The 576,716-nt window shown below is 44.4% G+C and overlaps 5 protein-coding genes, 2 long non-coding RNA genes, 1 other non-coding gene and 1 pseudogene across 27 annotated transcripts; 6 read left to right on the top strand and 3 right to left on the bottom strand.

Moving 5' to 3' along the window:
* The first annotated feature begins 26,178 nt into the window (after window positions 1-26,178).
* Window positions 26,179-78,069, top strand: Ppp4r3a (protein phosphatase 4 regulatory subunit 3A). Of its 4 annotated transcripts, none has more exons than XM_052738795.1 (15): window positions 26,179-26,787; window positions 47,641-47,696; window positions 50,955-51,053; window positions 56,982-57,599; window positions 60,140-60,217; window positions 60,327-60,443; window positions 62,216-62,332; window positions 64,366-64,497; window positions 64,598-64,700; window positions 66,216-66,374; window positions 72,163-72,332; window positions 73,147-73,289; window positions 74,444-74,634; window positions 75,041-75,267; window positions 76,808-78,069. In XM_052738795.1, the coding sequence occupies exons 1-15, from the start codon at window positions 26,646-26,648 to the stop codon at window positions 76,916-76,918; spliced, it is 2,463 nt and encodes an 820-aa protein (XP_052594755.1). In that variant the 5' UTR covers window positions 26,179-26,645; the 3' UTR covers window positions 76,919-78,069. The 4 variants fall into 4 exon arrangements, with proteins under 4 accessions (XP_052594755.1, XP_052594754.1, XP_052594753.1 ...); XM_052738794.1 differs by having other exon boundaries at window positions 74,426-74,634; XM_052738793.1 differs by having other exon boundaries at window positions 62,216-62,371.
* An 8,659-nt stretch (window positions 78,070-86,728) lies between these two features.
* Window positions 86,729-213,010, top strand: Ccdc88c (coiled-coil domain containing 88C). 2 transcript variants are annotated; one of them, XR_008218356.1, is made up of 30 exons: window positions 86,729-86,905; window positions 87,411-87,511; window positions 93,989-94,097; window positions 136,111-136,180; window positions 148,618-148,676; window positions 149,519-149,602; window positions 151,625-151,765; window positions 152,156-152,340; window positions 153,267-153,348; window positions 153,644-153,802; window positions 163,486-163,632; window positions 164,217-164,361; window positions 169,036-169,220; window positions 172,530-172,667; window positions 174,051-175,112; window positions 177,609-177,736; window positions 178,457-178,598; window positions 179,518-179,706; window positions 180,962-181,123; window positions 182,257-182,534; window positions 186,109-186,252; window positions 187,995-188,181; window positions 189,737-189,882; window positions 192,509-192,598; window positions 193,657-193,895; window positions 199,464-199,652; window positions 201,252-201,320; window positions 204,267-204,335; window positions 205,797-209,627; window positions 210,819-210,930. XR_008218356.1 is itself a non-coding variant. In XM_052738790.1 (30 exons), exons 1-30 carry the CDS (start codon window positions 86,846-86,848, stop codon window positions 211,815-211,817), a joined length of 6,048 nt encoding a protein of 2,015 aa, XP_052594750.1. In that variant the 5' UTR covers window positions 86,731-86,845; the 3' UTR covers window positions 211,818-213,010. The 2 variants fall into 2 exon arrangements, 1 of the variants encoding a protein (XP_052594750.1); XM_052738790.1 differs by having other exon boundaries at window positions 86,731-86,905; window positions 205,797-206,086; window positions 210,819-213,010.
* A 2,904-nt stretch (window positions 213,011-215,914) lies between these two features.
* Window positions 215,915-223,219, bottom strand: LOC128110849 (uncharacterized). 2 transcript variants are annotated; one of them, XR_008218354.1, is made up of 2 exons: window positions 217,084-223,219; window positions 215,915-216,609 (listed from the first exon to the last, which is right to left on the bottom strand). It is a non-coding gene; the product is annotated as an uncharacterized LOC128110849 (long non-coding RNA). The 2 variants fall into 2 exon arrangements; XR_008218353.1 differs by lacking the exon at window positions 217,084-223,219 and adding an exon at window positions 216,749-216,861.
* Gpr68 (G protein-coupled receptor 68) lies at window positions 216,607-322,703 on the top strand. Of its 6 annotated transcripts, none has more exons than XM_052738786.1 (3): window positions 216,607-216,993; window positions 225,581-225,801; window positions 244,546-247,118. In XM_052738786.1, exon 3 carries the CDS (start codon window positions 244,644-244,646, stop codon window positions 245,769-245,771), a length of 1,128 nt encoding a protein of 375 aa, XP_052594746.1. In that variant the 5' UTR covers window positions 216,607-216,993; window positions 225,581-225,801; window positions 244,546-244,643; the 3' UTR covers window positions 245,772-247,118. The 6 variants fall into 6 exon arrangements, 5 of the variants coding, with proteins under 5 accessions (XP_052594746.1, XP_052594744.1, XP_052594749.1 ...); XR_008218352.1 differs by lacking the exons at window positions 225,581-225,801; window positions 244,546-247,118 and adding exons at window positions 316,747-316,846; window positions 322,370-322,703 and having other exon boundaries at window positions 216,883-216,993; XM_052738784.1 differs by lacking the exon at window positions 225,581-225,801.
* Dglucy (D-glutamate cyclase) lies at window positions 252,529-385,221 on the bottom strand. Of its 7 annotated transcripts, none has more exons than XM_052738781.1 (14): window positions 385,116-385,221; window positions 325,880-326,030; window positions 300,697-300,822; window positions 294,478-294,628; window positions 291,525-291,723; window positions 288,028-288,178; window positions 286,677-286,799; window positions 283,327-283,527; window positions 275,273-275,533; window positions 272,672-272,771; window positions 268,952-269,100; window positions 267,420-267,539; window positions 259,981-260,132; window positions 252,529-253,475 (listed from the first exon to the last, which is right to left on the bottom strand). In XM_052738781.1, exons 3-14 carry the CDS (start codon window positions 300,794-300,796, stop codon window positions 253,326-253,328), a joined length of 1,857 nt encoding a protein of 618 aa, XP_052594741.1. In that variant the 5' UTR covers window positions 300,797-300,822; window positions 325,880-326,030; window positions 385,116-385,221; the 3' UTR covers window positions 252,529-253,325. The 7 variants fall into 7 exon arrangements, with proteins under 7 accessions (XP_052594741.1, XP_052594737.1, XP_052594743.1 ...); XM_052738777.1 differs by lacking the exon at window positions 385,116-385,221 and adding an exon at window positions 333,479-334,100; XM_052738780.1 differs by lacking the exons at window positions 252,529-253,475; window positions 385,116-385,221 and adding exons at window positions 253,797-257,580; window positions 333,479-334,100.
* LOC128110850 (uncharacterized) lies at window positions 269,051-278,955 on the top strand. Its single transcript, XR_008218355.1, has 3 exons — window positions 269,051-269,119; window positions 272,582-272,736; window positions 275,707-278,955. It is a non-coding gene; the product is annotated as an uncharacterized LOC128110850 (long non-coding RNA).
* Window positions 385,222-385,238: 17 nt separating the features above from the next.
* On the top strand, window positions 385,239-551,473 carry Rps6ka5 (ribosomal protein S6 kinase A5). 4 transcript variants are annotated; one of them, XM_052738773.1, is made up of 17 exons: window positions 385,239-385,365; window positions 434,125-434,196; window positions 463,490-463,708; window positions 485,669-485,784; window positions 489,331-489,438; window positions 508,011-508,094; window positions 510,235-510,338; window positions 524,767-524,917; window positions 528,330-528,491; window positions 531,090-531,215; window positions 531,599-531,732; window positions 532,372-532,465; window positions 535,904-536,074; window positions 541,535-541,726; window positions 545,568-545,727; window positions 546,950-547,113; window positions 548,199-551,473. In XM_052738773.1, the coding sequence occupies exons 1-17, from the start codon at window positions 385,239-385,241 to the stop codon at window positions 548,436-548,438; spliced, it is 2,424 nt and encodes an 807-aa protein (XP_052594733.1). In that variant the 3' UTR covers window positions 548,439-551,473. The 4 variants fall into 4 exon arrangements, with proteins under 4 accessions (XP_052594733.1, XP_052594734.1, XP_052594735.1 ...); XM_052738776.1 differs by lacking the exon at window positions 385,239-385,365 and adding an exon at window positions 385,561-385,671; XM_052738774.1 differs by lacking the exon at window positions 434,125-434,196.
* On the bottom strand, window positions 419,847-420,261 carry LOC128110848 (60S ribosomal protein L29-like; annotated as a pseudogene).
* On the top strand, window positions 468,630-468,732 carry LOC128111288 (U6 spliceosomal RNA). The gene has a single exon (XR_008218554.1). It is a non-coding gene; the product is annotated as a U6 spliceosomal RNA (small nuclear RNA).
* Window positions 551,474-576,716: the final 25,243 nt, after the last annotated feature.

The raw sequence follows: 576,716 nt of genomic DNA, 5'->3' as shown, positions 1-576,716 counted from the left end.
AACTGTTTATGAATTATTTCTAAAGGCTGCTGTACAAGACATTGACACAAGGTGGGGCTGTTTAACATTCCTTGTGGAAGAATTTTCCATTGATACCTTGTAAGAGGTTGAGCATTATTATAAGTAGGCACTGTGAAGGCAAATTTTTCTCTATCCTGTTCTTGTAAAGGTATAGTTAAAAGGCAGTCTTTTAAATCAACCACTATAATAGATCATCTCTTAGGTAATAAAGAAGGCAAGGGAATTCCAGGCTATAAAGAGCCCATTGGCTGAATCACTTTATTTATGACTCTTTAATCAGTTAACATTCTCCATTTTCCAAAAATTTTTTAATGACAAATACAGTAGAATTCTAAGGACTGGTCGATTTTTCACTATATTGAGCATTTAATTGCTCCTGTACCAGCTGTTCTAGTGCTTGAAATTTTTATGATGTCAAAGGCCATTGTTCCATCCACAGAGGTTTGTCAGTTAACCATTTTTTTTAAGATTTATTTATGTATTATGTATACAGTGTTTGCCTGCATGTATGCCTGCAGGCCAGAAGAGGGCACCAGATCTCATTATAGATGGTTGTGAGCCACCATGTGGTTGCTGGGAATTGAACTCAGGACCTTTGGAAGAGCAGCCACTGCTCTAAACCGCTGAGCCATCTCTCCAGCCTGTCAGTTAACCATTTTAAAGGTAGGGCTGTTGTACCTTGCCTATGTACAGCCTGAATAGTCTGTGACTGTTCTTGACAATACCTTTTAATACTTTTATCTGAAGTATTCTTTTTTTAATGATTTATAAATCTTTATTGACAAATTATTCACATAAGTATACAATTTGCCTGTTTGCACAATTTGATAGACTTTAGTCTAGCATCCTCATAGGCCCATGACACAATCACCACTTTCTATTTTAGAACATCGCTGTCTTCAATTTCATACACACATATAATATATGGTGATTACATTCTACCTTATTTTTTTAATGAACGTAATATTTGCAATTGTAACCATTTTTAAGTTCACAATTCAGTGGCATGAATTACATTCAAGATATTATTTACACTCATGGTATTCATTAATTATACTCATGATATTAATTACATTTGTGGTACTCATTGATTATATTTACAGTATTCATTCAATAACTATATTTATGATATTCATTAATTACGTTAATAGTATTGATTTATTACATTCATGATATTATGTCCTATGGGGTTCTACTCCACCAGGAATTTAGGTCACCTCTGAGGAGGTGGTCTGGAACTGAGGAAAGATAAGTGTGCTGATCGCCCGTTTCCCAGCCTTCCACTTACCCAGAGACAATCAGACACAGTGGTGAGTCATGTCAAGCAGGAACTCATTTATTACTAGGCAGTAAGCATCTTTTATAGCAGAAAACCTCAGAACCCTAGGAGGGGGTGGAAGGAACCAACCAATCATTTTAAAGGTCACCCTATATTCATTCCTTTGTCTACGAGCTGTTTATGTACTGACATCATCCTGCCTGATTTTTGTATCTAATCTCAGCGTAAACAACTTGGGCTCCGTCTATCCAACTTCCTCTCGGCACCATCTTTGCAGCCCATGTATGCCCCACAATGTCCTGATACTACTGTCCATTTGTGGGGCTTTTCCATCATACAAAACAGAAACTCTGTACTTAGGAAATCATTGCTCTATATTCCTTTCTTCTCTGTCTTGAGATGTCTAATCTTTCTGTCTCTATGAATTTGTATATTCTATATATTTCATGTAATACAATTCTGTAAGTACTCTTTATTTTAAGGTTGTTTCTGAAATTGGAGGAATGTAGTTGAAAGTTTTCTCCAGTCCCAAATTCCTCTGGTCCCTCCCGGCCCCACTGTCCCTTCGCCACTTATAAAATAATCATTCAGAGGCTTAATATTATTTATAAACTGTATAACCTATGGCAGGCTCTTGCTAGCTAGCTCTTTCATCTTAAATTAACCCATTTCCATTAATCTATGTTTTGCCATGTGCTATGGTGGTACCAGTCTCCTGGCATCTTGTTGTTTCTTTGATGGCAGCTGGCATCTCTCCCCACTCCTCTCCGTGTATGAGCTTGGATTTTCCTGCCTGCCTTTAAATTACCTTGCCATAGGCCAATGAAGCTTTATTTATCAACCAATCAGAGCAATACATATTCACAGCATACAGAAAGTCATCCCACAACAGAGGATTGTTAATCTGTCTTTCCATTGCTACAACAAATCAAGTCCCCATAAATTCATGGCTATATTAGCCTCATATGGTTTTAATTTTCCTATTTGTCCTCTGGCCCTACACACTCAACCCATCTTGCACTTTGTTTTTAACCTAAGATAAAATTCCAATCCCTCAAAGCTGAATGTTTAGCTCCTGAAGAAGCCAATCTGAATGCCAAGATTTGGGTGAAATTATTGTTATATCTGCCCCTCTGTCTACTAAAACTACAATTTCAATGCCATTTATTTGTATCTTTAGCTTTCATCTCTAATCATTTATAGTAGTTTGTTGAAATACTTGTTTTCTGGTGTCTCTTGAATTTTTTGTTTTATCTACTGAAGTTGTTCTGTCCTTGATTACATCCAGAGTATTGCTGTTTTTAACAATAGGCATTAAATCTTTTAATTACTCTGTAGATGGGTTTCTCTGATGCTGACAGAGAATGATTGAACCAAATTTGATGTTAGGGCCTGCAGGAGGCCCCCTAGGGCATTCCCTATGGCAAACGGTTACCTTGCCTGTCCCTTGTTGATCTGTGTTCATTGTCCAATACCAGCCTTTGACACAACTTTTGAATACTCCAGAAGGCTGTGGCCTTCTGTTTGCATTATCTCTAGGAAAAAACATGGTTTCTATGAACACTTTGCCTACCAGCCCTTTTCAAATGACCTCGCTTACCACAATTAAAACATCCAACATTTTTATTATTTTTAAACTTTTAGAAATTGCTTCTCTTATCAGAGTAGCATCATAAATGTGAGATTAATTATCAGCCATATTTCTAATCCATTTATCTGTTGGTGCTGATCTTGCCTTTAAAGGCACAATCACCCTTTTGCATTCTGAATTAGCTTTTTTTTTTTTTTTTTTTTTTTTTTTGGTTTTTCGAGACAGGGTTTCTCTGTGTAGCTTTGGAGCCTTTCCTGGAACTCACTCTGTAGCCCAGGCTGTCCTTGAACTCTCAGAGATCCACCTGCCTCTGCCTCCCAAGTGCTGGGATTAAAGGCATGCATCACCACCACCCGGCCATTGAATTAGCATTTTTAAAATTTTAAAATTTGATTAATATTTTTCTGACTCCTGGATCTGATACTATTCTATTCACAGCTAAAGTCAATCTTTGCAAAAAATCAGTGAAGGCTTCTTTTGGGCCTTGCACAATTTTAGTAAATGATCCAGACCTCTTTCCTGATTCTTCAAACTTGTGTCAAGCATTTAAAGCTGCTAAATGACATAGTGCCAAGGTGTGATCATCAAATTCAAGCTGCCTTTGTAACTCAGCATATTGACCTTCACCTAGAAGTTGGTCTTGGGAAATATCAATACCTCTAACACTACTTCGTTGTTCTATGATCCTAGCTTCCTCTTTCTACCATGTTTACCATTGTAATTGAGGACCAGCTTCCAATATTGCTATTATCAAATCTTTCCAGTCCTGGGTGATAATTCTGTTCTGAGTTGCCCATGAATTTTATATCTGCTTCACATAGGATGAGTGCCTAGCATATGAAATGACTACTTCCTTAAATCTCCTCAAATCTAATATTTCTATAGTATTCCATTTAACTTCTTAATAACTTTGGGGTGCCTATCATCTGCTGGTAGTTCTTGTATATTAAATGGATGAACTAAGGTTGGTTTCCTAACAACCTAGGGCTGCCCCTCTTCAGTTTCATTATGTGGTGGTGCAATAAGCTCTTGTCTAAATTCCTCTGTATCTGAGTATTTTTCTTATTTTTGTTTATAAGTCTTTCTGAGGCTTGTGTCTTATCAATTTACTTTTACAAAAAACTACTATGGCTATTAAGGATAAAATATGAATTACCAGACTGATAGTAATAATAATTGGTATTATGTCAATCTCAGTTAAGTCATTTATCTTTTCATTTTCTGCTTCTGTCTTCAAGCCATCAAAAGTAGCACTGCACAGGGTCCTAACACCTTGTATTATGATATTTCCCATCCTTAAGGTAGGAAGGATTTTTCCTTTTAATATTACTTAACTCTCTCCTTGAGGACTTCCTGAGTGTCTTACCCAATCTGAATATCTCTCAGTTTGTCCACAGTTGATGTGCTTTTTCTGTCCATATGTTTGTTTCATGTGTTGGAGCACCAAATATTGTTTTTAATGAACTCTTTAATTGTTAGATTTTTTTTTTCAATAAAGACTCAGAAACCAGATGCTGGGGTCAAAGCCTGCTAACTCAGAGAAGCAGAGAAAGCACCCAGTTGACCTTCCTTCTCTGCTGACTTCCACCACCTCTCTCTTCTCCTCCCATCCCAAACAAATCTCCTCAAACTCAATGTCCTTCCCTTCTACTTCCTGTGCATTTCTCTATCCATCTTCCTGACTCCCTCTTACACTCTGCGGTTTTTTTCTTGTTCACTTCCTATCAACTGGTTGCTTGTTCTGCCTCTTGACCTATGGTTGACTTTATTTAATCCTGTTTACAATATTCAAAAAGAAAGCTCTTGGATTAATGTGGTGATGTATTGTATCCACCAATATTGTGCACTCTAATAGTTTATCTGAGGATCAGAAGAAAAAGCCAGCCACTATAGTAAACATAGAGGTCAGACAATGCTAGCACACACCTTTAATCCTATCACTCAGAAGGCAGAGATCCTCTGGATCTCTGTGAGTTCAAGGCCACACTGGGAACAGGGCCAGGCATGGTGGTACATACCTTTAATCCCAGCACTAACCATAAAGGTCTGGAGGTCTGTACAGACAGACAGGAAGTGGGCAGGAAGAGGAAGTGATGTAGTTGGACAGAGAGAGGAAATGAGGTGGCAGAACAGAAAGGCATATAGGTGTGGGTATACAGGAAGTAGCTATCTTTGGCTGAGGATCTCCAAGCGGTGAGATCGTAGCTGGCTTCTTTCTGCTTTTCTGATCTCTTGGTTTTAACCCCAATATCTGGTTCCAGATTTTTTTATTAATAAGACCGTTTAGCACTTTGTCATACAGACTAAAGATGAGTGCTAGGGCTGAGTCTCACCACAACTAGAAACAGGTTTTTCCAGTAAATAATGCAATCTCGGGGTTAACAGTGTAATCAAATATTCTGCAACAATCATTCTGGTAACATATTGGTTTGTGTCTTTCCCTGATTGGATTGTCTGATTTTCATTGCTGAATGTTTAGCATTATTAATATATTCTAGAAAATAGTTTATCAGATATATGATTTTGCAAACATAATGTTCCAGTATTTAGCATATCCTTTTATACTAGTAACAAGATATTTCACAGAGGAAATCTTAAATTCTTATAAAGTCCAGTTCATTAATTCTTCTGTTGGTGGCTTATACATTAATGTCAAGTTCAAATGTGCTGGAAATAAATGCATTAGACGCTATTTCTCTCCTAGTTTACCTTGAATGTCTAAATATGTATCACTAGATCAAATGTTTTACTTACATCATTGTTCTCACAGTAGATTTAAAATAACTAGTTTTGGGCTGGACAGATGGCTCAGAGGTCAAGAGCACAGGTTGTTCTCACAGAGGATCCAGGTTCAATTCCCAGTACCCACATGGCATCTCACAGCTGTTTGTAACTCCAGTTCCAGAAGATCTGAAGCCTTCTTCTGGCCTCTAAAATCACTACACACAGGTGATGCACAGACATAGATATAGGCAAAACACACATACATATAAAATAAAGAATTTTTTTAAAAAGGAACTAATGCTGGGGTGGGCATTTCCTAGCATTCACATTTCCCTGGTTTTAATCTCTGGTGGCCCAGGGGCTAGGAGAGAGGCTATGTCATTCTTTCTCTTTTGCTCCTGGAACCATCTATCTATCTGTCTGTCTGTCTACCAATCTATCTGTCTGTCTGTCTGTCTGTCTTTCTGTCTATCTATCTATCTATCTTTCTATCATCTGTCTGTCATCTATCTATCTATCAATCTGTCATCTATCTATCTATCAATCATCTCTCTCTGTTGTCTGTCTGTCTCTATATCTCTTTTGTATTTTTGAGACAGTTTCTTACTATGCAGACCTAGCTGGCTGGGAGCTTGCTATGTAGACTAGGATGGCCTTGAACTGACAGAGATCTTCCTGCCTCAGCTTCCCAGAGCCATGCAGCATACCTGGGATTTCTGAGGGCCAGGAGGAAGCCTGTACTTTCTTTTTCTTTTTAAAAAAATTATTCATTTATTTTTATGAGTATTTTGCATATATGTGTGTCTATATACAATATGTATGCCTATGGAGGCCAGAGGAGGGCATCAGATCCCCTGAGAATGGGAATGTGGGTCCTCTGGAATAGGAGTTAGTGCTCTTTACCACTGAACAATCTCTCCAGCTACACCGCATGTCACTTCCCCCCATACTTTCTTCCCACCATTTTATCTTACACATACTCAGAGCTGAGAAAACTAAAACTGCCATTGTACAGTACCAAGTTCCCATCAATAACTAAAGGCAAAGGGGTAAGATGGTTCACAGATGGATCTGGAATCCTATGTCACATAAGTCTCACCGTGATTAATGGAGGAAAGCATTGGAAAGAAGGAGAGTCATCCTGTAGAAGACACAAGTTGATAGAAAAGCTGGCCCCTGGCCCTGTTATATGACATTACAAAGCTGCTCTTTTCCTTTCTCTGGCTGCCTAGCTCTTCTCTGTGCTCTCTAGCTGGTGGTTTAGCACTCTGCTCGGCTCTAGAATTCTGCACGACCTCCTAAGATCAGACTTTGCTAAGAAACAGATTCTTAGACCATGACCTCTCTCTTCCCACACAAATCTTACAAGTGTTCATTCTCAGTTTAATTAGCTCTGCATGGAGGCTGAGAAATGACATTGACCTTTAAGTAGTGCTCCGATAAAACAGTGTTCCCATTTAGTCAGGGTTAAACAGGAAGATTCTATACTTGCTCTTTTTAAATTTGTATTGATTTTTAAAAAACAGCTGTGCCTGGGAGCTGGAGAGATGACTCAGTGGTTAAGAGCACTGGCTGCTCTTGTGGAAGGCTAGAGTTCAGTTCACAACACCAACACTGAGATGCTCACAACCACCTATAACTCCAGTTCCATAGGATCAGACAACCTCTTCTGGGCCCTACAGACACACACACACACACACATACACACACACACACACACACATACACAAAAACATATGCATACCCACACATACACATGCACATACACACACAAAACATGCATATACATATATATATATATACACATGCACACTTACACATAAAAATGAAACAAACCTCTAATAAAGGTAGCGTCTGACTACATAGCCCAGGCTGGCCTTGAATTTTCAATCCTCCTACCTCAGCCTCCCAAGTGCTGGAATTACTGGTGAGTATCTTGCCCAATGCTCAATCTATATCACCAATTCTTCATATTTTCCTTTGATCCAACTTAAATACAAATAACATAAGTAAAAGATAAATTCCACTGCCTGGTGTGGTGGTGCCTTGCCACCCACTTAGCGCAGGCCCAGCACTCAGGAAGCCGAAGCAGGAAGTTTACAGCAAGTTCAAAGCCAGTCTGAGTGACATGAAGCCCTGTCTCAGACTGGTCTCCCTACCTGCAAAAAAAGAAAGTTGAATCCAATTATATTAAAATTTAAAGGTCGGTCATATAAAAACAAAAACAAAAGTAGCACAGCTCTTTAGTACAAATATCTGTATTTGTTGTGTACAGTCGGCATATCTGTACAATTACCATAAAGTTGGTATGATGAGACCTGCTTTCTACCAAGTCAAAGTCCATTTCATAGCCAGGTTGCGCAGGTCTGTGACTCCAGAACTCTGGAGGCTTAGGCAGGAGAATGGCAAATTCAAGGAAAACCTACCATATATAAGGAGTCTGTAGCCAACCTCGGCAGCCTTTTCTTAACATAAAAGAAAAAATAAATAAAAATTTTAAAAAAAAAATTAAAGACTGAGAATATGGCTAAGCAAAATGGCTCAGCAAGAAAAAGTGTTTGCTGCGATGTAAACCAGACAACTTAAATTCAGTCCCTGGAACCCAAGACGGGAAAGGAGAACCATCTTCTGAAAGTTGTCCTCTAAACTCCACAGACACGTATTGTATGTGCCACATGGATGCATACACATCATACACACAATATGTTAAATAAACAAACAAACAAAAAAAAGACTGGGAATAGAGCCTAGTGGTAGATTGCTAGACTAGCATGGAAAAGCCCTCAGTTCAATCCCCATTACTAACAAAGGAAGAAAATCCATTGCATAAAAGCACTGTATACATTACCAGCAGTTTTTTTTGTCATGTGTGCATGTGTGTGTGGTGTGTGTATGTGTATCTGTACATGCAAGTGCATAGCATACATGTGGATGCCAGAAGTCAACATTGGGTATCTTCTTCAATCACTCTCTTAGCTTATTTTTTATTTTGTGTGTGTGTGTGTGTGTGTGTGTGTGTGTGTGTGTGTGTGTGTGTGTGTGTGCATGTGTATGCAGATGCCCATGAAAGTCAGAAGAAGATATCAAATTCCCTGGAGCTGGAGTTACAGGCATTTGTGAGCTGCCCAATATGGATGCTAAGATCCGAATTTGGGTCCGCATGATAGAAGCAAGCACTCTTGCTGAGCTGTCTTTCCAGTCCCTTTTGGAATCTGTCGCTGAGCCCAGAGCTCACTAAATGGCTACACTGGCTGGCCAGCTGACTCCAAGAATCTGTCTATCTCCAGTCCCTGTGTACTGGGAACACAGGCATAAGCCACTATGTTTGTCTTTTAAAAGGATGGGTGCCAGGAATCCAAACTCAGGTCCTCATGCTTTCTCAGCAGGCATTTTACAAATAAAACTGGGAGGGCAGCTCACGGTAACTGGCTAGCATGCACCATCCATGAGTTAGAGCTCTAGTACCACAAAACAATAAATAAAACACATACTATCTAAATCCCATTTATTCAGTCCTGAAAAAATGTATTTCTACCCTCTTTGAAAGGAGATCACCTGGGCGTGGTTATGCACGCCTTTAATCCCAGCACTCCAGAGGCAGAGGCAGGTGGATCTCTGCGAGTTTGAGGCCAGTCTACAAAGGGAGTTCCAGGACAGCCAAGGCTACACAGAGAAACCCTGTCTCGAAAAACCAAAAAAGAAAAAAAAGTAGACTTGATTATACAGATAACAGTCTGCTTCCTGTTGCTGTGTTGTTGTACCTTACCTCCAAAACCAGTGCTGTGGAGCAGCTGTTTTAATGTGCTTTGGACTTTATGGATCAGGAACAGGGAAGGCTTGGCTGGGCAGTTCCTGGCCTGAGGCCTCTCCTGCAGTTACAGTGAAATAAATGCCAGCTGCACTGTTCTCTAATGAAACACTTATGGCACCAACTGTTGATAGCTGTCATCTGGAGCTCAGCCAGGGCTCCCTACACCTGTGCAGCCACGGGAGGCCTTTCTGGTGGGGCACTTGCTGAATCCTTACATGGTGACTGGCTTCCCCACAGAAAGCATTCCCACAGAAGCAGGCCGCAGTGCTTGCCCTCTCTGTCCTAGTCTCTGATGTCAACAGACTCAATCCTGCTTCACTCGGCTGGGCACACACAAACAAGTTGGGAAACCTGCCAGGTTTGAGGAGCGAGGTTGGTGGTGGTGTTGCTTTTGTTTGCTTTAATTTGTTTGGTGGTTTGGGAGGATAGGTTTTAGAAAGTTCAAGGCCTACCTGGGCTACAGAGACAGGGTCTCATTATTGAGCTCCTGCTGGCCTCAAACTCACTATGTAGTTCTTGATGTCCACAAATTCATGATCCTGCTGCCTCTGCCTGCAAAACGCTAGGAGGCCTGTGCTACATAGCCGTCTGGAGACTAATGTGCTCTTGGGAGAGGTTCTTATAAGGCATAGGAGGGCCCATACTTGCTGTGAAGCCAAGGATGATGTTAAATATTGGATTTTTTTCCTTCAACTCCCAAATGCTGAGGATTACAGGCATACTCCACCATGCCTAGTCTACGAGTGTTTGGGATTAAATCCAGGTTTTTGTTCATGCTAAGCAAGTATTCTGTCAACTAAGATACATATTCACTCCCAAGACTTGTTTGTATTTTGATTTTTGGAGACAAGGTTTCTCTGTGTAGCCCTGGCTGTCCTAGAACTCGCTCTGTAGACCAGGCTGTCCTTGAACTCAGAAATCCTCCTATCTCTGCCTCCGAAGTGCTGGGATCAAAGGTGTGCGCCAACACTCCCGGCTCCAAGACTCCATTTTAAAAAAAAGATTTATTTTCTGTGTGTGTGCGCCTGAGTGTGAATGAATGTATATACACCATCTTTGTACAGATGCCCATAGAGGCCAGAAGAGGGTGTTACATCACCTGTAACTGAAGATACAGGATTGTGAGCTGCCCAGTGTGGATGCTGACAACAGAATGTGTGTTCTCTGCAAGAGCAGCAAGTGCTCTGCAGCACTCTCTCTCCAGCCCCAACCAAGAGTCCATTAACCCACAGAAATCCATCTGCCTCTGCCTCCCTGAGGGCTTGGAACAAAGCAATCAGTCCACTTTTGGAGTCTTTGGAAAATGTCTTAGAGCCCTTGAAAAATGTCAAAGAACATGAAAGTAACTTTTTTTTTTAACATTTATTTTGTTTCTGGGGGAGAGGGAGGGGTGTGTGGCTGTCGGAGAACAATTTGAGGGAACCGGTCCTCTCCTTCCATCATGTGGGTTTCAAGGACCAAACTCGGGTCATTGGGCTTAGCAACAAGTGCCTTTCCCCACTAGGACATCTCAAGACCCTTTGAGCGTAACTTCAAAATCCTCTTAGGTGTTTGGAACGAGAAGGACAGCTCAGCGATTATGAGCACGTGTTTCTCTTGGAAAGGAACCAGGTTTGTTTCATCACAACATGGCGGCTCACAGCTGCCTGTAATTCCAGTTACAAGTGCTCTATCACTCTCTTCTGGCCTCCAAGAGCATCAGGCACACACATGGTGCACATATATACTTGCAGACACACACATTAAAATAAATCTTCTTTTCAAAAAATCCTCTTAGCCAGGCAGTAGTGGCACACTCCTTTAATCCCAGCACTCCGGAGGCAGAGCCAGGTGGATCTCTGTGAGTTTGAGGCCAGCCTGGTCTACAGAGCAAGGTCCAGGACAGGCACCAAAACTACACAGAGAAACAACATCTTGAAAAAAAAATTCCTCTTAGGTGTTTATTCATGTGATTGTTAAAGGAGAGGTTGCACATGCATGCAGTGAAGCAAGATAAATTTCAGAGGTAGGAGGTGAAGCAAGATAAATTTCAAGGTACAGATAGGAAGGAGAAATCCAGCTCACTAACAGACCACAGGAAGGAACTGCTCTGTTATGAGAGATATCCTGAACCCCCACAGAATGTTCTACTTTCTTCTTAAGGGTGCAGACATTTATTTACATCAAGGATGGAGTCATGGGTACATATGATATGCACATCCCTGCCCCTTGCCCTCAGTAACAGTCAGAGAAATGTAGTCTCTATATCTGACTGGCCTGACTTCTGTCAAGTGCAACCCTAGCCACTGTGACCAGATTTTTTTTTAAGTTTTTTATTTTTATTTTATGTGCATTGGTGTTTTGCCATGGGTGTCCGGTCCCCTGGAACCGGAGTTATAGACAATTGTGAGCTGCCATGTGGGTGCTAGGAATTGAGTCCAGGTCCTCTGGGAGAGCAGTCAGTGCTCTTAACCACTGAGCCATCTCTCCAGACCGTGACCAGGTACTGGATTCTTCAGTTGTTTAAAGAGCATCATATTAACCCCAAATAAAAAAAATCAGCAAGAGTATTTGGAATTACAAAAACCAGGTCACAATCAGTAGGTCATTTAAAGATAGCTAAATAAAAATGGTCTACAATATAGTGATGGTGCATTCCTGCAGTCAGGAGGCAGAGGCAGGAAAATGGAGATTCCAGGATGGCCTGGTCTACATAGCAAGAACATGTTGATTTGTTTTTTAAAAAAACCGGACTTTCATATCCACCATCCTTGCCACTTTGGATTATCAATGGTGGAAAAGAAGCCAGGTGTGGTAGCACAGGCCTGTAATACTAGTACTCTGGAAATAGAGATAGGAGGACCAGGAATTCAAAGTTATTCTTGACTACATAGTGAGTTTGAAGCCATCCTGGACTACATGAGATCCTGTCTCAAATCAGGGAAGAAAATGAGTGCATGGACACTTATACTCAAAAAAAGACAAGTTATTTTTCTCTTTGTCAATAATAATAATAATAATAACAATAATAATAATAATAACCCATCACAAAGTAATACTTCAAAATAAGAAGTTCTCTGTCATCTGTAAACCAAAGATGTTAAACTGAATACAACAGGATTGGGAGAATAGTAAAGTGCTAGACATAAAAGAAAGTTGAGATTTAGCCAGGCTGTGGTGGCACACGCCTTTAATCTCAGCACTTGGGAGGCAGAGGCAGGTGGATTTCTGTGAGTTCAAGGCCAGCCTGGTCTACAGAGCAAGATCCACAGGCTCCAAAGCTACACAGAGAAACCCTGTCTCGAAATCCCCCCCCCAAAAAAAAAAAGAAAAAGAAAGAAAGTAGAGATTTGACATGACCTGGAAAGGATCCAGTTCTCCCCATGGAAACAAGAAAGATATATGAGCATTTCTGCTGACTAAGGCCTTCTCAAAACTTGAGCAGATGCAAACTTTATTTACTTTTTTTCAGGGATCAAACTTACTATGTAACCAGAAATGACCTTGTACTTTTGATCTTCCTGCCTCCATCTCTGAAGTACTGGGATTAGATATTAAGTTTTTCAAATCTAAGGAATGGATTGTTTAGAAATTCATATTGCCAGAATGAGTTCCAAGTTAGGTCACTAACCTGGGGTATGTAAGACCTGTCAGAGAAGGAGAAAGGAGCAGAAAGAAAGGAGGAAGGGAGGAAGGAGAGGGTTAAAAAAGGTGGCGGGGAGAGGCTGGGGATATAGCTCAGTAGTAGAGTGCTTGTCTAGCATGCACAAGGCCTTACAATGGAACCCCAACATCATAATAAAAACAAAACAAAAACAAAAACAAACAAAAAACAACAACAACAAAACACTTAGGAGGCAGAGGCAAGTGGATCTCTGAGTTCAAGGCCAGCCTAGTCTAAAGATCAAGCTCCAGGACAGCCAAGGCTACACAGAGAAACCCTGTTTCAAAGGAAAAAAAAAAAAGAAGAAAGAGAAAAAGATAAATAGATAATAATACTCAGAAAATACAGGTAGTGGCCTATCATACATGTCAATTTTATTATTCAATAAACTGAACAACATATTCCCATATTTTTGTGTATATCTAATACTTAGCAGATATACTTTAGACTGCTCTGATAAATCTCTTGATGACAGGAGACTTGCAACTAAAAAGAACAAAATGTGGCAAGTCAGCCAACCACAGTCTGCATCTGGAACTTTGCTTTTTACCCCACAGGTGAACTTGGTACTGCAAATAATCTAGAGGAGGAAGAGTTGACTGTGTGCACCAGGATGGAAGGCAAAAGATTGCTTCACATTCCTCTAATCAAACATCTCACGTGCCCTACTTAGCTTTAATTGTCAACCTAATACAGCCTAGAGTCATCTGGAGGAAACACCCCAAGGAGGAATTGAATAGCTCAGACTGCCCTGCAGGCGTGTCTGTGGGAATTGATGTCTGTCTGTCTTGATTGACAGTCGATGTAGGAGGACCCAGCCCACAACAGGCGGCAACATTCCCTGAGTAGGTTATCCTGGGCTTTACAAGAAAGCCAAGCATGAGGAAACAAGTCAACAAGCAGCATTTCTTTAAGGTTTCTGCTTCAGGTTCCTGCTTTGAGTTCCTGTCCTGATTTCCCTCAACAATAGACTGTAACCCAGAAGTATAAGCCAAATAAATCATTTTCTCTTCTAAGTTGCTTTTAATCAGTGTTTGTTTTCTGTTCAATTGGGTTTGTTGTTATCTTTGATACTGTTTTCACAGCAACAGAAAGGAAAACAGAATATAGTTTTGTTTTGGTTTTATTTTGTTTTTGAGCCAGGGTTTCACCGTGTAACTTTGGCTGGCCTGGAACTTGATATGTAGATCAGGCTTGCCTTAAACTCAGAGAAATCTTCCTGCCTCTGCCTCCTAAGTGCTGGGATTAAAGGTGTGCGCCCACCACACCAAGTTTAGAATGTATTTTTAACTTTATAAATTGCTGCAAGCCACAGGAAAATGTAATGGAATCCAGCTACTATCACAAAAGCTGCTACTTGGAGAGGTCAAGGACTTTTCCAAAGGTCAAGCCATGACTTAAGTCTTGGTGATATTTTAGCTTTTATATATATTGGTGATATATTAGCTAGTTCCTACAATGATTTTCTTGTATGCTACATGTGCTTCCAAGAACTCCTAACAGTGTATTTATCTAAAATACCTATCAAGCATCCAAGGCCAAACGATCTCCTGAACTAAAGTAACACACTTATGGAAACAACGCCTGTCTCCTAGGTAAGGCGAATAGCTTTATTTCTTGTACAATTTAAGCTGAGATCCTGCTTTCTTATACAGCCTTACTAACATTATAGACTCCTAACATTTTTACCTAACCACTTTTAGGAAAGTAGTTTGAGCATATAAATTCCCTTTTTCTGATATATTAACCGATTTTAGCTCTCAGTTGACCTCCTCCTTTACCAGTCCCTTTTTGGGTTGTAAAATAAAGTCTCACCGACTCAAAATGTTAGCATTGCTGACCCTGGTGTTGGGGTATATGGGTGACCTAATTTTCTTCTGTACACATTTCTATAGTTTGTGTTTTCCTTCTTTCTTTCAAGACAGGGTTTCTCTGTATAGTCCTGGCTGTCCTGGAACTCACTCTGTAGACCAGGCTGACCTCGAACTCACAGAGATCTGCCTGCCTCTGTCTCCTGAGTGCTAGGACTAAAGGTGTGTGCCACCACGTCCAGCAGTGTGTATTACAGTATTTTGTTTGTTTACTTTTTCTTTTCTTTTCTTTTTTTTTTTTTTTTTTTGGAGACAAGGTCTGATATAGGCAACCTGACCTCCAACTCACTAGGTAGTAGAGGCTATCTTGAAATTCCTAAACTTTCTTCCCTCTACCTCTCAAGTGATGATAGGAAAAGGCATGTGCTATTATGCCTGGCCAAAACAAATAAATAAAAGCAGAAAAGGCAAAAATAAATAAATAAATAAATAAATAAATAAATAAATAAATAAATAAATAAATAAATAAATAAATAAATAATAAAGTCTCGCCAGGCAGTGGTGGCGCACGCCTTTAGTCCCAGCACTTGGGAGGCAGAGGCAGGCGGATCTCTGTGAGTTCAAGGCCAACCTGGTCTCCAAATCGAGTTCCAGGAAAGGCACAAAACTACACAGAGAAACCCTGTCTCGAAAAACCAAAAAAAAAAAAATAAAATAAAATAAAAAATAAAGTTTCACAGTCACTACCTGAGGAAATATCTGGTCTGCCTTTATGACCCTGTAAGAATTCAAGCCTGGTGACCTGGCTGGAGGGGGAGGATTGCTATTGCTTGGGTTTGTAACAGAAAACCTCAGAGACTTGGAGAGAACTGAGAGGTATAAAGAGACTTAGAGGAAGATTTTGACTAGAGAACTTGAAGATGGAAGATGTGGAAGAGCCAGATGGGGAAGTACTAGATAGGTAAGAATGAGATGACAAGAACCTAGATGAGGCAGAATTAAGATGAAAGAATTAAGATAGAACTTAGAGAGGACAGCAGATAAAGGTGGAGAGAAATCAGGCAAGAAAGGAGTTAGGCACAAGAACAGAACTGAAGTTGTGTAAATAGGATTTTATCCCAGAAGAATAAAGTAGACAGGCAAAGAGCTTGGTGTACTTAGATTTATTTCGCAAAAATAATTCTCGCCATTGGAAGCCTCTCTTCTGAGCCCCTGGGAAGAATATTGTTAAGGCTGGTCTATAATAATATTCGAGAGTAAATTATTCACATTACTGCCAAATTATCTCCTGTGAACTATTTCCCATCCCCAAACTGTCATGTGACTTAAAAACTCTAGTTACCCATGATTCCTCCCTTCTCAGTGTTTAATTGATATATAATCCTTTTGACTGTGTACCTAAAATCCTAAAAACGCTTTTTTTGTCAGTTCCTCTCTTTTCTGCACGTATCCCTGCAGGCCAGAAGAGGGCGCCAGACCTCACTACAGATGGTTGTGAGCCACCATGTGGTTGCTGGGAATTGAACTCAGGACCTTTGGAAGAGTAAGCAGCGCTCTTAGCCGCTGAGCCATTGCTCCAGCCCCCAGTTCCTCTCTTTTCAAAACTCCACCTTAGTTATTACTGGCAGCCTCTAACTGGCTATTTCACAGTTTTTATGAGAGTCTCCCACACACCATTAGTGTTGATATTGTGTGACCTGGCCCTTGGTGCCACCCTGTGTCCTGACGTAGAAGCCTCTTCTTAAGGAAAAACACCGCTTTATCACTCTCTCCCTCCACTACCCCAAGGTGCGCACCCCTCAACCTCTCTCTCTCTCTCTCTCTCTCTCTCTCTCTCTCTCTCTCTCTCTCTCTCTTCTCTCCCTCTTTCCCACCTTCTCTTCATATCTCGTTTATAATAAACCATTTCCACATAGATATAGCATCTGGGTTGTGAATGTCCACCCACAGCCTCACCACCATGCCTGCATGGAGGGGTCACCCCCCCAGCCTGACCGCTGCATCCACCGCAGCATACCAGCATGGTCCCCTGCCTGCATGGGATACCCTGGCGGGCCAGCTGGGGGTTTCCCATGCATGCATAATTCATAGCAAGTAGTTTTCCTTCTCCCATCCATCTTCAATAATACTTCCAGAATTCCACTTCTATTTATATTTATTCTATTTATAATAGTGGCTCTGTGTATGTGTGCACGTGTGTGTGTGTGTGTGTGTGTGTGTGTGTGTGTGTGTGTGTGTGTGTAATGAAATTTATCATTTCAATAATTTGGAGATGAAGGCTTTTAGTTATTTTTAACAAGGTTTTTATTTTTAACTTCTAAATTATACCTTTAATTTATATGTGCACATGTGTGTAGCATGAATCTTAAAAATTCTTATTAATAAAATCAAACCCGAGGCAGGTATTGAGGTGAAGCTGGAAGATCAGAGAGACAGAACAAACCACAGCTAGCCTCACCTGGCCAACTTCTCAGCTGGTCTTGTTTCCTCAGACTGGAAGCCTCTGAATCCTCATCCAGAATGGGTCTCAGCTGAATTGCTGCTCAAAAGCCTGAATGCTTAACCAGACCAAATGCTTAACCAGCCAATTGCTTCTAGTTTCTGGTCCTCACGCCTATAAACCTTTCTGCTTTCTACCACCACTCCCTGGGATTAAAGGCTCACTTCTTGGGATTAAAGGCGTGAGTCACCATGCCTGGCTGTTTCCAATGCGGCCTTGAACTCACAGAGATCCAGAGGGATTTCTGCCTCTGGAATGCTAGGATTAAAGGTGTATGCCACCATTTTCTGGCCTCTGTATCTAGTGGCTGTCTGTTCTCTGACCCCAGATAAGTTTATTAGGATGCACAATATTTTGGGGAACACAATACCACCACACATGTGTGTATACACCCACATATAGAGTCAGTTCTCCCTTTCTGCTATGTGTGTCCTGGAGGGAGCAGTATTGGCTCAAGACACCCTGAGACCAAGTTCTCAGCGCAAAGGAGATTTGTTTGCCGCAGAGGGACAGAGGGCAGGGAATAAGAGACCAAGACAGGAGGTAGAGGATGAGGGAGAATGGGGAAGGAGACAAGGGAGAAGGGGAATGGGTATTTGTTCTAGGCGGTGTAGGGCGCAAAGGACTGCCTCTGGATGAAGAGGAGACAGATGTGGCCCCTAGGCACATGGCAGTTTCTAAAAGTAAAAGGAGAAATCTGTGTTAGGATGACTTGATTTCTTTTGACAGGTATGTTAATTAAGGTGGCCAAAAGGGGCTTTGATTGCTGGACTTCAGTACTTGGATAGCTGGACCTTGGTAGCTAACCTCAAGAGGAGAAAGTGACCAAATAAGGGAATAGACCTTGATGGCTGGCTTTAGGAATGGGATCTATCAGTGTTTAGCAAGGCAGAGGGAATGGGGGAGAAGGGCAAGGCCTGGCAGAACCTTGTTTGCCATGCTCAGGCCAGCTAGAGTCCCTCCATGTCCCAAGGATCAAAGTGAGACTACTAGGCTCGGTGGCAAGCACCTCTACCCACTGAGCCACCTCTCTCAGCTGTTATAGGTATATGGGAGTTGGCTGCTTCTTCAGAGGACCCACATCTGGTTCACAGCATCCACATCTGGGGACTAACAACTGCTGCAACTCCAGCTGCAAGGGATCTAATGCATTCTTTTGGCCTCCATGGGCACTTGCATGTATTCACTCCGAAACACACACACACACACACACACACACACACACACACACACACACACACACACAAATAATAATAAAAATCAATTTTTTTTTTCGAGACAGGGTTTCTCTGTGTAGCTTTTCGCCTTTCCTGGAACTCGCTTTGGAGACCAGGCTGGCCTCGAACTCACAGAGATCAGCCTGCCTCTGCCTCCCGAGTGCTGGGATTAAAGGCGCACGCCACCACTGCCCAGCTAAAAATCAATTTTTTAAAAGATTTATTTATTTATTATGTATAAAGCATGTATGCCTATAGGCCAGAAGGGGGCACTAGATCTCATATAGTTGGTTGTGAGCCACCATGTGGTTGCTGGGAATTGAACTCAGGACCTCTGGAAGAGCAGTTAGTGCTCTTAACCTCTGAGCCATCTCTCCAGCCCATAAAAATCAATTTTTAAAAATAAATATTTTGGCTGGGCGGTGGTGGCACACACCTTTAATCCCAGCACTCGGGAGGCAGAGGCAGGTGGATCTCTGAGTTCGAGGCCAGCCTGGTCTACAGAGCAAGATCCAGGAAAGGTGCAAAGCTACACAGAGAAACCCTGTCTTGAAAAAAACAAAAATAAATAAATAGATAGATAGATAGATAGATAGATGAATAAATAAATAAATAAATAAATATTTTGGGGGGTTGGGGATTTAGCTCAGTGGTAGAGAGCTTGCCTAGCAAGCACAAGGCCCTGGGTTCGGTCCTCAGCCCTGAAATATAAAAAAAAAAAAAGCCAGGCAGTGGTGGCACACGCCTTTAATCCCAGCACTCGGGAGGCATAGGCAGGTGGATCTTCAAGCTACACAGAGAAACCCTGTCTCAAAAAAAAAACCCAAAAATAAATAAATAAATATTTTTGTATGTACTGAAGGTATCCGGTTGGATGTCATAAGGTACACATATATATAGCAAAATGGTTAAGATGGTAAAGCAAATTAACGTGCCCATTAGCGCATATAGTTACTCATTATCTGCTCTGTGGCAAGCACAGCTATAACTCTTGACCACCCCTTTTCCCAGTCCCTAGCTGATAACTACAGTTCTACTCTCTGTCTCTATGAATGTGACTATTCTTGACATCTGAAATATTCTCTTTGTGTCTGCTTTATTTTAGTTAGCATTATGTTTCAGGGTTCATCGATAATGTAGCATGTATCAGAATTTCATTCCTTTTTAACCTAGGTGTTGAGATTAAACCTAAGGCCTTGTGCATGGTAGATTCTATAATTGAGCCATACTCTTAATCTTCTGTCTTAGGGTTTCTATTGCTAGGAAGAGACACCATGAGCACGGCAACTCTTGTAAAAGAAAACACTTAATTGGGGCTGGCTTACTGTTCAGAGGTTTAGTCCACTATCATCATGGTGGCACATGGCAGCATGCAGGCAGACATGGTGATGGAGTTGAGAGTACTATATCTTGATCAACAGGCAACAGGAAGTAAACTGAGATACTGGACATGGCTTGAGCATATATGAGACCTCAAAGCCTGCCTCTACTGTGACATACTTCTTCCAACAAGGTCATACCTACTCCAATAAAGCCACACCTCCCAAAGCCACTCCCTTTGGAGGCCATTTTCTTTCAAACCACCTTACCCTCATTGTTTTCTACAACCAAATAGCATTATATTGTATGTGCACATATTATTTGTGCCGATTCCAGTGTTTTGTTTATCCGTAGGCCTTTGTGTTGTTGGGGTTTTTTTTTCATCTTTTGGCTGTTATGAATGATGCTTCTATGAACATAGGGGTACAAATATCTTGGTTTTAGTTCTTTTGGATCTATATCTACAAGCAAAATTGCTGAGTCATTCAACACAATTCTGTTTTGGGCAGGGCATGGTGGTGCATGCCTTTAATCCCACCACTCAGGAGGCAGAGGCAGGCAGATCTCCATAAGATACTAATCTGGTCTACGTAGTGTCTTCCAGGCCAACAAAGGCTATATAATGAGAGTCTGTCTAAAAATAAAGCAAAACAAAAAGCAAAACCAATTGTGCGTGTGTGTGTGTGTGTGTGTGTGTGTGTGTGTGTGTGTGTGTGTGTGTGTATGTATGTTTTAAATAAAACATCCTGTTTCCAGCTATACCCCAGTGTTTCTCCACTGACAATGCTCAGGGAGCCCAACATTTCCAGATCCTGGAAAATACCCACTATTTTCTACTTTATGGATAATAGCCTCCCATAGGTATTAAGTGATATCTCATTGTGATTCTGATGTGTATGCCCCTAAAATTGATGTTTATCAACTTTGTAATTGTAGGTTATTTTTGTTCTTGTAGTTTTGAGACAAGTTAACCTCATATATACCCAGCTTTTTCTTTTTACATGGGTGCTACAATCTGAACTCCAGTTCTCATGCTTATACAGCCGCCCCAGCTCATAAGTATTATTTTTCTATAAATTACTGCATGTTTTGATTTGTATATGTAAAAGTTGATTAACATATGTCTAAATTTAATTTTCCATTACATAAAAAATAGACAAAAATTGAAGGCCAGTTAGATGGCTCAGCAGATAAAGGCACTTATTACCAAGCCTGATGACCCAAGATCTGTCCCCAGAACCCAAATAATGGAAAGATACACCTAAAACACACACACACACACACACACACACACACACACACACACACACACACATACACACACACTCCAAATGTGAAAAAAAATGAGTGGGGCCTGTTGTCATCCCAGCTATTCAAGAAGCTGAGGTAGGAAGTTCACAAATTCGAGGTCTGTGTGGTCTACAGAGGAAATTCAACTCCAAACTGGGCAATTTAGTGAGAGTCTGTCTCAAAATTAAAAGAAAAGAAAACAAAATGTCCCTGTCTATTATACATGAGGCTCTAAGTTCATTCCCCAAGTGCTTCAAAATTAAAGAGAAAGAAGAAAGATTTCTCACACACACACACTCCCAGGAGAATTGTAACTTTTCTCTCTGAAGGTTTTTGTCACTGAGTCTGAGGCAGGACAGAAAGACAGGGGAAATTATGGGGACATGGTAAAGGAAGGGAACCTGTTGTGAACTTATTATGCCAGAAGAATAAATAAGTTTATGTCTTCCCACAATGTCAGAATTTATTTTTTATTTTTATTCTTTCTTAACATTTATTTTATTATGCATACAGTGTTCTGTCTGCATGTTTGCTTGTACGCCAGAAGAGGGCATCAGATGTCATTATAGATGGTTGTTAGCCACCATGTGGTTGCTGGGAATTGAATTCAGGACCTCTGGAAGAGCAGCCAGTGCTCTTAACCTCTGAGCCATCTCTCCAGCCACAGAATTTGTACAACAAATTGTACAACAGTACATTTGCAGGGTTTAGCTGTTTTAATGACAGCTTTTGTCATTTGTTGCCACCTCCCTTGGTAGGCTGGCTAAGGTGAATATAGGTTCTTTTATTCCAATCTTATTAATTTCTTAGTTAGGGTTTCTATTGCTGTGAATAGACACCATGACCATGGCAACTCTTATAATGGAAAATGTTTAATTGGGGCTGGATTCCAGATCAAAGGTTTAGTCCATTGTCATCATGGTGGGAAGAACGGTGGCATGCAGGGTAGACATGGTGCTGGAGGGGTAGCTGAGAGTTCTATATCTGGATTGGCAGGCAGCAGGAAGAAGGGGTGACACTAGCCCTGGCTCCAGCATCTGAACCCTCAAAGCCCACCCTTAAAGACACACTTCCTCAACAAGTCCACACCTCTCAATAGCACCACTTCCCATGAGCCTGTGGGGGTCATTTTCATTTAAACCACTAGAATTAACATTCAGTTTTACCACACACCACACAGTAAATATATGTCTATAGGCATATATGAGCTTTACAGAAGGAATGCCAGTTTAAAAATCTGCAGCAGAGCAGGAGATTTCAGAAAGGGATGGAGTCTGTACTGATAAAATAACAAACCAGACCAGGGCCAGAAAGAAGCTGCTACGGCAGCTACAGTTTGAGAATGAAGGCCTAGAATTCAGCTGGGAGGTGAAAGCCAAATCTGGATCCAAGAGTGAAAAACAGTGGGTTCAGATCCACAGATGGGTCAGCAGGTGGATGGTCAAGCAGACCAGGAGACACAGGCAAAGCCTCAGGTCCAGGGTCACGGAGTTCTCTGATTATTAGTGCTTGCCAAACAAACCAAGTATGAGATGATAGCTTTGTGTGGCCCATGCCTTCACAGTATTTCGTATCCATTTCTTTGTGGGGCCTGGGTATTATTGCTTTTCCTTAGTCTGGCATGCACTATATGTTCTTGGGCTTTGTTTCCTTGATTTTTTAAAAGATTTATTTTTATGTGCATGGGTGTCATACCTACACTTATGTACCATGCGGAGCTTGTGGAGGCCACATGAGGGCATCGGATCGCCTAGAACCTGAGTTACAGATGGTTCCTAGCCATTGTTTGGTTGCTGGGACTTAAAGCTGATTCCCGTGGAAGAGCAGCCAGCACTCTTAATGCTGAGCCATCTCTCCAGCCTGCTTTGTGATGGTTTGAATGAGAATGGTGCCATAGGTTCATATATATATATATATATATGGTTCATATATATATATATGGTTCATATATATATATGGTTCATATATATATGGTTCATATATATATATGTTCATATATATATAACTGGAAAGGTTCTCCAGGTCCCACCAAGCCCCACTTATAAAACAATCACTCAGAAGCTTATATTAATTAAAACTGCTCAGCCATTAGCTCAGGCCTACCACTGACTGCCTCTTACACTTAAACTCAACCCATTTTCATTAATCTATATGTCACCGTGTGTTCTGTGGCTTTACGTATGTGCCATTACATGCTTCTCCCTGGATGGCAGGCTGGTCTGACTCAGCCTTCCTCTTCCCAGAATTCTCCTTTCTGTTTACCCTGCCTATACTTCCTGCCTGGCTACTGACCAATCAACTTTTATTTATCAACCAATCAGAGCAACATATTCACAGCATACAGAGCAACATCACTCATCACATATATTTGAATGCTTGGTCCCCAGTTGGTGGAACTGTTTGGGAAGGATTAGGTGGTGTGGCCTTGTTGGAGGAGGTGTGTCACTGGGGGCTAGCTTTGAGGTTTCAAAAGCCCATGCCATTCCCAGTTAGCTCTTTCTGCCTCATGGTAGTTGTCCCAAAATATGAGCTCTGAGCTATTGCTTCAGCATTGTGGCTGTATCATGGTGTTTTGTCACAGCAATTGAAAAGTAACATAAACACCCCTGATATTTTAATAGACCCATGTCCTTCTACAGTCTCAGTTCATTGGGTAGCTTTCTTTCTACTCCCAGGAATGTAACTTATCAGTCTGTGCTGGATAGATGGTACCTGACAGATGGTAAAATGGCTAATCATCTTTCTCCCTCAAAATGGAATCAAGAGCTGTGTGTAAAATGGTGTCTCTTAGGGCAAGATACAGCCTAAACTGTTTCATAAACTGTGCAGTAACTTAGAGTAGGACACAGTCTGATGTCAACAAAGTCCCACACCACAGTGACTGAAGCGTCCCATCAGCTGAGAAGCAAGTGTAGTCGAATATTATTTTAAGGTGTGTTACTTTTGTTTATGTTGCATTTGTTTAACTCTGTGAAGTTTTGTTACTGTGCCTGTCTAAAACACCTGATGGTCTAATAAAGAGCTGAACGGCCAATGGCAAGGCAGGAGAAAGGATAGGCAGGGCTGGCAGGCAGAGAGAATATATAGAGAAGAAATCTGGTAGGAGGATAAAGAAGTAGCCAGAGAAGGAGGAGGACTCCAGGGGCCAGCCACCCAGCTACACAGCAAGCCACAGAGTAAAAATAAGGTTTACAGAAGTAAGAAAATGGGGAAAGCCCAGAGGCAAAAGAGAGCCAGGCTAATTTAAGAAGAGCTAGCAAGAAATAAGCCAAGCTAAGGCTGGGCATTTATAATTAAGAATAAGCCTCTGTGATAAATGCAGCACTGTATGATCAACATGAATTTTTTTGTTGTTTTTTTTGAAACAGGGTCTCACTATGTTGCTCTGACTGACCAAAGCAACATATGTGAGAAGCTGGGACCTTCCTCACCCACAACTTCAGAGACAAATGAAAGACATGTCTGAAAGTGTTTGCAAACAAAATTGAGAAGTATGAAAAAACAAAGCGGTTGCTGTTTCTAAAGACTGGAATACAATCGTTTTCAAGCATCTGGAGGGAGCTCATGGACTATCAAGTAGACCAGATTATTAATCAGTATGGCACACTGGTGTAGATTATTTTAAAGCAGTGGTTCTCACCTTTCCTAATGCTGTGACCTTTAAATACAGTTCCTCATGCTGTGGTGACCCTAATCAAAACATTATTTTGTTGCTGCTTACTAACTGTAATTTTGCTACTGCTATGAATCATAATGTAAATATCGGATATGCAGGATATCTACTATGTAACCCTGAAGGGGTTGTGACCAACAGGTTGAGAACCTCTGCTTTAAACGGACTTGGAGATCAGCCAGAAGAGGCTGAACACTGAATAGTTCCTTATCTGCCTTACTTCTTTACCCATCAAAGAGGAAACTTTTGCTGGAATAAAGCACAACTAGCCAGAAATACAGTATTTGTCTTCCGGTTTATTATGATGAAGGACATTATTTACAATCTGTGTCTTCTGGAGCCATTCACCTCTAAAATATTTTTATTCTAAATTGTCTAAATTGCTATACTCTGGCTCTCTCTCTCTCTCACGCACCCCCCCCCCCCCCCCCACACACACACAAGTGCATTTTAGGGACTTTGAATCAAGGCCCAACCAGGATTTGTGCTTCTCAGAATTTCAGAATAGCCAGCTTAGTTTAATAGATATTTTAATATAGAACATCAGCTCTGATAATCGGCAGAGAAAGGAAGGTAACCGCTGTATTGTGAGGTAAGTGCTCAGAACGTTCCGTGCCACGCAATGAACCACGCGCCAAGTGGACTCGCCCGACCAGTGCGTGGCCCACCGCAGCTCAAACGGTTTTTTTTTCCCCAGCAGCTTCTCAATTTCAGGCCTGGGGAGGAGGCCAGAAGCCGGTGCCCCGGGACCGACTGCTCAGGCCCTCCGGGGAAAACGGCGGGAGAAAACACACAAGGACAAGGGTGAGTTATGGGATCAGAGTCCAAAACCCAGACTGGCTCGCAGGCCGCCAACCCACTCCACACCCCTTCCAGGGCTGATGACGAACTCAGGGTGCGACGGACGCACACGCAAGCCCGCGCTCGCACGACAGTACGTGCAGGGCAGCGCGAGGGAGTCCCGGTCCGACACCGGCGCGACTCGCGTCCCGCCTCCTCCGCTCCGCCACCCCCGCAGCTCCGGGTCCGCCTCGGTGCGAGGCCTCCGCCGCCGCAGCCAGGCTGCTGGCCCCGGTCCTGTCTCTTTAAGTGGTGGGGCCTGCGGGCCGCCCCTGCCGCTGCTGCCTAGGTGGCCCCGCGCGCCGCTTTGGAGGGGCGAGTCAAGATGGCGGCGGCTTTGGCTCTGTGAGGAAGACGGAAGAGGCGGTGGGTTAGGGAAGGCGGCTTCTGAGAAGAGTTAGGGGTTGTCGGGTCGCCAGGGACGTTCAGAGTCTTCCGGGTAGCGCTCGCTCGTCGGCCTCGGATGCTTTAAGCGCGAGGAGCGGAGCGGAGGCTCCGGCTGCGGCGGCAGGGCCAGGTCCAAGGAAGGAAAACATGGCGGCGGCGGCGGCCTGAGGAGGCGGCGGCGCGGGAAGCGGCTCTGCGGAGGTCATGGCGGAGGCGGGAGCAGGGCTGTGAAGCGAGCTGCCCCTTGTTGGAACGGCGGCCCGGTAGGCTGTGCAGAGCTGCGCCTTCCAGTCGGGGCTGCTGGGCGCCCGCGCTCCCCCGGCCTGGACAATAGCGCCGAGGAGCGGGCGGCGAGAGAAGGCGGCGGCGGCGGCGGCGGCGGCCCTGGGCTCGGACCCGGGAGCGGACCATGCGAGCGGCGGCGCGGCTCCGGGGCGGCCAGCGGCGGCACTGAGGTCCCGGAGTTTCCCGTTCGCGGCCGCCCGCCTTTCCTGGACACCGTCCCCGGGCCACTCGGGCGGGGCCCCCGGCCGGCACGATGACCGACACCCGACGGCGGGTGAAGGTCTACACGCTCAACGAGGACCGGCAGTGGGACGACCGGGGCACTGGCCATGTGTCCTCGGGCTACGTGGAGCGGCTGAAGGGCATGTCCCTGCTCGTCAGGGCCGAGAGCGACGGTAAGCAGACCCCGCCGGTGCCCGGGGACACAGTGGCACTCGGCCTGGGAATACGGGAGTCTAGGCGGGAACGCCGTGGGTACCCAAGTCCGGTGGAGCTCGCTAGAGAGCCTTCGGGGTGTTTCCTTAACCGAGGACCCTGTGGTGGGGAGAGTTGGAGCAGAGCGGAGCACGCTGCGCCGTGCCGCCTTTTCACGGGGAAAGGTCGGAGACCTGGGATCCGGAGCCTGGCGTCGGTTTTGTACCAGTGTTGACCTTGAGAAAGGCACGTGACGGATGCGATCTGCCCCTAGTTCACCCATCTGTAAAACAGACACAAGACCTTGCTTGGAGCTCACAAAGTTCATAGCTGTTGCACACTTTGGTGAAAGTTCTGGACGTTTTCCACTACCTCTTTTTCTGATCTTAGGGGTCGGCGATGCTGGCAGCTCCACTAGCGAGAAAACGCTGCTTTGCTTTGTTAGGATACGTTGGACTTGTCCGGTGTTGCTTGTCTTTTTCATAAGAAAGGAAATTTGTTGTTGTTTTGAGACAGGATTTTCTCTGTGTTGCTCTGGAACTAGGTCTGTAGACGAGACTGGCCTCGAACTCACAGAGATCCGCCTGTGTCTGCCTTCCGAGTGCTGGGATTAAAGTGCACCACCACGCCTGGCCAGGAAAGAAAGACTGTTTGTAATTCTACTGTGGGAACTTCTGGACCTTTGGAACCGTTTTTGTTTTTTGTTTTGTTTTTCTCTGGAGACAGGGTTTCTCCATGTAGTTTTGTTGCCTGTCCTGGATCTCGCTCTGTAGACCGGGGTGGCCTCGAACTCAGCAAAGATCCGCCGGGCTCTGCCTCCCGAGTTCTGGGATTAAAGGCGTGCGCCACCACCGCCCGGCCCTTTCAAACATTTTATTGCAAGATTTTCTGATTGCTTAAGCGTGTGGTCCTCATTTGGTTCAACTTAACAGGTGGGGAGAAGTATTTTTAAAACTTGAATCTGCCCTCCTGCTTTCCCTTCAGGTCTATTGAAACAGTCTTCAGGGTCCAAAGACCAGGTTGTTCAAAGTTTCACGTTTTTTGTCGTTTTGTTGGAACTGTCTCTGTAAACTAGGCTGGCCTCAAATTCAGAGATCCTCTTGCCTCTGCCTCCCAAGTGCTGGGATTAAAGCTGTGTGCCACAACCGCCCGGCTCTGTTTCTCATTTTAAAGTATTAGTTTCTTCAGGGTTTGCCATTTTCCTTGGTTACATTCTGAATTTCACTTAATGAAAGAAAATATATATGTTGGGCAAAACTTTTCAAATTGTTTCTTTGGAGTATAAATATAGTAACCTTGTTGCATTAGTCTGAGGGACTGGTCAGTTTAGTATGTTTGTAGTTGTTTCATATCTGAATTATTACAAATTTATTTCAGAGAAGGTTTTTATTCTTTGGACTATACCCAGAACTCATTACATGAAAAACAAGGTTCTCCTGGTTGTAACTGAAGATTGTAGAAACATTCATTTGAATTGGAAAATGGTAATTTGCAGTATGGTGCCCACAGGTTATCTTTATACAAATACCCCAAATAAGTTAGCAGTGGTAAAAAGTTACCTCTACAGGCATTCTTAAAGTTTCTAACAGAGAGGCAGGGGTTCTAGGTGACTTAGAGACCAGCCAGAGTCTACATAAAATTCTAGGCCAGCCAGGGTTACATAGTGTGACTTGGTCTGAAAAAAAGTTTCTGATTACAGTAGGTGTGTTTTTCAGAGCTGGGTTTTTATTTGGCGTTAAAATAAGTTGATGCTGGTTTGTGGTGGCGCACGCCTTTAATCCCAGCACTCGGGGAGGCAGAGCCAGGCAGATCTCTGTGAGTTCAAGGCCAGCCTGGTCTACAGAGTGAGTTCCAGGACAGGCTCCAAAGCTACATAGAGAAACCCTGTCTCAAAAAAAAGAAAAAAAACACCGAAAGGGGTGGAGTGGAATAGAAGTTGAATGTGTAGATGACTGTCACATAATAACCTCCACCTCGACATTTTTGTATATGTGAAAACTTTCCTTATAGTAAGTTGGAAATACGAGTTTTAAGGTTAAGTTAGCTGCTTGTTTTGAGGGTGGGATAACTGGAAAAGAATCCAGGGTCTTGAGCATGCTAGGCTACCACTGAACTACCTCCAGCAAACACCCAGTTAGATTTTCAGTTTAACTATATGTAGGCTTTAGACCAATTCTTTGAATTTCTTCACCCCAGTGTGTTTTATTTGATTATACAAAGACCCTTTTGTTGGTTTTTGGGAAACTCAGTCTCCTGTAGTACCAGGCTGGAATCAAACACGGTATGTTGCCAAATCTCTGGTAGTCCTGGTCCTCCTGTCTCTACTTCCCCAAATCCTGGGATTAAAGGTATACTACCTCATCCAACCTCTTTGTTTTGTTTTAGAGCCGTGCGTTCTCTGTAGCTGTTCTCTGTATCTCCGCCTTCAGATCCTCATGTTGGGATTACTGGCAATGAGCTACCACAGCAGTCAGTTTACAAAGACCTTTTGAAAGGATCAGCATGAAGACTTAATGCCATACTGTCTTGGAGAATCTCTTTTCCTAACAAGGTTTTGTAAAAGTCTGGTGTTTCTATGCCCTTTTATATTTTTATCACTTAGGAAGTAGCCTCTAAGCCCCTTTCTTCTTTTGGAGTTTTGAGGTTCTAATTTATTAGAACAGGTAAAATGATTTTTATTTTTACCCAAGTGGGAAAAGAGCTAAACAAAATTAATGATCTGCCCTTGTAAGTTATGTTATGAGAAAAGCTAGTTCCAAAGAAAGAATTTAAGCTGAGTGTGATAGCTTCCTTATTCCACCATTCAGGAAGCAAGGCAGGAGGGCCTACATAGTAAAACTTCCTCACTAAACAACAAAGAAAAAGTGGACTTATAAAAATTGTGGAATACTTGTGACGAAATCTATAGTTTTATTACTATAGCTTTTTTTCCCCTTACAGATAAATTCCAAATAAGATCAGTAGTAGTAGAAGTTTATTGAGTACCTCCTATGTGCCAGGGCCTCTTTAAGCAATTCACTTGTGTTTACAGACATAATTCTTAAAACTGTTCTCAAATGTGAGTACTATAATTAGCCATGTTTTATAGATAATTTAGAGTCTAAGATAATAATTATAGGTTGGTGCAAGTTTAACCTAGAATGGTGGTCTGTATTTTAGTGAGAAATCTAGCCTACAGCTTAAGGCACTTATAGCTACTTATGGTGAATGTGATCTCTTATGCTGTGGTCTATTTGTGTGCTATTCTTGGCCTCAGGGATTATTTCAAAGAAATTTTAGTTTCACTCTGCAGATACTTTAATTTTGTTATAGGCAACATTTCATGTATCCTGGGCTGGACTTGAATTTGCTATGTAGTGAGGATGACCTTCAATTTCTAACCCTGCCTCTATTTCCTCGTGTTGAGGTTACAGTTATGTTGAGCCTTTATGCTTTATGTGGTGCTGGAGATCAAACCCTGGGCTTTCACGAGTGCTAGATAAGCACCAATTGAGCCATGGGCTCAACCCTAGATAGTTTGATTTCATTGATTGATTGAGGTAGGATCCTACCTACTATGTAGCCCTGACTGCTTAAAGTTATGGTGTCTGCTACAAGTTTGGGTCACTCATTGTGTGCTTCCTTCTCCATTCTGTTACATGTAATTGAGAATTCTTTTTTTTTTTTTCATTGTAATGAACAATGAAGGTATTTGTTTGTTTGTTTGTTTGTTTTTAAGTTTTTTTGTATTTTGTGTATGTGGGTGTTTTGCCTGCATATATGTATGTATATATCACACGCATACCTGGTTCCTTTGAAGGTCACAAGGATTCCTAGGACCCGGAGTTAGACTTTGAGCTACCATGTGGATTCTGAAAACAAAAGCAGCTAGTGATCTTAACCATTGAACCATCTCTCTAGCCCAGCATTTCTTTTGTTTGTTTTGTTTTGTTTTCAGGCGGGGTCTCTTGTAGCAGAGACTGGCCTTGAGTACCTGTCCCTCTGCCTTCATTTCCCAAGGGCAAGGACTGCAGACATAGTGTCTGCCACCATGCCTGGCAAGTGGGAAGTGTTGGTGATCTTCCATAAAGTGGCTCATTGGCCAGTAGAAAATTAAAATTAGAGGTAGGTGTGGTGCACACATTTATAATCCTAATACTTCCTTGTAATCTGAGTGGGAGGCTGAAGCAGAAGTATCCCTACTTTTAGAGTAGCTTAAGCTTCATGAGAGACCCTTTCTCAAAAAGAAGAAAAGGAAACTTAAAAAGTTATTGTGGATGGGTTAGACCTCTCTAGTAATTGTGTTGTCCCATCCTGTCTCCCCCAACACCCTGAAAGAATCCTTTCAAAAACATTGACTGTCATATACGGTAACATTCTTTATCCCTTTTTCTCCATGAATCTGAGTTTTTCAGATTATTTCTTGAGAATTTAGCTGTGTGGAGGCATACATATGTAATACAAATACTAGGGCTACATACTGACTTTTGGGCCATCCTGGTCGAAATAGTGAACAGCAATGCTCTGTCTCAAAAACAAAAATCATTATAAAACTGAAAAATAAGATACTTCATTTCTAAATTTTTGAAAGACAGTAGTTCGAACCTAGGGCTATACATGCTAGGCCACTGAGCTGCACTCTGACCCCTGAATTTTTTTGTCTGCCTGCCTACACAGTGGTGTATGGATGTGGAGATCAGAAGACAAATTCAGAAGCATGTTCTCTCCTTCCACTTTGTGGGCCCTGGTGATAGAACTCAGATTGTCAGGCTTTGAGCTAAGTACCTTTACCTGCTAAGCCTTCTCATTGAGCACCCTGAAGTAAGCTTTTGTGTATGTTAAATTCGTTGTTTGATGTCCCAGAGACTTATTTTAAATTGCTGTGATAAAACTCTGTAATCAAGACAGCATAGAAGGGGTCTACTTGGACTTACGGTTCCAGAGGGTTAGTCTGTGGTGACAGAGTGAAGGCATGGTGACAGGTGGCTAGAATAGCAGCTTGAGAGTTCCCATGTTGATCCACAAGCAGGAGGCAGTGAACATACAGGCAATGGTGTGTCTTTTGAAATTTCAAAGCCTGCCCTCCATACACACCTCCGGTAAGGCCACACCTCTTAATACCTTTAAAACAGTTCCACTTACTGGCCACTCAAGTATGCAAAGATAGTCAGTTTGGAGAATTCCCATTCAATCCCCAATACGCTTTTCTAAAAACAAAGCAGTTTCTGAATGTCAGTATTATTTTTGGCCTCTATGTTTCAGGCAAATCTGGGTAATTACATTTACCCCCTATGGAGCTATATAGCTTGGCAGATCTGTAGCCCACTTTTCCTTGCTTTAGAGGGGGGGAATGTGTTACTAAGCTATAATGCCCATTTCCTGGATTGCATTCTTATTCAGTAGGCATCTGCTGGCAAAATATGTTACAGAAACAAACCCCCTCTTTTTACAATTAGATTTATGTGCTGTTTTGTCTTAGTGTGTATGTATGTATGTATATGAACCGTGTGTGTGCTTGTGGATGCCACAAAAGGTCAGAAGAGGGCATCAGATCCTTTGGAACTGAAGTTACAAATGGTTGTGACCCACCTTGTGAATGCTGGGAATTGAACTCAGGTCCTCTGTGGAAAGCAGTAAGGGACCTTAACTGCCAAGCCATCTCTAGCCCAAACATACCCTTTTCTTTATTAAAGATAAGTCACTTTTTTTCCCTCTCAGTTTTATGGTAGGTCTGTGTAAAGTTTTGTGTATCAGCAAAATTTTAGTGTTGTGCTTCATTTCCCTATTAACTTGCTGAAGGATAATGTCAACCTAGCCAGTTTTAGAATTGATCAAGTTGGATGTTGGCATTTCTCCATACAAAGGATGACTTCCTTACACATGCCAGACAAATAAATGTTCTACACTGAGCTATGCTATACTTAGGTTTAAAAGATGGCCTCTCTGGGCGGTGGTGGCACACACCTTTCATCCCAGCACTTGGGAGGCAGAGCCAGGCGGATCTACAGAGCAAGATCTAGGACAGGCACCAAAACTACACAGAGAAACCCTGTCTTGGACCCCCCCCCCCCAAAAAAAAAAGATGGCCTCTTCTCATAAAATCATATCCATGTTCTTATCCTGGGTTGCTTGGACAGCATCGACAACAGTGTTTTGAGTGGGCATGGTGGTGCACCTCTGTAATCCCAGTACTTAGAGAGCTGAGGCAGAAGAATGGCTCAGTTTGAGACTTCCCTGGCCTTTACTGAGAATTATCTCAACCCCTTCCACCTCAGCCATCAAAAATGTTTTTCCCCTTCCTCCCTGGACTCAAGTGATGATTCCTCTCCCTCAGCCTTTACGTATCTGAACTACCTGGCTTCAAAAATAGGGTTCTTCTGTTTGGTTTCTACTTAGGGTGGTTAGTATTACATTTGTAATGTGTGTGCTTGCACATGTGGAGGTCAGAAGGGTCTTCTGATATGTGGTTCCCTACTGAACTCAGGTCATTAGACTTGACAGCGAGCTTAGCCATCTCACCAGCCCTACTTTAAATTTTATGAAGTATTTTTACATTTAAAAATAATTTTATCTCGCCTTGAATCCCAGCACTCGAGGCAGACGCAGGCGGATCTCTCTGAGTTCGAGACCAGCCTAGTCTACAAAGCAAGTTCCAGGAAAGGCACAAAACTACACAGAGAAAAACCATGTCGTGAAAAATCAAAAAAAAAAAAAAAGCGTGTGTGTGTGAGTGACCTGAGTTATTTGTGTAAAAGTTAAAACAGATTGGATTCTGTTAATTGAGGCATGAAGGAAAGGAGCTATAGGGACATATTCAAGGTAGCACTGCTCACTGACTTCTGAGACTTAAATTCCGTGCTCAGCCTCATGGTTGTAGAACTCTATCTTGGTTGTATAGTCTGTCTCTACCTGCACTATAATTAGAAAAAGAGACATTTGTGGTGGGAAAGGTTTCCCTTCCGTTTTTTGTTGCTTTCATTTGGGGCTGTTCTGGTAAGGGAAACAGAGGCATGGTATCTTGTGTGTTTTCATGACTGTTCTCCTAAGTCAGTATTAGTGTAGAATCTTAAAATGTACAGTAAGTGTTTGGGTTATATATTTTGTTTAGTTATCCAGAGCTCAGTGTCAGTACTTGGAGTACACTTTGAAGAGAAGTACATTTTTAAATTTGGGTACAACAGCTTTGTAGAAGACTTAAGAGTGAGTGGTGGATTAATCAAAACCTCAATATCTGAATGTGATAACTTATGCAAGTTTGAGGACCATCAGCCAATGGTGGGAATAATTGAAGGGATCTGAGTGTTTTAGGGCTGATCTAAATACTGTAGCTTTTTTTTTTTGGTTTTTCGAGACAGGGTTTCTCTGTGTAGCTTTGCGCCTTTCCTGGAACTCGCTTTGGAGACCAGGCTGGCCTCGAACTCACAGAGATCCGCCTGGCTCTGCCTCCCGAGTGCTGGGATTAAAGGCGTGCGCCACCACCTCCCGGCTAAATACTGTAGCTTTAAAATTGTTTTTATTTTTTATTATGGGGAGGAAGAGTGTGGTACTCATGGAGGCTAGACATGGAGGCTAGACAAGGATGTTGGATAATCTGGAGCTAGAGTTACTAGCAGTTGTGAGCTACCTGATGTAGTTGCCGGGAACCAAACTTGGATCGTCTAGAGCAGTGGTTCTCAACCTTCTTAATGCTTTGACCCTTTAATATAGTTCCTCGTGTTGTGATGACCCCCAACCATAAAATTATTTTGTTGCTACTTCATAGCTGTAATTTTGCTACTGTTATGAATCGTAATGTAAATCTGATAAGCAGGATATATGCATGCCGTCCCCAAAGAGGTCATGACCCACAGGTTGAGAACTGCTGATCTGAAAGAATAGCAAACAGTGGGCTGGAGAGATGGGTTAGTGGTTAAGAGTGCTGGCTGCTCTTTGAGAGGACCTGGAGAAGATTTGTAGTACCCTCATGGTGGCTAACAACCATTTGTAACTCCAGTTTCAGTGGATCCAGTGCTCTCTCCTGACCTCTGGGCACCAGGTGTACAGTGGTGGTGCACAGTGTGGGCAAAACACCCATACATATAAATTAAGAAAAAAATTTTAAGACAGCAGGCACTCTTAGCCACTGAGCCTTTCTTTTCTCTGGCCTCCATGATAAACTTTTTTAATGTTAATAGCTTAAGTTTTTATGTGTATAGATGTTTTGCCAGTGTGTTTTTCTGTGTTGACACATGCCAACAGTGTCCTGAGAGGCCAAAAGAAGGCATTGGATCCCCTTGCACTGGTGTTGCAATGATTGATAGCCACCGTGTTTGTGCTGGTATTCAACCTGAGTCCTCTGGAAGAGCAGCCAGTGCTCTTAACCCTTCTGAGTGTTTTAAAACCAGTCTTTGCTGTATAGCCCAGGCTTCTTCCTCAGTTTCCATATGCTAGGTTTGTAGGCATGAGCCATACCACTTAGCCATTAACTCATTTTTGATGATGCTTTTCTTCCTCCTAGTGAATACTGAAAGTGTGATGCTGGTGAAAACAATATTCTGGAAAAACTGTGTGGTGTTGAGGCAGTGCAGTGAGGGAGGAGCTATCTTTTAGTATTTGTTGTGAAACTAAGACCAGGAACAAACCCCGCATTCACATCCACCTGAATCTAATTGATTGGTTGATGCTGAAGGTTGTACAAGAACACTCAAGTTTTCAGCTTACCCCAACCTCCAGCACTGCGTTTCAACCCAGTGCTGCCCTGTGCATGCATCTTAGACAGGTTCTCTTCTACTAAGCTACAATATCCCTAGCCCAAGAACTCTCATGCTAAATCGGTGTGAGTCTCTGGTGAAGGGGTGTGAGTCCATATAAGTTTTCCAGCTAAGAATATATACTAGAAGTGATGACAGTTTGCATGGAATGTTGACTAAGCAGTATCATGAACCTCGTGCTTGTAATATACAGCTGGATAACATTGTCAGAGCTCCACTTCCTGTTGCATGTGGTTGTCAGTTAAAAATCCAAGTTATTAAGTGCTGGTTGTGTACTAGATATTGGGGTTAGGCCCTTCACATAAATTTTCAGTGAATACTCATAGCATTGTTTTTCCTAACCATAAGTTTTAATATTTTGACTCTTTGGATAGTTTTTCAATGAGTGTTTTCCCCCCTGCACTTAACAAGAAATGGGAGGGGGTTCTTTTCCTTTTTTCAGTACTGGCTTTTTGAGGTACTAGGAATTGAACTTGGGGCCTTGCACAACAAAGACAAGCACTATATTATTGAGCTACACAAGAGCCTTTTTTGTTTACCTTCCCCCAGCCCAAGATTTTAGTTAGGTGTATGTGCGTGGATCTGTGCAGGTGAATTCTAGTGCCAGAGGAATCAGATCCCCTGAAGCTGGAAGTACAGGTAGCTGTAAGCTGGAAATCTAACTGCTCCTTTGTAGGGGCAGTGCATGTTCTTAACTACTGAGTCATCTCTCCGCCATTCTTTTGACTCTATATTTTGAAATGAGTTTCTCTCACTTGCCCATGTAGGCCTTGAATTTGCCCTCTTTCTGCCTTAGCCTCCAAGTAGCCTGTTGTCACCAGACTGGGCTTGAAAGATTTTCTTAAATTCTATTATCAAACCTCTGCTATAAAAACACTGAACAAAAGTGGAGAAAATAGCACTGAAGAGACAGTATAAAGCACAGTGGTTCAAACCATGAACTTTAGAGCCAAACAGTCTTAGATCTTATCCTTACTTATCCTTATGTAGGTTTTTTAGTATCTCTTGCCTGTTTTTCCTAGATTTAAAAAAAAATGTTTTGTTGTCATTGTTGGGGTTTTTTTTTTTTTTTTTTTTTTTTTTGCATTTTATTTATTGTGTGTCTGTGTGTGCTCACATAGTCTCAGGAAGAGATTGGGCAACCCATAGGAGTCAGTTCTTCCATTATGTAGGTAGGTCCTAGAGATCTTTTTTGTTTGTTTGGGTTTTTTTGTTTGTTTGTTTGTTTTTGTTTGTTTGGTTGGTTGGTTGGTTTTTTTCGAGACATTGTTTCTCTGTGAAACAGTCCTGGCTGTCCTGGGACTCACTCTGTAGACCAGGCTGGCCTTGAACTCACAAAGATCGGCCTGGCTCTGCCTCCCGAGTGCTGGGATTAAAGGCGTGTGTCATCACCGCCCTGGCTCGGTCCTAGAGATCTTAACTCAGATTGTCAGGCTTGGAACTTGCTGGACCTTAAGAGAAAAACAAAACAGTACAAAACTTTTTAATTGTGTGTGTGCCCATTAGTTTAGAGTTCTCTGAGACTTTATATGATATCTTCCTGAATAATACTAGTTCGTGACTCTCACCTTTATTCCCAACCCATCGAAGTGGGGCATGACAACAAATCACAAGAAGACCCTTCCTGTTTTATTTTATAGGAACAACCATGTTGACCTGGTGGTTATCCATTATTGGTATATTAGTATATTTTGGTTATCTGTGTCAGGTTATACAAAACTCTCTGATAGGTGATGTTATTTTGTATGCTGTGAATATGTGTTCCTCTGATTGGTTGATAAATAAAGCTGTTTGGCCAATGGTGAGGCAGAATAGGGTTAGGTGGGATATTCTAATTGGAGAGGAGGAAGGAGAAAGGCAGAGCAGAGGAGACGCTGCCAGCTGCTGCCAAGAGAAGCAAGATGTAAAGATACAGGTAAGCCACAAGCCATATGGCAAAATATAGATTTATAGAAATGGGTTAATTTAAGATGTAAGATCTAGCTAGTGAGAAGCCTGTGCCAGTAGGCCGTACAGTTCGTAATTAATATAAGCTTCTGTGTGTTCATTTAGATTTGAGTGGCTATGGGGCAGCGGAAGCCAGGTGGGACCAGAAAAACTTTCAGCTACAACTCTCAAAAACTCACTATTGGGGCTGGAGAGATGGCTCAGAGGTTAAGCGCACTGACTGTTCTTCCAGAGGTCCTGAGTTCATTTCCCAGCAACCACATGGTGGCTCACCATCTATAATGAGATCTGGTGCCTTCTTCTGGAGTGCAGGCATGCAGAAGGAATACTGTATACATAGCAAATAAATATTTTAAAAAAAAAAAAACCTCACTATTCTCTTTTGTTGGCATTTCTTGAGATTTTACTTAGAATACCATTGTTCTTGCTTTGAGTATCCCATACAATTTATTTAGGTTTTATCCATTAATATTTACCATATTGGAAACTAAAACTGAGACTTGGATATTTATTCACTTAAAAATAATGTTTGGGCCGGGCGGTGGTGGCGCACGCCTTTAATCCCAGCACTCGGGAGGCAGAGCCAGGCGGATCTCTGTGAGTTCGAGGCCAGCCTGGTCTCCAAAGCGAGTTCCAGGAAAGGCGCAAAGCTACACAGAGAAACCCTGTCTCGAAAAACCAAAAAAAAAAAAATAATAATAATGTTTGGCCAGGTAGTGATGGTGCATGTCTTTAATCCCAGCACTCAGGAGGCAGAGACAGGTGGATCTCTGTGAGTTCAAGGCCAGCCTGGTCTACAGAGTGAGTTCCAGGACAGGCTCCAAAACCACACAGAAACCCTGTCTCAAAAAAAAAAAAAAATGTTGGGTGGGCGGTGGTGGCGCACGCCTTTAATCCCAGCACTCGGGAGGCAGAGCCAGGCGGATCTCTGTGAGTTCGAGGCCAGCCTGGGCTACCAAGTGAGTTCCAGGAGAGGCACAAAGCTACACAGAGAAACCCTGTCTCGAAAAAACCAAAAAAAAAAAAAAAAAAAGTTTGATATTATGCATTAACAAAATAATGGTTAGATTGTTTTCCATTTTGAGATAGGGTCGCTGTATTATGTAGCTCTGCCTGTCCTGGAACTCACTATGTAGACCAGAGATCCAGTTGCCTCTGCCTCCCAAATACTGTCATTAAAGACATGTGCTACCATGCCTGGCCCTAGATGTGTTTTTTTTCATGAGTTGGAGTGGGGAACCTAAGTGTTTACTGCATTTATTAAGTTACTTTTTCCAGAAGCATGTGTTGCTTTTGATGAAGCCTTCTCTACCTCTTCTTAATGTTACTGAAGTCTCTTGCTAAGGATCATTATAATGATTTTATTATCATTATTTTAGATGTATGGATGTTTTGCCAATATGGATTTAAGTGTACCATGTGCATGCCTGGTGCCTGTGGAAGCTAGAAGAGGGTGTCAGATCCCCTGGAACTGGAGTTACAGATGGTTGTTAGCTACCACTCAGCCCCAGTCCTCTATAGGAGTGACAACTGTCTTAAACACTGAGCCATCTCTCCAGTCTCAGAATCACATTTACTTTTTTCCTGTTGTACTAGCAAATGCCTCTCACCTAAAATTGAACTCTTATGTCAGCCTCTACACCCATACATTATGATAGAATTACTGTTTAGGTTCTGTAGCTAACTGACATTAACACTGCATAATTGGAGCTTGCTCTTTTTTTCTTTTCTTTTCTTTTGGGACAGGGTTTCCCTGTGTAGCTTTAGCTGTCCTAAAACTCTGTAGATCCACCTGCCACTGTCTCAGTGCTGGGATTCAGTAGGCTGGACAAGTGTTCATAACTTGACCCTGTAAAAACCATTAGATGGCAGACCCAACCAATTAGATAGAATGGCATAAATAAACTGTAAATACAGGACTTTATTTTGTTTAACCCCAACACTGAAGAACTGTTTCCCAAGTTTAACCTATGTACTAGCTGAGGAATAAGGCATTGGAGATCAGAGCTGGACTTCTTTTCTGTGTGTCTTTCACATCATGCATCTTGATCCCATTCATTTCCCCATCACTTTGCATCCGCCCTCCACCCCTGCAACCCTCCCCCCAATAAAAACAAAATTTAAGAGGAAAAAAAAGGAAAATAGTAAAAATCTCATGGAAGCTCAGTGTGACACATTGAGTCACGCAGTAAACCCTTTTGTCCATATATCTTTACTTGCAAGTGTTAATTGCAAAGAGTCTGGTTTGAGCCCTCTAGTTGCTAATACACTATTGATGCTGGGCCCTCACTGGGACTCTTCTTGGATATTCTGTTGTTGCCCTGTGTTGTGGAGATCCTGCAGCTTTGGGTCGGGTCAGGCCCCTTCACATACTCCAGCAGATCATAGATGGGGTGGACCAAGTCATAACCCTGGTTCTGGGCCTGGGCAGATGCAGGGTTGGTCAGCCTGCCAGTTCTCCCCACCAGGGTGAGCTCTCCAGCACTGGTGCCCCCACCCCCCACCCCTTGTAGCAGTGAGAGAGGGACAGGACCAGTTCTCCTGCATTCATACCCTCAGAGTTGGCTCTCCCACACCTACACATCAGGGCCCTCTCCTCCACCCATGCCACCATATGTCAGATGAGTAATGAGGACAGCCTTTTTCCCCCACCCCCCAACATCGGGGTTGGGTCACCCACACCTTCAACAACAGGGCCCAGAGCTGGACTTCTAAAGTGGTGTCTTAGATAAGGCCAAGGTATATGGGAGAAATAGCTTTCAGGGAAGGTGCTTCCCCTAACATCTCAGATACCAAGAACATTCTAAATCAGTGGTTCTCAGCCTTCTTAGGGCTGCAGCCCTTTAATACGGTTCCTCATGTTGTGACCACCAACTATAAAATTATTTTTGTTGCTACTTCGTAATTGTAATTTTGCTACTGTTATGAATTGTATGAATCACAGTGTAAATATTTTTGGAGATAAAGGTTTGCCAAAGAGGTTGTGATGCACAGATTGAGAACCATTGGTCTAAATATTCTTATTTTACCCAGGCTTTGGGGGAATGAGAGTGAAATGCTTCATCTTTGAATGGGCAATTTTTTCCCCTTTCTGTTGTTCTGTTCTGTGACATTACTGAGAAAATCGGAAAGAAAATGCAAAAGAACCTGGTATCTGAAAAATAATTGTTAGTAGGGATTAGATGGCTAGCAGTGTCTTACCATGCTGTTTTGCATTTGTTCATTTTAACAGCTGCCAAGTCAGGTGTATGTGTCTTTATTTTTCCTCCCCTTCAGTGCTGGATATCACAGCCAGGTACTTGCACATGCTAAGCTAACAACACTTATCACTGAGCAGTGCCTCCTGCCCTTTCTTTTTGTTTATTACTAATCTTCAATATAGAACATTTAGTAATAGCTAGAAACAGTTTTTCAAACACTCAAGTGCCAATATTTTTGAGACAGGATCTCTTCGTTCATTAGCTTGGACCTTGTGCTGGCTAGCAAGCAAACACCAGGGATTCGTGTCTCCACTCTTCCAATGCTGGGATTACAGAAGTGTGCTACTATGCCAGAGTTTTTACATGGGTGTTTGGAATTGAATTCAGGTTTTCATGGTTGTGTGCAACTACTTATTGACTAAGCCATCTTCCAAATCCTGGCTTTTAAATAAAAGAAAGATAGATAGGGGTGGGTAAGTAGGTAGGTAGTTCATACATTTAGACATGGAGTGAAGAGTTTTGAGAAAATTGGAGAAAAAAAATTGATGGGTTCACCATGTCTGAAACTGCTTGAGTTGGGAAATTTTCAGAAAAAAAAAAAAAAACGTAATTAAATCAGAATACCTTCAGCAGAATACTTGTTTATAGATTTTTCTGTAAGCAAAGCATGATGACACACACCTGAAATTCCAGCATTTGGGAGGCTGAGGCAGAAGAATCAGGACTTTGTGGATGGCTTGCATTGTACATAATTTCAAAGCCAGAGCACCATAATGAGGCCTTAACTCAAGAAACCAACCAACCAAAAATCTACAGAGTTGGCTACCACCAGTGATTGGTTTTACTAAAACAGTGCCAATCAAAGTTCATACACCTTTTTTGTTTTTAAAACAAGTGTTTACTATGTAGCCTAGGCTGGTTACACATTCACAGTAATCCTTCTGCCTTGGCCTTCCGAGTACTTGAATTATGGGGTGTGTATCACCAGATCCCAACTACTGATGTTTTATAGTTGATTGAAATATTCTGTATTCTTTAAGACATCATATTTGTTAAAGTGTATGAATTAGTTTTCCTTTTAAGACTTGGAACATCCCATTTGGGTGATAAACACCAACTTGACAAACTTCTTTAATGCCCTGATTGATGACAGTTGACGGTATGAACACAGAGATTAGAGCTTATCCAGGAAATCCCTTAGGTCTTCCTTGAGTGAAAGTACAGGTCCTGCCACAACTTCTTAAGTTTATCTTTTGGTGAAGTTTGCTTAGCAGTCACACCATGTGATTTATTTAGAATCCCATTGTCCAGTGGAAAGGCACTCTTCTTTTACAGAAAGAACAGATTTCAGTAGCTTTGTTTTTCCATTAGCATTCATCTGTGATCTCAGAATTGTCAGTGATATTGTGGCATACATATGTCTTTCTTCTCTGTAGGAAAAGCTACTTCATGTCCTAACAACATTTATCTAAAGTTTGACAGTTACTCTCTATACATCCAATAACCTTCCACTTTTGGGGGTGTAATTTTTAAAAATTATTTTATGAATATATGTTTACATGCTATGTGCTTGTAGTGCCCTTGGAGGCCAGAAGAGGTTGTCAGATTCCCTGGAAGTGGTTGTGAACTGCCATGTAGGTGCTGGGAACTGAACCTGGGTCCTTAACTGCTCCTTAGCGTTCATCCGCTTTAACTTTTTTTTTTTTTCCCTTTACCCCAAGACAGAGTTTCTCTGTGTAACAGTCCTAGCTGGCCTCAAACTCCCAGGCTGGCTTAGAACTCACAAAGATCTGCCTGCCTCTGCCTCCTGAGTGCTGGGATTAAAAGCATGCAACACCATGCCCGGGCCACTATAACATTTTAAAGCAACTTCTACATGTTTAATAACTCAGTAACCCTAAATATGTAATAAAACCATAGTTTATTTTTTTTGGATACCCCAATTTTGTAGCCATTACCACAATCTAATTTTAGAGCATTTTTCTTAGGTCATTTCTTTGCCTTTAGATGTCGTGCATCTTCTAAAATAAAACTTCTCTGGTACTAAGGGTTGAACCTAGAGCCTTACCTGCTAGGCATGCATTGCCAGTAAACTGTATCTTTGGCCCCTAAAATAAACTTTATTTTAAAAAGATACCCAGGTTGTTGTGCTTTTGGTTGGTTGTTTGGGGATTTTAATTCTCGTTAAATTGTTTTTTTGTTTTTGTTTTAAGATTTATTTTTAATGTGTATGTGGGGATGGTATGTGCACATGAGTGCAGGTACTGGCAGAGGCCTAGAACTGGAGTTGCAGGTGGCTGTGAACTGCTTGAGGTGGGTGCTGGGATTTGAACTCAGGTCTTTTGGAAGGGCAACACAAACTCTGCTGAGCCATCTCTCTAGCTTCCCTATATTTTCCCATAAAAATATTTTAAATGTAATTACATATATGCCCTCATTAAATTCAACCTTTAAGTACATGGCCTGAACATTATTTTAGTGGAAAATAATAGAATGCAATTTTTTTTCTGGTAAACAAATTGGAAAAATGCTAAGATAGTTGAGTTGGGGCAGGGTCTGTTTGTTTTCCCAGTACTGGAGTTGAACTCAGCCCTGTACATGCTGAGAATGCACAGTACCACCAAGCTCCGTCCTTTCCCTCTGACTTTACCATTTTCAAAAGTTCGAAACATTCTGTTACTTTGCCTGCATTCTATTCATTTTTCAATAGTTTTTCTGTTTTTTTATGATTAATTTTGAAAAAAAATGGAAGAAAGGAAGGTGATTAAAAAACATTTTCCCCCTAAATTGTGATCATTCTTATCTGAACCTCAGTAAGCCAGAAGTAGGGAGAGATACAAAGGAGAGAAGACTAAAGAAATAGGACTTGGTGGGTATGAGTAGAGTCATCTCACACACAGAGAATGAATGACCTTAAACTCCGAAAGGATAAGAAGTTCTAAGTGGAGTCTTCACGAGTTGGTGAATGCTAGTGTATGACTGGTATCATTTAGCACTCCTGAGCAAATAGTGAATGGTTGTGAAATGTACTTACACTTACTAATAAGTACATTTAATATAAGAACAAAGTAAATTTGGAAATAGTAAGCTTTGGTTCTTTGTCAGTTGTCTAGCCACATTTGGAGTGTGTGAAGCAACTGTAAAGTGTAACATGAAAAGGGAGGAAAGTACTGTATGAGAGAAGGAAGGACAGCTGCAGAGAAATGTAGATGTAACTGTCTTATTAAATAAGAAACACAGAGCCAATGCAAAGATGAAAGCCCAAGAGGTCAGAGCAATAGCTAAGAGCTAAAAACCTTACCCTTCACTGCCGCCGCTGCTGTCTTCGTCAGCAAGAGAGCTACTTCCTGTCTTTTTTTATAGACTTTCTATTCTGCCTTCTCATTGGTTGTAAACCCAACCACACGACCTCGTCACTGCCTGTCTGTACAGACCTCCAGGTCTTCTATGGTTGGTCTTGAGATTAAAGGCGTGTGTCTCCATGCTGGCTTGTATCCTTGAACACACAGAGATCTGCCTAGCTCTGCCTCCCAAGAGCTGGGATTAAAGGCGTGCACCACCACCGCCCAGTTTCTGCTATGGCTTGCTATTAGCTCTGACCCCCAGGCAACTTTATTTATTAACATACAAATAAAATCACATTTCAGTACAATTAAAATATCACCATATTTCCCCTTTTCTATTTTAATAAAAAGAAAAAAGGAAAAAGGTTATAACTTCTAGCAAATGAGTGATTACAGAATCAGCCTTTTCAGAACTCAAAGCAGTTGCCCATTGAAATCCTGAATAAGTATCAATGGTATACTTATTTCAATTTTCCAAATTCTGCAAAGTAAAACACATCCATCTGCCAGGTTTCATTCCTCTGAGTACCCTTTGGGTTACATCCTGCTGGTAATGGCCTTTGATTGTAGAAGGAACAAGTAGTACATTTCTTTACTATTCTTTGGCTTGTGGTATTGTGTTCCCCAAAATATTGTGCACCCTAATAAACTTATCTGGGGTCAGAGACAGAACAGCCACTAGATACAAAGGCTAGAAAATGGTGGCACTCACACCTTTAATCCTAGCCTTCTGGGAGGTATGGATCTCTGTGAGCTCAAGGCCACATTGGAAACAGCCAGGCATGGTGACACACGCCTTTAATCCCAAGAAGTGAGCCTTTAATCCCAGGGAGTGATGGTAGGAAGCAGAAAGGTATATAAGGCGTGAGGACCAGAAACTAGAAGCATTTGGCTGGTTAGGCTTTCAGGCTTTTGATCAGCACAGTTCAGCTGAGAGCCATTTGGATATGAGGACCCAGAGGCTTCCAGTCTGAGGAAACAAGATCAGCTGAGAAGTTGGCCAGGTGAGATTAGCTGTGGCTTGTTCTGTCTCTCTGATCTTCCAGTGTTCACTCCAATAACTGGCCTCAGGTTTGGTCTTATTAATAAGACTCTCTAAGATTCATGCTACATTGAAAGTTTTTTTTTCTTAATCCAAAACTTGTTTTTAGTTATTCTGTCTCCAGATAAACTAGAACTGATTGATGAGAGGATAGGTAGAATTTCATTCTTTTTTTAATAACTTTATTTTTAGTTTATGTGCATTGGTGTTTTGCTTGCATGTATGTCTGTGTGCGGGTGCCAGGTTCCCTGTAACTGGGATTGCCTTGAGTGCTGGGAATTGAACCTGGGTCCTCTGGAAGAGCAGCCAGTGCTCTTAACCGCTGAGCCATCTCTCCAGCCCAAATATATATATATATATATATTTAAACATGAGTACTCTGTCTGCATGTATGCCTGCATTCCAGAAGAGGGCATCAGATCCCATTATAGGTGGTTGTGAGTCACTATGTGGTTGCTGGGAATTGAACTCAGGACCTCTGGAAGAGCAGCCAGTGCTCTTAACCATTGAGCCATCTCTCCAGCCCCCAGATTTCATTCTTAAAATGTATAGAGGACAGAGGAAGTAGAAATAGTGGATGAGCATAATGATGCATGCTTATAATCTGAGCTATTCAAGAGACTAAGGTAGGAGAATAATAATTTTAATGTCTGTTTGTGTTACATAGTAAGAACACTGTCTTAAAACAACAGAAAAGGGCTGGAGAGATGGCTCAGAGGTTAAGAGCACTGACTGCTCTTCCGGAGGTCCTGAGTTCAATTCCCAGCAACCACATGGTGGCTCACAACCATCTGTAATGAGATCTGGTGCCCTCTTCTGGCCTGCAGACATACAGAACATTGTATACATAATAAATAAATCTTTAAAAAAAAAACAGAAAAACAAAGGACAGGAAAATAGAAGAAAATTGAGGCTTCTGACGGTGACATGTAAACCGATCTCTGTTTCGTGTGTTTTAAGTTTTGCTTGTGTAGTTACTTATTCTTGATGTGAACTCTTTCCATCACGGAAAAGAAACATTCTTTGTCTTGACATTGGTCATATTGTATTGAGAGCCTTATTTGCTTATTTAAAAGTGTTCTTGTAAGACACACAGCATATGGGACATTATTAATCCCAGGTTATCTGAGGATTTCAGAGACTCCAAACAAAATAATGGGATAGAAATGTCTGTTAACCTGCTTAAGATCAGTACATGTTATTTTTATTGAAATACCATTGTACTATGTAAATATGTACATTATCAAAAATATTTTTAGTTAGAAATGGAAATGGTTTGCTTGTTATCCATTATATACATGTACCACATTAACATGGTTCCATAAATATTTACAGTTAATGTAATTTTATAATATCTGGCTTCACGCTGCTGGTTTTGCTGCCTTGTGGTCTCTAATAAATTGTTAGGTTGGGAGGGGTTTTTTGGGGGGGGGGGTTCAGACAAGGTTTCTCTGTGTAGCACCCTGGCTGTCCTAGAAACTCATTCTATAGACCAGGTTGGCCTCCTACCATCACCTCCTGAGCGCTGGGATTAAAGGTGTGTACTACCACACCCAGCCAAATTGTTAGATTTTTATTGCTTCTCAGTCTTCACTCTTCATATTATCCTATCTGTCTTGTAAAAACAAACAAACCAAAAGTATATTTGGCTGGGAGGTACAGTTCTATCTATACTTGCATAGCATGTTTGAGACTTGGACTGACCTTTATGGTGGTATTTTATTTGTACTGAAATGTGATTTTCATTGTATGTTAATAAATAAAGTTGCCCGGGGGTCAGAGCTATTAGAGCCATAGCAAAAGCTGGGCGGTGGTGGCGCACGCCTTTAATCCCAGCACTTGGTAGACAGAGCTAGGTAGATCTCTGTGTGTTCAAGGATACAGCCAGCATTGGAGACACAACGCCTTTAATCTCAATACCAACCATAGAAGACCTGAAGTCTCTACAGACAAGCAGTGATGAGGCAGTCATGTGTTTGGGTTTACAACCAATGAGAAGGCAGAACAGAAAGACTATATAAAGACAAACACACAGGAAGTAGGTCCTTTTGGGAGAGCTCTCTTGGCTGAAGAGGATCGCTGAAGCAGGAAGGGTAAGGCTCTTAGCTCTGACCTCTTGGCTTTCTTATCTGAATCAGCTCTGTTTCTTATTTAATAAGATGGTTGGTTACATCTTCAGACCTTTACTACCACCAAAAATAAAACACCCAAAACAGTAAGCATGTTTCTTAAGCTACAAGTTATTATATTTACAGTTTTTTTGTTCATTGTTTTGTTTGTGTATGTGAAATAGCTGTATGTGCCAAAGTGGGCATGTAGAAGTCAGCGGATAGCCTTTGGGATTGGTTCTCTTCCACAGTGGGTTCCTGGACCAAAGGCAAGTCATCAGGCTCTTGGAGAGAACAAATTTACCTGCTGAGCCATCATCTGGCTAGCCCTAAGTTACATTTCTTAAAAATTTGTTCCTTAACTGAAGGTATACATCCAACTGACTGAGAAAATAAGCATATGTATATAAAGGAAATCTAATTTTTCTGTTTTGTAATAACAGGTTTTTTTTCCTGTTTTATAGGTTCTCTTCTTCTAGAGTCCAAAATAAATCCTAACACTGCATACCAGAAGCAACAGGTAAAAAAGAAGTGAAGCTGTTGTGTATTATGCATTATCTATTTAGTTTGGTGATTAAATAAGTTTACCATTGGATTCCTTACAATAAGAAAATCAGAACAGATTGTAACATTTTGCCAGTCTGATTGCTAAAAAAATATTTTATTACATTGTGTTTGTTTGTGACCTGTGGAGGTCAGAGAACAATTTGAGGGAGTTGATTCTCTCCACAATGTGGATTCTGGGCCTCAGACTTGGGTTGTCAAGCTTGATGGCAGCCATCTTTACATCCTGAGCCATTTTGCATGCCCAGTCTAATTTCTGAAACACAGTTTCTGCCAGTCTGTATATGGATAAAAGGTGGTTTTTGTTTTATGTGTATGAGGATTTTACCTATATGTATGTCTGTGCACCACATGCATGACTTGGTGCCCTTAGGAGTTGGGTATCAGTCAGAAGAGTGTATCAGTTCCCCTGAACTTGGAGTTAGGAGTAGTTGTGAGCTGCCATGTGTGTGCTGGGAACTGAACTCTGGTCTTCTGCAAGAGCAGCAAGTGTTCTCAACCACTGAGCCATCTCTCTAGGGTTTTTTTTATGCTAATGAAAGAATTCCATGCCTCTCGCAGTCTGACAAGCATGTACTCACTCAACTATACTGTCAGCCACTATTTTGTGTGTGTGTGTGTGTGTGTGTGTGTGTGTGTGTGTGTGTGTTTGCATTTGCATGTGTACAGGTACCTGTAGAGCCAGAAGATAGTGTTGGATCCCTTGGAGTTAACGGGTGTTTGTGAGATGCCTGACAGCACTGCTGGGATCTAAACTGGATTCCTCCGGAGTCAGTTTGCTTTTTCTACCTTGGGTTCTGGGGACATTGTCAGGCTTGCAAATTAAGCACTTTTACCCATTTACCCTATCTCCTCAGTTCTCAACCACAATTTTAAATCAAAAATTAAAAAAGCTATCTTTTTTTTTTTTTTTGGTTTTTCGAGACAGGGTTTCTCTGTGTAGCTTTGCGCCTTTCCTGGGACTCACTTGGTAGTCCAGGCTGGCCTCGAACTCACAGAGATCCACCTGGCTCTGCCTCCCGAGTACTGGGATTAAAGGCGTGCGCCACCACCGCCCGGCCTAAAAAAGCTATCTTAAGTCGAGTTTATATTCCAGATATTCTAGCAACACATGGCTCTCTAAAATTAAAGTAGCCGTTTCTTTGTTTTTACCTGAAGGAAGAAGTGACCATTGCTTTAATAATCTAGTACTAACACAGCCAAATGGTTGAAGTTCCTTTTGTGCTTCTGCAGATAGAATGTTAGAATGTCCTCTAAAACAGCATTTTATAGATGGGAGTCTGATTTCTTATATAGCCTCAGTGTAGGGTCTTAGAGTGCTGATCTGAATCTACTCTTCCTTCTAGCATGTAAATAAAAATACCTAAACATAAATTCTTCATATAGTATATACTGTTATTACCATTTTGCATACACAAATAAAATGTGCTCCACAAAGCTCTTGAAATAAAGAAATTGCTTTATTGCCCTGAAGGTACAAGTATGAGAAAATTTATATTATCATTGAGTATTAAAGTAAAACTAGACAGACGATAGTATTGGTAGGGCTGGGTGTGGTAGCACGTGCCTATGATTCCAGCATTTTTGGGGGTGGGGGAGATAAGAGTATCAGAAGCCTTAGCTATAAAGTTTAGGGCCTTGACAAAGAAAAACAAAACAGACAAACATAACTACCGTGGGGCATAGAATAAATATGCTGGTGGTACATACCTCTAACACAGTACTCAGGAGGCTGAGGCAGGCAAGCCTGGGTAGGTAAGATCCTGTTTCAAACATAAACAACATGAATTTTTACATTGAAAAGTGTTGGAAAGGGCAAGTAGGTTAGAGAGTTGAAAGGTAGCAACCACTGAAGGAAATACACCCATTAGCCCCAGTCCCACCTTTAGACTGGAAACTTGCAGAAATGTACCTGAGCAGGAGGATCTGGGGACATAGGGACTGTGGGCTTAGTGAGACTTGCAAATGTCTACCTCCAGCAGGTTGGGGCAACTGCATGCAGGAGGCAGAAATTACCAAGCTCAAGTACTCACTTGTTTCCAGTCCTTCCAGATCTAAGCCTTGAGGGCTTCTAGGGTTTAGGGGAGCTCTGTGGATCCCTGGGAAGAAATCAGCCTCTGGGTAGAGGCTGGCCAAGAATATAGGATTTCTGAGTCCAGGCTTTAGCTAATAAGAGCCAGACACTCTTGGTGCTGCATGGGAGACACAGGAGAGGCTGGGCTCCTGAAGAATACTTCCCAGGGGCTAGGTAGAGGGAGCCTACTGCTCAAGCCTTTCTATATGGAAATGTATCTGGTAGACTCTTGCTCCAAGGGCAAGAGAGGTCCAAGATCTCCAGCTTAGCTCTAGAAACTGGTCAGTGCTCCTTGCTGGTGCTCTGACAGAATTACCACTTAGTATCCTTAAGAACCCACATTGAGTGCTCCTCCTTTACGTTGAGCCTAGCAGCTAGAGCCACTCAGGCTAGCTTCAAACTCAAGGCAGTCATCCTACCTCAGCCTCCTAAGTGTTGGATTAGAAGCATGGCTCATTCATGCCTGATTTAGCCAATAATTTCAGAGGCTAAATAAGCCACAGGTAAAGAACAGCTGTTGCCAGCTGAGGGGAGAGATGGATTTTGTTTGTTAATCTATTATTTAAACTTCTTTGTTAGACATTTTAATGAGACTATAAAATACAGTGGTGGCTGGAAAGAAGGCTCGGCAGTTAAGAGCAGTGGCTGCTCTTCCAAAGGACCCGAGTTTGATTCCCAGCATCTATATGGCAACTCATAACCATCTGTAACTCCAGCTCCAATAGATTCAGTGCCCTCTTCTGACCTCCATAGGTGTTGCACACATGTGCACAGACATACATGCAGAGAAAAAATACACATAAACCTTTTTTTAAAAATGTAATGTGTGAAGATGGTCTTGGTACAATGACTTGTATTTTCTTTTTAGAATATAGGTATTATGTATGCATTTTACATTGTTTTTCATATATTGACCAAACTTCTATTTTTAAAATATTGTTTCACTTGTGTAGATTTGGCCAGAAAGAAGTGTATCAAAGTACTGATAATTACCAGGAGCAACGTTGGAAATGTAAAAAATGTTGTTCTCAATTCCTGTTGCCTTGTTGCTCTGTTCATTTGCTATATACCTTAATGAGTTTGTGATAACAAATGTAGTCATTCAGACTTTTTTTTTTTTTTTTTTTTTTAACCCCAAAGGACACTCTGATTGTATGGTCTGAAGCAGAAAATTATGACTTGGCCCTTAGCTTTCAAGAAAAAGCTGGATGCGATGAAATTTGGGAGAAAATCTGTCAGGTAATTTTAAGAATAGAGAAACAACACACTTTAATAATAATGGGTTTCATAATGATATTTAAATACAAATAACATTGTTATGCATTGTTCATACACCCATTACTGTCCCTTGTCTTTTCCCCTGGTCCCCATTTTCTTCACGTTTGAAGTCTAGAGTCTGTCTATGAAAGAAAACATGTAGTTTATCTTTCTTCTTTTCTATTACCTAACTTTTGTTTCCCCCTTAAGATCTCCTTCTTCTAGGATACACTTATCCAAACTATAGCAGCTCCTGTGCTGAGGATAAACTGGGGCAAAAGGGAGTTACCCACTTGAGAGACTCGGGGCAGTAAGAGACAAGCTAAGCTCAGTGGATCCTGGGGGCAAGGATAGCACAGTCTGCAGATGATCTGACATGGGGCAGAAGGCAGGGAGGGAGCCAAGGGCGACTCGTGACTCAGGTTTTGACCTGAGCAAAAAAGGAAGAATGGAGTTGTCACCTGAGCTGCAAACAGTTACAAGAAGAGCAGTCTGGCTTGGCATGATGGTGCACGCCTTTAATCCCAACACTCTGGGAGGCGGAGGCAGGCACATACATCTCTGAGTCAAGGACAGCCAAGGCTATACAGAGAAACTCTGTCTTTTTTGGGGGGGTGAATGCTGGAAGATCAGAGAAGCAGAACAAGCCACAGCCACCTCACCTTGCCAATTCCTCAGCTGATCCTGTTTCCTTAGACTGGATGCCTCTCAGCTGAACTGTGCTGCTCAAAAACCTAAAAGCTTAACCAGCCTAGTTCCTGGTTTTCATACCTTATATACCTTTCTGCTTTCTGCCATCACTTCCTGGGATTAAAGGCATGAGTCACCATGCCTGGCTGTTTCCAGTGTGGCTTTAAAGTCATGGAAAACGACGCCCACATTCCCAAGAGGTGGGATGGGAGGTTTTTGGTTGTTTAATGAGTTATGGATATTGTCATTGTTTATGATAGTTAGATACTAGTTGTTAATTGTTGATGGTCAGGAAAAAAGTTGAACAAGGAAATTAGATTCAGAGTTTTTGTCTGAAAAAAAAAGAAAAAGAAAAAAGAATATAGATATGAGGTAGATCATTGAATTTACTCTAAGATAAAGAAATAATAGGATAAATGGGTAGATCATTGAATCTACTCTAAAAAGAAAAAGGGGAAGATATAAAAATGACAAAAGGTGGATTATTGAATCTATTATGAAAAAAGGAATATGGATATGATAAGGTAAAAAGGTCAAATATTGAATCTACTTTCAAAAAGGAACTACTTGTTTTACATAGGATAAGTAATGAAATTTTTTGTCTGAGTTTATCAAATATTACTGGACTGGACATTGTTAATATATATAATGAAGTTTTTTGTCTGAATCTGTCATGTTAATGGACTAGACATTTTTAGAAAAGAAACTCACTAAAGAGGTGTAAGTATAAATTTGAAAGACATTATAAAATAGTTATGTTAGTAATACAAGTTAGGATAGAACGTGAATCAGGTACATTTTGGACTTAACCAAAATAGGACAGATAATGGAATTATTGTCTCTGAATTTGTCAAATGAAACTCTGTCTTGAAAAAACAAAACAAAACAAAACAAAAAACCCTTCACCCCATAAAGACTCTATTCTACTTTCATGTCCTGCTTAAATCTAAATTCTCTGCATAAGAAGAAGCATACTTCTCTGTCTGGCCTTGTTCTGTTTAACATAATGATATCTAGTTCCATCCATTTTCCTGCAAATGACATTTCATTCTTGACAACTGAGGAGAACTCCATTGTGTATATATACCATATTTGCTTTGTCCGTCCACTTGTTGATGGTGTGCTTCTGGGCTGGTTCCTTATCTTGGCTATTTTAAATAGTGTAGTAAACATGGACATGCAAGTATCTGGAGTATATTGACTTAAATTCCTTCAAATGTTTATTCAGGAGTGTTAAAACTCCCATCATGTGGTAGTTCTAATTTTAATTTTATTTATTTTTTTAAGAACCTCTGTACTAATTTCCATAGTGACTGTATTTATGTTCCCACCAACAATGGTTTCTGTACATCTTTGCCATCATGTGCTGTCATTTGTTTTCTTCATGGTGGCCACTCTGATTGAGACAAGATAAAATATTGTAATTTTGGTTTGTGTTTTCTTGGTTAAGGGTGTTTAACATTTTTATTCGTTTATTTAACTCACAAATAAAATTGTGCATAGTTATGGTACACAGTGTAGTGTGTGCACTATGTCATGGCTAAGTTAAACCAATTAACCTGTATTTTCTCACCATTTTTGTGGGGAGAATACTCTTACAACTTTTAAAACACATTGTTATCAACTACAGTCATCATTTTCCTCACTAGACCTCAAGACATGAAGGAGTCCATTCCTCTTGTCCACCTGCAGCTTTGTATCTTCAAACCAACAACATTCCCCCATTCCTAAACAACTCACACCTAGCTCCTGATAGCCTTAATTCTACTCCGTGTCCAAGCCTCATCTTTTCTGGGTTCTCCATATAGAGGAGATCCTGTGGTATTTGTCTTCCTGTACTTGGCTTGTTTTATTTAGCTTAACTTTCTCTGGGTTCACCCATGTTATTGCAAATTGTATAGTTTCCTTCTTTTAACACTCAGTTGTAGAGCATGTTTAGCTTTATTTTTTTTTCCATTTATTGGCTATGTTCTTTTGTGAACTGTCTGTCTTGTTCAGTTAATTTGTACATTTATTGATTGATTTTGAGGAGTGAAAACTAGACTTCTGTTTTTCACCCTGTACAAAGTTTAGTTCCAATTGGATCAAAGACCTTAAGACATGAAACTGCCAAAGGGAAAATGTGTCAGAGATACAGCGTAAACAAGGTCGTTCTGAGACTTCCAATTTAAAAATGTTTGAACAACAAAGGAAGCAGTCAGAATGGAGAGACAGTCTGTCTTATGAGGATGAGGAGTTAATGTTGAGCATTTGGGTTTTTTAATGCTTTCAACTAATGCCTAAAATTTTAAATAAAATTCAGATAGATTTCTTAAATTCTCTACTGTCAGTGAAAAGCTCAAACTAAAGGATTTTGTAAAGCCAGGAATGGTGCAGTCTTCTGTAATTCCAGCCGAGGTGAGGTAAGAGAATCACAAGTTCAAGGCCAATGTAGACCTATCTCAAAAAAGTTGTTTTGTTTTGTTTTTAATTAAAAAAAAAAGTTAAGCTGGGTAGTGGAAAGAAAAGGACTTACTTTGGAATGGCTTCTCTCTGTTGAGTTTTTGTTTTCTGTCCAGCAGTTGTTTTCATAGCATATGGCTATTGCCTATAGAGTTTTTTCATAGAAAAAGGTGAGGTCTGTGTGTTGATGTATATAAAAAAGCATCCACTAACAACCCCCTGGGTATCTTGTCCTTTGTTTTTCTGGTTGAATGCTCTCACCCTGAGATAGGATCTTCTATTAGGCTAATATTTAAAGTAAGCCTGGGCTCAGTTTATATCTATCCTGCTTGGCTCTCCTTTAATATTGTCTCATCTTTACTATGCCTTTCATTAGTCTATTTAAAACAGGGTGCCCTGTAGCCCAGGCCGAACCTGAGCTTGCCTATGTAGCTGAAGATGTTTTCAGATTAATGATCCAAAAAGTGGATACCTTCCTCCACCTCCTGAGTGTTGGAAAGACAGTTGTAAACTACCTACCATACCTGATTTTTACTATGTGTTAGGGATTGAACTCGGGGTCTCATGTATGCTAAGCAAGTACTCTTCCATCTGTGTTACATTCTGAGCCTGTTTCCTAGTCTTCATTATGTTGTTGTGTTTTTAAGACTTATTTTTATTTATGTGTATTTTCTGTGTCTGTGAGTATATGTGAATATGCTAGTGTCAGGCCAAAAGAGGGTATTGGATCCCTTTGTGAGCTCTCAAACCTGGATGCTTGGATCTGAACCAGGGCGCTTATGATAGATAGAGCAGCAAGCACAGGAAACTGCTGAGCCATCTCTCCAGCTTACTTGTTTTTGTCTTGTTTTTTGTTTGTTTGTTATTGAGACGGGTAATAACCCAGCTAGACTTTGAACTTGCTAGGCAGGTACTTCTGACCTTATCCTGAGTGCTGGGATTAGAAGCATGCACCACCACATCCAGCTTCCCTAGTCTTTGATGCCATGTGTTTTTTACCTATGTTCATTTGCGACACAGATAATGCATGTCTGCTTTCGCTACAAGAACTTACCTAGGTGTTCATTTTTCTTAGTTTTCCTATCCAACTTCATATCATTTCTTGCTGGACATGGTGGCTCACACCTGTAAATCTAGCACTTGGTGGCCTAGGCAAGACAATTGATAGGAATTCCAGGCTTCACTACATAGTCTGACCCTACCTTAAATATATATGTATGTATGTGTGTATGTGTACACACACACACACATATATACACATATCAGTTACTATTTTGTGGGTTTTGAACTTAAAACTTAGTTTTCTGTATCTTGGTTCACTCTAAGTCATTTTTGTTTCAGAGCTCTTAAGCCTTTCACCATTTTTGATATAAAAACAGCTAAAAATGCTCCCATTTTTAAGTATCCTTCTTGCTAGCAGTTACTAGATCTGAACTCAAGATACATTTTTATCTTTAGTTTGGTTTATGATCTGAAAGCTTTAAGAAAACTTGTATAATGAAAAATACAGAACCAACTTAAGACTATTCCTGATAGAAATTGATTATGTGTAGCATTCATTCAGTAGTGCAGCCCACTGGCTAAAAGTCAAGATCATGTCACCTTATAGTATATTTCAAGACTTCAACCACCAACCTTGCAAAATCTGTCAGTTTTAGTTTCAGTCTGTGTGTCTGTGTTATCCTCATGTCACTACCACCACCACCAGGGTCTGTGTCCTGCAAAACAGGCTTGTGGTATCTTCAGCAGTAGGGTCTTAACAACTCGTTTTCTTGTTTGTTTGGTTTTGGTTTTTAGTTTTTTGAGACAAGAGTTTCTCTGTGTAACAGCTCTGGCTACCCTGGATCTCCTATAGACCAGGCTGGCCTCGAATTCACAGAGATCCTTCTGCTTCTGCCTCTTGAGTGCTGGGATTAAAGGTGTGCACCAACACCATCCAGCTTTAGTTTTTAAGTAAGTTTTTTTTTAAACTCAGCAGTGACATAAAATTTTGGTTTATTAAAAGCAGAAGGGCTTCTGGAGAATTAGGAAGGCTGCAAATTTGTATGTATGGAAAAGAGAAAATGTTTTCATTGCTTGCTTTTAACTTTCAGCAGTTACTCTTGTGGACAGTTCTCCACATAAAGATTTCACTTACTGTATATGTAGCTTTGTTATATAGGTACACTTTGTCCTGATTAACTTTTCTTAATCATAGGACTACTACTGAGCATTTATAACAGACCATTGATCCACTTGGGTTCAAAGCTAGTTTGCCCTTCGTCTTTGGGATTAATTGACATTAGATGTTTTTCCTTTTGGTCTTAGAATTATGTGTATTCGTTGTGACCATAGTAGCATTATGATATTTGATAATCATTGGAATCTTATTAAATATTGAAGAGCTTGGTACTATCCAATATATGACACAGTTCTAGAAATGTTTCTGTGGACTTTCCCTGGTTAGAAAAGATGGCCATGGACAGAAGACTGATGTATTTGGTCCTCTGTGTTGTGGGTCTTGAAGTGACTCTGACAGTCTGTTTAGACTGTCCTAGGAAGTTGCTCCTGACACTTCTACTTCAGAAGAGTGTTTACTCAGTTCCTCAACTTTTGATTAGTTTGCATAAACATGAAAACATCATTTAGATAGTTACAGCATGGTAGACAGTTGTCTCAAGTTTGATAAGCGTCTTAAAACTTGATATTTGTCATTATAGCTTTTTTTTTCCCCTCCTTCTTCTAAGTTGAGATTTACTGTTTGAATTTTGTCAGCTACCACAAAATCTTTTTTTACAGGTTCAAGGAAAGGACCCTTCAGTGGACATCACTCAGGACCTGGTAGATGAATCCGAAGAGGAGCGATTTGATGATATGTCCTCACCGGGTTTGGAATTGCCATCTTGTGAATTAAGTCGACTGGAGGAAATTGCAGAGCTTGTGGCATCATCTTTACCATCCCCCCTTCGCCGTGAGAAACTCGCACTAGCATTGGAAAATGAGGGTTATATTAAAAAGCTTTTAGAGCTTTTTCATGTGTGTGAAGATCTGGAAAATATTGAAGGACTGCACCACTTATATGAGATTATCAAAGGGATCTTCCTTTTGAACCGAACTGCTCTTTTTGAGGTTATGTTCTCTGAGGAATGTATAATGGACGTCATTGGATGCTTGGAATATGACCCAACTTTATCACAACCACGAAAACACAGGGAGTTTTTAACAAAAACAGCCAAGTTTAAAGAAGTGATTCCCATATCAGATCCTGAGCTGAAACAAAAAATTCATCAGACATACAGAGTTCAGTATATACAAGATATGGTTCTCCCTACCCCTTCAGTCTTTGAAGAAAACATGTTATCAACACTTCACTCCTTTATCTTCTTCAACAAAGTAGAAATTGTTGGTATGTTACAGGTAAGTTAGGTCATTCTTCATCCCTTGTCCCCATCTGTCCTGCCCACAACTTATAAAAGGTGCCAGCTTGATTGATAACATTTAAAATGCTAATTGCTGTAAGCAAAAATAATTTTTTAAATCCTTACATTGGAACTTAATCTTGTGATATTATGGTAAATATTTTGATGTTAATTTATATTACGATAAATAATACTCTTGATACCTGAAGGTTGTTGCATTCTGGGTGGGGATGGCAAGAGTGCTGTCACTTGGTTAGCATGCTGGAGGTCTAGACTTAGTCTCAGATCTCAAAAGTTGCAAAGGGAATGGGTGGTGTCTAAGTAGAACAACTTTAGGGGAATAACACTAATAAAATAATTGATGGAGCTGGAGACAGACTAAGAGCATGTGCTGTTCTTCCAAAGAACTGGCATTTGGTCCTGTTACCCACATCACAAGTACCTGTAACTACATCTGCATGTGTCCCTTCCAAAAGTATGTTTTTGAAGTAGTTGAGAGTATTGAGTGTAGGCTTTACTTGTTACTTAATAGCTACTATGTGATTTGAGCAGCTTGTTATAGGAAACCTTGGATTTCCAATCTGAGGAATCATATTAACACCATAGGATACTATGAAGTGTGAATATCAAGTGAAACCATACAATAAAGTGTTGAATGTTTGGTAAAACTTAGGAGCTTTAAAAAGGGATGTCTATTAATGCTGGATTTGAATGTGAACTATGCTACATAGTATTTGACAAAATGTTAGTCTATTAATGCTTGATTTGAATGTGAACTATGCTACATAGTATTTGACAAAATGTTAGTCTGTTCTAACTGAAATAGAATATTTCTGTTTTGTGTGGGTGTGATATCCGTATCTGTGTTTTCAGGTACAAACACCTTTTGTACACATAAAGGCCAGTGGAGGACTGGGTGTCCTGTTACTTGCTGCCTAATTCTTTTGAGGCAGAGCTTCTATCTAGACTTGCTGTGTGTCCTTGTTTTTCCCTGTTCCCAACCCCACTCAGTGGATGCTGAAGGTGTATATGGGACCATGCCCAGCTTGTTCTCTAGGTGCTGGGATCTGAACTGTTCTCATGGTTGCACAGTAAGCTCTCTTAAACACTTAGCTTTCCTCCAGCCCCTATGGTATATTTTCCCTACCAACCTTTTACATGTACACATACAAAATTATACACTTTATATCATTGACTGGTTCCTCTGTGATATTATTAAATACTCTTATACTAATCTGGGATGTATGTTGAAATGGGATGCCATTAGTTTAAAAAAAAAGAAAATGTCAGAATCATATGTATTTATGCCTATTTATACATTTTAGAAGAAATAACCAGCATTATAATTGAGTGTTGTATAGAAAATGTTTCCTAAACACCTACCATAGTGAATATAAAGCTTACTTCATAAGACCATTAAGATGGCTCAATGTTAGAAGGAGAGAACCAACTTCCAAAAGTTATTTTCTGACCTTCATATGTGTTCTGTGGCACACTGCTCCCCTTATTCCTAATATATAGATAAATGTAATTTCTTTAAAATTTACACTGTAGTCTGCATGAATTTACACTTTACCTACCTAAGCAAATAGATTGAAATTATTAACAAAATCTTGTTGAGAAATTATAATGAAGAAAATTCAGTGGGTACCAGGAAGGATCTATATGGCTTGTTACTTACTCCTTGATTCTGTGATAGAATCCTTTGAGGCCTTTTCAAAATTAATGTGTTAAATAATTATTTCAAAATAATTTAGTGTGTTAAGGGGTATATATGTAATGGGTATCTTCAAATAATAGATAGTTCTTTAAGATCTCTAATTTTAATATTTTAAAAACTTGAATCCTTTTCTATATCTTTGAAGCCTGAAGAATGTTTCATTTTTGTCCTTACTGGAGAGAGGTTGTAGAACCTTAATTTCTACCTTTAGCTCATGTAAACTGAGCTTGGCAAACTCTGGCTCTAACTCTCCACCCTTCTCCCTTTGCCTCCCCATTGCTGTGATTTTAAGCATTGGCCACTAGGCCAGACTTGGCTGTGCTTGTGTTTATTAAGTTTCAGTGCAGCACAGCTATATTCATTTACATACTGTCTGACTGCTCTCTTGCAGTAGTAGAATGTGGGAAACCACTGGCCTGCAGAGTTTAAACACTTACTTCTTGGCCCTAAAGTGGGGTTAGGAAAAGTGTTGTCAAAACACAAAAGTAATCTTTCTGATAGAAGTCTCCAGTTTTATTTTTTTATGTTCTGAGACAAGGTCGCACTCTGTAGACCAGACTGGCTTAGAACTCAGCGATCCACCTGCCTCTGCTTTCCTAGTTCTGTGAATAAAGGTGTGTGTCCCCACGTTTGGCTGTGTATGTGTACGTGTACGTGTACGTGTGTGTATGTGTGTGTGTATCTTTCAATAGTTTGGGGTTTTTCTCTTTTTAAAAAAATTTTTTGACATCTTTCATCAAGCTAGTTTATAGAATGCTGAAATTGTATTTTATACAGTCTTATCAGTAAGATGCCTAAATTTGTTATTTATTTCATAGGAAGATGAAAAATTTCTGACAGATTTGTTTGCACAACTAACAGATGAGGCAACAGATGAGGAAAAAAGACAAGAATTGGTAAGAAATCAAATACTAGGAGGGCAAAGAAGTAAAACAACCATTTACACTTACTACTTTTCTAATTTGAGATTATCTTTTTAATACTTGTTCTTTTTCCTGACTTTAGGTTAACTTTTTAAAAGAATTTTGTGCATTTTCTCAAACGCTACAACCCCAAAACAGAGATGCTTTTTTCAAGACTTTGTCGAACATGGGCATATTACCAGCTTTAGAAGTCATCCTTGTAAGTTTGCTTCTCTCCATTCTGAACCCCTGTGAACCCAGGTCTAAACTGCATGTGCTGTTGGACAATTTTAGTGTCTGCACACTTTTCCCGTTCCTCCTTCCCAGGTACCCACTTGTTCTTTCTCGCACTCAGTCTGTCTCTCTGTCTCTGTCTCCCTCCCTCCCTCTCTCCCTCTCTCTCCTTCCCCCCACACCCCATCCCCCCACCCCCCCACCCCTGCTGTCCTGGAATTTGCTCTGTAGAGCAGGCTAGCTTCAAACTCAAAGAGACCCACCTGCCTCCCGAGTGTTGAGATTAAAGGCGTGCACCACCACCACCCAGTTCTTTTTGTTTCTTAATTTTTTTAAAAAACAAAAAAAAGTTCCCCAGGGCTACACAAAGATTTCCTGTCTTAAAATTATATATTATTGTTGTTGTTAATATTAATAATATTGTTGTTAATAATATTATTTTTTATATGTATACACACACACACACACACACACACAAATATATAAAATTAATCCCAGCACTAGAGAGACGGGGAGGCCAGCCTGATCTACAGAGTGAGTTCCAGTACAGCCAGAGCTACACAGAGAAACCCTGTTACACACACACACACACACACACACACACACACACACACACACACACACACCAAAAAGTTTTTAAATATGTCTTAAGGAGGCTGGGGAGTGGGTCAGCTGGTAAAAATGATACCTGTGTCAAAAGCTGAATGTGGTATCATTTTTATCTGTGGAAGGAAGGTGAGAAAGAGAGAGAGAGGGAATTCTGTAATCCTAGAACTCATGGTAAGGTTGGAGTCTGAGACAGATATGTCCAGAAACTCACAGGACAGCTAGCCCTGAGTATGCAGCACTGCCACAGACACAAGGAAGACCTTGCCTCCTCTATTTTGTCCTTTGACATTACTGTGTGTGCTGCCTTCCTTCATGAAGTTGGTTTGTGACTGTAAGTATGGTCACAAGCCACTGAGCATGTGGAGGTCATTGCACTACTTGGGTATCAATCCTTGCCTTCTGTTCTGTTTGATTGAGGGTCTCTTGCTTTTTGTTGTTACATACTGCGTGTTAGCTAGGTTAGGCGCTTTCATGGATTCTCCTGTCTTCATCTCTCATCTTGCCATAGAAACATTGGGGTAACACATGTGGACACTATCATCCCTGGCTTTGCATAGGTTCCTCTTGGGATTTGAACTCAGGTTATTAGGCTTTTTTGGTAGGTGCTCTATCCACTGAGCAATCTCCCTAGCCCTTAGATAAATTTTTACAATTCTATTTTATACAGTGTATTGTGATCATGGTCCCCCATCCTTTCTGGTTTTTGAGACAAGGTTTCTCTGTGTAGCTTTGCGCCTTTCCTGGAACTCACTCTGTAGCCCAGGCTAGCCTCAGACTCGGATCCACCTGCTTGCTTCTTCCTCCATAGGCCAGGATTAAATGAGTGCATCACCACTGACCTACTTCTATCCCTCTTATTTTCATGTCTGTCTGTCTCCCTCCCTCCCTTCCTCCCTCCTTCCTTCCTTCCTTCCTTTTTAATTAGGGTTGCTTATGTAAGTGAGTGTGGATAAGGAGTTGTTTGCTGGAGCGTTGAACAACTTTTCAGCGACTATACCACCAGGAAAATAGCTCCCCCCAGCAACCAATTTGATGTTCCTTTTATATTGCAGTGCTTTGTGACAATTTCTTTTGTCAGGTTTTAGATAATTTCATTGATAAAGTTCCACATTTTTATGATTGTAAGAGAATGGTACTTTTTCTCTGTAGGGTATGGATGATACACAGGTGCGAAGTGCTGCTACTGATATATTCTCATACTTGGTTGAATATAATCCATCCATGGTACGAGAGTTTGTCATGCAGGAGGCACAACAGAATGATGATGTAAGTAAGAAGTTAACAGAGCAAAAAATAACCAGCAAGGTAAATATTATTTACACTAATAGTAAGTATTTATGCATAGGAGCCTATAGCTGGGGTTACGTATTTTTAAGATTTAAACTACTGCTCTTTGGGAAATGTAGCCAGTGTCAAATGGCTCACATTCTTCCCCTTAATTTGCTCCTGCCTTAGTTTATAAATTTATTGTATTTGATGTCAACTTTTTTTTTATGAAGCGACGTGGCTATATCGTCTTATTTAAACCCTGAAATCAGTTGACCCTTCTGTCTGGAGAACTGTGAATAACTTTCATTGGAAAGCACTTGCACTGCTATAGGTGGTTCTCAGAATCAAGACTAAAGACAAAATATAGCCCCTGACATGTAGTAGGAAGTGTTTCCTTATAACAATAAAAACAAGTTATTGTCTTGTACACTTACAGAAGCTGTGCTGGTATTTAATTAGAAATTAGAATAGGCAAATTGACTTTAAAAAATCTTAGACTGTCTTGGTAGTGTAGATTGAATTTTGTGGTACACAATGTGTATAGAAGCCCTGAATGTATGTACTCTTCTACTTTGTTTTACTAAAGCAATGGTTCTGGTTTTTTTGTTTTGTTTTGTTTTGTTTTGTTTTCTCCTTTCTCCTAAATTTTGGGAAGCCACTTTTTACATAAGAATAGATAAGCTGCCGGGCAGCGGTGGCACAAGCCTTTAATCCCAGGCAGATCTCTGTGAGTTCAAGGCCAGCCTAGTCTGATCGAGACCCAGAACAGGCACCAAAACTACACAGAGAAACCCTGTCTTGAAAAACAAACAAACAAAAAGAATAGATAAGCTATCTTGAAGAAGAGAAAATTTATGTCTCCTTTGGGTGAGGGGAATTTGCAGAATTTCAGCTTGCAGTGTTACTTTTTAAAAAATATACTCCACCAGTTTGAAGTTGAATGCCTAGTAATGTCTTTATTTGTGGTTTGTTTTTAAAATTATTGTGCAGAAATGTACCATGAATTATTGAATCATAATCACATTTTTCTTTTATGAAATAGTCCTATCTTGAGAACCTGAGTATCTTGAGTAATTAAAACTAAAGGCTGTTCTTGTAGGCCCTGTAACCACTGGTGAGCAGACATGCCTGTGCATCTTCACACTCCATGAACATGCATTAGGCCTCTGGATTTCACTTGCCGATCATTTCCATATAGTGTCTGCATTTTCTTTGTCCTTGTCTGTCTTACCACTGCGTAATAGGCAAGCGGAAGGAGTTTGCTCACTGTATCCCTCAGTTTTTATTTATCCTCTGGGCCAAGAACACCAGCCCTAAAAGGTCTTTAGGAAAACCAGAATTTTGGTTTTCTTTGACATTTGGAATCCACATAATATACTACTGTTCCGTACATTCTAGTCTCAACTTATTCAATTTATCATTTCCACAAATGGAAAGCTGCTAGTATGTCAGACATAAAAGAAAACTAAAAGTAAATGCAATGAAAGCAAAGCAGCTTTATAAATTCTAAGTATTCTTAGTTTGAAGACATGAGTGTGTAAAGTCCATGAGCTTTCTGCAGATAGTAAATGAAGTAGATATTAGAGAAGCAAAACATGTTTTAACACCAAGTCTGACCTTTATGATTTTTTTCCCCTTTAATCAGACAAGTTTAAAGATAATAGAGAAGTCCAGAGGTAGTGGCACATGCCTTTAATCCCAGCACTTGGGAGGTAAATGCACTTGGGAGGCAGATCTCTGAGTTGGAGAGCGGGGAGCAGCCTGTGAGTTCCAGGGCAGCCAAAGCTACATAATGAGATCCTGTCTTAAAAGAGAAAAAAGAAATAATAGGAAAAGAAACTTAATTTTGTTGTTGTTGTTTGGTACTATTTGATGTCTGTACCATCCGTTAGGGAAAGAAACATTTCCATCTACCCTGTTAAATAGAATAGTCATTCTAGTTTGTTTGAAGTTAACAAGACAACTAGAGTTAGCTGTAATGCTATAATATGTGTCTTAGTAATCTGTATTATGTGTATTTTTATCACCAGGATATTTTGCTCATCAACCTCATTATAGAACATATGATTTGTGATACAGATCCTGAACTTGGAGGAGCAGTCCAACTTATGGGCCTGCTTCGAACTTTAGTTGACCCAGAGAACATGCTAGCCACTGCCAATGTAAGCCATGGCTATTTCTTTTTTTTCATACCAGTATGTTTTCTATTGCTGGTAGGAACCAGTACAGTTTAAGTTCATCTAAGTATTTTTGATTCCTTAGAAAACAGAAAAGACTGAATTTCTGGGTTTCTTCTACAAGCACTGTATGCATGTTCTCACTGCTCCCTTACTAGCAAATACAACAGAAGACAAGCCTAGTAAAGGTAAGATAATACAGGTTCGTAGCTTTCTTGAATTGTCAAACTCAAAAAGCTGGTGTTGAGTACAGTCTAGATTTAAGATATTGGGGCTGGAGAGAGAACTGAGCGGTTAAGAGCACTGGCTGCTCTTCCAGAGGACCCACACTACGGCTCAGTCCCAGGGCATTACCACCCTCTTCTGGCCTCCATGGGCACTGCACATGCGTGGTACATAGAAATATTTGCAGGCAAAAAAACAAAACAAAACAAAAAACCCTAATGCACATAAAGTAAAAAATAAGTCTATGAAGGAAGGAACCAGAAGCAGGGGCAGCAGGATACACCCTAAGAAGGAAGTAACAGTCTTTAATAGATTGAGATTTAACCATGTATTTTCAAGAGATTTTTGAGGTGAAATTTGTTTAAAAGCATGATAATCACAGTTAACAAAAACATACAAAAGTAAGTATTTGTTTTCATGTTGGACTTTGTTTGTGTTATGGGATCCATGCTGGCCTCAAACTTAGAACCTTCCTGTTTCAGCCTCTGCAATACTGGGGTCACAGGTGTGTGCCATGGTACGTGGCAAACTATTAAAATTTATTCCTTAGAGGCCGGGCGGTGGTGGCACACGCCTTTAATCCCAGCCCTCGGGAGGCAGAGGCAGGCGGATCTCTGTGAGTTCGAGGCCAGCCTGGTCTACAGAGCGAGATCCAGGAAAGGCGCAAAGCTACACAGAGAAACCCTGTCTCGATAAAACCAAAAAAAAAAAAATTTATTCCTTAGAACTTGCGCTTAAGTGTGTGTATTTAAGGGGTAGTTTCAGAGTCGGCCTTGGGAAATTGCCATTGAAGCTCTATCTAGGAATCTATACTTTATTTTCCCCTATAAATTTGCAATGTAGTATGTTTATTTTAAAGCATACTGTATTAGTAGTATAATCCATGACATTAGTAGAAACTGTAGTAGTATTGATGTACTAAATAAATGTTTATTCTTTTTACCTTTTTTTTTTTTTTTTCTTAAGAAAGTTTCTTTACATAGCCCTGACTCACTATGTAGACCAGGTTTGCCTTGAACATACAGACATCCACTGGCCTCTGCCTCCCCAGTGCTAGGATTAAAGGTGTGTTAAATAAACTCTTGTGTGACCCTAGAAATCAAATTTTAAAATGTCCTTTTGCTTCTTTCTGTATTTCTTTGTATTTGGTAAAGTTTGAGGTCTGCTTCCAAATTCACACGTTCAAGCCACCCAGCATTTACTAAGAACTTATAGAAGGGATTATGCCATATTCTGTGGGGGCTAAGTGATAGGAATGAAAAAAATAAAATACTTAGGAGAGACTTGCTGACTTTAAAGATTTATCAGAAATGATAGTTGTGTTAGGAGTGCACTGTGGGTAGTGAAGAAAGCAGAGAGCACAGTGAAGGTAGTGGAAGAAGACAGATGACACCAAAGATGAAAAGGTCTGTGGTGTCATTTCTTAGACTGTTTATTGTCTGTTCAGCATACATCTGATCATGCTTTGCTTGTTCTAGATGATTTTCAAACTGCACAGTTACTGGCACTTGTATTGGAGTTGCTAACATTTTGTGTGGAGCACCATACCTACCACATAAAGAACTATATTATCAACAAGGACATCCTTCGCAGAGTACTAGTTCTTATGGCCTCCAAGCATGCTTTCTTGGCATTATGTAAGTGCTTCTTAAAGAAATATTTATTATCTTTCTATATTATCCTGTTCGTAGCTTTAAAGCTCATTGCTGAGAACATTACTGACTTGGGGGATGGGGGTTGTAGGGGACCTAGGATCTTAATACAAGCTCTGCTCCCTGTGATGTAGTTTGGCAGGTATTCATACAAAGTGGAGTGGCTAGAAGGTATCTGCCAGTTCAAGTAGTAACTAACTACAGTTCAACCAGACTACCAGCAGCCTATCTTTTGTATAACTTACAAACTGAAAGATGGTTTAATAAAAGATAAATAATACTACAGAGACTATATGTATCTCACAGAGCCTGAAATATGTACATGTGGATCTTTATGGAGAAAGTTAGGGAACTGTTTCATAGCTACAGATAATTTTCTTTACTTTCTGTGTGTGTTTTTTGTTTTGTTTTTATTTTATCTCTTTTATCAATAGTCATTCTGCAGCCCAAACTGGCTTTAAGCTTACGGCAATCCTCATGCCTCAGCTGAGTGCTGAGGTTACAGGTGCAAGCTACCATTCCTAGCTTTACACATAGAAATTTTTGTTTGTGTGCATGGTGCTAGGAATTGAGCCCAATACCTTGACCGGTACACTACATCCCTAGCCCAAAAGCAATAGGAAAGTTTTAACAAGATTCTTCTTCTTCTTTTTTTTAAGGATTAGTCTTAGTTATACTTTTTTTTTTTAAAGCTGACATTCACAGTGTTAAGACCTCAGTTTATTACAATAAAACATACTTTTAAATTACAAGTAGGTTAATCTGGGCGGTGGTGGTATACACCTTTAATCACAGGCAGACAGCAGGATCTCTGTGAGTTCAAGGCCAGCCTGATCTACAAATCAATTCCAGGACAGCCAGAGCTATTACAGAGGGACAGAGAAAACCTGTCTTTGGCGCGGGGGGGGGGGGGGGGGGGGGGGGGGGGGGGGGGGGGGGGGGGGGTGTATTTATTGGACCTAAGAGATGGCTCAGCAGTTAAGAGCACTGGATGCTCTTCCAGAGGTCCTGAGTTCAATTCCCAGCACCCACATGGTGGCTCACAACCATCTGTAATGGGATCTGATGCCCTCTTCTGATGTGCATACATACAGAGTACTCATATACAAAAAGTACATAAATAAATCTTATCTTGTAGCCAGACTTCTTAGGTAATGAGTTTGCATATCTAAACTGTAGTTATTGGTCAGTTGACTGACCAAGTTTAGAGATACTGGTGGCTGAGATGCTTACTGCCAAGTAACTTGCCAATTGGCTTTTAAAGGTAAGTTGGGTTTTGTTGTTTTAAGGCTTTATGTTTCTTTTAAGTTCCCACTTGTCATGTTTCTTTACTTGACACATTTGTGATACATACATGAGTTTGGAATATGTCTTTACAACCTGAAGAGAATATTGGATTCATTTACTTTGCACTGAACACTCAGAATACTAAATTTTACTTTAGTCATAGCTTCTGTATTACTAATGAGACTTTCTGAGGACTATAGCAAATAAATCATCTTCCACCAATGAGCTCGGCACATACAAAGAAGGACTTTAAGGGGTTAGAAAGATGACTCACTGGTTAAGAACACTGGATGGTCTTCCAGAGAACCCGAGTTTGATTCCCAGCACCCATGTGACAATTCATTACTGTCTTTTCTCCAGTTAGAAGGCAATCTGATGCCCTCTTCTGGCCTCCACAGGTACCAGGCACACACATGGTATATAGGCATACATGCAAGCAGAACATAGTACACATAAAAACATTTCTCCATATACTTACCATAGGAGAGGTGATAATACCAAGGCCCAAGTTCTTTTAAGTCACCATAAAGAGTTTTGTATGTATGTGGGGAAAGGAGTTTGGGAAATGAAACAGATAAGTTTAAATGGTTTTATTTCAACAAAGAAAATAGCCAGATATGGTGACTCAACCTGTAGCTCTGGTATTCCAAAGACAGACCAGAGGTATGTCTGTGAATTCAAGGCTAGTAGTAGCTACATAAAGAGAACCTGTCTCCAGGGGGAAAAAAGAAAGAAAAGAGATTAAACACAAACTACTATTATATTTCATTGAATATGAGATGCACATCTTTATATATTTATCCTCTCAAACTAAGGTAAGTCTTACAGTTAATGTCATGGCATTTATAATTAGTAGTTTTGTTTTCATAGTTTTTAGGAAAGTGTCATGTGAAAATCAAAATCCAACTTAATAAGAACTGTACTTAGAGAAACAGTAATAACAACTTGTTCTAGGTGAATCAGATTAGGAAGTTTTCACAGAGGTGTTAACTTGATTTGTCTTGTTCATAAGAGAAAGTGACATTGTTAATTGAATGTGCAGTTAAGATGGTAAGTGTAGGACGGCAGTATGTTTTGCTATAGATGGGAAACTTGAGTCCAGCTGGAAAATGTCAGGACATGGAAGCTAAAAGAAAAGGCCTAGAAAAGAAGTTTAGGCATTCCCTTTGTCTTTTTTGCTTGTAGTATTGTAAAAAGAATTTATTGTAATCCAGTAAGAACTGCGTAGAGAATCGTTCTACATGATGAAGATCATACTGGAAACTGCTAGTCTATCTTAGGTATATTCTATATGTATTTTATAACTGGGACAAGTTACTTTGAAACCTAACTCTTTACAGCGGGCCTCTATTCCCAGACTTCGGGATGAGAGCATCTCTGACAATAGCAGTCATCAGTAATAATACTTTTATAAAGACTGGCTTTAAGCTGGGTAGTGGTGGCACACACCTTTAATCCCAGCACTCAGGAGGCAGAGGCAGGTGGATCTCTGAGTTCAAGGCCAACCTGGTCTACAGAGTGAGTTCCAGGACACGCAAAGCTACACAGAGAAACCCTTTCTCCAAACAAAAGATTTGTAGTTCTTCTGAGAAAAGTATGCATTGAAATAAAAAGTTAGGTATACTATTTCAGAGAGAATTTTATAAGTTAAATACACACGTAAGTAGAAAAGACAATAGTTATAAATGGTTGTGAGCCAGCATATGGTTGCTGGGAATTGAGCTCAGCCAGTGCTCTTAACTTTTGAGCCATCTCTCCAGCCCCAGGAATTCTATATTTTATGTGTTGCTTTTTAATTAGTATTTATCATTTTTAAATAGAACTAAGCAAGTCTATAGGTAAGACCCAGAGTCCTTTCTAAAATGAGTACAAGATAGATAACAAGTTCCATTCATCTATGTACTGTGCCTTTTTAAGATTTTGGGTACTTTTATGCTGACTAGGTATTGTTGTTAAAAAAGTGTTGAATTCAGGCTGGGGAGGTAAATTGGTGGGTAGAAGCAGCTTGCTGCTAAGTTTGGTCCCTTGAGCCTACAATGTTGGGAGAAGAGCAAACTCCTAAAAGCTGTTGTCTAACCTCCACATAGGAGCCGTGGCACATACATTCCCCCTCCCACACATAGTAAATGGAGAATAGAAACAGAACTCCGTAAAAAGAAGGGTTTTCTTTTAAAGCTTTATTGTAGGGTCAGAGGCAGTTCAGTGGTGGTAGAGTGCTTACCTGGCATGCTAACATCGTGAGGCCCTGGCTTCAATCCCCAGCATCAATACAAGGGGGGCAGGCAGAATTTTGCTACAAAGCTTCTATTATTAGTTCCATGTGTGATAATGAGTCGCAGACTTACTCCATGAAATCTCATGTCATGTACTACAAAAAAAGTCATTAAAACTGAACACAAGAGAATCCTGGCCTGTTATAATGAAGATTAGTGCCGTTTTGAGTGGAACTAGAGTGCACATTAAGTTGAAAATGCTTTGATTATGCCAGTTGGGCATAACTAGGAGCTTTCTCTAATCTCTTTTGAATGACTGGACTTTATAGAATTGACTGATAAAATGTGGAAAACAACTTGTTGTTCAGTAGCAAAGAATAATAGTATTTGGATATTTTTGATGCGGGGCTGTTGAGGCGGGGGTGATTTTAAACAGAAATAATTATTGATGTAAATAAATGGAAATAAGAGAGGGAGGCCAAAAATAAATAAACCACCTAGACCTACCTTCTATCTACATCAGCACTTTCTGGGAAGATGTGCTTTTAAGGGATTAAGGGTGTCATCTGCATGTCCTGGCCTCACTGAATTCTGGGAAGGTAGTAGAGTCTTTCCCCATACGTAGGAATTGCATATGTAGCATCGGGGTTAATGTGATGTTTTGATAGGACACAAGTCTCCACAAAGCCTGCAGAGTTAGATTATCAAATCTTAGAATAATAGTTCTTGCTTTTTGAAAGTTTAAAATTTACAAATTAGCATGAGCTTTTTAAGTGTTAATTTTTGTCTAAACAAGTGGAACTGTCTCACTTAAGTTCTTTTGCCAGCCAACCCAAGAGAATTCACTTTTTTAGAAATAAACCCTTGTCAGCCTTCACTCACCACACAGAACAATGCCTCTTACTGCTTAAAATGTCTTCACCATACTTATGTTTTTACATTTTTTCAGTAGATTTAAAAATAAAACGCAGTTATTACTCTTTAAACTATTTTGAAACTCCCTGCCCAGAGTGTTTCTTTATGAAGATACACTCTTAAATAAGTTGGATTGTTAGGGCAGTTTCTAACCAACTGTACCTAATTGGGCATTCACTTGTGGACCTCTTTGTGCCAACTAAAGAAAAATTGAGCTGCTTTACTCCTCTGCCTTCCCACCCAGAAACCGTGTCAGCATGGTTGCCTGGCTACCTGCTCATGAAGGACTTGATTAATAACAAATTGGCAATTTAACGAGCCACTTCCATGATCTCCAAAGAAACCAAAATACAAACACAATATTTAATCTTGCCAACCGAAGACGATGTGACTGCGTGAAGTGAGTATGCTTTTTTGAACTGTTTACAGTAATTGGGGCATTAACTTACTGATAATTCCATATAGGTTAAAGAGGGTTTTGCTGAAGTCTAGCTGTCTGAGTATATTTGGATCTTGATGAATGGTGACTTAAGTAACTCCCCATACCTCAAGATGCAAATATATATCTACTAATCTGTAAGTTAAAGCCTAATTAATTATTAAAGGGAAAATTAAAAAGCATACTCGCTGCAATGAGAGTAGAGGACCGAATTTTAAAACAACCTAAATTTATATCTAAACCATGGGAAGGCAATTTTCGGGGCATGCAGATTTTTGTGGTTTGTTGTCTTTTTTTAACCACATCTACAAATAAACCAGTATAACTCCATGAACTATATAATATAGTAAGATTATCCAAAAATTTGAAAATCAAATTACAGTACAGTGGATTGCCCTTTAAAAAAAAGTGTTTTTTTTTTGTTTTTTGTTTTTTAGGTGATTTAAAATGTATTCAAAGTGTTATGATGAAAATATTGTCCTCTTAAATAATATAGTAATCTCATTCCTTACCTTAGCTATAAACTTCATTTTGGCCAATAATGATTGATGTATTACCAGAACTTTTCTGGCTTTCTAAGACTTGTGTTCTATGATAACATACACTACCTTTTTGGTGGTGGTGGGGAGGGGTGTCCTAGATCTCACTATGTAGCCCCCATTGGCCTTGAACTCTAAACAGTCCTCCCACCTCAGCCTCCCAAGTGTTGGAATTATAGGAATGACTTCCACAACCTACCAACACACACTGTTTGAGAATGCCTTTTCTTACAGCACTCTTTAAGATCCCTGTGTTCAGGTTCACGTACCTGCACACAGGTAAGAATGAAGAATGGAGAATACTGGTGTCTGTTCATAAGTTCTGATGTTTGTTGACTCCAAGATGTAGAACATTAAACAGCAATACCTCTGTGTTTCAGGTGCCCTCCGATTTAAGAGAAAAATCATTGGATTAAAAGATGAATTTTATAACCGCTACATAATGAAAAGTTTTTTATTTGAACCTGTAGTCAAAGCATTTCTCAACAATGGATCTCGTTACAATCTGATGAACTCCGCCATAATAGAAATGTTTGAATTTATTAGAGTGGTAGGTTCTATCTTCTTATATTAGGATTTTGGTTTTAAATTGAGAAACTTGAGTATCTGTCTTTTGTCTTGAGAATGTGTGGAGAGATTTTCTTTAAGAACCATACTACCAAAAACATAAGAGTAATTGAATTTAGACCAATAAAAAACCCCAAATAATAGGTGTGCAAAACTATCTGGCATGCTTTATAGAGCTGTGATAAATATGCTGGCTGTGGTGGCTCAGTGTGTAATCCTAGTACTCCTCAGACCCTGTCTCAAACAAAAGAAAGAATTGTGATAAGATATACAGAACTTTTCATGCTTGTCATTTTCATTATTCTAAAATATATCCTCTAAGGGTAGTATTTTTATGTTACTGCACAACTGCCACAAAAGTCCATCTCCAGAACTTTACTTTTTCTGTTCTTTAGTATGTTTTTGAGATTAGGGTGGGTCTTGCTCTACAGTTCAGACTAGCCTCAGTCTCATGACCATTCTCCTGCCTCAAGCCTTATAAGTGCTGGGATTGCAGGTGTGTGCCGCTGTATCCAGTCTTGGGGAACCAGAATCACTAGAGTGGGGCTTGGACATACACTATGGGAACACCTGTGGACATTTCCCAGATACACCAAAAGACTATTGAAGGAGCCAGTATAACAAGCATATATATGCTGTTCCCCTTTTCATTGTTTGACTATTTTTAAAATTGTATGCTAACTTTATGAAATTAAACTTTTGGTTAGTCTTAGGAATTACTACAGTAAAGCCTCATTTTATCTTGTTAAAGTGGAATTTTTGGATCTGATTTATTTCATTACAATTCTTTTCTGTAGGAAGATATAAAATCATTAACTGCCCATGTAATTGAAAATTATTGGAAAGCACTAGAAGATGTAGATTATGTGCAAACTTTTAAAGGATTAAAATTGAGGTTTGAACAACAAAGAGAAAGGCAAGACAACCCCAAACTCGACAGGTAAGTTACCACATATTTGAACATGTTCTTGGTTCAGTAGATTGGGTGGTGCTGGCTTTCTTGGCAGTATTTGAGTTGTAGAGAGAAGATGAGAAGACATGCACAGGAATTGCAAGGAGTGGAGGAATTGCCGTTGTCTTCTTTTACTTCAACACTTTTTACGCATGCATGTGTGTTCACACACATGTATACTGTGATGGGGAGGGGCAGGACAGAGGATTGTTTCAGGATAACTTGCAGGAGTTAGTTCCCTTCTTCCAGCATGTGGGTTCTGGGGCTCAAACTCAGGTTTGTCCTACTTAGTAGAACACACCTTTACTCTCTAAGCTGTTTGGGCAACTCTGTTAGTTTTGCTTGTTTGTTTCTGAAAGTAAGATCTTCAGACACCAATATAAACTGATACAGCAGTGAGATTTTACATGATTAGAATATTATCTTAATTAATTTTTTTTAAGTATAGATTATTTAAAATACCGTGTACCTTCCTAAATAACTAGATTCACACTTACATTATGGGTTGTTCTCCCCCCTCCCAATTAATTTTGTTTTGTTTATTTGGTTTGGTTTGGTTTGGTTTTCAAGACAAATTTCTCTGTGTAACAGTCCCTGGAACTTGCTTTATAGACCATGCTGGCCTCAACTCACAGAGATCCGCCTGCCTCTGCATCTCAAGTCCTGGGATTAAAGGCGTGTGCCACCACTACCCAGTCCCATTAATTTCTTAATATATATATGGTTTGTCTGCATGTATATCTGTGTATCTACCAGGTGTATGCTTGATAACCACAGAGGATGGAAGAGGGTGTTGGATCCCCTGGGAGTGGAGATACAAATGATTGTGAGCTGCTGTTGGATGCTGGGAATTGAACACAGCTCCTAACTACTGTGCCATTTCTATTTAGCCTGTAGTATGATTTATAATCTGTGCAATAATTACTTAACTCCGATTGTTAACAGGTTTAATAATTGAGCTATAAAAAGTATTTTAGAAATATGAAGTTTGAGTATACCAGCTTATATCAGATTTGATACAGTCTGTCTTTTACTTATGCATTTGTTTCAGTGTGATTTGATATTTGGTTTTGGTGGTGTCAAGGATCAGGCCCAGTACTTTGTTTACCTCAATCCCTTTACAGCCTTCCATTTTCTCATAGCATGCGGTCCATCTTGAGGAATCATCGATATCGACGAGATGCCAGAACTCTAGAAGATGAAGAAGAGATGTGGTTTAACACAGATGAAGATGACATGGAAGATGGAGAAGCTGTGGTGTCTCCATCTGACAAAACTAAGAATGATGATGATATCATGGATCCAATAAGTAAATTCATGGAAAGGAAGAAATGTATGTTGAAACAGTGGGCAAGGGAAAGTGAGGCTCTCTCAGCCCAGGTCTTTATTTCTTGAGAAAATGATTAGTATCTACTCAGAACATAAGATGACAATTCAGAGACCTACAGGACATGGCTGAATTGCTGACTGTGTGAAGGTGTATGCTGAGTTTTCCTAGTTTAAGGAAAATAGTTTGATGGAGGGTACAAATGCTAGATGTGATACCGAAGGTCATACTTCTGCATTGTAAATTTGCTGGATAATAGCATTTAGTACTTAGATAGGTTTTGTTCCTAGGTTGGATGTCAAGAGTTGCTCCTGAGCAAAGAAGTAAGCTAGTTAATTGTTTTCTAGTGTCACTTCATTTGGAGGAATTAAGAAAACAATGAGTGACAACTATTTTACACTCTCCTTTTTAGTGAAAGAAAGTGAAGAAAAGGAGGTGCTTCTGAAAACTAATCTTTCTGGACGACAGAGCCCAAGTTTCAAACTCTCCCTGTCTAGTGGGACAAAGACTAACCTCAGCAGCCAGTCGTCGGCAACAAGCCTACCTGGCTCTCCAGGGTCACCTGGGTCCCCAGGCTCTCCGGGCTCTCCTGGATCCGTCCCTAAGAGTACATCTCAGACGGCAGCTATTACCACAAAGGTACACTTCTCACTCCCCACGTGCTGGCCCTTTTCTACCATGCTTTAAGCTTTCTCAGTGGTCAGTGCACCTGGGTTTTACTCTTTGCTTCTCTCTTCTGGAACTAGCTAACTGCTGTGGACTAAAGGGTGAGACCTCATCACAACCACTACCTGAACTCACATCAGCGTGTCCAGTGCAAAATTCAGTCTCTTTGGTGTTTTTCACTTAGGAACTTTATTACCTTTCCCAATTAGAAACCAGTTCAAAACTTGGGAGGGGAAGCAGGAGTTTTCTGTTTGTTATTTGATTGGTTTTGTTTTTTTAGGTTAACTAACTACTGTCACTAACATTTCATATAAGAAGGAATCAAATTTTGATACTAAATATGTAGACAATATCTCTTTAATAAAAGCATTTATTTTGGTGGCTTTTGCTACTTAAGCATGCCTTCCCCCAATGCACATAAAACTAATAGCAGTTAGACCAGACTAATTAAATTCATAGTGCCTTCCAGTCTCTGTTGTTCTTTTTTTAAAATTCATTTGTGTATGTGGACATACCACAGCACATGTGGGGTTCAAAGGGCAACTTGAAGGAATCAACTCTGCCTTCCGCCATGTGGATCAAGCTTAGGTCATTGGGCTTGGTAGAAAGTCCCCTTACCTGCTGTGCCATCCCACAGTCTCATTTCATTGACACTGGCAGGAGATCCCTTGAGGCTAAGGCTGAGTCAGAGATGTTGAGATGAAGACATAGGCTGAGAGCAGAGTACTATGGATTTTCATAGCCAGATTGTACTGTAGGAGTTGGAGAAGTAAGCTGAAAAGGAAATCCAAAAGAGAATGACAGAGAGATCGTAGAACTACTTCCTATCTGCCTCCATTTTGAGTGATCTGTCTTCTGCATTTTGATACCATTTTAGATTTCATTTTGAAGTAAATTTGAGCCAGCCATTGTAGTGCAGGACAATAATCCTAGCTCCTTTGGAGACAGAAAAGAAAATTGCTAGTTCAGGGCCTGCCTGGGCAACTTAAGTGAGACCCTGGCTCAAAAAGTAAAAATGAGGGCTGGATGTGTAGCAGTAGTAGAACCATTGACTTGAGACATATGAAGCCCTAGGTTCAGTCCCCAGTGCCATTTAAAAACTGTTAGTCATAAGCCATTTTTCAGTGATGTTTGTTAACTGGGTGGTTTTCTAATAGTGTGTAATTTTTTGTTGCTGTTTTAATTTTTAATAGCTTAAAAGAACCTTAAAAATATGAACATTTAAAATATACATAAGCCAGGTGGTGGCGGCGCATGCTTTTAATCCCAGCACTCAGGAGGCAGAGCCAGATGTATCTCTTTGGGTTCGAGGCCAGCCTGGTCTACAGAGTGAGATCCAGGACAGGCACCAAACTGTACAGAGAAACCCTGTCTCAAAAAACCAAAATAAAATAAAATATACATAAAAATAATGAATGGCTTTCGGCATGCTGCCATTAGGCCTATACTTCTGGGCTTAACACAGGTATTTTCGAATGCAGTGTTTTTTTAAATAATCCTTATTTCTGAACAGGGAGGACTCGTGGGTCTCGTAGATTATCCCGATGATGATGAAGATGATGATGAGGATGAAGACAAGGAAGACACGCTACCACTGTCAAAGAAAGCAAAATTTGAGTCCTAATATTAGCAACTGCCTGTGATCAGTACCTGTTGACAAAACTGGTTCTTTACCCCTCCCCCCTACAAAATCCACATCAAAGCGCAGTGGTCTCATGTGAGTGACTGACACAAATCAGCAGCACACTGGACTTCTGTTCATCAAGTGCCAATTCAATGGAGCAGGAGGAGGGGGATGCCGTGCAGTTAGGGGGAAGACATAGCCTGTGAGCTCTCCAGCTTGGACCACACATTGCCCTTTTCTCAGGGAAGGAAATGGAAATCAAAAGCCAACAGGGCAGGGGTTTTGTCAGTGGAACTCTGGATTGACTGGTCAGTTGCTACAATCAGAACTTGCTTTCTTGGACCATGTTTGAGACATAGAAGAATGGGTCTTTCTGCCATAGTTCCTCACTAGTAAAGAATGCCAGCAGTTTCTTTGTTTAAAGAGACCTGCCTTTAAAACCGTACATTCTGAACATTTTAGTCAAGCTACAACAGGTTTGGAAAACCTCTGTGGGGGAGGGGCAAAATAAAATATCCTCTTTTTTTAATCTGTTCCCTTTGCCCTTCAAACTGCAGATTTTTTTTTTTTTAAGGTGGGGATTTGTCCCTACTTGATTAAAGATTGAGTGGAATTCTAGATGTGGTCATTTGTGTCATAATTTTTCTTTTTGTTTCAGTTTGTTTGTTTTGTTTTTCTCCCCCTGAGTGTATGATTAGTTGTTGAATATATATATTTGGGACCATTAAAACATTTTTGATGTAATATAGCCTAACGTGCTGGCACCTGCTTTACATGTGTAATTTGTGTTCTACATCACAGTTCTTAATTTGTTTAGAGTTTTATGAAAGATGGTATAGTTTTTATTGACAAAAGCAAAGTAATCTTACAACTATGTGCATAAAAAAAGCAATACTATTTTGTGACTAAATATTTTATATTAAAATTTGCATCAGCATCTGTCTTGAGATTTCAGGGAAATAGAATGGAATTTAAAACTTCGACAGTTTTGTTAAACCTAGAAACATGAAATTAGTATTCCAAAGAGATTCAGAAATTTCATATCTTGGAGAAATGACGGTACATTAAATCAAAATTGAGGATGGATGATTTAAAAGTAATACTTGACTTTTGAATAATAAAAAGAAAAGTGAAGAGTAAGAGAAATTGTATTAATTGTATGTTTCTTTTCTTTCTTTTTTTAACATAAGCCCTTTGGAATACCAGTTTAAGCTGTAAGTGGTGGTACCTAAATAAACACCCAAGGAGCATTATGTGGCACCTTATTAAAACAGTATTTTGGGGTCTGGGGATGTAGCTTAGTGGTAGAGTGGGTTTTTAGCTCCATTACTACCTGAAAAATGTGTTCTTGAATAGGGTCTTTATTGTTAGACATAATAGGGTGACTTCAAGGAAATGAGAATGGCAGGGTTCCAAAACCCTCACTTTTTTAAAGTGGAAAAAAATGGAACTTTATAGTTGCAAATGAGTAAAATTTCATACCCAGGAAAGGACATAATTGTACCCAGCCAAGGAGTTCGTGCTTCTGTCTTTGCTGCTTTATTCCTTAGTAAGATCAGGAGCTTTAGAATATTATTGGGCATGGTAGTACATATAATCCCAGCGTTTGGGAAGCTGAGGCAGGTAAATCTTTGAGTTTGAGGCAACACTGTAAGAAGAAACTTTAGAGTATAATAAATAATAAAAGATTAATTCATTTCACTATAGATCTGCTTTTTTAAAAAGATTTATATTTTATCCAGGTGATAGCAACACACTTCTTTAATCTCAGCACTCTAGAAGCAGAGGCAGGCAGATCTCATGAGTTCACGGCCACCTTAGTCTACAAAACGAGTTCCAAAAAACCTAAGCCACACAGAAACCCTGTCTCAAAAAAACAAAGTTCTGTATTTTATGTTGATGGTGTTTTCTTCATGTATGTTTCTGTGCCTGGGGAGGGCAAAAGTCAGATCCTCTGGACCTGGAGTTACAGATGGTTGTGAGCAAGCAAGTGGGTACTGGGAAACAAATCCTGGTCATCTCTAAGAGTAACAATTGCGTGTGACCACTAAGCCTCTCTCCAGCCCTCCTTTTGATCTTTTGAGATAGGGCCTAGCTCTATGACTAGCTGGCTTAGAACTCACTATTTAGACCAAACTGGCCTTAAACTAGCTAGCTAGAAGCAGTCCTAGCTCTTCCTCCCGAGTGCTGGGATCATTGCACCAACATACAGTTAGAGCTACTTCTGAGTCAGAAATTCTGGCTGTTTATTGAAGTTAACACCTATCTTGTTTTTTGTTGTTGTTGTGTTTTATTTTTTTGACCAAGTCGCACTATGTCCTTGGCTGTTTGGAACTCAGTATGTAAACTAGAGTTACAGAGGTCCACCTGCCTCTGCCTCTTACAATGCTAGAGTGTTGGGCTGGAGAGGTGACTCAGCAGTTAAGAGTGCTGGCTGGTCCAGAGGCCCAGAGTTCAATTCCCAGCAACCACATGGTGGCTCCCAACCATCTATAATGGATCTGATGCCCTCCTTCTGGTGTGCAGGCATACATGCAAGCAGAATACTGTATACATGATAGATAAATAAGTCTTTAAAAAAAAAAAGAATGCTAGTGTATGTGCTCACCATACTTGAATCAACTTGTTTATATAGAGAAAGGAATAAGGTCTAAGTCAAAATACTGTCTTTACTGTTATTTAGAACATTTTGTGTCAACTAATGATGGTGGCTTAAACATTTTTTTTAAGCATCTCTAGCTGAACTCATGATCTTTTCATAATGATTTTTTGGGCACTTGCTTTGATATTCTAGGAATGCTTGGATAGAGGACATCACTTCGTAAATCATCTAGTTATTTTTAAAGAAATCTATGTTAACCTTTGGCCACACTTTTCAGATTATTGCTTTCTTAACTCTTAGTGCAAATGATGAAGATTCGCTACGTAATAAGTCAAAAAGAACTTCTGGTGGAGACCTACCATTAGCCAGAAGTTACTAGATACTCAGCCCTCAAGTTGGCGGTTTAACTAAAAGGCCACAGTATTGTTTATGTTCTAGGAATTCAGCCCTGGACTCTAGTACCCAAAACACATGCTGTACCACTGAGCTACATAACCCTGAGTCCACACTCCTAAACCCAAGTCTTGGTAGCTGGTATGAATATAATATAAATTATTTTTCACCTCAGTGATACCAATAAGTTCTTTTGCTCATTTTGTAGTGTTTGGAGTGGAGAAAAAGGAAAAAAAAAAAAACTTGCTCGAAGTGATGAAATCTTATAGTCCAGGAAACATTTTGCCATCCACACTTCCACAAATGCTACCCTGGTAGTTTTCAGTGGATTGTGTTTAGTTGCTATTTCTTGCCCAGATGTACTCAGATCCTATATGTAATTTCATCAGAACATTTCTCTGATCTTTGTTACTCAAGACACCCTGTCTATTCCTTGAAGGACAGTTCTATCTTGTTTCAACTTTGTATCTTCAACACCTAACACCAAGTAACCTACCTACATGTGGCTCTCTGGAAACGCTCAGTACAGAAAAGACCCATCTGTGCTCACTCTGCAAACTGGCTTACATAGTTAACAGTTTCTTAACTCTGAATTTCCCCCTTTTAGTGGATAGAAATGGAGGACTCCAAACCTCCTCTTTATCTTGATCTTCAGAAAAGTTTTATGAAACTAGAACTCTAATGTATTGGTATTGTTAATGTGTTTGGGTAAGTCTTACTAACTTGCTGGATGTGATGGTGTATGCCCATGGTGTAATCCCAGGGGCAAAGGCAGCCTGACCTCTTGCGTTTAAGGCCAGCCTGGTCTAAAGCAAGTTTCAGGACATCCAGGGCTACACAGAGGAACTCTGACTGGGGGGAGGGCGAGGAGTTACTAATTATTAAAATCTAATCTTTCCTGGCCCCACCCTCTGCTCAGCATGGGTTCAGGCAAGCCAGCCTCACCTTCCAAGTGGCTGGAACTTCAGACATGCTCTACTGCACCTGGCTTCTGGGTGGGTGGTTTTTTTTTTTTTTTTTTTTTAATTTTTTGTTATTTTTTGTTATGTATGCAGTATTCTGCCTGCGTGCATGCTTGCAGGCCAGAAGAAGGCACCAGATCTCATTACAGATGGTTGTGAGCCACCATGTGGTTGGTAGGAATTGAACTCAGGACCTCTGGAAGAGCAGTCAGTGCCCTTAACCACTGAGCCATCTCTCCAGCCTTCTGGGTGGTTTTGAGACAAACATTTTGACAACTTAGTTCAGGTTAGCCTGTATTTATTCACCACCACTGCCCATATATAGGCACAAACTTCCATTAATACAGAAAGAAAAATAGGTAATTTTTACTTTAAAAATGCAATCAGAAATAACTAGTTTATATGCTCTCATAACTTAAGCACTACTCTAGAGGAAGGTGAGGATATAACAGCCTCCATAATGGTCATAATGGGGTGGCTCTGAGAGGTACAGACTTCACATGTAAGAACACAGGAAAACTGGGTGTTCTAAGATTCTTAGGGTTGCTACTTAAGTTCTTGAGGGTCCACCTTTGGAAGGATGAGGAAAGGAAGGAGGGCCACAAACAAAAGAGGCTGAATGAGCATTCAGGAAGCCATAGTATGTAAGTCCTATCTGTCCACTGATTGGTCAGCTGACTATTGACTGATTTCTGGTAATCAAAAAGTTAAGAACAGAACGTAGGGGCTGGAGATGTAGCTTAGTGTTGTTACCACACTGGCTTGCAATGTGGGAGACCATGGATTAGGGTCCCGGCAAGAGCATAGAAGTTTTAAGTTTCTCGATCCTTACCTGTACTGAAAACTACAAAGTAACTACTGAGGGCTATAGAAAAGGGTGTATGGGAAATAGCTGTCCCAATGGCATGCTACCAATGGAGTATTGAATACGTCAGCACTGCAAAAGATGGTGTGTGTGTGTGTGTTTGTACTTACTTTGGGAGTTGTTGATGAGTCAAATCCAAGGCAAATGCTCTACCACCACACCAAAACCCAGCTCTCTGTGTGTGTGTATGTGTGTGTGTGTGTGTGTGTGTGTGTGTGTGTGTGTGTGTGTGTGTGTGTATACAGTGTGGGTTGAACTGGGACTTCCTACTTGGTAAACATTGACTTAGCCACTGAGCTACATCCCCACCCTTAAATATATTGATACAGTCAAAACCTGGAGGGAGATGACTATAATACTTTATCTATAACTGAAATTTTCTGCTCTTAGTCATTCAGAGTATGCAGCAAGAATGGTATATTGGTTAAAATTAGATACCTAGAAATGATGGAGAGAACTTGGTGAATCTCATTAAATGAGGTAAAGTACCCCCCCCAAAAAAGTTTCAGAATTCAAGAATCAAAGGCATATTGAAAAGGGCTTCATCTATTCAAGAGTCTCAGATAAGAACGGTGGCATTCACTCCCATTTCCACCTACCCACTGACTGCCTGGTCCTTAGCCAACCTTGAGGTAGTTCTAATGATGCAGGACAGCACTGAAAGATGCGGCCTCTGCCATACTTGGTTGGGAGTTTAGGGAAGGAAAAAAAAAAAAACCACTCATGACTTAAAAGGAGCAGCTCAATTTAAAAAAAAAAAAAAAAAAGACATTACTGGGCTGGAGAGATGGCTCAGAGGTTAAGAGCACTGGCTGCTCTTCCAGAGGTCCTGAGTTCAATTCCCAGCAATCACATGGTGCCTCACAACCATCTAAATGAGATCTGGTGCCCTCTACTGGTGTAAAAACATACATGAAAGCAGAACACTGTATACATCATAAATCTAAAAAAAAAAAAAAACTAAACTCAAATCTACTTAAGGAGTCTGGAGAGATGGCTCAGCAGTTAAGAGGGCCAGGTTCAACATCTGTAACTCTAGTTCCAAGGTATCAACACACACACACACACACACACACACACACACACACACACACACACACACACACACACACACGCACACACAGATACATGCTGGGAAAATTCCCATACACATAAAAATAACTTTTAAAAAATACATTTAGGAGCCGGGTGGTGGTGGGACATGCCTTTAATCCCAGTAACCCGGGAGGCAGAGGCACGCAGATCTCTGTGAGTTCAAGGCCAGCCTGGGCTACAGAGTGAGTTTCAGAACAGGATTCAAAGATACACAGAGAAACCCTGTCTCGAAAAACAAACAACAAAAAATTCACAGAGATCCAATATTTTTTTTTAACGTGTGTGTGTGTGTGTGTGTCTGAGTCTATATGCACATGTGCTCGTGGATGCCCATGGAGGCCAGAAGAAAACATCAGATCTGGAGCTGGATTATAGGCAGCTGTGAACAACCAGACAGGGTGTTGAGAACCAAACTCTGGTCCTCTGCAAGAGCAGCAAGTGCTTTTAACCTCAGAGCCATCTCTCCAGCCAGGAACAGAACTTCTAAAACACGTTTGCAAGGCTGCCTACTAGGACATCTCTGGAGCTCACAGATCTTAAATTTGAATGTTTTGTCCAAGATAAAATAATTCTATTTGGACAGGAGATGTGTTAATGTGGACAAAGCAAAGAACAATGCAGAAACTCCCAGCAGCAGCCCCCCAAAAGCCAAAATGATCTGGGGAGAGGTGGTTTGTGTCCACAGAATTTTATTTTTTTTTAAGATTTGTTTTTTAAAGCTGGCATGTGATGGCACACACCTTTGATCCCAGCACTAGGAGACAGAAGCAGGTGGAATTTTGAATTCAAGCCCAGCCTAGTCTATGTGGTGGTATTGTGTTCCCCAAAATATTGTGCACGCTAATAAACTTATCTGGGGTCAGAGAAGAGAACAGCCACAATATTAAACATAGGGGATAGGCAGTGGTAGCACACGCCTTTAATCCTAGCATTTGAGGCAGAAATCGCTCTGGATCTCTGTGAGTTCAAGGCCACATTGGAAACAGCCAGGCATGGTGACTCACGCCTTTAATCCCAGAAAGTGAACCTTTAATCCCAGGGAGTGAGGCAGAAAGCAGAAAGATATATAAGGCCTGAGGACCAGAAACTAGAAGCATTTGGCTGGTTAAGCTTTCAGGCTTTGGAGCAGCAGTTCAGCTGAGGTTCATTCTGGATGAGGACTCAAGAGGCTTCCAGTCTGAGGAAACAGGACCAGCTGAGGAACTGGCGAGGTGAGGTAGCTGTGGCTTGTTCTGTCTCTGATCTTCCAGCGTTCACCCCAATACCTGGCTCAGGTTTGATTTTATTAATAAGACTCTCTAAGATTCTTGCTACAAGTCTACAGAAGTTGTTCTAGGACAGCCAGAACTACACAGGAAATCCTGTTTCAAAAACACAAAACAAATTACTTACATGTTAGGAGGATTTTACTTGCATATGTGTACCATGTATCCTCCTGGTGCCCTTGGAAGCCAGAAGGAGTGTCAGATCCCCTGAAACTGGAGTAACAGATGATTGTGAACTACCATGTGTGTGCAAGGAAACAAACTCAGGTCCTCTGCAAGAGCAACCAGTGCTCTTAACCAGTGAGCCATCTCTACAGCCCTAGTTTATGCCAAATACTGGAATAATCTGCCTGTGGAAGGCCAATGGACACAGAATCTGTGTGATGCTGTACCTCTTGAGGATTTAAACATAACAAAAAAGAGAAAAGAAAAATGGGGAAGGATTAACACATTTAACAAAAATACCAGATTTATATCCATATTCAGAAATATGAAACATTGTTGAATGAAACTAAAAATAAGTGCAAAATACCTCACACACATTGGATGACAGTATTGTTCAAGTGGCAGAGCAACCCCATTTAATACCCCTCCAAAAAGAAAATCAAAAAACCTGGTTCCTGCAGAGCATGGTGGCCCATGCCTTTAATCCCATCACTGGGGAAGCAGGGACAGACAGATAGGCCAGCTTGGTCTACATAACAAGTTAAGTAAGCCATGGTACGAGCTTACATTGTATGTACAACTAAAAAGTGGAGTGAGTTTTGTGGTACATTAATCATACATACTGTTTCATTGACATTGTTATGTATGGCCGGGCGGTGGTGGCGCACGCCTTTAATCCCAGCACTCGGGAGGCAGAGCCAGGCGGATCTCTGTGAGTTCGAGGCCAGCCTGGGCTGCCAAGTGAGTCCCAGGAAAGGCGCAAAGCTACACAGAGAAACCCTGTCTCGAAAAACAAAACAAACAAAACAAAAAGACATTGTTATGTATGTATGTAACTGACCCAAAGTGAAAATTCCCCAGGGTGGCTGTGTAAGGACTGTCAACCTCCCCAGGGGAGAAATTATTCCCACACTAGAATGAAACATCTCACAAATAGTAACAGCATTTGTGCAATGTATTTCTTGGTTTGAAATAATATACTTGTTTATGAAGAGCTGGAAGGATTTCTCATTTTTTAAAAAATTGGGTGGGTACAGAAAAAAAAAACACTCAAAAAATAGCCCTTATTTTCCAAACAGGGTAGTCTGTGCTGACCCCCACCCCTGAAGTCCTCAAGCTCATTATGCAGCCCAGGCTAGCCTGGAACTCAAGACCCTCCTGGATCAGCCCCACCAAGTTCTGTGATTACAGAAACCAGGACTGCCATTGTTTTTTTGTTTGGGACAGGACGTCACTGAGCCCAGGCTAGCCCTGAAGTCGTTATGTAGCCAAGGATAACGTGAACTCCTGATCCTTTTGCCTCCATCTCCTCAGGACTGACTGAGATTACAGGCTCGTCCCATAAGTCCCACCCCACCTTTTTTTTGCGGGGGGGGGGATAAATTTATTTATTTTACTTTTTATGAGTTTTAGTGTTCTGTCTTCATGAATGTCTGTGCACCATGTGTGCCTGGTGCCCACAGAGGCCAGAAGGCATCAGATCCCCTGGAACTGGACTTACGTGAACCACCTTGTGGGTGCTGGAAATCAAACCTGGGTCCTCTGGAAGAGCAGCAAGTACTCCTAATCCTTGACATCCCCTTCCCTGCCCCCCCCCTTTTTTGGTTGTTGTTGTTGTTGTTGTGACCCTGACTTCTACAATTCTGGGATCCTTACCGTTTACTAGCGGCTAGCGGCTAGTCTATTAACATGCTTTCCAGCCAGGTGGAACTGTAATACTGCATGTCATCAGCAGATGTCGCAGCCCTAATATGTGACAAAGCCACGCTGCAAAATTGCTAGCCAAAGGGCAGCCATTGAGTACCTGGTGTGTATTCACCGGGGGCTTCGGGTTAACACTCCCACAACTCAGGGAGGATTCAGTACGTCAGTCAGTCATACAGTGTTCATCGAACAACGGCCCAGCTCGCGGAGCGAAGTTATTTCCAGGAAGTGGCGGGGGAGTGGGACTGCGAAGCCTCCAAGCACACAGCCCTGCCAGCAGGGGGCACGGCGTCCATCGAGCTTGGGGGCCCTGCCTCAAAGCTGCTGCGGCGCCCTGCGGCCGGGACAGGCCCTCCACCCCTGGGTGCAATGGTGGAGCGAGGGTAGAGCCACAGCAGGGGCGCACACGGGTGAAGCGGCCACACCGCCTGCATCCTGAAGGAACTTCTGGAAGGGAGGAACCCGGGAGACGGCAGAGCAGATGCACCGGTGCGCGATCCTGCAGCCTGAGGATAATACCGGGCCCCTCTCTCCCACCCGGGCCAGCACCGCGCCCAGGTCTGCGCGCGCAGGCTGCACCTGCCCGCGCACTCGGGCCGCCACGTGCTGTGGCCCCGCCCCGCTCCCCTCCCCACTCCCCACGCGCTCCCCCGCCCCGTTGGGCTCCGCTCCGCTCCGCTCCGCTAGGCTGCGCAGGGCGCCGGGCGGCCAGGGAGGGACCGCGTCGCCCCTCCCTCCCCTCCTCGCCTCCACCCTCGCGCTCTCCCCGGGCGGGCGGGGCCGCAGCCGCGCACCGTGGGCTCGCGCCCCGCCTTTGTCTCCCGCGCCCGCCGCCGGCTGCCAGAGCCGCTTTGTGCGGCGCGGCCGCGGCTCAGCATGGACGTGACGGTGTCGCAGCTCGTGGAGCTGTTCCTGCAGAGCCCGCTGGTGACCTGGGTGAGCGCGTCCTGGCCTTCCTCCTCCACCCCGTGCGGCGCTGGGGACCGGGAGGCTCCGAGTCGGGTGGCCGTCCCGCGGGCTTCGCATTCGGGAGCGCGCACCTGTTCCCGCTCGGGGTATCGGGGGGGGGGGGGGGAGCGCGGGGCGGGGGGGGGGGCGCTCCTGAAGTCCAGAGCCCCGCGCTGGGGACGCCGAGTGGGAACGCGGACCCGCGGGCTGGGCGCGCTGCTTTCCAGTGAATCTGAGACGTGAGAAATTTGTTGAAAAGTCCCTTTTATTTGCTTTTTTTGTGTGTTTGTTTGTTTTCTTTCCTCGCGCTCTGGGACACGAGAAAAGTAGCCAGAAGTTTTCCTCCTGTCCGGCGTCTGTTGTCTGGCGCGGGAAGGGGACGGCGCTCGGGAAGGGTGGGCTTGCTGCCTGCCAAGGGTGCCGCGGTGGTGGGTGACCTCCGTGGCCCGCCTGTCCCCCAGCGTCAGACTGACGTGCCTTTGCTTCCCCGCAGGTGAAAACTTTTGGCCCGTTTGGAAGCGGCCACCAGGACAACTTGACTCTGTACATGGATTTAGTGGACGGCATCTTTTTGAACCAAATCATGTTGCAAATGTAAGTTGTCTCTTCAGAGAGGATGTTTTTGGAAGCCTGAGTTTGTAGTGTGAATGCCAAGTGGCCAGGGAGGGGTGCTTGCAGGTGGGCCGTTGGACTCTCCCTGGCAGCTTATTCAATTAAGGAAATTTGGAACTGATTCATCTGCAAACTCAAGGACTTGATGGTGGTCTGAGCATTGACATTAAAAGCCTCTTTTGGGGGGGGGGGCACACAGAACTGTAATGAGGGTCTGATTACAGGAAATGTCCGGAGGGTGTGGAGCATCTCAGTGTGGCTGTAAAGTTTCACTGTGGCTTGGTAACTGAGTTTCTGAGTCTTCTTCCCGTCTCTTGCCAGTTGCTGGGACAGAGGCAGTCATTTGTGTGAATTGAGTTCAGAAGTCTCCTTTAGAAGGCACACAGGCAGCCATACTGTGCCTGGACCGTTTGGCCTTAAATGGGGTCTCTGTAGATATATACTATTTGCCTCTGACCACATCCGTTGCCGAGTTCTGCACAGCCTGTGTCTGACGTCTTACCACCATGTAGGTGTTGGCTCCTGTCCCTGCATTCTGTGTTTAACTTAGAAGCTTCAGGGATGGTATTGGAAGTGTCAGTATGAATCACAGGCACTTGGAGCAAAATAAAAATACCTCAGTGTGCTCTGTGGACCTGCCTTTACATTTACCCCCTCACCTAGGACTGATGGAGGTGCCACACTCAGTAATCCATTAGCTAATTAAAAAACAGCTTCTATTTGTAGCTGGGGGCAGATTGGGGGTGGCTTCCCAATTAGATGGCTCCACTTGTTTCGTGGGACATTTGATGTCACAGTGGTGGAAACGCTGTCATCCTTTTTTCAAAAATTTCTTCCAGTCTCGAGTCTTCAGCATTTAACCAGATTCTAAAGAGAAACATTTGCTGGTGGCTTTGGCGGCGCTTCTAAGGACTCTGATGAAAATGGGTTTTTCTGGGGTTGCCTCGAGGCTGGCTTGGGCTCTGGCCACTCTCTTCCCCATTCTGTCAGACCCCAAGAATAGCTGGGTATCCTTGGTATAAGGACCATCAGAACTTCAGTCTATCCCTGTGAAGCTTGAGGCTGTTTAATTAAGAAACACAGCAGTGTCCTCCAGGCTCTCCCTTAGCTACACCCAGGCACAGGGGAGAACAAAAGCCCAGGGGCCAGTACTCTTTCTTCTCTGACCTTTGGAATTCCTGAAGCCTTTACCACTGGCTTGTAAATCGGGAAGCCTGTTGGACCTTTCTGAGAAATGCCAATTCATCACTTGTTTGCATTTGGCCCTGGCTAAATTCTGTCCAAGGGTGGGCTGCTCCCCTCCCTGGCCGTTTTCGGTGTTACTTTCCCTCTGTGATATGCTAGTGTGGTCATTCTGGAAGAAGGACCTGGTAGGTATGTAGCAGTCCTGGGACAGCCACAGAGACAATGAGTGACTTCCTGTACCAGGAAGGACAGGCAGGAGTGGGTGGGCACAGGAGCTGCCAATCATAATTTTCTGCTTCTAGGGAATCATAACTTGGTGCCAGGTAACAGGCGTCAGAATGTGTTTGCCTCTGGTGTGTGGGGCTTGACTGCCAAGGGGCCTGTGGAATGGCTCCCTGGAATGTATTTTCCCAAACTCCAGGCTGGAGACTTAAGATGTGCACATTTTACTCCTTGTAAAAGTAACCTCTGAAAACACAAATAGGGGCGTCTGCAGTTTTCTAGTATTTACCTGGAGTGTCTAGGGTCCTGGGCTCCATACCTGCCACCTTAAAATGTGGGTAACGAGGCATGAATCTAATTAGTCTTAATAAAACCTGGAGTCAGATATCGAGGTTGAAAGCTGAAAGATCAGAGAAGCAGAGCAGCAGCCACTGGAGAGTTCTTACCTCTACGAATCCGCAGACCAAAAGGGGGGGCGATCCTGTCTCTACCCGCCTTATATCCCTGTCTTCACCTCCCTAGTGCTGGGATTAAAGGTGCACTTGCCACCACCTGGCTCTGTTTCTCTTTTGAGAGAACAATCTCATGTAGCACAGGGTGGCCTTGAACTTCTGATTTTCCCTCTTCCTCACAAGTGCTGGGATTAAAGGTGTGTGCCACCACTGCCTGGTCTCTATGGTTAACTAAATAGCTAGCTCTGCACTCTGATCTCCAGGCAAGCTTTATTTGTCAGAACACAAAATATCATACAGCAGTAACTAAAAGAACCTTGGGTGAGTTCTTCTGCCAGATGTGGTGGCTCACAGCTGTAATCCTAACACTTGGTCAGGAGATCGAGGCCAGTCTCAGCTACATAGAAAGTTCAAGGCCAGCCTGGGCTATATGAAACCCTATCTCAGAAAACAAACAGGGCTGGAGAGATGGCTGGATGGTTAAGAGCACTGGCTGCTCTTTCAGAGGACCTGGGTTCGATTCCCAGCACCCACAACTGTCTATAACTCCAGGTCCAAGGGATCCAACACCCTCACACAGACAAATGGGCACATAAAATAAAATTAAATAGAAAAACAAACAAAAACAAAGAACCCTGAACGAGTATTGGGCATCCTACGTAGTCAGACATGGCTTGAGCCCACGGTCATCTTCCTACTAGCAGTGTGACATTGGGATTCTTGCTTGGTGCCTCAGTTTCCTCATCTGAAAACCGGGAAGTAAAGTTCTGCCCTAAGGAGTGGGTCCTGGGGATTAGATGAGATGATGTGCTGGTACCTAGCTCGGTACTGGGAATGGGTGTTGGAGGTCAGTCACATACAGTGTGCTTGCGCACACTCACACATGGAGTCAGAGGACAGCTTGTGGAGTTGGTTCTCCTTCAGCGATGTGGTTCCTCGATTGAACTCAGACCTAGCAGCAAGTGCCTTGACTTGCTGAGCCATCTCACCAGCCCCTCTGCAAATCTTTCCCTGTGTTCAGTCTCTTAAAAACCACACGATTCTCAGCCTTGGTCTTTTCCTGGCTGAGTCTAAGGTCCATCCTAACGCTTGACTGACTTCAGCTGGGCCTTAGCCTCCCACTTCTGCCCAGTAGAGGAGTGTCAGTGATCGGGTAGTGGTCAGTGGGTAGGTGTTACCTCCTGTGCTGGGTGCTTGGAGACCACTGCTGTGCTATTTTTGATAAATTCTCCCCAGTTGGGAGGCGGTGGCCTTTGGAAATGGCAGAGCAGTGTGGCTGACTGGTTTGGGGTGGGCTGAGATAAGAGGCTGTTACCTAATACTTCAGTGCCATCTGGAGGCTGGCTGTGGTCATGTGACTGCACCTGGCCATTGTCTATGGCAACCCTAGAAGGCTAGAGTAGTCTCTTGGCCCTGGCCTCCCTGACATCAGGCCCACCTGGAAGCAGGAAAGCCCTACAGGCTCAGCTTTCAGGGGAGGCCCAGGGCTAGGATTCCTGAGTGGGAGAGTCCCCTGAGTGGTCTGCAGCACAAACTGTGTCTGTGAGGACTGATAGGAAACTTTCGAAGTCTTGCTAGCTTCAGGCAGTGCTAGCTAGCTTCCACCACTCACTAGTTCTGCTACACTGGGCAAATTGCTCCATGCCCTGAGCCTCGATTTCTTCATCTGTGATAAGGGGGTAGAATTTTGTAGATGTGGGGAAGGTTAAGCAAGATGATGCATATTAATGTCCGGATGTCATTAGTGTGGTATGAGCGAAGCAGGGCTGGGAGTGAGTGTGTGTGTCTGTTTGTCTGTCTACACATGGTGGTGTGCATCTGTGCTTGTGAAGGAGCCTCAGTGGACTAGTGGCTCTGCCTGTTGACTTCTTTTGCCCTTGATAGGATGGTGGCAAATTCACCACAGCCTATTGCTTATTCAGATTCTTGTCACCCCCTGGGCGTCTGACCCCCATTTCTAGCAGCCAGTGTGGGGCACTGAGTGGGTAGAAAGCAGATTTGCCTTCCTTAAGCAATGCCGAAACTTTTGGTTTATTTCCTAATAAGTGCTCTTTACCCTGAGAGACTTGGTTAACTGAGGGACTGCTAATGATCGTGATAATTAGTCTAATTATTCATATAACTAATGTCAGGGTTCTTTTCTAGTGTTCCATCAATTAGCTGCTTCTTTCCATGCCTGGGGAGAACAAAAGCAGACATGGCTGTGCATCCCAGGTCCCGGGTGTGTGCAGAGCCTTTGCAAGTGAGTGGCTCTCAGTGGTACATACTGACGCTTTGGGTACCTGGTACTCCTGAGGTGGCCCCTCAAGAGGCTGTAGATATAGCTCCATTTGGTAAAGGGTTGCCTAGTATTCTCATGCCCCGGGGTTCAGTCCCTGGCATTGCACATAGTAGGTGTGGTGGTACACTCTTAGAATCTTGGTAGGAAATAGAGGCAGGAGGATCAGAAGTTTAAGGCAGCCTGGGCTACATAAAAGAAAAGAAATTCAGGATTGAAACAATGAAACTGTTGCACATCCTAACACCCACAGTCCCAGTTATTTCAAAGGTTGAGGCAGGAGGATTGTAGGTTGAAGGCCAGCCTGAGCCGCATAATGAGAATCTGTCTCAGAAGTTAAAAGAAAAAAAAAAGGGGGGGGGAGGTTAGGGATTGGTGGTGAGTGTTTGCCAAGCATGTGTGCAGCCTCAGATTCATTCCCTAATTCCCATCCAACAAGAAATTAGGAAGGCCTGCAGCTCCTCACAGGTTCATGTGTTTGGTCCTGTGAAACCGCTGCTCAGTCCTTAAGATAGCCCCTTACTTTGTCACATTAGGAACTAAAATGCCTTTACAGTTGAAATACAGTGGGGCCCTAGGCCTTTATTTCCTTGGTAATGAAGGGCCCTAGAAGAAGCCTAACGGGGTAAATGGTTTCACCAGACTCCATCACGGTGTGGGGATATTGAGGAATGTTGTCACCTGACAGCTGAAAACAGTTTGCCTGGTTCCCCTTAGGGGACCCACATGGCTGTTTAAGTGGCTTTGAAAGGCCTATATGAGGCAGGGGCTGTTGAGTGCATCTGGAAAGGTTCGTATGCGTAGGGCATGGTGGAGACAGAGGATATGTCAAATATTTACTCAAAGGTTGACCGTTAAACAGCTTGCCTTACAAAAAAGCCTTGTGCTTCCAATGACATTTGAAATGATTCAAGGTTTTCCTTCTCTTTCTCCATCTTCTGGTAATGTGGCCTGAATGAACCAGATAGCCCTGAGAATTGTTTCTGTAGCTCCCCACCAGCCCCGAGGAGGCTCTGCGTCTTTATCACAGGGCTTGGCTGACAGATGAAACTGGGAAGACTGGCCTTTGAGTTCCCTGCCCTTTGTCCTTGGTTGTGCCTTGGGACAGCGGATGGAAGGGAGGTCTTTGCTATGAAAAGCAGGCTCCCCTTTCCACTTCGCTCTTCTTGACAGACATTTCCCACACTGAGGATTTGGGGGACTGTCCTGCATGTAGATGAGCCAAGTTGTAAATCACTTGAGCTGACGTCCAGTTCCTTCACAGCCAGACCGAGTTTCGCCTGAGGTTGGAAAATGAGTAACACGTGGGGGTTTCCCACACTTCAGCTTTTCTTGTGGGGTGTGATGGTACCCCAGTCATATCCTAGACCTGAACGTCAGGTTGTGACGACATCATTGTATCCCTGGAGTGCAAATCATGAGCAGGACCAACCTAAGTCCAAATGACAGGGAGACAGACCTGTGCTGAGTGGATCATGATTCTTAAGGTCACAAAACATTGCCAGCCCAGCCCCCCCCACCCTTGTTTTCTGTTTTTCTTTCCTTTTTTTAAAAGATCTATTTTATGTATATGGGTGTTTTATCTTCATGTGTGTTTGCACGCTAGAAAAGAGTATCCCATGGGAATTCAGTTATAGACAGTTGTGAGCCACCCTGTGGGTGCTGGGGATGGAACATAGGACCTTCGGAAGAGCAGCCAGTGCTCTTAACCACGGAGCCTTCTCTCCAGCCCCTGTTTTTCTTGATATTTCACGTATTCTCTGCTTGGCTTTTTAATGCTAAAGTACAGTTTTGAATAGGTTATCGGTTTTTATTTATCTGTTTGTTGGTTTTTACCGTGTTGACACTTGGACGGCCCTTGTGGTGCTTCCAACAGTGGAAACAGGAACAGTATTGAGAAGGGCTATGTTTGGCAGGGGCTTGGGTGAGGCAGCAGAGATGATGGGTCATATAGGGTTCTGGCACAGCTGTGAGCAGACTTAGGATTTAACTTGAACTATGGTGTCACAGCCTCATGGCTACCACAGGAATAACTAGGCTCATGATAGAGAATATTGGTTCTCTGCTGGGGAAGGGGGTATAGTGAATGCCTGGAGGTGTGACTTTTTGGTTGGTTGGTTGGTTGGTTGGTTGGTTGGTTGGTTGGTTGGTTTTTCCAGACACGGTTTTTCTGTGTAGTTTTGGTGCCTGTCCTGGATCTCGCTCTGTAGACCAGGTTGGCCTCGAACTCGCAGAGATCCACCTGGCTTTGCCTCCCGAGTGCTGGGATTAAAGGTGTGTGCCACTGCTGCCCGGTGTGACTTTTACTGTTTCTTACTCTAGAGACCCCAGGCCAAACAATCAGCGTATCAACAAGCATGTCAACAATGACGTGAACCTGCGCATCCAGAACCTGAGTATCCTGGTGAGAAACATCAAGACCTACTACCAGGTGAGGCTGCTCTGCTGGCCCAGGGGTTCCTACAAGTCTGCAGTGGGGCCCCTCAAGTTCCCACATGTGTGCAGAAAGGCCTCTCAAGTAGGTGTACAGAGGCCCCTTCAGTGAGTTCCTATGTGTTTGCAGTGGGGCCCCTCGAATGGATTCCCAAAAGAAGCCAGAGTAAGTGGTTGCTGGCTGTTGACCCTTGGTGCTTCTGCATTAGCCCTGCTGTGGGGTGTCAGTTCGGGGCAGGATGGGGGGTGTTCTTGCATTTCAGATTGGTTCATTCTGAATGTTCTGAGGTCCTGGAGGGCCTAGGTTTACAGCCTGTTCCGGTATGTCACTTGGAGACTCTCTGGAAGGGGCACATGGTTCATGCCTCTGGCTCAGTGGCTCTTGTGCAGGAGCCACTTGAGCTGAGGGAGAAGAGGAACCACAGAGGGCCCTAGGGGCCAGAAACGGAACTCTTGTGCCTCTAGGCCAGCAGGAACCTGGGCTTATGGAGGGACGGTTCCACTTTACACTGCTTGCTGTGCTTGATCAGATGTGCTGGCTGGGTCAGGGTGGCTGATACTCTGAGCGTGTTCGTGAGCTCTTCTGCATGGCCAGCACTGGTGGGAAATGAGCTGAGCTGGGGGCCTCGGACCCCTGGCTGTTGAGTCTCTGCTTAGCAGTGAAACCGCCTTCTGACGTATGATATCTCGTGACTCTCCAGGCAAAACCAGTCACTCTCAATGTCGTGGTTCGAGAACCATTGTTTGTGCCAGGGTTTCACCAGACCTGTGACCAGACTCTGCCCCTTCAGCTTCCTGGTCTGTACTGAGTCCTGGTGCTGGGAATCAGGGGTCTTTGCAGATGGGGTGAGGTCTCTGTCTACCTGAGGACCCCGTGTTAGCCGAGGCTCCCCTCCGCCTCGACTGCTGATCCGAGCCAGCTGAGAGACAAATGGCAGAGGTGCCGTGGCTTGGGCTTGCCCTGGGATGGTGGGTGTTGCAGGATCCTTGGCTTCTCTTCGTTGTGGATTTGAAATGGGTTGAGAGAGGGAAGAAGTGGGCAGTGTCTTGGGTATTCTGTCATGATTGTGTCTGTCCTCCCATCGGGGAGGTGAGCTGTACCGTGTACACAGACTGTAAAAATGTGGCAGTGGCACATGTGCACCCCCACACCTGTGAACACGCACACACATGCAAGCATACCACATCCCTGTCACATGCAAAACAAAAAGAATGGGGTGGAGAGATGGCTCATTCAGTAAAATATTTCATGAGTAAGCATGCAGACCTGAGTTTGATCCCTATACTCCATGTTTAAAAAAATCCAAACGTGGTGGTGGGCACTTGTAATCCCAGTACTGGGGCAGCAGAGATGGGAGGATCCCTAGGACTCACTGGCCACCCAGCCTAGCCTCATTGGTGAGCCTGAGATCCCAGACTCAGACCCTGTCTCAACAAAGTGGATTGACTTGAGGTTGACTTTGGCCCCTAGGTACACACACGCATGACTATTCAGAGCATCATTTTTGACTCTGAGATCTGAGCATAGCTTCCAGAGGCTCCCAACTGGTCCCATCCCTTCAGTTGCAGGTGTCTAAGGAAGGGGCCAGCGGCTGAGGGAGATGCCTGAGAACCCAGCAGGGGTCAAGATGGGTTCTCTGGGCTAATGGGAGCTCCACTTGTGGCTGAGTGTGCTGTAAGCAGGGGCATTTCTGCTCGTGCGTCTTTATGCTAGCTGGTTAGAGGCAATGATGCTCTCTGTGAACTTGGCATCTGTGTTGAGAGGCCTGGGGGCTGCACTGGCTGACAGGACAGTCAGTGTCTGCAGGTGCCATTTGTAACAAGCAGTGCCAGAGGAAACAGGTGGTACCAAGCATTCCAGAGACAAGGCCCCTACCCATTCTGTGACGTGAGGTAGGGAGACTTGGAGGAGATGCCACCCGAGTGGAATTCTCTGAGTGACTGAGTTTTCAAGTTCGTAGAGTCCCAGGAAGGTGGTGAGGAGGAAACAGAGTCTGGGTAGAGCCGGTCTTGGAGGCTCTGAAGAGTTCTGTCCCTTACTATTGGGAGCATATTTACTGGGAAGGTGACCCTGCATCTCAAAGTTGATGTGAGTCACAGCGGAGCAGAAGGAGTGTGAGGGAGACAGAGTCAGGATTCAGGATGGTCTGAAGGCAAAGGTGCAGCAGCAGATTCCTGCCCAGTGGGCTCCCTGCTGCCAGTGGTTAGTGGCTGGGAGGGACCAGGGCTGGGCTGGGTGAAAGGTCTCAAGACTGTATATGACTGAGAGGTGGTTGCTGCTTGGAGTTCCAGAAACTGTCACCCAAAGGAAGAGCTGGGCAACCAGAAGGACTTGGAGGTGGGGAAGAGGGCCCTGTGTGCCTGTTACCTCTTAGTTCTTTGAGAGTTGGGAATGGCATTGGGTGACTGTCCAGCTCCAGCTAAGCAAAATATTCATAAGCACTTGCTGGGAGCGACAAAGGGTCACCGTCCCCTTGTCCTGCCAGCCTGGAAAGAGCTGGTGAGACGTGTGCATTCGTGGCTGGCGTGTTACCTGGGCGCAGTGTTTTGTGTGTTCTTTCCTTCTGACTTATGGGGAACAGAAATTTGGTTCTCACGTTAGAAGAATACTTGGTCTGTATAAAGAGCTTGAAAAACAAGTACCTTGAAGGCAGCCAGCACGTCAGCCCTCTACCAGAGACAATCACCGACCGCGTTTAGTGTTTCCTCCATGTCGTTGGGTGAATGGGTTTTGTTTTGGGCCGTCGTAGGCATGCCATAAGTATAACTGCACATCCTGCCCTTTTCCTTCTGATGTAGTGCTGTAGCTTATTGATGTGAAGGGGGTATTCAATGGGCATTTTCCCAAGGAACCACTGCCCAGCTTCCCTGTTGGAAAGTAGCCCAGAGAGTGGGATGGAATGACCCACATGCCATTCCCAGCTGGGCTCAGTGATGAGATTGCAGCCCTGGGGAGGCAGAAGCAGGGGGATGGAGAGCTTGAGGACAGCCTGGGCTGTACAGAGAGTTTGAGGACAGCATAGACCTCACAGCGAGACTGGCTGACAAAGCCATCCAACCAAGAACAACTGTTGCTCCTTCCTTTGTCTGAGGTGGCCAGGAGGGAGAGGGGTCACCCCGGCAGGTGGGGGAAGGGGTGCTGTTGGGAAGATACCTTTTAAAATTATTATTTGCATGTATGGGTGTTTTGCCTGCGTGTGTGACAGTGCATCACATGCATGCCTGGTGCTGTGGAGGCCAAAAGAGAGCATTGGATCCCTGAGAGGGGAGTTGCAGGGACTTTGTGAGTGGCCGTTTGGGCCCTGGAAGTCAGCCGTGGTTCCTCTGCAAGAGCAACAAATATTCCCAGTGGCTGTGCTGACTGTAGCTCTGGTTTCTTGAGTGCAGGGCCTTGACCATTCCAGGCAGTTGCCCTGCCTGAGATACATTTTCAGTCCTGCCTTGTGTGACCTTTAACCTCTGTAATCGGTAGATGCCAAGCGGTAGATGCTGCTCCAACTCTGCCCCAGCCAGCTCTTCGGTGGTTATGTTAGATAAGCATATGGCAGCTGCTGTGAATGAGAAGTGTCTTGAGAAAGTGAAGTTTGAAGAATGAAACATTTTTTTCTGAAGTTAGTGTGTGTGTGTGTGTGTGTGTGTGTGTGTGTGTGTGTGTGTGTGTGTGTTCGCGTGCGCACGTGTGTGGCACAGAGTTTGTGGGGGGGTCAGAGGACAGCTTCTGAGAGCCAGTTCTCTCCTCCCACGGTGTGGGTAGGCTTTGGCAGCAAGATCTTGCTGGCTGGAATGAAACATTGTCGAAAGTAAAATCAGTGTCAGGCAGGGTGGTCCACACCTGTGATCTTAGTATTTGGGAGATGGAGCACAGGGCCGGGGCAAGCATTGGAACATCCTTAGCTACATAGACAGTTGAGGGACAGCCTGGGCTACAGGAAACTTGGTCTTAAAAAGTGCAAAAAGGCTGGGCTGTGGTGGCACACACCTTTAATCCCAGCACTGGGAGGCAGAGGCAGGCGGATCTCTGTGAATTCAAGGCCAGCCTGGTCTACAAAGTGAGTTCCAGGACAGCCAGGGCTACACAGAGAAACTCTTGTCTCGAAAACAAAACAAAATACAGAAGAATAGAAGTCAATATATATTCAGCATTGTTGGTGGCAGCAGCATATTAATCTCGCTCAGTTCTGTGTTGTGTGGCTTAGGATCTTAAAGTAGTGTTTCCTTAGCTGGCTGAGGGGTAGAGAAATCCAGAGAAATTCAGGCACACACAGAACTTGCTTCATGAATAACACATTACATTGGCTTTGCAGAGAAATTACCTTCCCCGCTGGCCGCCTTGAAATACTAAGGAGGAGGCTTGTCCTCTTGATTGGCCAACTCTCGTCTTACAGCTGAGGAAATTACAGATAAGGTTTTTGATCCTGAAAATGTTTCTTTACTCCAGGTTAGGAAATGTAAAAGGAGTTTAGTTCGTCCATTGTCTCCTCCCCACCTGGGGATGCCCACCGTCAACGTTTTGGTGCTTCCCTTAGCTTTCTTTGTTTGTGTGGTTCGTAATTCCCGATGCCTGTGTCTAACCTATTTGTTCCCTTCTTCTGTTTGTGGAGGAGTGAGTGTTTCCCCTTGCCATTCCATTAAACATTCATTTGTATGAGGATCAGCGCCCGTGTGATGTTTTATGTGGCTGTGCTGTCAGTGACACTTCTGAGATCCCTGTTTCTGAATTATGAGCAGTATCACCCTGAACATAAATGTTGCAGCAACTGTTTTTCATTTCCTCGGGGTAAATTCCTGTCTGGGAGTTGCTGGGTCAAAGGACATGAATACTTCAGGGGTGTTTGCTCCTTATTGCTACAAGTACCCTATTTATAGACCTTGTCCTTTTTCCTGGTGAATTGCCTTTTTGTGCTTTTCACGGTTGTGGCTACCACCCTGTTTGAAAGACGCAGCATTCTGTGCTGCTGCTAAACACTGAAGATATCTGTGTCCCCTACCCCAATCCCAAAGTTCTGGGGTGTATGTTTGTTTGCTTGCTCACTTTGCAAAAGCTGATGCCTCACTCATGCTAGGCAGACACTGCCCCTGAGCTACACCATGTGCCTGAGATTGGTCCCTGCCAGTCTGTCTGGGTGGACTCCCTCTCTAATATGGAACCCATTGAAGGCAGTTTGGGGATGGTGGAGGAGGGGAGAGATGATAGGGTCCCAGGCAGCAGGACTTGTGGTCAGTAGAACTCTTTGTTTACCTGTGGGATTTGGTGTGAATACTGGCAGTTAGCTGAAAGTTCAAGAGCATCTAAGGAAATGAGTGGAGGACAGCACTCTGCACAGGGCCCCTCCTTTCCTCTTCCTGCCCCCTGCTCCCCCACGGGTGTATACAGAGTGATGAAATGCAAGACAGGAAGCCCTGGTGGCCCAGAGGTGGGTGTGGCTGGGGTGGGTGTGATGGGTTCTTTGCTGTGTGTTTCTCCTGGGTCTAAAGGCTGTTGTTGTTCATACCTAGACACTATGGGAGAGAGATCAGATCAACATTGTTGCAGCTTGTCACAGGACATGGTAGTGTCTCGGAACACAAGCCAGGAAGGATGAGGACCCTGACTGATAGCTTTCTTTAGGGGGTGGCACTTTGCCTGCGTACCTATGCCTTGAGGGAGCCAGACTAGTGGAGGGGTGTCCTGGGAGGCACAAAGATGGATGTGAAGCAGGCTGAAGACTGGGGATTTGGAGCAGGGGTAAGGGTGGGGCCCCTTGAGATGAAGCACTTGGGGTGCCAGGCTAGTGAATGTGAACTTCATACTGATGGATTTGGGTGTCTTAGGTGTTTTTTGCTTGTTTGTTTTACTAGAGATCAAACCCAGGACCTCATATGCTCGTCAAGCAGTCTACCACTGAGTTGCACCCCTCTAACCCACACACCTAGAACTTTGAAAAGGGAAAGGATGGAGCTTTTTTCCCTCCCTGTTTTAGAAAGGAACAGGACTGAGATGAAACTCAGGCACCCATGTGGAGAATGAGTGATGGGTTGGCACTGGCAGGGAGCAGAGGTGGGGTTGATCATGTGGCCTACACCAAGGCCAGAGCAGAAGACAAGGTGATTGATTGCTGGGACTCAGGTCTCTGTGGTTGGTGCTCACCTGGGGTCTGTTGCTGTGTGTGCCTTGGAACCTGGGTGGAGAGCAGGCCAGCTCCGGTTTGAGACTTGTTGGACAGGTGGTCTCGAGTCCACAGAGCAGTCCTGCTGGGAGTCACAGGATGCTGTGAGTGGTTCCACAGTCACATATCAGAGCTTCGTAGAGGGATAACCAACCAGGTGACAGTAAGCCCAGAACCAGCCTGCAGGAGGAACAAGCAGGGCTCCCCAATGTGAAGATAGGGAGCCCCAAGGTACAGCAGAAACCAGAGGTCAGCAGAGAGGGGAATCACTAGGGTCTAGCGCATGGGCTTCCTCAGCTGTGAGCTGTGGACCCAGCTCCCCTGAGATTTCTAGCTGAAGAAAGCTATACTCTGCAGGAGATCTGTTCCATCTCTGCGTGAGGGCAAGGCGGGAGCTGGGGACTAACTGCTGGAGGTGTTTGCATTCAAGGCCACAGGAAGCCGCCTTCTCCTATGACTCTGCTCTGGTGTTCCCTCTTCCTGGCCTGCTGGTCCCTGCAGTTTATCTTCTGAGCTCTGTGGTTGACCAGGGGTGGAGGTTATGGGGCTCTGGCCCTGGGGACTTGCCACATTCCCAAACCTCTGGGGAGGCCGGATGTGAGGCTACCTGGAATTTGATTTTCAATCTCTCTCCCCTCCCCCCTCTCCTTTTCCCTCACCTTTTCATCAGCCCAAATGTTGTCAGGGCATATTGAATAGAGACAGGAATGTGGGAACAAGCTCAAAGTGGGATCAAAAGGCTGAGACCAAGCAGGAGGGAGGGAGCTTAGCCTTCCCTTGAGACCAGGGCTGCCTCATTCTTCATTATAGCCATATCCTCAAGAGGAAGAAGTTGCTGGGCCCATTTTACAGGTTAAGAAAGAGACTTACAAAGGAGGAAACTTCAGCCCCACAAAGCAGCGTGTTTTTCCTTAGTTGTTGGCTGCCTAGAGAAACTTCTTTCTCAAAAAGCCAAGCTTCTGGAGTCCGAGTAGGGAGGTGACTTGCCCTAGGTAGATCAGTGTAAGTGCAGCCTGGTGCTAAGCTGGGGGCTGAGCGGAGTGGGCCAGGCTGGGGGTGTCACTTCCCAGAGTATCCTGAAAGGGCTGCTCTTGCTTCATGTCGGCTTGGAGCCCCAAGAAGCAGGGGCTGGGTTTCTTGAGACACCTCTGAAACCAGCATTTCCGGGGTTGGACTGAGGGAGCAGCTGGCTTTTTCCCTCACCCCAGAGCAGCAGGAAGTCAAGATATGGGGCTAATTGCAGCTGGTGGGAGGGGTGAAAGGTGGGTCTGATGTAATTAGCAGAGTTGGGATTCTGCCAGGGGCATTGGAGGCTTATCACGAGTTAGAGGGAGCTCAGCTTGAGTGAGCATGAGCACATATGTATGTTAATATGAGTGAGTATGCATGTGTCTGTCTAAATGCACATACATGAGTACTTTGTGCAAGTGTAAATGTGTGTGTGTGCGCGCGTGTGCGCGTGCGCGTGTGCGTGTGCGTGTGTATGTGTGTGCATTCGCATATGTATAAGTCTGGGCTGTTCCTGTGGGCTCCTCCCTGGTCTTAAGTCCAGATCTTGAATTGCCAGGATTTTTTCCAGGGATACCTGGAGCTGTGTGCTGGCCTGTGCCACTGGTCCTCTGTTCCCAGGTGTGGAGAATGCCACCCCCCAGTGCTGTGGTGGCTCCTGCATTGGTCTGTTCTGTCCACCCCCTGCCTCAGCCCAGAGACCCCTGCTTCTCTTTTCTCTGCCTGCTTTCCTGTCCAGGATCTCCAATGCATTCTTTCACTATCTCAAGGTGTGATTTTTCTACCGTGGCTCCGTCTTAGGAGGAATTGTGTTTGTGAGTCCCTCGTTTGTGGTGGATGTACAGACGGGAGTGGGGAGGTTGTTGTCATGGAAGCCATGGTCATCCTCCATTGCTAGGCAAGAGTTCTAAATTCATGCTACCCACAAAGTTACAGCTAAAACCACACATGCTACACCTTCAAACACCAAGAGCCCCTGAGCCTCTTGGTCCTCAGTGGTCACTGCTCAGCTCTTAGTGAGTGGTGCTGGGCACTCAGGCTTCTGAGACTCAAGCATGATGGGAATGAGTGACAGTTAATACTTAGTTCAACGGTGGCTGGTATCCAGTTGGAGGTGGAAAGAGGTGCCGGTTCTCTTGTGACCAGATACGGGAAATGGAGTTCTCAATTTTGAAGTGAGATGGGGGGATTCTCTGCATTTCCTTGAGGTGGGAGTCAATGCCAAGGTCAGCATGTTTGATGTCGTAACTGGAATCTAGCAAGAACTTGCCCAGGCAAGCTTGGTCGCTCCCAAAAGCTGGCTGCCTGGTGCACGGCCAAGCTAATAACAGTTTTTGCTCTTGAACTGTTCGCTTAGGAAAGACAAGATTTTTTTTTTCCCCCTGTGACTTTGCCAAGGCATTCAGAACCCTGGCCTTTCCCAGATAATTTCAATCTGATGTTTCTGGTAACCATAAGAGGAGCCAGGGTTATAGAGGGAGTGGATAGGCCACACCCCACTCCAGATTCTGAGTTTATTGGTGATAGTTTGGGGTATAGATATTTCAAGGAAGTAATTAGAGGCTGTGGTAGTATGTCTACTGCAGGGGTCTAATGGCTTGAGTTTTCAGTAGCTTAGAGATTGATGGGCGGCACTCTGGATGTCGGGGTACTCTCTGAAAGCAGAGGCCTGCAGAGAGCAGTCCCTTGCCGCTGTCGTGAACTGCTGGTCTTGACTTGGAAGAGTCATCAGGATTCCACCAGCTAGGAAAGTGAAACCAGCAGCCGAGGGACAAGGTGAAAAGTGGGGGGCAGCCATGAGGGAGAGATCTATTACCTGATTTGTTTGGGTCTGGGAACTCCTGGGACCCCATTCCTAGCAACAGATGAAGCAACTTTAGATTCACGAAGCAACTTTGGCTTCGTCTGTAAGATATAACATGTGCTATGGGAAGGCTTAACGAAATGACCTGAATATGTGGGGTCTGTGTACCACTGCAGCATAGTTCCTGTTCCAGGCTGACTTTGTAGGGGGAGTGCTTGTGTTCTGCAGGTGAGGGCACAGGGGGGACATGCTGATGGAGAAGGCAGGAGTCAGGAGACGCAAAGCCATACAGAAGAGTTCGAAAAGTAATCTCCGACTTTTGCAGGCGCCAAGGTGGAGTGCTCCCTTCTTCTCCCTGAGTCCCCTCCTATCTGAAAAGAAGGGAGATGGGCAGTGCCTGCCCAGGAGGGCTGAAAGGGCCTTATCACTATGCTACCCCGTGGGTCTTTCCAGTGGGCGGCTGGGCTGCCCTCTGGTCTGAAAGAGGTGTCGTGGGCAGACAGCCTACAGAATGGATCAAAAGACCTTCCAAGGGCAGCCCGCTCTGACTCATGGGTCGGTCAGCAGTGTGTATGCGTGTGTGTGCCTGTCTCTGGCCCTGCTGGCCCCTTTCCTCTCTGATCTTTCTGTGTTATGCTTTCTGGGTACGTGCAGAGTGCTGAGTGGCTTCCACACTTTCACCCTGAAGGGAGCTGCCCAGTTTGGCCTGATACCAGCAACGAAACTAAAACCAGGCACTGAGTCCTTTTCTGTTTGTCTTACCTCACCACGTGGAAACATGGCTGCCTTCGTGTGTGTGCGTGTGTGTGCGCGCGTGCGTGTGCGTGTGCGTGTGTGTGTGTGTGTGTGTGTGTGTGTATTAATGACATGAGCAATATAAGCTGCTGCTTGATGAAGTAAATACTTCAGATAAAATCGTTTCATTAATTGAACTGGAGGGTGGCCTGCTCTGGGCCTACACAGGGATCCTAGCTCTAGGCCACAGTGACCCTACAAAGCCCCTGACCTCTTGCCCTTTCTGGACTGTTGAACAGTTGGTGGACAGCGGCCTGATACAGGGCAGGGGCTCGGACTCTGACTGCACAGAGGTAACTAACTGAGGCACAGTGCTGAGGGGCCCTAGAGTCTGAATCCCACTCCAGGGCCCCTGCTGTGTTCTCACTGGCCTGTAGGCTTTTCATGTTCTCTGTGCTTTGTTGATGGAAATGCCACATGTCATATGTACTCAGAGCCCCAAGCCCTGGGAGGTAAAAATTAAATTGATTGTTTTCAACTTGGTCTAGCCAGCTTGGCTCCCCTGAGCTTTCTAAGGTTTAAACTTAATGAATGACCTTAAGCTTTGAACAAAGAATTTTTTTTTTAAGCCTCCCTTTCAAACCTACGGCCTATAGACTCATCTCTTCTTTCTGCCTCAGATCAGTATCAGCATCCAGTGAGGTACAGAATGCTGCCCAGAACTCTGAGGCCACTTCGGCACTTTCTGCCCTCAGTTGGTCTTGTAGCCCCTTGACTTAAGAGGATAAGATGTGTGATGTGAGTTTTATGAATGAAGCTGGAAGAGTTTCCTTTTTCAGTCAGAAATGGACTGAGTCATGGACGTGGGTGTCCCAAGCTTGAGGTGTCAGAGCGCTGATGGTTTCTGGTGATTCTAGCCTGCTCTGCTGACCTTTATGGGCTAGAATGTTCACACCTTCCTAGGAGACCGGCTTGGGTGAGGTGTGGGTCACCCAGGAGTCATTGCTGCTCCAATTCGCGGCTTTCTCCCCTCCTCTCCTGCCCTTACCTTTGGTTCTTACTTTCGGGTTTGCCTGTCTTCCTTGCTCAGTCTCTGTAGGGTTCCCTATTGCCGTGGCAGTCAGCAGAAATCCCTGCTGGATTCCAAGCCCTTTCCTTTTCTGTCCAGTGGGGGTAACTTCTGGGGGTAACCTCAGCTCCCTGGGTTTGGCCAATTCAGAGACAGTGGGGTACCTCTGTATCCTGCTGCCCAGCTGGTCCAGTGAACAGGGCTGCTTTTATGACCAGCTTCTGCCCATGTTGTCCCTCCTGCCCATACCTCCTCTGGAAGGCCCACACAGGCTCCTGAGCCAGCTAATGGTTTTTGTTATCACCATCATCCGATGTCCCTGCTCCCACTCCCTGCCTCTGTGTCCCAAGGGCAAGAACTCTGGTGCCAGGTGCCGCCCTCTTACTTGCCATGGCTCTGCTTGGCTCTTCTGACTGATGCTTCCCTAAAAGCAGCCCAGCTGCTCCAGCAGCTTCCCACCCTAGCTCAGGAGCTGGCAGAGAGGTCCGCAGGCAGGTGGGGGCGGACCAAGATGGTTCCGCTTTTGTCTGTATTGAAACTAAGAGCCTTATTATCAACGGAGGTTCAAAGGGTGGGCTACGGTGATTTCTCAAGGCGGAGCCACGTGACAGGCCCTTTGATCTCCTCCTTCTAAACTTGCTGTTTTTAACTGAATGTAATTAGAAATGTGACCAGTGAAGCTTCCACATCTCTTTCTGTTGTGACTGATTGAGGTGCCTGCCCGGCTCCATCCTGGGATAGGAGGTCCAGGTCAGGACCTCTGTCCTTTGTGTTCATAACCTTCCTTACTTCCAGGGTTAGTGGCCGGGATTTGTGGGGCCGTGGGAGGAAGAGGCAATCTGTTGCCAGGGTTTATAGGTCTTCTAAATCCTGTAGTCCATTTGAATGTCTCCTGGGTCCGGGGTCTGGGAGGCAAGAGCTCAACCACCAGGCACTAGGTTGGTGGAAACAGTATCCACTGGGAATGGTTCCACAGCTCAGGGTCAGGAGTTAGAAGACGAAGTTATGTTATGGTTTGAAATCCAAGTGCGTGTTCAGGGTTGAAGATTTCAGAGGGTGTGAGGAGTAATGAGGTTTTTTTAAGTTCCTGAGTAGAGACAGAGCTTTAAAGGGTAAAGAGAAAGGAATATAGTTTTCCAGAAGATTCAGTGCTGGTCTTGTAGAAGGCTGCCTGGTTTTAGAAGTCATTAGTTCTTAAGCACAGAGCCCAGGGAGTTACTGTTTAGCTCTGCAAGATGAAAAGAGTTGTGGAGGGCGGGCGGGCTGGCAGTACAGCAGCGCGTGTAATGAGCGCCACTGAACCATATGCCCGTAGAGCCAAGTGCTGTGTGATGTTAAGTATATTATTGCAATTCAGAAACAAAAGCAGGGAACTCCCCGCCGCCACTTTTTTTTCCTTAGGGGGAGGGGCAGGCAGCAAGACAGTTACACTGTGAGGATGTGAAACTAGAGCTGAGTGACAGACAGGCGTGTAGAAATGGGCAGGTTGACTTCTGAGGTTTCTAGAGTGTTCTAAATCATACCATCTGTTGTGTTGGTTGCTCTGTGCTGACAATGGAGAGCTTTGGGTCTGTGGTGTGGTGTCTTTGTGTACCTTCTTTCTTCTTTGTTGTTATGACATGTAAGTTTTGTTTTGTTTGAGACAGGGTCTCTCTCTATGTAGGCTTGGCTGACTTGGACCTTCCTAATATAGATGAGGCTAGCTAGAAGTCACAGAGACATGCCTGCCTCTGCCTCCCAAGACACGAATTCTTGTCTCAAAGATGAGGAAATGGAAGCTTAGAGAAACCAAGGATCCTGGTGGTTGTGAGGTCTAGGAAACTAAGTGGCCATGCCAGAGGACAACCTCCTTCCCTTCTGGGGCCCTGAACTCTGTGCTCCCCTGTTGTGAAGGAAGTAGACTGCTCCCACTCCACACTCTGGCCTTGCAGTCCGGACGTAGAGTGAGACCAGTGGTTGGCTTCTTGAATGGCACTTGTCAGGTGACTGGGTTCCATGTCAGGAGGATGTGGCAGGTTGACCGTGGCTTTGTCTTTTGTCCAGCAGTGCTGGTTTGGAGTAGCCAGTTGATAAACCCTGCACAACCTCTCTGTCAGTACATTCTGTAGCACTAACAGCAGGGGCCTTGGACAAGGTTATTTTTATATACCCCAAAGAGCTTTCTTCCACTCCCAGTTCTGAAGGCTCGCAAGGGGCAGCACCTGGTGAGGGCCAACATTTTGTGCATAATGTGGCAAAAGGAGAGGGGAGGGCCAGGGAAAGGATCACTCCTAGATAAGAGGGAGACCTGTGATGATAAGGGCCCTTATCAGTTCTTGAGAGCAGGGCCCTGAGGCCCTGATCGCCTCACAGCACTGTTGCCTTGGATTTCAAGTTTCCACACGGTGAACTTCAGAGGACCCTGTTCACGCCTGCCAGTACTCTGTTCCACACCTAAGGTTTTCCTGCCAGAGGCTTCCTTTCAGGACTGTGACAGCCCCGAAGCCATCCTGCATATTCCTCATGTAGCTTGTGGCAGGCTGTAGGTGTTGCACTGAGGTGCTGGGTCCAAACAGATGAAGATACCACAGGCACACATTAGGAGGATAGGTTGGTGTGGAACGTGGGGCTGTGTGTCAGATCTCTTTGAAGGCATAAAATGGGCTTCTAATAAAAACACATGCCCCAGCCTTAAGAGAGGATAATCATAGTCGATGGTGTTAGCTAATTTTTGTTTCCATGATAAAAGATCCTGACCAGGGCAATTTAAGAGATTACCTTGGCTTCTAGTTCCCGAGGGATAAGGGTCCAACGTGATAGGGGGACATGGTGGCGGGAGCAGGAAGTAGAGAGAAATCACATCTTCAGCCACATGCAGGAAGCAGAGCAAAGTGGAAGTAGGTCAAGGCTATAAATGGTCCAAACCCCAGGGAGTTATCTCCTCCTGCAAGGTTCTACCTCCTAAGGGAGCCATAACCTTCCCCAAACAATGCCATCAGCCAGGGACCAGGTATTCACCTATGTGAGCCTGTGATGGACATTTCTCTTTCAAACCACCACACTGGTTAGGCCGTTCAGTCAACCTTTCCCTCCTTCCTTTCCTTCCTTTCTCTTTTCTCTGTCAGTTTAGGGCTTTTTCTGCATCAAGACAATTAATCTTAAATCCAAGCAGCTGAGATGCCCCTGTGGCTAATGGGTAGTCTTAATTTTTGTTAGCATTTTATTTATTATAATTGCGCGCGTGGGGGGGTTGTGTGGGTGCCTATATCATGGCATGCCTGTGGAGGTTGGGGGACAGCTTTGTGGAGTCCTTTCTCTCCTTCCACCTTGCATGAGTTCCAGCTGTAAACTGAGGTTGCCAGGCAGGGCTTTTATCCACTGAGCCTTCTTGCTGACTCAATGGAGGACTTTTTAGAAGTTCATGTTTGAATTAATCCAGAATTAACCTGGCAGACAATGAAGTATCTCTCCCCCACTTGAAGCCTTTTGAACCACTCAGAACCTTGGATCTGAACTTGAACTCGCTTTTAGAGGAGAAATGAGTGACATTCACTGGCAGAGGGTGAGGCTTGGAGGGCCAAGAGGAAGGTGGCACAGAGGTCAGGAGCATCAGTCTGTTCCCTTTTGTCTTGAGAGAATGGAAGGAGGAGGGTGGGTTGTGTCATGTTTTTTCTCTTCCCAATTCACCTGGTGATTAGCTGCAGAGCCTGGGACCCTGACTGGCCTTCCTTAACAGGAACGGGTTGGATCCCAGTGCGGGTGTGTGTAAAGCCTGGGACCCTGGGCTTTACTTGGCCCTAGTGCTGCTGTAGGGTCAGGACCAGTATCATGTCTTGTGCTGAGCAGATTCGGGATCTTGGATGCTTTATTGCTGGCCTTCTATTTTTATCACCTCAGTCATAATGAAAGGCGAGAAGACACATACCGGCCACTCATCGTCCTGCAGCCTCAGCACGTTAAAGTGGTTCACCGTTCACTGTCTTGCTGAGGCTGCAGCCGGTCCCTGGGAAGGGAATCTCTGGCTTCCTTGCTTCCTTGACAGCTGAGGGTTATTAATACCCGGGGAACTCCTTTTGATGGATCCCCGGGGGAGGAGCTAACAGCTTGCTCTCCAAGTGTGCTTCTGAGTCATGGCCCACTGTTGGAACAGATCTGTCTTTATTTGGTGGGAACGGCATGTGTTTGAGTGTCTCAATCCTTTTTTAGTCATTTTTTAGTGTCTCACACAGGCTGACAGCTTGCCATGTGTGTTTCTTGTTTACATATCGGTGTGAGCTCCTACTGTGAACTGTGAGTTAAGCAGCAGGCCTAGTTACTCTCTTATCTGATCTTTGAGATTGCTGGGCCTCTTGTCTACATCATGTAGGAAGAACGTGGCTCAGTCAGCACCCAGAGCCTCTAGAGACAACCATAATCCCACTCCATAGCCTAATACACTTCCTAAGCAAATGCAGCAGGGTACCGTCCAGGCCTCAGACTATCTGAGCTCAGAGGTCAGGGTCAATGTCAAGGGCATTAGAGAGTGGGTTATGGCCACCCAGAGCTACAAGCCCCAGCCCAGCCCTCTTACCATACATAGGTGAGGACTTGGTTGAGACCACATAAATGAGTTAATAGTTGGACCAGGGATAGGGATGTAGCTCAGTGGTAGAGTACTTACTTCAGATATTCCCAACAACACACACACACACACACACACACACACATGCAAAATGAATAGCAGAGCTTGTCTATGGCTCCACATAATAGAGTTGTCAGAAGTCTAGCTGTACATAAACTCACACATTGGTTAGAACTCACTTGAACACCCCATTTCTCACCCACTTCCTGACTGAAAACAGTTGGGATGTTCCCGGGGCTTGCCAGACGTTCCTTAGTGTTTCTACGACTATAGTGGCCATTTATCGGTCAGACTTTAGAGTTTGAAAGGGTAGTAAGTGTGCAGCTTAGTGTTGGGGTGCTTGCGTAGAATGAGCGCTGGGTTTAGTCTCTAGCACCATCCGTCAGATGGGACAGATGTCGTTAGCAAGGCAAAGTCTCTCTCTCTCTCTCTCTCTCTCTCTCTCTCTCTCTCTCTCTCTCTCTCTCACACACACACACACACACACACACACACACACACACACACACACACACACACCAGTGATCCCACCATTGGGGAGGTGGGGCAGGAGGACCAGGAGTTCAAGGTCATCCTTGACTACACATAACACTGTCTCAAAAAACAACAACAAAAGAAAAACAGAAGCTTGTGAAAGGGGCTTGGGTCACCCAGTGGGGTAGCTCTTACTTCCAGCCTCCTTGAAGGATGCATGGGGACCGGCTTCCCCAGTGAGAGACCAGTTAGTTCGCTGGCCTGATGATCTAGGGAACGAGTGTTGCTTGAGACATGTATCTGATAGTTCTCATTAGAGGATTTGGACACGCAGTGGGAGCCTAGAATCCCTCTAAGCTGCTCCTTGTCTAGCATATGAGACAGCGGAGCAATGGGCCACAAGTGGTTTTGCTACACTCTTAGCCATCTGAAGCCAGCCGCGGCCGAGTCCAGGCTTCCTATCTCAGCTCCAGTCCGTCCGGTTGCTTCCTCCCCTCCTTGCCTGGCATCTTCCCGAAGCTGCATAAATCCCTGTGCAAAGTCCCTAGGCAGCTGCCACTTACGTCGGCTTCTGTGGACAGTTAGACTAAGGCAGGCCTGTGTGGCTTTGCTGCCCGGAGCTTCTACCAAGGCAGGCTCTACAGTTCGCCTCTGACTGGAAGTGTGGCGATCTAGAAAGGACTTTGGGGACTGTAGCCATCAATGCTTTCCTGGGTTCAGTCATCTCCGATTATATGGTGCAGACTGTTCTGCAGAAAGAAGCCACCTGGCCTGAGCTAGGCCCTGGGAAGGTGCTGCAGCTCCAAGCATCCTCTGGGCTAGTCCACTGGACTTGCATGGGCTGCACCCTGTCTCCAGTTACCACATCTGGGAGTGTGTGGAGGTATTAAAGCTGGGGTTGTGCACCTTGGAATCAGGTGACTTAAGGTGGGTGATGGGTCTCTGGGAGTTTGTCTTAGGTGAGCATGCTCCTGGCTTGGATGCCATCTGGTGTAACTGCGCTCCATTCTAAGCCTCAACCAAGGGACATGGTTCCAAAGTGTCCGGTGTCAGAGTCTGCTGGTCTTTCCTGTGTTAGGCATTTTCAAAGCACTCTGGACACCCCCACTCATCTCTGCTGTCTGCTTCTCCAGGGTCTCCCCTCCATAGAGCACTTGGCATGTGCCCAGCCAGCTTAATGGCCAGCCTACAGGTCCCGAAGAGTCAGGACCTAAGCTGATAGAAAACATCAGCAGCAGCTGTGGAGTCGATGCTGTCCAGCTGCACAGTCCACAGAGGAGTTGACTTAGCTTTGCGGGACTCCAAGTGTTCAAAACCTCGCCATTCACATTCTTTCTCCAGCACCCTGTTAATGCTCGAGGCTGTGAGTTTTCTTTGGCCAGATAGTCATTCCGCATCTTTGTGCCTTAGTTTCCTTATTTACAAAGTGAGACTAACAGTAGATTGGGCTAAGGATACGTGGGTCAGTCTAGTTAAAACACTTAGAACGATGTCTATCACAGAGTCCATATAACAGTCACCACTGGCGCTTCTGATGCATGGACACCCAGAACGCTCAGAGGTGGCTCATACACTCAGTTCTGGCTGCCATCGTAGGCTTTAAGCTCTTGAGATGGGTCTAGACAGGTTCCCGGCTGATGACAGCGGAGCCCTGGGGTTGTCCCAGGCATGAAGAGGAAGTATGCTGGCCCATCAGAGAATGGGTGAGGCTTCCCTCCCATTTGAACAGTTGTGTTGTGGGAAAGTCTGAAGTGTGCTAGTAACACCCCTCCACACACACACACACACACACACACACACACACACACACACACACACACACTGTGGTAGTTGGAATGATAAATGTCACCCATAGCCTCAGGCATTTGAATCCTTGGTCCTCAAATGGTGACACTGTTTAGGAGGCGTGTCCTTACTGGAGGAAGTATGTCACTGGGGGCAGACTTCGGAAATGTAAAGACAGTCCATTTCTAGTTCATTCTCTCTATTTCATGCTTGTGGTTCAAGATGTGAGAGCCCTTAGCTTCCTGCTCCAGCCACCACTCCTACCGCTTGCTGCCATACCTCCTCCTTTTCATGATGGGCTCTTATCCCCTGGAAAAGTAGCTCGCTCTCTCTCTCTCTCTCTCTCTCTCTCTCTCTCTCTCTCTCTCTCTCACACACACACACACACACACACACACACACACACACACACACACACACAGAGAGAGAGAGAGAGAGAGGGAGGGAGGGAGGGAGGGAGGGAGGGAGAGAAAGAGAATTGGCCCCTAGAATAGAGACTTTTGGTCAGCCTTTAGAGGATGGTGGTTAAGCTATGTATACCTCAGAGTTGTATGTATCTGTATGTGTGTGCATGTGTGTGGGTGCGTGCTTGTGCACGCATGCCTGTGGTTGTATATGCTGCTTTATTGGTTCTGACATGGATTCACTTTTTAATTGTAGCTTTGTCCTAGGAGAAAGAAAGAGGAAACCCAGTCAACAAAGATCCTATTAAAAAGTATGAAGCAGATGGCTTGGGAATTACTGTCCTCATCTTAAAGATGAGAAAATGAGGCCCTGGAGTGTGGAGTGACTTGCCCTGGGGCCATACCTAGCTGGGGGTGTTTGTTTGTTTGTTTGTTTGTTTGTTTTGAGACAGGGTCTCACTGTGTACCCTGACTGGCCTGGAACTCACAGAGATCCATCTCATCTGCCTCCGCCTCCCTAGTGCTGGGATTAAAGGTGTGCACCACTGTGTTTGGCCTGAGTGTCTGCGGTGGGTTCAGAACCCTGGTCTTTCTGCTCTCTGCCCATTGTTTTTTCTGTACCATTCCTGCGGTTACTTCTGTTAGTGGTGGAGATGTGCTGTAGGGAGTGGATCCTGCTCAGAACAAAAACGAGCTGTCAGTGCAGTAGGAGCAAAATGTGGAAGGGCATGCTTGTAATCCTGGTGCTCAGGCATCTGGAAGATTGAGAATTCCAAACCAGCGCAGGGTATGCAGTAAAACCAGGAAGGTAGGGGACTGTAGAAGCCTCAGGGAGAAAGGGAACAGGGTCTTACTACCTAGCCTGGGCCGGCCTGGAATTCTCAGTCTTCCAGGTAGGGTCTGTGCCAAGCTGCCACATCGTTGGAACTGGTGGTAGCATGGATCATGGTCCTGATGCAGTGGAGGGAGGCGGGGAAGGATAGCCACAGGAATTTTTGTTGAAGTCACTCATGGTTCGGGAAAACTGACTCTGGGAGGACATGAAAACGCTCGCCCCACCTTGACTCTGGGTGCTGGCATTTGTTGGTGAACTCCTTAGGGCAGCTGCTGGCCCACGGATTATACTTTTTCCCAGCTGCACTTCTGAGGGTTTGGGTCCTTCAGCCTTGAGGACTCAGACCTCAAAACAAAAGCCTGGGGGTGCTGTGCTCAGTGAAAAGGAGTGCTAGTCCTAGTCCTCGGTGTGGTACAAGATGCCTGGTAATCGAAGAGGCCAGAGCACATTGCCTCATGGGGAGAGGTGGCTTTGAATACCAGGAAAGGATGGAGTTTTCCTCTTAGGAGGATAGGAATTGTATTATACTTTTGATGCTGGGTGGCTAGGGATCTAAGAGCCACCCCTTACTATGGGCTTGAGGGGCAGGTTTAAGGTATCACTGGATGTGCTCCTGTGTCCTCCTCTGGGCTCCTCTGGTGCACTATGAGGATGCTCTGTCCAAGGAGGGAAGGAAGTGAGGACTTCAGGACCTGAGTTCAGCATCTAGCTCATTAGCCCCACCATGACCTGCCCAGTTCACCAACTAGCCCTGTGCCATGAAACAGCTGCAATGCAGGAGACCTGGGGTTTAGGTGTTAGAAGGTGTGAGGAAGGTGTGAGATGTGGGGGGTTGGGCGAGCCACCGCCTCCTCCCGTGACATGTTCTTGAGACTGGATGGATGGTCCTTATGGTTTGGACTGTGACGCTCTGGCTGTTTCACTTTGGTCTTACTGGTGTGCACCAATCCTGTTGGCATCCAGATGTGGCACCTGCACTCTCCCTCCCCAGGACTTGGTGTGCTGTGGTACCAGTGCATAGTGAGGTGCTGGGGAACGCTGTCCCGCCCTCGTGCTGGCTGCAGAATTGGCCTTTGTCAAGGGCACAGAGAGAGGCCGCCTTTCTGCCAGCCTTGTAACGGTCACCCCACTTCTGCAGAGGTTTACACACAGATGCGTTTATTTGTCTCGCTGTGAGAAAAACCGCCTCCTCTTTTTGAAGCTATTGTGTTACTGTGTTGTGTTCTCTCCGTTGGAGAGTCAGGTTCTCTGTCCCAGCATGCAGCTGACAATAAAATGGTTTATAACCTGCAGGAGTGCTCATGTTTTTTCCCAGCACCTCATTTCATCAAGAATGAAGCTGTTCCCAGGGGTGTCTGGTTTCCCACCAGCCATTCACCAAGCCCCACACTATTCTTGATCTGGGAGAACTGGTTTTGTAAAGTGACAGCTTAGCTCAATCTCCCCAGCCAGGAAGATGGGCAGCTAGTAAGTTATGGGCGACCTTGGAGGAGGGCAAACACTCCTGGACTCCTAGCCTTCTCTCTCCGACAGTCTCTCCAGGGATGGAACTCTCAAGCAGAGTGAGGGAGGAGCCCTCCCCTTCCTGGGCAGTAGGGTGGAAGCCTAGATCAAAGGCTACAAACCAGTCATGCCTGGCAGATCAGACCATGGCCCCCTGAGTTCCTAGCTGGACCTCTGACTGAAATAATGCCGGCCGGGGAGATGATTTGCCCAGGGGGGGGGGGGGGGGGGGGCGGGGCAGCAGGCACTTTAGCCAGGACTGGAGGAATGACTCACTTGTGAGGTGCAGTCCCCCCAAGCTTGGAGGCAGAGAGGCAGAGGCCGCAGCTGGAGGTTACTGAGAAGGGGGCCCTACAGTGTAGGTCCTGGGCCCTCGTCAAAGCCAGCCTGGTCTACATAGTGAGCTCCAGTACTTCAGTATAGAATGTTTGTTAGCATGCACAGTCCTCTGTAATACAGAAATCCACACTAAACCAGGCACGGTGGCTCGGGCTTATTATCCCATGGTCAGGAGTCAGAAGCAGGAGTTCAAGACCCCATCTCAAACACACAAACAGATTGGAGAGATGGCTCAGCAAGTAAGAGCTTGCTGTGGAAGCACGAAGACCTAAGGGTAAACCCCGGCAGCTACGTGAAAAGTCTGACGGGTGAACGCACACCTGTAATTTGAGTGCTGTCTGGGAAGACAGAAGGATTGTTGGAGCTTGCTGGCTGCTAGCCTAGCTCCAGGTTGAATGAGACTGGCTGGCTCAAGGGAATAAGACGAGGAGTAACAGACAGGATGCCTGACCTTTGCATGCACACAGGGGATCCTCTGGCTTTTGCATGCACATAGGGGGCCAGTACACATACACACAACACACACATGCACATACAGCATACACACCCACTCCCATGCACACACATGAAAAAGAGGGCTAACGGTATGATATGCTCAGTGGTAGGCCACTTGGCCTGGGCTGTGGGAAGTTTTGGGTTCCATTCCCAGTATCGCAACCAGAAATAAACAAAAGTAAAAAGAGCACCAGGGGATGTGCCTTGATGTCGAGTGCTTGCCTGACCAGCATGAAGCCCCGGCTTCCATCCCAGTAGGGAGCAGGGGGGAGGGGGGGCATGTAAGTCTTCTGGTTCTGTGGAACCCACCATGGACCTGGCTCCGCCTAGGGCCCTAAGATGAACAAGTGGGCCTCGTGCTATAGTTGGCTCAGAACTCTAGGGAACACACAGAACAGACAGCTCTTGAGGGACTCCCATTGAAGAGCTCTTCAGATTGCCATGTCTTTCTTTCTTTCTTTTCTCTTTTTCTTTCTTTCTTTTCTCTCTCTCTCTCTTTCTTTCTTTCTTCCTTCCTTCCTTCCTTCCTTCCTTCCTTCCTTCCTTCCTTCCTTCTTTTTTTTTTAGTTTTTTTTTGAGACAGGGTTTCTCTGTGTAGTTTGGGAGCCTGTCCTGAATCTCGCTCTGTAGACCAGGCTGGCCTCAAACTCACAGAGATCCGCCTGGCTCTGCGTCCCGAGTGCTGGGGTTAAAGGCGTGCGCCACCCCTCCCCTCCCCACCCCCAGCCAGATTGCCGTTTCTAACAGAGGAGGCCAACTTGAAGTACAGCTCATTTAGGGCAGGGTTTGTCATGTGCCCACATTTGCACACTCTCCTACCCAGTGCTGTGTTGTGGCCCCACCGTGGTTACAGTGTCCCTAGAGACCTTCTAGGCCTGGGAGTGGCAAACGGGTTTACTCCTGTGTGCAGGCTGATTAGCTTTGGCTGGGTTTTAAGTCTTCCACCATGATCTTGGGGGAAAGTGTTCAGTCTGTTGGCCGTGACAGCAGGAGGATCACTGGGATCACTCCGTCCGTGTACGAAGGGGAGTATCATGAAAAAGCTGCGGCCCAGGGAAATTGTGTTCGATTTTGGACCTAGCGTTAGAACCTAGTGCTGCTGACTCTAGTCGTTGCCCTTTCTCTTGCTTTGGCATTAAGGAATCATCCCAGCTAGAGATGATGAGGGCGAAGTAGCAGCAGGCTGTAGAGGAAGTACACTGTAGAAGGAGTCGGGGAGAGGGCTTCAGACTGCAGAGGGGCAGAGAGCCGGCTCTTGTAAGGGAAGCCTGTCTGGTGTAGAAAGTGGATTTTCTATCCCCTTCCGTGCCTGGGGCAGAAAGGGTGAAGCTGCTGCCTGGACCCCTGGTGCTAGGTTTAAAAGCGGTTTTTCCTTCAGCAGCAGGGAGAATGTGGTGTCAGGAGCCCCACCCACTCAGCCACTTCTGGATTGGCCTCCAAATGCATGCGAAGCCTTCGTTTATGAAGCACATGGAGGAAAGGTATTTGAAGTGTGTGAGTGTGGTCATATAAGAAAGTGCTGGTACTCTTTGGAGCTGCCTTGTGATGGAGGGAAATGGAGGGATACTCAACTGCGCTTTGAAAATTCTGTGGTATAGTGAAGAGGACACAATTCTTGTGTGCTTGCTGGCTGTTTAGGCCCACCTCTTGTATCTGTAGTACTCTGTGTTCTAATTGAGACCGTATTTGCACCCCACATGTAACATGGATCTGGTGGGTCATAGTCTCTGTTACACATCGTTCGTGGACAAGAGACTGGAGTTCCCACAGGGGAAGCCCCTGCGCCCTTCTCTTCCACTTACCCAGGAGCATCTCGGAGCCATGAGCAGCATGTGACAGGTCCCACACAGGAGCTGCACCCAGTAGGCACACATGGCTCCAGCCAGTAGCTCATTTTTCTTACAAGAAGAGGAGCTAGTTCGGCGGGTCGAAGAGTCGCCTAATCTCGGGCCAGCAATGTTACTGCATCCTCCTTGCATGGGATTGGTGGGCCACACAGTCACCCTCTGATTGGCGTTCTTCGGGGCTAGTGGCTGGCAGTCATGGTCACGGAAGGAAGAAAGCAGGCCTGCCCGGGTGTGTGGATCATTGCCGTCCTGAGACTGCAGCTGTCACCACCGCAGATGCTGTAACCATGCTGGCCGGCCCTTTCTCACTCCCCCTACCCCTCTACAGTGACATATGAAGGACATGGTAAGAGAGACATGCGGCCTGTGTGATTGAGGTCTAAGGAAGTTCCAGTATTCTTTGGAAGTGTGTTTTGATGGACAGTGGAGTATCATGCTGGAGTTTGCTTTAAAATTCTTCCCGTGTTTCAGCAAATGGACAGAAGATGGGTGAAACTTCTCTTGCTCCTTGATGAGGGATGGGCATGTGTGGCTGACTGTGTGTCTCTTTGTGTTTCTATTTATGATCATTCACAATAAAAAGGCTTGCAAAAAGACTCCTGAGATGGCCCAGCAGGTAAAGGTGATTGCTGCTGAGTCTGATGACATGGGTTTGATCCTTAAGACCCACGTGGTGGAAGGAGAGAACTGACTCCTCCTGCACATTGTCCTCTGGCCTCTCTTAGTCATAAATAAATAAAATTTATTTTAAAAAATTCATTATTTATTTGTGTATGTATGTGTGCACATACTCGCATATGCATTCTGGTGCCCATGGAAGCCAGAAGAGGGTGTTGGAAACCTTGGGGTTGGAATTACAGGTATTGTGAGCAGCCCTGATGTGGGTGCTGGGAACCAAACTCAGGTCCTCTGCAAGAGCATCAGTACATGCTTTCAACCACTAAGCCATCTCCAACCTATAAATGTAATTGGAAGGAAGGGAGGGAGGAAGGAAGGAAGGAAGGAAGGAAGGAAGGAAGGAAGGAAGGAAGGAAGGAAGGAAGAAGGATGGATGGATTGCAAAATGTGTGTAGCATTCTGTTGGGGCCTCGCTGTCCAACTGACCGATCCAGCGAAGCTGCTGCATAGCCCTCTGTGTGCTCTGTTCCTGTGTCTTTGCTCCTCGTCCTTGTCGAGCTTTATGTAATTACTGTTTTATTGCAAAGTTGTGGTACACCCAGAGCTCCCTCATATGACAGAAACCTCATCCTCGGCAGCTTCGCAAAGGTTAGTCATAGTGCCCTTGTTTAAATAGTAATGTGAGTTTGTTTTTATTGAACAAACAGTAGCAGGAAGAAAATGAGGTGGTGTGAGGCCCTGGTCCTCCCAGGATCTCACTGAAGCCAAGGTGCCAGGAGAAGGAAGGGTCCTTGTAGGGTCCTATCTCACAGCATGGAGGGGCTTCCTCAGAGTGGGTGTGGCCAGGCCCCAACAACTTTGCCTCATTCGAACCCCTATCAGCTGTTAACAGCCCCGTGGCATCTGTACTCAGCCCCAGTCTTTGCCTTGACTGAAATGCTCCTTCTCATCCTATTCTCGGGGTTGACGTCTTTCCCAGGAACCCAGCCTCCTGAGGACAGACAGTTAATGTTTTCCAGCAGGCCCACCACGGGGAAGGTGGAATGCATAAAGAACTCTGATTGGGGGGCCGGGCCCTGCTGAGGTAGGCCATGGCTGCCAGCTGTTCAGAGCTACATGCTGACAGCTGTCAAGGAGAGCAGGTGCCAGGCTGCCAGGGAGGGAGGCAAGGTCTTCCTGGTATCCATTCATTGTGGACACATGGGGGCTGACTGAGAGGAGGCATGTGAATCAGGGGACTTAGTGATGGAGTGTGAGACACGCTGGACATAGAAAACCAGTTAGACCTCCTAGTGACATACCCCCAGCCCATTCCCGAGCCATCCTGTATGGCCGTGGCCTGACCTCGCACAGACCGGTCTGGAAGTGTCTTATCGGTGTCTCAACACCTGAGCCTTGTGTAGGTGTTAGTGTCATCTAACCCTTGTCTGAACTACTGCTTTGGGCAAGAGATAACCTGGTGTTTTTTTACTTGTCAGTGGGAGGCGTGGGTGCTGGAACACAGGGTTTCAGAGTCAAGCTGGCTCCCGGTCAGGACCCAGTTCTCGGACATAGTAGACTGTAATGCTGGATTGTGGTGGGTTTGCTTGCTTCTGTGAAGGGGACACCGTAAACCTGGGAAAGATCAGACCCTTGGTGGGCTCCTGTGACAGCGTTCACTGTTCTGTTTCTCATCTGCTTCTGTTGGGAGCGTGAATTGTCACAGTTGCTTTGGAAAATGTGTCTGGCATTGTCTGGAGTCAGTGCCACACACCCCGCAGCCCACCTTGGCTTCCTTCCTAGGCATACATCCGAGAGAAACTAGCACACGGATGTTAGGAGACACGGACGGGAATGCCCACTGTACTCTCGTGCACAATAACAAAAACCTGGAAACGGCCCAGATGCCCATCAATGGGAGGACGGTTGGATACACTAAGACACGATTGCACAATGGAATATTACCCAGCTGTCTAAACAAATTACATACAGTGGCATGCGGCGCTGAAGATGAATTCTAGCAATACATAATAAATATTAGGTAAAAATAGCGGCCTCCCAGACACCACACGTAGCACTATTCCTTTGTTGTAAGGTGAAAGTCAACTAAAACTGACATACTCACTAGGCGTGTTTACAGACACAATAAAAGTATTTAAGGAAGCTAGCCAGAATTTTCAGGTTCTGAAATCTGGGAGTAGGGTGTCAGGTTAATTGTCAGTTCTGTCGGGGTCCTGGCCTTTGTTTTACGTGGAGGCTTTGCAGGTGGTTATTGCATTGTGGAATGAGGCTAAATGCAAGTGTGCGAACCCACATGAGCATCAGGGGCGAAGGATTATGCTCAGTAATTAACCCCGTTCTGAGCATGTCAGGCCAACAGCCCTACAGCTGGAGTTGGTTTTAGCTAAGGCTGCCGTGGCCCAGCATCTATCTGCTGAGGGTTGGGGTGGAGTCTGTGTTTTCATGGTTCCCCTCCCCCTGCTTCTGTTCAGTCAGCACCTGTCCATCCAGTCAGGTCTCCCTTCTCTGGGATGCCTGCTGGCTACTGTGACCTCAGCCAGCTTGGGACTTTCCCTTCCTTAACTACTTATTTCCTATCTGTGTCACACAATTAGTACCTTGTTATGTATGGCCTCTCCGGGTAATCGTTCCCACATGTGTTCTTGTGGGTCTCCGATGAGATGGTAATCCCCACAGGGCAGAGGTCAGCCTTTATCTCCTCTTCTGTGGTGGATAGCTCCCTAGTTCTGGGCCTGCTCTCACCTTCCCCTGAGATAACAGAATCCAAGTCCTCTTGTGTCTGCATAGTCAGGTGGGCCATTTGGCTGTGTGAAGTATATGTAGCATAGTTACTGCCCCTGTGGAAAGCCTTCCTAAGAGGAGGTGGCCTCCTTCTTTCCTTCTCTTTTCTTTTCTTCCTGCAGAGCAGGGAAATGGCCATGGCTCTAGCCTCCACCCGAAGGGCAGTGAGATCAGAAGCGCCCAGGGTCCCAACACCCTGTGCTGGGGCTCACCTGGCTTCTCATAAATTTGAGTTCTCTGAGTTGCTACTTTTCAAGGCTTTATTACCACAGTTGAGCATAATTCTCTGGTATGTCTCATAGCCCTCCATTTGTTCTTAGTATTACTGGATACAGGATGAGTAGACCATTATTAACCCAATGACTTAAAAGTCTGTGGCACCTGTTAACTTCCAGACTCTGAGTTCATTTGCATTCACCCTGAGACTTGGACCCCCAGGGACTCCTTTGGCCCTTGACCTGGGCCTCTCTTGACTCCTAAACCCCATCTGTCCACTAGTTCTCTGAGTTAACAAGGTACCCGCTGCATCAGTCGGCCCGTTTGCAACCATGGGGTCTGTGCTCAGGCAGTCTCTCTCTCTTTTTTTTCCTGAGACAAGGTTTCTCTGTGTAGTTTTGGTTCCTGCCCTGGACCTCACTCTGTAGACCAAGCTGGCCTTGAACTCAAAGAGATACGCCTGGCTCTGCCTCTGCCTCCCAAGTGCTGGGATTAAAGGCATGCCCCTCACCGCCCGACTCTCAGTGTCTCTTTAATTAATTAATTAATTTTGGTGTTTTGGTTTTTTTTTTTCTTTTGAGACAGGGTCTTTATTATCCCTTTTTTTGATCCACTTCTCAATGGACACAGGATGATAGCCACTCTTGGAAAGGGAGGGGGTGGCTTGGCTGGGGAGGTGTAGGGTTGCCACCTCGGGCAGTCCTGTATGAGGCCAGCACAGCCTCATCCTCTGACTGGGCAGCAGCCACAGTTCTGGAATGCTAACCTCAGGGCATGGCCAGCCAGCCTCTGCAGTCTGTGGGGAGAAAGCCTTAGCCATCTCAGTAGGCCTGGGGCTGCTGTGAGTGGCCAGCTGGGGGCTGAGCCAACAGCTTACCCAGTGGTGGCTGATGTGGGAGAACAGGGCCCTGTAGGTGGAGTAGGCCCCGCATTTATTACTTTGTTCTCCGCCTTCCCAGTGCGAGGCGGTTCAGGATGACTGGGACTGACCTCTCTCTTTACAAGCAGGTCTCTTTTTTTCTGTGCCCAGCAGGCAGGGTTCCTCGCTGAGCTCACGGTAGGGAGGGCTAATCAGTGCCTGGAGGGCAGGAAAATTATATGTTTCATCACATTCTCATCCTGGCTTCTAGTGCCCAGCTGTGAAAAAGCTCAGATACACTTGAGTGAATGAAGACTTGAAGGAATCTAAAAGTAAAGCCGCTAAAGAGACTGAGGTGGGGAGGCGGGGAGGCGGGCCGCTTAAAGAGCCCAGTGTACAGAAGTCCTGAGAGAAAGCCTAGGCTTGGGAGGGTCTGGGAACATGGGGTGCAACTGCCCCAGAGAAGCCCGACATGTTTATGCATCTGCCTTTCCTTGGATCCCCAGACTTGTGTCATCCAGATGGGCTTGGCTGGCCACCTGTCCCCATGCCAACTCCTCTGGATCCCTGGGAGGACACGTGGGGACTTAAGGCCAGGGGCTCACTGTGTTCTTGCCTCCTGTCACCGAGCATATCATGGCCTTAAGGTTGGAAGGTCGAGCCCCACTTGGGGATTACTGGCCGTGCCCCAGGCTCATAGCTCGCGTCTTCATCTATTCCTCCAAACTTGCAGTAGAATGTGTAGCTGGAGTGAGCTGGCCGTCCACACCATGCCTCACAGGTGCTCATGCGATAAGCACTCAGTTATTGTGGTGTTGGGTCTTTTCATGGCATCTCTGGGCTACTGCTGGAGGAAGGAGTCCACTTGCTGCCGTAGCAGGGGTAGTGCAGACTGCCTTCTCCTGCCTAGTAGGTCTGGCTGCAGTGAAGCAGACACGGTGTTTCTGTGGTGGATGACTAGGCCTTCAGCTGGCTGTGGGACCGTCAGGGCTGCTGGTCTGATTTCCAAGCTCCTTGAAGGTGCTCTTGGACCCTGGCTGTCTGCCTCACGCTCACCTTGCTCCCAGCTGGACAGCTTCCCTGCTTGGAAACAGGAAGGGATGGGAAAGGCTCTCTGTCTTCAGCTGACTTGGTGTGCCTGGCTGGGAGGCAGTTTTTGTCCCTGTCAGTAAGATCCACTGTCAGGCTGTTCATATAGAGGGTGCCCATGTTTCCTGGGGAGTTGTGGTCCCTGGATTAGATCATTTGGCAAGTGGCATTGATTCTTTTGAGTGCTGGGCCCTGGGAAGTCACAGCCCCATTGCCACCCTTAGGAGCCCACAAGCCAGGAAGGAGACTGCAAAGATGAGACTGGTTGAGCCAGGAAGGCCACTGCCCGGCTGTGTAACCAATGGCCTTCGCTCTTGGCCACCTTCCCTTAGCAGTCAGTACTCCACACGGTTATAGTCACCTGTCACATTTGATTACCTAGAAGGAGTGACAACACACCTTAATTCCAGGCGCAGACATCATTGGGTCAACTATGGCACATTCTGCTTCTGAGTTCAGATCTGACCTTTGAATCATTTTTTAAAATTATTTATTTTTATTTTATGTGCATTGGTGTTTTGCCTGCATATATGTCTGTGTGAGGGAGTCAGATCTTGGAGTTACAGACAGTTGTGAGCTGCCATGTGGGTGCTGGGGATTGAACCCGGGTCCTCTGGAAGAGCAATCAGTGCTCTTAACTGCTGAGCCATCTCTCCAGCCCTCTTTTTTTTTTCTTTTTAAGATTTAAAATTTTTATTCTATGTGTATGGGTGTTTCTCCTGCATGTATGTCTGCATCATGTGTCTAGTACCCAAGGAGACCAGAAGAGGATGTTGGATTCCTTGGGAGTGGAGTTACAGACAGTTGTGAGCCGCCCTATGGGTGCTGGGAACTAAACCAGGTCCTCTCCAAGAGCAGCCAATACTGGGGCCATCTCTCCAGCCCCACTCAGGATCCGTCTGAATGCACCACTCCAGATAGCCATTGCCAGACACCTGAGCCCCCAAACCAGACAGAAAACCCCTTGGGAATCTTTGCTCACCTGAGAGGGGTCTTTGTTCCTCAGCATGGGATATCTGACCACAGGAGCCCAAGGCAGAGGTAGCTGGGCTTCCAGAAACATCTTCTGTCTGAGCTCTTCCTGTTCGGTCTTCCCTTTGCCTGGAGCTCTCACTCTGCATCTCTAACTGGCTCGCATCTCACATCGCTCCCCTGTCCTGTTCAGTCCTCCTTTCCTCCAAGGCCCTGATATCCATGACATAGATGTATTTACCTCTCTCCTTTTCCACAACACCCTCCCACCCCCAGCCCTGAGCTGTCAAGGGGATCTGTGGATAGAGTGGTTTTTTTTTTTTCCTTTTTTGAGACATTGTCTAACTCTATGGCACTGATTGGTGTGAGACTCACTATGTAGACCTAATGGCCTCAAACTCAGAGATACACCTTCCTCTGTCCACTGAGTGCTGAAATTAAAGGGGTGGATCTTGTATTGGCAGAGAACCTAACTCTGGTTCCACCTGCCTCATTTAGGACTAAATGAGATAATGCAGTATCTGGCCAGTTACTGGCTTATTGGGCCCTTTGATTTGTGATTGTTCAAAATAAAGGATCCTTTGCATTGGAGATGGGCAGTGTTCGTTGAGGTCCTGTGGCCTCTGTTCACACTAGACCAACCCTCCTTTTGGCCAGCCCTGATCAGCCAGCCCTTGGTAGGTGTCTCCCAGGGATTAGCACTTGAGACATGACCTTCTTGGTTATCTGTGCAGGGGACACAGGGAATGATCACAGCCCGCAGAGGAGTTAGGATGGCTTGGGTTGGGGCAGGCATGGTGGTAGGTGGGTGTCATGGGATATAGCAGGTTGTAGCAAGCGATGGGTGGCCACTGTTTGTGGAGCCACCCCCAACCAACCCTCACTCCACCCCCAACCGGGACGGCAGCCCTAGAGCAGATAACATCTGTTGAGATTTCACTTCCTGCCAAGATATTACTGGTGAAACTGGTTTCTTTACACACACACACACACACACACACACACACACACACACACACACACACACAGGTCCCCGTCGTCAGCTCTGTCCTGAGCTGTCTTCCTCCAGTTTCCTGCTAGAGAGTATGTTCTTGGGGATGGAGGTTTCTTGCTATCTAGGTGAAGTGTCATCTCTTGCCACAGACTCCTATCTCTGTGGAAAGTGGCTGATTGACAGAGATTGGCCCACAGGATAGGGGACAGTGAGGGGGCTGTTGGGAGGCGGACGCATAATCCTGCTCGTTTATCCACTCTGCTTCTCTCTCTCTACAGCCTTGGTCGTTCATTCTCCCTGGCACAGGCTGAGTCTAGCAGGCATTGCTCAGCCACTGCTGTTCCCTCCCCCCCTGAGCCCAGACCAGGCTCCTCAGCTCTCAGTGGGTATCACCACTAGCCCTGGGGAGTCAAAACTACCCTTGGGCGGGGCCGTAGTGGTGCACTCCTTTAATCCCAGCACTTGGGAGGCAGAGGCAGGCGGATCTTTGTGAGTTTGAGGCCAGCCTGGTCTACAGAGCGAGATCCAGGAAAGACGCAAAATTACACAGAGAAACCCTGTCTCAAAAAACAAAAACGAAAACAAACAACAAAAAAAACTACCCTTGATGTTTTAGGCAGGGGTGTGTGTGTGTGTGTGTGTGTGTGTGTGTGTGTGTGTGTGTGTGTGTGTGTGTGTGTCCGTCCCAGCAGATGATCCTGCTTAGCCCTCCTTCCTTCCTGTGCCTGGCCCAGAGGGATGGAGAAGACTGTGAGAGAGCATTTCTGTTTTTGAAGCCTCTAGAGTGGAATTGACACCCCCCTCTCCCTATGCAAAATAGCTGTGGTCTGTATTTCTCCAAGGGCTCCACTTTCTGGGGCTATGACCTTGGGTCTTCATTACAGTTGGGCTTTTCTAAGTCAGTGTAGGAAGGAGGGAACATCCATAGCCCCTAAGCATGTTGGGAATGACACCTAGCAAAACCCCAGGGCACCACCAGCATGGGTTTAGCCAGCACGGGCTGGGGGCTGGATTGCATACCAGGTCCAGAGAGCTTGGTGGCCTGTGGGTTAGGGAGAACACTTGCTTGTCTGGCAGCCGTTCCGAAGCTGGTAGAGTCTTTTAAAATCATAGCTGGGCACTCCCTGAGCAGTGGCTCTGTGCACATCTGGTTCTCAGTTGTCACGCTGGGAATCTGGAGGGGAACGTACCACAGACCCAGGCAGCACACATACCTGCACATCTTGGTTGGTACCTGTTCCTTGTTCTTTAGCATTTCACATCAGGACCATCTCTCTCGTGGAGCCTATCCTTTATGTATATTATGTATGTTATGTAACAGTGCATCTGAGGCAGTGTAATTTATGAAGAGGTTTATTTAGCTCATGGTTTGTGGTACTGAAAGCCCAAGATCAGGCAGCTGTTTTGGAGGCCTGATGACGGGGGAGGGGTGGGTGTCTCACAAAGGCAGGAGTGGGTGCAGAAGAGATCACATGACAAGGCAGAAAGCAACTGAGATTTAGGGGTCCTTTGAGAACTACCTAATCACTTCCCATTCAGCCCTGTCTTTTAAAGGTCTCACCATCTTCTAACATTGCCACGCTGGGACCTTGGGGATTGCACACCATATCCAGAGCCTAGCAGGATCCCCTGTTCAGCAGCCAGCTGTCTTTGTTAGGATGCTGCGCTTGCAGGAGAGGAACTGCCTCCTCCCAGCCGTGGGCTCTGAGAGCAGGCCCACCCACACACTCAGCCCGGCCTGCCTTCTCCCTGCAGGTTGTGTGGTTTTTGTTTTCGTCCATAATCTCCAAACAGGTGCAGCATGTGACACCCAGCAGGCACCCGGAAAGCAGAGAGGCAGGCATTAAATAAAATCACGTATGTCACAATTTCTGGTCTTTCTGCTAGTTTTCCCTGCCTTCTAGATGCTTGCCCTGGGGTGATGGAGTCAGGGGACTGCTAACCACAGATGGCCTTTGTCCTGAGGTACTCATATGGCAAGGCCTAAGCTTGCCCTGGTGTGTGGAGTGGTAGATTTGTGTGCTGCCCGCAGCCCAGTTCGCTTTTGGGCTCTCAGGTCCTGGCAGGCTGCATGATGTGGGCTGCCATCTGCAGCTGGAGGCTCCTGGGCACTTTCTACTGTTCTTGCTCTGACTTGAACCCCAAGAATGAAGGAACCAAGGGCAGTGTGCTGGGTATGGTGGGACACAGTAGTTGGGGAGGTGCCACTTGCTGGGATGGGGGAAGGCCATGCCTCAGTCACTGAGCTCTGGTTAGTGGAGTGCTGGGGTAGAAGGTTCCTGCCAGGAAAGCAGCCTGGAGCCTCCCACGAGACTAGAGGTCTGGAGAAGTGCGTTGTTCTTCAGGTGCTGCTGCAGCGCCTGGCCACCACCTTGCTGCACCCGATGGCATGTGTCACGCTTGTCTTAGCCCACCCTGCAGGCTGCATTGCTCCCTGACAGGGGCCAGGCTCACTCATTGTAACAATCCAGTCTCCAGGAAGCCTTGCCTTCTTTTCTCTGTTGCTTTCTCACCAGGAAAAGTCTGGGCCTTTCCCGGAAGCCCAAAGAAGGGAGTTCTACGGCCTGATTGATAGCAGTCAGATTCCTCCTGCTTCTAAGATTGGGCTCCTTATGTTAGTCCTAGCTCCAGTACTGCAATGCTGTCCAGTAAGCTAACAGTGGAAGTGTTGGTGGGTAGAGGACGGGACAGCCCTGAAGTATAAGACAGCTCTCTCGTCTCAGCTGTGGAAGTCCTCCTCCCTTTCCCAGGAAGCTGGTCCTGATGCGAAGTGGGCCCTTGTCAGACACTCACTTGTCAGTGAGCAAAAGGCTCTGGTGTGGTAAAAAGAGCCCTAAGGCAGGGTCCAGTGGGACCTGCTTCTAGACCCAAATGTGGTGCTAGGCCTCCCTTTTTTTCTACTCTGGGCTTGTTTTCTGGCTCTATAGGTAATCCATAAGGCTGTTGTGGTTTGATTCTGGATTCTTGGAGCTGGAGAAATGGCTCACCAGTTAAGAATGGGCACTGCCCTTGCAGAGGACCAAGTCCAGTTCTCAGCACACACATCGAGTGGCTAACAAGTACATGTAACTCCAGCCCTAGGGGATCCAACACCTCCAGCTTCCATAGGCGCCTGGCCACACACAGGCATGCATACACATAATTAAAAATAAGACTTTAAAAAAAATAGTCAATTCTTCCTATCTCCTGATGTTGGTTGGACTTTGTGCATGGATGAGACCCGCCGCCCCTACACTTGTGGTTGCTAATGACATCATTAGAGAAGTTGGTCCCCAAAGTCCCCCTCTGGTTTCTCATGACCAGACATGTGTTCATCTCATACAGGATTCCCCAGGCACCTTCACCCTGTCCTGATTCCCTGGCATTAGACAGACAACTGCCCACAGAGCAGCCAAGGGGAAGGGCAGGTGTTTCTTGGGGTTACTTGAAATGTCCTCTGGGCCCATCCATCTTGAGTTCCTTGGGCTCTTTCTGGTGTGTGTATACTTGCTTGCTTGTCATAGCAGGAAGCTCTGGGCTCCTGATGCAGGAAGGTGGGCCGTGTGTTGTGTATTCGGTGTCCCCCCCCTTAGAAGCTGGAGTCTTGTTCCGCTACAGGTGAGTGTGGCTCAGAGAGGAGCTGGTTTGCCCTTATTGGTGGTGCTGGCTTTTTTTTTTTCGGGGGGGGGGACTCCTCCCCCACAGTTCTCCTTTTCAGTCAGCTCAGAGGTATTTGTCTGTCTTTCTGTCCATAGGGAACGAGCTGGCGTTTGTTTCTGTTCTGTTGGAGGAGGTTTTCTGGTGACTTGGTAACCTCAGACAGGCCTTAAAATTGCCTTATCCTAGAACACAGCTTGGCCTAATTAGGGAAACCTGTGCTGCCATGCTTGTTCAGATCGGGCTGGTTTCAGGCCCTGGGGACCCTGGATTAATTGAAACGAGGCGGAACAGATGGATTGAGTCTATCAGCAGCGCTCCATGGCAGCCTCTTCACACTAAAGCACTTCATTACCCACTGATTGTACCAGGACTCCTGCCCCAGTCAGCAGGGGCTGGGTTAGGACTGGAGGCCCCTGAGCAGATGGAATTACAAGCTCCTGGTACCCTGGGTCGTGCCTTGAGCAGGTGTCATGGATAAATCACCATTTTATGTTTCTTCACTGCAGTTAAATTAGAAAATTGTGGTCCTAGCGGTAACAGTCCCCAAAAGCTCTCTGTGGCTCACAATTTTGGGGTCAAATCCCTATTGCCCTCTCAGGGGTGGCAATGTGGGAGGCATGCTGGCCTGGACTGAAATGGCAGGCTGGAAATGTCATGAGTCAGTAGTGAAGGTATGAAGCAGGTGTCAGCTGCCGGAGAAGCCCTGGTTTGGGCCATGGGGAGACTGTGGTGTGGGACAGCCCTGCCCCTCACTCTGGTTCCTCCCATGAATGAAATCCCTGAGCAACACCACATAGCAGGTCTCACCGATTGTGTGTGCTGGCGATTCCTGTCCTGGACACCACATAGGAATGGTAGGAGGAAAGAGGAACAGGAACCTCTCTATGGCTGGGTATTTCTAGTAAGAATCATGAAGTGATTGGTAAGGTACAAGAGCCATGTTGGAAGGGCAGCTTTTGTTTTGGACAGTGTTGTTGAAGTGTGTTCTGGGAACTATCTTGGCTAAATCCAGGCGAGAGATTTTGAGATGTAGCACTAGGAAGAATGTAGATTGGTGGCACAAATGTCAGGCCACAAAAGACCCATGTCATACTTCTCCCAACTTCAGGGTCTCTCTGGGGCTCTGTTCCTGCCACGCTGGGTGGAGTTGGTGCCCTGTAGTTCCTAGAGAAGTTTCCTGGTGGGACCTGATGGTGTTCGTAGACATCTGACACTAATGAGGCCTTTCCTGTGGGCTGTCACCACTGTGGTTTGGGAATTGAGGAGGAACCTTTGTTTTGCTTAGTTTGCTCCTAAGATGATCACACTTGGGACTTTACAGTTTAGAAAGCACAGTATGTTCAAGCCCGCATCATAGATTCACTTTGGAACGTATCTTTCACATTTATATTCAGTATTCCACATATAGACGTTTTCATGGGAAATTACAAAACACTCTGAACTATTCCTTTTTTTCCTCCCCCTTTGGAACAGTTCATCTTTCGCTGACAGTTGCAAGCTGTGAATCTTAAGGAAACAGCGTGAGACTGTGCCAGGTTTGAAAGGCATGGGAGATAACTCTGCAGAGGGAAGCATTTGGTCTTCGGGGTTTGGTTTCTCATCAGTATGGGGGAGAGAGAAGACACCTACATAAAAGAGGCTTTGTAAGGGAGCCTTAATGCAAATCTTTAGGAATATTTTCTGATTCAATTTTCCCAACTGCCACTATTAGAGGCTTTTTGATGCCTGAGTGGGGAGTTGATTGACAAGGAAATGTGGAAGTCCCATGGAAGTGGAGGATGAATAATTTTAGAGAGAGAGAGAGAGAATGTTGTATGTGATCGTGGGCACTGCTGCTTTGGATGAGGTTTGGGAGCTGAGAGGGCCCTGGCCAGTGTTGCTGGGCTTTGTGTAGAAGGGTATCTCAGTGGAAGAGCAACATGTGCATCCTTTAATGTGCTGCTCAGTAACCTGGGGCTTGATCTGCTGCTTACCTGGAACATCTAGATGTTTCTCAGCTGGTCCTTTACCTGTCAAGCTCCTAAGCATCCTCCACTCAGCCTAGGCCAGAAGCCCCTTGCCCCTGGGAAGGCCTTGACGGCACTCCGATTGCTCTGCTGTGACTGCCTACTTGCCATTCTCAGCCACAGCCAGGTCTGCAGTGTGTGTCCTATGAGTATCTGAACTCAGGCAAGACCTGCAGGGCGTACAAGCAGCTCGCACAAAGCTGATGCCATTCATGTTCCTGCCTTTTAGTCTTGACTCTGACTGAGAGTCTGGGTAGGTCAATGTGAACATTCTTTGTGGTCTTGTTTTGCCTCTGTAGAAAGCCCCTGTTTTGCTGCATGAACCATCCTCATCTCCTTGGCAACCAAGAACATCACTTTTTTCCTGCTGCCCGTACAGGGTGTTTAACTTTTTGGGATCTCCCTTCTTACAGAGAGTGAGCTCCAGACCGATGCCCTTAGCTGCGGCAGCTCTTATTTTTCCTTCTGGATTCAGTTTCAGGGTGCTAGAGAGGTGGCTCAGCCATTAAGAGCACTGACTCACTTTCAGGGGACCCCAAGTTCTTTGTGAGCACCCCATATATGGTGGTTCACAGCCATCTCTAACTCCAGTTCCAGAGGATTTGACACCCACTTTTGGCCTCCACAGGTACCAGGCATGCATGTGGTGCACATACATATGTGCAGGCAAAGCACCCATACACATTTAAAAAAAAAAGTTTCACTCAGCTGGTGGTGGTTGTGGGCTGTTCTTTCCATTTTTCATGAAATCATTTTTTTTTTTGTTTGATTTTGAAGACAGATTCTCACTGTGTTGTCTTGGTTGGCCTAGAGCTTGCTCTGTAGACCAGACTAGCCTCAAATTCACAGAGGTCCACCTGCCTCTACCTCCTGCATGCTGGGATTAAAGGTGTGGGCCACCAAACCCCGACTGAAATCATTGTTCTTGATCTAGCAATCCCACACTAACCTCCACACATGCATATAAAAGTAGTTTTATCCTAATCCCTCTCCTCGTTTTGTTTCTTAGAGACAGTCTTATTTATAGCCTAAACTCACTTGTGAATTCCAAGCTGACTTTAAGCTCACAGTGATCCTCCTGCCTCAACCTCCCAAATGCTGGGGTTATAGGCATGTACCTCCCGAATGCTAGGGTTATAGGTGTGCACCACTACGCCTGGCTTGGTTTTTGGTTTCTTGAGCCATGGCTTTACTATATATCCCAGGCAGGGCTTGAATTTGTGCTCATCTTTCTGTCTCTTTTTCCTGAGTTCTGGGACTTCAGGCAAGTGACACCATGCCTGGCCTGGTGCTGTCCTGACTCTTTCAGTACCTTCCATTTCTTCTACTTGTACAGAAAAGGATTCTCCCGTCCAAATGTGTGGCGAAGACTGATAAGCCTGGTTAAACTTCACAGGGAGACTCCAGCTTGGCCTCTGCCAATGCGTAGTGCTCTTCTGGGGTTCCCCACCCACAAGCTCCTGCCTTCAAACTGTCTGTGTCCTGGGAGGTTCCTCCCCTAGAGCCTCCACCTGCCCCATCCCTGGTTTCAGGACCCCTCTTCTCCAGGACCTGAGGTTCTCCTGGACTAGCCAGCATTTGCTCTTCTAGCTGAGGCTTGAGGTGCCATGGTAATTTGTTTGTTGACAGTGCATTTCATCCTGTGACTCAACTCAAACCCAGGACCTCACATGTTCTATACCTCGATGCACATGAATTCTCAGGACGGGTGGATAATGGATAACTTCTTTTCCTCTCACTGGGTCTGGCAGGTGCATAACTCAAATGCCTGGTAGATGAATGCCTCTTGTGGTATGTTTTCTGCATGAGAAGCTATACATTGGGGGTTAGATTATTTTAAATTGATGTAAGTATTGTGGAATCTTTAGAAAATACTGGGAAAACTTGGTGAAATCCTGATTGCTGTAATATAGAACATTCTGTATTTGGGTCTCTCTTAAGGTTTTTAACCTATCTGCTAAACGTGCATCTAACAGGATCCACTCATTAGATGTGCATTCGGCTTTTTTTTTTTTTTTGAGTCAGGGTTTCTTTGTGTAGCCCTGGCTGTCCTGGAACTTGCTCTGTAGACCAGGCTGGCCTTGAACTCAGAGATCTGCCCGCCTCTGCCTCTCAAGTGCTGAGATTAAAGGTGTGCGCCACCACTGTCTGCCTCGGCTTGCTCTTTCGTTCAGTTCTTGGAACTCTTTGTTTGAGGCAGGATCTGGCTATGAAGCCTAGGTTGGCCTTAGACTCATGGCAGTTTTCCTGCCTCAGCCTCCTAAAGGCTGGGATTATAGACCTAAGCCACCATGCCTAGTGTATTCTTAACTCCTACGGGGACTGCTGTAAACCACAGACCTTAGACTAGCCACCTTATGCCTCCTGACAGTCAGAGAGGCTGAGGTTCTGGCTTGTTCGTAGTACAGGCCCAGTTGCTGCCCTGGGGCCCATCAAGGCTGGTGTGACAGACACTCCTGGAGAGGGTTTGGCTGCTCCCCTTGGTCTTGAGCATTTGATGAGAGCCTGTATTTGGATCTGAAGCCCAGAATAGGATGGTAGAAAGGGTACCTATTAGAATATTAAGTACTCTCCTGCCTGCCTGCCCCCCCTCCCCCCAGGCTCAGGCTGCCTCTGCAGGATGCAAACACACCCTCCTCTGACCCAGATTTGGGGGATTGTTTCTAGCAGTTAACTGCCAGTGGGCCATCCCAGGATTGGATTTAGTCCACTTTCATTTATGAAAAGGACTTATGCAGGGCTGTGATGGCAGATCTAAAATGCAGTGCGGAGGGTACCAAGTCGTACCCGCCCCTCTGAACGGGTCATGGGGCAGGGATGCTTTCTGGAAGGACAACTTGTCAAGCCCAAGCCTTTGTTAAAGCTTGTCCCTCATCCCCACATCAGGATGCAGCTGTGGTATTTCGCGGTGGTTGGGTCTGGGGGATTGTGGAGAGTTCAGCACTGGCTGCACTCCAGCATCGGCCAGCCAGCCCTGCTCCTCGCAGCCAGCCTGGGTGGAACCAGGTGTCCCAGGCAGACTGTGGCAGCCACTTCACAGTGGCTTTCTGTTCTGAGTGCCAGGCAGAGGGGCCTCTCGTCGGCACCCTGCTCACGTCCCCACTAGGCTGAGGGCCTGGCCTGGAGGGAGGCTCCTTCGCTGCAGGAGCCTCGACACGTTTACTGGACTTTTGTTGGGGGAGGTCAAAGGTGCAAGGGAACTCACGGGCCACCGAGTACCTTGCCACCCATTGTGGGTATCCTGTAGCCATCCATGACTGTCAGAGCCTGGAGATGCGGCTGGTATGTCTGGGGATACGAATTGCTATTTTAGTTCATTTGAATAAAAAAAAACCCAGGTATCCATTTAAGTGCATTTGGAACAACTAGGGAATTGAAATCTACTTATTCAGCTGTAAAATTCATGAAATCTATGTACAATTCCAGTTTTCCCAAAGTGCATACAAATTGAGGAGTGATCTAAGTGTAAAATGTACTCTAGATTTCAAAGATCCCTTGAAAAAATACAAAATGCCTCAATAATAATTTTTATCTTAATGTTTTAAATGATTACATTTAGATACAGTGGCTTTAAAGTATTATGAAAATACTTCCACTTTTATTTATCTTTTTAAAGTGGGCTTCTAGAAAAATTGGAATTACTGTTTGTCTCGAGTTACATGTGACTGGCAGTGTTAACCTCTGAGCCTGCTCTTGCTGTAATGTGATGAATGGTCCTTTAGGGGAACTGGTTAATGGCCTTTTAGCATTTTCCCACTGAATTAGGTTTTAGGAGACTCCTGGTGTCTTACGGGGAACACTTTTTAAAAGCCTGTTTATAAATATTGTTTCTTTATTATTGTTTTTTGAGGCAGGGTCTTGCCGTGTTACCCAGGCTGGCAGTCCTCATGCCTCACCCTTTTGAATGCTAAAATTATTGACCTGCACCACTGTGACATAAAACATTTTTTTTCTCCATTGCATAAATAAATACCTTTCTTAAGGGAAATTAGGAAGTACTGATTAAATGAAGCTAAAGACAGTTTTCCTAACGGTACTTTGTAATGATATTTTGCTTAGTGTTAGCATGAAAGTAGAACTTCTGGAGGATTTGACAGATTGATTGCCTTGACAATGGTGAAGCAAGCATTGCTTCCTATACTTATTTATAGAAGGGCGCTCGAAGGCTCGGAGATTTGGACAAGGTGGCAGGAAAGCCATCAGGACTCGGAATGGGATGCAGGCGGTTGTCACGGGTGGTTTTATTCTCCCAGGGCAGCCTGATGCTGGGACTTCGGGGAGGGCGCTGCCTAAAAGGATGGGCATGCTGTCCCAAGAATCCCATTTTCCAGATGTGCTGTTTGAACGTGTGCTGGGAGAGTTTTGTGTGTCGCCACCTGAGGCATGTTTGAGATGACATAGCTGTGGTTGGCAAGGTGACATGTGAGCCCAGGTGCTAGAGAGTCCCCACTGTCCAGTGTCTCCCCTCATGCTTTGAGGTGCTCCGCTGTGAGACTAGCCCACTAGGTGCTGAGCTTGTTTCTCGAATGCCAGTGGGAAGCCTGCTGAACACAGCCACCACCTCCCATTTTTGCGGCAGAGAAATTCGCCTTAGGCTACGTCTCAGGAGAAACCCTTTTCAAAGGCACAAGGCGTCACTGCTCTGCCGCCCACCCCTTTCACCAGTCTTCCACAAAACTGGAATTTTCTTTTAGTGTGGGTGTGTGTGTGGGTGTGTGGGTGTGTGTGTGTGTGTGTGTGTCCACCCATACATGCACATGGAGCCAGAGGTCTATTAGATATCACTCTCTACCTATTATTATTATTATTATTACTATTATTATTATTATTTTAAGTTAGAGTCTTTCACTGAGTCCAGAACTCACTACTGGGCTGGCTGGTGATCTCTGAAGATTCACCTATTGTCGTCCCCACTGCTGTCCTGTGTCATCGTCTCCCCCCGCCACACACACACATTGTGGTAATATCCTCTCTGCCACGCCTCAATTTTTCACATGAGTATTTGAGATCCAGACTCAGGTCTGTACGTTTTCGTGTCAGACACTCTCACCGCTGAGACATCTCTCCAGCCCCAAATTGGGTTTTGTTTTGTTTTTTTTTTTCTAGATTTGTGAAAAGCAGTTCTAAGCCAGGACGAAGATCATCCCTGCCCAGCCTGGGGAATGACCAGGGCTGTGTGTGGCAAGGCTGCCACCACTGGCCAGAACACAACCCCCAAAAGACCTACAGATAGAGGCTATAACCATTGGTCTAGCCCCACCTTCTTTCAGGGGCCTTTGTTTGAGGGTTAGGAGGCAGCTGTCCCCAAGGCCATTTTCTCTGACTGGGCTGAGCAACCGGACATTTTCTTCTCCTAGACCATCACTCCCTGTGAAAAAATAAAGTCTCCTCTTCTAGAACTTGCCCCAAAGCCTAATCCCGTGCTCAGATCCTCAGTCCCCTGCTCATAAAGACTCGGTAGCATCTCATTGTTTATTCCCTATTTAGTTTTAACTGCATCAACTATAGGAACAAAAATAATTCAGTACAGCTTTTAAAAAGAAGCTTAATCCTAGCATGTCATTTATCTTTCCCTGCAAGTTTCTGCATATGCAGCCACCATTTTTATTTGACGAGCAAGACAGAATGATTACACTCCGAGTTGAATGGTTCATCCTGTCATTTAGGACCTTCACGGTTGCCATGTAGTGGCTGCACACTTCTCTAGTGACTTGATGAGCTGTTATTTACCTAATGGCTCTTCACTCTTGTCTCCTGTTCTTTAACGGTGTCCTTCTCTCTTTGTCTCTGTAGGAAGTTCTCCAGCAGCTGATCGTAATGAATTTGCCCAATGTTTTGATGATTGGCAAAGACCCACTGTCTGGTGAGTGTACGCGCCCCACCCCCACCTCCTGTAGTGCCTGGGCAATGCCATCAGTTTGGACAGCTGTTAGCCACAGCTCTGGCTGCCAGCTTGGAGCCAGCACAGTGAGACATGTGATGGTTTTGGTGAGGCTTTAAAAAGTGGCTTACTGTCCTGAGGCTTTAGGCCAAGCATGCATTTCTTCCCTTAGAGAGTGAATCTTTCCATCCTCAGATGTGCGTGCAAAGACAGACAGGGCCATTGCTTTGTATTTTCTGAGAATGTGGGTCTGACTTTGGGAGTCTGAAATGTGACGGGCTCTGCAGGCTCTACTTCTGTAACCATGGCACCAGGTTCTGTTGTGGTGGGTACGTCCCTAGACTGGAAAACAAGCACCTTTTGGGGAGCCAGTGTCTCTCCTCGGGGATCCTGTGATGTTTGTGTATGTTCCATGAGTGCTTCCTGTCCCACGTCCCTCACTGGACTGAGAGCACCTGGTGGGCCGGGGTTCTAAGACCCTCTGGTCTGGGACTCAGTAGGTCTATAAAGTGGCCAATGCTCCAGGCACCTTCTGTCACAGCACAGCTTCACTCCTGCATACAGGTAATTCCCAGGTGACAGGGCATGGTGCTGGGTGGCCTCCCTTCCACGTGGTCACACTGCAGCACTCAGGATGTACTTGGGGGTCAGAGCTCCTCGTGCTGGCTCCTTGTTCATTGGTCCTTTGGAACTCTGGAGTAGGTGAGGTGTTAGGACAAACAAGGGTAGGATGGGCTGAGGCCAGGGGTCCTGAGAGTCATCAGTTTGTACAGAAAGAGTTTCACTCTGTGGGTTGCTCCTTGGCCTTCCTGGGGTCTAGCTCTCCTTCCTCCTGACTGGGACAGTCCCTAAGTTGCCGTGAGACTGGAGGAAAAGTAAACCCAGTGACCAGCCAAGGACATGACTTCTAAAAGAGCAGTTTGCTCGGTGGCATGACCTTGGGAGTCAGCAGAGACAGCTTTGTACAGCACAAGTAGGTAGGACACTTTCTCTGGGCTCCAGCTGAAATATGTCCTCTTTTCTTTTCTTTTTTTGGACACCAAAATAGAGACACCCACGGCACTAGCCCATGAGCATTCATCACCAGCATGATCTGGTGGCCCTTCCATGTCTACCAGGTTGCTTGGTGGCTCCTGCAACCAAGGTCCTCCTCAGGACCTTCTCCATTGCATCAGCAACAGGAGCGTTTGGTTCCCCAAACCCCAGCTCTGAATCCATCTTATGGCCTTCCAAGAAGAGGTGGAGAATGCCACCTGCAGTCCGTCCAACCACCCCTGAACCCCAGGGAAGGTTGGGTCCATTGAGACTTGTATGGTGATGCTGGGGAAGTAGCGTTGCTTTGCTGAGAACTGTGTTGCTTTCTAGGTTGATGAGGGGCTGGTGTTAACCGGGAGATAGAGGGGTATACCTTGTAAGGTTGGCTGTGCCATCAAGGGCTGCCATTCTCTGTCTGCTTTGAGGGCAGCAGAGGAGCTGGAGAACAGAATGCCTGCTCCAGTGCCAGCCTTTGAACGCAATTTGAAGTGTGGAAATGACAGTGTTTCTGGGGTGTGTTGATGTCATTCCATTTATAGGTGAGGAATTTATTTATGCACACACCCTTGTCACTGGGCTGATGAGCAGAGCAGCTGATCGGCAGCAGAGGCTCTCTGGGGCCTGAGATCCTCTCCATAGCTCACGCCCTGTCTCTGCAGTTGCCAACATTCAACCCTTTGGGGCCACATAGTTGGAGCATGCTGCTGAGAAAAACATCAGCGGTGAATGGATCAGTGTAATAAACACATTCTCCTGACCTGCCCAACCACCCTGTCATCCATGCCACTTCCTCCTCTCTCTGCTGTCCCCAAGTCTGGATGCCTTTTCTCTCTCTTCCTTAGGGTCCCTCAATCCTACCAGAGACAGATTGTCCATGTCAGGGAAAGCAAGTTCTCGTTCCTGTGTGGCACTGAACCAGAATACCCACAGAAAAGTCGATTCTCCGTAAATCACATTATTTATTTATTTATTTATTTATTTATTTATTTATTATTTTGGGAGTGGGGGTCCGCCGAGGCCCATGCGCCATGGCATGTGTGTGTGGATATCAGAGGACAATTTGCAGGAGTTGGTTCTCTCCTTCCACCCTATAGGTTCCAGGGATCCAACCTGGGTCACCAGGCTTGGTGATAAATACTGAACCATCTTGCCAGCCCTACTTTAAAAGCAAAACCAAAACCCGGCTTTATTTGCATACCGTTGAATTCCCCCCCCTAATTTAAGTGTAAAGTTTACGTCAGGGCTTTTCCCCACAAGCGTACAGAATTGAGTAACCCTCACCTCAGTCTATCAGGGGTAGCTGCTTTTCATTGTCTGTCAGCCGGGGAGGTGAGTAGTCCCAGGGCCCCACTGTGATACCAAAATCAGTGCTCGCCCATTTCAGAGGCTCTGGTTCCAGTTCCAAGGATGTGATGAGGTGACACACTGAGCATCGGATAGTAAAGCTCCGCGGCCTAAGCAGGGCTGAATGACATGCTAGACAGGGGCCTCAGCAGGCTGCCTTTGAGAGCAGACGTGGCCTCCCCACAATGCATGGATGGGTAGGTTTGACAGGGCTCTTGAGGGGTTCTGAGAGTCAGGGGGCATGGCAGGAGGCATCAGCCAGCAAGAGCATGCAAACACAAATCCCAGACGTTATTTATGGAGTCGTATTTTTGGCTTTAAATTTTAAAAATAGATGTGTGAAGCATTTTATGTTTCGTTTTCAATGAAGAACAGAGTTGGTGTTTTTTAAAATTGTGTGGCTGCCCTGGGGTGGAGAGAATTGCTTTTTTCACTCATTCTGTCTCCTGCATCTCATGAGGGGCACATTTGAGGCTTTTTTGGCAGAGGCTCACGCCACACTGTTGATCATAGCATTCTGCTGCTTGAGGTTAGTTTTGTGTTGTTGGCGCCTGTGCCACAGTGGAACAAGGTCTCTGATCCCAAATAGTGTGGAATCCACTGTGACGTACCCTCCTGGCGCCACGGACTGCTCCGCTCTTGCCTGCTACCCTCCTCTCTCAGGCACCCATGGGGGCAGCCTGTCAAGTCCTTGCTTGCTTATTGAGCTTCCTCAGCGAGGCCCTCCTGGCCTCCTTGTCCCATTTATCCCATCCTGTTTCCCCTTTCCCCTAGCTCCTTTGAGTAGACAGTCTCTTATATGAGTGCCTAGATCAGGGTCTGGCATGAAATGGGCACTCAGCGACCACAGCCTGTGTGCTGCAGGCCTGCCCCTGTCTCTTCCTGTCTCTCCATACGCTACTCCTTTAAGCCCGCTTCCTACAGCTGTTTAACCACAGACTTGGATACATAAAAAAGGTCGTCCGGGTGATGTTTAGTCCCTGCTCTGTAACAGCTGTGTCTTCCTTGGGCCAGAGATGGCCCACAGAGAGAGCCACACCGTCTTGCCAGCTGCACAGCCATCAAGCCCGTTTGTTTGGTTTGCCAGTGAGAGCGCTCTGGAGAAGCCTTGTGAAGATCAAGGCCCCACATCAGCTCCGGCTGTAAGATGAGGTAGCGTGGTGTGTACGACACTTCTGGTATCTCGGCAGCTAGGCCTGTCACAGTGCCACACACACAGAAGACGGGGTTTGTCTGACAAGAAGCCAGAGTGTTAGCAAATTAATTTCTGTGACGCAGCATAGAACGGTCTGGAAGAGAGCTTGGTTTTTCCTTCCAAGGCTTGTATCCAAGCGCAGCGGTGGTTAACATACTCATAAATTGCTGATTGCATCTGCATTAGCTAGAATAGAAGGGAAGGAGCCGTAGAGGTGCAGAGGCCCTGTTCAGAGAGAGACACGCAGGACGGGGGTCTCCTAGGCGAAGTGTTTAAAACCATACATTATGCAGATGGCTATGTTTGTGAGTATTTGGCCATAGGTTCCAAGCAGGACTGGCCACCACCAGTCCTAAACTCATTCTAAATGTCAATTCAGATTCGGGGGAAGGGGTTGCAACCCCATATGTGTGCTCTGCAGGGACCTGTCTGAATACAGCTGCAACTCCTGGGACCAGCTGTCTGTGGTCTGGCCATTGGTCCCAAGTGTTCCTCGAATGGTGGTTGAAGATAGGTCTCCAGCAGCAGCTGAGCACTTGGAAGGCTCAGAACAATCTATACCTATCCTTTGCTCCTTGGCCAAGCGTAGGACCCTGTGGTGTCTGCTGCTCTGGTTAAGGAAGCCCGAGGCCTGGTTTCTGTCCCTCCCAAGAAGACCCAAATGCCCTTGAGTCTTTTTTCATCCTGGCTGGCTGGCTGCCCCTTGGCTGGAGCCTTGCAGAAGCAGCTCAGCCCAAACCTGTTCTTCAGCATTTGCTGTTCAGATGCTCCCTGTACTGGATCCAGGGGCCCTGGAGCCATAGAAAAAAAGCCTCCAGTGTTTATTGAGCAGGAAGGTGATAGAGGAGAATCCATAATGATGGGTATCCCGTCATGCCAGCGTGCTTCTGTGTGCAGAGGGCATAACTACCCAGGCAAGTCAGAAGGGCTTCCTGGGAGAGGTGGTGTTTGGGCAAGGCTTTGGTGAACTCTTAGTAGAGAAGGCAGGTTGTGCTTGCTTTCTGTCATGGAACTAATACTTGAGATAATCACCTTATACAGAGAGGGGCACAGTCTGTTTTGGATCATGATGTTGGGATGAGCCAGCCCTTAATTCAGTTGCTTTGAGGCCTTGAAGCATATGTTGGAGCAGAACTGTCCACAGTTAGGGTGAGGAAGCAGAGGAAGAAGTGACCAGGGTCAAGGCATGCCCAGTGATCTAACTTTAGAGCTCCAATTAGCTCCCATCTCTTAATCTCTTAGCAGTTCCACTCGGGGATCAGCCCTTCAACACACAGGCTTTTGGGGGGCATTCTCCATCCTGACCATAGAGGTGAAGAGGGGTGTCAGAGGTGGGAGGGGCTCTGGGTTGGAGATGTGTGGGAAGCAGCCCTGCTGGGAGGCTGGCTCTGGAGCAGCTGCACCTCTTTACCCTCTCAGGGGACAGCCCTGAAGTTCCTGGATCCTACGGAAACCTCCCCCCAACAGCCTACACAGAGCAGCTCTGCACAGCCAACTGGGTTAGTGAGGCAGGTGTGCTTAGCTCACTGGCTGCCTCCTGCAACCCTGCAAGGGCCTGGCTCTGCTTGTCACGATTGGCTTTCTTACCTAGGTTGCTTTCCTCAGAACTGAAAGGACCCTCTTCCTTCCTGGCTGCTGGCCTGTGGTCCTGCTGTGGAGTGGTGGGGCTGCTGAGAGTCTCCATGGGGCTGCCAAGCCATTCCCTTGTCCTTTAGCCAGCCTGCCCATGTTTTTATTTCATCTATCCAGGCCTTTCCTTCTAACCCTGTCTGTGTATTACATTTACTTTGTGTGTCCATGTGCCACAGTGTACATGTAAAGATCCGATGACGACTTTTAAGGGGTCGGTTCTTTCCTCTCATCACGTGGGGGCCCAGGGATCAAACTCAACTTGTTAGGCTTGGTGAGAGGCACCTTTACTTGTTGACCATAGATTGTAAAAACCTGAAGTTCTTTGAACGAGGAGAGAGAATGTAAGAGTTAATGGTTAATCTTTGTTAACTTGATTAGATTGGGAACCGCCTAGGAAACCCCTGCGTGTGTTTGTGAGTGCATTTTCAGAGGGAGTAGGGCTGGTGCCATGCTATGGGATGGAGTCTGGGACTGAATAAAGTCTGCTTCCCGAGTGCGGATGCAGCATGCGAGCCGCCTCCTCCGGCCACCACACCTGCCCTTCCATGATGGGGCACATTCCTTCAAGCCACGAACCTAAATGCACCCTTTGTCAAGTGCCTTTCCCCGAGTGCTTTGTCACAGCAGTGAGAAAATAGCTAATATGGTAAGTTTTTAAAATCCCCACTCTTACCAGAGTTTTGATCATTCTAGTGTCCCCTGTTTGACTCTTGAGAGCAGTTCAGGATAGCTTCCTGATGTCCTGAGGGTCTGTGAGCTTGCTCCTGACTTCCGTGCTGCCTGCTAGTTCAGAGATGTGTCCCTTTGCCAGGCTGCATTGCTGGCTTGGTGGCCTGAACACTGAGAAGCCCATGCCATGCCTCCTAGGAACGGATAGAACTTGGTTCCCAGAACCCCCGGGGCCAGCGCAGTAGTCCAGGGCCAGCCCTCTGGCCAGCAGGGCCTGCTTGGAAACCAGGCTTTGTTTAGTAAACTTCCTGGAGTGGTGGAGCCCAGAGAGAGCCTCAGCCACCACCGCCGCCATGGCTTCTAGAAGTTCTACTCTCTGTGGTTGCCACCGGCCGAGTCGGAAGAGGAGATTGAAGGAGGAGATGTTGTTTGTCAAAGGTCGCTGTCTTTCCCCCTGATGTCTGGGCCTAGAGTTCTCTGTCTGGTGCTGGAAGGTCCCTTGACTTGGATGTGTTCCTGCTGCACAGCCCCTCATCTATCTTCTCCTGGGCAAACCATGGGGATGTTCTTTCCTCTTATTCTTTGCTTGGTGAATTTTCTGTCAACTTCTGCGGCCCTGGGCTGGTAGGAACAGGCTGGGGTGGTGAGGGTGTCCTGAGGGCTCCTGTGGTTACAAACTGTTGTGCATAACCTGGGGACAGCTGCCTTCTGTTCTGTGTGGTTTTATCAGGACATTCAGAGGCATAGGACAGGTTTGATAGGGAAGACAGGGAGACACTGGGATGGGGGATGGTGCAGCTAGTCAGGGGCACTTGGAGCACCCCTGCACCATTCCATGATGATGTATAGTTGGTAATGTTTGTTGAATGGCTAAATAAACAAATAGGGGATTGCAGGATTACTTCAGTGCCTGGTGGGTGTCATGTGTGATCACATTCTGTGGGTAAGAAAGCTAACGAAACCCCATCCCAGACTGTGAACCTGCTTCCTACCCGTCAGGTGGGGCATGGATAGTGGAGGTTGTCCCATGTTCCCACACATGAGCTGTTTTGTACATGATTCCATGGTAGTGCCATGGAAGGCTATTCTGACTGTCTAAATAATATAAATAGTAATAAATCACTGTCTTCATGTGAGGCAGAACTTCCAGGAGGGTTCCAGAGCTGGCCTCTTGGGTGAGCCCCTGGATGGACAGGGGGACCACTGATAGCATGTTCAAACTGCTGTTTTCACAAATGTGACAGCCCTGTAATCATGCTTATGAAATGACCCGTTTTTAAACAGAAAACCAGGGAAAGCGGAGTTCGTGGTCCCACCCTAGCATGTAAAGTCAGAGGAGAACAGAACATAGAATTACTAAGAAAGACATCTATCTGTAGAAACCAAAACTGTTATCTTAGCTGATCTCCTGCAGCAGTTAACGTCAGTCAGTCAGCAAATGAGGGGAAACATTTACACGGGGAGTGCTGGGGTGCTAAGGTGGAGGTGGGCGGAGGGAGCAGCAGGCTGGGGGCAGCCTTGAGGCTCTGACTCAGCCTCGATCTTCTTGTTTAGAAGATGGAGGAGATGATGCTGTCCTTTCAGGACTGTTTTGGGGTTAACACAAATAGTAGCCATAGCACATGGCACTCAAGTACAATGATAGTGGCCATGGCATATCTCTGCAGGCTCAGGCCAGTACTCTTGGGTATACCCTCTTGGCCCCCGGCCCCAAACCTGGCGGATTTGCAGGTCTTCAGCCTGCTGAGTTAGCAAGACCGGGCTGAGCTGCCCTGCTGTTCTTTGACCCCGTCTCCAGATCCCCAGGGCTCCCTTCCTGCCTTCCTCGAGGCTGCCACTTTCCACCCCACCCTCGCACCGCGTCCTCTGAGCTAGCCCAGCTCCATGGTATAACTGCCCTGCCACTTTCCATCCTGTGCTCGCGCCTTGGTGGGAGCAGATGTTTCCCATTTGCACTGGGAGCTGGGTGCTGTATGCATCTTTCAGGTTTGGATGAAGTGGGTGACTGTCAGGCTATAAGCAAGCTAGTGGGGTTTTCTTAGAAGACTCCACCACTGACTCAGACTCTCTGGGGTTCCCTGCACAAAACACAAGGTAGAGTGGGTGTCTGGCGTTTTCTGACTTCGCTCTCTGGGGTTGCTGGTGAATCATCTGGCCTAGAAAATGACATTGTTTCACCCCCAGCACCATCTCTCTGGAAACCAGCTCCAGTAAGCTTAACCACAAAACATTCAGAATTTGAGAAACATGCTTTCTTACCTCTGGATCTTTACATGCTGTTGTCTGCCTGGAAGCCTTGCCCGACCCTGAAAACTAGAAGTCTTTTTTCTAGGTCTTGAAAGTGTGTGTGTGTGTGTGTATGCATGAGCACGTGTGCACATGTGTATAAGGTGTGTTTTGGCTATGTGTATGTCTGTATACCACATGTGTGCAGTGCACATGGAGGCCAGAAGAGAGTGTCAGATCCCCTGGAACTGGAATTATGGGCAGTGGTTAGCTACCACATGGGTGCTGGGTCTGGTAGAAGAGCAGCCAGTGCTCTTAACCACTGAGCCATCTATCTCTCTAGCCCGTTAGGTCTTTGAAACTGCTGACATGCTCATCTGTGTCCACGCTGTCTGCATTCAAAGGACTTGTTGACCATTATACTTCCAGCACACAGTAGGTGCTTGGCAGGGAGTAGGTTGTCCTCCGGTGCTGATTGAGTTACCCAGCCCGCTTGCCTGCAGGGACTCAGGAGAGTCTTCTGCTGTGTGTTGAAAGTAGTCCAGCCTGTAGCCTGGGAGACTTAGGAGAATAGCCGCTTTTCTTTACTAGTGGAATCTGGAAAGAAATAGGCATCTACTTTTCACAGGCCATGGGGATGAGTGGACTCGGGCATTCATTCCGGGCTTCTCTTTAGGAAGGAATCTACCAGGTCAAAGCACATAGGCTGTGAATGTTGAATGCCAGGTGGTCCAAGAGTGTGGGTCGAGGGTCAGGACCCTGCTTATCTCCAGTGGGCGTTTATTTCCATTGTCTATTTTATGAATTTTTTTCCCTAAGCTTAATTCTCTATTCTTTTAGCCTTTGTTCCCTGCTACAAGGGAGAAACAATCCTTATCTTTCAAACAGTGCTCTACAGAGAGAACATTTAGCCTTTTCGTCTTTTTAAATTTTTATATTACATTTTTACTTATTTGTCTCTGTGTGTGTGCATTCGTGTGATGAAATGTGCCACACACGGCATGAGCGTGGAAGCGTGAGGATAACTTGGAGGAGTTGGTCCTTTCCTTCAAACTGGGTCCCGGATCAAACTTGGGCCATCCGGCTTGGTGGCAGGTGACTTTACCCACCAAACCATCTTGCTGATCCTGTATTGTCTTATTTTGAAACAGGCCTTACCATGTATCCCAGGCTGGCCTTGAACTCACGATCCTCCTTGCTTCAGTCTCCCCAGTGCTATCATAGGTGTGTGCCACCATGCCTCGCTCTTTCTTAGCTTTTTCCTACTCCTGGTGACTTCTTGAGTGAATGAGTGGCCCGGGGTGGCACAGGGGTGATGGCAGGGTGCTGAAGTAGTACTACACCTGCACTTTTGCTGACCTCGTTGGGTTTGATTGTTGTTTATTTTCTTTATTTTGTGTGTGTATGGGCGTATTGCCTGCACATATGTCTGTGCACCACTTATGTGCTTGGTACTCATGGATACCAGAGGAGGGCAGTGGATGCCCCTGGAACCGAAGTTACAGACAGTTGTGATGTGCCATATGGGTGCTGGGAATCGAACCTGGGTCCTGTGGACGAGCAGCCAGTGCTCTTAGCTGTTGAGCCATCTCTCCAGCCCCTTCAGTGTAGTTTTGAGCCCTCACATTTGTGCCAGGTTCTAAACCCTTTGCTGTCAGAACACTTGGTGGGACACAGAGCTCGCTCCTCCTGTCTGGTGGGCACTCACTCCTCGAGGCCACCTCTCCCTGTTGTTTTAGTCGGCTGCTCCAGTTATTCTGGAGGACGCTATATAATAGAGCCTTTGGTCCTTGGCTGTGCATAAAGATTTTCTACATGAGCTCAGGCTCTAGAAGCATTTTCTTCTCTTGTCTCAGATGCAGTGATAGGGGCAGGAAAGCATGGAAGCAGAGGCTATGCATCGCTCACTGTTGAGCTAGGAGCCAGCGGCACCTGAGGGCCTCCTGCCTGCCAGTAATCGGTGAAACTCAGAGGGGAAAGAGGTACCTGTTGACTGGGATGCCCCAGAGCAGCCCATTGGCCTGACTTGAGGCTGTTAGCACTTGGAGTTCCCTTTTCTTTTCTTTTCTTTCTTTCTTTTTTTTTTTTTTTTAAAGATTTTATTTATTATGTATATAGTGTTCTGTGTGTATGCTTGCACACCAGAAGAGGGCACCAGATCTCATTATAGATGGTTGTAAGCCACCATGTGGTTGCTGGGAATTGAACTCAGGACCTCTGGAAGAACAGCCAGTGCTCTTAACCTCTGAGCCATCTCTCCAGCCCTCCCTTTTCTTCTGATTAAAACCAACCATGGAAGGTTTGATTTTTCTTGGTGATAAGAAGGGAACATGGTAATGTGTGGATTAGATCCTTTGGCCAACAAGAAGGCCATAGTATACGGATCCACATCACGGGACCTCAACTTCTGATGTGTCACTGAGAACAAGGAGATGGCCTCAGGCCCCACCCGAGGCTGGGAGGTGCTTCGGGTGTAGAGGAGTGAACTCCCAGCTCCCACTTCTGAGGCTTGACAACCATGCCAGTGCCACGGAGTCCAGTTCAGGGGAGTCTTGGCCTGGAATTAGCAGGCTCTCACAGGTGACTGCCTACATCCCTTGTCTATATCACAGTTCCTAGGTGTGGTTTGAGTTTTTCATTTATGCAGTATATCAGTTACTTTTCTCTTTGTTATAAAATACCTGACAGTAACTTATGGGAAGATAAATTTATTTTGGCTCATGAACTAAGAGGATTCATCATGGTGGGGAGAGATGTGGAGTCCATGGTGGTGGGAGTGTAGGACTCTTCACGTTCCCTCATGTTCTGCTTCTGTCAGGACAGGATGGGGGATGTTGGCATTTATCAGGCTTTTTCTTTTCTCCTTTTTCTTCAGTCCAGGACCCCATCCCATGGAATGGTGCCATCCATATCAGTGTTGGTCTTCCCTCCTTGGTTAAGCCTCTGGAATTGGCCTCAGAGACACTTTCAGAGGCATCCTAGGTGCTTTCAGATCCAGTCAAGGTGACAGTCACAGCTGGCCTCACACGTGTCTCCAGTTGATGCTCAGGGCCATTATGGCACAGTGTGATAGGGAGTCAGAAGTCTTGAGAAAATGATGCTATGTTTTTGGCATACACCATTCCCTGTTGTATGACAGGATGTGACAAAAAAAGGGCAGAAAACAATAGTGTTGGGTTTTTTTGTTGTTTTTCGTTCGTTTGTTTTTAGCAAACCTTACTGGAAACCCTATTCATGACCCAGGGCAGCTGCCTCCTTCTCACTGAAGTAGGAAAGAGCCCAGGTCCTTGGGTACTGGTGAGGTTAGGTGGTTGAGACAGACACTCAGCCCCAAGCACAATCAAAGACATACAACTCTGAATGAAGTATAGTTTGGAGCCTGTCCTAGTGGCAAAATCAAGAGAGTAGCCAGATGTGTTGATCAAGGGTTGGAAAGTAGAAACTGTTACATGATTCACAGGACAAAATGGAAAAGCCTGTCTGCAGGGCAGTTTGACCACATGACGAGTGTAAAGTGTTTCTTCCCCAAGAAAGTAAGGCTGCTCAAGAGAACTAATCACTGAGATGCTCTTTGCAGTGTCTTAGATCAAAATACTGACAGCCTGACCCCTGGAAGGCTGTTGGTTGATGTTTGGGCCTTCGTGCAAAGTGATGTGGTAACCATCAAAACGTAATGTGTATCCAGTGTGGGTGCATGATTGTAACGTCACAATTGGGGTGCTGAAGAAGGGGGAAAATCACAAGGACCAGGCGAACCAGGGGTACATAGTAAGCCTTTGTCTCAAAAAAACAGAAGATGACATCTGTATGTTTTCTGTGGGTTATATGAGAACACTCTAGTCTGACTCTGAACTTCACAAACAGGAGGGGAAGGGGATGTGAACTGCATGAGTATTGGCAGCATGAAGCTGAGTACAGTGGTTTGCTGGACTGTCCTGCCTGCTGCGTTTGAGATCTTACATGCTAACAGGCAAAGCCATAGATGTCTTCTATTGGACTTTGCAACATGCTAAAAATTTTTGTTAATTATCATGGGGAGAGATTTACAAGGTATGTGAATGGGCTCAAATGGTTCTGCACAGAATTCTCACATGGTAAAAATAAATAAATAAATAAATAAATAAATAAATAAATAAATAAATAAATAAATAAATAAATAAATAAATGAACTCCTGTGTAATGTGCACGTAGAAGTAGCTACTGGGATTTTATTTTAGTCTTTATCTAATTGTTTTTCCTCTTTAAAGCAAAAACACACATCTCCTGGGACTTTCTTAAGCAGTTAAATTTAATTAAATCTGTTGCTGTTTTGACACAGGGAAGAGCATGGAGGAGATTAAGAAGGTGCTGCTGTTGGTACTGGGCTGTGCTGTTCAGGTAGGACTGCTCAGTGGGTGGAGAGGGTTCCTCGTGGCCAGTTCATCATTACAGGAGTCGCTAGGAGACAGTGTGGCAACTGTTTGTAGTGCCAGGCGCCTTGAGGTGGAGACCCCTCAGGCCAGGATGATGTACTGTGTGCTCCCTGCAGCTTGGTAGGCCACATCCCAGGCACCTGTTTTTGTGAGTAGGTTTCACTGGGCTGCCGTCACACTCCAGTGTTTGTGATTGTCACCGCATGCTTTCCAGCTGTGGTGGCAGGGTTGAGGAACTGTGACGGAGCCCAGGAAATGTAAAACTGTCACCGTCTAGTTGGATGTAGTGATACACACCCGTGATCTTAGCACTTGGGGACTGAGGCAGGAGCATTGTGAATTTGAGAGTAACCTAGACTACAGAGACCTTGTCTTTAAAAAAAAAACCAAAAAACAAAAAAACAAAGGGCTGGCACCAAGCTTAGTAACAGCACTTGGCTAGTCTGTATAAAGCCCTGGGTTCTGTCCCCGGTGCCACCAAGCAGACACAGTTGCCCTCTGGCCTTTCACGGTCGGAGTGTGCTTGCCCCCACCCTGAGTCAGGTATGCTCCCTCTACTTGAGAAGAGCTTATATGAAGCAAGCATTTCTGTGTCCCACCTAAGTTTTTACCTGGGAGGGATCCAAGGCCAGCCTCCGAAGCCAGTCTCCTGTAGGCGGCCAGGGTAGCTTTGTGCAGTCTTGGTGTGTGTGTTGGGGGGGGGGGGGGGGCAGGGTACAAGGACCCCAGGCCGGTGTGGGTGTGGTTGTCACCTGTGTTTTCTGTACCTGGATGAATACTTCCATTAACTTGTGTAACCCTTCACAGTGTGAGAGAAAAGAGGAGTTCATTGAGAGAATCAAACAGCTGGACATCGAGACCCAAGCTGGCATTGTGGCTCACATCCAGGAGGTAGGCACTGGGGGGTTGGGATGGCCGTGGATGCTGGGGTGATAGCAAGAGGCAGCATCTCCGTAGTGGAACAGTTTGAGAACGACACCACTGTGAGTGGTTCCGCTAATTCTAGGTTTCATAACCCACAGACGCATTGATTCTGTTTGGAAAGGTGGCCACCAGCAAGGTAAAATAAAATAGAGGTTTAAAAAAAAAATTGAGCACTTCAATCAAGTCATCTTCTGCCTGCTTCTTCTTGCCTTTTATGGACTCAGACTATTTTTAAGAGCTGTCAAATGGTTTAGGCTCAGACTTTGATTTATAGGCCCTGAAAATGTATTCTGGCAAATGTCATCCCGCTCTGAACAGTTGATCTTTATAGAGAGTCTCTGCTGCTGTCAGTGATACACAAGGAAACAAGCTGCCACCAAGTGAGATGTCAGAGCCAACAAGTCCCGAGAACGCTGGCTGCCTCAGGAGCCAGACCTTCCTGTCCCTCTGCCTGAGGTTGACTGAGATGGTCTCATCTGGAAAGGTGGCTTCCTGGTGGGGTGGATGTCCACCCGGGATGAACCTTTGTCCTGGTGCTAGGTGCCTGGTTAGGGCTCAGCACCCACTCTAATTAGACAAACTAGGTACACGCAGGAACGGGACCATGCGAGAGCCACTGTGCAGTTAGAATAGGCACCGGACACAGGGCCTTCCTGGCAGGTGCTGGTGACTTGACTGTAGCTGGGGTACCGGGCTCGCACAGTGGCTGGGGCACTGCAGGATCCAAGGCTTCAAGCCAGGATTTGAAGTAGGAGATCAATGCCACACCACTCATTGTGTGCAGTAGGAGGAGGCCCAGCAAAGCTGCCATAGGAGAAAGTCAGTATTGAATACATATTTTCAACCATCACTGTGCTCCTTGGAGTTTTAAGAAGTAGTCTGCCTTTTAATTTCCTTGTGGGTGTTGTGTTTTGCAAATATGTGTGTCTAGGAACTTAGGTCATTGAGATTTGTCAGTTCTTTGCCACTCACTGTTCTTCCTGCCCAGACAGCAGGATATTGGAAAAATAGAAAAGAAATACACAACCAAAGAGGCTTGTATAGACTAGCAATTGTGGAAGCTGGCCTAGGAATTCATTGGGTACCTCTTAAAAGACCACATGCCCAGGATCTGCTGTGGAGCCTCTTGTTAGAATCAAGGGAGGAGGAGATTGGGCCTGTAATGAAAACTTCAGCAGGTGACCGTGTGCCGCTTGGAGACCCTGAAGCCATCCACAATGGCCTTGAGACTCAGGGTCTCCCCAGCTCTAACGCAGATCAGGCCGAGGGCTTGGCCTTCGGAATCTGGCTGCAGGGTACCACGGGATAAGATTTCTCTCAGTTTTAGACATCTGGGTGCTTCCGCAATGGATGCCTCTCTTTCCCTGGTGTTACCGTCCCCATGAGACCCGTGTGTTATTCTATTTCTCTTCCGACGACAAGAGGAGGGCAGCTCAGCGAATCCTCGGCTCTCTGCTCAGGAGAGTGGTAAAGCCAGGCTGCCCTCTGTGGTCTGTGGGAATGAGACTCAGGCCTCAAAATCGCCTTAGACCATAAATAGCTCCCTCAAAGAGACCAAGGTCACTGTGTACGCGCTATTCTGAACTAAGGGGCTTAACATTTTTGTTCTGTTTGCATTAGATTTTATTTTAAGAAATAAGGTAAGACCTGCTCCTCATCCTCGCACTGAAAGGCTCACCTTCTCTATGTTGTGAGTTAATGCAGCTTACAGCGTCCCAGAGAATGTGAGTGTCTTGTCATCCTAGGAAAGGGGAAGCAGTTTATATGCCTCAATTCTGAACTGACTTAAGGAGCCCCGCTGCTAGGCATGGGAAGTTGATCACTGAGGGCTTAATGAGGTCTGGGGAGTAAGTTGCTGTTCCTTGTATGGGAATGAGGTGTAGGGTAGGCTCTGGCTCTGCCTGGGTCGCACACCACATGGCCCTGGGTGTTCGGGAATGCCGGAGCCAAACACAGCCGCCGCTGCAATCCTGGACCGTGTTCCCACAGGTGACCCACAACCAGGAGAATGTGTTTGACCTGCAGTGGCTGGAGTTGCCAGATGTGGCCCCAGAGGAGCTGGAGGCCCTCTCCAGAAACATGGTGTTCCACCTCCGCAGACTCATCGACGAACGTGACGAGTGCACTGAGGTGTGCCCGTGGGGCAGCTGTGGCCGGCCGGATGGGTCCCTGACGTGGCTTTTCTCCTTCAGCTTTTCTCTCTCTCTATCTCTGGTCTGAGTGCCGCCCAGCCTGCTGGTCAGGCTCTCTGGGGTAGGACACCGGTATTTCCCCTGGGTATAGCCCCCGTGGTGAATGGTCTTAACAGAGACGCCCACCGGAAGGGTCTGACCAGGGTGCCTAGCATGGGTGGGGTCTGTTTCCTCTGCTACTCTTTCCTCACACTCAGGAGTACCTCCCGCTCCTGGTTTTCAGTCTCTTGTCTCAGTGGTTCTTCATTTAGTCTGGGCCTAGACGCTGGGCCAGTCCAGGGAGCGCCAGCGAACCTGCATATCCCCGTCTTCTCCCTGTCTTGTGCAGCTGATCGTGGACCTGACACAAGAGAGGGACTACCTCCAGGCGCAGCACCCCCCCAGCCCCGGCAAGTTCTCTAGCCCAGACTCCACACCAAGCCCCACCAGCAGCCTGTCCAGCGAGGACAAGCAGCACCTGGCCGTGGAGCTGGCTGATACTAAGGCCAGGCTGCGGCGCGTCAGGCAGGAACTGTGAGTCCTGCCGCTTTTTCCTCTTCGCTGTGGTTTGAACCAAACATGGGTCTTCCCGTGAACTTTGCTTGCACGTGTGGTGTTGTGGGATAGCTCAGCTGGCGGGGCTGCTCCGACCGAGCTCCTTGTGGCTGAAGGCTCATCACCAGCCCTCTGCAGGCCTGCACTTGTAGGGAGGGCTTCCTGGTGCTTAGGCTCCAGCCAGACTGTCTATCAAAGTAGGCCGCTATCCATGCAGGCTTAGGTTAGGGCTGGGATGAGCAGAGTGTTTTCTTGGCTCTCGGTTCTTTCCTGTTTTCTCGAAGTTGTGAATGTGGCTTGTTCATCTGGGGAGTTGCTCAGCCTTACCTCTCCATGTCTAGTCTCACAGAGCCATCTGTGGACTCACAGAGCTACGGCTGGGCTGTCTTGTACACATGGGGACAATAGGTGGTGATTGGGTCTGGGTTAAGGGTGCATGTTAGAAACCTATGAATTTTGAGCTGGGGAGATGACTTACTGGGTACAGTGCTTGCAGAGTTTGGAATCCCAGCACCCACATAATAGCACATCTGTAACCCTGCACTGGGGGTGGAGACAGAAGGATCCCCAGGACTTGCTGGCTAGCCAGTCTAGCTGAAACAAGCCCCTGCTTCAATGAGAGACTGTCTCAGAAGACATGGACCAAATCTATGGGTACTTCATGCACTTACGCAAGTGAGCGGGTACACACACACACACACACACACACACACACACACACAAACCAGTCAGCACATGCACATGTGTGTAAAAACACACAGAATAAACATCACGAACATTTTCACAGACTCCCAGAAGCCTGCATGCCTTCCTTTCCCCTCTGTGGTCCTAGAAGTAGCAGCCTGTTCCCAGAGCCCGCCAGGAAACATCCTCCCTTTTACACTCTCTCCTAATTACCTGTGCAGGGAGGAGAAGACGGAGCAGCTTGCAGATACCAGACACGAGGTAGACCAGCTGGTCCTGGAGCTTCAGAAGGCCAAGCAAGATGTGAGCACAAGGCCTGGCCTGCACATACAGGGGCTGAGGCTGGGGTTCCCCGGTAACCGGTCCCAGGGGGTCAGGAGGTAGCAGGGGACTTGTCCAGCAAAGGTGTCCACAGTTGTCCTGAGAGCTTCCTGGGGTGCCAACCATGTTTCTTAGTGAAAGTGTGGGAGACTCCACAGGGTGGCCTGGACACGGAGCTCCTAGGCCACCAGGAGATCCCATGCTATAGGGATTCGACCCTTTCTTCCTCCTCAGATGAGGGCTTTACACTGGGTTTTCACCTTCTCCAATCTTACAGAATATCCAGCTGGCGGCTGATGCCCGGTCAGCCCGTGCCTATCGGGATGAGCTGGATTCACTGAGGGAAAAGGCTAACCGTGTGGAAAGACTGGAGATGGAACTAATCCGCTGTAAGGAGAAGCTGCACGATGTGGACTTTTACAAGGCTCGCATGGAGGTAAGCGGCCACCCTCGAGATAGAGTGAGGTGGCCAGACAGGCTTCCATCCCGCGCTGTTGGACACAGCCTGCCAAGCACGTGTCCTTGGAGGATCTGAGCAGAGAGCCATACTCCAGCAGCTGCCTCCTCCACAGCCCACCTGCCTCGGTTCTTCCTGGGTCGCCTTCTAATCCTTCTCTCATCTCCAAATGTTGGGTGGGTGAGGGGGAACAGCGTCAGCTGATAAAGGGCAGCCATGCTTTTTGGTTTTTCTTTCTTCCGCTTCATGCCTGTCTTGGGGTTTCTATTACTGTGGTAGACACCATGACCAAGAGGAACTTTGGGAAGAAAAGGTTTATTTTATATTGCAGCTTGCAGTTAGTTGATCGTTGATGGAGGTCAGGGCAGGAACCTCAAAGCAGGAGCTGATGGCGAAGCCATGGAAAAGGGCTGCTCACTGGCTTGCTCAGCTCAGGCATAGCACCACCCACAATGACCCTCCCATATCAGTCTCTGAGAAACTCCTTCAGGCCAGTCTTAGGGAGGCATTTTCTCAATTGAGAGTCCCTTTTCCCAAATGACTCTAGCTTGTGTCAAGTTGACATAAAACCAGTCATCACAATAACATAATGATGGCTTCTATTTGGGGGTGTTTTTTGTTTTTTTGTTTTGTTTTGTTTTTGTTTGTTTTGGTCTGCTTCCTAAGGTTTGCAATTTCTGGGCTATTGGCTGGGTGTCAGTTTCTGTCTATAAAATAAAAATACTGCTGCTAATGAAGCTTTAAAGATGAGCACTGTGGAGTGCGGGTCCCCTAGTCTACCCACAGGCATTGGAGGCTGTGCCAGCATATCATGGTTACTTTACCCACTGTGTTTGTAAGTGTGGGCACACACAGTGTGTGTGTGGAGGTCAGGGTGACTTTCCCTCATTGTCCTTCTCTTCCCTTGTTGAGGCCGAAAGAGCCACCTTGTCGCTCTGGCGATGCTGCTGCAGACTCCAGGGGGCTGGCCTGCGAGCTCCTGGCCTGTCCTCTTGTTTCTGCTTCCCACGTCACTGTCGGAGTGCTGTGACGACAGTTGTGTGCCACCGCGTCTGGCTTTTTAAAGTTTTAAAAAAGATGAACCTTCTTTTTAATGGTGTCTGTGCAGGTGGGGGACTGTGTGCGTGTATGTGCAGGTTCCTACAGAGGTCAGAGGTTAGGTTGTGTGCTGCTCTAGAGAGAGAGGTGCTGGGAACTGTTAAGCACTGAGCCCACCTCTCCACCCCCTTGTGTCTAGTTTGGATGTGGGTTCCAGGGATGGAGCTTGAGTTGTCAGCCTTATATAGCAGGTGCTTTCACCCACTCTCTGCCCCCCTCTTTTTTTTCTTTTTGAGATTGGATTTTGCTATCCTGCCCACAATGGCCTTGAATTCCTGGGCTCCAGTTGTCCTGCCTCAGCCTTCTTGGTGTTTCTTCTTGGTGGCCTGGTAGCTTCTGGGGTCACTGAGCACAGGTCTAGCAGCCCTGTCATCCCTGCTGTGGGACTTCCCTTTCTTGTTGACACACTTACCCAGCTACAGCCAGGGTTGCTGAGGTGAGGATATGGCTGAGCACTGCTTCTCAGACCCACTCAGGGAGTGTCCCCCTGAGGAATGTGAGTGTCTGGATGACTCACCTTGCTCCCTGCTAAGAAGACACCTTGGATTCTGGGCAAGGAGCTGGAGCAGGGGCCCAGGCCTTCCTCTGTCTTAGGAACAGCTCCGTGGTTCACTGCCTCGGCCCATGTTGAGAGGTGTAAGTTCTGGCCTGAAGGGCTCTAGGTGGAGAGTGTGTGCCATTTAGGCTTTGATGCTTGTTCAGATGCCACCGTTGGAGCCTCAGGCACAGTCTTGTACAGGTTTCCCAAACTGCTGCCTCAGCAGCTCCTCCTGAAGTTGTGATCTCGAAAGGTTCCCCTGCCAGACAGGGTCAGGAATACAGTGTGATGGCCAGGACTCACTCCAGTACTCTGTTCCCCAGAGATGGGTGGGTCCCAGATCCAGACTCCACATTCATTCCAACATTGTCCCAATGTTCTCCCTAGAACATGCAGACAATCTACTCTGTTAGGAGCTGCTGCTGCTGCTGCTGCTGCTGCTGCTGCTGCTTCTGATGGTGATGATGATAATGATAATCGGATTTATGCTCGCTGCAAAAGGGAATATCTAGACGTAGAAAGAGGTTTGCAGGGAGACTCTTTCCCACCCATTTTCTCAACACCTGACTCAGTTTAGTACAGCAACACTTTTTATATTATTAATTTCATAAGTCATCATGAAGTAAGTAGTTCTTTAGGGTTCACATTCGTTCTAGTAATAGAAAGAATGTATTTGTCTACATGAGACCTTTCAGGGCAGGTAATGATGCATGTATGGGTTTGCAGAAACTGTGGGGTCAGAGCCACTTGGTGAATTGGGCCTGAGAGAAGCTTGTGCTTTTGGAGTATGACCCCAGGACTCAGGTAATGGTGGAGCACACAGTACTTGGCTGCTCCTTGGATTGGGAATTCCCAACAGCCGTGTGAGTGTCTTTACCCCTTGGAGAACATGAAGAACAGTTATGATACCTTCTTTGGCCTCTCCACACTTGACACACTTTTTGGTATGAGATTAACTTTGTGGTGATGTTGACTGATGTGGAGACAGTCGTGGGAATGACAGGGACACTGCCAGTCCCCTTTGTTGTGGGATATTTTTTAAGATGTGTTACATTTGTTTAATGATGCAAAGATGTGTCGCATTCTTTTATGTTGCATTTGGTTAACTCTGTGAAGCTGTGTTACTTTGCCTGTCTAAAACAGCTGATGGTCTAATGAAAGGACATCAGCCCCTTTGAATAGGTGCATACTTGGTTGACCACATCAACTTAATTATGAAACAGAAATATGAGTCTGAAGCTATGAAACTTCTTCCTTCCCTGAATCTTAGCTCTTCATTTCTCAAGCTGTGATCTAAATCAGCTGAGGGGCCTGTTAAGAACACACACTTCAGGCTGGAGAGATGGCTCATCAGTGGTTAAGAACACTGGTCAATCTTCAGAGGCCCCAGGTTCAACTCCCAGCATCTACATGGCATCTCACAACTGTCAAACTCCAATTCCAGGGGATCCAGCGTCCTCTTCTGGCCTCTCTGGGCACCACGCACGTGGTGCCCAGGTATGCACGTGGGCAAAACACCTATGCATATAAAAAACCACACATGCCTTCTTCTTCCAAGGTGGATGTTAGTGATAGTTCAGCTGGTAATGTGCTTGCTACCAAGCGGGAGGCCCTGAGTTCAGATTGCTCCTGTGATCCCAGCTCTGCGGAGGTGGGTATCGGGGATCCCTGGGACTTGCTGGCCAGTCAGTGAGTTCTTAAAGTAGGAAAGTGATTGAGGAAGATACTCAGCACCAACCTCTGGCCTTCCTGACACATGGATTTCTACCTCCCCCCCCCCCCCCCCCCCCACACACACGGATTGAATTCCTGGATTCCCGAGTCCCTAAGGAGCAGGCCTCAGATGTCTGCATTTCTGTAGATGGTACTTCTGCACCCCCATGCTGGTGGACCTTTGCCAGTTTTCAAACAGGGCCTCACAGTGTAACCTAGGCTGATCCTTCTGCCTCAGCCTCCTGACGTGCTCCGGTGACAGGCGTGTGCTACCTACCATGCATTCTTTCCTACAGAGGCCCTCGGCTGCAGGTTGCTCACTTGCACAGGCAAGAATTATAGAACTCAATACCCGTCTGTGGTCAGCTCTGTCCATGTGGGCTTCCAACCCTGGCTGGGGATTCTACCTCACATGGCAGAAGGCACAAGCTTCTTGGGAACCCCTGCGCCAAGTGAAAGAAGCCATTGCTATGTGGAGTTCTGTGCTCTGGGAGAACGCAGGGGAGAAGGCTGAGCTTCGTTCTCCTTGAGACTGGAACGAGTGGAGTTAGTTATGCTGGGCAGGTGAGCAGGCTCATCTAAGCAAGAGTCTGGCTATAGCTTTCGCGTCAGCTGTCCACATTGGTGACACGTCTAGGTGACAGTGCTGGGGTGGGGGTGGGGTGACCGGGACATCCTCTCTGATGACACCAGTGCAGCTCCCCAGAGGAAGAGTGTGTCAGTCGCTGGTGGGAGGAGGAGATAAAGGAAGGGCTCAGGTCCAAGGGCAAGTGGCATTTCACTAGTACAATGCAGACCACAAGTTTGCAGTTTGTTTTTAAACGCCATCAGCTTTTCTGTGGTTCTTGGTCTAGTTCACAGAAGGGTTGAAACTGTGTAACTGGGAGCAGTATAGAGGCAGGAAAAAGTGTGGAGTGGGTACAGAGCTAGACCATGTGACTTCCCTTTGAAAACGGTGGTCCTGGGGGCCTCTGCCTGGGGCAAGAGGGTTGTAGTCCAGTGATCCTCAGGGACCACTACCTGGAGCAAGAGGGTTGCAGTCCAGTGGTCCTCAGGGACCTCTGCCTGGGGCAAGAGGGTTGCAGTCCAGTGATCCTCGGGGACCTCTGCCTGGGGCAAGAGGGTTGCAGTCCAGTGATCCTCGGGGACCTCTGCCTGGGGCAAGAGGGTTGCAGTCAGGGTTGTCGGGAAGAGACACAGCCTGGAAGGTTTTCTTTTTCAGTATTTTATGATTGGCTTAAAATTTCTGCCTAAGGCAAAAGGCCTATGACCGAAAGCTGTGTGCATCCTGGGCATAGTGGCAGTGGTCTTCCCTGTGCTGTGTAATCAACAGCCTTCTAGAAAGTGCTAGTTTCGAACTAATCAGAGGGGCCAAGACCCAGCAGTACACTATTCTGCCAAGTGCTGGGTAAGTCTTGTCCTGTTATGAAAGGAGGGGTGTGGCCTGCCCTGGCATCCCAGGCACAGAGGCATGCCTGCAGCGAGCTTATCCTAGCCAGCCCTTCTCTGTAGAGAACCCTGAGTGGAGATAAAAGCCTGGAACAGGTCTTGCAGGAAAGAGGCAGCCAGAGAGATGGGTGGGTCACTGGCAAGGCCCTGGCCCTTACGAGCTGGGTTAATGACCAGTTCCAGCGTGTTTCGTACCTAACAACCCCCATTCCAAGATCACACCCCTAAGATGACAGTAGTAGGGTCCAGGGTCAGGAAGGGACAGAGTTTGACGGTCCTGCCCAGACCCTGGGCCGACTCGCTCCCCTGTACCCTGAGGTTCCTAGCTCTTGTAGATGTACCTGTCACCTTCAGTGAGAGATGCCCAGGACTCAGTAATGGTAAGCGCCCGGTGCCTGGAGCTTTGGGCTAGCTCCTTTCCTGCTCTCAGATCTCCATCCCGGAGGAGTCTCAGCTAATGTGTCCAGAGTCACTGTTTGTGATTCTGTCTCTATACTGGCCTTTGTTGACTGTGGGGTCCAGTCATTTTCCTTGCACTTGTGCAGGGGTTCACCTCCTCTTTTTTCTCCTCACCCCACCCCACCCCACCCCACATGGATCAGGCCCAAGGGCCCACCATCTTTTACACCCCACCTCCCAGCATGTTGCTGTCCTAGGGAGGTATCTGAAGCCTGTGCATGCCTCTGACTGCCTCCTGCTGGCTTGCTCTGGTTACTCCATGGCTTATACACAGAAGCCCTCCCTGAATGTAAACTGACTGTGCTGCTCAGTCCCTTGGCCTGCTCCTGGGGTGCCCTCTCCAGTGGTCTCTCACATACCTCTCCATCGGGGGAATGACTCCATGCTCTCCCTTTGTCCAGCACTCAGTGCTGGGGCCCTTTGGCAACCCCCTTTCCACACACCCCACCCCACCCCACTCTACCCCGGGGCCTCTGCAGCAGACTTTACAGGTTGCCTGCCTCTCCTTCTGCTCATTCATTCAGGCGTTGTCCGCTTGGAGCCAGAAAGTAGGACTGGGTCTGTGAGCTCAGCAGGCCATGTCCCCAATCTCTTGCTTCACGTTTCTTTTATAAGCACCCCCTCCCCCATCTTTCTGGACAGTACATAAAATATGGTATTACTGTGATGTGTGTTTCTGTCTATGTTTCCTGACCAGACTCTGAGCCCAGGCAGATAGTATGTGCCTCTCTGATAGTAAGGCCTCTCTGTGCCAGGGACATTCTCTGCTCTCGAGCCAGCAAGCTATAGTCCATATATTAAACCTAGCCCATCATTGGCTTTTATGGGTACAGTTTTATTGGAACATGATGCCCCATCCTCTAACCCCAACAGAGAGTATTGCTTTCTGGTCCTTTACAGAGCAGGTGCACAGTGAGGCCTTTAAGTGAGCAGTAGTGACTGTAGAGCCTGGCCTGTGTTTAGCTAGCTCTAGGTCCACCATAGCATCTAAGGCCCACAGTGACCCTGTGAGGTGTAGCGGCCTCCTTTCTCCAGACAAGAAAAGGCATCACAGTTGCTAAGCAAGTGGTCTGGGATAGGAATGTGGCTGGCAGTCTCCAGAGCCCTGACTGGCTGCCAGAGAATGAGGGGGAGCCTTGGCCATTAAGGAGAAGAAAAGGGGCTAGAAGGGTATACAGGAGAACTAGAGGTGCTTACAGAGAGACCCCAGCCTCCCCCAGTTCATGCCCAACTAAGCAATCATGTCCCAAGTGAAGAATGTTAAGTTCCAGGGAGCTTGCCGAGGGGAACTCAGATGCTGGGTAGGTAATCTGTTCTTTCTGCCTTGGGGTGTCCTTTGTTGCTTCTGCGGACTGTGATGAGATCTATCGAGTTGAACAGAGTAGAGGGGACCTTTGGTTTCTGGTCTAGTCCCTACATTTCTTCAGGTCAGGCCACGTTACAGGCAGGCAGGCAGGCCGGCCGTCAGGGTCAGGGTAGAACATACCCTGCCCTTGACTCTCCATGGCTGAGGAGTGAGGTACTGGGTGAGGGATAGAGACAGGGCAGGAAGGAGGGAGAGGCCTGTTGCTATGGGTCCAGTGGCCCAGCTCTTCCTTCCCTCGGCACTCTTGGGCTTTCTGTTGCAGTGGACGCCAGGAGCCATTGTGTGTTGTGATCCCAAGCTCACTGGAAAAGAGACTTTCTTTGATTCCACATCCCCTCCGGTGTTTGGTGTTCGTGGGGGGGTCAAGAGGCACTCCTGGAAACCAGTTATTTTGTGTTGTTTGCTTTGTTTTTTAGTGGTAGGGATGGAGCCGAGAGCCTCAGGTATGCTAGGCAAGTCCTCCACTGTTCAGCAACACCCCTAAGCCCTTGCAAAACAGTTTTTGTCTGTTGACAAGGGAGCTGCTTTGTGGGTGAGTGCTGGGTTGAACTTTGTCCTTCGCAGGTGTGAAGTGTCTGTGACTGGAGCTGGTGAGTTCAGACATTGGGCACTGGGAATTGTACGCACATTATTAACCCACGTTTTCACTTAGACACTGTTTTCCAACCTGGGAGTTCCTACAGCTAGAGTTCGTAGTAGAAATGGAGTTGGCCCACTCACCCCCTGAGTCACTCTTTCAAGTCACAATGGCAGATCAGAAGTGGACTTTCAAGTCGCTTGAGGACAGGAACTCTAGTCTAACCTATGGCTGTATAAACACCCGAGCTGTGGACAGGGCAGGGTTGGGCTTGATAACAGCCTCCTGGTTAGGGCAGATAGGTATGCCAGATAGCTGCCCAGAGCAATGGAGTCAGCCTTCTCACCCCTACAGACCACTAGTGGAGTCCTTGGCCTGTAGGAGCTTGAGCATAGCATCCTTCCTGGCTGCTCGTTGTCCTGTGAGGTCGTCGATGTGCGGAGCAGGGTGGAATGTCATAACCTAATACTGGGGACGTCGAGACCAAAGCAGAGGCAGTTTGAAAGGTGCTTCGAGACGATCCTGTTGGGTGCTGGTGCTGTTCTGCTTGTCAGAGTGTCTGAGTCCTTCAAGGACCACCGCGTAGGCCGCCTCTAGCTCCAAGACTCAGTGGAAAGAAGTGTAACAGTCCTGTCCCCAAAAGTTCCCAGAGTGGGGGAAGAGGACAGGACAGCCACCATTACCTCAGAGAAGGAGCAGGGAAGGACGGAAACCCAAATACCCAACTTAGTGACAAAGTAGACTCCCAAGTCTACTTCAGCCAGCCACTAGTTCCTAGCTCTACGAAATCTTCAGCCTAAAGAGTGTGAGTTCCTGTTTCCTCATGCTTTAAATACCTTTCTCTGCCCAGACATCACTTCCTGGGATTAAAGGTGTGTGTGCTTCCCAAGCAAAGGCATGAGATCTCATATGCTGGGAGATCTCAAAGGCGTGCGCCACCACCGCCCAGCCCTGTTTCTCTCCTATACTGGATCAATCTCATGTTGTCTAGTATGGCCTTGAACTCACAGAGATCCAGGATCTCTGTCTCCCGAGTGATAGGATTAATGGTGTGTGCCACCACTGCCTGTCCTCTATGTCTAATCTAGTGGCTGGCTCTGTCCCCTGATCCTTAGGCAAGTTTATTAGGGTACACACTATATCACCACAGACCACAAATCACCACAGACCCTTTTGCTGATTTGAGACCCTCATTGATTGTTTTCTGTCCTATGTCATTGGTGGCAATCTGGGCCTCTTATTAACCAGAGGCCCTTGAGAAGTGGAGGGCCATGGAGGAAAGACAGAGTCTGAGCCTGCAGCCTAAGTGGGAACTTTGGCCTCGGCCCACAGCAGGCCTGTGACTTTGGGCGCCTTCCTTAATGCACTTGAGGAAGAGACTGACCCTGACCTGCCTGCCCTCAGAGGGGTGCTGTGAGGAGCAGGTGAGGGAGGACCAGCCACAGTGATGTGGTCTTTGTCAGGCATGGAGTCTCTGGAGGCAAATGGGAGACTCTAAAATCAATGAGCTGCTTCCCAGGGCCAGCTTGGATCAAGCCCCTGTCCGTGAGTGCTTCCCTCCACCAGGAAGCTTGGATTCAGGCCCATGTGGGAGAATGAGCACACGGTGGGTACGTGGAAGCTCCAGCCTCGGTCTTTGTTGCAGTCTGTGAGTGCGACAAGTCTTGGGAATCTTCCCCACCCAGGAAGTGGGGCAGTTCCCTGCATGCACTGTTTATAAACTGTGAGGATGTGGGAGACATGCAAGCTACCCCACCTCCCACCCAGGACACCAAGTGCTGCTAGGAAGGGCTCATGGGACATGAGAGGCTCAGGACAAGGTCTGATAGGCATGGCCCATAGACTGGCCTCTTCCTGTGATGCCTGCCCAGGCCACTTTCTGCCTGTGCCTGTCTGGGATTCGTATTTCCTGCTTTGCTGTGCTGTGACTTGACTGTCCCCTTCTTGTCTGGCCTAAATACTGGATAGAGGATCCAACTTAGTCCTGGGCTCTGTCCCCTCTGGTCTCTCGGCCACTCCCTTCACTTCCCTTTGTTAAAGGAAACTCGGGCAAGCGGTGACCCTCATTGTCAGCAGAGTCCACTTTCCAGTGGGGTCCAAGTTGAGGATCATCTGGCTGTGGAAGATCTGGAGGAAGGGTTGCCTTCCCAAAGTTCCTTGTTATCTACTGTGCTGGGGATCAAACCCTAGGACCTTGTGCACGCTAAGCATTCGCTCTGTGCTGATCTACACCCCAGCACCATTAAACATTTTCTTGATGCTTGGATTTTTTTCTTTGAGAGTTACTTGCCTGGCCTCAAGGGAACCAGTGAGGCCGACAAGGACTAGATGCAGAGCTTCCCATCACCTGCGTCCCTCGGCTGGTTGCTTGGCTCCAGGGTCTGAAAGCACTTGGTTTGGCAGTCCTGTGTCATGACCCTGGCCTCTATCTGACGGCTCTGCTGTTGGTGTTTGCTCTTCAGGAACTGAGAGAAGACAACATCATCTTAATCGAGACCAAGGCCATGTTGGAGGAGCAACTGACCGCCGCCCGTGCTCGAGGTGATAAAGTCCACGAGCTGGAGAAGGAGAACTTGCAGCTAAAATCTAAACTCCATGACTTGGAACTGGTAGGAATGTAGCGGGTGCCATGTAAAGAGGCGGTAGCGGGGGTGTAGGAGGCGCAAGCCCCTCGGATGTGTCAACTCCTGAGTGTGCTGCCTGCCAGCAGCTTGCTAACTTAAGAGCTTGCAAAGCTCGGTGCCTCAAGTGGACACTTAACTGCCCTCGAAACAGCTAGGACCTGACTTGTATGTTGCTTCTGCAAGGATGAGCACATATGTCTTTCTCAAGGGTCCTCAATGGCTCTTGAGTGGGTTGAGCACTGGTGTGTCATCCCTGTCACAGCCTTTGAGGCTGCAGAGACCTGCTTTAGAGGCAACAAGCTGTCCATCACCACAGTGTAATATTGCAAAGCACGTTCCTTGTGTTCCTACGCTCAGAGTGTTCACTGAGACCTTAGGACTTCCTTCTTAACCTAGTCAGGCCACGGGCCTGTCAGGTAGGGGTCCCTGTTGCATTGGGGCCCTGAGTGGGGTGTCTTTGTACACCTCCCTGTCTGAAAGGAAGCATTCTGTCCTTCTGAGTGGGTGGTGGTGGATACTTGTGTCTGAGGCCAGTTAGACCTCTCACACTTTCCCTCTTTCTGCCCTAGGATCGGGACACAGATAAGAAACGAATCGAGGAGCTGCTGGAAGAAAACATGGTTCTGGAGATCGCACAGAAGCAGAGTATGAACGAGTCGGCCCACCTGGGCTGGGAGCTGGAACAGCTGTCCAAGAATGCAGACTTGTCTGATGGTAGGTAGCGCCCAGCCCCGCCGTAGCCACTGCTCCTCATCCAGGAGCAGAGAGAGCCCTTGGCTGAGTCTGCGTCTTCCTGAGAGCCCATCTATTCTCCACAAGTAAATGTGATCTCCTCAAGTGCCCTTTGGAGCTGTTTGATTATGGTCGTCCCCGGGGGAAACGTGAGTGGCCTGGCAGCCCGGATGCCCGGAAGTAAACTACAAATGAAGTGTTGGGATTTCTTGGTTTCCCATATGGACACACAGGAGCTTCCAGATCACAGCTCTTTGCTGATGACAGAAAGCCCTGACACTAGAAGTGTCCCCAGTGATCACTAATCCTTATTGTAAATGGACCCTGGACATTATCTGCCCTGTTCATTTGCATAATTGGGCAGGATGGATTCAGCCGGTCCTGTCTCCCTGGTGGAGATGATAAGTGACTGTTGGTCCCCAGTCTCAGGCTCTTTATAGATCTTCCTGGGGGGAGAGGGGGAGGGGAGTCCTCCTTCCTGGCACGCACTGCTGCCCTCTGCCGGCACCCTGAGATAAGGTGTGCATTATGGGAAGGGTGGGGGACCCCAGTCAGCACTGTAGCAGGAAGCCCCAGCGCCCAGCAAACAATAAGCCAATTCCTGTGTTTGAAAATAGCCACATTCACCTTTCCCATGCACCCAACATACCAAGTTAGTACTGACTTAGCGCTTGACCGAGCAGGCTTGGGCGTTTGACTCGGTTTAGGTTTGAAAGATACCGATAAAAACTCCCTGAGAATACTACCCAGGTCGTTTCTTCCAGAGCTCTTACCAGCCCTGAACGTGAAAGCGTTGAATTAACTCGTTTCTGTGGACACTGAACTGTGTCTGCTTCGGTGCTTGTGTGCCCAGCTGGGGTGCCTGGGAGCCACACAGGGTGGGAGAAGGCATTGTTTCTGCCTCTGAATGAAGTTCAAGTCCACCAGGAGAAACTTCTGCTCCCTGGTGGACTGGAGAAGCGGTGCAGGCTCCCAGGACCAACCTCAAAGGCCTGATCCATTCACACTGCTTAGTATATAGTTTATGAACCCTTTAAGGTCAGCGGCCATGATTGATTTCTTCTTCTTTTTTTTAATTTTAAAAATTAGATTTATTTACATGTGTATGCATACATGGAAGTCAGGACGGTTTGTGGGGATTGGTTATTCCTCTACCATGTGAGGACCCAAACCTAGGTCATCAGGCTTTGTGGCATGTACTTTTCCTCACTGAGCCATCTCATTGGCCACATGATTTTGCGTGCATGAGTGTTTTTGCCTGCATGCATATCTCTGTAGTACTTGCATGCCTGGTGCCCACGGAGGCCAGAAGAGGGTCTTGGATCCCTTGGAACTAGAGTTATAGGTGGTTGTGATCTGCCATGTGGGTCCTGGGAACTGAACCCAGGTCCTCTGCAAGAACAGCTCTTGACCACCGAGCCATCTCTCTGGGCTTGTGATTTATTCTTAGTGATAGTGTTGGTTGGTCTCATTTGGTCTCACTATGTTGCCTAAACTGGCTCCAAACTCCTGGGCTCAGGTGAGCCTCCTGCTCCATTCTCCCAAGTGGCTGGATTAAGCTGTGCCTGGCCCTAAATACTTCAGATTGTGCTTGGGCTGCAGATTGAAGACAGGGCCTCATGTATACCAAGCACATCTCCATAGAGCTCTACCCCTGGCCTCTGTAGTGGGCTCTGAAAGAAAGACTTGGAAAGACACGGCTTAGAGTGCTGGCCCCTCTGCTTGTGACCTGGAGTAATACCATGTCTTTAAACTTGAGCTCCCCACCTGCAAAATGAGGGCAGCGAGCTTGCCCTCAGCCTCACGGGAGGAGACTGAGGCTTTAGCCCTACCTGGCCCCATTTATGTTTTCTGTACCTGTGAGTCCCGGTTGCTAGGTGGTCTGATGAACGAGCCTTTGTGCCTGATCAGGGTGGAGCTTGCCTGCGTTGCTGATAAGCTGCTTGCACTCAGTACCGGTGTTGAACTTGTAGAAGCTTGAAAGTCACTTTGTCCTGAGTCTCAGCATGGGAGGAGCAGAAACATGGATGGTAGTGAAATACCCAAAATGAGGCCAGCGAGACAGCTCAGCAGGTAAAGGCGCTTGCTGCCAAGCCTGAGGACCTGAGTTCAATGCCCAGAACCCACATAATAGGAGGAGAGTGTCAATTCCTGCAGGTTGTCCTCTGACTTCCATGTGCATGTACTCATGCACACGCACACGCATAAATAATTGTAATAAAAAATTGACACTTAAAATACTAAGTTTATGTAGATTTCACCATTATAAAAATGACCTCCACATAAATGTTGCAGAAGTACTGTCCAACAGGAAGAAGTAATGGCCACAGGTTGAGTTAGTGGACTTTTAGGCCAGGTACTTTACTTAGGTTCCTTTTTTTTCTCTTAATTAAAATATAGTTATATCATTTCTCCCCTTCCTTTTCTTCTTTCCAGTCCTTCCCATGTACCCCACTTGCACTCTCTCAAATTCATGGCCTCTGTATAATTGTATGTACACACGCACACACACACACACACACACACACACACACACACACACACACACACACACACGAGACAGAGACAGAGAGCTAAATATATAGATACACCCTACTCCGTCTGTATACTGTCTCTTGTATGTACGTGTTTTCAGGGCTGGTCATTTGGTATTGGATAACCAATTTGGGAGCTCTTGCTTGGGGAAGATAATTTCTCCTGTTCTCAACATTCCTTAGTTGCCTGTAATTCTTTGCCTACGTTGAGATCCCATGTGATTTCCCTGTGGCATGTTAGTGTGTCTGTTGGTATTGTCCTGTTGGTTTTGTTTGCGCAGCCATGATGAGGAAACTTCATGGTGTAGCTTCTTTGACATCTCTAGGGCATTAACTCTCACAGCCAACTTCCTGTTCCTCTGGCTCTTACAATCTTCTCACCCCCTCTTCTGCTGTGACCCCTGACCTTAGGTGCAGGTGTTGTGTTGTAGACGTATCAGTTGGGGCTGGGCACCACATGGTGGTTTGTTCTCTGCATTTTGATTGGTTGAGGTTTTCTGTCATGCTCTCCCTCAGTTTGGTGAGTCCTACACAGGATACATATTTAGAATGGGGTTAGACATTATGCTGGTTTAGTAAAGCCTGGTTGTTGGTTCTCCTCCAGGATCCGTGATGGCTAGGTTGCTTTCTTTAGCTGAGAGGGGGCCTCCCAAGTGTCTCTGAACCTGTGTTGATGCCGAGATTGGACCTACTGTGCGGTCATCACAGCCCCTCCCGTTGGGGCCGTTGTTGAGTCTCTAAGACGGCCTGTTGGGTCTGAACCTGTGTGGATGCTGAGATTGGACCTACTGTGCGGTCATCACAGCCCCTCCCGTTGCTGCCGTGGTTGAGTCTCTAAGACGGCCTGTTGGGTCTGTGCTGTTGCTCTGGTCGGTGATTACACAAACTCTTCCGTGCTTACAGTTGCCCAAGGCAACATCGCAGGCTGGGTCTGGACATACGTGGATGGCTTTGCTGAGGACCTCAGCACCTTCTCTACTTACTCTAGACCCTGGGTGATGAGTAAGAGTCAGGAGTGGAGGGGCAGAGAACATCAGCAGTACAGTGTGATGAGGCTGGAGTTGGTGAGCAGACAGAGGAGGGACTGGGGAACAGCCTTGACTGTTTCTTTAGGGTGTTTCAGGCCTGCAGCTTTCCTCCTCAGAAGCTCTGGGACTTACCTGAAGCCTTGCACCTGCTTGTATGAGGAAAGATCAAGAAGTCTAGTCCTTGACTCTCAAGAAAGTGCTGGGTTATGTGAACGCAAAGTAGATGCCTTTTAAAACATGTACCCCATCTCGCTGAGACATCTAAAGCAGCTTTGCATCCGTTGTCTGACTTTCTTCAACGTAACTGTGAAGTTAGAGGAAATCTCTCCTATCAAGGTTCTAGCCCAGGCTGGCCAGTGTGTGTGTGTGTGTGTGTGTGTGTGTGTGTGTGTGTGTGTGTGTACACACACAGGCACCACTTCCCTTCACTCACAGTCAGCTGGTCCCTTTGCCCTCCCTGCTCAGCAGCCTAGATGCCCAATGCTCCTGGAGTGGACCCAGAAAATACCTGCCGCCCTTGAGTCAGTTGCGTGAGCAGTGTGGTGATCCAGGTTCCCTTAAGTCCCACGATTGGCTCCTACACTGTCATCCAGTTCCTCCTTAAGCTCTAGATTGAGTGGACCCAACTGCCAGCAGAGGCCCTCCCTCTTGGGTGCTGAAGCAGCAGTCCCACTGGGATGAGAATGGAAAGCAAGAGGGGTGCCTAGCTCTCAGGGCTCGGTATTGGTGAAATTATTAAGGCCACTCCACATAGTTAAAAGGGAGGTTTATTTTGTGAGGTAACTTACAAGTGAAGGGATAGGTTACAGGGTCTGGGAAAGACATAGCGCAGTCCGGCGGTGTTCTCTGGAGAACTCTGCTCCGTCTGCCTCCAGCATCCAGGGTCCAGGAACCAAGAGAGCCGGCGCATCCAGATCTCAGGTATTCAGGGTCCTCTCTTGGCCCTGCCTTGTAGGTGTGACAGTTACTGAAGCCTCAATGGGGGTTGGAACTTCCAGATCAAAACTGGAATGGCTACCCACTACAGCTCGGCTTGTGTCAGAGGGTAGAAGTGGGTTCCCAGAATGCTAGGCCCTGACTGACTCGCACTTCAGCCTCCAGGAAGTCCTTCGTGTTCGAGCTGAACGAGTGTGCCTCCAGCCGCATCCTGAAGCTGGAGAAGGAGAACCAGAGCCTCCAGAGCACCATCCAGGGGCTGCGGGACACGTCGCTGGCACTGGAGGAGAGCAGCCTCAAATGTGGGGAGCTGGAGAAAGAGAATCAGCAGCTTGGCAAGAAGGTGATTTCTCCGGGCTGGCACAGGGGCACCCAGTGTGCATTGCAGGAAGTTCCGCGTCTCTGGGGCCCTTAACCAGACTCCAGGGAGATAGCCGTCACTTCCTTACTGGTGGCTCTCCTGTAGAACCTGTGTCTCATGTCTACATTCCCTCGATTTGCTGCTCAGTCCCCTATAAGGCACCTGGGGCAGTGAGGGGCAAGGGGACAATGTCTCCTGGGAGGAGACCAGCCCCTAGGACCTTGCCTCTGCTGCTTTCTCTCTTTTGTGGGGGGCAGGGCGCTCAGCTTAAACCCTCCTGCTGTGAATGGGACCTTTGTGGAACCATCTAGCTGTATTTACCCCTTTTGTGGTCCTTTGAAGTACTGTGTGTCATGTGACATTTTAGCTGCCAAATGACTTGTTTTTCCTTTAGAGGACACTAGGTGACACCCCTCTCTTGTGCCTTTTCTTTTGGTGCAAAGCAAAAAATGGCAGACTTGAGCACATGGTTTGGTCTCTGAGATTTCTGTGGTCCCAGGGCAGGGGATGTCTTTCTAAATGGGCATTCAGTGTTGGACCAAGTGAAAAAGAGCTGACATAAAAGAAGATGAAACCTTCCCACTCTGTGGGTTCTTACTGGGCTGGGGACAGCGTAGGTCACCTCTGCCCTATAGCCTCTCTGTATACACACGTGCAGTGGGCACTGCCATCAGCATGGCTGCTCCTGCCCATGTCTAGTCCTACCTTCTTCGGCTTCCCCTCAGCAGTCCTGTGGCCTCTTACCAGCCCTGTCCTGCTGTGCTCCCCAGAAAGCCATGACTTTCCACAGTTCCCAGTAACTAGGGAGCAGTAGGCACTAGAAAGAGGTTGCTTCTCCCAGACCAGAGTTGTCCTGTGTCCTGCCCGTATGTAGAGCGCCCTGCACCTGGCAGCAGTCTGTCCAGCCAGCAGCGGTGGCTGTTTTCCGTCCTTTATACAGGTCTCACTGACTGGGTCCCAGTTCCCTGTGTTTGATGGGTCAGCACTTCAGCACCAGGAGGAGGTCATACTCAACCAGCTCAGCTCCCCTTAATTTCCTTTCTCTAACCCCAGCCGTCCTCTGTGGGGTAGGGCTCACTGGGAGTCCTTGGCCTTCCCCTGCCTCACCCCTAGCAGCCAGGCTGCAGCCTGTTTAGGTCCGAGGTCTTTGTGGAAATCTGAGTTCTCAGAGCTCATGTTCTTCTTCGTACTTCCCTGGGTCCTTGAGACGCTGCCTCCCTCCTGTCTTTGTGTAACTTTATACCAGTGTCACCACGGTTCAGCTCCTTTAGACAAATAGGAAAAGATTCCATATTATCAGAGGTGGGGGGCCATGCCTGCTTTGGGGCCATTGCGAGAAGTCAGGAGCAGCTGTCTGAAATGTCTGAGCCCCGACTGTAAGGACAGAGCTTTCTCAGGCTCACGGGCCTGCAACTAGCTCTCAGCCCAACAGTCAGCTTACCGGTGGGCGAGTGGGGTGGGGGTGGGGGGGTGCTGTCTTCAGTAAGCAATAGAGTGTGGAACAGAGAGCTAAGAAAGGAGAAAATGGAGGCTGTCCAGAGGGGTCAAGCAGGAAACACAGGAAAATCCCATGTGTAGGTGGCAGCGGCAACATCAGACACAAAGGCTGGCATAGTTTTCTAGGAGTGGGGTCGAGCATATTTTGGGGAGTGAGATGAAGGCCAACAGGCATGGTCTTCATCATAGCTCAGGGCAGAGCTGGGGGCCTCATCCCACAGGCCTGGGAGTATGCATCGGAGGGACAGGAGTCCAGCCCTTCTTAAAGGTGTCGGGCCAGTCACTGACCCCTGCGGGCCAATGCTCTCCCTAACTGTGACCGCACTTCTTGTTTCTGGCCCCGCAGCTTGCTCTGTGCTGATGTGCTGAGCCACCTCAGCCTCCCTTCTGAGTATCAGGTCTCGGGTGAGGAATGGCACAGAGATACGGGTGAGATGGGAGGTCTTGATTTGGGGAAAGACCTGTGTGTGACACTTCGTAGCACCCTTCTGGAAAGCCATAACCAACATGGCTGGATGAGTCACGCCTGCTCTAGGGTCCTATGCTGGGACTCCTAACAACCATGATGCATGCACAGCTCTACTGGCCCCACCTTTCCCACTGATGGACCCCAGCTTCTCCCGTAGAGGGTGGCACCTCAAGAAGGAGAAAGATTGCTGCAGAGTCACAATAGACAAGGATGCTTAGAGCTGTGGGAGCTTACTCCTTTGTCCATGCAGCACCTCAGTGTGGACAGCCGAGTGAGAGGCACTGCTCAGTCCCTATGCTCTCAGGGTCTCTGGGCATCTCTGGTCCTCCCTTAAAGGTTCAGATTGAGTGGTGGCTCAGCTGAGCTTCAGATACTTCTCAGCATCACTTTTAGAGCAATGACCCCCAACCAGCAGCCTGAGGCACACTAAGATGACATAAAATGCAGACCTCCAGGCCCCATCGAGTCAGAAAGTGGGCGTGGGCCTTGCAGTCTCCAGGGAGGGTCAGCTAGCTACCTGTGGTCAGTAGGTATCATGATTGAGCATGATTTTTGACTCTTTGCCACTTCGAGACCAGCCTCAGCATCTCATGCTGAATATACTTGGTGACAGCAGGTAGAGACAGACAGCCCAGGCTTGAAGCCTCGGAAGAGTAGACGATATCATGGGCATCTCCAGAGAACAAGATTGGCTGCCCTGCCGAGTCAGGGCCTGCATCCTAACGGGCACCCCCTTCAGAGCCTGGTGTTGGTAGGTGGTAATGGGAGGGTTATCATCTGTCCAGGCAGAATGATAGAGCCTGGTCTAGGGCAGCAGCCATGGAGTGTGGGGGCAAGTAGAGTGGGCAGAAGGGGCAGGGCTTGATGACAGGTTTACCTGAGGGTGGGTGATAAAGCCTAAGCATCTGGGTGCTTTCCCCAAGCATAAGGAAGGGAAGGAGCCACGCAGTCCTTGTGGGGAATCCAGCACTGGGTGTTGGGGTATGTGGTCTGACACAGAGCGGAAGTAGATGAGGTCAAGGAAAAAAAAGCAAGCCGTGGGGTAGATTAGACACAAGGCAGCGTGGGTAACTTGGGACAGACAAGGGCAGGCTGCTGCCGAGTAACTTCTCTTACCTCAAGCAGGAGTGCAGGTGATGTCAGGTCGATGATGGAGGGAGGGAGGGAGGGAGGCTATTGCTGCAAAGTGACACTAACACCTTGTTTCTCAAGGGCCCGTGGGGATAACCTGGGCAGAGAAGGATCTGTCTGTCTGTCTTGTCTGTGGAAACACAGCTCACTTGGGTAGACTGACGTCACATTAGGCTCTATCTTTAAATCTGCAGATTGAAAAGTTGCAAACGCAGCTGGAGAGAGAAAAACAGAGCAACCAGGACCTGGAGACTCTCAGTGAGGAGCTGATCCGAGAGAAGGAGCAGCTGCAGAGTGACATGGAGGCCCTGAAGGCTGACAAGGCCAGGCAGGTAGGCACGCCGTCGCCGTCACCACCTCACTTGCTCATGCTAGCAGGAGAGGAGCTGAGGAGCACAGCCGTGTCTCCTCCACCCCTCTGTCAGTGTCTTCAGACAGTTGTGATTGTTCTGACTCTGGGAAGGAAAAGACCAGAGTCCCTGGCACAGTGGCTCTAGTTTCATCCTGTGGCCGTGACAAACACCGTGACCTAAAGCCATGTGGAGGAAGAGATGGTTTATTTCAGTTTGCAGGTGCATCATAAGGGAAGTCAGGGAAGCTAGTACTCCACCCTTCATACTTCCAGGAAACTCACTCACAGCCAAGGGAGTACAACAGGACCCGTGGAGGAGGATGCTTGCTCTCTGGCTCTCTCAGGCTCACGCTTAGTTAACTTTCTTGTATAGCCCAGGACTATCTGCCTAGGGAATGGTGCTGCCCACAGTGGACTGGGCCCTCTTACATCAATAAATAATTAAGACAGTCCGCCATAGGCCAGTCTGATCTGGGCAGTCCCTCAATTGAGACTCTTCCCTGGTGGCTCAAGGCTGTATCAGTTTGACGGTTAAAGCTAACTAGGGTGGAGGCTACTAAACATTCTGCAGTGCCCAGGACAATGACCCATTTCTGATAGCCTGTTAGTGACAGAGCAGAGACCTTGGCAAACCTGCAGGGTTCTGCTTGCTTCCACTTTAGGAAGTCCCAGTGTACTGATGGAGTAGCTCAATGGTGCCATTCTAAGGCTGCTGAACAGCTCCAAGGTCTGGACAGAAAGAACTGGAGGGTAAAGAGCAAGGCTGGGGTATCTGGTAATTTAGGTTTTTAGCTTGTGTTGTAGATGTGTAACAGGTAGGGAGAGGAAGTTCAGACTGGCACTATGCATGCTGAAAAGACATGTGGGCCCTGTCCATGGAGCTTACCTTAGAAGGCAATGGGCACAGGGGATCTTGTGTGAATAGACTGGAGGTGGGGGAGGCTAGTGGGTGCAGGGCCTCTTTAGAGCCATTGTGCAAGGTTGCTTGGGCACTGACTATGAGGATGAGAAGACACGGGAGGGACCGAGGCACAGAGAGCAGCAGCCTGTCCAACGTACCCACAGTAGGAAGAAGCTGGGAGACAGAAGTGCTGCCCAAGAGAAGGCCGTGGAGGCGGGCAGGGTGTCCACTGAGTCCTGCTGGCCATGACAGAGGGGGGACCACAGGAATCATTAACACTTTTAAGAATGAGAGTGTCATTTAGGTTTAAGACCATGCTCACTGTATGGAGTGTGTTTTGATGAGCCATGGATGGGTAGCTGTTGAAGACTTTCTACTTGGCAGCCCCCTTGTTAACCCAAATCATTGGTGTGGGTTCCTGTAGCACGCAGCCTGGATCATGCCTGATGTGTTTGCTCATAGATAAAGGACCTGGAGCAGGAGAAGGGCCACCTCCACCAAGCTGTGTGGTCCCTGCGGGAGAGGCCGCCGGTCGACAGCGCGAAGAATGTGGAGAAGGAGAACAGGGCCCTCCACCAGGCTGTGACTGAGGCCGGCAGCAAAGTCAGCCAGCTGGAGCTGGAGAAGCAGCAGCTGCACAGGGACCTGGAGGAGGCCAAGGAGAAGGGAGAGCGGGCGGAGGTGCTGGAGAAGGAGTTGCACCGTCTGGAGAAGGAGAATGAGCAGCTGGCCAAGAAGGTGACCTCCCTGAAGACGGTCACCGAGAAGGTCGAGGCCCTGGAGCACGAGAGCCAGGGTCTGGAGCTGGAGAACCGGACGCTGAGGAAGTCCTTGGACACCCTGCAGAACGTGTCCGTGCAGCTCGAGGGCCTAGAGCGGGACAACAAGCAGCTGGATCAGGAGAACCTGGAGCTGCGGAAGATGGTGGAGGCCATGCACTTCACCAGCGCCAAGATGGCGCAGATTGAGGCGGAGAACCAGCAGCTGGATCAGGAGAAGGAGGAGCTGCGCAGGAGCGTGGAGCTACTGAAGGCTTTAAGCAAGAAGTCGGAGCGCCTGGAACTCAGCTACCAGAGCGTGAGTGCCGAGAACCTGCGCCTGCAGCACAGCCTGGAGAGCAGCAGCCACAAGTCCCAGGCCCTCGAGAGGGAGCTGGGCGAGCTGGAGGCCGAGCGCCAGTCTCTGAAGCGAGACCTGGAGGCTCTGCAGCTCACCAACAAGCAGCTCGAGGGGTCCGAGAAGGACAGGAAGGCGCTGGAGCAGGAGGTGGCCCAGCTGGAGAAGGACAAGAAGCTGCTGGAGAAGGAGACCAGACGCCTGTGGCAGCAGGTGGAGCTCAAGGATGCTGTCCTGGATGACAGCGCTGCCAAGCTGTCAGCGGCCGAGAGGGAGAGCCGTGCGCTGGACAAAGAGCTGGCCCGCTGCCGGGATGCAGCCAGCAAGCTGAAGGAGCTGGAGAAGGACAACCGGGACCTTACCAAGCAGGTCACCGTGCACACGAAGACGCTGACCACCCTGAGAGAGGTGAGCCTCGGCCAGGGGCGGTGGCGAAATGGACCTGTTTCCAGGATTGGAGGTTCTGGAATGGAGGGGGGACTTGGTGTCTACCCTGAGGCTGAACACAGGTAGCTAGCTAATGGTCAGCAGCCTGGGGAGAAAAGGCATGGGGTGGTCTCACCGCTCATTAACAACCCCCTGGTAATCACTTCCTCTTACTCTGTGTTTTTGTTTTGAATTATGTTTTCATGTTTTTCCACATGAAGTAAGTTTCAGGTTTGGGGTGGTGGTTTTCTTACATTTATTTATCTGGTATATGTATAGGTACATGTGTGTCACAGTGTACATGTGGAGACTGGAGGACAACTGAGAGCGTGCTCTCCCTCCACCCTCTGGGTTCTGGGATCAAACTCAGGTTGCCAGGCTTGTCAGCAAGAGCTTTTAGTTGCGCGGGCATCTCCCTGGCCCCACACCGACTAGGTTTCAAAACCCCAATTGCTCTGTGACGGCAAGAGTTTTAAGCCTGTAGATTGACTTTGATGATTGTAGGTCCCTTTAGCTCGGAGTTTCCCACTGTTTTGTTTTGGGTTTGGAGCCATTTTTCTTCCTCTTTGGTGCTGTGGATTGAACCCATGGTCTTGAGCACACTCACTGAGCAGCATCCCCAGTTCTTACTGTTTCAGTGGTCCTGCATGTCCCTGTCCATGAGCATACATACCATCAGACAGTTTTTAAAGGCTATGTTTCTGGAAGTGGAGCGATGGGATCAAAGTGTGTGGCCATTTTAGCCTCTTGTATTTTCTGCTTCCCGGGTTATTTGTTCTACTTCCCTTGGTACCTTTTCTTGGGCTATGGGCTTGTCCATCATGGTGTGGCTCTAGTAGAGTGGCCCAACCTGTGGGTGTCATCCCAAGTTGTGTTCCAGGTAGTGGTCAGCTCACTGATGGGGGTACCTGGCTCCTTGTAGCTTGTGACTAAACTATCCCCTAGTGGAGTATCCTGGCTCATCAGCATGTGGCAGGTAGACAAGGAAGAGATCAAGAGAGAGAGACCGACCCTCTGGAGCTCAGCCTGAGGCGGCCATGGGGTGCTATATACCTACTTGAGAGAAGGGATGTGATTTCTAAGTGAGCCCAGAGCCATGACAATGTCCAAAAAAAACCAAAAAACAAAAAAACTATTGATGTAGGTTCAGTTGGGGAGGGACACAAGCCCTGCATGCCACCCACAGTCCATATCTGTGCAGGCAGTGTGGGCTATGATGCAGTTGCCAACTACCCAGGGATCTCCAGGGCTTGTCACACAGATGCACTTCTCCCTCACCACAGTAGGACAGTCCTACTGTCTGTTCTGGGACTTAGCAGTCCCAGATGCTGTTCTGCTCTTGTTTTTTTTTTTTGAAAACAGAATCTTGCTATATAGCTCAGGCTAGTTTGGGAATCCTTGTATAGTCCAGGCTAGCCTGGAACTCTTGAACTTCCTGCCTCAGCCTCCTGAGTGCCCATCTCCAAGCAACTTTGACTTAGAGCTCCACCGTTGCAACACTAGGCTTGGGTAGTAGCCATGACATGTTAGAAGGCTGCCAAAAAAACCAAAGCAAACAAACAAAAAAAACCCAAAAAACATGCTAGTTTTTCTCTGCTTCATTCAGATCCATTTTACTCTAACCCATAACTCACTGCCAGAACTGCTAGCATGGCAGGGAAATTTGATGGTGGGGATACCATCCTGCCTGTGATTTGGTAGGAAGGATAGCTGTGGCACCAGGCAGGAGATAATAGGTACCCTCAGAGAGCTGTGTGGGGATGGAAGCAAAAGGGATTAGGGAGATGAACCTTGAGCTCATCGCCCACATTCCGAAAAGTTAACCAAAGTCAGGATTTAAAATAAACTCCTTCGGGCATGGAGACAGGCAGCTTGGTTGGGCGCATGCTCACCTAGCATGCACAAAGCCCTAGGTTGAGACCACAGCATAAAATTGGGCATGGTGGTGTACACCTGTAATCCTAGTACTTGGAGAAGCAGGAAGATCAGAAGTTCAGGAACATCCTCAGCTACACAGCAAGTCCAAGGCCACCCTGAGTTACAGTAACAACAAAAACCATCTTTCTCTCTTGGCTTTTTTTTTTCTATTGCCAATATTGAGTGTTTAATTACTTGCTAAATTTGTAATTTAAAAAGTCAATCATACTAGTGTAGATTATTCTCACTACTAAAAGTCAACACAGTGGAGTATTTCTGACATATTTTGAAAAAGGAGAGCATTCTGGGTCCATCCTCTCTATGTTGTCCTGTGGTCTGTTTCCAGCACCAAGAGGGCTGGGAAAGGGTGTTCATCCCTTTTCTTTTGGTAGAGCATCCTGGAGTTGCCCACCTCGTCACCTAGCCTGCTTGCCTGAAACATCTAAAGCAGCCAGGTTTGGGGAAGAGGTGGCTTGAAGGTGTGACACCATCATGAGACCCTAGCCTCCCTGCCATGCCCCTGCCAGACTCCTGTCCACAGTGATGTTTCCTGTCTCGTAGGACCTGGTGCTGGAGAAGTTGAAGAGCCAGCAGCTGACCAGTGAGCTGGACAAACTGAGCCAGGAGCTGGAGAAGGTTGGCCTCAGCAAGGAGCTGCTGCTGCAGGAAGATAACAGTCACGGTGACACGTAAGGACAGTCCCCTGTGTGCTAGCACAGTGCTCTCCTATGAGTCTGAGCTCCCGAGTCTCCATCTGAGGGCTTGATTTATTCTTCACTGCTGGAGTCACTGTGTGACTCCTTCTGTCTGTTCTCTGTAGTTCAGGTCTTGTCCCTAGAGAGTTAAGGAGGCAGGGAAGGAGATTGTTTTGTGTGATAAACGGCCATGGTGTTGGAAGCTAAAACCAGGGCTTCTTGCATGCTGGACAGGCTCTGCACTGACCTGCATCCAGGAAGAGCCCACATCTCTTTTAACTAGATGATTGCAGTTTTTCTCCTAGCTGTGCCTTCTTGAACAGCCTGGCTTTTCAAAGAAATCTAGTATGGTGCCCTTTTCTGGATTTGTAACCAACAAGACTCCCATGGCTGCATTGACATGTCTGGTACAATGGGAAGGCCGCAGACCTGCCATGTACCTGGCGTCGTGACCTTGGCCCAATAGCTGAGGTTTCCTGAGATGGAGTGATATAAAGCCATCTATAAACACCTCTTCAAGGAGTAGCTATACAATGTAGTGGTGGTGTTTTGTGTGAGAGTGTTGTGGATTTGTCAGCCAGGGAACCCTGGGAAGGGTTCTGGGTCCCTGGAACACCTAAAACCAGCTTAGTGGGAAGGGTGTGCTAGCCACAGGGAGATGGGACTAGGGCTGAAGTAGATGAAAACTATACTATTGTGTCTTTATATTTTCAGAAAATGCAAGATTTTGGAAGGCAAAAATGAATCAGCGTTGAAGACAACACTGGCCATGAAAGAAGAAAAGATAGTGTTTCTGGAGGCCCAGGTGGAAGAGAAGGAAAGCTTGAATCACCAACTACAGATTGAACTGCAGATGGTGAGGGCCAGGCTGCGGTCCTACCTACCAGGCCTCTGCCATACCCTCCCCAGGACAACCAGGGCAGTGTTCCGGGACAGATGCAGATGAGCTGTAGGGTGTCCTGCGGGTACCAACCTCAGGGTATAGGAGCTGGGCACGACAGCCAGATGCATGGTAGGAGGAGGCTGTGGCTCAGGGCAGTTCCACACTTCCAGGTAGGGTGTAGGAACACGAAACAGCCCAGAGACCAAGCAGAGCCCTGTAGGCTCATAAGGCCCCTTAGATGGGACAGGACCTTATACAAATGTGTGTGTCAGCTCTTGGGCACATACAAGCACATGTTCCCATACATCCAGATGACATGTGGAGCACACGTACACAATTGGCATGCATATAGGCATGCGTCCCTCAGTCACACTTTCCACACATCAATAGGTACTCCACGTACACACACACACACACACACACACACACACACACACACACACACATACACGCTTTTGTGTGCGTTTAGTCTCCATCTATGGGTGGACTGACGCCACATGTATGTTTTCCCTTTTTGAACACATGACACATATTCTTTGGTTACAGAGTTGATTTGGGATCTGCAGTCAGGCAGATGCAGGGCTGGCAGGGCCTCTGTGAGATGTATGACTGCCTGTGCCCGGTTTTGCCTCTGTTGTGTGGTATAGACTGGAGGCCCAGGCAAGACTCATGTAGCTAAGGTGGGGACTAAGGCAGGCGTAAGTTCACATCCCCGCCTTTGCTGTCCTGTCTGGGGAAGAAGCACATAGCAAAAGAAGAGCGTCTGGCCTGTCCCTCCTCAGGGACGGTGAGTGGGTATCTGAGACTTTGGTGAGGGGTGCCTCCCTACCCATTAGTGGGGCTCCTGCGTGGCTCCATCCTGCCTGAGTCTGCTTCCCAATGCTGTTGGCAGGTAAAGGACGAGCGGGAGCAGCTCAGGCAGACCCAGGAGGACAGAACGCAGGCACAGAACATGCTGAAGCACCCTGCGGGCAAGGTGGTCAGCAGTCACCAAGAGAAAGAGGCCTGGGAGCCCAGCCACAAAGAGGCCACCATGGAGCTACTCCGTGTGAAGGACCGGGCCATCGAGCTGGAACGCAGTGTGAGTGGGCTGCCCATGAAGTGACCGTCCGTCCTATCAGCAGCTACACCCATAGTAAAGAAGTAAAGTCACTGTAAACAATATGGGGTGGCAGAGGCCATGGAGGCTGTTGTATCCAGTAGGACACTGTCCTGGGTTGGCCTGGCTGGTCCCTTAGGTGCCTTTCGTTGTAGTTCCTTCAGAGTTTCTAGTACAAGGGACACGCCCTGTCTCCTGGGCTGACCTCCCTGCCTGCTGTGACAAACCCAGACTGTCCACCAAGCTTCGTCCCCATAGTGTCCTGTTCTCCAGAGCTCTATCCCAGCCCCACGGCCCGGGCTGTATCTAAACGAAGCTTTATTGACACGCAGTCACACCTTTCATGTTGACATGTGGTCTGGGCTGCTGTCCCACTGCAGTGGTGCCCTTCATTGTTGGGATAGAGATGTCATGGCCACCACACCTGCAAGTATTTACTGTTGGCCCTTACCAGAAAAAGCTCTCCAGTGCATGCTTGTCCCACTGATTCACAGCAGTGACGTTTTGAAGTCCACTGTGATGATTTTCAGTAGACAAGCTGAGACAGAACATTAGAGGCTGTCTCAAGGTCACAAGCCTGCAGCCCATGTCCTGGCTCCTAGCCTAGTTAGTGGCATAATAGATATGATCTCTGTTAGTCTATTCTTTTTTTAAATGGTTTATTTTTACGTGCATTGGTGTTGTGCTTGTATGTGTGTCTATGTGAGGGTGTCAGGTCCCCTGGAACTGGAGTTACAGACAGTTGTGAGCTGCCATGTGGGTTCTGGGAATTGAACCCGGGTCCTCTGGAAGAGCAGCCAGTGCTCTTAACCCCTGAACCACCTCTCCAGCCCTAGTCTCCCACTCTGAAGTACCCTGTTCCACTTGTTGTCTCAAACATAGGGACAGCTATTGCTGAGGACTTGAGCTCTGTGGTCAGTGGTGAATGACTTCAGCTCACAGGAAAGTATTCTTCAGATGATCCATACCAAAGGAAACAAATGGAATCAGGAAAGTGGCTTGCATGCCCATATGCCTCAGGTCCTGGGCCACAGCCCCTGTAATGCATTATCCTTCTTTTTGAAAATTCTATTAGTTGTCTGTTTCCAAGAAGGGAACCATTAACATTCTGTGCTTGAGGAAACCCCATTCCCCCAGCTCTGGGCTGCATCTCCCCTTGAGGGTTCAATTAAACCCCAGGGCCTCTGTGCAAGAGAGAGCTAGCCATGCTGTGCGTAACTGGTACGTGCTTCTCTAGAACGCAGCTCTTCAGGCCGAGAAGCACCTGCTGAAGGAGCAGCTACAGCACCTGGAGACTCAGAATTTGGCCTTCAGCAGCCAGATCCTGACCCTACAGAAGCAGAGCGCCTTCCTGCAGGAGCACACCACCGCACTGCAGACCCAGACTGCAAAGCTGCAGGTAGCGGGACCGACCCTCAGGGGGAGCTGCAAGGCTAAGCAGGGGCCACCTGGGGGCTGGGTGGTTGTTAAGAAGCTTGCTATAGACAGGAGTCTTTGGAGGGAGGTAGTAGGGTGGCTCATGAGACATTTCCTACAGCTGGGCCTAAAGGTGCCGGGCTGAAACTTCATTTCTTTGCTTTTCAGTTTATACAAATGGCCACCACACACACAAAACACACACACACACACACACACACACACACACACACACACACACACACACACACACACACCCAAACGAGAGAGAGATTTGGAAGTAAGTAAGCTTGGTTAAACAGCTTCTGTACCGTGCAGCCTGGCAGAGCTGTATTAAGCTGACAGGGGAAGTGGGGCTGTGACCTGGCTTCATCTGCTGGAAGCAGCCAGCCTCTCAGCCCACTTACCACGTAGTTTTATTTGTGGTTAGTAGGTGATGGGAAAATGAAAAATTGCTCATTAATGTCATTTCTGGGAAAAGTTGGAAAGTTACGTATGGAACAGAGACAGTAAACAGGAAACGTATTTGGCAAAGAGGTCGGGTTTGTTTTTGTTAAAATAAGAAAATAGGATGTTGATTTGTTACTTTGTTTTGTCTTGGAAAAAGTCTTTGTCTGGCTTTAATGTCAGAGTAGTTCTGGCCCCTGTTCAATTTTCTAATATTTTGGGATTATGTTAGAATACTCTAAAACATCAGGGGTTTAGATACGGCCCACTGGTAAAAATGCTTAGCTTGCACAAAGTCCTCAGTGCGGCCCTAGCAGAACAAAAATAAATACGTAAAAATCAATCATTAGACAGACAGTATTGTCAGATCCTCTAGCCTTACAGATTTTCTGTTGGCTGGTCTAGAAAATAGGCTTTAAAAAAAGAATCAGTAATGACATGTAAGGGATTTATCTAGGAGGAATTCTAGAGATGGTTCATAGCCATCTTTTCATAGCCGGTTTTTGCCATATTGTGTGTCCCGTCCCCCCGCCACCTACTTCCAGCACCAAGTCCTCAAGTTCTGGTAGCATTGCCCATGCCTGGCCTGCCTTGAGGTCCCTCTGGTGCTGTCTGTGGCTGGTAGTCCTTGGCCTGCTTGCCACACACAAGGCTCTGCTCTCCCTGCAGGTGGAGAATTCCACACTGAGCTCCCAGAATGCAGCACTTGGTGCGCAGTACACAATGCTACAGAGCCAGCAGACGGCCAAGGAGGCTGAACATGAAAGTCTGCAGCAGCAGCAGGAGCAACTGGCAGCTGCTTATGAGGCCCTGCTTCAGGACCATGAGCACCTGGGTGCCCTGTACGAGCGCCAGTCCTCAGAGTATGAGGCCCTCATCCGACAGCACAGCTGTCTGAAGACGCTGCACCGGAACCTGGAGTTGGAGCATAAGGAGCTTGGGGAGAGGTGGGGCCTGGAGGGCAGGGGTAGAGCCTGTGGGGCAGAGGAGGGCAGGGGTAGAGCCTGTGGGGCAGAGGAGGGCAGGGGTAGAGCCTGTGGGGCAGAGGAGGGCAGGGGTAGAGCCTGTGGGGCAGGGGAGGGCAGGGGTAGAGCCTGTGGGGCAGAGGAGGGCAGGGGTAGAGCCTGTGGGGCAGGGGAGGCAGGGGCCTGGGGACAGGGAAGCTGGGTATATAGACAGGAGACCTGAGAAAAGCTTGGGGGTAGGGATGCAGCCTATGGAGGAGGCAGCTGGTATGCTGAGCCCCTTAGGCTGCCCCAGAGCTTCTGGGACTTTCCTGAGGCCTGCATGCACCTCCGTCTCTCCCCCGCATTTCCTCTTGGCGGGCTGCTTCTCATTGTTGCTGCACCTGAGCTTTCCCAAAGGGAAGGAAATGGAACCGTTAGCGATTTCTGTTTCCTTTTTGTTTGTCCAGCTGGGGATTGTGGCAGGGGACACAGGGGCAAAGGGGTGCCGTGGCTCACCCTGGCTCTGGGTGACCTAGTGTGCACACTTGGAGACCTGTTCTCCAAGAATTCTTTCTTCTTCCTCACCCCCTTTTTCTCCTCTCCTGACCCACACCCCTGGGAAAATACTTCCGGCTACCTGTGTGCAGGGTTGTGCACACTGCCTCTTCCAAGTCTAAGTCTAGAGTGTTTGCTTCAAAACCCAAATCCTCCCATTATGTTAAATATTGAATGCATACAACAAAGGAACCCCACACCTGTGATCTTGGCACAGTTGGGAGGTAGAAGGGCGGGGTGAGGGAGCGGGAGACTGCTCTCAGTCCCCGGTGCCCTCCCGCAGTTACCCATACTGCCCTTCTCCTTCAGTCTGTACCTGCCGCTTTTTCTTTTCTTCAGGTAAAATTTTCATATGTTGAAATACATAAATGTTCACTTTTCACACTTGGCAGTCCCAGGTCCCGGGGGGGGGGGGTGTCATTAAAGTCACCCACTGTTGGCTGAGCTCCCGCCCCTGCACCGAGAGTTCCAGAACTCTGGCTGGAGTTCTGTCTCCAGAGCCTGAGAATCGGTGAGATATGCATCAGAAGGAAGCTTGTCCAAAGAAGGAACCCACAGGAACGGGACAGGAGAGTGCCAGCATCCCCTTCCTGTGCTAGCGAAGTGCCCCCACTGGCAGCATCTCTGTCCAGTCCACCTCAGCAGAACAGCTGGGCACCTGATACATTAGTTATGTCTGGTGGGAGTGGCTGACGTGCAGGAAATTTCCGATGCAGGGACCTACGAATGTTACTGAGCCAGAAAAGCCATGTATGGGTGCCGATGGCACTTGTGGGTAGAATAGTGAGGACAACAGATTTTCCTACCCAGTATGGCCTTTTTGCCTTCATCTAGAGTCTCCCATCTCTGTCCTTCAGGGCTGCCAAGATGTTGACTTTTGTGTGACTTTTTCTTCTCATCAGATGGTACAGCTTCTGCCTCTGGGTCCTTTATCCCCTGGCATTGCCCCTCCAGCCCTTTCTACATGCAGCACTTACTAGACCTATACTCCATATGTCTAACCATGAAAGGTGCTATGCCACTGACAGACTAACACAGTGGAACACACAGCATTGACACTAATGTGAGCGTGACCCCTGCTCACAAGCCTTTACACAAGCATCATAAAACATTGTAATTTTTTTTTTAAAAACAAGACAGGGTTTCTCTGTGTAGTTTTGGAGCCTGTCCTGGATCTCGCTCTATACACCAGGCTGTCCTCAAACTCAGAGATCCACCTGCCTCTGCCTCCTGAGTGCTAGGATTAAAGGTGTGCACCACCACCGCCTGGCACATTGTACTCTTAGAGTCTTTTTTCTTTCTTTTTTTTTTTTTTAAGATCTTTGTGTGTTTTGTTTTTTCAAGACAGTTTTTCTGTGTAACCCTGGCTGTCCTGGAGCTCACTCTGTAGACTAGGCTGGCCTTGAACTCAGAGATCCACCTGCCTCTGCCTCCTGAGTGCTGGGATTAAAGGTGTGCTCCACCAGAGGTTTATTTATGTGTTTTATGTGTATGGTGGTTTTGTCTGCATGTGCATCTGCACCACCAGAAGAGGGCGTTGTATCCCAAGGACTACAGTTATAGACAGTTGTGAGCCACCATGGATGTGCTGGGAATTGAACTCGGGACCTCTGGAAGAAGAGCCAGTGCTCTCAACCACTGAGCCATCTCTCCCCTCTTTTTAGAGTCTAATGTCCATTCAGAGGAGGAAGGTTTTTGTAGATAGAGTTGTGACTGACTCTGAAGGTCAAGGCCCTGGCTTGGTCTAGCATCTGTCAGCCACTTAGCATCTCTGGCTCGTTGGCCACACAGCTGGAGGCACAGTCTTCAGTCTGTGCACTAGGGCTTTGAGTGCCTGTCACACAGGAGTGACAGAGGTCTGCATTCTTTTCCTTTGATACTTAATTGGACTCCTGCCAGATAGTTACTCTGTCATGTCAAGGGCTCACTGGTAAGCAAGACTCCAAAGGCTTGCGGGCTGTCAGCTGATCTGTACACTTGGCTGAAGTGATGCAGGGGAGCAGGAATTGGAAGGCCTTGCTGGTCAGTTTGCGGTCTTTGTCAAACTTGGGTAATTTTTCCACAGTCACTAACTTGGCTCTGGAAGCCAGACAGATCCCCTCATCCTAACTCTGTGCCCTACCGTGTAGGGCCTCTGTACTTTGGAGAATGGCCTTGAGTTTCCTAATGGGATCCCTTACAGGGGTATGCAGTGAGATGGCCCATGCTCAGCTGATGTGGGGGTAGGAGTTAGAGGGGAGACTGGAGACCCCAGCAGTAGGGCAGCAGCAGTGTTACATACTCAGAAGAGAAGGGGGCTCCCAGGTTTCCTGAGCCCGGTGGTTGAGAAACGTGCCCCAGACCACTCCTCTCACTGACTCGGAGATCCTGGGTCATCAGCAGAGAGGGGTACAAGTCAAGTCATTTCCACCTTGTGCTCTGCTGCCCCCCAGCGACAGCTGCGCAGCCTACAAGGATTAAGAAAATTCAAGGAGAGAGAGAGAGAGAGAGAGAGAGAGAGAGAGAGAGAGAGAGAGAGAGAGAGATCTTAACCCCCCCCAATGCCAGTGGGAACAGGGATGTGGGCTTTCATAGAGTGAGGAGGGTGTGAGCAGGGATTAGTTGTTTCATACGGTGGAATTTAGCTGTTTATTTTGTGGTTTCCTTTAGATCTACTGGTTCTTAGTGGACCACTTTGTAACATGAGTCTCTAAAATAAAAGGGTGTAGAGTGTGGCCCTTATGCTGTCAGGTGACCTACAGAAGGGGCTGGCTATGACAGGGAAGCCAAGGGAGCAGAGAATGGAAGAGGACTGTGGCCCTGGGAGGTGCTGACTGACCCCCCCCTCCCCCCCCCTCCCCCCCCCCCCCCCGGCGCATTCATCTTGCTTCCCTGCTGTCCAGCCTCTCACCCCTCCTCAGAGAACAGGTCTCAGAGGAACCCCCCTTTTCTGAGAGGGCTTGTTCCAGTCTCCTGGGGTGTGAGTTGCTTGTGGGAGATGGAGCCTGGATGCGCTTCCAGTGGCTGTTTTCTCCACCAGGCACGGTGACTTACAGAAGCGGAAAGCCGAGCTGGAGGAGCTGGAGAAGGTGCTGAGCACCGAGCGGGAGGCGCTGCAGCGGGAACAGAGGACCAGCGCCGTGGCCTCGAGTGAGAACCAGAGGCTGCGAGGAGAGCTGGACAGGTGAGCACCCAGGCACACCCACCCGGGGCCAGGGAGGAGTGGCAGGGACCCAGGAATCTAATCTGTTCAGAGCAGTCCTCACTGAAAACTGCCTGTGAACTCCTTGTCAGGAGCTGCATGCCGCTGCCCAGGTAAGGAGCTGACGGCCGGCCGTGCTAGGGAGGCATGGCTGGTGGTACTCAGCCGGTACAGGGAGAGGTGGATCATGTATCTGTACAGGCGTAGTCATCTTCAGATGTAAGCCCAGCCCTCGGGAGCCACTGTGGTCCTCCTTATTCAACAGATTCACTTGCTCACTGGTGCTTATTTATAATCAGAATCTCACTCCTATTCGTGGGTCTTTTGTGGATATGCACGGAATTCACAGAATATTTGAGTCATCGGGCTCACTTAGCTACCTTGTTTCGTCTCTCCTACTGCGGACCGAAGTCCTTCCAGGACCTGTTTGTGCCATGTCTTTAGTGTTGAGTGGTGTGAGTCCTTGTCTTGCTGGGTTAAACAGCCCTAGGCATAGTGCCCAAGTGCAGCTGATGTCCCTGAGTGCAGAGTGGCAGCCATGTGCCTAGCAGAGAAAACACCTGTGTTGATAAGCTTCGCCTGCTGAGAGTCGCAGGCTTGTACTTTGTTTTCGGGCCTGACTGTTGGGCATTGGACAGCTAGATGGTGCGCTCTTTTCCTGGGGAAGGCCACCTCCTGTTCCCAGCTTTCCTCAGTTGCCTGTAGTTCTTTGGGTAGGGCTGACATCCCGTGGGCTTTTCCCTGTGCTGTTTGGCATATTGATCAGTGTCCTTGTTTAGTTCATGGTTGAGCAGTCATGTGGGTGAGACTTTATGGGTGTAGCTTCTGCTGTTACTAGGAGACAATCTCACAGTAAAGTCCCTGATTTCCCTGGTTCTTCTGCAATGTTCCCTGAGCCTGAGATGTAGGAATGTTCTGTAGATGTATCCGTTGGGACCGGGCTCCATGTCTCTGCCTATCGATTGGTTGTAGGTTTCTGTAGTAGTTTCTGTTGCAGACAGAAGTTTCCTTGATGAGGGGTGAACCTACACTTACCTGTGGGTATAAGGACAGCTGTTTTTAGATTGTTATTAGGGATGATGCTGGTTTAGTAAATTATTGGTTGTAGATTCTCCTCCGATAGCCATGATTCCTAGTTAGGTAACTAGGTTTCCAGTACCAGGCGTGCTCTCCCTCTTGTTGGGTGAGTCTTAAGTCCAGTTAGAGAGTTGTTGGTTACTGCCAATTAGGCACCACTACTGCGCCTGTAGGGCTATTGTGACATGCTGGTGGTTCATATGGTTCTTAGGCATCGTGGCTGAATGGGACTGCTGGTTTCCTCTCTCCTTTGGAAGCTTGTGGGCACGGTGTTTTAGAGAAAGAATATTCTCTAAAATTTTTTTTTAAAGCACAGCTCTTTTTTCCACTTATACCAGAATGCCTAAACACTAATGTAGGAGGCTACTGGCCGTGATGTCCTGTTGAGGCCAGTATCTTAGCCTGCGTGCCTGTTGTCCCCCTCACCCCCCACCCAGACAGTATGGCTTCAGGGATGCCCTCCTAGAGCCCCAGAGAACACAGTCTGAAAAGCAGCAACTTTTCTCAGAATTTCTGACGTCATACACAGGAGGTTGACAGCTTGCATAGTCTGCTACTGTCAGAACAGGTACCGAACCCACAGCTGCAGGCCTTTCTACCTTTGGAATGCTTTTTAGCCCCCTTGCCTGTGGCTCCCCTCCCCCTAGGGTCAGTTTCCTGCACCACCAGCTGAAAGGGGAGTATGAAGAGCTGCATGCCCACACCAAGGAGCTGAAAACATCACTGAACAACTCCCAGCTGGAGCTGAACCGCTGGCAGGCACGCTTCGACGAGCTTAAGGAACAGCACCAGAGCATGGACATCTCACTGACCAAGCTGGACAACCACTGTGAGGTGAGGTGTGCCTTCGAGCAGGTCTGTGAGGAGCTAGCCCCCCTCCTGGGTGGATTCTCTGAGACTGGAGGTGTCCTTGGAGCCACGGTGAGACCAGAGTGCCACCTGTGGTAGGAACATCTCAGAGGCCACTTTGTCTGACATTTGCTCCCTGAAGTCAACAGTGGCGTCTGTCTGTCCTTCAGGACGTGGTGGCACCCTCATCGTCTGTACCTCTTCTTTTCAGTAGACAGCTACACGAGCAAAATGGCCTGGGATTGAGTGTGGCTGCCTGGCTCAGGTCCTGGGGCTGGGTGAACAGCTGCTGGTGGCCCAGAGCTGGGTCAGAAATGGCCATTGTGGGAAGCCTAGCCCTCCTTTAGGTAGAATCTCAGATAGACCCCACTATACAGGATATGCACTCAGCCACTTCCTTGGACCTCAAGGAGTGGTACTGCAAAGGAAACGGCCTAACCTCCTTTGCCCTTCCAGATCTGCTCGTCACCTACACATAAGTTGTGTAAAATAATTGAAAAGGAAAAGGTAGATTTCGATCCTTCAATTAATGGTGAAGTTAGCTTTGTGGGGTAGAGAGGAGTGAGGGAGGAGCATGTTTCCCTCCTGTGGCATGCTGGGAGTTTCACTATGGCTTACCTGTTAGCTTATTTCATCCTCAGTGAGGTACATGATGGATAGGAGCCCAGTCTCTGCCTCCCACACCTCTGGGCCTCCCCACTACACCACAGTACTGTTCTGAAACAAAAGTCTGTGAGCTTCAGCCCTCAAGCCAGATCCTCCCTGCCACCTGCATTCACACAGCCCACGAACTAAAAATAGCTCTTGATGTTTTTAATGGTTGAAGCTAAAACTCAGACAAACAGATATTTATTTTGTGGCTAGGGAAAAAATGAAATGAAATTGTTGTCAGTGTGGGTGAGAGTGAAGTTTTGTTGGGGACACAGCCACTCTTAGGTTATCTATGACTGCTTTTGTGCTACACAGGGCACAAGACACCAGATGGCTTGGAAGGCCCTCGGTCTCCAGTCTCTGGCTTTGGGCAGAAGCAGCTCTCTTTCACAGCAGAGCTTCCGGTTGAAATCCGTGGAAGCTCCAAGTGCAGCTTAGCACTTGGTAGTAGCCACCTTCAAAACAGTTCTTTTTTTTCAATGAGATTAATACATTTTTCTTTGTTTTTTTAGTGCTGGTAATGGCAGGCAACCTTCTGAGACACATCCCTGGCCCCAGTGAAATTAATTGTCGTAACATATTTAACCAGTAGATAAAAATATTTCATATGTAATCTTGTGTTCTGTTGTGTATCTTGCTTCACACCTCCACCAGAATGACTGGTCTGTGCTCTCGACAGCCACAAGCTGCCAGCTGGCTGCTGGGTCGTGTGGTGTGTGCATAGGAAATGCAACCTTCCTGGCTGGTTGACCCTTCCTAGGTCCTCACTAGTGCAGACAGTACCAAGATGGACGCCCTGTGCAAGTGTTCCTTTCCCTTGAGAGGCCGGGTTTCCAGCATAGCATCAGGGGTCACAGGGTATCTGAGCCGTTGCTGGTCTGTGTTTCAGCTGCTCTCCCGTCTCAAGGGGAACTTAGAGGAGGAGAATCATCACCTGCTGAGCCAGATCCAGCTGCTGAGCCAGCAGAACCAGATGCTGCTGGAGCAGAATATAGAGAACAAGGAGCAGTACCACGAGGAGCAGAAGCAGTACATGTGAGTGGGCCGTGGTGGGCGGCATGTCCATAAGGGGCCTCTGGACCACTGTCCCCAGCCCCTCACAGTGTGCAGGCCTCACTCCGGCCCCTGATATCCTGTCTTCTCCTCCACCATACACCTGTTGCTTTCAAGACAGAGAACAGCCCCTAGCCATTAGGGTTTGGAGGATTAGAGATGGAACTATACCATTTTATGGAATATTCTAGATTTCTGAGAGGTAGAGATTAGCTTGCATGTGTGTGAGGTTTCCTGCTCCCATGCGCCCTCTGTGTGCATGCATATGTGTGGGGAGGGGGTACAAGTGTGTGTGTGTGTGTGTGTGTGTGTGTGTGTAGGCCAGAGGTCAACCTGGAGTGTCATTTGAGACAAGGTCTTTTATTGGTCTGTACCTTCCTGATTAGGCTAGGCTGACTGGCCAGTGAATCCCCACGTCCTCCTGTCTCTTCCCCACTGGGATTACAAGGGCACTCCACTATGCCTGGCTTTTTATGTGGCTTCTGAGGATTGAACTCAGGTCCCCTCATGCTTCCATGGCAGTTATTTTACCAGCTGAGTTATCTCCTCTGCCCTCATTGGCTTTTTCTGAAGTATTATCCACCGTCGGAAAGGTCTCTCTCTACTTCTAGACTGGAGTTCGTTTGTAGACATAGGCAGCCAGCACCAGCTGTAGCTCAGGGAACAGGTTCAAATTGAGAGCTGAGAATCAGTTTCTCCCTCACCTGACTGTAGCAAGTAGGCTTGTTCTGTGCCTTGCCTAACCTCTCCTCCTCAAGCCTTATGTAGACCCTGGGAGCCTAGAACCATGGGGTGACAGGGGCTGTGCCCCCTCCCACTGGGATTAGAGGCCCCAAAGGACAAGTAGAGGGAGTCGTTTTGCTGCTGAGATGAGAGGAGGCCAGGTTGGATAGGGAGAGTTGGGTGTGGCAGGTGACCTAGGTGCTGGGAATGTAGGCAAGAGGGCTGCCTATCTAAATTAGACACTGCATCTCCTGGGACATGTTTGGAGGGATGTGTGTCTCGGCCTGGGCACATGACAGAGGTAGTGAATGTGAGGGAGAACGCTGATGCTGGAAACCCACAGTTGGATAATCCGAGGTGTATCGTGCTAGACTAAGCCTGTCCCTCCTCATGACCAGCGTCTCGGGCAAGCCCTGTGCTCCTGGCCCAAGTATGCCTAAGACAAGAAGAGCCAGCCATGGTGGTGTGTGGCTTCAATCCCAGCACTCAGGAGGCAGAGGCAGGTGGATTTCTGGTAATTTGAAACCAGCCTGGTCTACATAGCATATTCATAGAGAGAACGTGTCTTAAAACAAAAAGGCAGGAAATGGCATGTTTATGGAGGGGTGTGGTCCCTGAACCCCCAGTGCTTTCCCAGCTCTCTCTGATGTAACTCTGTGCCTCCTCTTTGCCTTATGCATCTGCTGGCCACCTACTTCGGGATGACTCACGTGGAAGCCCACACTGTAATTTGGGATCTAAGTGGCAGTTGCTTGAAGCTGACCCTCTGTAATCCATGTGGTAGAATCTCCAGCCGAGGTTGGGCAGATGCTAACGAAACAGCGTAGAAGCCTGGTCCTCGGGAGGTGATTGGTGATATCTTTTGCATTAGAGAGTGTCTGTGTCAGGCCAGCGGCTTGGCACACCTCTCAGCTTGTTCCAAGCAGCGTACACCCCATTGGTGCCTTTTCCCAGAGTGCAGCCTTCCCAGTGGGCTCTCGGGAAAGTTTTCAGCATGGACAGGATCTTCTCTGCTTCAACAGTGAAGTAACCTGAACAAGTCACTGCCTAGGGCCCCACCTTCCCATGAGTTCAGCAAGCATGGCAGACACCCCAGGAAACAGGCCCTGGGGCTGCCCGTCGCTACTGTGATGTTGAAAGTGTGAGCTGGTTTCCACCATTTAGAAGCAGAGATTTGCTTCAGGGCCTGAGCGCTGGCTTTTCACACGGTCACCATACCCAGCTGCTTTCTTCCTGCCTGGCTGCTCTGCTCGGGCTGGCTGCCCAGGGCGTGCTCAGGCTTGCCACAGGTCCCACTCTGTGGCCTTCTAACTTCTCTGCTTGTCCTCTGAAAGCAGTTTACCTCACAAGCTGTTACCAGGCCCCAGGGTGCCTCTGCTGCCTCAGTGTTCAAGTGTTAGTGTGCCTGGTGGTCTGGCTGCATTAGAGAGTGTCTGCCTCAGGCCGGTGGTGCCCGGTGCCCTACACAGTTTGGCCAAGCGTGAGTTCTCAGGTGGTCAGAGGTTTGCTCTCGTAAGCCCGCTTAGCTGGGTCCCAGGGGTTCAAAAAGCACGAATAGCTGGGATTTTGCTTTGATTTGTTTGAGATGAGCTCTCACTTTGTAGCTTTGACTAGACTGGAACTCACTGTGTAGACCAGGCTGGCCTCGAACTCAGAGAGATCCACCTGCCTCTGTCTCCTGAGTGCTGGGATTAAAGGAGTGAGCCAACAAGGCCAGCTAGATTCATAACTGGTACTGCTGATCATAAATTCCCATTCAGTGACCAGTGTGGGGTTGAACACCTTCAGGTCTGAATCCAGACACTGATTTCTGATCTAGATTGGACTGCTAAGTACACTCACTTGTTTATTTAAACTGGATTCATCGATTTCCCTCTGTTCACAGAGACAAATTAAATGCTTTACGGAGACACAAGGAAAAACTGGAAGAAAAAATCATGGATCAGTACAAGTTCTATGACCCTGCTCCAAAGAAGTGAGTGGATCTAAGATTAGTGACACACAGTGATCATAGCCATCTTAGCTGAGAGACAAGGCAGCCTGGGAGCCATAGTACACGACCAGCCCTGCACCCCCACTTACAGGTGGCCCTAATGCAGTGGTTCTCAACCTTCCTAATGCTGCGACCCTTTAATACAGTTCCTCACGTTGTGATGACCCCCAACCATAAAATTATTTTGTTGCTACTTCATAACTATAATCTTGCTACTGTTATGAATTATAAGTATCCGATACGCAATCCAAAGGGGTCACAGCCCACAGGTTGAGAACCACTGCCCTATGGCAAAGCAGAGCTCTCAGCCCCACCCTTTATACCCCAGGTTGTCCTGTGAGGGTGGCAAATGCCAGCCAGCCCTGATGAGACACCAGGGTGACTCACCCATGAGCCCTGATAAGAGGCAGAAAGTTGTGAGTCGGAGTCATTAAAGCTAAATATGGGCATGGTTGGCTTGTCAGAGTTTTAACATGATGTGGACAGCACAGCCATGGTCCTCTGAGGGAAAGGGAGCCTGAGCAGAATGCCTGCTGGGCTCCACAGTTATCAAATGCTGTACACATTGGCCTTGTATTTCTAACGACTGTTTAACCCAGACACCCGTACCCCTGGTGCGCTGGCTGAATGTCAGTCAGTGACCATGTCAGTGGTTACCTTTAGCAGGTAATATGCCTGAAAATGACTTTCACGGGGGAAATAAAAACCAGCTAGTTCGCACAGCCCCATTCTTGCACAAACAGCACATTTTAAGTGTTTTTCTTCTAAGAGACTGGCATGGGTTTCTGATCTCACATACCCTTCTGCTCCGGCATAGCCTGTACCCAACAGTTAGGCTTCTCAGTTCCAAGACTCAGGGGTGTAAATAAGATCATGACGATGTTCATAAACACCAGCCTCTTTTCTTGAGGTTACTAGGATCGAGCTCAGGTCCTTGCGAATGCTAGGCTAGAGCCCTGCCACAGAGCCACACCTCTAGCCCAGTGCCATTGTTTGGCTCTGTGAGCATGGGTTGTGACTTCTAAACATCTTCTAACTAGGAAGAACCACTGGATCGGAGCCAAAGCCCTAGTCAAACTTATCAAGCCAAAGAAAGAAGGCTCCAGAGAACGGTTGAAATCCACCACCGATAGCCCCCCCTGGCAGCTGGAGCCCTCAGACCCCGCCTCACCATCTGCCTCCCAGAATCTCAGATCACAGACGGAGAACTCCGACAACCCCACATCTGGTTTGAACTGTGCAGAAGAACGGGACACCCACAACGGGCCTGTGGGGAAAGGTAGGTGCAGTTGCCAGATGTGGCAAAGTAAGGATAGAGGCTCCGAAAGATCCATTCACTGATGGGGTGTGCCATGCCTCCATGGGAACGTGGCGGTATATGTGTCCCCTACCTGGGCACGGCACCACGCCAGTTTCTGCTATGGCTGTGTTGTTATTTTAGAATAGGAAGCACCGTTTATTACATGGGCTGCGTGGTTATTTGAACATCCGAAGTTGATGCTTGGGCAGGCACCCTAGGGAGGCACAGCAGTGGATGTGTTTGGGGTTCCCTCCAGTGTGTCAAAGGTTGTGGTTAGCTCTTTTCTGTACACGTGTATTTACCACACCTTCCATGTGCCCAGGTTCAGAAAGTCCCGAGTGGCTGTTTGTTGTCTTTCATCGTTTGAAAAGCACCTTGGTTTATTCCCCACACAGATCTAACCTTGGGTCCTGTAGTCTTGGGACACTGGGTTGGCGTTTGGAATTGGCCAGGGGCTCTGAAGGACGACAGGAGCTGGTCATCCGTGTTGTAGTTCGTTGGCATCTCAGGCCAGATGAACTGCACATGACTGTGTCGTGGGCGGGAAGTGACCGGCAGCCTTTGGTCTTCATAGCGCTTCAGCACTGAGCCATTTTACCAGACTCCCATGCAGTCAGAATCTCATCTAGAAGATGGAGTGTTGGGGCTGGAGGGACCCCCAGCAGTGAAGAGCACTGGCTGCTCTTGCAGAGGACGTGGGTGTGATTCCCAGTACCCGCATGGCGGCTTACAACTGTCTAACTCCAGCTCCAGAAATCAGTTTCTCCATGTAGCCCTGCCTGTCCTGAGACTCACTCTGTAGACCAGGCTGCCTTTGAACTCAGAGATCCACCTGCCTCTGCCTCCCAAGCGGGATTAAAGGTGTGCGCCACCGCATCCAGCTCTTTTCCTTTTTATTTTATTTATTTTTTTTATTTTTTTGGTTTTTCGAGACAGGGTTTCTCTGTGTAGCTTTGCGCCTCTCTTGGAACTCACTTGGTAGCCCAGGCTGGCCTCGAACTCACAGAGATCCGCCTGGCTCTGCCTCCCGAGTGCTGGGATTAACCTTTTTATTTTTTTTAAACAAGATAGATTGTTGTGCACACATACAAAAGGAAGAGGTTGGCAAGGCAGGTTGGCATGATACAGACATTATCACAGTCACTGCCAGATCTGTAGTGACTGAACACTTTCAGAGCTCGGTCCAAATTTCAGATGTTATGGTATCCAAAATGACCACCATAGAGTCTGAAATACTAGTTACCTTAAATATTTCAAGACGGTCAAGTTTACTTTTCACTATCTTTTTTTTTGGGGGGGGGGGTGGGGGGAAGCGTGTATTTATACCAGACCTTCACTCTGAGTAACTTAAATTTTATCAAAGACACTGGAACTTTCTGAACTCATGTCAGGGAACCCAGGGCTCTCAGGGGCTAACGGAACACCGAGAAGGAGGAACAGGTGCCCTCTGTGGGTTGCGTCACATTCGCCACTCCAAGTACCCAGGTCGTCTTCAGCTGTGAGGAGTATACATGCTCCTGTCAGCTGCATCTCCGTTCTCTATGAGGATGGGAGTAGGTAAAGGTGAGCCAGTGCCGAGGCAACAGTGAACAGGGCTCATGATGCAGCTCAGTCTTGTCTAAACTCATTCTATAACCCAAACAGGCCGTGAACTCATGGCAGTCCTCCTGCCTCAGCCTCCTGAGGCCTGGGACTACAGGGGAGAGCCACCACACCCCAGCTCTTAACTAGCTCTAAACATTAGCTTAACATTTCTTATAGCCAGAGAGGGTCTTGTGGCTCCCAGTTTCCATACTGGCAATTTTTGAATATTTCCCATTTCAGCCTATATTGCTGTTCAAGTTGAATGAATGAATTAGTTGTGCTGTTTAGTTGAGTTAAGACTTTCAGAAGCCCTGGCATGGTGGCACACTCCTTGAGTCCTAACACTTGAGGGGCAAAGGCAAGTGGTCTCGGAGTTTGAGGCCAGCCTAGTCTAGAAATCGAGTTCCAGGACAGCCAGGACTACACAGAGAGACCCTGTCTCAGAAAGGCAAACAAGGAAGAAAACTTGCAGAGAAAGAGCGTCTACCTGGTCCACACTGCCGCTGGGAGCTGAGTACCCTTTGAACCGCTTTGGGTGTTCTCTGTCTCATCCAGTCCCTAACAACCCGTGAGGTGGACGTCATTCCTGTCCACGTTTATGTTATTTGCTAGAAGATGGTCTCATGAAGGTAACACTGAGGAGTAAAACCGATATAGTAATAGAGATCCAAGCCTGGTGTCTCAGCCTCTGGCTCCTGAGCTGGCGCTGCGCGCAGTAGCTGTGGAGTTCTGTTCGGTGCCTCCCTCCCTCCGCTGTGGTCACCAACCTAGGACCCTTACACCATGGTGTGGGATTTGGCCACTAGGTGGTGCTGTGGCAAAGGAAATAGTAGAGATTCGAGTCTGGGCTTTAATCCTAAAGCCGAAGTCTGTCGGGTCAGTTAATACCCCTGAAAGGTATGTTCAGGAGCTTAGACTAGTTGTCTGCTTTGTGGTGCCTCCACTTTAAAGGCCAAGGAGTGGAGGACGTGGGGGGAGGGGTGGTCTGAAAGGAAATAATCTCCCCAGGTCTTGGGGGGTTGGGGTAATGAGAAAGACATTTGCGTGTTTCTAAACTCATGTTGCCAAGGGAGGTGATTCTAGAATTACAGCCTACGGTGAGTGCTTCAGGTAGACTGTGCTCTGACAGTGGGCCAGCATGTCATTAGGTGTGTCCAATGAGTTGTCAGGGAGCCTGTCATTAAAAGGAATGAGTAAGAGAAGCTGGCTTCCATGTTAATAAGCATTCTTATTTAATAATTTAACACACTGAAACTGAAAAATCATCTAAACTGGCGGGCGGGCGGCTCCTGGGGCAGCGTATAGTTCTCCTGATGCGCTTCATGAGTAATGGTTGGCACCGGGGTGCCACTAAATTAAATTGAATCAGAGCGTGAATGGTTCTGGCCTGGGTATTGGGTATTGATTGGTTGGACAGGACTCTGCTTTCCTCAGTACCTTTTGCTAGCCTGGACTCATTTGTGATTATTGTTCATTTCACTTGTTTTTTTGTTTTTCTTCTGGGTTATCACAATGATAACCATGTAGCATCCCAGCGCAAAAAGAGTCCCTTTTTGAGAAGCAAAAGCAAGGATAAAGACAAGTCTCCGTCGGCCCACCCAGCTCTCTCTAAACGCCTGCGATTCTGGTCTTCTTCTGACATCCCATCCTCTCCCAGCGAGTCTGTCTGTCTCTCAGACATTGGGGATTTCTGACCCCCTCCTTTACCATTGTCTGCATCATGTGTCCCTCCTTCATTTCTAAAATTCAAACTACCAACCAAAGGAAGTCAGTCCCTAAAGGCCACGCAGCCCCTAGTGGACCCCAGTTCCTCACCCCAGTCACAAAGTAGCCATCATGGATCCTGATCGCAAAATAGAAGATGAGTTGCCATGCTCCCTGGACCATTCTTCAGCACAGCACAGCACAGTGTAGGGGACCCTCGGGATGTACGTGCGCTTACTTACCCCTGGGCCAGGAGACCCGTGCTAAGTAAGTGAAGAGGCCTCGTGTTCCTCCCCCTCCCTGCATCTGCAAGCTTCTGTCGTGCCCGCCTGCAAAGCGGGAGTGGCCAGTTGTCCTTACGCTTCCTAAAATACCCACCGGCGAACGGGCAGCCTTCCTAAAGATTTATTTCTAAGCAGCTCAACTTTGTCCCCCGCTCTTTGTCAGAACACAGAGCTACTGGCTTCTGCTCCTGAGCCCCTAGTCTGTGTTTTGAAGGATTACCTGCTCTGTTTGAGCATTTTGAATAATTGAACTGATTCTGCCCAGCCAGAGGCGAGTTTTATGACTGTGTTGTGGTTCTTTGACATCGTGGATGGTGAAATCAAAACCATAGTGGACAGAACATATATCAGGACATAAGTCACACCCAGAGCAGGGGGAGATGCTGACCAGAGAGGTCACCACTACTGTCATGGTTCCATCTCACATCACAGCTCTGTGATTTGGGCCATGGCCCCTGTCTCCTATATGGTTATTACATAGTCTCCCTTAAAATGACTCACTGTTTGCAGTTCATTTTATCTTAAAAAGGAAAGGTTACTGTCAGGACATAGAAATCAGGTGACCAGCCGGGCAGTGGTGGCGCACGCCTTTAATCCCAGCACTTGGGAGGCAGAGGCAGGCGGATCTTTGTGAGTTCGAGGCCAGCCTGGTCTACAGAGCAAGATCCAGGAAAGGCACAAAGCTACACAGAGAAACCCTGTCTCAAAAAACCAAAAAAAAAAAAAAAAAAAAAAGAAATTAGGTGCCAATACAAACCTGTAACTATGACAACGTTAAGGTTGGTTATCATTGCCACTGACTTCAGTTGTGACCCTGTCTTTAAGAACACCAAGCCATCATGGTGCCTGGTCCCAGAGTCTGTCTTCCTCGCATGCTATTGGAATTGTGCTAGTCTCTGTCTGGTGTTCATGCTAACTGCTTGCCCATCTCCACCTCCCTTCTGGACCTCCATTTCCACCTAACCCACAGGAAAGGCCCCATCACTGTTCATTCTACCAGACTTGACTCTTGCTTCTCATCAGGGTTATCATCCAAAATCCAGTCTGCCCCTCAGTTCAGATCCTAGGATCTGGGCCTGGAAACCACACAGAGAAGAGCCCTGAAGTTGAAGGACTGAAGAGTCCAGTTTGTATAAGAGCGACCTCCAGCTGCAGCCTGGCACCTGGGCATATGGCATAGGTGTTACACAGAAGGCCTGGCCAGCTGTCAGGCATGCTCCTGTCTCTTTCTTTTGTTTCTTGGGGTTGTTTTGAGGTGCTGGCGTTCGAACCCTGGGTCTTACCCATGTGATGCAGGCACAGTACCATGTCACTGTCCTCAGCCCTCCCTGCTCATTTCTGTCTTGTGTCTGGAGGTCCCACACTCACTCCTATTTGGTTTTCTGTTTATTTAGGTGAGTTTTGTTGTTGTTTTTATTTTTGGAGGGGGTGATTTTCAAACATATTACTTAATTTCAACAGGTATATATGTTTATAGCAGAAAATTAACTCTGCTTAAAAGCCTAAGCTACAAGGGGAAAACCACCTTGCAGAGATTAAAGTTTTGGGTGTTTTTGTTTTGTTTCTAAGAATAAACTCTTGTCAGCTTGTCAGTGAACTTCCTTTTGACACCCCAAGGAACCCAGTTGGCAAGACATCTGCAGATACTTATTTGGGCTGTTGAGACAGGACTTGGGGTTCTGTACAGGAGCTCAGGAAGTGTACCCTGAGGCTGACTTCTGGGTCATCACCAATGTTTTATTTCTGCTCTTGAGTTCTGTTTCTTCCCTGCCAGTCCCCCAATGCTAACCATGTGACCCACACTGGACCCTGAGCTAGCCTCGTGGTAGCCGCCTCGTCTCAGCCGCAGCTGGGGGGCCACCTCGCTTGTGTCTCTGTGGTCTGTGTGCCCCGCTGTACCTGCTTTGGGCCTCCATGTGCTTGCCCAGCCTTGGCATGGGCTTACAACCTCATTTCTCAATGTCTTCTGCCCCAGGCCCCGGGGATCAGAAACCAAAGCGAGGGTCCCCTCGAGCAGGCAGTGTTGACCGCACAGATGCCTCCACCGACCCAGCTGTGAAGTCCTGGCCCTCAGAGCCTGGCTCCCGGACTTTTTCAACCTCAGCCATCATGGCAGCCCCTTCCAGCTCCACCCCAGTCCCCAAGCACCCAGGCCGCACCAAAGGTGAGTAAGACCTCTAGATGAGGCCTGCAGCCCTTCTAAAAACAAGGTACTCGCAGAGGGGAAACACTGATGAAGATTTTTGAGTCACAAAGTTGGTGCAAGCCTTGCCTCTACTTATCAGCCAAGTGACTTTGGATAAATAATTCAACCATCAGTAGGCCTAAGTACCATGAGAAAAACCTCAGGACCCACCAGCAGCAGCATTCAGGCTTTGGTGGCACCAAGGCTGGGCTGATACCAGGCAACTCCCTGGAGTCAGGAGATACATTCTGTAGAAAAGATGAATGAGGGGGTCTCTAACCCAGAAGTCTGTTGACAGAACCGAGGACAGATGTCCCATGCTGCAAACAACGGCATCAGTGAAGGGTGTGCAGATATGCGATATACTAGAACTCCAGTGGCCATGTGTGTTCACACCTCAGGTGCAAAACCAATAGTCCTTGGGTCTCGTTAGCTGAAGAGATTCCCAGCTAAATGGCTTGGTCAGATGTCAAATAAAGCCCTTAGAGTTTCAAGGATTCTGTGGACACCCGGGGAGAGCCTACAGCCCCAAACAGAGGAAAAGCCAATGCAGAAGTCACTGGCATAAACGGGGGTGTTTGGAAGCATTGAGATGAAAGTGTTAAAATGCCTAACGGTGATAAGAAAAGTTACTGTGCTCATGAAACAAGAGCAGGATGCTATGAAAGAAGTGATGGCAAGAGAGAAGCATTTGAAAATCTCAAATAGACAAACAGAAGGGAAGGAATGCCTAAAACTGCTATCCATATAGTTGAAGAGAGATGAAAATACAAAAAAAAAAAAAAGAAAGAAAGAAAGAAAAGAAAAGAAAAAACAAAAACAGCTGAATATGATTGCTTCTTCGGGGCTGGACCTACACAGTCAGCCTTGGAAGGCTTAGGCGTTGCACAGCCTTGATGCTGTAAGTAAAACACAAGCATCACTCATGGGGCCCCTGCGCTCACGGTCTGGACACTTGTTGCCGGTGGGTAGGTAACTGATTTCAACATGGAGATCTTATCCTTTCAGAGGCGACCCCACATTTAGTGCTTAGATAGAGACACTGGCAAGCTTGGAGAGGCCTCTTGATGGCTGACTGGAGGGTTCCCCAACTAATGGGGCTGAGGGTGCTAGGCCTGCTCACCCTCTCCTCTTGGGTGCTGGGTCCCGTCTGTCTCCTTTTCCTTTCCTTCCCTCCTGCTACCTGATGGCATTGTGACCCCTGAAGATGAGTTGTTGCCACACCCTCTGCCTTTGGTGCTGCTGGCTTTCAGGGTTGGAAGGGTTCCCGGGGCAGTAGACTCTGCTCCTTTACCTGGCCCCCAGGCTAGAGCTCCCTTGCCCCTCATGCACGGGCACAAAGTGTGACCGAAAGTAGATGGAATCAGTCCAATGCATTAGCCTGTCTCCTCTTCCCAGGTAGACAGATAAGCAGAGGCACCATCCATACCCCCTCTCTTAACCAAGACTTGGACCTTACCTTGATTCTGGGGGCTGAACAAAGGGCCGAGATGGTCATGCAGCCAGGGATCCCAGGGTTGTCCTTGTGGGTTGTGGGTGTTCTAGAACCCCAACACATTAACTTTATTCTCACCTTAGGTAGTAATTCAGATGACAACCTCTGTGAGTCTTCCATGGAGCCTGAGGGCCCCTACCCCAGGCAGCCAGGTGAGTGGCTGGTGTGGTATCAGGTGGGTTTTTATCAGTAGCACTTTGAGTTCAAGCTCAGCAGCATGGATGTCCTGGAAACCTAACACGAAAGAGGTGAGGGTGGGATTGTTAGGATGGACGTGGAGATGCAGGGGCTGGAGCCTTTCTGAGCCTGCCTTCCCTGCCCTGCCCAGGAGCTGCTTCTCACAGTTCCTACTGGGCAGCCTCTACAGGTAAGGAATTCACTGTCCCCCTAGAAGCCTCCGGTTCAGAAAACTCTTGGCATGCCTTGCTGTACAGCAACCTTCAGGTGTGCCAGGGAGTCCTGGTGACCAGTGCAGGGACCAAGCTTTAGGAAGGCTTGCACTTTTCTCTTGCTTGCCTCTGGTAACACCGAGTTGTATGAAATTGCAGTGTTAGACATGCTGCTTCTCACCTGGCTGTGGATGTTGTAAGTTTCTGCAGACGAGAGAACAGGTAACAGCCTCCCAGGCTTCCCAGTACTACGAGTTGCTTTGGTTTCCTTTTTCATTCCTTCCTCCCTCCCATGCACCTTCCTTCCTTGAGCCCAGCCTTCACACAGGCAAGACAAGCACTGTACCAGTGAGCTGCCACCCCGAATCTCAGCCTTTAAGTTTATTTTAGGTGCGTGCATGTTCTCCCTGTGTATATACGTCTGTACCACTTGCATGCCTAGTGCCTCTGGAGGCTAGAAGACAGTGTCAGGTTTTCTGGAACTGGAGTCATAGATGGTTAGAAGCCCCCATGTGAATGCTGGAAATTGAACCTGGGTCCTCTGGAAGAGCCAGTGCTCTTAAATGCTCAGCCATCTCTCCAGCCCCCAGTTCTCGGTTTTTAAAAAGTGATTCTAGGGGGCTGACAGATTGGCTCAGTGTATAAGGGCACTTGCCAAGTGCAGGCCTGGAAACCTGAATTTGATCCCATAACCCATGCGGTGGAAAGAGAGAACCAACTCCTGCATTTGCCCCTTGACCTCCATACACACGTGTGTACACACACACACACACACACACACACACACACACACACACACACACACACAAAGTAAATAAATGTTCAACAAGAATGAATGTTTTAAAAAATAAAAAGCAGTGGACCAGCAGGATGGCTCAGTGGCTAACAACACTTGCCACCAAGCTGGATAGCCTGAATTCAGTTCCAGGGACCAACTCCTGAAAATTGTCCTCTGACCTCTGCACATGCCCTCTCATACATAACACACACTAAATCAACATTTTGTTGTTGTTGTTTGTTTTGTTTTTAAGTAAACCCCAGAAGGATAGAAAGAAATTCCTCAAAAGGGAAACTGGAGGTTTACATGGGTTCGGATTGTATCTGATGTGCTTGGAGTAGTCGAGGGATCCAGCATTGTAGATTCCTGCCCACTGTGTAGAAAGCCAGACAGTGGTGGCATTAGTTAGTTACGAGTCTGAGTGAAGGCAGACTCTTTAATGAGGCCTCCTGGCCCAGGAGCCCTTCTGTCTTTACCCAGAGTGGGGGGCCCTATAGTAGGAGGGGCCCTTCCAAGTACACCAGCTCACTGAGTGCCCTGTTTGGCGACCGGTTGCCTGGCCAGGGGGTTCTTCAAGCACCTCCGTTGCCTGGCCAGGGGGTTCTTCAAGCACCTCCCGACTCCTGCAGCTTCTCTGTTCAGCATATGGAACGAAAAGAATTGTTTAATGAACATGGGTGTGTGGACTTGGTGGTTCAGGCCTGTAATCCCAGCTCTCAGGAGGCTCAGACCAGAGGGTTATGAGTTCAAGGCTACTCTACCTAGTAAGGCACTAACTCAAAACAAAACCAAAATTAAACAGTAAACATGAATGTTTTCCCTTAGTGCCACCCAGTGCCTGTTACAGAACAGCCTGTGTTTCTAGCTGCCCCTCCACGGAGGGTCTTGGTCCAATATTGTTTCCCAAGCTCCAAGTCTTCTTTGGCTCATCCCTAAACACCTTGCCAACAAGTGTGTTCCGTGTACCTGCTCTGTGTAGAGCCTATCACACTTGGGACTTAGGCCTGTGTAGACACCTGAGCTCCTTGGGGACAGCAAGCCAAGGGCCTTCTAGTATTTCTGAAGGCTTGCCCAGTGCCACTCCACAGCCACACTTTGCCCCTGTCCCTCGGGGTTCGGAGCCCAGCAGCAGAGGTGTTTGCTCCCCTCACACTGGCATAGGCTGCTGCAGAGGGACCAGGAGAGGTCTGCAGACCCTAGAAGGGATGGTCCAGCCATGGCGACGAGTGATGTGCCATCCATCTGCATCTGAAGCAGGGTGATTATTGCAGACTGGCCCAGGCTGACACTCATAGTCCCAAGGACTGGGTCCTTCTACCTGTGTTAGGAGGAGCCTGGAGTTTCAGTTTAGAGCAGATGAATGTTTGAGGCAAGTGACTGTAAAGAGCCGAAGAAAAGCAGCCGCTTTGCTCCTGACATCCTGGCGTCCCCTCCTGTGATTACCTACAGGAGACGCTCAGACACACACTGCTGCATGCACATCCGTGTGTGCGCCTGCTGCCGTGGACAGTACCTCACTGATGTTTTGGAAAGGGCTGTTTGCATGTGTTCCGGAAAGTTCTGTGCAGTAAGAGATGTGGTCTCTGTGCTCCAACCCTGGGTTTGCCCAGAGGAGCCGTTTTGTACTGGAATTCTGTGATGTGGCCTGTTTTATTACTGTTTGAAACTAGATGCCTAGACCTGGGAACGAATGGAGACCCAGCTCTGTCAGCTACGGCTAGCCTGCTGAGTGCCGTGTCTAGCTCTCTGTTGCTGAAGCCAGTGGCCTCAGCAGAGTGTATGCCGCATCCTGCGGACCTTCCTGGCTGAAAACACTGGTCTGAACTGGTGTAGAATTGCTTTGATGATGTTTTCTTCCTCAAGTCAGGGTGTTAACCTGGGATCTACCTGGTCACTGGCCCTTTGTATTAAATACAGTCGTTCCTTCCCAGTGTCGAGGCCGAACAGCTTGGAGAGCAGCAGGAACACGTCCAGCAACAGCTCGCCGCTGAGCCTCAAGGGTAAGGTTCTTCCCATGGAGCACTTGCAAACATTTATTTGAACGTTCAGCTCTGGGCTCTTACCATTTTTACAGTTCAACTCTGCTTAGTGGGCCTTGAGACACATTCCGGTGCAGTCATGGGCCATACACCAAGGCTTCAAGCATAGGCTAGGGAGTTCTGAACAGATTAGAGACAGGTCCCTTCTTCCCCTGCCTACCCTGAGGACATGGGTAAGTCACAGGTCCTCTGGGTCCAAACTGGGTGGAAAAGGGATAGGGACCAATGTTCTTTTCCACTCAGAACTGAGAACAAGTGTGATTCCTTTTGAAAATGAGTTTTGTATCCCAAGCTGTTCTCCAGCTCACTCTAGAGCCAAGGCCAGAGTGTCACCATGCTAGCTTGTGTGGGGCTGGGACACTAATCCAGGATGTTAGCCAAGCACTCTGCCAACTGAGGTATGTCCCCAGGCTGAATTTGATTCTTTAACAGAAATTTTAAATTTTAAGGGTTTTGTTTCGTGGTCTGTTTTCATGTTTGGACCCCCTCCCTCCCATAACCCCTGCATTTGAAGAGGACATATGCGGTCACATGACCTTATTGCTTGAGACTAAGTTTATCAAGATTTTTCTTCTTAACCTTCTACATGATTGACCCCTGCGAGAGTGACCTCGCATCTAGTGGATGCGAAGTGAGCTTTTATTATGTGAGTGAATGGGAGCTAATGAGCATGTCAGGGTTAGTGATTTGAATGTTACCGCTGGCTTCAGCAGCACACGTCCTGACATTGGAACAGTGTCAACGGCGTGGTTCCTGAGCAAGGGTGATATGTAAGCTGATGGAGCCATGAGGCGCTCCGTCCTTCTGCACTGGGCTTATTATTCCAGTGCAAACCTTCTCCTCAGCACACACACTTCATCTGCAGTTTCTGTCTTTTGTGACACAAAGACAGTTGTTGTTATCCTGGGAGATGCACTTTTTTTTAAGAGGAGAGAAATAGGACTAGGGATAGAGCTCAACTTATAGAGTTGGCTTAGCGTGCACGAAGCCGAGTTCTGTCCCCAGTACTGCATCCACTAGGCACATGCCTCCAATCCTAGTACCTGGGAGGTAAAGGCAGGAGGATCAGAAGTTCAAGGTCGCCAGCAAGGGCAACATGAGACAGAGTTTTTGTTTTGTTTTGTTTTTAACTAACTAAATAAATAAAAAATAATATAACATGGAGGAATATTGTCTGCTGCCTAAGAGATGGGAAAAATTTTATATTCATTTTTAAATTTTAGTGAGAGTTTTCTACTTTTGCTTTTTACCAGTTTGTTAAGAGTCAAAGTATGGTGTTAATGGCTGCCTAAGCAATCGTGGCTGGGCAGCAGGAGTGCCCAGGGCTTGGGGACAGATTTTCTCAGTTGGGATGGTTTCAGGTGAGCTGCAGGGAGCAAGAGAGAGCTGTGACTGATGCGTGGCCCTCGGTTGCCCTCCCAGGTTCCTCTGACCGTCTGCACAGCCGGTGTGAGAGCTTCAGCAGCGCAGACCTGATCCCCAGCAGGGACCCCTCCACACTGTCTCGGGATGCCGGCACCCCAGGACGTGGTGTTCTCAGCCGCCATGAGTACCCTCCGCTCCGGAATGGGCCTGTCCCCCAGGACAGTGTCCAGAAGAGGGGTGCAGCTCCAGCCCACACTGGGGGGCGGTCCCGCTCGGCCTCACCCAGCAGTGAGATGGTCACCTTGGAGGAATTTCTGGAGGAGAGTAACCGCGGCTCTCCGACCCACGTGAGTTCTCCGGCCCAGCAGGAGCCAGTGTTGTCGGGAGGGACAGCAGGGCTGGCTGGACTGTGTCAGGATATTCAGTGCCACTAGCCAAAGGATTGCTGTGAGCTGGCCTCGGGGCCCTTAGAACCAAGCTGGCGTAGCCTGTGGCCAGCACCCACGTAGGGTTTGTGACTGAGCTCTGAGTGCTGCTTAGCCAGGGCCATCTCCAGCAGCCATGGGCAAGCGCGGAGGTGTAGCTAAAGTTTTCCTGCCTTGCCCACAGTCAGGACAAATCTCTGTCACCCGCCAGTCCCACAGCTGCTCAGACCCAACCAAGTAAACACAGAGACTTATATTGCTTACAAACTGTATGGCCGTGGCAGGCTTCTTGCTAACTGTTCTTATATCTTAAATTAATCCATTTCTATAAATCTATACCTTGCCACGTGGCTCGTGGCTTACCGGCATCTTCACATGCTCCTTGTCATGGCAGCGGCTGGCAGTGTCTCTCCTACTCAGCCTTCCACTTCCCAGAATTCTCCTCTCTCCTTGTCCTGCCTATACTTCCTGCCTGGCCACTGGCCAATCAGTGTTTTATTTATTAACATACTTGCCATACAGAACATCCCACAGCACGGAGGGGCTCTCAAAGGGCCGCAGAGTAAACATTTTAGACTCCTGGGCTGCAACACAAGTGGTAGTTGTGTTGCAGCCATCTTGCCCTGCTCCTGTAGAGAATGCAGACTTTGGCCAGGCCTGGCACAACTGCTTACACGCAGTGACGTTTGAATTCTGTGTGGTTTTCACATGCCGTGATGTAACTGAGAGAGGGTGCGTGTGCGTGCATGCATGCATGCATGCATGCGTGCATGCAGTGCTAGGGATTGAACCCAGGGCTTTGTGCCATTCCTAGTTCTGCTTGGGTTCTTGTTTGCTTGTTTTTGATATTTTTGTTCAGTTGTTTAGAAACATGAAAACTTACTTGGAGCTGGGCATGGTAGTCATCCCCTTAGAATCCTAGCACTGAAAAGGCAGAGACATGCAGGTCCCTGAGGCTCCTTGGCCAGCCTGCTATGCTAATTGGTGAGTTTCAGGCCAGAAAAAGACTGTTGTCTTTTAAAAAAAGACAAGGTGGACAACCTCAGAGGTTTTTCCTTTGGCCTCCACGTACATGTCTGCACATTGCAACATTGCATACAGGCACACACTCATACGTGCATTACCCACCCGTCAAAGACTTGTTTGCTCACACATTGTGAAAAGAGGCTGCAAGGGGCTGGAGGTGTAGTTACCAGGGCAGGACCCTGGGTTCGATCTCTAGCAATGCAAGCGTGTGCGTGCACACACACACACACACACATACACACACACACACACACTAGCTCAGTAGCGTCTCACCCCCATAACCACCTGTTGATAGAACCTCCTGTGCTCTTCAGGGCCTCAACACATCTTAGGGCCACCTATAGGCTATAGTGTGCTGTCTGAAATTTGTAATGTGATCTCTTGGGGTTTTTTTGACTGAAATATACCATCTTGGCCTTGAGGACTGTTGAGCTAATGCTTCGGTTTTTCCTCCTTACTCCCCTTAAATAAAACAGATCTCATTCATGTAGTAAAATCCACGGCTTGTACTGAGAGCACAGAGGCATGGGGTATAGTAAATACTTGCTCATGAGTGTTCATTGAGTACCTAGTGTCTATCGGGCAGTGGGCGTGGTGCCTGCTCTCCGCAAGTAAAGCCAACCAGCTCCTCCAGAAGTTTTCCCAGCGCCTGGCTTCATGGTCAGCACAGGAGGGAAACACGGAATGTGGTCCTGGTCTCCTTCCTGTGCTTGTGTTCTGTCTGTCTGTGCTGGCTTCATGGCAGCTGCTGGAGGTCCCCAGCTGAGAAGCACAGAGTACCCTGGGAAGCTGATGTCTCCTGTTAATGGTTTCTGGGCCCTACTGTAGGTCCAAATTGCCTGGTAGGCTTGCCAGAACACACGCCACACTGGGGCTTCTGGCTGGGTGGGTCGGAGGCAGTGCTCATGTCAGTGAGCATCATATGAATTGCTGACACAGTGGCATAGTCCAGGAGTCGGGGAGAGCCTGCAGCTGGAACCTGCCTTCCTTCTTGGTCCTGGAGTGGTGTCCACAACAGTGTGTCCTCTCCCCTTGCAGGTTCTGAGAAAGGATGAGCGCCTCTCCTCTGCTCAGACCTGTTGTCAGTGACAGAGCCTCAGACCTTACAGGCTCCCCCACCTCGTCTCAGCTGATAAGAGGCCTTTTGTAGCCATTTCTGTTGGAGTCTGATGTGGGCAGCCATATAGCCTCCCACACCCCCCCTTGAGTGCCTAGGACAGCTCAGTTGTTTGAACTCCAGTAGAACCCTCCCCAGTAGGGTCCCCACCTAAGCCTTTGATGCTGGGGTTGGCAGGGAGGGGCGTATGTTGGGTTCCTGGGGTAGCCAGGAAGGCTGATCTTCTGAACGTGGGTACTCAAGACTTAGAAATTCACTTACACAAAGACAGAGGCCACACATTTACTCATGCAGAAGCTAAAAGAAGCTGATAGAGAAGGAGTGAGTTCCAGTGGCCGGAGAGCAGGAAGAGAAGCATTTGGAGATTCCAAACACAGAATGTATGCATGCTTTAGGGTGTTTAGGCCTGTGTAGAAGGCCACGTACCCTGACTTGAATGGCAGTTACAAGTCAGTTCAACAGAAGACAAGAGGGGTCGGGGACAGAGGCTCAGCAGGTACAAAATGCTCGCTGTGTAACCCTGACAACCTGAGTTCGATTCCCGGAACCCGCACAAAAAGCTGGGTGTGTGGTGGCGTACATTGGTAATCCAGGGCTCCTCCAATGAGGTGGAAGGTAGCTAGAAGATGGGAGTTTCCACAGCTGCCTAAGGGCAGCTAGCCTCGGGCAAGCAGGGACACAGCAGGAGTGAGAGGCCCTGCCACAGCAGGTGGAAGGTGAGAGCCAGCTCCCTCACCTGCACACAGGCAGAAGTAAATGACTGAATGAAAACAGAAACCACACGCAGAGAGGAGGGGACTGGTGTGGAGATGGGCCCCGGAGTCAGCCCTGGCCTAACCTCAGACCTGCCCTGCCATCTCAGGTTCTATGGCCTGCTCGACCTCATTTCTTTATCTGTCATAAGTAGTTTTTCCACAGCTTGAACCAAACGCTGCCAAGCTGCTTTGGGAATTGGGTGAGTGTAGACGGAGTTTTCTTTGGGCTGCCAGCTCACAAAAAAATGACACGGAGACTTATTATCAGTTCTAAAAGCTTGGCCTTAGCTTAGGCTCGTTCCTAACTAGTTCTTATAACTTAAAGTAATCCATATTTTTTTTTAATCTACATTCTTTTATGTGGCTCTGTTACCTTTACTCTGTACTGCCCATCCTGTTTCCTCTCGGTCTGGCTGGCGACTCCACCCTTTCCTCTTCGCGGAGCTCTCTCTGTCCAGAAGTCCCTGCTACACTTCCTGCCTAGCTATTTATTGGCTGTTTAGTGTTTATTAAACCAGTCACAGTGACACATCTTCATACAGTTTAAAGGAATATTCTACAGCAGGTGAGGTGGGTTTTGGGGGGTTTTGTTTGTTTGTTTGTTTGTTTGTTTTTGGTAGATGAAGCCTAGAGCAGGGCCTGGTGGCCACAGGTGATAAATGACAAATGTGGGCGTTAACAGTCACAGCTCTTCCTGGGTGCCCACAGCAGATCACATCAGAAAGCACCGCCTTTCTGGGGTTGCTAAACAGGTCCCGATGGCTTCTGAGCCACCGGTCCGTCCTTCAATCTGGCACCACTGCAGGTCACAGCAGGCCACAGAAGGCCACAGCAGGCCAGGATCTACCTCCAGTAGGATCTGGTGGCTCCTGACCCTTACATCCTGTCTGAGCTCCCGTCTCTCCGCTTCCCATTGAATTTATCTGTCGTGTGTATGTTTGGACACGCGCACAGTGGCACACATGTCATCAGAGGATAGCTGTGTTTTCTGTTTCCATCAGTGGGTCCTGGGGATCCAACTCAGGCTGTCCGCCTTGGTGGCAAGCATTTTTACCCCCCTGAGTCATCTTAGCAGCCGCCCTCCTGTCCGCCTTGGGGGAAAAGCCCTCACCTTGACTGCTGCCTCTGCCAGCCCCTGGGATGCTAACTAATGGCTACCGACCCTGGGCAGCATCACAGACCTTTGCCTCCGACAGATCTGCTTGTTTCCAGGGTGGTGGCAGAGGATACCTTCTGGATAGGAAAAGCAGAGCCTTAGGGAAGCAGTTTTGTGGAGCCCTAGGATGAGCTCTCTCCACTTCTGGGCCCTCTACCTCTCTGGCTTCCACCTCCCATCCCACCTCGCTTCCCTTCTCGGGAGGAAGATGTGGGTGGTGGTGCCAGTTCTGGTTGTGTGTCGTGTTTCTTTCCTGTCCTCGTGAGTGCCCAAGCCTGTGGGATGGATAGAGAAAGAAGGGCTAATTCATTCCCAAAAGCTTTCTCACCCTGCTCTGTACTGTAGGGGAGGGAGATGGCTGAAAGGGCTGTGTCCAGGTCTCAGTACCAACATTAAAATTGGTGGCTTTGGGGGAAGTCACTTCCCTCCATGTCTGCTTGAGCTGTCTGGGTGGTATCTGGGGTTCTTCACCCAATGACCTCTGTACTCCTGGCCCTTCATTCCAGACTGCTTCCTGGGCATGCCCGAAAGAAGCCCATGAGAGACAGAAATGTCAGTCCGGACTCCCAGTTTCCCACCTCTGTTCTCTCCTCTCCCCAGGACACTCCCAGCTGCCGCGATGACCTCCTGAGTGATTACTTCCGAAAGGCCCATGATCCTCCCGCCACGGGAGGCCAGCCCAGACCACCAGCTAGGAAAGACGGAGCCAAGATGCCCACCAGCTTTGTGGCTCCCATCAAGATGTCAGTCAACACCTCTGAGGGGCAGCAGCTGAAGCCAGGGCATTATGTAAAGCCCAACTTGAGACCATCTGAGGCCGAGGTCCTAGCTGGGGTCCCTTCCAGACAGGTCCAGCCTCCCCAAAGCCTGTCTCTGGGTAGACCCAGGCAAGCCACCATGCCCTCAACTTGTCACATGCCTGCCAGCCGAAGTGCATCTCTGAGTAGAACCTTCAGCCTGGCTTCAGCTGACCTCCTCCGGGCCAGTGGGCCAGAAGCCTGCAGGCCAGAGTCTCCTCAGAAGTCAGGGTGTTGTCCTGAGGCTGCAGGAACCAGAGACACAGGCAGCCACAACCTGCAGGGCTCCCACAGTCTGGCCCGGGAGCGGACTCCACTGGTAGGAAAAGCTGACAGCTCCTCTCCAGGCCCAGGTACTCGTGGCCGGCCACTGGACACAAGGCGCTTCTCTCTGGCCCCCCCAAAGGAGGAGAGGCTGGCCCCCCTGCAACAGTCTGCCACAGCCCCAGCCCTTGCCACTGGATGTAGCAGTGGTAGCAACCCCCCGATCCAGCACTTTTCTCCCATTGTGGCTCCTGCTGTCAGGACAAAACCCAAAGTGCCACCACACTCAGGGGAGGTAGCCACCGTCGCTCCTGTGCGGTCGGGGGGGCTCAACACCTCGGAAGGAGACGGGGGCCCAGGGCATGGCTATAGCGAGGGGCTCCTGACCAAAAGCCCTGGTAGATCTCCTGACTTGGCTCCCCATGTCAGCCGGGGCCCTGATGACTTCAATCAAGGGAGCAGCTCAAAGAGCACACCAGCGTCCCCAGAGCCAGGTGGGGACCCGCAAACAGTATGGTATGAGTATGGTTGTGTGTGACTCTTATCACTGGATCTGCAGCTTGCAAACCCTGAACTACTTGTGCGCCTTCTGATTACACTAGCCTTTTCTCCTGTGTGCCCATGGTGCCAGGAAAGGGTATGGGATAGGGAAGGGGTTCCCACACAGTCATCCTATTGGTCGATGGAAACACTGTGCCAAGCCCTAAGAGGATTACTCTCCAGGGTCTGTAACTTATCTTCTACATCTACAGCTTCCAGCAGCTGCTGTCTTATGGACGAATCTATTTAGCATGGGGACTGCTTAGAATTCAGTGGCAAAACCTGTTTACGCATAAACAGACACTACTTGAGTAGGAATACTCCTTTGCAACCTGTCAACCTCCGTTAAAGAGTGTCCGCGCATGTGGATACATGCGTGTGTACCAGGCTCACAGAGCTAAGTCCCGACAATGGGTCGGTCTGGAAACTCCACTCCCACCTAAAAGCCATTGGTCTTGGGAAAAGCCCAGAGCAGGGCTGGCTGTTAAAACCAGGACCATCGCCATCCCGTTCCTGGGCTCTAAGCACTTCCCTTGATAGCAAGACCAAGCTTCAGGATCAGCCACAGGGTCTGGGCTCTGCTTAGTGGGTTTTGAAGCCACCCAGGGATGAGCCTTTTGGGACTTCCCAGGCTCACTTTCGTACAAACACTGGATCTGCTAGGCCTAGGGTGTGAAGCAAAAAGGTGTCCTATGTGTGTCCCAGAGAGGGACTGTCCGGCAGGCGTAATTAGTACACAGAAGGAAGACCAAAGCCACACTTGATATGTAATGTGGCCATTGCACCCAGCCTTCCTTAGTGCAGAAGGAATGTTACTATTTCTGAATAACTTTGGGGGTAGAAACCAAATTTCTTTAATATATATGGACACACATGAATATATATATATATATACTTTCGGGGGTCTATTTATGTTCCTGTTATGTTGGAATTCATTCTTCAGGGTCTGACCTGCTGTTCGTGTATTTGGTCCAATTCCTGACATGTTTCGTTTCCTATTGTAATGGTGCTTTTCCTGGGATGGACTAATTGATTGGTTTTCTGTTTTGATGTAATGTGCTGAGAAAGAAACTGGGGAGACCTCTGGATGTTAACAAGATCCGTGGGAAGGGTGTTTGGGGTTTTATGTGTTAAATGGCCATTAGTTTTGGAAGACGAGGGCTGGGCCATAATAAAATGGTTTGGAACCTGGGTGAGTCCTGATTTTCTTCAGTGAGCACCATGGCTGCATGCAGTGGGCTACCACAAACTAGGGCTCCCACCCCCAGGCTCCTCCTCAGCTGTGGGAGTCCATAGTTGGCTGAGTCATTGGGTATATGAAGCAGCACAGCCAGCAAGACGGATGTAAAGAGCAGAAGTGTCCTGTGCCAGCAGACGCCCCATGGTCTGTGATACATTTAGTCGCCGTCAGGTGAGTCCCAGTTGGGCTTGGGAGTGCAGTCAGCACAGGATCCCCTTTTGATTTTCCCAAAGCTGCACAGCTCCCAAGTGCAAGGTCTTGGATTTGGCTCTTAGGGCGTCATGTTTAAATCGGGTGGATGGATGGGATGAGAAAAAGTATAGAAATCTCCCCAGGTGACCGAACCTTGTCCTGTTTCCCAGTCCACCTGGTGTTTTCAGTTTCCTTCCTCCCTCCCCAGACTTGCCGTGTAAGCCACTCTTGCCTCCCTGCCCTTCCTTCCCGAGGATCTGCAGTCTGTTGGATCTGGCTGCTTGGTGGGTACTGCTGTCTGTGGAGCAGTCACTTGGCAGGCTTCACTCTGGGTGGCCTTTGTCGGATTTGACACCTGGCCAGTCATGCCGTGTTGTTGGCAGTCTTTATCTCACGACTGTGTCCCTTCTGGGGACAGACTTCCCACACGTACACATCCGCAGAGAGCCTGTGGGCTGCTCTGGGTTCCCTCAACCACTTCTCTTCGTTCCACACGCCTTCCCTGCGCTCATAAACATAGACCTTCTAGAAGCTTCAGGCATGAAACCCACCTTCCTGCTCTTAACCTCTCAGCTCATCTCCCCAAGCTCTTCAGCTGACCCCATCTGTTGTGCCATCACAGAAGCCCGAGTTTGTTCTGGGCCCTCCTATTGGAGGATTTAGTAAGGCAACTCCATGTAGCTAAAAAGGAGGTTTATTTGGGGGGGGGGGGTAACTTACAGCTAGTAAAGGGGTTGGTTACAGGATCCGGGAGAGGTGAGGTGCAGTCCTGCTGGGTTCTCTGGAGAACTCCACTCGGTCAACCATCCAGCCTCCAGGATCACCAGGAACCAAGCGAGCCGGCACATCTGGATCTCAGGTCTTAAGGGCTCCTGTCTCAGCCCCACCTCAGGGGCCAGTCATAGGTAGGTGTGACAGTTACCTCACTGGGAGGAGTAATTCCAGGTCAAAGCTGGAACAGCTGCCCACTACACCCTCCTCTTAACTGTATTTAGAGATCATGCTAGACCCTTGCCCTAGCCTTGGCTAGCTCTTTCATCCTCCAGCGCTGGGGCCCTGGTTCTGGTCTCTCTGCCTCCCTTTGTCTCTTCAGCCCACTCCAGCTTTGTCTAACATAAAGACTGCTGTTAAAGTCACCAGTGACACTAAGCCAAAGGTAGTCTGGTCACTCTGGTGCATTCACCCCAGGTGACCTTCCCTTTGAAACACTCCCCTCTCCAGGTCTCTGCAGTAGCCACACCCTGCACTCTGCAGACTGAGTCCTGCACACCTGAGGCACACCTAGGCTTCTCATCACCCCTCACGCCCTGACAAGCTCCTACACACCCACAATTCTAATTACAGGCCATTCCCAGGAGGCACAGAGCTGACATCCTCGGTCCCCATCTCCTTTGGAATTCTAGGTCTGCACACACATGACTGAACTGTCTCTAAGGTGCCTAGAATCTAACTCACATCTGCCCCAAACACCAGAGTAGGACAATTCATGCCTAGGTGTTTGGCATCCCCTCACCTTCCCCCATGTCCCTCCCTTCAGATGGTTTCAACTCAAACGAGTCTGCATCTGATCCCAAGTGAGGATGGCCCTATAGCAACACCATGGGTCCAGTAGTTAAGGAGTATGTCCCAACACTAAACCCCTCCTAGGTCCCATGCCCCACCTTCTACACTGACTTATATTTTGGTGTCTGGAAAGTACTCAAGTGACAGATGAGTCTTCATGTTCACAGCATGAGGTGAGGTCTAAGATTTGGGGCAAGAGGCTTTAGAACATTTGGAACAGAACAAACATTGGGGATCATCCTGGCAAATACCTGGGTCTGGCAGGGATGAATGCATACATCTAAACCTTACTGATGTGAAGGATGTGTAATATTTACAAATAATAAAATCTTATCAAAGTCCATGCAGCCACCTGATTGTCATAGAATGTTCTCATTCATGGTTACCATGCTTATGCATTGATGTCAGCCTGTACATGGCTGGCAGGTGATTGTAGTTCCAAAGTGAATGTGCATTGACACCTTGTCAGCAAGAGTAGCCAGTCAGAGTAACGTCAGATTTCATTGACCTGTGAGTGACCTGCTAAATCAGGTCATGCTTTTTGGATGCTGCATGAGAGTTCCTCCATGTTGGTGCTATTCAGAAGGTAATAGTCTCCGATATGGCTAGCTTTACTTAAAATGAAGGTGGAACGACAGTATTCACCCAATGCATCCTTTTATAGCGCTAGCATATTGTCTTCATCATTTACTTAAGTCAGAGAGTGGGAAACAAACGTTGAACTGGCACAGTGGCACAGGCCGTGCCGGTTAATCCCAGCATTCAAGAGGCTGAGACGAGAGAGGATCTTGAGTTCCAGAACACCCTGAACTACTTAGTGAAACCTTGTCTCAAAACCAAACCAAAAAGCCAACCACAAATCCAGCCATGAATGCAGCATGCCCATTTCTGTGGTGTAAATACTTGGCTGATTTCAAGCTGTGTGGTGGTGTAATAGAACATGGGTCAGGAAGAAAGGTGTGCAGTACCCTACACACACACACACACACACACACACACACACACACACACACACACACACACACTGTAAAACCCACTATACAGATAAAATATGTGTAAACCTTGAAGGTATAGAACTAGTAAAATAATGCAGAAGTGGATGAATTTTGAGTTTTTCTGATCTTTGTTTTTATTATGTTGTTTGAGCATAGCTTGACATAAGTTCATCTTAGGTAATGGCCACCTTGTTTTTATTAATTAAATTTGTTCATTTATTTGACATCCCGACATCTGGACTACAGTTTCCCCTCCCTCCTCTCCTGGTGATGGCCTCTTTTAACAACTGGTTTGCACAATTCAGTGTTCTGCTCTCAGGAGCCAGAATGGGCCAACTCCTCACCATAGGAGTGGGCTACGGCAGGGAGAGATATAAGATCGAGAAGAAATGGCCAAAACCAAAAAACAACAACAAGAGAGCAGAAGGGAAGTGAGGCTGGCGGGCCTAACCTGAAATTGAGATGGGTAGATGCTCCCACAGCAGCTCTTCTTTAGTGGCTTCCTTGTCCTTCCAGCCCTAAGGCTGGCCTGGAAGCAGGAGAACCCACTCAGTATCTGGTGATTCAGGTGACACGGTGGACATGGCAGGTCATTCCAAACTCAGCTGCCCCGAGACAGCCTTGGGGAGCCTGGGTTTGAGAACCTGTGTCGGGCTGACCCAGGGCCCATCCCCACCTACACTCTTTCCCTTCTCCGGGGGGCACCGCAGAAAGCCAGCTTGGCACTGAGGCTCTGCCTGGCAGCAGCCAGACGTCAGCCAGAGCTAGGGGACAGGACCGCCACTGTCGTCACCTAGTGCCTGGGGAAGGAGGGAGAGGAAGGTGATTGGGCTCAGCCTGGCGACCCATCCCAGTAAGTCCACCTCATCCTAGTCAGTCTGCCTAGCCAGGCGAAATCAGCCACATGTTCTTCGCCCCCCACCCTCCGCCCCCAAGTACCTCAAAAGGACCGGGGAAGGGATTTGGGTCCCTCCATCTCCAGCGGCTGTGTGACTGCACCCTCCCCAGGCCACTGCCGGGCGGTGCGGGGAGAGCTAGCCAGCCCCTCCCGGTGTCAGCCTGGGGCCTGCTCTCGCCGCCTGCCGGGGTCGGGTCTGTGCGGATGGGCGCCAAGCCTCCGCCGGACCTGCGCCACGCCCCCGCCCTGCGAGCTGCTGCGTACCGTCCGCGCCCACCGGGGAGAGGTGAGTGGCCCCACGGCTCGAGGGGGTGGGTACAGCCGGGAACTAACACGGAGGAAAAGCGGCTGCGGGCACTAGGGGATGACGGCTGACCTTCAGCAATGACGCTCCTGGACTCCTCTGGCTCTGGCAGCAGCGGAAATTTCAAATCCCAAGCTCCTGAATAAAGGCCTAGGGGCGGAGATGGAGAGGAGGAGGGCTGGGAGATAGCAGTCATTCTCCCAATCCGATCTGCTTTGATGAGCCCTGCCACGCTGTGTGAGGGTCAGCAGATCAGAGAGGTCCCCCGGCCTAGGCTTCCGGAGGGAGCAGGTCTCAGAAGTCCAGCTGCTGGGACATGTCCTGACCCTCCTATTTGTCACGTGTAGGGCAGCGGACCAGGGACCACCAGTGGCATGGCCAATGGAGAGGAACGCAGGGTGGGCCCTGGCCCAGGGAGAGGAAGGAGAAGGGAGGGGCACAGGATTATTTGTTGAGTTCCAATTTACCCTTCCTTTCATTTCTTCGTTCTCCCATTCATTCATTCATTCATTCATTCATTCATTCATTCATTCATTCTCATGGACCAACCCAGCGCTGAGCTGAGCTCTGTCCCGAGGTTCTGAAGGGAGCTCATCCCTGTCAACTAACCACTGCGGGCAGGAATCGAGAGAGGTCCTTGCTATACAAAGAAACTGTATTCCGTACCCAGAAAAGGAAAACCAGTATCCTAACACAAAAGGAAAGTAGTTAGGCAAAAACTGAAAATAAGGACAAGCCGAGCAGAGCACTGAAGCCTTGCGCCTGCTGCCTGCAGACCAGCCTGAGCTGGTCTTACATTATAACAGAACTCTAGGGGCATGCCAGGTACGCCTGTGCCCAGCAGAGACTTCCTCCTCAGTATAATTAGACAAATTAAAAGAGAACCGGATAGAGAATAACAACAGAAATCGATAGAGAATAGCAACAGAAATCACTAAATGCTTCCAGTCGGCACCTGCGCTTCACAGGGCTACCGGCGGTAGAGAGCACTTCACTTCATCCTGTTTGCAGCGGCTGGAGGGATGCTTCTTCCAGGAAGCCACCCGACATGCACCCATCAAGAGGCCCTACCTCTCCCACTGTGCCTCGGCCCTGCTTTCTTGTGGTGTATTGTTTGCTACTCCATTTATCACGAAAAGTATTTCCTGGTCTCCATCACTATCCAGGTGCCCCTCCCTGGGGTGGGGAAGATAGAGGCGAATGAGTACCTGATCTCTCGGTCCCGTTCCAATGATGTCCTGTCTTTCTCTCTGCCCTCCTCCTGCTCCTCATCCAAACCCACACTTCCATCCTTCAGGATCCCTACAGAAAAGCCTAATGAGAGCCCAGTTTCTCTAGAAACCGAGCTCTATCCTAGAAGGTTCCATCCCTGGGTAGTGCCCAAGCACAGACATTCGGTTCCATGGCCTCAGTTGTGGAGCTATACAGAGGAGAGGATGGACGGTGTAAATGCCGTGGAGTCTCCTTCAGTTGGTCCGTCCTGCAAGGAGACTGCTCTGTGGGGACTCAGTGGCTGGACTCATTCCCTGTCACCAGTATGACAAATGACCACAAATACAGTGTCTCAGAACAGCACAGAGCTATAATCTCAGAATTTCGAAGGTCAGATCCAAGAGCTCCCAGGGTGGGGTCGTCTGTGAAGGCTCTTCCGGAGGACCTCCATCCAGTAGCCTTTTTCATCTACAAGCTGCCGGCATTTTTTGCCTCATTCTTCTTCCCTCCTTCAAAACGGACAATGGCTGACGGGTCTCCTGCCTCCCTCTTTCACTCCAGCTGTTCCGTGAGCTCCCCTAAGATAACCCAGATAACCTCCCTAGCTCAAGATCTCAAGTTTAATCACACTTACCACGTCCCTTTTGCCATGTAAGATGATATATTCACAGGCTCCAGAGACGAGGACATAGACATCTTTGGGGACTGTCCCTGGAACCTCTTGGCAGGGTTGTGTTAACAGCAGCTGACACTGGATGGTCACAGCATAGACCCTGGGAAGATGGTGCCATTGTACATCTTCATTGTACGTGTGATGCACTAGGACTTTTAGAACTCTGCGGGTGGCAGAGCTGGACTCTAGAGCACCCCTTTCTGACCTTGGGGTGACACCACTTCTCTGGTACCATTGCTGCTCCCACACCCTCAGACTCAGACCAAGCAAAAACTAAAGCTGACTGAATTCAGGGGGAGAGTTGTCACTGGGATTTCTCCGGTCAGGCCCTGGTCTAGGTTACCTTTGTTGTTAATCCTCCACCTTCTCTTTCCCATAGTACCCACAACCCATAATAGGCACATAAACCATAGTCCCCGAAGACTCGAGGGAGGGCTTCCCGTAGATGGTTTTATTGTTTTGATTGATTGATTATTGGTTGGTCGGTTTTCTTGTGGTACTTTGGCTTGAACGCAGGGCCTTGTGCAAACTGGGTCAGTAATCTGCTGCTGAGCCGTAGCCCCAGCCCGTTTGTTTGTTTGTTTGTTTGTTTGTTTGTTGTTTGTTGAGACAGGGCTTCACTATGCAACCTGACTTTCAACTCTTGCTCAGACTTTGAGTGTTGCGATTACATGTGGGTATCACATGCCAAGTCCCAGTGGCTCTCTCTAAGGGCTCTGCGTCCTCCTCCTTCTTCACATATGCCAAAAGGACAAGACCCAAGAGGAGGCAGCTCTTCTAGAAAGAAAACCAAACAAAAAAAATCGGTCTCCATTTACCCAGCTCCTTGCCACAAAGAAGCCTTGCACACTTGAGCCGAGTGGAACACAGCCGCCTTCCGTGGGCGCTGGGCTGAGCAGGGATTGCTTAACGTTCAGGAGCACTTGTTAGAGCCAGACAGAGTTCTAAGAGTTTTAGACTCATTAACGCATTTGCTGCAACCCTGTGAGGCCTTGTTAGTGATGTCATTTTACAAATAAGAAAATGGAGACACAGAGGGCTGCCTAAGGCCGCAGAGCCCCAGTGGAGAAGTCAGGGTTTGGTGCATGCCCCACAAGAACCAAGGTGAGGGGCTGGAGAGATGGCCTAGTGGTTAAGAGCACTGATTGCTCTTCCAGAGGACCCAGGTTCAATTCCCAGCACCCACACAGTTCACAACTGTCTGTGACTCCAGTTCCAGGGGACCCTCACACAGACACACACACAGGCAAAACACCAATGCACATAAAATAAAAATAAACAAAAAAGAGAAAGAACCAAGGCGGGTGCTGCTTATGCCGGCTGAGCAGCCCCAACCTGGCTCACAAAACTGCAGCCAGCAAAGCCCCTTTTGTGCCTTCTCGGCTTCCCCTGCTCTCTTCACACCCCTTGCGAGTTCAATTCCTTCCTTCCTTTCTTCCTGGACTGGGAATGGAACCCCGAACTTCATGCATACTAGTCAAGCACTACTGAGCTACATCATCCCCAACCCTTGTTTTCATTATGAGACAGAGTCCCTCTAAGTTACTTAGGCTGGCTTTGAAATCGCTGAAGGGGCCTCAAACTGGTACCCCTCCCACCTTGCCCTCTGGAATAGCTGGGATCACAGGCCTGCACCAGCACACTCATCTGGTCTCCGGTTTCCATGCCAATCAGAAGTGAGGGTTCCCTTATATTCGATCTGTAGGCTGTCCTTTATATTAAGCCCATTTTAGAGAAGAAACTGAGACCCAGGGAAGCTGCCTAATTTTCACAGCATCAGACCTGCAAAAGTTCTCTGCTCTTTCCCCTCCTCAAGGAGCTCAACTTGAGCAAATCCAGCCTGAAGGCTTCTCCGTGAAGTCCCAAGGCCAGCCCTCTAGATCAGTGGTTCTCAACCTTCCTAATGCTGCGACCCTTTAATACAGTCCCTCAGGTTGTGGTGACCCCCAAACCGTAAAATTATTTTCGTTGCTACTTCATAGGTGTAATTTTGCTACTGTTATGAATCATAATGTAAATATCTGATATGCAGGATATCTGACATGTGATCCCCAAAGGGGTTATGAACCACAGGTTGAGACATGCTCCTCTCAATGCATATGCTCATACTCGGTCTGGACTTGAGCTGACTCTCCCGACCAAAACACACACACACACACACACACACACACACACACACACACACACACACACCAGCCTCAGCATCTCCTGTCTTCAGATGTCCCCATTAGTCACAGTCTTCTGAGAGCCTTCAGATTATCGAGGGAGGAGCAGAAACAGCCATGTGGCGCTCTGCTTGCCCAGGCCATCTGATGAATCAGCTCAGGCCCCAGCCTGCTGGTGTGTGGTTGATGCCAGAAATGATCATTCACAGAGCAACCAGCTTCCTGCCGCCCAGACTATTCTAGAAGGTGCTTGACTCAGCAAGGGTGGGTATTTCTGAGGAGGAAAGTTGTCTATCTGCATCCACTTGCATCATCAGCTCTGCCTAGGACATGTTCCGAGGTGACAGGAGGCACAGGGCAGGGCAGGCAGTGATGGGAACCATGGGGCTGAGCAGGCACAGAAATGAGCCGGTGCTGGAGACTGGGGAGGAGTTAACTGTCCGTTCTTCCTTCTGGAGAATGGAGAGAGATTTGCTCTGAGGCTGGCCAGCTGCGCGCATTGGAAGAACAAGATGGGGGAAACGGTCACTCTTAAAAGTAGTTAATCTTTGCTCGTTCTTAACTCCCCATTCTGTCCTCCATGTGTGTATCCACTGTTTCTGTGTTAGTCCCAATCCCAGTGGGAATCAGAGACCTGAGTGGCAGGGTCCAGAAGACTGACCCAAGGGGTGGTCATATGGAACTAGCATATCTGGGGATCAGGGGCTCCCCCAAGGCCTACAGAAGGAAAGTAGAGAAGAGCAGGAAACAGAGCTGACCCCTTCAGCAAGAGGGGGCAGCCAACCTAAGGCCACCCTGGGAGAGGGACTAGATCCCATGAGTCCCCATTCTCCTCATATTGGTTAAACACAGGCACCAAGACAGGGAGCCAGGACTCAGTCCTCCAAGAAATGGGTGAAGAGTGGGTGTGGACAGGCAGAGGAGAGCACACAGTAAACTCCTGCCTGGTCGAAAGTGTCACACACATGGTCCAATGCCTGCCGTTTTCTGGACCTCTGCAAAGCATCACCCTGCGTTTGATACTGAAAATAACAATGAACCCATTGTCTCTGCACTCAGCGTAAAGACGGTGTTCAGGGAAAATGCCAAGACAAAACATACAAACAAGAAAACCCAAAGCCATAGGAGGCTGGAAAAGAAGACCTGCAGCAAACGGTACCTGCTGGGGACAGAGAACTTCCGGCCTTGTCTCTGGAACCCTGGCCATGTGGGAAGGGATTTCTGTGAGCATGAAAGATGTATTCCAAATCAGCATTCCAGGAGCATTTTCCATTCCAGGCCCAGGAAGCGCCTGGAAGATGATACATACTTCCTTTCAACTTAGCCAGCTATGTGTTCTTTGTAAGGTTGTTGCCAGGTTTCGTTTTCAGTAGAACAAATTCCACTGCCCCTGCCAAAGACCTTGACCCCAAAGAACCTCAGCAAAGCCTGGCCAAAAGATGGCACAGTGGGCAGAGGGATAAGTTGCCTTTTGGGGGTGGTGGTGAAGACAGGGTCTCTCTGTATAACAGCTCTGACTGTCCTGGATCTCCCTTTGTAGACCTGGCTGGCCTCGAACTCACAAAAGACCCCCTGCCTCTGCCTCCGAGTGCTGGGATTAAAGGCGTGGGCATTTGCTACCACGCCCGGCTCACCTCTTCAAATCTAGAATTTTCTTATGGAAGAGAAAGCCAGAATTGCCCTGTCTGTACCTGTACCAGTATCACCAGTTCTGAGACTCTGAGAAACTGAGGGTCATCCTCCTGTCTCCACAAGGTGAGGTACAAATCAATAGGAGGCTTAATTCAAGGGCATTTAGGAGTTAGGGGTGTAGTTGAGGGGCAGAGTGCTTGCTTAGCATGTATGAGACTCTAGGTTCAATTCCCAGCACCACAGGTGGTAAGAGGCACAAGATACTATTTGGGCATCTGCAAACAGAGATTATGGGTTAGAAACAGGGAGACAGGACCACTAAGTAGAGCTCCCCAGAGCCAGGGCCCTCCAAAGTTTATGGCATAGATTCTCCACAGCACCACAGGAACTGTGGGGCATGACATCAGTATGGGGTTGGCTTTGTAGTAAACTGTCACCACAGCCTGGCTGGACTCCAGAGTCAGAAGCACAATGACCCAGCTAACAGTGGGTTTTAGAAGAGCCCTCTTCTTTCGGGGAAGGAGAGAGAGAGGGAGGGAGGGAGGGAGGGAGGGAGGGAGGGAGGGAGAGAGGGGCAGAGGTGGAGCATAATTATTGAGGGAAGCAGTTTTAGGGTCTGAACTCCCTTAGAGTCCTGCCTGGGTCACTTGGAAATGGAGTGGACTTAGGCAGTTCATAGCGCCTCAGTTTTTTGATCCGTGAGATGGAGAGAATAAACCTAATTACAACAAAAACTCAGGCATGAGCTCTAAGGATAACAGTGAGCATCCAAAACGTAACAGCAACTGCTGTCTGTTGAACGTCCTGACTGTGTGCCGAGCCTTGAGCTGAGAAGACGTCACTTGGTTTAACTCATGTGATGTGCGATCCCACTCTTAGGGCGGGTCCCCATTTTACAGACAAGGCAATGGTCACAAGGTGACTAAAAGACTGATCGAAGGTCACCCTGCAGGAAGAAAGAAGGGCTGGAATTTAAACTCGGATGCTCTGGCTTTCAAACCCAAACTCCTAACTACACTCAGAGTGGCAATTTAAAACAAAACAAACAGAAGCCAAGCAGGGGTTGGGGAGACGGCTCAGTCGGTAAGTGCCTGTCAGGCCAGCATCAGGACCTGAGTTTGGATACCTGGCACTCACGACAAAAGCTGGGCATGGTCACATGCATCCGTGACCTAGCTGATGGGGGAGGTAAGGCAACAGACAGGCAGATAATCCCCAGGACTCTCTGGCCAGCCAGCCTAGAAGTTGGTGAGCTTTGGCCTCAGGGAAAGACCTTGTTTCAAAAAAACAAGGTGGAGAGAGGAATAGAGGAAGACACTGATGTCAGCCTCTGACCTCCGCACACATAAGCACACACAAGCATGCACACCAACACACAGATTTACACCATACACTACGCTCACACACAAAAATAAAAATTAAGAAAAAAAATCAGATGCGTATTTTCAGACATAGATAGTTAATCTGGAAAATTCCATTTGTAAAGATTTTGCAAAAAAGGAGGGATTTCACAATGGGGACCAGACAGCTGGCTGATTCAGCCTCTGACCCCAGCAGAGACCATCCTCCCTCCCATTCTGGCTGCTCTTGTGCCTTCTGTCTCCTTCCTTGAGCTCCACAAACGGCTCCCTCCACCTAAAGCAGTGATTCTCAACTTCTGGGTCGAGACCCCTTGGGGGGGTTCCAATGACCCTTTCACAGGGGTCACCTGAGACCACCAGAAAACACAGATATTAACAGTTCATAACAGCAAAATTACAGCTATGAAGTAGCAAGGAAATAATTTTATGGTTGGGTGGTGGTGGTGGTGGTGGGGTCACCATAACATGGAGAACTGTGTTAAAGGGTCAAAGCATTAGGAAGGGTGAGAACCACTGATCTAGAGATTATGTTCTAGCATTCTGGGCTACCCAGAGGGCGTGGAAGCCACTGAGATGGCTCCTCTCTGTCCCTTGCCAGTCTGCGCCTTCGTTTACACTACACTCTACCTAATCGTCTGTCTGTCTCAGACAAGAACTTTGTAAACTCACCACCAACCAGTTGCAGACGCTTATTTCATAGATGGGAGTGTGGGTCCAGTGCAAGGGCCATGCAGACAGGCAGCTGCGTGCCACCGATCCCATCAGGCAGGGCAAAGGCTGTCGGGAAGGGAATAGTACAGCGGGGATGCCAGCCCAAACTAAGAAAGTTCAGAAAATGAGAGGCAGGGAATTTTTCTAGAGGAGGTGGTCCACAGGAGCCCAAGTATGCAGTTGTGATAAAGTTAGGAAACATAAGACGGTTGGCATAGGGTGGGACGCGAATCTGAATCTCAAAGTCTGCATTAAATAGCTGTGTGGCCTTGGGCAAATTATTTGACCTCTCCGTGTTTCAATATCTCCCCATATAAATAGAGAAAATAGTAGCAGCATATGTCTAGAGTTAATCAAATCAACATGTTTAGGTGCTTATAGCAATGCAAACTGTGGCTATTATTGTTAGTGTTATTTGGGAGTACGTAGGGCCAAGGGCATTAAGTTTTCCTTGATGTCTCCATAAAACCAGAGGAGGTCATTCATGAAGTCCCTGGCCACCCCTGCTGGCTCTGGGAGCACCAGGTCTGGGATCCAGACTTAGGGCATGTAGAGAAAGTCTCAGATCTGTGACACCCACCACATTTACTGACTGACCACTAATGTACTACTGATACCCTGTCCACCTTCCTCCTGGCTTCCCATCTTGGGTTCTAGCGCCCCTGGCAGTTCCTGTGGCTCAAGAAGTTCCCTAGCCCTTCAGTAGCTAAGGCTTCCTCCGCAGAGCCAAGTCTCTAGGTCAGGATGCTCCTGGGGGGCGGGGGATGCTGCACCTCCGGGACCGGCGCGCGCTCTAGCCACCTCGGCCCTTCTAGGAGGCGCCTCGCCTGTGGCCTGCGGTCAGTGTGAACTGCAGGGCGTGGGCCGGCAGGTCTGGCTGTGCCTGACGGGGGTTGGGAGCCAGAGGAATCTCGCACAACGTGGCCCAGGCTGGCTAGGAGAAAGAGACCTGCCTGCCTGCAGGAGGAGTCCCCAGCCTCTCCGGGCGCGGCGCGTGGAGGACAGCAGGCCCGCGCACCAGACTGTCGCCGCGCAGGTACGTGTCCCTCGCGAGCCAAGCTCCTTCTTTTTGCTACAGTCCCAGGTCGCTGGTGCGCCAGGGCCGGGAGAAGCGCGGGGGGCGGGGGGGCGGTCTGCGAGTGGGTTGTGGGTCCCGCCCGGGAGCGCACACACACCGCAGGGTCGGGCGTGCAACCGCTCCCCGGCGACAGATGCGGGAGCGGCCGCACGCAGACGCGTGTGCACGGCAGAGGCGGGCACACCCCCAAACAGCATCGTGTGCGTTCGGTGGACCCGCAGAACTGACTGGGACCGGTGGTGTCTGCCCCGAAGCGCTGGCGCCTCCCGGTCCTCTCCTGGGTCGGGTGTCTCCTTATGTGGTCGCCACTGGGTTTAGCAGCCACCCCCGCGGCTGGCTCCGTGGCCACCTGGTAATTTCTTCACCCGCAAAAAAAAAAGTGTGAGACCTTTAACCCTTCATTTCCCCAGCTCTGGTGATCCAAAAATTGCACTGGGGTCTTTTCCCTGAATCTGTGTGTCCCTTCTTCCGGTAGGCTCTGGTCACACCTCAGACAGAGACCCAAACAGTTCCCATGTCCTCACCTTCCACTCAGGGAGGGGAAAGCCAGTCAGCAGGAGCATTACCAGCACTTGCTGGTCTGAACCCCTAAATCCCCTCTGGGAATCAAATGGTCCTGTGTCTGGATGAAGGGACGGGTGGACAAAAGCGAAGGAAACGCGAAGGGAAGCAAGCTTTCTGGGGCTCAGCACTGGGTAAAAAGGGCACTGTCTTGGTGCCAATGTGCCCGAATGGCTTTGGGCATGTCTTGCTGTGAAAGGGGAAAGGGATACCTGTGGATGGATGAATCAACCCCCAGAGTTTACTGAGGTGACATGAAGCAGTCGATTGCCCTCCCATCTGACGATCCTTTGGAATGACACAAATCTGAGACAACAAAGACTTGCTTCATTGTTTCTGCCTCCACCCCCATCGCCACGTCTCATTCAGAGGTGAGCGTCCAAGAGGGAGAGAGGGGAAATTCCCGACTCAGTGGGCAATGCCGAGGGGCCTGTATATATGGATTGCCTTGAGTTGTCTGCCCAGTTCCAGAACTTCATGGCTTCATTCAGAGCCACCTCTTCTGTTAGAGTTTTGGGCTCCTCCTCTTCCTCCTTGTTATCCTTCTTCTTCACTCTTTCTCTCCTACCTGTTCCCCAGAGGGCTGCATGCATGCAACACACATCTCTAATCCAAAACACCCTTACTTCAGTGGGCCCCTCTGAGAAAGGGACCTGCCACTAGAGTTCACTTTCTAGTGGATCGATGAGACCACGCACCTCTGACCTCCAAGATGTAGATACCAACTCGGAGAATACCCCACCCCCACCCCACCCCACCTGCCTCTGCTGCACTTTCCGGGTAAAATGCACACTGTAGGAAGAGATTTCCCCAACAGGGACTAGAGTCAGAAGGACAATTGAGTCGGAAGGACAATTAAAGGGGAATCTCCAGGGGCTTAGTGAAACTCCTGTTTCAGCTGGCTGACCCCAACTGATGTTCTTTCACTTTCTAAACTTTGGTATTTTGCAGGGAAATAGAGATGATAATACCCACATGATAGAATCAATACGAAAATTGCAATTAAATAACCATGCAAATGAACCCAGTACACGGTGGACCCTCAAGTGATTTGGGAGACAGGATTACTAACATTCCTGTTAGCCACTGCCGCAGAGCAAAGCACTTTAAATGCATGAGCTCAGCTAGGTACCGTTGATGGGAGGAAGAGTCAGTCTTCTTTAAGGTTGTGACCCACCGTAGGTCAACTGTGCTCCAATGGGTGGCCCCACACCCAGGAGTATATGGGCAGCATACTGGATTCAATATGGTTATAAAAAATGAGGATAGGAAGTTGGGGGAGAGATGGATAGGTGGGGGTGGATCCAGGAGGAGTTGGGGGAAGTGGAAATGAATGTGATCAAAATACAGTGAATGAAATTCTCAAAGAACTTCATTTTATATATTAAAATTATTTATTTTTATTTGCGTTAGTGTTTTGCCTGCATGTATGTCTGTGTGAGGGTGTCAGATCTTGGAGTTACAGTTGTGAGCTGCCATGTGGGTGCTGGGAATTGAACCTGGGTACTCTGGAAGAGCAGTCAGTCCTCTGAACCTCTGAGCCATCTCTCTTGCCCTCATTCATTTTTAAAGAAACAAGAAAAACAAACAAACAAAAAAGATATTTGCTCAGAACACTTGTTTATGTTGCTCAAAAGACTGCGATTTAGGAAGGGCTCAGAGGCATTGGGAGGTCTGTCAGCTGGATGGCCCATCTGCAATTGGGCCACACACTTGAAGAGCAGGAGTCTCATCCCAGCTGTCAACTGGGGGTTCATCTGGGGCTGTCAGCCCTTGTCTTGGTTGGTGAGCTCCCTCCAATTTAGCACTTAAATTTCAACGAACAACTATCCCAAGAGACAGGGAGTGGGAGCTGTCTGTCCTCTTAGTCTGGACCCAGGGCTGAAACAGTATTACTTCTATTTACTTCTGTTGGTCAGGCTATCCCAGAGCCCACCGGGATCCAGAGAGGCTCCTGCTCCCTGCAAGATGAGGATTAAATAAGTTACAGCCATCTTAGAGTCACCGCAACACTGGTGCCTCTCTTCTCTTCTCTTCCCTTCTCCTCCGGCTTCCTCATCCCCACTCCCCTCTGTCTTTCCAGGGTCTGATGTAGCCCAGGCTGGTCTCCGTACCTGGCTTCTTCTTTTTGGGCTGCCACCCAGCTCCCAAATCATGACATGAGACTTAATATTAGTTATGAATGCTCAGCCTTATCTTAGCTCTTATTTTAATCTGTTTCTTTTTATCTGCATTTTGACTCAGGGATTGCTCTCTCTCTCTCTCTTCTTCTCTCCCTTTCTTCCTTCCTTTCTTTCCTGCTGTCTCTATGTCTGGCTGGCAGCTGCCTGGCTGCTGGCCCTGGGCATGTCCCTCTTTCTCCTCGTTTTCTTCCGTTTCCTTCCTTTTTCCCCCCTCGATCCTAGAGCTCTCCTCCTGTTTATTCTCTCTGCCCACCAGCCCTGCCTATCCCTCTCCTGCCTAGCTGTTGGTTGTTTATTAGACCACTCAGGTGCCTTAGGCAGGTAAGGTAAAACAAATGCAACGCCTCTTTACATAATTAAACAGACTCAGCACAAAAAAATCTAACACATCTTCACGTCCTTAACAAAAGCAACAGAAACAAATGTAACACATATCCACATAGTTAAATACTCCACAGCATAAACAAATCTAACATCTTTGCCTAGTTAAAATACTATTCCACAACAGGTCTAACATCAGCTGTGTAATTGATGATAAACTTGGGCTTTGACCCTCTTGCCTATGCCTTCCCAGTACTGGGATTACAGCTATATGATGCTGTGCTTGGTCTTATACAGGGCTAAGGATGAACCCAGGATATGCAGGTGCTAGGTAACTTTTCTACCAACTGAGTCTGATCTCCAGCCTCCCTCCCTCGCTCCCTCCCTCCCTTTCTTCCGGGTGCTAATTCATCTTGTGCAAAGATGAAGGGTCTCTTCCAGGTGAGGACCAGCAGTGACACACAAGTCCACGTCAAAGACACTATGGGAGTCGGTGTCTCTAGTCTTGAGTCAGGGCTGAGGGAGTAAGGGTCCTGCATGGTGGTTTTTCCAGCATCTGTTTCTCAGGAGGTCTCTAAGGTATCAGTCCCCACCTCTGGCAACCACATACCTTCAAAATCAAGAGGAAGAAGATAAAGAGTAACCTCGATTTGGGAAAAGAGAATTTAGCAGGTGGCCCTAGGTCAAGTGCGGTGAGCATCTCTACGGCTCGCAGTCCCCGGGAGAAGTCTGTTTGCTTTCAGGAGGTCTGCAGCCGTGCTTGGAGGACTGTTTGTCGGACGTTATTGGATCATTAATTGATGGCAGAGAGCTCTCAGGGTGGGTAGGCAGGAAGTGTAGGGGGAGAGTGCAGCAGACTTGGGTTACCATGGCAACCTAAAGGCCTGGGGTTACTCTGGCCTTGAAGCAAGAAGGATGCTCAGACAGCTTTCAGCTCCTCAGACCGCAGACCCTCCTGGCTTGAAGTCTCTGGCTGGGCTGCAGGGTTATGATTCATATTTGTCTAGAGCCAAACCCCGAAACCTTCAGAATAAAATTTGCCCTCTTCCTGTTCTCTCATCCACATCCTATCTGTCTCCTCCAGTTTGTTAACTTCTAACTTCCGTTCCAGCCACACCAGACTTCAGACAGGCTGTGGAAAAAATGCCTTTGATGTAGTTAGTGTCCATTCCCTTAGTGGAAGACAAAATGGAGTGACCCAGGTCCTCTTTCTTCAAGGGTGAGGTGGGAGGCCGAGAACAAAGCTCAGAGGTAGAAGTCAGAGGCCTAGCTTGTGAGGGGTGTGGCATCAGTGCCCAGCAGCACACATGAAATGAAGGAGGACATGAGTGTCCAGAAGTCACCATGCAGAGTCCCAGGAATGATACTGGCAGTCATTAAAATGTATTGAACTTGGGCTTCAGCAGGAATCCAGCACCATCACTTACCAGCTGTGTGGCCCTGGGTCTCACTTTGGTGGCAGAGCTGGGATGATCATGTCTTCCCCACAGATAGATAGCCTGTGGGAAGTCCAGCACCTGGCACACGGTTGTGGCTCAAGGCATGCAGGTACCCGTCCCATGTGCCCTCAGTTTACACTCACCTGTCATTGGAACTCCCTGCCACACCTCTTTCTATGTCAGGGGCCCTGGCCCAGCTCTCAGTCATGAGAGAACAGGCTCACCTTTAGAGTCACAGGTTAGCCAGAGAAGGGCAAAGCAGTCTCAGAGAAGGGTGGAGTGGATGGCGTAGGAGTGGAGGGGAAATTGATTTGCCCTCTGGGCTCGGGAAGGGTTGCATAGAGAAGCTGGTATCGAAGCTCAGGCAGGAAACTTAGGTATGTGTCATAACCACTGAGGGGACTTGCTGAAACACAGCCTTCCAGATTCCATCCCTTAAAGAGTGTGTGTGTGTGTGTGTGTGTGTGTGTGTGTGTGTGTGTGTGTGCGCGCGCGCATGTGTGTGTGAATATGCATGTATGTGTGTGTGTGTGTGAATATGCATGTATGTGTGTGTGAGCGCACGTGTGTGTGTGTGTGAATATGCATGTGTGTGTGTGTGTGTGTGTGTGTTCAGAGGCCAGGATAGGATATCAGAGCTCTGGAGCTGGAGTTACAGGTTGTGAGGAACAAAGACTTCCCACTCATCGTAATAAGCCCTGATGACCAAAATATTGAAAGTGAGGCGGTTTATATTACAGCCTTGCAAGGTTGGGTACCAACCCAAAGAAGTGTAAGTGGCCGGTGCACCAATCGAGGGCAGAGAACAGGTTTAATAACCTGAACATGGGTCCCTTCCTCATTGTCCTCAATGGCTGAGCAATTGGGGGGAAGGGGGATATGGTCTAGCATGTCATCTGCCACTTACGCTTCCCTGTTTCTCAATGAAGGCCTTGAGTGGGTTTATCACTGTATTTTACATTCTGCTTATTTTATTTATTTGTTTATTTTTAGCTTTTCAGGGACATGACCTCTGCAGGTCATGAGGAAAGTCTGGCTGCTGCTAATTTTCTACTCTAAATGTCTAGTTCAGGTGGGGGTAGCTAAACTTACTGGCATTAGCAGGGACCAGAGCTTTCTGTTCATTTGTTGCTGGGCCTCAAGGTACTTTTGTTCTGAAAATGGACCCTATTATTTTTCTTGCACAGGTATTTGTGGATACCCAGCTTTTGCTGTCATTGTTACTTTTTTTTCCATGTGAAAATACTTATTTTTATTTTATGTGTATGGAAGTTTTGCCTGAATGTATGTGGTGCACCGGTTTTGTGCCTGGTGTACTTGGAGACCAGAAAAAAGTGTCGGATCGCCTGGAACTGGAGTTGCAGATGGTTGTAGGAATTGAAGCTGGGTCCCCCGGAAGAGCTGCCATTGCTCTTAAGTGCTGGGCTATCTATCTCTCTGAGGGTCCAGGGTTGTTTTGGTTCGTTTTTTGGTTTGGTTTGCTTGTTTGTGCCTTTGTTCGTTTGTTTTTTGAGACAAGGTCTCATTATGCAGTTCAGGATTCCTGGAACTCACTGTTAGACCAGTGGCCTCAAACTCACAGAGATCCATTTGTATGTGCCTCCCAAATTCTGGGATTAAAGGCATGTGCTGTCATGCCCCGCAAGATGCTTATCTTGTTGCATGGGCTCTGGGATTCAAATTCTGCTCCTCACGATTGCACAAGTGCCCCCAACCACTGGGCATCTCTCCAGGCCCTTGCGAGATTCTGAGTCTGTAAGTCCGGGGCAGGGCCTGGAATCTGCATTCAATAGGCACCCAGGGTTTACTGATACAGGTGTCCCAAAGGTCAAAAGCAGTGCTTTTGAGTACCTGGGAAAGAGTAGCCTTCCAGACTGGGGAGAAGAATATGGAGATAATGGGTAAGGGGCATTTGGGGAAGAGGAGCAGAGGTTGGGAAAAGGGTGATTTACAAGTTGGTCACGCAGCACAGGGTGCTAAGAGACTGAAGAATCTCCCTCCCCGCTTCACTCTCCAGAATTTCACTACCCTTTCAGGGCACAGCTCAAGCTCATCTCCACCCAGAGGCTCCATCGTACACACACATTGATGAATTGGTCCCTGTGTCTTTGTTTCATTGCTTTAGACCTTGTCCTGTTTGGGGTGGGGATAGAGGGCAACATACAGGTCTCTTGTCTTCTTTTCCCCAACCCAGGATGTTCCTCACCCCCCAGGGCCTGGGACAGTATTGCCTATACAGAGACTTAAGGTCACGGGCAGAAGGAACTGAGGTTGCTAGTGAGCTGAACTTAAATAAAGAGACTTTCTTGTACCTGCTGGGTGGAGCCAGTTTGTCACAAGGGTCCCTGAAAGTGGTAAAGGAGGGAGGAGAGAGAAGACGTGCTGGTAGGAACAACAGACAGCCAGGCAAAGTGAAGAGGGTTCAGCCTACCACTGCAAGTTCTAGAAATGGAAAGACGTCCACAGCCTAGGGATGCTAGAAGCTTCTAGAAGCTGAAAAAGATGAGATGACCCCTTTGAGCTCCCCCTCAAAAGGAATACAGCCTGGGGACAGGTTGATTTTAATCCAGTAAAATCCACATCAGACTTTGGACCCCTAGACTGTAAGATGAGGATGTGTGTTGATTTTAAGCAACTCCATGGCAATCTGCTTTAATAGCGATGGGACCAGGAAAGCCCTGGATTACAGCCTTATGTGGGATCAAACAGCCCTGTATTCAAATCCTAGCTCTTGTGCTTCCCGGCCGTGTAGCCCTGAACAAACTGGTTTCTGTCTGAGTCTCATTTCCCTCACCTATAAGGCAGGGGTGACCCTGTAGCACAGGGTCAATACAAGAATGGAATAGGGCGTGGTGGCACCCACCTTTAATCTCAGCACTTGAGAGGTAGAGGCAGGCAGATCTCTGCGAGTTCAAGGCCAGCCTAATCTACATAAGTGAGTTCCAGAACAGTCAGAGTTATGTAGACAGAGACCCTGTCTCAAAAAAAAAAAAAAAAAAAAAATTGAAATAGAGCATGCAACCTGTCTCGGCAGGAAAGGCACTTGCTGGGCGGGCCTGGTGACAGAGTTCAGTCACTAGAACAGACGTGAAGGTGGAAAAAGAAAATCACCACCACAAAGTTGTCCTCTGACCTCCACGTATGCGCTGTGGTCCATGTGCCCACCCATGCACACATTTTTTTTTTAACTCAAAACTGGAGCATGCATTGGTTGATAATCATATCCTTAGTAGCTACTGTAGATATTGACGTACCCCAAGTTCTTCCAGAAGGTGTTGGTGCTGGACACAATGGGGAGTGAAGAGTCTTAATCTTCAGAGCCATCCTTAAGCCACACGTGACCCCTTTGGAACGCATGGCCCCACCAGGACTCCCCGTGACCTATACAGTCTCCTTGGCTGTAAGCATGTGCTTGTTAATACACAGCTACTGAGGACACGATCCAGGAAAGGCTCCCTGCAGTCAAGCTGCAGATGGCTGATTACAGGCAGGCATTGCTTACATTGCACTGGGGAGCCCCTCAGACCCTCCACCATCATTAGCTTCAAGTTGGTGGACCAATTTGAGTCCCTCAAAACCCTGATGGTGATAGACAGTGCTCCATCACCACTTCCCAAGTTGATCTGCCCAGTTTCTACCTTGGTTTGCTGGGGTCATCAGATGGTGGGACAGGAAGTCTAACTCCAGGCTTATGGGACTTCTAGGATTCCTGAGGCCACTGTGTAGTGTCGCTACTGAAGAAAAAAATCCCAGCGCCAAAGACCCAGCAATGGCTCTGTTTTCTCTTACTACATGGGCATTGCAGAGGGCATGGACTAAGGAATCCCTCCATCAATATGCCCGAGGCTCGGTAGGCTTGTTGGGGGTGCCAGGTGAAGATTTGTGCATTTGATAGCAGAGGTCTAGGACATTTTCTTCTGGTCCCTGGGTGTCCTGGAGAGAGTTCACACTGTCATTACTGGTTCCTGAAGATGTGCAAGGTAATGGTGTGGGTGCAGTGTCTATAGGTCCTGTTAAGCTGGGCCACACTGTAAGGGAGAGTCAGAGGTGCTCTCTGTGACCTGGGGTAGTCAGGCAGTCTTATGCTCTCCCCCCGCCCTGCCCGGTGTGAGATCGTGGAAAGACAAGCACACTCTAGACCTCAGGCATAACATCTGACCCAGCAGATGGCTGCCCCAGAACAAGTGGCAGCCCTTCCTGTAACGTAAGACCTCCAACTAGCAATTGCTGCAGGTGACAGTTGAAAAAGGCCTGTTATGTGCTGGCATTTCTTGGAAGGATCCTCCACTGACACTGTCCTATAGCAGTTTGCCCTCTGGAGAAGACAGGACTCATACATCACAGTGATGCTGTGTCCCCTGGGCCCTCTATGTGCGCTGTGCTCAGGCTCCAGGTGGACCTTGTGATGGGCTTCGGAGGACCCTGCTTTGGAGGGAGGTAGTTAAGCCAAGAGAACAAGGCCCCTGGCATCAGCATCAGGCTTCAGTCACAGCTCAGTCATCCGTTTAGTGGTTAGGCTCTGTCCAGAGCCTCTGGCCCTTGGGGCCCCAAGTTTCCCCACTTGTTACTGAGGGGCTGGACTGAGGAACTTTCTACAGCTTGGTCAGGTTTCATGAGGGCTCTCAGGAGCAGGAAGAGTTCACGGCAGGGTCCGGCACTTGGTTGACGCTCGGGGCCGCACACCCTATTCCGCCCAGAGCTTTGACCCCAAAACCCCTGCTCTGTGGGTCTGTGGAGGAGGTACCATTTACCCATCCATTTTAGTATTGACCAGGGAACTTGGCAGAACACTGATGCTTGGGCAATTTAATTGAGCTGGGATAGGGCCTGTCATTCATATATATATATATATTAATTAGGCTCTGAAGTGTTTTCTGACAAATGTAGCCAGGACTGAGACCCACTAACCCAGATGTTAGTTGCTGGGACGAAGGATTTGAGGCTAGAAGGGAAGGCAGTTTTCCTGCCCTTACCACTTGCCAGTTTGTCCTTGTGTCTGATGGCCCTAAGTCAGCGGCCACAGTGCAGACCTGAGGGGCTCCAGTGAAAGAGGGTCAATGTTCTCTGTCCCCTGGTGTCTAGCATGTACCCGAGGTGGCGATAGCCGGAATTAGGGTGCCCAATTCTTTCTAAGCCCCCACTCCAGGGCACCAGCCTTAATTCAAGTCTGAGTATTTCCATCGAGACTGCTCCCTGACTCCACCTGGAGCATGTGGAAAGCCTAAAGGATGGAGGGTGTGTGGAGGGTTCCACGCTGCTGCCACCCTCATCCTCCTGCTGGCGGGCGGTTCCTCGGCAACCGCCCAGCCTGACACCAGATTGGAGTTCACATGATTCTGCCTCAGCTCAGGAATGGGTAGCCTCCAGCTGGGGATTTTCTAGATGAGCTGGGAGGTTTTCTGCAGGAATTGAGAGAGGGAGAGCTTGTCTGGGTGCAGGGTTGTCCATGCACTGCCAAGCTGAGCTGTCGTTGAGGTTTGGGGGTAGAACTGAGTCAGAGCCGACTCTTGCTGGGTTCTTCTGCAGAGGACTCCTGGGACTGCTGAGGCTGGACCTCACTGCTGGCTCTCCGTCTGTCCCTCAACTGGCTGTAGACACCTCCCTGCCTTTCTAGGAGGCTCCAGAAAAGCCAGGCATGGGTATGGGGATTAGATAGTTTCCAAACTGACCCACTTGTGGGACAAAAATCAATCTACTAGCCCAAGACCTGTGTATACAAGAAATGAAGTAGAAAATACCAGCATGTATGACAAGCACCAAGGTAAGCATTGTGTGTGTGTGTGTGTGTGTGTGTGTGTGTGTGTGTGTGTGTGTGCGCGCGCGCAGGGCCACACTGTCAAGTGTATTTCTTGCTATTGTTTGTGGTTTGTTTTTGTTGATTATTTTAAGGTAGCAATTGAATGCCTAGCTGCTTTTGTTCTGGATCCAGATCCATTCTGATTTACTGTGTAAGCTCCAGGAACTGGTTCAGCCTCCCCAGGCTTCGGATTCTGTGAAATGGGTTAGCAGTGCCAGCCCCACCCAACTTACAGGGATTTGGCAAGCCTAAATTGGACTGACTTTGCAACTGTTATAGGACATTAGAAATGAGACTCGATTATCTTTTTCATTGCAGGGGGAACTTGGGGGAAATTTAGGGGAAAGGTAACAATAGAAGGAAAAAACAGTTGATTTCTATCCCTTCACCAGGGAAACTTCCTCTGAAACCAGCCTTCATAGGACAGTTGGGTACCCTAATCCCTCTGGAAACAGCCTGTGTAAATGTCTGGATGGTTGGTCAGCTGAGGGAAGGGAAGCAGGCATTCAGGAAACCTCCAGCTCTGTGGTCTGAGGCTGCGAGCAGTCCCTGGCCCCAGGAGACACTGTCTGGGTGCATGCCGAGTACACCATGAAGAGCGGGTGCTGGGGGAGGTAATTATTCACGCATCAGGAGAGATCCAACTCTCTGTCTCTTCTGCCTGGAACGAGCTTCCGCCAGAGAGGTGCTTCCTCCCTGTCAGGGCTTCATCTCTCCTGGTCATTCAAACCCTTGGGGGCTTCCACCCTGGTTCGCATGTGTATAAGCATCTGCTTCTAGGTGTTGCGACGCTTTGTGTACAGTTTTTAGCTTTTCAGCTAGATGATGGCTGTTTCCACTGCTTTCTGCACGTCCCTCCACCATGGGAGACCAAGGACTGGGTGCATAGTAGGTAAGCTGGTGAAACACCCTCCGGGAGCAGGGGGCTAGCCCACAGCAAAGCCTAGTGGCCCCTGTGGTGGCATCTTGGAGGTCTGGAGGCTGCAGCGGGTTGCTCAGGGGTGACCCTGACCAATGGTTGGAAAGTGATGGATAAAGGAAAATTGAGACCAAAGTTTAAAGCCCAATCTGCCATATCCCAGCTGTGGACTCTCCAGGAGGCTGGCTCACCGCTGACCCTCAGTGTTCTCATTGGTGACATGAAATGTGTGTACAGAACTGTGCTTGGTTAGCAGAGAGCTCCATGCAGATGTGCCTCAGGTTTTCCACTTCAAAACACTTCTGTGTGCAACATGGTGTTCAGCTTGTGATGATGAAAGTTCTTCTGGACTCCAGGTAGATAGATTCCAGTGGATGAGTAGACAGATGTCTTCCTGGAAAGACACAGCTTCCCCTGGAGGCTGCTCACCCTCAGAAGTGGCAGGAGTGTGAGCTGGCTGTGATGGGACTCACTATCCAGCTAAGGCAGCCCCAGAGATTCCTCCTCATTTCCCTACTTTTGTTAGTGACCTCACTGCTCCAGCACCCAGCCTCAAAATCCACACCCATCTACCTGTCCACGCATCCTCTCCAACTGTCTCCTTCTCCACCTGCCCCTCACTCATCAGCACACCCCTCAACAGATCTATCTGTTCATTTGTCTGCCCACTCACCTACATTCCCACCCATTCATTAACCTGTACCTCTGCCTCCCACCCCGCACTCAACTCACTTAGCTCTCTACCCACCTATCCATCTAACAAGTAATTTTGGAGAGGTTTGAGGACCAGGCATTGAAGAACCTCTCCATTTCCCTTATCTTTCACTTCCTTTCTAATTTGTTGGCGTTCTATACAGCTTCTTGTCTCCTCTTTGGCCGTGTCTGCCTCATACTTATGTTCTCATGCCAAGCCACTTTCAGTTCCCCAAAGGTACTCATATTTTCTCCCTCTTGCATTTAGTGGCACACACGCATTTTCCACAGGCAGAAACTCCCCACTGTTTGGGCCGCCCTTCCTCTTTCTCTTAGCCTTAGTCTGGCTGTCGCTGCTCAAGAGAGCTTCCCTCACTGCATTAGGCTACTTCCAAAGAACTCCCACAAAAATCCCGTGCTCTTCTAGGAGGTTACTTCATTGATCTGTTCTTCTTCGTGGGAATAAAACGAAGTTGGCTGTTAGAGCCAGGGTATAGTGTAATGCCTTCCATACAGTGGACATTCAGTGACTGTTCTAGGAAGAATGTTTGGATAGATGGATATGGGTGGGAGGCTGAGTGGATGGATGGATGGATGATGAATGGATGGATGATGGGTGAATGGATGATGGATGGATGGATGTGGTGGTATTGTGTTCCCCAAAATATTGTGCACTCTAATAAACTTATCTGGGGTCAGAGAACAGAACAGCCACTAGATATAGAGGCTAGAAAATGGTGGCACTCACACCTTTAATCCTAGCCTTCTGGAGGCATGGATCTCTGTGAGTTCAAGGCCACACTGGAAATAGCCAGGCATGGTGACTCACGCCTTTAATCCCAAGAAGTGAGCCTTTAATCCCAGAAAGTGAGGGCAGAAAGCAGAAAGGTATATAAGGCGTGAAGACCAGAAACTAGAAGCTTTTAGCTGGTTAAACTTCAGGCTTTCGAGAAGCAGTTCAGCTGAGATCCATTCTGGGTGAGGACTCAGAGGCTTCCAGTCTGAGGAAACAGGATCAGCTGAGGAACTGCGAGGTGAAGAAGCTGTGGCTTGTTCTGCTTCTCTGATCTTCCAGCATTCACCCCAATACCTGGCTTCAGGTTTGATTTTATTAATAAGACCCTTTAAGATTTGTGCTACAGATGGATGATAGATGGATGGATGATGGGTGGATGGATGATGGATGGATGGGTGGATGGATGGTTGATGGATGGATGATGAGTGGATGAATGGATGATGGGTAGATGGATGGATGGATGGATGATGGGTGGATGGATGGATGATGGGTGGATGGATGATGGATGATGGGTGGATAGGGAATGGATAGATGACTAAGTGAGTGAATAGGTGAGTGGGTGGATTGGTGAATGTTTGGACAGTCCCTGTATGACTTGGTTAGATTTGTGTTTTGGAAGATGGTGTTTAGGTGGTGAGTCACAGACATGAACCTAACTTAAGGCAATTGCACTGACTTCAGGAAGGAGGTCTTGACCAAGCCAATCTCAGGTGCTGGTGAGATAACAGAAGAGAGGAGCGAGGCTTTTAAAAACCTAGGAGTTGGAAATTCTAGAAGTTGGCAGTTGACTTAAAGCCATGAAGGAGGAACGAAGCTAAAGGCCATCCATTCAAGGTGAATAACTGGACAAGTGGGAACATCTTTTCTAAGAACAGATTAGTGGAGAAAATGTGGGACCTAGTGTGGACCCCAATGAGCATGTCTTGTGAAGTGGCAGGAGTGGTTTATATGCAGCCTTCAGCAAGGGGGAGCTCTGGGGGCCATCAGACTGTAATGGGATTGCAATCACCAGACTGAACCAACACTGAAGGTATGGGTGAGAGATGCCCATACATCCACCAGTCGCTGCCTCTCATGGCAATGATCAGTGCATGTGGCCTTCCTGATTTCTGGGCTTGGAGGTTCCCTGGGGGTGGGAGCTCTTTCTCACTTTATCTCTTAAATTCTGCATGTATGTAGCCTGGCCCCATGAACACTGTACATGTCCCACAAATACTTTTCCCATGAAACCTGGAAGTACTGGACTGTTGGGCAAGTTGCTTTGTTTCTTTGGTTGCCTTATGTCTTAACTAGAAACAAAAACAGGGTTGTGACGGTGGAACCAGAGAACAGACGTGGAACCATAATGAGGTGCAAAACTTTTTGTAAGCTAAGGGAGTAGACACAGGAATGCCTGCAGTCACTACACCATGAGGGCCAAGGAGTCCCTACCTGCAGAGGGAATCTGGAAATGCCCAGGGCCTGGGCCCCTGTTCTGCCCAAAGTTCCTGCTGGGTTTTCAGTCCCTTCCAGCTGCATCTGCTCCCTGCCTCAGGAACTCATGAAAGGGGGCATGCTTAGAATCTGAACCTATGACCTTCTAGACGCTTCAGGTGCCTTGCTGTTCAAAGTATGATCCACGGTCCAGCAACCCCACATCTTCCACATCTCCTAGGAGCTTGTTTGAAATGTAAAAATCTCGAGAGCCCCATTTCTCAGACCTAGCCAGGTTGGAAACTCAGGAAAGGAGCCTCTGCAATGTCTTAAACTTCTAGTGGATTTGGGTGCAGCCAGTTCAAGAACTGCTGTTCTTTTTGCTCCAAAGTGAACGTGGGAGGTACCTCAACCTAACTGTGCTCAGCTCTGCTTCTTGGCTTTACAGGCTTGTGTATTTCTGCCTTTGGTTGCCAGAAGTAGCTTGATGCTGGCTTAGGAAAGAGGAAGCTACAAACCTCACCCCGCCCTACCCCACACGTCCATACACTCACCACTAGTAAACAACAGAGTTGGGGCCTGGTGACTATCAGGGAATTTCCAAGACCTGACAGGGCATGCCTCAAGGAGGCTTCGTCTGCTCTGGTCTGTGGAAGCCTGGGGCCTGTGCTCCCCCCTCTTCTTTTCCATTTCATGTCCCTTTTATTCACTGAGACAAGGTCTCTCAATCAAAACCAGGACTCCCTGAAATGGCTGGCCAGCTTGTTCTAGGAACCCCCTATCTCTGCTGTCCAAGCCAAGATTATAGCTGGTTTGCCATGCCCACCTGGCATGCACGTGTGTTCTAGGGGTCTGAACTCTGTTACCTACACTTGCAAGGCACATGTTTGGAGGTTAGAGGACAACTTGTGGGACTCTGTTCTCTCCTTCCACCGGGTGGGCCCTGGGGCTCGAACTCAGGCCATTAGGCTTAGTGGCAAGTGCCTTTACCAGCTGAGCCAGCTCTCTGGTCCAAGGCTCCCCTTGGGGACCCCGCTTTCCTCACCTGGAAAATGAGCAATGACTCTTACTTAGTCATTCAAGAAGTCCCTAAATAGTCCATACAGCTGGGAGGTGGGGGGGACATCCGTGACAGGTGGAAAAGACCTCTGCTATGTTGGAATTTGCAGCCCCGGGGAGACTGGCCGTCAACAGTCACACAAGTTACATAAAGAAGACATAAATCTGAGAAGCTTGTGAAGCAGTCCATCAGGATGATGAGATGGAGATAGGCGTGTGTGTGTGTGTGTGTGTGTGTGTGTGTGTGTGTGTGTGTGAGGTGGGTGCCAGGAGAAGCCTTTCCAGGAAGTGACAATCGAGCAGATCTCTAACAGAGCAGGAACAGGTGCTGTTGTGGGTGGGGCAGGTACCACAGTGAGGAGAACTTTAGGAAGAAGTAGCTCGGCAAGATCCAGGTAGAGGGACAGAGGCACAGGAGGCTGGTTGCGTGGCCACCAGGTGAGGTGGCAGGCAAGGTTAGGGAGCTAGTACCAGGGGTCTGGTGGGTCGGCCACGGTACTTGGCTTTCAGTCTAGGTGTGAGAGAAGCTGCTTCCAAGTGTGCAAAGCAAGGAGGTGGTTCAGCTGCTTCTCCGGGGGGGGGGGGGGTGACTGTGACTGACACGGGGCCGGAGCAGGAGGGCTGGGATGGGGGTGGGAGAGGCCGACATGAGGTGGAGAGGAGAGCTAGGGTAGAGCGTGGCGAGGGGCTGGAGGTGCTTCTGAGGAAAGAAGTTGGTTAGGGTGAGAGAGCTTGGGCAGAGGAGGGGACTGGGCTTTATATCAGTTAGGAAGAGCTGGAATCCAGGCGAGAGAAAGGGTGTCTTTGGACCAGACCCATCGTCCCCTGCTCATTTAAAAACACATGAGAAATGCCGGGCGGTGGTGGCGCACGCCTTTAATCCCAGCACTCGGGAGGCAGAGCCAGGCGGATCTCTGTGAGTTCGAGGCCAGCCTGGTCTCCAAAGCGAGTTCCAGGAAAGGCGCAAAGCTACACAGAGAAACCCTATCTCAAAAAACCAAAAAACAAAACAAAAACAAAAAACCAACCAAACAAACAAACAAAAAAACCCACATGAGAATCCTGGTCCCTTTATCCAGGAAAACTGAATATACAGTGGTCTACCTTATCCCAAGGGCACACATCCAACACCTCCAGCAGATGCCTAAAACCACAGGTGTGTAGTACTGACCTCTATTTACACCATGAGTTATCAAACATGTATGCACCAGTACCTATGATCAGTTTAATTTGTACATTAGACATAGAAAGATGTGAGCAATAACTAGTAATAAAAAGAGTAATTATATAGTATACTGTAATGAATTTATGTGACTATAGTTTCTCTCTTTCAAAACATCATTTTGTTTTTAGACAGAATTTTACTAAGCAATTAGCCCAGGGTGGTCTTGAACTCACAGTGATCCTCTTGCCTCTGCTTTATAATTGTTGAGATTACAGATATATAGATATGTGCCACCACCACCACATACATATGTGTCTATATAATATATGTGGTAGTAGTGTTTGTTTAATTACTGTTTAAGTGACCAGATGACTCAGGGTGGCATCGAAACCTCCTGCCTCAGCTTCTCAAGTTCAAAATATATTAGTGTGCTACACCCACCCATCTTTTTCCCTCTACCACATTTAACCTTGGGTAGCTGAGAGCAAGGTTCCAGAAACCACAGATCAGAGCAGGTGACTGTGCGTAGTTATCTACAAGACTGAGTGTGACTTCAGAGAAACTCCCTGTGTTAGCCCTCAGGGACCCTGGGACTGGAGCTGCGGGGTCCAGATTTCCCTGAGCCCCTTCCCGGTAGATTTTGCGAGCTCCTCTACCTATCTCTGCTCTAGTGGTCCTGAGCCAGGTGGGAACCAAGGCAAGATAGGAGGGAGTGGTGGAGAGGAGAGCTGGGGTGGACGGGGAGGCCTGGCTCTGGAGAGAGCTGTAGGAACTTGGAGTCTTGTGGTCTGCTGAGATTTGGTCATGGCCTCTAAGAGGCTTCCCTCAGGAGCCCAGCTAGCCCTCAGCTTTCTGAAGAGAGCACAAAGGCCAGTATTGATCTGCAGGCATCACAAAGCAGCTTAATTTAGAATCTTCAATCGGGTAGACTGTAGGTTCTCAAGGGGGAGGAAAGAGTTTTTGGCTAGGGGTAGAGTGGGAAAAAGAAATATCTGAAAGATCACAGCATTGTGTCACCTCCCAGATGACCTCAGCATAAACATGCAGGAGACCTGTGACAGTAAGTTTGACCATGAGACAGCAAATACTGTACCTCAAACAGCTTCTTCAAGGAATGCAAAAATGGCTTGAAAATGCCAATCGAGCAGGGCAGGTGGCGTGCACTGTCACCCCAGCACTGAGGAGACTACATGTGTAGACAAAGCTGTTCCAAAAACAAACAAACAAACAAATAATAAAAAGAGGAAGGAAAGAAAAATGCTGATGTAACCCTGGTGAGATTTCCCAGCTGAGACAGAAGGGTTAAGTCGATAGAACAGTTCAAGCCTTTACTGTTCTGATGCGTTAATTTATCAAGTACGCTGGCAACCAAGCATTGCATTTTACCCTTAGACATGATTGTAGCCTGGCGTTCCATTTGTTAAATTCTCAATGCACAGCATTTGGGAGGCAGAGGCAGGCAGATCTTTGTGAGTCCAAGGCTAGCCTGGTCTACAGAGCGAGTTCCAGGACCTGTCTCCAAAACAAGACAAACAAACATTCTCCATGCGGTCATCTCACTAATGTGGGGACAAAGTGAAGCATCTTTGACCCTTTTGTCCCCGATAAACACTGCAACTGCCCAGCCGCCATCTGATGTGGTCCTGACCAAACAGGGAAGGTGGTTTTAATCCCCAAATTCCAGATGAAGAAACTGAGGCTCAGGAAGACTCACAAACCTAGGCAAGTAGTTGCACTTGACCTGACCTTTGCTGCTTTTGATCCCTAGTACAGAGCCTTGGCCAAGATCCATCGGGGAGGTGAGAGAGGTAACACTTGGTGAGGAGTAGCAGGGACGTGGACAGGGCACGGTGATGAGAATCTGTCCTTTGTTTCTTACCAAAGCACAGAAAGATGTGGACCAGGGAGTGTCTCTACTGATGCCATATGGAGAGGTCCCTGGAGCGGCTGTGGCCTCAGTGTTGGGCCTGGTCACTACAGTCCTATAATGTTAGCAGACTGTTGTTGCTGTGTAAGATGATGGCGCCCTCACACTGCAGACAGGTTGGAAGTACTCTGCCTCCAGCCTCCTTTGGAGAACCAGGCTGAGTTATGCGCCTAGATCTCCTTTTGACCTCCCTTGCTTGCACCAAGGGACCAGAAAATAAATAAGGGACAGGGGATAAAGAAGGGAAGCCAGAGATGGGGAGCTATAGCCACACCTCCATGTTTTGGTATGTCTTGTTCAGTTGTACTGGAGCTGCTTGACTGTAACAACTTCTAAATGAATACAGTACCTCGAACAGTGCCTGGCATACAGTAGGTTACATGGATGTTAGCTGTGACTATTTAAAGCCTTTTCTGCCTTGACTTGTAGGGGTTCGCCTACCACCAATGATGAACAGATCTTGATACACTTGAGTTACCTTCTAGACACAAGATGCCAATAGAGAGATTGACTCCATCTCCAAGCCCATGAAGGCTGAGGCCCCTTCTGGCCCAAAGATGGGGAACATCACTACAGACAACTCCTCACTAACCTGCCCCATCGACCACACCATCCACCAGACACTGGCCCCGGTGGTCTATGTGACTGTGCTGGTGGTGGGCTTCCCGGCCAACTGCCTGTCCCTCTACTTCGGCTACCTGCAGATCAAGGCCCGGAATGAGCTGGGAGTGTACCTGTGCAACCTGACCATTGCAGATCTGTTCTACATCTGTTCACTCCCCTTCTGGCTGCAGTACGTACTCCAGCATGACAACTGGTCCCATGGGGACCTCTCCTGCCAGGTGTGTGGCATCCTCCTCTATGAGAACATCTACATCAGCGTGGGCTTCCTCTGCTGCATCTCCATCGACCGCTACCTGGCTGTGGCCCACCCCTTCCGTTTCCACCAGTTCCGAACCCTGAAGGCGGCCGTGGGTGTCAGCGTGCTCATCTGGGCCAAGGAGCTGCTGACCAGCATCTACTTCCTCAAGCACAAGGAAGTCATCGAGGACGAGGACCGGCACCGAGTCTGCTTTGAGCATTACCCCATCCAGTCCTGGCAGCGTGGCATCAACTACTACCGCTTCCTGGTGGGCTTTCTCTTCCCCATTTGTCTGCTGCTGGCCTCCTACCAGGGCATCCTTCGGGCGGTGCGCCGTAGCCACGGCACACAGAAGAGCCGCAAGGACCAGATTCAGCGGCTGGTGCTCAGCACTGTGGTCATCTTCCTGGCTTGCTTCCTGCCCTACCACGTGCTGCTGCTGGTACGCAGCCTCTGGGAGGCCAGCTGTGAGTTTGCCAAGAGCATCTTCAACATCTACCACTTCTCCCTCCTCCTCACCAGCTTCAACTGTGTAGCCGACCCGGTGCTGTACTGCTTCGTCAGTGAGACCACTCACAGGGACCTAGCCCGCCTCCGAGGAGCTTGCCTCGCCTTCCTTACCTGCTCCAGGACAAGCAGGGCCAGGGAGGCCTACCCGCTGGGTGCCCCTGAGGCCTCTGGGAAAAGTGGGGCCCAGGGCGAAGAGCCTGAATTGTTAACCAAGCTCCACTCAGCCTTCCAGACCCCTAACTCACTGGGAGGGGGAGGGTCGCCCACAGTTGGGTTGGCCTAACTTAAGTCATCTGTATGTGAGGCTTGGTTAGGCCTGAGCTATCACCAACAGGCCTTGTGGTCTGGAGCTTGCCTGGTGGCTGTCTCCCACATTGCCATGTACAGGTGCCTCTTTCCTCAGGAAGGAAATGTGGTCTTGGGCCACAGCTAGGGCCCCCTGGTCCATGGAAGCCCTGTCTTCTCTCATGTTCTCTGCTGTCACCTGTCACCAGGTGGGACAGAGTCAGAATTGTCACTCCCAGGAGGTTTGCAAAGAGCAGCGGGGCTGGAGTGTGGAGGAGGAGAGTAGGAACCAGGGTGTTCACCTGCCAAGCCTTCCTGCGCCCCTGTCGTCACACGTGATACCAGTCCAAATGTGCTGTGGTCTCGTGTGATACAGGAAGCTGTGTTGTCACTACTAATGCTTGAGCTCACCTCTATAACAAGGCTAGAGTGGAAGACTGGTTCAGGTGAAGAATGGGGGTGGGGCTTGGGGGACTGCTGTGGGTAGGGCAGGAATAGCAGCAGAGTGGCGGTCTGGGGAGAAGCCCCAGGGCCAGACACATCTCACTTTTACAGGGCTAACTGAACAAATTCACCAACCCCAAGGGCTGAAGGCAAATAAACAAACCTCAAGGCTCCCTGGGGAGATGCCAGGGGCCCTTCAAAACGTTCATCCTAAAACTCAAGTAAGAGGACTTGGGCCTGAAGCTGTGTCCCTAGCCAAGTTCCTGACGTGGGCTTTTCTTAACTAGTTTTTTGTTTCCATCTGCCCAGAGTGCTAGACCTGAGAGCCCCAGGGAAGAGAGAGAGGGAGAATATACAAATGGCAGGCTGTCCATGGCAACTGTGTGCCAAGACAGTTACCCGGGTCATGTGACTGCTGCCAGTGACTCCTACCCTTCACCCCACACACTATAGAGCATCCAGCAGCCTTTGAGAGGAGTGTGGCAGTTTCCCAGAGTCCCTAGGTACAACCAAACTAACAAAACATACACATCGTCATGTCTCTTGACCACAGGTCTGGGCTCAAGCTCCACTCTGGTATAAGTAGTTCTTGTGAGAGAGTTGCCAGAGATGGCTGCACGTCAGAGAGACCCACACCTACCCCAGCCTAGGACCTTGTGGGGCAATGGTGACCGCTGAGTGTTCTGCCCCTCTTCATTCCACAGTATTTCCCCCTGTTTTGACCTGCAACTCTGGATTCTTACTGGCATGGACTGGAACAAGCTGAGCCTGGCTCCCCTTACTGTGGAGAGCTGTATTTTTGTATTGTCATCTCTCTTATGCCAAGTGTCCCTGTGTTGGACTATGAGGTGGATTTATGTAGTGACTTCAGTCTGCAAATAAAACAAAGTAACCAATCACAGCAGAGTTTGTGCCGTCCTTATGGGCAGGGATGCCGCCCGCACCAGGGAGGTCCAAAGTGTCCTTGAAAGGCCCCAAATATTCAGGAAGATCCAGGGGTTGACCTTGGAGAAAACCCAGGACAACTTGTGGGCTGCCCTTGAGCACCCACCAAGTGGTCAAGTCCAAGCCATCGAGTGCAGTAGGGTCTTCCCTTCTGCCTTGTGGCAAGGGTCAGGTACCAGTGCAGGGCATTGTTGCAAATCCACCCAGATGCATCTGTGCAGGGCGTTGTTGCAAATCCACCCAGATGCATCTGTACAGGGTGTTGTTGCAAATCCACCCAGATGCATCTGTACAGGGAATTGTTGCAAATCCACCCAGAGACTTTTGAGGAGAAAGCCAAGCCCTGTGTTTTGGAGGAATGCTACTCCCTCTGTCTTTGACCACTTGGTACTCTGTATGTTGAGTAGCTGGCCCACAGTGAGGGTGAGCCCCCATCAGACCAGAAGAAGGGCTTGTTGCATTCATCTCTCTGACAGTTCCCCGGAATCATCGGGTTGTGTTGGGAGGCGCCCACCTTGTTTGTTGACAGCTTCTGTCTGCGGGGCATCCTCTCAACTCCATGTTTATCAGCAAGGATTGCGCACATCCTAGTGAAACATACATTTGATTTTGACCACTTAATCCCTCTGTGGGTCGGGTTCCTGGAGTTCTGGAGTGTTATGGAAGAATAGATCTTTCTTCCAAACAGACTAAGCAAGAACACTATTAAGGATTAATACTGCTTTCTCTCCTAAGAGAAGGGCTGGGAGGAGACGTCCATCTGGTTTGGACTGAAGGTGACAGAAGCCATTAAAATTCCTTTCCTACGCACTAGTGTTGTTTAGTAAGACAAAGCCCATCTTCCTGTTTACACACACTGGCCTGTGGGTTGGCCCGAGAAGAGTGGGAGAAAGCTTCACTACAGAATACAACCCTATCTGCTGCTTGCCATCTGGTTGGGCATTCTAGAGAAAACCGGAATCTGACCCAACTGCTTTTTACATCTGGGGATGGAGTTTCCATTCCTGGACTTCATCTGGTCTCTGTGTCCAGGGCTCTGGGGGAAATGGTGAGATTTCAGTCCCACTCACTTTCAGTTAGCAACTCTCAGAGGAATACTGCCATACGAGACATTCTCTATCCGTGCTGGAACATAGCAGAGAGGTCACAATACCCAATGTCCTCACTGCTAAGTCCCTCTTCTGGGTCCCTCAGTCCACCCTTCACAGACACCAGCAGTGGCAGCTAACTCACCTCTATGCAGACAAGCCATTCCAGGGGCATCTGAACCCATAAGGACCCCAAAGTAGTATCACTTTATCTACTGGCTCTGACTGTGGCTGTAACCCTTAGGTGCAGTTGTTTGAAGATACTTCTCAGTGATGAACCTTCCAACTCAGATTAGTCAAAGCTAGATTGAACTGGAGCAATAAGTAACCCCCATTCAAATCACAGTGCCGTAAAACAGGGTGGGGAGCAAAAACGTATCTCATGGTTAGCCCTGGGTTCAATCCCTGGCCCCAAGTAATAAAAATAAAAACAAACATCAGTGACCAATACAGGTTTATTTTATGTTCATAAAATGTCCAATGAGAAGGCATCATCAGGAGAGTGCCTGCTGCCACTCAATTAAATGTTTCCCTTTCTAAGAGTTGCTGTGGTTATGGTGTCTCTTCACAGCAATAGAAACTAAGATGATCCATGAGCTCCAGAATAGCTGAATCAGTGAGCTCCAAGCTCAGGGAAAGACCTTAGCTCAAAAAAGGAAGTGGGGAACTATTGGGGAAGGCACCCAATGTCAACCTCTGGTCTCTACATTCACATGCATGTACACACGCCTACACATGTACACACGCCTACACACATACACACACCTTTTTCTTAAAGCTCAGTAGAAGGCTGCTTTCTGGCAAGTCCTTTCCCAAGTGATGACAGATTTCAATCCGCTCATTACAGTTTCCGTTACCGTAAAGATTGGTAGAGATGTGCCACTGCCTCTTCCCTGAAGAGTTAACCCAGCTGGGCAGTTCAGGAAGTTGGGATCACTCCTAGGAAGTGCCCATCTTAACCCATGCTAAAGGGATAAAAGGAATAATTATCCCTTTAATGAGATATTGTATTTTTTCCTTCCTAGAATTCCTGTCTCCTAGTATAGTCCCCTAAAGAGCAGCCCTGAGGTCCAGCTGGCTCTGCCCACCCTTCCGAGTTCTGACTCAGAAATGACACAACTTCCTCTTTTCCTCTTTTCTATCTCTCTTTCAGATGCTGAGTAGACCTACACATTCTTTTTCTGTTGCTTTAGGCTTCCTTACTCTATCTCTAACCCCCCCCCCCCCCGCTTTCCCCGTCACCACCTAGTGTCTGCCTGCCACCGTGTGGGTGACCTCCATGCCAGCTTAATGCCAGTGTCAATGGCTTCTTCTCCCCTTCACCTTTTCCATCCCCTCTCTGGGCAACTGCTGAGATTTACAGCTTTCCTGCCATGGAGTTTTCCTGTTAAGGTCCAATAACACCAGCCTCAAGCTTCCATTTGAGTCTGTTCCATTAAATTCATTTATCAACAAGACTAAGAATCCCAAGAAGGGACTCTAATTTCCCTGAGATCATCTGGTAACTATAAAGGGACACCACAGAATTTTCCAGTAGCAGTTCCATAATTGTGGGATTTCCCCTGACCATCTACACAAGTAAGAGAAGAAATGTAAAGGGAACCCGACTTGTGAAATAGATGAGATCTCCTGAGTAAACTGGGGGTGAGGGGGGCAATAGAGGGGAGGGGATGGGGGATGAAAACATAAGGGAACAGTATGGTCGAGCTGGAACAGGGACGGAGTGGGAGAGCAATGAAAGAGATATCTTGATAGAGGGATATCGTGGGGATAGGGAGAAACCTGGTGCTAGAGAAGTTCCCAGGAATCCACAAGGATGACCCCAGCTTAGACTACTAGCAATAGTGGAGAGGGTGCCTGAGCTGGCCCATCCCTATAATAAGATTGGTGAATACCCTAACGGTAATCATAGAGCCTTCATCCAGTAACTGATGGAAACAGATGCAGAGATCCACAGCCAAGCACCAGGCCGAGCTCCAGGAGTCTAGTTAAAGAGAGAAAAGAGGTATTCTATGAGCAAGGGGCATCAAGATCATGATGGGGAAACTTACAGAGACAACCAAACCAAACTAGTGGGAACTCATGAACTTTAGACCAATAGCTGTGGAGCCTGCATGAGACTGGACTAGGCCCTCTGTATAAGCTAGACAGTTGTGTAGCCTGGTCTGCTGAAGGGGCCCCCGGCAGTAGGATCAGGATCTATCCCTGGTGCATGAGCTGGCTTTTTGGAGCCCATTACCTACGGTGGAACACCTTGAATAGCCTTGATGCTGGGGTAGGGGCTTGGACCTGCCTCAGCTGAATGTACCAGGCTTTGCTGACTCCTCATGGGAGGCCTTACCTTTTTGGAGGAGGAGATGGGAGGTGGGCTGGGAGGGAAGGCTTGGGGGGAGTGGGAGGAGGGATGAGAGGGTGATCTGTGGTTGGTATGTAAAATGAATAAAACATTTCTTAATAGCCGGGCGGTGGTGGCGCACGCCTTTAATCCCAGCACTTGGGAGGCAGAGCCAGGCGGATCTCTGTGAGTTCGAGGCCAGCCTGGGCTACCAAGTGAGTCCCAGGAAAGGCGCAAAGCTACACAGAGAAACCCTGTCTCAAAAAACCAAAAAAAAAAAAAAAAAAAAAAAAAAACCATTTCTTAATAAAAAAAGTTGAGAGAGAGAGATAGAGAGAGAGAGAGAGAGAGAAAGAACCCCACTTGCAATTATGGCCAAGTATGGAAGTGTTTGATAGCCCTGTTACTCATATTCCATTAGCTTGATCCTGGTCACATGGGCCCCAGCTGCATGAGAGCCTAGGAAATGTAGTTTTTCTAAGTGACAAGCAGAGAAGTGAAATTGGTGAGCTTTGGCCAATCCGATAGACAATTCATGTCCCCTCTGCTTAGGTGTTAATCTCTCATCTGAACAAAATCTACTTCTTCAAATGTGCTGTCTGGATCAGAACCTATATGACATCATCTACCTTGCCCCAAAGACTACATTTTCTGCTTCTGTACTTCTGGCAAGCACATCACATCACTGATGTAGAGAACACACAATTTGGTAATAAGCCACACCTTCTCCACCCTGTCTAGAGAGCAATGAATTGCATGGAGAGGCCAGCAGAAGCCATGTGTAACAGGCAGGAAGTAGTAGATGCAATGGGCTGGGCCAACTTGGGGTTGGCATGCAATGGGAGGCAAGAAATGACCTCAGAGGAACGCCTTTCCTAGCTAAGCAACAGGGTGTCAGTTGTGCAGGGCTCATCCAGGGATTAAGGAGCTGGCTCACTTGAATTGAGCATGCTCCCTCAGTGAGCCAGGCTCCTCAGCTTTCTTGTGATTGTGTCCTCTGTCCTGTTTCCCAGGATCCCTCTCCACAGCATCCTAAAAAGTCCATGGATTCCCTTTACCTAGCAATGACTGGAACCAGGCCTGGATCTCACTTTGGGTGACACCACAGTTCCGTGCAGGCCGTCTCTTGTTCTCCTGTCACTGGCTTTTGTAGGTGGTAGCCATCACAGACATGAACACAGACTTGTCTCCTAAGATCAGACAAGACTAGAACAAGGGCTGAGTGGGAATCACAATGTGGAACGGAAAAGCTGGAAAGCCAGGTCCTGGGAAGTGGAACAGCAACAGCCCTTGAGTTGGATGTTGTGAAGGGGTCTCCCCCACCCTCCTTTGCACCTCAGCCTCAGCTGTAAGTGTATCTACCTGTAGGGGATGGCATTTGGGTGCCCCACTCAGAGTCTACAAGCCCTCGCTGCCTTCTGTGAACTTAATTGGGTCTTAGCCTTTCTCTTAAATAGCTCAGTCACCTCCCCATACATTTCTTCCCACAGCAAGCATAACTGACAACACATCTACTCTTCAGCTTGCTCAGTGCTGGAGGAGAATTCTGCTATTACTATTGCAAAAGCCAAATCCATGAATATCGTCCCCAAACATGACTCCTAAGATTGCTGGCGGCCTTTCCACAGTGATGGCAGTCTCCCTAGCAGTCATCTACTTTTGTTGTTAACTGTCAGGGTATCCTCTTTATCAGAGTCCCTCATGGTGTGGAATTTGTACTGAACAAAAATGATAACTCAGAGACCTGAGTAGCCAGGCTGCAGAGCCAAGGTGTGTGTGTTTGCTGAGCTGTGAGGTCTCAGGTGGAGGGCTGGCCCTCATTTTGAGTCTCTCCCACAAGCACAAGCTTGGACTCTACAGATATGAACCCTGCAGGCAAGAATCTTGCGGGCATGAGCCCTGGACAAAATAACAAATAGAGAACAGACACTAAAATTTATAAATTACTTTTCTCTTTACCCTTGATTTATTGGTGTGTAAAATCTATACCATGTGTTCCTTCTTCACAATGAACACCCCTTAAAGAACCATACCAGAGGTGTTTAAAGAAATGAAATAACACTTAGTAGGCTCGGATCCCACACAAGCCGTCATTCTGATGTCAGGACTAAGTGTATAACAGGGTATGGTCAGTGGCTCAGTTTCTGATTTTGCTGAGAAATGTGGGGTTGAAGGTTATGAAAGATCAGGATGAGCTCATCTGCCTGAGTCCTGGGCAGGCCTGACTCACCTTTGGGCCCTACTGGCAATATGGCTTCCTTCCCACACAAAGAGGGCAAAGAGTGTGGCTAGGGGTAGGAGTAAGCAGATGGGAAGGATGTGTAAGAAATGTCGGGGTAAATGGAGGTGAGGGACAATGGGTGTGATGCCTGGAGGGACCTTCTGGGAGATCCCTCCAAACAGTACATGGAATACTATTAGAAAAAGAAAGCACTTCAAAAGTATAAGTATTTTGCTGGTCATGGTGAGCACGAAGCCCCAGTGTTCTAACCCAACACTCCATGAGTTAAACACTCTAGCCTTTCTTAATTAGCCCAGGTCATGGCAATGCCTATTCTTATACTCTGCCCTACAGTTAACTGTTCACAAGTTATTTCTTAAGTAGCAGGCAGAAGGATCCTCAGAGCAGACGGCAAGGGTGGCCTGAAGAAGCCAGGGTGAAGGATGATAGAGCAATGACTCCAGAACTAGACACAGGCTGGCCATTGGGTATGGACTCTGCACACAAACAATGCGCTGGTCACATGTGCATTGTGGTGGCATCCACCAGCTTCTGAACCATCTCATCATGAACACCATAGAAAGGCAGCCCATCTACTTCCATGCCCACGATGCCTGAGACTCCACTCCGGACTCGGTTCTGTACCAAGATGCGTAACATTTTTTCTTCCTGGGAGGGGGAAAAAAAAGATGAGGAAGAGATAAAAGTTATGTGGGGGAAGGGAGAAAGGAATGCATAAATCTCTAAGCAGAGAAAGAGCTGGGCTTGAGATCTCGTCATCTCTCTGTGTCCCTCTCTGTCCCTCTCTGTCCCCCTCTGTTCCTCTTGGTCTCTCTGTCTCTATCTCTCTGTATTTCTCTCTATCTCTCTCCCTGTCTCTGTCTCTGTCTTTCTCCTTTTTCTTTTCTTTTCTTTTCTTTTCTTTTCTTTTCTTTTCTTTTCTTTTTCTTCCTCCTCCTCCTTTTAAAAACAGGGTCTCTGTAATCCTGGCTGTCCTGGAACTCACTACACAGACCAGGCTGGCCTCAAACTCATAGAGACCCACCTGCCTCTGCCTTCCAAGTGCTGGGCTTAAAGGCGTGTGGCACAACACCCAGGAAAGTGCCTCTTTTTAAAAAGTAAAATTTGGGGTAAAAATATTAACCTGTTGGAAAGTTCCTTATGAAAATCAAAATTGAGAGCTTGATGTGGTGGCTCATACCTGTCATCCTAATACTTGTGGGGCTGAGGCAAGAGGATTACAGTGAGTTTGAGGCCAGCCTGGATTAAATACTGAGCTCTGGGACAGCCTGGCCTACAGAGTGAGACCCTGTCTCAAACAAGAGCAAAGGATTGAAACAGATCAGCTGTTTCTTTGGACACTTAAAATCATGTGACTGAATTTCATGCCCTGGTGGAGGCCTGTATGGTCCTAAAGCACACCAGAGGTGCAATCGTCCACCAACTCAGTCTCTAGACAGCTATGGATGAGCTCCCATGGGTCTGATTGTGGCAGAAGGCCCTCCTGAGACCCCACTGTTAGCCTCCTGAGTTGGCTTTCCTATTGCTGTGATAAACACCATGACTAAAAGCTATGTAGTGCAGGAAAAGGTTTACTTCAACTTACAGCTCTCAGGCCATACTCCCTCACTGAGGGAAGTCTCAGGACAGGAACTCAAGGCAGAAACCTGGAGGCAGGAACTGAAGCAGAGGCCATGGAGGGGTACTGCTTAGTGGCTTACTCTCTATGTAAGCTTTCTCAGCCTGCTTTCTTATACGGCACAGGACCACCTGCCCAGGGATGGTACCACCACATTGGCCAGGCCCTCCCACATCAATCTTCAATAAAGACAATGCCCCACAGGCTTTCCTACAGGCCAATCTGATGGAGGCATTTTCTAGATTGAGGTTTCCTCTTCCCAGATGATCTTAGCTTGTATCATGTTGACCACCCTCAGGAAAAAAAAATCTAGCAAGCACAACACTAAGTTCTGCTGCTGCCTCCATTTTTCAACAAGGGTATGGGAACATCTGGAGGGAGCAGAGCCATGGAGAAAAAGCAGCTGGACCCCAGAAGGGCTTTGGGATTAGACACATCTGATGTGGGGCTTTCCTGTCAGTGTCTCAGCCTCTCTGTGTCTTGGAAATCTCATCTGTCAGGTGGGGGCGTTGCTGATGCTGGTGGCAGTGTGGCCCTCAGGGGCTTCCTGAGGATTAAATGAGATACTGGAAGTAAAGCACCCAGTTTGGCCCTTGGCACACAGTAGGAATGACGCTGGTTGTCAACGGCAGTGAGGAAAGCCCAGAGCTTGCTTTCCTTACCTCACTTGCTGGTTAAGGGGTAGGAGCTGGTCCACCTCCTTTCCTTCCCCTCCAAAAATAAGGTCCCAAAGAACCTCCTGTCTAAGCCACTAATGTGCTGTCCCCATTGAACACTTAGAGGGAGGTAGCAGGGAGGAGGGGCCAGATCAAACACCCTCTCCTTCCTCCACGGTAAGACGGAACCAAAGGAATCTGGAGCAGGAAATGTAGACATCAGAGGACTGCCACCTTCCGGATGAGGCATCAGTTTTCTGAGCACCTGCTGTGACAGTCTCTGAGCCAGAGATTCAAGGGTGAGACAGGTTCAAGCCCCCAAGGTGGTCCCAAGCTAGATGACTAACCAGGGACTCACAGGATACACAGAGTCATGGCACAGAACAGAACATCAAATTCAGTTTACTAGGGTGCCCTGGTGTAGGTAGAGTTTTCCTGCCTGGCCCACAGTCAGGGCAAATCTCTCTCACCTGCCAGTCCCACAGCCGTCAGACCCGACCAAGTAAACACAGAGACTTGTATTGGTTTCAAACTGTATGGCCATGGCAGGCTTCTTGCTAACTGTTCTTACAGCTTAAATTAATCCATTTCCATTAATCTATACCTTGCCACATGGCTCGTGGCTTACCGGCATCTTCACATGCTGTTTGTCATCATGGCGCCTGGCAGTGTCTCTCTGACTCAGCCTTCCACTTCCCAGCTTTATTCTCCTCCTTGTCCCGCCTACACTTCCTGCCTAGCCAATGGCCAATCAGTGTTTTATTTATTGACTAATCAGCAACACATTTGCCATACAGAACATCCCACAGCACCCTGGGAATGCTTTTCGGGGAATTATTATTATAGACTGAAGCTTTGTAACCCTTCCAACTCATGGCTCTCAATATGATAGTATTTGAAGATGGAGTCTTTGGGAGGGAATAAGGTTGTGATGAGGTCATGAGGGTGGAGCCCCCATGGTAAGATTAGTGCCCTTATAAAAAGATGAGGGGCCACATGCTTTCTGCCTCTAACACATGAGGGTACAGTGAGAGGCCAGCCATCTACAACCCAGGAAGAGCATTTCCACCAAGGCACTGAATCTCCTGGCACCTCAGTGTTGGACTTCCCGGCTTCTAGAACTGTGAGAACTAAGAATGAGCTGTTTAGGCTTCCCAGTCTATGGTGTTTTGTTAGAGCGATCTGCATTGATTTAGACACAGGGCAACTAGCATTAGAGGAAATTAAAGAGGAGAAATAAGCCGAGGAAAGGGCCTTGTAGACACTCACCCAAAACTTCAAATATTGTGATGAGGAGCTGGGGAGATGGCTCAGGTAGTAGAGTGCTTGCCATATAAATATGAGACCCCAATTCCCAGCACTCACGTAAAAGCCAGAAAGGCAGAGACAGGGGCATCCCTGGGACTTGCTACCTACCCATTCTAGCCTAATTGGTGTGCTCCAGATTTATCGAGAAACTGTGTCTCAGAAAATAAGGGGGAGAATAATTGAGAAAGACGTTGGATGTTAGCCTCTTGCCTCTGCATATATGTGAATACACAAGTGTACCACAGACATAAACACATATGGATATGTGCGCACACACACACACACACACACACACACACACACACACACACACACACACGGGGAAGTATTGGCAGAGGTTGCCAGGAAGCACTCTCTTTATTCCTGCAGTGGTCTTTCTGTTCTGCCCGTGGGTGAAGGCAGATGACCCGCCCTGTGAAAGGGAGGTCCAAGCACATTTCCACACAAGTCTTTGTTAAGAGCCCCTGGCCAGGGGCTACCCAGCCCAGATGGGCATTTTCCATCCTTTGTTTCGGCTCCATTCTCCCACTTTTCTTCCTTATTACTCATATCCTCTCTTTATGGGGCAATACATGTGGCACCATGGGGCCATTTCCTCCCAGCACGCTGTCTGCCCTCACTGTTCTCATCCTTCTGGGACATGGAGAGGACCGTGGAGTCCTCAGGGTGAGTGTGAGGAGCCAACAGGTTAGGAACTGGCTGGCACTCAGCCGCTGAGAGCCACAGGGACCAATTGTCTGGTCCCTAAGAGCTGGGCCAATTGCCACCCCCAGCAGATTTCCAGGAAGGACCACACCATGTTCTAAGAGACCAAGTGGAGGGGGCCGCTCCTCCCTGCTGGAGCAGAGCTGGAAGCAGGGGTGCTACCCAGGCTGAGGCTGTCAGAGGCAGGGGAGGGGGAAGGAGATCTAAAGCGAGGCCGACCTCCCGACAGAGTCAAGGTGGATGGGGAAAGAGGTCCCAGGGTAATTTCCAGGCTTAGGGGCAGGTGGTGACCTGCTAATAATTCTGGGGCATGGCGGGCTGATATTTATGGGAAAAAGATGTTATTTTCAAGCAAGTTGGAAAAAATCTTTTAAATAAGAATGAGTCGGGAAGTCGGGCACACCTATAGTTCTAAGTACTCAGGAGGTTGAGGCAAGGGTTGCTTGAGCTAGGATTTCAGACCAAACTGAGAGAGAGAGACAGACAGAAAGAGAGAGACAGATAGAGAGAGAGAGTGAGAGAGAGATTTCCATCTGGATGTCCATGTTACCCAGCCGTGTTCCCCAAGCTCCGTCCCCAGGGGCCATGTCTGACTCCTCACTGTTTCCCAGAACAAGCCTGGGCCTGGCCCCCAGGAGGGGCTCCGCAAATGTGCTTCTGCTTCTGCTTCAGAAACATGCCTTTCCATTTCCTCCTTGAGACCGAGGCATTGTTAATACACTTCAGAAAGACTGGGCATCCATGCCAAGAGGAGAATTTTCCATCCCTGGAGGGTGAGTGTGAGGCTGTGGGGGTTGGCTGGGCGGGGTTCACACTTTGTGTTTGTGTGAATCAGGAGTCATGCGGGAGGCAGCCCCCCATTTTTTCCAGTTCAGATGCAGGAAGCATAAAGAAAGAACAGAAGGCCCTCTGGGTCCCCCAAGGAAGACAAGACTGTTTCCCTCATGAAAATGTCACTTGAGTCCCACACCCACCTCTCCCCCCTGCCCCAGCAGTCTCAGGGCCTGAGAAGCTTCTGGGCCACCCAAGGAAAGCCTAGAGTCAGGATCAGAGACACCTTAACTCCCATTTCAGCTCTGCCTCTTATTGGGTGGTCTTGGTACTATCCACCACCCAGAGCCCACCAGCTCTCTCCTCTGTGGAAGTAATAATGCTAACCCATAGAGATACTGAATTCAACAGGGTGGGAGGCCGGAGGAAGAAAGAGACAGAGAACCAGAGAACAGAAAATGCACAAGACAAGATGGAAAAAAAGAAAAGAGGCTACCAGACAAGGGCCTCTAGAGATGGAGGTTTGCCAGGAACTGGGGTTCAGGGCCACCAGCCCTTGGCTGCCTGGGAGGGCTGTCCCTTCTTACATGATACACAGCCCTAGGAACTGAGCCAGTGACCAGCAAGTTTCCAGGGAGCTGGTCTGAAATTCTACTCATCTGGCCTGCCTGAGACCTCCCCAGTCAAGAGCCAGAAAGACAGGCTTAGCATTGTGGGTTTCACAAGCAACTTCTGGTTAGCTCTCTCTGCTTCCTGCTTGTGGTTGAAGATGCTTCCTGCTCCAGCCACCACGCCTGTAGCTGGCTGCCATGTTCCCCTGCCATGATGAACTCTTATCCCTCTGGAACTGTCAGTCAAAGCAAATGCTTTCTTCTCTAAGTTACCCTGATTATGGTGTTTAATCACAGCGACAGAAAAGTAACTAATATATTAGCCAGGACTCCGGCCCAACTTACTGTTTTTCAGATTCACCATGAGACTATCCAATACTTTATCTGTGTCCTCTAAGTCTGGCCCACCAGCTGCTCCTCAGGGTAGGGCAGGTCCCACCCCTTCAAGAGGAGAGGTTTGGGTTTAGAATCAGTTTTGGTGAACAGGATGGCTCCAGGATAGTCATAGGGACTGAGGGCCGAGGGAGGGGCAGCCTGTGAGGCTGCCTCGTCACTACTCAGGCTCAGCACTGAGTTCAGGGCTGGCTTGCTTCCCATGCTGCCCCCTGACATACCCAAGTTCACTTAAGCTGTTTAAGGGTTGCTGCCCGCCCTTTGTCCTGGTCTATAAGATGAGTCTAGAGCTGAAGGTAGGGTTGGGTTTGCCAACTCTGAGGTGCTTAGATAAGCCTACAGCGGGCTCGGAGTTCCTTGCTTGAAAAACACATGTATGGGAATGATTTTGAAAGCTGTTTTGGAGTCTTTCGCTGTGGATCCCAGGTCCAGAAGCCCTCCTCTGACACCCATCACACCTGAGTCTACAATCTTCCATCTAGGAGCAGTCTTACTCAGCCAGGGAGAAACTGAACCTTTGTTCACGACTTCCCACCTGGAATGCGTGCCCTCCCCCCCGCCTCATTTGGTAGATTCCTTCCAGTCTACACCCATAGGACTCCTTTCCCACCTAATCTGCCCCCACCCTTAAGCATGTGGGCTACCCAAGATGCTTAAGTACCCTCACTGAGTCATCAGTTCTGTGAAGAGAACAGTAAGGACTCCACCCCCCACTCTGACTGCAACCCAGATGATGGCCTCCACCAGTCAGGCATTCCCTTCTTTCAACAGTGCTGATTGTACCCACTTCACAGACAAAGACTCATCTCTGAGAGGAAAATCAACTCGCTGAAAGTCAAACTAGAAAGGACAGGATATCTCCAAATGGGTCTCACTTAGGACCCAGGACCAGAAGTAGATAAAAGAGTTGTCTGATTTTGTCTCCCAGCCTGACCCAACAGGGAGATAGTCCCTCAAAGGTAGCTTTGCCTTTGGCTTCATGGGTAGCATGGTGGTTGATGTGGTCATGTGATTTGGAACACTCAGGCCTACTTAATTCTCATCAAACAAGACAGTTGCATCTGGGCCAGTGGCCTGCTGCAGTGTGTTACCTTCGTGACAGATGGCAGGGCCTGAGTCCAGCTCTGTTCCCCAGGTACCCTGGAAGGCCCAGTTGCCCTCCTCAGATAACGCTCATGGACTTCACATGAGTTCAGAATGTATAGTGCACAGGCCAGGGCATAGCCTCCCCAGTTAGAAACACCTAGAACGCAAAAGAAAAAAAAAATCCATCACAGGACTGTAAAGGGCCTGTGGTCCACTGGCTGCCTCCAAGCCACAGAAGCCATCTCAGAGCGGTGGCACAGACGGCAGGCACTGGGATCACCTGGGGACTTGTTACAAATCCTTGGGCCCCAGCTCAAACCTCCTGAGTCAGAATTTCTGCAAGATTGTTGGGGAGCAGGTGCGTTTTAATGAGCCTCATAGGTAAGTTTGATTCAAGCTAAAGTTTGGGGGCTTGAAGCTATTTGGGTTACACACTGCTAATGACTGCTAGAGGAAAAAGATACAGGCTCTGTACCTAGAAAGCCATTCCAGAATTCCCCACACTAAAGAACGGTCCCAAGGGCTGGTCTCCAACCCTTAGGCTACGCAGAAGCCTGTCCCCTGGGGCATATAGCAGACAGCCCATCACAGGAGGTTTTGTCACTCCTTATGTGCTGAAGACCATTCCTAAGTCACCTTTAGACTTGCTTTCCTACTCTGTCAGCCAGGCCCTGGGGCTCATTCCCTGGACTAGGGATGATTTCATCCACTCTTCTCCAACACCTGCTTGAGTTCTCCATCCTGTCTAAGACTGATGGAGGACTGTTAAACTCTAGACGCTGCACCATTATTAAGGACGAGGGGGTGGTAAGACAGCTCAGTGGATGAAAACTCGCTGCCAAGCTCGACGACCTGATTTCAGTCATGTACAGTGGACGGAGAGACCTACCTATACAGTGGACGGAGAGACCTACCTATACGGTGGACGGAGAGACCTACCTATACGGTGGACGGAGAGACCTACCTATACGGTGGACGGAGAGACCTACCTATACGGTGGACGGAGAGACCTACCTATACGGTGGACGGAGAGACCTACCTATACAGTGGACGGAGAGAACTGACTCCTGCAAGTTGTCCTCTGACTTAGACACACACACACACACAGCGCACTAAATAAACATGTCTTATAAAGGAAGAGGGCCATCAAACTGAAAAGTGTACACAGAGTCAGCCTCAGGGGAAGACAATCAATCAATGAGATGCTTCCAAAGGATTATGGGAACACTCAAGGGAAAAGACTATTTTGCTTTGGTTGAATATTTCAGTCTGCCATCCTGTTATAAATTTCTTGTGTGACTTCGCTCCTGGAGTCCCTAAAACAAGCCTATGAGGCATAGTATCATTATCACCATGTGAGCAACTTAGAAACAGACACAGAGGGGTAAATGTCACACAGCAAATAATCAGACATACGTTATAACTCAGGCTATTCCCTCCAGAGCCTACATTCCTTTTCTCTTAAGAATTAGTTTTTAAATTTTAATTGTGTTAAAATCTCCATGACATGAATGTGGGAATAACAAACGGTTCCTTCACTGTCCTCACACCAGCAACAGAGAGGTCATTGTGATCACCGAGGGCATGGGTGTCTTTCTCTGCCAGGAATCTAACAGTCTTGCAGCAGCAGATACCTAACCCAAGTGTGCTCCAATCCGATTCAGTTCTGATGCTATCAACTGTGACTGTGTAAGGTCCTATGGCCTGGCCTGAAGCCTCCATCTCCTAGACTGCCTCTTTCCCTTCTGATGTCAGGGGCTAGCCTGGAGGCTCACCTTAGCCTCTGGCTGACTGGCTGTATACCAGGGTTCCTGAAAGCTCTTGTATGATCGAATTAATTTGTTTCAATAGCCACAGGGGAGAGCACACTGTTTTATTACAGAGGATGTTAGGAAAGATCCAGATGAAGAGCTATAAGGGCAAGATACCCAGGAAGGGGCCTGGAGCTCACCCTGGATACTCTGCCCTCCAGGGACAGCATGTGTCTATCTATCTGGAAGCGCTCTGAACTCTGTCTTTTTTGGCTTTGGTGAAGGTCTATGTTAACAGACAGGGTGGCTTGCTTCCTTGGGCTCTTCCTGGACTCTGTGCAACGTCCTTCTTCCTGGGTAGGGAGCAGGGTTCCTGTGGATCCAGGCTGGTCTTAGGACCTATCAGACAAGGGCAGATTGGAGAGTTTCTTTGTGGCTGTCTAAAAGTGGGAGTAGAGTCTCATTCAAGGGAGAGAAATTCTAGTTTCTATGGTCTGCCTTGGAGAGGGAGCTATAGGAACCTAGTTCCATGGATGAAAACAAGCAAATTACCTGTCTGTCCATCCATCCATCCATCCATCCATCCATCCATCCATCCATCATCTATCTATCTATCTATCTATCTATCTATCTATCTATCTATCTACTAGTCAGTCATTTGTCTATCTGTCTGCCTATCTATCTATCTATCTATCTATCTATCTATCATCTATCTATTTATCTATCTAAAAATATCATGCTAGAATTCACCACCTTAGCCATCTTTAAGAGTATAGTCAGTAGTGTTAAATATATTCTTATCTCTCTTTATCTAGCTATCATGTCTATCTAAAATATCTATGTAGTGTATTTCAGACCAGTAAGGCTACATAGTAAGACCTTTGGGGGGAAAAGACAAAGGATATATAGGAATTATGTTCACCAGCGTAACCATATTTAAAGGTACAATTATATAGCATTAAGTATCTATTGATCCATTCATCCAAAATAACATCATTTGTGAGAGTACAGATGAGCAGTGTTGAATAGATTTTCATGGTACAACTCAGAGCTCATCCTCAACCTCTGTGCAAACGTAGAAAAGAAAAACGTATTTGGGAAGCTGTAACAAAGGAAAAGGCAGAATTTAAAATCCTTGTTGACCTTGTTTAAAATGACATAGGATGGTTATGCACTGAGGATGAAGCTGGCATGTGAGCTAAAACTGCTGACTGTGTCATGGTGGGATGACACAGCACATTTTTGCCCGTGCCCATCACCCTGCACTACCTCCTTTTTAAGAACGCCTTTGGTCTCCCTATGACGTCATCTTTTCAATTAACGAAACGTAAAACCCATGCTATATTTAAGCAATGGCCATAGCCATCATACCTGGATCATAGGGCCCATGGTGGGGGATGGGAGGGACAAGAGGGGACCATGGAAGGCAGCTAATTTAAGGCCATGTGCTGGAGGCCCATGTGAGACGAGCGAGCACACAGTGAACTTTGGATTCCTAGTCCCCAGCAACCACTGATCTTTTCACTGTCTCCATAATTTCATGTTTTCCAGAACATCGTATATAGCTGGGTTCAGATCACACAGCCCTTTCAAACTGGCTTGCTCCTTTAGTAATATGCTCTTAAAGTTCCTTGTGTCCTTTGTGGTTTGTAGATGGAGGTCAGAGGATCTATACCATATACACGAATGAGTGAAGGGAAAGAAGGAAAGAAAAGAGAAAAAAGTGAGCTCATCATTAATTAACATTCATCTCTTCCTACCTCCCGACTGAAGATACAATATGACCCGTGGCCTCACACTCTCGCTGCTACGATGGCCATATCCGCTCAAGCTGTGAGCCAAAATAAACCTTCCCCCCTTAAATTCCTGTTCTCAGGCGTTTTGTCACAGGGGTGAAAAAAAAACAACTAATACAGTATCCATGAAATAACTCCCAGGAGTGTTCATTTATTTTGCATTGAATTTTTGGTCCAGTTGAGAGAACTAACATTCTGACGCTGTTGAGTCTTCGCATCCATGAACATGGGATAGCTCTGTAATTATTTAGTTCTACTTGCTATCCTCCGTCAAAGTTTTATACTTCTCCTTATATAAATAGTAATGACATGTTGCTAGCTGTATATTTAGGAATTGCATTTTTTGGTTTTTCGAGACAGGGTTTCTCTGTGTAGTTTTGGTGCCTGTCCTGGATCTCACTCTGTAGACCAGGCTGGCCTCGAACTCACAGAGATTCGCCTGGCTCTGCCTCCCAAGTGCTGGAATTAAAGCCGTGTGCCACCACCACCCGGCAAGTATTGCATTTTGAGAAGTGCTAATATAAATGGTAACGTATTTTTAATTTCAAATTCCTCTTGCAAACTGTTGGCATATTGAAAAGTGGCGTTGTATCTTGAAAGGCTGCTGTAATCTATTAGTTCCAGGTGTTTGCTTTTGTTTATTCTTGTAGATTTTCCATAAGGATGAACATGACATATATAAAGATAATTATTTTCTTTCTTCTCAACCCATATGCTTTTTATCTCTTTTTCTTTTTTTCTTATTGCACTAACTAGGATTTCTAGAAGGATGCTGAAAAACTGGTGAGAAAGGACAGCTTTACCATACCACTCCTGGCTGGACTCTTAAAAATACTTTTTCTGACCGGGCGGTGGTGGCGCACGCCTTTAATCCCAGCACTCGGGAGGCAGAGCCAGGCGGATCTCTGTGAGTTTGAGGCCAGCCTGGGCTACCAAGTGAGTTCCAGGAAAGGCGCAAAGCTACACAGAGAAACCCTGTCTCGAAAAACCAAAAAAAAAAAAAAAATACTTTTTCTGTATTTCTTGCCTTATTATGTAATTTTTCTTCTTTAGTTTGCTAATATCTAGGATTATATGATTAATTTTTAATTATTGGATCTTCCTTCTTATTTGAAATAAATCCTAGTTTGTTTTTTTGTTTTTTTTTTTTGTTTTGTTTTTTTTTTTTTTTGGTTTTTCGAGACAGGGTTTCTCTGTGTAGCTTTGCGCCTTTCCTGGAACTCACTTGGTAGCCCAGGCTGGCCTCGAACTCACAGCGATCCACCTGGCTCTGCCTCCCGAGTGCTGGGATTAAAGGCGTGCGCCACCACCGCCCGGCAAATCCTAGTTTGTTAATGATATGTTTCTTTTATATATTGTTGGAGTCTGTTCTTAACATTTGCTGAGTATTTTTGGCCTTTTACATTTATTTGTTTATATATGTATGTATGTATGTGTGCATGCATGAAGTATATATTTGTGCACTAGTGTGTGTGTGCACATATGGGTCTTCAGGCCATCAGACTTGGTGGCAAATGCTATAACTCACTGAGCCATCACACCAGCCCTGTCACTTTTATATTCATGTTCATGAAAGATATTGAACTATGTATAGTTTTCTTTCCTTAAGGTGGAAGCTAAGATAACTGAAGTCAGTTATTTATTTTCTAATATATGCATTTGGTGGTGGTTTGAATGAGACATCCCCCATAGTCATGAGCATGTGACTACTTGGTCCTCAGTTGGTGGTGCTCTTTGAGGGAGGTGCAGGAGGTATGGCCTTATGGAGGAAGTACATCTCTGGGAGTGGACTTTGAGAGGAACAAGCCTGGTCTACTGAGAGTCAGCTCTCTCTGCTTCGTGCTTGTGGATCAAGATGTGAGCGCCCGGTTCTCTGTTCCCACGGCCATGCTGCTTGCCGTCACTCTCCCTGTCATATGAACTCTGACCCTCTGGTACCACAAGCCGAAATGAACAGTTTCTTCTCTACATGGCTCTGGTCATAGCGTTTTATCACAGCAATGGAAAAGGAACTAGTACAGATGTCAACTAAATCTGGTTGATTGACAGCGTTGTTGAGTTCAACTGTGTCCTCACAGATTTCATGCTTGCTGTATCTGTCCACTTCTGATACAGGGATGTTAAAATATCCAACTATAATAGTTGAATCGTCTATTTCTTTTCTCTGCAGATCTTTCCCCCTTGTATATTTTGTATATCTACTTCCACTCTGATGTTAGATACATATACACAAAGGATTGTTATATCTTCCTTGTGTATTATGAATGTGCTTTTTTATTCCTGGTAATTTCCTTTGTTCTGAAGTCTGCTCTCTGTTGGTTAGTGTTATATTTAGTTTTTTAATCTCTTTCCTTTTACTCCATAGAACTAGAGCTGGGCATCTCCTTTCCCTCACTGGGAGGTGGCAGTGGGCTGGACCTGGGTATTTCCCTTCTCCCAGGCAAGTATGGCTTTGTTCACACCATAGCAGGCTGTGGTTTCTTTTGAGGCCAGATCTTATTCAGAATAGAGCAAGATGGTGTATTTCTGAACAGTTCCTTCTTCCTAGGTCCACCACAAGCAGAAGATACTTTCCCCTGATATTCACTATGAGAACCTAGTTGAGTGCCCAGAAGTAAGCTCCCCCAAATCAAGGTGATCCCCTGGAACTGTTTTTGTTTGTTTGTTTGATTTGGGTTTTGGTTTTTTAAGGCAAGGTCTTGCTGTATAGGCTTTGCTGGCTTGGAACCCTGGCACTCACTGTCTAGATTGGCTTCAAACACATAGAGACCTGACTACCTCTGCCCCCCAAGTGCTGGGATTAAAGGTGTACACCTGGCTCCCTGGGAGCTGAACTCCCAGGTTTGTGCAGTGAGCCTCCAGCAACTCACCAGTAAGTTTTCCATCCTGGAGAGTGTTTGTTCCTTTCCAGGCTGATTCTGACCATGAAGGGGAGAGAGCCTTTTTCAGGTGTCAGTATTTCCAGAAACTTCTGGTGAGGCTAAGGGAAAGCCAAGCTTTGAAACATCTGGACATACAAGAAAGGCTGGTCCTGAGGTCCCACGAGGAAGGACAGGGAGCCTGAGGCAGAAGTTGGTAAAAGGAGCTGTGGGAAAGCCTTCCCCTGTTCACCATGTCCTAGGCACTCACTGACCACTGATCAAAGTGGCCCTCCTGTCACTCTCTCATCTGTCACCTGCCCTATTGCCCTCAAACCTCTTATCACTATATCACCTGGTATATATATTCATCTGGGTCATTTTCTTTCAACTCAGGAAAGAAGGTTCTTTGGCACACACCATCTCTGCAGTTGCCCAGAACCCAGAACGATGCCTGGCACACATTTGAACTTAATGGCTGAATCCCCACTCAGGGTCCTGCCCTACCCTGGGGCCCTCTAGAGCCCCTTGGAGAGAAGAAAAGCTTCTGCTCTGGTGTGATGGTTATCTTGATTGTCAATTTGACTGGATTGAGAGGTGTCTGGGAGAGTTGTCAACACAGGTGTGTCTACAAGGGTGTTTCCAGAAAAGATTGACATGCTGGACAGCAACCGAGGGAAGAAGATGGTACCTGAGTGTGAGCAGAACTGTCCAATAGGGTACAAACCCAGAGAGGTCAAAAGCAGTAGTCTGCCAGGCAAACACAAGGTCTCTTGCTCTGTTTCCTGGTCACTATGGAATAGGCAGACCTTTCACCATGACGGTCTGCCTTGCTACAGGCCCAGGACCAATAAAGCCAGCAGCTGTATTCTGAACCCTTTGAGACCGTGAGCCCAAATCATCCTTCCTCTTTTGAAGTTGTTTCTTTCAGGTACTTGTCACAGTGATTAAAAACTGTCTAACACGCCTGGTCAAGCTTCAGGCCAGGTCGCTTACCCTGGCCAGCCAGGCTCTTCTTAGCAGGCACGCAGGTACTCACCAGCAATGATAGCAAAGTCAGCTTCCACATCACAGGCGATGACATCTCCATTTCTGATGTACTTCTTCACGGCCTCCTTGACCTTGCCCATCCCAAGCTCATTGCCTCCGTCACCCACTCCTGAAGGGAAGAGAAACAGAGTCAGTACACAGGATGAGGGTAAAGGGACAGAGAACAAGACAGCCCCACCCCACATGTCAGTGATTGCCTCTGAATAATTCTGATAACCAGATGCAGAGTCTTCTTCTGGTCTTCTAGAAACCTCGATAGTTGGGAGTGGATCTGATTTTGGAGCTCACTGGAGTGGGATCCTGTCTTCTACTAGGGTCCTCACATCCAACCACAGGTGGGATGTCTTCAGTTCTGACATGTCACCAGGTGTACTGGAGACAAGGGTACAATGACACTCAGTGGCTCCCTTTTCTCAGAACAGTTTCTACATTAGTGACAGCCTAATTGAATGACAAAAACAATCCAACCACCTGCAAGTGTAAGGGAATGTTAGATGCCAGGGAGGGCCAGGACACATGAGGTGGGGGAGGGGATGCTCTGGCAGCTTCCCAGGCTCTGCCAGCTAATTGCTCCTTTGGACTCTTTCCTTGTGCTGGTGACACCTCCCTGCAGGCGGTGGGTCTTTACCTGCCCAGCCCAGAGTGACAGGAAGTGAGAAATCAACCAAGCCGACCACAGTGCATGTGCCCCACCCACAGCCTCTTCTGGGAAAATCTGGGGATTTGCAGAAACTTTCTAGTCAACCCAGAAGGTTTTCATTGACTCCTCAAAACCTCAAAAGTCAGAGGGGACTAATGGGTCTGGGAAATACTTGGAGGCTTGGAGAGTAACAGGCACAGAAGGACAGACAGGCTTTAATGACTCCCAGGGAGGAAGGAGAGCTGGTGTCCTTGGGGGACTGCTCAGTCATAACAGTGAGGTGATTCTTTAACAGTAGGGACTAGGGGGGTGGGGGGCTGCACTTTGCTCAAAATCTTGCTGGCAATGCTAATTAGCTAGGCCATTTCAACCTCACCGGGCCTTGTTTCCCCATTTACTTCTTTCCTATCACACAGGGGTTTTTGAGCAGGATAGACAATGTAATGGTTATGAAAGTTCTTGGAAAAGTATAAAGTTCAGTACCAAAACAAATTATCACAATATATTATTATTAATAATAATTTACCCATCTCATATTTAATACACTTAAAAAGTGAAGCGTTTCTTCAGATGACACACGACAGAGTCCAGCCTGTATGATCAAAATGATACGCCATGTCTCGATTTCATTCTTGTTAATATTTCATGATGAGTTTAATTACTTCTGAATTGGGCAAATGGAGTATGTTCTGTGTGTGTCACTTCCCTTTCTCCTCAGGGAATGTTGCATTTCTTAATAATGGTGTCATTAGTGTCTAGACTGGCTGAAATAAACAAAGCCCAGTTTGAGCATGTAACCCTTTCCTGGCCTGTGCGCAATGGTTAATAAAAAATGCTTAGCACTAACGTGTTCATGTTGAATTCTTAGCGGCCCCACTTACCAGTTGATGAGATTCCAGGAATCTTTTGTGCGGCAAGAAAAAGGTCATCAATGGGGTCAACTAAGTGCTTGATGTTCATCTTCCTTGCGTTGTAGTAATTGCCGTCAGCAGCCCTTCCTGCACGCTCGATGGCCACCAGATGGTCAAATCTGCCCGGAAGCAATGGTGGTAAGTCTTCACGGGGAAAATGGCAGCTTCGTTGGCTCTAACCTGTGTGTCCGTGTGAACGACCCTTGGTTTCTTAACTTGACTCCTTTAATCCTATGAGCCTGACTGAGGCCTGCTTTGTGCTGGGTGTGTGTGTAGGGGTGTGTGTGTGGGGGGGGGTAAGTATGGGGGTGGGCATCACAGGGAACTAACTCACTACATTGTTGGTGGTGGGGAGACACAGCCCAGCTCTGCTGCCAGAAGCCTGAGGAGTTCCCGGGACCTCCACACAGGTAAAGCTGGGTCCTTCACTACACTGACTGTGTCACAAAAAAGAATTTCAGAAGAAGTCAGAATGAGGCCAAGTTAGCAAGTCTATTCGGGGACAGGAGACAGTACCTGTTTCAGATTTAACTAGGAGCGTTTATTCTCCCTCTCTCTCCTCCTCACCTCTCTCTCATATACATGCGCGCACACACACACACACACACACACACACACACACACACACACACATGCAGACCACACACACACACGCACACACATCACATGCAGACCACATACCACACACACACACACACACCACATGCATACCACACACACACACACACACCACATGCATACCACACACACACACACACACACACACACACACACACACACACACACCACATGCACACCACACACACACACACACACACACACACACACGAAAAGGACAGTACATATCCCAGGCATGGATGTAGGTGTCTCAAGAGGGATAACAAGATTCAGGTGTTTTTAGTGGTGATATATATGATAGATATGATTTTGTGGCCAAATGATAGAGCTCAAAGAGTATGATCTACAGCAAGGCTGTAGAGATTAAGCAAAGTTTAAAAGTTAAGTCAAAGATGTGAGTTGGTTTACTTATTTTTTTAAAAATTCCTTTGGTAAGTGAAAACTGTAAGATGGTTTTATAAGATATACTGCTTGGATGAACTAAAGGGTTGAGGGGATTGCTAATATAGACTCCAGTTCACAAACATCTTGGCCCTGAGTAAGCATAGCTTTTTGTTTGTTTTGTTTTTGTTTTTCTTCCTTGAGCTAAGGTCTCATGTAGCCTAGGGTGGCCTCTAACTTGCCATGCAGCTAAGGATGACTTTGTAGTTTCATTACTGGTTTTTTTTAATTTATTACTACCATTAATGTGTATGGATGAAGTGTAGATGCACACGTGCCACAGCAAATGGGGTGGAGGTGGGAACACAGCTTCCTTCCACCTTATGGGGATTTTAGAGGTCAAACTCAGGTCATCAGGCTTGGTTGCAAACACCCTTACCAGTTGGGCCATCTTGCAGGCCCCTGAACTGTTACAAATTACTTATTATTATCAATGTGTATCTGTGTCCACATATATGTGTGTGTATGTGAATAGGTACATGTGTGAGTGTAAGTGCCCATAGAGTTGAAAAGAGGGCATCAGATCCCCCCAGATCTGGAGTTATAGGCGGTTGTGGACTGCCTCATGTGGGTCCTGGGAACCAACTTTGGATCCTCTGCAAGAGCAGCGAATGCTCTTAACCACTGAGCCATCCCTTCAGCCCCAGTGTGAGCCATTTGAACTTTGTCACTTGTTTTCAGTTTCTCTCTGGGAGACTCTGGAATGAGAGCTGCTTTCCTTTCCCATGCCCCTTAATTTTCTCCATCTTTCTATCCTACCCCAACAACCTTTCTAACAGACATTTGGATCTTCTTCAGTTTAACAGTGTCAGAAGCTGAAAGGTCGGGAGGCCGATGGTCAGGGTAACTGGGGGTCCTGAGAGTCACTAATACTCTATCCAATGCCCCGTAACCAGCAGGGTCCAGTTGGAGAGGAACTAAGTGTTGGCTACTATGGACCCATTTCACACCTTTTCACTTCTCATTCACACCGCAGACATTGAACAACTAGGAATGAATTTAAAGGAGGGAAAAAATGAATGGAACATGACATGAACTCCTTAGGAGACAAAGAGATAGATTAATAAGGGCATAAATGGCATGGCGGTCAAGTGGTTGTGGAGTCCTTTCATGTAGGTCACACTCTGGGTCTTCCTGTCACTGGCCTTGGGAGAGTTGTTTGGTCTTTCTAACCACACATCACCCTTTCCATCTGCAACACATCATGCATCTGCAGGATATCACACTTATGCAGGACATCACACATCTGCAGGATATCACACATCTGCAGGGCATCATGCATCTGCAGGTACATCTATAGCATTGATGGGATTAAAGAAGGTGCCTGTCATGGAACCTGAAGCTACTTAGAGCTTAGTAAGTGTCAGCTGGGATTGCTATTGCTGTTTTTATTATCAGGAATGTTTTAATCTTATTTCATTTTTATTTTTGTGTATGTATGTGTATGCCTGCTTGTCTGTATATGAACCGTGTGTGTGCAGTGCCTGTGGAGGCCAGGAGAGGGTGTCAGATCCCCTGAGACTTGATTTACAGGCAGTTGTGAGCTAGCCAGTGTGGGTGGTGGGAGCCGAACCCAGGTCCTGTGCAAGAGCAGCAAGTTCTCTTAACTGCAGAGCCTTCTCTCCAGTCCTGTTAGCAGAAATGCTGTTTTAATAATCCAAAGTGAGAACACAAAACTGGCACTTTCACATCTCTAAAAGACCCACAGTGGATTTCTTCAAAATCTCAACTCCATGATGGACTAGTATGGCCATTCTTCAAAATGTTGAAAACAGACTTCTCACATGATGCAGAAATTCAGCTTCTGGGTACACATTGGAAAGAACTAAAAACAGGGACATAAAGAAATGCTTATGTGCCCTTGTTCTGAGCATCACTATTCAGAATAAGTGACATGGTGGGGGGGGTTGTAGTAGAACAAAACGAAAGAGAAAGTGCCAGAGTACATTGCACATAGAGCCCATCTGAGTCCTGTAATACTGAGAGTCAACACTGGTTTTTAAATGTCTATCTCAGTTATACACATGTACTGATATGCAAAATGTGTTGTTGTGGGTTGTTTAAAAAGTGCACAAAGTACTGTACAAGTTATAAAATCTGAAACATACCACAAAAGGGGGTTTTCAAAATGACCACAAGACATAGTAACACACACACACACACACACACACACACACACACACACACACACACACACACACACAGGCTGGGGTGGGGTGTGGATAAGGAAAGCAGAGGGAGGGGGGGAGGAAGTGTTTTAAGAGGGCAGTTTCCATCACTCTACAATGCTATTTCTATTTTGTTTCCTAAAAGTGTTGGCTACCTCCAGTTGAAAAGTTTGACTACTGTCATGACCCCGTTGTTGAGAGACTGCTAACTTGCTTTCTTATTTTGTCAGATATGAGTGCTATCTCTCCCTGCTGGCATGGATATATTTCCAGACATGCTCTATGGAGCCCTAAGTAGACCCTGATTTCCCCAACCTCATGGCTAATATAGAACTCTGGCTTCCTGGGCTGATGGCTTTCTTTTCTTCCATAGGATGAGTTGTATGGAAACCTTGTCAGCAAGGTTACAAGGATGTGGTCTTCCCCAACCCCATGCACTCAATCTGGGGTACCATATACATACCTTGGAGACTTGGGGTCCCCATCTTTGCACAAAAATGCCTGAGCATCTTCCATTGATCCACTCTGGTAAGTTAATGTGGGGATTGGTATCTTCAGAACACCTTCAGAATAAAGACAAAGGGCAGCCACATCAGTGCTGGGGTTGCACCACGCTTGTGGAAAGCATCTTCGGACAGTAGTGTAACCATTATTGAGAGGTGTCCTTCCTAGAACACTTTGTTAGGATTAGAGGTTGGTAGGTTTACTTTTAGTCCTGACTAAACTCCAGAGTTGGCAAGGGATGGAGGGTTAAAATGGACCAGTATAGACCTGGGGTATGTGATGTGTAAGATGCCCCATGAGACAATGTCAATGGAAGATCAATTCTGGCCCACTGCCAGCAAGAGTGCCGTGTACTCATTTAGATGCCCACAGGACAGTGTGCCATGTTCTTTACATGTATGCTCTCATTTGATTTTCATAATCCTATTCTATAAAGTAATTATTATTTCCAGTTTATAGAAGAGGAAAACTGATGCTCAGAGACACTAAGGAAGTTGGTCAGGGTCAGATAGAGTATATATGTTGGTATCACAACTCCAGGTCTGTCTTAGTTTAATTTCTGTTACCGTGATAAAACACCCACCAAAGGTGAAGAAAGGGTTAGTTCAGTTGACAATGCTAGTCCACAGGCCAACTTGATCTAGATAAGTCCTCAATTGAGACTCCTTTGTCAGGTGACTCTAGGTTGTGGCAAAGTGACATTAAAACCAGCCATTAAGTTCCTACCCCCAGATCTTACCAATTCCCTCTGCATTTGAGCATTCCTTCAGGGGAGACCAATAACAGCTGAAGTAGAGTCCAGAGACTCAGGTTAGGTTCTTGTATGGCAGTGGTTTACAAACTGAAACTGATTCTTCAAACAATGTTTTATGATTACACAAATAATACACATTATTGTAGGTTATGTGGAAAATATATACATATCCCCCAAATGAAATTCATTTGGTTTTCATGAATCTATCCCCCAGCAGTTTGGGGAAGGATCCTGGCTTATTCACGGGCCCAGGGCAAATTGTCAAGCAGAAGGAGGATGGCCGACAGAGTACCCTGTACAGTGCCCCTGGACCCAGGACTGAGAGGCATGTGACTCTGGCTAGGCCACATGAACTCCTTGAGCACCTCCTCTGTGAAGTAATGGCCACCTGCTCACTTTGCTGGGGTGGCACTATGATGGCCTTGTTACCTGTCAATTACCTGGCTGGGATCTGATGCAAAGTGGGACTAAGTAAAGGCACTCCTCGCTTCCCTGGCCATACTGGGGGTCAGATTCTAGTCAGGGGAGTGGGCACCAGGGAGCCCGGGCAGGCACCTGAGCCACATGTCTGAGAAAGAACACACAAGACCTTTGTCGAGGTGGATCGGGAGACACTGCTCCCTCCTGTGAGCTTCCGAGCACAATCCTTGCTGGGTTTGCGCCCACGAGAGCGGAGAAAGGACTATGCCTTTTTTTCCCCCCCTCTACGTCATTTCCTAGGCCTCAGCAAAAAGACTAAAGTAGTTTCACAAACAGGTCCAGTTGCTTCATCCAAATGTAACAAAAGTTCTGCAGAATCCAATAAAGCAGTGACACAATGATGCCCTCCATGGCATGGTGCAGGCCAGACAGTTCTGAGTCCCTGAGAACACCCAGCTGAGCTCTCGGGAGAGGAACAAGACACAGCGCTCTCTGTCTCTCTCTGTCTCTGTCTCTGTCTCTGTCTCTCTCTCTCTCTGGAGAATAAATGCTAAGCATAGCCCTGGTGAGTGTCACATGGCACCTGCTGTTGGCCCTGGAGCAGAGTTGACATGGTCGCCTGTCCCTCAGTTTCCTGTTCTGGTCCCTCTAGGATTCCTTAATGTCTCCTTTCCTCTTGTCCTCTGGATGAGAGGCCACAGGGTGCAACCCTGGCTTCTTTGTCCCTGCTTATCCCCCCAGTGGTCTCCCTGAGAGCTTCCACTGTAGAATTCACCGTGTGTAACTAGGCTCCGCTTCCTTCTTCACAGACCACACACCTGCCTCCACTCATAACAGTCCGGTTGCCCTGCAGCCAAGACCTGAGATGGGTGCAGGTGGTTGCTTGGAAGACGGTGCCAAGAAGCTGAGGGAAGGCACAGGGGGTGCGAGGAGGGGGGTGTGAGTTTTCAGGATCACTGTTCTTAAAATTGGCATCTCCTGTTCACTAAGATATGTGTATCTCCAAGGAGGCAGGGGACTTAGCCTCTAGATCCTGTCCCTAATAGGCTGAGGGTGTCATGGGGCAATTACCCCCACTGTCCTAGGTGGCATGGGTTCACATAGCTTTGATCCTTCAGGGCACTGACGGGTGGTGGGAACCGGTCACTGTGTGGACAATAGTAATTGGTTTGATCCAGGACTTCCAGGAACCTCAGTGTCTCTCTCTATAAAATGAGACCCCTGTTGCTTAGAACAAAGCTGTTCTGAGCTTCAAGATAAAATGGCCTGTCACAAGGACACATTCTGCGGTTGGGTACATGGCTGAAGGTCCAAACATTGATTTTCTCAGGTCTCTGCCGATAAAGACCTGCTCACGGAAATGGCTTGAGCCCACGTCCTACTCACCTTCCTTAACGGCATCTTCAACAAGCCTTGTGTGCAAGTTCAAGGCTCTCTGGTCTACCACCAGGGAGGTCTCCTTCCCCAGAGCCTGCAGGAAGGCAGCTAAAGCAATGGCTCCTGGTGGGCCATCTGTCTCCTCTGGGGGCTCGTGATTGAAATGCGTGGGGAATCCAGTGGTGACTAGTACTGAGCGGGCATGGGACAGTGACAGAGCAGCCTGCAGCAGCTCATCCTTACGTAGCAGGTGCCTGATCCCTCGGTTACCTGAAATCAAAAAATAAAGCAAAATAGCTAGATGATTGTGTTTAAGGTAGAAACACTGATAGTTTGAGCTGGTTTTGGTTCAGAAGTAGTCATATGGAGGGTTGTGGCAGACTGAACTGTTTATAGGGATGCATTCCCATCTCTGGTCTTCCTGCCTCCCACCTCTCTCTTAGCTAGGGTGGTCAGAAGACTTGCTCAGTCTCACGGAGCTCAAGGAGACAGTGGTGCCCTGCTGAGCCTGGCCCTGTACTTCCCACGTGTTTCTCCAAGCACACCTGCCCTCTTCTTGTCTGAAATGTTGATCGCTACAGCATGATATGATGGCAGAGTTTCTGGGCCCCCGAGAGGCTGAGTAGAGCAGTGCCCCTCTCTACTAATCCAGAACTCTCTGAAGACCTGCCCTGTGCTGTTACATGGAGGCAGCACAACCTTCTACAGCATTTGAACGTAGCCTGTTGAGGCTCATTTGTTAGACTGGTTTAGCAAAACCTAACAAACAGAAGAATGTATAAAGAGGAAAGGAAATGGTATGCATTCATTGGGACGTTTCCCCACGAGCCCAAGACAAGGTCTGCGGTACAATTATTCCAGGAGACCATAATTCCAGAAAACACAGCAGAAGATGAGACCCAGAAAAACATGAAAGGATTGAGAGTGAGCCAGTTAACCCTAAGGCAACTGGAACTCTGTGTTGCTTGAGAGCCACTAAGAAGCCTTGGAAGATGCACCCTAGACCTGCCCTATCAGAGGACCAGAGGCTACCCACTTGTTCACAGGCTTCTGTCCCCTGTTGGGGGGAACTTCATTGCACTCATTGGACTGTGCCTCCTATAATAGAGAGAGAGGTAGACTGTCCTCTAGTGGAGGAGTCGAGCAAATGGGGAGCCATCCATCACCTCTGTAGAGGAGCTCAGTCTCAGGCAACACAGATGAGGGCAGCAGCTAGTGCTAAGGTTGGTCAGCCAGGCCCAGCTGAGCCACACCACTTCCTGACTCTTGTCCCTACTGGCATGCCTCTGTCCACCGTCATGTCTCTCCCGACGAGTGCCATACGGAGGCAGAGTGTGACTCAGCATGTCCACCGAGCTGAGCTGCCTCAGAGCAGGCCAAAGGGATGGGAAGGGGCGTCGGCTTGCAGTTGAGGTTCACAGAGAGAATTAAGGATGCTGGGTTTGCATCCCCACTATGGAGGCACCACTCCAGACCGAGTCAGGAACAGTTCCAGTGCAGGACCTGGCACATGATAGCTGTGTGTCCTTCGTTCTCTATCTGGGTTTTCCTACATGAAAAACGAGGCGGGTAGCGAGATGGGGGAACTCTGGGGAAAGAGACTCTCAACCACTGGTTGTTGGAGTGGGGACTGGAAGTTGGGGCCTGGGAGATGATTTTTTTTCTTAGACTTTTTACAATTCTCTCATCTGGCCTCTGGCATCCCTAATAAAGTAGTCACAGGTATGTGTAAAATTAAATTGTGGTATTGTTTATGGTATCCAATAATGGATTATTAGTCAAATGGTGGCATACTCACACAATGAAATTTTAGCCAATCAAAGGAATGTCGTGAACTGGATGTGGTGGCTCTTTCCTGTGATCCCAGCTCTCCTCCTGGGAGACTGAGGCAGGTGGATTGCAGAGAGTTCAAAGCTAGCCTGGGCTACAAAGTGAGACTCTGTCTCAAACAGACAGACAGACAGCCAGTATGTAGATGTTGTAGAGATCATTTCATGATATGGAAAGTTTATTAAAAAGTCCTAAAATAGTATCATGGTGGGGTTCCATTACATATATTCCTGTATGCAAAGATTTGAGACCAAAGAAAAGGACTTTAATGGCAAATACAAGCCTATTAATAATTTATTGATTGTGATGGATTCTGGTATTTAAAAAAGCGTGTGGGTAGGTGTGTGTGTGTTTGTATGTGTTCTTGTGCATGTGTGCTTGTGTACATGTGCATATGGAGGCCTGAGATTGATGCCATGTGTCTTCTTTGATTGCTTACTCCATTTCCTTTCTTTTCTTTTCTTTCTTTCTTTCTCTCTCTCTCTCTCTCTCTCTCTCTCTCTCTCTCTCTCTCTCTCTTTCTTTCTTTCTTTCTTGAGGCAGGGTCTCTCACTGATTTGGCTAGGCTGATTAGCCAGTGAGCCTCAAGGATCTACCTGTCTGCCTCCTTACTTTTGGGATTCCAAGCCCACACTGATGTCCCTGCTTCCTACATGTATGCTTGGTACTGAAGCCAGCTCCTCCCTCTGCTGACACGGCATGCCTTAACTAACTGAGCCATCTCCTCGGGCTCCAGGACTCTGGTCATTTTTATTGATTCTTCACGTTCATACACTTTCCTTCTATAACATAATTTTATTAATTAATTAGATTCACTTTTGAGACTGGGTCAAACCCCGGTCTTGGATTAATGGTCCTCCTGCCTCAGCCTCCTAAATACAGGGGTGAGAGGCATGCACCACCATCATGGCTATTTTCAAGTGTCTTCTGATGTTCCTACAATAACATTGTTGACAAGATAGAGAAGAATAACAGCATTTTATAAAATAAAATTGGGCATAACATGTTTATTGGAGTGTGAGGAGTACTAAAGAGAAAGAGGAGAGAGTTTGGGCAACTGAAAGCTGTGTGTGTATGATGATTTTACTACCCGTGCAAAAACCATTACTATAAATCTTGCACCCTCCATATCCTCCAGACACCTCAAATGCAAGTCAATATCCTCTTTAAAATGACTGAGTGGCTCTATTAATAAGCTCAGTGAGTAATGCCCAGCACAAAGTACACCGTCATTAATCTTACATCTGCTTATTTGAGTGGGAATCAAAATCGTCTATTGTTCGTGCAGATTAAAGATGGTTTTTCACAGATGAAATCAGCACATCAGACAGTCATAAATCTGCCTCCACTGGGACTCATGCTTCAAGCCTCAAACCCCAGTCTGCAGGAGGGCCTATGGGAGGCGCTGCATCTGACCTTTCTGCTCACCCATACTAGGCAATGGGTGAACCGAGGGGGCAGTAAATCTACTGTCAACTCCTTCATTTAAACTCAGAGCTAATCTCAGAGTTAATAATTCATCTTTCCTCATGACGCCATGTTAAGTAGGGACGCCATCAGCTTGGGTAAGACTGTCTGGGAGGGAGAAATTATTATGGAAAAAAAATTAAAATACCTACCCAGGACAGTGTGGGAGTATTCTTTTAAAAAAAAAACTCATGTATTTACTTGTGACTCTGTGTGTGTGTGTGTGTGTGTGTGTGTGTGTGTGTGTGTGTGTGTGTCTGTGTGTGCACACACATGCATGTGCCTATGTGTGTGCTGTAGCATGCATGTGGAGGTCAGAGGACAACTTTTGGGAGCTGATTCTTTCCTACTACATGGGGCCTGGGGGTCAAATTCGAGTCATTAGCTTGCTAGCAAATGTCTTTAGCCACTGAGCCATTTCACTAGCCCTGGACATACTCTTTTTAATTGCCCAGGCAAGAATACATAGGACTCTATATGCACCTGCCATGAGCATGTCCTTAGAGGTGTTTCTGTGGTAGGCATATGTGATGAATTTACTATGTATTTATATGTAAATATCAGTCTCTCCAAATTAAAAATGAAGCAAAAACAAACAAACAAACAAAAACAACCAAAAAACCCATGCTGGATAGTTTATTGGAAACTTGACAATTATCATTATTCCAGCCCTAGGGGACAGAAGCAGTCATCTCTAAGGTGTGCTACTTTGAGTCCTCAGGCTGGCCAGCAGGGGTCGTCAGACTCCCAGGGGTTTGTTTCACAGCACCGTGGGGAGGGTCATTGCTCTCTTTAGACACTCTTCAGAGGTAGAGCTCTGTGGTTCCTGAGAGTCTGACCCAGGGAGTCTCCTCCGAAGGCTAGCCTAACCCCTCTGTGCTCCCTGGGTCCACTCTTACTGATCCTCACATGTGTTGGAAAATGGGAATGAGTAGGACTTTGGGAAAGACCACGTAAGTCCCAGACATCGCCAGATATTGGAGGTGTGGCTACCCTCCAGTTCTAAGAACACCATTCATGAGAAGATACAGGAGGAATGGAATATTCTAAGGAACACTAGAGAACTTTTTAACTGCGTGGGTGAGAAATGACACACCATTTGTATAAAGATTCTAATTTATACAGCATGTATAAACCATGGCCAACACAGTCAGTGGACAAGGGTTCAATATCTACTCCAACCATCTACTGGCAATGTGGACTGAGCATTTCTTAACCTTATATGCTTTGGTTTCTTTTATTAACTGAAGTTACTAAAAACTGTCTCATAGAGACACTAGAGCACTTACTAAGATGGAACATGCATTTACTGATGCCCACCCAGCAGGGAGAAACTGCGGCACAACCAATGTTCTTGCTTTTCAGCACAACCCTGGCAGGGTGGTGTGATTGTCGGTAGTCTTGTTGCACTGATGAGGAAAATGAGGCAGAACTATACAGCAATTGTCGCATGAGGGTGGGCCGCTGAACTATCTGTACCATGCATCACAGTGGGGGACACAGCGCCCTCTGCTGGCCACCTGGGATTAGAACTGCATTTCCCAGATGCAGACCCACCGGAAATAGACCTCCTAACTGGAATCAATAGGCTTCCAGGATGTCCCACCAGCCTTGTCCCATGCTTAGAAAGCTGGTGGCTAAAGTGGGTGGTGGTGGTGGCGGCACATGCCTGTAATCCCAGCTCTCAGGAGGCAGAGGCAGATGGTTCTCTGTAAGTTCAAGGACAACCTGCCTGGTCTACTAAGCGAGTTCCAGGACAGCCAGGGCTGTTACACGGAGAAGCTCTGTCTTGAAAAACAAAAAACAAAAAACAAAATGAAGGAGAAGAAGAAGAAGGAGGAGAAGAGAACGAAAGGAAGGAAGGAAGGAAGGAAGGAAGGAAGGAAGGAAACTGGTGGCTTATAAACTGAAGAAGAGCAAGGGCAGTTATTTCCCTGAGATACAAATACAGTATACTGTCAGGCCGCACATGCTGTGAGGCTATAGCTGTCTGGTCCCACCACTGGGCTCCCCAAAGGAAAAGCAATCTTACGCCTCCAATCCTGACACTCAGTGTTTAAAACATGCATATATATATATATATATATATATATATATATATATATATATATACATACACACACATCCATATCCCCAGGGCATTGGCACTGAAGGAGAGAATTGGGGATATTAATAAATACACTTGTAACTTTGTTGCTGTTGTTTGTTTTATTGAGACAGAGTCTCCTGTAGCCCAGGCTGGCCTCAAACTCGCTATGTAGCTGAGGATGACCTTAAACTCCCAATCCCCCCGTGTCCATCTCCGAAGCACTGGGATTCCAGACATGCATCAGTTTTATTGACAACTTCTGGAAAACAGTGGTAGTTGCTTGTTTAGAAACACCCACCTTCCTGTCTGTTTCCCCTCAAAGATATATTTACCTGCAGTGTGTGTAAGTGTACCATGTGCATGCTGTGCCCATGGAGTGCTGGATCCCCTGGAACTGGAGTTACAGATGGTCATTAGCCACAATGTGAGTGCTGGGAATTGAACCCTGGTCCCTTGCATAAGCAGCAAATATGCTTAATTGCTGAGTTATCAGTTATCTCTCTGCCTTTAACAATCTTTTTTTTTTTTTTTTTTTCTGGTGCTGGAGACTGAAGTCAGGCTTTGTGTGCTCCGGGCTAGCACTCCCTCACTGAACTATACCCCAGGCCCTTGTTACTTCCTACTCATGTGGCCATTTGATTCTGGGTGGCAATTCACCGAGCTAATAACGTTCACACGCTTAGTATTGGAATTTAGAAAAATGGCGGCCATGAAGAAAACCAAAATCACCCATAATGTCCCCCCTACCTACAGACTCTGTGATGGTGTGCTAAGAGTGGCCCCCATAGGCTCATGTGTTTGAATGCTTAGTCACCAGGGAGTGGAACTGTTAGAAGGATTAGGAGGTGTGGCCTTGATAGAAGAAGTGTGTCCCTAGGGGTGGGCTTTGAGGTCTCAATAGCCCATGCTAGCCCTCCTCCTCAAAACTACTTCTCTAGTACCATGCCTGCCATGCCTGATGCCATGCTCCCCACCATGATGACAATGGAGTAAGCCTCTGAAACTGTAAGCAAGCTTGTAACTTGAAATCTAATTGGTCTTTATATATATACATATATAAAAAAAAAAAAACAACCCAGGGCCGGATAGTGGGTAAATGCTGAAAGATCAGAGAGACAAAGGAACAAGCCACTGCCACATCTCACCTCTAGGACTCCTCAGCCTGCAAAGCCTTCAGCGGAAAAAGCTTTAGTTCCTGTCTCCTCACATCTTATATACCTTTCTCCACCCAGCCATATTGCTTCCTTCTTAGTGCTGGGATTAAAGGCTTGTGACTCCCAAGTACTGGGATTAAAGGTGTGTGCCACCACTGCCTAGTTTTTCTCCTAGACTGAATCAATCTCATGTAGTCCAGGGTGGCTTTGAACTCACAGAGATCCAGACAGATCTCTATCCCCCAAGTGCTAGGATTAAAGGTGTGTGCCACCACTGCCTGGCATCTATGTTTAATCTAGTGGCTTGTTCTGTTCTCTGATCTTCAGGCAAATTTTATTAGGGTACACAATACATCACCACACAAGCTCCCAATTAAATGCTTTCTTTCATAAGGATTGTCTCGGTTGTGGTGTCTCTTCATATCAATAGAACTGTGACTAAGATAGGCCCTCAAAACCAGTATTTTGGTGAATTTGCTTCTGGTCTATTTGGGAATGGTGCAAGCTTTAAAAAAAAAACTCTTCTAAGTTTAAAAACTTATATGTGTGTTTGTATGTGTGCATGAATGTGTACTCACACATGCCATGCTATGCATATGGAGGTCAGAGGGCATCCTATAGAAGTGTTCTTTCCTTCCAGTATGTGGGTCCTGGGGATGGGACTCAGGTTGTCTGTCAGTCTTGGCTACAAGGACCTTAATCATCTGAGACACCTTGTAGGCCAGTGTAAGCACACTATGCTGTGGATAGTTTAGACAGTTTATATCTTGTCTTTTTCATGGAAGCCTTCAGTCAGTAGGTATAAATGTTTTAATTACTTATTACTTATTCATTATATATTTATTCTGTGTGTGGTATATGTAGGTGTACATATGGATGTGTGTGCAATGTATGTATGGAGGCCAGAGGTCAATGTTGGATGTCTCCTCAATCACTCAACTCCTTATTTTTTGAGATGAGTCTTTCACTGAACCTTGAGCTCCTTGATTTGGCTAGGCTGGGTGGCAAGAAGCTCAGGAATCTACCTATCCCTATAAGCCCCAGCACACACACACACACACACACACACACACACACACACACACTCACATACTCACACACACAGTCACACATACATACAAAATCATACACACACTCACATACACACACATACTCACATGCACACTCACATACACACATACAGACACACACTTGCATGCACACTGACATACATACACACTCACACATACGCACATGCATACTCATATACACACATACTCACAGACACACACACATAAAATCATACATACACTCACATACGCACACACACAGGCACACACACACACACACAGGCACACACACACACACACACACACACACACACACACACACACACACACACACCCTGTACTGGGATTACAGATGTGTACTACCTTGCCCGAACCTTTGCATGGGTTCTCGGGATCTGAACTCAGATCCTCATGCTTGAGCAGCAGGCACTTTCCCACTGACCCGTCCCCCAGCCTTGAACACTTTGTTCTTACCTGGGTCTATGGCGATTGTGGACTCCAGCTCTCTGATCTTTTGAGCAGCAGCGGCTGACACTATACTGTAATGCAAAGGGTCTTTGGAAATGGCGTGGACTTCCAGAACCATCTCAGGGGTCTGGCAACTGGCTGGAGACACAGGGTCCTTCAGGATCATCACCGTGCAGCCTGGAGTGCTGGTGAAAGCCAGTGGAGCCTCTGGAACACAACAGGTGGGGCTGTGACGTCACCCCACCAAGCCCAGTCCACAGTGGACAGGGAAGACGGCCCTGGCACCAACCCTCTCCACAGAATTCGCTATGCTGTATGCTGGCACCAGTCAGAAGGAGCTGGCTCATGGCTAGACCGAGTTCTAGTTAAACAATTGCCTCCACTTTTTAGGAAAGTGGAGGTGAGTATGGAAAAAAAGCGAGGTGCAGCCACAGCTGGAGCAGCAGCGCTCAGAGGTCCTGTCCGTCACGGTTACAGATATCAGAAAGCACTGACTGAACCCTTCAGTGTGAAGCCACTCACTGTCCCTTGTAGCAGATGGTAATGTATGGAGTTTCCATTTTCTCACAACAACAAAACCCGCTCCCGAGGATTACAGCCCTAAACAGACACTAGCATCCTCCTCAGAAGTGGCTGCGGCATGGACGATGCATTCAAGTTTCAGGTGGGACTCTACCCTCACTACGCATATCTGTTACGTTATCAAATAATGGCTGTGCCTTGTCTGTTGGTCAGTACTGAGCTGGGAAGTACAGGTACAAGTTCTTAGCAAAGTGCTGGGTACTGAGTAAGCACCCAGTAATGGTTTGCATTAGTGAGACAGGCACTGAATCATCTCTTGGTCCTTGTGCCTGGCTTCTGGGTGCTCACTACTTAGTACATTGACTTTCTTCCATCTGCCTTCCTTGGTATCACTGTTGTATTGGAGTACTTAACCTCCACCCAGCTGTGTGCTCCTCAAGATGAGGCACCATTGTTCTCGACTGCGGATTCCCACATAATGCCTTGCACATAGTAGGTGTTAAATAAATGTCCGTGTGAGATGAATAAATGATAAATTAGATTTCACAGAAACTGTAACATTTCTTGGACTTAATAGAAAGCCAGAGTCGGCTAACATTCAACAGGAGCATCTACTGATAGATACATAAGCTTTGCTTGTGACCTCTAAAGGGTACAACTATTGACTCTGAGAAATGGTTACGTGTGTGTGTGTGTGTGTGTGTGTGTGTGTGTGTGTGTGTGTGTGTGTGTCTTAGCACCTAAAAGTGATCACTTGGCAGCCAGGTACACCCAAGAGCAGCGGGCTCAGAATGTGGTGCAAGGCTTTGCCCTCATCAGTTGTATGGGGTGTGCAGCAGTGACTCCATTGCTAATAAAATGTATATGCTGAGGTGTGAGAATGATTCCCTGTTGTCTCTGACCGGTGGTGACGCGTCTTCTCATCCACAAGCCATACACCGTCAGATTTAAGAGGGCTAGGGTGTGTTGGGATGCTCCCAGCTGTGAGATCTACATTACAGGCACATCCCCTGGTGGAAGGCAGGAGAGCAGCCAGCCTGCCGTGCTGGGGTATATTTACTACCTGTGGTGGCTTGAAAGAAAATGACCCCTAAAGGGAGTGGTACTAATGGGAGGGGTGGCCTTGTTGGAGTAGGTGTTGGAGGAAGTGTGTCACTGTGGAGGTGAGCTTTGAGGCTTCATATATGCTCAAGCCATGCCCAGTGAGATAGTTCACTTCCTATTGCTTTTGGATCAAGATGTAGCCAGGACTATGTCTTCCTGTACACCACCATGCTCCCCACCAGGATGATAATGGACTGAACCTCTGAAACTGTAAGCCACCACCTCAGTTAAATGTTTTCCTTTGTAAGAGTTGCCGTGGTCCTGGTGTCTCTTCACAGCAATAAAAACCCTAACTTAGACACTGTCTGTGTATGGAGTATGCATACCTGCCCCCTTTCCCTATTCCATACCTAGAAATGACTACAAGCTCCCCGAGGACATTGCATTCTTAAGATCTGAGCTCATACCTGGCATACAGTAGGTACTCAGTGCATAGACTTTTAATTAAAAAGCAGAATCCCATGGATTGTGCCATCTACGTCTTGTCCCCATATCAGGAAGATATTCTGATAGCTGAGCTCTCATGAATGCTGTTAAAGTAAAATAGCACTAAACTGGACTCTTTATAGTGGAATGGCTGACCTGACCAGAATTTTCCAGTGTCTATGACAATGGTCTGCAATGGTTACTACTATCAGTACTTCCATAACATTCCTGTTACTGGGGACCAAGGGCTGCTCTCTTACGTCTGTTCATTGTAACATTAGTCTAGTCCTTTTGTGTGGTGTGGGGAAGTGCTGATGATACTGCTTTTAATTCTTAGTACCCATTCAACTACTGGTTGAAAATATTAAAAAAGAAGCATATTTGTGCCTGTGGTGAACACAAATAGTTTTTTTTTTCTTCTTGTCATTCACCCTTAAGAACACAATATAATGGGCACAGAGAGATGGCTCAGCAGTTAAAAATATTTGCTGCTCCTGCAGAGGACTTGGGTTTGGTTCCCAGCACCACATGGCAGCTCACAGCTGCTTGTAACTTCAGTTCCAGGGGATCTGATACCCTCTTCTAGCCACTGTTGGCATCAGGCACACACATGCTGCACATACGCACATGCAGGCAAAACATTCATACACATAAAATAAGTAAATCTTTCAAAATATAACAGAACGTCTATTCGCAAATCACTTAATCACATTAAGAATCACATACATTCTAGCAATGAGTTGAAGTGTACAGGAGGGCGGGCAATGTGTCAACACTGCCCTCTTCTGGGAGAAGCTAGACTTTGGGATTGAGGGGTGCTGGGACTGGTCCCTAGTGGATACTGAGAAACGACTTCATTGTAAAATTCAACTGTGTTTCTTGACTTCATCCTTTTGCTTCCAAGGCTTTACCAATCTCAAAAGGTCAAGCTGAAGATTGGTTCTTCCATCAGCTCAAGCTGGGAAGCTTCAGCAGATGGAAAAGTATTTCATCAAAAGGTTCTTGTGCTAAAGGCCAGCTCCTATGGAGAGGCGACAGACAGTCCTGGGATTAAATGAGAAAGTGGAGAGACACTGTAGACGCTCAGCCTATGTTTGTGTTTGTCTTCCAATGCTGGGGGCAAACACAGGGCTTTGGGCATGCTGGGGAAGTGCTCTACCACTGGGCTACATCCCCAACTCAAGGCCTGTGTTTTCTGAGTTTATTTTTAAGTCATTAATCTGTAAACCTGTGCTTTCAAGAACTCCAGACCCACTGGGTTGCTTCTGAGATCAAGGCAGTTGTACCCTTGTGCCCCAACATACTGCAACTGATGACTGCTTCCAGACCGGTCAGCTGTGAAGGCCAGAACACTGGGACATCCTCAGGCCGACACTCCACATAATTCCCATAGTCAGGTTTGGACAGTGCCTTGATTCCCAAGAGCTCTGCAGATGGAAAAAGAAAACAGGATTCCTCTGGTTGGTACTATCCACATGGATGCACTAAGTACTTTATGGATCTTTCTCCTAAAGAGAGTTGGTTGTAGCATTATCTTAGATGGAAAAGGAGAAAGAAGAGGAGGGACAGGAGGAAGAGGAGGAAGAGATAATGATGGCTCGGAGCTGAAGTTTTAACAGATAAGGATGTTCTGTAACTTAGGGCTCATGTTGGCTGGTATAATCCGACCTGACATCTCAAACTGCACGATGTGGTTTCTGGAGGGAGTCTATAGTGCGTCTAGCTCAGTACTGGCCTTGTAGCACAGATTCCTAACAAAGCCAGCATTGTGTGTCATCTTGATACAGACTGGTTAAGTTACACAGCTGTAACCTCTGTTATTGCTATCAGCAGTCCTGGCCGGGCTAGCAGTCATCAGCATGCTGCCGACGGTGGTAACGAAGACAGCAGAGATGGATGTGTCGGGACCAGTTCACCCACATTAATAAGACAAGTCAGTAGACATCCTCTGGGTGGTCCTGAGACAGTTTTAGGTGAGGAAGGTCAGTAGTGCTGATAGTATTTTCATAGAATGTCAGGTCTTTGATGATTCTGTTGACTACAAAGCTGTGCAAGTTCAAGTACACAGATCCTGGCTCTCACCCAGGCCAACCCCAAGCTCTCCTCAGGCCCTCTGGGAGCTCCAAGAGGCCTGGGCAGCATCCAGACTTTTGACCTTCACCCTTGGATCTGTTCATTCACTCTCAGGCTAAGTTAATACTCATGGCTTTCAGTCCAAATGTAAGTTTGAGTTTTATTAATATTATCCTGTGTGTGTGTGTGTGTGTGTGTGTGTGTGTGTGTGTGTGTGTATGTGTGTGAGAGAGAGAGAGAGAGAGAGAGAGAGAGAGAGAGAGAGACAGACAGACAGACAGACAGACAGACAGACAGACAGGGGTTATGTGCCATAACACGCATGCAGAGGTCAGAGGACAACTTGAAACAAAGAGTCCCATGCAACATGATCCAGGGGTCATGTGAAGCTCACAGGAGTGTTGTGTGCATCACAGATCCTCAAGGTCGGGCAAGGTGGCAGTGTCTTAGACTAGAGGTCACCTGGTACGGCCCTCTTGTCCTCGCCCCAGGCCCTCGCCCCTGAGACTTCCCTAATAACAGCATAAGCTCCTAGGTGCTTCTCAGGCCCATGTGGGAATCACAACCTGGGTGGACACTGACCTGGGTCACCAATGTGGATGGGTTGTCCTTGCTGTCCTCCCAAGGAGTGTGTGGCCTGGAACAGCGTTTCCAGCTTGTCCTTGGGAATGGGTCTCATTGTGACCACCAGAGGGCAGCAGAAGCCAGCAATGGTGGCACATGGCACTGTCGTCTGAGAAATCAAGCGAACATGTAAGGGGAAGAAAAAACAGGAATTAACCCAGATTCAAGCCCCAGGCCTCACCGTTCAAGCTGCATGAAGCAAGAGGTTCCAGCAGCTGCTGTAGGAGCCACACTGATGGGGTGCTTGGTTGATAATGAGTAACTCAAAACTGGGAGGGGGGGGATCCTGATTTTTTTATCTGTCAACATTTGACACATCTTCTAAGCTGGACAGAGTAGTATTTTAACCACATAAAAGAAAATTTATGGATGGCATGTGTGTGTAGTCCCAGCATGGGGGGAGGGGGCGCTAAGGCAGGAGAATGGAGAGTTTCAGCCTTGACTACATGGGGAGTTTTAAGGTTAGCCTAGGTTACACAGTGAGAGCCTGCCTTAAAACATAAACACACGGAGGGGGGCAAAGAGGTGAGGGGAAGAGAAGAAAAGTAAATGTGCCAAAGGAAATCAATACTATTCCAGATGTTCACATGTAGTTCCCAGAGCGTTCCACGGGGAAAACAGTCTGCTTTCCCAGGGACAGCGAAGAGGACAGAGTGGCAGATCTTTGTCGTTTTGGAGTATCAGTGTATAGGATGTCTTTGAGAGTCTGACAACTGTACTGTGATACGAATCTGTCTGTGAAATACTCTGTCAGCCACAATGCTACAGGATCTGTCGCCAACATTCAGAACTGAAGGAAATACTAAATTTCTGCAGAGGTTTATAAAAACACACACACACACACACACACACACACACACACACACACACACACACACACACACACACACACACTCTTCCCCATCCAGTCTCACAGGCCTCTGGTTTTTTTTTTGTTTTTTGTTATTTTTTTTTTGTGTGTGTGTGTGTGTGTTTGTTTGTTTGTTTTGGACCTCAGTAAGTCTGTGAAGTTCTGACAGAATCAGAGGCGAAAGGGAGCAGATCACCCCAGGAGGAGCCGCTGTGGGCTCCACTTCTGGACTCCACAGGGGAGGCGCCTGTCCCCGGATGCCCCAGCCCTCCCTTGGCAGAGTCTGCACAGGGTGACCTGCGTGACTTTGGCTTGTGGCACATTTCTTCTCCCCCTGCAGTGGGCGGATGGCAGGTGTAGGACACAGCCGGGATCATGATCCACTGGGACAGCCTCGGCTGCCACTTAACTGGCTTGCCATCGCCACCCTGGCCATAGTAGGGTGAAATTCTGGTGTGCTGCCAACCTGGTGTCTGTATGTCAGCACCTAGGACAGAGAGGGGCCGCATGTAGGCCACTCGCAAAGCCAGGCGGTGCTCCTGGGGACCGAGATACCTCTGTCTAGGTCTGTACAGGTCGTCAGTGGAATTCAAGTTGGCTATACCCACCTCTCTCGGGATCTAAGGGCGGTGGGGTCGGGTGGGGTTGCTGTAGACTGAGAACTGTATGGTAACCATGGGGAGGGGGGCAGTGGGGTGTCATAGATAAATGATAGGCTGTAAACGTCTCCTGTGGACACCTGTGCCTCTGTGCAAAGCTTTATTCAGTCACCACACCAGCCGAGAGTGTGGTTCCAGTTGGCTCTGGGACTTGGGCAAGTCCATGTATCTCTCACCCTTTAGGTTTTTTTTTTTTTTTTTTTTTTTTTTTTTTTTTGGTTTTTTGAGACAGGGTTTCTCTGTGTAGCTTTGCGCCTTTTCCTGGAACTCACTTGGTAGCCCAGGCTGGCCTCGAACTCACAGAGATCCGCCTGGCTCTGCCTCCCGAGTGCTGGGATTAAAGGCGTGCGCCACCACCGCCCGGCACCCTTTAGGTTTTATTTCCTTCATTTCAAATGAGGGGCTTTGCTGATGAGTCTGAGTAGCCTCCCAGTTCTAACCTGCTACAAATAACAGTGGGGCCCAGCCAGTGCCAAGGGCTCTGCCCTCACCCTTCGCTATTGCTCCTTGAAGGGCAGTGCAGAATGTGGACACTTTTGTCTCTGACCTGATGCAATCCAGGCCTCTCAGACAGGAGCCAAAGGTGGACACTGTAATAAACAGTGTCTAAGATGAAATGTCCAGTCACTGAAAGCAGGGAGGCCTGGAGGCTGGTCCTGTGCACAGGGAGGCCTGGAGGCTGGTCCTGTGCACAGGGAGGCCTGGAGGCTGGTCCTGTGCACAGGGAGGCCTGGAGGCTGGTCCTGTGCAGAGGGAGGCCTGGAGGCTGGTCCTGTGCAGAGGGAGGCCTGGAGGCTGGTCCTGTGCAGAGGGAGGCCTGGAGGCTGGTCCTGTGCAGAGGGAGGCCTGGAGGCTGGTCCTGTGCAGAGGGAGGCCTGGAGGCTGGTCCTGTGCACAGGGAGGCCTGGAGGCTGGTCCTGTGCACAGGGAGGCCTGGAGGCTGGTCCTGTGCACAGGGAGGCCTGGAGGCTGGTCATTTACACAGGGAGGCCTGGAGGCTGGTCATTTACACAGGGAGGCCTGGAGGCTACTGATATGGAGAGTGGGCACTCAGATTTGTCCTAACAGCACCAGGGAGGGAAACAGTGGAGCAAGGACTGGTCTTCCCCCACTTGACTGGTCTCAGCTGGAAGAAGAGATCATTAACTGAGCCACAGACAGTCCCTAACAGCACGGCTGTCCCAGGAGAGGCCACCCTTCCGTCTCTGTTAATCTTCAGTGCCCACATCAAAACTGGGCACGGTGACACCCTGCACTTGTAGTTCTAGCACGGGGAGATGGAGACAAGAGCATCTCCAGGACTCTCTGGCCAGCCACACAGCCTTAACCAGTGAGTCCCAGGTCCCGGTAAGAGACCTTGTCTCAAAAACCAAGTTCAGGCCAGTGAAATGATTCAGCAGGTAAGGCATCTGCCGCCATGCCTGATGATTTGAATTTGGTTCCCAAGACTCACATGGTGGAAGGAGAGAACTGATTACTTTAAGTTGTCCCCCAACCTCCACATGTGAATTGCACTACCCGAATCACCCCTTCTCCAAACAAGTGTAATTTCACAGAAAACACCGTGTACTGACCTTGAAGAACACAGGTTGACCTTTGGCCTGAACACACATTCATATACACGCGTGTGCACCCATGTGTGCATGAAGCATATGTACACGTACACACACACACACACACACACACACACACACACACACACTCCCAATGGCTTTGATTGACTCAGCTGTAACAAACTTCTCAAAAGGGCCACACGGAATGCTATAGCCGTATCAGAGGTGGGAAGGAGAGAGGCTGCCTCAGAGGCTAATGGCTTTACCTGGGAGAGCGACCGAGCTGGGGCTGACCTTAGTGTTTCTGCTTCCTGTACCAATGCTCTCTCCACCACAGGAAAATACAACTCCATCCACATTTTCAAACCATTCTGTCCAGGGGTGTGGCCTTACCTTGTATGCTCCTGCGTGGTTTGGACCTGCTGGGTCTCTTCTGGGGATCCCTGCCTGCTCCAAGGCCTTGTCTATGGAGAAGCTACAGTCCATGATGAAGGTCACCATGTCCTTCAGCTGCTCTGAGTACTCTTCCAGTGAGGCCAGGATGCCTGTGCAGGTGCCAAACTCATATTTCTGGAACTGTGGACAGATGGTCCTGGGGACAGAAAGCAATGCTCACAGGCCCCTGGCTTGACCATGGTGCCCCAAGGATGCACTTTTTTAAAAGGGCAGTGGAGGGGATATCTGAGGCTGGCATGTCTAGAGAACTTGGTTTCCACCTACAGGCTTGGCTAGTGTCCCCAAAGCATGACCGAATCAAACCTACTGAATCTGCATGTACATAACACACGCTGTGGCTCCCACCTTCTTCAATTTCCTGAACCTCAACATGAGATCAGTCAGACCCATAAGAATAAAATGCTGGACTTTCTGCCATGGAGGGAATGCTAGCCGACCCAGACAGAGGATGGTGGCCTCAAGGAACCTCTCAGAGTTCACAGGTCAGAGTTCACAGGGTAAGGCCTCCATAGGGGAACTCTCCTGTGAGGTTGAAAGCCCCACGTGGTACAAGCCCCACCTCTGCTCACCCCACATCATTTATCAAGTCCTCCCTCCTTTCCACACACATGCCAGGGGGAGGGGTTGCAGGATGGCCATGTTGTGACTCCACCTTCCAACACCTGCTACACGGAGCAGCAAGTGTCAAGATAGTGGAGAGACACAGGACAATGAGAAGCCTTCCTCTTCTATTATGCTAGTCTGGATCTCAAGTGTCCCCCAGAAGTCCACGGACTGAATGCAAGACCCCAGCCTGTGGTGGTAGTGGCAGGTATGGACCTTTAGAAGAGGGGACTAGTGAGAGGAAGTTAGGTCATTGGGGACATCCCCTTGAAGAAGAGGATGCTGCTTTCCCATTGTCTTTCTGCTTTGTGAGCAGCTCTGCTCCATCCCATGTTCCCCGCTATGCTGTGCTGCCTTGCCCACAGGCCCAAGCAATAGCCAGTTGACCATGGACTCAAAGCTCCAAAGCAGTCAACCCAAACAAGCCATTCTGTCTTTATGATGTTCGTCTCGGGTATTTTCTCCTAGTGTTGGAAATCTAACAACCCACGAAGTGGGAGGAGGTGTTGGGTCTTGAGGCATAAATAGGAGTTTACTCATTGGATAAGGAGGAGAGCACACCTAGGCAGAGGGGGTACAAAGTGTGGAGGCACTGAGTGTGGGAACCATGGGCAGTCTGCACCGGGAGACTGGCAACACAGGAAGTACTGGCTCAGGCCCTAGCAGCATTTTCGAGTGGCCCTCTCATCCTTGGGTCTACAGAATGATAGTGGGAAGCCTTCTGTCTGAGGAGAGAGCTGGGGGTGCCCTGAGTCTCAGAAGCTGAGCTGGGGCCAGGTCACCACTAGTATTAAGATGGGGCTGAGGCACAAGGCACAGGCAGGCCAGGGAGAATTTTAAATAGTAGAGTCACGTGATCAGATGTGGACTTAGAAAAGGCCACTTTTGTGGGTGAGCAGAAGGGGGTCACAGAGGGAGGAGAGAGTGAGAGGAAGATGAGCAGTTCCGGTGTCTAACAGTCAAGGTCAGAGAAGGTGAAGCCCTAGCTAGCCTCGAAAAGGAAGCTAGGGCATGGTGGAGAGGCACTGAGGCAGGGTTTCCAGGGCCACCTATGGGACTTGCTGTGCCACGCCCTTATTGTGACATCTAGTATCCCCAGTGGACGCCTGACACCAGCTAGGCTCAAATCCTCTGTATCTTCTTTCCCCTGTATCTCTACACCTGATGTTTACTTTATAAATCAGATTAGCAGTAATTGTAATGATACACTGTCATAAAAGTTATTTAAAACATCGAGTTATTTATTCCTGGAATTTTCCATGCAATATTTTTAGACACTGGTCACCCGTGGGTAACTGAAACTGTGGAGGGTGAGCAGGAGCTGAGAGGGACATCTGCTGTTTAAGAGTATGGGCAAACATGCACAATATAAATGATATTTTCTTCCGGGGGTTCGTGATGCAAGCATTGTTCTTTTCTTCTTAATCCTGTGCAAGGGCTTTCTGGTAGGAATGGAAAAGTGACAGGTGGCAGCGCCTGTCACAGTGAATTTTAATTGTCAGTTCGACACTATCTAAAATCACGTGGGAAGAGAGTCTCAGGTTGGCCTGTAAGAGTGTCTTTGGGAGAGGATACTGATTAATTGAAGTGGGAAGACCCATCCCCTGGGGGTGGCACCATTCCCTACGCAAGGGGATCTTGAGCTGCATGAGAGTGGAGAGAGCAAGAGAACTGAGCACAGGCATGCATGCATTAGCTTATTGCTCTTGGCCCAGGCATGGTGGCACACACCTTTAATCCCAGCATTGCAGGAGACAGAAGCAGACAGAGCTCTATGAGTTCAAGGCCAACTTGGTCTACACAGCTAGTTCCAAGCCAGCCACAGGAGATGGGTCTTCCTATCACACACGCGCACACACACACACACACACACACACACACACACACACACACACACATATTACTGCTCTCTTCTCTTGAGTATGGATATAATGTAACTGACTGCTTCAAATCCCTGTCACCCTGCTTCCCTGGAAACTGTGACCCAAAATAAACCCCCTTTCCCTCAGTTGCTTTTGTCAGCATATTTTATCACAATGATAGGAAATGGAACAAGACATTGCCCACAGGGTTTCTCCAGGCTTGGGGCAGGGGCAGGTGTGGACTTGGAGGACAGAGTATGGAGTAGGAAAGACAGAGAGGGCAGCTTGCTCCTGAGCAGTGGCCATGTGATGCTCCATGTCGGGACCTGTGTGGTCCCTAAGGCTGGATCAATGTATCTAGGAACAAAGGGCCCAAGCTGCAGCATCTTGCCACGCTTGTGTCTACCATAGCATAGGCTCCTTACCTTCCGTCTGGAACAGTGCTAAGGCGCGGCAGTATCTTCTCCGGCTCACTTCGGCCCAGCAGGGGCAGAGGACCATGATTGGCCTGGCAGAAGCTTTCAAAGGCTGGTGCTAGGGATCTGGGTAGGACCACCACACTAGCTGGTTGGAGTCCTGGGTTGGGTGGGAGATGGGACAAAGGCACACTTGGTTGATGCTTGCAGATCCTTGTTAATTCCACCTTTGATTGACTTGTTTGAGATGCACACAAAAGTGTACTTAAGTATGCAGTGTAGCTGTGTATATGGAGGAGCACACCTATAACCTTAGTACTCAGGAGGCTGAGGCAGGAGATCACAAGTTTAAGGTCAGCCTGGGCTACATAGTGAGACCCTGTCTCAACCAACCAACCAACCAACCAACCAACAAACAAAAAGTATACAGCTTAGGACTTTTTACACAATCAACACATCCACCTAGCAAGCACCCAGATTGAGAGACAGCACAGTTAGCTCCTCAGAGTCAACACCCTGGCTGCTCCATCTATGGTACCATTATTCTAACTTCTAACCCACACATGACCCATCACTGGACTTCGTATAATGGAACCATATACCATATATATTTTAAGTCCTAATTCTTTCACTAATATCTAGGAATTGACCAGTATCATTGCATTTAGTGACAGTCTGTTCACGTGCTATGGTGTGTGGTAAAATTCACACAATGAGAATTGACCCTTGTCTACTGGGGAGGGAACTTTAACTTGGGTTATTGCAAATGGCACCACCACGAGCGTTACAGAGCATGCATTTGGGGAGTATACAGTGCTCTCCTATTTGACAATCACCAGGGCTTACAGTAGAAAAACTCAGTCAGCTTTACTGGACATTGCCCAGCAACTTCCCATCGTGGCTCTGTGACTGGCACAGCCACCCATGATGAGCATCTCTGACACTCGGTGCTGCCCATCGTTCTCATTTTGGCAGTCTTGGCAATTATGTCATGAGGGTCACACTGTGGCTGCGATGTGTCCTACTGGTCACCTGTCTCATCACACGACAAACTTGAGGAGAGAAGGACATAGTTCTGGTTCATAGGTGCAGTGTAGCTGTGTATATGGAGGAACACACCTATATATAACCTTAGTACTCAGGAGGCTGAGGCGGGAGAGGGTACGGCAGCAGGAGGTGGCTGGTCACACTGTGTCCACACTCAGGAGGCAGAGAGTAAAGAAGGCTGGTATTCAGCTAGGTTTTCCCTTTTTAATCAGTCCAGGGTCCGTGGAATGATATCACATATATGTAGTACCCTAAAATCTGCCTACCTCTTAATCTAGAGAACCCTTCATAAACATGCTCAGTTTCCATGGTGATTCTAAATATCATCAAGTTGACAACCAAGATTTACCATCATATGCATCTTGCCCGGTGATTGACATGGCCCAGTGCCTCTCATCTGTGTTTCTGTCTTTTGGCTAATCTTTTACAGATGTTGACCGCTGGTGTCTTTGGTCTGTGCAGATTGATTGCTGGAGTGGGCACATAGTCTCAACAAGGAGGTGGAAAAAAATCCATTTGCATACTGTGAGCTCCTCTGAAGGCAAATGGCCATCCTGGGAATTAGAAAATTCTCTGGTTTTGGATGCAGATAGCCCTGATCTTGAATCTTGACGTTCTCCCCAGCTCTGTTACCCCAGTGTAGTGGCCTCAGTTTTCCCACCTGGAAGCTGGCACTAATCATGTATACCTCAGAGAGACCTCCGTCAGTTACGCTCTGTCAACATCACATCATTGTTAAAGGGACAATGGCAGATAACAAAGCAGTATGTTCGACGTGGTCTCCTATAAAATTTTTGATGAAAGAACTCAAAGGGAATATATCTGCATAATAATCATGACTGTCTCCTGGTGACAAGACTACAGGTGACTTTGATGCTTTTCTCAGTGTTATAAAACTAAGATTGGGCAGGTCCCCAGAAGTTCATGAATTGGAACTTTGGTTCCTCTTCAGTGGCCCTCAACCTTCCTAATGCTACAACCCCTTAATACAGTCCCTCATGTTATGGTGACCCCCCCAACATACAATTATTCTATTGATACTTCACAACTGTAATTTTGCTAGCTCTTATGAACTGTAACGTAAACATCTGATATGCATGATATCCAATATATGCACAAAGGGGTCGTGACCCACAGATTGAGAACAGCTGCTCTGTGTGGTGGTGGTGGGAGGTGGAGCCTACTAGGATGTTTTTGAGCCATGGCTGCAACCCTCATTGAAGTTAATGCCTTCTCGTGTGAACTGGCTTTTCATTCTCATGGAACTTGGCTTAGTTACAACAAAAGCAGTTGCTGGAAAGTGATTCCACCATTCCTGCTTGCCCTTCGGCACATAGAGGCTGGCCTTCTGCTTCCCACCATGAATTAAAGCTGTATGTTGCCCCTGCTTGATTCTGGCACCAAGCTCTTGGACTCTCCAGCTTCCCAAATCATGAGCTAACAGAAACCTTTTTTTTTTTCAAAGCTGTGGACCAAACCCAGGGCCTTGTACTTGCTAGGCAAGCACTCTACCACTGAGCTAAATCCCCAACCCCAGAAACCTTTTTTAAATAAATGACCTACTATGGTGAATCAACTTGATGGGATTTAGAATCACTATGGAAACAAACATCTGGACCTGTGTCAACTAGGTTCATTGAGGTGGGAAGACTCACCCTAAATGTGGGTGGTGCCATTCCATGGGCTAGGGTTCTGGACTAAATAAAAAGTGGGCTGAGCAACAGCATTGATCAGTCTTGGCTTCCCGGCTGGCGATGCCATGTGATCATGCTCCCCCTGTGTCACCTGGAGCTGTGAGCCACAGCAAACCCTTCCTTCCATAAGTTGCTTCTGTGAGGTATTTTGTCACAGAGACAGATAACCAACACACCAGATATCAGCTGTTTTGCTACAATAATGAAGACAGAGACCATACTCCAGACAGAGCTGTGTTCTACTGGAGAAATAACTTTGGAACAATTTTCCTAATGGCCAGATGTGTTCCATGAACCCATGGACATTTCTGGTCTACAAGAACACGATCAGCAGGCATGTACTGTGTGCTTATGGTGGTCCAGGTTGCTCTGTGCTAAGTGATTTGTGAACTCTTCATCATGGCACTGTACCCACTGGGTCACAAGCTCTGGACATTTGTATGATGGGTCCAAGACTTCCTCAGAGGAGAGGGGTGGAGTAGACATGACCATCTCTCTGGGAAAAGCCCAGGACCAGCAAGTGGTGAGGTGGTGTTGGCACTCATCACCTCAAAACCCACAGTGTCTGCCAAAGTTGCCAACAAGCTTTCCAAGGGAGGATGCCTCGGGCACCGCAGTAGCCCAGAAGAAGAGGGTGTGCTTGCACTTTTCAAGCAGGCCTAGCTTGACTGCATGGTGACCTGCACCTGTGGTGAGGTGTCAGAAAGAACGCCAGCTTAAAGGCCTCCCTGGCTCTCCACTGCCTCTTCCCTCCAAAGCCTATTGTGAGGACAAATTGGATTTTTAATGCAATAAATCAGGGAATAAAGCTCCTTTGTTTCCTTTTTAATTAAATGCACTTCGGGAGCCGAGTTTAGGTTTTGTTCATCTGCACTGAGGGAGATGAATAGAAAAGTCCTGGGTTGTCCCCATTAGCAACACAATATGAATAGAGGCCTTGAGGTCCCTCTTTAGAGGGTGCAGGCAGACCGCACTTCTAGGTGAGGGTGCTGATTCATGCATCCCTGGGGCTCTCAGGTTCCACTGAAGGTCATGACACTTTCTCTTTGTGAAGAGAAACTGAGTGATTTATTTGGAGTCTTTTAACCAAAAATCAATTTTTTAACAAGAAGAAGAAAGAGGGGGGACCCCTTTAGTGCTCCTAATGACACTTAAAGCCTTTTACACTGGGCTCTAGGCTGGAACATGTGCCTTCTCCTGATGGATTATTCTACAGCAGCAGTTGTCTTGGAAGAAACTCACCAGCCCACATAGTCCTCCAGAAGGCTCCTGTGGAGGAGCCTGTCCCATTTTTTATTTGGAAACAAGCCTGGTAAGGTCACATAGTTGACTCATAGTGGACCTCTAGTGAGGAGCAAATCTGGAAATCCACGCTCTCACTGTCCACCCTGGGGGCCCACGGCCTGAGCTGTTCAGACCCACAGCCTCCTTGAGGTCCCAGGAAGCAGTCCCTGTCTGGGGTGACACTCACATTTGCTGAAGATGCACAATGGCTTTGCTAGACCTTGGGAGTCTTCTATATAAATTCTGCTTCCTGCCATTCGTGTACTAATGGGCCACCTTCATTGGCTCAGGCCTTAGCCATGTGACTTTTTTTTTTTTTTTTTTGGCTGAGAGGACATCATCTGGGGTGTGAACAGTCTTGAACCATGGCTTACATATCTATCTTAGTGGACTGCTTTCTCTTGGAGTCCTGAGCTACCAAAGAAAGAAGCCTGGCCACCATGTTGGAGAGAATTCTGGTTTACCTTTCTCTTGTTGTGGTGAACACTGTGACCAAAAGAAACTTAGGAGGAAAGCGTTTAATCTGGCTTACACTTCCAGGTTACAATTCATCATTTAGGGAAGGACAGGGCGGGAACCCAAGTTAAGAACTGAAGCAGGAACTGTGGAGGAATGCCAGTTTTCTCATATAGTCCAGACCCACCTACCTAAGGATGGAGCTGCCCATAGTGAGCTGGGGTCTCTTAACTCAATTAACGATCAAGAAAATGCTTCCCCGGATGCGGCCATAGGCAAATCTGATAGGGAAAATTATTCCACTAAAGGTTCCCTCTCCCCAGGTGACTCTCAGCTTTGTCAAGTGGATAATGGACACTAACCAGCAGAGAAAGGCTCCACAAAAAGAAATTTCAGGCTTTCTGGTCCAGTCACCCCAGTGGTCATCAGAATATGAGGGAGGAGGCGTCTTGGATGGTCCAGCCCGACGGTGCAGGCAGAGAAACTACTCCACCAAGGCCAGCCTCAGTTGCAGACTTGTGAAGATTACGGCTCTATGCCATTACTCTTTAGGGTGTTTTGTTGTGTGATGATAGGTAGCCATTCACCCACAAATAGCAATAGAGGCCTGGCATGGCAGTCTGCTAAATAAGAACTCTTGTTTTAAGTACACTAAGCATAATGCATAGGTTTTTCCTTTGGTGTTTGTACCATAACCAGAGAAGTCTATGGACTATTTGGTTTTGTTTTGTGGTGTGAGGGACAGAACCCAGGGCCTTGAGCACAGTAGGCAAATTCTCTACCACACTGAGCTATATCCTAAGCCCTTAAATGTTTGTTTGTATTGTGAAATATTGGTGGGACCTTAGGTCAGCGATGTATCAAATGCCTGTGTGTGTGTGTGTGTGTGTGTGTGTGTGTGTGTGTGTGTGTGTGTGTGTGTGTGTTTCAGGACTTTGGGAGTGCTGGGTGTCATGCCTATAGGACAGTGGAAAGATAGGTACTACACATAGAATAAGGCCAGCCAAGGGTAGGGAAATTTGATCCCGATCAAGATCAACTTAGAAGGCTCTGTGGCCTGTGGCACTTTCCCTGGGAGGGGGCGGGATAAACTTTTGTTTTGCTTTGTGTTTTGAGATAGGGTCTCACTAAACAGTCCAGGCTGGTCTGGAACTCACTATGTAGCCAAGGCTGGCCTCAAACGCTCAGCAATCTTCCCACCCAGTATCCAAGATGCTGGGATTACACGCATGAGCCACCACGCCTAGCATAAAAAAAATCACTTTATGGTTGGAGTCTGTGGGCAGTTCTCGATATGGAGCTGGGTAAGCAAGCAGAACTGGATGGCCCTAGACCCCTCCATGAGGTTTCTACACCTCAAATGCAGTCCAAAATGGTAGGCTATTCTGGGAAGTTAAATAGTGATTAGACATAACCTAATAACATTTTATTTTGACTGACAGAATGTGTGTGTGCATATACACATATTCATACATATGAGTGAGCACACACACACACACACACACACACACACACACACACACACACACACACATACACACACACACGCACTCACATAGAGTAGCCAGGCATGGTTACTATCTGTAATCTCAGCACTCAGGAGGTGGAGTCAGAAGGATCATGATTTCAAGGTCATCCTCAGCTACACAATGAGTTTGAATTCATCCTGGGCGAGCTACATGAAACCCTGTCTTAAGAAAACCAACCGAACAAACAAGCACTCACCCAACTGTCTAGTCCCGCTTACCTTCAGTCATGCTGGCTGTGTTTCTGATGTGTGCTGCCGTTGGCAGACTCCTTAGGGCAGAGGGAAGACGGGACCTCAGAAGAAGTGAGAAGGGCACCATACCATCCCCAATGGGCTGCAGGGAACCTGTATAATGGAGGAAGAGGTTAGAGGCAGTTTCCCGATAGGCAGAGTTGGTGTTGGATGCTGTGTCCTGGACTATCTACGGCCAAGCACTCTTGAGGATAAGTCTCCCCGCCTCCATCAGTTCTCAGTGTCCAGTGAGAAAATCCCTAATGCCTGTGACTTCTGTGTGCTCTTCTACCCCACCCTGCAGTGTCTTCTACCTCACTCTGAGGGCTTCATGTTCCACGGAAGCAGCTCAGAACCCGGGGTTCTGCAAAGCAGCCAATAGGCTGGGACAGGGCCTCCTTGCTCTCAGAACATTCTTTGAACAGTCTTGTGGGACTGGATCCACAGCAACCTAATGTTCTACCTGACTTTGAACTCCACTCTCTCCCCAGTGTCTCTGGTAGGCAGAGACACTTCTTAGAGTCCTTCCACAGGCTCCAGAGCACCCATGACAACCCAAGTATGCAGTACACCCCAAAATTCTCTCCATGGACCAAGTAAATGAGGGAATGGCATTTACCACTGCAAATGAAACTCCAGCTCCACTAGCCATCGCCTATGACTTTTGATGTTTAGTTCGGGCTTCTTAGAAGGTAGGAACTTGGTGTTTTGTTGCTCATGCCTCCCTCTACCCACAGTGATTTATTTGGGTCTTGGTAAATGAATAAATGCTGTAAAATTTAAATATAGAATATGTTTTTAAATTACAATGAAAAGTTTAAAACTTGGGACTTGAGCAATTACTCAGTTGGTAAAGCGCTTGCTGTGAAGGCATGAGGACCTGAGTTCGGATCTCCAGCACCCATGTAAAAAGCCATGCACACAAGAGTGTGCTTGAAAGTGTGTGTAGCACTCGGGAGGTAGAGAGAGGAGGAACCTGGGGCTTGCTGGCCAGCGAGTCTCACCAATCAGTGAGCTCAGGTTCAGTGAGAGACCTTGTCTGGGAAAACAAGGTGGAGAGTGATTAAGGAAGACACCCAACCTCTGGCCTTGATGCACACGTGCATCCATGTGCACACATCGCCCCCACACACGTGTGAATACACATGAACACATACACCACATATGGAGTTTAAAAATTATTTTTAAAACATAGAAATGGTCTCAAAGCTGTAGGAAATCGTGCCTAGAAAGAAATCTTGTAAGTTGATTTCTAATGTGGCACTGTGTGTTCAGATGGATTAGCTACCAGCACCGACTTCTGGCCCACGTCCTTTTATTCAAATAGGCCACGTACCTGGCATAAGAACACAAAAGCCAGTGTTTGTTGGATGACTGGCTGAGTGCAGAATGGAAGAACCCACGGCCCGAGAGCAGTGTTACAGTAAGGAATTTAGATAACCTGATTTTCCACAACTATTTCTATCAAAAGAGATATACTCAGTGGGATTCAAAACCACCAATTTGTGTTTTCAATTCTAGCCAATCTCCTAGGTAGAAAGCCATGTAAGTAAGCTTCAGGTCTAATTTAAGAAAGATTTGGGCTTGTATAGAATCCCAAACAAACAAAAGAACAAGATTGCTCTAGGAAGAAGAGAGGTGCATTTAAAACCGACTTGAGTACTTTGCTTTAATAGCTGCAAACAAAGAGGACACAGAGAAGGGAACAGTCAGTCCTGGCTGGGGTGGGGTCAGGTGAGGTTGAATTCCAGGCCCCAGTGGAAGGCAAAGCTGAGGCCTAAGACAGCTGCTTTGGCAGACTGAACCAGTGCTTGTCTCCTGGGCTGGCAGGCCAGACTCCAGCCCAAGCAGCCAGTCAGCAGCTGAAGTCCTAGATGTCTGTGGTTCCCAGAGTCACTGCAGGGGACTTAACACCTCCATCTGGCTCTCAGTAAAGGCCAAAGACTTATTACCACACTGCAGATGGCAGCCAGAGCCTCTGGTCTCAGCTCCATGAAGCTGGAGGATGAAAGACTGTGTATCAAACCCCACTGAAGCAAGACTCCCATGAGACCTGACAGCAAGTGAAAGCTGGGTTAGAAATCAGTTACAGCTTTAGTCTAGCTCCTGGGGGATGTTGCCTTCCTTCTCTTTATTATTATTATTATTATTATTATTATTATTATTATTATTATTATTAATTGTTTTTTTTCATGACAGGGTTTCTTTGTGTAGCTTTGTCCTGGAACTCGCTTTGTAGACCAGGCTGGCCTCGAACTCACAGAGATCTGCCTGCCTCTGCCTCCTGAGTGCTGGGATTAAAGGCGTGCGCCACCACCGCCCAGTCAGCCTTCCTTCTCTTTATTTCTCCATCGTGTTAATAGAAATATAAGAAGGTCCTCGATTGATCTCCCAACTCAGAAATAAATATGGGTAGATAGAAACCTGTCCCGTGAAAAGCACACTCAGCAGAAGGAAGAAAGCAGTGTCCTATCTGGCAACTAACTTCCTATCTTATGGGTTATTCCCTGAACAGGTTCAACAGTCAGAGACTGTCCACTCACAACAAATGATAGCAGCTGCCCTGGGCACCTACTGTGTGCCAGGCACCATCTATTGGCTATTTACAATAACCCCCAAAGAAAGGTACTCTTAAACTCAGTGTAGACAAGGAAACAGAGGCTAAGGGAGGTCCAAGAAGTTACATAAAGTCCCATAATTAACGGGTAGAGACCTAATCCAAACCAGATTTCAGTTCATGAGTTACTGATAACTACCTACCCACATCTATGTATTTATGTATCTGTGTAATCATCCATCCATTCATCATCCATCCATCTATCCATCCAACCATCTATTCATCCATCCATCCACCCATCATCCATGCATCCATCCATCCATCTTTCCACCCATCATCCATCCACCCATTATCCATGCATCCATCCATCCATCCTTCCACCCATCATCCATCCAGCCTTCATCCATCCACCCATCATCCATCCATCCTCATCCATCCATCCATCTATCCACTCACCCAACCATCCATCCATGGTACTAAGAATCTGTGTATCTTAGCACAGACCATTCCCTTATTAACCACAACATGATTGTAGGGCCAGAGTCCATATGTTTCTTTGAGGACTGAATACCAAACTCCCTTGGCTTTCCATCATGACCTCTGGTAAACCCACTGCTGGATGTCCCAGGTGTCTCCATTCTCAGTATCCTCCTCTAGAAGTGAGAGGAGACAAGATCCAAACAGTGAGTCTGGGCTGAGTTCCAAGAAGCCACCTTCCTATCAAGGACTCTCTCTTTTCCTTTTAGAGAAGAACAAACCATCAAATCAACAAATACTATTCCTTGGCATCAAAGATGCCAATAATGGGCCCCAAAGACGATCATTCTCTCAGCTGGGTCTGACACATCTAAACTCCAGAGTAAAAATATCTGGTCCACCCCTATGGTAGATGACTGAAATTCCACCTGCACAGAGCCACGCCTTTGCTTTATTCAAGCAATTCAATTCTAGGAACGCATCCTAAGATATTTTCAAATAGCAAATAAAATCCCAGAGTACATGGCAGTAAGTTTGTCATATAATTTAGAGACAACTAAGTAAAAGTTAATTGAACACACCCAGGACTGGTCACATTGGAGATTATGTATGTATTTATCCTAGTCTTTTTTTTTGTTGTTGTTGTTATAACAAAATGCCCCAAACTGAATAGCTTATTAGAAAAATATAAGTTTAATAGTCAGGCATTTGGCACATATCTTTAGTCTCAGCATTTAAGAGGCTGAGGCAGAAGGGTTGCCAATTCAAGGCTAGCCTGGGCTACATAGTGAGTTTGAGGCAAGCCTTGGCAGTGTAGCCAGATTGTCTCTGTCCAAAAAAAAAAAAGCAAAGCAAAATGAAATCTAGGCTTATTTGACTGGAAGCCCAGGACCTTGCAATGGCATCTGCCTAAGACTTTCCTGATGTACTCTGACAGGACAGAGGGTACCCTGTGGCAGGGCAGAGATGTGTGCTGTGGATATCGCTCTATGCTGTGAATATGTTGCTCTGATTGGTTAATAAATAAAGTGCTGATTGGCCAGTAGCAGGCAGGAAGTATAGGTGGGACAAGCAGAGAAGAGAATTCTGGGAAGTGGAAGGCTGAATGAGAGATGCCAGCCAGGGAGCAGCATGTAACCAGCACACAGGTAAAGCCACGGAACATGTGGCAACATATAGGTTAACAGAAATGGGCTGAGTTTAAGTGTAAGAGTTAGTCAATAGTTAGCCTGAGCTAATGGCCAAGCAATTTTAATTAATATGAGCTTCTGAGTGATTATTTTATAAGTGGGCCGCAGAACTGCGGGGGTGGGGGTGGGGCTTGGTGGACCTGAAGAAAAACTTATCAACTACAGATGTGGTGAGACAGAGAAAATGTGCTAGCTTGGGCCTTTCTTCCTTTTCTTGTGAAGCCACTAATGCTACCATGGTGGCCTAATTACTTCAGAAAGGTCCTGTCTTCAAATACCATTAACATACAATCTGAGAGATTAAATTTTCAGTTTGTCAACTTCAGAGGGTAATGTAGTTTCATTTTGTTGCTATGATAAAATTCCCTGACAAGAAGCAATTTAGGGAGAGAAAAGGGCTTGTTATTCCATGTTATAGTCCATCATTGGTAAATCACAGAGGCAGGAGCTTGAGACATCTGGTCAACCATGTCCACAGGCAAGAGCAGAGAGAAATGAATGCACTTATGCTGCTTCTTTGCTGTTCAGCTAGCTTTCTTCATTTGTACAGTCTGGGGTCCAGCCTAGGGAATGGTTCCATCACAGTGAACTGGGCCTATTAAAGATCCAGGCAACCCCCCACAGACATGCCCACAGGGCAATCTGATCTAATAACTCTCCAACTGGGACTCTTCCCAGCTTATTCTAGATAAAGTGACATTTAAAACTAACCAGCTTGCTTGTGATTTCAGAAGTTTAGTCAATTATTGTCATGATGGAAAGCTTGGCAGCACACAGGCAGACATGGTGCTGGAGAAACAGCTGAGAGTTCTACATCTGGATCCACAGGCAGGAAAAAGAGAGAGACTCTGGACTTAGAGTGGGCTTTTGAAACCTCAAAGGCCACTCTCAGTGACACACTTCCTCCAACAATGCTATACCTAATTCTTTCAAATAGTACCACTCCCTGGTAACCGAATATTCAAATCTATGAGCCTATGAGGGCCATTCTTATGCAAACCACCACAGTGACCTAGAGTGTGCTCTGAAGTGAAGTTGGATGGGGCAATATTTGTGACCCAATCTTAAATTCTTTCTTATAAACTATCTACAGTCTATATTTATACAAATTGTGCCAGTGTTCAAGCATAGTACATCCATCCATCCATCATCCATCCATCCATCCATCCATCCATCCATCCATCCATTCATCCATCAATGCATCTATCCATCCACCTACTTATCCACCCATCTATCCAAACACTCATCCATCCACCCACTCATCTATCCATTCATTTATCCACCCACCCATCCATCCATCCATCCATCCATCCATCCATCCATCCATCCATCCATGCATGAAGTATCATGGTGAAACTGCAAACTGAGGGCAAGTTGGATTCTGACCCTAGCTGTCCACTTACGGGGGAATCACTGATCTCTTTTATCTGTTTTATCATCAGTTCCCTGGGATTACTAATAGTATGATCTTCAGTAGCTGTGTTCAGACCTAATGAGTTAGCGCATGTGAGGTTCTTGGGTCACTTCCTGGCCTGGTTCCCATTTAGCCTTGCAGAAGCGTTGCCTTCATTTGTTACTCTGTGTGCACTGTGCTGGAGACACTGCGGTAATGTGACAGCCACAACCTACGCCCATAGGGATTTACCATTCCAGAAGACAGACATTAAACACATAATTACCATCATGCCTGTCTCCTGTGGAGAGAAAAAAAGTAAACAGTTAGCTGCAATATGATGTGCTTAGCATTCCTAGGCTACACGGACTAGAGCTAGAAAAGAAGTTGAGTCCAAAATGGTGAGTAGGGGGTTCCTTGAGTAAAAATGAAAGACCTTTTCAGCCTGTGGACAGAAGAGACGGTAGTAGGGAAGTTCATGGAGGGACCCAGCTTTCTGTGCATCTGTATTTGACATGCTGGCGGGGCTGGGTGGCAAGAGCAGGGGCACCAGCAACAGCACCCAACACACAGGAAGCACTTACTCTGTGTCTCCTGTCAAGGAGAATGGGTACAGAAAGCATCACTCACTAGGACCCCTGAGAGGAGGCAGCCAGAGAGGCAGGAGAGAGGCCATGGGGCTGAGCAGTCTGAGGCAGCACGTGTTTCACAGAGAAACCAGTGGTTCAGAGAGGTCAGGGACTATAAAGCACAGCATGCCTTCCCTGGGCCATAACATGCTCTTTTCCCACACCACCTCATCATGCTCTCCAACAGCAAACACAGAGGACCCTTATATCGACGTAGAACTGTAGCTGGGACCTCAGCGGTCCCACGCACAAACTAGGAGACACAGGCCATTTCCTGGATGCTCAGGCTAACCTAGAAGACTTGTTTACAAGAACTAAGAATTTGCAGTGTTACAAAACTCCATTTCTGGTTTCCATAGCTGTCCCCTGGACCAGTTCCCCAGAGTCCCTCCACGTGACAACAGGCGAACAGAACGAGTAGGTGTTCAGACCTTGTCTCTACTCATTAATTTCTGTGGTGGGAGTTGCTCAGTGTTTGCCAAGAGAGTTGCTGGTGGTAGCCTAAATACAACTGCAAATTTGCAAAATAAATGTTGCTGTAAGGAAGAAGGCATCCTAACTGTACAAACATTTCATTAAAAATGTCATGACAATAACAGAGACAAAAGATCAGGGAAACACTGGCAGTCATAATTAGCATTTGTTTATTGAATAGGTCAGATTTGAGTGCTCCCAGTATGAAAAGAATTGTTAACAAACAAATATTTCCCATCAAGACAAACAGTGGTTCCTTCACTGTCCCTTTGATAAAGGATTCAGTCCTAAAGCCTTTGGGTGGAACAGAGAGAGGTAGGAGCCAAAGGTCAGGGCAGGGGACAGGAAGTCATGGTGGCCCAAAGCAGGGTATCCGAGCCCAAGTGGGATGAAGAGGACCAGTTTAGGGAAGAAGGCTTAGGCTGCGGTGTCTCAGCTCCATGGAGTGAGAGTGTGTCCCTGTGGTGGTGATAGGGTGTTGGCCAGACCTGGCCTTCAGGGGAGAGGGTCCAAGCAGCCTGAGGGAGCAGCTATGTGGAGAAGGGGGTGGGGGGGGGGGCGGGGGGAGCAGATTTTGGTTGTATCTAAAAAGTCAACATGTTAGTATCCCAAGAACATTGCTTCTCTCCAGGGGGTCCAATGTAGTAAGGAAAAAACTGTAGCAAACCCTGGTGTTTCTGAACTGCTTCAGGAGGTACTCATCATGTGAATAGTGGTTAGCATTGCCTAGAATTAGATGTTTGTTTTATGACTCATTTCTACAGCCCTGGTGAGCTTGGAACTCACTATATAGACCAGGTTGGCCTCACACCCATAGAGATCTGCCTGCCTCTGCCTCTCAAATGCTGGGATTAGATTAGTGCTTGGCAGAACTAGATTTTAAAGAATGTAGGTGTGTGTACATGTAGGAGGGTATGTATTTCCTAGTTCTGCCTGGGAGCAGGCAGTACCTCAGGAGGAATGAGTACATCTGATGATATCTGGACTTTTGGACTTAGAACACCTTTTACTGTTAAAATGAATTGGGATTCCTTGGGGAAATTCATCCTGAGAAAGGATGACCCCTTCTAGAGGACTCAGGTTTAATGTTTAGCACCCATATGGTGGTTCACAACAGTCTATAACTCCAGTTCCCAGATGATCTGACATCCTTTTCTGGCACCAGGTCCACATATGGTACACAGACATAAAACAAAGTAGAGATGTTTAATGACACAGCTCTATACATATAAACATGGCAAAAATGGGAAAATGTATTCAATGTATGTTTTATTTATAATGGTCAGTATCACCAACTTGACAGAATCTAGAATTATCCATGAGACAAGCCTCTGGGCACCAGTCAGGACTATCTAGATGAAGGACAGCCCCAGAGAATATCTGTATCTTGACTGTGTTAACTAATGTAGAAAGACTCATTTTAGTTCTGGGCAGGACTTTTCTCTGGCCAGTGGATCTTGGACTGTGTAACATGTAGAAAGCAGCTGAACACCTGTATTCATTGTGCTCTGTTGCTCGCTGGAGATGTGATGTGGCCAGCTGCTCTAAGCTCTTGACGCTGTGACTCGCCACCATCATGGACTGAAATAAACCCTTTCTCCCTTCAGTGGCCTTTGTCAAGCTATTTATCACATAACAAGAAAAGAAACCGAGGAAACCATAGTAAAATTGTTGAAATTAAAGTTTGACAAATGCAATCAGTTACTGTGATTGCTGGGGGCAAGGAAACCATAAGATGACCCTGAACTATCTTGTCCAGAAAGCAAATGTGTGTTCAAAGAACAGTGAGGCATGCAGAAGGGACACAGGGTGAACTCTCACTGGTCACATTGAGGGGAGGAGGAGCCTTAAAACAATGATAAGTGGGGCTGAAGAGGTGGCACCACAGTCAAGAGCACTGGTTGCTCTCCTTGAGGACCCAGGTTCGATTCCCAGCACTCACATGGCTGGCTTACAAATGTCTGTCACTCCAGTTCCCAGAGGATCTGTCACCCTTTTCTGGCTTCCACAGGCACCAGGTCCACTAGTGGTGCACAGACATAAAACACCCATACACATATAGTAAATAAAAATTTAAAATAATGATGGGAACATGGGCTAGAGATATGGCTCAGCAGGTAAGGGCACTTGCCTCCAAGCCTGACAATCCGAGCTTGGTCCCCAGGACCCACAAGGTGGAAGAAAAGCACCAACTCTGACCTCTGCACATACACTGTGGCCCATGTGCACCCCTGCTATGCACTCAATCACTCACTCAATCAATCAATCAATCAAATGTAATAAAAATAGAAATAATAATAAGACCAGTTTATAACTCACTAACAGAGGAGGAATCTGTATCTCATGCAGATATTAAAGAATTCATTGAAATTTGGAGAATGCTATGAAATAACACAGATTCTGAGGTTACTGTTCTTGCAATTTCCATCATTTTGTGATTCTTTCAAAATCTTAACAAGATGAAGAGAAATAAACTATGGTAAAATTATATTGTGGGTGAACAAAATGTGGAGTATATAAACAGTGGAATAGTTTTCATCTTTAATGACGCATGTTTTAACAGACAAAGCCTGAAGGCACTACGTTAACTGAAGTAAGCCAGACACAGGACGACAGATATTGTGTGAGTCCACTCACTTGAGGAACCCTGCTCAGTCTAGTTCACAGACACAGCAGAGAATGGGAGTTGCCAGGGGCTGGCAGTGGGGACAGTGGGCAGATAGGGTTTGAAGTTTCAGTTTGAGAAGATGTAAATGCTTTGGGAAAAGATGGTGGTGATATCTTAATGACACTGATCTATGCACATAAAAATAGTAAACAACAGTAAAAGTTCATGCAATATATATTTTACTATAAGAAACTTGAAATTTAAAATTTAAAAATAGTAATTGGGATAGCTAATCTTAAACATTCACTTTAACTGTTCAGTTGAAATCAGAGGTGTGGAGAATGACTTCAGACTCCTGTGGGTCTTGATTAGCCTTGGGGTTCCTGTCCCAACCCTAAAGAAAAGAAACTTATCTTGGGAAGGGAAGGTTTTGTGTGGATATTCCATGTGACCAAACGTTCACTGCATGACTCTGAAAATCTGGCAGTAACTCTGCCAACATGACTGTGAACGTCCATGTTTAGAGTCGTAGAATGTCTGAGAGGACATCCTTCAAAGTGAATCTGCTTTGAGTTGCCCAGCCAAGTAGAGTAACCCAACCAAGGGGCATGACTGCTCTGGGCAAGAAAAGCATCCTTCTGCTTCAGAGCTGGCTTGGCCTGTGAAACTAGAGCACACGTGTTTGCTTATTTAAGATGGAGTTTCTGTATGGCTCCATCAGGCCACATTCTTGTAACCACGAAATATGACCCAGGAATCCACATGGTGTCTGAGTGTAGATGCTGCCAGTGGTCAATGCCAAGTCCATGGTTCCTTGGGGAAGTCCTAAGCTAAACCAGGCAGCTGCTTTAATGAAGCCTAGCTAGCTTTGCACTATGTACTTTAGTGGTATGCCCTGCAAGCCAAGGCTACCATACACATCACTCCTTGATTGAAGGGGTTGGAGGCTTCAAACATCTCAATTGCTAGGACAGGACTTCAGTGGCAAGGACTCAGATGCCACACATGCCAGTACAGACATTTCCTTAGCATCTTCCAGTACTATAATTTTCACAGTTTCTATTTATGCAACTGTTTGTGAATTGACATGCTTCCTTAATTGAAAGTAAAATTAATTTCCCTTGGCAAGTATGTAGTCTCAGAACCATACTTTAGTCCAGGATTGCACTTACCCTGCCCCTGAAGACATGTGCTACCTGAGAGTGCTGATATATGGAAAGAAATGTTCATAATATGCATATAATAGTGTCCTCTAATGGAAACAGGTATTATAAGACAGCAATAACACACTCTAACATTAATCCTTTTATGCTTGATCCAATATAAGGCAGTTATGTTTGAATGGTCTATTTATCCACAGGCTACATTGTGGAAGACATATACTAAATCCAAACAAAAGACAGCAGAGCTCTGACCAGGTTCATCTCTACACACATCCACAGCCTTGAAGATTCGGTTACATAAGTGGGATGCCAGGGTTCCCGCTATTGTTTCAAAGGCTCTTTGAGTCCACTAAAGCTGTATCCAGAAACAGTTGAGTCTAGGCCTCCCTGTGTTCCAGTGAGGCTCCACAGACTAAGTGCCAGTCTCAAGTAGGATCACGCCTACCCCGCCTGGCTTACTGGCTTAGCTCTTCTGAGATTTCATTTTATGAGTATCCCTGAGCACCCAATGTTCGGTACTCAGTCCCCATACCTAAACTCATTATTATCCATTGTGTGAACCCAGTGCCAGTTCTATATCCAGGCAGGACCTAGACGCATGCTCACAACTGTGGGAACAGGAAGTCTCATAGGATTTGTTTTAAGGCGACTGTTAAGCAAGATGACCATGCCGAAGAAAATCAAGTTCCTTAAGTGAGTTCTCTGGGAAGACTCAGGGATGGTCTCAGTTTACTGGGAGGAAGGGAACACCGTCAGGCCCTGAGACAACCCCAGAAAGACAGGAAGAAGCCTCCAGGGCCTACTTCCAGTGTGCAGCTGGCAGCTGCAGGGGCAAGTCCCTGGCTCTCCCTGGTGCATTTCCATGGGAACGGCTCGGCAGCCCCGTGCTGGGAGGTGTGCTCCATCTATTTCTATGGCTCCTATCACCATGGCACCTACTTGCTCTGAAAAACACAGCTAAAAACGGAACATTAAAAAAGAGGGGGGCAATCCACTTTCCCACAGCTACCTTCTCCTGCAGCGGCTGTCACACCTGTGATTGCTCACAGGGGCCTTTCCATTTCAAGGTTCTGTTTCTGTTGTCTGAGTCCTTAAGCGTGTAGAGGCTCACACCCTCTGCATCAGCATGTGGGTGATGTGGCAGAGGTCCAGAAGAGCCCACTAGACTTGCTGCAGGTGCACACTCCCCAGAAGAACGCGAATGAAGTGGCTTGTTCAGGAAAGAAGTGAGGCATGGGGGAGAGGAGCCGTGATGTCAATATGCACAGATATGCAAAGAAGGACCTTACATGCTTATTCCAACAAAGAGGACCATGAGTTTTCCTGGGAACAGGATTTCTCTTCAGGGAAGGAGACTCAAGGCCCAAATCACTCACTGGAAAGTTTTCCTCAAGTTTGCTCCGAAACAAAGTACTTAGCCCACAGTCTAGAATCAGACAGAAGTAGAGTTCGAATCCCAACTCATGCACTTGCAAGCTATTCAGTATTGTTGGGCACCTTGTCAGAGAAGTGAGTGAATACACCTCACAGGGATAAGCTGCCTGCTGTGACCTCAGCTTTCATAGTCCTTGCCACTCTCATCTATAAAAAGGGGAGAATAATAACACCCGCCTCAAAGGGGCTTGGTGGCAGTTCCGGAAGGAATTGCTTCAAGCGCTGAGAGCGCTCTTGTGCATTGCCAATGGTGATACCTGTTAGAGAAGAGGGTGTGAGAAGCAATGAGTGTTGCTATTACAGGATGCTCAAAGGCTGCCTGTCTAACTTGACTTCCATCCTTAGTCCCCTGGAGCAGGTACAAATGAGGCTCCAGTTTATGATTGCTCCCTGCCTCCAGACTCATCAGTGTCTCTGTGTGTAGCACATGTAGCACAGGACACACTCATGCTTCAGAGTAGGTGACAACATGCAGAAGAGTCATCAGCCTGGGTGCTTGATGTGACACACTGTACAAAGTAATCTTCAAGGACTGGGCCAAATCCACCATAGCTACCTGTGTGTGGATTTTAGAGTCAATAGTCATGAGGGATCTCAGCCCCTCTTTCCCATTTACTAACTGAGTGACTCTGGATAGTCAGTTACGTCCCTTCCCATTCCTCCCTCATCTCCCCAATCTATGAAATGGGTCACAGTTCCTGTCTCAGGAACATGGGGTCTATTATAAGAGAAAAAACATAGATAAGGCCTCTTGCTCAGAGTCAGTACCCAGTGGCCTCCCTGTGACAATGACTTCCCTTCTCTTTTTATCTCTCCACTGAACAGTTTAAGGCAGAGTAAACATTGCAAGAAGTGAGTAAGGGATAGGCCTTTGTAATGGGAGGAAAGAGGCCTGTAGCTGAAAGTTTCCTGTGTCCCATCCGGTCCACAGCCGCTCAGCCCCAAGTAAACACACAGAGGCTTATATTAATTAAAACTGCTCGACCATTAGCTCAGGCCTACCATTGACTAGCTCTTACATTTAAACTCAGCCCATTTTTGTTAATCTATATGTTGCCACGTGTTCTGTGTCTTTACCTGTGTGCCATCACTCCCTGGACAGCAGGTTGGCATCTCCTGACTCAGCCTTCCTCTTCCCAGAATTCTCCTTGTCTGCTTATCCCACCTATACTTCCTGCCTGGCTACTGGCCAGTCAGCATTTTATTTATCAACCAATCAGAGCAACAGAGGCCTGTTTCCTGAGTGTGCTGGTAAACTCTTCTTTGAAACTCCCAGCTCACACCAGGCACTTTCATTGCCTATCCTGTCTCTCAGGCTCCACACTTCACAACTTACTCTCAAGAACAAAGGACATTCTGTGGCTGTTCTTTTGTGCAGCTTACTCCTTCCTGTCTTTGTATTTTATAAAGGCAATTCCTGAGGCTGAAGAGATGACTCAGCAGTCAATACTCACTTCTCTTGCAGAGGTCTGGGTTCAGTTCCCAGCACCCACATGGCAGGTCACAACCATCTGTAATTCTAGATCCATGGGATCTGATGCCCTCTTCTGGTGTCTGTGGGGTCCTGTATCTATACATGTGGGGCATATAAACTCATGTAGGCACAGACATATACATAAAATAATGAATCTTACAAAACAATTCCCCATATTGTGATCATTCTGGCTGATTCTGCAAGAAGCCTGGATTTCTATGTAGGGGGATCCACATGCTTCTAAGGAACCAGACTCTACTTAAGGCCCTACTTAAGGACAGCACGTGACTTAGGCGCTCACCTTGCATGCAGGAGTTGGTCAATGTAGTCTAGGCTGGCCCAAATAGAATAGAGGTTCTCAACCTGTGGGTTGTGACCCCCCCTTGACAAATAGAGATCTCCAAAAATATTTACATTATGATTTATAACAGTAGCAAAATTACAGTTATGAAGTAGCAACAAAAATAATTTTGTGGTTGGGGGTCACCACAATATGAAGAACTACATTAAAGGGTCACAGCATTAGGAAGATTGAGAACCACCGAATTAAAATGACTCTCAGGATGCCTCAAGTGAAAAAAAAATGAGTTTGGGCTATGGGTTCAAGGCATGGATCTGGTCCAGCCAATTTACCATGCTACACAAAACCAGAAGCATAAAGCTGCCTATAGAGGGAAACCTTGGGAAGAGCTGCAGCTGGAGCCATGGCACCATTGTGAGTACCCAGATAGCCCTACCTCGGAATTGACTAGTTCTCTGCCTGAGTGGGCGTGTTCAATGTTTAAAGCAATTCAAGCAGGCTCTTCTGTACTGTCATGCTGAAATGACACTATGGGACACTGCTTCCTCCCTGCAGGTTCAGGCTCCTCGCCACATTAAAACCCAACTCCAACATCCGTCCTTCTGCTGCTTTACTTCATTTCATTCCCTTCCTCATTCTGTAAGATCCACATGCCGTTAACAAGTGCCTTTCAAGTACTTGATCCTAACAGTAAAACTCATTGAGGAGCTGGGAGATGATTTGGTGGGTAAAATGCTTGCAACACAAGCATGAGGACCCGAGTTCAGATCCCCGGTGCCTAAGTAAAAAGCCAGGCATGGTGGCACATGTTTGTAATCCCAGCTTTGGGATGCAGGTCTCAGGGGCTTGCTGGTTAACCTGTCTAACCAAATGAACAAAGCTCCAGATTCAGTGAGAGACCTTGTCTCAGAAAACAAGGTGGAGGACAATAGAGAAGACACTCGACAATGGCTTCTGGCTGCCACGTGCTTGTGCATGTGTGCACGCCCTCCTGACCACATGCACACACAAGTATACACACACACACACAAACACCTCAGTGAGGCTGGAGATTGGTAGTGTCTCCATTTGTCTCATGAGGACTACTGAAGCCCCAAACGAACTGAAACATTTCCTCTACGGCTACATATTTAAAATTTGTTAAGGTCAGATTTGGAAAGCAGCCCTCATGACTCGTAGGCTTCTCTTTCTAAACGTGTGTTGTATGTTCATTTGCATATGTGGGTGGGGGTGCACACACACATGTGTTCATGTTGTGTGGAGACCAGAGGTCACTTCTGGCATCTTCTTCAGTTGCTTTCTGTACCACCACAACAAAGACGACAATGACTACCACACTACCACACCACACCACCACCACCACACCACCACCACAGCACCATCATACCACCACTACCCCACCACCACCACCACACCATCACCACACCACCACCACCATCACTACCACCACCACTACTAACACACCACCACACCACACCACTACCACCACACACCACCATCACACCACCACCATCACCACCACCACTATACCACCATTACCCCACCACCATCATCACCACCACCACTACCACCACACCATCATCACACCACCACCACCATCACCACCACCACCACCACCACCATACCACCATACCACACCACCACCACCACCATCACCATCACCACCATCATCATGATCATGAGACAGGGTTTCTCACTAAACCCACGGCTCACTGATTCCGCTAAATTGACTGACCAATGAACTTCAGGGATCCTCCTGTCTCAGTATCCCCAGCTCTTAGGTTATAGGAGTAGACTGCTGCACCTACCTTTTACATAGGTGCAGGAGATCTGAACTTAGGGTTCTCATGCTTGCTCAGCATGGAACTGAAGAACAGAACCATCTCCCTGGCCCTCTTTTTAAAATCTTATGTTGCTTCATCTCCCCAGTTAGAGTATATGTTTCTTGACCACAAGGTTCCATTTTTTTCTTCCTACTTTGATCTTCCAGTGGCCAAAGTTACATTTTCTAAATGTGTGCTGTATATTCTTACTTACATGTGTGTGTGTGAGGGGGGGGGGATGTACATGTGTTCATGTTGTGTGGAGACCAGACATCATTTCTGGCATTTTCCTCAATTGCTCTTCATATCAAATGGCACATGGAGCTACTATAACTAAAATTTCCTCAAGGGTCTGACTGTTGGGTACTTAAAAAAAATACCAGGCACCAGGCTAAGTGATTGACATATGTAATCTTTTTTTTTTTAATAAAATAGTTCATTGTATTTACATTATTTTTTAGACCTAAGGGCCAATGTTTTTCTTTTTATGGTTTTTGTTTTTATATTTTGTGAAGGTCAATGAGTGGAGTCTGTTGGTTCTAGAAGAAAATTCTACATAGAAGACCAAACTGAGAGAGCAGTGAGCCCTCACAGAATACAGATCAGAGAAAAGAGGTAAGGCTCTCATCATGTGGGGTTATCTTGGGCAAGCTGCTTTGCATATTTGTGTCTCAGTCTCTTCATTTATCAAATAAATATAATAATCTCAACATCTCCCTGGGCTTTCAGGAGATTAAATTATCAAAATCAAACAACCGAAAAACAATGCCAGGCATGGCCTTATCCCATTAGATGTCTGTGCTGAGCACAGGCCAGTGGCTGGCCCTCAAATGCATATGTCTTCCCTGACCCATGGGCGATGGCCAACCTTTCCCAGGAGCCAACATAAACTACAGAAGCTCAAGAAAACATTGGCCACCAGGTGGGGAGAAGTTTTCATCTTGTTCCTTGTCACACATAGATTCACTCCTGAAGAGCCATGGTGATCCCGTAAGTGTTTGCGGCTGGAGCCACTTTGTTTCATGTCCAAGTTCACAGTGTTTAGATGACAACTAAGTCTTTTTACTCTGGTCTCGGCCTAGCAAGCCATGGACACTTCTAGATCTGACAGCTTGAGCATCAGGTTTGACTTATTAGTAAGCAGAAAGGGATTTGCCAGGAGCGCAGTATGTATTTTCAATCAAGGGACGAAATGGTTCCTTGGAACCATCTTGAGTGTCACAGAATTCCAGCACTCAGGAGGAAGAGGCAGGAGGGTCAGGAATTCGAGGTCATCCTTTGAGGCCAGAGTGAAACACATGAAACCCTGTCTCAAAAACATCCAAAACCACAGGCTGGCAAGATGGCTCAGGTGGTAAAGATGTTTACTTTGCAAGATTAAGATTTTAGTTTTTTCAAGAAATCCAAATAAAGGTAGGAAAGAAATGAGTCTACTAAAGTTGTCATCTTACATACCTATACACATATCATGGACACACATGGACACACACACACACACACACAAAATCAAATTATCAGTATGTGTTTTACTCAAGGGTCTTTGTTAGCAAGGGGAAAGGCCATGCCTCCTTAGGGCAGGCTCAGTGAGCTGCACTTATCTGGGGTTTAGGTGAGGATATCTAGCCCTAAGGGATAGGAAGAAATGTGGCTTGTTTCCATCTCATAACCCCTTTAGTCTCAAATATGAAGAGTAAAGCTTAGATTTTTAAAAAAATATATTTGTGTGTATGTTTTTGAGACAAGGTTTACCCCTATGTAGCTCAGGCTAGCCTCAAACTCATGATCCTCCTGCCTCAGGCTTTAAAATGCTGGCATATTGGTATGTACACCATCATGCCTGCCTCATCCCAGAGGTTTTCTGTTGTTGAATACTTCTGTCTTTCTGTGAGAAGCATTTCAATTTCTCTTTACTAGAAGCACTGTTTTCAAAGTGTGGCTCTCTGCCCAAATTGGAATCCTGGAGAACTTGCTAAACATGCACATTTCTGGCTCCATGCCATTTTTGCTGCATGAATCACGGAAAAGTGGGTAGCATTTAATAGCATGTTTAGAGGCTGGGGAGATGGCTCAATGGGTAAAGAACTGCCTGTAAAAGTGGGATGGCCTGATTCTGAGCCCCCAAACTTTTACCTGTAAAGTTGGGTACAGTAGTGTGTGTTTATAATCCCCAAGTTCCTATAGTGCCAGTGTTTCTTAACCTTCCTAACGCTGCGACCCTTTCATACAGTTCCTCATGTTGTGGTGACCCCCAACCATAAAGTTATTTCCATTGCTATGTCATAACTGTAATTTTGTTATCAATTGCAACGTAAATATCTGTTTTCTGATGGTCTTAGGTGACTCCCATGAAAGGGTTGTTCAATCTCAATGGGGTCAAGACCCACAGGTTGAGAACCACTGCTATAGTGAGCTGGAGGATGAAGATGGGAGAATCCCTGAAAGCTCATGAGCTGGAGAGCCTGACATATACCATGGCGAACAACAAAAGAGAGACCCTGACTCAGTCATAGGAGCAAGGGAGGACCAACACGGAGACTGTCCTCCAAATAACCCCCCCAAGAATGGACACACACACTCACAAGAATGGATACACACTCACACACAAGAATGGACACATTCACACACAAGAATGGACACACACACAAGAATGGATACACACTCACACACACACTCACACACAAGCATGGACACACACACAATAATGGATACACACTCACACACAAGCATGGACACACACTCACACAAGAATGGATACACACTCACACACACACTCACACACAAGCATGGACACACACTCACACAAACACACATACACACAAGTATGGATATACACAGACTCACACCACATACGTTCTCTCTCTCTCTCTCTCTCTCTCTCTCTCTCTCTCTCTCTCTCTCTCTCTCTCTTTCTCTCTCTCTCTCAGTTTAGAAAAACCCCACACATTTAGGTAAGATGAATATGGACTAAAATCCAAGATGCAGATCTGCTATTACCCTTATGGACCTTAGGCAGATTAATTAACCTTTTTGGACCTCAGTTTTATCACCTGGGTAGAAAACACCCTGTAGCTGGAAGTTTTCCTGTGTCCCGTCCGGTCCGCAGCCGCTCAGACCCAAGTAAACACACAGAGGCTTATATTAATTAAAACTGCTCGGCCATTAGCTCAAACTCACTACTGACTAGCTCTTACATTTAAACTCAGCCCATTTCTGTTAATCTACAGGTTGTCACATGTTCCGTAGCTTTACCTGTGTGCCATTACATGCTGCTCCCTGGATGGCAGGCTGGCATCTCCTGACTCAGCCTTCTTCTTCCCAGAATTCTCCTTGTCTGCTTATCCCGCCTATACTTCCTGCCTGGCTACTGGCCAGTCAGCGTTTCATTTATCAACCAATCAGAGCCACACACATTCACAGCATACGGAGCATCCCCCAGCAGCACCCAGGCGGCTGTGAGGAACAGGCTGCACTCTTTCCCGACTTGCTGTCCATCACTGTGCTCAGTCGCTCCATTTTGTGAAAAGCAGTCATTTCCTCTGGGCTGTCCCCCCTGCATGTAGGCACTAAGGCAGAACTCCTCATCTCATGTGTGCAAATACACAGCCACCACCTGTCCAGCACAGCCATGAGGTACGAGATAATAAATAATTGATTTGTACTAATAAAAAGCTATGACCTTTGAACTTACTGAATTCAATTAGGAACACACAGACTTATCAAAACCATAAGAATGGGGGAGGGCTAGGGAGATAACGCAGTTGTAATGTGCTTGCCTGGCAAGCATGAGAACTTGAGGTTGACCTCCAAAACCCACATACAGAAAGCTGGGTGTGGTGGCACATGCTTGTAATCTCAGCACTGGGAAGGTAGAAACAGGAGGATTCCCTGGGGGCTCACTTACCAGTTACCCTAGCCTATTTGGAGAGTTTCAGTCCAGGGACAAATCTTATCTAAAAAAAAAAAAAGTGTACAGTGCCAGAAGAATGACACTTGACATTGTCCGTTGGCTTTCATCTCTATGTACGCACACACAAACATGCGTGCATACACAAACAAGTACACACACACACACACACACACACACACACACACACACACACAAGAACTACACCCTGACCAATGAACGGTGCAATCTACTCACCTGAAATTTCTAAAGGGAAGGACACACCAATGAGTCCTCAGACCACGTGGTGCATACATCACAAGATCACCAGCTGACAAACCTGTGACCCTATGTCCAGGCTGACACTCAGCAATGACTTCCCTGCTTAACACTTCACTTCAGAAACTGCCTGCCATGGGGGCCCCTTTCCCAGACAGCTCTGAAACTGGGCTCCTAGCTCCTTCTCTGGCCACCTGGAGGAACTCAGCATTCGTCCCTGGCTCTCTTGCTCTGGCATGGCCCAGCTAAGTGCTGTGGCTGCTTTCAATTTCTTTGTTACTGGAGTTGTTAGGGTCAAAGCCTGGGCCGAGGAAGCCCTAAAAAGCAAGGCTTGATGACCTACTAGGTCAGCCACTGAAGAAGAAAGTGATAGTGAGAAGCAGGGAGGGATTTGTTCATTGTGGCCACAGTGGAAAGAGGAACGTATAAAAGAGACCAGTGACCCTCCAAGTCTATCTTTGGGTGCTGATAGGAGGTTTAACTTTAAATGGGGGTAATAAGAGGCGTGAATAACTAAGTAGCTCTGAGGAGATCCCGTCTAGGCTCCTAGCACAAGGTCTGTGGTCTGTCATGCAAGGTGTTAGCACTATGCAAAACCTCTTTCTGGGACACAGGCTCCCCTGTGGCTGGCATCGGGGCCCAGCCTTTTCCTTCTCCAGTGAGAGACTCCTGGAGAAATCCCAGTTCCTTGGGGCTCACTGTCTGACAGTTGGTATCTCTTCACTTTCTCAGCCTGGTAGCTGAAAGTTTCCCCGTGTCCCACCCGGTCAACAGCTGCTCAGACCCAAGTAAACACACAGAGGCTTATATTAATTAAAACTGCATGGCCATTAGCTCAAACTCACTACTGACTAGCTCTTACACTTAAACTCAGCCCATTTCTGTTAATCTATATGTTGCGATGTGTTCTGTGGCTTTACCTGTATGCCATTACATGCTGCTCCCTGGACAGTGGGCTGGTGTCTCCTGACTCAACCTTCTTCTTCCCAGAATTCTCCTTGTCTGCTTATCCCATCTATACTTCCTGCCTGGCTACTGGCCATTCAGTGTTTTATTAAACCAGCGTACAAAAGCATTATTCCACAGCACAGCCTCTCTATAACCTTGGACTTGTTGGCCAGCCAGCCAGAGTCCCAGGTCCAGTGAGAGACCCTGTCACAAACCTTTTGGGTGAGGCTGGCAAGATGGCTCAGCAAGCAAAGGTCCCTGCCACCAAGCCTGACAACCTGAGTTTGATCCCTAGGACCCACATGTTGAAAAGAGAGATTCCTCAAAATTGTCCTCTGACTTCCACATACTCGTAAATAAATCAAAAACATAATAAAAAATCTTCTGGGCATGTAACGGCTTCTTTGGACTGCCACACATCACATGTCACATCGAAAACACCAGAAATGTGTTAGCTAGAAGTTCTAGAAGGCAGAAGCCCTCTACAGGCTTCTGACATGTTCCAGCTTCAGTATCTTACAAAATTATATTCTCTAACTATTAGTGGTAAATGAGCATGCAACTGACTTATAGGGATTGATTTTATGTCAAAATTTTTCCTGAATTCTATTATGAATTTTGATAACTTAGTTGTAGATGATATGGGTATTCTCTGCAATCATAGTTTCTTCCATGAGGTGACAGAAATGACCACTGGCAGCCCCTGCTTACATTGTCTTTGCAAATAACAATTTCAAAGACATGGGATATTTATTTGAACAGCTCAATGGTAGAGTACTTACTTAGCATGCAGGAAGCCCTGGGTCCAACCCCCCAGTACTGGGCAGGGGGTGGGGATACTTGATGTTCATGAGGAAGGGGCAGGATTATTTTGATTGACCACCTAGACTGACAGCCCCAGGAGGTACAGGAGGGACAGTCTTAAACCTTCCTATATGTTGCCCTTTGGACTTGAGGCCACTCAGCTAATCCACATTGACCAAGAGTCTTCCTGTCATTGTATCAACACACACTCTTTTTCTGTGCAGAAAGAAAAGACAAGGCATAGAAGAAACACGAAGGTGTGGGCCTGTGAAAGAGGTGAGTGATGAGAGTGAGCCCTAAGCCAGGACAGCCTGAGGCCACTGAAGCACAGCCCATCTCAAATCCACAGATACAAACCCAAGACATGTGAGATCCCGTTATAGAGACCTTTACTAAGAAAACTCAAAGAAGAATAATTGGAGACAAAGTTCTATTCATGACAGAAAGACTTGGTACCACGAGTATGTCACTTTTCTCTAACTTGGCACATGCACTCTGGGTTTTTTCAACCAAAGTCCTAGTAAGTGCGTGCGTGCATGCGTGTGCTGTATATGTGTGTTTGTGTGCTTATTCACGTATGTATGCAGGCACATGTGGCCACGAAGGCCTGAGGACAATGTTGAGTATCACCTTTAACCCCCTTCACCTTTTATTGAGGCAGGGTCTCTCCCTGGCCTGGCACTCATCAAGTAGCCAGGCTGGATCCCAAGATCCACCTGTCTCTACCCTCTCAGAATTGGGATTATATGCACCCACTTTCCCCCTATGGGTTCTGGGGCTTAAACTCAGGTATTCATGCTTGCAGAACAAACATTTTATCAATGGAGCAATCTCCCCAGCTTAGAAATATTTTAATATTTTATTTTAAAAGAACTCAACAAACCAATTCAAATTGATTTTTGAGATGAGGTCTTTCTATGTTGCTAGGCTGGCTTTAAACTTATGAACTCGGGTGATTCTCTTTCTTCAGCCTCTTAAGTAGGTGAGGCTACAGGTGTGTGCCACTATGCCTGGCTCTGTCCAAAATGCACATGGAAGAGCAAAGGGCCAGGAAATGTCATATCATTTCTAAACAACAGCAACAACAAAACCCCAGACACATCCTCTTCTAGATCTCAAGATTCGTGGAACCACAGTGATTAAGAATGAGCAATATAAACGCCCACCACTCAACAACAACAACAACAACAGATGAATAACCCAATTAAACCGTGGGCAAGGGGCTTAAAAAAAAATCTTCCTTCAAAAGAAATGTACAAATCAAGGAGCTGCTGCAAGAGGCTGGCACTACAAACCATCGCAGAGTGTAAATCAAACCGCAAGGAAATAATTGGGAGTCTACTGAGAAAAACAAAAGCAAAAGCAGAGATACAGTTGGCCGGGATTTAGGGAAAGGTAAACCCTTGAACATTCCTGCTGTGAATGTGAAATGGTGGAGCCTCCTTGAAGATCCAATGGCTCTTCCTCAAAAAGTTAAACAGTGAATGACCATGTTTCCAGCAAGCCCATTTCAGGTCTGTGCCCCAAAGGATGGGAGCAGGAAATTCACATGTTTATGCACCCATGTTCTTTTTTTTTTTTTTTTCCAGACAGGGTTTCTCTGTGTAGCTTTGGAGCCTGTCCTGGAACTCACTCTGTAGATCAGGGTGGCTTTCAGAGATCCACCTGCCTCTGCCTTCCAAGTGCTGGGATTAAAGGTGTGCGCCACCACCACCGCCCAGCTCACCTGTGATCTTAACAGCATCATTCACTAGGGCCCAAAGGCAGAAGCAATCCAAACAATACTGATGGATGACAAATAAAACAAATTACATATGTACTTACAATGCAATACTATTCAAAAGGGAGCGAAATTCTTACACATGCTGTAATATAGAAATACCATGAAAACATTAGGAAAGCCATTGCAAGTGAAGCCAGATATAAGACAAATATTTTATGATTTCATTTATGGGAAGTATCTGAATGGGCTAAATGCACAAAGATAGTAAGCATATCAGAGCGGTCATTCCCAGTGGCTGGGAAAGGGACAGGGATAAGGGAGAGTTTTAGTTTGAAATGAGGAAAGGTTTCTGGAGGAGGAGGAGGAGGCGACGGGTGTTGTTGCTAAACAATATGGATCATTCAATGCCTCTGAACTTTACACTGAAAATTGTTAATGTTGAATTGTATGATCAGTAACAAGCTATAAAATAGCTGGAGTCCCTGGAGGAGGAGGAGGAGGAGGAGGAGGAGGAGGAGGAGGAGGAGGAGGAGGAGGAGGAGGAGGAGGAAGATGACGAGGAGGATGACGAGGAGGAGGAGGAGGAGGAGGAGGAGGAGGAGCAGGAGATAGCTAGATAGGATGTGTGGGCCATTTCTTCAGCCCTTTCTACAAGAAAATAACGTTCTTGCAGCTGGGGAGATGTCTCAGCCAGTAAACTACTTGCCTGAGTCCGATCCCCAGCACCCACGTAAAACGCTGGGCATGGTCACATGTAACATCTAATCCCAGAGTGGGGAGGCTGAGACAAGAGCATCCCTAGGACTTGCTGGCCAGCCATTGGTGAGTCACAGGTCCCAGTGAGGGACACTGTCTCAAAATACTATGTGGACTACCTCTGAGAAACTATATATACCTGAGGTTGACCTGACTACCATGAACACCTGCACATGCATATGCACCCACACACATGTACACACACACACACACACACACACACACACACAGAGGTACATGCACACCTGTGAAAACACTTGTACACACAAATGAAATTAAATTTAAAAAGTAAGAGACACTCCTCGGTCTCCTTAGTCCCGGCTGACCTTCTGGAAGGTGGGGAAAGGGGACCACAGGCAGGAGTCAGTTATCCAGCTGACTCCAGAACTAGGAAATCACATTTCAGGACTGCAAACATCTAATTCTCTGGCCCAGGCTCCCAATGCAAGCAAAGGCTGGGAGAAGGACGGCACAGTGGGGACAGGGCAGAAACCAGGAAGCCTTCTCCCCCCGCTCCCCCCCACCCCCGGCAGTGCCTGCCTGTGCACAAACAGCAGTCCTGGAGACAGCAGGGTGTCCAGACGGATCAGCCCCACCCCACCCCTCAGCTCAAAGTGTCCCAGGCAGAGGCCAAGGGGCTCCTGTGCAAAGTCAGGCTGGGGAAGGGCAGAGTGTAGGAGATGAGCCAGGAGACATGGCAAGGACAGAGTCCAGATTCCGGGGTGTGACTTGCCAAGGTTTCTGGGCTCTGCTTGATGGCCCTTAGAGTTTTCAGAAGATGAATCTTTCCGCAACTGTCTAAGAGTGTCAGAGAGTCATCTTGCCTGAGGGTCCCCAATCCAGCCACTTACAGTAAAAGATTGTTCAACTACCAGAGACCAACCCCAGATTTCTCTACTCCTGTCTGCAAATAGATGCTAGAGTCGGGTAGTCTCTAGAGGGGACACTCCCACTGATGTCCCCTCTGAGAGCAATGGTAAGGCAAGTCTCCTGGAGAGCACTGTCCAGCATCCTCTGGTTGATGAAGGGACTCCTATTCTTCAGCAGATACTAAGAAGTTCCTTGTCACAATGGACTACTCTGTGAGTGACAGCAGCATGCCCTTCCCTCCTCTCTCCATCACCAAATGCACCTGGATTTTATCACAGTCTCCTCTTCATCTCCCTGTTAAATGCTGCATGTATTTGCATTTGTTATTAGTAACTAAAGGGTAGATTAAGAGCAACAGTCATACATGACCAAGAAGACTACATACCAGCTAACTCTGTAGAAAACGTGGGTGCTGAGCAGTCAAGGAGTGGTGTTTGGGAGTCATCTATTTCTTCCTGTATTGTAGTGGGTTGATTTGTGCCTCTTCCCAAAGATACATGCAAGCCTGAGTTCCTGGTACCTGTGAACACGAACTTCTGTGGAAAAAAGGATGCTTGTAGTTACGGTTACATGAAGACTCTTGGAATGAGATTACCGTGGGCCAACCCAGTGGCACTGAAGTTCAGTGGCAACATCTGTGAAGAAAGAGCTGACAAAGACTAGGAGAGACACGGAAGGGGTGGCCTGTGAAGGGGGAGGAGAGGTGGGAGTGAGGCCCTAAGCCAGGACAGCAAGGACAGCCTGGGGCCACCAAAGCCAGAACAGCTCAGAAAGAATGTTCCAGAAGCCTGCAGAGGGTGTGTGGTTCTGCCCTAAGTTAGGACAGCAAGGACAGCCTGGGGTCACCAAAGCCAGAACAGGTCAGAAAGAATGTTCCAGAAGCCTGCAGAGGGTGTGTGGTTCTGCCGACTCTCAGATTTAGAGGTCCTGCCTCAGTCCAGAACATAGAGCTGACACACTTGTGGTGTTTGTGGCATGACATGTGATGCATGGCAGCCCAAAGAAGCTGTTACATGTCCAGAAGGTTTTAAAAATTACTTCGTTACGTTTTTATTTTTTATTTATTTATTTAGTGTGTGTGCATGTGTGTGTGTGTGTGTGTGTGTGTGTGTGTGTGTGTGTGTGTGTGTGTGTACTTGCCACAGCACATGTGTGGAGGTCAGAGGACAACTTTCAGGAGTCGGTTCTCTCCTTCCACCATAGAGGTCCTAGGGATCAAACTCAGGTTTCAGGCTTGGTGGCAGGTATTTTTGCCCTCTGAGTCATCTTGCCAAGCCACCCAAAAGTTTTAAGATTGTCCTTCCTCATCCCTGGTGGGACTGTTATTTCAATCTGTATTTCAGACCTAGATAATCAATCAAAATAACCCTTCCTCATGAACATGATGTGTCCCACCCCGAGTGGGGGCTTCAGGTATGCTAAGCAAGTGCGGTACCCTCCATCCCAGCGATGGTCAAGGGATGGTCACATGACTCCTGGAGTCATTCTGTGTGTGGCCGCAGGGAAATAATATTCCATGTCTTTGAAATTGTTATCTGCAAAGACAATGTAAGCAGGGGATACCTGTGGCCATTTCTATCACCCTATGGAAACAGCTGACCTGAGGAAAAAGCCAGCAGGGAAAGGAAAACCTAGGCTGAAAAGGAAAAGGCAGGTCCTGATACATCCCACACTCTACAAACAGGTATGCCTAGCGACGTGTTTCAGACAGTAATTCAGGCTTAAATCACTGAGACAGCAACTCTGTCATCCCAGAGAGCAGATGCAGCAGTAGCTAAATTTCAAGTCTGATAACAACAGTCTCCTGAAGATGAAGGTGACTAGGAAGCGTGGAGAGTTGTTCCTGGTCAACCGTGCTACAGGCAGAGCAAGGTATAGGCAACCCCTCTGCTAGGCAAAGGAGCCCCAGCAGCCACACCACTGAGGAAAGCCACACTGTCCAACAGCAAGCCTGATGCTTACCGATTAGCTGCCACACAGAGGACCTAACTCACACTTCCAGTCCTAAGTCCTGCTGACCATCGACCCCACAGACCAAAGGCAATGATGCCACGAATGGGGGATCCTGGAGAGAAGAGGCAGCGGGGGGCGTGGTACCCTCTGCTAGCTGACTGTGTAGCTCTGTAAGAAGACTTAAAGCCAAGTGATGCTCTGCTTGAAAGTCAGAAACAGCCAAGTGTGGTGGCTCTTGCCTATAATCCCAGCACTTGGGAGGTGGAGGCAGGAGGTTCAATGTCATCCTCAGCTACAAAGCCAAGTTCCAAGCCACATAGACTGTAGGAGACCCTGTTTCAAAAAAAGAAAAAAAAGAAAAGAAAAAAAAGAAAAGAAAAGAAAGAAAGAAAGAAAACAAAACTGTTGGAAATATGCTATAGGGGTGTCACAATGTGACACATTGGGCTTTTTGACAGTGACAAGGTTCTGAAAAAGTACACGTCATTTCTTTTTCCACTCGAAAAGCAACCTCCACATGTGTGCATGGGCTGCTAAGAGGGAAATGACTCGACTCGTAGAAGTAAGATGAACATCAGATGTGGCACATGGCTATGCTCCCGCACTCAGGAGGCAGAGGATGGAGGATCAACAGTTCAAGGCCACACCTGAGCTGCATAGGGATTCTCCTCTCTCTCTCTCCCTCTCCTTCTCCCTCTCCCTCTCTCTCTCTCTCTCTCTCTCTCTCTCTCTCTCTCTCTCTCTCTCTCTCTCTCTCTCTCACACACACACACACACACACACACACACACAGAGAGAGAGAGAGAGAGAGAGAGAGAGAGAGAGAGAGAGAGAGAGAGGGAGGGAGGGAGGGAGGGAGAGAGAGAGAGAGAGAGAGAGAGAGAGAGAGAGAGAGAGAGAGAGAGAGCACAATGGGTGGAGGGAGGTTCCAAGAGAGATGAGGCAGCCCTGGGCAGGAACACACCTCTCCCTAGCGTAAGAAAGATAAAAGGAGGAAAGGAATTGAGGTGATTGTCAGTGTGGGCCTTGGTACCTTAAATTCCCTACAGCTTCAGTGTTGTTCAGGTATGTCAATGGTCAGGATCTATCCAGTGCCAATGACAATGAGGTTTGAGAAAGGGTTGAGGAAAAAAGAACAATCAGGAGAAGATGGCGATGCCTAGTCACAGGAACTGTCTAGGGACAACTGGAAAGATTTCAGGCAGCCTTGGGGACCAGTCAGTTAATAGTTCAAAGAACCCATGTTAAACCACGTTCCTCCAGCATAGTTAGCACCCCCGGGGCAGGGGCAGGGCAGAGGCATTCCAGATGCGGGGCTCAATCGGATGGGTTTGGATAGGAGGGTAAGTAGACAAAAGTGGGTAGAGGGGCTGCAGGATAGAGAGAAAAGTGACCACCACAGTCATGTGAAGTCCTCGCCTTCATTTAACAGTTATCACTGGTTGGAGTGCTTAGCTGAGTGGCCACGGTCATCCTGTATATGAGACAGATTCTGTCTTCAACAAGGAAAGTGACTAGCTGCAGACGAGGTAATAATAGGAAGAGCTGGGATGAGAAGGATCAGACAGACATGGTTCAAATTCAGCCCCACTATTTTTCTTTCTGAGAGTAACCTTTTTTTCTACAAAATATGAAAAAATTCATGCTTATCAGGGTGAAATGAGAAAACTAACATACGCATCTCTGCAAAACTCTGTTAGGTCTAAGGCTCACAATTCAATCCCTTAACTTACGAGTTTAGTAGGTGACCAGTGTGTAGTCGGCACTCAGTAATACATTTCCTTCATTCTGTGTTAACATTATTCATCAAAGCACATTCTCTGGCCCTGAGCTAAGCTCTCCTGAGATGTTTGTGGTGTTCATTTCCAGTCTTAGTTCTGGACAATAACAAGAACAGAACACTGGTATATTCATCCCTTCACATTGTTTCACTGAGCCAAGTTAAGCTACTTCTTGATGGACTGATTTCAGGTAAGTATGGAGAGTGAACTCTCTCATTTCTGCCCATCCCACTACCAGAAAAGTGAGCTGGGATGCATCAGCTTTCTGTTCCTGTAACAAATACTTGAGGTAAATTCATCCAAAAAGAGGAAAGATTTATTTTGGCTCACAGTTTCAAACGTTTCAGAGGGGTTGCCTTTGGACCTGAGCAGGGGCAGAACATCATGTCTGGAGTATATGACAGAAATAGCACTCACCTCATAGTGGATGGGAAATAAGGATGAGAGGAGTGATAAGCTCCAAATATTCCCTTCAAAGGAATGCCTTAAGTGACCTAACTGCCTCCCATCAGGCCCTACCTCTTCAAGCCTCCATCACCTCCCACTAGCACCACAGGCCCGTTGACCAAGCCTTTGACACATGGACCATTGGGGGACACTTCTATAACCAGAGCACCTTGCTTATTGAACCTTGTAGAGAATCCCTGGTGAGATGTGGAGAAGTTCCCCCCCCCACAACAGAGACAAAGACGGACCCCCAGGCAACAGAAGGATACCCTTTCTTCATCAGCCACCAAAGATCCAAGATCACAAAGGACAGTCTCTCTAGAGACAAGGGAATTAACTAAAAGATGTGGAAAAACAAACATACGTCAAACAGAGCGCAATGCCGCTGTTGCTGGGTACAGAGGGCAAGGCTGAACAACTGTGGACAGCCTGACCAGTTGATGGGAGGTAATCTCACTGGTGCTAGAGGCATTCACCTCAAATACTGGAGCCAAGAGCTACCCCTAGATTTTCTGAAGAAAAACACAGAGATAAAACAGGCCCCCAGCAGGCATGAAGCAGAACCCCTGTGAGATAACAGTTTCAAATTCAATTCTAAGGGACACATCTATGGGGACATGGAACAGTGACCACCAACTGTTCTCAATTTCGATTCTCCCTCTCTTTCCTTTAGAAGGAGGACCTCTACGATTTCTGTAAGCATCTTTAATCGGTACAGCAGGAGTCTACATTTCTCAGACTCTCCTGTGGTGCTCCGAGGAGCTGGCCAGTGGGATATGAGTGAACGGACGGTCCATCCTCTGAATTATATCATTGAGGAGGCTGTCAACCCCTATCCCCTCCCCCTCTTCCTACAGGCAGGAACAGAAGGAAGAGAAAGTGAGTGAACTTTGACTAAGAAGAACAGGGAGCCAGAAAGCAGAAGAAACGTGGGCTCCTGGACGGCTCTGTGGACCAGCATTGCTGCTCTCCCTTGCACTGACCACCTGCTTCTCAACCCTTAGGTGAAAGACAAATCATCTCCTCTGCCCTCTGAGAAAACCCATCTTAAGAACTTTTGGTTACAGCCTAGCCTATGTCTAGCTAATAATGTCTTTCCCCAAAGTACAGATAAAGTTAGAGCTGAACAGTGTTTACTGAAAGCCTACCACGTGCCAGGCATTGTTCTAAACACTTGTCATGCGCTATCTCGTTTAATCCACGCCTATCTCCTAGACCGGGCCTTTGTTCTGTTTTACAGAACAGGAGATGTGCGCCGGGAGATGCCGCACTTCAGCTGATGGCTCACCGTCATTGGACAACCAACCCTGAAGCCTAACCTGTGTGTCCTGGAGTGAGATGGTAGCCTCATTCACTGTGTTTCAGAGCATCTCTTCGTACAGGTCCACGCAGTCAAAAAGACGTGGTTCAGAGCCAGCAAGATGGTTCTGCAGGTAAAGGTACTTGCCAACCAAGCCCTACAGCTTGGTTCAATGCCCAGAACATTCACAAAGATGGAAGGAGAAAACCGACTCCACAAAGTTGTCCTCTGACCTTCACAGGACACTGTGACACATGCATGCACACATACAATGATTTAAATTAAAAAGCTTTTTTTTTTTTTTTTTAAAGAAGACAGGGTTCAATTTTCCAGAGACCCATGACTGGATGCTAACCATTACAAGTCAGTTAGTGTCTCTACAAGTCAGTTTTCTCCAAGAGAGCATGTGAGAAGAACCAAACTATTGGCTTCATGGAAGGATAAAGTGGATTTATGAATGTTGAAGAAAAGCTTTGAAAGCCATAAAGTGAGGCATGAGTGATAAACTGCCTTAAAGCAGGCTGGAAAATCCTTAAAACCCAAATAACAAAATGCACTCTATTTTTTTAAAATGTAAATACCATCTAGCAATTTGGCAGATACCCTAGAAAGGCTGTGAAATCTGTCAAGGAGAGGGGTACATTTGGCTTTGTACATCTGTCATCCTTAACTGAAGAAGGAAGATTTAATCGAAATTAACTGGAAGGGTTCAGACCTATGTACCTAGCGGGTGCTTGCATGTGTACGTGTGTGTGTGTGTGTGTGTGTGGTGTGTGTGTGTGACACACACACACACACCACACACACACACATCCTCAATAGAAAAGAATCCTTATCAGAAAGTCCAAGAACAGCATAAATCCGCCATACCCATGGGAACTTGGCAGGTGCAGAAGCAGGTGTGGCACAAAGAATTCAAAGGTTCCCAACTCAAGGAAGCTGGGGACTTCAGCTGCTCTGCTGACACAGATCTTTCAGATATGCCTGTGACATTCTCCAAATGTCCTTGTTTTCTCACATGTGTACATCACGCCAGGTCAAGAACCACCAGTTGACCTCCTGGAATTCCGTCCCCAAGCCAGAAGGAACAGCTGATGCTTTAAGTTTGTGATCACATGCATCACTATTGAAGGGATGTTCAAGGATGGCGCCTTTGGGACGGGATTGCAGCATATGGGCTCTGACCTCATCAGTGGGCTTTTGGGAAGTGGTGGAAGCTACATAAAATGGGGTCACTTTGGAGGAAGTGGGTATTTGGGAGGGGTGCTCAGGAGGGGCAATCTTGTCTTGTCTCTCTCTTTCTCTCTTTGCTTCCTGGCTGCTGTGAGTTGAGCTGCTTTCCTCTACCACATGCTTCAGCCATGCTGAAAGGTCTCACCTCATCCCGAAAATGGCCACGTCAAAGGACTTTGGTGAATGAAACCCCATAAAGTCCCTTATCTCAAGCATTCTGTCATAACAATGGAAAGCTAACACAAAAATCCCTCACCATAAGTATGTATAAGCCCAGTTTAGCTTTCAGTTAATTCCACCCTGCCTGTCTTTCTGCCTCAGTTTCCCCCGTTCCTCCTAGCAGAGGCTGCTTTCCCTCTGCTTCTCGCTCCTGACTTCAATTCCCCATCCTTTGGCGGGACTTAGCTGCTCTGAAAGTACAATGCTCCTCCCTCCCCTCTGTGTCCATCAACGCTGACATGCTGCTCCCTGCAGATGCAATCTCCACTTGCTCTCCTCCCCAGCACACCGGTGGTTTTTCCATCCATGCTCCTGAAGTTGGGTAGATAGATGATTGTCACCTCTAGGTTAATAACACAGAAAGGAAGAAAGACAGCAGACAGGCACGGACACTCTAGAGGAGAGGCTTCCCAAAGTCACAGGGTTCTGCCTCCTGCACTGGGCTACACACAGGTCTGAAGCATGCTGCCACAGTCACCTGAGCCAAGTCAGCCTTGGCTCCCCCAATGGGGACAGAAGCAAGCCGACTCTGAGTGTGAGTTGGTCTCACCTGCAGCCCTCAGTTCCTCAAAGGCAGACAGGGAGGGACCTCTGAGCCCTGTGGTTATCTGGCCAACAATCTCAGGTCTGTGTTGGACTGGACTGTCCTCCCCTCATGACATCCCTGAAGTCACCGTCATGAGCTGCATTCTCTCCTCCCTAGCAGGCTCTGGCCCCAAGCTGACAGACACCCCAAGTCAATGATTTCAGTTTCTTTTCCTTTGCCCTCACATGCTCTTGGGGTTCTCAACGACAGGAAGATGCCTTGAAAGGCCATCCCAGGAGGGAGGAGAAGCATTTCTACAACTCCTGGTCCCAGGTTTCAGGAGCAGAGACTGGACTTTCCAAGGGGAGGCCCAGATGGATTCCAGCAAAGAAACTGTTAATTGGTTTTGGCCTGCAGTTCCCTAGAGCAGTGTCCTTAAACCCTTGGGCTCCTCGGGCAGGGTGGGGAGGGGTGTGTGGATGTTGCCTAGGGCAGAGAACTATGTTGTGTTCCCTGCTGACTTACTGTTGGTTTGAGACGTCTGGACTAGAGTGACACACAATCCTTCCCTTTGTTTCCTTAGCCTTGCAGAATGAGCTTCCCTCTGAAAGGCATAAAGATCTCTTTTCTTCAGCTCACAGGAGCTTCTGGGGTTGCCTGCTGCCGCCGCCACTGCCACCGGTTTGTTCTGCCCAGCTCAGGCTCGGTCTACATGCCAGGGCCAGCCCCGGGCACCACTGCCTGCTACAGTTTACTCCTGCAGCCAATGCTTGCAAGGCCTGTACTGGGGTGGTGGCTTCCTTGGCAGGATGCCAGCCATGGCTCTTAAAGCCACAGAGTTGCTGGTGGCTGGAAGAACCCTCTAAGGCCAGTTCCCTTTACAGGAGTTTCTTGCCTTCCCTAGGCAGCATTAAGCAAGGACACGGCCACCATCACCTACGAGGATGAAAAATCCTTATGTAGCAGGGTAGCAGCCCCAGAAATTCTCATGCCACAGACCTCAGGGGCACGCACTGCACATTGAGGAGTTTCACAACTACCCTGGTGGTTCCAATATGAGCCAGACTCTGGGACTGCCGTCTGTACTGTCCAAATGTCAGACTGCACTGGGTCATTTGGGGTACAGGTGAGAATGCTGGTCCTGATCTGGGAGTCAGGCTCAGAGCTGCTGGCCCTGGGGCTGTGCTGAGTTGGGGGGTTGGGGGTGGGGGTGAAGCCTGGGTAAGTTGCTTTCTAGCATTCAGTGTGCTCCTCGCTCATCTGAGGCTTAGCTGACATAACAGGAACACAATGCTAGGTCAGTCTCTAGCACTTGGAAAATGCTTGGGAGATACTGGCAGGGCCTGCGATTTGTTTTTGTTGGCTTGTTTTTGTTTTTCTGGATGCCTCCTGCGAGGGAATAACAGGTTCTGCTCTCCCTCCCTTGCTTCAAAGCTATGAGGACTTCCCTTCAGACCCAGCATTAGTCCCAACCACGCAGGTTCTTCAGCAGATGGTCCCAGCCTGCCCTGCGGCTTCACCTTCCCTAGCTCTCTTGAGCCTCATACCCGCCCCAGCACAAACCACGTGCTAAAGCGCATGGCAAATCCTTTTGGTGCCAGGCTTGGCATGTCTCTTCCTGGGTCACTTTTCCAACTCTTTTTCCCCTGTCTGGTTAGCTTCTTCCCCTCCTGGGGGGGGGGGGGGCGGTGGCGATTGGCAAAGGTGTGCCTCACCCTTTGTTACGTTAAGACAGTGAGAAGGCACCATCTGTACTCCCCCACCAAAAAACAGACTCTCACTGGATACTGAATCAGCGGGCACCTGATCTTGGCCTTCTCAGTCTCTAGGACTGTGAGAAACAAATTTCTGCTGTTTACAAGCCACCCAGCTTGTGGTATTTTGTTCTAGCAACCTGAATACACAAAGACAAAGGCATTGTGCTGAGTGAAATGAGCCAGTGAAATGAGAAGGAGTCTATAATGCTACCTGTAATGAGGTACCTGGATCAGGCAAAAGTCACGGGACAAAGTAAACCAGTAGCTAGAAAGGGGTGGATGAGGAAAATGTAGAGTTAGCATTTAATGGGCACAGAGCGTCAGCCGGGGAGGATGAAAGGGTTCTGGAAGTGGCTGGTGGTGATGGTGGTAAAACACGATGGATGTACCTAATGCCACTGACTTGTACATTTGAAGCAGGTAAGCTGTCAACATATGAAAACATTTTATTAGATACCTAAAATTGTAAGAACACTCCTAACCTCTACCCCTCAGGAGAAGACAGTTTGCAAAAAGCAAATATCCAGGGCCTGAGGCATGCCCTTTCCATTTTTCTAGAGGCGTAATGATGAGATTCAGAACCCCAGAAAGCAAAACTGTGTGGTTGACCAGAGATGCAAAGAATGCCGAACATTTGCAGTTGGATTCTTTGGTGGATGCCATGTAGGCAAAAGTGCTAGGAGAGAGAAATAGCTTTACCCTCCGTGTCAGAATATGCTCTGCAAGAGAAGCGACTGCAAAGTCAAAAGAACAGAGAGGGGCAGTCAAGTTTGCCTCGAAGTCGCCCAGAAACAGACAGAAAAGCACTGAAATCTAGTAACAGCTGCACGCTCGCTGTTTAAAGGTCAGGTGTAGAAGGAAGGACTCAATAGATGGGAGAAATAGGAATTCAAGACTTGTTCTTCCCCTCTAAGGTGCTTCTCAACTCAATTAGATAGGAAGCTTCTAGAAGCAACGATCTCCGCCTATCGTGTTCTGGGCTGAAAGTTTGCTTCCCTCCAAATTCCCCTGTTGAAATTTTCACTGATCTTCAATGCAGTGGAATCTGGGGGAAGTACTTAGGGCTAGATGAGATCATGAGGGCGGGGCCCTTCTCTGAGTGTGTTAGTGCCTTTATAAGAGGAAATGCCAGAGAGCTTCCCTTCTCGGCCATATGAACACCATACAAACACCACTACCACCACCACCACCAATCCCAGCCAGCTGCCCACTATATACCTTGGTCTTCCTCTGTCTCCAGGCTTTCCCAACCAGCAGTCCATACCTCCAGTGACAGTGCGACCCTAAGACCAAAGCTGAGGGCAGGGCAGGGCTTCCTGTACCCGCCTGTAAACCTTCCTGCTTTCCCAGTGCCTGGTGGCACCTACCAGCCACTCTCCCCTACATGCTGTGCTCACTTTCCTCTGGGACTTGTAGAATGGCTAAGCAGCCTATCCCCAGTCCCGGGAATATATCAACTCTCGAGTCCCTTCTGATGTTAGAGCCAAGGAGATAATGGTTCCTGCTGGAAAAGGGTCTACCCGACGGGAATATATGTGTTTGTACAAGTGAGCTTGTGTATAAGGGACCCAGAGCTTGCCATTTTCAAAAGTTCACTTCTCAGCCACAAATAATGCCACCGTCACAGTAGCACTTCCTGTTTTTCACAAATTAGTCATAGTAAAAACAGAAGGAGGCAAGAGGCTGGTGGCTACTGAGCCTGGCTGCGGGGGAATGCTGAGTTCTGCCTGGTGGAGGGCGGGCAGAGACCCGAAGAGGCAGGGGGTAGCCAGCTTCCTTCTGCACCCGCTTCTGGTCCAGTGCCTCAGGATCAGCCTGCTTAGTGTATTTCCTGACCGATCTTTGCTCTCTGCTCTCTTTCCACACCTCTCCACACTCTCCGTGCCAGTCATCCCCAAACGGTGTTTCGCTTATATCATTTATTTGCTTAAGATCCTTCAGTGGCCTTTGTACTGACCACAGAGTCAAGTCTGAAGACTCAGCCAGCCCTTCCTCTAGGGACTCTGGCCATGCCTGCACAAACTCGCTTCACAGGACCAAGGCTAGGGTGAACCTCTTACAAAACTTAGGAGGGCGCCAAACAGTTCAGTAACCATAATATGCTAAGTTTTAAAAAGTCAAAGTTCATTAAAATAAAAAAAAAAAACAGCTCCATGGTGACCCAATAACAAAATTTTAACTATGGACAGAGGCGTCTCCACATTGCATGTCTGTTCCCTTCCACGACCCTCCTGGCTGGGCTAGCCTGGACTTCCTTCTCAGATAGTACAAACTCTTCTCACACTGCTCCCGACCCGTGCCTCTGCTCACACAGACCTTTCTATCTCTTTGCTCAATTCATTTCATAAACCTTCTTGCTGTTCTCTCATCTTTGCGTTTCTAGCTCATGTTGTCGTTTGAGGGCTTTCAAATTCTTTTGGAGGTAGCAGAAAGCGTTAGGGTGTAGCTCAGTAACAGAATAGACGATTAGCTTGCTAGAAGCCCTGGGCTTGCTGTGGAGTAAAAGGAGAGAGAGAGAGAGAGAGAGAGAGAGAGAGAGAGAGAGAGAGAGAGAGAGAGAGAGAGAGAGAATTGCTAGAAACAGCACATGTCAGGGCTGGGTATGTAGCTCACAGATGGAGTGCTTTCCTATCACACTTGAAGCCGGGATTTGATTCTCACTGCCACCTAAACTGGTGGCACACACATGTAATCCAACCACCGGAGAGACAGAGGCAGAAGGCGCAGAAGTTCAAGGCCATCCTTTGCTACGTGGCAAGCTTGAGGCCAGTAAGGCCTATATGGGATCTTGTCTCAAAATAAACGGACAAGCAGTACCAGATGCATACCTCCTGACTGAGGCCTGGCCTGGCCTCCCTGTGTGAAGTCACTTCCTGGGCTCTGTTTCCCTGACTGACCAGACCTCTCTTGTCCTGCTTCAGTTTCTGACAGAACCTACCGCCATCAGGTGCGTGTTCCCACTCCTTTCTAGCTGCCGTCCACCTCCCCAGCTGGGACCTGAGCCTCTGGAGAGAGTGGCTTTTCATCTGTGTTTTCATGGCAGAGTTCCAGAGTCTACAACAGAACCTGGTGTGTGACACAGCCTCAGGGAACCGCTGTCGAGTTGAATTTCTTCAAGCCAATCTTAGGTACAATCTCAATATAGAAAAGGCAAATGAAGGGCCAGGGAGATAGCCCAGCAGGTAATGGCACTGCCCCCAAGACTGGCAACCTGGGTTCGATCCCAGGATACCACATGGTGGAAAGAGAGAGTCTGCTCTCTACACTGGCACCCTGGCACATGTGTGCATACACACATATATGCACAAAACAATAAGCCAATGTAATTAAAATAGTTTAAAATAAAGTTCTTGGTGAGTACCAAATGATTTATATGCCCAAAGGTATTCGATTACTTAGGCTGTCAAAGGAAGAAATTTTGTTTGTTTGTTTGTTTGTGTTATATTTTGAGACAGGGTCTTGCTATGTAGCTGTTGGCTGGTCTGTACTTCACTATGTAGACTAGGCTAGCCTTGAAATGCCAGAGATCATCTTGCCCCTGTTTCATGAATGCTGCTATTAAAGATGTATGCCACTATACCTGGCCTCATTTTGGTTTGGCTGGATGTAAAAATATGAAAACTGATGCTGTGGAGACTTGTGGCCAGTAAGTGCCACTATTCGTTTTGAATTTTTGTTTTCTTTCATCTCTGTGTGTGTGTGTGTGTTCCTATGTGGGGCAGGGGGTACAGAGGACAGTCCCTTGAGTGTCATTCCTCAGGTGCCATCCACCTTATTTAGAAAGACAGGGTCTCTCAGCTGGGTGTGGTGAAGCACACTTGTAATCTCAGCACTTAGGGAGCAGAGGCAGGTGGATCTCTGTGAGTTCGAGATCAGCCTGGTCCACATAGTGAGTTCTAGACCAGCGAGGGTTGTAGAGTGAGACCCAGTCTCAAAAAACAAGAACAAAAGGAAGACAGGGTCTCTCACTGGTTTAGAACTCACTAGTCGGGCAAGACTGGCTCTCCAGCCAGCTCAGGGATCCGTCTGCCTCTTCCTCTCCAGTGCCGGGATTACAGACACATGCTACACCCAGCTTTTTATGTGGGTGCTGGAGATCCAAACTCAGACTCTCCTGCTTGCATAGTAAGTACTTTACCAATCAAGCTCTCTCCCCAGGCCCGTATTATTTTTTTTCAGTAGTTCTGTTGAAATATAACTCTTATATCATACAATTCACACATTGACGGTTTGGGAGTTTTCACAGTTACAACGTGCAACTGTCGATCTGGGCAGCTGAACCAAAATTTTCTTTCGTTTATGTAGCCAAAGAAAATGCAAATTCAGGGGATGGGGAGATGGTTTGGTAGGTAAAGTATCTGCTGCATAAGCGTGGGGACTGAGTTTAGATGCCCAGAAATCACATAAAAAAAAAAAAAAAAAAAAAAAGAACAGCAACCTGGGGCAGAGATGCACCCTTGTTAATGCAGTGTGGAGAAGCAGAAACAGGAGAATTTCTGCTCAGTCAGACTAGCCAGTCAGTGAAGCTCAGGCTCCAGGAGACCTTGCCTCAAAAAAGAAGGTTAAGAGGGATCAGAGAAGCTGTCCAATGTTGACCTTCTGGCCTCTATGTATACACACACACACATACATACCCATATACACACGCACACACACATACACACATATACACACATACACACACAGACACACACATATACACACGTACACACACAGACACATACACACACAGATCTTAAAGAAGTAGCAAGACAAAGACAAGTACTCCCAGGGTACAAAGAGGGAAACTGAGGAAAGTGAGGAAGGTGAGTGCAGGGGTGACAGTGGCAGAGCAGAGTCAGCTCGAAGCTTCCTCTGGTGTTGTCTCTGGGTGGGTAAAGAGCCGTCCACAAGGAAGATGTTATATACAACCTGCTTTTGAGTGGGAAGAAGGAGAAAGCATCACATCTTTGCAAACCTCTGTCCTGCTCTGGACAAACGGAAGGCCCTCCACGTCTTGTCTTCAGCACAATAATCTTTCACATTTGTGGGAGACTTGTGGTTTCTTTCACGTCTCAGGTAAAAACTAAAAAGATAGCTAGCTTTGTGTCATAAAAATAACAGAACACGAAGTCAGCGATGTGCCGTGCGGTATATTTGGAGTCTGTCATTCAGCTACTGCAGGTGTTTGCAGTAAGCGCCATCATAGCCCCAGTCTATGGAAGAAGAAACCGAGGCTGCCAAGTAACACGAAGGAATTGTTACTATGAACACACAGCTGGGAAGCTGAGAGCTGGGACTCAAGCCAGACAGGCTGGCTCCCCATCCAGCATAAAAATGATAAGAAGTCATAGGAAGGAGCCATTAGGAAGAGGAAGAACTGGAAAAAAGTAGCCAGCCTACGACTGAGTCAGAGAGAGGAGAAATGTGTAAGGGAATGGCCATAGTGTCGGAATAAAAGAGAGCGAGGGAAGAAATCGGAGGCGGGGCAGAGAGGGCGAGAGGGATGAGTTTGATGAGCACAGAAAATGATTCCTTAGACTTGGCATCCAGGAAGCTCCTGCTAAGCTTAGCAAGAGAGTCTACATCAAGGTTCCTCAACCATGGCACCACACTGACCAGTGCACCCAGGTCATTCTATACTGTAGGATGCTCAGCCATGTCCATAGCTCTGCCCACTAGATGTCAGGAGCATCCTTCCCCCAGTTACAACAAGTAAAACTGTCCATTGGTGGGGCGTAATCATGAACACTTGTAACACCAGCACTCGGGAGGCTGAGGTAGGAGGACTTTTGAGCCAGTCTGAGGCTGGCTTGGGCTATGAAACCCTGCCTCCATCACACACACACACACACACACACACACACACACACACACACACACACACATGTTCAAATATTGCCAAATGTCCCTCAGGAAATAAAAGTGTACTAGGGTGGGCTGAACATTCTCACTTCATAGGGCAGTGGGTTGAAACCAAATTGGAGCAGAAAGATGAAGGAACGAGAGATGAGGGAAAGAAAAACAAAAACAAAAAAAAGCTTGGATAGATGTGCAGAAAAACGTGGTAGGAACTGGAGGGGAAAGTGTGACCAAAGGAGATAGGTGCTGTTTTAAAACTTTTGTGTATTTATCAAGTATATGAGATTAGAGGGAGCGGAGATGGTCTAGGACAGGTGAAAAGGATAAAAGAGTAAAAGCTTACAGAAGAAGGAAGGAAAGGAGACATAAATGGATGGAGAGACAGACAAAGCAGACCGACAACAGGCTGTGAATTCCTGGGAGAGACAACATGGAGTGGGATCCTGACCCAAATTCAGAGCTCAGCCTTTGAAAGCAGTAGATATTCCTACTCCAGGGACCAAGAAGAGAGACCTGAGGTTGAAGATGTAGGATGCCATGCACATTTTGGCGGTGCCAAGCTGAGAGAGTTCCATCTGTTGGCTTCTATTTTCCATGCCAAGCATGTGGCATGGTCATCCCCAGAGCTGGGCTGGAGCCTCGGGAAGAGGAAGCAGGCGGCAGGAAGGGAAGGGGGGCAGCAAGGAAAGCCAAGAGAAGAGGGGTGAGATGGCTCGGTGGTGCTGATAGCCATTTGCAGTCTGGAGCTGGGATTTAAGATGAGGCCGGCCCGTGCTGTGTAAGGATTTTCTCCAGTAACTTCATCTGTTCAGGGGGAACGGCACTGAGCACATGGCCGGAGCTTTGGGAACAGACGGTAGCTTCGACAGCATGTCTGCAGTAATTCTCCAACACTGAGTGGGTCTGCTTTGGCCAAAGAAGTACCTGAGCAACCGTTAGGTCGAGAAGCAGGAGTCCATAGCATCCTGTCATCCCTAGGACTAGAAAACAAATCTGCCAGGCCCCCTGAACCCCCACTTCCTACTCTCTGTAGGGGCCGTGACTCATGCTGTACCCTACTAAGATGGGAGCCGAGACTGATGACTTTCTACAGACGGAGGCCACTGCTTCTCTACAAGCCACGCCTCCTGCCTCCCACCCAATGGCAATGCTATAATCTGGATCTGCAATGTCCTCCGAAGCCAACGTGTTAAAGGCTTGACCCCAGACTGACACTATTGGAAAATGGAAGAAGCATTAAACAGTGGGGCTGGGTAAGAGGGCCTTAGGTCATGGGGCATGTGCCCTCCAAGGGATTATGGGGAGCCTGGCGTCTTCAGTGGGCACTCCGCTTCATGTCTCCCCAACGAAGTGAATGGTTTTACTCTTCCACAGGCTCTCTCCTGTGCAGTGTTGTCTCTCACAGGATCAAAAGCCATAGAGCCAACCGACCATGGACTGGACCCCTAAAACTGGTCAAAAGAAACCCCACTTTACAGGTGATGGTCTCAGAGGTTTGTTCTATTAACAGAAAGCTGACTCCTAAGCCACCTGCCCTTTGGCAGCTGTGCCCAGCGCTGGAGGGACGGAAGCACAAGTAAGAAAGACCCCAGGAAGAATCAACATGCAGAATTCACGTCATGACTGTCTGCTTGCTCATCTTCATGTGGGGCAAACCCATTATGGACATGGGACCGAAGAAAACTCCACGAGAGGCATTGAAATTGGCCCTGAACACTTCCTCCTGGAATCCACGCATCTTCTCCCTCATGACTTTAATAGTAGGAGAATTCCAGAAGCCTGGAACACTGTTTGCTCTATTAGAATCAGACAATCACATGTGGAAAACAATTTTGACTCAACTCAGGAACAGCCTGAGGAGGCAGCTGTATGCTCAGTGCAGCATTTGGAACCTCCCTCAGCAAAGGGCAAAGGGCAGATGACTATAACCACACCAGGAATGTGGGCTATCTGAGGGCCACTGCCTGCCAGGGTGGCTATTAACCAGATAAAGACGAGCAGCCCAGCATCACGGAGGGACTCTCAAATGAGGTGAAACAAGGCAGGAATGTGAAGACAAGGACCGTATGGTCCCACTTCCAGGCAGCCTCCAGGAACAGCCCTGTCCCCCATCCACAGACTCCAAGATTGGGATGCTGATTGCCAAGGGACTGGGGTGAGAAAGGGGGCCGTTTACTTATTGATGTCCATAAAGTTTAAGTTAAGCAAGATGAAAAAGGCTCTGAGACTCTACCCAGCTCTGTACCTACAGTCAACAGTGCTTTACAGGCACCAGAAAATGTGTTAGGAGGGTAGAGTTCACGACAAGTGCTGTGCCAAGATCAAAATCAAAATCTCAAATCAGAAGAGAGTACAGTGAAGAGAGGAAGGAAGGGGTGGATGAGGGCAAGAGAGACGGAGAGGGAGGAAGGGAAGAAAGGAGGAAAGAAGAGCAGGAAGGGAAGAGGAAGAGAAGGAAGGATAAGAAGAGGAAGAGGGAGGGAGACGGAAGCCATGACGGAAAAGGAGATGAAGGGAGGGGGAGAGAGAAGCAGGAAGGGAGAGAAAGAAAACAGAAACTATTGGTGCTCCCCAGCTTGCTCGAAGCCAGCTCTCAGGCCCACCCTGAGCTGACTCAGTAGACCTAGGCGAAGGCCCACACTTGCATTTCTTAGCCCCCCAGCTCCTGCTGGTGATGCTGGTCTGAAGCCATCCTCCCTAACCAAGTGTCCTTTGGCAAAGGCAGCAGGGGAAAAGTGTCAGAGTCCAGTTGGAACCCTGGCCCCCTGGAGTTCGGCTAAATTGGCAAGTTCAGTCCCTGCTCATTTATGCCTGGAGGACTGTCATACTGCGCACCTTGACAAGTTGTTTTGAAAGTCAGAGAGAAATCATGTTATGTCCAGGGCCTTGAACAGGCCCCCTGTGAAAGAAAGCAGGGATGCTATTCTTGTCCCCATCCCAAAGTACATCCATAACTCATGGCTGTTTGGATCAGGCATTCAAGACAAGCATCGACTTGGCCTCAGGAGTCATGAGGAGGTTACAGAATTGGTTACCTTCCCACACTCTCTTCCTCCTCTTCTGAACCCCCAGGTACCGAAATAGGACTCAACACCTACCAAGGCACTGCCAGTGATGACATTTCTAAGCGTAGGAGAGAGCTGATCACTTTCAAATTTGATATTATTTTAAGTACATTATCTTTAAAATCTGGGTCAGGGTGAAAAATGAACTTGTGCTCATAGGATGTTACAGCTGGAAGGAAACTTTAAAACCATCTAATTTTCTCATCAAAGATGAGGAGACAGAGGCCCAGAGAGGGGCAGTCACTTGCAGAAGGAGGCACAGCAAGCTAAGTGACAAGTGCAGTTCTGGGAGCAGGGAGTGCTGAATGGAAGCTAGGTCGGTCAGCTGCTTTCCTGCACTGCTGTGCTGACTGATTTTTATGTCAACTTGATACTGGCTAGTTTCATCAGAGAGAAGGGAACCCCGATTGAGAAAGTGCCTCCATAAGATCAGGCTGTAGGCAAGCCTGTAGGGCATTTGCTTAATTAGTGGTTGATGGGGGAGGACCCAGCCCATGGTGGGTAAGACCACCCCTGGGATGGTGGTCCTGGGTTCTATAAGAAAGCAGGCTGAGCAAGCCACAGAGAGCAAGCCAGTGAGCACTACCCTCCATGGCCTCTGTCTCCAGGTCCTTGTCCTGCTTGAGTTCCTGTCCTGGCTTCATTCAGTGAAGGGCTATGATGTAGAAGTGTAAGCCGAATAAAAGCTGTCCTCTCTAAGTTGCCTTTGGTCATGGTGTTTTAGCAGAGCAATAGAAACCCCAACTAGGTTACCTAGGTCAGTGGGAAGCCCCAGAGTATGCAGGATCCTCAAATTGAGGCAATAAATCTACTTCCGAAGAATAATCAACGTCGGGATCTCCAAAGATAAGGGATTTTTCAGGATGGTGGGGGTGGGTGCTGTAGATAGACTCCTAGGTCCAGTGCACACTAAGCACATAAGGTTTACACACCTTTTACTGCCTAAGACCTGAGCTATATTCCCCATCCCTGGAAGATTTTTTTTTTTTATAACAACGAAGGGCATTTATAAAAACAATGGCCCCATACCACAACACTTCCCATCTTGTTTTTCTTTCCGGTGGGTCAGGAACCAAGCCAGTTTCTTTGCCCTAATTCTTCTGTATACTTCCTACTTCAGGCTGGCCCCTTCCTTTTCCTCCTAAACTTCTTTCATTCTCCTTTAACACTTTTTCCCCAAATCAGAAAGAGCTTGCCCTGAGCCCAGGGCAGGGCACACATCTGCGATTTTAACTGATATGGATAAATAAGCTAAAGGCAGGTCTCTGTTCTTTTTTCTTTTGCTGTTGTTTTTTCTCTCTGCCATTCAGTTAGCCGATGTTTGTGGGAGAGCCAACAACTGCCAAGCACTTAGGAAATGCTTCTGTGCTCACAGACAGCCCCTTTCAGCAAGCATGTTCTGTGTGCCCACGCTCTGAGGACGGCGTTCTCCTGGCTCCTGGGCAATACCAATGATTCAGTGAAGGACGAGATTGACACAGTCCCGGCCCTTGGCGGGTGTCCGGGCTGGACTTCTGGGTAGAGTCCAAGCACCTGCAGCAGGGGTCAGGCTATGGCGACTGGCGGAAGAGCTGGCTCACACAAGCCCGCAGAGGTCAATCACTCATTTTTGGGGGGTGGAGGGAGGGAATCTTTTCAAACTGGTGATTCATAGAGCCAGTGTTAGAAATTAAGGTACATAAAATAAGTGATATTAAAAATGGTGGTCACAGACACAACTTACCCTTTCCTAATTATTTTCTTTTATTTGTGTGTGTGTGTGTGTGTGTGTGTGTGTGTGTGTGTGTGTGTATGCGCGCATGCGCGCGCACGCGCGCGCGCATGTGCGCGAGCATGGGTTTTTGCATGTTCAGATGTGTGTGGGTAAAGGTGTGTGCACCGAGTTGGGGGGCCAGAGGTCTCTCCACTTTTTACTTGTTGAGACAAGATCTCACTCATTTGGCTAGTCTGGTTAGCCAGTTTGCCACAGGGATTCCCTGTCTCTGCCTTCCAAGCCGGGGAGGGGGACGTGGGGGGAAGTGGGGCGTGGGGGGATTACAGGAGGGGTGCCACACCCACCCCACCTTTACGTTGTTGCAAACTCCAGTTCTCACGCTTATGTGGCAAGCACTTTACCCGCTGACCTACCTCCTATTGTGGAACAGCTCCTAGTCCACAGTTTTCAACAAAGTATTTGGGCATGGTTCACTGGCCACCTCACACACTGTAACATGAGGACTGAAAAGCCCACCTGCCTCAGGGCATTCCATGAGCTGCCTGCAACAGCATCCGAGGCCCCCATTATTTCTGTGAGCCATGTCATTATTCCCAGAGGCCACAAGTGAGAGTCTTGGAATGGGGCTTGGGTGGCAGTGAAAGATGCCAGCACCTGCCTCAGGTCCGTAAGCTGTTTCCTCGCAAAGCAGGGTGAAGCTCCTGTACAGTGGCTATGGGGATGTGAGACTGGGATTGGGATAGTGAGTGGTAGAGGGAGCTCTAGATTCTTCAAATAGAAGGTAGGCTTTGGGGAAAGGTGGGACCATGATGAGCTTTGAGAAAGGATAGGCCAGCGGAGCAAACCACTGAAGCAAAGTTGAAAGAATCTCCCACATTGAAGGGACCAAAAAAAAAAAAAAAAAAAAAAATCTGAGTGTTAGCGCTGATCTGGCTATTCCAGCCACTGTTTTCCCCCTCTCCTATCTGCATTATCTCCATCCTCTCCATTTTTCTCCCTCTTTCTCCCACACTATAAATAATTACAAGTCTTTGTTCTTTGCCTGGGGAATAGCTTTCCCCAGCTGTTGCTGTGTTCCTGAACTGAATTAAGCTTCTCTTGAAATCTACAAAAGAAATTGATTGAGCTGTGTGTGTTTTTAAAGTGGCTCAACCCCATGGGGGGGGGGGTGGATCTCGATTGCAAAATAAATAACATGAAGTGCATCTAATGGCCTCGTGTCCCCGTGTGCAGATGCGCTGATGGGCACACGGTTAGGGCGGCTCTTCCCTGTCGCTGACTGCACTGTGGCAGAGAGAGGGGACTGAGCCTGGGCTGGAGGTAGAGTGATAGCCTCAGACGCTCCAAGAACCAGCATTCTTCCTGGTCCTCCATCCTCGGGCCCCCAGGAAGCAGCATTTCCCAGCCATGCTTCTTGGAAGAGCTTCAGGCATGGGTGGACTAGTTTCTTAGCAATAATCACTGTTTTCATTGCATTATGGGAAGCAGTTCTAGAAGGCAGAACTGCCGAGGAGTGACATCTGCTCTGAGAAGATGCTGAGGAGAAAATCAAGCAGTACATATGGTCTCCTTTCAGGGCCAAAGGAGCCGGAGGCGGATTTCTCATGGATGTTGGCTCGTGATGGGGAAAATGGCTGAAGTTTCTCTCAGCTGGCCACTGGAGTCAGGAGACAGTGCTTTAGACCACCCATGAGTGTCTACAGGAGCAGGTATCATTCATCAGAACACACCAAAATGCTTGTCCTTCATGGTGACACCCAGATGGCCAAATGACAGCCTGACCTCCTCTCGTGCAGTCCCAGTTGACTTGTTACTGAAGGCCTGGAGCGATTCTAATGTGCTCTAACCTGAGTCACAAGCTCCCAGAGGGTTCCAGCCCCTGGCCACATCTGCCTCTAGGATCCTGTTTCTGTTGGGCTATTGTTGCTAATTTTGTTTTTGTTTTGTAGTAAAATAGAAATGAAAATAAATTTTCCAGTTTCAAAGTATTGAGTGCAGGGGCATTAAATATATGTACAATGTTATGTGGCCATCACCACTTTCTAGTTCAGGAATTTTCATCACTGCTAATGGAAACCCCATATCTGCTAAGCAGCACCCTTGGCTCCCTACTCTCCAGTCCTTGGAACCCCCACTCATCTGCTTTCTATCCTATGAATTTGCCTGTTCTGGACATTGTATGTAAATGGAATCATAATACAGTATGTGACCTCTCATGACCAACTTCTTTCCCTAAGTATCAAGCTGGTGTGTATGTGTATGTGTATGTGTGTGTACATGTGTGGATGCACACACATGTATGCATGAGCATGCGTGTGTGTGTGTGTGTGTGTGTGTGTGTGTGTGTGTGTGTGTGTACTGATGTCCAGGTGCCACAGCATGTGAAGACCAGAGGACAACTTTTGGGAGTCAGTTTTCTCCTTCTGGGGGATCAAACATAGGATCTGGGGGGTCAAACGTAGGTGGTCAGGCCTCTGCAGCAGGGACTTTCACCCACAGAGCCATCATGCTGTAGTGTACCTTGGTCTTTTATTCTCTTTTGTGTCTGAATAATTTCATTGCATGGATCCATCACATTTTGGTTATCTTCTGTTACTTTTTTGTCCATTATGGACCCACATATAATGCTCGGCCCCCTCCCTCTATTTCTACAATGATTTCTACTCCTTCATGTGAGTAATATTTTACAGTATGCTGTGAAGGTGAAATAATATATGCCCTGTGAAGTCAACCAAAGCACTCAGCAATTAGTGCTCAACAATGTTACTACTAACCTTATGATCATATGAATTCCTTATGACCTCTCCTTTTCTGTTACAGTATCTCATTTGCTTTACGACATATCTTAAGTGTAGCCAGGATTTGACAGCCCCAAAGAGAAGATGACTAGATGAGGTCCGTTTCAGAACAATGTTGAACTGCATCCCTTCACACTGACTCCCTATCTGGGGGGCCCTAAAGCCATGGTTCCCAATATATTGCTACAGAAGTGAGTTCCTGACCTACATCTTTAGGAAGCAATCTGATGCTCAGTGGCTCTCCTTTTTCTCAAATGTGTACTGTTGGTGTAAGGACAAATAAAAGATAGTTGGTGTTGGGCTGGAGAGATGGCTTAGTGGTTAAGAGCACTGCCTACTCCTCCACAGGTCTTGAGTTCAATTCCCAACAACCACATGGTGGCTCACAACCATCTGTCATGGGACCTGATGCCCTCTTCTGCCATGCTGGCATACATGCAAATAGAGCATTCATATGCATAAATAAACATTTTTTAAAATCTTTTTTAAAAAAATATTTATTATGTACACATTGTTCTGCCTGTATGTGTCCCTGCAGGCCAGAAGAGGGCACCAGATCTCATTCCTGGCAGTTGTGAGCCACCATGTGGTTGCTGGGAATTGAACTCGGGACCTCTGGAAGAACAGTCAGTGCGCTTACCCACTGAGCCAATTCTCCAGACCCCAAATATTTTTTAAAAAGAAAAAAAAAGATAGCTGGTGTAAAAGCCTCTTAATGTTGTATGACTTCTCGGTCGAATAATTCTCTGACTGCCATTTCTCTCATTTGTAGATATTCATATTGGAGAAGATGAGCAGCCACTAGTGTAGCATAGCAACATGATAAGAAACCCAAACCAGTCAGCTCAGATGGAAATGAGTTTAGTGAATCTACTGTGAGTTTGGTACCAACCCAAGGCCTAGGTGAGGCCATGGGGTTATGAATAAGCAGCAGGCGACTTTTACCCTGCACACTCTGTAGCCAGGAAGACCAGGCATGGGTCACTGTGATGGTGAACAATGTGTCAGTGTAAGACCCACTACTAACTCCATCCTGTAGAGAACAAGTGAAATCAGCGTGAGCCGAAGTCATCAGAAAAGGGTTTAGGGAAGAATCTGGAAGGATAAACTAGGTTGGAAAAGGGCCTGGGGCACTAGGTAAGGTAGAGACTGAAATGAGGAAGGAGTGTGGGGTTATAAAGTTGGTTTGCCTGAAGTACAGTGTCTAATTTGGAGTGCAATTTCCATAGCCAATAGGTCAAAAGCCAGAGCACCAACGCTGGAAGGGGTTCGGACAGGAAGACAGAATCTGCTGGAATCTCAATAGAAGAGGCTGAATGAAGCACAGAACAAGAAACTCAGTCTGGCTGAAGCAGGAGACTAGATCCATGAATGGGTCTAGAGGGACTCAAAGATGTTTCCATTTCATGTGGTGGTCATTACAGGAACTCCACCAGGGATCAGGCTCTGCCTTCAGCACTGCCTCTTATGACATGGTGTCGTTGCCCTCCATACTAACTATCTTTTGACACAGACATGCAAATTTGCAATGCTCAGACAGGCTATGGACCTTGACCCCATTGCCGGAACTTCTTGCATTATTTCCAGGTTCTGGAAAGGGCGTATGCTCTCTGGGAGTAGACAGATTTTTTAAAAAAATATTTATTTTATTTATCTTTTTTAAAAAATATTTATCAGGTTGGCTTTATAGATGTCTTCTCAGTCCTCTTCAAGGCGATGGCCCTCATGTGCTGAAGCCCACCCTGGCTGTGTTCCTCCCTGTTTTGTAGAGAGCAAACGGCAGAATATTGAGAGGCTGGTCTGTTTGGAAAGGCCCACGACCATCAGTTGATTTACACCCAAGGATGCAGCCTCTTGGCAACACTCTAATAAGTCACCCCAACTTACCCAGCAGGAGAACCATGCTTATTCTCATCTGTACATTTCTGGGCTGCTGAAAGAGAGTGTTATGGAGACACTCTGGCTATAGAGGAGGGCATAGACATCCCCTCAAAGTCTGCTCATCTGTGCTGGAAGCTCACTTGTGTGATTCCTCATACAGGACCACATGGGGTCAGAAGGGTCGCATACCACTCCCTAAAGGCACTGCTAAATACTTCCTTAACATCTATAAACCTGTACATGTGGCTCTTCACTTTCAAATTAGCACAGGCTTCCCCAGAGCCCTGGCAGGAGCCGGAGTATCCTCCTTGGCCCTCACAACCAAACACTAATCAATCTGCAGACAGTCCTTGTCCCCTTAGTGTGGTGGCAGAAGAATAATATTCACAGAGTAAAAAGTAGCAAAGTGCTTTTAAAAGGCACTGGGAGAAGCCAGGTATAGAGGCGCCTGCCTTTAATCCCAGCACTTGAAAGGCAGAGGCAGGAAGATGCCTGTCAGTTCGAGGTCAGCCTGGTCTACATAATGAGTTCCAGGACAGCAAGGTTACATAGGAAGACTCTGTCTTGAATAAAACAAAACAAAAAAACAAACAAACAGGCCACTGGGAGAATGTGGCACAGGATGCAGTGGTACCCGAGGTGAGGGAAGATTGTGGGGAGCATCACCATTGCTCCAACTCTCCTTCTTAGGTTTTGGAAACTGAAGACATACATTTAGAACAGGCTGCTCCCTGCCTTAAGCTACGCCATACTGTAGCAGTGGTTTTCAGACTGTAGCTTGCACTGGGTGATTCCAATTTATAAGCAGTATTTAACACTATTTTGAGCACAGATGCAGAGGCAGGATGTTTGTGAACCTTGTTGTGCATGTAGACACTGCCACCTGCCCAGCACCCAAATTGATTCACAACTGTAAATGGGTGCAGCCCTATAAACTTACTGATGTAGATGGAGACCATATGAGCACACGAGAATTATTAAAATTATATCAGAAGAATCAGACCTGAGAACTTATTGAACATGCCAGACAAAGGAGGGATCCAGCACCCCCACCTGGACTCCATAAAGAAAAGGACATCTAACATGGTGATGGTGACTACCCCTCCTGCATGTGTCAAGGCGTCAACATGCAGAGAACTTCCAATTGTCTCAGGAGCTTCAGCTCAGCTCAGTTCTTACCACTAACATGACCTATTCAAATTGCCATTGGTCCACCCACAGTTCATCAGTCTGGACCTGGTCCTGCACCTCACCTCCACAGTCTTACGGTCTTGCATTTGCCTATATGGCCTCTATCATCCTGCATCTCACCTCTGCAGCTCAGCTCAGGACCACTGGCCACTCTCCAGCTGTGCCTATTAATATCTTATCTAAACTCTCTCTTTGCATCTAAATCAGCTCTCTGTCTCTGCCTCTTCTGAGTCCTTGAATTCTGTTGTGGCCTTGTTAACCCTTTAATAGCCATTCTGTAACCTCTCTCTCTCTCTCTCTCTCTCTCTCTCTCTCTCTCTCTCTCTGTCTCTCTCTCTCTTTAGATATAATTACTGTGTGAGGTGTAATATGGAATCCGACAATTACTGTTATTAGGATTGGGATAAAAGAACCCAAGTTTGCTAATGGCCAGCTATCAGGGTTGAGATGACTTAGCAAACTTCAGCCAAAGAAACCAGTGTAACTTGTGAATTTATTGGCATCCAATAAATTCTGACATTGTGGAAATACACTTCTATGTTTCTAAAAGCACCTTCATAACAGAGTGGCCCTTGCCAAGATCCATATCTAGGATGAGAACCACTTGAGTTCTGTAGCTGGAGTTTTCTCCAGTCCTGCCCAGCCCCACGGACCCCACAACCGCTTATAAAATAATCACTCAGAATCTCATATTAATTAAACTGCTCTGCCATTAGCTCAGGCCTACCATTGTCTAACTCTTACCCTTAAATTGAGCCCATTTCTGTTAATCTATATGTCACCACATGTTCCATGGCTTTACCTGTTGCCTTTACATGTTGCTCCCTGGATGGCAGGCTGGCGTCTCCTGACTCAGCCTTCTACTTCCCAGAATTCTCTTCTCTGTTTGTCTCAACTATCCAATACTTCCTGCCTGGCCACTGGCCAATCAGCATTTTATTTATCAATCATAGCAACACATTCAACATGCAGAGCAATACCCACAGCACTTCCCCTCTTCTTTTTTTTCAAACTTAAAACAAACAAACAAACAAACAAAAACAAACTCCTGGAGACCAACTGTTTATAACCAGGGAGCCCCATCGGATCTTCAGAGGTCCTGTATTGGCTCTGCCTTATAGGCATGACAGTTACCAAAGCCTCATTGGGGGTAGTACTTCCAGGTCAAAGCTGGAACAGCTACCCACTACAGAGCTCCTAATCTGTGGCTTTTCCCCATGTGTGAGTTTTCCATTACTATGACTGAATACCCAGGAATTTACTTATGTGAGAAAGGTTTATTTAGTTCATACTTCTGGAGGTCTAGGTCTAAAATTAGGTGGACCCCTGGTGGCCTATTGCTATGCACCTCTCATGGGTGTCAGATGGCGACAGAGGGAATGCATGGCAGAACAAATCACTTACCTCATGGCCAGGGAACAAAAGCAAGAAGAGGCGGCCAAGGTCCCACTCAAGAGCATTCCCCTAATAACTTAAGAGCATTCCTCTAAGCCCCGCCTTCTCAAATCTCCACCACTCACCAATACCATCATTCCAGCCACATTCCAGATCTAAACGACAGCATCCCACCCCTGGGACCCAAAGGTTCATTTCCATCTCAGAATGCAAAAGGCCTTTGATCCGTCACCAAGAGTCTCATTAGTTTCAGCACTGTTCAAAAGTTTAAATCCAAAGTCTCCCCTAGGATGCAAGGCCAAGTCACTAAGTGAGCCCCTTTGAAAATAAAAAAAGAAAGTTGCATGCTTCCAAGATGCAATTTTAGGCTAGTCACAGGGTAAACACTCCTATTTCAGAAGGGAGGAACAGGAAATAGTGAGAGACTTGCTCAAAGCAAGACCAAATCACCCTCCAAGCTCCATGTCTAGCGTCTGGGGCATAGTGAAGTAGAACGTGGGCTTTCAAGCATTTGCATGACTCTGCTTCTATGAATTTACTAGTTGCAGTCTGCATGTTAGCCATTGTTTTATTTATTTTTTTATTTTTATCAAATTTATTTACTTATTTCCTGGGTGCATGCACACACACATGTGCCATAGTACATTTGTAGAGGTCAGAGGGCAGTTTTAGGGAGTTGATCCTCTCCTTCTATCGTGTGGACCCTATGGAATAAATCCAACTTGTGAGGCTCGGTGGCAGGTGCTTTTACTGGCTAAGATGTCTCACTGGCTCTAAATGGCCCGCTCTTACAGGCTGGCTCTTCTTACTGCTTATAAGCAATAAGCTATAGCTTCCCTTAGCAGACGCTGCACATTGCTGCACCTCTACCTTCCTGGGAGTCTCCACTGCAATTTAGATTCATGCTCTCACTCTACACTTCTACACATTATTCTTTTAGGGGTTGTTTGTAGGGCCTTGGACCCTACCACAAACTGCCTGCCTTACACTCTCCTTGGAAAGCTGCTGGAAGCTGCCATGACCCTGGAACACTTATATTCTGCAGGCCAGGAAAACTAGGATCATATGGATAGTGCCAAAGACTGCTGCCAGTACAAGCTGTCCTTGAACCTGCTTAAACTATAGCTTTTGTAGGCACAGAACATTTTTGCCAGCTGAACATGTGAAATGTGTATGTGTTTGAGTGAGTGTATGTGTGGAGTGGGGGACCATGGGGCCCGTGCTGGGCATGCAGGACACTGCACGATTCTTTTCAAATGATTCTGTCCTAAAAAGTTAATTTTTATTTCTACATCTCTGAGACTGTGATGGGTGGGGTCCCTCTGTAGACTTCTGAGATGTCCTCAAGGCATCTTTCCTATTGTTCTTCATGCAAAGCACTTGGCTTCTCTTTATGGGTGCTAATCCCTTTGGCAGTCCTCACAAGGGCTCCTTTTTCTGCCAAGCCTACCCTTTTTGTTCCTCTCCCTTTTGCTGCTCCTCATTCTCACTAAACTTGGCTGAAAACAGCCAGTAAAATCCTCACTTCAGTCTGAATATTTCATTGCGCTGAATTTCTCCCATCACGTTAACCAGTCCGTAATCTTTAAGTGTGACCTTGTACAAAGCATCAAGACGAGGACAAAATACAGACCAAAGATTCCAATGTGTAACAAGAGCGGCTGCTGGTCTAATTCCCAACAGAGTCCTCATTTACATCTGAACCTCATCAGCCTTACTCTCACTGTCTATATTCCTATCAACAGCCTAGTCTTCTGAACAGTCACTAGAACTACCTGTTAAAATTCCAAAATCCTAAACAGCCCTTTCTTCTTTAGTATGGTAGGCAAGAGCTTTACCACTGAGATATATCCCAGCTCTGAAAACATTTTAAGATTTCTCTCTCTTGTGCCTTCAACGTCTTCTAAACCCTTCCATGATAAAGGAATACACCTCTACACCATAAGGTAGCTATGGTCAGCAACCCCACTCTTGGTACCAGTTTTCTATTAGCTTTCCATCACTATAAAACAACAATAACAAATTCCAGAGATAGTTTATATGGGAAAAGCCTTATTTAACTTCTGGTTCTAGAAGATCCAGTTCAAGATTGGGTGAATTCACCGCTCTGGCCTCTGCTATGGGTGTTAGATGGCAATGACAGAAGTATATGGTGAACAGAACTACTTCCTTCAGGGCCAAGACGCCAAAGCAAGAGGAAAAGACAGAGTTTCAAAATTCCCTTTCAGGACAAGCACCAATAAATAAGCTAATGGCCTTTCACTAGACACTACCTCCTCCATGACCCACTACCTTCCAATAGTGGCACACTCCTGCTAAGCTTTTAATCCACAAACATTTAGAAAATACTCCAGATTAGCTGAGTGGTGGTGGCACACCCCTCTAGTCCCAGAATATAGGAGGTAGAGGCAGGTGGATCTCTGAGTTCGAGGTCAGCCTGGTCTACAGAGCAAGTACCAGGACAGACAGGACTACACAGAGAAACCCTGTCTCTAAAAACAAAAAACCAAACCAAACCAAAACAACAAAACAAAAAACAAAAAGGAGAAAAAAAAGACAAATACTCCAGATGTAAACTATAGCACCCCACAAGAACCTGATGCAATTTTTTTTATATATTTAAATCATTTTCGAGGCTATTTTGGGACCAGTTTGGAACCAGGCACATTCTTCACTATAGTGACATAGTAAAAACATGATCAGACTAAAGGAAGAGGAGATGGGTTATTAGATGTATTTCTACATCTTCCAGCTAACACTTATATAATCAGATATTTCCTGGATTATTGGGAAATTATCACTGCACCTCGACACTGGATGAATTGATTATCTCCATCTTCTTAATTAGTGGGTTATAAGGAGAGTGGACAGAAGAAGTCTTGCTTTATCTGGGACCCAGCCTATATCTGTCATGCCAGCCTAGATATAGAGACAGACTTAAATAAGTTATGAAAGTAGCTTACCCAGGAGGAGAATTTTACTGCCCAACCACAAGCAAGTCAGACAGGATGGGAACCAAGGACCCAGCCCACAAAACCCCACACTGGGCCTCCTTTTTTTTTTCCCTGTATGGCTCAGATTGTTGCCTTTTTTCTCTGCCTGGTAACTCTTTTCTTCATGAGAGAGTTTCCACTAGCCCTGAGTGGTGCATTTGACAGTTTCTTACTTGCTAGTCCCTACGAAATAACAGAAGGAACTTGGGGGTGGGGGTGGGGTAAGGTGGCATCACAGCCTTGCAGCTAAGGGGACCCTGGGAAGATTGGAGGAAATTAGAGTTTTTAGAAGACGTAGAGGGGTGCTGTTCCTTCAGGGTTCAGTACAAAAAGTACCCCATGTTTATTGAGTTCCTGGCATTCATCTACCTCTAACAAACTGGTTATTATTTTATGATCCAAAGAAGAGCCCTATTTCCCTCTCACTCCACACAGAGAGGTGCCATCCATCCTGAAACGGAAGCTTGTTTCGTTTGCTTCACTGTTTTCTTGCTGTGATAAATACCACGACCAAAAGCAACTTGTTAAGGAAAAGATTTCACATACATTCCGGTCACAGTCTGTCTTTGAGGGAAGTCAGGGCAGGAGCTCAAACAGGAACCTGAGCAGAAACACTACTTATTGGTTTCTGCTCAGATAACTTCCTGACAGAGCCCGCCTAGGGACGGTGCTGCCCACAGTGAGCTGGTCCCCCCTACATCAATTATCAATCAAGACAGTGCCCCACAGACACAATTACAGCTGAATCTAATTGAAATAGCTTCCCAGTTGAGGTTCCTTCTTCCCAGGTGTGTAGGGTTGACAAGGCTTTGGAACAGGAAGGTCAAGGACTTCCTTTCCTGAGGGAAGGTGCAGCTCCCCAGAATGTATGTGGCTTTAGGTGAGTCCTACTATGCCCTTGCAGGATGACTTTGTTTACCTCTATGTACGCATGCGTATATATGCCTACACTCACAGTACCTGATAAAGTCAATATGCTAAGACTCTGAAAGCAGAGGCCTGTGCAGCTGGCAGAACTCCTACCTACTGAGGGTGACCTATGGAAAAGGGTTGCTTGTTTCCTCTTCCTGAGCATAGGTGGTAGCTTGACCTGGAAGCATTTTCTCTCTTGGGCAGCCTTTGCCTCAAGTTCCAGGTTTTCAATACAGATCCTGCTGGCAATGATAATAGCAATAATGGGAGAGGGCATACCCTCTGGACCACTCATCTATCCATTTTTAAATTTTCTCTCCCTGAGGTAGTTACTAGCCCTGTTCCAGGATACTGAGGTGTGGGACTTACCACAGAAGGTGGAGGTGTCTCCGGAAGGGAAGAAAGGTGGGTGCCCAAACCATATTCCCAGTCAAATGAAGTGGAACACAATGTTCTAGGCGGTTATCTTTTCATTTATCTTTTACTGTAAATTCCTTGAAGGCAGGGTCCCTGTTTTTCACTTTGTGTAACCCCGGAGCTGGCAAGAGTATTTGGCACATATGCTGAATTCTCAGTAATTACTTGCAATTCCCAACAGGGCCCTGTTCTCTCCTCTTCCAGCTCGCCTTCTCTGCCTGGAACATCTTCCTTTGGCCCCTTGCCTGCCTAACTCCTCCTTAGAGGTTCCACTTATCTGTTGCCTCTCCAAGACGCCTCCCCTGACCTAAGCCCCCTCCCCCAACCCCAGCTAGGTTAGATGTTCCTTCTGACATCTCATCATGTCTGGTTAGAGGGCTGTCTCTCTCACTAAACCGAGGGCTTCTGGGGGGCAACACAGGTCCTGGCAGATTGTCAGCAAATATTTGCTGACTGGGTAAAGATGGTTTTGTAAGTAATGTCTGATTCTAGGCACAGATAAGATGAGAAAGATAGAGGCCAAGTTACTCGAACTCATTTTGAGGCTTAACTTTTTGGTCTGTAAAGATGAGACCAGGTGACAAGACCAGCTTGCACCAGTATTGTAGCAAACTTTCAGATTCTCTTTGAGCCTTTGACATTCCTAAGCGGGACCCACGATCTGCAGCCACTTGTAGATGCTGCCCTGATATGGACCCTGGGATCAGTTCCGTGTTGTTGTTGGGGGGGGGGGGGGTTGTGAGAAGCTAAGCCTGTGTATTCATTAAAAGGCATCTATGGGGTGTCTTGTCCTTGAGGCTACTCCGTCTGACAGGGCATCTGAATAGCTACAAAATGGACCCACAAGAGCTGGCCACACAGCACAGAGGGTCCACTGAGTCAGGAAGTGGTTCCGCCGTGGAAGAGGAAAGCACAGCTGGGCTGCCCAAGGTGGTCTTTGATGGTCCTTGAGGACCCTATAGCTGAAGGCACCGAGGGGTGGACCTTTAGGACCTGTGCAAGAGAGAGAACAACCGGCAACCCTCCTAACTTTCAAATAAGCCACACCCTGGTCCCCTGACAAACACAAAACCTCAAATTTCCCTTCACAACCTTTGGCACACAGAGAATTAAACACTGTGAGTACAGAGCAGGCGAAGGAGTGTTCTTTCTGTCTGTATCCCTGCTCTGCCCCAGTTCCAGCAGGTTCCTTCCTCCACCATCCTGCTAATCAACCATGGGTGTGTGGGAGTGGTACTGAACACAGGGCTTACCGAGAATGCAAGTTCCAGGAGGGACACCCATTGGCAGGGCGGGACAGTTAATAATATCAAAAATCGCTGCAGCTCCTGAACATTAATGCAAGCTTTGAGACTCCCTGTGAACCTCTAACTTTCCCAGGTGAGTCTCCCAATCTGCTGCCCCAGTTCAGACCCTGAGATCAGCCCTGTCTTATCTAGGGCAGTTGAGGTTTTACAAATTCTTTGTTAAAATTTATTTGTTGAGTGTCATCCCCACAGGGCTACCTAACATGATGGTTTGGATAAGTGCAAAATATTGGCCTATCAGAGCTTTGCACATAGCACTGAAGGACTCTACTGAAGGTGAAGAGGATGTAGAGACAGGTAAGGAGGGCTGGAGAGATTGCTCAGTAGGTAAGAGCACTCAGTGTTCATGCTGAGGACGTGGGTTTGGTTCCCAGCATCTACGGCAGGAGGTTCACAACTGTTTATAATCTCAGTTCCCTGAGATCTGATGCTCTCTCATTTCTGAGGGTACCTGTATGTCTGTGGTGCACAGAATCAAATGTACACACACACACACACACACACACACACACACACATCCTTTAAAAAAGAGATAGGTAAGGGATGAATCGCAGAGGAGAGCACAGTTAACACTTGAAATCTAATAGATGTGGGGTACCTGGGAGCTCAGGAAACACCCCTCATTCATTCACCAGTAAGAATTGTTGGCTCTCCTGTGTGCCAGACATTATGCTGAGGGCTGGGGAGATAATAAAAGACAATGAGAGAAACCTCTGTCCTCTGTGGGACCTGGGTGTTTGCGCGTTCTAGAAGGGGAAAGAGAATGGGTGGCAAACAAGGAAATCCATGAACAAGCTCGTTTCAGAAAGTGGTCCACGCTGTGAAGACCATAGCGTGACGAGATGGAGAGAGATGAGTAGAAGGAAGTTCTATTACATGAGGAGGGCTCATGGAAGTGACCCTGTGAGGTGGCAGAGGAGATGAATTCTGAATGATACTTTAACAGCGAGCCATGAGAAGCTTTGGTGACAGCGTATTTAAGGATCTAAGGCCAAAACACTTTTTTTTAATTAAAGAAAAAAATTAGATGTTTCATTTATCATTTTTTTTTTGGCCATGCATGTGTACATACATGTTCGGGTGCATGCACCCGAGAACACACCCGTAGAGGCCAGAAGGGGCCTTTGGGTACGTTCTGCTCTGTCACTTTCTGTCTCGTTGCCTTGAGACATGGAGACAGATAAACCTGAAGTTCACCATTTTTGTGGTGCCTGGCTGGCCAGTGAGCTCCCAGAATCAGCCTGTCTTTGTCCAGTTTTTAACAGGGTCGTGGGGATACACACTTGGGTCCTCATTCTTGTATGGCCAGTACTTCACTGAATGATTCATGTCTTCAGCCCCAGGTTACTTTTTTTTTTTTTAATTAAAATGAGAAGCATTGACAACATCTCTGCTGTCAAAGTTGGCAGAAGAGTGATGGAGGTCTCCATTCTTCAGGAAGGAGCTCCAAGACATGCATTCCTTTGCTCCTTGCTGGCAATAAGACATCCAGTCAGCACCTGGAGACATACTCTTTTCGGGATTTCTCTCTGTGTTTTATCTGTGAGATAAAGTATACTCTCTGATGTGGAGGAGATCTGTTTAAGGCAGGCCTCCAAACAGGTCTGCAAGCGTGGATGGGGCTTACAATGCCTGCAGATCTTCCTGAGCTAAGATGTATAACCTACATGTCCATCAAAATTCACTAGAGCATGTGTTTGGTATGATACAGCCAGTTCAGAACATGAACTCCACTGGGACTCTTGGGTCTGCCGTTCGTCAGTTTCTAACCTTGAATGGTAGGAGGGTGTGATTGACTGTTACCAGCAAACCTCTAAGCACTGGCCTCAACCTTATGGAGCACAGTAAAGACTGGGAAACATCTGACTATAGGATCACTACCTTCACACATTGAAAGCAAGTCACATGTTCCAAAGACTGGATGTATTCCTACTGTTGTGACCTAAGAGAAATTTCCTCTCTTGAGGGGTGAGAGGTAGAAGGTTTCTTCTCAACAATGTCCTTGATGTAATCATTATAACAAGCTTCACATGATCATTTCTAAGGTCCCTAAGTGCAAGCCCAAGAGGAATGGAATAAAAGACAGGCAGCCGGGTGGTGGTGGTACACGCCTTTAATCCCAGCAGAGACTGTCGAATCTCTGTGAGTTCAAGGGCAGCCTGGTCTACAGAGGAAGTTGTAAGACAGGCTCCAAAGCTACAGAGAAACTCTGTCTCAAAAAACAAAAAGACAAGCAATCCAATCAAAATGAAGAGTGGGGGCAACACATTACCAGCCTTGAGCCCTGTACCTCTCTCAAAGGAAAAGAGGGGTCAGACTTGATGTTTTGTCTTGGGATTACTCCCAAAAAAGAAAGAATGTTTGCATATTTGTGATCAAAGAGACAAACATCCTCTCCATGCTCTTCCCATCACACTTTCTTCTCCACTTTCCCAAATCTTACCCAACAGTAGTAGACCAAGTAATTCCTCCTTTCCCAAGGTGTCCCCAGTCCCTGTAACCTGCCCTCATGTCTCTTAATGTGGTGAAAGGCACTTTGGAGAGGTGATTGAGGGTCCGAAGATGGAGAGGCAATGGTGAATGGTCTGGGTGTGGCTCTTGTCATTCCAAGGAGGACCAGACAGGAAAGAGATGTGACAAGATATGGAGACTAGAAAAATGGTCTTTGAAGAAGGAGAAAGGGCCATGAGCCAAGGAATGCAAGTGGTCTTTAGAATCCAGAAGACAAAGACAGAGTTCCTCCCCTAGAGCTGCCACACAGATCACAGCCCTGAGGAAAAGCTGATTTTAATCTGAAAGACCCAGTGTAGACTTCTGATTTCCAGAAACAAGGAAGCTGTGCTGTTTTAAGCCACTATTTAAAGCCACTTGTATATGTGGTGGTTTCTTACAATAGCATAAAGAAGTCCTCTTGTCTTCAGAAAGTAGTGTAGACTTTAGCCCATAAGTAGCTTATGATTGCCTATTCATTAGTATGGAGCCAATAGAAAGTTAGTACTGGGCAGCTGAGGTTAGTGTTAGTTATGTTAGTCTTAGTGTTACTAATGCTGTGATAAAACACCAGGACCAAAAGCAACTTGGGGAGGAAAACTTTTATTTGGCTTACATTTCCACATCACAACTCATCATCAAAAGTAGTGAGGGCAAGAACTCAAGCAGGGCAGGAATCTGGAGGCAAGAGCTGAGGCAGAGGCTGTGGAGGGTACTGCTTACAGACTTGCTCTCCATGACTTACGGAACCTGCTTTCTTACAGAATCCAGGACCACCAGCCCAGGGGTGTCCTCATCGACCCTAGGCTGGGCCCTCCCCCATCAATCACTAATTAAGCAAATGCCCTACAGGTTTGCCTACAGCCTGGTCTTATGGAGGCATTTTCTCAGTTGGGGTTCCCTCCACTCTGATGACCTAGCTTGTGTTAAGTTGGCAGAAAACTAGCCAGCACACATGGAATGAGCCTCCTGATTTCTTCTAAGCACTTCTTTTGCTTTGGTAACGTGACATTCATTCAATTACACAGAACAAGGATAGTCCTTTTTTTTTTTGAGACAGGATCTCATGTAGCATAGACTGTGCCTCAAATTTACTATGTGCTAAAGATGGCCTTGAACTCCTAATCATCTTGCCTCCTCCTCTTAAGTGCTGGGATTATAGACAATGCTACCATGTCTAGCTGGTACTTCCTGAATAAATTCTTTTGAATAGAGGAATGAAAATTGAGCTGTTTTCTTATATTTCTTTTGCATCACAGAAGAACTGAATACAATGTATGCAAAGACATGCATATGTTGGCTGAACATTTCCCTAAAATCTAAAATATTTCCTCTAAGGTTTCACTTTTGCATACTGGTCCCATGTTGATACTTGAAGCTTGTTTGGGGAATGGTTCTTTAACAAGATGTTGGTTAAAATGGATAGATTGTTAAAAGTGATATTCTCTAAGCATTAATTTTAACTTAAAACATAAAACCCTGTGAGCAAGAGCTGGAGAGATGGCTCAGCAGTTAAGAACACTTACTGTTCTTGTCAAGGACCCGGGTTCAGTTCCTCACACCCACACGGCAGCTCACATTCATCTATAACCCCAGTTCCAGGGAATGCCATGACCAAGTGTATATCAAGTACCCACGGAGATAAGAAAAGGGCATCAGATCCCCAGTAACTTGAACCATTCCCCTAGCCTCTCATTTGCTAATCTTTTGATGGGCAGCCAAGGACTTCAAATATGTTTACAGACAGGAATCCCTCTTAGGTTTTTGTACACGTACCATCCAAATTTCAGCTACAATTTCACATTCTGGTCCCTAGATAGTGGTGTGAGTTTCCTCAAAAACTTAAACACAGAATTATGACACGATCCAATAATTCTACTCTAGGTAGATAGCCACAGCATTGAAAGCAAGGGCTCAAGCAGAAACTTGTCCATCAGTGTTCAGAGTAGTATTCATAACAACCCCCAAAGTTCAGTGTGGCATAGTTCTTGCTTACTTGGGTTAGAAGGTCATTGATAGATTGAGATGGGTTTCACACAATCTAGACTTGGCTTATAACTCATTACATAGCCGAAGATGACCTGAAATTAATTCCTGATCCTCCAGCTTCCCTAGAGTCACCACACCTAGTTATATGTGATGCTGGGGATGGAACCCAGGGCTTTGTCATGCTAAGAAAGTAATCTACCAACTGAATCATGTTTCCAGCCTGCTGGCTTCTTTTTTTTTTTTTTTTTTATAAGTATTTCTTTAATCTTAGTTGTAGAGGTCAGGCTAATGTCTTCAAAGTAAAGCATATTCATCACAGACAGACAGACAGACTGTCCAATTCAGTGAATGAACATGTGAGAGGGTTGAGGAAGAATTGAACTCCAAGGCTGAGCCCCACTGTGAGGAAAAGCCCTTTCATTTTCCTTCACAGCATCCTTGCCATAAAAATTTTAGTTCCCACTTGGCAGTGGTGGCGCTGGGCCGGGGGGGGGGGGGGGGGGGGGGGGGCAGAGCAAGGTAGATCTCTGTGAGTTTGAGGCCAGCCTGGTCTACAGAACAAGATCCAGGATAGTTACCAAAACTACACAGAGAAACAGTCTTGAGAAAAATAAACAAAAAATTTAAGTTCCCAAACCACCAGCTTTCATTTTTAGGACAAAAACAGACCTCCAAGTTACTTACTAACAAATACAGTTCAAGGTTATTAAATATGGCTTTGAGGGGAATTCAATTACATTGATCATTAGCTATTCAAAGTAGATTTTATTGACACTGACTCAAAAATTTAAAAATAAAATTAAAAAAAATCATTAAAACAAAACAAAAAAAAGGTTTCTTAAAAGCTTGCCAATATTAATTGCACCAGAAAGACTGTAATCAGGGTCTATGTGGAGAATCTGGCTTGTGTTATTTTAAAAACAAAGTTATTTTAGAATGTAGTCTTCTGAAGCAAACAATCTCCCCGTGGGCCCACTCTGTTTCGAAGCCTTTAGTAGTTCTTAGATCCTGAAGGTCAGCTGTCATGGAGATGTGGCACATGGATTGTGGTCTGGCCCTCAGTGCCCTCCCTCCTGGCCTCATTGCTTTGGAGCTCTGAGCTTTGGCATTTCAGTATCTGGTGCTTTTCTTCTGAGTGCTCCTCTGGGTGAAATGCTGACTCCATACATTGCCTGTATCCACTCAGCCTTCAGCCTTTCACCCAGGCATCATCATGGCCATGAAGGCTCCATTCTCTGGGCTTGAGAACTTGCATCTTTCTATCTCCCCTAGCTCCTAAGCATGTTCCTGTAGCAGACCCAAGAGACTGCTATATTCCTTGTTTTCATGCCTCCTGTTGCCTGGTCATGATGAGCTTCTCAAGGCCAAGTGCTGTTTGTCATTCATCATTCTAACGTCTGAAGCCCTGGCTCCCAGATGGGTTCAAGAAAGACTGAATGAAAAGCAAACTGACTACCTGGGCTAACCCTGTCTCTGTTGGTAACCAGAAGTGACTTACAAGAAGGTATTATCATCTCACTGGGTAAGGAGAAAGAGATGACCCTTGTTCCATTTCCTCTTAGCCATTTCTTTAGTCAGCCATAAGTCATGCTCCAAGAATCACTGAATTGTCCTCTCTGCTGCTGTCTTCTCACAAGTCCTGTGGATCACGGGTAGTCTCTTCTACACAAAACCTACCGGTGATGAGAGACAGCACATGGGGATGCTACAAGAAACACTCAGGATGTTCGTTATCAACTCTGTTTTAAATGCCTATGTGTTTTGTGTGTGTTAGGAGGTGCATGACATGATGAACTTTTAAAATTTTTTGTCAATGCGTGCCTGTGGCAGGGAATGTGAATGTGGAAGTCAGAGGACAACTATTGTGAATTGGTTCTCACCTTTCATTGAGGGTTCCGGGTATCAAACTCACTTCACCAGGTTTGTGTGGCAAGTGTCTTTACCTGCTGAGCCATTTGATGGCCCACCATTTTTTGTTTTTATTTGGTACTTATAATGTACCAATCACTTTGCATATACTAATCAATTACTCTGATACAATCCAATAAAATACATACTATTACTATTTCCACTTTAAAAATTTTCAGATGAGGAAAACATGAGACTTAGGAAGTTTGCCTGATGTAATAAAGCTAATAAGTGTCTGTTCGAGGAGCTGAACTTGGTGGTCTAACTGCATAGCTTCATTTATATATTTATAGTCCTAACTATGTTGCTTTTGCACATTAAGTAATATAGCATCCAAGTTATATTAAATATATATATATACATATATAATATGCACACCTCTATTTTTTGAGACAGGTCTCACTATATAGGGTGGGCTTGAACTTTCTCTTCTCATGCCTCAAATTTCTGAATGCTGGTGTTACAGTGCCCTCATACCAGTTCATGCTCCAAATTGTTACTGGTGAAAGTATGGTGTGTGTGTGTGTGTGTGTGTGTGTGTGTATGTGTGTGTGTGTGATGACTTTTTTCCATCATTGACTTCCAGTAGCAACAAATTTTTTTTTGCGATGGACCAAATAGTAAATATATAATAATATTTGAATATAGTATTTTCTCATATAGTTCTACTAATGAGAATGGGGCTTTTCTTCTACAGAATGATTCTTTTTTGTTGTTGTTTGTCGAGACAGGGTTTCTCTGTGAAATCCTGGCTGTCCTAGAACTTGCTCTGTAGACCAGGTTAGCTTCGAACTTAGAGATCCACCTGCCTTTGCCTCCTGAGTGCTGGGATTAAAGGCGTGTGTCACAACCCAGCTTGAGCGATTCTTTATTCAGTCAAGGTTTAAGTTAACAACCCCTATCATCGGATTGGCCGACTGTTCATGTATAACACTGTCTTACCTCACTGATCATAAGCAGTGAGCAGAGGCAGCCTGCAGGCTCTAGTTTGCCAATCTCCAGATCATGCCTCTCTTGCCAAAATTAGTGCCAATTCCTGCAGAACGCAGTTCAAAATATCTTCCTCACTTGGCTCTTACTGTTTGTTTTTTTTTTTTTCCAGTGTGTTCTTATTTTTACCTAAAGGATTCCTGATACTCCTTGGACACTTCCAAACAGCTTCATGGTACAGTAAATTAAGCAGAAGCCAAGAAGAGCTGGTCAGCAAAGTATTACTATTCTTCTCGTCACCTTAGTTTCCCCCATTCATGCATAACCTGGTTTTTAAGCCTCCACTTTGTGTGGACAAAAATGCAGTCAGTCAGTCAGTCACCAGTTTCCCTACTACTTAGCTCTGCCTTCTCACATAGGACCAGTCCCTGCCAATACCTTTCTTAGTGACTTCTTTTTCTTTTTTTTTAAATTATTAATAAATTTTCTATTCATTTTACATACCAACCAGAGATCCCCCTGTCCTCCCTCCTCCCGTCCCCCAGTCTTCCCCCCAACCCACCCCCAATTCCCACCTCCTTCAAGGCAAGGCCTCCCATGGGGAGTCAGCAGAACCTGGTACATTCAGCTGAGGCAGGTCCAAGCCCCTCCCCCTGCACCAAGGCTGTGCAAGGTGTCCCACCATTTCTTAGTGACTTCTAGGCACGCCACCTACATCTGTTTGAACCTACACCTACTGGGTGCTACCATTGTTCAACCAGAGACCATAGACTCTGCTGGTGCTGCTGTGGCTCCCTCAGGTGTCATCACTGATGCCCTGCATCCAGATCCTGCCAATGACCCACAGCGGTGTGGTTGGTGATCTTAGATGGATCAGAGGGCAGCCTGTCCCATCCACGAATCACTGGGAGAAGGACACTAGAATTGGCAAGGTGAGAAGTGGCTATGGCTTGTTCCTTTGTCTCTCTGATCTTTCAGCATTCACCCCAATATCTAGCTCTGGGTTTTTATTAAGACCATTAGGATTCATGCAACAGAATTGTGCTATAGCTTTTATGACCATGACTTTTTTTTAAATCAGGAAAATCTCTCTATGTTTTACTGAGATGTTGCTGCTTCTGTGTTGTTAATTCCAGAAAACTCCCAAATCCCTTTGAACACAGTCTTCTTCAACCCAGTCCCCATCCCCTGGATTAAAAGTGAGACATCCTACACACACACACACACACACACACACACACACACACACACACACACACACTTTGTTGACCACTGCATGTTCTAAAATTAGCTTAAACTTTCTGTTATTTGTAGCTTTAGGGTAAACACACAGAACTTCTTTTGCATGACACATACGTGTCTCTCCTGGATCTCCAATCCTGGCCTGGTTCTTCTTAGGGTGACATTGTTAATGGGGTAGTATCTTATACACACACAGTCCTTTCAGGAAATGCTCACTGCTGAGGCTTTTCCCAGGTGCAAGTGTGCCTTTATGTCACCTTGTAGGTCAACAGATGTGTCCTCCTGATGAGAAGAGCTTCACTTCTGACAGCTGCAAGCCTCACCTGCCCATGGTTCCCAGTGGCTCACCATATTGACACAGCTGGGTGGGGGGGAGGGGGCATTATTTCAAGCCATGCTTCTGTGTGGTGCACATTTCCAAAGTGCAAAACCCTTTATCATATAAACATGAGTTATTTAGTCATTCCTCTATTTTCAGCATGTCATTTTCAAATTGTCTGTTGTTATAAAAATTGCTTCTGTGAATGTTTGCATGCGAATCTCTGCCATTCAACATGAAACGCACACAGTCAGGAAGAGACAGAATGACAAAGCATACACCATCAATACAGGAGTAGGTCAGACTTTCTCAGCCAAAGGAATTTCACAAGGGCCTGCTTTTGCTCACTGAGTTAAACTGGAACTCTGCACAGTCTTGACACTAGAGTATAAGCTGTCAGTTTCCTGAAAGATCGAGAAATGAAAAGGAGATTCTTTGGAGCAGACCAGCACACACACAAAGTCTCTGAAAACTAAGAACTGGTGTTTTCAGAATGGCTCCTCCCACAGAATTATTTAGATATAGGAATCAAGATACTCCAAGGACTTCGGATGCTCAGTCTCCAGCTTTTCCAATGGATCTTGTTATTTTAAGCATCGTGTTATTGAAATGGGCCTGATTATATAAAATAAACTATAGTCTATTGCATCAGATGAAATGACATCAACCCTGAAATGACTGGAAATTTCGTCACAGAATAACCTTGGGGTGTTTTTCAGTTTTTGTTTTCCTCTCCCAACCTTGTGCAATCCAAATGCATTCTTAATTTCTCCAACACAGGCAATGGTTTATTCACATCAACAGTCCCTCCACCTTGCACATTATCTCACTTGATTCTCGGAACAATCCTCCGAAGTACAAACAGCTATTTTTATTGTCCCAGTTTTATGGCTGCAGAAGCTTGGGCTCAATGATATAAAATGATTTCTGGTCTGTTTCCCAGTTTCCAGGCAGGCTGTGGTTAATGACTGAGATGCAGCTCTCAGATAGCACTGATGGAGCCTGTGTTCTCCTTTCAGTCTCCCCCAGTTCCACCCAGCAAGGGGCAGTCCCCTGTCCACAGAGCGTGCAAACAGCAGAGCATCCACAGGCACTGGACCATCTCTCAGGGGCTCTGATCTTGGCCTACTTTCCCACTTTCTGCCATGCCTGTGGGAAACTCATGAACTGTGCTAATGGCTCTGTCAGCTCGAAAGTCCCTGTGCCGGGGTAGGGGTTCTTTCTTTGAGCAAAATGACTCGAGAGCTGAAGAGAAGAGAAGCTTCCTGCTCTTCTAGCTGGGTTAGAGATATTATCAGATTTCAGTGTTGATTTGTTTCTATCTCCAGAGGGAGGAAATCAGCATATTCTAATATTCAGTACTTCCAAGCCCTCAGAGCCTTTCAATGAACAAACCCTACCATATCTACAGAGTACTGGAAGGTACTCTGCATGGTACCAAAGGTGAAAGGTAAAAATCAACCTAGCTACAAGCTAGGTTTGATCGACCAAAGTGACCTGCCTGTAAGATACGCTGGTGTAATAGTGGCACAAAGCTCATCGGAGTAACCAACAATACCTGCTTTGAGTTACAACCCACTCCACCAGATGGAACCCATACACAATGATGCTTGGGTGGCTGAGAACCTGAGACTAGATAGGCCAGGGACCTAGAGGAAAATCAAATACTACTGTTCTGCTAAAGGAATGTAGCAATAAAATGACTCCTAATGACATTCTATTTTATACTCATAGATCGGAGTAGAAGAGCAAGAGCCAGAGGGGATGGAAGAGACCAAGGAATCAAGGCCTTCTGTCCACAACAGGGCAGGCACACATATAAACTCGCAGAGACTGTGACAGCATTCACAGGTCTGAACAAGACAGGGTCCTAGAGCTGAAAGGAAAAGCGAACACATGCTTCCATCCCTAACCCAGAAGCAATCTTCAATTGATGACCACTTGCAAATGAAAAATTAGTTTTCTCCAAGGGAGTCTCACTGGGGAAACTAACCACTCTTTAAGGGTAGGTCCCATGCCCAGCAACAGATGGTCAACACACAGCGAACAAACACAATGGCATCTTTGGAGGTTCTTTGTCTCATAATATTAAGTCAGTGTATTTTCTTTCACCTTACAGGTCCTTTACATACATATTATGGCTTTCGGTTTTGGATTTTATGAGATTCCTGAGTGTGTGAACATGTGTGTCTTTGCATTTATATGAATTTCTTGTGCTTTTTCTTTGATTTTTTTTCTCTTGTTTATTTTGTCCTATTCCAGTTTGTTTTGATTTATTTTATTTGATTATTATTCCTTAGATGCCTGTTTGCTGTCTAACAAGAGACAGAAAGGGCATGGATCCGGATGGGAGGGGAGGTCGGGAGGAACTGGGAGGAGTAGGGGGAGGGGAAACCATAATCAGAATATAATGCATGAAAAAAAAATCTATTTTCAACAAAAGAAGAGAACAAGCCCTACCATAGTCAGTTTTTCTTTTAAGGGTGGGAGGTTTCATTTTCAAATACAAATGAACAATAAAGAATATCAAGGCATAATCAGAAAAAGATTTCATTAGGAAATAGAAAGATTACAATGAAGAGGAAAAAAGAAAAAAAAAACCCAACCCAAATCAACCAAGGGGACACAGTTATGTTGAGGAAAACAACCTAAATCCAAGCAAACAGAACCATTAATGTTTTCAGAACGACTCGTGATGACGATGTTTCATCCACAAAAGAAGAAATAGGATGCATGACCAAGGACACACAAAAGAACTTGTATTGATTAAAAACATGACCATTAAATTACAAAAGAAGCCCCGGAACTTTGGAATATTTAAACTGCACTGCTCTGCCAGAGAGTAGAACTGAAAGCTGGGATTTTTATTTTTAAAGGTAATAAGACAAAACAGAACCAGAAAAACTACAGGCAGTCCAACAGTCCTTAGTAGATTCAGAGAGAAAAGTCATGCAAAATCAAGGCAGAATGAGGTATGGTGGCTCACACTAGTAAGCCCAGTGTTTGAGATGCTGAGGCAGGAAGATGGCCTCCAGGCCAGTCTGGGCTTCACAGCAAGACCCTATCTCAACAAAACCCAAACACCAAACCCAAGCTAACAAACCAAGAATAGCAACAACAAAATAACCAAGGGAGAGGAGGAAATGAAGAAGAGGAGGAGAAGGAAGAGGGAGAAGAGGAAGAGGAGGAGGGCAGGAGGAGAAGGTGGTCAGAGACACAGTCTGTCCTGAGTTGACAGAACAGGAAATAAAGGGGCGAGTATATGAATGTCACAAAGAGGCCTTGGTTTGTCTTCAATGAGCCAAATTGCACTTCCTGGAAATAAGCCATCAGTATTTGGAATATATCATCTGAATGGATCCCTGTGAAAATTAATATTGAGTAAAATTAAGTTCAATTGTATAGAAAAACATACTGGACGAGGAGGGGATGAGGAAGAGGAAAAAAGGAGGAGGAGAGGGAGGAGGAGCAGAGAAGAAGGAGAGGAGGAAGAAACTCTCCCAACACTAATGGCCATGGATTTTGACTAAAAGGCACAGAACTGGGGGGGGGGGAGTCTAATTTGTCACATAATCTGATTTTTTTTAGAACATCAAAGATTAAGAAAACAATTGAGGCTGGATGGTGGTGGTACACACTTTTAATCTTAGCACTCAGGAGGCAGAGGCAGGCAGATCTCTGAATTTGAGGCCAGCCAGGTCTGCAGAGTGAATTCCAGGACAGCCAGAGCTACACAGAGAAACCTTGTCTTGAAAAAGAAAAGAAAGCAATTGAAAATTTTACAATATAAAGAAACAGCTGGATATAAAGAAAGGGAAGCAAAACAGACATCAGACTTCCAACTGACAACTCCAGACTCTTATAGAGGCAATAGTTCCATGCCTTTAGTATTCCAGGGGAAAATAACTTTTGATCTAGACTATCATAGTTAACCAAAATATCAGCCAAGGTGAACATAGGATAAAGATCTTCTGGGACACTCACGGCTTGGAAATTGACCTGTGACACACCAGTTCTTAGGAAGTTATTTAAAAACTTGTCGAGGTAGAACAAAAGTGTAATGGAAGAAGTAAGAAGAGATGATCGCAGCAGACCTGAAATTGACCCAGGGAATCCATGATGTCAGTGTGCAACACGTGGATGGTGGGCCTCAGGAGGGAGGGCCTTACACTCAAAGAAAATTGACCAGATGAAGAAGCACCAATAAAATGGGCTACAATAAAGAAAATGGCAATAATATAAAAGGAATGAAAATAGAAAATCCAGGGGAAAAATGTTCAATATGAACAGCAACCCTCATAGACATTTGGCTCTATAGAGAACAATATGTAGATTCATGGCAATATGGATGCTGGTTAAGTGATTTTCATTTGCAAAGGATAAATATGTAGTTAATTATGTAGATAAATATGTAGTAATAGAATTAATCCTTCCAATTATAATACACAGCAGACACTGGGTAATAGACATGAGAGAGAATCTAAAGAGAAGAGCAAAAACGATGACGCTTTCATCTTAGAAAATGAAGAATCAAGAAATACTTCTCAGGGCAGCCTCAGTTGGTAGAGTGATTTCCTCGAATGCATGAAGTCCCAGGTCTGATTATAAGTACTGTACGAACTTGGTTCATAATCCCGAAGTGAACTGGGGTAAAAGAGATCCTCAGAGAGAGAGAGAGAAAGAGAGAGAGAGGAGAAGTTGGGGAGAGAGAGAGGGCCTTTAGCTGATGAAACATTTTTTTTTAAGTGCACTAAATTTCACTTCCCAGAAACAGGCCATCAATATTTAGAATATACTGTCTGAATGGGTCCCCTTGCAGACATTGACAATTGACAATGATGGGATTTTTTAGTTTTGCAAATTAATTTCAAGTAAGATTTAATTTAATTGTACAGAAAAAGAGATTGAACAAAATTAGAAGGAATTGCTGAATTTTAGCTAAACATTTTTATGGCACACAAGTTATTATTTTTCTTGGTATGTATGCATGAATTTGGGTGCATCCTTATCATAGAACATAAATTGAGATCAGGGGACAGTCCTGGGTACTAGTCCTTACCTTTCACCTTGTTTGAGACAGGATCTTTTTTTGTTGCTCACGACTGTGTATACCAGGCTGGCGGGCCCATGAACTTTTTTCTTTCGTTTTTTGGGGGGAGGAGGATGTTTATTTATGTATTTTCTTCATTTAAAAACACATCTTTAATCCCAGTACTTGGGAGGTAGTGCCAGGCGGATCTCTGTGAGTTTGGGGCCAGTCTGGGCTACCAAGTGAGTTCCAGGAAAGGTGCAAAGCTACACAGAGAAACCCTGTCTCAAAGAAACCAAAAAAAAAAAAACCAAAAAAACCCCAAAAAACAAAAAACAAAAAAACACCAAGTCTCTTACTGGACAAAAACGTTTTGGAGTTTGTATTGAAGTCTCACAAACTTCTAAGGATTGGCCTGTCTCTGTCTCCCATCTTGCTGTAGGAACCCTGGGATTACGCACTTGCACTACCATGTACAGTTTCCGCTGATTCTGTGGATTTGAACACAGGCACTCTTGCTTGGCAAGCACTGTATTCACTAAGCCATCCTCTCATCCCTACCACAAAAATTCTTAAATCGTGACCTTTAAAGGTAAGAAAACCACTACAAATATCATCAGGAAGTTGTAATGATGCTTTCTTCAAAAACAAGCAAGCAGAAATAAAACCCCAAAAACTGTAGTTCATGCATTTCTTTTTCTTTTTTCCCTCCCCTCTCCCCCTCCCCCCATTTTTTAGACAGGTTCTCACTATCACGTTGGCTGGCCTACAACTCTCTATGTAGTCCAGGCTGGTCTTGAACTCACAAGAAATCTATCTGCTTTTCCCTCCCAAATGCCAGGATTAAAGTTGTGCATCACTAAGTTCAGTGAATTTCATTTTGGGGGTGAATTATTTTCCTGCCATCAAGAATGAGTAAGGTTAAATGTTTAAAAGAACTTTCATAGGCCTTTCACCTAATTTCTACATTTTTGTTTGTCATATAATTGTTCTTACACTGTAAATGTTTTTAATTTTCATTTTTAAATTTAATCACAGATCCATAGCTCTTTAGTCCTAATGCTATATGTGAAATCAAAACTCATTTTCATTATTTCCTTGGGATCTTCAATTCTCCTTCAATTCATGACTCCTTTTGTTGGGATAATCTTTTTGTACACTGTGTGAAGATGTGTCTCACCTGCCTAAGGCACATTCTGATTAACGGTTTAGTAAAGAAATGAATGGCCAATAGCTAGGAAGGAGAGGATAGGCAGGACTTCCAGAGAGAGAAAGAGGAACTTTGGGAAAGAATCTGAGGTGGGGAATTGTCCAGCCAGACACGGAGGAAGTCTGATGTACAGTACTGAGAAGAGGTAACAAGTCACATGGCAGAACATAGATTAATATAAATGGGTTAAATTAAGCTTTAAGAGCTCACTGGGAACAAGCTAAGCTAAGGCTAAGCTGTCATAATTAATAAAAAGTCTCCATGTCATTATTCAGAAGCTAATACAAAGAAAGCTAGATCTTTTCTTTTGGTTCATATCTTGGTTGAGTGAATTTCCTCATAAACAACAGTTTTTCCCATGATATGGGAATCCTGAATTAATGCATTCTTATGAATGGCTGTCAGTGGCTTTTATAACCAAGGGGCAACTTGACAGAATATGAGTTACTAATCATATCTTTATCTTATTAAATTTTGTAGGGTTTTTTTTTAACATTAAGTATTAATTGGTCATTATCATCACCATTATTATTGCTGGGGACCAACTGAGCTCCACCCCCAGTCTCCACTCTTGACTACTTTTATCTTGTATATTTTATCACTGATTACTCTGCAATAATTTTAGCTTGACATATTGTGGTGGTATGAAAGAAAATGGCCCCCAAAGAGAGTGGCAATATTAGAAAGTATATTCTTGTTGGAGTAGGTGTGGCCTTGTTGGAGGAACTATCACCATTGAGGCAGTCTTTGACGTTACATATATATATATATATGTAGCTGGAGTTTTCTCCAGTCTTGCCTGGCCCACGGTCAGGACAAATCTCTCTCACCTGCCAGTCCCACAGCTGCTCAGACCCAACCGAGTAAACACACAGAGACTTACACTGCTTACAAACTGTATAGCTGTGGCAGGCTTCTTGTTATCTAGTTCTTGTATCTTAAATTAATCCATTTCTATTAATCTATAAGTTGCCATGTGGCTCATGGCTTACCAGTACTTTACATCTTGCTTGTCATGACGGCGGCTGGCAGCATCTCTCTCAGCCTTCCTGTTCCCAGAATTCTCTTCTGTTTGTCCTGCCTATACTTCCTGCCTGGCTACTGGCCAATCAGCATTTTATTTATTAACCAACCAGAGCAACACATTTAACATACAGAACATCCCACAGCACTTCCCCTTTTCTTTTTTTTTCAAAAAGGAAGGTTTTAACTTTAACATAGTAAAATTACATATAACAAAACAATTATCAAGCAAGAATTACAGTTACAATATCTAGTCTATTTGTATTTGGAAAAAATTAAAGAAGATATCCTATCTATCTTATATTTGTGAGTCTAAAGTTTCATATCTAACTTATCTCTTATCATAAATAAGGGAATTATAACTATACAGTCTTCAACTACATCAAAGACCTCAGAAGGATATAATATTACCTGAGAAATGGGAGAAGGACGTAAACAACTTTTGGGAGTCTTGCGACAGTAGACAGAGACAGCTGGCAGCCTGGACAGTCACCTTAAGTTCTTTTGTACAGTTGGGGCATCTGTCTTCAGCCCACAGTCCTAGAGTCTCTCAGTCACTTAAGCCACACCCAATAAGACAGACCACTTCCTGTTGCCTGCATAAGATGTAGAACTCTCACCTACCTCTCCAGCACCATGTCTGCCTTTCAGGCCGCCATGTCCCACCATGATGATAATGAACTGAACCTCTGGACTGTAAGCCAGTCCCAATTAAATGTTTTCCTTTATAAGAGTTGCCATGGTCATGGTGTCTCTTCACAGCAGTAGAAACCCTAAGACACACACATAGTGTGCTTTTACCTGTGGACTTGTCTTTATTTCAGTTAGGTTTCTTCTCTCATTCTATTGTTCCACTTACGCTTAGTGCTTTGGGAATGCCAATTATGCACATTAGAACTCTATTGTCTGTTTTCCTTAACTATCAATTTTTATTTCTTTGTATTTTTCTCATAGGGTCCTATTGTGTTTTCACTTGTGTTCATTCTGGTTTTGATTGAGTTGAAAGAGCTTCCTCCTTTTTTTTTTTTTTGGAGTTTTGTAGCTCAATTCACCCCCACCCCCACTTGTTGCTCAAAAATTCCTTATTTGTAGCCCTGAAACTCCTGTTTGAGTTGTTTTTATTTTTCCTAATTTCAGAGAGAAGAAGCTTTGTAATTTTCTCCAACGCAATGGAAAGTTATTTGTTAACTAGCATGGCCAAAGGAGGAAGAAGGACTTTGAGCCAGCTGACAGCTTCACTTTGCTGTGATTCTGAAATGCTCTTCTCCTTGGGACATGTCTCTGGGACTCTCAGATGTTGTTATGCGGGAGGCTACTGAAGTCCCTAACAAAGCCCTGGGCCCTTTGGTTATGTCTCCTCCATTGCCTCCCCATGCTTTCATCCTTCCATGCTTGGCTTGGAGGCCACAGACCACAGAAATAGGTAATTACAGCCTGGTGTCTCCTTGATTTTGACTGTAGATATGAACTGTGCCCTGATTTAAGTTACTCCATATTTTGTGAAACAGTAACTTTTCTCTTATGCCTTGCTCTGGGTGATACCATTATTTTTCCCTTCGTTGGTTTGCTTGTAAGATGACCTCATGATATAGCCCTGGTTGCTTGGAAACTCTGTGTGTAGATCAAAATAATCTCAAATTCACAGAGCTCTGCTATCTCTGCCTCCCAAGACCCTGGAGATTAAAGGCATGTGTCACCATGAAGGACTTTCAGGTGGCTCCATGAGGTGGTTTGAAAGAAAATGGCCCTCAAAGGGAGTGGCACTATTAGGAGGCATGGCCTTGTTGGAGCAGGTATGACCTTGTTGGAGGAAGTGTGTCACCGTAGGGGTGGGCTTTGAGGTCTTCTTTGCTTAAGCTACATCCAGTGAGACAGACCACCTCCTGTTGCCTGCAGGTCAAGATGTAAGAACTCTGTCACTTCCCCAGCACCATGTCTGCCTATATACTGCCTTGCTTCCCCACAATGATGATAATGAACTAAACCTCTGTACTGTAAGTGAGCCACCCCAATTCAATGTTTTCCTTTATAAGAGTTGCTGTGGTTATGGTTGTTATGCCCAGATCGTGGGGACTACCAAAAGACTACCACAGAGCCCGAATCCCATATGTAAAAGCAAAAAGCCTTTATTTCAAGCTTGGAGCTTGGACTTTCTGTCCAACACAGCACTAAGAGCAGAGAGCCCCAAGCCCAGGCAGGGTGGGGTTTTTATCATAGCAGAGGTTGGGGTGAGGGAATTTCCAGAGTTCAGGACCCTGATTGGCGGACATTTGTCTAGGGGTATAGGGATGTTTGGAATGTCAGGTATTTCCCCTTAGATGCAGGCCCTCCCTGGGTGGGGTCAGCTCATGGCTTCTCCTGGATCCAGGTGTTGCCTGCTAGTAAGCCTATCACAGAAGCTGTGTCCAAGCCTCTAAGCTTGTCATGGAAGTTGTGTGGTCAAGCTGTTTTGCGTGCCCCCCCCACACAATGGTGTCTCATCACAGCAATAGAAACCCTAACTGAGACACTCCATCTTAATAAGCAGCAACTGACTCCATTCTGAGTATAAATACAGAAGCAGAATGACTCGGCATCTTGTTTGTATACATAGGCACCACCACCTGTCCAGCATGAATCACAAGGCACAGAATGATAATTATTCATACAAGTAAAAAAAGTCCATCTATGTTTTTTTTGAAGTAGATTGGGAACATATCAGAAAAACTGGGTCTGTGAACTTATGGAACATACTAGATCAATGTAGGCTGCAGCAAAATCCCTTGGATCCCATAAAATGAGAAATACCTAACACCGCAGTGACATTTGCTGTCACCTGACACCTGGTGCATGCATCAAGGGACAACAGGCAGAAAACTCACTGTCTCCAGGGATTCAGCTCAGCACAGGCCCACTGCCTGAGGTGAGTCACACAAACTGCTATCTATCCGTCTCTCCTTCCCTCCCTCCATCCATCCATCTGTCTTGTCCTGTGCCTCCCCTCCACATGTCCTATGGCTCTGGAGACTGGGTTCTAGATGCTCTCAGCAGCTGACCACCTGCAATGATTCTTTTGGCATTCCTATCACATCTCTGACTCTGTCTCCAGAAAGGCCACTTCAACATTTTTGTAAACATTCTGTAATTATGTATGTGTGTATACATGTGCATTGCTTTGTGAAATATAATGTGTGATCTGAGAGTTATTATTAATAATTGAGATCGGAATAAAAGTGTCTATGGTAGGGAGAGATGGCTCAGCAGTTCAGGGCATGCTTCTTTCACAGAGGACCCGAGTTCAGTTCCCAGCACCACATCTGGAGTCTTACAACTGCCTGACACTCCAGCTCCAGGGGATCCAATGCCTCCTTTGGCCTCTTTGGGTACTTGCACTCATGTGTGAGTACACATTCATATATGCAGTTAAACAGTAAAAAATGAAATCTGAAAATTAAAAGAACCTGTGATTGCCAAAGGCCATGCTATCAAGGGAAATCAAGATTACTTGGTAAATTGCAGACAATGAAACTGACATAGTTTGTGGATTATTGCTAATCAATAAACTCTGACATGTGGAAAGATAGAAACATGTCTGTTTTTACAGTGCGCTCTGACAGACTTTCCTTGTCATGCTGTTACTATACAGAAACAGTGCTGTTCTCCTGAGGAGTCATGGAGGGTGTCGAATCTCAATTTCAGTCCCACATCTATTATCACTCCTATTAAAATCAGTATCCCTTTCTGGGTCAATTTCTGCTAGAGTCATACCACTATCATAAATGGAAAACTTGTATCACATTCCTTAAATAGGAAGTAACTTTTTCTTCTCTTTCTCTCTCTCTCGTTTTCTTCCTTCCTTCCTTTCTTCCTCCCTTCCTTCCTTCCTTCCTTCCTTCCTTCCTTCCTTTTTTTCTTTCTTTCTTCCCTTTCTCTCTTCCTCCCTCCCTCCCTCTCCCCCCCTCTTTCTTTTTCTGGTTTTCACTTTGTAGCACTGGCTGTCCCTGAGCTCTCTGTGTAGACCAGGCTGGCCTTGAACTCCAGAGATCTGCCTGCCTTTTAAAACAAATACAAGGAAGACAAAAAGATTCTGGCTAGCTACATTTCCTGCTGGGAGCTAAGTCTTTTCTTTGTTAGGAGGAGAATTACAGAAACACTAAAGGCTTCTGGCATCACATTAGGATGTTCTTCTTGATATAATCAAGCTGAAAGATAACTAAACAAAATTGAGCCACTTTCAAAAATTGTTACTTAACATAGCTAGATGACCATCCTAAGCATCATCAAACCTTATTTCATCCTTCCTCAGCAATATAAGTGCCCTCTGCCTTTTGAGACACACCACTCTAAACAAAGGACCAACGATTTTGTCCCTTAGGCCTGTGACACTAACATCCAAGGAGCCATATTTTCTAAGGCTGGAGGCAGTGTATGTCAGTGCTCAGCATTTTATTAGCTTTGCAGTATCTGGCAGACATTCTTCATGGTGTGTGGTTTGAGGTTCTCAGGGTTTCCTTGTTTCATTAACAACAGGGTGGTTCCCCCCCGCCCTACATTTTTGCTCTGCTTTGTTCCTCTGTTGTTTTTGGAACAGGGAGAGAGAAAGGGAAGAGAGAAAAGCATCTTCTGTACCTTCCACCGATAAGTGCAGCTCTCATGTGCATCCTGTTTGGCTTCTTACAGCTGGGTGCTAGCTCCCAGAGGGGTGGGGCCCCTCAGACTTGAGTCTTCTGATTTAGTCTGTGCCTCAGTACCTCGACGTTCTCTCTCGGGTACCAGATGGTAGAGTGAGAAAACATTCCCTTGCTACTGTCCCTTTATTGAGGTTCCTTCACATCTGTGAACTTACCTCCCAGCACTCTGACTTCCGAACAGAGGCAGCATGGGAACTTCAGCAGCGAATGGGGATCTTCAGTCTGAAATTGATACCTATGAACTGAGGTGCTCTCTATAGCCTGTGGTTGGTCCCCTACACTCACTAGATCTATATCACACAATAAAGATTCTGACAAGGCCAAAAAAGCATCAAATGCAGTTTTTTAACCTTTTTTTTTTCAGGGTCTCTGTATATGAAGCTATAGTCTCCAATTCATAGAGATCCACCTGCCTCTGTCTCTTGAGTGCAGAGATTAAAGGTGTGCACCACCACACATGGCTGGTTTTGATTTTTTGAAAGATGTCCATTGTCATCTGAGCACATATTGGGCTGTTTTGGTAGAGTTAAGGGGCAGTGGGATGTATTCTACCTTGCATTATTGTGACCCAAATGCCTGAGAGAAATACTTTATAAGAGTTAAGATTTATTCTGGTTCACAATTTGGTTCATGGCAGTGGGAGTGTGTATTGGAGACTGTTCACACTACAGCAGACCAGGAAGTATAGAGTAGGGCAGGAACCAGGAGTGGTGTTACTTTCAAAGGCCCACATACACTGTTTCTCCCATCAGCTGGGTTCATCTCCTAAAGGTTCCAGGGCTTCCCCAAAAGAGTGCCACCCGCTGGGGAACAGGCAATTAAAAACACGAGCCTGTGGGAACATTTCAGAGTTAAATTACAATATCTGATGTGATAAGTCTTGGTATTTCCTACTTGTAAATCACAAAGTGAGGAGTTTCTCGATTTCATTACATGAGAAATGAGGTTCATCACATTGTAGTGGCTCACAGCAGGCCGGGCCTCTCCTAGGCTTCAGCCCCCATGTCAATGAAAGGGATGCAGCTAGAATCCATGAGGCTACACAGAATGTTACCATAGACACCTGCTCATAGCTCAGGGGTTGAGTAGAAACTTCCAGTCCCGAACAGCAGAAAAAAGTCAACTTTAAGAAAAAAACAAACACTCTAAGCTTTCTTCTCGTTTATTCTCAGAGACCTGACTTCCCCCGAACAATTTCACTTTCCAACCTTGTTAATGGGCAGATCCTGCACTCTTCATCTCTCGGGGCAGTGGTGGCTTCCTCAGTTCCAGTTGCTCCATTCAGATCACAGTGCATTTACTAGTTCCACTTTTCAACAATCTCCTCATTTGACTTCCAGCTATGGCTCTTTACCGCTCTCCAGCACGTTAAATATCCACCCATTTCATTCAGTGTTTTCAACCTGGGGTGATGATGTCTTTTCTCACACTACTGAATAGCAATAGCACCTCTGGAAGGCGGCTAGTTTTTCCAAATTTCTGCTGGTTCATATTTATCATCCTCTAACGTGAAGGCTGTACGACAGAGCTGTGCCTTACAACCTGGCTGGACATTATATTTACTGGGGGGAGCTTTAAGAAAACCCCAAAGTTCAGTCCTCATCCAAGGCTAATAATCCAAGTATTTATATTTTCCTCCTTTTAAAAGTATTTCAAGTGGGGATTCCATGGTGCAGCTGGAGTTGGAGGCTCACCTGTGCACCCATGTTAGCACCAGCTCCCAGGTGACTTGTTCATTCTCACCTTCCGTGGTCACTGTTTCTTACCCAGGCCCCAGGGTCATTCAGTTTAGCCAGGTTGTTGCATAATTGCTGATCTCTAACCCCAGGGGAAATGTAAATTGTTAAAGAAAGACACTTAGTGATCTTGATTCAGGGTGCCTAACTCCATTTGAGACCCCCGTGCTAGTCAACAATTGTCAAAGCTGCCTTGCTGGATTTATCTCTCAGTGGCTTTTCCAATGTGTTTGCAGTTCCCCAAGTCCCCAACTCACCCCTTCCCTCCTCTCCGATCATTCAGCACAGTGTGGTGGTTGAAAGGTGAAACTCATCCTTATTTCTAAGCCTGGTAAATTTTGCAACTCTTCTGCAATTTAAACATTATCTAGAAGTGAATGAGATATGCAGATCTGGGGATATGGCTCAGTGGGCAACGGTGAAACCCATCCTTATTTCTAAGCTTGGTAGATTCTGCAACTCTTCTGCAACTTAAAAATTACCTAGAAATAAGTGAGATAACACAGATCCGGGGCTATGGCTCAGTGGGCATAGCACTTGTTGCACAAGCATGAAGGCATGAGCTCAGATTCCCAGAGCCTATACAAAGCCAGGCTAGCATCTGTATTCCCAGTGTTCCTACAGTAAGATGGGCGGCAGACACAAGAAAATCCCTGGAAGCTCATGGGCTGGCTAGGCTGGGTATCTATCACAGCAGTGAAGATACCCTGTCTCTAAAAAGGTGGAAAGTGAGAACCAACCCTGAAATTGTCCTCCGACCACACATACACACACACACACACACACACACACACACACACACACACACACACAGAGAGAGAGAGAGAGAGAGAGAGAGAGAGAGAGAGAGAGAGAGAGAGAAAGAGAGAGAGAGACCTTTTAAAAATACTATCCCAATCATATCCTTCTCCATTTAAAATTCCTTTCATTGACAAATCTCTAAATATTAATAAGACCAGCCATACACTCCACAATTGGGTCTTTGCTTCTACATCTCACAGCATGCTCTTAGTTATAATATAATAAAGGCTCCACTGGCTTTCTCTCAGTCTCTCAAGTGCAACAGGTTCTTTATCTGTCTCATGACATCATCCTAACACTTTCCTGAATGATGCCCCTGTGAAATGGTGTATGACATGTTATGCTTTCACAGCAAATCATCCCACCATCTCAGTAGCTTATGTAAAAGACTATTATTGCAGGCCAGGCAGTTATTTTTCCAGTTAGAACTCAGCTCAGGAGTCTTCTAAAACGTGGCACCCCCATATTAAAAATGTGGCTTGTTGGGTGTGGTGGTGCACTCCTTTAATCCCAGCACTTGGGAGGCAGAGGCAGGTGATCTCTGAGAGTTCGAGGTCAGCCTGATCTACAAAGTGAGTTCCAGGACAGCCAGGGTTACACAGGGAAACCCTGTCTCGGAAAAAAAAAAAAGTTCTTCCTGTCTGCTCAAGAAGAGGAAATGAGATTGGTGAGCATTAGGCCAGTTTCTTCTAAGTCTTAGTTAGAATTTTATTCATCTTTAAAGATACAGTATAAAAAAATACTTCCATACTAAGACCTTCCAGCAACTCTAACCTAAACTAGGTACTCCTGATGCCCATTGTAGCACCTTGATTTTCCCTTATGGTGTGATTATAATGGGAAGCCTGCAATTTCTTCATGTAATTACCCAGAATTTATTTCCATTCTTTAACTGTAAGCTCTATAAAGAGCAAGGATGGCATCTGTTTTGTGTACACTGTGTCCTTGACACCTACCATGGTAATTGGTACATAATGGTGTGAAAGTTGTTGAATGAACAAATGAACAATCGCATACAGCCATTGGCTTCAGATAGCACAACTAAGTAAGTAGTCACAGTGTAGTGGGACAGGCATTCCAGGCAGCTTAATCCAGGGAGTGGTGGCCGTGATCTGATGGGGCTCCAGAGATGTCCTGCCGTCTCTTTCATGGTAACCTGATGCGGGAATCTGCCAACTACGGAGACCAAATATAGACCACTGTCTATTTTTTAAAGGCCTATGAGCTAAAGATGGGCTTTGTATTTTTAAACAATTGAAAAGATATTAAGACAATACTGTATTATGACGTGTGAAATTCAAATTCCAATATCCATTAAAACATCTTATGGGAACACAGCCATTCATTATTGTTTTTGACTGCTTTCCAGTGGAGTTGAGTAGTTATAAATGTGAGCATATGGCTCACAAAGCTTTGAATTTGCTATCTGGCCTCTAACAGGAAGATAGTTTGCCGGTCCCTCATTTAATCCATGCTCAATTTAGAAGATCACTTTTTATCTTATTTATGTTCAAGTCTCCTCTTTTCTCATTATCATTTATTTCTGCTACTAGGAATTAAGACATCAGTGCTAAACTTGCAGTAAACTCTTTCCCTGTGAGTTCTCACTTCCCTTCAGTCTTGTGAAAGGGTGAGTTAGAAGAGGATGACTTTGCTGTTCTAAGTAGTATATGGGATTTCTCGTGTACTTGATAAAATCTGCAGTTCCGTACAGCATTTAAGATTCCCCATTGTCTTCCTGACATGATTCCTCTTCATTCTCAATTTAGCTAGATTTAGAATCACCTAGGCGACAAACCTGGGGGTGTCTCTTTTAAGGGTGTCTCCAGGGAGGCTTAACAGGGAAGATCCACCCTAGCTGTGGGCAGCACCATCCATGTGCTAGGATCCTGGACTCAATAAAAAGGAGAAAGCTGAGTGCCATGGTTCATGTCTGCTTCTGACTACAGACACAATGTGACCACTGTTCCTACCACTCTGCCTACCCCTCCATGACACACTCTCGCCTCAAAACAGGCACCATCCGCCCCCTCTTTCTTTAGGTTGCTTTTGTAAGTTTTTTTTTTTCAGTGAGAAGAAAAATACAGTTACACTCACGTTGCCTATTCAACTGTTTCCCTTACACTTCCACCTAGACTATCAATCACTTCACCTACCAGCACTTGCTCTCCTCTAGACCGAGGCTCACAGTTACCTGTGTGAAATGTTGGCAGTGGTATTTTTGTCTTCCTTGTCCTTTAAATTGGCTATCCAGATTTCCTCCTTGCCCTAAAAACCTTGAGAACAATTGTTGCCGTCTGTGCGATTCTCTAATGCTTTATGCTGCTCCACAGTTTTGTCTAAATTATTTATAGTTTTCTGTGTATATATACAAGTTGTCCATTTCTCAAGTTCCATTGAAAGCTGTTCAAGAGCAGGAATTGTATCCTATTTTGTGATTCTCCACACCCTTTGGTGCCTGGGAAGAGTGGTAAACATGAAAAAAAAAATGGGATGAGGAAGTAGTTTAATTGGAAGAATGCTTGCCTAGCATTTATAGAGCCCGGGGTTCAATCCGCTAATTTTAGCACTTGAGAGGTGGTGGCAGAAGGACAGGGAGGTCAAGGTTGTACTGAGCTACAAAAATGAAAAATAAAATTCTCATCGTGACTTTTGTATGTAGGAACTCCCTGTATTTATTTAAAATTTTAAAACTTAATTTTGTGTGTGTGAGTGTGTGGGTGATGCGTGTCATAGAGCTGTGTCGAGGTCGGAGGGCAACTTGTTCATTCTCTCCTTTCACTATACGGGAATTGCACTCTGGCTGTCCGCAAGCCACAGAACCATCTCCCCGGCCCCTACCTTTTTTAAACACAAAATCCACTTAACTTATTTAGTGCTAACTACAGCGAATAACATCATACGAGGACATGGCATCTTCCAGGCCATCACACATTTGTAGATCGTTGCCTAGGACCCTTGGACGCGCGCGCGCCAACACGTGGGTGACAAGTGTTTCTCTCCAGGACCCTCCTTTGTCCACGGTGATTGGCGGACCAAACGGTCCAATCGTCTTTCCCCGCCTCTTTCCGCAGTAGCCAATCAGAGGTCCGAAGAGCCTCCTGACTACTCGACTCTGTTTACTAACAGATCGAAGCTGGGGAATAAGGGGTGTGACAATTCTGGGGAGGTCAGGAGAGGGAAGGCCTCCCTGCGCGTGCGCACCAAAGCCAGTGGGTGGGGCCGAATCTTGGGTCTTGCCAATCGGAGCGTCCGCGCTCCTCCCTCTCCTGCCTCCCCGCCAAGCAACAACAATTCGAGCGGCGGGGCGGGGCGACTCGTGAAACGTCACGGCCGGCCGCCCAATGGGGACGGGCGCTGGCAGACGCGCGCGCACCGCGCCCAATAGCGCTGGTGGCCCGGGGCTGTCTCCTGGGCTGGCTGTGGGCGGAGCGGCCTGGCGGAGGAGGTGGAGGCGCAGGGCGCGGGGTTGCGGCGTACTAGCGGTGCCCGCCGAGGGGAGGAGGCGGAGGAGCTGCGCGGCCAGAGCGGGAAAGAGACTCACCTCGGCGGCGACGGAGTTGTGGCGCTGCCGCAGCTCGGCTCCTGGGGCTGTGACGAGACGGAGCGTCTGCTGTCCCTTCAGGTTCCCCTCGGAGCGACCCGCGCGATCGGAAAGAGGGTGAAGATGGAGGGGGAGGGCGGCGGCGGCGGCGGCGGCGGCGGCGGCGGCAGCGGCGGCGGCGCGGGCACCAGCGGGGACGGCGGGGACGGCGGCGAGCAGCTCCTCACTGTCAAGCACGAGCTGCGGACCGGTGAGCGACCCCGCCCTCTGCCGGCCGGGCCAGCCGCGGAGGCGCGCCTGAGAGCCCGCTGGGGCGCGCGCGCAGGCCAAGGGGGGCGCGGGCTGGGGAGGCCGGCCAAGGGCGGGGCTGGGTGGGCAGAGGCGAGTCAGGGGTCCCGGGAGGCTCCGGGCAGGGGGCCGAAAGTTTGCTCGCCCCGGGCCCCCGGTATCGGGTAGTGGCCTGGGAAGATGCCTTCGCGCCCCCCTTCCTGCACAGGTGACACATCTGTCACTACACTGTGTCACGAGCGAATGATGCTCTTTGCCTCGGCGTGAGGTGAGCCGCGCGTTGTTTGTGGAGCGTGAACTCACTTTAACTTGCACCTCTGCCTCGGGTGGTCCAGGTGCGGGGGTGAGGAGTGTGTGTGTGTGTGTGTGTGTGTGTGTGTGTGTGTGTGTGTGTGCGCGTGTGTGCGTGTGTGCGTGTGTACGAGCGTGTACCATCCCTAAGGGATAGCGATCCTGCGAAAGAGACACGAGGGATAGCTGGTCCCCCGGTTAGTCTCTAGTGAGGTAAAGAGGCTTCGTGTAGTCCTTTCTCCTAGAGTTATCATGAAGTGCTCTACTCGCCTTGAATTTCTTGCCAGCGTCTTTTGGGAAGCAGCCTGTATAAATGTAAAGTTCTCGGTGAAAGACTTCACTAGGCGGCTTCAGCGCTTACATCCCTGATGCTGGAGATCAGAAAAGCTGTGTGTGCTGAGCTTTTTACTTATTAAATGGCTTTTTCATTGGAAAATCCTTACGTGTACCAGTGGTACAGTTAGGCTCTCCCCTACCCCCATGGAGTCGGGTCTCCCCTTACACTTTATTTTTTCTGAACGGGGAATGCATTTTACTGACTTGTTATTAGCGTCAGTGGTTTAATATTTTTGACACTAAGTCTTTGGCATACTGAAGGACTCATTTTTGGTTGTGAGCCTAGCCTTTAATGGCTAAGCCCTCACTCCAGCCCGAAGGACTCATATTAAGTAGACACAGAGGGTACGTGGTAGGTTTCAGGTGTAATCCGGGTCCATCTTGCATTTATTTAGGACACATTGTAAAGTTAGCTGTGCTTCAGAGTTAATTAGTTTTTGTTATTTCCAATGAGGTTGCTCATTAGCTTTCCTTTGGGTGCCAGTCTTATGACTTAGCATAAGATGTCAAATTCATGCTTTCTTAATTCAACAGTTTTAAGCATTGTCATTTTTGATTGTTCTGACTCTATAACATATCTTGAGCCAGTTATTCCATGGTATTTTTGAGTTCCTAACATAACCTGTGTAGATTCCCTTGGTTGAACTTTTGCCTCCAAATTTAATCAACTGCTGATGTTTTCAACAGGTTTTTAAGTCATTTTCTCAGTATACATTTATCCAGTATTAATACCTAGTTTACACCAGGTACAATGTTACATGCTTTCTAGAGTGAGGATTTGGGTTTTTTTCTCACTATCTTACATAATGATTCCTTGCTCTGTGTGTGTGTGGAATCATACTGTACAGCAAATGCTACTCGAAGTCTACACCTCAGCCATTGATCATGGAGCAAAAGCAGTCTTTTGCTCAAGGATCAAGGGGCAGCCTACTTTTTAGTAGTCAACCAACTGCTCAGTGTCTAGATTTTGCAAACATTGCTAGTTCTGTAGAAAACAGTAAGCACTGTTTTATTTCCCCTTCTCAACTGTGTGAATCATCAGCTTTAAGTTTGCATTTTGAAATTTTTCTAGTGGATGAGATTGTACTGAACTCACTACTAATGTCAAAGGAAGGGAACAATCGTTTTAATTTATTGCTAAACATTTGAATAACCTATCACATGTAATGGTCACAAAACACTGTTTAAATGTTGCTTGAAAGAGTCACTCACCCTTGTTCCTCTTAGCACTTGGAGGTATAATAGGTGCTAGACTCTAGCAATGTGATCTGATGCGGTTCCTTCTTAAGCATCTCAGGCTGGTAGTTGGTGATTGTATTGTAGGTCATAGGATGAGTGAAAATGCAGTCAGAAACTCAGTCTAAGGGCATGGAAATGGCTCCAGTGTGTAGACTGAGTAGTATGGCATACTTGGGTGTAGAGTTGGAAGACATAGTAATGAATACTAGTTCTGCCACTTTGCTGGCTGTATAGATTTGGAAAGTCTCAGGCTTACTTCTTTCATCTGTAAAATGTGAGAATTGAATGAGACACTGCTGGAAAAATGTTAATCAGGTTACCGACACATAGTAGGCAGTAGAAAATGTTGGTTGAATGAAAATCTAAAAAGTTACTTCACAACCGGATCTTATTGTAAAATGTGTGAATTAATGTAGTGTACTTGGAAAACAAATTAAGTCACTGGGTGGTTAGCCATCACCACATGACGACCTGGCTATTATCTTTTTCTATAACTGTCTTGCTTTTTCAAGCAAAGGACTAACTCCTTGTAATCATTTCTGTTATTGAGCACTTTGTGCATATCTTGCCCATCACAACATACAGTACTATAATAATTCATTTACCTGGGGTTGAGGAGATGGCTCTGTGGGGTAGAGTACTTGTCATACAAATGTAAAGACCTGAGTTCGAATCCTTAGGACCTACAAAATGCTGGGTGTGGTATTGTGTGGTGGTTTGAAAGAAAATGGCCCCACAAAGGGAGTGGCACTATTAGGTATGGCTTTCTTGGAGTAGGTGTAGCCTTGTTGGAGGAAGTGTGTCACTGTGGGGGTGGACTTTGAGGCCTCCTTTGCTCAAGCTACTCCCAGTGAGACAGACCACTTCCTGTTGACTGTAAGTCAAGATGTAAGAACTCTCAGCTCCTGCTCCAGCGCTATGTCTACCTGCACGCTGCCATGTTTCTTGCCATGATGATAATAGATTGAACTTCTGAAACTGTAAGCTGCCACCTCAATTAAATGTTTTCCTTTGTAAGAGTTGCTGTCATCATGGCATGTCTTCACAGCAATAGAAACCCTAACTAAGACATAGTGTGTATCTATAATCCTAGTGCTTGTGTAGTACCATGAGAGCTGGAGACAGAAGAGTCTCCAGAATCTTTAGGCCTGCTAGCCTGGTATACACACTGGTGAAGAACAAAAGAGCCCTGTCTTAAACAAGGTGAAAGGTGAGGATTGATACAGTGGCATGTGTGTGCCCATACTCTCTCTTACTTACACGCACGCGCGCGCACACACACACACACACACACACACACACATCTCTCTGTGTCAGATAGTAAGGTCCTTGAGGGCAGAAATCTTTTTTTTTTTTTTTTTTGTCTATTTGTAGCCTGTGGTATTTGGTAGGTGTTCAAATATTTGTTGATTTAATTCAATTGGATGAAAAATAAGGGCAAGGTTTGCAGATGTTAGGTCTTGATAAATTGATGACAGTAACTATAAAAGATGAAGAATACAGAATTCAAGATCAAGCAAATCATCATAAATTCTTGAGCATTTTCTGATTTCTGGCCTAGATGGTATTGATGATACCAAAGATGATTAAGAAAATGTTCTGCTGTCTAGCTGTAGAGGAAGAGGAAGAGCCCATATAAACCAGTAATTAGGATGTATTATTTCTTAGGTATAATAATAGAAAGATATGAAATGTATAAATGCAACAAAAGAAAGATTAAAGCCTTTAGCCTTTAAATAGTCAAATGTAACTTGGTTGAAAACCAGTGGAAAATGGAGATTATTTTACTCATTTATTCAATAAATATTTTGTCACTTTTTTTTTGCATTTCAACAACTTTATTGAAAGGTATATTCCTTAGTCAAAACATAATGGTAGTTGGTTAGTTTACTTCAGTCACTCAAAATCAACATTGTTTTCAAATGGAGGCATATCAGCCTTCAGAAAGAACTGAAAAGTTATTCATGAAACATGGTTTACAAAGGTTAAGGATGAAATACTCCTGTTCTTTGGTTTATTTTTCAGTAGTCATTATCCATTACATGTCAAAACAGTTATAGCCACTCTGGGTGGACTCAGGCTGCACAGTGCACTGAGGAGCAGCCTACAATTTAACAGTGGAGATGATACATTCAAGGCCAGCATTGAGAATCTGAACACAACCTCGGTGGTCTTATGGAGTGCCTCCTTACTTCCCTTAAGACACAGTAGAAGTTTTGCAAATTACTCTCTTTCTTTTAAAACAAAATACATTAGAAGTAGAGGCAGTTTTATAAAAACTGTCTGTGGTTTAAAAAAAAAACAACTTCTGGAGTGCTTTATCAAGACTGAACTAATTTCAGTGCAATAAATACATTTTCAGAGTGATCATTCATCCAGTTATTAATACAGTAGAAACAAATTTTTTCAAATGGGACTAGATTGAAGCAGCAATTCTCTAGAATTATTCTTTTATTATGGATACAAACAACCTATTCTCTAAAAGAAATATTGAATTTTCAAAACTTGTGAGATCTGCTTTATATAAAACACCCACACGTTTAAATGTAATTCTCATATAGCAATAAAAATCCCACCTCTAAATTAGCTATTACTTGGTTATGGGTGCCAAGAAGCCATTTACTGCTTAAATTACCCCTTTATAATACTGTAAAAGTGCATTTGTGAAATGTTGGTTTTGATGTAAACCTTGTAATTTAAATTTTGAGATTTAAATTAAGTAGTTTACCATTTTCAATACCACCTAAATATATATTGATCCAATCTAGGAAGTTAGATCAATGTTAAAATGAAGGTTCACAGTTTTACTTCACATTTATATCTTTAGCCTTGATTTGAATGTTTCGTGGGTGAATTCAAATCTAAGCATAGCTCTACCAAGCCTGGAATCAGTTTTCCCAACACTGAGACCATTCTGCTAACGTGCTGATGTGCTGAGGTTTCATAGCTTAAATTCTGTACCGTAGGAAACTCATGGTCAGAGTGGCAGAGATAGACTTCAGGAACGTTTTGTTGTTGTTGTTTATTTTGTCACTTTTTATGTACTGAGTGCTGTTTTACATGCTGAGGTTAAGAAAGTGGCTTCTCCACTGGGAAGCTAGGTCTGAGAAATCACTAGAACCAGAGACTTACATTGGCTCTACTGTGTCTTAAATCTCTTTTAGTCCATGTGTCAAGTCTTAATTCTTTTTACACTGTTGTCTACTTTCCTCCAAGGAGGTAAAGACTGGACAGCACTGAAGTTCTACATTTTATGGCTTTAGCTATTGAAGGACACTATCTGTTTGCCAGTTTCAGTTAAATTCTGAGAGAAAGACTTTATTGGTTCAGTTTTGATCAGGTGTCTGCTGTTGGCTCATTCAGTTAAGACTATGTGATGGGATCATGTCCTAACATGCCAGCAACTGCAGCAAACGTATGGATAAGGATAAACTGAACTCTTAGAGGAGGAAGGGTTGCTGGGCGGGTCATTCCTTTGATTACTGTTTTTGGGAGCATGCCTAACATTACGGAGAGTGTTGCAGAAGCTTATCTATTTTGTAGTAACAGTGGAAACTCCAGTGGCTTATAGGACATGATTTCTGTTTGTTAGGGATTTGTGAGTTGCTTAGTTGATGGTTCTGCTTAGACCCTCATCAGTGGAGATCTCACTAGGCCATATCCCCAGATGAAGAGCTAGGAAATTAATGACTATTCAGAGAGGGAGAATCAGTCTTCCCCAGGAACGAGCCTAATCCAATACCAGTGTTTAACCTTAAAATTATATACATATGAGCAGCACTAAAATGGACTCATCAGGTTGCATTTATAATTTATTTGCATGTATGTAACAATAGTAATTAAAAAGGGGTCCCAGATTTGAGAGGGAGCAAGGGAAGAGGTACAGGAAAGGTTGGAAGGATAAAAGGGACAGGGAAAAGTATGTAAATACGTATACATATGTGAAATATAAAAAGAAATTAAAAACCCCCAAATAAGTAAGATGTTAGCCAGAACTAGTCAGCTGAACTTATCTGGGGCTAGTGGCTCGCCTTCAAAGACTGCTCACTCATACGTATTGGGGAGGCTGTATCAGTTCCTTTCTGTGCCTTTCCATAAGGTCGCTTGAGTGTTGGAAGAGCAGGGAAGCTGGCTTCTCCCCAGACAAGTGGTACAGGAGGGCAGAGTGAAAGCTATGTTTCTTTTGTTAAATAGCTTTGCCTAAGGTATACAATAATGTACCATACAATCCTTTTATTTATATATATAATTTTATTTAAATTTTTTTTTCATTTTTACATACCAACCACATTTCCCCCTCCCTCCCCTCCTCCTGCTTCCCCTCCCACCTCCCCCTCACCCCATCCCCCATCCACTCCTAAGAGATGGTGAGGCCTCCCATGGGGGTCAACAAGGTCTAGCACATCAAGTTGAGGCAGGCCCTAGCATACAACCCTCTTTTAAGTATACAACACTCTTTTAAGTGTACAATGAATTGTAGCATAATTACAGAGATATAAAACCATCATTGAAATCTAATTTTAAAACATTTTTATCACCCTATAAAGGAACTTCATACCCATTTTCTTTAGTCATCCTATATTCCCACTGTCTAGGGCTAGCCAACCACCAGTCTATTTTCTGTTTATATATTTGCCTATTATTTTATTATAATACCATTTTACACTTTTGTAACTCTCTATTTTTTTCAGCAAACACGGTGTTATTAAGATCCAACCACACTGTAGCATGTATCAACACTTAATTTTTTGTTGACAAATTGTATTTCTTTGTATTAGGTAGATAATCACATTTTGATTATCCACTCAGTTGGTTGACATTTGGGTTCTTTCTACCTTTTGTGCCATGAACATTTGTAGACAAAAATTTTCATGTATCTGTTTTCATTTCTTTTGGGTACTAATCAACAATAAAATTGTTGGATATTATGAAGCCAAACTTTTTCAAACTGAGCTTTTTCCACCAGCAGTATATGAGGTATTAAATTTCACCATAGCCTAGCCAATGTTTGGTATTATCTGTCTCACACTTTTAGCCATCCTAGAATAGGTGAAGTGATATCTTTCATTATGGCTTTGACTTGTATTTCCCTAATGATGCTGCATATGCTTTTAAGCACTTAAGATATACAAATAGACCTTGTATATCTTTAGGGAAATGTTTACTTCTACCTTTGGCCTATTTTGCAGTTGATTATTCCTCCCTCCTTTCCCTCCCTCTCCGTTTTGAGACAGGGTCTTACTATGTAAACCTGGCTGACCTGGAACTCACTGTATAGACCAGGCTGGCCTGGAACTCACAGAGATCCTAATTTCTTTTTTATTATTGAAAAAAATCTTTATTTTAGATACATATCTCTTAATCAGATACACGATTGCAAATATTTTTTTCATAAAATGAATTGTCTTTTCATTTTTTTTTTGAGGGGTGGTATTCTGAGAAGCATGAAAGGCTTTAATTTTGATTAAAAACTAATTTGTTTGCCCCTTGCCCCTCTCGTTGTTTGTATTTTGCTCTTTTGGGGAGCCCGCCACCCAGTTTCCAAATAAATCACACACAGAGGCTTATACTTAATTATAGACACCTGGCCTTAGCTTAGCTTGTTTCTTGCCCATTTTCCGTAACTTAAATTATCCTGTCTACTTTTTGCCTCTGGGCTTTTCTCATTTTCTTACTTCTGTAAATCTTACTCTTACTCCATGGCTTGCTGTGTAGCTGGGTGGCTAGCCCTTTGCATCCTCCTCCTTCTCTGGCTCCTTCTCTTCCCTCTCAGATTTCTCCTTCTATTTATCCTTTCTGCCTTCCAGCCCCGCTTATTCCTCTCTCCTGCCTCACTATTGGCCATTCAGCTCTTTATTCGACCGTCAGGTGTTTTAGACAGGCAAAGTAACACAACTTCACAGAGCTAAACAAATGCAACCCTCCCTCCTGGTTTTCTTTGTTCTGCCATAGATATATCTTGGTTTTCTTCTAAGAGTTTTATGCTTTTTAGCTGTTAGAACAAGATTTTTTAATTAATTGTTATATATTATATGGGGTAGTAATCCAGATTCATATTTTTGTGTGTAGATATTCAGTTGTCCTTGTGCCATTTTTGAAAAGACTGCTCTTTCACTATTTATCTTGGCACCTTCTTTGAAAAATTAATTAACCATAGATATAGAGGTTCATTTTAGATTCTCAGTTCTATTCCATTGTTTCTCTTTTAGCTAATACCATAAAACTAGAAATTACAAGCTTAGTTTTGGAGTTGGAAAGTACAAATCTTCAACTTTGTCTTTTCCAAGATTATCTTGCTTATTCTGGGTCCCTTGATTTTTTACATATGACTTCAGCATCAACCTGTCAGTTTCTTCAAAGAAGGTATTTGGGTGATGTTCTGATGTGGATTCCACTGGATTCATAGGTTAGTTTTGAGAGTTGCCATCTTAGCAGCGTTAAATCTGGTCCATGAACATGGGATGTCTTTCTATTTATGTAGCTCTTCTTTCATTTTTTTGGGCAATGTTTTCTTCTTTTTAGAGTATGAGTTTGTCCTTCTTTTGTTAAATTTATTCCTAAGTATTTCATTTTTTGATGTATAATATAATAGTAATGAAACTATTTTATTTTTGGAATGTTAATGTCTCTAGAGATCTATTGTGTGTTGCAACTTTGGTGAACAAGTTTATTTGTTCTAATAGTACCTTAGTGTATGTCTTAGTATGTTTACTCACTAGATTATGTAGCTAGAGTTTTCCTGCCTGGCCCACAGTCAGGACAAATCTCTGTCACCAGCCAGTCCCACAGCTGCTCAGACCCAACCAAGTAAACACAGAGACTTATATTGCTTATAAACTGTATGGCTGTGGCAGGCTTCTTGCTAACTGTTCTTATATCTTAAATTAATCCATTTCTATAAATCTATACCTTGCCACGTGGCTCATGGCTTACCGGCATCTTCACATGCTGCTTGTCATCGGCTGGCAGTGTCTCTGACTCAGCCTTACACTTCCCAGAATTATTCTCCTGACTACTGGCCAGTCAGTGTTTTATTTACCAACCAATCAGAGCAACACATTTGCCATACAGAACATCCCACAGCACTTCCCCTTTTCTTTTTTTTTTCAAAAAGGAAGGTTTTAACCTTAATGAAGTAAAATTACATATAATTTGGGAATTTGGGCGTAGCTTCTCTTACTACTTCCTGCTGGAGTGGGGCGCTGTATCTTATGGGGACACAAAGAAAATTTTAGGATTATGGAATAGGCCTCATAGTCATGAGGCTGTATTGTTTGAGCCAGTTGCCTTCAAAGCGTTCTGGATGTTGGATCATCTGGGCCGTGGTGTCATCGGAGACCTTTCAGGGGGTCTTGGCTGGTCAAACCTGATGTATCTTAATCTGGAACAAATCCATAGCCTCTGGCTTTCTGTAGAAACAAAAGCAGAGACTCTTTTCCAAAGCAACACATCCTTATATCCAAATTTTGAAGTCAAGGTACCTTTAAAATATACATTTTGGCATAACTCAACAGCTTTTACAATCAAATGTTTTTCTTCAGTTACGAATGTCAAAGACAACATAATCCAGATTCTCTGTGTGATAGCCATCTTTATGTGGCTTATTACCTTTATTGTTTCTTTAAAGACTTTATTTTTAAAAACTATCTATTTGTTTATATAACTGTATATATTCCTTCTTTTCTCTCTTTTAAGCCTACTTAGAGCTATTAGCAAGCCATAGGAAAGCCAGGCGGTGGTGGTGTACGCTTGTAATCCCAGCACTTGGTAGGCAGAGCTAGGTAGATCTTTGTGTGTTCAGAGATACAGCCAGCATTGGAGACACACGCCTTTAATCTCAATACCAACCATAGAAGACCTGGAGGTCTATACAGACAGACAGTGACGAGGCTGTCATGTGGTTAGGTTTACAACCAATGAGAAGGCAGAACCGAAAGTCTTTATAAAGACTTTAACACAGGAAGTAGCTCTCTTTCGGAGAAGTAGGACCACCGCAGGAGGAAGGGTAAGATTTTAGCTCTTAGTTCTGACCTCTTGGCAACTTTATTTTATTTATTAACATACAAATAACATTTTAGTACAAAATAAAATATCACCATATTATTATATTGTGATTATCTATCTATCTATGGTGTGTGTGTGTGTGTGTGTGTGTGTGTGTGTGTGTGTATGAGAGAGTGAGAAAGAGTCAGTTAGTTTTACTTTCTCCTTCCTAATATGAATGCCTTTTGTGTCATTTTGTTTAATTGCCCTGGCTAGGGATGTTCACTATTCAAGTAGAATCGGCAAGAATAGACATCCTTGTCTAGTGCCTTATCTAGCAGGAAAGCATTAATCATCCATCACTAATTACAGGGCTGGCTGTCCGTTTTTCATGGATGCCTTGTACAAACTGAGAAAGTTTCCTGTTCCTGGTGTTTAATTGTTAAAGAGTGTTGGACCTTGTCAGATGCTTTTCTTCATCTATTGAGATGATAATGTAGTTTTGTTTTATTGATGAGGATTATTACATTGATTGATTATTGGGTGTTAAGATGGCCTCACATTCTGGGATAAACCCTGTGTGATCACGATCCTTTTTACATGCTGCTGGAGTCAGTTTACTATTATTTTGTTGAGGATTTTTGTGTTTATTGTTCATTAGAGGTATCTGTTTTCTTATTTTGTGATGCTTTGCAAAAAAATCTTCTTGACTTTTTTAGCTACCAGCTATGGAGTTTCCCTATAGAGTTTGAGTACTGGTATGTATATTTGAAGTCTTTTAAGTAATGATTTAACAAAGGTCAGAGTATAGGCTGTAGTTTTGAATTTGCTCCTAACTTGCTGTATGACCTGGAGTAAATTATTTGCCTTTCTGAGCTTAAATTTTCTTATTCATAATGACATCCAGACTAATTACCAGAATTAAGCTGGTGTTTTATGGTACTTCTGTGTAGTAGACAAAGGTCAAGAATTGTTATTTGCTTTTAATTTTACTAGATGAATCATGTAGAATCCCACTGAAAAAGAACAGTCCCTGATGTATATGGAGTTGGTTCTCTCCTTCCTCCTTTACATAGATTCCAGGGATTGAATCCAGGCCAATAGGCTTCAGTTTTTCCTGCCAAGCTGTCTTGCTGTCTCCCCCGCTAGCCCCAATACCCTGCAACTAGATTCTTGAGAGTCTAAAAGAAAATCCCTGTTAAAATTTCTCTCGCGAATGTCAGAGATTGAGAAAATTATCTATTTAGGCAAAGAGAGTGGCAGCTCAACCCTCTGTCAAAGGGGATTCAAGTATATTTTATATTTTCAGTCTGGGGGAAAGCCTCAGGTGATCTAATGTATTAACCTCAACATTAACCTCTGCTTTAAAGTGAGGAAGCATCTTGAAACTACAGACAGATGTGTTTTGATGGGCAGGGTTGAATTCTTTGATGTGAACAAGATGTTCACGAGAGCTCCTCTAGGGAAAATCTGACACCTTTTTGTGTTGGTTGAATTTCAGAGTTAATTTTGGGTTGAGAAATGTCAATCCTCAAATGCAGTGGGACAGGAGGGAAGAGGCTGCCACAGGCATCACCTTTGAATTCTCTGAATGATTTACAGATCTTTGTATTCACCTCAAAGGTGTAATAATTCCTGCTTTTCTCTTTTTTTTGTCAGGGAACATGAATAGGTTCTAAAATAGAATCTTAACCTCACTGTGTTTGTTTCTAGCAATGTCCCTCTTGCTCAGTTATAGCTATCATTCCCAAATCAAATGAGTTCTCTGGACTTCATACATCCCTAAAGTTGTAAGTGAACTCTCTCACTTCTAACTCTTTTTTCAGTCATCCAGTAGAAATTGCTCCCTGTGACTTCAGGAAGAATAGGGAGATTAGATTTTGTGTGTATGCCTGGAGTTCACTTTTTCTAGACTGGCTGGCCAGAAAGCCCATAGGATCTGTTTTGCCTCCCAGTGAGGGGGTTATGTCAAATGCCTCCATGCCCAGCATTTCTTTTCTTTCTTTCCTTTTGTCTCATTGTCTGTTTGTTTCTTTGCTTGATTTTGCTATTTTTTTTTTTGTTTCATTTTGTTTTTTGAGACAGGGCTTCTCTGTGTACTTTTAGTGCCTATCCTGGGTAAACCTATCCTCTGTAAACCAGGCTGGCTTCTAACTCACTGAGATCCGCCTGCCTCTGCCTCCCAAGTGCTGGGATTAAAGGTGTGCGCCACTGCTGCCTGGCTTAAAATTTGTTTTTTGTTTTTTTCGAGACAGGGTTTCTCTGTGTAGTTTTGGTGCCTGTCCCAGATCTCACTCTGTAGACCAGGCTGGCCTCGAACTCACAGAGATCCGCCTGGCTCTGCCTCCCGAGTGCTGGGATTAAAGGTGTTCACCCAGCTATTTTGCTTGATTTTGGAGATAGGACCATAGCCTTGGCTGTCCTGGAACTTGCTTTGCAGACCAGACAGGCCTTGAATTCAGAGATCCACTTACCTGTGCCTCTGAAGTGCTGGGATTAAAGTACCATCTTGCCCTGCTTGTCTGTGGGTGCTGAGAATCTGAACACAGGTTCACATTGCAAGCATTTTACCCACATCTCTCCAGTGGTTTTAGTATAGTACCTGGTATTGTAGTTATTTTATCACATTCAAGTTTTGTCTGTGTGGCCTCTTTTTAAATAATCTACCTGTTCTTGACCTCTACAAAGTCATGTAAACGGTATTTTTTTAATATCAGATTATTTGGAATAGAGAAAGTAAGCTTGGTACTTAAAAGAATTCTATCTTAGCTCTTTTATTTAAAATTTTTTTGGTTGGGTTTCCATTTCTGACTCATACTGTTGTGTAGATTTTTCTAACATGCCATCTTTATAATTTAGGTAATGTTAATGAGTTTTTGTAGGTACATGTGCAAATGTGTGTGTTTGCAGGTGTGCAGGTGTACATGCACATGTGTGTTTGTGCCTGTGGAGGCTAGTGAACAAACTCAGGTACCATCCATTTTTTTTTTAGTCTTGCCAAATAGGCTTATGCTAGCTGGTCAGTGAGCCCCAGGGATCTCCCTGTTTCTGCCTAATGAGTATGGACCACTTGTAATCTATGTGTTCCTGACCTGAAAATTGTATAAATAATACTTTTTTTTTGATTATTTTTTTTTTTTGAGACAGGGTTTCTCTGTGTAGCTTTGCGCTGTTCCTGGATCTTGCTCTGTAGACCAGCCTGGCCTCGAACTCACAAAGATCCGCCTGCCTCTGCCTCCAGTGCTGGGATTAAAGGCGTGTGCCACCACCGCCCGGCCCTAAATAATACTTTTAATACCAAATTACTTGGAATGTAAAGGAGTGTGTATTCCAATTATGAAGCCCAGATTTTTTTTTTCTTACATGGGTTCTGGGGATCAAATAGGTCACAAGCATGTTACTAGTTGAACCTGATCATTATCTCATAATGACATCTTGTGTGGTTGGCTGAATAAATGACCTCTCTTCCTCTTCCTAAATATATCCACATTCTAATCCCAGGAATTCTGGGAGTATGCTGTATATTACCTGTCAAAAAAAACTTTGCATGTTTGATTAGGCATCCTGGGGTTGAGAGATTATCCTGGTTTATCTAATCACACTGGTAGGAAAATTGGAGAGCCAAAGTCAGAGGTGACTTGAGGGTGGAAGCCAGTCAGCATGATGCCATGACTGCGAAGCGTCAAGACCTACATACAGCCTCTAGATGTTGGGTACCTGGTTTTTCTCTAGAATGTCTCAGAGAAACACAGCTCTGTAGTTTCTTGATTTTTATCTCAGTTTCAGACTTCTGATTTCCAGAACTGTAAGAAGAGAAATTCATGTTGTTAATAAACCATGAAGTTTATGCTAATCATCCCAGCAGCAATGGTAAGCAGTGTATTTCCTTAAGATGGGTTGAACCAGCAGCTCAGTTTGCTCTAAGAGACAATTTTGCTCACATGTTGTAATAACAGAAATTATCACATACTGCAGTAAATTAAACCATTTAAGTTGAAAATGGTATCATTTTGTAGAGGTAGAATGTTGTCTTTTCTGAGGCCTCCAGATGTGACATTCCTTTCTTATCTTACCCTAAAGCTAGTTGTGTTGCTTTGAACCAGTTGTTCTGTATTTCATAGGAATACTCTGAGTGGGTACCTGAGTAGATTTTTTTTTTTCTTAAAGGTTCTTGCTATAACCCAGGCTAGCCTCAAACTTGCAATGAATTCCTGCTTTAGTTTCCCAAGCTGGGATTATAGGCATGTGCCAGTATTCATGACCCTCGGAGGCTTGGATTAGGTGGGTGGCACACAGCATCTGACTGTAAGTGTAACCTTAGTTTTCTCCTCGTGTTGCTTGTGCTGTTCTTACTTTTATTCTTTCATCTCTTTATTTAATCCAAATAATATTCCTTTTATATTTTCCATACCAAAGCATGGATTAAAAGATACAGATAAGTACCTTTATATTTAAATACATATATTCATAGCACAAATAATATGGAAAATGTGGGAAGACAGTCGGACTTAATAGTATTTTGCTTAAGTAAAATCTTGGTCATTCTGTTTTTATTTTTCACTTTATCCTAAAGAAAACAAAGTGAATTCTCGTATTATAGAACTTTTAGTTTTTGATCAGATACAAAATGATAAATCAGTAAAATAGAGGTGTAAAGAAATTCTGTAGACAAAAACTCTGAGACTGTACACAGGGCTCTCCTTTTATCCATTAACTGAAATATTCAATCAGTTGAACCACTCTGTCCTCTGACCACATAAGTACTCTGATGCAGGATTGTGTGTTTTTCTTAAAGGAAGAATTATTTAAAATATATTGAAAAGTGAATGCCACTGCTGTCAAATACACTGTTTTAGCAGCATACTTGCACTAACAACTCCCATGATCTTAACTTGTTTTTCCTTTATACTCACAGTTTGTTTGTAATCAAACATCATAGTTAGGATTAGGATGAAACAAATCTAATTGGCCACCTACATATAAAACTCAAAATTTTACTCCAGCAGCAGATGGAAACAGATGCAGAGACCCACAGCCAGACATTGTGTGAAGAGAATGTCTAAATTGGAGGTCTCCAGCAAATCTCTCTCCCTCTGAGCTCAGGGATTCCTGTGAAAGAGGACACAGAAAGATTGTAAGAGCCAGAGGAGACAGGACACCAGGGGAACAAGGCCCTCTCAATTAACTAAGCCAGGCTCATATGAGCTCACAGAGACTGAAGCAGTAAGCACAGGGCCTGCAGGAGTCTGTGACAGCGTATATATTAAAGCTATTAGCCTTCGTATTTTTATGAGCCTCCTGACTCTGAAAACAAGTAGGTCTCTGACTCTTGTGCCTGCTCTTGGACACTATCCTCCTGTTGGGTTGTGGTGATATGATAGTTTTTTCCTTCATCTTAGTGTATTTTTATCTTTACAAAACAACAACAGCAAAATTTGACCTAAGTTTTTCATTGTAAATTGGGCAAAGCAGTGGCAGTTTTTATCATCCATTTGAAGATTATTGGATTTTTTGTAGAGAACAATTAGAAATGGCTTCTACCATCACTGTAGACCTTACATATCTGGTCACATAACTAACTTTAAGATTGCAGTTGTCATGCAAGGTTTTGTCTAATGGTAACTTAGCATTGTGCAATGGAGGAGGGAAGTCTGTGAATGCCTAAGCTGAGGCCTTGGCTACCATGGATGGGGTAAAGGATGACAGAACAAAGCATTTCTGTCAAAGGAGCAGTGCAGGTGGTTCAAAAGTCAGAAATAGCTTGGTACACTGACGGTTCTGGAGGAAAGATTTCTGGCTAGATTATCATATCCAGGAAAGGTAGAGGAAATGTGACTGGAGTGGTAGCAAGGACCATTTATTGCAAGATTTAGTAGGTTAGGATTAACTATTAAGGCATTGTGTATAAACATGAAGTCAGTTGGGAACTGATTAAATTAATTTGTGTTATACAAAATGATTCCCACTGCTTTGAGGAGGATGTGTGAAGAGGGCCAGCTAGGACTCTATTACAGAAATTCAGATGGATTATAAAGGCTGTGATTAGGTGGTAATTGGTATTGAGAATTGTGAGTATACTTGAGAAGTATTTAGGAGGTAGACTAAATAGAACATGGCATTATATTGATATGAGCTCTTTGCAAGCAAACATGTGTTTGGAGATACTGTTCATTGAGGTAGTGTATTAATTTCAGCTAGCTTTAGTAGCCTATCATAACTCACACTTGGGTTGCTCTTGGTCTTCATGACCTGACTGGGTTCTCTGCTAAGGGTTTCACAAAATGGAAACCTAGGGGTTAGCCAGACTTGGTTGTTGTTTGGAGGTTCTGGGAAAAAAACATACTTCCAAGTTCCAGCTTCTTGTTGCTGGAATTCAGGGCCTATAAAGTCAACCTGAAGTTCCAGTGTCTTTGTTGGCTATCAGTATCTAGATCAGTGCTTCTCAACCTTCCTAATGCTGCAACCCTTCAATACAGTTCCTCATGTTGTGATGACCCCCCCAACCATAAAATTATTTTCATTACTACTTCATCACTGTAATTTTGCTACTGTTATGAATCATAATGTAAGTACTCCTATTTTCCAATGGTCTGTGGGGTTGTGACCTACAGGTTGAGAGCCTCTGTTCTAGATGATATGCATTCCTTTTACAATAGCCTCCTATTTTAAGCCAGCAAAAGCATGTCAGTTCCTTCAGGTGCTTTGACTTTGGCCTTTGGATCTCTTCTGACCTATAGGCTCAGATTTAAAGAGGCTCATATGATTAGCTTGGGGCCTACCTGGGTTATTTTCCTATTTGTAAGATTAACTAATTTGGGACTTCACATCTGTAGACTCCCTTTATTACAGAAGTGATAAATTTACTCACTCTGGGAGGAGAGTATATGAAGAGTAAAGGGACTGGAGTCATTTTAGGATTTCCAGATGGTGAACTAGGAGAGATGAATATACAGGTCTACAGAAAACATAGGACCCTGTTAACAGACTAAAGTAACTTTTAGGGGGCCTTTGACATGTTCTGATGGATATATGTGCTGGTAGTAATTATGGATGATGAACCTTACATGTTACAGTATGTACTTTAACTCATTTAAATCAGGCAATAACATTGTGAAACTAGTCCTGTTACTGTTATTCTAGTTTTACAAATGGGGAAACTGAATCTTAGAGAGGTGACTTGCCCAATGTTACCCAGAAAGTAAGTTGAAGAATTTGTTTTGAAACCCAAGCAGGTTTGGGCTCAAATAAGAATCCTGGTGTCACAAAAATGTAATACCCCTAAAGCCAAATTAGTAGGGAAGATCTCTTTAGGAGATGTTATAGAAAGAGGACTTAGAACTGAGTCCTGAAAAACTTAAAAAAAAAAATTGAAGAATCATCAAAAAATGAATTCAGAGGAAGAGCCTGGAGAAAACCTAGCAAGATTTGTGGGGTTGTTGATTCTGTTGGCCACAAGGTAGCTTTTTTTAAGGGCATTCTGGTGGAAGTTGAGTAGGGGAAGTCAGGTTGGAATGGGTTGAAGAGTGAATTGCATGTGAAGTAACTCTTGAGAGACTTTGTTCTGGAGGAAATTGAACTAGGGTGTCAGAGGGTTATTTTCTGTTTCCTTCTTTCAAGATGACTGATGCTAGGTCATGCTGAAGCACCATTCATGTGTGTCCCAGAGACTGAAACAGCACTATACCACAGGTGATGGAGTCAGGAACCATGAGAGGGGTAGAATTTAGTTTACCTGGGGCTGAAGGGCAGGTTGGTGAGAAGAAAACTGCTTCTGTTGTAAAGGAATCCGGAAAGGATGCAGGTGCATTGGTAGATTTGGTGACAGGAAGATAAGTTTAGAGGGCATGATTGTTTTGTCTCTCTGTGAATTGTGAAGAAAAGGCAATTCTTTATTCAAAAGAAATAGCTTCATTGTTTAAAAAATCGTTATTCTGATCTTTGGAAAAAATCCTGGATACAGAAAAACATCCTAAGAGTATTTTTACTTGCAGGCTGTACAGTGAACCTTGTAGAGTCGCAGAACAACTTACTTAAGAGGTTCTCAGGCCCAGTCAACCAGTTTCTGTGCCTTCTATGGCTCATGACAAACTCTTAGCTTAATTTTCTGTTTCTTCCTTTTAAGTGTTCTGTGTTTAGTTTAGTTCTAAATTATACTTACTTGGTACATGTATTGGGGGGAAGGCAGTTACTGCTTTATACTTGTCTTGTTTTTGACTCAGTTTTTGTATGGGTTCTGTCACATAATTCCAGAATCACCTGGTAAATGATAAAACATTGTTTTATATGCCCAGAGTACAGTATGTCTTCAAGGTAAGTAATCACAGCAATAAGAGAAAAGTAGGCAGCATTGTTTTTAAAGTGCACAGATATTAAATATAACATTGTTCCACTGCCAGTGGAGTGCTCTCCAGAGACATGGTTTGAGGCCCAACCACAAATCTAAGCAGCTTCAGAACAGCTTACCACCTAGCAGTTCAAAGGAACCTAATGTGCTAGTGATTTCGCTGATTTTTCAAGCTCTCGTGCATTTGCTCGAATTGGATTTTGGACTTTATAGACAGGAGTAAAGGCTTTAGCATTCAGTTAAGTATGGGCTGTTAGGACTAAGCTGGACACTTCCTAACTGTAGCTTATCTGTTAAGTTGCTTTATAAGTATTTTCTCCCATGACAGAAAGGGGAAAAACCAAACCCTTCAAATAGCAGCAGCAGACATTCCCCCCCCCTCACTACATACAGTTGTCACCTTTGGACTGAAATTAAATTAACCCAAGAATATTATGTTTTGCAATGCTGAATAAGAAAAGATAAGATTTTATGGAAGATCCATTTTATAATCTTACTTGGTTGGTCCCAGAACATGAGATCGTAAAATACACATTTTCTAGTTGGTATATTAAAAGCAGATTTTTAAACATATTAAATAGAGAGGATCAAGTCAGATTGTGTTCTAAACCTACTAAAAAATTGACTACTTCAGATTTCACCCCCGCCCTGTGTTTTCCTTTCCACAAACATATTTGTGCCTTCTTATAATATGAGCCAACCAACTATCTAGCCGTCCGAAGTCCTCTAGTTACTCTTATTATTTCTCTTTGCACAGGATTTTGGATGGGCTGTTTATTCCACTAATTTCTATGTTTTTTTCTCTCTCTTCACTCTGATGTGCTTTAGTGTCAGGCTTCCGTCTTAACAGCTCCATGGAAACTGTGGGAACCTCCAAAGTTCCTTAACCTGTCCCTCTTTTGCTGGTCTGATAGGATGTCTCAGTTTGAATCTAGCTTCACTTCTTTGAGGCACCTGGTGCTTGAGTGTTGATACTAGTTTCCTTGTTTAACAATAGAATGCTCTTCTGCCTGGCTCTTTTCTCCCACTGACTTGCCCCATCTCCTTCCATGACTGTCTCTCTGATTCTCCTTCCAATTCTCTCTCTGGTTCAGCCCTCTTTACTTGTACCCACTCTTACTGGGAGATCAAGATATCATTGCTTGAACTATGAGCCAAGTCTGTTTTTAGTTTAGATCTCTTGTATTCCCCATCATTCACTTCCATCATCCCACTGCACATAAAACATTCAGATTGTTCACACATACCTTGGTCTCAAGCTAAACAGTGTTTCTTCTTCCAGCTTCTAATGTTTTATTTTGTGACATTGAAAGCCTCATCCTGCCAAGGCTCTAGCTAGAAATACTGGATTTTTCTCTCTTATGTGCTTCTGGCTCACCAGTTTACTCTCCCTCTTGTGTCAATTATAACCAAATTATCTCCTTTATTTATTTCTTGCTCATTATTAAAATAGCATAGTCTTAGTTCAGTGTCTTAAGTTAATGATCACAGCTAACATTTATTGAACTGTGTGTCTGGTTACAGACATCCTTTTGCACTGGAGATGTTTGAGGGTGGCAGTGTCACACTTGGATATTGTATCTCATACCCCTTGGTGCACAGTCTCCAACCTTTTTGTCTCACTTTGGAGTCTAAGTGTAGCTGTGATAAACAGTTCTGGGTCAGCATCAATCCACTTCAGATTGATGGCATTTACCTTCATGCACATGCTATACATTTGCACTTTTAGTTCAAGAACATTTATTCTTGCTCTAAGGCTTAGGATCTTGGTGAGAGCTGGCTCAGCAAACATAAATGTTTGCTTCCAAAGTGAAAAGGCATTAATAGTCAACTGGAGCAACCTTTAACTAATAGGGTGTCGGGACTGATAATATGTGCACTTCTCTGTATTGATTCTAGAGTAGAAAATTCTCAGAGGCATTCTATCTGTTCCTCAAAAGAGCTAGATTAGATTGAGTTGATAATGCTTGTCAATTTCTCACTATTTCATCTCATTGGGATTACCTTCCAAATAAACGCCTTGCACAGCAGTCCAGGATAAGACAGTCAGTGTCTATAAAGTGACTTAAAAAGCATACCTTTGGATGGGGTGTTGCAGAGGGTTGTGAAACCATAATAAAGATCATATTGTTGGTAGCAGTGGGTGCTGATAAACCTGCCATATGTGACAGGATCAAGACTAGCATGGACTAGAAGGGGAAGAGTTGCACATATGTGATAGTTCCAGGATTTGAGTGTTTGGGGACAGTGGTACTATTAAGACCTCTGAATTGGCTGACTTGGCTTTTGAAACCTTGGAAACAAAAAAGAGGGTTCTTATGGAAGCCTTTGGAAAGACTCTCAAAGCCCATGGCCATAGACAAATTATGGTAAAATATTGGACCCAGGATTTCATCTTAAGGGTAGAAAAGCTTTTGTACCTTTTGTGGTAAGTTTGTATTGTTAGTTGGGCTTAACTGGAATTGTTTTTCAGAACTTCCTTCTGGATTTTGGGCTAACACTGATCATAATATTCATTTGGGGTGAGCTAGACAGAGGGGAAGAATCACTGATGGTATAAAGTGATGTTCTAGCCCCCACATGCTGTTACTAATCTGCTGTATCATACTGTTGGCATGGAGCATTGGCAAGCCCTGCAGTTTCCCCAGTTCTGTTGGATTACCTCCATTAGCTTCTGGGAATCTAGGGCTAGTGTGTGTAGCTTCTCTACAGATCACTGACCTCATTGGGGTTAGAGCTGAAGATATCTACAGGTATATGCTTCTGTTTGTCCTTGTGGGTTCCAGCTTGTTCTCAGGGTTCTAGTTTACCTTTACTCTTTACGTCTTCTTATCTGCCTTTCTTTTCTAACTACATGCCCTGCTGTCCTTAGCCTTAGCTTCAGATGTGGAGCAAACAGTCTCCACAGAGACCAACTCCCACACTTATGTGAGGCCCAAACCATATTTAAGTCTCTTATTATATATAATTTACAATGGTTATGCCTTTAAAAAAAATCCCTTTAACAGATGTTCAAGGCCAAAAACAGGGCCCTAATATGGAAAGAGTAGGACTCCTAGATGTCATTTGGCTCAAGTGGAACACATTGCTAGACAAGAACAGATTATGGTTCTTTGGAGGCTGTGCAAAGATTCTGTTGAATGGAATGCCTCACACATTTTTGTTCTTAAAATTTGCCCCACATCTTCCCTCACTTTCCCTAGAACAGTAATTAGACATAAGTCTCAATATAATTTAAACAGGTGGTAGTGTTCTTTTCCTGGGAGAAAATGGATCATTCCATTACAGCACCTGGTCTTGTATATGCCAATAGAGTAGAAAGATTATGTTGGGGAAGTGGATCTGGGAGGTAGTGAATAGAGCAGGAATGGCAAGGTAGAAGGGAAATAGGCTGGATAAGGGAGAATGTATTAACCTTAAGGCTATTTATTAACAAAACTCAGAATTAAATAGCCTAGTCACTTGGTTCTAATATACTGCTAGATGATTGCTTGAAGCTTGAACATGAGTTTGACCTACAGTAGGTTAGGTGAGTATGTGAGCTTTTTTTGTGTGTGGTCAGAAGTCTCAGAGAAGAAAGAAAATTGAAGTGGACTTAGTATATGAGATAGGAGAACACACTATATGACTGTTCATAGGAGAACCAAAAGAAGAAACTTCACCCAGTTAATAAAGTAGTTTTCTGGTGAAGCATACAGCCTGGAATTGCTATTCTGGAACTGGATTTTCATAGGATTCAATAATAATAATTATAGGAATGATAGTGTTCTTCAGTGGCAGAGACAAAAAGATTATGCAGTGCTTACCATTTGGAGCAGGGTCGATATGCCTATTCTAATAGGCTGGGGTGGCATTCAGGATACCCTTACAGATATATAGGGAATGGCTAAGTCACGGAAAGATGGGTATTGTTTGACTAGTGTGAATCTGACTTTCATCTCTGAGGAATATGAACCTTCAGTTGGCTTTCACTTGGGTTGTGGTTGCTTCAGGCCTTGTTCATCATTTTCCTGCGATCATGGAAGTAACAAGAAACACCCCAGTCTATCCCTTGAGATCTAGGTAACTTCCTTGTCATCATTATGTACTACCAACTATAACCCCTTGTAAACTTGGGAACAGAAGGTGGGAAAGGATTTTCTGTTCATTGCCTCTTAAGCACTACCTCTTACATTATCTTCACATTTCTCCGTTTCAGGCTTTGACTTTGTCTTCCCCAGCAGTGTCTGGTCTCAAGCATGCTCCTTGTGTATCTCCTTTTCTGCTCCAGGGTTTTTCCAGTGCCCACTGGCAGGAGATAACAGATGGGATTCAGTGTAAGCATGAAGTGCTGGTAGTGTAGGAAGTTAATGCAACACCTTTAACAACTTTTATCTAGTAGGGGCAGAATCCACTGGAGAAATGTTTCTTTGTACCTTTGACTATATAGTTCTATGAGCATTCCAATCATTCTCCAGAGAGTGCTTCCAAGCTTAAGCTCCAGTATCCACAGTGTGACTATGTCAGCAAGGACCCTTGAATTGGCTTATGTGACATTTTGGTTTCACCCCCTCCTTGGTCTTTTACTTCTTCCAGTTAAATTATCTGCAATACAGTGTTCTGATGTTCTTTTTTTTTTTTTTTTTTTTTTTGGTGGCGGGGGGGACCTCTATTTAGACAGGTACTATTGTCATTTGTGTATCTTTGTATGTTTTGTTTGCTTGTCATCCATCCATCATCCATCTATCCGTCCATCATCCATCTATCCATCCATCCTCCATCCATCCATCCATCCATCCATCCATCCATTCATCCATCCAATTACAGATTAGAAATAAAGAGCTTAGAATGGTGAAAATAATTACCATGCATAGCTTTAATAAGTGGTAGAACTTGAGTTCTGAACTGAATTCATGTGCACCAAAACAAGGTCTCCTTGATTAAACCTCTTCCTCACCTTTGAAGATGAAATTGATAGGCTTTCATTAGCTTGTTCAAAGTTCTCAGTGGCCTTGTCCTGTTGCCTGTTGGACTGGTTGTTTATAGTTCACCAGTCTAAATTGTGCTAGTCACATGCTCATGGCTTTGCTAACTGATCACTTCTGTCCTTTCCCTGTGCTGCTTCATTGTGGGGTGCACCCCCACCGTCTATTTGGAACATGTCTGTTTCTTTTCCAAGTTCACTCAACCCTGTTTTATTTGTTCCTTTTTGGTTGTTTGCCTCTTTCTGTTCTTGGTTTTTTTTTTTTTTTTTTTTCGTTTTTCGAGACAGGGTTTCTCTGTGTAGCTTTGCGCCTTTCCTGGGACTCGCTTGGTAGCCCAGGCTGGCCTCAAACTCACAGAGATCCACCTGGCTCTGCCTCCCGAGTGCTGGGATTAAAGGCGTGCGCCACCACAGCCCGGCCTGTTCTTGGTTTTTATATTTCTTCCTCAGGATTTTTTTTCATATCCTAACCGGTTGGTTGAAGATTTTAAATTCAGTTTAGAGTGTTTTATATTCCTGTTTTCTTCAGCTGTGTGTATTTCTTTGTTGTTGAGAAAGGAGGGATTCCTGGCAGACTGGTGGGATTGTTATGTCTTATTTCTCTTCGATTTCTGTTGGATCCTGATTTTTTTTTCCCTGTGCTTTTCTTTTCATTACTGTGTAGCCAAGGATATGTACTCCTCTATCTGATTTGCTGTCAGAAACTGCTTCTCCAAGACTGACCCCTTTTCCTATCTGGTGTTTAAATCACCAATTCTGACCTGTTGTCAGTATGTTGGTACACCATTGGACTCTTCTGGGCGTGCTTTTGTCTTGTTTTGTCTAAGTTTTTGGTGCCCCTCTGTTCATTCTCAGTGTTGCATGAGCCTTTTTCTTCCTATCCCCAAACCAGACTTCCCATGGAAGGGAACTTGGCTGGAATTTGACTGGTTTTTCCATGACAGACAATTTGGAGATTATGGTGTTCTCTGTATTGCTGAAGGTATGGGTCATGCATACTTTTATTTACTTTCTTTGTTATATATATGGATAGATAATGGAATTTGGATTTAGGCAGTTTTAGTTACCCTGAAACCTAGAAATTCCTTTGTACTTCTAAGGCTCTGGTTAAAGCCCTACCTTGTCTTCTTTGAGCCCTTTCCTGCTAAATGACTGAGAACAGAATAGACAAGTGATATATGCTACCTCCATCAGACATGAATAATATGAATATTTTGGATCAGATTGATCTTCAATTTTAAAAGAGGTGTAGGTAGAAAAGTTGAATAATGATCAGATTTTTAGTATCATTATAACACTAAGGTCTAAGGTAGTGGTTCTCAACCTTCCTAATGCTGTGATTCTTTAATATAGTTCCTCGTGTTGTGGTGACACCCCAACCATAAAATTATTTTCATTGCTACTTCATGACTATAATTTTACTACTGTTATGAATTATAATGTAAATATCTGTATTTTCCAATGGTCTTAGGTGATCCCTGTGAAAGGGTCATTTGATCCCAAAGAGGTCATGACACAGGTTGAGAACCACTAGGCTAAGGTACTAAGATCACCACTTTCTTCTACATAGTTTATAATGTTAATTTTTAAAATTTGAAGTGTCTTACATCCTTTCTTTCTCTAATATTGTTAAATAGTTAATGTGGAATCTGAAATAATTTTTTTATCCAGTATCTGTGAAAAGGCTTCTGTAAAAATACTATTTTTTTAAATAAAGAATTTCAATATATAAAGGATCTAATATCTTTTTGTTATATGAAATGTATCCTGTCAAATGGTTAAAAAAATCTCATAACTTTGTGAAAAAGAGCTAATTTGGGTTCTTTTCCTTCTTCTTTTTGACTGGGTGTTGAACTCAGAGCCTTAAACAAACAGGGAAAGCTCCCTATTACTGAGCTACCACTCCTGTGTGTTAAACTTGGATTCTTAAGTGTACAGTACTTGATTTTCCAAATTGGTTTTTAATATGAGTATGGCAGAATACCATTATGTGCTTAGAAAATGTGCTTTTTAGGGCCTAGAAAACTATGGTCTATGATTTGGGTTTTTTTTTATTGGTAACCGGTTTTGAATTGAAAGGTTCAGTGATATGGTTATGTATCTTTAGAAAACTGAGTATATGAAAATTCAGATTCTTTGCATGTTAATGTTTCTAGTGATAGAAATTTGTTTTTTTATTAAAATTTTCATGGCAATTTAAAAATTTGACTCTTTTTCCTCAGATCAACAGATCCACTTAATCCATTTGTTTTTTTTATAACATTCTATCTATCTTATATTTTTGCCATGAGTATTGGACAAAAAATCAGGTAAGGTTTGGGGAGCTTAAGTAAAGGTCTGTGTATAACTCGGATAGTTCCCAGAGCTCTCAAAAGAACTGACTTCCTTCAGCAATCCCTATAGAAAAATACTGTTATAAATAGCAGACATTAGTGTTGGACCTCATTGATCTGCTGATGAATAAATAAGAAGGAGAATGGCTCTTACATGAACTGGTTCACAAATAGATTTCTTAGTTTCCTGTATTCTGAAATTAAGTAAAAGGAAAGGAAGTGGGATGGATATTTGTCCTAAGATACATTGATTCATTTTTTCTTTTCACTGAAAGATAGTTTTATTTCTGTTTATATAACTTTAACTTCACCATTGTATATGAATTTCTGCATTTATCCTCTTCAGAAAAAGTAAGCATTATGAAATTATATACATGAAGCAATTTCTTTGTTCATGGTTTAGTTCTAGTTGGACATTCTCTCGGATTGACCCTGCTGTGTTTAGCATTGTCATCTCTTAAGTCATTTTAAGTTGTGAGTATTATCACTTGGCTGTAATTTCTGTTGGTAGTCGTGTTATTCAGGCAAGTGCTTTGCCTATGTAGTCTCATGGAACTTGTGGTAAATACGCCTATTACCTCTGTGTTTCAGAAGAGGAAACTAAGCATAAGGGCTTGTTCACACATCTTGTAAGTGGCTAAAGTGGGTGTGAATCCAGAACTCTGGACTTCAGAAATCATGTTTGGGTGTTTTTCCATGACCGATTTTTTTTGTTTTGCCTGAGAACAACATAATTTTATTTGTTTATTATCTGCCTGTTTCTTAGTTTATCCATTTTCAGATGGTAGTAGTATATGATCAGTGGTATTGGGAATAAGAGAGGTAAACCAAGGAATATATTTATTTTTAGGGATTATTACTTTATCTTTTCAATTCAGATTCAATTCAACTTAATTTATTTTGAGATAGGGTCTTGTCATGTAGCCTAGACTGGCCTTGAACCTTCGGTGCTAGAATCTCAGGTGTGTCACCATGCCTAGTTGGTCAGTCAGTCAGTCTGTCTCTGTCTCCGTCTGTCTTCCCCCAACCCCTTTTCAGGTGAGACAGCAAAAGAGATGAATTGTTGTACATGTGTTGTCCTTTGCCACAAGTGAGAACAGACCTAGTCTGGGATGCTGTAGGTCTCGGGTAGAGGTTCAACAGGGGCTATTTTTTGTAATCAAACAAGTCTCTCAGTACCATAGGGATCAGATACTAGTGAAGTTCCACATGCATTGAGATAAATTTTTGAGAGTAGAATAAACGCTATATCCCTTTTAGAAACTCTTGCACCCCAAAGGTCTCAGAAGAAAGGTGAGACAGAGTTCCAGGTAAACTAGCTGTGCACCTATGGAGGCTGCAGGAGCAGAATTGAGAAATGGTGTCATCTAAGGACAGTGGTTTGAATTGCTGCTCTCTAATTTTTTTAAAGTGTGTGTGTGTGTGTGTGTTCATGCCATAGTACACATACAACAGTTAGAGGACAACTTGCAAGAGTTGGTTCTCTCCTTTTCCCATTTAGGTCCTGAGAATCAAATTCATGTTGTCATCTTAGCTGCAAGTACTTTTGCTCACTGAACCGTTCACCAGTCTGAACTGGTAGAAACCTTTTCTATTCAGAACCCCAGGCACGGAGTGATTAGAAATAGAAAAAAAAAAAAAGCGATTGTAGTAATAAAACAAAAAATACAAATCAAAACATGTTTCTACACTGCAAAAAAATCAGTAACATAATATTCTGAATGAACTGAATAAATATCCTTAGGCTTCAAGGATTAAGTGATATAGAAAAAAACAAAAACAAGCTAAGAATGAAATGTATTTACAAAAAAGAGAAAACAGTGAGAGTAAGCTTTATTCTGGAAAAGGATGAAGGAACAGACAAATAATGACTATATTTATATGGTCTGTGGAAGATCAGATAATAGATTACAATACAGTTTTAGTACAGGCATTGAAAAAGCAAGGGGATGTTTCTTTTTAAAAATATGAGATACAGAAAATTTTTTTTCAAAGAAAAAGTGATTTAATTGTATAAAAGCAAAGCCTATATAACATAAATACAGCAGGAAGAAAAATAAATAAATATCCAAGGAAATAACCCCAGGAATTGAAGAAGACTTAGTTATAGGAAGGAGTACAAAACATGAGTCCTCAATTGCTTAAGTCTTCTCTTCTTTACCTGCCACTGTGTCCTGTAGTTACTGGGTGTTGGAAAGACAGCTTATTTGATGCAGAATGGCCTGGAGATGCCTTGACAGGCTAGGCTTTTGTAACATCTAGAAACATGAGAATTACTGGTATACTTCACATGCTGTTGCTTCAATGTGATATTTGGGTTTCGTCATTCAGTTAGATCATGACTTGTACTCATCATTCTTCTTTGTTCTGGATAAGTAGGCCATATACTTACTTATTTGTTCATTGGAGCCACTGTTCAAGTTTAATGTCAGATAATTTCATACCCAAATAGTTTCCTATATGAGGAAATTGTAAGCAAATTCTCCATAGAACAGTATTGGCTGCTAAGCTTGGAAGGAGTGGAAGAGTTGGAATACCATTGTTTTCTACTCATTAGGCTAAAGATTGGCTTGGGTGAGAATCATCAATGAATACCAAATCTAGGTCAGTGAGTTTTGGTGATGAACAAGGTACTTTAATGGTCTTAAGTGTCTCCACACAGCTTGCTTATTATATGGGAAAAATGAGTACCAACATAGTGGAGAGCCTGGATAGCATATAGCCTGGGTGATTAAAACTAATATCAGACAGCCTGAAATCAGATGCTGCTGGCTGTGATGCACAGAGAAGCATATTATCTAAGTACTGTTCACTTGTAAGAGTGATGAGAAAATGTCAGACAGAAAATTTTAGACAAGCCAAAACTAGGCCACTATTCTTCAAAAAGTTAGTCATAGAAAACAAAATTTGAAAACCCATGCTAGGTTAAATAATACAAAAGGAACATGACAAAATAAATGAATTGTGTAACTTCTTACTTGAAAATGCTGTAGAGGGCTTATAGACAGTTCATGACTCACAGTAGTTTACATTGATCTGTGTTTATGATCATGTGAAGGCAACTAATGTTCATACTTTGAATTTTTTATTTCAGTCTCTTCCCTGGATAGTGATGCATGAGTCAGTCCTCTCTTATGATGCTAGGTAGCAGCTGAGAGTCCTAACTCGTAGTAGGATCCCAGTCAGTCCCGTGTCCATGAGGGGAATCCTTTGATTTTCTGCCATGTGCTGTATTATTAAGGTAGGATGTAAGGCAGAGTGTGTATTCAGGGCACCTTTTGACTTTCGATATTGTCACTATAAGACAGATTTATCAAGAATATAAGTCTGGTGCAAGTCAGGAAGTATCAATATAGTGTAGATACTGCCCTCATAAAAACTTTGCTTTTGTTATGAATTATAACAGGGGTAGTGTTCATCTAAAAGCTATGATAACCCCACCTTCTTCATGCCAGCTATTCTTGTGTGCTCATTCTGTCTTTGCTGTTGTATCCTAGTTAGATGAGACTTGCCATCCCCCTTTCCATTGACAAGTAGACTCAATTTTCTTAGTGCAGGGGTCAGTGAAAGCATAGTGCCTTCCATATCTGCCAAGGTTTCCCTCAGTTTCTCTTAACCCTTTGAGCCATTCCCCACCACTTCTTTTCTGCACTACCCTGATTATTTAACCAGTAGGAAAAAAAATCATATTTCAGATAAAGTAGACTTCAGCAAAGATGTCTGAAGAAAGGCAGAGGTGTAGGGCACCATGCCACAACAGCTGTTCTGGCAAGAGCAGCAGAAAGAAACAGCATTTGCAGCTTTCCGCATCATCTAGCTTGAAGGAAGGGGTTGTTATCTCACCTTTCCCCTGGCTTCACATCATTTTTTTTATTTGACTTTTCTCCTTTCCTCTCCACCTTCCTGTTAGTCAAACTCAGCAAATCTGTATTCTTGTTTTCCTCTGCTGCTTCAGATCTCAGCCTCAGCTAATGTCCACACCCCTGGTGCTCCCTGCCATTGGAAAGGCCAGTGCACTTCCCTTTATATAAGGAATTCTAGTGCCTTCTGCTGTGATGTTTTCCCTTCCTGGCTGTGTCTTGGTTTCATGTAGTCGTTGTACTCTGCATGTAATTTTATACAGACTACTAATTGAGCAGACATTTTGAATATATACTTGTATCTGGTGTTGTACTAAGCACACAGAACCAGAGCAGATCTCCCCTGAGCTTAGGCACCACTGGGTCCAGAGGAGACACTTGGGCAAATGATCAGGTCTAAAGTGCAAACATGAGGAAAGTCTCAAGTAAACAATATTCATGAGCACAAGAAAGCACTTGAAGGTTTGGTGATGTCAGGCAGCTGAGGAACTGGGAGTGGGAATGAGGGATAGGCATCGGGGTAGGAAAAAACCCCAGAAAGTCAGAAGAGACATAGTAAATCGCCAGGACAACAGAGAAGATGGAAAGACTGGGAATGTATACTAAGTGCAGACTCGGGTCATGGAGAGCAAGGGGCAAGCAAGCACAGGACAACACCAGGAAGGAACCAGCTTGGGAGAGAATATGTGTGAGTCTGGAAGACTTTAAGTAAAAGAATAAGATGGTTGTACCTTAGAAAGCAGCTACAGTGTGGCAGATCAGCTGGAAAGAACTAAGGTGGAAGACAGCATACTGTGTGCTGATCTGTACAACAGTAAATGCTCAAATGACAAGGCTACATCAAGTTCCTGAAAGAAGGGAAAGAGAAGAAAAAGTAAATTCCTTAACTGTGTTACTTACCAATTCTGCACACGAAGAAAACACTGGGAATTACTAACATTCCTGGCTTCTGATTAGCTGCGCTACATTCAGTTCATTAAGCTGTCAGTGATAATCCTTAAGTGATTATCCTGAGATCTTATAAAATACTAGGGATTAAAAGTACTTCATTTATTAAAGTATTTTTTAGGTTGCAAGTTTTTGTAGCTTTGCTTTAGTAGCATGATTTAATAGCACATCATTTATTTACAACTTTATACATATGTTTAGATTTAGTGAACATAAACTCTACAAACTTAGAAAGATATGAAATGTATGTAGCATTTCAAAATAAAGATGGTCCATCAGCAGCAAATCATGTACTATAATGAAATTATTTGATATGTTGTACCTATTTTTTTTTTTTTTTTTTTTTTTTTTTTTTGGTTTTTCGAGACAGGGTTTCTCTGTGTAGCTTTGCGCCTTTCCTGGAACTCGCTTTGGAGACCAGGCTGGCCTCGAACTCACAGAGATCCGCCTGGCTCTGCCTCCCGAGTGCTGGGATTAAAGGCGTGCGCCACCACCGCCCGGCATGTTGTACCTATTTTAAGATACAACTTTATTTAAGAGAGCTGTACATTTAGTTACTGCATTTCCTGGCTATGTAATGTGACTGAACTTTAATACTTACAAAATTATTTTTAAAAAGATAATTTAGGGAGCAATACAGCAAATCAAAAGGAGTGTGTAGAGATTTTCAAGAGCCTTAGTTTTAAAGCTGCATTCTGTTGTTAGCTCATAAATTATTAACCATTTGATATGAGGATTACAGACAGTCATGCCTCAAATCTTAATCCAAAATAGATATACAACAGGTCTGCCCTATTTTCATAAGATAAAAGGTAGATTACTGAATCTATACTTTTAAAAAGGAACTATATAGAACGAATCTTGAAGAGTCTTATTAATAAAATCAAACCTGAGGCCAGTTATTGGGGTGAATGCTGGAAGATCAGAGAAACAAAACAAGCCACAGCTATCTCACCTCGCCAGTTCCTCAGCTGATCCTGTTTCCTCAGACTGGAAACCTCTGAGTCCTCATTCAGAATGAACCTCAGCTGAACTGCTGCTCCAAAGCCTGAAAGCTTAACCAGCCAAATGCTTCTAGTTTCTGGTCTTCACGCTGTTTTTGCCATCACTCCCTGGGATTAAAGGCGTGTGTCACCATCCCTGCTGTTTCCAATGTGGCCTTGAATTCACAGAGATCCAGAGGGATTTCTGCCTCTGGAATGCTAGGATTAAAGGCGTGTGCTACCACTGCCTAACCTCTATGTTTAATATTGTGGCTGTCCTGTTCTCTGACCCCAGATAAATTTATTAGGGTGCACAATATTTTGGGGAACACAATACCACCACAGAACTACTTGTTTTAAATAGGATAAGAAATGAATTTTTTTGTCTGAATTTGTCAAATGTTAATGGACTGGACATTGTTAATGTATATAATGGAGTTTTTTTGTCTGACTCTGTCAAATGTGAATGGACTAGACATTGTTAATGTAATTCTTGACTGTATATATTATATATACTTATTGTATATACTTTTTCTTATATTTGTTATAACTTTTTTTTACTTTAAACAAAAAGGGGGAAATGTGGTTGTGCACCCCAATAAACTTATCTGGAGGTCAGAGAACAGAACAGCCACTAGATTAAACATAGGTTTAGGCAGTGGTAGCACACGCCTTTAATCCTAGCATTTGGGAGGCAGAGATCTGGATCTCTGAGTTCAAAGCTACACTGGAAGCAACCAGGCATGGTGACACACGCCTTTAATCCCAGGAAGTGATGGCAGGAAGCAGAAAGATATATAAGGCATGAGGACCAGGAACGAGAGCTTTTTTTAAGCTTTTAGCAGTAGTTCAGCTGAGATCCATTTGGATGAGGATTCTGAGGAAACAAGATCAGCTGAGGAATTGGCAAGGTGAGGTTGGATGTGGCTTGTTCTGTTTCTCTGATCATTCAGTGTTCACCCCAATACCTGGCTCCAGGTTTGTTTTTGCTAATAAGACCTTTTAAGATTCATGCTACACTATTTACACTCAACACAGAATATCTTTTTAAATTCAGATTTTCATTTACAACAGAAGTTATACTTCAATATTTTGGCAAGTAAAAACTAGCTTTTTTTAAAAAAACAAATGATAAATTCATTCAAATAAGCCATGTATTCCAGCTTCTAAAATGCTACCAAAATTATTTTTATGTCTTTTGATATATTTTGAATTCTTTCATGCAAGATATAAGTTTTTAACAGTCTCAAGTAATGTTCCCCAGGATCAGATTTCAGTTTGAATATTTGAAAGTGTAGCAGCTCTTTGTTCATTTTTAGTTATAACCTCATGTTTCCATTCCAATTCTCTTGTCACCTCTGCACTCAATTTTATTGTGAGAAAATACTTTATCAACACCCTTCCCTTTTGCTATTTTCCAGACTACATGCTGGTAATAGCGCCAATTTGATTTCTATTGGCACTAAATGTAGCAACCTGAATCACATGTTAATTTGGAATAATTTGTGCTTACAGCTCTAAAACTTTGAAAGGGCTACTGACAGCTCATTTATTAACAATAATCCTACTTTAAAATGTTAATTTTAACTCACAGCAAATTATATAATCCAATGCTGTGAAAACCAGGGCCAAAAGAAACTAGATGTATAATATGTACCCTCCTTTTTACCTTAGTTTTACTGTCAACCAAATCCATGTTCTAACTTCAGAGAAAAAAGTCAAGTAGTGCTAGAGAGGAACTTAGAATTGGTAAAAAGCTATAGGCATAGGCACCCCCATTTTCCTATTTCAAACTCAGTATGAACCCTAAAACCACTTAAGCAGTGCTTGTAATTTTCTTACAAGATGTTAGCACAGTGCTGCCCTGCATTAATTTACAGGTCTTCGTATTTGTAAATACAGGTATAGTATACAATGGTCAATGAAAAAAAATGATCTTAAAAGAACTAAATTCCGCCGGGTGGTGGTGGCACACGCCTTTAATCCCAGCACTCGGGAGGCAGAGCCAGGCGGATCTCTGTGAGTTCGAGGCCAGCCTGGGCTACCAAGTGAGTTTCAGGAAAGGCACAAAGCTACACAGAGAAACCCTGTCTCGAAAAACCAAAAAAAAAACAAAAACAAAACTAAATTCCAAAGATGCAAAAGTAACTAGATAAATTGCACATTTACAAATTTTGATTAATTTATAATAGAAAAGAATCATGTATTTATTCACCTTTATTTATTTGCTTGTTGGTGTTTTGAGACAATGCCTCAAATAGTCCAGACTGTTCTTATAGCTGACATTGGCCTTGAACTCCAACTTCTCCTGGAGTTCCTCTCCAAGTGCTGAAATTACAAGCATGTAACACCATGTCCAACTGTTTCCCCCAATTTTAAACATTGTATCATGTTTGTCTTTTCTTATTTATATACACAGATTTATATTTAATACTATATTACTTTTTGGATCTAGAATACCCAGATAGTGGTCAAGCACTACTCTGGGTATGTCTTTGAGACTTGCTAGGTGAGAATAACACTTAAATTGATAGACTTCACAAAGGGAAAGCTGCATTCTGTTGTGAAATGGGAGTTGTATATTGAGCCAAGCAGGTGTTGAAGGTAAAGTTACATGAAGTGGCCTAAACGTCCGTATTTCTCATTCCTGCTATACTGCTCCCTGCCTATGCCTGTGGTCTTATGGAGAGTCCCTTATGGTTAGTTGACAGAGGAATAGAAAACTTAGGTATGGCTTGTAATGTTTCTGCATGAGACAAGGTACCACATCAGAGTGGGCATTTGCAACTTTACCATTTCTTTCCAAGACATCCCTTGGGAGCAGTAGTGAAGGGAACTCTTAGAAGTGGGGGACTCTTGAGCAGTGTATATGGATGTTTATTTGCTTAGAAGGAGCAATGATCAGACGGGTGATGCTACACTAGATTGTGGACTATATAGCCGTTATTCTGGCTAGTTAGTCAGGTTAGATGGAACACCATTAGAAAATGGCTAGAACTTCTTCCTCCTCCTCCTCCTCCTCCTCCTCCTCCTCCTCCTCTTCTTTTTTTAAACAGATCTTGCCTCAAGTTTATTTGTAAAAACAACATGGGGTCCTGATCATCTGCAAATAGTGTGTAGGTGTGTCACACCAGTCCATCTGTCTGGCATACAGAAATCTTTTCTATGGGGCCTTCACAGGGGCCTGGGCACCTTTGGGAGCCTGAGCTGGAGCTGAGGCCTCTGCCTTGGTTTGAGCCTTGGGCTTTGGTTGGCAGAACCTGTAACCCTTGGCCATGTAGCTTCTAATCTGATTCCCGAGCTTGGGGTGAGTGATGAAAGCAAGACGACTGAGCTTGCGCCTGGGGCCCTTTGGCATCTTGGGCTTAACCGCCTTGGCCTTCACAAGGGCCTTAATGGTTGTTGGCCTGCATTTTCTTCAGGCCTTTCTTGTTGTGCTTCTTGGCAAAGCACATGTTCCTCAGGAACTTGGGGTCCACCTCCTCAAGAGATTCCTATCTTTGTGATCATTTCTTGATACCATTTCTGTGCCATTTTCGGGATTGGTTGTGTGTGGTGTGGTTCTTGGACTTGGCCATGTTGGAACAGTAACCGGCGGCTCCCAAAGTCCCAGGGACCTTGGTTAGAACTTTTTAAGTGAGAAAAACCATGATGATATTTGTGTCATATATCAGTGCCCACCAAAAATTTGATCTGAACAGAAAAGGATATAATAATCAGAAGTACAATAATGTGCTCTTTAGACACTAGTTAGCTCTTTGTCTTGTCTCTCTGTAATGGCTCAAGAGACTAATGAACAAAATGGCTATGACAAAAAAGGATGGAGACCATACATGGGCTCAGTAACATGGATTTTTACTCATGGAGGCCAATCTGGCTACAGCTGATGCCAAGTATGCAATCTGCTTACAGCAGAGACTAACACTGAAGCCTAATATAGCAACATTATTCAGAGTGATAAGGAACTATCTTGTGGCAGTTTGACAACATTGAACTGCTTGTATCATGTAAGAGTCCGCATTTGTTCTTACTGTATTCTAGTTTCATTTTCATTGTGTTGACAGAAAGCCACTTAAGGGAGAAAGGGGTTTATTTCTGTGTACAGTTCAGAGTTACAGTCTGTCATTGTGGGAAGTCAAGTTAGGAACTTGAAACAGCTAATCCTATCACATCTGGTCTAGAGCAGAGAGAAGTGAATGCATGCACAGCTCACTGGCTTTCTTCTGCCCATTTGGATTTCTCCATTTGTAAATAGTTCGGGACCCCTGCCTAGGGAATGCTCAAGAATCCTTCTATTAAGAATCCTAAAAAAAGAAAAAAATCACCCTGAGTTAGGATGTCTTAGTCTTCACTCATTTGTTCCATCCTGCTGCCTTTGACTTCATCAGCACTTCTCTTTTATTGATGTTCTCTATTTTTGCTTAGGTTCAGGTGGTAGCTAGTTTTGTAACTGGTTTGTTTTTTGTTTGTTTTGTTTTGTTTTTGTCTCTTTCTGCTTCCTCATAACTCCAGGTAATGATCATGGTTTTGTGTGTGTGTGTGTGTGTGTGTGTGTGTGTGTGGTCTCGTCTCTTAAAGGTTTCTCTTATTTAAGTTTTAGCCATAGCCCTGTCTTTACAACTTTGTTCAGATGTTTGCATAGACTTTAGTTCCTCATCTAGAACAAACACAACGGCCCTTTGGGATGTTCTGCCATCATTTTAGAACCAATATTGAAACTCCAGGACTTCCTTTTTTATTCCTTGTTCTGCCAGTAACACTGCCATTCGAATACAAGACTTCTATTTCTTGTACTTTGCTGTGGGACCATGTAAATCTTTTGGGCTATAACAAATAGCTTAATTAGTCATTTGTAAACAGTATAACAATATAAATTTGTTTCTCACACTTCCAGAAGTCCAGGGTAGAATAGGTGTCTAGTAAGAGCGCTATATTGTAGGTAGCCACTCCTGCTATGTCCTTATATAGGTTCTTTCAAGCTCTTGTATAAGGATAATTATCTCACTTATGAGGGTAGAGCCCTAATCACTTCTCGAGAGAACCATCACATTTGGGATTAGCTTTCCACATTAAGTTTTTCAAAGGGATACAAATATTCAGCCCATAGCAGAAGCCAGTAGAGGAAAAATGGATGAGCAAGTAACTCTGTAGAAGAATATCAAGTCCCTTAGGTGTATGCCAAGGAGTGGGATAGCTGGGTTATGTTAGATGCTCTTCTAGCGTTTTTGAGACCTCTCCACACTGATTTCCATTGTGGCTGTACCTGTTTGCAGTCCCACCACAGGATTTCAGTGAATCTTTGGAAGTGGTGATCACGTGTGTTTGCTTTTTGTAGTCTTAGTATCTAAGGCAGGTGTTGTGTTGGAACTGAACACTACAGTGATTCTTGGATTCAGTCTTTCCTCCTCTTTCTAGTTTGTATTCAGGCCAGACTCTTACTCGACTATCTACAGTTTATTTCAGTAACCTCACCATCGTTCAGCATTGAGTTTTAGTTTGCTTCTAGCTCCACAGTATACTATTGCCAGAGTAATTTTTTTCTCAAGCATATTTTCATCATGTTAAAAGCTATTGTTACTTACAGATTTAATTAAAACCAATTAGTTGGACTTTCTAGGTATTGAATCAGCTAGTCTCATGGGCCCTTTTTTATATTATAAAAGTTTTCCATATAATATAGCTAATTAAAACAGCCCTCATCATCATCTATTAGGGAAATAATTACTTCTGCGTAGGTACTTTATTCTGGTATCTTTCTCACCTATAATTCCTCAGCCTTTCCCCAACCTCTTTTGTGGTACAGAGGGTTGAATCCAGGACCTCAGTGCATGCTAAACAAATAGTCTACCACTGAACTGTACCCCTTCAGACCCACCCCTACCCACTAGGAATTTGTGAACTTTCCTAAAATGAGTAGATGAGGGCCATTGTGGTTGATATATTGTGCACCCCAATAAACTTAACTGGGGGTCAGAGAACAGAACAGCCACTATGTTCAACATAGAGATTAGGCAATAGTAGCACATGCCTTTAATCCTAGCATTCCAGAGGCAGAGAGTGAGTTCAAGGCCATACTGGAAACAGCTAGGCATAGTGACACACACCTTTAATCACAGCACTTGAGATCTCATGTCTTGCTTGGGAAAGACACATCCCTTTAATCCCAGGAAATGATGTCAGGAAGCAGAAAGGTATATAAGGCTGAGGACCAGGAACTAGAGGCTTTTTAGGCTTTTAAGCTTTTAGGCTTTTAGCAGCAATTCAGCTGAGATCCATTGGGATGAGGACTCAGAGGCTTCCAGTTTGAGGAAACAGGATCGGCTGAGAAGTTGGCAAGGTGAGGTTAGCTGTGCCTTGCTCTACTTCTCTGATCTTTTCAGCATTCGCCCCAATATCTGGCTCCTGAGTGTTTTTATTAATAAGACCTTTTAAGATTTGTGTTACAGGCCATATATTGTCAGTGTTGACAAATAATGTCAACTTTCTGACCAGTTTTATATGATAATAATACTCTACATGTCATAGAGTCCATTAGCCTATTAATTTATAATTCTCATATAGTCATGCAAATTTAATAAGGATTAACTTAATTGAGTACCTCAGTCACATAGCATGAAACATTTGAAATGACTTCAGAAACATTATTCTTATTTCTACTTTAATTTGAATTAGCAAAAGCACATTTAAAAAAGTTAAGCCTCTTCTTAGCTTTAACGTAAGTGAATGTAATCAAATGGAAGTAATCAAATGATTTTAGCACATTTGATTACATGTGCTTAACAGAAACTGTGGCAACAGAATGAAAAATGTGTTTTTACTGATTGTTTTTCTCCATGAGAGTGGGTAGTTCTGAATTAAACATTTACAGCTTAAGAAAAAGATTATAGGTAATTGGGGGGTAGGAGGAGGGAGGACGGGGGAATCTGTGGCTGATATGTGAAATTACGTTAATTATAAAATAAAAATATTAAAGAAGATTATAGGTAATATGTATTGTAAATTATATTTGATAATTGAATTGTCTACAAAGTTGGATTAAGAAATTATTCATCAGTCATAGATTTGTGGCTGAAATATGCCATGAAGAATATGGTAAAAATCAGTGATAGTTATTTTTGGGGTATAGGGTTATGACATATTTTAAAGATCTACTTAATTTTTCTAACTTTTAGATTTATTTTTATGTATTATTGTTTGTGTGTGTGTATGCCATGTGCCTGAGGATACCAGAGAAGAGTGTCAGATCTCTTGGAGCTGGAGTTAATGGGTAGTTGTGAGCTCCCAACCATTAGTTATAGGTGCTGGGAACCAAACTCTGGTCCTCTTTAAAAGCAGTGCATGTTCTTAACTGCTGAGCCATCTCTCAGCCTTCAAGGTCTACTTTAGACCTACCTAATGTTACCTGTGTTTTTTGTTTGTTTGTTTGTTTGTTTTTTGTTTGTTGGTTGGTTAAACATTGATCCTGGATAATTTTAAAATAAAAATTATTTAAATATGGGGAGAAAATTTTTAAGAATTAGTGTTTTTAAAATTACATCAATTCTGATCTTATAACTATCAAGATGCTATTGGAGATAGCAAGTTCAGTTAGTCATGGGGAACTGACCTTGTGTAGTTGGTAGGAATTTCAAAGGTACATACCAGCCTTGATGAAAAATAATGTGGAAATTCCTCAAAAAATTAAAAATAGAATTACCATTAGCACTTCCACTTCCTCTAAGATTTTAGTCCATGTAAGAATTAAAAGCAGTCTCCATATATATATAGCTAAAAATATAAAAGTAACACACACGTTCATTGATAGATGAATTGTTTTTGTTTTCTTTTAGGGGGCCCTGCCACCCAGCTCCCAAATAAATCAGACACAGAGGCTTATTCTTAATTATAAATGTTTGGCCTTAGCTTGGCTTGTTTCTTGCCAACTTTCCTTAATGTATCCCGTCTGCCTTTTGCCTCCGGATTTTCCTTTTCTTTCTTCTGTAAATCTTACTCTTACTCCATGCTTGCTGTGTAGCTGGGTGGCTGGCCTCTGGAGTCCTCCTCCTTCTCTGGCTACTTCTTCTTTCCCAGATTTCTCCTTCTTTATATTTTCTCTGTCTGTCAGCCCCACCTATCCTTTCTCCTGCCTTGCTTTTGGCTGTTCAGTTCTTTATTAAACTATCAACTGTTCAGTTCTTTATTAAACTATCAGATGTTTTAGACAGGCAAAGTAACACAGCTTCACAGAGTTAATTAAACAAATGCAACATAAACAAAAGTAACACACCTTAAAATAATATTCTACAACATTTCCCCCTTTTTGTCTAAATAAAAATGAAAAATTTTAACTTTAACATAGTAAAACTATATACAACAAAAACAGTTATCAAGTAAGAATTTACAATATTCTGTCCATTTGTAGTTATCATAGTCAGAGAAAATAATGCATTATCTATCTTATCTTAGTGAATCCAAAGTTTTCCACCTAACTTACTTTCTATCATAACTGAGGAAAACTACAACTATAACTATCTAGTCTTCAACTCCATCAAAGAACCAGAAGAATGTAATATTATCTAACAACAGAGACATCTGCCTGAACAGTCAGCCAAAGTTCCTCTGCAGCATTGGGCATCCATCTTCAGCCTACAGGCCTAGAGTATCTGGCAGACTCTTTTATAAAGCAGGAATTTTGAAGGACTGTCCTGCCTTGTTGGCAGAGTTCAGCAGTCACTTTCCTGTGTATCCTGCAGAATATCTGGCAGACTCTTCTGTGAAGCAGGAATTTGGAAGTTCTGTTATGCCTTGTTTTGGCAAAGTTCAGTAGTCTTTTTTCCAGTGTGTCCTGCATGTCCAGTCTGCACAGCACATTGTCAGCAGTCAAAGGCAAGAACAGTTTCTTTGCCCAGTGGCTAACCTTACTACAATGAAAGCCAACTCCATAAAGAGTTTCTTCAATGCCCATCATCTTCTCTGAAGTAAATTGGTGCTGCCAGGAGCAGATGTGTCTCATTGTCTTGAAAAACTTTTAACAAAACATTTTAAATGCCATAATCTATAGGTCTTTGAAGTATTTGAAAACCATTTATCTATCTAAATATATCTCTATATGATCTGGAAAGCATACCTGCCTTATCTATAATATTGATTGTTATAAATGACTAACCACTAACCTGTTTCCTGATTATCCTATATAGTTTATAAAAACAGCTTTCAAAAACTGGAATTTTACCTTTTATTTTTAAATAAACTGCATAGGTACAATACCTTAAACAAGAATAGAAACATATATACAATATGTTGTAACAAAAATAATCTTCCATTTTTATCGATATACAAAAATCCTTTAAACAAGAGTAGAAACATCTATACAGTGTAATAAAAATAACTTTAAATTTGTATCAATATACTATCTTCCCATAAATGATAACATATCTAATAATCAAAAGCCTCCCACACCCCTCTTGGGAATGTGGACATTGTGTTCTCCAAACTGCTTCCTGCTGTCTGTGGATGAAGTATCTTTAGGGTCCCAGAGAGAAAATTTCAGATAATGGCCAAGTCCTGGGAAGACCAGCAGTAATCTTTGCTGATAGATATCACCTTTCAAGATTCAGGAGATCTCACCTGATCAAACCTGATCCATATTAACCCTGAAGGAATCCATAGCCTCTTATCTCCTGTAGGAACAAAACTCCAAAGCATTTTTTATTTCCATTTGACAAATATATTTTTTGACTTTTTAAAAGTTAAGGCATTCCTAAAGTATATAGGTGGATTTATTTCAACAGTCCCTCTTTCAATTCCAGGTCTCTTTGCAGCTGTCCTTTGCTCAGCAATATTCAAAAAATTCAAAATCAGCACAATAACGTACAGGATCCAGACTCCCTGTGTATTTCCTATCTTTCGTGGCCTTTTCTTTTATATTACTTTTTCTCTCTCTTTAAAGACTTTATTATTATTTTTAAACTATTTATTTCTTTCTATGACTATACCCTTTTTCTTTTAAACCTACACACATTGTTAAATACACTGTAACCTGTTGTAACCTGTTTAGAGTTTTTTCTGTCTGGACCTCTTTTATTGCGCATCTTCAGCCTTTTTTGACTGTATGAGCAAACCTTTAAACTGCTAACCTACACCTGGATCCTCACACCCTCCTTTCAGCTGACTCGGCCCGCTTCTTGGGTCATGAAAACCAAGGGTAAAACTCAGCTGGTCGGAGTTTTGTCTGACTAGGAACTGCATTCAGCCTTCTTAGAGCTCTAGAATGCCGATGCTTGCACTGTGGCAGGCATTTTTATTTAGAGTTTTGTTCCCATTTAATGTACTGACTGCTCAAGGGCTTGCCAGCAGGCAGAAACTCTTTCAGGACACATATCCTCTTTTTTTTTTTTTTTTTTTTTTTTTTTTTTTTTTTTTTTTTTTTTTTTTAAAAAAAAAAGCTTTCTCAGGCACTATGGAAATTCCAGTGCCACATTGGTACACCATAATGTTGTTTTTTTCTTACTCTTTGTCTCTCTGGGACCCTGCCACTCAGCTCCCAAATAAATCACACATGGAGACTTATTCTTAATTATGAATGCCCTGCCTTAGCTTGCCTTGTTTCTTGCCAACTTTTCTTTAAATTAAACTGTCTATCTTTTGCCTATGGGTTTTTACCCTTCTCTATTTCTGTAAACCTTTCTTTCTTACTCTGATGATGGTTGTATGGCTGGGTGACTTGACCTCTGGAGTCCTCCTCTTTCTCTGGCTACTTCTTCTATCAGTTTCTCCTTCTATAAATTTTCTCTTCCTGCCAGCCCCGCCTATCCTTTCTCCTGCCTTGCTATTGGCCATTCAGTTCTTTATTAGACCATCATGTGTTTTAAACAGGCACAGTAACTCAGCTTCACACAGTTAAACAAATGCAACATAAAAGTAACACACTCGCCGGGCGGTGGTGGTACACGCCTTTAATCCCAGCACTCGGGAGGCAGAGCCAGGTGGATCTCTGTGAGTTCGAGGCCAGCCTGGGCTACCAAGCGAGTCCCAGGAAAGGCGCAAAGCTACACAGAGAAACCCTGTCTCGAAAAACGGAAAAAAAAAAAAAAAAGTAACACACCCTAAAATAATATTCTCCCACAGTGACTGTATAAGCAGATGTAGTATATAGTGACATGCTATTTAGTTTTATAAAGGAAGAAAAATTTGATACATGCTTTAACATGGATGAAATTTAAGGACTTCATGCTTAGTGAAGTAAGCTAACTGCAGTAAGGTGTGTTCCCACTTAAATAAAGACACATGGAGTAGCCAAAATCATAGACAGAGAAAGTACAGAATTGGTTGTCAGGGGCAAGAGGGTTTGAAGAGTAGCTGCTTAATTGATCTTAGGGGTTTCAGTTTCACAAGATGGAAGTTACACAGGTGGTGACAGCTGTACAACAACATAATGCATATAATAACAGTGACCGGTGTGCTTAAAATGACTGTTGCATGGATTTTACCACGATAAAGACTGAAAAGACAGGCCAGTCACCCTTCCCAAACTGCGTGTGGCTGTATTAGAATATATTTATTAAATATAGACTGAGCTAAGAGAATTCAATTATGATGTAAAGAACTAATTTTCTCTCTTTCCCCCTTTCTCTCCCTTGGAGACAGGATTTGTTTGCAGGCCAGGCCAGTTTCAAAGTTGCAATCCTCCTACCTCACCTTCCTAGTGCTTGGGACTACAGACACATACTACGCCCTGCTTAGGAACTAATTCTTTTAAATCTATTATGTAATGTAAGATTTTTTCTTTAAGAATTGTTAATAAATCAAACTTTTTAAAGTGAATCACTTTAGTATTCATTAGAGTTTTGACATTTAAAAAAACATCATTTGATGTGCTTATGAAGAGATTAGTTAAATTCAGTTTCAAAAGTGATTACTGAGCCGGGTGGTAGTGACGCACACCTTTAATTCCAGCACTCGGGAGGCAGAGCCAGGCAGATCTCTGTGAGTTCGAGGCCAGCCTGGTCTACATAAGCGAGTTCCAGGAAAGGCACAAAGCTACACAGAGAAACCCTGTCTCAAAAGAACCCAAAAAAAAAAAAAAAAAAAAAGTGATAACTGAACCAAAGAGCATACATTTAAAGAAGAACACTAATCAAGAAGTGAAGGATTTTCAGCATGTTGTAATGAGAAAAATATTTGGTTAGACTTAGTTTGTGAAAGCATTAAAATTGTTTACACCTTTCTTTTCCTAAATAATCATTTAGATTAAGCTCAGTAATGTATTACTGCAAAAAGAATCTATAACTGCAGGGAGCTATGTGGAAGAAGAGGCAGAAAGTGTTTAAGAGCCAGATGGGATGGAAGACATCAAGGAAACAGGATATAGGACTGCCACACATAGGAACTTACAGAGACTATGGCCGCATGCACAGGACCAACACAGGTTCAAGCCAGACATTGATGTGGGTGAGGGGTGAGATCTGGGAAGAGATGGAGGAAGGGAAACTGTGATCAGAATATATTGTAGGAATTTTCAATCAAAAAATTCTATTTATTTATTTTTAGGCAGGCTCTCATTGAGTAGCCTCAGCTGGACTGGAATTCATTTTGTGGACTAGGCTGGATTTGAACTCCCAGAGATCCTTCTGCCTCTGATTCAGTTAATTAGCAATAGAGACACGCTTGTAGGAGACCTTAGAAGATCCAAAATATTATTTTAATCCAGCATTACTAATATATTTAACTGTTTGCCTCATATGGGCACCAGGATAGATGACAGCTCTGAACAGCTGATAAGCTCAGACTGCTGTTTTGTTTTAATTTGTGAAGAGTTCTCATAAGGTGTTGTTTGTGGGGGAAGGAGTTAACTCTTTCAGGGTTTAGGCTCATGCTGTGGTTTGGTGTCATTTTTCTGTTAGAACCAGAAATGCCTGAACTCTGATCTTCTAGTCTGCTCTTTTAATCCTCAGCAGCCACAAAGGACCTATCTGCGCAGAACGACAGTAGCTCCTGGGAATCAGAATACCACTTTAGTAATAGCTGTGTGTACTTCCAGCATGTCAGTACAGAGCTATTATATAACCTCTGTAGGAAGTTTAGGCTTACAGCTCAAGTGAGCCTTCTCTTTCCCTACCAACTCCATCTAATCTAGCGTGTTTAGACTTGTGACTTAGAATGTTAGAAGGGAGAGCAGATTAGTTAGTGGACTCCAGTTGTCTTATTCAGACTCTCGTAATAAAAATACCATCAACTGAGTGGTGAAACCAACATACAAGTGGAGAAGGGTGGCTCACACCTGTACTCACAGCACCCGAGAGGCCCAAACAGAATTGCTGCAAATTTGAAGCTAGCCTGAGTTACACAGTTTCAGGCCAGCCTGAGCTACGAAGTGAGACTTTATCTAAAACCAAAAAATACTCTCAAACAAAACTCCGTAAATAGTCATGACTCCGTTCTGAAGGCTGAAGTGTCCAGGATCAGACATTGTCAGCTTCAGTCCCAACATTTCTGTCATGTCAGTGAGAGTAAGGAGTATTCTCACATGGCAGAAAGGAAAGCAAGAAGGGAAGCATGTTCTTTTCTGTCTCTTTTTAGAAATTACTTCTTACTTAACTTTTGACCATGTTATAGATGTACATAGTGTATTGTGAATATATTCATTCTGTTACAGTCTCTTGTCAGACAAACAAACAAAATGGTCAAAACACAGCTTTAAGACAACCACATCTACTTTGTTAACTGTTCTAGACACTGAAGGAGAAGAGCAGGAGACTAGTCTGTCTTCCCTAAGAAGTCAGACCATGCTGGAAATTGGAGTCCAAAACTCAAAGGGGAGGTGAGATGGGTCAAAAGGTAAAGGTGCTTTCTGCAGAGACTGACAGTCTGAGTTTGACCACTGGGATCCACAGAAGAGACCTGACACCAGAAGATGTGCTCTGATTGTCACATGTGCATCAGAACACCCACCTGTCAATAAATAACTAATAAATGTCTTTAAAAAAAAAAAGACCCTTGAAGGAGCTGATCTTTTGAATGTAGTAACTCTACCTGCTCCTACTAATGTGCTCCCTCATTCATGTATTGAAAAAAATGTGATTTTGAGTTTTCTTTCAGAATTTTGGATTCATGTGTGGGTTTCTAAGCCCTCTTACATGTGGGGAGAACTAGAAAGGAAGTCTAGTGGAGGCATAATTTGAATTGGAGAAGGAACAAAGGCTGCTGTCTCTCACAACCATAATAAAGTACCACCTCCTTTGTGGTGTGAAAAAAGACAATGGGCAGTTCTAACTGCCTCAGCAGTACTGGCTCTAGTACCGTTGTCCCAGGCCTGAAGCTCATCATCTGAGCAACAGGATTAGCACTTTAATAAGTCTATGACTGTCTCACAAATGTAGAAGACAGTTATATAGTTGGCAGTGTTTATTTCACCTTTGAGGTGAAATCAGATCTGTAAATATTTTAAGTCTTATTCTAATAATGTTAGTATTTTTATTTGGAGGTTTGAGCTCTTGTTCTTGAGGCTAACAATTTAATTAAAAAAACAGTTTATTTTTAGATCTTCGTGTTCAAAGGCTTTAATTGTACTGACAAAACAATAGCACAGAAGTAAGAACTATTTAGATTCACATGTTTATGCGTTTGCTTCAGAATCCGTATAATGCAATATTTACTCTTTGCTTTTCTTTAATCCTCTTCCCTGTCTTAGTCAGTGTTGTGAAAAAACACCATGACCAAGGCAACTCTTTAAAAAAAAAAACATTTAAATGGGGGCTTATTTACAGTTTAAAGGGTTAGTGCATTATCATCATGGCAGGAAGCAGGTAAGCATGGTGTGGTACCAGTGGCTGAGAGTTTTACATCCTGATCTGCAGGCAAAGAGAGAGAGAGAGAAAGAGAGAGAGAGAGAGAGAGAGAGAGAGAGAGAGAGAGAGAGAGAGACAGACAGACAGACAGACAGACAGACAGACAGACAGACATTAGGTCTGGTGTGGACTTTTAAAGCCTCAGATGCAAAGATTCTCGGCCAAACCCCAGGTGGAGCTCCAGGAGTCCAACTGGCAAGAGAGAAGAGGGATTATATGAACAAGAGATATCTAGACCATGATTGGAAAAAGCACAGGGACAAATAGCCAAACTAGCGGAAACACATGAACTGTGAACCAATAGCTGAGGAGCCCCCGTGGAACTGGACCAGGCCCTCTGGATAAGTGAGACAGTTGATGAGCCTGAACTGTTTAGGAGGCCCCCAGGCAGTGGGACTGGGACCAAGGGGTGCATGAGCTGGCTTTTTGGAACCTAGGGCCTATGCTGAGATACCTTGCTCAGCCTTGGTGCAGGGAGGAGGGGACTGGACCTCCCTCAACTGAATGTACCAGGCTAGGCTGAATTCCCAGGGGAGACCTTGCCTTGGAGGAGGTGGGAATGGGGGGTGGATTGGGGGGGAAGGCTGGGTGGGGGGAGGGAGGACAGGGGAATCTGTGGCTGATATGTAAAATTAAATTAATTATAAAATAAAAATATTTTTAAAAAAAGAAATATACAGTGAAAAAAAAAAAGCCTCAGAGCCCTCCCCTAGCTGCACACTTCCTCTAGCTAGGTCATGCCTCCTAATCCTTTCCAAATAGTTCATCAGCTAGGGTGCTAATTGTGCAAATATATGGCTCTATGGGGGCCATTTTTTTCCAAATCACCACATACCCCAAACAAAAACCTTGGTCATAGTGAGCTGGTTAGATCCACTGACCTTCTTAAGACTTACTGGTCCCTTAAATTTTTAAAATTAAAATAATTAAAAACTTAATTTAAAATGTGAATTTAATTAAACTTTGACAAAATACTAGAATTACTTACTGCCTCGTGTAGCATGAATTCTAATTGGTCTTAATAATAAAAACCCAGAACCAGATGTAGAGGTAAATGCTGAAAGATCAGAGAAGTAAAAGAGCTAAGCCAAGTCACCTCTTACCTCCACAACTCCTCAGCCTGGTAAGGGGCTGAACTCCTGACTCCTTCCGCCTTATATTCCTCTCTCTGCTCAGCCATATCACTTCCTGTCTCCACCTCCCTAGTGCTGGTTTTAAAGGCGTATGCCTCCCAAGTCCTGGGATCAAAGGTGTGTGCCATCACTGCCTGGCCACTATGGTTAATTAGTGGCTAGCTCTGCACTCCAGACAAGCTTTATTTGTTAGAGCACAAACAAAATATCACCACAGCCTCAAATTTGTAGCTCTAAAATTTCTTACTTGAGTCTAATTTTCTTAAAGTTATGGTCTCAAAGTTTTAATTTATTTGTAAACACTTGTACACACCAAGTACTATGTAAAATTTGACTCTTTCAGTCTTCATTACAACTTCATGGGGTAGATCTTATTCTACTTTCTGTTATTTTACAGACATTTTGAAAGATTTGTATGCTGAACACTCTTATACTTGCTGTCTAGATTGTGTATTTGTTATATTTGGTTTATGACATAGCTATTTATATTCAGCCATCAGTCCATCTTATCTTCCTAATGCTTTCAAAGTAGATTGTAGATGTCAGTATATTGTAGGGGTAAAGTTGTTGTTATTGCTAATTGTCCCTATCTTAGGTTATTGGGAACTGACACACAGAGAACTAATCTGTTCAAGAGTACCCAGCATTTAAGTGGTAGAACTTGTAGTTGGATTAAGCATTTCTTGACGACTTCTACAGAAAGCTAGTTCACATAATATTCATAGGCATTATTATTAAGAGCAATTTGTTAAATAAATTTTAATAATGCAATATCTTAGCCTTGAAGATTTATAGTACAGAATCTGTGAGGTCCTGTGGTAAAGAAGCCATTTAACTTTGCTAAAGCCAACCATTTTCAGATTTTTTCCACCAGAGTACTCTGTTCCCCACTTTTCTCCAAACAGCATGTAATCGGGTAGGACCAGAACTTAATGGAGAATACTGTGGAAAATGCTCACTTATAACATATTCTTCTTTTGCTTATTTAGGACGGAATATGTTTTGGAGAGTGTGTATATTTAAACACACCCCTAGAGTTTTAGAGCTGACAGGGATCTTAGTTGTCTAAACCAGTGCTCTCACTTCAGATGGGGGAACTGAGACAGTGTGTATGCATAACTAGTGCACACTAACTCATGTTACATTTTTAGTGGCACAAATGGAACTAGAACATAGCCCAGAATCTAGTATGGTAGTTAGGCATGTCATATTTGTTACATAAATGAAATCTTGTAAATCTGTTTTTCACTATAAATCTACCTGTGTATTATAACTTTTGTTTATTATTAGACTTTATGTTGATTTAACCTATGGTAAAAATATCTAGTCACTAAATTTTTAAGAAAAATTTTATTATACTTAAGATATAAAATATAACTATACAAGATTAAGAAATAAAACTTTGCTAATACCCCCAAAAGTCCCTAGAGTCCTCCTGTTGCCTACCCCTTTAATTTTTTCTTTCTTTTTTCTTTCTCTTTAGCCAACTTAACAGGACATGCAGAGAAGGTGGGAATTGAAAATTTTGAGCTGCTGAAGGTCCTAGGAACTGGAGGTAAATCTCAGGTTATCCCCGCCCCCTTTTAAGAACAAAGAGTGCTTACTATTCTGTGACATAGGGCTGATAATCTTCATGCAGAAGTCATTGACAGTTTTAAGAGCATGAGGAATCCAATAAGAAAACTAAAGAATCTCTTTTGCCTGGCTTAGTACCAGCACTTGAGATGCCAGGGGCAGCACTAACAAGAGTTCAAGGTTAGCCTGAGCTATAAAGCAAGACCTTATCTAACAAACAAGCCAACAACAAAAGCCTTTTTAAATCTAATGTTGGGAATGTAAATTAGTATGTCTTTACTTAGACACAGTATTGGTTTTCAGAAGTCACTAGTATGTAGAGAGCTTATTATACGCCAAGCACCTTATGAAGTGATTTATATTGATTGATTTATTTAGTTTTCTCTTAAGGTTGTTGTAATTCAGGGCATATCATTGTAGTAATGAACAAGTCAGGATCTGTCATTAACCCAACACTTAAGAGTCTGGCTAATTGAAGTATGGTTCTATTTATGTCCTATCATCTATGTAAGATTGAAATGATCTGTATTCATTAACATTTTAGAAAGCTTTTCCAAGTCATAAATTAAAAAAAACAGCCATAGAGGAGAATATACGCTGTATAATTATACAATAGAAACAATTATATTAATGAATGTCTACATGTATTAGCATGGAAAAAAATCTGGAATGTATCCCCAAATGGTAACATGATAGTCTCTGGGTGATCTTTTTTGTTTGTTTGTTTGTTTTGTTTTGTTTTGTTTTTTTCCTGTATTCTTTCCTGTATCTTTGAAAATTCTCTATCTCAGTTCCTGTTGTTCAGAAGTCAGGCTGGTCTTGCAGGCATAGCATCTGTGCAGTTCTACAGATCCCTATACTCAGAAAAGCCTGTGTACAGTATAATGCTCTGCTGTCACCCTTCTCAAGTTCATTCACATACAAAGCCACATACATTTGCACTGGGCCCTGCCAATCTTGTAGCTGATCTTGTCACTTTGTACACATCCTGGCCCTGGAATGCCCTGCTCTGCAGTTACAACAGCTGTGAGAACTGGTTATTCTCGTTCTCCTATCTCAAGTCCTATTGAAGAAATTCTGAACTCATTTCTGTCCTTAGCAGGCCATGGGCACTTCCATGGAAGGAGAAGCAAAGCCTCAGAGGAAGACCAGTTTTCTTTCTCTTTATAGCTTCACAGTTTAAGGAACTGTGAAGCTGCCTTTTTAGATTTTTCAGCTCTAGTAGGAAGTGGCAGCTGCCAACTTTCCAGCAGTAGAGAAATCTGGGTTTCCATAATTGTTCCCCTTACCCTAGCCTCACACATGTGGTGATATTGTATTCCCCAATATATCGTGCACCCTAATCAATTTATCTGGGGTCAGAGAACAGAACAGCCACTAGATATAGAGGCTAGAAAATGGTGGCACACACACCTTTAATCCTATCACTTGGGAGGCAGAGATCCATCCAGATCTCTGTGAGTTTAAAGCCACACTGGAAACAGCCAGGCATGGTGACTCCCGCCTTTAATCCCAAGAAGTGAGCCTTTAATCCCAGGAAGTGAGGGCAGAAAGCAGAAAGGTATGTAAGGCGTGAAGACCAGGAACTAGGTTGGTTAAGTTTTTAGGCTTTTAGCAGCAGTTCAGCTGAGATCCATTTTAATGAGAACTCAGAGGCTTCCAGTCTGAGGAAATAGGATCAGCTGAGGAATTGGTGAGGCGAGGAAGCTGTGGCTTGTTCTGTTTCTCTGATCTTCCAGCGTTGACCCAAGTACCTGGCTCCAGGTTTGTTTTTATTAAGACTATTTAAAATTCATGCTACACACACATGTTTACATTCACATGTACAAATTATCTTTAGGTCATTCAGTAGTGAGTGTTTGTGCTCTGGGGCATATCATACAAGGGTTTTATACTCACACTGAGTTATTATTTAGCATACAGTGTAGAGTCAACTTTGAGAAGAGCCAATGAACAAGCCTGCTGGTGTATTCCTACCAGCTAAGGCTGTGATGACAGAAAGAGTCTTAGTGTAATTGTCAACTCGAACATTTTCCAGTGCTTGCTCAGCTTTAGGTCATTCAGAGTATATTTTTAAGGAATAAAACTAGCCCGACCTTACCTAACCCACAAGAAAGAATGCTTTCAAAATATCAAAATAATGTTGGTTATCCCTACCTTGTTTTCCTGTTTCAAAGGTAGTATCTATCTACTCAAAGGGGAAAACAAGTCTAGACCTGTGGTTCCCTTAAAAATGATGTTTGCAATATATTGTCAAAAGCTTTTCAGGTCAAGTTCTCTTTCTTTTTGGTGACAGCTTAATTGAGATACAGTGCATGTACCATATAGTTTACCCATTTAAAGTACAAGGTCAATGCTTTGAGTGTATTTAGAGTTGTGCAGCCATAATCACAATCAATTTTAGACATTTTCATTTTAACCTCAAGAAGAAACCTTGAATTCTTTAGCTGTTACTTCCACACTTACCATCCTCTCTGTCCCTAAACAACCACTAACTGTGTTATTCTGGACATTTTTTGTAGTGGATTCATATATGTGGATTTGGGTGACTGGCTTCTTTCATGTTCTATGGGTTAAAATATGTTGTAGTGCCGGGCGGTGGTGGCGCACGCCTTTAATCCCAGCACTCGGGAGGCAGAGCCAGGCGGATCTCTGTGAGTTCGAGGCCAGCCTGGGCTACCAAGTGAGTTCCAGGAAAAGGCGCAAAGCTACACAGAGAAACCCTGTCTCAAAAAAACCAAAAAAAAAAAAAAAATATGTTGTAGCAGATATTAGCACTTCTTTCCCTTTATGGCCAAATAGTTCATTGTATGGCTCATGCATTCATCAGTTGATGACTGTGATGGTTAGCTTTACATGTCAACATAATAGCCATAATCTCCCAGTAGGAGAGACTCAACAATGCATTGTCTGCATTAGGTTGGCCAGTGGGCATGTCTTTGGGAGGACTGTCTTAAGTTAATCAGTGTGGAAAGACCAAGCCCATTCTCTAGCAGGGGTTCCTGGACTGTTGTAAAAGTGGAGAAATTGAAACAAGCAAGTAGAAGCATGCATTCATTGCTCTCCGCTTTTGACTGTAGATATGGTGGGACTAGCTGTTAGTCATTCCTGCCTTGACGTCCCCACAATGATGGACTGTAACTGTAAAGTGAAATAAACCCCCTTTTCCTTAAGTTGCTTTTTGTTAGGGTATTTTATCTTAGCAACAGAAGTGAGACTAGAACAGTGACCACTGGAGTTGGTACCACTTTTTATCTGTGAGGTGTAGACGTGAATGCTGTGAATAGTCACACACACAGTGTTTCATGTCAACCTGGGTTTTCATTTCTTGGGTATATTCCAAGGAACAAATTGCCAATTTAAATAGTGACTCCGTTTAACTTCTTAAGGAGCTGCTAGACTGTTTCCCCAAATGGCTACACCATTTACATTCCTGTGAATGGTCTGTGGTGATATACTGTGTACCCCAATAAAGCTTGCCTGGGGATCAGAGGACAAAGCCAGCCACTATATTAAACATAGAGGTCAGGCAGTGGTAGCACATGCCTTTAATCCTAGCATTTGGGAGGCAGAGATCCATCTGGATCTCTGTGAGTTCAGGGCCATACTGGGAACAGACCCAGGTGTGGTGGCACAGGCTTTTAATCCCAGCACTAGGAAGGAAGGAAGATGGAAAGGCACAGAAAGGTATATAAGGTGTGAGTAAATAGGAAGTCTCTCTCTTGAGGCTGAGGGTTTCTAAGAACGTGGCTGGCTTGTTCTGTTTTTCTGATCTTTCAGCTTTCGCCTTATATATATCTGGGATGTATCCCCAAATGGTAACATGATAGTCTCTGGATGATCTTGTTTTTTTTTTTTTTTCCCCTATATTCTTTCCTGTATCTTTGAAAATTCTCTATCTCAGTTCCTGTTGTTCAGAAAGTCAGGCTGGTCTTGCAGGCACGGCATCTGTGCAGTTCTACAGATCTCTATACTCAGAAAGCTCTGGGGTTTTCTTTTTTTATTAATAAGACAGTTTAGCAATTCATGTTACAATGGTATGTAAGGGTTCCAGTTTCTTCACATCCTTGTCAACATCTGCTATCTAATTTTTTATGATTATTCTGCTATATGTAAAATTACTTAGGTTAATTCTTAGGAACAAAATCCATTAATAGTTTTTGTTATCTGACCAAGTGATTAAATTGTACTAGTGCATTTATTTTCCATTTTAAGATGTTTTACAAAAAGTCATGTATAATTTTGAATATTTTATATAAAGTTAAATAATTCCCTTTTAAACTGTCTCCAGTTTTAAGCTGTCTTTGATATGACAGTGGTCTTGTCTGTTTACTACAGGTTGAGTTTAACAATTTGTGTCAGTAAGAAATCTGAGATAGGTCGGGTGGTGATGGCACACGCCTTTAATCCCAGCACTGGCAGGTGGATCTCTGTGAGTTTGAAGCCAGCTTGGTCTACAGAGTGAGTTCCAGGAAAGTCAGGGCTATTACACAGAGAAATCTTGTCTCAAAAAACCAAAGAGGGTTGGGGATTTAGCTCAGTGGTAGAACACTTGCCTAGCAAGCTCAAGGCCCTGGGTTCGATCCTCAGCTCCAAAAAAAACAAAAAACAAAAAACAAAACAAAACCAAAGAAAGAAAGAAATCTGAGACAGAAAAATACTATAAATATAAATCTCACCTTCGTCTGTGCTGTTTGGAGAGTTTGTAGCATCTTGGTGTTTTGAAGAGCTGCTCAGCTTAACCAGGGTTCTACCACCAGAGAAGCCAGGAACACTCCCAAATGGGGATGAAGGGAAGCTGCCACAGATTATTTTTTTCACGTGATACATAGCCTAATTTTTTTTTTCTCACAACTAAGGAGACCCTCACATGGGAAGCATATTTGAACTCTTAGTTGTCTTGTGGCCCTTGTCTGCTCGTGTGTAGTTTATGTTTACCTGCTCATTTGCTGACACCTGGAACCCAACTTGGTGTTCTTCTTGGCATCCCAGGATAAACCCAGTGTGGCCCTCTTTAAGTGGAAGGCACAGACCAATGCTGGGCAACATAAAATTACAGGAATTCAGTGCCCTTGGCACATTTTTTTTCCCCACTAGAATTTATTGTTATTTCAGGAAAACAGCCTTTGGATACATACCTCTCCCTCATCATTGTCTTTATTTTATTGGCAGAAAAACTAAGATATTTCATAAATGAAATCCACTCTATAATATATAATACAAAGATCTTAATTTTCTTACTGTCGTTCCAATTTCATCATCTTCATCACCATCATTTGCTTTTTTTGTGATGTAGCCCTTGCTGACCTGGAATTTGCCATGTAGACCAAGCTGGCCTCAAACTCATAGAAATCCATTTACCTCCTTACTGAGAACTGAGATTAAAGTTGTACACAACCACACCTAGCTCATTTCCCACATTTAAACATCAAAAGTTTATTTCTCTTTAATGGAAATAAAAAATACCCATATTAAAATACTGAAACTACATTCATCTAACACTGCTAGTTCTCTAACTTCTTTGCATTCATTAACTACTACTTCATAAGTACTTAAGGTTCATGAGTTTTATATAGCTTCATATATGTTTAAAAAATAATAACTAAAGTAGATTTCCATTTGGGAAACATATAAGTGAATGCTGTTTGGTTTTACACTAAATGTTATTATTTTGATGTCAAGCTGAATAAACTCATCACAAGAAAATGACATTATTCCATAAATGCTGTCTCAGTCCCTGTTCACCATTTGTATTCATATTTTTCTTGTTGCTCTGACCAGTTACCTGACAGACATTACTTGGGGGAGGAAGGTTTATTTTACTTAATAGTCTGATAGTGAGAAGGCATAGTAGTGTTCATGGGAGCAGAAGCATGAAGCAGCTTGCTCACATTTCTGTGGATCAGGAAGTAGGGAGGAGGGCTTTGCCAGATACTAGGTGAGACTATAATGCTCAGGATCCATCCCCCCAGGGAGTCACTTCTTTCAGCTAGGCCTCATCTTCTAAAGATCCCATAACCTTTGAAAACAGTGTCATCATCTGGGGACCAATTAAGGGTCATTGCACATTCAAACCATGGTACCTTCTAATCAGGCACCTTAAAATTAATTCCTAAGCCTTAGATGTCTAAGGGATTCAGGGATCAGCCTCCAAAGCACACTAAATAGCACGCTAACCAGCACATGGGACAGTTAGACCAGTGTCAGGAGAGTGTCTTTAGTAAACTTTGAAGCTTATTAGAATAATACAGTGAGAACCATGTTTTTCTTACCTAAGTTGCAAGATAATTAATTCTTTATAACTTTTAAACTTACAGCAAACTATCATTTAATGAATGAAACATTGTACTTGACACAGGACACACTGCATTATAACTTCCACAGACACAGAATTCTTAGATTTCAGATAAATTTAGTTGACCTCATAGTTCATTAGCACTACTTCAAACAGACCAGTTTGCAAGCAAACAGCATCTACAAATAATTCTTTCTGTATATAGTTCTTAGGGAAAATGTGCTTATTCTTTGAGTAGTCATATGGATATAATAAAGATGGGGTGTACATCACTGTTTGGTGAAATTTCATTCATTACCATTCTTCATGATTTTTCAACCTTTTTCAGTAGACAAAAACTTTCCAAAAAGTTGGAATTCTAAGTACAGCTTATCTCCTGGTATTAATAAAGGCTGGAACAAACCATCAGCAGTTAAAAATATGATCGAGGCCAGTAAGGTGGCTCGGATAAAGGTACTGGCTGCCAAGTCTGTCCATATGAATTCAATACCTGTAATGCACATGGTAGAAGGGGAGAACTGACTCCTGCAGGTTGTCTTCTGACCTTTATGTGTACAGCACATGCATGCACTAAAATGTCTGACAGTCATCTTTCCACACAAAATCTGTACAGAGTAGTGACAGTCAAAGTTTTTAAGAAAGGCAAGTTTTCAGGTTGTCTTACTTCGCTGAATTGTGGCAGTGTCAACTAATTTCTTCCATAAACCTTTCTTTGCCTCTGTTGCAGACCACCATTTGTAGCTCACCTTGGTCACATCAGGATTGATGAACGTGCAGGAGCGCCAAGTGGGCAGCTGGGCTGTCTCTCAAGAGTGTAGCTGGGCTCAATACGGAGCCCTTAGGCCACACAGCAGCCTGTCCACCTCTGAAATTTTCTCTGGTTAATTTGTCAAGAGTAATTTCTTGTACACAGTAGCTTCTCAGTAAATGCTGATTGAATGAGTGAGTTTATTTACTTCATATTACAGGACTTCTGTAATGATCCTTAAATATTTGAAAGCAGACTACCTTTTTTTTTTTTTAAACTTGCAACATTTGTTTTGTCTGTATTTTGGAGATTATGTTCTGGAAAAGAATTTAGGTATTTTTCCATATTAAAGTTTTAGAAATGTTAACTTTTATTATGCTCTTTTTTTATTATAAGCATAAGTTAGCAGCATAAGTGACCAAAAGAAACTGTTTACATAGTTTTACCTCTGCTTTCATGAACTCAGTTATTGTTCATTTTACCTTTTCAATAGAAGTACACCAGTTACTCCAAAAAGTAAGTTACAGGAAAGCCCTCATACCGAGATCATGTTTTATTCCAGGTATAGATAAAGCCACATGATACTTAAATCAGTGGCAATAGATGACTTCTGAACTTTCTTAAACATCCTATGAAAATGAAATATTAATTAGTTTTCATATTGCATTGTACAGCATGCATGTAACAAGAACTGTAAAACGAATTCCATTCCTGGATCTGGCAGTTTTATATGGCAGAATGTTCCAGTTAACAGAAGTGGAAATGAAAAGATACTTTATTTTCTCTTTTGAGTTAGATTGACAGCTGAGATGTCCTGAAAACCCCTTTCATTATTAAATTCCCAAAGTGCTAGATAAAATATATTTTAAAAACTAGGTCTGCTACTGACTGCATAGGTTCACTGACAAAAATAAGGAAAATCCTTAGATTCAAAAGAGTAAATGGGAGCAAGAATCTAGAGAACTAAATAAGCTCCCTGAAGACACAAGTTTTGCTGGGAAGTCTGCAGTAAAAGTGAGCTAGTTTTAAAATTTGCAGTTTGCTTGCTTGGTATGGGAGATGGCATGTAAGGCATGGGAGAGATACAGACAACGACTGTTCATTAAAAGAAGAAGAAAAAAAAATCCAGCCTGCAAAGGGATGAAGAAGAAACTTCTGGCTCAACATTGGAAGGTGGGGACACAAAAGAAATGCAAGTCTTCCAAGCTTGCTCAGCCATAAGCTGGGCATCATACAGGTTTGCAGTTTCAACACCATATACTATGTAATAACTAAAGTCAAACAGAAATTTAACTTGTGTTAATGGTTTCTAGAAAAAGCAAACATTAATCCTCTTAGTAGGAATAAACTCATCTGTCTGTATAGGGCAGTGTGTGTGTGTGTGTGTGGGGGGGGTTATGTGCACAGATATATATGTATATATGTGCCTGTGTGTGGAGGCCAGAAGTTGGCATCAGATGTCTTCCTCATTCTCTCACACCTTTTCTTTTTCCTCTTTCCGTCTGTCTGTCTCTCACTAAGCCTGGAACTTAGCAATTTGACTAGACTCTCACCAATGAGCCCCATTCCTGCCCCCCAGCACTGAGGTTACAGATGAGTGTTGCTGCATCCAGATTTTACATGTTGTTTGAGGATTTGAGGTTAGGCTTCCTGCTTGCAGACACTTTACAGATACAGCTATTTCCCAAGCCTTTACCTAGATATTAAAGGAAGTGTTAAAGTTATACAAGTTAAGACCGTACTATAAACATTGCAAACATCCAAGAGCAAGGCAGCAAGTCTGAAGAATGGAAGCAGCAAAGCAGCACAAACACAGATTCTTTATTTTAGATTTGAAATATGATGTAAATGCTTATGTTTACTTTAGTAACTTATTTCAGTCGGAAAATAATTGTGTATATTTATAGAGTAGAATGTAATGTTTTGACTTATTTATATGTTGTATGGAGATTTACTCATGATTACTGTCTAACATTTATCTTTCACTGACTTTTTATGTAGTAAGGATGTGAAAACAATCTGTTAGCAATATTGAAATATACAGTACATTATTATCTTTAACTATGGTTACCATGAAACACAATAGTATAATACTAAAGCTTATTGTTTTTAGGTGGTATACACTTTTAATTCCTGCACTTGGGAAGCAGAGTCAGGCAGATCTCTGAGTTGGAGGCAAGCCTGGTCTACATACGAATTCCAGGACAGCCAGGGCTATATAGATAGGACCCTGTCTCAAAAGACAAACAATCAAAAAATCAACAAGAACAAAACTTATTCTTCAGTTGACCTGAAACTATATCTTTTGATCAACATCTCAGAGATTTTTGATTTTACTATTAAGAATAAGATGTAGGGTTGGAAAAATGGATCAGCAGTTAGGAGCACTTGTTACTCTTGTGGAGGACCCAGGTTCAATTCCCAACATTCCTGTGGTGGCTTACCACCATCCATAACTACAGTTCTAGAGATGCCCTCTTCTGGTTTCCTTGGGCATAAGGCATACACATGGTACACATACGTAAGTACATGCAGGCAAAACACTCATAGACATAAAGAAATCTTTTATAAAAACACACAAAATATGCCTATAATCCTTACACTTAGAAGGTGAGGAGAGGAAGTTTATGATTTCAGGGTCAGCTTAGGCTATCTCAAAAAAGAGAAAATAGAAGAGAATGAGTGAATGAAAAGACATGCTAAGAAAAAACTATGCAGCTTTTCTTCTCTCTCTCTCTCTCTCTCTCTCTCTCTCTCCCCCTCTCTCTCCTTCTCTCTCCCTCTCTCCCTCTCTCCCTCACCTCCCTTCATTCCTTTCTTTCTTCTGAAAAAGGCCATGGGGCTGGAGAGATGGCCCAAGAGTGCTTGCTGTTTTTCAGTGGACCTAAGTTTGGTTCCTAGCACCCACATTGGGTAACTCCCAACTGTCTATACTTCCAGGTCCTGGGGATTCACACCTTCTTCTGGACTCTGTATACATATGTACACACAAATAAAAATTAAAAAGAAAAAAATTTAAAGGGCTACTTATGATATAGATTAGCACACTACTAAATAACCAGTACTACTATTATTAGTGTGAAAATACTTACTCAAGTGATAAAAACTATAGATTGTTCACTAGTAGGTGAGATAAAAAGAATTAGTGAATAGGAAGATAGATTAGATAGACTTGAGAAAAAATAGGCAGAATACATTGTTGTGGAATATTTCTTTAACTATGTAAAGATGTGTTACATTTGTATATGTTGCTTTTGTTTAACGATGTAAAGATATGTTACTTTGCCTGCCTAAGGCACCTGATTGGTCCAATAAAAAGCTGAACAGCCAATAGATAGGCAGAAGAGGGATAGGTGAGGCTGGTAGTCAGAGAATAAATAAGAGGAGGAATCTAGGCTGGAGGAGAAGGAAGAGAGAATGAGGGAGAAAAAGAGGAAGATGCCCAGCCAGGCAGTCACCAGCCAGCCAGACATGAAGGAAGCAAAAAAATAGGACATACAGAATGAAAGAAAGGTTAAAAAACATCCTGTGGCAAAACGTAGATGAAGAGAAACAGGTTAAATTAAGTTATAAGAGCTAATGGGACAAGCTAAGATAAGACTGAGCATTCATAACTAATAATAAGTCTCAGTGTCATGATTTGGGAGCTGGTTGGTGGTTCAAAGCCTGCTACAATACATAATAGGGGAAATTAACATATATAAAAAGTCAGATTAAAGCATGGGTTACCAAGAGGATGTAACAGTTGTCTAGCCAAGAGTTACAGAAGGAGATAACAGAATGAGGAGAAACCTTTTTAAAGAGATGACAGCTGAGTATTTTGAAGGTTGATAAAACATGAATTCTGAGAATTAGGAAACATAGAAAATCAGCAGACAAGTAAGAAAAAAGTTCTTATGGAAATAAATGAGAGAAGCTGGTTGAACATAAGGACACACATACCCCAAAGCAGCCAGGGAAATACTTTGTAACATAAAGGAATGGTTATTTTAACTCAATCATAATTGTTGTCTTCAACAGCAACCATGGCAAGAATAGAACAATACTCTTTGTAAATTGCACAGAGAAATGACTGTCCGTCTAGAGTTCTGTCCTTAGCAAAACTTTTTCAGGAGTGAGGACAAAATAGATTCATATATGTATGTGTGTGCATGCACATGAGCATGTGTGTATATGTGTGTTTCTACATGTGGAAGCCAGAGCATAACCTTGATGTAGTTCCTCAGCAGCAATCCACATTGTGTTTTGAGACAGGATCTCTCACTGGCCTGGGACTCACTAATGAAGCTAGGCTGGCCAGCTAGCAAGTCCCAGTGGTCCTCCTGTCTGCTTTCCTAGCACTGACATGATGAGTGAGTGTAACCATGCTTTGCTTTTTTATGTAAGTTCTGGGTATTGAACTTAGATCCTTATGATTGAGGCAGCAAATAATTGACACGCTGATCTATCTTCACAGCCCAGAATAGACATTTAAAACATACAAACATTGAGCATGTTTTCCACCAATAGTTCCTCACTAGAAAACTTTGTAAAGCTATTAGGAGGAGGAAAAATGATGCCAGGAGTGTTTCTGAGATGCAAAAAGAGCTGAGAGGTAACAGAATACACCCGCATTACTTATGTTAAGACCATAATTATGTCTCATTTGTGAAATTAAACTAAGACAACTGGAATGTTGGACAGAATCACATATGATTTCAGAGGTGTTGGGAACTCAGGTTCTGAGGTACATACCATAAAACGCACATGAATCTTCAGTGTATAAATTACCAAACTGCTGGGTGTGATGGTGCAAGCCTTTAATCCTAGCATTCTGGAGGCAGAGGCAGGCAGATCTCTGAGTGTGAGACCAGACTGGTGTACATGGCCAGTTCCAGGACAGCCAGGGCTACATAGAGAAACCTGTCTTAAACTTATATTAAAAACGAGACTAGCAAAATATACATAGTCCTATAACATTAAAGTGGTTAATAAGTAAAAGTCTTCCCAGTAAGAAAATGCTTGGTACAGTTTTAAGAAGAAGTTATTACCAAATCTTGAAGATAATGCTAAGTTTGTAAAACTTAGAAAACGGAAAAAGGTTATTTCCTCCAATTGATTTTCCGAGGACACTAATACCTTGATTCACAAAGCATGCCAGGGCAGTATAAGGAGGGGAGCAGAAGCCATCTCACGTCTATGAAAATTGTATATGGTATTTGCAAAGCCAAACCTTGGGCTTCCTTTAGCACACCTGGTCCCCTGCTTTTGCGTGTCTTGTTCCCAGGCTTTGAAGACAGCTCTCAAGGTGAGGAAGTGGTGTCACTGTCATGTTGTGCTTCTCCATCTGTCTCCGTTTCATGCTCCTCACTCTGCCTTAATGGGTCTATTGTTAGCCGCAGATGCTGCTTCTTTTTCTTTCGGTGACAGAGCAGCTCTTAAGAGAAGATGGGATAACTAAGGAATGTCATTGTAGACATTTCTGAATTCAAAATCCAAGTTTTGATGACTAAATGGAGTAGGTGGACACTTTTATTATGAATATAATAAAATCAAATTTTATTCAAAATTTCACCACTAATCTTTCAGTTTTATTACCTTCTTAAAAAGATAATTTTTTTCCAGCACCACTTAGAATAATAGAATATCATATGTCTCTGTGTGTCATGTAAGGTTTTCTTGGGAAGTAAAACTGAAAACTCTTTTCTGATAAATTAATTTTTATATATTTTGAACTAGAAAAATTCTGTTTATCAAATAGCTTAAATGTAGCATTGCTGGATGTTTGAACATGGCAGATCTGCTGTTTTGTTCTTTTACTGCAGGCTGAACTTTTACTGCATGCTGAACTACTGCATGGTAGGCAGTAGCTGCACCCCCGAGCTACACCATCAGCCCTCCTTTAACTTTCTGTTTTAAGACAAGATCTCACTAAGTCATACAGGCTGTCCTTGAATTCAGTCTCTAGCCTAAGTTGACCTTGAATGTGGGATCCTCCTGAGTATCTGTGTTATAGGCCTGCTCTATAAGAGCAGCCCAAGTTCTGTCCTGTTTCGTTTTTTAAAAAATCTTACATTTAAATTCATGTGATATTCATAAATTTGTATTCGGAGGATTGATTTGTTTCTTCTTGAGATTTCTTTAGTCTGTTACTAATCTGTTGACTACTTTTCATAATCTAGAAAGTTGAAATAAATAAATTCTTCAATCTTGTCTCCTCCTTCTAGTTTCTTGTGAAGTCTTAAACATAACCCTTAGCCTGGGGATGTGTACTAGAGTGGGAGAATGCTGATCATCACTTCTTTTTTTGTTTGTTTGGGTTTTTTTTTTTTTGAGACAAGGTTTCTCTGTGTAACTTTGGCACCTTTCCTGGAACTCACTCTGTAGCACAGGCTGGCCTTGAACTCACAGAGATCCGCCTGCCTCTGCCTCCCGAGTGCTGGGATTAAAGGTGTGCGCCACTATAGCCCGGCTGCTGATCACTTCTAATAGGTTATTTATTGATTAGAAAAATCTCATAGTGAAATTGTATCCTAAGTTGGAAAAACAAAATTTATTTAGGACTTTCAAGTGAGGAGAGATTACTACTTGTTTAATGTAATTGCTTACTTCATTAGCATTTTGGGGAGTAATTTTAACTAAAGTAATATTTCTAAGAAAACTCAATGGTGAACAATATTTTGTAAATGAAATGCTTGTAAGTTGAGATTTTTATTAGCAGTTATAAGACATTGATTTGAATGTTGCCTTAAGAATAACATGTCAAGGCTGGGCGGTAGTGGCGCACGCCTTTAATCCCAGCACTCGGGAGGCAGAGCCAGGCAGATCTCTGTGAGTTCGAGGCCAGCCTGGTCTACAGAGTGAGATCCAGGATAGGCAACAAAACTACACAGAGAAACCCTGTCTCGAAAAAAAAAAAAAAAAAAAAAAAGAATAACATGTCAAATGAAAAGAATGTATTCTTTATTTTCTTCTCCTAACTTCAACCATTGGGGTTCTGAAGTAAATAAATAAAATAAGTAAGCAAATAAATTTTTTTACTGAAGTAAATAAAATCTCAAACTGTGTATTGTATGTAGCTAGAGTTTTCCTGCCTGGCTCACAGTCAGGACAAATCTCTCTCACCCGCCAGTGCCACAGCCGCTCAGACCCAACCAAGTAAACACAGAGACTTATATTGCTTACAAACTGTATGGCCGTACCAAGCTTCTTGATAACTGTTCTTACATCTTAAATTAATCCATTTCTATAAATCTATACCTCCGGCATTTCACATGCTGTTTGTCATGGCGGCGGCTGGCAGTGTCTCTGACTCAGCCTTCCACTTCCCAGAATTCTTCTCCTCCTTATCCCCCCTATACTTCCTCCTGCCTGACTACTGGCCAATCAGTGTTTTATTTACTAACCGATCAGAGCCACACATTTGCCATACAGAACATCCCACAGCAATTGTAGACTAGCAGTTATAGTCTAAGATATACATACAATGAGTAATAAAATGCTCAGATTGCCTGATATATTGTAAGTGCCATATGTTCTAGCTATTGTGGAGGCTAGAGGGAAAAGTGCTCTTCCTTCTAAAAGGTCAGTGTAGCACACTACTAGCTCCCAGGTTCTCTTGCCTCAGGAAGTATCTCAAAAGTAATCCCCCCCTTTTTTTTTTACACAATATTGAATTGTGAACCCTAAAGGGAGTCCAGAAACAGGGACTTACAGCCACCACAGCACTTGGGGTCCAGTTGTCCCTTGCTAGTCCATTGTCTACAGTAAGAGACTTTCTAAAGTACAATTAGATCATGCCAATTTCCTTCCTGAAAAATTTCAGTCATTCCTGTTTGCTTTTTTGATTGATTGGTTGATTGGTTGGTTGGTTGGTTGGTTGGCTGATTTGTTCATTCATATGCATTAACCTTTTTGGGTGCTGGGCATAGAGTAGTGGTTTTCTTTTTAAAGACACATTACACTTAAAACTTACAGTATATTGAAAGTTGAAATGAGGCTAAATATCAAAGTCTAGACTTTACCCACAGTGGTGTCTAATGAGCAGTACCCTCTCTTCCTACCCTCCTCCCTGGGGCTCTCCTAAAAAGAATTCTTTTTTCTCATGTGGATGGTATCATCGAACCACCAACAGATCTTGCCAATTGTTCTGTGGAAGTAATGATGTATGCAATAGAGACTGCCTTTGGGTTGCTCATCCTAAATTCAGTGAACTGCCTGCATAATATAGTCTGTGATATGTCTTAACCAGATTCTGTAAACCAGAAATTACATGAAGCAACTTAAAGATAATTTTTTTTTTGAGACACGATCTCACTACATAACTCTGTCTTGGAACTAACTCACCGTTGTGGTGATATTGTGTTCCCCCAAATATTGTGCACCCTAATAAACTTACCTGGGGTCAGAGAACAGAACAGCCACTAGATGCAGAGGCTAGAAAATGGTGGCACACACGCCTTTAATCCTAGCATTCCAGAGGCCGAGATCTACCTGGATCTCTGTGAGTTCAAGGATACAGCCAAGCATGGTGACTCATGCCTTTAATCCCAGGGAGTGATGGCAGAAAGCAGAAAAGTATATAAGGTGTGAAGACCAGAAACTAGAAGCTTTTAGTTGGTTAAGCTTTTAGGCTTTTGAGCAGCACAGTTCAGCTGAGATCCATTCAAATGAGGACACAGAAGTTTCCAGTCTGAGGAAACAGGATCGGCTGAGGAATTGGCAAGGTGAGGTTAGCTGTGGCTTGTTCTGCTTCTCTGATCTTTCAGCATTCACCCCAATAACTGGCCTTAGGTTTGATTTTATTAATAAGTACCTTTAAGATTCCTGCTATACACTGTGTTCTGGCCTCGCACTCACGGAGTTCCATCTGCCTCTGTCTCCAGAGTGCTGGGATTGAAGGTGTGCACCATCATGCCCAGCAAGATACCTACCTGCTTTTTGATGACATGATAGAGGGAAAAACTTTAGTTGAGTCATGTAAAAGATTGTTTTAAATAGTTTGATAACTTAGTCATCATTTGTCATCTTAAACTCTTAAATGTTTGGGAAGTGTCCCTATGAAAAACATGTTTAAAAGTGTATGTTCGTTAAATTGTCACTCAAAAATTTATAATTTTGCATTTGTGTATACCCACTGTGCCTTATGCTTCAGTGTAAGCTTACAATGTGTATATAATTCATAGAGGTTAAATGTTTATGATACTTTGTGCCATATGAAAGGTATTGAGTGACTTTGCCTTTGTGGTATCAATAACAATTTTTATTTGTTATTGATGCCATATGAAGTTATGGAAATATAACTAGAAACAGCCCAGGGCCAGGTCTGGGTCCATGCGATTTATTCTGAGAGTGTTTTTCAGGAGAAGGAGAGTGAGGGAAGTGTGATGGGTGGGGATGAGCCTAAGCAAGCTTGTGTCTTAGAGTCTAGATTTGGTGTGAACTCCTGGGTAGTTCTGGATAGGAAAGAGGAAGCAGGCTTTTTTCCCCCATGTATTTGCTGGCCACAGGCTGCTTGGATGGCGGTGAAATAGAAAATGGAGGGCATGCAAATAGAAAATGGGGCGGCTCGTATCTAGAGTGGGTCATTAGAAATGAAGGCATCTGGGATGTAGTGTACCAGGCCTGGGGTGGGGGTCATGGTTCACATCTACATCCTTTGCAAATATCCATCAACTATAGCAGTTAAGATGCTTTGATTAATAAGAATATGTGAACATTATTTATGAATATGCTGTCCTTGATTTCTTGCTTCTCATTGGAAACTTTTTCTTTTAATAAGATCCTTTGGGAATCAAATACATGGATAATTTTTTTCTAACCTAAACTTGGAAAAACTTATCCATGAAATTGATTCCCAGAGGATCTTATTAAAACTCTGAGTAAAACATGTTGGTTTTTTTATTTTCAGTTGTACCAATACTCTGAATTTTCTAGTTATTTGGTACCAAGCACAAGAAATAACACCTTATTAGTGGCTTCACCAACTGAAGAAAATGTGTTACCTCCTGTAGTAACTGTTAGCTACCTATAGGTCCTCAGGGAGGGAGTGTGGGGCCTCATGAACACCTCCCTTCTCTATGGCAGAGTATTGATGGGTCCTGGTCAGATGGTCATATCTGCCATGAGTTCAAGAGTGTGAACACCATATGATAACAGAAAATCTGCATTCCACAGTACTCCTGTTCTTTTTTTTTCTTTCTCTTCCATGATGTCCCCTGAGTCCTAAGGGGGTAATAGCAATGCTTATTTATAGCTGAGCATTCAGCAGTCACTTTTTAGCACATCGACTAATTAATGGTCTGTGCAATATTTACTATGCACTGTAAAACAACAAAAACTTTTGACTGCTAAAAACAGCACAAATCATAGTCATAAACATAAATATTTAGAAGGCAATTTGAAGTTCATTTAGCAAAATAATAACAGGAGTTTCTACATTAGGGCCTATGACCTTCCCAGCTATGGGATTTTGACCAGGTTTATAGTACCAGATGTGTGGAACAGGCCTCAAATCCAGTCAGAAAGTGTTTGGCTATTTCTGTAGCAGACTTGCTGCTGTTCTTTCCTGGCAAATCAGTAATGTTAGCATGCAGGTCCACAGCTGAATAATGTTTCTGATGACCATCTCCCCACCCCCAGTAGCCAGCATAACACTTTCTGACACTAAAAGCGCTAGACAGTGGGAAAGAAGCTTCCAGCACAATTCTAGCTTGAGTTCTTTATGTCCTATGACTAAAGCATGTGGTGTCTTCAGCAGAGGGTCTTAGCATTTAGATCTAGTGGACACCCAACAGTAGTGGCAATACTCTCTGCTGTTTTGGGGCTTGAAGGTGCTTTAAATTTTTATTTTTATTTTTTTTAGTGTCACCTATTGCAAAAAGTAGGTATATTTTTGTGTTGTAGCTCTGTAGGCAGTCTTTCTTTGGGCTGCCACCTCCTGAATAATGACACGGAGACTTTTTATTAAGTATGAAAGCTTGACCTTAGTTTAGACTTTTTCCCAACTAGCTCTTAAAACTTAAATTAGCCTTAGTTTATTTATATTAATCTACGTTCTGCCACATGGCTGGTTACCTCTCCTTAGTACTATACATCCTATTTTCTCAGTGTCTGGATGGCAAATCCCCTGTCTCAGATTCTTCCCAGAGTTCCTACCTCTACCCAGAAGTCCTGCCATTCCTCTCCTGCCTAGCTATTGGCCATTCAGTCCATTATTAAACCAACCAGAAGTTGACTTAGGTAGATGAGGTAAAACAGACACATCTTCACAGTGTACAAAAAGATTATCCCACAACACAGCTCAATATTATTTTGGCATATGTGTATAAACACAAGATACACATACTTTTTTCACTAATACTTAACACAGTGTTTTTTGTCTGCCAGGTCCTCTTCTAGTTAACTTAATCCCCAGACTACATAAAAGAGGAGTTGTTTCTAACCCTAGTGAAAACTGAGACAGTATGTTAAATATTTACCAACGTCACAGTTAGTAAACTGCAAATCTAGGCTTCAAACCCATGTAGTCTGGCACCAGAATCTGTTCTTCACTCTGCATTCTTTCCTTCCCTTTTTCCTTTCTTCTCTGATTTATTTACATCCAGATACACATGCATGTATATGTATATGAAGAGGGAACATGTTTCATTAAGTGCTTTTAGTATGCTTGATCTTATTTTCATTTCTCAATGCTTGGAAGACCTTTTACATTGATATCATCGTCCACTACTGATACATAGCCCAGTGTCTATAAAAACACTGGTGGACAGACTTTACAAAGACCGATGTTTATCAAATGACTTCTATATCATGAGTGTTAAATAATGGGAATGGCATTTTTGGCAAAAAAAGATATTGAAAATACTGTATATATTAAAAAGTGACAGAGGCACTGGGAGGTGGTGCCTCCCAGCACTCGGGAGGCAGAGCCAGGCAGATCTCTGTGAGTTTGAGGCCAGCCTGGTCTACAGAATGAGATCCAGGACAGGCACCAAAACTACACAGAGAAACCTTGTCTGGAAAAAATAAAAAAGTGACAGAGGGACTGGGGAGATGGTTCAGCAATTAAGACCACTGGCTGCTCTTCTGGCCTCCATGGGCATCAGGCACACACATGATACACAGACATACCTGCAGAAACACCCATACATGTAAAATTGAAAATAATAAATATAATAAAAGTGTGACAGGAAGGGCTGGAAAGATGGTAAGTGGATAAAGGCAGTTGCTGTCAAGCCTGAGTTCGATCTTCAGGACCCACATGGTAGAAGGAGAGAACTGACTCCTGCAAATCACCTTCTGACCTCCACACACATTAAGATGTAAATAATAAATGTGCTGGGATTAAAAGTGTGCGCCACCACACCCGGCATTGCGCTTAGTTTCTTAAGGGTGAATGCAGTGTGACCGGCTGCGTCAAAACCTCCTGCTTGACTTTCCTGTCATGATGAACTGTGCCATGAGCTGTTAACCAGAGTAAACCTTTCTCTCTTAAGCTGTTGGTGTCAGGGTATTTTATCACAGCAGCAGAAGAGTGACCAAAACAACATGGAAGCAGATGGGCATGGACAGGTGGATTGACTTTTAGAGATGGGAGTTTGTGCCAGGTCATGTTATATGTGGAAAAGCATCTCTTTTTTCTATGTTGATTAGCTCTTGAGAAGGGTGTGTGGCCAGGCCTTGTGATTACTTCTTACATAGTTGTGGCAGAGTATAAGCAGAAGCTATATATAGATGTCACTATGTTAAGATTTTCCTGTTCTAAAATGCTAGCAGCTAGGTTTCCTGAGGTCACTTTCACCAGAGTGTAGCAGGAACTCAGATTTAACAATAGAATTAAAAGGGCTTACTTCATGACAGTCCATTGTCCTTCCTAAAATGTCCAGCTATTGCTCTGTGCTACAGATCTAAATCACAAGATCGTCTATAAAGACCCACTTTCAACTAAGTCAAAGTCATCAACAGACACTTAGTAACACTCTAGACAACTCTTTTCTCTGCTGTTTTCCTGTCTGCTTGTTTGCTTATTCATTTTTTCTTTTCACGCACTTAGCATTGGATTTATTTTTTTCCACTCTCATATATTACATCTCAATCACAGTATCCCCTCTGTCCCCTCCCCCAGTCTCCCCCCTCCCTTCCTTAGATCCATGCCCCCTCCATCTCCTCTCAGAAAAGAGTAGGCCTCCCTGGGACATCAACCAAACACCACATAATATGCTCAATAAGACCAGGCACATAACATCACATCAAGTCTGGATGAGGCAACCTAGTAGAAGGAAAAGGATCCCATAAGTAGGCGAGAGTCAGAGACAGCCCCCACTCCCACTGTTAGAAGTCCCACAAGAACACCAAGCTACTCAGCCATAACATATATGCAGAGGACGTAGGTCATACCCCTACAGGCTTTCTGATCTCTGCAATCCCCTATGAGTCCCAGTCAAATGATTCTCTGAGTCATGTTCTCTTTGTGTCCCTGACCCCTTTGGTTCCTCTGATCCTTCCTCCTCCACAGGACTACCCAAGCTCTGCCTAATGTTTGGCTATGGGACTCAGCATCTGCTCCCATTAGTTGTTGAATGAAGTCTCTCTGGTCTCTTTGGTGAGGATTCTGCTAGGCTCTGGTCCCAGAACACTGCAAGCAGGGCAAACTAGATCAAAGGTTGGCTGCATTGGTGTCCCAAATCCCTCCTCTTGAGGCCTTGCCTGGCTACAGGATGGCCGGATCAGGCTTGATGTCTCCCATTACTATAGGGGTCTTTCCTAGGCTTACTCTCATAGATTCCATGGAGTTTCCATTGCGCTAGGTTTCCACCTAGCCCCCGGAATGCTCTTCAATTCCAGTAATTTCTCCCAATATTGCCCTCCCCCAGTTGACCCCTCCTGTTCCCAACCCCACCTAGCCCCCAGTCCACAAGCAGAATCTATTTTATTTCCTCTTCCCAGGGAGATCCTTGCATCCCCCCTTAAATCCTCTCTGGGTCTGTGGATCGTAGCATGATTATCTTTTACTTTACAGCTAGTGTCCACTTATAAGTGAGTACATACCATGTTTGTCTTTCTCAATCTGGGTTATTTCACTCAATGATTTTTTTCAAATTCCATTCATTGGCCTGAAAATTTCATTATGTCATTGTTTTTAACATCTAAGTAATACTCCATTGTGTAAATGTATCACATTTTCTTTATCCTTTTCTAGGTTTTTTCCAGTTTCTGGCTATTATGAATAAAGCTGCTGTGAACATAGTTGAACAAGTGTCCTTGTGGTAGGATGGAGCATTCTTTAGGTATATGCCCAAGAGTGATATAGCTGGGTCTTAAGGTATCTGGATTCCCAATTTTCTGAGAAACTGCCATATTGATTTCCAAAGTGACTGTACAAATTTGCACTTGTACAAACAGTGGAAGAGTGCTTCCCTTGCTCCACATTTCTCACCAGCATAAGCTGTCACTTGTGTTTTTGTTATTAGCCATTCTGGCAGGTGTAAGATAGAATCTCAAAGTCATTTTGATTTGCTTTTCCCTGATGGCTAAGGATGTTGAACATTTTTAAGTGTTTCTCGGCCATTTGCGATTCCTATGCTAAGAATTCTCTGTTTATATCTGTACCCCATTTTTAAATAGGATTATTTAGTTTGTTGATGTCTAGTTTCATGAGTTTTTTTTATGTATTTTGGAGATCAGCCCTCTGTCAGATGTGGAGTTGGTGAAAATCTTTTCCCATTCTGTAGGCTGCTGCTTTGTCCTATTGACAGTGTCCTGTTGTGGAATATTATTTTAAGATGTGTTACATTTGTTTATGCTGTAGAACATTTGCTTTAATTATGCAAAGATGTGTTGCATTCTTTTATGTTGCATTTGTTTAACTCTGTGAAGCTGTGTTACTTTGCCTGTCTGAAACACCTGATTGGTCTAATAAAGAGCTGAACGGTCAATAGCAAGGCAGGAGAAAGGATAGGTGGGGCTGGCAAGCAGAGAGAATGAATAGAAGTCTGGGAAGAAAGGAAGAGAGAAAGATCAAGGAGCAAGAGATATCAAAGAGTGAGAAAAGAAGGGTCAGCCACCCAGCTAGCCATGGAGTAAGAGTGAAAGTAAGATATGCAGAAGTAAGAAAAGGAAAAAGCCCAGAGGCAAAAGGTAGATAGGATAATTTAAGTTAAGGAAAGCTGGATAAAAACAAGCCAAACTAAGGCCAGGCAGAATAAGCCTGTGTGTGATTTATTTGGGAGCTGAGTGATGGGCCCCCCAAGAATCCAAAAAGTAAAAAAAACACAACAACATTGTCCTTTGCCTTATAGAATCTTTTCAGTTGCATGAGGTCAACCCCATTTATTAATTGTTGATCTTAGTGTCTGTGCCATTGGTATTCTGTTCAGGACGTTGTCTCCTGTGCCAATGTGTTCATGGCTATTCACTACTTTCTCTTCTATCAGGTTCAGTGTATCTCGTTTTATGTCGAGGTCTTTGATTCACTTGGACTTGAGTTTTATGCAGTGTGATAGATATGGATCTATATGCATTCTTTTACGACCCAACATCCAGTTAGCCCAGCACCATTTGTTGAAGATGCTTCTTTTGTTTTCAGTATTTCTGGTTTCTTTATCAAAAATCAAGTGTACATAGATGTGTGGATTTATGTCTGGGTCTTCCAGTTGATCCCATTAATCAACGTGTCTGTTTTTATGCCAATACCATGCAGTTTTTATTACTACAGCTCTGTAGTACAGCTTGAAATCAGGGATGGTGATACCTCCAGAAGTTCTTTTATTGTATAGGATTATTTTTAGCTATCCTGGGTCTCTGGGTCTTTTGTTTTTCCATATGAAGTTGAGTATTGTTCTTTCAAGGTCTGTAAAGAATTTTGTTGGATATTTAATAGAGATTTTAGCATTGGATTTCTATGATGTATGAGTTCCAGAGTTATTTGCTAATGAAAGAGTAAGTAAAATCATACCTCGTCTGGGATTTTGTTAATTCATTGAGTAGTGGAAAGTCAGTGAAGTAATCCTGTAATTAAATGTAAAAGTACATTTATGATCATTTTAATGAAAGGAATGCATTGGGTTATTAGAGTGTAAAATAAGAAGAGTTAGGCTCATCTGAGGAATTAGAAAAGGATGACTGAACCAAGGTCTGCAGAAATAAGCCAAGTGTCAAGGCAGAAATGTGGGGATCGAGAGGATAAGCCAGCCAATTCAAACTTCTGGGGTTCTGTTAAAGATGCTCTGAATTTTAAGAACAATGAGGACTGGAGTGTTTTGAACAAAGAGGGTGTTTTTTAAGTTAGATGACAACACAAAAGATGTGTTTATCAGGTTATGGATGAAAGCAAGCTGGAAAGCATAACTTGAAAAGTTGATGTGCCTGGCCCTGTTTAAAAGATTCTAATAATCCAGGAGGAGGAGAGGATTACATTTCAACAATAGTATAATCCTTTAGTTATTAGACAGTCTCTTGTTTGATGCAATTGAGACTTGTGGTTAGTCAAAGAAAGCAGGAATCATTAAAGAAGAACAGTTCTATGTATTACTTGGAACACTGTTTTTTTCACTTAAAATGTGCCCATATACATTCGTTGCCAATGTGTAGCTGTAGGCATATTATTTGAGAACTAGCTCGTAATGGTTTAGTTTGCTAAGAGTCACACTTGTAATGCTTCATCCAAAAGTAACAGTTTCAGATTCTTTGAAGTGGAGTAGGAACTAGACACATTTGAAGTAATCTGACTGCAAAGGCATCTTGGATTTAATTTTTTCTTGGCCTTTCCCACACCTAGTATTTTAGAAGTTCCTTTTTTAAATGTCTTACTTTTATCTAATATGTTCTGAACAATCAGCCTCATTTTTTTCATTCAATTTCTGTGGTTTATGTAATATTTAATGATAGTGTACTACAGAACAACATATATAAAAGCGTAAACCTGTAGGGCAGCAAGTATCAGTGACAGGTGGGAAGCGTATGAGTGAAGCATATGGGAAGCATAGACACAAGTGTTGATTATTCAGGCCTACTTAGAGAAAGAATGCCAGTCTTGGGAATTCTAAGTGCTGTTTGAAAAAAAAAAAAAAACAACAATAGTTTGATATGAACTTAAATAATAAGAGGTTTGTACAATGTATAGTTTTAAAGAGCAATAGAAAAATTTTGAGTGACAGGAACAGGGATCTCAAGGTGGTTATAGCATTGCAATCACAGTGAGAAAAGCATGCCCAGGTTCAGCAACATAAGAAAGGACATAAGCCAGAGGCTTTCTGAACAGTGGCCCTTAACCTTTTATGACCTGTGAGTACTTCACTTAAAATAATGCATGTGAACAAAAATATAAAGTTTACATATCTTTAATTACATTTGATTGTTTCATTGTTATTTAACTTTCTGTAGCTATGATTAAAAAATCTCCAAGAACAATATAAAGGGAACAGTTATTTATTTGGCTTACAGTCTCAGAGGTTTTTGGCTTTGTTGATTCCCTAGTCCTTGGCTTCATTGCTTATTTTGGAGGGGGAGGGACCTGTGAGAACAGTAAATACATCATGGTTGAGGGAGCAAATGACAGAGGCTGTTCACCTCATAGCAGACAGGAAGCAAGGAATGAGGAATGGACAGGGGACCAGGGATAATAACCTCCAAATTTCTTTAACTAGTCCCTAACCCCTAAACTTTTCACCATGAGTAGAGTTGTCATTGGCCGCTAAGTATTTAACAGATGAGCCTACGTAGGGCATTTTGTATTTAAACTACAGTACTTGGAAGAGTGATACATTTATAGGTGGACTATAAAAATATTTTTAACAAATTTAAAATTAAAGTCTACTTGAACATTTATCTATTTTGCGTGCACGTGTGTGTGTGTGTGTGTGTGTGTGTGTGTGTGTGTGTGTGTGTGTGTGTGTGGTGTATGCACCTGTGTATCTTGGTGCATGTACCCTTCCCTTGTGTGGTTGCAGAAGGCACAGGAGAATGTTGAGTATCTTGCTCTATCCCTCTGTACTTTATTCCTTTGAGATAGGGTCTTTGAGTGAACCTGCATTGCAGAAGCCTGGTAGGCCTCTGTCTCTTCTCCTCACAGTGCCTGGCCACGCCTGGCTTTTTTCTGGCACTGGGGATTTGAACTCAGGTCCTCATGTTTGTGCAGAAAATGCTCTTATCTGCTGAGCCAATTCCCCAGATGCTACTTGAACATTTTAATAAATTCAAATTCTACAAATAAAATGGTAATTGAATCAAAAAATTATGTAAAATTTCCCAGCACTGCAAATACATTTTCAATGTGTTTTCTTTCTTGGTGTGGTGATTTGAGTGATAAATTTTTCCATAGTCTCAGGCATTTAAATAGGTGGTCCTTAGTTGGTGGCACTATTTAGCTAGGTTTAGGAGGTGTGACCTTGCTGGAGGAAGTGTCAGTGGTGAAAAAGGCTTTGAGAGTTCAAGGACTGTACCATTTCTAGTTGACTGCTTCCTGCTCACAGTTCAAGAAATGAGCCGTCAGCTTCTGCTTCAACTGCAGAACTCATTCCTTCTGTTTGCTGCTGTCATACCTCCCCACCATGACAGACTCTTATCCCTCTGGAACTATAAGCCAAATAAACTGATTATCATTTGTTTTGATCACAATAATAGAAAAATCATGTGGTTATTTTTGTTCAAACTCAACTGTGGGCTACAGGATGTGATGCACCATTCCATAAGCTTCAGTCCAGCTACCTCTGCTCCTATAGCTGTGTACACCGTCATGAGTGTGCACATGTGTGCACGCAAACTGTAAGCCACAGTAACTTCCTACTGGAGTTGCTTCTGTTGGGCATTTCTTCACAGCAGCGAGGACAGTAACAAATACATGTGGCAATAAGGATGACTGCCTGTTATTTGACCAGTATACATTGTCATCCTATGCTCTTTTATGCTTGTCTGGAATAAAATACAGCTTTGAAAAAAAAAGATACAGGAATGAATGAAACAGTGTTTACAAACAAACAGAACATGTCATTTAACACTCCTATGGTGAAGTCTTAAGGTCATATTACTTTAAGATTGGCTTAAAGAGTAAGGAGATTAAATGCTATTGCTTTTAAATATTTTGAAAAGTTATTAAAAAAATAACATTCTTTTTTATCCAGATAATATAGAAGGACCAACAAAGAATATTGAGAACAAAGCTGTTTCTACTCAATATGAAGAACATTTTCTACCATTTAGAGCTGATCATCAATGAAACGATAGGCTGCCCTGGAAAATTTTCTTATCTCAGAAGAAGTAACACTGGGTTCATTGCACTGTTAGAATACCTCATCTGCATTGTGGTTTCCGTTTAACATCTGGTTTCTTATTTATTTTCTGATAAGATCACTCGTTTTAAGGGAATCGGCAGAAGCAGAGCTGAGAGTGTGCACCTAGAAGTTGGGCTAAATTGGGTTAATGTGATCATAAATGAGGGAGCAATTGTTCTGTACTTGAATTTCCTCTTCTACTAATTGAGATGATCATCCAGCACCTCTTAGGAAGATTTTTTAAGAACAGAAAAAGCTAATGTGTGTAAAGTACCTGGCAGGTACTCTGTTTTAGGTGCTTATACCCTGTATCTGTCACAGAATCCACATTCTTTTGTTACAGACAAATATGGTGTGCTAGGAAGAAGCTGTTTCAGGTGTTTTGGTGATGTAGAAAGGATTCTTACATTCCAGACACTAGATAGATTTCATAACTTGTAGGACCATAGCATTCTAGAGATTGGCATCTGGGAGAATGTAAGTTGGGGGTGGGTACTGTGTATGTACGTAAGGAGCATGGAAGCACCAAGCCTGCCTGAATAGGACTCTACTCCCTCCCTCCCCAGTTTGTATAGTGGCTGCCTCTGTTGGAAGATAAAGTACATCTCATTAGAATGCTTTCTGTCTTGGTTTCATTGCTGCTGTACAAAATATGCTGTTCCAGTTTCATTCTTTAGGTTGATCGTTAGATCCTGAAAGTTGTAATTTTCTTTCTTGATTCACTTCAGCCTTTGAGATCTCAACCTGTAATTATCACATACTTAAATATAACACAAACTTTTTTGAAGTTTTTCTGTCTTCCAGAGTATATTAAACATTTTATAGCACCGGTTTATTATACTCTAGAAAATCAGGTTTCTAGCATTCAGGAGGAATTTGGTTTTTTTCATTCTTTTACAGAAAGAGTGAGCCTGGAAGGCACTACTTGCATTTGAATCAGGGCTGTGCTGCTGCTTTCTTTTCTTCTTCTTCTTTTTTCTTTTCTTTCTTTCTTTTTTTTTTTCCTTGTCTTGAAAATGTCACCACTATTATCCTGGGAATTTCTAAGAGAGAGAAAGGGAGTGAGGGAGCAAGGAGGAAGCCATAGAGCGGAGTCACCTTTTTTCTGGGCCCCATGAACCAGAATCCTGGGGATGGAGGACTCCTTTGCCAGCTCAGGCAGTCGGATGGGAATGGGGCTGGCTCTTCTCCACACACTTGTTCATTTGTTTACCTTTTCTCTAGATCAAGTCTTTTGGCCAGTTCCTTAGTTACTCGGAACTTGTTTCCTTATCTCTGAAATAGAACTACCGAAAGTACCCCTTCTCTGGATTAAGTGAAAAGTGAAGTGGTGTGTAGAATGGTGTGTTTAGCTGAGAGCCTGGCATGGACTAGTCCACCTCAGGTGTTGAAATCTTTCCCTCAGGATTAGTCTAGTCTAGCATCCATCTGTGGCGTATCAAGTGTCACTACCAAGCTAGTTCTTAAAGAACAGAACTGAATCAGAGTGTAGAGTCCTTCCCATGAAGCTCTTTTACTCTAGTAGGTGGATGATGATAGAATTATGGGCTAAATACAGGGAGCTATGAGCAAGGTAATAGTAACTGTGACCTGGATCAAAGTGATCTGAGTACATTATTTAATTCCTGAAATAGAATTGAGCATAACCATTCCAAGACACATTTGAATTTCAAAGCCCTCCTCCTCCTCCTTCTCCTTTCCTTCTCTCTGTGCCTCATCCTCTTCTTCTTCCTCCTCCCCCACCCCCTACCTCCTTATCCTCTTTGGGGAAAAACTCAGGGAAGCTGCTCTTCCCACAAGGCTCTAATTCCTCCTTTGATGGAGCAGTACCACATATAGGATTGTGCTTCCCACGGCCTTCACTTATGAAATACATAATGAGAATGACCCAGGGAGCCATAAATTATTTCTGCCTAGAGATTTAAAGGGGTTTCTATCTATATTGCCTTCAGTTTGGGGTATTTTAACATTTGTTAACTGTAAAGATCTTGTTTGTTTTATACAATGTCTGTTTATATTGCTTTGGTTCTAAAAGAATAAATACAGAAGAACACCTGAAGCACTTCGTTTATTTGTATGTATTAGACTCTTATTAAGAACTGCCTTGGAGAACTGGGGCCATGGCTCAGTGGTTAAAGTGCTTACCATGCAAGTGTGAGGGCCGGAGTTTGTGACCTGCCTGTAATTCCAGCAAGATTGGAGGGTGGAGAGATGATTCCCAGAGCAAGCTGGTTAGCAAAACTAGCTGTATTGGTGAGTTCTGGATTCGATTGAGAGACTCTGCCTAAAAGGTAGAAGCACAGTCAAAGATGATTCTGGACATCAACTTCTGACCTCTATATGTATGTGAAAAAGCATGTTCACACACATGCCAACATGCATACAACATACCCCATATGAAGATGGAAAAGGAAAACAACCCTTGGAGACTGGAAATAATGATACTTGCTTGGAATAAGCTTGGGAGGCTTAGGTAGAAGGACATAAGGTCAAGGCCAGGCAGGGGCACATGCCGAGACCCTTTCTTAAAATAAGTAAATAAAAAGGAAAGGAAGGAGGAAAGAAAAAGAAGAGTAAACTCCAATAGCAAATATATACCTCAAGGTTTTATCTGATGTCAGAAATGTCCTACTTGTTCCTGCATTGGACCGGGGTTAGCTGACCATAGTAACAGTTAGTTTCTCAGACCTGAAAATATTGAGAAGAGAATAACATTTAGAGTGAAAGCAGAACTTCAACAGCAGTGGCCAAATATGTAAATACTGGAGGTTAGACCTAGAAATATGTTTGGTAAAAGGCTGAAGAAATCATCAAAGAACTATTTGAAACAGCACTGAGCATGCTTTTCCCTTGAAAGAGTGTTTTTGTGTGTGTGTTGGCTGGGTGCATTAATTTTATTTCCATAAATTACCATTCTGCCAATGTAGCATTTTAATTCTTTATTTTTTTCAGCTTATGGGAAATTTTTTCTTTTCTTTTTCAGCTTATGGGAAAGTATTTCTAGTTCGTAAAATAAGCGGTCATGATGCTGGAAAGCTGTATGCCATGAAAGTTTTGAAAAAGGCAACAATAGTTCAAAAGGCTAAAACTACAGAGCACACAAGGACAGAACGACAAGTTCTGGAGCACATTAGGCAGTCGCCATTTTTGGTGACACTGCACTATGCTTTCCAGACAGAGACCAAACTTCATCTCATCTTAGGTAAGTGTCCATTGTTGTCATACTTTCTATGAGAACATTTTTCTTTAGGTCTTGAGGCAACATAGTATGGACATAGAACATAGAATAAATTGTTTTGCCTCTCATTCTCTTTGTGGTGACATTTCTGTTAGCGTCTTGCTTTGGAAGTGAGGCCCCCAGCATGAAGAAATTTGTATACCACTTTTCCACACTCCCTGGTTATTCAATGTGCATCTAAGCAATGCAAGGAACTTGATGGCCAGGTGGGCTCTGATTTGTGCTTTAGTTCTCAAGAGTGTGCAGGTTTGGGCTGACAGGACAGCTGTGTAATCCAGTGGTTAGGCCTAGTCTCTGTCTTTCTCTGTATCTATCTGTCTCTTTCTCTCTCTCTCCGAATCAAGATGTAGCACTCTCAGTTACTGCTCCAGGGCCTGCCTGTATGCTTTCCGTACTCCCTGCCATGACCAGGAAACTGTAAGCACGCCCCCAATTAAATGCTTTCTTTTATAAGAGTTGCCTTGGTTATGATTGTCTCTTCACAGCAATAGAACAGTCAGTAAGACATTTCCTAACTAATATGTTTTTATTTTACTCATTACTCAGTTGTTGAATTTATCTATAGCTGTCAAACAAACCACCTAGAATGGAGTAGCTAAACGATGATTTATTTTCTTAAGATTCTGGGGAGCTGGGAAAGGCATTTCTCTACGGCTTTAGGCTGTTCTCACTTACATGGCATGTAGTAGAAGAGCTAGCCGGGTCAGAAGATCCATGGTAGACAGAGTTTCCTATCTGGCAATTAGTGCTGTTGTTGGCTGGGCCGCCTCGTTTCTCTCTAGTGTGGCCTCCCATCCTTTAGTACAGCGGGTCAGCTTCTTCATCCTGGCAGCTTGAGAGCAGCACATGAAGTCTGCTGAGAGTGGAATAGGGGAGGTTGAACAGCCCATCCAGGAACTCAGGCAGTCTTTCTGTCAACACATGATCAGCCTAGATTTGTATCTTGCTGGAGGGCAACTGCAAAGAGTTTGTGGTCAGCTACCAAACAAGTCTGTGTTCAGACATAACAAATTACAAATGGTTTGTCCAGTCCAGGAAAACTTCCTTGCCTATGTCTTTTAGATTATTTTTACTTCTACTGAATTTCAGTATTTGGGAAGTTAGATATAAAGGTTAGATTGAAGTTAGACATTTGGGGCTGGACTATACAGTAAGAATATTTCATATTGTGAAGCATTAGAAGAAATCTGTTATCTGGTTGTTACTAGTTCAGAAATGCTAAAATTGGATTAGTAGATGACTATATGAGTCCTTCATTATAATCTTATATTTTTCCCCTTAAAAGTAAATTCGTCCTGTGTGGTATTTTGAAACTATATGATTTTAGCATACTAAAGCATGGTTAATATAACAAAACAAGTTATATCAGCTTCATACCAATTCTTAAAGATTTTCCTTGGTCTTTTAAATTTCTGCGTAGTACTCCATTCCACTTCATTGTGTTCTTGTGTAGTTCCCTATGACTGGATTCTTAAACTGTTGTTTGTTGTTTTGTCTTATGTTGTTCCTTCAGGGTTTAACTTGTACATGTATTGTTTTCAAGTTTAATAGAAAAATCATTTGGGCAGAATCTGTATTGTAACCATCTGTGATTGTGTCAAATACATTGCATTCATGTGTGTGTTTCTGTAGTTGGTGTATCATCAAATTTCTGGATGTTTGTGCATTTTTTAAATGGAGAGCAGTGTGTCACTGTAGGGTCAACTTTGTTTTTATTTTCTCTCCTGAGGCTGGCATCTTTTTATATTCTTGAAGAGCCATATAATATGTTCTGAGTTTGTATAGTTCTGAGAATTACTTCTTTGTATTCTTTGCTCGTTTTTTTCTTCTCAGTTTCTAGGACCTCTTAGAAAGATTTGCTGTTTGTGATAACTATTTCCCCTTTTTTACTTTTTCACTTTGTTTACAATGCTTTTATCAAACAAACTGAATTTTATATATAGTAGAATTTATTTTTAAAATTGTCCTTATGACCTCAATTTTGAGTCATAATTGAAAGACTTTCTGTTCTCTTAAGTTTAGAAAGGAATTTGCTGGTTTCCTTTTTCTTTAGTATTTGCATGGTTCTTGTTTTTGTTTGGAGAACTTTGAACCACATAGAGTTTTTGTTTGAGTATGACAAGAAGTAAGGATCCAGCTTTTTAGACAGCCACTCTGTTTTCCCGCATTATTGAGAGAAAAGCTCATTCTTTACTCTGACTCGAGCCTTTTTCATCCATGATCGTTTCATGTGTGTTTGGATATATTTCTTGACCTTCTCTTCTGTTCGGCTTATTCAATAATGCTGAGCTCCATACTGGAATACCTTTATATAGGCATTACAGCATATTCTAGTATTCAGTAATACCAGTTCTCCAACAACCCTTGCTTTTTGTTGCTGATGGTCAGAACTTTATGGAGGGCTATTTCCTGTTATTTTTCCACATGAGATTTATGGTAAAATTGTCTTGTTTTAAGGGGGAGAAAAAAATTTGATAGTGGGTTTTACTGGTATTTCTTTAAATTAAAAAATGAACTTTGAGCGAGCTGATACTTTGATGACACTGGCTAGTCCTGTTCAAGAAGATGGTCGGTCCTTGCTTATAGGAATCTGCATCTGAGATCTTCAAGAGTGTTTGAACATTTTCTTTCTACCTGTGTGTCTTGGATTAACATTGAACTTCCTGTCATTGCTATTGTAAACACCACCTACTGTATCTTATAGCTGAAGGCTTCACTTTTTTTACAGTAATTTTATACCTTGAGATCTTACTGCCTTATTCCTTCTCAGCCTGCCCTAGGACATGTTGTTGGTTTCTGTGACTTTTCTGTATCTCTTATTTTCGTGAACATTTAACTCAAGGAGATTTATAGCCATCCCTGCTGTTTTTCAGGATGTTTTAGAGATTCAGATCTAGGCTAACATCAAATCATGGCTCACTGCAGAATGCTTGACAGGGCTTACTCCAAGGGGATAAAATTTGCTTGGTTGGCACAGGCTTCTCCAAATAAGATAATTATAATGATAGTAGTATCTTACCAGATGCTATCTGTGACATTTGTTTTTAGTAGCCAGTTATGGAATAGACTAACGTTTCTAACAGAACTGAGCATGTATGATTGCTTCCCACAATAAGCTCTAATTATAATTATCTCTCATTTGTTTATATTCTATCTGCCATTCTCTAAATCAGTAGGCAGTACTTTTTCTGACCAGTAAAGGGCCAGATGGTAACTATTTTAAGCTTTGCAAGCTTTTCAGTCTCTTTGACCATAGATTGTAGTAAACAAATAGGCAGAGTACAGTTCCAAAAAAATTTTACTTATAGAATTGGTAGGGGACTAGATTTTTCTTCTGAGTTGTTATTTGACAACCCTTGTTCTAAACCCATCTCTTGATGTACACACACACACACACACACACACACACACACACACACACACACACACACATCTGAGTGCGCACATGTGGAATCCAGAGGTTGTTGACATTAGGTATTGTGCACAGTCTATCTCCACCTTATCTTTTGAGACAAGGTCTTTCACTGAACCTGGATCTCATCAGTTAGGCTAGACTGGGGACTCAAAAGGCCCCATAGGGATTCTTTAGTCTTGGCCTCCCCAGCTTCAGGATTATAGGTGTGTGCCTCCATATCTGGCTTTTTATGTGGGTTCTGGAAGTCTTCCCATACTAGCAAGGCATTTACTCACTGGGTCATCTCTCCAGCCCAATTAAGTCACATTTGTGTTTAAATGTTTAAAATGTTGCTCTATAGCATTAATAGCTCTTTAGGCTCCATCTTAACTGTATGGAGTTTTTCCCTTTATATTTCTTGCAGCTTTTCCAAATCTTACAACATGGATAGCTTACTCTTTTATAACTTTTCTCTCTACCTGTGTTGATACAAGAAATATAAAAACATTTTCATCTATGCTCTCTTTTGGAGCTTATATTATTTCAACAGAAATTAGAATTCTATGTGGGAAATAATCTGAACAAAACAGTTTCTCTTTTAGTAGTCTCTGAAAATGGTGATTTTTTTTCAAAACACCAGCTAATGTTTGACTTTAATAATCAAGTTAATCAGAGGGATTTATCAGACATCAAAGAAGCAAGTTTCAAGTGTATTTATAAGGGTGATGCCAAGGAATATTCCTAACGAATGCTACATCAGTCTTGTAGACAGTTCTGTCCTCAGGTGTTATCATTTCAATGGGAGTTGGATGTTTAAGACATTAGAGTTCACTTTTGAGTTTGAGTTTCATCTCAGAAATTGCAAAGGTGTTGATGCTTGATGAGATGGTAACAATGGTTCATTGTGCGTTGTAGTCACTAATGTCACAGAACAGACAGAAACTGCTGCCAGACGTTCCTTCTTTTAAGTAAATACAGCTAATTCTCAAGACTGAGAAGGCTTTCTGTGGTGGCTGTGATAAGCTGTAAGGTGTCATAGTATGGGGTGAGTGGAGGGGGGGGTTGCACATGAAACGTGAAACAGAAAGGGTAGAGTGTGTGACTGGAGAGTGAAAACAGAAGAGAGGCTTTCCTTGAAAGCAGGAGGTTGGAGTTGGGCTGTCAGCTCTGCTGCTTGCCTCCCACAAGTAGACACCACTGAAGCAGCTCTCTGGCTCCACCTGTGGTTCTGCTGCTGCATCCTTAGTGGGAAGCTGCAGTAAGGCGATTCCATAGGTTCTCAGCAGTCCTTTAAGCCTGTCGCACATCCGCACTTGCTGATAAAAGCAAAGGAACATGAGGTAGTGGGGAGATTTCTGTAGCATTCAGCATTAAGTGCTGTGTACAGAGGTCATGAAAACCTGTAAGTGTGCTCCCTTTCAACAGAGGGAGTTCTCCACTTTGCTCCAATACAAAGACTTCTTGCTAGAGATGTTAAAGAGTGCCAGGAGAGTGCTCAATTCAGTAGCACATATACTAAAATTGGAACGATACAGAGAAGATTAGTATCCTGTACAAGGATAATAGGAAAATTCACGAAGCATTCCATAGTTTTAAAAAAGAGTGCCTTGAGAAAAAGTTGTTACAAATACAGCAGTTTTTGACCTTTTTGTTTTGAAATGTACCAAGTGGATAAATAATAGTCTATGCTTAAAAGACAAAATTGTGATTGAGAACAAGTATTCTTTTTAACTTAATGAAAATACTGATTTTTTTTTATTCATAGCAAGTGACTTTATTTGCAGTGGCTGTTCTCTGTTTAATATACACTTGAAAAGTTTTGATTTATGTTATCTGTTCTTCAGAATAACCCTGTAGATTATGGTTACTTCCTTGTTTTTAATTTGACAGTTTCATACTTGTATATAAGTAATTTTAGTTATTCTCACCTCCCCATATTCCCTTCATTATTATCTCCAGCTTCTTCCACTGAAACCTTTCTTCTTCCCAATAAGCCTCCTTCCTACTTTCATGTCTTTTAATGCATTTGACCCATGGAATTTAAATGGGGCTCCTGCATGAGCCTGGTTAGGTTATTTACTAGGCAGCTTTATATCACCAAAAAGAGTGACACTCCTTTCCCCCAGCCACCATTAACTCAGTAACCCCTCAGGGAGGGGTGTGGCCTCATAAGCTCTTACCCCTTCTGTGATGAAATTTTGATTGAAATTTGATGAAATCTTGTACAGGTAACCATAGTTCATGAGTACATAAGGTATGTCATGTTCAGAAGACATTGTTTTGCATTAGGCTTCCCCAGTATGACTCTTAAATTCTTTTTGCCCTTTATTCCATTATGTTCCCTTAATCTTGGGAGTGAGTATGTATGTATGTATGTATGTATGTATGTATGTATGTATGTGTGTATGTATGTGATATACATGTCCTTTTAACAACTGAGCACTCCATAGTCACTTTCTCTGCACTTTAACAGTGGTGAGTCTTAATATTTTAACTGTGTGCACTACAAAAAGAGCCTCCTCTGTTGAGGGCTGCACTCATCTATGAGTGCAAAGGTAAGTATTTAGAAGGCAGTTTGGTACTATGTATGTTTAGCAAAATAATAATAGTAAGTTCTCCTCTTAGAACTATGGTATCCACACCATGGGTTCGTGGCTGGGTTTACATGACTAGACAAGAGTTCCATTCTGTGTAGCAGGCCTTAGATCCAACGGGAAGGTGGTATGTTGCCCCCATAGCATTCATGCCAATGTTGCAACAATCATATACCAGATGGATTGTTATTGTAGCTCATAGAGTTTATCTTTGGATAAGACTCTAGATGACTTCTCTTCTAGGAACCTTCATAGAATCTCTTATACCTAAAGTTTCATCCCTGTCTTCTCTCTGTCTGCAATGGCTTATCTGACTTAACTGAAAATAAATCAGATCTAGTTGCTACAAACTCACATTTTCTTCCACTCTCCTTCTTACTTTAAAATTATTTATATCTCAAGCCATGTGTAGTGGCGCACGCCTTTAATCCCAGCACTTGGGAGGCAGAGGCAGACAGATATCTGTGAGTTCAACGCCAGCTTGGTCTACTGAGTGAGTTCCAGGACAGGCACCAAAGCTACCCAGAGAAACCCTGTCTCGAAAAACCAAAAAAAAAAAAAAAATTATTCATATCTTGGGACTGCCTCATAGATTGGCAGTGAGTAAGGATGTTGATTGTGATGGTTAGTGTTGATTGTCTACTTGACAGAATCTCCTTGGAAGATGGGCCTTCAGACATGCCTGTGGGAATTATATTGATTATGTTGATATGGGAAGACACACCCACTGGGTGACACCATTCCATGGATGAAATCCTAAACTATATAAATGTAGAAAGTGAGCTGAGCAGCAGCATGTATTTTTCCTTCTCTGCTTCCTGATTGGATGTGTTGTAACCAGGTACTTCAAGTTCCCACACTTTGGCTTCCCTGCTGTGGATTGTATCGTTGAACTATGAACCAGAATAATCGCTTTTCTCCTAAAATTGTTTTTGTCAAAATATTTTATCAAAACAATAGGAAAAGAAATTAAGACATTGATAATAACAAGAGTTACAACTTGTTTTAGGACACACTGTTGATGTTGACAAAGTGATTTTATTTTTAATTATGTGAATATGTGTGTGGATTTGTGCATGTGGGTGCAGTGCCTAAAAAGTAGAAATGAGGGATTCAGACCCTCTGGAGCTGAAGTTTTAAGTGGTTGATAACCCCCTGACACCTGATGGGGGAGCTGGAAACTGAACGTGGCTCCTCTGCAAGAACAGTATGTGCTCTTAGCCACTGAGCCACCTTACCAACCCCAGCTTCTGCTTTTATTCATTCATTCATTCATTCATTCATTTTGAGAAAGAGCTTAATAAAACCTGGCAGTATTTACCAAATTCAGTATGTAAATATGTTGTGACTCAGCAATCCAATTTTAGGACTCTGACCTACCAAATAATACCTGCCCAACTGGATAAAATATATTGTAACACGAATCTTAAAAGGTCTTATTAGGGGCTGGAGAGATGGCTCAGAGGTTAAGAGCACTGGCCGTTCTTCCAGTGGTCCTGAGTTCAATTCCCAGCAACCACATGGTGGCTCACAACCACCTGTAATGAGATCTGGTGCCCTCTTCTGGCCTGCAGTCACATATGCTGTATACATAATAAATAAGTAAATCTTTAAAAAAAAAATAAGGTCTTATTAATAAAAGAAACTCAGGAGCCAGGTATTGGGGTGAATTCTGAAAGATCAGAGAAACAGAACAAGCCACAGCTAACCTCACCTCGCCAACTTCTCAGCCCATCTTGTTTCCTCAAACTGGAAGACTCTGAGTCTTCATCTGCATGGATCTCAGCTGAACTGCTGCTAAAAGCCTAAAAGCTTAAAAAGCCTCTAGTTCCTAGTCCTAAAGCCTTATATACCTTTCTGTTTCCTACCATCATTTCCTGGGATTAAAGGTGTGTGTCACCATGCCTGGCTGTTTCCAGCGTGGCCTTGACCTCACAGAGATCCATCTGGATCTCTGCCTCTGGAATACTAGGATTAAAGGTGTGTGCTACCACTGCCTAACTTCTTTGTTTAATATAGTGGCTGTTCTGTTCTCTGATCCCCAGATAAGTTTATTGGGGTGTACAATATATCTTGAAGACATTTATGCCAATATTTTCTTACTCTATTATAAGAATGAGAATGTCAGTACAAATGTAGGTTGTCTGTAGGCCAGAAAATCTTAGATTTCTTTTCCAAGAATCACAAAGGATCACAAAGGGGTTTGATAGGAATGAGACAAATATTTTTATAGTCACTTTTAGATGTTTTAATATTTACTTGCTGCTGGGCATCACACTGGGTATTTTTCATATATCAACTCGTAAGTTGTTGCAAGCAGCCATACAGAGATTGATGTATCATCGTTGTGATGGAGATGAGGTGTCTTGAGCTAAATGGCTGGCATCTGAAAAAATAATGTGGAGTCTGTGCATCCAGCTCCTGTGTTACATTGGTGTGTCGGGAGAGGCAGCTTTATTTTAATAACAGATTGTGAAAAAAAAAACTGTGTTGTCTATTTTGTTACTTTCTTTTATGTTTCCCAGTTTACCTTTCTTATTTACTCCTTAATAAGTCTTCCTGCCATATTCTCACGTTTGGGTCATTCCACTGCTTAAAGTAGCCCACCCACTTTCATTCACTTGAAATGGGTGTTAGACATGTTAATTAGATTTTGGTTTTTTCTGTGATAGCTGGATTTAAAAGGGACAGTTTTGTTCTGGCTCCTAGTTCCCATCTATTGTTTCTAACTCCATTGCATCTGGGCCTATAATGAGGCTTAACATCATGATGGAAGGGCATGGTAGAAAAATCTCCTCACCTCTAATATCCAGGAAGCAGAGAACAGTAACAGGAAGGGGCCACAGGCAAGATAACACCTGTCAAAGACATGACCACAGCATTACATTTCCTCTAACCAGGCCCCACCTTGCACCGCCTTCCAATAGGTTCAGATTTTGAATTCATCAGTGGATTATTAAACTATTAATAATTAGATTCCTCATGATGTACTGCACTTTGAAAATGCCTGCATAAACATGCCTAGAGGTGTGCTTTAGTGTAATCTAGGCATCTCTCTATCCAGTCAGATTGACAATCAAGATTAACTATGACATATTCAACTCCATAGTCAGGCTTCCCAGCTAATCTTTCCAGTCTAGCCTATCTCATCTCCCGCTCAGTCTCCTACTGTTCTGCTCTGCTACCTGTGCTGTAACTGAGCTAAATTATTTGCTTACTCCTCTGTAAACATGCATTTCCTGTTTAAAAATTTGTGTTTGAAAACTATTTCAGCATTTCCCAGCTGAGAGTGCCAGATACAGTACTTGATCTGCCCAGCCCTCTGCTGTCCCACTTTTCCTGGAGTTGTTTGACTTAAATGAAATGATGTCTGTAAAATGCTTAGTGCCATCCCTGACAGATAGTGATTGTCAGTGTAACTGTATTGAAATAAAGTCGAGAAAAGTACAAGATGGAACTAGAACATCTTGTTGTGGTATAAAGAAGAAAGTGTAATGGGGGCAGAAGCAAAGCTCTCCCTTGTGGAATAATACTGACACAGAGAAGGAGAGAGGGAGTTACAAAATCATCACTCCACCCGAAAGTGAGTGGGTGATAGTTTAGTGAGAAGCAGGATATTTTTGCATAATCTCAGTTCATTTCTTTAGAGTTTGCCTGTTGATTACAAGGGGAAACATAGTAACTTTATAGTGGAGAAACTTGGCAATCAATACTTTAATGACTATAAATTAATGACATGATCAAAATTAACTCTAGTGTTGGGAGAACTAACTAATCCATACTTCCCAAGTGGTATAAGAAGATAGCTTCATCTTCTGGTATTTGTTCTAGGAGTTCACAATTTTCGTCTGATCATGACAAAACATTCCACATTGAGAATTGGCCCACATGGGAGGATGTACCCTTTTCAAACACGTCAGGAACAAGAAAAAAAAGGCAGAAGCTTCCACATATATGTTCCATGAGTTCTAATGCATTGTGTGTGATCTTGAGCTGGATGTTAGGGTGGAATAATTCACTACAAAGAACAGTGGGCACATGATAGTTTGATCAGGAACTCTAGATATGGTAATATTTGTGTCATGTGGTTATGTGCCTCTGGAAAATTGTAGGAGTAGAGAACAGTATTTTCAGCTGGTTCAGGAAAGGTGCACACATGTGTAAAAGCAGAGAAGAGAATTCCACAGCAAATGAGCAAAATGTGAGTGTGTTGGGTTTTCATAGTGGGTTCATGGGGATTCTTTGTACTGTTGCATGGTTTTGATGTTTGAAGTTGTAGCAGGCTGAACTTCTGTTTTTGTTTCCTTGCTTTATGTTGTTTTTATAAGGCCATAGTTGAGGCATTGTATCCTAGGAGAAACTTCAATAGTTCCTTATTTAGGAGCACTGTATGGAGTAATGGATTGTTTTCTGAGCTTCCTAGACTAAAGACAGGGACAGTTTGAGAGCACCCTCAGGCTTCATACTGTAATTATGTAAACAAGGTACAAATTTTCTAAAACCATGTTTTCCACGTTTGTAGCTTCCTGCTGTTTAGACTTTGTCCAAAGCCATAATAATAACATTTTATTGTTAATAATAGCATATTTTCTTGTTAAATAACAAAATAAAATATGTATATATTACAGTATCTATTATATTATAATGGATTATACAATATTTCTCGCAAACTGAACATTTAATGATACTTGATTGTAAACAATGCGAGATTCTAATCCCTGGTAAGAGCTGTGAATATAGCACTTCTCTGTTACCCATTTCACACCTATCTGTTTGAATAGGTAGATAGAGTAAAATGATAATGTTTCCGGAAAAGTTAAAGAGGTTTGCAAGGCTGCAAATATTCTTGCAGGCAAAGCCAAGTCCTATTTGTTTCTTTTTCCAAGAACACACAGCTATGTTTTTACTATTGTAAGACACAAATTGCTGCCCTTGGACTATGTATCCTAAAAATCTGCCACTGATTATTGTAATTTAGCACAGCATTAAGAAGAGAAAATAAAAAGTATTTAAGCTGAGAATGGTGGCCTGCACACCTGTAATCTTAGCACTTGGGAAGTTGAGTTAGGGTGACTGTTAGGAATTCCAGGGTACCCTGAGCTACATAGCAAGTACTAGGCCAGCCAAGACTCCATAAAATAAGATTTAAACTCAGTATTTACCATAGCTCTTTTTTTTTAATCCTGCATATAATCCTCCTAGAATGTCTACTCTAGGGTTCTTTGACTTCAGATAAGCCTTCAAAAATTTAACTGGGACAAGCATATAAGATAGTGAAGTTGTATGGCCAAGATATGTAGGATTACATGACCCTAAATTATTTAAATATTGGAAGGTAGAATAGTTGGTCTTCAGGTCGTTTTTCTGACAGTAATTAGCAAGGCCAACATCTTGAGGAGGGAAGAAATAGCAGAGCAGAGAAGAGGGAAAGGAAATTCTCCCAGGGATCATATAAAACAGTGTGTTTGGAGTCCTACTGCTCAGCCTCATCATCCTTATTCTCCGGGCAGTTTATTTAACCTTCAAGTTTCACTTATCTCTCACAATCACTGTATTTTCTCTAGTACTATATTATTATTTTAATAGTACCTACTTTATAGTGTTATGTGGATCAGGTGTTTCCTTCCTAAATAGAAGTAGTACAGAATAAGTGCCCCGTGTCTATAGTTGCTGTTCTTAGGCTAGCCTCAGAAGCAGTGAGTTGTGTGTTTAGGCTTACCTCAGATACTAGACTGAGTTCCTTTCAGGAGTACTGCCCTGATTCTAGGGAATTAAGGCGCTACTTCTGTTCAAACACCAGTAGCCAAGAGTTTGTACTGACAATATTACTCACTCTATGTTGTGAGTTTATTTCGTTGTTGATTATAGTATAATCTAATAATACTCATGGAGACAAAAGCTGAAGAATTGTGAATAAAAACTAAGAAATCACATGCGATTTTTGACAGTGTTAATATAATAAAGAAACTAAAACCAGCATTGACTTAAACAAAACAGACAAAACAAAACGAAAAAGAAACAACTCAGGCTTGCAGCTTGTGCCAGAAACTAGTAGAGACTTATGAAGAACTTTCTGAAAATCAGATAGATCCATAATTTTATTGGAAAGTTACTCAGGGCACATGAGCTGGCTTTGGTAAGAGTCCACCAGGCAGATGGACGTAAGTAATTCTGGCCGCAGTTTCACTCAGATACACTTACTCAGTTCAGGCTTGTTATGGCCTCTTCAATGGGAAATGTCATTTATGTCCAGCTTAGGAAGTCAAGGGATCTAACCATTGTCAAGGTAGGTTAGAGCCTTTCTTGAGCTAAAGGGCTGAGAACCCTCAGCCTCTGATGTTAGTGAGGAATTGACTACTCATGATATCACTGACCATTTTGAAGCCAGGGGTATGGCGCTGGCTCAAAATTTGCTTGCATTGCCTAGTTCTGATGCTCTTTCTGTTTGTTGTTTTGAGATGAGACTTTATACCTTTATACCTCAAACTCTCCTTGAGTAGGTTATATAGGCTGGCCTTAAACTCAAGATGCTTTTGCCTCTGCCTATTGAGTGCTGAAGTACAGATATTTACCATTATACTTGGCTCAGTGCCCTCCCTTGAGAGAATTAAAACTTCACAATTCAGTTTGGTATAGCAGTATCACAAATGCCCTTTTCTATCTGGTTTGTTGTTTTGCTGCCTGGTGGGTTTGTTCCAGTTTTACCTGGAGTCATTTGATCTGATGAACAAAAAGGTGTAATGACCCCAGAGCCTCAGTTTTGGTACATCCTTGGTAGTCAGCTCACTGAATTAAAAAACACCATGTTCCCTATTACTGTTTGTAAGCTCTGGAGCCTACCAGCCCAATTGTAATTACAGCTAAACTGTGGAATAGCTGTGCCAGACTTGGTGAAGTTAGGGTGGAGTGACCAAATGCTCAAGGAAATGTGGTCTTGTGTGAGTGTTAGAGCCGATATGGCATCCAGGCCCAGAAGTTGTCCTCTGACCTTCACATGTATGATGTGGCATGTATACACTGGACACAAACTCAATAATAATACAGTTTAAAAAATGGATTTGAATTACAATTGACAAAAGTTGCAGCTAACATTTTTATTATATACCATCAAAGAAGTATATATTTTCACTTCTGCAATCATCCTTTCTTTCTAAAAATAAAGTGTTTCCCTCCAAAGACAATCCAAGAGGTCAAAATGTAGTTGAGAGGTGATAGGGTTACAGGGCTAAGGAGTTAGAAATGGGGATTTGAGGCCAATAGAGTGGCTGATGATTAAGGAAGAGGAGATTCCTTCAAACAAAGGAATACATGAGTATATAGAAGAGAGTTGTAAGTTGCCCAGCTAATTAAGCAATACCTGGAAGGATAAGACACTGAATGGAGATTTCAGTAGCTCCTTGACTCAGGGAACAAATGATTCATGGACTTGGTAAACCAACAAAATTTTAGTCACAATTCTAGAAGGAGCATGCTTTAGCAGTACTGATCACATCCAGGGCTGGAGAGATTGCTCAGCAGTTAAGAGCATGTACTAATCTTGCAGAGAACCTGAATCCCATTCCAGAACGTATGTTGAGTACCTCACAACTCCTGTAACTCAGTTCCAGAGGAGCTCCTGGCATCTGTAGGTACTTGCACTCATGTGTATACACACAGACACACAGACAAGGGAGGGAGGGAGGGAGGGGAAGAGAGAGAGAGAGAGAGAGAGAGAGAGAGAGAGAGAGAGAGAGAGAGGGAGGGAGAGAGGGGAGAGAGAGAGAGTGAGAATATAACCATAGGTCAGGCATTGTGTCTCATGCTTTTTATCCCAGCACTCAGGATGCAGAGATAGGCAGATCTCTGACTTAAAAGCTAGCCTTATCTACATAATGTGTTCCAGGCCAGCTATGGCTTCATAGTGAGACCCTGTCTCAAAAAAAAAAAAAATCAGAATTAATGATGGCAATGAGAATTTCAAGGGCCACCCAAAAAAGGGCAAAATGATTAGATGTTGAGAAAGGTCCTCATAATTCTCAGACTTATTTTGTGTTTTCACAGCAAAGCAAAACAGTTACAGTATATGGAAACCCAGGACTCAAATAATGTCCCTAGACTTAAAAATAGAATAGTTACAGACTTACCCCACTAAACAGCTACAAACAAGGGCCAGCCTCCTGAAAACTGGCCTTCCATATTAAAGGTAACTAATAAATGATCTACAGCTAAGCTTAGACATTAACCATACGGGACTGGAAAGTTCCAGTTTGCATGAAGAAGCACCTGGGGACTTTGCCGAGAACTTGTCCTATACTAACCACCCTTTTTCTTTGTTCAGGGAGCCACTGGCCTGACTTGCTCTTGGTTAGTGCTGTGTCTCTGATCACGCTCAAGCTGATGTTCCTATAAAGCCTTCTCCTATATTCCTCTGGGTCTAGTCTTGTCCTATAGTTTCTGTATTTCTTTTCAGCTGCCAATGCCCAAATAACAACACAGAGACTTATTAATTATGAAAGCTTGGCCTTTAGCTTAGGCTTGTCCCCAACTAGCTCTTATAACTTAAATTAACCTTTTTCTATTAATCTACATTTTGCCGTGTGGCTTTTTTACCTCTCCTTCCATTCTGCATGTCCAACTCCATGTCTTGTTGGTGTCTCTTGCCACAACAGATTCTAACCCTGAGTTCCTTCCTCTGCCTGCAGTCCTGCCTATTCTCTCCTGCCTAGCTGTTGGCCTTTCAGCCTCTTTATTAAACCAATTGGGTGCTTTAGGCAGGTGAGGCAAAACATAGACACATCTTCATGCAGTGTAAACAAAATTCTCACAACAGGCTTCTGAATCTAGAACCTGGAAACTAACAGTGGTACATTCTTGCTTTTTGAATAAAACAAGAAACCATGAATATATTCAGATAGAACTAAAGAACTGAATATTTAGTGAGGGCTAGGATAGCTACATACTTTCAAACTACTTCTCCAAAAGTGATTGTTAATTATAAAGATGAAGTGTGTGCTCTCTTTCTCTTATGGTAGATAACCCAAAGAAAACCACCTTACTCAAATGATCGAAGTAAAAATCATTGCTAGTAGGATGAGAAGCTGCCACAAGAAGAGCATTCTCCCAAAGATGCACTTCTGAGTATGATGATGGAGAGGTGCAAGGCCAGTTCATATTGTGACGTGGCCTAAAATGGAAATTCAATATTGTTAAAATGCTGGTTCTCACCAAATTGAACTATGTGTGCAAAGTTGTCTGGATCAAAACCCCGAACAGGCTTTTTTTGTGTGTTTATAGAGATGGACAAACAGACTTTACAATCCCTATGCAAATACAAAACAAACTAGAAAAATAGCTATCCTGAGCATGCTGTGTCAGAAACATAGATGGGCATGTACCTTTCCACAGTGTCAGAATTTATTGAATAACTAACTATAAGTTCACATGCTGTGTTGGTTTTGTTGGCTGCAATTTACCTAGTGGCCCCAGTTTTCCTTGATAGCTAGCTGAGGCAAAACCAGGTTCTTTTATTACAACCTTAAGTTAACTCTTAGGCTACATGTTACATATCACAGTAAATTGATCAGCCTGTATAACAATCTATGTGGGTTAAGGTTAAAGGAGTTGCAGCAGAGTTGAATAATGGCTTCCTGAGAAATTGGGAAGCAGATGTAGATGGCAAAGAAATTCACCACGGGTGGTAGGTAAGATATTAAGAACACCCCAGGAGATGTGCTGGCATCTTAGCTTCAAAGTCTAGCTATTGAGGAGCCTCAGGGTAAAGTGTGGGATCCTGGAGGTTCTAGAGATAAAGTGCTAGATCTAGACGAGGCCTTGGAGTAGGCCCAGTCAGCAGTGGGGACAGAAACCAGCTGATGCCCTAGGGAAATTTGGAAATTCAGTCCCTTGATGTGTACAGTGACTAGTCAGATGGCAGGATGTGAGGACTACTGACATCTTCTCTTTATGTGGTCCAGATGTTAGCATTGTGGGACACCTTCACTGTCCGGCATGTTCAGTAAGTTCTCAGGCATAGTTTTCCTTGTGTGATTTTTTTAAATATGCCATGTGCTCCCATTTTACTTTGATAAGTTATAGGATCCTACTTGTTGTACTTTTATGTAGCTAGAGTTTTCCTGCCTGGCCCACAGTCAGGACAAATCTCTATCACCTGCCAGTTCCACAGCCGCTCAGACCCGACCAAGTAAACACAGAGACTTATATTGGTTACAAACTGTATGGCCGTGGCAGGCTTCTTGCTAACTGTTCTTACAGCTTAAATTAATCCATTTCCATTAATCTATACCTTGCCACATGGCTCGTGGCTTACCGGCATCTTCACATGCTGTTTGTCATCGTGGCGGTTGGCAGTGTCTCTCTGACTCAGCCTTCCACTTCCCAGCTTTATTCTCCTCCTTGTCCCGCCTATACTTCCTGCCTGGCCACTGGCCAATCAGTGATTTATTTATTGACCAATCAGCAACACACTTGACATACAGACCATCCCACAGCACTTTTAGGAATAAATTAATTTTGTGTCTTGAAGGTAATGCTAGAGAGATAGTGCTTCTTTTAAAAAATTGCATGTGCCTATGTGTACATGTACATACAGGTTCCAGTGTGTATGCATGTGGAAGCCAGGGCTCAACCTTGGGTGTTTTCCTCAATTGTCTCTCCACCTCCTTTTTCCCCCAGGCTGGTCACAGGTGTGCACTCTTTGTCTTTTTACACGAGTGCTAACTTACGTTTGTGCAGGCCCTTTGCCAGCTGACCCATTTTCCTGCTCAGGTGCCCAACACAGTGCAGAGTCATCTTGCTGTTGTGTTTTCACTTACAATGGAGTCTTTTAGGACAAGGCAGTCTTTAAAAAGTTTTAGCAGTATGGAGTAGCTTAGAGCAGTCTGATCTCAACAATAACCCCATCCATTTCTCTAAAAAGAAGGCACAGAGACTAATTAAAGTATCTGAGAAGTTGAGGATTCCTTTCCTCCACCCTGCTCTGATTGCTAGGATACAAGCTCTATGCTGGCTTGGGAGGCTGAGTGCAGAGTTCTGGTCCTCCCAGTTCTGCTTTGCTTGTAGGATAAGGGTTCCCTTCACTGTTCGAGGGAAGCTGAGAAGCCAGAGACTGCTGCCCTTCCCCAGCACCCTGCTAGCTAAGCAGGGATGGCACTTCAAGAGAATCTGGCCACTTCCCTCACTCTCAGCTCCATAACAGGAGCTTAAGGATGCTTTTTGGGGCAGTGGGGTGGGGGGAGGAAGAGGTAGTTCATAAGAACAGAGAAATCTCAAGCACTCACCAACACGACTAACTATATTTGAAACAGTGTTAGGTACTGTGGAGATTATGAGGAGTATGGTAACTACATTATAGCAATAAGCGAATCTTTGGCTATAGGCAACTTAAAAATCCTCCTGGGATATGGCAGTTTGAATGTATTTGGCCCCCATAAGCTCATAAGGAGTGGCACTATTAGGAGGTGTGGCCTGGTTGGAGGAACTGTGGTCTTGTTGGAGGAGGTTGAATGATACACACCTTAATCCAGACTTTAAGGTTGGAAGGCACACCTTTAATCTGGGCCACACCTTCTGTTGGAGGTATGTTACTGTGGGGGTGGGGTTTGAGGTCTTTTTCTCAAGCTTCACTCAGTGTGACATTCAGTCGACTTTCTGTTGCCTCTGAGTCAAGATGTAAATACTCTCAGCTCCAGCACCACATCTGCCTGCATGCCACCATGCTCCTCGACATGATGGACTGAACCTCTGAGCTGTAAGCGAGCCACCACAATTAAATGTTCCCTCTATAAGAGTTGTCGTGGTCATGGTGTCTTTTCACAGAAATAAAAAACCCAAACCTTCAAGACATGGGATAAGACTAGATCTCAGACACTGTCCTCAAACTACTCATTTAAGAGCCTGAATTTATTGGATCAGACTGTGGAGCAATTAGTGCCCCAGAACATTATTGGAAACAATTGGGCAATCAAATAGCAATTAGTGGAGCCCAGCAGCTGTTTGTAATACTAGCAGAGTTAGAGAACCTAGCCAATGAGGGAAATTTTGTAAATTCCAGGGCTCCGTTCTCTGAGGAGCAACATTGAAGGTCTTATACTGCAAATCAGATAGACTTGACTAATAGCTGGGCCAAGCTATTAAATAAGGGGGAAAAAAAACAATAAAAACAAGACAAGCTAGGTATGTGGCTTGCACCTGAAATTCCAACAGTTAAGAGTCTGAGGCAGGAGAATCACAGTGAATTTGAGGACACCCTCAGCTACCATGTGAGACTGTCTCAGAGAAAACAAAACAAATTTTGCCAGGGTGGGCATGGGGGAGTTGAAGTCAATTCATAATTTGAATCTCCCACAAAATCAGAAAATAAAAAATAACTAGGAAGACTGATATAACAAACTATAAATATGTACTTTCAGAGATAAAAGTCAGACTAAAACTGTAAAAGTCTTAAACAAAAACATTGGCAAATTTTTGTGGCATTGATTCTGTAATAATTTCTTACATATGACATCAGAAGCACAAGCAGCCAAAGGCAGATAAATTGGAATTTCTGGGACATGGGGGCAGTTAAATTGATTAGGGTAGACACTTCACAAGTCTGAATAAACAAACAAAAAGTAATTGAATTTTGTACTTGAAGTGGGTGAATTCCTGGTGTGTTAACTGTATCTCAAAAACAAATCAGTCAGTGAGAGTGAAAACTACTTTAATGTGTACTTCACAGCAGAGGATGTTAAAAATGTTCAGTGGGTCTTTTAAACATGCTAAATAACACTCTATATTCAGAAAATGGCAATTGAAACTATAATGAGATGTGCTACATGCCAAACAGAACCAAGACTCAGGATGGCAATTGGTTGGCTTCTAGAGTCTCACTAGCTTCTACTGGGTCTGCTTTTTTTTTTTTGGTTTTTCGAGACAGGGTTTCTCTGTGTAGCTTTGCACCTTTCCTGGATCTCGCTCTGTAGACCACACTGGCCTCGAACTCACAAAGATCCGCCTGCCTCTGCCTCCCGAGTGCTGGGGTTAAAGGCGTGCGCCACCACCGCCCGGCTCCTGGGTCTGCTTTTAATTACAGCACTTTGATGTTTTTTCTGCTGACTTAGTGGCTACAACACGAACATACTGATATTTTAATTATCAGATGTCGTCCCACAGCCCCTCAGTCAGTGTGTGGCCTGGTGGGGCTTCCGGGCCAGTGGCTCTGGCTCTGCCATGGATGTGATATGTAGGTTTAAATGAAGTTTATCATTCTGTTTATCAATAAGACTCAGAAGTCAAAGGCTGGGGTGGAAACTTGCTAGCTCAGAGAGTCTGAATAGCAGCTAGTTGACCTTGCTTTTTGGCCAGAGACACAGCAAGAGACATGTCTCTTCCTTCCTCCCAGAACCAAGAGAGCTCAAACTCCAGTCCCTGCCCTTTCCTTCCTGTGCATCTTCTCTATCCAAATTGCTGGCTCCTTTGTGGCTAATTCTGGTCAGCTAGTCACTAGCTTTTGATTCAAGGTATTACTTTATTGAGCAGTCTTAGGAGTGTCAGAATGTAATCAAAATATCCCACAACAGCACTTATTGTAAGTTCTGTTGTTGGATTTCTTGGGGTGCCTCAGTTTCTGCTTTACCACTGTTAAAGCATGGATGACTGGATAGAATTGCCTATAAAGTACATAACATATACCTATAAAAAGTACTGATTGTTATGAATGTCCAAACAATCTATACCCAATCTATCCCAGAAGTAGGAAAATAGGTAACTTGATTATTAAGCTTGTCTTCTTGGATTTATAGTTTTTTTTTTCTTTAATCTCCCCAGCAATGGAAAAACACTTCCTATATCCCAAGCAACAGTAATCCCAAGCAACAGTAATTCACGAATAGTTATTTTTTCTGTTTAATAGATAAAGAATTGGAAATCAGGGACTTAACTTGCTTACAACACAGTAGAACCATTGTCTAGTTTGGGTCTCTCAGTTACAAAGCTCTCCTTACTCTTTTGTGTCACATTGTCTCTGAGACAGGAATATGCTGGAGGATTTTTGTTTGTTTGTTTTGATTTTGTTTTACACTGGACTGACTTTTGGAGTTTAGTGATTGTTTTCAGAGAGGGGACCCATCATTGACGGGACAACAAGAGAACATAATGTGGTGAGGAATATGAGCAGAGTTCATGATACATGGGAAGATGTCAGAATGAAACCCAATATTTTGTATGCTGACTAAAAATAACAACAAAGATGCACATATGAAATAGCAGTAAAAATTAATTTTTATTAAATTTTTAAAAATCAGGCCGGGCGGTGGTGGTGTACGCCTTTAATCCCAGCACTCGGGAGGCAGAGCCAGGCGGATCTCTGTGAGTTCGAGGCCAGCCTGGTCTACAGAGCGAGATCCAGGAAAGGCGCAAAGCTACACAGAGAAACCCTGTCTCGAAAAACCAAAGGGAAAAAAAAAATCTATTGAGTGCTGCAGCAGGCATTTGTGGTAGGTGTGTAATATGGTGACTATATTGGTCTTGATGCTTAAAAATCTGGTGTAGCAGAGAATGGAGTACAACTAACATTGGGAATACAGTAAGATAATTACATTGATAAAAAGTCTCTAGAACTGTTGTGATAACATGAGGAAGAGGTTGGCTCTGTTGAAGTTGGCCATAGAAGATGAAGTAATTGAGTCATACTTTTGAGACCATGTGGGAATTTGACCATTCATATATTAGTAAAGAAATCTGTGCTGTCTCTACATAAATTTAGGCCTAAGTAACTAACTACTTAAATAGAAAAATCCATTGTTCATTTATATGAATGTTGTGTTCTTTTATGCCTTTTAAATAATTAGCTTTGTGTTCAGATAAATTAAAAACCCTTGCCAAAATACAGAAGCCTTAGAAAGGAAATGTTCTTTGTGTTTAGTCTCCAATGAAATTAGAGTTTAATTTTTTTTTAAATTATTGTCCTGTACAATTTTAAACATTTTATAATATTAATCTGTTATTACCTAAATTCATCCATATTCAGGTCTTCAAGTGATATCTTAATACTAATGATCAGCATTTCTTTTTTCCCCCCAATTAGTCAATTCCCCTTTTCACTTAAGCTATTTTGTCTCCTCTTTCATTATTTCCCTGTGATAATAGGGTAAACTGAAGGAAAATGAAATCTTTGGGTTTTGAATACTTTCATTCAGCCATGTTATGCTGCTTTTACTCTTTGTTCTTTTTTATTCCATGCTGTATGGAGCCATAAGAATGCTACCTGCTGCTTAGCAATACATTCTTTTAAAGTGTGCCCAAGCAATTCTGGAAAATAATCTTATTTGTTTGTTTGTTTATTTATTTATTTGCATTGGTGTCTTGCTTGCAAGTATGTATGAGGGAATCAGATCCCCTGGAACTAGAGTTACAGACAACTGTGAGCTGCCATGTGGGTGCTGGGAATTAAATTGGGTCCTCTCAAAGAGCAGCCAGTGCTCTTAATCCCTGAGCCATCTCTCCAGCCCCTGGAAAATAATCTTATTTACAGGTCTTAATGATTGGTAGCCATTGCATGGGGCAAAATAGGAATTTGCTTGTGTTTTGTTTGGCGTTTGTGTGGGATTTTGGAGGGGGGATGGTTTGCTCATCATGTGCCTGATGTTTGATACTCTACAATAAGTTACATACTGGTGGCAGAAGTCTCTGATATGCTGTCTTTGGAAAACTGTTCTTAAATTTGTGTGGATTTTGTGTAGTTTTAATGGTGGTACTCTTTGCACATTCGTTTGATTGGTTTAGGATGATCATTGTATTAGGAAGTTGTATGACAATATGAAACTAGTAATACTTGCTATGAAACTGCCATACACTGAGAGTTATGCAAAAATAATGGTTAACCCAAAGTGATTAAAAGGAGTTATTTTCTTTCATTTATGAATGCAAGTCAAAGAAAGAAAAAATATATTTCGTTTTTAGATTATATAAATGGTGGAGAACTTTTTACTCATCTTTCTCAAAGAGAGCGTTTCACAGAGCACGAAGTGCAGATCTATGTTGGAGAGATTGTGCTTGCCCTGGAACACCTGCACAAGGTAAGGCGCTTCATCTTTGGAGTTTGCTTTTGAACAGTCTGTTAACGAGGTGTTGATGGAGCTGAACAAGTTGATGTTTTCCCAGGTTGTCTTGGGGGTTGTGAATGTTACTGTATTCTCAGTGTCATAGTTTCTTTCTGAAAATGTTTACTTTTTGCTGGACATGGTTCAGCTTTCCTAGAATCCCAGCACTTGGGAGGCTGAGGCAAGAGGATCATGAATTGAAGGCCAAATTGAGTTACAAATCGATACTCCCAACTCATAAATGAACAGAAAATAAATTCTTGTCTATTGTGTTTGAAACATCAAACAAGCAAACAAAAAGAACCTGAGCTTTTTTTTCTTTTTGTTGGTCTTCATGAAAAAAACCCTAGTACTTTGTTTATTATAAAATATCATCAGAATAAAAGCTGTTGATTGTTAAAATGAAGCCCCAAGTTGTAAAATGTATTTTCTTAATTGTGACTTGTTCCATGGAACAATCCATCTGTCTGTTCTCAGAGGGCACTTCCTGATTTTGCTGCTGGTTCGGAGTTATCTCCCTCCTCCTGTGTTAGCTTGCTTCTGCATCTGTCCTCCTCTGTTCCTCCTCATTGCCTCCAAGTGACATGAGCTCAGGTACTGAGACCTTTACCTGAACATTGTATCTGTGATCCCGTTGGGACTATATACAAATCAGTTTAAACTTGTATTGTTTATTGCAGATATTCTTAACCTTGACTGATGAAATTTTGACTTAACTTAGTTATTGGAGAAGCGGACTGTTCCTGTGTTGTCTCAGTGTCTATGGTTTTCTTCAGAAGTAGAAAATGCTGAAGTAATTTATATCAGAGGTGTGCAAGTTCATAAAGGAACAATGTGATTTGAGTCACTAAATTTCAACAATTCCGATATGAAGCCACTCTTTGTCATGTTTGCCATCCCTCTCTTAGCTTAAGATATACTGATTAAAGTATAAGTATGCAATGCAGAAAAAAAGGGTGAATTGAAGAAAAATGGTAAGGAAGACATCTTAAAGGGGCTGGAAGTTTTGATCAGAAATTGAATCAATGATGGAGATGATAAGTGAGAAAGACTGAGGAAGGGTTCTAGAAGGTAAAAGAAAATTAAATCGGGAGTCAAGAAATGGTTGGTCCAGCCCAGAACAGAAACAAGTCCTGGCAGAAACACCTGTCCTGACAGGTGGAGGGAGATGGTTAGAATCTTTAGAAAATTCTAGCACCTGGGAGCTTTAGGGGTCAAGTTGTTATTTGAGAGCAGCTTGGTTTTCTGTAATGAGACTCTGTCACAAATGAAGAGTGAATAAAAATATCTGAGAAGCAGGAAGAGAAGAAGAGCGGGAACAGTAAATGACCATTTGTGCTGCTTTGGATAGAATTTTCACTGTGGTGACAAGCTTCATGCCTGTGCTTACTTTTGTGCGATATGATATAGTTTAAACATCTTTATATCAGAAATATTACTATCCAGAACAAGCTATAAAACTTTGGAAGCTTATAATTAGATATAATATTTTAAAATATAAAAACAACAGTAAAATTCACCTGAAGCACTAAAGTAAAAACAAAACACAAAGCCAAATGGGTAAGCTAGAAAACACAGTCTATAATTTATATAATACTTTAATTCTGTTCATTTTGTTCTACTAAAGGAAGATTCCATGTTATTCTTTATTACTAAACTAATAAAAACATGAATATAGAGAACATAATGGAACTGAGAATAAATGTGATAGCTATGCAATGAAAGCACTATAGCAAATGATTTCTCAGCTCCCTTACCCTAAAAAGACACACACACACACACACACACACACACACACACACACACACACACACACAGCAAGTAATATTCATTTTAATAGAGATGCTAGTACTAATTCTTATAGGAAGAGATAAAAGTACAAATTAAATAAATTGTCTCTAAAATTCTTTTCCAAGGAGGTTGTTTAAATGCAAAGTGCTGCTAGTTCTTAAGTAAATACAATGCTTCAAGTCGAATGTTTGTGTAGTACACACTCTTAAGTGTTTTCCTTCCTATCTTTCTTCTAAACCACTGAAACTTTCATAGGAAAACTGCCTACTGTTTTGTGTTGTTTTTTTGTTATTGTTGTGTTTTTTTTGAGGGGGGGTATAATTTTATTTCAGTTTTGAGAAATTATTAGAAATCTTTTTCCTGTATTTGATGTTGAGAAAAACAATATTTTAAAATATCAAAGCACATAATCCATGCTGATATAACAGAAAACATGAAGTAGAAAGTTGAGGTGGGTCAGACACCTCTTAGATTTATGTTACATGGTTGAAATATTTTACTATACTGCTTACATGAAAAACAAAATAAAGAGACACACAATTTTGAACTGTATAACATTTCTCTCAGTGATGGGCCATACGTTTGCCACTGATCCCATAAGATTGCAATGGAGCTGAAAAATTCCTGTCACTTGGTGGTTATGTAGCTGTCAAAATGCTGTACTTGACTCCCTCCCTGTTTATGTGTTGCTGGTGTAAATGAACCTGCTGTGTTACTACCACTCCTGTAATAATGCAACACATGTCATTATGTACAGCAGAGTAAAACTTGATCATGGGCAAAAGCCAAACATGCTTCTGCTTTATATATTTAATATATATTTTAATCATCATTTTAGAGGGCTTACTATAAGACTGTCTACTGTGTTTCAGTGGCAACAGCTTCATACATCTCATGTTTACTCTGTGGTCATTTTTACTTGATTTACCATTTTGCTGTTTTGTTCACTGGGACCTCAGGAGGAATTGTATACACAAATTTTTTTACTACACTACCAAGGTTTGTGTAAGTATACTCCATGATGCTTGTACAATCAAAGTCATCCAACAGCATACTTCGACAACATATCCTTGTTGTAAAACAATGAGTGACTGTATAAATGTTATTGAATGATTTGTTTTGCTGATTTAGAAGTAAACATCAAAATTGACCTATGCTCTTTAACCTTTGTGCTTAAGAGTGTTATTTAAAAAGCCTTTATTAATTGCCTTTCTGACACATTGCTTCATACAGGATACTAGATAAGTGCATAAAATCTGAAAAAGCAGACAGTGTAAATATATTAAGGTAAATTGTAAATACCTAGAAAATATTAGTAATTTCCAGTTAAGTACATAGTTTGAAAACAAAAATAAATGATCAGCATAGGATATAGCTCCTTAGGAAAGTTTGCTGAAGCCATTACAGAGTTATGGGCAAGAATTGGCCAAGAAGGACTGTGAAGATAATTTAGAGTAAGTGTGAAATAAGGAGAATAGAGACAGAAAGAGGCAATAGTCAACAGGGAGACCTCAAAGAAGCTGGTTCCAGGGATAGACCCTCATCACACAGAAATAAGATACATTTGGAGAGCTTTGGGAAAGCCAGCATTTGAGCCCCAAGATGGAGCATTTGCTCTCAGAGTTGCTAAGAGCCTCAGAATCCTGAAGAGGAACCTCCTCAAAGGTAGATAAATGCTGTCTTAATTGATTTGGAAATTATCTTAACATGTGTTTTGTTTTGTTTTTACAGTTGGGGATTATATACCGTGACATTAAGCTTGAAAATATTCTACTTGATTCTAATGGCCATGTGGTGCTGACAGATTTTGGTCTGAGTAAGGAGTTTGTGGCTGATGAAGTGAGTATTACATTTTAATTTGAAGTTAGTTACAGCAGAATGCAAACAAGGATGAAAAATTAGTTACCAATAAACATTTAATAGGACAGTAGTACAGTAGTAGTAGTTACAGATTTTTGTGCAGATTTGTTCAAAGGAATGTTTTGATATGAATGGATTGTTGAGATTTTTTAGTTTAAAATTGCCATGGGACCATCCTATTAGAATCACAGTAAACCTTTCAGGGATATAACAGACTTCTCCACTTTGACATTGTACACTTAGCTTCTCCATAAAATGTGTCAGTACAACTAATACTTAAAATAACCCCTTTTACCCTTGAGGAATGGCTTGGGTGGTAATCAGAAAGAATCTAAAGTGAAACACATTTAGTTTACATTGTAATTACCAACTAAGGCCTGCTGTGATGACCCTCAGAGTTCACTGGGAAGGGTGACAGGACCTACTAGATCTAACACTTTAATAATCTTGCTAGGCTTTGCTCAAAATGAATTAAAATGTAGTAGCTGATGTGTTGAATGTAGATATGGATAGAAGGTCTCACATTTATAGTGTTAGTAAGGGATTGTTTAATATCACAGATACCTCCAATTGCGTTTAAAGCTATATGTGCACTAATTATAATCAAGTATTATTTTTATGTAGGAATTATGATAAAGTTGTATTTTCAAGTACTAATTATTCAAAAGAATTGTTAGTTTGGGGGCCAATTTTGTTTCTATCCAGGAAATTATTGGTGTACAACATAGAATTATATTAAGAGTTTTGTAGCCAGGTGTGGTGGTGCAAACCTTTAATCTCAGCACTTGGGAGGCAGAGGCAGGTGGATTTCTGTGAGTTTGAGGCCAGCCTGGTCTACAAAGTAAGTTCTAGGACAGCCAGGGTTGTTACACAGAGAAACCAAAACAAAAGGAGTTTTATAATACAGGACTTGACTGAATAAAGCACATCATTTTTATGTTCCAAATTAAGTATAGGTTGAGCAACCCTAACCTGAAAAGTTTGAGTGCCAACATAATGTCACAAATGCCATACCTACCACCATGCAATATGCCACAGTCAAAACACAGGCACACAATATAGTTTATTCGGTGTCCCTGAGGAACAAGTGATTATCAATTGTGATACATCTTTTGCTTGAACGCCCAGGCCCCCAGTGCAGACCTCTGACCCACAGAAGGTAGTAAGATCAGATATATACAGCTTCATGTACAAGAACAGGTTCTTAATGACCCTCCCTCCATGTGCAGCCAAAGCCTGTGTAAATTGCTCACTTTATTTTTGTTTAATTTTGATTTATTCTCTGTTGTGTGGTGTAAAGATATGTGGGAAATCCCAGAGGAGCTTCAGATCCTCATGTGGTAACTGATATGAAAAAGAGGAAGCATTTATGTTTATTTCTAGCACAGAAATGCAGGCTACTGGAGAAGCTGCACAGCAGTGCTCATGTGAATGGCTCACTGAAGAATATTGTGTAGGAATGACCTTTGTATCAAACCTAAGGAAACAGAAGGCGGAACTGTTAAGATTTCAAGTAATAAGTAGAAGGTAATGAAGAATAGATAAATGGTCCAGCAAGGTGCCTATGACTAAAGGTCCCAGCTACCAAGCCTGACAGCCTGAGTTTAATCTCCAGGACTCACACAGTAGAAGGAGGGAATCAGTTCCCTCAGCTTGTCCTCTGACTCATGTGCACACACATATACACATGTGCATATGTACACACATAGGAAAAATAAAAATTTAAGAGAATATTGAGCAAGTAGCTCTATTACTGTCACAGTGAACTTAAAGACACTTCATGGTTTGATGATCAATCAAGTTGTGATGAACTAAAATTTAAAATAACTATAAGTATTCAATAGGCTTGTTGGAAGACACAGTTTTAAGTTTTAAAGATTCATAGTTATAGCCAGGCCTGGTGGCACAGGCTTATAATTTCCTCTCCTTGGGAGGCTGAAGCAGGAAGACCTCAGGTCCAAGATCTGCCTGGACAACAAAGTGACTTCAAGAGCAGACCAGGCAACTTACTGTTGGGCCTTGTTTCAAAAGAAAGGAAAAAGGAGTTGAAGATACAGCTCTGTGGAAGAGTGATTGTCTAGTGTGTGCAAGGATCTATAATTGATCCATAGTATGATGGACAGATGGATGGATGATAGATAGATAGATAGATAGATAGATAATAAAGTAGCTGCTTATCATAAAGCAGCAGAAAAATTCCATCCCATATTTGCCAAGATCATCACTAAGAAAAAACTGATGCTTGAACAGGTCTGTAATACTGATGAAATGTAACCCTTTGACTTTATTGCCCAGAAAGTCACTGTCCACACAGCCAGTGATACAGCTCCCAGATGAATTAAAATTGCCCCCAATAAATTAATAAATGGTAGTATGTTGCACAGATTGTAAGTTTGTAGTAGGAGAAGGTTACGTCCTTGCTGTTTGAGGGGATGAATTTCTTACCAGTCTATTACTGTACTAGCAAGAAAGCTGGATCACCAGAGGCCTCTTTTTCATTGGGTTCATTTTTTTCCTGCAGCTAATGAGTATTTTAGTGTAGCTGGACTGTATGAAAACTTGGTTTTGATTCCTTGACAGCTGTTCCTTCAACTGAAGTTCTTATCAAAAACAATGTTATGGCACATATTTTCCCCCAAAGTAGCTTTTTTAAAATTTAGCCATATGAGCAGAGAAAATCCTAGGTCACTGAAGAGTACATATGAAAATTCTTGCTTGAATGACATGCTAGCACAGTGAACAGAGGAATGGGCATGGATCAACTGCCAGTGGTGTATCTTCTCACCAAAACTTAAATAAAATAGTGTCCAGTAACCATTAAACCTCCAAGCAGCCAACCTAATGGTTCGAGACAGGCCATTATGCTGCTTAGTTAACAGCATGGGTTGCTTTTTTTCTACATAAAGGGAATGCCCTATTTTTTATTACTAAATAGATGCTGTGAATAAGTATAGGAGAATGACTTTTTAGTGGTCATGTATAAACTTAGAACCTGCAGTGAAAGTGATGTCATAAAACCACAGGTTGTCCACATGGTGGCAGAAGGAGTGCTAACTCTGGCTGTCTGCTGGGCCCATGTGTATAAACTTCACTTCCCACACAAAATTATTTAAAATACCTCTGAGAATTACATTCAAGCTCTGTCTGCCATGAGTGTATGCACACATGCACACACACACACATGCAGACATGTCGTATATAAAACTTAAATAAATTCTCCAATTAGAATTGTGTCTTATCCTCCAGATACCATTTTTATATATGCTAGTATGCTAGAATCCAGGTTTTTAAAAAAAAGTCTGAAATCCCAAACACTTCTGGTCTCAAGCATTTTAGGTAAGGGATAATCTCTCTGTATGTCTGATTGGAATATTTCCAAAACCAGTCCTGTGTGTCATAGAGTTTTTGTTTTGGTGATAAAACACTATGACCAAACACAACTTGGAGAGGAAAGAGGTTTATTTTATCTTACAACTCTCAGGTCATACTTCATCATTGAAGGAAGTCAGGACAGGAACCTGGAGACAGCAACTGAAGCAGAAGCCATAAGGGGTTCCTATGCAGTTTACTGATTTGCTTCTCATGGTTTGCTCAGTCTACTTTGTTATACAACACAGGACCACTTGCCTATGGTTGGTACTCCACCCCCATGGACTGGGCCCTCCCACATTAATCATTAATCAAGAAAATGCCATACAGACTTCCTACAGGCAATTTGTTAGGAGCATTTTCTCAGTTGAGGCTCCTCCTCCCAGATACCTCTAGCATAAAGACCAAATGTCCTAATTTTTTATCATAGCTATATTAACTTTGTTTACTCATTCAGTGTGTATTTACTGATCACCTCTAAGCTAGATAGTGCAATGAGAAATAAAACAAGGAAGACCTTTGCCTTTATGACACTGTGATTGTACCTGTGAATTTTCTTATATATAAAATCATAGTTATAAAATCGATTAGATGGATTTTGAGAAATTTGCTTCCAGGGTTGATTTTTTTTAATTTAGCCTTCTTGTGTATAGATGTTTTTCTGCATATGTGTCTGTGCACACATGCATGCAGTGGCCATGGAGGCCAGGTGAGGGCATTGGATCCCTGAAAACCAGAGTTTCAGATGGTTTTGAGTGGCCTTGTAGGTGTTGGGGACTGAACCTGGGTCCTCTGAAGAGCAGCAAGTGCTCCTAACCACAGAGCTGTCTCTCCAGCCCTACTTCCAAGTTTGTTTGCTTTTTATTTTAAAAAAGTTTATAAAAATTTTAGTGGCAACTTTAGTAAAATGTAGAGGATTGCATGTTTATTGTCGCCTCCTCTCTAAACCCTACTAAAGTAAAAAAGTGAAGTGTGCACACACTCAAAAGGAAGGGAAGATAATGCAACTACATTTGGGTCGATGAGATGATAGTTTTAACTGAGTCTTAGACCAGTAAGGTAAGAGGCTCAAAAGAAGACTTCTTTTTGCACCTCTGACCTCCCAGAACTGCTCAGGAATTGTAGTCACCAGTTGTTCCTCAGAGTGTGAGTGGTTAAGGGTCCAGGAGGATTGTTTGGGAGTCAGGTAAGAAAGATGAGGCCCTATATCCTCAGGTCCTATGTCAGCTCTGTTTACTTAGGTACCTATGCCTTCTTCACCTTTAAGGAAGAAGGTAAAGGTCAGACATCCTGTATTCAAGGCACAGTTGAGAGTGAGGATGCCATATGGAAATCAGTGGAGAAAGCAAAAAGTGACACCCTGTATTGGCAGGGCCCATGGCCTGTTCCCAGCACCTCACCATGAGCACAGTAGTGCCTTAGAAGTATGGAGGATTGCCCTGAGAAACCAAGAACAGAAAGTTGATCGACAAGGCTAGAGAGATGGCTCAGTATTAAGAGCACTTTCTGTTCTTGCAGAGGACCGGATACAGTTCCCAGTACCTACATGGCAGCTCACAACCTTCTGTAACTCCAGTTCCAGGGAATCTGATACTCTCTTTTGACCTCAGACAGGCACCAAACATGGGATACATGTGGTTCACCTACATATGTGCGGGTAGAAAACCCATACACATAAATTAAAAAGTAAATAAACCTTTTAGAAAGTTGACAGATGCTGTCATTTGGGGGTTTTGAAAGTGGACCTTCCCAGATAACCTCTCTCTGCAGAGGAGCCTGTAACCTGATATGCTGAGGCTGTGCCACAGAAGCATGTCTGTGATAGTGTCTCAATTTTGTGGTTATTTTTATAATATATTTCAATACATGGGTTTCTTTTGAAGTGACATGTTTAAAATATCTCACCAGACTGCCAAAGGGTCCTTGGCATGTAGTGGTGTGGGCTATCTCCTGACAGACCTAATGATTACTTTCCTCTCTCCATGGATGCACACATACATTTGCTCATTCACTCTGTGTTTGTTGAGGACCCTTTGATGTGCTAAATATTAGGCTAAACACAAAGCTGAAAAGAAATCACTTGCTGAATACTTATAGGCACATGTGGCTGATCATTTAGCCATGGAGAAAATAGACCAGGTCCCTCAAGAATAGTGAACTGTTGAGGCCCAAAACAAAACTAAGCCAAAAAACAAAAATCAAAGCTGATAAGAGTTAGGGGATCTTGATTGAGTAATCATAGATCAGCAGATGTCCTCTGTGACTGAAGTAGCCAGGTCTTCTCTTCTGAGTGAAGAAAAGTCTTTTGTTTTCTGCAAAAATGTTAGAATTCAGGATAAAGCAGAGAACTAAGTCATTGATAAGCTAATTTTTTCACTGACTATGGCCAACTGTATTTTGACAGAACATTACACTCTTGGGTTCTTTTAACTCATTCTTTCTCGTTGCCTTAAAGGCCATACTGTCAGGCTAGACTTCAGCTTTTACTCTCAGGGGTAGATAAGAATTCTCTTTTCTGGAGTCTCCTAAAACTTGATCTAATGGCCATTTTGTCCCCAGCTGCACCCAGCACCTGTTTAACAAGTGACCTGACCCGGACCCTTCCCATTTAACCGATACCCTTGAGGGTTAGCATTTCTTTCTAGGTTCCTTGTGTGGTTTATGTGTCAGCCTAAGTCACTTCTACCAAAGCATAGTCTTGGTAGGAGCAAGTAAATTTTCACCCTATTCCTTTAGCCTGAGTGTCTATCTGTCAGTGTCTGTCTCATCTTACACTCTTCCATTTACACTTTGGTTTTACTGCCATCATTGACGTATACCTAGTAGCTTCTGTTTTAAAAATTTAAAAATCGGGAGATGACGGGCAAATGGACTGACTTAAAAAAACAAAACAAGCAAAATATCCCTGGATATCTCATCTTCTCTCTGGCTATTTTGCTCTTTTCCTCTGTCCATATGTCTGTATACTGCCTCTACTTACACACGTCAGCACTCCTGAATCTCCAGTTTGTCTTACACCTCCCTGCCAATTGGCTGAAGCTGTTTAGCCCGTATCACTCTACTTTTAGTATGTTCCCTCCCTTGTCTTCCTTATTTGCCCAGTAGTATTGAACAATAAATTACCTTTTACCTTGGAGCTGGGATACCGCCAGCCCCAACTTATTCTCACTGTCTTCTGCAGGCTCTTCTTCCACTACTGAGGCTTCTCCTTAGCTCAGTCTCAGGTCTTGTTAGCCTGTCCTCTCTCCTCACATGTCATACATGTTCAAATATATGCTGCTAACTCTGATCTCTCTTCTGGGCTCAAATCCTAAATCTGCCTACAGTGTTGTTTTTATTTGACTCCTCCTAGGCTTCTCAAACTCTGCATGGCCAAAATTGAACAGACTATCTCTCACCCAGGTCTGATTCTGTTTCAGTATCTGTAAATTCCAGCCTCACTTGATCTGGAAAATGTATTTACATTTAATTTTTAGCAACTTACTCTTTATGTATGTTTGACGTGTCTGGTTATAGCATATTTGTCTCTTTATTTTCAAATGATATCAAGTACCTCCTATATGCTAAGAATTAAAATGGACCCTAGAAACAGGATGGTGACCTTAACAAATCGTGAACATATATTTTAGAGGTATTTGTTAAATATCTGCATGATTATTTCTAGACAGATGTTGCTAATTTGAATTATATACAGAATCAATTTTATTGTAGTAAATTTAAACATTTTATGATGATATATACTTTGTACAGTTTGATACTTTTATTGGTATGTTCTTTTTCTCAGCTATAAAATTGGTAAATCCCTTGGGATTCTAAAAGTAAAAGAAAGTCCCTACAGACAAGGATGTGTCTTCCACAAGAGTAGCTTTAATAGTTAAGAAATATTTGTTGGGCTGAGCACTGATGGCGCACGCCTTTACTCCCAGCACTCAGAAGGCAGAGACAGGAAACAACAACAAAAAGAAATGTTTGTTGAGGGCTGGAGAGGTGACTCAGTAGTTAGGAGCATTTTCTCCTCTTCCGGAGGACCTGAGTTCTATCTGCAGCACCCACATGGTAGCTCACAACTGTCTATATCTCTAGTCCTAAGGGATCCGATGGTCTCTCTGGCTTCCATGGGTACCATGGAACACACAGGTGTGTGCATACAAACAAGCAAAACATGCATACATATGAAATTAAAAAACAATAAATCTATTTTAAAAAGAAATGTTTGTTGAGTTAAGTAGACAGTCTGCTATGTATTGCATATTTAATTGTAATGTGAAATAAGACAGTTAAAAATAAAAATAGGATAAAATGAAGATAATGAATTACTTTGACAAAATTGTCTTTTTTATTAATGAACAGTGAAATAATGTTGAAAATGATATGTTCATGTGTTGTTCCTCTCTATATAAATATTGTGTTTAAAATTTTTCATAACACGAATCCGCAGGTAGACAAAATTACAAGTTTTAGTCAAGAAAAATAAGTCTTTAACTCTTAAAAGTGAGATAGATAAGTTATAGTCTACTCTGTGGTATCTATACTTAAAAGGAAAAGGCCCATAAAGCATGACTTAAAAGTGAACATTTGAACCTTTGATAAGTTTATGTGCAGTGATTCATTCTATTGTGTTGAAGATGGGATCTTTTTAGCAATACAATGTTTGAAAAGCCACTTTGTTTTTAACCCTCCTGAATCCTAATTTCTTCATCTGTAACATAATAACTGAAAACAAGTTATGAGAGAAATAGTTTATTTTGGCTTGCAGTTCCTGAAGGGTGTCCATCATGGCAGGAGGCATGGTAGCATCAGACATGGCAGCTGGAGCAGGAAGCTGAGAGTTCACATCCTTAACTGAAAGCGTAAAGCATAGAGAGCAACCTGGAAGGAGGCCAAGATTTTAAATTCTCAAAGCTCGCCCCCACTGACATACTTCTTCCAGCAAGGCCATTCCTTCTAAACCTCCTCAAGCAGCATCACCAACTGGGTACCAGAGGTTAAAATACCAGAGCCTAGAGGGACATTCTCATTCCAGCCGCCATACTGGATAAGAACCAGGATCGATGCAAGCTTGTTTGCATTAAGAATCATATAATAACTCTGTATGGTAGTTGGTGTTTACTTCGATCTATCTCCTGTCTTGATGATTTGTAGTGACATGTATTCATGATTGGTTTTCATTTGCATATGCTTCTCGAAAGCCTACTAGGGCTCTCTTAATTACTCCTATCATTCATTTGCCAAAATAAGTGACTGTGGATCATTACTCTTTGGGTAGGCATTGGGCTGGAGGTGCTGGGAAAGGAAGAGGATTAAAATCCACAATATTCATCTGGGGTCTCCATTTGTCCTTACCTTAAAAAACATTAAAATTGGGCAGATGGCTCAGGGAGTAAAGGCACTTGCTGCCAAGCCTGACCACTTGAGTCTGATTTGTGGATACACATGGCAGAAGGAGAGAACTGACTCTACAGAGTTGTCCTCTGACCTCCACACACATACACACACAAAATAAACACAATAAAAATAGAAAAAAGATATTATAAAATATTTTAATGTTATAATATTTAATTGTAGCCATTTGTGAAGTTTCTCCCTCCAGAGAGCAGGGACAAGATGGCTTCACTGTTCCCTTTTACTTTTTCTTATGGCAGATATTGCTAGTTCTGATATGCTTACTCAGGATATTGTTTCTTTCTTTTCCTTTTCCTTTTCCTTTTTTTTTAAATACAAATTCAAAATAAACAACATGACAGCAAGCAGGGAAAACTTCTGAATTATCATTTTCCTAGAAACTTCTAAGTATTGAATATTCCATTTGTTAGATAATGTTAAATGTTTTTGTTTACTTGAAAAATATTGAGCTGTCAGTTTTATCTATTTTCTTTCCTATTTTGGTTTTTATTGTGATAGATAGCTATTGGAGGCCAAGCAGGCATCCATGAGAATAGGCTGGCCACTGCCTTGGGGATGATGGAAAGCATTCCCAGCATTCCCATGACTACTAGAGAGCCACTGGTTACAGCAGGAATGGATGAGGTGCATCTACCAGTATAGAATTGTCTCATTTATTTTCTGAGGAGCAAAAGATTATTTGAAACATGTTGAGTGTCAGGGACTTACTAGAGCAGTGGTTCTCACCCTTCCCAATGCTGCTACCCTTTAATACAGTTTCTCGTGTTGTGGGGACCCCCAATCATAACATTATTTTTGTTGCTGCTTCATAACTAATTTTGCTACTGTTATGAATCATAATGTAAATTTTTTTGAAGCTAGAGGTTTGCCAAAAGGGTCGAGATCCCCAGGTTGAGAACTTCTGCACTAGGGGAATTTAGGAGAATTTACCCTGGAATAATAAGATTGAAAATTGTGTTACTGTTTTTATTTTGTAAACTTATTTTATTTAGAACATTGTTTTTATTAAATTTTTGGCAGTTTTACTGCTTTTTATCATGGTTATCCCCTCCCACAACTCCTCCCAGATCCTTCTTTTTCTCCCTACCCATTCAACTTCATGTTCTCTCTCTCTCTTTTTCTTGGTTCTTTTTTCTCCCCAGCTCTTAAATCCATGGAGTCCACTTTGTGTGTTGGCTGACTCCTCCTGGGCATGGGGCCTGCTCTGATAATATACCAGCTGTCACACCATTAAAGGCAATAGACTTTTCTTCTCCCAGCTTCAGTTAATGCAGTAGCTCCTTGACAGGAGAAAGACCTTGTGCCCTTCTCCCTCCTCCATGCTAGGATTCTGTCTGGCTTGAGCTTTTGCAGGACTTGTACATACTGTCACAATCACTGTGAGTTCAAATGTGCATCTGCCCTGTTGTGTATGAAAAAAAAAATGCAGTTTCTTTGAAATGATCCACTTCTACCCGCTCTGGCTCTTAAAATCTTTTTTTTTTTTTTTTTTTTTTTGGCTGGGGCATGGGAAGGGGAGGTTGACTGGCCTGAGACTTGCTATGTATTACCAGGCTGGCCTTGAATTCATAAGAGATCTGCTTACCTCTGCCTCCTGAGTGCTAAAATTAAAGGTGCATACTACCATGCTCTTGGCTTTCTTACATTCTTCCTGCCCCACATAGAGCCTTGAGGGGAGGGGTGTTGTATAGACATTTAGAGTCAAGCACCCCAAAGACTCTCATTCTCTGCGTGTTGAGAGGTTGTGGTTCTATGCGTTAATTGCCATCTACTGCTGGGAGCTTTGATGATGAGGGTGTAGTAACAAGTCATTAGGAGTCGTTCTGTTGCTTTGTCCATTTAGCAGAATAATAGTAATATGTTTCTTTTTACATTGTGTGTGTATGCATATCTGTGACTTGGTATGCATATAAAAGTCAACAAAATAATATAACACCATATGAACTCAGCATTCACATTTTTTAGTTATTAACATTTCCATTTTTTTGCATATTCAGTACATATTGAATCAGTGTCTGCCATGATCCAAACATTGTTCAGTCAAGTTTAGAGATCTGACAGTGAGCCAAAGAGATGATTTCTCCTCTAAACTGGGCAGCAGACAGTAAAACACATGTGTAAGTCAAATACGTATGCAGTATATCAGTAATAGGTTACAAGGAATCAAATTCAGTAGGAAAGAGATGGAAGGATTGGGGCATACTAGGTTGACCTGGAGGTGCTTTATCAAGAAGTTGACATGTGAGAAGAGAGGTATGAAGGAAGTGAGAGTGGGCCCTGTAGGTATCTTGGGAAATTTTTTCTAGGTAAGGCCCAAGTTTTTGTGAAACAATGAGGCAGTGTAGGTTGTATGGAAGTGATGATTAGAGTTGTGAGGGTAAGGACATGTAACTATATGAAAGGATTACAGGGAAAGGACACTTAAGTACCACTAGAGTGTGAGTAGCATGACATAAACAGAGCTGTTTTAGAATGTGGTTCTGCTTGGCATGGTTGGTTGTAGGCAGAAATTTCTGTCCCGCCAGCAACTCCAAAATACCCAGTAGCCACTTCTCGAATAATTGACTCAAAGGCTTAATATTACTTGCAAATGCTCAGTTGGTAGCTCAGGCTTATTACTAATTAGCTCTTACATTTAAATTAACCTACAATTCACTTATGTTTAGCCATGTGGCTTGGTACCTTTTCTCAATACGACATTCTCATCTTGCTTCTTCTGCATCTGTCTGGTGACTCCTGGACTCTGCCCTTCTTTTTCCCAGCATTCTCAGTTTGACTTTCTTGCCTAATTTCTTGCCTCGCTACCAGACCTGTCATCTCTTTATTAACCAATGAGAGTAATACATATTCATGGTGTAGAAAAGGATTATTCCACAGCAGGTGGTAATTCAGAATGGGACAGGAATTGAATTGAGAAGGAAGCTTTGAGGTAGTCCTAGCAAAAGATGATGTTGCCTTGAGCCATGGGCAGTAGGGTGTAGTTTCAGAAGTAGATTTGGAGTATATTTGACAATAAGACTAACAGAAATTTTTATGAGTTAAGATGTGGGATATGAGAGAATCTGAAGAATCTAGGATAGCTCTAAGTTGTGTTGCTAAAGCAACTGAAAGAGTGAGTTTACGGGGCTTGGGATTGGTAAACCAGTTTAGTTCAGTAAACTGAATCTGAATGATCCAAAAGACAGAAAAGCAAGTGTCTACTCATATTATCAGTCTGGGATTTGGGAGAGAACTCTAGTTTAGATACATAAATTTGATAACTTCCAATTTTGTATATAAGTGATTTTTTAAATCTTGAACATAGATAAGAATATAACAGAGTAAGTGAAGATAGAAAAGAAAGAAAGAGAGAAATCTGACTCTCAACTGTTTCAATGCTAAGAGAATAAGGCAAAGGAGAGGGAACTGCAAAAGAGTATGGAAAAGAAACTGGGAAGGAAAGAGACAGTCCTTTAAAGCCAAGTGGGAAATTGTCTCAAGCAAGAAATGATTAGCTGTCAGTTGTCTTAAGCCAAATAAGATGAGCACTGAAGGTCGAACACTAGCCCAGTTGAGAGAGAACAGGAATAGATTTACAGTCGCATCTGTGCACAACTCGGGTCCTGTGAAGAAGAAAGGCAGGATGAGTGGAGAGCACAGCAGAGAACGCACAGGGCAGATTTGAGAGGGGCTGAGGTGCTATACTTTAAGATGGGAGAAATTAGCTGGGTGTGGTGAGTACAGTCCAGGAGGACCATTCGTTCCTGGCCAGCCTGGGCTACAGAGTGAGATCCTGTCTGAGAGAGATAGGGAGAAAGAGAAATAAGAAATGTCAAATGCCAATTAGACATTCCCTGAAAAAAAAAAAGTGGGAATAAATATCCTAATGATACAGAGAGGGGAAAAAAAGGAAAGGACTTAAAACACTTTTGAGATGGACATCAACAAATGTACAAGGTATTGTGGATCTTAGCCAGAGGAGGTCAGTAATTCAGGGAGAAGATGAATTATTGGGTGTAAGAATGTTTGGAGGCTTAGACGTAGCTTATGGAAGGTCTTTGTGATTGCTTTCATTTTCTCACTGAGAATAAGGAAAGGAATGGAGATACTGAACATGTAAAATAAATGGATTAGAAAAATGGCTGGTTTTGTTGCTGAGATAGAGGTCTAGTTGAGGTTAATGATCATGAATTTCAGATGAAATTGATCAACCTGCTTATATTTTTTTGTGCGGCCTCTTAGCTGTATAAGTTCATGTGAAGAGTGAGTGGTGGATTCAGTTTAACTTATCTTTGTAACTAGCTTTCCTTTGTGTGTGCCCATAAACAATGCAAACTCTTACCTTGCATTTTTAAGATGTGCATGAATGGTATATTCTAAATTGATTTTGTGTGTGTGTGCATTTGCATGTAAGGGGTGGAGTGGGCGTGTGTGCACATATACACGCAGGTACATGTTCATGTGTATGCATGTGTTTATAGAGGCCAGATGTTGATATCAGGTGTCTTCCTCTAGTACTTCACTTTTTTTGACACTGAACCTGGAGCTCTTCAATTCTTCTAGGCTGGCTGGCCGTGAGCTTTGAGGATCAACCTGAAACTTGGGAATTATTGCATAATTCCATACATTATAGATTCACTCAGGTATTTTATGTAGCTAACCATAGTAAAAGAATAAGTTGGAGCTGAAAAGATAGCTCAGGAGGTAAAGTACTTACTGTGCTAGCATGAGGACCTGAGTTCAATCCCCAGCACCCACAAAAGCTGAGCATGCTGTAATCCCAGTGCTGGGGAGAAGGAGACGGGATGATCCTTGGAGCTCACTGACCGTCCAGCCTACCCTAATAGGTGAGCTCTGGGTCCCATGGAGAGACTCTACATCAAAAATCATGGTAGCCTAAACATGTTCTGAACAAGGACAACACCAGTAGGCATGCTAACATGGAAGAGGGAAAGCTCACCTCTAGACAATGAACTAAGGAATGCTGGGGGAGGGGTGCTTTCCTGAGAAGAGCATACCCAATTGGTTATCTAATACCAAATGGTCAGCCCTGGAAACATATACATACAAGGATCACTATACAGACTGAGCAGGTTGTATTTATATATTCAGGAGTATAAGAAAGAGACACACACACATACGTATACACATATAACTACAGTTAAAAAGTCCATGAATTTGAAAGAGAGTGGGGTTGATGAGGGATTGGAGGGAGGAAAGGGAATGGGGAAATGATGTAGTTCTATTATCTCAAAAAGTAAAAAATTAGGTAAAAAGTCAACATAGACAGTTACTGAGAATGACATTGGAAGTTGACCTATGACCTCCATATATGCAGACACATGAACACACACACACACACACACACACACACACACACACACACACACACACACACACACACAGGAAAGAGCCACAGCTCATAAATAGCAATGGTGGTTTCTTTTTTATTTTCATGCCTTTTAGTTCCTGTGTGTTTGGGAATAGAATGTGTATCACATGTGTGTCTGGTGCCCACAGAAGCCAGCAGAGTCAAATCCCTTGGAACAGGAGTTCCAGATGGTTGTGAGCCATCATGTGGGTGCTGGGAACCGAACCAGGTACTTTTGCAAGAACAGCCAGTGCTGTTAACCTCTGGGCAATCTTTTCAGGCCCAATATTTATGTTTCTGATAGATAAACTTTATTATTAGTTTCTGGAAGGCTTGTTTTTTCATGGTAGAGCATCTTTCAGTTCCTAGAACAAACTTTACTTGTCATGAATTTCTTTATTCATTGGCTTTTTATATTAATATTTGTTAGAAATGTTATTAAGTTGGTGAATAATTTTCTTTTGTAATATTGCATTTTCTGATTTTTTTTTAAAGATTTATTTATTTATTACGTATACATCATGTATGTCTGCAGGCCAGAAGAGGGCACCAGATCTCATTACAGATGGTTGTGAGCCACCATGTGGTTGCTGGGAATTGAACTCAGGACCTTTGGAAGAGCAATCAGTGCTCTTAACCTCTGAGCCATCTCTCCAGCCCGCATTTTCTGATTTTGATATCAACGTTTTGATACAATAAAATGCATTTTTAATAGTTTTCAGTTTTTGTTTGAACACAGAAGTTTACAAACTTCTCTAAGTTTGGATGAATGCATCCCCACAGCTAGGATGGCCCGTGGTTTTCATGACAGGTAGCTCAAAGATGTCTATAAACATATAGGTATATTTAGACCTTAATTACTTTTGAATTAGTTTTGGTAAGTTGTTGTAATTTTATATAAAATACATTATGTCTTAAAATTCTTTGGCCTCCATTTGTTAATAGAATTTCTGTATATTCTTGATTTCTGGTATAACTCCTATACTGTCTCCTTTTACATTACCAATATTTACAATTTACAATCCGTCTAGCCACGTTTTACCCTCAGTCTTCTGTAAGACATGCTCTACTAGGTCCCCCAAGGTTTGCCACTTCTTTAATTAGTTCTTTTGTTCCTTTTATTCTCTTTAAGTTTCTTTGATGTTTTCTCCAAAGCTTGGAATTTTATAGTTATGAATACTTGTTTTTAAAAAAATAACAAATAAGAATTTCTAGAAACAGCTATTAGTTATCTCTCTCAAGTTCTGATTTCTATTATTTTTTACTGTTTTAAAACTCATAGTCAGCTGGGCAGTGGTGGCACACGCTTTTAATCTCAGCACTCAGGAGGCAGAGGCAGGCGGATCTCTGTGAGTTCGAGGCCAGCCTGGGCTACAGAGTGAGTTCTAGGAAAGGCGCAAAGCTACACAGAGAAACCCTGTCTCGAAAAACAAACAAACAAAGGAAAAAAAATTCATAATAGTCATTTTGTCTTTGGTGATACATACATTATTTAGAAGTTGATTTTTAGACAATAAAGAAATGAGATATGTAGTTACACTTCAGGTAAATAAAACATGACTTAGAATATAGTATAACCTTTTATAGGGATGAGCCCCTTATTGTTTGCCCAGTGTAGAGTGGTCGGCCTTGAAACCATATACACACAAACAACAAGAAGGTGTTTACTAGGTTGTGTGTATATATATATATACATACACACACATACATACATACATTCATACATACATGTGTAACAATAACAATCAAAGAAAAAGAAGCTTCCAGCTTGAAAGTGGGGAAACATGAGGGGTTTGAATGCATATCTGGGAGGTGCCAGAAGGAAGAAAAGGATAATGGAAAGTGATATAATTCTGTTTCCAGTAAAAAGATTTTAAAAATAAAACATCACTGCTAGTGATTATCACATTTTTCTGGCATTAACCAATACTTATATTTCATATACTTTTAAAAATCAAAGTTACAAGTATCTAGTGTTTTAGACAAGAAAATCTAGATTTTTGAGATTTTTAATTTGGAAATTTACTATCTTTATTTATTGTATGTGTATGCATGTCTGGACACACATGCCACGGTGCACATGTGGAGAGGACAACTTACAGGAGTCAGCTCTCTCCACTGTGTGGATTCTGGGTATCAAACTCAGGTCATCAGGCTTGCTGGCAGTTGCCCTTATTTACTAATCATCTTACCAGCCCCAATTGAACTTTTTTTTTTTTTTTTTTTTTTTTTTTTTAAGATTTGATTTTTATTGTCTTACACTGGGAAGGAAATCAGCATAGTTTCAAAATATGTGAAGCAAAGCCACCTATAAATGGAGAAGAAAGTTTTATTAGATTTGCCTACAAGACTAGTTTTCTAAGCAAAAATCAATAAAACAATGCCTCTAAACTCATCAAATTTTTACTAGTTAAGTTTAGAGATTTTTTTTCAGTGTTCTAAAACTTGATTTGGCATTTGGTGTTTTAGAGATGTCTTCATGACATCTTTTAAAATAATATCAAATGAAGTTGGAGAGTTGTGTCTATGGTTCAGAGCACTTGCTGCTCTTGTAGAGGACCTGGTTGGATGTAGTACCCATGTGGTGGCTCACAGTCTTCTGTAACTCCAGTTGCAAGGGTCCAGTGCCCTCCTCCAGCCTCCACAGGCTCCAGACATCAGTGTGGTATATAAACATACATGCAGGCAAAAACTCACACAAAAAATAAAAATTTCTTTAAAGGAGCTATCAAGTGGTCTAATTTTGATGTTTCTGGAGGTTGGCTATGCAATGTTTTTTGCTTTGTGTTCAAAAAGAGCAATAGCATAATAATAAATATTATATTAATTTAAAAACAGTTTAGTTTTAAGGAGCTTTTTAGAAATGAATTTTGAAGTATTTTTAATAATCTGATGAATACATCCTAATGTATATTTTTCTATGTGATGAGATGTTTAAAATTTCGGCCTTTTGTACACAAACTTGGGTGAAAGTAACTTTATTTAATGCTAATCTTTTTGGTAGTCTCTGTGTTAGCATTTGGTCCTGAAATGATGAAGCAGGGAGATGTGGTATGTGTTCAGTGGTACACTGGCTCTTCAGAAACACAGTTCTGCCTGCTAACAACAACAAAAATGCCCTGTAGTCCCATACCTGACTTACTTCTTTTAGTTCCTAGGGGAAATAATATTTCAATGTCCATAGAATATAGAAGGAACGAAGTAAATCATAAACCATATTAAACTTTATCTTTGTGTGTATGTATATTATGATAAATAGTTTAATTCATAAATGTTTTAAAGCATTGTTTCTGTGGATTTGTTTAACCTCAATAAAACTGGTCTTCTGTCACTTTGGTGTCACAGCCACAACAGTATGCATTTGTCACGGTAAAATTGGTAAATAAAAAGGAGTGCTTATTTTCCTTGAAACCTTGTTGATGGAGGAATAAAGTATAAATTAGAGATCTTTCACCTAAGAAAGTTTGTAAAAATAGATTTATTTTTACTTTATTTTTAGACAGCATCTCACTATATAACTGTGGCTGGCCTGAAGTCACTAGGTAGACCAGACTGGCCTAAACTCAAGAGCTCCACCTGCCTCTGCCTCCTCGATGCTGAGACTAAATATGTGTGCATACCACCACAGTTGTCATTTATGAAATATTTTAATGCCACCAAAGTGCTCTTAAATTTAGATATGGCTGTATAAATGTGTAATATATATAATTATATATAAAAATTCCTTACTCAGTGTATTAATTTTAGTTTTCTCTTTTATTACATTGGGATGATCTATTGGTCATTTTGAATTTTTCTTAAGTTTTTAAAACTAACTTTGAGACTGATATATTAAATTAACCTTTTTGAATTTTTTTAAAGTTTTATTTAAAAAATCAGCAGCTGTCATTAAGAGACCATTGTTTTCCCAAGACAATTTTGTTCATCATTTAAATAAGCCATTAACAGTGCCAGTGATGAGGGAAGAGGTGTTTTCACCCTATTTTCCTATTTTGGTTGCTATACTCATTGACCTTTGGCCTTCCTTTAAATTTTCTGGTGTTTTCCCAATTTTGCATATCTGGAAATAAAAGCCCTCAGTTACTAAATGTTAGTTCATGTTACCCTACTAGGACTATTTCCATTCCTAACAAAGAGTGATTAAAGAAACTAGTAACTGAAATATGCATTCACCAAGAACAGCAACAACAAAGAAGCATTAAATGGATTAATTTGTGAGTGGGTTGATGGATGACAGAAGTGTTTCAGGCATGAGAAGTCTGTCTCAGATGTTTGCCCACTAGCCTCCTGAGTAGGTAGAGGTTTGCCATGGTACCAGGGTCTGTCGGGCAGATTATACCACTGCTACTGCTGCTGTAACTCAACACTGACATGCATTACTTGTCATGCTAGCTTGAAATCAAATCCCCTTTTTGTTTGTTTGTTTAAGACTGAAAGAGCATATTCTTTTTGTGGAACCATTGAATACATGGCACCAGATATTGTCAGAGGGGGTGATTCAGGACATGACAAGGTATGTTCTACTTTGGATACTACTTTGTGTATTTCTGTAAATTGTGCAGTAAGAGTGAATCCCAGTTAATAACTTCCAGTACAGACCTTAAACAGAGCATCTTTCTGTTACTTCTTACCTTCATTTGTTCCTCTGCTTTGTGTACTGGAACACACTATGAGTTTTCACATTTTGTTTTGAGAAAATACAAAAGTTAAGACATTTTGGGTTTTCCTTTTAAGGTTTCATTGATGAATATCTTTTGTAGAGTGACATTCTTGTTAAAGTTGAAACCTTGAAGTTATTCTTTAAATAATTTTACGTTTTATTTTCTTTGGAAGAGCCTGTGAGTGTAAACAAAGTACCAATCATGGTACTTACTACTTAAATACCATTTAAAAAAAAAACTCATTCTTTTTGTGTTAGACACATTTGAACTAAGTATAATACAGAGGTGTGACTGAATAACTAAGCTGTGTATGTGATTCCTCTCTGCATCATGGAGAAAGATTTGGGACAGAGCTTTATTAGTACGGTTAAATTCTTCAAGTTCTTCAGGAAACAGACAGAAGCAGATGGTGGTTGTGTTTGCCACCTTTGGTTAATAAGTCCTGCCAAGATGCTGAGAGACCACTGAAAAAGAAAACCACTCACATTTTATTCCCAGTTTCTGCCTTTAACTTCACAAAGATATTGATGACTTTGTTGATTATTATCCAGCAGAAATAGCATTTTTCATAACCTTTTAAGGAAAATTCTACGCTTCAAATACAGTCTGTTTTACTAAACCTCTAAAGAGCTCGACTTTGTTTCTTGCTTTCTTTCTTTCTTTGTTTCTTTTCTTTTCTTTTTTGCCCCTCCTCTCTTCCCTGTGTAATGCCGGCGAAGATAATGAAGAAGCTGTCAGCTCTCAGTCGTTACAAGATCTAGGCCATTTTTCCATCCTGTATTAAAGGATAATACTTTCCTATCACTTCTGATTTAACAATAACATTCTCCAAATGAATTCTGGCTGGCTTGTCCTTATTGTTCTCCTCTCCTTTATCCCCTTTCAAAACACCACATATACGATTCCAGTATCTGGGATGAATGTTGAATGCTTGGTCTTCTTTCTGATGACCTGTCCTATATCTATCAATCCCATTCCCCAGGTTTGGATGGCAGTGGCTACTGGCCCATGGCTAGAATCTGATCTCAGGTCTGTATTAGCCAAACAGCATGGTTTCATGTCCAGTGCAGAACATTCTGAGGGCAGACCAACTGGCATTGGAACTGCTTATATGAATTCAGGAGTTGAAATGCTGGTTTAGTTTGCTTTATGGTATAATTTAAAGCTATTGTGCGATTCAGTAGGAATTTATAACTTAGATTTTGAAAATTAACTACTGAAACTTTAGTTTTCAAATAAGAAAACCTTGTTTTACACCTAGAATTTCTGCATGGCTAAGATCTATGGTATATAACTAGCCAAAAAATATTGTCTCTTGAATATTTATTGTTCAGATAATTGTTTTTATAAATAGGTTTCCAGTTGAGTACATTTTACTTTTTATTATTTTAAACCTCCCCATTCATATGAATACATAGACACATTCTGTAAGAGAAATTGATATTTAGGGGACTGTTTAAAAAGCAATACCCTTGTGTGAGATTTTTACATTTTTGCCTCTGAGTTTAAGGAATTCTCTCTTGTTCTTTGGACATGAATGCTTTATAAAAATGCTAGTTCGAGGTCAGCCTGGTCTACAGAGCGAGATCCAGGAACGGCGCAAAGCTACACAGAGAAACCCTGTCTCGAAAAACAAAAAAACAAAACAAAACAAAAAAAATGCTAGTTGATACTCCCCCCCATCATAAATTCAACATTCTACCTACCTAAACTTTTAGAAAATAAATTTTAAGTTAAAGTGTCTTAAATTAACAATGGTAAAACTAACCGATTTAGGAAATCGTTAAAGCATTTTCTGTTCTGGGAATAAGTAGGCTTTTTTTCTTTAAATGTCTCTTATATGTGTTAACTTAATACTCCTGGGACAGAAAGCTATGAGTAATGTTTTTGGTAAAATATTTTTTTAAGTATATAACGTTATTTTGGTCCTTTTTCTTGTAATATATATTTTAGTTGCTAATTCTTCAAAGTGAAATTATTATTGTTTTATAGGCAGTTGACTGGTGGAGTTTAGGTGTTCTAATGTATGAACTACTAACGGGAGCGTCTCCTTTCACTGTTGATGGAGAAAAAAATTCCCAGGCTGAGATATCTAGGTAAGACTTAAACAAATACCCTAAAATTATCCTCTTGTAGGCTTCCTGGGTGTTACTGTCTGTGCTCATTCATAGCATGTATCACGGTTGCAGTGTTATGTTTTTGTCCTATTTTTATTTGAATTTTCTAACATTAAAGACAGATTTGACAGAAATAAACATTGAGTCCACTTCAGTGAAGATGAAATAACAAGGATCAGTTTGCCTTCTTCCCTGAAACAATTTTAACAGAGGACAAAATATTTGAAACAGCAGTTTCAGAACATTGGACATCTGGCAATGGAGGGCAGTGGTTTTATAGGTACAGAAAATAAATAAGGTATGCCCTAAGGTCACCCCAAATGACTACCTTAAGAGCCCCCAGGATGCAACACACGGAGGAACAACCCATGTGACATTGAAGAAATGGAATTGATAGTCTAGGGAGTCCTAGACAGCTAGTTTGCTGACTGGAGTGTCTGAGAGGAGAGATGGGAGTCCAGAGACTAGCAGAAGCATTGTTATATGGAAAATATACAAAAAAACACTTACTATTTTATAATTATTTATTTATAGTATAGTATAGTATAGATCAACTCCAGATTGATCTACAGATTCAATACAACTACAATTCCAATTCCAACTGGCTTTTTTGGTTTTGTTTTGTTTTTTGCTTTTTGGTTTTTTTTAGTATAAGAAATTGGCAATCTGATCTAAAACTCAGGTAGAAATGAAGAAGACCTAGATTAGTTGGATTACCTTTTTTTTTTTTTTTTTTTTTTGGTTTTTCAAGACAGGGTTTCTCTGTGTAGCTTTGCACCTTTCCTGGGACTCACTTGGTAGTCCAGGCTGGCCTCAAACTCACAGAGATCCACCTGGCTCTGCCTCCCGAGTGGTGGGATTAAAGGCGTGCGCCACCACCGCCCGGCTAGTTGGATTACCTTTGAAGAAGAAGAAGAACAAAGTTGATTTCAAGACTTACCATAAGCTGTAATGATTGCACACTTTGGTTTCAGTGTCAAGACAAACAGATGAATTCTGAATAATTTGCATACCTGCAATCCCAGTACTCAGAAGGTATAAACAAGAGGTTTGCTGCAAGGTCAAGGCTAGCCTGGTCAACATTGTAAGTGTTAGAGCAGCTCCAGCTACACAGCAAGACCTGTTCTCTGAAAAATGAAAAAAGAAGAGAAAGAGGAAGAAAGAAAGGAAGGAAGGAAGGAAAGAAGGAAGGGAAGAAGGAAGGAAGGGAAGGAGAAAGGGAGGGAGGGAGGGAGGGCGGGAAAAGAAGATAATCGAAACAGAATAGAGCCCTGAAATAAAACTGTGTGTACAGGTAACACACTTTTGACAGAGGTTCAAAGATACCTGTCACTTTGCGGGGCGTGGGGGCCTTCTCAATTAATGATGCTAGAACCACTTACTACTCAGATAGGAAAAACATGAACTTCAATAAATGCTTACTACTATATAGGAAAAAATCAGTCAAAAGGAAGTTATAACTATAAAACTTCTGGAAGAAAACATTTTTAAAAATCTGTAGGGCTGGGAGATGCCTCAACAGATAAAGGTCCAAGCCTAGTGACCTGAGTTCAAGCCCCCAACCCCACATAAAGGTGGAAGCATACTCCATAAAGTTATCTCTGACCTCCACCTGTGCTCTGGAGCTTTCACCCCCTCCACAGAATTAGCTAATTTCCTAAAATTCACTGTGGCCTTAGGTAAGCTAAAAAGTTCTTAAGTAGAGCAGTCAATAAATAAATCATTTATAAACTAGACTGTTTTAAGATTAAATACTTCCATTCTTCAAAACATTAAAAAATGAAGGCAATAAGTCACTGAGATAAAAAGTTTTAATCAGTTGGGCGGTGGTGGCACATGCCTTTAATCCCAGCACTCGGGAGGCAGAGCCAGGTGGATATCTGTAAGTTCGAGGCCAGCCTGGGCTATAGAGTGAGTTCCAGAAAAGGTGCAAAGCTACACAGAGAAACCCTGACTTGAGAAACCAAAAAAAAAAAAAGAAAGAAAAAAGTTTTAATCATATATCTGATAAAGGTCTGGTATAGAAAATATGTAAACAACTCTAAAAACTTAAATCAACCAACCTCATTATAAAATAGACAAAAATATTGAACAGACATTTCAGTGAAGATGATCAGTGAGTGGCAAATAAACATGTGAAAAGATGAGCAGTGCCATTGGTCCTTAGGGAAATACAGATTCAAACCACAGTGAAATACTTCCATGCTCACTAAGCTGGTTGTGAATAAAGACAGTGGCCATGCCAGATGCTGGTAAGAATATGGAGGAAATGCAAGGGAGTGTGAGTAGGGGCCACTTAATAGTATAGTATCAATAGTACAATGTTAGAAAATGGGCAGTTTCTTTGAAAGCAAAACATTATCTACTACATGAACCATCCATTCTAGCCCTAGATATTTACAAGGGAAAACAAAACACATCCTTTCAAAATCTTGTACAGCAAGTGATCCCAAACTGGAAATAACCCAAGTATCTGTCAACACGCAGTTTTGAAAAATTATGGTATATCCATGCAAATAAAGAGCTACTTCACAGTAAAAGTGTACAGTGTATCAATACAAACAAGAAGTTGGATAAATCTAAAAATAATTGTACTGAGTGAAAGAAACAATATAGAGTGTTTACTGTATGATTTTAGTTCTGGAACATGTCAGCTCATCTATTTTAACAAGAAGCAGAATGTTGATTGGTGTGGAAGTGGTAAGGGAGAAGAGAAAGAAGAATTCACAAAGGAACATGAGAAACTTTGGAAGAGAATAGGTTTCTTCATCATCTTGAGTGTGGTGCCAGTTTCACAGTTACATACACAAGGCAGGCTTCTTTCAGTTACACTTTGTGTGAATTTATTGTGCATCCATTGTACATTAATAAAGTAAAATAGATGTACCATTTACAGGACAAACTCAGAAGTAGATAGCTTCAATATTTCAGCTTACTTAATACCTAAGTTAAACAAGAAGAAGTTTTTTTAGAACAGCTGAAATTATACCTGTTGCAAAATTCTAAATACTGTTTTTAAATTTTAACTCTAAATGGATTTTTGACAGTTTGAAAATTCCTCAGATGGGGTGTGGTGGTTCGTATCCATCATCCAGCTGACCATGGAGTCACAAGAGTCACAGAGTTGAAGCCAGCCTAGGCAGAATTTTGATACTCCATCTAAAATAATTAATAGGTTAATTTTTAGAAAAATGCCTCGAAATTATAGGAAATGTTGGCCATCATTATGAGATGATGAATTTAGGTCTTGGTTTCCCTCCCACTCTAGTTCTGTCTGCCTGTAGAGAAGTATATTGCTTAGGATAGCAGCAGCTCTTCAAGTGACATTCACATTTCAATTGCTTGTGTTTCCTTCCCTTCAACCATTTGGCATTCTGGTTTTAGCAAGTGAAAGATCCTGAGTCAAAGTCTGTCTGGGAACTTTAAACTAGAACAAATAGATGCACAGGAATTAAAACAGAATTTCTTCCTTTTAATCAGTTGTCTATTTTGTCAGGTTAATTTTGTTTAAAACTTGGTGTTGACAGGATAATTTGGTGGCTTTTGATGACTGAATTGTCCTACTTCACCTTTTCCTTTTAGGTTAATCATTTTGATTATCTTTACTGATATAAATCTCTCATAGTTTGTTCTTTTAAATACATAATCGAGATAAGTGTGTCATTCATTATCTTGTCTCTAAGTGTTTTAATTGATGAAGGCCTTTTTTCATTGAGTTCTTACATAACTTAAGAATTTTGTTTTGAAACAGGGTCTCACTATGTAGTCTTGGCAAGCCTTGAATTTAGTATGTAGACCATGCTGGCCTCCAATTCATAGAGATCCACATAGCCTTCTCTGTACAATCAAGTAACCACCCCCACCCCCACTTGACTGTTAAAACTCAGTTTCTCTTCAAATGTAGTCCCAATATATACAAGGACTAGTCCAGCCTGAACTAATTTGGGTGAATGCCCAATAAAACTGTATCCTCAGGTGAACTTTTAAGGATAATCCCCTATTTACTATTTTATGTCTACATAATTGGGTGTGCATTTGATTAAAATTAGATGCATAATAAGAAAGGACATACACAGTAGAATTATTTATATGACCTGCTCTATCAAACAAAACAGAAAATAATGTCACCGTGCCCCTTAGTAATCATACTTCTCTTGAACACTATCAAAGAAATCTGTTTGTAAGACTCCTAGCAGTAAGATCAGGACCTGTCCCTGGCACTTAGCTGGCTTTTGGGAACTTGTTCCCCCTGCTGGATTACCTTGCCCAGCCTTTATGCTCAGTCGTACCTCAACCTGATGTGCTATACTATGTTCAAGCCCGTGGGAGGCCTGCCCCTTTCTGAATGGAGACAGAGGAGGAATGGGTGGGTGGGGAGAGGGGTAGGTGGGAGTCCGGAGGGGGAGGAGGGAACAGGAGGTGAGGAGGGAGGGTAAACTGTGGTCAGTATGTAAAATGAAGGGAAAAAATGTTTAGAAAAAAAAAAAAGGAATCCCCAAACAGTAATGGGGGCTTGGGCCCTTGCGTATCTTCACTCTGGTGACCTGCTGCTCCCCTGTGGTGTGTTCTGATTTGTTCTATAGCTTGACAACTTGCTTGCTGCCTTTGCAGTCTGTGTGAGTCTTTATTTCAAGTCTTTGACTTAGAGTTCAAGAATCTGGAGTCAACTGGCCCAGATTCCTAACCACTGGTAACAACGTTGCTGCGGGTAATTGAAGACAATTTTATGTAAGATAAACCTTTTCAGTTCTGTTGACTATTCATAAGAAATTATTTTAGATTCCTCTTATCTTGGTACCATTTTAGACAGATGTTAACCTTGTTAATTTAGCCTTGAATGGTTTCTGTTTAGCTTTTTTTTTTGTCTGTTTCTTATCTTTATCCTTGTATGTATGTATCATGGACTTTTATTTCTTATGTGTCTCCCACTAGCTTTCTGTCTGTGTAGAACTTTGTCTTTTAGAGCATGTCTTTACTGCTGAACAGGATGATACTGCCCCATCGAGAGAGTCAGTTCTTCTATCTCCTCTTACAGTACTGAGGCTTTGAAAACCATGATAAATTAATATCTTCTTACCTGAGAATCAAGATATAAATGTTTATCTCCTGCTCTCCCATCATCTCTTGACAACTTTCTTTTCTTTATCTAGTTTTCTCTGCCTTTGAAATAGAGAATACATTTGCCATGAGATGTTTATTTGTTGTTTCATTTTCCCTCAGTAAAGTATGCTATATTAATGTTTCATTACATTGTTATAAGTGTAGTGTTATTAAATCTAGGCCTATCTATTATCAAAAGTCTAGGCAGTCCTTAATATCTGCAGGTTCCACATTCTTGTACCAACAATAGATCAAAATATTGGAATAAAATGCAATTCAGAAAGTTCCAAAAAGCAAAAATTGAATTTAATGAATTACAGAGTACTATGCTAAACCTACATGAATATAAGTGGTACATAGTTCCTGCTTTAGCCTCTTACCTTTCACAGGCCTCAGTCTCTAGTTGCGTTGCTTGAACATTGCCCATTTCAGAGCTCAGTCACTAATGTGTAGTTAGATCTATAATTGATATATCAGTAGTGAACAGTACAATACAATACAATGTAATAACTGTTTACACAACATTTATATTGTGTCTAGTATTAGAAATAACCTGGAGGTATTTTAAGTATATGGGAGAATGTACATGGGTTGTGTGCACACACCATGTCCTCGTCATTTTCTGTAAAGAACTTAGCATCCTCAGATTTTTGTATTCCTGGGGCTCTGAAGCTAATACAAGGGATGGATGTAGAAGAACTCCAGTTAGTACTGTTTAGTAGCAGTCAGCTAACTGTAGTTTGCAGGCAGCATTTATTCTGCTTGCCAATTTTGTTTTGTTTCTACAGTTTGTTTTTGTTGGGGAGAGGATGGGTGTTATGAACTAAGAATGCTTTTTACATTCTTTAACAGTAAAGTTCATGATGTGAAATTTAAATCTGTGTCCATCAGTAAAATTTTATTATAAAACATAGCTATCCTTGTTCTATAGTATATTTTCTCTTACAGCTTTTTACAGCAGCAGCAGCAGCAGAGTTGAATAGTGAACACCGAGACTTTATAGATTACAAAGCTTGAAATACTTACTACCTGTCTCTATTAGTATTCTCTTGCCTGTTAACAAGTAACAAATTGAGCCGGGCGGTGGTGGCCCACGCCTTTAATCCCAGCACTCGGGAGGCAGAGCCAGGTGGATCTCTGTGAGTTCGAGGCCAGCCTGGACTACCAAGTGAGTTCCAGGAAAGGCGCAAAGCTACACAGAGAAACCCTGTCTCAAAAAACCAAAAAAAAAAAAAAAAAAAAAAAAAAAAAAAAAACAACTAACAAATTGCCTCAAAACTAAGTGGATTAAAATAATATACATTTTATAGTTTCTGTGGTTCAAGAATTTAGGGCACAGTTCAGCTGCATCTTCTACTTGAAGGTTGTGGTCAAGAGTCTTGGCTAGGCTGTAGTTATCTCAAGACTCAACTAGGAAAAGATATGTATCCACACTCACATGGTTGTGGCAAGATTCAGTTCCTTGTAGACTGGTGGAGTGGAGACTTAGTTCCTTGTTTGCTGGTGGCTTAGAATTGTCTTCATTCCCTTACTGTGTAGGCTAGCCTAATGTGGCAGCTTAGCCCATTTAAACATGTGCAACCTCATCATGAAAGGCATTTAGTCCAGTGCACACCTAAGGGTCTGTGAATACAGAACTGACTGTGACCTCTAGGGATCATCAACATTTAAAGTCTGCTTTGCATTTGTACTTTATGAAAAAGATGACCAACTCCCATTCGGGTGATTAATTTATTGTTGTCCTTCCTAGGGCTTTTTTCTTCAGAGAATCATTTTAATATAGTGATTTTCTATGACTTGCTCTATCTTTCTGACTGAAAAACAGGCCAGTAATTCTGATGTATTTTATATTTTCTCCAGATTTATTTGTCAGTTACCATCTTGAATTCATTGAGTCTTAAAAGTTTGTTCCATTTACAAATGACTTTTGGGGAGTTATGGTCAAAATGATTGCAAGTATACTGGGTTTTTGTTGTTGTTTAAGAATAAATACACAGCTGGACATTGTGGTACACATCTTTAGTTTCAACACTTAGAAGACAGAAGCAAGCAAATCTCTGTGCATTCAAGGGCAGGTTAGTCTACAAAGCAAGTTCCAGGCCAGCCAGGGTTACACAGCATCAGAGAGAGAAAGAGAGAAAGGCAGGGGAATAGATAATTTATTTTCCCTGGGCTTTCGTATGTTCTCAAGTCTTTATGATAAAATTCTTTATTAGCTTGTTATGTAAAGCTCTTGATTCTGAGTTTGCTCTTTGGTGTTTCCTTCATTGTAAGTATTATCAGTCATTGCTTCCTGAGTGTTTTGTTCATTACCCAAAGTACCTTAACATTTTCCACCATTGCTCTTCGTCTATATATTGTTCTGCAAGGCACAAAGTAGCTTTGTACTAAATCCCAGGAGCAGAAGGGTTGTGACAGAGAGGGGAGCAGAATATTGTAAATGACCCTTCTCCTAGCACACATTTTGTCCAGGATGGTGTCTTCCTTCCTCCATCATCTTTATTATCCTCTTACTCCTGCTTCACTTACACAACACACAGGGATAAGGATGAATCGTGTTGTGTTATTAATTGCTCTGAGGTACTCCCTCGGAGTGTGAGGTGTGGGGCAATTGAACCTCTGAATAAAACCTCAGGATAATCAGACTAGCTTTGAAAGAGGTCCATTAGAAACACCATCTATGTAGTTATTGTTTTCTGTCACACACACACACACACACACACACACACACACACACACACACACACACAGTCCCTTAGGCTCTCCTTTACCTAAGATGTAGCCTTTTGCCATTTTCACAATGTTAACCCAATGGCAGCACTTTATCAGCCCATATACCCCACCAGTACCACCAAAAGCCATTACAGTATTCTGAAGTATAAAAGGCCAGCCTCCTACATTATGGAAAGGACCATGGAGGGAAGAAGTAGCCTTCTATATTTATGTTCCCCAGATCTTGGGTGTGACCTGCTTTTTCTTGTGATCTTATGCTTCTCCAGATCCTCCTAAACTGTCCTGTTAGATGAGAGTCTTGCATCTTTACTCTGAATCTTCGTCTACTTAGCAATCATTTTAAAAATCCATTATGCCGGGCGGTGGTGGCGCACGCCTTTAATCCCAGCACTCGGGAGGCAGAGCCAGGCGGATCTCTGTGAGTTCGAGGCCAGCCTGGACTACCAAGTGAGTTCCAGGAAAGGCGCAAAGCTACACAGAGAAACCCTGTCTCGAAAAACCAAAAAAAAAAAAAAAAAAAAAAAAAAAAAAAAAAAAAAAAAAAAAAAAAAAAAATCCATTACATTCTTCTGTGGGCTCCAAATGTTACCTTTGTTTTTATTGTCACATGACACCACTTGACCCCAAAGAATCCCAGAGTCTGGGTACTATCACCATCCTCTAGCCCCTATTAGAGAAAGGTACTCTGGTAACAATAAGAGTGGATTGGAACTAGGAGCTTCAAGTCAAGAGCCATAGGAAAGGCGATGAGAACATAGTTTTCACTAAAACCTTTCCCAACACAGTTGAAGACGCTTTCAGGCACATCTGATAAACCGAACCCACCAGTGATCTCTCTTATAGCGTATGAGAGGAAGGGCAGTAAATGTTAGTTAATACTTGCCACTTTTAGACAGAGTTCTACAACTTCATATAGGCAGGAACCTCTTCTCAGTATAGTTCAGTCAGACATGCATTTGTGTTTGTTTCTCCTGCCTGTGAGAAACAAGGATTCTTGCCTTGACCACCAAAAGTGGTGGCAGGAGTAGGCATGCGTCAGAGGCTTTCCAGGAAGAGGATTAGAGACATAGGAAGTGTATGGCATGCAAGAGGAAGCTAACTTGTATAAAAGTGAAGAGGTATACAGCAACACACCACTTAGTGACAGGGATATGGTCTGAAAGCATATCACGTGAACATTCTAGAATGAACTTTGACTAAGGTAGCTGTGTTCTTACTAGGCAGTGTGGTCTTTGGGGACCATTATCATGTATGTTATTGGATGACTTCCTGGGGAGATGAAACATTATTAAAGTACATAACTGTATTTATAACTCAGGCAGAAACTACTGGATGACTGGGTAGGCAAAGATTCTTCAAAAGCAGACAAAGCTGCCACATAATCTTTGCTTCCAGTGAGTAAACAGCTTTGGCTGAGGGAGGTACAAGCTATAGGGACCAAGTGAGGACTCCATAACACCCAAAGTGAAGTGACAGCCTGGAATGTTTTGTCCCCTTTGAGGCCAGTCCCATGTCTAGAGGAAGGTACCCTAATGGAATTGTCCCCATAGCCCCAGTAGCCAGGACACTACATGCTAGCATCTAAGCTGAGAAGTTACCCACATTATGCTGGGTAAATTCTCAACCCTGACAAGTAGGCAGCAGCAGCTGTGGTTGTACAGATCAAACAAACAAACAAAAAACAAATCCATTTGTCCTAAGGACCCGCCCAGCTGCTGTGAGGTTGGGCGGGATAACGTACTTGGTAACTGGGACGTTACTTCATACTGTCTCACTGGGAATGCTTATTTCCATGCTCTGTTTTCTTTCCTGGTCTGGTAGATGCTCATTTCTGATTAAAAAAAAAAAAGGCTGTCAAATTATGGCCTACAAACAATAGGAAAATATATTTAATTAGTGGAGTATATGCAGAGTATTTTCTCCTAAGGAGAAAGCAAAATACAAAGGCTTGGTCCTTATCCTAAGTAAACTTATGTAGTATGTAGAAAGATATAGGAGAAATTCATGAAAAATCGTATCAGGAGTTTTGATAAATGTGTGAGTGGTAAGACACTCTGAAAGTACAAAAGAGGTGTGGTTCCTTGGGGACCAGGTTGTCAGGGAGGTATTCATAATGGAGCTACAGTGTGGGCTGTGCATAAGGGGAAAAGAGAATGCCTTGCAGATGGTGACAACTGTGTACAGTGGCACCCTAGGGCCTGTGCATGGAAAGTTCTAGATTCCCTTGTCACACTGTGTTCTCAGTGAATCTGTGAAATGAAGTTCATCTTATTCCTGTTCTAAAAGTAATGTTTATAATAGTTTAAAACATGCACAAGAGAAGCTGTCAGTAACAACACCCAAAATTAGTCATAATGGCGGCACACGTCTAAAATCTCAATACTTTAGACATGAGACAGGAAGATCAAGAGCTCAAGGCTTAGCTACATAACCAGTTTGGGGGGTGGGTATCATGAGCTACATCAGCTGAGACCCTGTTTCAAAAACAGACAGACAAATACTGCCCCAAAGACAAGCAGGATTTTTTTTTTTTTTTGAGGCAGGGATTTTCTGTGTAGCCCTTGCTGTCTTTGAACTCGCTCTATAGACCAGGGTGGTCTCGAACTCAGAGATCCATCTGCCTCTGCCTCCCAGGTGCCGAGATTAAAGGCACTTGTGCCACCACTGCCTGGGGACAAGCAGAATTTAATTTTTCTTGGTTTTTTTTAAAATTGTAGTTTCGATCTTTGAGAATTTTATACAAGGTATTTTGATTATATTCACCTCTCATTCCTCCCTCTAATTCTCTTAGAGCCACTCCCTCATTTTTCTAATAACCCATGGAGTCCAATTTGTGCTGTCCATAATACTCATGGGTGTGGGGCTGTCCTCTAGAATATAGTGACCTACCAGAGCCACACCCCTACAAGAAACTGACTTTCCCTCCCCCAAAGCCATCAATTGTCAGTAGCTCCTCAGTTAAGGGTAGGGACTTGGGAGCCCTTCCTTAAACAGAATATTTTGGTAAGTACTGTTTTAGACTTTTTCATTGGTATAGTATTTTATTCAGACTAGGAATTCTGCATTTCATAGGTGTAGCTGGAGAACTTTCTCTCCGGGTCCCGCCAAGCCCCGGCAGTCCCACTTACAAAATAGACACACAGACGCTTATATTATTTAAACTGTTTGGCCTAGTGGCTCAGGCTTCTAACTATCTAGTTCTTACATCTTAAATTAATCCATTTCTATAAATCTATACCTTGCCATGTGGCTCATGGCTTACCAGCATCTTCACGTGCTGCTTGTCATGGTGGCGGCTGACAGTGTCTCCCATCCCCTCCACCCACCCCCTCCACCCACCCCCAACCCCCCCACCCCCGCCTTTCTGTTCTCTCAATTCTCCCCTCTGTTAGTCCCGCCTATACTTCCTGCCTGGCTACTGACCAATCAGTGTTTTATTTATTGACCAATCAGAGCAACACATTTGACATACAGACCATCCCACAGCACTAAGTGAACACCCTATAATAGCTTACCCACCCCTTTTTAGTATTAGCAAAAGATGAGAGTGAGGTTTACTGAAGTCTTTCTAACTCAAGGTAGCCACAGAATAAGTAATTCTGTGATTCTGGTAACACATGGAAACCAGACCATGAAAGCCAGCAACATTGTCATGAAATGGAAAAACTGTAAAGTTGAATGATCAAACCTATGTGTCATGGTTTCAATAGGAAGTGTCTCCCCACAGGCTCAGGTGTTGAAAGTTTGATCTCTATTGGTGGTGGGTGCTGTTTTGGGAGACTGTGGAAATATTAGGAAGTGGGGCCCAGTTGGAGGAAGTAGGCCATTGAAAGTTGTGTCTTGTCCTGGACCTCCTTCCTATCTCTGCTTGCCAGCCCCCATGAGATGGGCATCTTTTCTCCACTACATCTTCCCCACCACCATCAACGTATTAAGCCTTACCTGAGGTCCACAGTAACAAAGCCAGTCAACTGAGGACCAAAACTGAGACAAACTCTTCGTTTTAAGTTGTTCTCCTTTACCCAATAGGCTCAAGGACGCTGTAAGAGAAAGGTCAACCTGAGTTAGGTTCGCACAGAGTAAAGGCTAAATAAACCTTTTTTCCTCACCACCTCTCACTGACTGAGGACCCATCCTGGCCCTGCACCTTTGCAACAGGAATAGGTTTCTGATGTTCTCCACCTCATGAAGTGGTATGGTACCTCCTCCACACCAAATGAAGTGATACCCTACCACCCTCATTCCATAGGCTCCTTCATGCCTCCTCCCCTCTGCCCCCAAGCTGAGGGGGAGTGTATGTCACCATCTGCCAAGGTGACCCCTGGTTTTGTCCTATTGTGACTTGGGATTGACTCCTGTGCTTCTCTACACTTCTTCACCAGTTTCCAGCAGAAGTTCCTTCAGCTTTCAGCCCACGTTCTTCCTGTTGTGCTGCCTACCTCATAACACCTGTCAGCTCTCTGCATATGGGCATGCTCTCCTGCTCCCTTGTGGGTTCATGTGCGCCTGACACAAACCCCCAGCTTGGGCCACTGTCTCTGTGAGCCTGTTTCCAGGCTGAGCATGACAGCAGAGCCATCTCTTGTTTGCAGATGCTCCTCCTTTTGTGTTCTGTGTGTTTTAGGACTGGATGTTGTTCTTCTCTGTTCTAGGTACATAGTAGATAGACTTCCCACAGACATTGCAGCTATGCTAAAGCTTAAGTAGTGGATGACATAGAGTTGGAACCTAAGATGACAGCAGCCGTGGTGCATATTTCTCTACCCTGATGCAGCAATAGGCAATGCCATCAACAGTATGCTTGTCTATCCCTAGTCCTTTACACAAGGAATTCTTTCCTCCAAAAAGTACAGCAAGCGTATAGAAATGGGAAAGGCTGTGTTTGGTTTTCTCTGAGAAAGGACCTTCGGTTTCTCAGGTATGTCTGGGTCTACTCTAAGGAGAGGTCTGCTTCTGCTGGAGTTGAAAACCCTGCAGTCATTGAGCAATAACAGACGGTTAGATAGCAAGAGCAAAGTGGCTTATTCCTCTTCTTGTACCAGTCTTCTCTTTGGTTCCCAGAATAGCGTTTTTGAAATAGAATTAACTTTGATAATAACATCATTGCTATAATTTTCTGCCAAAAATTATAGTTCCAGTAGCATTTCATGATTCTCAGTAGCTAGCTGATATAACTTCTCTGTCTACTTCATGGTCACATTAAAATGAGGGACTATAACAGTAGTTCACACTTATTGAGCATTTGCTCTATACCATGTACTGCCTTGGTCACTATTCAAGTCTTTTAATTCATGATACTCATTTTAGGTAGATACTATTGTTACTCCCATTTTGTAGGTGAGAAAACCGAGGAGCAAAGGATTCATTAGCTACCTCAAGGTCAAACAGCCAGTAAGGAACACAGCCAGCTTTTAACCTCCATCTGGCCTTGAAGTCCATGGTTTTATTATACTGTGCTTTCATACATTTATTTTGTCGGGTTTTTTTTTCTGCCTGTTTTTATCATTGTTGTTTGGTGTTTTGTTTTTGTTTGTTTTATTGAGGTTTAGATTTGTGGTGCTGGATAGTAAACCTAGGAACTCATACTAGCCAAGGGCTTTCCCATTGAGTTATATCCCCAGTCCTGTAATAGTTTATTAACTTACAATGCAAAAATCTTGTAAACCCAAATAATGAAGCTTGTTACCGTGTGTACTGTGTTAAGGGTCTCCATTTCACTGATCTCATTGTTTTCTCATTGAATTACTGAGGTGAAATCATACACTTAGGTTGTTGTTGTTGTTGTTTAATATGACCACAGAATACATTTCCCAACAAACTTGGTAAACACATTTTCCGCTGTCTGTGGCTCCCACTCCTCATGGACTGGCTTGTCTGTGTTGTGATAGCACGTGGGGAAGCGGATGCTTTCACCCCTGAGAAACCAAGCTGAAGTTTCGGACTTAGTGAGACTTAGCTCATAGTCACATGGCTCTGGCTGTTCTGTCCTGGATGATCTCCCTTGTTCCCATTGGGTCTTTAAGGATGCTACTCAACTGGGAAGAAATGAGGTGGAGGGGCACTATAGTTTTCTCTTGACTTAATTCACCTGAAGTTGTTCAGACTTGTTTAAAGACTTTTGTTTGTCAGAGGATCATTCTAAACTGTACGTGGGAGGTGTAGTCTAACCCAAAGCTCCCCCTTTTTAATTTTCACTAGTGAAATATTTGAGATAATAGTTTCTTATTAAGATTGACTTATACTGAAGAATAATCCAGTGATTTTCTTTTAATTCCTGTTCATCCCTTTATTTATCTGATTGATTGACTTGTTTGTTTGTTTGGAGGTAGGGAGGTGGTACACGTGTGCCTTGCCCTATGTGTGAAGATAAAGAACAGCTTATAGGTCTAGAGACTGAGTTCCAGGACTCAGGTCTGACAGCAAGTACTCTCATGCTCTGAGCCATTTCCCTGGCCGCTCATCTTAAATACACGGTTCAATTTCAAAATGTTTCACCACACTTGTTTTCACTAAAATATCCATTGCTATAACTTTATCCTCTGGTTGTTCAACAGTAAATTTTGTCTGTCCACAGGAGAATCTTAAAAAGTGAGCCTCCATATCCCCAGGAAATGAGCGCTCTAGCTAAAGACCTGCTTCAGCGGCTTTTGATGAAAGATCCCAAGAAGCGATTGGGATGTGGCCCCCGGGATGCAGAGGAAATCAAAGAACATCTCTTCTTTCAGGTAAAATTCAGGAGATGAGTGTACTTAATCCCTCTTGGGGTCACTTCTTCCCTTCACCTATACTTTAGTCCCCCAATTCTTAACAGATACCGTTTAGGAAGGACCAGAATTCTACTTCTGTAGACGTGAAGCAGTAGGAATGAAGAAAGCCATGATAGCGTTACATTTTCTCTGCAGTGATGTCCAACCCCTGACACTGAGACAGGATGCTATCAGCTACAGAGCTCATGCTTGAAAATGGAACAGTTGAATTGCCAAAAATATTGCCCCCTGAATTCTCGAGTTTTGCTCAGGTTTACACTGTTGTGTTCGGCCACATTCCTGGCCACTGAGGATTGTGTGTGGCCTGCAGGTTGGACACAGCTGGCCAAGTTCTAGGTAATGGTGTCTGTAGCTGACTTCAGAGTGCTCAAGACTGAGGACGTGTGCATCTCTTGTAGGAGTTCATGAGCTGTTGTACCGGGCTTCACCTTTGGTCATCAATTCCAGTACCTCTTCTGTTTCCATGAAAAATCGTAGAATATTCTGAGCCTGCCTGTTTCTCAGTCAGTGCATGTGACATAAGTTTCCATTTGCTTTCTTTGCTCTGTAAAATGCTTTTTTTCTGAAAAAGCCAAGTGACACTATTCCACAGAGCACTAGCACATCTGCCAGTTTCAATTGCTCAGTTTATTCCAAGCAGAGGCTAATCAGTAATGGGGGGAGTGTTTAATAATTTCAGTCTAAACGGTAAAACCTGGGATAACATGGCCTTGTTTCTAAAATTCTACACATATTCCTTCTAAACGACTTTACATATCAACAGGCATGGACTCTAATGTTTAATGATCTGGAGAATTCATCTACATTATATGCTTTTATTATGTAAACTTTTGTATTATTATTACCAGAACAAATGAACAAAATATAGCAAGCAAAGAAGAAACTTATTTCAAGTAAGCTTTCATAGTGCTATTTATTGCTTTTTAAATATAAAAAAAAACAACAACAAGGCTGGGTGTAGCTCAGGGTAGAGCACATGCCTGGTGTTCATGAGGCCATAGGTTTTGTCCCCTACATGGGGCTGGGAGGTCGTATCCTTATTGAAAAGGAAATCTCTTTTTCTCTCTCTGTGAACAGAGTATTTATTTTAGTCTATCCAAGCATTTTTTTTTAAAAATATTACTATAAAACTTAAAAAGTTCAGTAACAGAGACAAACACATTTATAATAAAATGAACTAAGTATTGTGTATTGACTGAGAAATAGCACTTTTTGAACAAACATTATATCTGGTTCATATTTTGGCTTAAAAATTAACAAGTAGGGCCGGGCGGTGGTGGCGCACGCCTTTAATCCCAGCACTCGGGAGGCAGAGCCAGGCGGATCTTTGTGAGTTCGAGGCCGGCCTGGGCTACCAAGTGAGTTCCAGGGAAGGCGCAAAGCTACACAGAGAAACCCTGTCTCGAAAAACCAAAAAAAAAAAAAAATAAATAAAAAAAAATTAACAAGTAGGGGGAGCAGGAGGAGGGATGAGAGGGGGATCTGTGGTTGGTATGTAAAATGAATAAAAAAATTTAACAAGTAAGTAAAATTTAAACAGAATGTCCCCATTGTCTTTTTTTTTTTTACAATGTTTTTATTGTTCTCCGTGCTTGTGAATGTTATATGTCTTTAGAAAAGGGGGTATTTATCTTCTTGATAGCTTGGAATAATAATTTTGATTTATGTAATTGCTTTCATTTTTAAATGATAGGGGTAGATCAGAAATCTACAAAGATCTAAATGGTCTTTATAATGGTGTAGAAGTGAGAAGTATCATAATAGCATTCAGTTTTTTACATATTGAACATTCTTCTGGTAACAATGTTTCTTTAAATTGCCCCTTTATTCTAGAAGTTTGTCATTTTTAAAGATTCTTTTAAAAATTTTAGTGTGTGTGTGTGTACACCAAAAGACAGCTCCTGGGAGTCAGTTCTTTTCAACAGTGTGGACCCTGAGGACCAAAGTCATGTTTGGCAACAAACACCCTTACTTTACTGAGCCATTTCACATGTCCTAGAATTTCCCTTAATGTTTGTTCAGTAAGTGAAGCACAAGCCATATGCCTATAATAGAAGTCTGTAAAGCCATACAGAGGAATGAACACTAACTAGAAAGTGGATACTATTCTAATCTTTAAGATTTGATTCTAGCTAAGGATATTTTGACAGAAGGAGCATAAATAAACAGAGGGTTGAACTTGAATAATACAAAACATGTCAGTTACTCAGACAGTGTGTATGGAGGGAAGACAAGAGGCAGTATCTAAATATTGATTGGGGTTGAATGAGAAAAGACCGACTTATGACAGTGTTATTTAAACCTCAAGTATAAGCAAACACTTGACTCTTGGTACTTTTACTTCATAATCTGTTCAGGTGACCCAAAGGAAAACCAGTGGGAGGGTAGAACTTAGCGAACCCCTAGAAAACAGGAGTTACTATCACATTTACAGAGTGTGTTGAAGCCCTTTATAGCAGTATTTTATGGCTTGAGGGACTCATTGGTTTGTTTGTTCGTTTGTTTGTTTGTTTACATTTTGGTTTATTTCTTTTCTTCCAAAGCTCAGGACAAAAGTAATTTTTTTTCTGTTATCTCTGAGGGTGATCCAGGGTGAACCAGAGTGTCTTGGTGCCCCCTAGAGGACACTTGAGATTCCTGAGGTGAGGAAGCAGCAGGCCCCTTCCAGATGCTATAGTCTGAAAATGGGATTCTGCTTGGAAAAATTATATTTTTAATCCTCAGTTTGAAGTATGCACTCTTACTTTTAATCCCACTTACTAGTAACTAAAGTCTCATCCAGGTGTGGTGGCACACACTTTTAATCCCAGCACTTAGGAGACAGAGGCAAGCAGATCTCTGAGTTCAAAGCCAGCATATGTTACATAGAGCAACAGTTCTCAACATGTGGGTCATTTGACCCCCAAACCTTTGACCTGAGTCACCTAAGACCATCAGAAAACACAGATATTTATATTACAATTTGTAACAATAGCAAAATTACAGTTATGAAGCAGCAGTGAAAATAATTCTATGATTGGGGCTCAACACAACGTGAGGAACGGTATTAAAGGGTCACAGCAGTAGGAATGTTGAGAACCACTGACATAGAAAGCCCCAGGCCTGCCAGAGCTAGAGTCCCTGTCTTTAAAAGAAAGAAAAAAGAAAGAAAGAAAGAAAGAAAGAAAGAAAGAAAGAAAGAAAGAAAGAAAGAAAGAAAGAAAGAAAGAAAGAAAGAAAGAAAGAAAGAAAGAAAGAAAGAAAGAAAGAAAGAAAGAAAGAAAAAGAAAGAAAGAGAAAGAAAGAAAGAAAACTTCATTATGTTTGTTGTTCATAATGTATTTTGACTTTTTGATTTCGGTTCTATCCCAATCTTCTTTCTCTGCTTTAGAAAATAAATTGGGATGACTTAGCTGCCAAAAAAGTGCCTGCACCATTTAAACCAGTGATCCGGGATGAGTTAGATGTGAGTAACTTTGCTGAAGAGTTCACAGAAATGGACCCTACCTATTCTCCTGCAGCGCTGCCCCAGAGCTCTGAGAGGCTCTTTCAGGTAATGTTCCAGTGTACTAGATGTGCTTCAGAATAAAGTCAGTGTTCTCTAGTAAAGAGGTTTGGTTGGCATCTTAAAATCCCGATTCTGGGCCGGGCAGTGGTGGCGCACGCCTTTAATCCCAGCACTCGGGAGGCAGAGCCAGGCGGATCTCTGTGAGTTCAAGGCCAGCCTGGGCTACCAAGTGAGTCCCAGGAAAGGCGCAAAACTACACAGAGAAACCCTGTCTCGAAAAACCAAAAAAAAAAAAAAAAAAAAAAAAAAAAAATCCCGATTCTGTTATCTCTTCAAAATTAAATGCAGACATATGTTGAGGTTCTACCCGGAAGCTTACAGTTTGCTACATAGCAGATTTATTAGTTTTTATGTGTCTGTTTTGTTTTTGTTTTTGCTGGGGGGTTGTTTGTTTGTTTTAATGGGATCTTTTATTTTTTCTTTTGAGACAGAGTCTCACTATGTAGCCCAGGCTGTTCTGCAGATTGCTGTATAGACTAGGCTAGTCTTGAACTTACAGGAGTCCACCTGCTTCTGTTTCCCCATTGCTGCCATCAAAGTGTACACCAAAAAATCCAGCCTGTGTTTGTTTTTTATGAGTAAATATTTATTTTATACTTGAGAATTCATGCATGATCTCTAATTTTTAAAGTCTTAGAATGACAGTCTGTCATCTCGTCTAGCCTGCAGGAAGCTCTGGGTTTCATCTTTAGGTCTGCACAAAACTGGGTATAGTGGCACACCTATAATCCCAGCATTCCAGAGTTTCAAAAGCTCAAACAGTAAATTGAAGGTCACCCTAGGCTAAATGGAACCCTGTCTCAAATAAATAAATAAACAGTATTCTTAAAGACTGGGTTTGTAGGAGGATTACTTGTATAGCGCAACAGGGAAAGGTGAGGAAGGCTGAGGAGGGAGCAGATGTGAGCAATGCACAGTGACTGCGATGACAGTGTTCATTGTCAACTCCGCTGAGGAGTTCGAACAAGGGACTGTCTAGAGGAAGTTGGTGTCTGAGCATGCCTATGAGAGATTTTTCTTTCTTTTTTAAAAATTTTTATTTATTTATTTAATTTTTAGTTTTTCAAGACAGAGTTTCTCTGTGTAGACTTGGCTGTCCTAGAACTCTGTAAACCAGGCTGGCCTCATTCATAGAGATCCACCTGTCTCTTGCCTCCCAGGTGCTGGGATTAAAGGTGTGCGCTGCCACCACCTGGTAGAGATTTCTTAATTGGGTAAACTAAAGTGGGAAGACAGACTCTGAATTTGGGCAGACCAGGGGTGGGTTCTGTTCAGAACGAAAAGGAGGAAGGATGCTGAGCACAAGCCATGCGTTGTTCTCTGCTTCTTGACTCTTGAGTAGAGTGGCCGGCTGTCCGTAGCTCTTGTCTCTGTGCCTTCCCTGCAGTGATGGACTGCAGCCTGAAACCGTGAGCTAAACTAAGCCATTTCTCCTCAAGTTGTTTTCGCCAGAGTATTGTTGAGAGATTTATTTTTAGGGGTGTGTGTGTGTGTGTGTGTGTGTGTGTGTGTGTGTGTGTGTGTGTGTGCGTGCGTGCGCGCGCGCGCACGCGCACACACATACACATGGGTGCAAGTGCCCGCAGAGGCCTTAGGAAATTGTTGGATCCCCTGGAGTTGAAGTTACAAGTTGTGAGCTGCCTGACATGGGTGCTGGGAACTGAACTCAGGTCCTCTGAAAAAGCAGTATGCACTTTTAATTACTGAGCCATCTCTTCACCCCCGTGAGTATTTATGTATGTATGTATGTATTTATTTTTGTCAGAGTATTTTATCACAGCAATATGTGTCTGTGAAAATTTTATGATAAAACACATTGTTTTGTATCTTTACAAAGTTAAAAGTAAAGAATTTTTTCTTAGGAAAGGTTCTTTATCAGATATGCTAGTCTGCCTATTGAACTCAGTCCTAGCTGTACTTCTCTGACCACTGTAAGTGTCTGTAGTGTGGTTTAATCTGGCCATCTACAGTATGCCTCTTGCTTATCCTATGTCACTGGGGTACATGGTCAACCATGTGTAGATGTTTGTTGGTAAACTAGTAAATGTCCTTGTACAGAGTAATCGTGCATCTTTTATCACTGACTTATCATACCATTCTCCCATTGGGCTTACTGTTTTTCAGAAACTCAATTTTAAGTTTAGTTATTCTAAAAACACAGAATGCAAATCCAATAATTGCTAAATTAAAGATAAACCTTTTGAAACTTGTTGTTTTTCTAGTTTGAAACAGTACTTGGGTCACTTTATTTGGTGTATTGACTATATCTTTTTTGAGATCAGTTAAGTTTATAAACCAATATTATTATCAGTGCAAAAAAATAACAGGCTTGCATCAGATTTGGGGGTAGACTAGAGAGGAAGTCTTTCTACCTTTAGTTTTGAATTGATTTAGTTCCACCAGAAGATGGCATTATCTCCTTCTGAAAAGCATTTTCTGTTGAGTTAAAGCTGTATTTTGAACGAAAGTAAAATTATCTTCATCTGACCATTTTTTTCCTATGAGAAGAAATCATCACAATGTAGACCATGCCTAACTGGGAAACTACAAATCTTTGTTCTTTACCGCCCTTTTTCTTTTTAGGGCTATTCCTTTGTTGCTCCTTCTATCCTCTTCAAGCGTAATGCGGCTGTCATAGATCCTCTTCAGTTCCATATGGGAGTTGAACGCCCTGGAGTAACAAATGTTGCCAGGAGTGCAATGATGAAGGTATATAGGTGTGGTTGCCTCAGTGATGTATCTGTGGCTTGTGTGAGTGTTTAAGTCCTAATTGATGTTCTTAAGTCCAGTAAATTTAATAGATTATCATCAACTAAAGGGCAGTTTTAGAAAATGAGTAAGTGGATATAGCAGTTGTTTTCCCTAAAGGATGGTTAACATCAACTTGTATGAGCTTCTTTTTACAGTGATAGAGGACAGTGTATCTTGAACAAATACATACATGACTATATAAATATATTAAATGAATTTTAATGATTAAATATATTACATTCAAATTTGTTAATAATTTCATGCTAATTTATAGCTTCACATATCCTTTGTGTATTACTACTAATCTTTTATTAAATTAAATGGTGTTGATTTCTTATCAGGACTCACCATTCTATCAACACTATGACCTAGACCTGAAAGACAAACCTTTGGGAGAAGGAAGTTTTTCGATTTGTCGAAAGTGTGTTCACAAAAAAAGTAACCAAGCATTTGCCGTCAAAATAATCAGCAAAAGGTATGGCCAGTCCTAGTGGTTCTTAGGTATGTATACCGCTCAGTGAGTTCTGTAAGTTAAGATTATGAAGAAGGAAATCAACTGTACATTGTAAGGCCTTTTACACACAGGCTTAACCATTTACCTTATTAGCTGGTCCCTGATATGTCTAGCATTAGGATTTTCTGATGAAGTAATCAATTGTGGATGTTAATCATAATCTGTTATGTTTTCATGGCAAAATTTTCTTGTGGTGATGATATATTTAATAGATTTACAGATTAGTTGAAAGTTTGAAATACTTTTCTCCAAAATTATTTAGCCTCCTGGTAGCTTTGAGAACAGAGAGCAAGCCAGCTAGTTGTTCTGGTAATGGATTATTACCTTCATGATTGCATAATGTTACCAAATTAACAGGCAAGAAGAGCAGCCGTTTCTTTGTAAGACTAATTCTTTTCTGACTCAGCGGGAAATTTTTCTTAAAAAAAAAGTTTGGTTTTCCTGGTGAGTGGTGTGATTCATTACTTTTGTGGAAATCTCATTTTGATACTTTGACAAAGGTAGTCTATATGCACTGTAAATAAAAACAATTAGGGATGGGATACTGGTGTAAAAATCCACTGGAAGAGACAGGTAGATGTTAACTATTTGGTTTTGCAGGATGGAAGCCAATACTCAGAAAGAAATAACAGCTCTGAAACTCTGTGAAGGACATCCCAATATCGTGAAGCTTCATGAAGTTTTTCATGATCAGGTATTTCACAGGCTCCGTCAATCCATGTACATGTACTAGTTCATGTACAGGGTTCAACTTCTCACCAGTTTTATTGGTGCTGTTGGTGAGAATCAGGGACATATCATTTCATCCAGTCACCACTAGGAAGGGAAGAGAAACCAACACACTCCTCCCCTCTGCCTCAGTTCACCCTTTCATACCCCCTTTGCTCTACCCATTGTTGCTATATTGACATGGTGGATGCCAGAAGAGTAAGAAGAGCTCGCTGTGCCACTGTGGTCACAGACTGCAGTGTGCTTATTGTGAGTGCAGCTCCACCCTCCCATCACTTAGTCAGTGCGTATTCCACACTTGGGGGTTTTGAGCCTTCAGCATTCTTCTCACAGCTAGCATCCAACAGACTCTTAGCCCAGTTGTTGCAGGCTAAAGGACAAATGGGAAGCAGAAGGACAAAGATGCTCCCTTGCATCTTGTTCCAAGTGGCAACATCTGCTCAGCCTCCAGGACAGGTCCTTCTCTGATGTCTTCTACCTTTAGTTCTACTTTCCAACGGAAGTCACACATGGAAGCCTGTCACTTGGATATGGGAGGAGTATTGTCACCTCCCATGCCTGAAGTTGCTCCATTCCAGTATTCTTTTCTCTGACATGGAACAGATGTCACAGCCTTCGCAGGACAGCATTAAGGCACAAACGCTGAAACTAGTCCTCAGTATGTTTTGCTCTAATTTTAACAACAAAGGATGAGATTCTTAGAGGTCATGAGACTTGTACCAGGATCACAATCAGTGAAAATCTAGTAGAGAGAACCTGTTCCAGGCACTTACCATTGTGTTGCTATGACATTCTTGACTAGAATAGCTGGGACTTTGTTCTGAGTACCATAGCTAAGAGTGACTCACCATGGTAATATCAGGTGGCAGCAGCAATACATCATAAATACAATGTTTACTGCCAGTTATGCAGTATGTGGTCCAGCCACTGTACCATAAACTCTCCATGCATCATCTTTGTCCTTGCCTTAACACGGTGAACTCAGAAAACAAAACTCAGGAGGTCAGTAACAGAGTTTCACAGTTTGTTGATGGTGAGACTGGTATCTGAGCTCCACCCATTCAACGTCAGAACTCAGCAAACTTTTAATTGCTTTGCTCTGCTATCTTAGAGGAAGCAAAACAACAGCCTTTTTATGTGAAGTAATAAACATCTAAAATGGGTATCTTCTTCTCCCTCCTCTTGTTCTTATGAGAAGGGATGCTTTTGAACTCTGAGAATGCTCTCCTTGCCCTTCCACTGCTCAGATTCTCATGGGAACAGTGAATCCCCTATCTGTTTGAAACGCATAGTAAAAGATAGTGTCCTGTTGATGCAAATACAGAGAAAATTGACCTCTCAACCAAGAAAGTGATGGGTGACCTCAGACACCTCAACCTGTAGTTTGCATCTGTGACCCTCACTGTATCTCAGCCCTAACATTGGCTCTTGGATCTTCTGACTAATGTCTTATCTCAAGAATTACTTCCCTAGTTTTTAAATTTATGTTACAAGTTGATTATTGGCAATTTTTAAAAAATTCAAGAGTCACTAGAATAGAAATTTTCTTATGATACAGTGCTACATGTAGTAGTATAAATATAATAATAATTCTGCTATGCACTTGTTGAAATATGTGTTTAGTTTTTCCCATGATAATGACACAGTTGATCCTCATATTTATTCAGTCCTATTTTCAACTAGTAGTGATGTTGAAAGGTGGGTCTTCAGCCTTTGGCTGTACAGTAATGCAGCTCATTTTGTGTGCCATAATCTGTTTTACATCCTCTATTTGTTCCTAATTGCTGCTATAACAGATTATCACAAACTTAATATGTTCACTATTTAAACAATGAATGGAGATAACACGTCCAAAATTAGTCTTACTGGTTTGCTTCTGGAGGCCACTTATTTTCTTTGGCTTATTGCCCGTCTGTGCAGTACTCCAATCTCTTGCTTCCATAGATTAATCTCATACCTTAGATGCTGGTGAATAATTCAGGGTAATCATCCCATCTCAAGAATCTTAATCATAGGGGCTGGAGAGATGGCCCAGTGGCTAAGAGCACTGGCTGTTCTTCCAAAGGCCCTGGGTTTAATTCTCAGAACCCATGTAGTTCCATGAGATCCATTGCCCTCTTCTGGTGTGCAAACACATATGCAGACAAAACACTCATATACCTATCTACCTACATACATACATACTTAGAAAAAAAAAGAATCTTAATCATGGACTGGGCTTGGCGGCACACAATCCCAGCACTCAGAAACAGAGACAGGCAGATCTCTTAAGATTCAAGGCCTGGGGTTGGGGATTTAGCTCAGTGGGCAAGGCCCTGGGTTTGGTCCTCAGCTCTGGAAAAAAAAAAAAAAGATTCAAGGCCTGCCTGGTATACATGGTGAAACTCTCTCAGAAACATAAAACAACAGCAATGAAGTTTTTTTTTTTTTTTTTTTTTGGTTTTTCAAGACAGGGTTTCTCTGTGTAGCTTTGCGCCTTTCCTGGAACTCAACTCTGTAGACCAGGCTGGCCTCGAACTCACAGAGATCCGCCTGCCTCTGCCTCTGCCTCCCGAGTTCTGGGATTAAAGGCATGTGCCACCACTGCCGGGCAGAAGAATCTTAATTATGACTACAAAGTTCCTTTTGCCCTCCAAGATAAAAATAAAAAACCACAAATTTGGAGATTAGGACATGGCTCTCTGGAGGGCCATTATTCAAGGTACTACCTGGAGCTTTTCTTATTACCTGCATTTTATAGTTAAGGAAAGGTCCTAGAGTTTATAAAGGTAGCATTACATCCTGAAGTTCATTTTTGATAGCTCCTGTGCTATTTTCTTAATAGGGATAATGCAAAACATAGTAAATATGTAACAAAGTATTGAATTAAGATAATGCCAGTAGAGTCAAAAGCAATTGTTTTAAAAGAAACATACACAGTGAGTTACGGATATTTGCAGTGAATATCTACAGTAATCCTGTAATTAATCATTGAGCCCTGAAATTATCAAACAAAGTAAACTTTCAGTTAGATGAGTGTCAGCAGTTGCATGTAACACTAGCTGGTAATCCTCTGGGTCATTTACCATTATTGATTATCAGATTATTGTCAGGCTCGGTTCACATTTTTAAAATGAAAATATAAAAACTCAAGAGAAGATTAGAACAGAGTTCAAATGAAAGGAAATGAATTAAAGGGAAAAATTGTGAAGATTTTGCTGAAATACTTGACACTTTTTCATTGCCAAAATAGAATTCTAAAAAGCTACATTATCCTTTAGCTCTTTGTTCTAAGTGCAGGGATTGTTGTTGACTGTTTAAGCAAGGGATTGTTTGACTTTACTGATCAACAAATAATCTATAGAGGAACACATGTCTGCACATTTTCAGTGAGGCCCCGTATTATTCTTTTTCTTCTTTCTAGCTTCATACATTCCTCGTGATGGAACTTCTGAATGGGGGGGAGCTGTTTGAGCGCATCAAGAAGAAGAAGCACTTCAGTGAGACTGAGGCCAGCTACATCATGCGCAAGCTTGTCTCAGCTGTGAGCCACATGCACGATGTTGGAGTGGTGCACAGAGACCTGAAACCTGAGGTATGACTGTGCCATCTCCTCCGGTTCCACCTGCTGTCACTGTTAGCTGCCCTCAGGTAGTTGTCAGGCCTGGGAGGGCTCTTTCTCTAGAGCCAGTAAGTAAACACTGGAAGATGTTTCTTAGCTGTTTTTTTCCCTTTCTCTTCTCTTTTCTGTGTCAGTCTAAAATAAATTTGTCCTCTTTTTTTTCCCTCTTGTCAGCTGATCATCTTGAGGTTATATTTGTAAGTGTGAGAGCCTTTTATGGGAAAAATACTTCATGCAACAGTTGTATACTAAAAATAACAGTAGAAATTTTCGTAGCAAATAATAATAGCTCTTCTATATGTATTCCATCTTGGGGAGTTTGTTCGTTTGATGATGTATTTTGAAACCTCATTTTTCACATTTTTAGATCAAATTGATAGCTCCTAAGCAGTAGTGTACGTAATTCTGTTCTGCATAGTTACACGTGAAGAATTAATAAGGCTGTCCTCTCTATATGTGCTTCTATATGCTCACACACTGTGTTATTTATAGACCTGAAGAGCAATGCAGAGCAACAGCTTTTTATGTTTCTTTCAGAAGGTTAATGAAGAAGGTTTTAACTCAGAATGATCCATTTTTGGTATCAAAAAAAAAAAAAGAAAGAAAAGAAAATTGCTCCCTTTTTAAAAACAAGTAATAATAAAACTTGAAAAACAAAACCCAATGACTTTTAAAAAACCAATTAATCATCTTTTACCATGTGAGAAATTATACACATTTCTGATCTAAAATAGAACATTTTTTTAGTTCCCATGTGTTTATATTTTCAAGTCTATTTAAAATATTAGAGAGTTTGATATTGCTTTTTTATTAAACCATAAAAGAATATTTCTGTAAAAGCAATTTTGTCTTGTATTTAAATTATTAAAATATGTTTTAAAAATGGAAATATATGCATTCAAATTTACACAGTTATCCCTCTGTATCTGTGGATGATTGGTCCCTGGTCTTCCTTCAGGTATAAAAGTCCAAAAATGCTCAAGTATCTTACATAAAATTGTATATTATTTTACATAACCAACATGTATCCTTTTCTATACTTTAAATCTTCTCTTTAGATTACTTATAATATCTAATTTGATATAAATGCTATGCAAATAGTTATTATACTATGTATTTTAGGGAATAATGACAAGAAAAAGAAGTCTTTATATTTTCTAAACAATTACTTTGAGGGTTTGGGTTTTTTTTGTTTGCTTGTATATTTGTTTTTTAAGTTTTTAATCCATAGGTGGTTGAACCCACAGTTGTGGTTCTTAGGGATACAGAAGGCTGATTACAATTGATTTATTCTTTTAAATGTGTTAAATTTCTGTACTTTCTATTACTGTTATTCACATTGCTAGTAATTAATCAAAAGTGACTTGTGTCTTCTGAACTTGCAACTATGTTAGCTCCCCCTCTGCTTCCTTCATCATAGTTCTCACTCTCCTACGTAACACCCACTGAAAACATGGTGCTCTGTGCCTCGGAGATTAGCTGTCTATTTTTAAATGTGAAAGCACACCACTTAAATGTTTGCTTGATAGACAAGGAACAAGCATGTAGTTTTTTAATGAAAAAGATCTGTTCCATGACTGTATAGAACTCATTTTCACATGTTTTATTCTTTGATAACTGGCCATCTGTCATCTCATGAGTCTTAAATGAGGCACATGTCCTCTGCAGCAGAATTTAAATTTGTCTGCCTACTTTCCTGATAAAAAAGATACTTCTGTAGCTTGAAATGAAGCAAAACTGTTGGATTATACAGCATGTTCCACCACCATTTTATTCTTACACTAGGTTTTAGAAAAGTGAAAATGTACTTTTGAACTAACATTTTCCTAACCATAGCTCTCACTTTGACTTTTAAATGGCAGAGTATATTATTTCCAAACTAAAAGTTTAATCCTTTTCCTATGCAACATTTTAGGTCTGACTATTTTTGGTAGATGGTTAAATGACATTCCTTTTCTGCATAGACATATCTCCTAAGTTCTAGGTGAGAATCAGACAAATTTAGAAGCTGGCTGACATTCTTAGGCTGCTTTGTAATCTTCATATTGATCCTCTTAAAAGATTAAGAAAAGTTCTCTATATGATAGTGTTTTCAGGCAGAAATTGAAATGAGGATAGAAGTAGACCAATGGTTACTCCCTACCGTCCTAACCATGTGCACATCCCATATAGAACTATCCAGACACTGCACTTCCTGCTTTGGGGCCAGAGGTAGGAAGTGAGCAGTATGCTCTAAGTTGACACATTCTGAAATACGATGAATGGATTGAAGTCATCAGCTAAAAGTGAATGCCCTACCCCTCATGTCCTCCAAGACTTTAGACTAGGGAAGTCCTCACTAGCCTCAGTGGAATAAACTTGTCATTTCCAGAGTCTTGGCAGGCCCTGTGGAGATGGAACCAAATGTGTTTCTCGTAAGCAGTGCAGCACACTGCCTGGCCCTGCAGAGAACCTTAGGTATGATTGCCGAAGGACAGATATTTCCCAAGAAAACACCTATGAGCTATGACTTCAGTTGTCAAAAGTTAAGGGCTGGGCATTGTATGGTAGAAAATTTAAGAAAACTGTTCCAATTTTTTATTTCTTTGCCTTTCCTCTCTTCATTGTCTCTTTTTTTACATGAACTGTAAGGGCTTCTTTTTAGAATTTCCTAAGTGAGTACTGTCTTGACATCATTTCCACTCAACTACCCGCTCCAACTGCCCTTTCCCCTCACTCCCTCTTTGATCGAGATTGACAAGTCTTTCAGGGCTCGTCCCTGGAGAAGACTGCCTTCCCTTCCTCAGCAGCCATTGATTGCTGTAGCCCTTCATCTAGGACTAGGTCTTTGTGAGAGTCCCTCATCTACACTGGAGGATCAGCTGCTGGTATCTCTGCAGGTCTTGTTTAGGCAGTGGTTTTCAACCTGCCTAACCATCTTCTTTTTACCAGTGAAGCGTTATGAAATGTTCTTTATTTCAGCTAGATAACTAAGAAAATAGATGATTTTCCAGAACTGGAATCCTTTAACCACTATAAAAGCATAACACTGTCTAAAAACAATATCATCAGAATGCAAAGTCAAAATTATTGAAGGAAATTAGTATAACTCCAGTGAATACACAAATGATAAAAAGCAAAAAGACCTTCTTGTTCACATGGAGAATGTCTGGATAGATCAAACCCACCACAGCATTCCCTTAGCTAACCCAGAAGCAAGGCCTTAACTCATAAATTCTGTAAAGACTGGGAGAGGTGAGACAGATGTAGAAGAAAAGTTTCAAGTTAGTTAGCAGAGTCGGCTCCTAAGGTTTAGAGAAGTAAATATACTCTGCCTGGGTGCTGAAGTGGACCGACAGAGCCTGGATGACAGCACTTTGTGCTTATGACATGGTTTGCTGAGCATTTTTAGGTTCACTGTTAAGACCAACTGCTCAGAAAAAGACCCATTTCAAAATACTGATGTTCATTAGCAATGTAATGAGTCACCCAGGAGCTCTGCTGAAGAGGTACGTCAAATGAATGTGTGCTAACACAATGCCCATTTGGCAGCCCCTTATACCAAATAATTACTTAGCATTCAATTCTTCCTATTTAAGACATACACTTAAGGTTATAGCTATTATAAATCATAATTCTTCTGACAGATCAGAGAAAAATGACCAAATGAAAGGAAGAGTCATGTATCCCTCACTTTAAAAGAAATGATAAAGTTCATTGAGGAAGGCAGGTAGAAAAGACAGACAGCAAAGGCACAAGAAGCCTTGCCCTTGGCCTCTGTTAGCTGCCACTTTATAGGGCTAGTGATTGGCCTAATTTCAATATTGTGTCTCAGAGAGTAGATCGGCCTAAGGAAAGGAGAGAGAGAGGAGACATCTGTCCAGTGACAGTGTCAACACATACGTTTATTGGTTAAATTTACCATCATGCATGCAATTCATGGTCCCCAAAGCAATGACAGTAGTAATAGTAATAGCAAAGATTACTAGTCACTGGGACTGTAGAGATGGCCCAGTGGTTAAGAGCACTTGTTGCTCTTCTAGAGGACCCGGGTTTGTTTTCCAGCACACACATGGTGGCTCACAGCCTTCTGTAACTATAATTTCAGAGGAGCCAACCCCTTCTTCTAGCTTCTGAAGGCATCAGGCACAGACACTCATGAAAACAAAACATTCATATCATAAAACAAAAATAAATAAATCTAATCTTTAAGTATTGAAGATTACTGGTCACAGATCACCACATAAATGTGATAGTAATGAAAAGCATATTGTGAAAAGTACCCAAATCTGACAGACACAGTAAGTACAGCCTGTTGGGAAATGGTGTTGAAAGTTTTCCTCAGCATAGGGTTACCACAAACCCACAGACTGTTTTAAAAAGACCTAATATAATGAGTTATACTTGTGTTTACCTATGCCAGGCCCCAGGGACAGCATCATTAATTAATGAAGTGGACAGAGTCTTTGCCCTTACATAATTATGGTCTGAGAGGGACCAGAACGTTCAACTAAAAATATAGAGATGATAAGTGCCCTAAAGGAAAAGTAAACCATGATGGGAGAAAATAGGGGAAACTGGAACTTCAGTTTGGTAGGATGGTTAGGTCAGCATCTGTAAATGAGGAGTAAGTGTACGAGAGTTAGGCTGCAGTGGAACGTGGGATGCTAGAGGAAGTGGAAGACAAGCTCAAACAGAGGGAAAATGGAGACAAAGGATCTGAATTGAGAAGAAGCATGGTGTGTTGTTTTTCAGTCAGCTTAGTGGCTGCACCTGAATCTACTGATGCTTCAACTACCTTCCGCAGCCCCCCAACCCTCAGCGCCATGCTGCCTGCGGCCTGCCGGGACTTGTGGTCCTGCCAGTACCACTCCTTCTTAATGTAGTTTTTAATCAAGTCTGCCGTTCTGTTTACCACAAAGACTTGGGAGTCAGATGTAGGGGTGAAAACCTGCTAGCTCAAGAGGCCCCAGAAGCAACCAGCTGACCCTCCTTTTTGGCCAGAGACTCAGCAAGAGAGCTTCTCTCCAACTGTCCTAAACCAAAAAAAGACCATGAAACTCCAAGTCCCTCCCTACTCCTTCCTGTGCGTCTCTCTGTGTGTCTTCTTGGTTTCTCTGTATTCTCTATGGCTAATTCTTGTCAACTAGTCCCTGGCTCCACCTCCCCCCATTCAAGTTTGATTTCATTAACTCAGTCTTGGGTTCACAGTATGATCAAATATCCCGCAACAGTGGTGTAGTTGAAAAGTATTTGACATGACACTGTAGAAACTGAAGTGACACAGAACAGTATAAAGGAGAGGTCAGTGGTATGACAGCCGGGTCCCAGATTGTCCTGTGAGACTGTGTGCTTGAGTCAGATACCAGAATACATGAACAGTGCTCCATAGATAGGTTAGTACATCTCCTGCCATTTCAATGAGAATCTAAGCAAAGTATTGGCATCTTACAGAATTTATTGTTCACTGATGAAAACGACAATTTGGAAATTAAAGTAATTGACTTTGGGTTTGCACGCCTCAAGCCACCTGACAACCAGCCCCTCAAGACCCCATGCTTTACCCTTCACTATGCAGCACCAGAGCTCTTGACGCACAATGGCTATGATGAGTCCTGCGACCTGTGGAGTTTGGGTGTCATCTTGGTGAGTTTGTCCTACTGGTTAGCTTTTGGAGGCCTTAGCTCTCACTGCTGTTTAGAAAAAAGTTCATGAAAAAGCTGAATGTGCTGGCTTGTTTTCTGTATAACCAGTAGAGGCCCCACTAATGTATATTTCTACTTCTTAAAGCCTGTAATAGAAAAAATGTAGAATTTAGTTATTTTTGGAAGATTTAAGTTGCTGTGGTTCATATAAAGTATACATTGTTGTTTTGAAAGAAGGAAGTATTGTGTTTACATAAGACATACACTATGTTAGATATAACGTGAAAATAGTGCTCCCTCATAAAAACACATATTATCTGAAGTTTCATACTAAAAATGTAAGTAAACAAAATTGTTTAGGATAAGCTGACAAATCTAATAGATAAAACTAGAAATATTTATAATACCTTACAGTAATATGGGGAGCATGCTCTTCACAAAATGTGCATGATGAGACACTAGAGAAACCTCCACATATGTTCACCTCAAAATAGCTTCACTTGGTCTTTATATGAGCATGGTAGGGAGGAACTTCCAGACACTGCAGAAAGATATAACTGAAAATCACATCTCGCCAGTCTAAGATGATGCTGTGGGAGCGTCTCTCTCTCTCTCTCTCCCCTTCCCTCGCTGTATTGGCGTGGGTTTTTAAATCTGCCTTTGTCTGCACATGGATATGTATGTAGGCTGGCTGTTGAGTTTTTTAAACCAATGGGTTATATTATATCTGTAGCTTGAGTCTCCAAAATTTATTGAACCATTTCTTTGGTAATGAGCAATTAGTATTTCCTCCCTTTTTTCACTAATTATAAGCTGTAAGAATGAATCTTTTTTATATATACAATTGTACTTGCATCACAGTTTCCTTAGATTTCCCAGGAGGGTATATATATTTTTATTTTAACATAGTTGCCTAGATTTTCATCTGTCAGGTTTACCAGGCTCAGTACTCATCATCAGTTTCTTATGAGCACATTGGATGTCATCGATTTTCGCCTTCAGTTGTTAAGATCTGCAGGCATTTATTTGATGAGTACCAGTCTGAGCACCTTTTCATACAGGTGGACATTCATGGTTTGTGTCATGAATCACCATGTATGAGTTTGCCTGTTTTCCACCAGACAGCTTTTTGTTACTGAGAATTAAAACTCTGATAAGGATTTTTAACCTTTGTCTGCCATCAATAATTGGAAATGTTTGTCTGGCTTATCTTTTGTTCATAGTAAATAGGACTTTGATTATATTTTTAGAGACGTTTAGATAGAAAGTGTTTTGTTTTTTCATTTCCATGTGGTAATATATGTCAGTCTTTTCTTCATGGTGTGTGGCTTTGATGTTGGATACCACTACCCCTGCCCTCACTCAGGTTTACAAAAATACTCTCTAAACTTCCTCTAGAATCACTCTGTCTTATTTTTGTACTTCAATCTGTCCTCCATCTGGGGTTTATTTTGGTGTCAGTTTGTTTTCCCCCAGTGGCTAGCCACTTGTCCCTGCACGAAGGCTCTTTATTTTGAAGCCTTATATGGCTTTCATCTGAGCAATTTGTCATTTATCACTTCAAACTAAAATTACATACTTAGGGATAAGAATTTTTAATAAAAGTAAACAACTTTTATAGGTTGGAGACTTTTAAGGACTTAAATTGTTGACATTTTCATTAGTAGCAATATCCTAAAAAATGTAAATAAAAAGAGCCCTTCATTTTTCATACTTTCTTTTTCATTATAAAAGAGATAGTACTTTAAATTTAGGCCCATTGTGACCATCAAGCTCTTTTAAGGTTTTCAGAGTCTCAGACATGCAAAGCAATGTAGTCAAGTTTGTTTCGTATATATTTCCCTTCTGGAAAGACAAGGTTGAAGCTCCCTGCCTGTTAGATCTAATGGTCAAATGTTTAAGAAAACAGAATAAAAATCAAGTTAATAGTGTCATAGAGCATGGTCACAGTGTCCAGACTCTGGGCACTGCTGTTGGACAGACTAACAGTTTTTTTCAGTAGACAATTTATAAAAAAAAAAAAAAAAAAATGTCATGAGGCCAGGCTTGGTAGCTCATGCCCAGAATTTGAGTACTCAGGAGGCTGACGAGCAGGACTTTGAAGTTCCAGGCCAGCCTGGGCTACAGTGTAAAGTGCTGTCTCAACAAAAAAAAAAAAAGGTAAAGTGCAAACCCATGCATTAGAGACCCTTAAGGAACAGTATTTGGGTATTACTTGAGTCCTGATTCCAGAAAAACCTAATTTAAATTGTTTGTTAAATTAGTATTATAATTATAATTGATATAGCTGTAATTACAGTATATCCTCGTGTATATAATACACTCAGGAAAATACTGACATTCATTAGATCTGACTACTACAAAGAATGACTGCTAATTTTTAGGAGTGACAAACAGCGTCAGATTGTGGTTTGTTAAAGTCTTGCCTCTGGTAGATGCAGGAGAAAACAGTTACAGAAGAAAATGAACAAAATCAGCAGCTGCACTGAAGGATTTGAAAGTTTTTCTAATTTTTCTCATATAAATGATTGTGTCTCAGACTTACCCGCAGTAAGCATACCAAGCACCAAATTTATTTGGAATTATGGTTTCCCTTGGAATTAGATGCCCCTCTTTCATCTTGTATTTAATAAATCGGAATGTTTTAAGATGAAAATAAATTATATTACCTTTATTGCATCAAATAAATTACTTCAAGGAAAGCCTCCTATGTGGTTTGATTTTAATCTAGTATACAACAAGAATGTACAATCATTGTTTGATACGCACAGGACCTTAATTAAAGTAGACCTTGCACAGCGTATCAGTCTGCTTGTGCTGCTGTCTCACAAGACTGCAAACTGGGTGAAACAACAGAAGCTTATTTTCTCACTGAGAGGCTGAAGAGTCCAAGAGCAGTGTTAGGATTGATGTCTGGTGCGGACCCTCCCTCCGGGTGACAGCTGGCTCCCTGCTGGTTCTCTCCTCACTTAGCCTTTCCTGGGCACATGCTTACATAGTCAGAAGTCCCTGATGTCCATTCTCTTAAGGGTACTAATTGGATCAGGACCTTCATGCTTAACTTCTCTCATCTTCATTGCCTCCAGAAAAGCCTTTTCTCTAAGAAACAGTCGTGTTGGGTATTCAGCATCTAAATTTAGGGGAGATCAAACCTTCCATCCACAACACAGTATTTACAAAACAGTGGACAGGACCTATAGCATGCCTGTGAAGTATCATATGACTCCATTTAAAACATTTTCTCAAAGTATTTTATTCTTGCCTTATGTTTTTCTTTGTTCCCAAATCTTGACTCTTTTTTTTAAACCAGAGAATTTAAGAGAATACTGTGAATGTTTGCTACATTTGCTTTTTATGATCCCCCTATGTGTATGCTCTGTCCATGTGTATATATACATGTAAGACATATGTTGAAACAGACTCGTGTGTCTGTTTCACACACACACACACACACACACACACACACACATATATATATATATATCTTTGATTTTTGCTATACTGCTTGCAATTGAAAACAGAAAGTTGTTCTTGGTAGAATTTGGTGGCTATATATTAAGCAAAAATCATGAGATCTCATTCTCCATTGATGGGGGGGCTGCTGTAGTTATAAAAATAGTTTTCTGTTTTGATATCATAAAAGCCATGCTACTTCATTTTATAAGTCTTTGAAATGTGTTGGTTACTCTGTTGACAGAAGTCAGTCTTTTAGGTCCAGTAATGTTTATTGGAGTATTGGATAAATTATGCTCATGAAATTGGCTTATAGTATTAGCTTATTGTCATCACTTAACAGTTCTTTTTGCAATCATTCTGATGTTTTACTTTCTTTTCCATGGAAGTATACAATGTTGTCAGGGCAAGTACCATTCCAGTCTCATGACAGAAGTTTAACGTGCACCAGTGCAGTAGAAATCATGAAGAAAATTAAAAAGGGAGATTTCTCCTTTGAAGGAGAAGCATGGAAGAATGTATCCCAAGAGGCTAAAGATTTGATTCAAGGTAAGACACTTAGAAATCTGTTATTCTGTATCACATTTAGTGGCTAAGTAGAATCATGCCCAGTACACAAGTCTAAGGTAATTATTCCAGAAACCATGAGTGTTTCTGATATCTAGCCAAGTGGCTTGTTTTCTCTTCTCTGGAGCTTTCCCTTTATAAACTCATCCCCATTTCCAACATGAACTGCCACATGGCTTCCGCTGGCATCCTAACCTAACAGATCCAAAACAAACCTTGTCTTTTCTTCCATGCTTCCCTCCCTCAAATACATTCCACTTCCATCTCTTTTCTTTTGAATAATGGCATTACCCTGAAGCCAGACCACAGAAACAGAAGCCTTGGATTCCCCCTGACTGCTTGCTTTCCAGCCACTTAGTGCTGCAACTCTATGAGTAGAGTTTCTACCCACAGGCTACTGCCATCATTTCTCTGCCAGTGCCTACAACACCTTTAAACCCACCCCACGTGACTTTCCCACCAATCCTGTACCAACAGAAGGACAAAGGTCATCATACCTTCTCTTGAGGGGTGGGAGGATCCTTTGAAGAATCTCTCTTAGCTTTGTGTCCAACTCTTCAGCCTGACCTTCAAAGCTAGCCTTTCAGGTCCTGGCTGGCCTGCCTCTGCTTCCATATCACCCCATCTCTGCTGTTGTTGAATTTTTGAATTCCCCCACTGGGTCAGGCTTCACACGTGGCCCTCTTAATCCTTGCAGCACCTCTTAGTCTAGCTCCTCTTTCTCATCATATAGGCTTATTTCCTAGAAGCCTTGTAGGCTAAGCTCATATCCTGTGTTTAGCTCGTGTCTTGTGCATTGCTGCTGCACTGGTCCCCTCAAGTTGGAATAGCTGTCTTTGTCTCTGTGACTCCTGCTTGATCCTTTTTGAGTGTCTGTCCCTAAGTCTCCAGGACCTTACCACATCCCTTATCCTAGAAGATGGCTGGTGAGTGTTTGGTTTATCTGGGGCTAAGTCACCAGGGGAGTCTTTTGAGGGGTGGTTTTCTCCTGCTTGAAAAGCCATAGACGTAGGCTCTAGTGACCTTTTCTTAAAATCCAGTGTCCTTAAACAGGTTTAGGTGTATATGAAAATACATTTGTAGGAGGTAAAGGCTTGTTGAAACTATCGTGTCACAAGAACATAATTGACTTTATATATGAGACTGATTGTTAAACTATGTTTAAAGTGGAAAATTATAAAATTAAAATGCCTTATTCCCACAGGACTTCTTACAGTTGATCCAAATAAAAGGCTGAAAATGTCTGGCTTAAGATACAATGAATGGCTTCAGGATGGCAGTCAGCTGTCCTCCAATCCTCTGATGACTCCAGACATTCTGGGATCTTCAGGAGCTGCTGTACACACCTGTGTGAAAGCAACCTTTCATGTAAGGCCCTCTTCTGTGCACATAGATGATTTAGAAAGGGCTCCTAATCATGTGTGCTTATTGGCTAGCTTTCAAGACATAATATTCATTAATACATTTAAAATAATTGTGTTCTTTTAATATAGGAAGGACATGAAGTAGATGAGTTGTGCTAAATATAGATTGTAATCTTGAAAGGCTGAGACTATATATTAGTGACTTTGTCCCAAGCAGATGCAAATGAGTTCAGATAATTAGTGCAAGATGAGTTGAAAGAGGCATAAAGGAATCTGGAGGGATTATTTGGGGACGGGAGAAAGCAAGCTACAGACTAGGATTTGAAAAGTGATAAAGGTTGGGTGTGAAAGAATGGGGGGATTGGCTTCAGGAATCCAGTTCTTCTCAGTGGCATGTGATGTGAGGTCATCAGGTGTCACTGTAGCACTTCTCTTAACTGACATTAAGGAAATTCAGGATAGAGTGTGCTGGCACCCACCTATAATCTCAGTACCTGGGAGGGAGAGGCAGAAGAATCAGCCCCAAGTCATCCTCGGCTTCATACAAGTCTGAGGTCAGCCTGGGCTACTTGAGAGCCTGTCTCTAATTAACATAAAAACAGGCTAGAGAGGTGACTCAGTAATTAATAGTGCTGCCTGCTCTTGCAGTGGACCTGGGTTCAATTCCCAGCACTCACAGCAACTCACAGTGGCATGTAACTCCAGTTCCAGGGGATCCAGTGCCCTCTTCTGGCCTCTGTGGGCACAGACATACATGCAGGCAAAACACCTGTTCATATAAAATGAAATACTTTAATTAACAGAAAACAAGCAACAGTGAGAAGTAATCATGACTCTGAGACAGTTCAGCTGGTACAGTTCACACTGTTACTTGGTGTCAGGGCACTTGTGTGCCATGTGTGAGGCCCTGCTCCACACCTAGCACTGGAGAACTTTGTCCCAGTCTTGAGGGCTGGATGAAAAGTTTTCCCAGCTTTGTTCCAAGAGCTACTTAGAACTGTGGTTGCCAGAAAAGCTGTCTTCTGCTTAAAGTCAGAACTACTAGACAGTTTTCAGTACTGGTATTCTCAAAGCCCCTTTCCTCCCCAGGCCTTTAACAAATACAAGAGAGAAGGGTTTTGTCTTCAGAATGTGGACAAGGCCCCTTTGGCTAAGAGGAGGAAGATGAAGAGGACAAGCACCAGCACGGAGACACGCAGCAGCTCCAGCGAGAGCTCCCGCTCCTCCTCCTCCCATTCCCATGGCAAAACGACGCCCACCAAGACGCTGCAGCCTGGCAACCCCACAGACAGCAGTCACCCAGACACCCTCTTCCAGTTCTCAGACTGAGTACTGTGGAAATGGTGGGACGTCTCGGCTGACCCTTGCACCTTAGTGCCCTCAGCATGTGCCTGAGGTATGACCTGTGCTTTAAAAAGATGTCTCCCATTGTTCTCATTGGAATCTGCCTCTTAATGAATTTTTTTTTTTCGGGAAAACCTGTTTGGTTATCTTTGTCCAAAAGCACTGGACAGCATTACTGTGAATAGAGGGACACATGATACTTTTTAGCGGACTAGCACGATGCCAGCTCAAGATTCTTCTTGAAACAGCAAAGGTTTCTGAAATTTTAGTGATGGGTTAGATAAGTCATAGATGTTCACATGTCTGCCAAGAAGACTTGATGACTTCTGCTTTGCCTGGTGAACACGCTTTTTAAGAGACTTGTACCCTTTGGGTAGTGACCAGAGAAAAAGGTCTGTTTTCAAAAGAGATGCTATAATGAGTTTTATGTGTGGCTTGGTTTCTTAAAAGAGAATTTTAACTTATTGTTTTTATTTTATGGTCATATATACTGATAACTTGCTATTATTAATCTTTTTCTAAAAAGTGAAAAAATATTTAAGAACTTAAGGCCCTGTGTTCTGCACTTGGGACCATCTGAACTGCATGCTAAGCTATGTTTGTTTTTAATTTTGCACTGCTCTTTCCTGGCAGTTTGTTTTAATGGTTATTGCAGGAATTAAGGTACATGTCTCTTGGTTTATGTAATACAGCACTTTATAAAATAGTATGAGTATTGCAGTCTGTCTTATAAGGTGCACTATTTAAAGCATATGTACTGTATTTTTGCTATTCTTTTCATTATCTACTTTAATTTGTCCTCACATCCCTCTTCGGCTTTCTATGCAGCAAGTAGAAAGGGACATGTTGTATAATGACTCATTAGCCACTTATGCACCAATACGAGGAAAAGGAAAGGGAAATTCTACTCAACACTGTGCTTCATATCTGTACACTGTGTTGCACTACAGTGAGGCATTTTCTCCTGTAGTCAGATATTATGTACATAATATTTTAGAACCATACCTATACTTGTTTTTGAAATGTTTCTGTTGAATTTTAAATCCACAAAGCATTTTATAAACTTATGCAGAGCACTTTTATTGCTCAAAAGTTCTAAATTGATATAGACAAGTGCTATGCCATGAAGACATTTCATTGAAAGACTGCTTCATTTTAAAATTAATACAAACTAATTTATTCCCTATGCAAAAAAAGAAATTACAGGATTTGTATGTTTTTTTTTCCTTTAAAGCCATTACATGGAATGTCAGGACTAAGAAAAATGATCTTCGCTATGTTTACAAGAATTAAGCTTAAAAAGATACTGTCCAACATGTTTATTTTAGTTTTGTTAGTGATAACTCTTCAGCATTAGTTTAGAATTTGGACATGATACCTATTTATCTCTTTCTTAAGGTAATAGCAGCATTAATTTCAACCAGTGATGAGTACTAAGAATACTGCATTCTGTGTAATGGTAATGTATTTATTACTAAATCAGTGTACATATTAATAGTATAGGCAACAAAAAATGACAAATATTAAAATATTTTCAAAACATTACATTATCCTGTTCACTTTTTATTCACAGTAGTTACTGGGGATATTTTTTGATACTCTTGGACTGGCCAAATGGCTATATAATTCTCACTGAGTCAATAAAAATTTTATACTCCTAGCTTACAGTCATTTCTAGTAATGATAGGAAACTGTGAATTATTAATAAACTATAACTGTTTCACAAAATGTGATACCCTTGGGCACAGATTTTTAATAAGAATATGTCCACTTATTTTTACACTGGATATATTTGGTTGTATTTGGAAATGTGTAAGTTAGTTCTTGAAGTCATTTGTAAATGTGTGTCCTGATAGGAAATACAAGTTGCAAAGTACAAACTGAGGAGATTGTGTTGCCAACAAAAGGTAATCCAGAAAAGTGGTTCAACCCTCCTCATGATTTATTAGTTCATTGTGAATATTGGAAATTGATGGGTTTTTTATTTAATCACCTTGTATCTTCTGGAGGATTTGATAGACACTGGGCAAAAGTCAGGTAGAGTAAGAAGAAAAGGTAAGGCTCTCTGCAGACTGTTGAGCCTAACTGAATCATCTAGAAAAGACCACAAGAAACTCACAGCCCAGGCCTTCAATAAGATGCTACCACCGTCACCCAATTTATAAGCACTTGAAAGACAGCATCTAATGATCCCTTGCAGATTCTGTGTTAGTAGACAAGTTGTCCTCTAAGAATCATAGAACTTTCATTTGATCACATCAAAATTAAATAATAAAAATGCTACATGCAAAAATATTAAGTGAGGATCTGGAGAGATGCCTCAGCAGTTAAGAGCAGACACTGTTCTTAGAAGGATGTGAGTTCTGTTCCCAGCATCCATATCAGACAGCTCACTACAGCCTGGAACTCCAGCTCCGGGGCATTCTGTGCCCTCTTCCAGTGCACAGAATATTAAGTTAAATGACTTGATTTTTCGAGTAAAATAGAAGTAGACGGGAGAAAATAAATACCTGCTTTAAGTTCTCTTTATGACAATAGTTTTGGGGGTAGAGCCAAATCATCGCACCCTTCTTTATTGGTTACATTGTATGTAATTTAGACCACTGCATATCCCAAGTCACACATTTTGTAATTGCCTGTGCCTAACATATTGAAAGGCACGGATAATAAGAAAAGGAATTTGATAGGGGAACAAAACTAAAGTAGACCAGGTTTTTGTAATTGTGCCAGATCCTGTTGCTGAATGAACTAATTTAGCTATCTTGAAACCCATCAGTTCTCCCAAGCCTCTATAGAAACCATTAAACTATTGGAGTGAAGTGAATTTCAACATAATTATCTGTCTTGAAGTTGCAGGTTCATTTGTGCATGAAAACCGCCTTTTTCTTTGAGATTACTGCTAATTAAATAATTATGCAAATGGCTATATTTTAAATGTAAGGTGATTATTTTAAAGAATCCTACTAGGGTAACAGTGAGTGATTTGTTCTTTTTTTAATAAAGGAAATCCTTTATCTAAATATGAACTCAAGTATTTTATAAAAGCATATAATTTATTGTCTACTTGTTCACTTTTCTTCTATTTTCTTTTCTTCTTCTTTTTTTTTTTTTCCTTTTTGGTTTTTAGAGATAGGGTTTCTCTGTGTAGCCCTGCCTGTCCTGGAACTTACTATGTAGACCAGGCTGGCCTCGAACTCAGAGTTCTGCCTGCCTCTGCCTCCTGAGTGCTGGGATTAAAGGTGTGTACCACCACTGCCGGACCACTTTTCTTCTATTTCCAACAAATATTTTGATTAGATTTATTAAGAACAAGCTGCTTTAAAATGTTGGAGATTTCTGCCGGGCGGTGGTGGCGCACGCCTTTAATCCCAGCACTCGGGAGGCAGAGCCAGGCGGATCTCTGTGAGTTCAAGGCCAGCCTGGACTACCAAGTGAGTTCCAGGAAAGGCGCAAAGCTACACAGAGAAACCCTGTCTTGAAAAACCAAAAAAAAAAAAAAAAAAAAAAAATGTTGGAGATTTCTAATTGTTAGCTCTGTTGTTTTCCCAGAGGCCAGTAAGAACAGCACAGTTGGGGTGCTTGTGTGGTAACACTCCTAATATTCCTTGGTCTGCTAAGTTAAATTCTTACGTTACTTACATTCTGTCAGAATAATTGTCTCATGGATGAATTATTATAATAAAATATCTTCAGTTTACACTGCTTGGCCTCTCAAATGTCTTACACCCAAACACCCCAGTTTCTGCTCTTTAACTGTACTGTGGGAATGCCCATTGCCACTTGATATTATCGCCCATCTCTAAAATGAACATAGCAAGCTCTCATAAAATACCAGTCATTTTTGTTTGTTTGTTTGAGACAAGGTCTCTCTACATAGCCCTGGCTGTCCTGGAACTCAGTATGTAGACCAAGTTGGCCTCAGACTCACAGAGATCCACCTCCCAATTCTGGGATTAAAAGCATGAGCCACCATTCCCAGCCCCCATGAGTCACTTTAAGATTCAAGGATGGGGAATCCATAAGATTCACAGAGGAAGAAGTATATCTCAAATGTTATAGTTATAACCTTGAAGAAAAGAGCAGCTACTGTAGCTAGAGTTTTCCTGCCTGGCCCACAGTCAGGACAAATCTCTATCACCTGCCAGTCCCACAGCCGTCAGACCCAACCAAGTAAACACAGAGACTTATATTGGTTACAAACTGTATGGCCGTGGCAGGCTTCTTGCTAACTGTTCTTACAGCTTAAATTAATCCATTTCCATTAATCTATACCTTGCCACATGGCTCATGGCTTACCGGCATCTTCACATGCTGTTTGTCATCATGGCGGCTGGCAGTGTCTCTCTGACTCAGCCTTCCACTTCCCAGCTTTATTCTCCTCCTTGTCCCGCCTACACTTCCTGCCTAGCCAATGGCCAATCAGTGTTTTATTTATTGACTAATCAGCAACACATTTGCCATACAGAACATCCCACAGCAAGCTACAGCAATATAAGTTTTATTCACATCTTATTAAGTAACTTCACTCACAACTGAGGCATTCTTTGGAGAGAATGATTTTTTTTAAAGATTTATTTATTTATTTATTTATTTATTTATTTATTTATTTATTTATTGTGTATACAGTGTTCTGCCTGCATATAACCCTGAAGGCCAGAAGAGGGCACCAGATCTCATTACAGATGGTTGTGAGCTACCATGTGGTTGCTGGGAATTGAACTCAGTACCTCTGGAAGAGCAGCCAGTGCTCTTAACCTCTGAGCCATCTCTCTAGCCCTGAGAATGATTTCCTTAAGAATAGTTATTTATTTGGTGAGCATGGCATCACATGCCTGTGATTGCAGCACTCATGAGGCTGAGGCAGGGTTAGGAGACACAGGCCTGCCTGGGCTGTTCAGTGAGACCTTGTTTCTATGAGGGGAAGGGGTGTGTTTTCCAAGGGACAGTAGCATAACATTTGATGAACCTCAATTCTGTCCTCAACGTCTGTTTCACTTTATCTGGAGCTTTCAAGGTATTTCTATTGAGCCCTTTTCTTTATGCATCCAGTCCTAACCCCAGTTTAATTGTAAAAACCAGTACATTTCTATTCTGAGTGATTCTTCCCCATACCTCTGGCTTTCTCTTCATCCTACTTGGTGAATTTGTGATGGAAACGGGTGCCAGTTCTTCCCCCTAAGGCTGGGCTAGAAAAGAGTAAAACAGTAAAGCAACCCCCAAGTGTGTGTCTTCTTACTCACTTGGGGTGAGTACCATTGACTGACAGCTATCTTTTTCCCTTCATCATTTCTAACCATGGGGAAAAGGCTAACGTTTTATATTAGGAGACTTATAGTAAAAGACAGGATTCTTGGTAGCAATTCACCAGGCTTAATTTCCCTCGTGCATTTCTGCTGGGATAGGAAGAAGGACATGTAATATTTCCCTAGTTAGAGCGTTTCTTGACTGAGTATAAGGCTCTGAATTCTAAAGATGAGCAGATTTGTATTTCTTGTATCATGTGATTGAGGATCACGGGAATCTGGGGCAGTGCCTGGCATTGTGTTGTCTACTTCATCCTCTTGGACTGCACAACACTTTTCATCTTTATGCGTTTATAAAAATCTGTCCATTTTGAAAATCCAGTTTTATTCTTTTTCCTTTTTTTATTTATGATTTTTTTAATCTTTGCTTTGAAGTCCTATTTTAAAAAAGAAAAGAAATGTAAGCAATTTTTCAAAAAATTCCATGGTTTTGTTTTTCTGACATTTCTTCTTGTAGACAGATTGGAAATTATCGTTTATCTTGTTTGCTTTGCTTTAAAATCCAGTAAGGTTAAGGCACATGACATTTTACCTACAGTGAAATTTTCCCTTCATAAGGTTGGTTGTATAAAATGAGCCCTGCCTGTTGTAATGAATACGTGACAGTTATCCCCATTAAAAAAATACCCGTGACCATGGTGAGCATTTGGATATTCTTCACAGTGCCCTTTAGGTTCTGTACTCCTATCCTGCTGGCCAAGACTATAAGCATGGGTAAAAGGACTAATTCAGTATATAATAATACTCATCTCTTGGTGAGTGTGGTACCTTGAATGTAATTGGCCCATACACACTCAGAGGGAGGGGCACTGTTAGGAGGTGTGGCCTTGTTGGAGGAAGTGTGTCACTGGGAGTGGGCTTTGAGGTCTCCTAATGCTCAAGCTACTCCCAATATGAGAGACCATCTCCTGTTGCCTGCAAGATGTAGAACTCTCAGCTCCTTCTCCAGCACTGTCTGCCTGCAAGCCACCATGCTCTCCACCATGATGATAATGGACTGAACCTCTGAAACTGTAAGCAAGCCCCAGTTAAATGATTTCCTTTATAAGAGTTGTTATGGTCATGGTATCTCTTCACAGCAATAGAAACCCTAACTGAGACAGTGACTGAGAAGGAAAACAGATATGCACATAAAACATGAATCCTTAAGTACCAAGGTTTGGGGAAACATCTCTAAAAGCCCTACTGGCATGCTGTTTTTTAAAGAAGAATTCCTAAGGCTGGCATTCCATGTGCAGTTGGCATAGTTCTCAGAGGTAGTGCACACCCAGAGATGTGGGGTTAAAAATTTGGTGAGAATAATTTAAGGTGTTACCATTGATAAAACTGTTTTCTCACAGCTTTATGAAAAGCTAAGAATTCATCTCACCAAAAGGTAAGTAGGAAAAAGTGAAGAGTAATGTTCCTTATGTTCTGTGTGGGTATTAGGAGTAAAGGTCCAGTCAAGCCTTAGAGCAAATGGATCCCATTCCCCTCCATGACCATCTGCACTGGCTTGCTTACCTGCACTGGAATCCCCACACTTGGTATGTGGGCTTGTTTTTGCATCACTTTTCCTTGTGAGTTACAAGTCTGTCTGTACAGTAATGCATCCCTACAGGGACCTCAATGAAATGAGTTCTGGGGTTGTTTTGTTTTGTTTTTTTGTTTGTTTGTTTTGTGGAAGAGTGACCCCAAATTGAAGTGTGTGTAAACTCTCTAGTTAATTGATCTCTGTTCTCCACTTTTAAGTATACCATATTAACAATTTGTTTTCCATTTGGCCAATTTTCTCCTTGATTCATGTTTACCTTTTACCCTCTTCTTTTGAGTAAAACAAAATTTTGCATTAAATGTTTTTAAAGTACATATTTTATTGACCTTTGATTTTATACTTTCTGATGATTTCCATTCCATCCTACTCTTCCTTATTTCCACCTGAGATTATCTTTTTTGTCTGGAGAATTCTTTTAAAAATGATCTTAGGTGGGGTTATAGAGACAGCTCAGTGGTTAAGAGTACAGACTGTTCTTACAGAGGACTGTAGTTCAGTTTTCAGCACGGATATCAGGCAGCTCACAACCACCATAATGAGCTCCAGGGGGACCCAGTACCTCCAGCTTCATGGTACTTGTACTTATGTGCACATACCTACACACAAACACATAATTAAAAATAAATATATGAATGGGTTTGTAATCTGTGAAATACAGCTAGATGAGTTCACCATTATGCAAAAATCAGCATTCTTTACACAGACAAGACAGCTATGACATGACTACATTGTATCATCTTCATGACCACTTGTCACCTTTGTTCTGTCCTTGACTAAAACTTCATTTGGTGACACATACTGTTTCTTTTAATGCCAGATCTGCCGATAGTAAATTCTCTTGGTTTCTAATTTTTTTTTAATATTTATTTTGCTTTTTTTGTAACACCTTTGTTGGGATAAAATTTATCAGTATGATTCAAGCACTTAAAATGTACATACAGTTCAATGTTGCCTTTAATTTTGAAGAATACTTCCACTGAATGTGAAATCCTAGGTATGCCACTTAAAAAATGTCATTCCATTCTTTAAATTCTGTGGCAAAGTCAACTGTAAGTCTTGTTTTGAAGATAAGGTATCTTTTGCTCTAGCCACATAGGCGACAGACAGTTGAGACAGGGTCACACTATACAGCTGAGGCTGGCCTGGAGCTTGTAGTCCTTCTGACTCAGCCCCTCTAGTGATAGAATTACAGGTATTACCATCACCCACTGCTCTTTGACCATCTTTAAGATTTCCTCTTTGTCTTTGATTTTCGAGAGTTTGAGTAGAGGTGCCTATGTGTGGTCTTACTTTTAAAAGCAAATAAAGTTACAGAATCTGTTGGTTGGTGACTTTCCCTATTGGAAGTTCCCAATCGCTTATTCTTCAAGTCATTGTTCCAAATACATTCTCTCTGTCTTTCTTTTAGGATTCCCCAAAGCCTCTTCACCATGTTCATTATTATTTCCCCATCCTTTGGGTTTTCCATCTCCCTGTACTATATAAATTTTGAACCTATGTAAATTTTACCAACTTGTTTTCTAGTTCACTTGGTCTCTCTTCTCCTCTATTGAATTTGAAATTTAAGTTCATATATTATGTCAAGCTCTAAAATACTCATTGACTCTTCCATATACTCCAAATCCCTAGTGAATTCCCAATCTTCTTTTTTTATATTGAACATATTAATTAAAATTATTTCAGAACTCTGAAAAAAACAGTGAATTACTATGTGTTGGTTGTTTCTGTTTGCATTTTCTCTTGAGTTTAAGTCATTTTTGTCTTGTTTTTGGCCTGCCTTTGAGTTTATCTGATGCCTTACATTGTGTTTTGAAGTCCATGGGGGCTCTGGATTGTATGGTTTTCTCCCATGAGGGTGTGTTTTCTTCTGTCTATCATATGAAATGCAGCCAGACCAGTGTGATTGTATCAAAATTGATGCTAGGCTTACATACTAAATTCTGCTGTTCCTCCTAGCGATTAGCCACTGTGAGTTTCCAACTGAAAATCTGGGGTATTTATTGGTGCCACTTTACCATAATGATCCTGAATTCCCACATCTGTCTCTTCAGCACCAAGAGCTGTTAAGACCTGTGGCCCACTCTTTTAGCTCCCGTTTGCTGCCTCTGCTGCGTTTCCTGAAGCCTGGCCTTGTGCATGTGAGTTTAGGATTGACAGGCACCTCCAGGAGATACGATAGTAGTTAGCACTCTCTTCTTGTTTGCTTTCGTGGGGTGCTCTCCTCTTGGGACTTTGCCCTCAAATCCTAGCCCAAGCTCCAGCTCCAGCTCTGGTCTCTTAAACTAAGTGCACTGCTGCTTACTGCCGAGCTCCTCTCCAAGGAGGCAGTGATGACGGTGCCCAGCTGAGTGTGCTGCTGCTCCTGCGCTGAGCCTGTCTCTTTGCTCCCTGTTGCCTGTTACTGCTGTTACATGTTTCTGTTAGCTTTCATGGTTGTTTTCAGTGCCGTTTCTACCTCAGGCACAAGCTACTCCAGTAATGGTCAAGAGCAGAAATCTGCTGCTAATCATTTTCAGTCGTTGTTGAGTTGTGAAGAGGGCTCCAGGTTCCTCTCATGTTACAGGTCTTCATTGAATGGTTTTGTGCCCCTACTTCAGTTCAGATATTATTGTTCCTGATACGGCAATATGATAGAAAAGATAAGGTGGGGTTTTTTTTACTTCTTTTTATAGACGGGATCCTAAATGGTTTCTGACTTTTTCTGCGTGTTAATTATGTAGATCAATAGACTTACCTTGATGGTTCCAAACTCTAGTATCTTGTGCTTTGGTCATATCCACCCCCAATAGTCCCCTTCCCTGACTCTCTGCCCTAATAGCAGCAGTCACCCCTCCCCTACTTTCAGGCCTTCATTCCCCACATATGAGGGAAGGCATGGAATCCTTTCTCCTCTGTGACCAGCATACTTTGTTTGACATTCTCCAGTTCCTTTCATTTTTCTGTGAATGACTCAGTTTAATTTCTTCTCTATGACTGAATAATGCACCATGATGTGTGTGTGTGTGTGTGTGTGTGTGTGTGTGTGTGTGTGTGTGTGTGTGATTTCTTTATTTGTTCATCTGTTGCTGATTGATCCTTGTAGTAATTATCACTGGCTATTATGAAACAGATATGACAGAGAAACTGGGACCTTTGGGATGATCACACTTTGTTATTTTATATAAAAATTCTAATAGTTTTTAATTATATGGGCTGGAGTTATATCTCAGTGTAGAGTGTTTGCCTAGGGGGACAAGGTCCTGGGTTCAATCCCCAAAACCAGAAAAAAAAAATTAAATGAAGACTAGCCCAGTACATCACAATTGTAATCCACCCATTGAAGGCTAAAAATGCTTAATTATATGTATTTAAGTTGAGACTTCCAACGGACAATATAAGCACATGAGAAGCTTACTTTGAAGCATAATTATTGAACAATTTGAGCTAAAATTCTAGAAGTAGCTGTGGTGTCATGACACACACCTGTGATCAGCACTCTGGGGGCTGAAACAACATAATTGAGAGTCCAAGGCCACCCTGGGCTGCATAGTGAGACAGACCTCCTGTCAGAAGCAAACCAAGAAGCTGGGAAGGCGGCTCTGTAAGTGAAGCTCCTGCTACACAAGTGTGAGGACCAGAGTTGGGGTGCCTGGCACCCAGGGATGTCGTCTGTAACCCCAGCACTGGGAGACCAGAGACAGGCTGATACTGGGACCTGGCTGACCAGCCAGTCTAGCAAAATGATGGGTGTCAGGCTTCTTTACAGACCCTGACTCAAAAATAGGGTGAAGGAGCAATAGAGGGAAATGTTCAGTTAGCCTAGGCTTCTATGTATGTGTGTGCTTGCACACACGTGTACACACACACACACACACACACACACACACACACACACAAATTTAAAAACAAGGAAAAGTGTAATAAAACCCATAGGAACAGATGGAGAACAAACAAATCTCTGGAGGGAATTCCTTTTTTGTAGGTGTTAACATGAGATCTGATCGTCAGTACACTGAGGTTTCCTATTTTAGCTTCAGTTTTTGAAAAATATTTCACAGGTGACTAAGTACTCATTGAATGTATTAAGATATTAAAAAGTTATTTGATGTTCTCAGTCTTCCAGAATAGCTTCAATGTCAGTGTTATCAAGGGAAAATGCATTCTGGGCACGTGTCACTACTAAACACTGCAGTTAATGAAGTATTTCAGTGTCCTTTGCTATTCTTTCTCCCTTCAGAAACTGCATCCACTCTGGAGTGTTTGCACATGTAATCCCAGCACCTGGGAGGTGGAGGCAGGAAGATCATAAGATCACTTTCCTCCTGTTGGGGCTGGAAAGATAGTTAAGCAGGTCAGAGCTCTTGTTTTAGCAGAGGACCTGGGTTCAGTTCCTAGCACACCCACATGGCAGCTCACAACCATCTATAAATCTGGTTCCAGGGAATCCAATCTTCTCTGACCTCTGAGGGTACCTGGCACATACATGATGCATAGACATATATGTGAGCAAAATACTCATAAACATAAATAAATCTTTAAAATTTTTAAATAATAGTTTTCTCATCTATTTGGTGAGTTTGAGGCCAGCGTGGGTTAAATGAGACCCTGTTGCAAAAGACAGAGAGAGAAAAAGGGGAGGGGAAGGTTAGAAAGGAAAACCAACTTCATCTCAAAGAATTATCTTTACTCTAAACGCAGACTCCAAAGGTAATTTTTGTGTGTTTCTGGGCCTTGACCTCTGGGCCTTTGTACATGCCAGGCAAGGAGTCTATCACTGGTTACATTGATGCATTCCAAGAGCCAAGAAACAGCCCTGAGCATCCTGGGTTTGGTGCTTGGGATGGTGGCTCACTTAAAGTGACTTAGAAACTGACATTTAAAGTGAAAGAAGCTGAACACAAATGCCCGTATACTGCACAGTTCCATTTATATTAAAGATAGAGAGTAGACAGAACCATAGAGGTTGGAAGATCGGTGCTTTCCACAGGCTGCTGGAGTGGGGAGTGGGGTGACTGCTTAATGAGTTGTAGTTACAGGGCTTAGGATGGCGAGGTAGACTGGAACTAGGTAGCTATAATAGTTGTGAGTACATTAAAATTCCTGAAACGTGCATTTAAAACAATTGTTGGGGATTGGGGCAGAAGAGATGGGCTTCTCTCAATGTTGTCCAGAGGGGCCTCTAACACCTGAGCCCCAGAGAACCTCCCACTTCAACCTCCCAAATAACTGAAAACTCGAGGTGTCTAACTTTCATCTTAATTTTTAAAATTCTGCAAAACACCAACAAAACCCACCCTCTAGAAAGGACGCAGTCACTTGAGAAATTGCCCAAACACCCGACTGTTTGAAGAATGTCACCCCAGCCCTCATTAACATGATGGATATTACAGCTGGAGACAAAATAAATTAGTCTCTTACAAGATGATACCAGCTTTCTAGCCTCACCAGAGGGAGAGAGGGAGCCTCTTGTGGGGCTTGTTTTCCCCAGTTCTTTACAGACCAGAGCTGTGTTTACCAGTGACCACATCCAGCTTCCTGCTCTAACAGTTAATCCTGGGTTCTCCCTGTCCTGATGGGAGCACTGGAGTCTCATGTCAGCTCTGTTCCTGTTTGATGAGTGCTTCTTGAACTCTCTGAGCCTGTGCTTACTGTTGCTCTCAGATGCAGGTTCAAGTGCACAGTTAACTGAAATGTTACTCACAAAGTCATTTGTAGCATTTGTCTTCCAAGCAACCAAATTACTACAGGGTTTCTCTGTGTAACAGCCCTAGCTGTCCTGGAACTCCCTTTGTAGAACAGGATGGCCTTGAACTCACCAAGATCCTCCTAACTGCCTCCCAGGTACTGGGATTAAAGGCGTGCACCACCACCTTCCAGCTCCAAAATACTTTTTATTTTGTTTTATGTGTGTGGGTGTTTTGCTTGCATGTATATGTCTCAGATCCCCTGGACCTAGACTTACAGACAGCTGTGACCATTTGGGCATAGGAATTGAACTCAGGTCCTTTGGAAGAACAGCCGGTGCTCTTAATCACTGAGCTAACTCTCCACTTCCCCAAAATACTTTTTAAACAAATGCAAAATTAAAATTACTTGTGATCTCATCCTTCATAACTGCAGCTTGTATCTTTTATTTATTTATTTATTTATTTAAGCAGTGCTAGAGGTGAGGGACCAAACCCAGGTCTTGAATAAGACAAGCCCCTACTTCTGAGCCTCACCTCCAGCCCTAAAATGTCTTTATCTTGGGCAATTTATACTCACAAAGCCTAAAAGTTTAATCAGTAGAAGACTGGACTCTTTTTATCCACTGATTGAAATATCACAAGACATCACATTGGTTCCTGGAGGAGACAAAGATTAACTGTTTTGGAGAAAATGAATTAGGCCTTGAAAATTTCAAAATGCTTTTTATAGCAAATGTGAACAGATTTTTTTCAAATGCAGATTGTTTTTCATAAAAAATCTTAATGTGAAGAATATATATTGCCATACAATAAAGTTAGTACTTTAAATTTGAGTGGCAAATGTTTTGAAATTATTTGCAATAGAAATTATTGAAATGTTTTGCTTAATATATTTAGAAAAAATACACCTACATGTTAGAACATGAATAAGTATTATATTGCATCATAGTCTAGTTCTTTATCTTTTTTAAAGCAAGACTAGGCTGGGGGTAAAGACTTATTTCTAGTAAGTCAGTTTATAGCTTCCTCTGACCCAGTTTGAGTAAAGTCTCTGGTCAGAATGTTCTAGAGCACTGTCCCATGTTCTTCTGAGTCTGATGTTGGCCTCTTGCTTATTTTTTGGATGTTTGTTTTCTTATTTTGGTTCTGGTTTTTTGTTTTTGTTTTGAGACAGGATCTCATGTAGCCTAGGCTGACCTCAGATTCACTATATAAAGACATATGACCTTGAACTCCTGATCCTCTTGCCTCAATTCCTCAAGTGCTGGGCGTTTGCCACCAGGGTGAGCCCTGGTGTTTGATTTTGTTTATTTGTTTGTTTGTTTTCGAGACACGGTTTCTCTGTGTAGCTTTGTGCCTTTCCTGGAACTCACTCTGTAGACCAGGCTGGCCTCGAACTCAGAGAGATCCGCCTGCCTCTGCCTCCCGAGTACTGGGATTAAAGGTGTGCTCCACCACCGCCTGGCTGATGTTTGATTTTTAAAGTCAGAATAATCAAACTCTTCCGAAAAATCCACAAAACTTTTTTCTAATGATGAATACATTCAGTGAAAAGTTGAACTTTTGAGAATTCTAATTAGAATTTTAATTTGAGCAGCATATAAGTTATGAATCCTAAAAATATAAACGTTGGTGACTCTAGGCAATATGCAACCTTCCCCATGTAGGCTGTGTTTGATTTGTGTATATTTTTCAGTGTTAGAGTACAGTGGCTGTAATAGAAAGTTGTTTTAAATCTGGTGGTGTTTTTGGACATCGTTAAAATTACACATGAAATGTGAAATTTGTGCTTTAAATGAGGCTCCTTGCACTGTAATTATTTAAAATTCTGTTGCTTTAATAATTTATCTATTTGGAGGAAGAATATTTTCTAGTTAAGTAGTAGATCAGTATTAGGAAGTGCACATAGGTGTGTTTATACACACATTTAGGGGCTAACAGCATGTAACTGACCATCTGCTCTCCCAGGGACCCCCCAATCCCCGTACTGAAGTACTGTCTGCTGAAAATGATGGATAAGCCAAAAAGGTATGAGAAATTCCTGTTAGTTTCTTTTCCATGAAAGGTACAGATACAAACAGTTCACTCTAGTAGCAGTACACTGGTTTCCTAAAGACCTAATGGGCTGTAACAGGAGATAACCATCTACATTTATTTACCATTAGCATCAAAGATAGGATTTGAACTTAATAGAGGGACAGTGTTGTTAGACTTTGTGTCTGTGAAACACACATAGTAGGAAGCACTTGGGTTTGAGTTTTACATTTTCAGACTGAAGTTAGGAATTATTTATTTGATCGATTTTATTTAGGCATCATACATGCTTGCTTTCTTCAGTCACTTCATTGTTGATGAGAATGTCTTGTTGGGTTAGTCTACTCCCTGTTAGGTTTTAGGCTTTGATTTATCTTGTAAGCAACACCCAAAGTTCATGTTGGAAGACAAGAAAATTAAAGTGTCCTAGCAAATTTTTTTTCTTCTAAGAGAGCTCACTCTGTGTAGAAGAATGGCGGGTATCTTCTGGAAGTAGGGCCAGGACCTGAACATGGGGGACTGATCCCAGGAGAACAGAATTGAGTTGGTTAGTGCCTGTAGAGGCCACAGAGGACCAGATCCCTTCCCAGGGCAGACCATAGTGTTCAGTGTTCTCAGCCTGTGTTTCCTTCTGAGGCGTGTAGTTGGGGAGACTCTGTTTCTAATATACTGTGAGTCTATGTGTTGAGCCTCTTGCTGCTCAGATTTGGGCTGTCACATAGCATGCATGTTTAATTCCACTTTGATCCATTGGGGGAAATTATAGAACCTTGGTTTTGCTTACTGACCCCACATTAGCATCAACAAGTAAATCACTTTAACTGTAATATTTTCCTTGGGTCTTTTACACACACACACACACACACACACACACACACACACACACCTTGGTATCACTTCTCTCCTAGCTAAGGGAATCAGTGCTCTATCTGAGCTGCATTCAGATCATCATGATACTTGTTGTACATATGAAACCGGTAGCAGTAATTACCTGTGTGTCACCACCATAAACCATTTTCCACGGTTTTCTGTATAGTCTTGTCTGCCTAGCAATCCATGGAGGTCTGCTGAGCAGAAGCTTTTACAGCCAGAATGGATATATTTATGAAGCACGGGCCTGTACTCTTCAGTAGGCCTTTTTAAGGTTTGTTTTCAGCCATGTGAATGCAGGTTCAGCTCATGCCAAAACTGTCTTGTTTCAAAGGGCTAGTGTTGAGGGTGCTGGGAGTGTCTCTGTAGCCTTTTTGTTTGCTAGCTCTGTTGCTTCCTGATAAGCAGGAGCTAATTCATCATTCCCAAAACAGGAGCAGAGTGCCCTTGGAGGCTCTCTGGGCAGACTGAGCCTCTTGCTCATGCCTTGCCAGTGGGCAGAATTGCTTGCATTCTTTTTCTTTCACGAGTCTTCACCATTTTCTATCTGGCATGATGAGGCTCTTTGCCTGCCCATCTTTCTCTCCCCTCTTCTCTCATCGTACCCCCACTTTGCTTTAAAAAGAAACAAAAGCACCTTGACACTGTGTACAGGAATCTGTGAAGGACTTAAGTGAGGCTTGCTTTTGGAATACATACTTCTTTTTATTTTAGCAGAAGAATGAGTTTGTAATTAGACCAGGTCTTTGGCACCTCAAAAGCTGGTCTAGGGGCCGACCTTTGACAGTCACTCACTCCACGCAATTCACTTTCCTTTTGCATGGCTTATTTTCTCCATCCTCTTGGAAAAAGAAACACATCCTTACCTTGCAAAAAAGAGTTATTCTCACCTAAGGATCAGCTTCATTTTGTAAATCCATGCCTCCTCCATTATTTTTACTAGTCTTTTTTGTTTAACACCACCTGCATTTAATAAGTGGCAGCTTTCCTTAACATGTTTTCCTGGATTTTGTATTTATATTTCTTAGGGCAGTTTTTTTTTTTAATTGATTGATTCTAGAATCTCCATGCATTAATTTATAATGAGCATTTTCTTTCTGGGATCATTGAGGATGGCCAAATGGAATAGATTCCTTTTGTTGCTGTAAATACACATAGTTGTTTTAGTGTTGTTTGAATGCTTTCTTTTGTTGAGAATTGATCCTGCCTTTGATTAAAAGTGAACCGTCTGGAGCTAAGAAATATTCTAAACTACTCATGTAGAATTTTCAGAATTCTGTTGCTAACGTCTCTTGTCATAACAGGCATGTATATTATCCTTTCAGCGTCTAGTAGTGAGTTTTTCCCTTGTTCAGGCAGGTCTGTTAAAAAAAAACAAAATAAAAAATAAAAACACATGAATCAAAAACCAAATGTATTATAAACATGTGCTGTGTGCTTGTTTAGGGGAGTTGATGCGAAAGCTTCATGCATGGATTTTGTTTTTAATAAAGCAGTAAGGGCTTCCTTTTTACCAGCTTTTGTGTGTATAAAGATGTATTTGTTCAAGCTTTAAGAAAATAATAAATCTGTCAATATTCAAACAAACACCTGATATCTGGTCTAGATTTTGATGATTTTCTTTGTGATAAAGGGATTTAGGGTTTGGAGATTTTAGTTTCTTTTTAATTAGGATCCTTAAAGAAATACAAGGTACATAGCAGTACTTTAATATTGTATAAGGCTTGAGTTACTGTGTGTTTGAACTAGTATTGTTTGTGGAGAATGGGTAACAGTTAAGAACCACACTGTCTCTCTGCTCTGAATGTGCTTTCAAAGGACCTCTATCCATCCACCCATCCATCATCCACCCACCCATCCATCCATCATCCACCCACCCATCCATCCATCCATCCATCCATCCATCCATCATCCATCCATCATCCATCCATCCATCATCCATCCATCCATCTATCCACCCATCATCCATCCATCCATCATCCATCCATCCAGCATCCACCCATCCATCCATCCATCATCCATCCATCCATCCATCCATCCATCCATCCATCCCTTCCTTCTGCTCATATCATGCAGCGGTGGGTTTAGGAGGAAAAGCCCCAAGCAGACTGCTAAGGGGCATGTAGCTGGGTCTTCTTCAGCACTTACCAGTAGCTGGTTCCCTGGGGCCTTAACTGCCTCCCCACCAAGTCTTCCTCAAACTGCCCTCTGCCTCCTGTAGCCCCTTGTCCTTCACCTTTGTCGTCTGAAGCTCACCACTTTGATCTCTCAAGACCCGAAGAAACAAGACACGTTAACTAGACGATATGGAAGGCAGCACAAGTTGATGAAATGGGCAGATTAATGATCTACTGCTGTAGCACAAATAACACCCAAACGTGGTGAGTAAATAAGCATTAATTAGTTTTCAGTTCCTCCACAAGCAGCTTGGGTGGACTGATACTGACCCAGAGTCCCTCAAGCTGCAATTAAGTCAGAGATGTTGGCCAGGAAAAGTCGACCTCCCTCCACTATGGCATGGTCGGAGCAGTTCTTTGTGTTTCCAATTGAGACTCAACGTTTTTTATGCTTTTGTTTTAAGCTGTATAAATAAAAAAACACAATGGGTTATTAATTATTATTATTATTTGCTGAGAAAGCAGCTTTGCATTGCAGTCGTGACTTCCTGCCATTGTCTTTTTCTGGGTTTGTTTCTTTCATAATCATAGGGCTGGAGAGGTGGCTCACTGCCTAAGTATGCTCACTGCTCTTGTGAAAGACCTGAGTTCAATCCTCAGCAGCCACATTGACTGGCTTACAACTGCCTATAACTCCACCTCCAAGAGATCCAACACCCTCTTCTGGACTCAGGACACCTGTACTTACACATGCACAGATTTGTGTGTGTGTGTGTGTGTGTGTGTGTGTGTGTGTGTGTGTGTGTGTGTGTGTACTTACACATGCACAGATTTGTGTGTGTGTGTGTGTGTGTGTGTGTGTGTGTGTAGTATTTTTAAATAAAAATAAATCTTTAAAACAAAATCACACTGTACCTTCCAGTCTACCGAGTCCTTGCTTTTGATTCCTTTCAAACTTTCTTCCCTCTCACTGGGACCTGAATTTTCCTTCCCTGATGAAAGAAACTAACTTTTACCACAATGTCCAGGTGACAGGGCTCTTCAACAGTATGGTGGCTCTTATGTAGCTGGAGTTATCTCCAGTCCCGCCTGGACAGGCAGCCACTCAGACTCAAACACACAGACGCTTATTTTATTTAAACTGTTTGGCCTAATGGCTCAGGCTTCTTGCTATCTAGTTCTTACATCTTAAATTAACCCATTTCTACTAATCTATATCTTGCCACGTGGCTCGTGGCTTACCGGTACTTTATATCCTGCTCCTGCATGGCAGCGGCTGACAGCGTCTCCCGCCTCAGCCTTCCACCTCCCAGAATTCTCCTCCTCCTTGTACCGCCTACACTATCCTTCCTGCCTGGCTACTGGCCAATCAGCATTTTATTTATCAATCAATCATAGCAGTATATGTTTACAGCATACAGAACATCCCACAGCACTCTAACACAGCTTGAGGGATGGGAGCCTGGAGGCAGCTTAGGGTCACACACAGGATATCACTGCAATGATTCCTCAGCAAGCACCTCTCTGATCAAGTCTTAGATCTGGCTACAGACTCCAAACAGCCTGAACTTCCCACTTTGTGTTTAACTTTTGTCAGCTCAGGTATGTGTGCTGCCTCTAACTGATGTAGACAAGATTCTGAAATCTTAAGAGCCAGCCCCATGGATGAACAATGAATTCAAACACATGCATGGCTATTTATAAGACCAGGAAGCGGTAATCCCCAGGTAAAAACCTAGTGGTGTTGCAGGCCGTGAGCTAAGCTGCCACACAGAGGTGTGGGAATAAAGGAGCTAACCTCAGACCATCCAGTCACCCACTGAGGAGTAGCTCTGGCCTGTTGTTGCCTGCAGTAGACATCTGCTCTGTAGAATGATAGATTACAAAGAAAACAGAGATGCTTTCTAAGTTGTCTACATTCAGAGCAGTTTTTCTTCTGTTCTCAGTGATATAATAGATTTTCTGTACTCCAATAATAGGTTTCACCGCCAACACAGTAAGCTAGATCAAAATGAATTGAAAAAAGTAAAAGATCGGGTTTACTTGAGCAAAGCAATTCCTGGGTGAGTCCTCCAGCCCCAGAGATCAAGTCACTCACCCAAACTAAAGCAGGGAGCTTATATAGCCTGTAGGTGAGGGGTGATGATGTGTCTGCCACAAGCTGGGTTTGTGCCCAAGTATGGTCAAAAGTTGGAATGCTGATATGGGCAGCTGGCAACTTCAGGGGAGGAAGCTACCTTTGCCACCAAGAATGTAGAACTGGGCTTTTTGGTGCATTTTTTTTTTCTTGGAGATTCTCTGAAAGGGTGGGGTTTGGAGAGAGAGGAATGGGTCTTTCTGGATCAAGCAAGAGTAAGCTGGAGGTTCCGGCCAGACACTCAGTACACACAGCCCAGCCAGGGTCAACATTTCTCTGCCTGGGCTGCATTTTGACACTACAATCAGACTGCTTAAATGCCAATCATCCTCTCTTAATCTCTTCCAACTCTGTTTCATCGAGAAACCATTTCCTAAGTGAGCCACTCAGACAGTGGCTGCAGGCATTACCTTCAGACACCTTGGCACATCCATAGCCACTTGCCTGATCTCTATGTGGTAGAGATATTGGGAGAAAGGATGATGCTTGGGGGGTGAAAGCCGTCTTTGTTGTCTACTTACATGCCTCAAGAGTTATTGCTTGCCTGGAATAACTTCATCATTTATGTAATAAAAAGTATGAGACCGCCAGGAGGTGATGGCACACGCCTTTAATCCTAGCACTTGGGAGGCAGAGCCAGGCAGATCTCTGTGAGTTCAAGGCCAGCTTGGTCTACAGAGCAAGATCCAGGACAGGCACCAAAACTACACAGAGAAGGGCTGGAGAGATGGCTCAGAGGTTAAGAGCACTGCTTACTCTTCCAACACCCAGCAACCACATGGTGGCTGTCAACCATCTGTAATGAGATCGGGTGCCCTCTTCTGGCCTGCAGGGATACATGCAGACAGAACACTGTATACATAATAAATAAATAAATCTTTTTTGGGAGGGTATTATTTATTTATTTATTTATTTATTTATTTATTTATTTATTTTATTTGAATGCCTAATGCCGTTTATTGAAGGAGGGAGGAGGTCTTAAATACAGGCTTACAGCACAAGGGCGAACCCTGGAGGGCAGAAGTTCGCTACCGATGTTTCACAATCTTGCGTCTAAGCTGTTAACTCCCAATATGCAGGATACACAGACAAGGAACTTCCCTTAAGCATTCAGGAGGGTGGAACCCAGCAGGGAATTAGCATAAGGAGGATATTAAGGTCAAGGTCAGCAAGCAAGGCAACAGTTACCCAAAACGGGGGCCAGGGCCCTGCAGGTCCCCCCTTTTACTAAAAAATGAGCTTCTGACTTAGGTTGCGTGGGACATCAGCAGGTCACCTTACTGTGCTAATGTGGTGACTGTTCCTGAATCTGCATTGAGGAACATGTTCCTTGGAGTCCTGGTGGGTGTGGGGGGATTCAGCTAGAATGGGGCCCTGGAATTCTGCTGAAATAAGATGATCTTGCCAAGAGCTTCCCTGGTCCCTGTCCTCATGGGGACCAGGGAAGCACATTTGCTGGGACCAAATATTCCCTGAGCCACAGGAATTCTGGCTAATGGATATTTATAAATCTCAGAATGATTTGGATCCTTCTCTCGCTGTATACAAAACACTGTTTGAAGTGGATCAGACTAGTCATTGGAACAAAAACAACAAATTTTTAGGAGACATCATCGTTAACCTTTATGACCTTGAATTAAGCATCAGTTTCTTGAGTAGCATGCCAAAAGTATAAGTGACAAATTTTCAAATACACCAAATTTGATGAAAATTAACATTTACACTTCAATGAACACAAGGAAGAAAGTAAAAAGTGACCCATGGAAGGGAAGATGTGTACAATCAGATAGTGATAAGGAATTTCTTCCTAGAACAAAGAACTTTTACAATTCAATTAACAAAAATAAGGTAAGCAAATCAGAACTATACAAATACAAATGGCCAACAAGTATGCTAGGTGCCACTCACTCATCAACAAGAAGATGAAAATCCAGGCCACAGTGGAATACCACCTCACACACAGGATAGCTAGAATAAACACCACTGCCATGGAGGATAGGAGTGTGATGTTAGGAAAACAGGTATTTAATCTTCATCCCAGCGCCCTGGCAAAGAACAAAAATCTTTGGGACACTTCCCAGGGATAAATATCATTTTGTATACTAATGGATCTGATAACTGCCACCCTCAGAGGGATGCTATTTCCAGAGCCTTGGGATATCCAAACATGTGAAGTTCCTGGAGGAGGACACACCCATATGGAAGCCCCACATACCTCATCCTGTGTGTCTCCTCATCTGAATTCTTGGTTATGTTCTTTCTAATAAACCAGAAAACATGTCTCCTTGAGCTCTATGGGCTGCTTTAAAAATTAATCAAAATCAAGAAAGGGGTTGTGGGAACCTGATTTACAGTTGGCCAAAAGTACAAGCAAAACAACCTGGGAGGCTTCAGTTGGCATCTGAAGTTGGGAACTGGGGGTGAAGAGGGAACAGTCATGGGAACTGGACCTTCAGCATGTGGAAACTGATCCTTTTATCAGGTAGATGGTGTCAGAGGTGAATTGTACTGGGGGACACCGCAGAACTAGTTGCCTGTTTGCTAGCTGATAGAGTTCCCATTTCTTAGGCCAAAGTGTTCTGTCGATTTGGGGGGTTTGAGAGTAGAAGAAGAGCTCATGTTTTCTTTACGGGGGAGGACATTGAAACTCTCATACCTTGCTGATGAGAATATAAAATGGTGCCACTGTTTGGGAAACAATTGACTGACAGTTCTTCAAACAGGTTAAGCACCAAGTTATGGAAACTTTAGAAGGTGCAACCTTTCTAATAGGAAGTAGTCAATGGGCATGGGCTTTGAAGGTTTATAGCTTTGCCCCACTTCCTGTTCATTTTCTCTGCTTCCTGTGTGCTACCGAAATGCCATGTCATGCCCGCTTTCTGCTTCTGTGAACCTGCCATGTCCTCCTCTCCATGACAGACTCTGTCCCTCTGGAACCATAAGTCAAAATAAACCCTTTCGTCTGCAGGTTGCTTTTGGACTGGGTACTTTATCCAAGCAACTAATTCACCCTGCAGTTCTACTCTTGAGCAAGAACCAGAGTGAAGTGAAAATGTACAGTCAGACAATGCACACAAATGTACACAGCAGCCTCACTCACAACAGCCCAAACTGTATACACCCAATACACTGGCTGATTAATGGTTGAACTGATGTGCTATACACACAAAGGAATATTATTTAGCCATTCAGCTAGATGAAGTTTGGGTGCATGCCACGACACAGAGGTACCTTGAGAACATTATGTGAAAGAAGGCAGTTTAAAATGCCCATATATTGTATAATGCCGTTTATATGACATGGTTTAGAATGAGAAATCCATAGAGACAAAATCCTAGGCCTGGGGGCTAGGGAGTAATGGGGAATGGCCGAGTATAGACTTGATTTATGAGGTTGACAAAGTGTTCTAAGATTGATTGTGGCGACGACTATTCCAACAGCTGTTGAACTGTGCACCTGCATCAGGAACTTGTTCTAGGAGTCTTATGTTAGGAACCTTACATTTCAACAAGTGTTTTTAAAATCACAGGATTCTAACATACACCGGAATGTTGTGGATGAGTAGGTGACCTCCTGACATGACAATTCCCCACAGTGAGTGCTCCTTCATTCAAAACCTGGATGGTGTATTGAACACTTGTCAGGTGATGTGGAAAACAGGAAGTGGCCAAGACTCCATAGCTGGGAGAGGCAAATGCATATCCAGACACCTCCTTCAGGAGGATTGTGGGTATGCACTGTAAGAAAAGCACAAAACCTAAGGAAAAGGATGAAAGGCAAAAGCTAGCAATGCCAACTTCTTCCTCATGGAAAGGAGCAGCCTAGGAAGAGGGCAGGCTTTTGGGTAGGATTTCCCTCTTTCCTTGGGGCTCTTCATAGGCAAACCCAGTGCGTGTATGAATGGGCTGATTGGGTCTTCCAGGAACAGGCTAAGACTCAGTCCCTGGCTTCTGGGCCTCCTGAGGGTATGAAGAGGCTAAGGCCTGGCCACTGGTGCCCAGGAGTCCCCCAGCCTACCAGGCCTGAGGGAATGAGATGGTGCCATACAGTATTAAGACGGTGCTGGCTCATGGCCCCAGGATGGTAAGAGCTGAGGATAGTTAGGTCCTGCTTCACCTTCTTTCTGGATTGTGCTTCTTAGATCCTGGGTGTGGGCACATGTCCCCAGCTTGCCCGTGTGCATTGCACTGTGAGATCTATGGTGACAGGCTAGCAGCTCAGACTCTGCGAGCCATTCCTCTGTTTTCCTCTTTCTACCCCAGGCAAGCCTGAGGAAGCCAAGTGTGGGCGTTTGTCTGTCTACAGGGGAAAGTGACAGCCCTTAGCTCTTGGCACTGCAGACTGGAGGCCTAGGAGGAGAAGCAGAGAGGACTGTCTGGGGCTGCCCCTCCCTTGCCTTCTCTTGGTTCTCTCAGCCTTTTCTATCTCCAGGTACCCGTTGATTTCTCAAACCGTGTTTCCAAGAAAATCCTGTCCCTGCCCCTGGGACCGCAATATGGCCCCAGAGCTTCTCAACTGGGAAGGGTGTGCTCAGGTGCCAGTGTCCCTCTGAGCTGTCTCAGGAGGCAGAGCTGTGAACTGCACCCATCCAAGGCACAACCTGGAAAGCTATGCTGGGCCAGGGAAGGGTATTTTAAAGCCTTGCCTTGCAGTGTGGACAGAAAGTCTCACCCTAGCTGAATTAGTACTTGCGGTGATAGACGACTGCCTGGGCAGGAGGAGGTGAAGCGCCAGAGGCCTCTGGATGAAGCCATAGGAGCTGCCTGATTTGTCCCTACACCTGACCATCTTCCACTGAGGGGACAAGCCTGTGCATCTTGTTTTGTTTTGTTTGTTTTTCGAGACAGGGTTTCTCTGTGTAGTTTTGGTGCCTGTCCTGGAACTTGCTCTGTAGACCAGGCTGGCCTTGAACTCACAGAGATCCGCCTGGCCCTGCCTCCGGAGTGCTAGGATTAAAGGCGAGCGCCACCACCGCCCCGCCAAGCCCGTGCATCTTAAAACACCAGGAAAGCAGTGAAAGGCAAGACATCTGACTTGCAGGACAACTTCTCACCCTAGCTGCTACTGTTCCCATGACCCTGTGTGACTCCTGAGAGGAGCTGCTGGATGCCCCCACATGACCTGACCATGACTCATTTCCCCCTACAGCCTCAGGACCTTTCATCTGAAGTAAAACTTGGGAGCCTCTTCCTCCACAGCTCTATTCTCCTGCAAGCCCCTCTTACCTGATGCCATTTCCCCTGCCTGGGCCTCTTCATGCCCAGTGAGGGCCGGCCACTCCCACAGGAAGCCTCTTCCGTCAGCCTAGACTCTGGTCCAAGCACAGGTCAATTTAGATAAGCAAGAACAAATCAAAGGAGGCCCACCAGCTCTGGGAGAGCCCAGGCTATGCAGCTGTGCCGCCAGGACAGAGGTTTAGACATCTCTTGGGACTGGATTGCCCAAGAGAGCACTGCCTCTCTGCTGAACTCCATTGCCGTGCCCATGAAACTTACAAAACCGCTTTGGCCCAGGAACCTCCAGGGTAGAATGTACACCTAATGATATCTGGGGGGAGCCTGAGGCTGCCACAAGGGGGTCTGGCATGGCAAGTGCCTATCACTTTCAGCTTCTAAAGAAAGGGGTCTTCCTCACCACCTGGGAGTGTCCTCATACACAGAAGAGATCGAGGTCCCAGGGGGCTGCAGAGCATGACAAAGACCTCTCCCTTATAACACCCATCTTCTTGGGCAGCACAGGTGGCTGCTCCAGGCTCTTCCCATCCCTGTTTCCCCCTTGACAGCCTCCTCCTGTATCCTAGGACCTGGAATCTGTTGTCCTATAAAATGAAGGCATACACTTTTGTTGTTGTTGTTGTTAAGGACATTTTGGTGGGGAGCACCAATGTAATGCCCGCCCAGCCCCTTCAGCCACAGAGATTCACGATTCACTCCCACTGTCATCGGGAAATAATGTCCCAAAATAGACAACGCTGTCAGCCTCTAGTGACTGCAGACTATTCTGGGCAGTACTTTGAAAGGAAAATGATTTATTAAAAGCAACGAGGCTCCAGGTTTGTGCTGTCCTGCTGAGGGGAAAGTCCGGGGCTCTGACCCAACATCATGAGCGAGTTCCCTGGGGGCAGAGACCTGGGGCTCACTCTGTTGTCCTCCCTGCCCCCACTGGTTGGCTGGGTCAGTTGGGTTGTTTCCCTGATTACAAACAACAACAAAAACAAAGCTGATGTTGAGTGTTCTTAAGATGGGGAGGAGGTCACCATAGAGAGGACACAGTGACCAGACATGGGTGGCCTAGCGTCTTCAAATGGTTAAAGCGTGTGTGGCTGGATTAAAACGCAAAATAAACGAATCCCCCAATTGCACCACATTAAATAAGGAAACTCAGTCTCAGGTGGGCAATGGCCTTTTTTTTTTTCCCCCTCCCTTCTCCTAAGGTATTTTCTTTTCTGGATAACTAGACTCCTCTGGGCGACTCAACTCTCCTTAGTTCCTGCTGAGGCTGGGAGAAAGCTCTGACCCAGACTCCGGCGCTGACCCCGCCCCCAGCACATGCATCCCAAAGCCACCAATGAAAGGCCGAGGGAATCCATGACCTCATCAGGGAGGCCTCTCATTGGCTGTTGCTGCCTCTCCGGTCCATCCCATTGGACGTCTGCTAGCCCAGCCGCCCACCTGCAGGCCATGGAGTTCCTAGGCAGGTCTGCAAACCTGGGTATCTTTTAACAATAGATCCCACAGTGGGAAAATCCTGAAGAGCCGAGGAATTCCATTCAGCCAGCCAGAGCGCAGGTCTCCTGCCCTGGGCCTGTGACTGCCATCTTCCCTAATAACTGACAGATCATGCCTCAACTTCTCACTCCACCCATATAGTTAACAAAGAGTGGACCTCACTGTTCGTGGTTAACTTCTATTAGTGGTAAAATGTTTAGGGTGCACATTTCAAAACTGATGTGTCCTGGTTCCTCTGGTTCTTGGTTCCTCTTTAAAAGCCTGGATGTAAAATGAACCTCATTATGTGTGTTTGCATGTACACACCGACTGGGGATTGAAGCCAGGGCTTTGTGCACCCAAGCACGCACCTTCGCTAAGCCTCTCTCGCTGCATCATTTGCCTGAATTACCTCAATGGCATCATGTAAATGAAACCACGCCACCTGTGGAAGAAGCAGCTCCATGCCTGATTGGCTAGGAGGCTCACAGAACAGCCTGCTGTCCGTCTTAAGAGCCTGGCAGTGTAGTCTCCCTTGTATTTAAGTAGTTTCTGGTTTTTGGGTTCATTTGCACGTGTAGGTACTCTTCACTTTTCTAAGAGAGGGTAAGGCAGGTGATGGATATAGCAACAGAAAGGTGTCCCAGTGTTACATAGGAATTATCAACATTGAAGTCTATTCTGTTATCCTTCTCCCCCCCCCACCCCCGCCCAAGATAAGGCCTCACTAAATAGCCCAGACTGGCCTTGAACTTGTGATCCTGCAGTCCTCACCTCTTGAGTATTGACATCACAGGCATGTGCCATTATACGGTCTTGGCTATGATGTCCAAACTCAGTGTGAGGTTAGCATGGATGAAGATGAGAGGTGAAATTCAGAGCTGGTCTAGCCTCATCCTTCTCAGATGACACAGACTAAATCATGTCCCTAGAGGCTCAGAAATGGGATCACAGCCCCCCCCCCCCCCCACAGGGCTTTTCCAGAACAGGGTCGTAACTTTCTCAAGGTTTCCACTCTGACTATCCATGCCTGGAACCATGGACAATTTCAGCTCAAAGTTTCAGTTGTGCCCACATTCTGACATTGGCGGTAGGGTCTCTTGGTGTGGGAAACTGCAGCGTGTTCTACTTTGTAAATGGAAGTTGGTGTGTTTGGTTGCCGCTGGTGAGCCTTGCTAGTGGCATAGCACCCTGGAGCATCCAATGTGTTTCTAGAGTTTCAAAGCTAAGGGTACCCTCAGCTCTGATTTCCTCATTCTGGGTCTGCCCTGAGCAACCAGCCAGCTTCATTCATCTAACTATCCACGGCACGTCCATGGTGACTTCGGAGGACCAGCTCTGGCAGCTGCTGTGTTGTCACCCAGCAGCTTTCCAACCAGTTTGTCCCTGTGATGGGCTCCAGGTCTCCAGAAGTGACGGGTGGCACTGGAGGGGTAAAGGCAGGGGGCCCGAGGGACTGAGAGGGGAAGGGATGCAGAGCTAATGGTAATTGATCCTTGGAAACCCTGCTCCGAACATCAGCATGGGTGTGGCTTTTATAAACACCAGTCTTGTTCGCAGAGACCACCCCAGGCACTAGATAGAGGCTTTGATCAAGCTGCCCATGTCTCATGGATGTATGTATCACCCAAATGGGGGAGCTGCTCTGTGTGAAACTCAGATGAGTTCAGAAACTCGGGGTGAGTAGAGAAGCAAGTTGTACAACATGCTGGTTTTACAGAGCTCAGGAACCAACCAGCCAACCATGTCATGGGTAGGAACACACAGACCACTCACAGAAAGTAGCAGAAAGCTGGCTTACAGTCAAGGAACATGTGGGGCAGCCAGTGCCAAATCTAGAGGCAGTTGGAGATGGGATAACCAGCAGCCTTGCCTTGCTGGTGTGCATCTTATTG

This window comes from Peromyscus californicus, unplaced genomic scaffold, assembly GCF_007827085.1.
Source record: "Peromyscus californicus insignis strain IS unplaced genomic scaffold, ASM782708v3 Scaffold_15__1_contigs__length_86483966, whole genome shotgun sequence".
Lineage (NCBI taxonomy): Eukaryota > Metazoa > Chordata > Mammalia > Rodentia > Cricetidae > Peromyscus > Peromyscus californicus.
This window is presented reverse-complemented; position numbering and strand designations above follow the sequence as displayed.

Excerpts from the sequence above, each read along its gene's own strand:
- Ppp4r3a (XM_052738791.1), top strand. The coding sequence starts at position 26,646 with ATGACCGACACCCGACGGCGGGTGAAGGTCTACACGCTCAACGAGGAC. Across the intron at positions 62,372-64,365 it reads AGCAAAAAATAACCAGCAAG|GATATTTTGCTCATCAACCT; the intron begins GTAAATATTATT and ends TTTTATCACCAG. Across the intron at positions 64,498-64,597 it reads ACATGCTAGCCACTGCCAAT|AAAACAGAAAAGACTGAATT; the intron begins GTAAGCCATGGC and ends TTGATTCCTTAG.
- Ccdc88c (XM_052738790.1), top strand. The coding sequence starts at position 86,846 with ATGGACGTGACGGTGTCGCAGCTCGTGGAGCTGTTCCTGCAGAGCCCG. Across the intron at positions 152,341-153,266 it reads CGGCGCGTCAGGCAGGAACT|GGAGGAGAAGACGGAGCAGC; the intron begins GTGAGTCCTGCC and ends TTACCTGTGCAG. Across the intron at positions 199,653-201,251 it reads GCACCCAGGCCGCACCAAAG|GTAGTAATTCAGATGACAAC; the intron begins GTGAGTAAGACC and ends TTCTCACCTTAG.
- Gpr68 (XM_052738784.1), top strand. The coding sequence starts at position 244,644 with ATGAAGGCTGAGGCCCCTTCTGGCCCAAAGATGGGGAACATCACTACA.
- Dglucy (XM_052738781.1), bottom strand. The coding sequence starts at position 300,796 with ATGGTGCCCTTCTCACTTCTTCTGAGGTCCCGTCTTCCCTCTGCCCTA. Across the intron at positions 272,772-275,272 it reads TGAAGATGCCGTTAAGGAAG|GTGTTCTGAAGATACCAATC; the intron begins GTGAGTAGGACG and ends TTTATTCTGAAG. Across the intron at positions 267,540-268,951 it reads TCCTGGAATCTCATCAACTG|GAGTGGGTGACGGAGGCAAT; the intron begins GTAAGTGGGGCC and ends TCTTCCCTTCAG.
- Rps6ka5 (XM_052738773.1), top strand. The coding sequence starts at position 385,239 with ATGGAGGGGGAGGGCGGCGGCGGCGGCGGCGGCGGCGGCGGCGGCAGC. Across the intron at positions 532,466-535,903 it reads ATGAAGTTTTTCATGATCAG|CTTCATACATTCCTCGTGAT; the intron begins GTATTTCACAGG and ends TCTTCTTTCTAG. Across the intron at positions 541,727-545,567 it reads GGAGTTTGGGTGTCATCTTG|TATACAATGTTGTCAGGGCA; the intron begins GTGAGTTTGTCC and ends TTTCCATGGAAG.